The following is a 576,716-nucleotide window of genomic DNA, read 5'->3' on the forward strand; positions in this document are numbered from 1 at the left end:
CAAAACCCTCGACACTAACGGGACAAGTTCAGGTGAATATCTTTGACAGTAAACTAATGGATCTGGGTAGAAAAAACAAAGTAAAAGCAAAATCAAAAAGAGCAAAAATCAAAAATTGAAATTTTCTCAAAATTGACAGGGGTACGCAGGTCATCTGTTCACACAGGCGCGGGTACGCACTGTGCACAAAGACGCAGTGCGTACAAGTACGCACTGTGTTAAACCCAGAGACTGCGTACTGCTGGCAAGACTAAGAAAAAAAAAACTAAATTGACTCTAAGCTAACCCACCCAAATACACAGCTAGACAACCAAAAATCAGAAAACAAGCAATTTTTCTCAGATCAAAATATCAAATCAAAAAGAACTCAAACACATTAATGGAGTCCCCAGTGGAGTCGCCATTTTGTCACGTGGAAAGAGGCGTTAGTGCGGACACAACCGACCTTCCTAGAAAGCCTAAGACTCTCTAATGACAAACAAGACAAATAAGAGCAATCCTTCCCTAAATATGCTTTTACAATATGAGAAATCAAGTGTTTAGATCCTACCTGTAATCCAACGCTGTTGTAGTAGTCCAGCTTCGTTGATCCGGATGAGCTCCTCCTTCTCTTCAAAATCTGCATTCACCAACAATCAAACGATTAAATAGCACCTGAATATCACATAAAATAAAACATATTTAACATATAGACCAAGGAGTATATGAAACAACTCATTAATAACAAATTGTTGAGAAGAATGGACTAATTTGTATTAAAAGGTAACAAAAGGAACCATTACAACCGGAGCCTTGGTGTTGTGCAAGCTCCTCCCAGGGTCCACAAGAGTTCTCCCTTACTCTGATCAGCTCACCCACCTCCCAATGGAAACAAGTAAAGATGGTAATCTCTCCTCACAAGCTTCTACAAGGAAGTCCTAATTCCAGCAGCATGTACCCTTAGGAATGTTCAACTTTCAACCTCCTCTCCCTTTGGCCCAATGCCTGTATTTATAGTGCTCTAGAGGAAGTTATTCAGGTCCACCATCAATGGGATAAGTCCCTCTTTGGATGGGATAGCTCCCCTATTGATGGGATAAGTTCCTCTTTGGTAGGGGTACATGAACCATCTGGAGGCGCTTCATACACGTCAAACATACTTCTAGAAGACTCTAGAAATGACCACAAGTAACTTTTTTGGAGTGAAACTTGCGCCTTTTGACCTTTACAGGAGTACGCACCCATCCCTTTACATACAGAGCGTACAAGTACGCAAGTTTTGTGAACTTGGGTTGCGTACCCGCAGGTAAGGCTGAGAGAAACTGCGTACCAGAGATAATTGACTTTTAAATGACTTTTCTCTCTTTCTTGAAGTTTGACATGGAAAGCAGAGGCATGAGACTTGCCAAGGAGGATAGTATGACAGTGGATGGAGCCATACTAACTGCAAATAGTCATGGTGACATTTTTTAGTGTAACACCCTTGGATCTGTTTCATTGGATACTCACAAATTGGTCTCTGGATTGTGAGATACACCTCTGTTCAAAAGGTTTTTTCATAGTAAAATTTCAGTCGATAGAAATCAAAGAGTTTGTGCTTTAGCAAGGACTGTGGTTTTGGGGCTCTTCGGGTCTTTTTACTACTCCATGGTTCCCAGATTTTGACGCAAACACTTATGTTGTATCTCGGATGCCTGTATGGGTACGCCTTCATAATCTTCCCATCCATTTCTGGGACCAATAGATACTTGCATGTATAGGAAACTCCATAGGCAGATTTATCAAAATGGATACACAAAGAATTGAAGAAAGGATTTATACATTCGCACGCATATGTGTGGAAGTGGACCTTAGTAAAGGATTACCAGAAAAAATCAAACTGAAATACAAAGACCATAGCTGGTTGCAGTCATTAGATTATGAAAATACAGCTTTCAGGTGTAGAATATGTCGGCAAACTAGACATTTGCAAAATGCATGCCCAGAATACAAAAAGAAAAGCCGCAGAAAGAAGAAAACAGGTAACCAACAAAAAGGATGGAAATTTTCTTATACAGAATCAGACATGGAGGAAGATAATGAAGAGGAAGGACCAGCCCAGGATGGAAGCAACCAAACAGAAACTCAGAGGACAACAGCACAAGAACCTATGGAAACACAATCGGGAAAGAACACAAATCCATTGGAAACCAGTGGAACCAAAAGGCAGCACTCTCCAGAAGCCTCTGATTCAGACAAGGAAAATCCTCGACCTAGTGAAGATAACCCTCTTCAACTTGTACGCATAATTCCATCTCAAGGAGAATGGAAAAAAGTTGAGAAGAAAAAAGGGAGAAAGACTTGATTTCTCTCATTTCTCCTTCTTCTAATCGCTGCGGTTCTTCCTCTTTTTTCTTGTTTAATTTTTTTATTTTTTCTGTTAAGCATTCCAACTGGACAGGCACTGGTCCAAGCTGTCCTCAAGGGGGAGGCCGTGTATCTGTCTAGTGTTTCTCTCTTTATTTCTAGCTGGACAAGGCTTAGTTCCTCTTCCAGTGAGCTCTATGTCTCCAAATGATAGAGCAAATTGAATGTTGCGGCATATACTTGTAACTTTTTATCCTGGTAATAAAAAGTTCACTTTTTTTCTTTGGAAAAAAATGTTGATCTTTAGTTAGTGCATTAGAACTTCATTAACCATATAAATAGTAAGTAGGTGCAGTAAAACAGGACAGATCAATCACACATATGAACACAAGATATAAGGTGGAAACCCAATGTGGGTGAAAACCACCTGCTGTAATCGTCTCTATCTTTTTAATAATAAGAAATTTCTTTTTACAATTTTTGTATTAGTGCAAACTTATACCAGTATGCAGGGTTCTACTTGCAGAAGGCTACAACCTTCTCTCGTTCTCCAGCTTCTCCTGGAAGGGAGATACAACCTGCTAGCTCTTGTACTAGCTGATACGATTACAAGTACGTAGGTGCCGACCTACAGAAGGCTACAACCTTCTCTTTTCTTCCAGGGACCACGTTTCATAAATTTTCAGACTGGATCCACTAATAACATCATCAAATATATCTGCATCAACCAATCTCCTATGAACCAACCACAACCAAGTCAATAATCACTTTGACAACCCACCAATCAGATCTTTCTGAATGTTGTCACCAGAACACAGTAGCCAGAACCCAAGCCAGAACCAAGAACATTGCAACAACAAACAACAGCAACAACAAACAACAGCAACTAAAACATAGATTATAAGGTATACGCTACTTTCTTGTGTCGAACCTATGTGTATATGCACTTTCCTCAAAGCCAACCAGCGTATACATCTGCAAATATTAATTCTTACTTCTGCAGCTATGCCAGACTTCTATTATACCCAGATCATGTCATTTACAGAATAATATATGCATCAATATTCAGATCTAGTATATACATGAGCAAGAAAACACCTAAAGATAGTTCAATTTATGCCTTAAGATCCTGATTCATCATTAGGTTTGATTAGCTAAGGTTCATCCTTGGTTCTGATCCATCTGTGCACAATAACCCAATAACCTGCATACTAGATCTTGCTCTTTATCTGATATTCAATTCTTGATTACATTGGCCTAATGATCTTCCCTTCCTTTTATAGCCTTAGGCCTTACTCAATACCATGGACCAAAACCACTTAGGACCAATACCTTGGACCCAATTCCTGGGGTCAATGCCTCAAACCAAATACCTTGGACTAATACCATGGATCACAATACCATGGACCAAATACCACGGACCAAAACTTAGTTTTCCAACATGTGCGTGCCTTTCCTTTTCTAAAGGTGCATGTGTACGTTATATGCTCCTTTTGGTCTGCTAACCCATGTGTATACGCTCCTTTTTCATGGTGAACCTATGTATACCTCTTTCTGAACATTAATTCTTTGCTATTGACCTGCTGCACTATGATTTGTCATCTGAGTGAGTTGCCATCAAGGACAACACTTGTATCATACATGTATCATAATGGAAACAATCTCCCCCTTTGGACTTGATGGAAACAACAATACCAAGTCATTCTCCCCCTTTGACATCAATGGCAAAGGGCAGACCAAGATATTCTCTCCCTTGATATACATTCTGTTGTCCATACTCCCCCTGAGTACATGCTAAAATCTCTGATCGAACTCCCCCTTTGTACATGCCAAGATGTACCAATCCATCCATGCTCCCCCTGAGCACATGTAGAGTCAATTTTTTTTTTCAAGAGAAAATCATGACTCTACAACTCAACTAAGTGAGTATGATCTACCAATGACTCATACATACATCAATCTCCCAACCAAGTGGGGATACACCATTTTGGCTCATCCACCCAACCAAGTGGGGATATACCGAATGTTTATACATGACTGAAAATAGAAATTATTACATCATCCTTCCCATGCATACTAGGGGTACAAATTAGGTCTTTTCATGACTTTTATAAAAACCAGCAATCTAAACAAGACCATGATATTAATCAGCGACTATCATACACCATATATGGTCTCCGCCATAAGCATCTGTCAGCAATCGTCAACAACCTGTAACCTGCAATACCATTCTTGACCAACCAACAATAAGTAGCAAGATGTATCATTTAGCCACATAAGAATCATCACCAAAGACTTCAAACCATAATGCCAACAATGCATTATTCGAAGCATACGCTCCCCTTGAACCTGCTCCATCTCTTCATTATCAAATCTGATCATGCATATATCAGCAAGAAGTATCAAGGCATCATCATCAATCGAATACACATCAAGTAAGGATCAAAAGAAAAAACACTTCTAAACAACTTCTCAAGCCATTTCCACATGTCATCCACAAATTGTAACTATCATCAAGCAGAGCAGATAATCCACTGAACTATATCAGACCCCTTTCTTCCACTGCTTTTCCTCAAACCAACATATACGCGACTGTATCCATAGAAACCAATGTATGTACGTGACTATGCTTCATGAAACTCGCGTATAACCACCTATCTCTGAAACAGATACGTTTTAACAACAGGATGATGCATGAAATACTCCCAGCTTCTATCTGAGATATTCAAATGTCTCTCTGGGTAGTGGTTTGGTGAATATATCAGCAACCTGTTCTTTGGAGGGAACATACTCCAATTTGAACTTTTGTTCAAGCACTTGTTCACGTAGAAAATGATATTTGATGGTTATGTGCTTGGTTTTGGAATGCATGACTAGATTATTTGAAACATTGAAGGCACTTGTATTATCACATAGAATGGAGATGGGTGGATGTTATAGACATTTTTGTGCCTTACAACATTGAGCATGAAATGTCCATAATCTAAGGGATCCAAAGTCCCTAAACATGTTGTTCCTACCCCTAGAAGAACAAGGCTAACAAACCACAGCAATTCACAGAAGTTCTCCACCAGAAACTGCTCAAAAACAAGTCAATTCAGGATCAATTCAGTGGCTCCACTAGCTGTCTGCGCTGAATGTCAAAGCCAACACTGGCTACCTGTGCTGAATGTCAAAGCCAACACTGACTACCTGCGCTGAGCGAGAGTTGACATGTGGCAAGTTCATTCCACAAGGTGTCAAAACCCAGGAAGCTTCCAAAATCTTCCACAATGACACTTGACTCAAGGAATTCGACTATGATGAGTAAGAGGTTCCAAATCTCCAAGTGGAAGCAAGAACCTCCAAGTGGAATCAAGAACTGACAGAGGGAGAGGACACTAGTCAGATCTCAAGCTGACTCATCCTCTCTCCAAACATCTATATATGGATCTCTCCTCCATGAGATCTAGAGGCTGGAATTTTGTTATTGCAAAGAATTGTTGTTGGTTTGAGATTGGAACTATTGGGTGCTTAATTCTTTGAAGGGGGTGAAGATAGGAATTCCATTTGCTGGGAAGGAGATGCTAGATTGGATCCCTCTGGGTTGTATCTCTTCCTGAACCTTGTTATTCATCAATAAAGCTATCTTAGTTTCTCCTATATACTGATGTATCTTTGATGTATGATTGCATTAGTATGTTTAGTTTATTTCTAATCCTGAACTAGTTATGAATATGAATCCATGTCTTGCGTAGTGTTCTCTTCTTGTAATCTTGCAGAAACCTCTTGAAGACACCGGTTAGTCCATCCATCTCTCTTCATTCTTAATTCATAAAGGAAGAATACTAGAATAGCTGTCTCTTTTTGTTGCTAAGGCACTGTCACACCTTAGGTGGATAGGATCGTCCTGCATAGGCATTTTTCCCCACAACAGTGGAGTACATGTGATCTGAATGTCTTGCAACATTTGCATCATCCAAAGGAGTTGTGTGCATCAAGATGCAGCAGCCACATATTCTGCTTCAGCTATAGATAATAAAATTGAGCTTTGTTTCTTGCTGAACCAAGACACTAATCTGGAACCCATATAGAATGCACCACCACTAGTGCTTTTTCTTTCATCAACGCTTCCTGCCCAATCTGCATCTATATATGCATGAAGTGTAAGATTTGTATCTCTAGGATACCATAAACCAAAGTTGTGTGTTCCTTGAAGATATTTGAATATCCTTTTGACTGCCTGAAGGTGGGATTCCTTTGGATTTTCTTGGACACATGCATGATGTCTGGTTGGGTACATGTTAGATAAAGTAAGTTGCCAATCATTGATTTGTAAGTTGGTTGATGCACCACTGCTGATTCATCATTTGAGCTGAGACTACATCTTGTTACCATTGGAGTACATACTGGTTTAGAATCTTCCATGCCATACTTTTTCAGGATCTGTTTGAGATATTTGGTTTGTGATAGAAAGATACCATCTTTGTTTTGTTGAACTTGTAGACCAAGAAAGTATGTAAGCTCACCAAGTAGGGATATTTCAAATTCTTGATGCATTATCAAAGAAAAATTTTGACTCATAGCTTCTTCATTGCTACCAAAAATGATATCATCAACATACACAACAAGTATTAGCAATTTGTTATTGTCAATCTTTGTGTATAAATTACTATTAGCTCATCCCTTTGAAAAACCTTGTTGATGGAGATATTTGTCAAGATGGTAATACCAGGCCCTTAGAGTTTGTTTTAGACCATAGAGAGCTTTCCTGAGTCTGCATACAAGTTTTGCATCATTTCCAAGAATGAATCCGTTTGGTTTCTCAATATAGACTTCTTCTTCTGAGCCTCCATTAAGAAAGGAAGATTTTACATCCATTTGGTATACTTTGAATTTCTAAAAACTAGAAAGAGCAAGGAACATTTTGATGGCTTCAAGTCTAGCAACAAGTGCAAAATTTTCTTCAAAGTCTATTCCTTCTTGTTGAGCATATCCTTTACAAACAAGTCTGGCCTTGTTTCTAATAACTTCTCCATTTTCATTCAGCTTGTTTTTGAATATCCATTTAGTTCCTATGATATTCTTATCATGAGGTCTAGGAACTAATTCCAAAGTATTATTCTTCTCAATTTTCTCAAGTTCTTCATTCATTTTCTTGACCCAACATTCATCTTTGCATGCTTCATTTACATTTTGAGGTTCAATGGAAGATAGTAATGCTAGATAGCTTTAAGCTTCGACAATGGTTCTTCTAGTCTGCACACCTGCCCCTTTTTCTCCTAAGATTTGAGCTTTTGGATGATTTTTCTAAACATACCTAGATGGAGTCTTTTCTTCTACCGTTATCTCTTCTTCTGGTGCTTCATTGGTTTCTTCTTCAGAATTAGTCTGATTTGATGTGGGCAGATAATCCTCATCTTCTTCATAATCTTCGGTTTTTATTTGTTTTGGATTTTTGCATGCTTCATCAACCACAACGTCAATACTTTCAATGATTTTCCCAAGTATTTTATTATAACATTTATATCCTTTACTTCAGGAAGAGTAACCAAGGAGAATACCTTCATCTGCTCTGGGTTCAAACTTACCAAGTTTTTCATCAGTCATTTTTATGTAACATTTACTTCCAAAAACTTTGAATTATTTTACAGTAGGAGTCTTACCATACCAAAGTTCATGTGGAGTTTGAGTGTTGTTTACCTGAACATTTGCTTTGTTGAGAATAGTGACGACAGCGAATGCAGCTTCACCCCAGAAGGTTGCAGGAGTTCCAGACTCATCTAACATAGCACGAGCTATTTGTTGAACAGTTCCGTTCATCCTTTATACCACTCCATTTTGCCGAGGAGTCCTTGCGGTGGAGAATTCCCTTTTTATTCCATGTTCTTCACAAAAGTCGAAGAATTCATCCGAGGTAAAGTCCCCTCCTCGATCAGATCTGAGACATTTGATTTTTCGATATGATTCATTTTCAACCAAATCTTTGAAGGATTTGAATTTTTCAAATGCTTCATCTTTATGCTTGAGAAGTCCTATCCAACACATTCTGGAAAAATCGTCAATGAACAATATAAAGTATTCTTCTCCACGAGGTGAATTTTTCCTTGATGTACCACATAAATCAGTATGAACAAGTTCAAGAGGCTTACTAGTTGATCCTTCCTTTTCAGGAAAATGTGCTCCGGTTTTCTTACCAAATTGACATGATTTGCATATTGTATTTTTTGGAATGCTGATATCAGGAAGATCATGAATAGCCTAGAATCTGCACGCTTTTCTTATTTGAGAAAAGCTTAGATGCCCCAATCTTCTGTGCCATAGCTAGTGTTCATGATTTTTGCCTATATAGCATTACTGTTATCCTCCCTTGAGAATGTATAAGTTGTTTGGGTTCTTATACCTTTGATCACTATTTCTCCTGTATCAAGCTCACGAACCACACATCCATTTGATCAAAATACTACTTCATTTCCTTGATCACACATTTGACTGACACTCAACATGTTATGCTTTAGACCATCAACATACATAACATTCCCAGCTTTAACCTTTTCTTTTAAGAGAATAGAGCCTTTACCTTTTATGACAGCAGGAGTATCATTTCCAAATGAGACCTTCTTTTCCTTTTCTAAGACATTATATGAATGAAGTTTCTCTTTGCCACCTATCATGTGTTTTTAGCATCCACTATCGATGTACCACTGATTTTCTTATCCTTTTGCATACAAGGCTATACCACATATTTCTATTTGCGGTTCTTTCTTTCTCCATGTTTTGGGACTCAATGAAGTTTTCTCCTTCTAATATGTTTGCCAAAATTTACTCCTGCATTTAGATTCTTCATGAGTTGTTACAGATAGAGCATTCTATTTCATTTTCAAGAGGAGAAAAGTTGTTGTAGGTCCTTTTCATGATCCCTGTCACATTCCTTTGATTTTGTGCTTCTCTAGTCATGATGGTATTGTAAGCAACACATTAAGCAGTTTTGTGTCTAGAGTTATCACATGAAAAACATTGGCCATTAAAGAAGTTCCTGCAATTATCGAATCTACTAACCTCTTGATTGTAGTTTCTATTGACATTCAATGTTGAAGTAGATTGAATATGATTTACCTGAGGTTGGTTGTAGCTTCTGTTCATCCTTGAAGTAGATTGATCCCGATTTACCTAGTGATCTGCTTTATGCTTTTGTTGATGATTGTCAAACTATTCATGGCTCTTTACTGCATCAAGATAGCTTTTCGTGGAGATTGACGGCTTCTGTGCTTGAGATGATTCTTCAGTATATCCAAGACCTATCTTTATCAGAGGAGAATGCTACACGTTGATAATTTCATTTAAAGTTTCTAATCCTTTAGCAAATATAAGATTAAGAGATTTTGTTTTCTCAATATCCTTTCTTAGACCCACAATTTCACATTCCAGTTCTTCATTGTGTTTTTCTCTTTCAGCAAGTTGGAATGTCATAGTATCTATAATCATATTCATTTCTTCTAAATAGATTTTGAGTTTAGAGATTTCTTCATAAAGGTCATCTTCATCTAAAGCACCCAAGAAATCATCATCTTCAAAAGCCATCAAAAGTCTATAGTCATTACTATTTTCATCTTCATCACTATTTGATAAACCATCACTATCTTCATGTTTATAGTAGCCCTTCTTACTTACACTTTGTTTTCTATTCCATTTTACAGATTCCTTACCTTTATCAACCTTATCTTTATAAGGAAATTTGGCAGCATAATGACCAACTCTTCCACAAGCAAAACATTTGAAAGGTCGTTTACCTCTAAATCTTCCAGAACCCCATTGAAGGTTCTTGACAAAGTTTTCTTTTTCTTCTCCTTCTGATTCATTGAGTTCTTCTTTTCTTGAAGATTTGAATGTGACTTCTCTCATATCTGATGGACCTCCTTTTCTCATCTTAAAATTAGTTAAGGTTTCGTGCAGTTGTGTCATAGTAATAGTCTGAAGATCCTGCTTTTCTTCTATGGCAGATACTTTTGATTCAAACTTAGCAAACAAGGATATTAAAACATTTTCTACTAAAGTAACTTCTTTTATCTCTTCACCCAAATTTTCATGCAATTAACAATCTCATCTATACGTAAGAAGTAACTAGCTATACTTTCATCATTGTGCATTTTGAGAGTTTCATATTGAATTATGAGAGTTTACAGCTTTGCACGTTTTACCTGAGAGTCTCCTTCATAGCTTAGAATGATTTTGTCCCATATTTCTTTGGTGGATTTGAGCTGCATAACTTTGACAAATTCTGATTGTGGCAAACTTCCCAATAATGTAGTGATAGCCTTAGCATTGGTTTCATATTGCTTTTTACCTGTTGCATCTGTAGGAATTACTGATGGAAATGTATATCCTCCTTCAACGATTTCCCAGACATCCATTCCAAGAGATTGAAGATAGGTTGTGGTTCTTACCTTCCAATAAACGAAGTTGCTTCCATCAAAGATTGGTGGTCTGATGGATCCCTCTCTTTCTTGATTACTCATGATGATGGATCTTCCTTCAAGCGATCAAGCTTCTTCTGAAGTACTTTCTCTCATACCAATTGTTGGAAATAATACTGAGAGGGGGGGGGGGGGTGAATTAGTATTAGCAAGTCAATAAAAAATTTTCATTTCATATACTCTGAATCATATACGCTACTTCAGTTAAGGGAACCCACGTGTACACGCAACTGTGTTTAATGCAACTAACATATATCCAGTAAATTTATGATTCAGTTAATCCATCATATGTTGATCTTTAGTTAGTGCATCAGAACTTCATTAACCATATAAACAGTAAGTAGGTTTAGTAAAATAGGATAGATCAATCACACATATGAACACAAGATATAAGGTGGAAACCCAATGTGGGTGAAAATCACCTGCTGCAAACGTCTCTATCTTTTTAATAATAAGAAACTTCTTTTTACAATTTTTGTACTGGTGCAAACTTATACTAGTACACAGGCTTCTACTTGCATAAGGCTACAACCTTCTCTCATTCTCCAGCTTCTCTTGGAAGGGATCTACAACCCCCTAGCTCTTGTACTAGCTGATATGATTACTAGTATGTAGTTGTCAGCCTACAGAAGGCTACAACCTTCTCTTTTCTTCTAGGGACCGCGTTTCATAAATTTTCAGACTGGATCCATTAATAACATCATCAAATATATCTGCATCAACCAATATCCTATGAACCAACCACAACCAAGTCAATCAATCACTTTGACAACCCACCAATCAGATCTTTCTGGATGTTGTCACTAGAACATAGTAGCTAGAACCCAAGCCAGAACCTAGAGCACTACAACAATAAACAACAGCAACTAAAACATAGATTATAAGGTATACACTACTTTCTTGTGTCGAACCTGCATGTATACGCTCTTTCCTAGAATCCAACCAGTGTATACATCTGCAAATATTAATTCTTACTTTTGCAGCTATGCCAGACTTCAGTTATACCTAGATCATGTCATTTACAGAATAATATATGCGTCAATGTTTAGATCTAGTATATACATGAGCAAAAAAAACACATAATGATAGTTCACTTTACACCTTAAGATCCTGATTCATCATTAGATCTGATTAGATAAGGCTCATCCTTGGTTCCGATCTAGCTGTGCACAATAACCTAATAACCTGCATACTAGATATTGCTCTTTATCAGATATTTATTTCTTGATTACATTGGCCTAATGATCTTCCCTTCCTTTTATAGCCTTAGGCCTTACTCAATACCATGGACCAAAACCACTTAGGACCAATACCTTGGACCCAATTCCTGGGGTCAATGCCTTGGACCAAATACCACGGACCAAAACTTAGTTTCCAACATGTACGCGCCTTTCCTTCTGTGAAGGTGCGTGTGTATGTTATACACTCCTTTTGGTCTGCTAACCCATGTGTATACGCTCCTTTTCCATGGTGAACCTGCGTATACCTCTTTCTGAACATTAATTCTTTGCTATTGACCTGTTGCACTATGATCTATCATCTGAGTGAGTTTCCATCAAGGACAACACTTGTGTCATACATGTATCATAATGCCAACACATACCCCTATAGTGTTCAGTTTACACTCATTTCCAGGGTGCCTCATGGTGCATCTGAAAAATAGATAGCTAGTTCCCTTTCTGCTTCTTCTTTCTTCCACTTAATATGCATAGTATCCATCTATAAGGAAAGAGTGTGCAACATCTCATTCTTGAAGTCTTCTAGCATACTCCCTATCTCTTGTTTGATGGTTGAGGTGGAGGGAGAAAGGTGGACTAGGCCTTGACTGGACCTACCCATCTTCCTAGTATCCCTAAAATGATTCTTGAATATTGTCTTGATGTATTCATAATATAGTTGGTAAATATGTCCACCAAACAAAATATTGAGGGTATTCATTACATCCTTCCTAATCCCTCAGAGGAGCATAATATTGAGTGATTTAAGGTCAAAGGTATAGTTATCCCTTCTATAGTTGAGTCAGAAACTATCCTCATAATCATCTAAGGACTTATCAAGCCCTAGGGTCATCCTCAAGATCTCTTATTTTGTCTCCTTAGACTTGCAATAATCCCCATATCTCTCATTAAATAATTGTTTCATTTGTGCCAGGTAGTGATGTTGCCTCCAAGTAGGCTCTTGAACCAATGCAAGGTTGCATCCTTGAGGGTGGAGGGAAACAGTTTCAACTTTTGTTCGTCATATATATAATCATGGGTACTAAAAACTACAACAAATTAGAACATGAATGTGTTAGGTTCCTCAGAGGCTAGGCCATGGAAATGTGCGAGAGCAGTGGGGATTATATTCTTCATCTTGGCCTCCCCATTGGCCTCTAAGATAGGAAATAGTTCATTCTTCCTATACTCAACCATGTTTTGAATACATGATATAGGTTCTTCCTCCCCTATGCATTCTTCAAAAATTTCTGGTTGGTCACCTAAAGGATTCTGTAACTCCCCTGTGGTTAGAGTGGGAAGTTCATAGTCACCAAAGAAGAGGGATGGTTGACTGCTTGAAGGGGTGTAGGGTTTTTGTATAAATTTCCCTTAATTATCCCTACTCCTATGAGGCATGAAAGAGTCTATGATTCTTTTGTTTTCCTAAATTTTTTTCAAATCAAACAATGTTGATGCAAAACAATAAAAAGATGAAAAATAAAGGAAACTTCTAAGTAGAAATAACACCTACTTGGACACCTCCCATACAATGGAACCAAAAAGTGATGACCCCTAGTATTGTAACAAGAGTGTTGCAACTCCCAAGGCTACTAGCTTTAAGTATCAACCTAGGGTTCATACAAACTTAAGAGGTGTCAATGTTATATGCACGGTATGTTAAACTCTACTCATGCCACCTTCAAGCAATGGACCCGACCAAAGGGCATAAAGTCCACTCTATCAGCTAACTGTAAGTTGAAAAAGAAATAAATTGCATGGAAGGAAATTTTTATTCTAACTGAAAAATGGAAATATTACTTTTTACTGGTGTTACACAAAATATTGTCACCACGAATATTTGCAGTCAGTATGGGTCTATCATCATTCATACTGTCCTCCTAAGCAAGTCTCAAACCTCATCTCTTCATGTCAAGCTTTGAAAATGAGAGAAAGACCTTAAAAATCAATAAAGATCTAGTTCCACACTTTCTCTCATTGTTTCCTGCGGTCCCGCACCCCATGTTCATGTTACCTACGGACCTGCCCACTCTATCTCTAAAGGAGTGGTTGCGGACCCCTGTGAAAGTCAAAAAGGCGCAAGTTTATTCTTAAAAACTCACTTTGGGTTAACTCTAGATGATTCTAGAAGGAATATTGACGTGGATGGTTCGCTCCTAGGTGGTTCATGCATCCCAAAAGTGAAGGAGCTAATCCCTTGATGAGAGGAGCTTATCCCTTTGAAGGAGGGCTTTATCCCTTTGAAGGAGGACCTAGTAACTTCCCTCCATTGCGCTATAAATTAAGGCATTGGGCTGGTTGCTAGGGAGGTTAGAAGCTAAACATTTTTTAGGGTAAATGCTGGTGGAATTGAGACTTCCTAGTTAAGCTTGAGAGGAGAGATCACATACCTTTTGGCTTCATTGGGAAGAGAGTGAAACTTGTCAAAGTAGAGGAGACTTCTTGCTGGACCCTGGGAGGAGCTTGTACAGCATCAAGGCACAAGTTGTAAATTTCTTCTTTGATTTAAGTTAATACAATCAAATTCATTTTTCTCAACAAATTGTCTTATGTGATTTGTTTCATGAATTCCTTGATCATCATGATAAGTATACTTTATTATATTGGCTTTTCAGGTGCTATTTAATTTGTGTGCTTGTTTGTGTTTGTAGATTCTCTACAAGGGAGCTCATTTGGATCAACGGAGCGAGGCTTCCACAAACTTGCATTGGACCTAAGGTAGGCCTAAAACACTTGTTTGCCTTTATTTATAATTGCATATTTAGAGAAAGATAGAAGTTTATTGGTTTGTTTGTCGCTAGATATCATTAGATACTATGGAGGTCGGTCTTGTCCGCAAGAACGACTCATCCGGTTGACAACTGGTAAATGAATGGAAACATTGTTTAGTAAATAGTAAATTCTAACCCTAATTTGCACGAATGTAAAGGCTATACTACTTGCAGGAATATAAAAATTAATTTTACTTGAAGAATATAAAATCTATGCTACTTACAAGGATGGAAACAATAACCTAATTTCATAATGTAAAAGTTCCATTAAAAAGGAAACCTCACCTCTGCAATGGAAATAACAGCGCTTGCAATTGAAACCCTAAAAAAACCATGAATCCAAGAAAAAAAATCCTACTCTACATTGCATAAGTAAATGAGCATGAAATCAAAATTTAATCATTGTAGTCAAAGATATTATCTTTAGCGACAGAGTTCGTTTGGCATTCCAGGAGGTAATCAAGGAGATTGTCACTCTATCTTTAAATTCATAATTTTTTCCACTAACCCTAATTGCAGAAAAGTGTTGTGGTGAAGAAGAGGAAAGTCCTAAGTGGTCCTTTCTATACCTCAATCACGGTCTCATATCCTAGGGTACATTAAGCAAGGCTAAGAGGGAAAATAAACCTTTTGGAGAAAATCTGGCTTAGTTTACACAGTGCTACATGATGCTACAAGATTTCCTTGTTTTTCTACAAGATTGGATCCATGAGAATTTTGAGGGTGGAAAAGGTGATATAAAGGTAGGAAAGGGTAGATAAAGCTATATGAAGGTTTTATGAGGCTTATTCCAAGCTTAGTACCTCTTAGAGGCCCATCTTGCACAAAAACAAATGCACACAGTGTCCTTTAATGACCGATAAATGTACTTTCAGTGGCAGAGATTTGAGGGAGTTGTGAGATGAGGAGGAGATTGATGATGGTAGGAGGAGTGCGGGAACATGAAAACCCTACAAGGAAACAATAATATGTGTACACTAGAAAAGTAATCCTTTTGCAACTTTAAAAGTGTAGGTTTTAACCCCGTACAGAAATTACCGGAATACAAATTGTAAAACACAAAAAATAAATAATGCGAAAGCATAACACAAAAAACATATATACATAGAGATTTTCCCCTGGATCCCAAAATCGGGACTACCGCCTTGATTTTTCATTATGTTCCTTTGAATGTTACAATACATATATATACATGCTGAAGCATCCAATACCATGGACCGAAAACCATAGTGCCTAAAACCATGTGTGAAAATCATGCACAAAACCATAGGTAGGTTCGACCCACCTAATATAGGGTCCAAACAAAATTTCCCTAGGGCGCTGCCCTAGACCTCATAGAAGGGGCCTAACCACCCCCCTGTGACCCCCTCCCCCATTTCACAATCGATGCAACGAAGGGCGGGCTTTGCCCCCACTATAACCCCCCGGTTAACTAGGGTAGCTAGTTGTGGAAAGAATATAACACAACCCAACATTCTCCCACTTGTTGTTTTCTTTCCACAGGGGGGCACAGGAGAGCTTAGTCATTTATCTAGCCCTACAATGCCCTTTGTTTTTCTACACCAAGAGAAATTCTCAAAGCTCACATATTTTGTCAATGCATCTGTAATATTCTTCAAAGTGTCCACCTTTACCAACAACACCTTTTTGTCTTCTATCATATCCATCACAAAGTGAGACTGAACATCAATGTGCTTTGTCTTTGAATGATAAGCAGGGTTCTTTGCCAATAAAATTGCACTTTGGCTATCACAGTCTATCCTTATATATTCTTGTACTAACCCCATAATTGAACACAATCTCTACAACCAAACCACTTCCTTGCTTACATGAGTGGATGCCATGTATTATGCCTCTGTAGTTGATAGTGCCACTACAGATTGTTTCTCACTCATCCAACTAATTGCACCTCTAAATAGGTTAAACACATACCCACTTGTAGATCTTCTCTGATCCAGATCTTTAGCCCAGTTTGCATCAACAAAGCCATGAATATCCAAAACTATGTCCAATCCTGGTTTTCCTTGGTAGCACAAACCATAATCACTAGTGCCACGCAAATACCTAAAGACCTGATTCACCGTTGTCCAGTGCTCCTTCCCTAGTTTTGACATAAACATGCTCAATATTCCCACTGCATGTGAAATTTATGGTATAGTATAGACCATAGCATACATCAGGCTATTGACTACACTTGCATATGGAACATGGGACATGTCCTCTTCCTCTTCTTGTGTCTTGGGACACTGTTCAATAGATAGCTTTAAACCTATAGGAATAGGAACCTTACCTGTTTACTATCCTGCATATTAAACCTCTGTAGTAATGTATGAACATACTTCCTATGGTTTAACCAGAGCTTCCTCTTTGCCTGATATTTTTTAATTTCCATGCCCAAAATATAGTTTTCAGCACCAAGATCTTTCATGTCGAATTTGGAGGAAAATTGGGTCTTCAAATCCTGGATAATTTCTTTGTCATTTCCAAATAGCAACATATCATCCACATACAAGACCAGATAAATATCACGGTCACCAATTAATTTAAAATACACACAGTGATCTGCTTTGCTTCTGGTTAAGCGAAGTTCCCATACAAATGTATCAAATTTATGATACCACATCCTTGGTGACTATTTTAACCCATACAGAGACTTCTTTAACTTGCATACCAATTCTTTCTTACCCTTCACCACAAAGCCTTCTGGTTGCTTCATGTAGATCTCTTCTTCCAAATCCCCGTGAAGAATGTTGTCTTCACATCCATCTGTTCTACCTCAAAATCAAATGCAACAACAACAGATAAAAGTAATCTAATAGAAAATAGCTTGGCAACAGGAGAAAAAATATCACCAAAATCAATTCCCGCACCTGGGAATAACCTTTTTCTACCAACCGAGCTTTGTATTTCTCCACCTTTCCTTCTGCATTTGTCTTCTTATTGAACACCCATTTGCTGCCAATCAGTTTCCTTCTAGCTGAACTTCACCAGATCCCAAGCCTCAATTTTGTGCAGAGATGCCATTTCATCAACCATGGCTTCTTTCCAAAGTTTTCTGCTTCCTTCATAGTTTTGGGATCATCATCAGTAATAGATAAAGCAAAATTTGAACAGAAAGTAGATGGACTATACCTTTATGGTTGCCTTCTTTCTTGAATTTATCCTCTCACAACCGGAGTTTGTGGCTCTTCATCTTCTGATTCCTCTTCTGTTGTAGAGTCTGATTCTTCCTCCTTTAGCTCAAACTCTATCTTCTCAGGTTCTTTGGTTGGAATTCATGTTTAATAACATATTTCACCTCTCTGAACACCACATCTTGGTTGTACACAACCTTCCTTGATACTAGGTTCCAAATCTTATAACCCTTTAAACCATCCTTATATGCAATAAATATGCACTTTTCAGATTTACTATCCAACTTTGTTCTTTTCTCCTTTGGAACATGTACATATGCATCACATCCAAATACCGTCAGATGTGAAAGAGAGGGTTTCTTACTAGTCCATACCTCTTATGGAGTCTTATCCTCCAATTCTGATGAAGGTGCTATGTTGACTAGGTAACATGCAGTCTCCACTGCCTCTACCCAGAATTCCTGTCCTAACCTGGCACCATTGAGCATGCTTCTTGCCCTTTCCATCAATGTCTTGTTCATTCTTTCTGCAACTCCATTTTTCTCAAGTATGTATGGATTAGTCATTTTTCGTGCTATACCACACTTCTTACATAATTCTTCAAATTCATTCTTGCAAATCTCTCCACCGTTATCTGTCCTCAACGCCTTTATCTTCTTTTCTGTCTGGTTTTCCACTAGAGCCTTAAATTCCTTAAAACTATCAAAGACTTCAGATTTCTTCTTAAGGAAATATATCCATGTATTCTTGGAGAATTCATCTATAAATGATACATAGTACATAGACTTACCTAGTGATGGAACCATCACAGGTCTAAACACATCACTATGCACAAGCTCTAATATCTATTTCACCCTCTTAAACTCACTCGATTCTGCTTCCCATATACATAGTTTTCACAAAAATCAAAATCCAGAGAGCTATTAGTCATACCTTCTACCATACCTTTACCATGAAGTATTCGAAAGCCCTTCTTTCCAATATGTCCAAGCCTTTGATGCCATAACATGGTCTTTTCTCCAGAGACCACTATATTTTCTGCTCCACTTTCAGGAACCATAAAATTGTTGCATCCATCAACAACAATGCTACCTTGTAGCTTGTACAGAGTTACAATTCGAACTGCCTACATCAATACCAGTGCTCCTCGAACCATCTTGCAGGTATATTTCTCTAACACTATTTTTACACCTGCATCATCCAGTATGCTTACAAAAATCAGATTTTTGGCTAATGTAGGAACATGCAGAACACCCAGAAGTGTTATAATCCTTCCACCTTGCAACTTCAACTTCACTTTTCCATGACCAATAATTCTAGCCTTGTTGTCATCCCCCAAGAAGACATCACCACCATCATATTTCTCATACTCATAAAACCACTCTCTATGGGGAGTGAAGTGAAAGGATACACCTGAGTCAAGCAACCATGCCTCGTGATCTACAGGTGTACTTGAAGAAGCCAAGTACACATCCCCACCTTCACCTTAGGTGGTTTTCACCTTTGCAGAAGGAGCATCATAAGATCCCTTTCCTTTGTCAGGAGCTTTAGATTTACAGTCCCTTTTGTAGTGCCCTTCCTTTCTGCATTTCCAGTACACCTTTATAGGTTTTCCTAGAGATTTAGATCTCCCTCTAGATTTAGATCTCCCACTCGATGACTTTTTTTTTTTTTTTTTTTTTTTTCCTGTTCTAGGACCATCCTCGTACAGACAAGGCATAATCATTATAGCTCTCCATATTTTTTCGTCTCATCTCCTTCGTCAACAAGGATGAGACTATTTCGTCAAACTGCAAGGTTGTTGCATTCCTACTTATTTCAATAACCAGACTATCCCACAAATATGGTAGAGAACAAAACAAACTGATGCACTTATCTTCATCTAAAATTTTAATATCAATATATAATAACTGACTTACCACAGTATTAAATGCATTCATATGCTCTGTAACTGAGTCTCCATCTTTCATCCTCAGGTTATACAACTTTTTCTGTAGGAACAGTTTATTCACCAAAGACTTAGATTGGTACAAAGTCCCTAAATTGTCCCACAAATCCTTAGTTGTAGCTTCCCCTGATACATTCAAAAATAATAAATCTAAGACACACAATCGTATTGTGCTCTTTGCCTTCCGATCCAACTTCTTCCATTCTTCATCGGACACTCCTGTTGGTTTAATACCCAGATCTACCACGATCCACTAATCTTTATCTACCAATTGATCCTCCATCTTGAGTTTCCATAACTCAGAATGTTGACCATTAAATTTCTTGATCTCTATATTTCCACTGCTCACCATCTTCTTTCACCACTAGAATTGATCCCGCAGATCTCCCACTAAACAAGGTCTACCACAAGCCCAAGAGAAAACCCTCAACAAGAAAGGCATCCCCTTGAAGCCAAAACAACTCTGATACTAAATGTAGGATTTAACCCCGTACAAAAATTACCTGCATACAATTTATAAAACATAGAAAATAAACAATGCGAAAGCATAACACATATACACAAAGGTTTTCCCCTGGATCCCAAAATCGAGACTACCATCTTGATTTTTCATTATGTTCCTTTCAATGTTACATATATATATATATATATATATATATATATATATATATATATATATATATATATATATATATATATATATATATATATATATATATACATGTTGAAGCATCCAATATGATGGACCGAAAACCATCGCGCCCAAAACCATGTGCAAAAACCATGCACAAAACCATAGGTAGGTTTGCCCCACCTAATATAGGGTCCAAAAAAAAATTCCCAAGGTGTTGCCCCAGACCCCATAGAGGGGAGTTAACCGCCCCCCACTATGCAATCAACACAATGAAGGGGGGGCTCTGCCACCCCTCTAACCCCCTAGTTAACTAGGGTATCTAGTCGTGCAAAGAATATAACACAACCCAACAAAAATAATGACAACTAATAACCAAATTGCAGCAAAGTGGAACTGAAAGAAAAAGGATGAATTGAATTTTATGAAACTAAATAAGAAAGGATGAGTTGAATTTTATTTTCAATCTATCTACTGCATTAAAATACAATCTAAATTTCTACATGAATATGACCTATATCCATGAAATCTTAAGGGAGATTGTGATTTAACCCCTGGATATGTAGAAAAAAGAGTATGTAAAGGAGAACTAATCTATGATATAACAACTGCAAAGGAAAGTAACCATATATTTTTGGCTTGATAATACATAATCCTCAACCACACTTGGCACAAGAGATGTGGTAAATAGACCTGCACCAACAACGTTTATAAGAAAACTTCTACTAAGAAAGGAAAGAGATGTTGCTATGAAAGGAATTGCATTGTTAAAATACACAAAGAGAGACTAGAGCCTCTGGGTTGGGACCTAACCCAAGGGGACTCAGCCCTCTGAAAAAAACTTAGATGGAAGATAACAATAAGCTTTTCATTGACATAAAACAAAGTTCAAGTACACCATGTAAAGGAATGGAAATGAAAAACTTAAGCTCCTAGCTCTTAGTAGCTCTTATCTACTCCAAACATTCAAATTCTATTAAACCCTTAGGATTTCTTATTTATAAAAGAATGGATGATGGGCAATGTTAAGAAACTAGCTCACAAAAACATAAAAAGATAGATCAACATCTTAAAGTTCAACCTCTTCGAGGGGCCAACCTCCTTTACATTACACAAATGAACAATTCTTGGATGATACAAATGACAAAACCTTCTTTCTATATATAGGAGTCTAAGGGGTCACAATATAACCAAGATGACCTAACAATAATAATATAAAGGCACAAAAATAACAATAGTGGGATTCTATGGGGCACAATAATAACAATATGGGGACAATAGGGGCACAACGATAACAATAAGGGATAAAATGACAATAGTAATGGGGGAATCACTAGTATTATAGGGACCTAACATGCCCCTCTCCTTCAAAAAAGTGTTGTCCTCAACACTTGAGTAGTTCTTGGTGCTTCTGTATAAAATTCTCATCCTCCCATGTGGAATCTTCAACAAGTAAGTTCTTCCACTTGATGAGATACTCTGAAATTGATCGATTTCGTAGCTGTTGAGTTCTTATTTCTTTGACTGGTTCAAGTTCCAATATGATTTTTCCTTCCTCATCAAGTTCTGGAAATATTGTTTGAACTGGAATCTTGTCACCTATAACCTTCTTTAAGAATGAAACATGGAAAACTGGGTGCACTCGGGAAGCTACAGGAAGTTCCAATTTGTATGCCATAGTACCTATCTTTTGCAACACCTTGTACGGACCATAATAATTTGGTGATAATTTATTATACTTCTTAGATTGCTTGAGGGAAATTTGTTTATATGGTTGTAGCCATAGGAATACCTAATCACCTACATCAAAACTTCTTTCACTGCGATGTTGATCCGCCTGCTGTTTCATTCTATTCTGCACCAAGGTAAGGTTATCCTTTAAGAGTTGGAGAACTTGTTGCTAATGCTCGATGTGATCTTCCACTGCTTGAACCTTAGAATTTTCTCTTAAACATGATGTGATGGATGGTGGATGATATCCATAAAGTGCCATAAATAAGGTCATTTTTGTTGCAGTATGGAAGGAAGTGTTATACCACCATTCAGCCAGAGGCAACCATTTGACCCATTGTGTTTGTTTATCAGATACAAAGCAATGAAGATATCCTTCCAAACACTTGTTTACTATATTAGTTTTCCCATTAGATTGAGGATGATAATATGAGCTATGAGCTAACTGATTCCTAACACAAGGAAATAATTTTGTCCAAAAATTTTCAGTGAAAATGGGATCTCTGTCACTTACAATAATCTTTGGGTTTCCATGTAGCTTTTGAATTGTTTCCATAAATGCAGTAGAAATCGTACTCCCTTTAAATGGATGAGGTAATGCACAAAAGTGTGCATACTTGGTAAGTCTGTCAATTACCACCATGATAACACTTTTTCCTTCGGACTTGGGTAAACCTGTGATAAAATCCATTGAAACCTCCTCCCAACATTGGCTTGGAATGGATAAGGGTTGGAATAGTCTTGGGGTCTTAATTTTTCAACTTTATTTTGTTGGCAAACTAAACATTCTGCCACAAACTTTTGAAAATCTGCTTTAAGGCCATCCCAAAAAAATTCCTTCTTAACCCTGTGGTAGGTTTTTAGAAATCTTGAGTGTCGTCCTAAGGGAGAGGTGCACAATTCCCTAAGAATCTTTTGTTTGAGTTGGGAATTCTTACATAGATATAACCGATCTTTGTACCATAATGAATCATTTTTCCAACTAAATGTATCAGATGTACTAGGATCTTGTTGTATCTTTTGAATGAGTGCCCACACTTCCTCATCATTCTTCCATTCACCCCTTGCTTCGTTTATCCAATCTGGTTGGATAATAGAAATGGCGCAAAGAAATGCTTCCACATCCTTATCTTTTCTTGAGAGTGCATCTGCCACAACATTTTGCTTCCCTTTTTTTGTATATGATTTAAAAGTCATAGCCCAACATATTTGTGACCCATTTTTGCTACTCCTATGAAGATAATATTTGTTCCAAAAAGTATTTAAGACTATCATGATCTGTTTTTACCTTGAAGTGTCTTCCAATTAGGTAGGGTCACCATTTCTTAAGTGCATGTAGTATTTACAACATTTCCTTCTCATAAATAGCTTTATGTAAATACTTTCCTTTGATTGGACGACTTTCGAAAGCAATGGGTATTTGTTCTTGCATTAAAACAACACCAATTCCATTTCTTGAGGCATCACATTCCACAATAAAGGTTTTTGTGAAGTCCGATGTAGCTAAGACTGGTGCTTGGCACATTGCCTCTTTAAGATGTTCAAAGGCTTTTGTTGCTTCTGGGGTCCATGAGAATTCATCTTTCTTCAATAATGTTGTTAGAGGTGCTTCTATTCTCCCATAATTCTTAACAAACTTGTGCTAATACCCTATCAACCCGAGAAATCCTCGTAGATGCTTTATGGATGTGGGGATTTTCCATTCCTTAATGGTTTTAATTTTTCTAGGGTCTACCTTAACACCTTCATGACATACAATATGATCCAGATATTCCACCTCTTGTACTCTAAAGAAACATTTGGACATTTTTGCATATAATTGTTTCTCCTCCAATGGTTTGAGCACCATGTCGACATGTTGGACATGATCCTTCCAAGACTTGTCGTAGATTATTATATCATCAAAAATTACTAACACAAATTTTCTAAGGGTTTGAAAATGGAATTCATCAAACCTTGAAATGTAGAAGGTGAATTAGTAAGGCCAAAAGGCATGACCAAAAATTCATAATGACCCTCATGAGTTCTAAATGTGGTTTTTGGAATGTCTTCAGTCTTCACTCTGATTTGATGATATCCTGAACGAAGATCCAACTTGGTGAAGTAAATTGATCCATGCAATTCATCCAATAATTCATCAAGGATAGGAATGGGAAATTTATCTTTAATAGTGAGCTTGTTGAGCTCCCTATAATCTGGACACAAGCACCATGATCCATTCTTCTTGTGAACCAATACTACTAGAGTAGAGAAATAACTTTGACTAGGTTGAATTATACCAGCCTATAGCATTTCTATAACCATATGTTCAATTTCACTCTTTTGGACATAGGGATATCTGTAAGGCCTGATGTTTGGAGGAACGCTTCCTGGAATCAAATTGATAGCATGATCATGATCACGAATAGGTGGGAGGCCTTTGGGAGTCTCAAATACCTTGGAATGATTGTCCAAGACTTTTTGGATATCTGGAGAAATGGATGATTTTGATGTGAGAACCTCTAGTGAACATAATTATGCAATTATGCCTCATTATTCTTTCTTTAGAAGCTTTGTGATTCCATTAGAGCTTATTATCTTTCTCGTTTTCCTTGCGATACCCCTTAATTCAATTTCCTTTCATTTTGAAGAGAATTTCATGAAAATTTCTTGAAAATTAAAAGTTATTGTACCCAATGATTGTAGCCATTGGACTCCTAGTACAACATCAACACCACCCATTCGAATGGAAAGAATTGGGCTATTCAATACATATTCTCCCATAGATAGTTTGATATTATGGCACATTCCTGAGCAATTTATGGTTCCTCCACTTGCAACCATCACTTGACACTCTGGTGCTGGATATAGGAAGCCCATAATTTTAGGAGTGGTAATTCCAGCCAATGCATTACAAGAAATGGTCGAATTCATTTCTTCTTTCCCTAGGGTTTTTTCCTGGTGTATATCCTCTTCTTTTGACGTTTCTTGTTCCTTTTCTTCCTCCTCTTCACAATCTATGTAAAATAATTTCTTCTCGACACACTTATGACCTTTAGTGTATTTTCTATCACAACTGTAACAAAGCCCTTTTGCTCTTTTTTCTTCCAATTTTTGTGGTGTCAACCTTGTAGGTTGTGGATGGCTAGGGGTAGCAACACTTCCATCTTTATGATTGTGAGTGGTAGGCTTCCTTGTTGCCATAATTTTTCTTTCTATTTTTCTTGCCAACGTGAATGCCTTCTCCAATGAATCTGTTTCCCAAAGGCAAACCTCATGTTGGATGTTATCTTTTAAAGTCCCTATGAACATATCAATCCTATGCTCCTTTGGAATATCTTTTACCCTTATATTCAATTTTTGGAAGTCCTCAATGTGATCCATCATTGAACCCTTTTGTTTGAGATTCATCAATTGGCTAAAAAAGTGTTTCCTTTTGTATCCTCATAATGTGCTATCATTTCATCTGTAAAAATAGCCCAAGTGGCAATTTGTTTACGAGAGCAAAGCCATCGATACCATGCAAACTGATTTGGTTCCAAATATAAAGTTGCAATGCATACCTTTTGTGTGTTTTTCACATTATGGAGATCAAAAAATTGCTCCATCTATAGTATCCATGTTTCGGGATCCTTGCCATCAAACTTCCTCATATCAATCTTTGGAACATGGTGGTTCTTCGATCCAACATTACAGTCTATGAAATCATGATTAACATTTATTTTTTTCTCATCATGAGTTTCCTTTACTACCCTTTCGCCATTAGTAATCATTTCTTGTAGAAACTTTGTCAATTCTATCTTCAAATATTCCATGTCTGTCTTCAAATCTGTTTTCAAATATGTCTTCAAATCGTCCATCTTAGTTTCCATGCCATCCATCTTAGCTTCCACACCATCCATCTTAGCTTCCATTCCATTCATCTTAGCTTCCACGCCATTCATCTTAGCTTCTACGCCTTTCTTTAAACCATCCATCTTAGTTTCTACGTCTTTCTTTAAACCATCCATATTATTTTCTGTTACCTTTTGTGCGAGTGAAATTTGTTGCACTTGGTTTCGTAATATTGATATATCATGTTGCATTTCTTCCTCTTCTTCATGAGTCATGCTAGAGCTTTCAAGTTGCTTACTAGGTGTTTCCATTTTCTTTCTTCAGGGCATCAATTACCGATAATATTGTTTCACTATGCCCTTTGAATTCCTTCAAACTAATTTTTCAAACCAAGCTTATGAAAATTTTAAAAAATACACACCTTTTTTCACTTGTAGGAGCTCGATATTGAATCTGATGTACCTCTGTAATTTTGGATCTCCCAGTTTTGAAATCGTGACCTGCAGTAGCCCTCTGCGTCCTCTTTCCAATGCCACCAGTCTAATCCAAATTGGATTCTCCAAGGAAAAGTTATGCCAAATCTCCCATGGTGACCTGATTATAGACTAGTTCAGTAGAGCAAACTTGTACGACATGCCACATGTCACTGTTTTGACCTTTGGATTTGAAAAATATATACAAGAAACTACAGTATGTCCTCTTTCTATAACTTCTTACGAAATTTCAATTTGATTCTCAGAGAGATAGTTATGACGATTTTCCCACGGTGACCTGTTTGGAATGTAATTCGGGGGTCTGCAACCAACTCACAAAAAGATAGAAAGATAGATCAACGCCTTAGAATTTAGCCTCTTCGAGGGGTAACCTCCTTTACATTACAAAAATGAACAATTCTTGGATGATACAAATGACAAAACCTCCTTTCTATATATAGGAGTCTAAGGGGTCACAATATAACCAAGATGACCTAACAATAATAATATAAAGGCACAAAAATAACAATATTGGGATTCTATGGGGCATAATAATAACAATATGGGGACAATATGGGAAAAAAAATAACAATAAGGGATACAATGACAATAGTAATGGCGAAATCACTAGTATTATAGGGACCTAACAGGCAACCTCCTTGAAAATAGGGCTACTTCCCTCCAAAATTTCTAAAAAAGTGGATCTAGTTCCCTTAGACCCTTGCAATTCCTTGAGTGCATCGGTTGCTAGCATATTTTCAAGATGTAGGTGAGTGATTTAAGGGATCATGTCAAGTTGTAAGTGAGTAAATGCAGGGGACAAGCCTCCTACATCTTCTCCATTTTCTTCCAACATTCCCTTGCATAGTAAATTCACTATTTTCCTACACATTAATCACATTAGGCCACGAAATATGACAAACATACTTTAGTCTCCCTATTAAGCACATCATAATAAAATAGATGTTAATAAATGCAAGAAAAGAGGAAATTATAGGTTGGAGGATGGAAAAATGGGCCATATGATGTACCTATTAATAAGGCCCATCAATTGTAGCGGTACATGATGTGGAACCTAGGGAAGGAAAGGGTTTGACCTGTTTATGCTAGGAGAAGTTTGAAAATCTATAACTTCCATGAACACACAATTTTTGAAAAAATATACATATGGATAAAACTGGATTGGAATGTGAATTAAAGGAATGTTAGGTAATGGGGACCATCCTATCTAGAATATTTTGATTGTTTTTCCATCATCATTTTCCCATTTTCCTATAGATAATAGATTTGGACTCCCTTAAATATAGAATTTCCAATGGCTCTACCTTTACTAGAAACCCAGATACTGATGTGACATAACATCCAAATTGACTATCTTATAGAGGTGGTGTTCCATGATGCCAATATGTGTGTGGATGACCACCAAATGTTATCCATATCTCTAATAATGCAACATAGTATGGTGGTGACATGTGGCAGGATCACCACTACAGTCAACCACGTGTTAGTTGTATAGATGGTAAGTATACATGAATTGGTGAAAATATCTAGAGTTCCATAAATATGTGCTTAGGGCTTCGAATGAGGTAAAATTTATATCACTAGAAAACTTTCAATTAAAATAAGGTGATTATGACTTCAGAGAATAGTTCTTAGATAGATATGGAAAGAGAAAAAAAAACTTGTCCCACCTCCATAAAGCCAAATTGGGTTTAGATATGTTATAACAAAGAGCAGTTAATGTAACATAGGATTTTAAATACATATCTCTTGTATGATGAAGACCATTGATCTTATGGAAAATTTTCTTCAAAAACATAACCTTGTAGATTGCGTACTAGACAATGTCAAGAAGAAGTCTAAATACAATCCATGAGAGGATCGAGGTAAGGATCATGTTTTGAAAAAATATTTCTTCATAAAATGATTGATGGATATTAGACACAAGTGACTCTAATCATATGAATGCATCAAAAAATTATATTTTTCCTTGGTACCTTGCTCTAGACCTCCTACATTGATGGGAGACAATACTCCTATGAGAGTCTATGGAGAAGGGAGAGTGGAACTTGATTGTGGAATATTTTAGAATGTGTTACATGTTTTGAATATTTCCTTGAATAATTTTTTATCTACTAGATTACACACTTAGGTACAAGAAGCAAGTTCAATTCACTTTCGATCTAGTGATAATTTTAGAGAAGGAAGGTGATTCTATATGTGTATTTGGTGAGATGGATCACTATTCCACGTTATATCTTTGTCTCATTTCATTCCTAAATCAGAACATGTTTCTCTTATAACCCATGCACATGAATATAGTAGAGAAATATCAAATGATAAGTTTGAGGAATTTCCATTGCATCCAATTTAGGAAGAGATTATTGCATTTTTTAACCCTTTGCTGCATAAAATATTCGATATTTTATACACACCCTCTAGATGAAATTTCTAATTATATTTTAGAATATTGTTATTAGTCCATTAGAAACCTATTACAGGTCCATATAAGAAGTCATGGAGGGAACATCATACTTTACATATAGCTAGTGAGGTAGTGGGTGATATTTCCAAGAAACAACAAACTATATTTCATTTTTTTCGTGCTACATATGCACTCACAACTATTTTATGAAATACTTACAATTCTGTACAAAAAAATAAATTTATTCTCATGTGACGGAACAAGATAGATCCATAATGGGGTTATTTATTAATGACATCATTTTTATTCATAGAATTTACATATTAGACATAGTATGTAGTATATTTGAAGAGGGGATTTTTCTCCCTATTAGGTTTACCCTCTTTACTTACCTTTGTCATATTGTGTTTTGCATAAGTTCTTTATCACATGAGTACATAACATGGTTACAAATTGTCAGGGCTCATGTAGTTTTTTTACTTGCGTACCTAAGATGGATGAAAATTTTCGAGACTCATTTGTTGTGCATATATTATTTTTGGTTTGGGGGCAGTGTTGGACTAGTACACATTTAATACCATTACCTTTCCTATCATTTTAGGAGGAATTATATTTTTATCATTTTCTATTTTTAGTATGTCTATTTATAGTGGTGACCATGTAGGAAGGCATGTGATAATGACTAGGGAGTGACATGGAATTCAAAGTGTACTTCCTTATCCTTATCCACATCCTATGAAGTGTGCAGTTCCTTTCCTAATTTTGGAGATAAATTTATGTGTCTACTTATGCCTTTGTTTTAGGAAACCTTATCTCCTGACTTTTAGTCCTATAATATGGATTTAACTATACTTTTGAAGTTAGGAGTCATATGTGTGAGTTATTTATTTATTTATTAGTTATTTATAGTTCCTTTTATCCTTAATCAACTCTATTATTAACTATAACTCCATTTTTTACTACATAGCTCCATTTTTGGGCTAGTTAGCTGATACTTTGGGGGTTTTCCTTTCTACTATTTGCATGCACAAGGAAGGAAATATATTGTGCATTTTTCCTCTCTCAAGAGAGTGCTATTTAACTATACTCAAGTCAGAAAATGTAATACAAGTGAATTAGAATTCTTCCTTGAATATCTTAGTCCAAAGAGTGATATTTTATTCTCTCTTCTCTACCGTTGTCTTGTGATTGCTAGTGTAGTTTCTTTTTCATAAATATATCTTGTGCTTGTGCTTAAAATCCTACATGTAAATATAATTTTTTGGTTTTATTTTAACATGGATCTATCGTAATTTGATACCATAATTAATTATTTACAACATGGATTTCATGAAAATAATAACATTTTTAATGCTCTTATACATATTATGTAACAATGTAAACACCTAGTTTGAGATTTGATGCCACTAGATAACAATATGCCTTGCATATGAAATACATATCTAGTCCTAATAAAAACATATTCACACCAAATAATAAAATTCATAACATAGCATGATTAATCATCTAAATCATATAATGCACATCATATAATATAATTTAACATAGCCACTTATATTAAGTAGAAGCACCAAATAGCTATATACATTAAACATTCTACCTAACCATAGACAATATTGCTCTAACTCTCTCTAAAATATGCAACCCCTTAAATAGGGCTATGATTCCATAATGGAAAAAGATACCTAAGACAAATAGGTCTCACAGTTAGCACGGTTAGTGGCTATGACAAGGTACCAAAATCTAGTAACATTTTAAACCAACAACCTCTCATTCACCATTAACTTACATAATCAAAGGAAGTTACCTTCTTCTCTGCACCATATTCCCTTGTCTTGTCCCACTTCCTTTCTAGGGTTCCAGCATAGGCTAGCCAAGAATTCTTAAATATTTGTCTCTAAGAACTCCAAATACCATAATGGAGTATTTGGGCACCCTCCATGTCTTACACAAAGAAACCTATCCCAAAAATTATCTTTGTAGTGATCCATCCTTCGCTAAGGAAAGTCAAGAAGAAATTTTGACCCAAATGAAAGTAGGATTCTTAGAGTTTCACAAGGTCAGGGTCATAATGGATCCATAGCACACACCAAATTTTTCATTGTCTCCATTGGAAATAATGAATAAAATAGATGAGAGTGAATGATAATTCCACTAAACGCTCACTTTAAATATTCATATGCACTTTTTGACAAGTGGCACTCTAAGAACTCCTCTCCCCCACCACCTAGGAACTCATCCCCTTACTTGGAACTTGGGATAAAAACACGACTTTGGACTAAGGAATATACTATTTTATTCCTTGGATCAAGCCCCTTGACTTAGCTCCACGTTAAGTCCTTAGCACCATTTCCCTCTTGTGGAGTCCTATCCCCCCATAGTCTCTTGTATGACTTGGTATACAATAGTGATGTATTTTTTTAATATATGTGTGTGATTACAATTTACATTGTTAGGGTCAATATCATTTTAGCATACAAGATCATCTACCTGATATCAAGAAACACTCTAGACCCAAACAGACATACACATGCACTCCACCCCAAAAAGTCATGTTATATCACTAGCATATATAATCTATGTACATTTACAACCTAGGGGTATTCCATTCCTTTCCGCCTTATCTATGCACTATCCTTAGTTAATTATATACACATGGGCATTCAAAATCCTCACATTTTCAGTTGTGGTTACCTCTCTCAACGTGGTGTCCTCATGATACTCCCATGTAGGATATTCAATTTTGTAGTGGGTCAATTGGACCTTTACTAGGTCAATGGATTCATTCCTATGCACTTTGACCTTCCTTTCCAATACACACATAGAATCAACCTAGAACTCACACTTATGCTCCACATATATCACATTTTGACTTATTACATGGCTAAGATTAGGCACATACTTTTTAAGTAAGGACACATGAAATAAATTATGTGTGCACATGGAGGTATGCAGTGTAAGCATGTATGTACTAGGACCAAACCTCTCCAATATGTCTAATGGTATAACACTCCCTCCCACCCCCTTGCTCTTCTTTGGTTGTGGGAGGTGTTACTTTTAATTAACTTGACCTCTATGGTCTCATATGAAGATGGATTTACAAAAATACTTCTTTTCCAAAGCTTGCAAAATTAGCTTTGGATAACACCATCATGTTTAACTCATTAAGATATTGTTGACAATATAAATTTTATCCGAATCTGACTCTCATATTAAAAGATGTGCTTATTTGAATTTTGGCCAATTATAACTCACCACGTTAGCAATGATGACCACGTGGCATCCATGCAAAAATATCGTGTCTCCATGACGCATGCCACCCCAACCCAAACTAATGGGTCTCATAGAGCCTGGTCCCTTTTCATTGTCTCCTTTATATATGATTTGAAGGAAATTCAAGATGAAAAAAAAAATCCATGGTATGATATTTCTTGGACCTCGGATTCTCTAGATATTCCATCCTCTCCTTTCATGAGACTTATAGTGGAGTTGAAAACACAACTACATAACCAACCCAACTAGTGTATCATTCTCCACCTCATCTCCCTTTGTAGGTCCCACGGTGCCTATTCCCTTCATGCTTTATCTCATTTCACATTATATTCATTCCATAGAAGTAATTTAGTGTCACCTACTTTTCCACTTTGAACAAACTCCCAAATCACCTAGATCCTAGATTACTTGCTTAAACAACTTAACATATGGCTCCATTCAAATCCATCCTCACACAATTGTTCTAAAAAGTGAGGCATATCTTGGATACATCACCCAAGTGGGGCCCTAAGTGGATATCACCAATTACTTTCCTTCTCCATGAGATATCCATATTATTTCAAATCTAGTGTGTTTCCAAAAATGCGTGAAATCTTCCTAGTTAGATTCTTGGACTCTCAGATACAAACACTAGACTCAAGGCCTAAAAACATATCCATCATAGATACATTATCCCACCAATAACTCATCTAGCCCCAAATACAAAATATGACTTATATAATGCTTAGGATTATAAAGCCTAAGAAATTCAAGGGACTTCTCCAAAATTCTCCTTGAAGCCTGTGATTGATTAGAACACCAATTCTACAATAATGAAACCCTCATTCAAAATTTTCAAATAATGTACATAGCCATAATATAATCAATGGACCTATTAACATGCCTACTATTAGGAATTAATACAAGTTAAGACATAGATAATGCTATTCTGTAAATCATGTTAAACCATAGAATGGATCCTAAAAAAACACTTATAGATCCACTGATATATCATGCATTGCATCATTCCTACTCCTTTGCCAAAATATAGAAGTGACCATCTTAAACAAATACAGATCCATGACACTCATAGCATATTATAAAATGGAATTCACACATTGTAATACTTTATCTAAGAACGTCAAGTAGTCATACATGAATATGAATATAAATCTGCATTTCATGATCATATCAACAAACATAGAGGCCTCCAAGCTCTTCATAGCCCTGGAATCATTCACATAATCATCTCACCATGGAAAAACACATTCATCCATTAGTAGTTCTGATGCATATCAAGCAACCATGAATATTCATGTAAATAGATTTGTAAACCATTAGGATAATAACAACACATAGATCCATAACTTCATCATGACCATGAATGCATATAAACAAAAACACCCACCATGATCAAATAAATATCTTAGCAACCTTTCAGATGTATAACTAATCCATACACACAACACATAGTTTGAACTACTAAAGAGATCACCCATAAACATGGTCACAACAATGAGTTACCCAAACTTATAGCTATTTAAATATAATTGAAACTTATTAAATCAATGTTAGTCTTAAGTGATTTTTGATCACCAATCAAGAACATATTAGATAACCTACAAATGACTAAGAAGTTTGCAACCACATTAGTAAAACAACTCACATTCACCATAGATATACAAGTTAGTTGGTCAATCATTATTAGTTAGCGAATCAAGAATTCATACATAAATGACTTAGGATTAGTCATTAGTCATAAGAACAATAAGGCATATCATAGCCTATAATCTAACATGCATAACCAAGAATACTTATTTGATTAGTTTTAAATGGTTGAAAATTAAAGAAGGGACTTAAATTCTCCACCAAACCATAAGCCCTACACAATAATCTTTCTTGCAACTAACCACTTGTGAGTTGGATTTAGAGCCTAAGGAGTTAAGTCCTCAAGGTAATTCACACTAGTGATTAGTTAGACATCTAATCAAGAGGATAATTCCATTATCTAGGTAGTTTGTCACCTACTCCTAGGTAGTAAGCACCACAATGGCTCTCTCTATCTCTCAAAAATCAATCACGGGCCATGGTTCAATGAATACTTTCTCAATCCAAAAGTATGATACCACTCTTCGTATGGTTTCTTAAATAAAGCAACAAGTGAAATCAATATCTCCACTAAGCCTTGTTAGCCAAATTCAACATAGATAGACACACTAGGTTAGACTAGAATGCAAGGAATGATTTCCCAATCACACCAAGAAGGATTTATGCAATGCTATTTCTCCTAAGTGCTCCAAATCCTATGCATATTCTTAACTTGTGTTCTTTTGCACACACCTCCTTTTCCCTTGTCTCCCCTCTTTTATTCATGTACCTTCTCTTGTCCCTCTATTGTGTGTTATCTTCCTCAACACATCCCACAAGAATAGGGATAGCATGGGCTTGTGATTCACTGAGACGACCCATAAAAAACTTCAATGGTTGCACCAACATACCATTTAATATATAAGGGAGATATGTATGGGAATAAATGAAGTGGCTTGGGTTTGGGTTTAAGCACTACACAAGTAACTCCTCCCCAGACTTATGAATCCATGTTCACTCCTCCAACTCAGCCATATTTTAAATTTTCACATAATTTCACATAAATAAATATACATAGTGACATGTACATGGGGGGTAGAAAAAAGGGTTGTTACAGACCCCACCCACTTAGAGGAACATCGTCCTTGATGTTGTATAAATAGAACAAAAAACAGATTCATGAGATTTATATATACAAAATTCTCTACATCAATGATACCTTCCATGTCTTGAGTTTCCATTGAGTAATTTCGTTCATATTTTATGGTCTAGTTTCCTCTAGATCACTTAGAAGTTTAACACATTTATGCTTGCTAGTTTGTTTCTCTTTAAGCCTTCCACAGGGAACAAACTCAACTCATTGCTTACTGGGACACACATAATGCATTTCTGATCCCAATGAGTATGCTTACAACTCTTTGAAAACAAATTCACTCAAGTTTCCTATTTCATGCAATCAAACACCTTCCAAGTTCATACATCCCCTTCTTTGCTTCATCAATCCATTGAGTGATCCATCCCTTAGCAAGGATTCCTTACACTGAAATTTATTCATATCCATGGAATATCTCTACCTTAATTTAATAACACAAAACATCTTTCATGGCATACCTCATGGAAATAAGTGCATATCATAGGGTTCTAGTGTCACCACAATGGCCTAGTCCCAAAAGTGTTCAACTCCGTTATATTGATATTGTGCACTCCAATTTATTAAGTTGATACTAGTTGCTTTGTAGTCAACATAGTATATTTTTGCTTAGAAGTTTAGTAGCTCACCTACATCAAAAGCACGAGTCTTATGAGATTGATCATAAAATTTAAATAAAATTAAACCACACTTCCATCCACAGATTGTTTATGAGGTTAACCAAAAAAAATAAATCGATTCAAACCAAAACTTCAATAGAGAAATTATTCAAACTTGTAATCAATACTTCTCTATATAGCTATTCTTTGCTTCCTCTAGCTCACTAGCACTGAGTTATTTCATAGGAAAATCAAGTACTTAATGTTTCATATCTACGTGTAGTCTTAAACCAACTCCATCTTTAGATCCATTGTAACACCCCCTTCCACCACATAGACCATCATAAGGGGGAGAGAATGTGTTACTATCATTTTCCTTACCTCTAAAGTCTTGTTATGGAAATAGGGTCTTAAAATTTCGTCATTTTCAAACTCCTTGAAACTAAAAACTAGTGTGACCATTATGTCTATCTCAGAGAGACCTTTCCAACAATATAAAATTTATTGAAAACTGACTCCCAGATCAAAATATATGGCCATTTAAATTCAGGATATTAAACTCCTACCCTGTTAGCATTATACTACCATGTGGTACCCATGTGGACCCCATATAGTGCGCACATGGAATCCCTCCATCCCTCATTGGAGTTCCACATCACCATTTCTTGTCCATGTGTTCATATCATCACCTATGCATCATTTCCACATCATCAGCTCTTGGTCCCACTAGTCCACCCCCTAAACCTTGCAATCAACCTTTTCCCATTATACACAATCTCTATATCCTTTAAACTTTGCATATGGTTCAAATAAACAAAGTGTTAGGTGAGATGGTTAATTTCCCATCAATTGTTGAGTGGGAATTCCTGTCTCTCATCTCTTGGCCCCTCATTAACCTCAACCTACTCCAGAACATTACATCGTTGAGATATGAGTTCTCGAGGCCTCGACATGTTCACATCGGTTACCTGAAATTATTCATGTCTTAGCCTATAAACATTCACCTAGCCCTTGCATGTGCATGATCAAGGCCAAATGAGGCCCAAGATGATGTCAACTTGAGATGACATCATCCCTAGATGATGTTAGCTCAATATCAAGTCTTGATGATCTCATTATGTCCACATGGCCTCCTTTGAGAGTGCCACATGTCACCCACTTTTGGCCCCGTATCCCTCTGTTATGGTCAATTTCGGCTACCACGTGGCATGCCACTATGGGCCACTTCATCCCAATTCCACCTCATCATGCCACCTAGCCTAGGTCGTGTTGGTCTGGTTTCCCATGTAAATGTTTTGCCCCCCTTTCCAATGGTTTCCACTTTACACCTTTTTCCATAGTCGTCAAATTCTAATTACATGTGGGTGCCACCTCACAATGAACCAAGGGCCTGATACAAGGATTCTTTCAAGACTTGCTAGGAATTCACCCTTCTCGTCCTCTGTCGAGTCTCACTCCTTTTCAAAATGATCATAGCATGTATCACCTTGATATCCTAAGATCCTAAGGTCTGAAAAGGATGTTTTCATTTCTTGTTGGAGAGATCTACATCTATCAACCTATTTGTCATGGTGTCACTCCATATGTATGTGTGTTTTCATGTATAGTGGTAAAGTCACCCTCCAAGGCTTAGTCACTTACACACTTTCTACGGCTTCTCATATATGTTTACATACACACACACATAGCCTTCGACACTTAGTTGACATGGATTCCCTCCTAAGTTTATGCCTGAATACATTAGAGAGGTGGGACTTTGCCAAGGATTCTTATTGCTTGGCCTAGGCTTATGTCTCATGAGCTTGCGTTATGTGTGTGTGTGTGTGTGCTTTTGTGTTTATGTATGTATGTATGTATGTGAATGTATACTTAAGCCACAAAGGCCCCTCCTTTTGACATTTAAGCAATTTCGTTACCTCTCCTAATCTTATGTTGGATTCAACCCATTCCAGTTAACACTACCCTATATATATATATATATATATATATATATATATATATATATATATATATATATATATATATATATATATATATATATATATATATATATAATACATGCTCGTTGTTTGCAAGTGTGACAATACAGGGTGTGCTATTACAAATTGTTTTAATACAAATATTTAATCAAACAATAGAGATTTATCCATCTCTTATAAGAAATTAGACTGAATTTAAGCCTGGAATAGACACAAAAATTAGCCATTTTTCATTAATCACATAGGAATTAAACCATTCCTTAGAATCATACAGGAAATAACATTCCCTAAAAATAGTATATGCATTTTAGTAACATAGCAACAATTTACATAATAATCAGATACATATAGATCTAGACAAGAACTTCTCTTATGATGTAAAGTTTGGAAACTTAGATTGGGATTTCAACTATCCACCCAACTTAGATTTACTTGCACTACAACCTTTATTACATTCAATCAACCCAGAGCCAGATTCAAAGTTTGAAGAGGAATGTTCACATGAGATAACCAATGCTACCAGATAAAACAAGGAATCCAAAGATCATTCCACCTCCAACCACCAGCTAATCAAGGCAATCCAAGACTATGCCATATCAACACTTTAGCTAATCAAGGGAATGTAGAGACTATGTCATCTCCACCCTCCAACTATTATAGGGAATCCAAAGGTTGTTCCACCTCCACCCTTATAGTAATGCCCATAGTAGCTCCACCGTAAATCAGGATCCTAGAGCTCACTTAGAATAACCAAGAAACAATACGTTTAGTGGTTCCACCCTAAATTAGGAGTCTAACACTCACTAAATTAATTTTTAAGCCTACAACAAAGCAAATGAAGGCATCATGGGCACTCTACAACCAAGAATCCAAAGGAATAGGGCATCCACCCAAACTAGGAGTCCAAAGAACCTCTACCCTTCAATTGAGAGAGGCCCACCCAACTCTTTAAGTGCTCACAACCATAAACAAATTTCTCCTTTCCATACTATAATGATATTCTCTTCTCTTCCACTATCCATTCTATGGTGTAATGCACCACTCCCATTCCCGAGAAGGTTATCTCTTATGCTCAAAGAATCCCTTCTTGCACTGAGTTCTGTAAATTTTTCCAATGCACCTTCTTGTCTATACCTTTCCTCGCATTACTATCCTTAACCTGAATCCATTCATGTAGAACACTCTATGTCTCCTTTATGTGTTGACTTCCCCACATAGTACAGAGGCATGGAAATAGAGTAAAGGGGTTTTCCTCTACTCAGTAGTCCCATACTCCACTCATGGGTGTGGTGGATATTAAACATTCGACCTCCCATTCCTAAATTCCTAAGCAATCCCTTCCTCAAGCACCTAAATATGTGTCACTTTGTCTCAACTAGTTCATCGCATTCATTTACAAAATCATGATTTAAAATTATTTACATTAGGGAGTTAATTTAAAAGGGTTTTCACAGACCCCACTCCCCTGGAGGAACACTATCCACCTAAACACAATTACAACCTTGCTTAAACCAAGCATAAATTCCACTGTGAGATTTATATGCATAACTTTGTATAATAATTACAAAATGATTTACATTTGTTGTTTGTAAGTTTATTTGGTTTTCAAAATCTAAAGAATTTGCTTCTAGATTGTTATCCATAGTGATCATTTTTAATCAACATTTTAAGATGAAACCAAGTCCCATCATCAGGAAGAAAAAGGGATATGTTGCCCACATTTGATGAACCATCTCCTATGTGGCTTCCTTGGTCCCAAAGTGCATCCATTTCACTTGACTTGCTTGATTACTTTGTTTTTAAGTGTGAGTTTCCTCCCATATAGGACGAATATAGGTTTCAGTTGGAACTCTCCCTCTAGTTCTACCTATAACATTAACCAATCATTCACATGATTAACATCCTATTTCTTTTTTAATACAGAAACATAAAAAAAATTATGAAATTTTACCATTGGTGGCATGGCCAACCTATACATTGCAAGCCCTATCCTTTCAAGCATCGAAATGGCCCACAAAAATGTGGTGCTAGCTTGGTACATGACCCAATTTTTAGAGAGCTCATCTTGGGTCTAACTCATAGATAAGCCTACTTCCCTAATTTAGATTCCTTATGCACTCTATGTTGGTCCACATAACTCTTTTTCCTGTTTGTGGCCACCTTAAAATTCTATTTGATGGTCACCATCTCTTGCTCCATTTCTCTAAGCATATCAGGCTCAATGAGGACCCTATTCACTGAATCACTCTAGCTGATAGGAGTATTGCACCTTCACCCATAAAGAGCCTCAAATGGACTCCTTTTCAAGGATTCTTGGTAATCGTTGTTGAAGGAGAACTCTATTAGTGGAAGAAACTCCTCCCACTTCCTCAGCTAGTGTAAAACATACATTTTAATCATGTATTCTAGAATGTTGTTTACCCTCTTTGTGTACCCATCCTTTTTTGGATGATATTGCAGAAATAACTCAAAATTTGCAGTTGTTAATGAAATCAGACTAAGATCATAGACACAAATTTCTTCTAATCAATTTGCGGAAAGTAAAGGATACAATAGAAACACATGCAATCATTCAATCACAATGAACACATCATTTTTACTGGGGAATCCAACTAGGAAAAACCCCTCCCCTATTTGTATTGTATTAGATGAGAATATAGATATATTACAATAGCCACTTCAACCCTTGAAACTCAATTTGCACTGCAATACTAATCTCCTCCTAAGTCTGCTCTGGCCAATACTTAGCCAAAATAGGCCTCCTACTTCCTCCTATTTCCTTGCACAATTCCTTCTCCTAAAGAATAAGAAGAGATTCTATTTTCTTACACAATCCCAAGAGAATTCCTAGCCTACTACATGCAAAAGTATGTACACTCAACACTATACAATAATAAATACAATTATGACTTTTCCCTCCACTCAACTAGGAAATTCAAATTGCATGCATGAATAGGGATATTTTTAGTAAATTGACTAGTTAACTAAGAGATCAATGAGTTAACAATAGTTACAACTACTCAACTGAACTCCTACTAACTCTATTCATGACTAGAGCTCAGATAACCAAGTTTCACTAACTATAACTCCACTAGTTTGCTAGATCTTAGCAATCAAATCATGCACAAATCTACTTCTTTTCCACAAACTCGAATTGACTGACTTAACTAAGTGACTTGGACCTGTCACTCTTTCTAACTGCAACTCAAGTCATCCTACTAATTTGGAAATTCTAATTTCTCCATTTGACTAAGGCACAAGTCAAATGAATCCTTTTCTTATTGCAATCTAACAATCTATCTTAGTAAGAAAAGGATTATGCACAACCCCAATCCTGCTCCTCTATAGGAATGTACTGTGACACAACTAACACTCTCTCTCACCATTTCTTATGCTACTACAAAAACTGCAATTGAAAAGCATCCAAAATACTGAATCAATTGTGTCTTTGAGCTGCAATTGTCTCTTGAGTTTCTGACTACTACTATCTTCTGCAATTGTCACTCAAGATATGACTACATCAACTGACATTGATCCTTCCGCTATTGAATATTGTGGGCCCTTGTAGCAAGGGAAATGATCCATGATAAGGTTATACTGCAACTTCTACTGCTCTCCTATGGACCTTTCCCAATTCTTTGCAACTTTGGGACTAGCGCTCTAGATCACCCCATGTTGTCTAGGTAAATCCTCTTTGCGGAAGGAGATGGTCCCTCTAGCCTAATGAGTGGGTCTATCAACTGAAGTGACAATATACTAGACACTTTCATAAGTTACAATTAAAAAAGAGAGAAGAAGAAGATGGCCTACCTCGTTCTAATGCTATCTCAATCTCCTTTGTTGAAGACCTTGAATCACTTGCGTCATGGGCTCATTCTTACTACTTACAACGTTTATGCACCTAAACAAGATATCAAGACACAACAAGGCATTCAAATAGAAATAGAATATTCAAAAGTAACCTACTTAACTGATCAAGGAATGTTAAGCTAAATGATACATGAGCATACACATTTAGGGAAAATGAACTAGCAGTTGTATATTAATAGAAAATAAGGGGAAGCATACAACCAATCCTTGATTATGATAGGCTCTCCTTGAATGAATATCCAAGGCCAAGCTAATTCTCCAAGCACTCCTTCTCCAAGCCAAATGAATAACATATAGGCACAATCTTAGCATAAGGGTGCAAATAGGAAAAGACCAACCAACCTCTAACCATTTGGGAATGGGAGAGGATAAATATATAGGTTGGGAAAGGGAGTTAAGATCTCTCCAAAGATAGGAGTAGGCCCTCATCTCAAGGAGGTAGCTCATAGGGATAAGACCAAGAGGCCAAGTTAGGAGAATTCAACCTCATCTATGCCGAACAACCTCCGGCTCACTGCTCTCGAAGCTTCTAGATCATGAAGCTTCTCATCCTCTTTGGGAAAATTGCCTTTTTGGGATCATCATGGGTATACAAGTGAATGCAGTGATGCCATCGTAGGTCAAGTACAGTTTAGAAGGCATTCATTTCTATTTTTAGTCTCATAAGGGTGATGATTCTCAAATTAGGGTTTTAGAACTATTTCCTTCAGGGGAAGCTCAAAGAATTTTCTAATCAATATCTTAGGGAGGATTTGAGCTGCATATATGAATGAGTACATTTCATGATGGTCATGTTTCGGGCATTTTGGGGTATGTCACCGGGAAGTGCAGGATGTGTGACAAAATACTGTGTAACAGATGCCCCCTAAAGCATGAAGGCGGAACAGGGAGTGATGGGTGAGATTCTTTACAAGCTTTTGCAAGGACAAATAAAAACATTGTCAAGAGACCTACAAATCAAGGATTCATAGACATATACATATTTGATGTAAAAACATGAATCCATGGTATGGATGCAGCCATCTGGATAGTAAGGACTATATGAAAGGATCCATGGCACAGGCGTAACCATACAATACAGAAGGATTATCTGTAATCTAATATCCAAGACATGGACACAGCCATCTGATATAGAAGGATCATCATAAATGTAAAGTCCCACGGTATGGTCACAACCATCCATATAGAAGAAATGTGTGTACAATCATGTACAATACATAACTCCATGCAACTTGAGTTATATCAGACAAAACTCAAGGTCTTACATTCTATCCCTACCCGATCAAAGAATGAATTCTAACATGCGGTTGAATGTGTCACATTCAAACATGCTAGGAAACCATGTGATTACCGACCATTGATGTGGACTGTTAATAGGCACAAGACAAACCATCCATAATGAAAATGGCTCTCAAGGTACGATAGTACAATCCATGAATGTGATAACGAAGCTGAAGTCGAACACTCATGGAATCACTCGATCAAAGGCCAATAGTGAAAACTTGTCATTAGATGCGATGAACTTTCCATTAAGGCATGCAAGCTCTAAGGTACTGAAAGGGAGTTTCTAAGTCATCTTCCTAGATAATGAGCTGAATTCGACAGGAAGTGACCCGTCGAAGGAGAGTCATAATGAGTCTCCCATCATCAACACAAAACAAGGAATAAAGTGGAATTAAATGAGTATGATCCAGGATTGTGACAAAAGTTCAGACAATGTATAGATAGTAAAATGAAGATAGGGCTTCTCTTGAACATATCGGCAACACGACTCTGGAGTGTGGAAGCATTTGACTCAACATAGGACCAAGGGTCATAATGATGAAGTGGAATAATCAAATGAGAAGAAAATGGATTACCCAAACCCATAAGGACAAGTGACTAAGCGAGGATATCCCAAACCCGACACGAGAAACAAATGAGTGTCATGTTCAAGAGTGACATGTTGCCTATACAAGAGATGTTTCACTTTCACTTTTTGCCCCGCTATTTCTAGCGAGTACCTATTTATTTTTACAAAAACTTGAAGAGGATACCATATGCTTGTCGTATAAGTTCACCCTTCAGATGAATCCATCTTAGTAAGTTTTACAAGTCCTAGGAAGGAGAAAGTCGATCTCGTCATGGTGACAAGTATTTTTTCATAAAAAGTTTAATGAGTCCGACAAAAGAATAACTCAGTGTTTTTTTCATATTTAGAGAGTTTAAAAAAGAGACGAAAAAGAAAACTCCATCATGTCTCTTTTCGTAATTTGTCCCTCAAACCCAAAAAGGTAGAAAACAATATTCAAGAGAACCTCTTAACCATATCAACCAAGGTGTATCTTTTTCATAAATAATCAATCTTAGCCCGAAAAAGGGGTAAACATATACTGAGACAATGTCAATTCATTTAATTTAGTGAGTTCGAAATGACAAGTACTCAACAATCTGTTGATATTTTTGGAGTCTGAAAAGAGTTGAAAGGGGACTCCACCTAGAGGAATGAGTGGTATAAAAGGATAGCAACTAGTTCTAGTCATGATGGAACTACTCAAAACATGTAATGGTGAAGAGGTTGGCTAATAAGACCATTCATAGCAGATGTTCCTCGAGCAAGGGTAAAACAACCAAGTGAAAGCGTATTATTGGCCAAAGAGACGGTGATGATGGAATGAAAAAAAGAAGGCTCATTTGGAAAAAAACAGTTGATAAAAATGGAAATCACGAGATGTAAAGTGGGAATGGTTTCATTTTTACACAAGCTCGAAACATCTGAAACTATGCTTGTGTATACTTGAAAATGATTTCATTTTTTCACAAGCTTGAAAGAAAGATAAACTATGATTGCGATAAATTTGCATACCCCCAACATAATTACTCAATTCGAGGTACATGCCACCCAAGCTTCACTTCATTTACCTAAGTGGATGGAATGAAGGTTGACTTATGAGATCAAGTAAAAGACTCAACTGGGATTTTACGAGATCTAATCAAAGACTCGAATTGGAAGGGGATTTGTTTCATTTTTTAACAAGATTGACACAAGAAAAGAACCATGCTCATGATAGCTATTTCATTTTTTAAATAGGTTGGTATAGTAAAAGAACTATTCTCACAAGGACCTATTTCATTTTTTAAGGAGCTTGACACAAGACAAGGAACTCTACTCTAAATCCCTTGTTTCATTTTTTAAGGAGCTTGAAACAAGTAAAAGAACTCTACTCCACATCCCTTGTTTCATATTTTAAAGGATCTTGACACAAGAGAGGGAACTCTGCTCCACGGTCCTTGTTTCATTTTTTAACGAGCTTGACACAAGACAAGGAACTATGCTCCACATCCCTTTTATCAGAACCCAAAAGAGGGCATGTCTTCCAAGAGGTTATCATCAGATGGGAGAATAAGATTTTGGAAGGGATACATGTCCAGGGATCTAAATAAAAAATTGAGCTCCAATACCCCGAGTACATGGTGTACTACATCACCTACTAGACCATCAGTAGATGTGGGTATGGAACAGGTGGCCAAGTAATAAACCTGTGGCGGGGATGATACCGCTTGCACATAAGAAACATTTAGGGATGATGGTTGATGGGGAGTTAATTCAGGACCAATTAATGTAAGTTGATCAATGATCACAATTCTTCCATCATGCAGGAAACACATCACTCGAAAGAGAGAAGAAACAAGAGCTCCCATGACATAAACATAGTCACGACCAAGGAGTAGATTAAAATATAAAGGGACTTGGAAAACCATCATGTCTATATAGACAGTCTTTCCTCCCAAGGTAATAGGTAACTTATGAAGGATCCCTAATGGTTGATTGGTTCCTCTATTAAAAGCTAACAGACTCTGGGTGATGGGGACAAGATGAGGAGAACCTAAATCTTGCCAAGAAGTTGAGGACATAATGCTAATAGATGCACCCTCATCTATGACTGTGCTATGTATGTCCATACGGTAAACATGTACTGTAATATAGGAAGGCACATAAGACAAAAGGCGATATCTTGCCAGTAAACTCCAATCAAAATAACTAACTGAACTACTTGGAGTGGGTGTCATAGGAACATGAGAACTACCCTCTTTCTCTATGGGAACATGAGAACTACTCTCATGCAACTTGGGAATGAGAGGATTTCCATTTAGTTCATTCGAAACTAACGAAACCAGAAGAACCTGAGCAGTATGGGGTTCACTCTCTACCGAAAAGGTACAGTTAACTAAAGGCGGAACCAAGTCTACCATTTTCTCAACCAATGGTTGGTCAAGAATGGACTCACGAGATCCATTTTCAGAGAGAGCAGGGTTGACCAAAGATGGCTTTCGATCAATCACTTGATCAACTAGCAGAGGATCAAGGGAAAGCTTTCAATAACTAATCAAAGGATGAGGTTAAGAAGTTGTAAGGTTTTCCAACTCTTTTGAAGCTTCATCCATAAGAGGACAAAGGTGAATGGGATGATTACCTTCACACAAGTTACAGGGAAATTTGACTTTTCCCTTTTTTCAATGGACTTTACTAGCTGAGGGTTTGTCACCAACATGATCACCACAAGTTGATGACAAAGGTTAATGTGAACCTATAGACCACACTTCTAAGACCTTGGGAATACGAGGGAAATTTCGAAGAAGGTTGTCACCCTTACATAACATGCAAGGGAATTTTACTTTCCGAGCTGATTGGAAAATTTTTCTACATCAGTTGCATCTATAGCAATGGTTGGTTGGTTGCCCCCTTGCTTATTTTGATTCTTCTTTTTCGTCCTCTTCTTCTTCTTCTTAGCTTCCTAGTTACTATAATCCATACTTTCACCAGGCAAAGAGGAAGAACGGGGTTAAGAAATAGGCGAAGAAGGCAAGGGTTCAACTTTAGGATCAACCTGAGGTTGATATGGTTCAGGTGGAGGACAACTCAGTTGAAAAGCAATTTGGACACTTGAAAACACCAAAGTCAAAAATAACCAAACTGGAAGACCAATGGTCAATCTAGGAAGGGGACAACGTTGCCACATAAGGAGCACCAATATTTCCAAAATGAAGGAAAAGGACTAGGATTCTCGTTAGAAGGGTTTCCTTGACTAGTAAACTTAGGAAATGTTGCCACTAGTATCAACATAAGATCTACTAAGGAGTATTTCCACAGGAAGGATGTTGATCCACGGTCAATTAATTTTAGAATTTGAAACAAAACCTTTGCCTTTTCATGTTTTAAGAGTCGAGAAAAGGATGAAAAGGTGACTCTAGTCGCTTTCGTTGGTTTAGCGAGTTTGAAAGGACAAGTATTCGATGATATTTCCAAGTTGAAGCAGTTAGAAAAGATCGAAATGACTACTCAGGGAAATATAGGAAAAAAGGATTACCAAGTAACGGTGAACTGCAATATACACCTTAGCAAATAAATTTACTAAGGATTTGACGTACGTGCAGGAAACCACCCCGAAGGTTGTTTTCAGTGTATCATGTTTATAGGGTGATAGACTGGGATTCTTATGGATAAAGGTTTGCAACCTACGAGGGTCTCCCTTTATATACTCGACAGTATGGGGAGCACAAGTCCGTTCCAGCGTTGTTTAATGCAAGAGTATTTTGAACAAAAGTTGTTAAGTTTTATAGATGTCGGAACACGTCTGTAGCCTAGACCACTAAGTATGATCATTAATGTTTCAAATTCTCCTTAGATTAATTGATATATTTTAAAGTTTATATTCAATTATGTTTTGGTTTTAAGGCTCAAAACAATGTCACCTGAATACCTATGATGCAACTATATGAGAAAAGGAAAACTTTTCGTTTCTATGAAAGCTAGAATAAACAAAGGAAGAAATTTCAATCAATAATGCATCAAACAAAATGCATCATGCAAAAATTCCTTCCACTAACTTTCACAATGCAAAATGTGAAAACTAAATCTAATCTTTCATTTCACTAAATGCAATGCCAAGATGTGATCCTATAAGAAACGAAAATCATTTTCCTTTCACTAAGATGCAATAATTATTTTTTTTTCACTTTGATTCAATCAATGAAATCTAATGCAATAAGCAAAGGAAAATGAAATCAACTCAATGAAAAATGAAAATTTCTCTCATTTTTCTCTTCCAAACACAATTCCAAAAGGAAAATGCAACTTTTTTGAAAGAAAAATGATTTTGACTTTACTAAGATGCATTCATATGAATTGTACTTTTCTTTTCATTTTGAATGATTTGATGCACCTAATACAGTTTTTAGATTCCAAACACAGAAAAATGTGATCTATTTTCAATGATGAATCTCAAAAAATAACTTTTCAATGCAACTAATCTAATGCATTTTCACAAAAATTAAATTTCAAAATACAAGCTAAAACAAATGCAAAACGATGTTTTCAATGATTTTCATAGAAAACAACACTTAATCAATCAACAAAAGAAACATCTCAATGACACCAACAAGCAGCAAGTGATGACCAATTGACTAGAAACCCTAGAACTCAATCAGATTTCACTTCAAATCCAATGAGACAAATTTTACAAATTAATCAAGATAATCAATCAAAAACACCATAAACACTAGAAAAACAATGATAGAGGAAACAAACTCTGAAAACAAGAAGAAATTTTTTTCTTTCTCTTATACTCCAGGATCATTGTGCATGTTAAAGGAAAAACAATGATGATCATGAATGCAATTAAAACATCTGCGATGTCATCGCAACTATCAGAAATAAAACCATGATGGGCGAGAAAAATGAAGAAAAAAAAAATTTCTTCAAGACCAAACAAAAATAAATGTCCTCAAGCAATCACTAGCAAGTGAAAATAGTTACAGAAAAGGAAACAAGCTAGAAAACTGATGGTTGGTCAAACTCATCTCAAATTCAAGGTGAAGGATTGAATGAAAAGGGCTATAGCTTCCCTAGCGGAGTTGCCATTTTGTTGTCAAGGTAAATCCTCTTTGTGGACAGAGACGATCCCTCTATCCCAATGAGTGGGTCTAGCAACTGAAGTGTTATGAAACCAGCTCACAAGAAGATAGAAAAAAGAGATCAAGACCTTAGAATTCAGCCTCTTCAAGGGGGCAACCTCCTTTACATTACATAAATGAACAAATCTTTGATGATACAAATGAAAAGACCTCCTTTCTATATATAGGAGTCTAAGGGGTCATAACATAATCAGAGCCGACATAACAATAATATTGTAAGGGCACAATAATAACATTAGTGGGCTTCTATGGGGCACAATAGGAACAATATGGGCACTACATGGGTACATCAATATAATAAGTGGGTTGTACTAATAACAATAAGGGGTTACACTAGTAGTATAGGGGCCTAACATGCCCCTCTCCTTCAAAAAGCGTTGTCCTCAACGCTTGAGTATTTCTTGATGCTTCTGTATAAAATTCTTGTCCTCCCATGTGAAATCTTCAGTGGGTAAGTTCTTCCACTTGATGAGATACTCTGAAATTGATCGATTTTGTAGCTATCGGGTTATTGTTTCTGTGACTGCTCTAGGTTCCAGTATGATTTTTCCTTCCTCTTCAATTTATGGAAATATTGTTTGAATTGGGATCTTTTGCAACTTTTGAATAAGTGGCCATACTTCTTCGCCCTTCTTCCATTCATCCCTTGCTTCCTTTATCCAATATGGCTAGACAATAGAAATAGAACAAAACAATGCTTCCACATCCTCATCCTTGAAGAGTCTTCCCATTCGGTAAGGTTGCCATTTTTTAAGTGCATGTAGTATTGCCAACATTTCCTTCTCATAAATAGCTTGCTTGAGATGTAGTAGTGAAAATACCCAATCACCTACATCAAAACATTTTTCACTACGATGTTGATCTACCTGTTGTTTCGTTTGATTTTGCACCAAAGTGGCATTATCCTTTAAAAGTTGGAGAACTTGTTGTTGATGCTCGTTGTGATCTTTCACTGATTGAACCTTTTTCTTCTTGATATGTCCTTCTATCTCTAGAGTTTGAGGAGTGGTAATTTCTTCCATTCCTTTACAAGATATGGTCGGATTCATTTCTTGATGCTCGATGTGATCTTTCACTTCTTGAACATTTTTCTTCTTGATATGTCCTTCTATCTTGATAGTTTGAGGAGTGGTAATTTCAACCAATGAATTGCAAGATATGGTTGGGTTAATTTCTTCTTTCTTGATGTGATCTTTCACTTCTTGAACCTTTTTCTTCTTGATATGTCCATCTATCTTGAGAGTTTGAGGAGTGGTAATTCTTGCCAATGCTTTACAAGATATGGTCTGATTCATTTCTTCTTTCTCTGAGGTGGGGTCCTGGTGTATATCTTCTTATTTTGATGTTTCTTGATCCTTTTCTTCCTCCTCTTCATATTCTATGTAAAATAATTTCTTCTCAGCACACTTATGACCTTTAGTGCATTTGCTATCACAATTGTAACAAAGCCCTTTTTCTCTTTTTTCTTCCAATTGTTGTGGTGTAACCCTTGTAGGTTGTGGAAGGCTAGGAGAAAAAACACTTCCATATTTATAGTTGTGAGGGGTATGCTTCTTGGTTTCCATAATTTTTCTTTCCACTATGTCACAAAGCCATTTTACTCTTTCCAATTGTTGTGGTGTTGCTCTAAAGAAGGTGTTGCTCTTTGTATCCTCATAATGTGCTATCATTTCCTCTGTGAAAATTGACCACGTAACAAGTTGTTTACGAGAACAAAGCCCTTCATACCATAAAAATTGATCCGGTTCTAAATATGAAGATGCAATACATACCTTTTGTAACAGTGGTACACCATGTAGATCAAAATATTGCTCCATCTGAAGTATCCAATTTACCAGATCCTTGCCATCAAACTTCCTCATCTTGCTTTTTCTTGATTTTAGGAGCTCGATCTTGAAACGACTATAACTCTGTACTTTCGGATCTTTAAGTTCTGAAATTACAACCTGTAGTAGCCCTCTGTGTCCTCTTTCCAATGCCACTAGCCTAATCCAAATTGGATTCTCCAAGGAAGAGTTATGCGAAATCTCCCACAGTGACCTGATTATAGACCTTTCCAGAAGAGCGAACTTGTATGAAGTGCCACATGTCATTGTTTCGACCTTTGGATCTAAAAAAGATATACAAGAAACTAAAGTCCATCCTCTTTCTGTACCTTCTTACGAAATTTCAATCTGATGCTCAGAGAGAAAGTTATGATGATTTTCCCCAGGTCACCTGTTTGGAATTTAATTTAGGAGTCTTCAAAAAGACCAACTTCCTCAAATCATATCTCCGCAAATATAGCACGAAAAGATCTGAAATTTGGACCCGAGGTTCAGCGCGATTTCTTCTCAAATGAATTTTTTTTTAGCTTCTGAAACGTTGCAAAAAAAAAGTTATAGAAAAAATACCACGATGACCTGTTTGGAGCAGCAAAACCCTAGAATCCAAAGCTCTGATACCAAATGTTATGAAACCAGCTCACAAGAAGATAGCAAAAAGATATCAACGCCTTAGAATTCAGCCTCTTCAAGGGGGAAACCTCCTTTATATTACATAAATGAACAAATCTTTGATGATACAAATGAAAAAACCTCCTTTCTATATATAGGATTCTAAGGGGTCATAACATAATCAGAGCTGACATAACAATAATAATGTAAGGGCACAATAATAACATTAGTGGGCTTCTATGGGGCACAATAGTAACAATATGGGCACTACATGGGTACATCAATATAATAAGTGGGTTGTACTAATAACAATAAGGGGTTACACTAGTAGTATAGGGGCCTAATATGAAGTGAAAATCTACCAGACACTTTCCTAAGTTACAATTGAAAACAGAGACGAAGAAGATGGCCTACCTTGTTATGATGTTATCTCGATCTCCTTCATTGAATACCTCGAATCACTTGCATCATGGGCTCGTTCTTACTGCTTACAACATTTATTCACCTGCACAAAATATAAAGACACAACAAGGAATTCAAATACAAATAGAATATTCAAAAGTAGTCTACTTAACTGATCAAGGAATGTTACGCTAAATGATACATGAGCATACACATTTAGGGAAAATGAACCAGCAGTTGTATATTAATAGAAAATAAGGTGAAGCAGACAACCAAGCCTTAATGTTGATAGGATCTCCTTGAGGTATGGAGACCTGCCCCTACACCAACACCAATATATTGGAAGAACCAATATAGCAAATAAGCTAATAGCCCATTGTGCAGGCCTCCCGGGGATGGAGGCCTCAATATATCCAAAATAGCAGAAGAGAAACCCTAACTCTTTTTTTGCTACCCCATGTCCCTGCCTTGAATGAATATCCAAGCCCAAGATAATATCTCCAACCACTCCTTCTCCAAGCCAAATGAATAAGATATAGGCACAATCTTAGCATAAGGGTGCAAATAGGAAAATACCAACTAGACCAACCAACCTCTAACCATTTGGGAATGGGAGAGGATGGATATAGAGGCTAGGAAAGGGAGATAGGATCTCTCCAAATATAGGAGTAGACCCTCATCTCAAGGAGGTAGCTCATAAGGGTAAGACCAAGAGACCAAGTTAGGAGAATTTGACCTCATCTATGCCGAACAACCTCCAGCTCGCCGCTTTGGAATCTTTTTTAGATCATGAAGCTTCTCATCCTCTTTGGGAAAATTGACTTTTTGGGATCATCACGGTTATACAAGTGAACAGAGTGATGCCATCACAGGTCAAGTACAGTGAAACACGCGATCATCATTATTTTTAGTCTCATAAGGGCGATGATTCTCAAATTAGGGTTTTAGAGCCATTTGCTTCACGGGAAGCTCAAAGAATTTTCCAATCAATGTATTAGGGAGGACCGGATCTTCATATCTGAATGAGTACACTACATGATGGTCATGTTTAGGGCACTTCGGTGTATGTCACAGGGAAGTGCGGGAGGCATGACAAAATACTGTTTAACACCCCACCTCACTCTTGGAGGTATAGCTGCACGCATGGAAAAATATACCTCTAGCTTGTATATATTTTTAACTTGAACACCTATTTTTTTAATTGTTCAGTAGAAACATGCTTCAAATAATCTTTCCCCTTACTAAAAAAACATCATATCCACAGTCTTCAAGTACAACTATAAAAAAAACTAGATTTTTTTATAGATCAAGCACATACATTACATTATTTAGGTGAAGATGATATCCTAAATCCATCTTAAATTTGATATTTCCAATCCCTTTGGTACTATATCTCCGATCATCTCCAAGATATATGGGTAATTGTAGTTCCTTTTCCTCTAGTTTGTTGAAGAACTCCTTATTTCTTGTCATACGATATGAAGCACCAGAGTCTAGGTATCATTCGCTCCCTCTTATTATGCTTACAATGCAAGAAATGAGGGTGAAATTCAACTCAATTTCTCAATTTGTGATGTGAGAGCATCTTACTAGATTTCTTGTGTGGACACTTGGTTGCATAATGTCCATAATCATGGCAATGAAAGCATTTAATTTTATTGAGGTCTTTCTTCTTGCCATGGTTCTAGATAGATTCTATATCACCTTGGGCCTTATTGCCTTTGGCATTTTTCCTTTTCCAAATAAAGAATAGTCTTCTTCATCATCGAATTTGGATGAGATACCATCTCTAAATTTTCTTCTAATCTCCTCCTGCACCAAGTTAGACCAAAGTCTCTCCCAATTTAGGAGCTTGTCTCTTACATTAACGTAATCTTAATAGTTGTGTGAGGACTTTGGAAGACCAAGGAGTGCTAAGCTCACAAGCTTAAATGGCGGAAAAATATCTCCTACTCCTCTAAGTTCATCTATGACCTGAGTGAATCTAGATAGGTATTGAACAATAGTTTCATTTTTACACATTCGAATGTTCTTGAGCTTATCTTTTAATGCCAATTTCCCAGCATCACTGCTTCTTTTGAATAAATTTGTGATGGTTTTCCAAATTGCGTAAGTAGTCTACTTTCCATGAAAACTCAAAACCACATGATCTCTAATTTGCTCCAAGATAATCCTCCTAGATTTTGGTGTTTCTTTATTCCATTGAGCCAGTTTTTATGCATCTGATGTTGCTAGTTTTGGAATATCAATTTGTGTGTACTCCAATACTCCATTATCATTCAACACAGATTCCACTCTATCTTTCCAAGATATGAAATTCTAAGTTCCCTCCAATGCATATTCAAGCCTCAATCCATAAAATAAATTGTTCCTACAATAAAGAAATACGTGCACCACAAAACTACTATTCAAAATTTCTCCAAGAGATGATCAGGAACCTAGTTCTTATTTAGTTTTCAATAGGTATGATAGCATGTAGAAATAACTCAAAATTTGTAGTTGTTAATGAAATCGGACTAATGTCAATAGACACAAATTTCATCCACTCATTCCGTGGAAAGGAAAACATACAATAGAAACACATGCAATCATTCAATCATAATGAACACAACATTTTTACTGGGGAAACCAACTAGGAAAAACCCCTCCTTTGTTTGTATTATATCATATGAGAATATAGATCTATGACAATGACTTCTTCAATCCTTGAAGCTCAATCTGCACTGCAATACTAATCTCCTCCTAAGTCTTCTCTAGCCAATACTTAGCCAAAATAGGCCTTATGCTTCTTCTTATTTCCTTGTGCAATTCCTGCTCCTAAAAAATAGGAAGAGCTCCTATTTCCTTGAACAATCCCAAGAGAATTCGTCACCTGTTACATGAAAAACTATGTACACTAATAAATATAATTATGCCTTTTTCTGCCACTCAACTATGAAATTTGAATTGCATGCATGACTAGGGCTATTTTTAGTAAATTGACTAGGTAACTGAGATATCAGTGAGTTCACAACAGTTACAATTGTTCAACTGAACTCCTACTAACTCTATTCATGACTAGAGCTCAAATAAATGAGTTTCACTAATTATAACTCACTAAATTGTTGTATCCTAGTAATCAACTCATGCATAACTCTACTTCTTATCCACAAACTCAAATTGACTGACTTAACTAAGTGACTTGGCCATGTCACTCCTGCTAACTGCAACTCAAGTCATCCTACTAATATGGAAATTTGAATTTCTTGATTTGACTAAGACACAAGTCAAATGAAGCCTTTTCTTGCTACAATTTAACAAATATGTCATGTTAAATACCGATTTTGTCATTAGACCAACAAATAATTCCTTCCAAAATTTTGAAGTAAACTTTGCATCTCGTTTTGAGATAATTTTCTTGCGTACTTGGTGCAACCTCACGACCCCTTTTATAACAACTTGGGCCACATCATTTATTTTATAAGTGTATTTTAGCACTACAAAGTGAGTTTCCTTGTTTAATGTTTTGACTAAAACCATGATGTTATTGTTTTTCTTGGTTTTCCTTAGAAAACCTCTAATAAATTCCATAGAAATCACCTCCCTTTTCCATTCTAGTATGGGGATTGACTGTAGCAATCCCACTGGATGCATGCATTCATTCTTCACTTGTTGACATTCTATACATTTAGAGAGGCAATCAATCACCCCCCTTTTCATTCCAAGCTAATAATATGATCTTTTAATGGTTGTTCGAATACTTTGATAACTTGGGTGACTGAAATATGGTTTCTATGTAACTCATTTAATATGAGCTTCTTGAATTAGCTCTCACTTGGAACATACACCCTGATTTTAAACTTTATTAGTCTATTCTTAGAGAGAGATAAATTCTTACTTCTCACTCCTTCTGGTTCTTGAATCAAAACTTCTTTTATCTACTGGTACAAATTGTCTTACTACTAAGTCTCTTTAATCCTTTCCTAAAGATTGGTTCCATATGAACTCACGACCACTACTTGTGAGACTTGCAACCTCCTGCTAATTGCATCAACAAACTTTTTCTCTTTTCCCTTGATGTATTTTATCTCAAAATCAAATTCACTAATTGTGACCAACTATCTATCTTGACTGACTTTTAATTCAGGCTGATCAAATAAATTCTTCAACCCTCCATGGTATGTTATCAAGGTGAATTTTCCTCTAAGGAGATAATGTCTCCACATATTCAATGCATGATAATTGCTGCCAATTCAAAATCATGAGTCCCATAATTTTTCTCATGCTCATCCAACTTCTTAGACTCATAATAGACCACTTGGGCTTCCTGCATCAAGACTCCACCAGGTCCTTCTTTGCAAGAACCCATGCATACTAGAAATTCCTTGTCTAGGTCTATTCCTAAACACTAGGGCACATGTGAGTAAATGCTTCAGCTGCTCAAATCTTGCAGCACATTCAACTGTCCATAGGAATATAACTCTTTTCTTTGCAACACTGTGATTATGTGAGAAATTATGGATAAGTTCCTAATGAACCTCATGTAGTAACCTTCCATCCACATAAATGATCTAACTTCAACCACGTTCCTTTGTGTTGGCCATTCCATGATTGTTTTAACCTTCTTTGGTTCGATTGCCACACCCTGATTGATCATAAAAATTTAAATCAAATTAAACCACACTTTCATTAGTATATTATTGATGAGGTTAACCATAAAATTTTAAATCAATTCTAACCAGAAATTCAATAGAGAAATTATTTAAACTAGAAAACAATACTTAACTCTGTAGTTATTAATTACTCTTTTCTTTATCTAACTGATTGACATTGAATGATTTCATAGGAAAATAAAATACTTAATGGTTCATAGCTCCTTGTAGTCTTCAACTAGCTCTGTCTTTATATCCAGTTCATTACGTGGTTTCTCAACTGAGGTAAGCACTCATTGGTGGTTACAATGCTCCATGTAGTCTTCAAATAGCTTTTCCTTTTAGTCTAGCTCACTGAATAGTTTCACCACCAAGGGAAGCACCTAGTGGCACATATGATTCTCCATGTAGTCTTTTCATACATCTCCATATGTATGTCCAAAAAATCAATAGTATCACCACCAAGAGAAATACTAAATGGTGGATATTTTTCTCCATGCAATATTTCATACAACTCCAAATTAGCTCCCCCTCCCATATTGCTCACCCCCCAGTGAGAATTTCTATCATCTACCATCAAGTTAGTCATTTTTTCGATAGGAATATCATCACAAATCGATTATCATATTCTATCTAATAAGATGTCATCACACCTCCAATATCATCTGCCACCAAGGTAGATGCCCCCACTCTCTCATCTCCCGGTGAGTGTGGCCATATTGTCTACCACCAAGGTAGCCTCTTTTCAACAAGCTCCCATCAACTACTCACCTTTATGGGCCTACGAAACCACCATTCTGGGAAATATACCTAACCAAGGTTTTCCTACATGAATTAATCATTAGAGTCTTATGGCCAAGTACTAGCGTGGCATGCTCTAATTACATGTGCATGGAGCCTTATGACTAGGTAATGGTCTAGCATGCTCCACTACATTACTCATGGAGTCTTATAGTCAAGCCACCAGTTATGAATTTCTCCCATTAGATAAAAAAACACCACAGGGACACAATGTCATCATGACAATATTCTTCTTGAGCTCCATGCTCCATTATTTTGCCTATGTCACAACATTTACTTTTCCATGACATACACTCAAAAGTTTCAAACCAGAAATTTTAATTTCACAGCTTTGCTTCACTTAGAAGAGTGATCTCATAGGCATGAGATATTTTTTTGGTCATGTTATTGGGCTCCTTAGGAAGTGGTGTTAATATATCATGGTGCCTTTTAACCCACACCCCATTCTAACACTCTACCTACAATTTTCTCTTTCAATCAACCAACACTTGCGAGTGCTTATATACATGCAATCTTCTTATTGAGAAAATTCACAACATCTTGAAGTGACCTCAAACTTATTATACTAATAATAATTATAACTCCAACTAAATTCAAATCAATTGAGATGACATTTTCATTGTACGATGCATGTGCATCACATTTATTCCAATAGGCCAATGAGTCAGAATGAGAAATATGTATTTATAAATTCATGAGAAATTTAGATATCCATTCATTTAGTATGTTTTGAAAAAGTCATTGCAATCTTTTTAGGTTGAAGGCTTCCTTCCTTAACGATTTTGTTTCATAGTATCCATGCAAAACATACATTAATTTGAAACAATAAACTAAAGGAATTCTTACCTAATGATTTTGTTTTACTCCTTTTACCTAGGCTTGTTTTTTTGTTTATTTACTTGGCTATCATTACCAACACTTTTAGTTGAAGCATTTTAAAGGGGTCCAACTTTCTGGTAACATTCTTGTTGTTGTAATATTCCACAATTCCTAAAATGGTCTTAGCCTCACACATTAGTTATAAATTTATCAATTCATCTCTTTATATATTTCAATGAAAACTTCATAAAGAAATTTTCATTTGTATCCAATTCAAGCATGTCCTCATCCATGACCTTGAGCTTGTGCACATTCATTTGACAAATATGTGTATTTCATGAAGATGTTACATGTTATTCATACATTGTCAATTTCTAGCCTTTATCATTTTCATTTATGCACACAACAAAGGTCAGCAACATAAGCACATTAATAATGGTACTTTATAGCAATAGGTCATTCTTGAACACTTTCTAAATGGATATTCTATGTGGCATGGAATGCATTAAATAAATTCAATGTGTTACCTAACACATGGTAAGTGCAAATTTTATTTCCATACCATTTACACAATGATCATTTTTTAGAGATTAGTCACTTATCTTTCTACTATGATGGTTCTTAACAAATGACCTTTCAAACTAGATAGCATCATCATACCTTTATTTTATTTTCTCATCTTTCTCATATTCATAAAATATAGAACATATACAAGGCATGCATAACTTCCTTCTTATGCTCCACAATTATCATGTCATTGCCTGTTTTGTTCATGTGGAACCATCCAAGTCTAGTTAGTTGTTCTATCATCTTCATCTACCCTCTACTATTATTTATCTTATGCATAGAGTTTAGCCAGGGTCTTTCACTTCTAGTTGGGTTTTATTTAACTCTTCTCCATGAGCTCTTTCTCTTTCATTTCCTAATTTACAATTATTTCCAAGCCTGTAATAAGCTTTTCCCCGTTTCCACTCTCCATTTATTCTTTTCTCAACTCTATAGATCGAATTGCGCTTCTCATGAATATTACTTCCAAGATAATTGTGTGGAAAACCGCCTCCAAGTTGTTGTTTTCATAGAAAAAATTATCATAGATGATGTTTTTGGATATGATTATCATATTAACCTTCATTTTGTCAATTTTCACAATCATACCTATACTAGAACATAATTCCTTCGAGATTCTTAGTTGCTTAATGAGGTCATGGACATTCCCCACATAAGAACAATATCATTGGCATAAATAAAATAAGCATGATGACTATACTTGTGAGAGTCCACTGGAGACAAACTACATCTTCCAAACAATCTTCTAAAATATCAATGAATATGCCAAAAAGGGTAAGAGATAGGAGACAACTTTTCTGAACTCCTGTATTATAATTAATTTCTTCCAACCAATGCTCAATATCCTTAAATTTGGAAATAACATTTTCATACAGTCTTATTACAATAACCCTTAATTTAAAAGGAACTTTTATCTCTTCTTAATATTTTAAAAGTGAAATTTTATTAACAAATAAATTTTAACATTCGGTTAAAAATATGAAAAAAAAAATTAAATAAAAACGATTTAAATTATATTAATTATATCATCAAGTAAAATTACAAACCTAATGATCCCTAAAATAATAGTTTTAACAATATAATTTTAATACTTAAAATGTTCGCCCACAACGACATAGAGTAGATGGTGACAAGGTGTTATGTTAAGGCACTCTATGGTGAAAAGGTTATTGTTTTGAAACTCTTTGGGAGAGAATACAACCATGCTAAGGGGTAGTGTGACCTAGGCCATATACGATCTCTAATTAATTTTGATAAATTAAATGCCTCTGAGTCATAGTTACTCATGCCACAAATTATAAATATCATTCTTTTAAGACGGTCATCACTTAATAGACAAAAAAAAATATTATTATATTTTTAATAAAACATATAGTTATAATATTTATTGTAAACATGGATAAATATATCTGATCAAAAATCCAAACCAATATAATATATGTTTTCCTATATGGATGTTATGTTTTTCTCAATTATTATTATTTTATATATATCTTCTAAACATTAATAAAATATATTAAATGTTAATGAAGATCCAACCCAATGCAGGTTCTCTATATAAATATTACGTGTTTCATTATTATTATTATGACTTTAGGATTTGCATTTCAAAAATAATTAAGGTGATTAATAATATCATGTATATAAGGTTTATTAATTAAACATTGAGAGAGTTTTGGATTATAATTTCCTTAAATTTATGATTTTTTTTTATATAATTTATGTAAATTAAAACATTATAATTTTTACGTATATATCTAGTTTTCATGGGTTAAGATTTCTATTACCTTTTGCTTTCCCTAGGGATTATAGTTTTAGTTGCCTCCACTATGGACTATAGGTTTTGCCTTATCGTGTGAGGAATTCCCCTACTAATAATTTCATAAAAGCTTAAACCTGTATTCTAAAGTTTGGTTATATAGTTTTGTTACGTTAGGTTATGATATGATATATTTATTTTTACAATTTTTTATATAAATAAAATGAATTTTGTGATTTTATAATTTTATATATATAATTCTTTTTATTGTTAGTTTATTGTGATGCGATTTAATTATTTTGGTGTAAATGAATCTAGTTATATTATTTTTCAAAATTAATAAATAAAATTATTAGTGGTTAGTTTAGAGGCATTGACATGAATACAATTATGGTTATAACATTGATATTTAGGTTAGGGATATCTCGGAAATGTTTTGAGACATTTCATATCCTCTAAGATGTGATTTATGTATGTATCCATTGCTCCTAATTTGCATATTGTTGAGACTGACACAACTATGCTTTCTATTGTGGCAATATACATTGAATTAGCATGTTGCTAAGGTTAACATGATTGTGTTTTCTATTGCAATAGTCTTTTTTATGTATCATGTTCCCCTTGCACACCTTGCATATTATGACCTTTTCTCGGTTTCTCAATATTGATTTCACTTTCTACGCTAGATTCTTAATGGAATTTTCTAGATCCAAACACATATGCAACAATGCAAGTAGATCCAATAGCACAACCAACAACAAGAACAACACTAGGAGTGAACCCTAAAAGATAATACCTTATAAGAATTGAACCCCCTATGTGAATCCTCAAACGAGTTTATATAGGAATGAATCGTTGAATTAGTGGAAGCTCAAATTGGACTACACTTATAATCCTACATCCTTTCTTATCTCTCATGAAATAAAATAAGCCAAGTTCCTGGGTCTCCATATACGAGCTTAGCTAGCTTAGCACTAATACAAATTATTAGGTGTCTAGGAGGGAAGGTAAACTAGTGGCTCCACTTCTTCCTTCATGGTTTATCCTTCTTAATTATCTACTAGTGGACCTACAAGTGAGGCTCAGTAATCTACTTGTTGCACATGTTGACACCTAATCATTGGGATTGGGTAAACATTTATAAATAATGTAAATAGTAAATAATGGAAAATGAAGAGTCATCGGGAAGTGAAGCCTAAGAGTCACTCCCTCTTGTATATAACCATGAGTAATCTGAGTGAATAAACATAATTCATTTGAGGAGTTACCTCCTGGCCTGACATGGTATTAGAGCCAACTCCATTTTTTTAGCTTTCCTGCCCTTGTAAATCCCATCTGCCATTTCTACAGTCTATCATGCTCTTTGTTCGTTACCATGCTCTTCGTCCTCTACGTTAGTTTTATTGAATGATATGTGTTTGGTGAACCCAACATGCTTTTAATTTAACTGTGATGTGGTTTTGGTATGTGTTTGGTAATACTTCAGCACCTCACCGCCTCTCGGCCCCTCCATCACACTGGAGAAATCTCCCACTGCACTTCCCACTGCCTGTATTCTCGCTCACTCTGATAATACTCCACGTTGTGCCTCTAGTGTTAATATTGTTGAAAATGGCAACAAGAAATGCCAAAAATAGAAGTGCTAAAAATAGCACTACTATGAATAGCAGTTCGGGTACCAGTGTTGGACATAACAGCAAGGAATGAAAAATGGAAGTGTTATAAATAGCATTTCTAAAAATAGCAGTTCGGGATATATTCCTATTTTAATTAGTCCCTAAACTAAAATAATGAAGTAAAATTCGAATTTGATCTTAGCAGCTGTTTGTAAAATAATTAATTAATTCACCATGAGTTAATTAGTTAAGGAAAATCACCCAGATGCGGGTGATTAGAGGCGCATTTACAGTGATGGGACTGGAGTGGATGGCATCGAGAAGCCACCTGCCAGCCATGTTCAGAGGACCAAAGGCCATGTGGAGGGAGGATCGTCCGCAGGTGGGCTTAATAGAGTGTAAGGGAATGTTTGAGGCTAGCATTAATACGCCGTCCCTCCTCGCGTGCGATGAATGTTATCGGCCCACGGTTCCCATGAATGCCATAGTTATGACGGGAGGGTATCGAGGTAGAGGAAATGGTTTATTAGCCAGTTTCCGCCATGGTTATTCTATGTTGTTTCTTATGCTGTTTTGGATGGTTGCGGGTGCTGCTGGTGCAAAGGCTTCGTGGTGGTTGGGCTCTGGCTCTTATTCACAGTCCTTCGTTGTGGCTTTGGGCACCCATCCGCAGGCTTGTGTGCTCGGTCCGCGTTGTACCTCTCCTATTGTTTGTGTTGTTTACATTCGCGCCACTGTCATGCCTCGGCTCCGCCAAAGGATTCTCAGCCGCAGAGGCTCAGCGCGGGGCGCTCCTTCACGCCATTCCTCCGGTGACACCGCCTCGAGCCAGGAACCTCGATCACACAGTGGAAGAGGGGGAATTCTGAGGCCCAGCCAATTCCTTGAACCCAGCTCTTCAAGCTCTTCAACTTCGCCCTCCTTCAGCTCTGCTATCTTCACCTTCAATTGCTCCCTTAATCGCCCTCGGATCACTGCACACATTTCTGTCCTCTTTCTAGAGGAAGCCCAAGAAGAGGGTGATCCCAATACTCTAATGCCAATTACAGAGGATGCCCATGAAGAGGGCGAACCCAGTGCTCCGATGTCAATTGCAGGCTTGCAGCGAGAGATGGAATCGTCGGCCAGCATTGTCAATGTCAATCCAATGGCGCCTGTTCCTCCGGTCACGCGAGAAAATGAGGCGACCTAAGCTCAGGACCTGGCCGAAGGGGGTTGGTGCAGGATCGTGGAGGAGGTACCAGATGTTTAATCAAGCTATGCAACTTCTTAACAGGTTTTGTGGCCCAGTTGATAGGGATTTTTTTGTTAAATGTGTCAAACTCTGTTTCTGCTATCGTGTCGAGGTCATTCTCTAGTTTCTGTTGTGTTTTCTCGCTGTTTATGTTCTTTTGGATCCCCTGCGCAAGACTACAAAACAAAATCTCGTCCAATTTCTCAGTTTTGGATACTGTCTATCTCAAATGGCGTTCCTCTCAGGCTAGTTGGTTCACTATGCTCAGCATGTTGTAATTTTACTCTTTTACTGTGAATAATAGTATAGTCTTATTTAGAAAAAAAAAATAGTTAAGGAAAATCAAACATGAAGTATATGTGGGGACATGCAAAGTTTCTCCATTAATTGAGGAACTTATCCATCAGTTAAAGAGATAAGGATGAGTTGTAATTAGATGGATCAAGTAACTGAGTCAAGTCCAGTTAGATTAATTCAAACAGTTTGTTGAATTAATTGTGAGTTCAGTTAGTTAATGCTTGCATGCATGTAACTGTTGCACTTCAGATAACTGAATATTGTCTCATAAATAACTCATGCATGTCAGTTTAGTCAGAGACCTAGTTGAGATCATAGGACAATGTACTATCAGTTGGAAGATTTTTCCTATATAGGAAACTCATCTATGTAGAAGGAATTATCTCCTTCAGGTTTGTGCAATTATTTTAGAGGTTAGAGCAGTGTGTGAGGGATTATTAAACAGAGGTAGTAGCTTGAGGACCCCGGAGAGATTGCGCAAGGAAATAGGAGGCTTGGAGGACTGAAGGAAGGCATATGTTCTGTCTATTTAGTCAATAAGCAGCAGAGGGATTGTACTGAGAGCTAGATAGCTTGTGAGATAAAGCTTTGTGTAATCCTGAGATATTTCCACTTGTATGATAATACAAAGATTGGGGTTTTTAGCTAAGGCTTTCCCTAGAGTATTCTTTTGTGTTTCATGTGTATGCTTTCTTCTTCTCTGTTATATGTGTTCTGATTGATCTAGCTCAAATTGATTAAGCTTCCGCAAAGTTTGTTGTAGAAGTAGATCTTGTATTTTTCTTTAGTATATTGCATTATTAGGTGATCTACAGTGGGAATTTCTACATGGTATCAGAGCAAAGATGATCAAAGGAGAGAACAATATACGAAGAAGAAAAATCTAAGAAAAAAAATTGGGCTGCGAATTTTCAGAGCAGATATGAAATTTTTTGCGCAAAATTTTCAGAAAAAAATAAATAAATAAATAAATATAATATAATAATAATAATAATAATAATAAATAAAATAAAAATAAAAATAAAAATAAAATAAATAAATAAATAAAATAAAAGATAAAAAAATAAAAATAAAAAAATAAAAAATAAAAATAAAAATAGAAGATTTGGATTCCTTGTGGAAAAGTACCCAAATTCAAAAAAAAAAATCAACTGAATCGGAGTTCAGATGAGGGAGATATCGTTGATTTAAAATCAGCTCTTTTTCCAGAAAATTTCGTGACGGCGGGAAAGATGAAACAGATTGGTGTGCTAGCTAAGAACTTGTATGCACTTCAGGTATAAGATACATGCAAAGCCTTGAGGATCAAGGCAAAGGTTAGATATTTGGTGGTTGAGAGGGAGAGTAAATTACCTCTCAACATGCAACCATAGAAGAAGTCTCTGACAATTGTGGAGGAACCACAATTGGTGAAGTAGCTTCAGGAAGTTGTGGAGCAGCCACAACTAAAGAAGCTGAGAGGAGACCGAGTGGAGGCATCCACTCATGCAGAGACCTCTAGTAGGGGGAAATTTCAAGCCAAGTGGGCAGAGGGATCACATGCATCCATACCTTCAGGTAGGAGGTGGGGCGATGTGGTGTGACAGTCCCAAGAAGGCTAGAATAGGGGCAAGATCATTGAGGTACCCAACCTCTTTGATTAGACCTTGCTACGGGAGCCCCGATGAGGAGTAGCAGGACTGGCTGAGTGGGTAGAGGCAGATGCGGATGTAGCGATAGAGAGAGCTACAGTATAAGAATCCCATGACAGTGCAGAGCTAGTAGGTTGCAACAACACGAGAGGCACAGGAGTGTTGCACTAGTGCATGGTAGCACACAAAGGTGTGCAACGGGGCAGGATGAATAGAGTGTTGCAGTAGCTTAGAGGTCATAGAGGGATCACTTGTCAGGGACAGAGGAAGCTTCAGCATCAGAGGATGTTTCGAGCCCAACAGAGAGGTCAGTTGGGAGTTTTTTTGTTTCTAGAGTTGCTGGAGCAATAACACTTGGGGGAGGTGTTGCATGCAAAACATTCCAAAGGTTCAGGATTGGGTTTGAGTTGAATTTCTTTCTTGTTGAGAGGGAGTGTTGAAAATGGCAACAAGAAATGCTAAAAATAGAAGTGCTAAACATAGCACTACTATAAATAGTAGTTCAGGTACTAGTGTTGGACATAGCAACAAGGAATGAAAAATGGAAGTGCGAAAAATAGCAGTTTGAGATATATTCCTATTTTAGTTAGTCCCTGAACTAAAATAGTGAAGTAAAATTCGAATTTGATCTTAGCAGTTGTTTGTAAAATAATTAATTAATTCACCATGAGTTAATTAGTTAAGGAAAATCAAACATGAAGTCTATGTGGGGACATGCAATAGTTTCTCCATTAATTGAGGAATTTATCCATCAGTTAAAGAGAAAAGGATGAGTTGTAATTAGGTGGCTCAGTTAATTCAGTTAAGTCCAATTATATTAATTCAAACAGTTTGTTGAATTAATTGTGAGTTCAGTTAGTTAATGCTTGCATGCATGTAACTGTTGCACTTCAGATAACTGAATATTCTCTCATAAATAACTCATGCGTGTCAGTTCAGTCAGAGACCCAGTTGAGATCAGAGGAAGAGATAGTGTACTATTAGTTGGAGGATTTTTCCTATATAGGTAACTCATCCATGTAGAAGGAATTATCTCCTTCAGGTTTGTGCAGTTATTTCAGAGGTCAGAGTAGTGTGTGAGGGATTATTACACACAAGTGGCAACTTGAGGACCCAGGAGAAACTGCACAAGGAAATAGGAGGCTTGGCAGACTGAAGGAAGGCATATGTTGTGTCTATTTAGTCTATGAGCAATAGAGGGATTATACTGAGAGCTTGATAGCTTGTGAGCTAAAGATTTGTGTAATCCTGAGATATTTCCACTTGTATGATAATACAGAGATCGGGATTTTTAGCTGAGGCTTTCCCTAGAGTATTCTTTTGTGTTTCATGTGTATGATTTCTTCTTCTCTGTTATATGTGTTTTGATTGATCTAGCTCAAATTGATTAAGCTTCCGCAAAGTTTGTTGTAGAAGTAGATCTTGTATTTTGCTTTAGTATATTGCATTATCAGGTGATCTACAGTGGGAATTTCTACAAATATCCCAATTGCGCACTTCCTCCATAGTCATACCATTGTGTTAATATCCCAACTGTGCACTTCCTCCATAGTCATACCATTGTGTTAATATCCCAAATCCATTGTGTTCAAAGGTGCTCTTCATACATACGCTACTAACAACTCCCCACGGCTTGAGCCCCTGGCTAGTTCTCCTATCACACAGTTCACGACCTTGGCCCTTCGCACAATTTATATGGCTTCCACCCTTAACTGTGCTCCACACTCCTAGTCACTTCAATCCCTCTCACCCCTTCCCGCTACATTGTCGCTTCCATGAGTGACCCCTATCATACAATAGCCCCTGTCATACATGGAAGAAGAGTAAGTGGTGCTCGTAGCTCCAAATCTCCAAAGACGGTTTCCTATAGCCGTTTCTTAGAGCTATGGTTCTAGTTACACTTTTGTTGACCTTCTTTTTTCTTTCCCTGCAAATTTCCTGAGTTCCATTAGCAACAGCTCCGAAGAACATTATGTCTTCCAAAACTAGTTTATCACAACCCTTCCCATTTTTTCAATTGCGGAATTGAACGTTGGTTTCGAAGTGGACATGGTGCTTCCAGGTACCCAAGCCTTCATGGCTCTTTTGGTTTATAAACTGTTGTTAATTACCTCTTCTGAAATGGTTGTTTAGCTAAATCTTAGTTTCAACAGTTATATGATGTTGGGATTAGTACCTGATTAGGGTTTTACCACTCATCTCCCATACCATTATACTCAATACCATTGGTCTGGTCTGCCCATTACATTAATAATACCGTTGGTCCAACCTGCCCATTACATTAATTAATGTTGTTTGTTACATCAATTAATACCTTCCCAGTTAATACTATCCCTATATTCTCCCTCCTCCATATACACCTTTCCCAAATATCCCCTCCACCACATAACCCCTCCCTCATATATACCTCTGTTATACACATTAGAATTGCAATTTCTTAGAACATATTGGTAGCACAAGTACATTTTTTTTTATAGTACACAGATTTTAAAATGCATTCATTAATATATATCGTGGGAGTGGTTGTCACTAGTAAGGAGAACTATCCCAAGTGGTCTCGGAAGATCAAACACACTCTCATTTTCAATGAGTTGTGGAAAGGAGTCTGTGAAGGTGTAGGAGACAATGCACCTGAAAAGCCCAATTTAGATAAGGAGTTCACCATTTGGGAAAACAAGAACAACAAGGCCTATGCCCTAAATGCAACATCTGTAAATGAAGAGGTGATTCGCCATATTTCACCATTTTCAAATTATTTTGAAGCCTTACAGAAGTTGAAGGAACTCTATGACTCACACTCTGAGATTGAAGTTGTTCAATCTTGAATTAAAAGATGATGATCCTCTTGCTTTAGCATCATAAGAAAGATCTAATATGCATGATATCAAAGTCACTAATGTTCAACTAGACATTCCTCTGATAGATTTTTTCAAGGCACTTTATCCCACTTATTCAAATTATCTTGAGTCATTGCAAGAAAATGGAAACCTCAAAGAGATTACCTTTGACTCCCTTGTGAATAAATTTGTTGAGAGAGAGAAAGATTTTGGGAAGAAGACAACTCCTCAGTCTTCTGAAGAAGTTATGTGTCTTGCACATAGAGAGAAGAATCATGCTCAAGATTCTTCCAGAGGAAGAGGTGGTCGAAGAGGAAGAGGAAGAAGAAATTTCAGAGGCAGAGGGGGCAGACACTCTCAAGGAGAAAAATCTGATCTTCATTGCATATGTTGCAATAGAGATGGATCACATGATGCATCCACATGCAAGTTTCCTTGGGACAAAATTGAGCAGGAAAGAAATCAAGCCAAAGGTAAAACCAATGACAAAGAGAAAGGTAAAGCACATGAATCTGCTCACTATGTTGTGGCACATTGTAATATTGGAGTAACTGAAGACTTGTTTCATACTTCACTTGCTTCTTGGAAAAATGATGGGTTTCTTGCTTCAGGAGAAACTTGCCATGAATTTTAGAAGAGATTTTTTTGGATAATTTAATGACAATATTGATGGAGCAGTATACTTTGTAGAAAAATAAAAACTCAAGCCATCAAGGCTTGGCACAATCAAGCTCAAATTGCCAGGTCTTCCAGAATTTATTCCACATGATGTTTTATATCTCCCACAACTGAGAAGAATCTTGTTGTCCTTGGTCCACATCCGCCAGCACGGACACTTCATTCATATGTTTGGATGGCAAGGTTGAGGTGAGAACAACATTAGATCACTCACTTGTCATGACGAGGATAGAAGAATATAGACTTCTGAAGCTGCAAGGTACCTCCACTCATGAACACAATTTCTCATACAGTTCTCATTATGATGAAGGTACATTTCCATCAAGTATTTTATGTCATGCTAGATTTGGACACTTGAACTATGACAACCTTCGCTTGTTGAAGAAAAATGGTGTTACTGGTTTGCCTACAATTCCTAGGAAACTTGAGCAATGTGATTCTTGTATTCTAGGAAAGCATAGCAAACAGTATTTTCATGATTTGCATTCCAAAGCACATAGAAAAATTGAACTCATGCATTCAAATTTATGCATCCCAATGCCTATTCCTTCTACAAATGGAAATAAATATATGATGACATTTATTGATGACTACACCAGAATGTGTTGGGTTTATTTATTGAAGAACAAATCTGATGCTTTTCAAACATTCAAGAACTTCCATAAATGGATTGAAAATGATGCACAATCTCATATTGGCTCTACTCACACTGATAATGGAAAAGAATACACTTCAAATGAATTTGAAAGCTATCTTCGTCAGCATGTGATCAAGCATCAAAAAATTGTTCCTTATAATCCCCAACAAAATAGAGTAGCTGAAAGAATGAATAGGTCAATATTAAATATGCTACGTCCCATGATGTTTTTCAAGAATGTAAAATTGATGTTTTGGGTTGATGTAGTCCTATGTGTTGTGTATGTAAAGAATAGATATCCATCTAATGTTATTAGAAATAAGACTCCTTATGAAATGTGGTATGGACACATTCCTTCGGTAAAGCATCTCAGGGTATTTGGTTCCACCTATTATGCCTTGATACCAAAGGTGAAAATAAGAAAACTTGGTGCAAGGAGTCATAACTGTATCTTATTGGGGTATTCAACTACCTCCAAAGCATATCTTCTCTATGATGAAGTTAATAATAAGTTTTTTGTATCTCGAGATGTAATATTTCTTGAATATTCCAAAGCTAACAATGTTGTTGAGCGACAAATTGATCGCTTGGATATATTCAGACATGAAAAATCGTTCCAAGAATATGATAATTAGATTCCACACCTTGAAGAGGGGATTCCTATCCTAGATCAATCTACGGAATCTTCTTATGAGTCACTCTCTCCCCAACATGACGCTCCAACCACTAATGATACTTTGAGTGATGTGATTGATAGAATTGGGAAACTCAATCTTGATTCAATCAAAACTGAGTCAACTGAGTAGCCTGGACCATCTCAGAAAGGTACCCCAAATGGCTAACAAAGACACTTTAAAGTATTCATCTTGATGAGGTTGGAAAGATGGGAACAAGAAATTCAACCAGGAAAAATGGAGGTGATGTAGATTATTCTAATTCACCTATTGATATGGATGTTTCTTGTGATTGTGAATTGAATTTGTCTACATATTTTGAACCAACTTACTTCAAAGAAGATTCTTCTCATGATGAATGGAAAGAAGCGATGCAAAAGGAGTATGATGCCTTGATAAAGAATGGCACTTGGAAGCTGGTTGATCCTCCATTGGGAACCAAACCAATTGGTAGTAGGTGGGTCTACAAAAACAAGTATAAATTTGATGGATCACTTGACAAGCACAAAGCCAAGCTTGTGGCAAAAGGTTTTACATAGAAGAAAGGGGTCTATTATGAGGAGACTTTTGCCCCCACAACAAAATGGGCAACCGTCCTGACACTCTTTATTTTGGTAGCACAAAATAGTTAGAAAGTCCATCAAATGGATGTAAAAACTGCTTTCTTGAATGTAGATTTGAAAGAAAATGTTTTTATGTCCTAGCGATAAGGATTTGTTGTGAAGGCACACAAACATAGAGTATGCAAACTTGTGAAATCCTTGTATGGCCTCAAGCAAGCACCATGAGCCTGGTATGAAAAGTTAACTAAGCATCTTTTGAAACTCAACTTCAAACATTATAATCTTGATGATGCAATTTTGTTTTTCAAGAAAGTTGGAAACACAATTGTATATCTTGTGGTATATGTAGATGATTTTTTGATGACATGGAACAATGAGAGCTACATTGCATCCATAAAGAAGAAATTCAAGAAATGTTTTGAAATGATTGACTTGGGCTATGTTCACTACTATCTTGGTATTGAAGTAACTCAACATGTGAAGTCTATATTCCTCTCTCAAAAGAAGTACATTGGAGATCTGTTTAACAGGTTTGGCATGGCTGAGTGCAATCCTCTGACTACTCCAATGGAACAAAAATTTAAGTTCACATCCATTGAAGAAAAATAATTTGAGGATGCAACAAAGTATAGATAGCTTGTAGGAAGTCTCAACTACATGACTACTACCAGACCAAACATTTCATTTTTTGTTGGAATCCTCTCCAGGATTATGCAAAAGCCTTGTGAGGGACATTGGTCTGCTGCAAAAAGAGTTCTAAAGTATTTGAAATGAATCGAAGAATTTAGACTCAAGTATACATAGGTGGGTGACTTTAGCTTGATTAGATACTCTGATTCAAACTTCAATGGAGACAAAGAAACTAGGGTATCCATTGTCGATTATGCTATGAGTATTGGATCAAGAGTTGTCTCCTAGAGATCATGCAAACAATCAATTCCAACAAATTCCACAATAGAGAGAAAATATGTGGCAGCAACTGAGGCAACAAAAGAAATTGTGCGGCTCAGGAAAATTTTGGAAGATTTACAGGTAAAACAAGTACATTCAAGTCCACTCATGATTGACAACACCTCTTCAATAAATTTGGCCAAGAACCCAAAGTTCCATGATCGAACGAATCACATCAATACAAAATACTATCTGATTCGACATCATGTTGAGGCCAAGACAATCCATCTATTCCATTGTTCCACTAATGAGCAAATTGCAGATATCTTCACAAAAGTGCTTGGGAGAGAAAAGTTCTAAAGATTCAGAATAATGCTTGGACTCACCAACATCCCTTTAGATTAAGGGGTGAATGTTGACACCTAATCATTGGGATTGGGTGAACATTTGTAAATAATGTAAATAGTTAATAATGGAAAATTAAGAGTCATCGAGAGGTGAAGCCCAAGAGTCACTCCCTCCTGTATATAACCATGAGTAATCTTAATGAATAAACATAATCCATTTAAGGAGTTACCTCCTCGAATACAGAATTGAAACTTTGGAGAAATAAATGAAGACACTTTATGAACTATTAAATTATGATAAAAACATTTTTTATGAAAATTTATAAACAAAAAAAAACATTACGAAAACTAGTTATTTAGGCTATTTTGTATGGATGTAGGTGTGACCAATAGAATTGGAAGCCATTCTTGTGAATCATCCATCTATAGCTAATGTATAAATTATCACATGAGTCTTGTTGGAGGGCCCTCTTAGGCCTATATTTGTCATCATACATAATACATTATGTGAATGTAACACTTGGTAAATGTATAAGGTAAAGTGAATAATTGGTTGAGAGTAGGTACAACCACTCTAACCACATCTCTCATGTATAAATACACATTAATTCTAACAAAACTTGGTTGGAATTCCTTCCCAAATTTTGTTCTTCTTTTTGTATTCTCATGTGTGTTCTCTTCTATGGAGAGATGTTGACTGATTGCATCTTTTGAGTGAGGAAAATAATATACATACATGCCAACAGTTAAGTAGAGTGGTTTTCTATTTATTATTTCCATCCAAAATAACACAAACCGTTTCTACTATTGAGCACATAAGACTCATCGGGGAAACCACTTCATAATTTTTTTCCTGCTGTCTAGAATACCACTTGGAAAGATCGAGTCACACATTGGTAAAAATTTGTTACATGAGGTTGACTTAGAGTGACACTCACAAGATTAATGTGCTATCAGGGATGTGGACATGGATCTAATCTTCGATAATTTGATTGTTTATTATTATTGAATGAAGAAGTCTAATAAATATTTACATGTTCAAGTTCATAAGAGTCAGATGGGAAAAGTTTGATTGTGGTCAACTTATATTCATTTGAATAAGTCGATAGAATGACACTTGCCCATTAGGCTAATTGCGAGGACCAAATAGTACTGGAGGGCCTCAAGCAAAAGGGAACTTCTTTGTTGAGGATCTCCACGCAGGACCAATGAGGTTGAGAAGGATGAGAGTTTTATGGGCACATTATGTGCTTCTGTTAGCACTACACTAATGGTAGTTTAGCATCTGACTATTATGTGCACAACTAAACTATGAAAAGTTCCTTTCCTAGGGTCATATGATGAATATAGGAGTGCAATGAAGATGGATTTTAGGTGGTAAAATTTTGAAAAATTGTTGAGAGGAACTTGCATGTTGGCTTCCTCATTTCATTAACGATGGAGAAAGTTGTATTTTATCATATTAGAGTGAAGCATAAAAATATTGACAATGTAATGGAAGCAGACAACTGACTTGTACACACCAGAGTAAATTTGATTTATGGAAGTCGACAACCGACTTATATATGCTAGAGTGAAGTCAATTTGAGAGAGGTGAATGAGTTGACCCTTTTGACTTCGTTGACTAGGTCTACAATCTATTATCTAGCTTCTCGTCAAAGATGAACAAGAAGTCTATTATGTATATAGAAGAGAAAGAAAGAAAGAAATTATTTTAATGTCCATGAGGCTAAAGATAGCCTAGGGACATATTTCTTCTTCATCTGCTTGATGTACTTGGCCCTTTTTCTGTGAAGCTTCAAAATAAATTCTCCCAACTTCTCGACAACCCCTCGCTAAATAGATTATCCCAAGAGCTAGCTTCCAGCATATCTGCATAACTTTCCCTGTTGTCTTTGAATGCCTCACATTATAAAATGAAATGTTTTCTATTTCCACTTTTTCAGAAGATCAAAAAATGCATACTCTTTCCTCCCACACTTCCTTTGGCCTTTTCCAGTGCTCTGTTTCACAACAAAGTTGATGAGAATTATTCCTTAACTGAGCAATAAGAATTTTGGCTCTCCAAGAGATATTGGCCTCTATGTGTGCTTTGGTTGATGACTATGAGTGGGATTAAACACTTCAATATAGTAATTTTTTTTTCTTCCTAGCTCCTTATCCCAAGTATGCTTGTGGAAATTTTCCATAACAAAAGATTTTATCTCTTTTGTTTTTTATAGGACACACATTCAACAAAATACCCCATTTACTAAACCATTTGTTATTTTGTTGCATCCAAGTTTTTTTTGCTCTTGCACAATCTATCATTGAAGACAACCTTAGGTCATCTACCCTCTTCCATTTGCTCAATTTTTTTAAATACCTTATGACTCGTACCATAGCAATTGCTTCAATAGGATTATTCCCTGTTTCACTTAACAATATATCATAAGGAACTGCACTTTTAATCTTAAATTTGTTTGTAACCAAACTCTTCTTAATTTTCTCAATTTGTCTCCACTGCATGTCAGATGTACTGCTAGCCCATAGTTCACAACCATAGAGAATCACCGGAATCACTAGAAGCCCAAAAATAGTTTGAGTGGTTTTCCAATCCCATAACTCTATATCTCTACACCTATTTTGAAAAGCATAAAATGCTTTCCAAACCCCCAAAGTTTTTTTTTCTCTCTACAACCATTCCAACTTAGATTTTTGCTGAAGTCAATTCCAAGGTATTTGTAATCCGAAACTTCTTCCAGAATGTTGCCTTCAAAGTAGAACTTATGTTGGTTATGTTTTCTTTTCTTAGAGAAAACCACTACTTTCATTTTTCTGATATTGACTTGCATCCCCACACTTCGAAAAAAATTCTCAAGGGATAGTAAGTGCTCTTCCAAACCAAGAGCCGATTTAGAAATTAGAATAAGGTCATCTGCATACAAAAAAAGCCTTATAACAAAATTTCCCAAATAGATACCATCACCCCCTTGCGAATTTAACCACCCCTCAAGGTTGTCGATATATAAACCAAAAATGGTAGGAGACTATGGGAAACCTTGCTTGACCCCGATATCACTTCTAAAACATTCAGAAATGCCTACTGAAGTTCTAATTTTGACTTTCACCTCTTCATATAGCCTATGCATAGCTGCTCTGAAATGTTTAGGAACCCCAAGTTCCTCCATTCTATTCCAAAGCTTATCCCTAGGAATTGAGTCAAATGCTTTTCTGAAATCAACAAAGCAAGAAAAGACTTCTTCCTTTTTCTCCCAATTTTTTTCAATGATGAAGTCAAATTTGAGTCCACCTATTCGAGTTCGACTTGAAGTGGAATGGATGTCGACCTCCACTAAATAGCTGAATAGGTTATCAAAGATGACATGTAAGAAGTGAATGCATTATTCACTCACAATCGACGTGAATGGAACTAGGCAAAAATTGCTTTGCACAATTTTTAAAGCTATCACATTAACTACACTTTTTTAAAAGGGTCCTAGGAAAGTAAGGTAGAATTTTAAAATATGATGCTTCAATGTAATACTATATGGAGTGTATATAAATATATTATATGAAGGAAAATTTTCTAATTGAATCTATGATCTACTATAATCAAAAGTGGGTCATCGGAAAAATAAAGAGTGTCACTTACATTAAATAGCAGTTACTATTATTGCAAAATTTAAAGAATGTTGGTTTTTAGTTGACATTGGGTGATTTCTAGACAATAGTGTACCTGGTATAAAATAAATTCTTTTTATTTAGTTAGTGAATATAGAGAGTCCTCTTACATGTAATACTAAAATTCTAGATTCCAATATTTTACTGAAGAAACTGAAAAAAATCATAGCCATGATCATAGTAATAGAAAAGAAACAATAGAAGCAAAGTATATATAACAACCAGGAAGAAAATTGAATAAGATGTAGAAAAAAATATGAAGCAACAACATTGATTTTTTTTTTGTGGCAGAATTCAAGAACATGATACTATGTGAGAAGAAGTCACAAAGAGCTAAATGGAGAAGATGATGACTAGTTAATTGATTGCATTCCCCCAATATAAATTTATGGAATGGTTCTTCGATTGTGATAAAAGTAAAAAGTAGGATAGTTAATATGGTAGACGTTCACTTATTTTATGTTTGAATGAAAAACTCCAATGAGCGAAAATCACACGCTAGACTCATCTGCAAAGAGAGCCAAAAGGACACCCCCAGATTGGAGGAGCTACTAGATGATTCTTGGTTGGAGTAGTAGTCCATATGGTAAAGAGAATATAGAGAATGTGAATAGTTGATATCTACAATAAGTGGCCACCAGAAAAGTAGAAGTCACAGTAAGCATCATATATGTACATCATCCTATCCAGCTAGTGGTTGTTCTGATTGAGTTACCTATGTAGAACAACATGAATGATTGATTTACAATAAGGATACTTGTACAAGAATGAGTGGTTCAAGACATTTTTGCATCCTTTCTTGGGGCAAGCAAGGCAATGAGGATGGGGGAGATGTTGTAGGGGTCTCTTAGGCCTATGTTTGTCATCAGACATGGTACATTATGTGAATGTGAGTAACACTTGGTAAATATATAAGGTAAAGTGAATAGTTGGTTGAGAGAAGGTACAACCATTGATCCATAAAATTCCATGGATATTCCACTAGAAAATTCATCACAACAATTTTGATAAAATTATATCTGAAATCCAAAATCTACACTATTATAGTTTTATTTCTCTTTAGATTTATAGATATGTAGATTATTGTTAATAGCATATGTATGTGAATTAAAATTATGCAGAAAATAGAGAACAATGAAATAAAATTTCAAACAAACATTTGACACAAGGTATGACTAGGGGAAACCTGTAGAAATTTTGAATAATAAACACATATTCAATGGATATTATCCTGATCATGTACTATTGTGGAATACATACACAATACATAAGCTCCTCTACGTTGATCATCAATTTACAGAAGCAGAAACATTACAGGCGCACATAGAAGCATCAATCAAACTCATTAACACAGTATGTATCCCGGGGAAAGCATCTCGCTAAAAACCCCAACTATCTGTATATTATATTGATTGAATCATGTAGCATTACAAAGTACAATTCTTATCAAGCAATCCAGTACCAGCTCCACTTGTTACACACAATACATCTCAGATCTGATCTCCAAATCTATTCCACAGCTTGCCTGCCTCCACAGCTCAATACCTGCTGAGAATGGTTTACCAAACTTGTATTTAACCTCCAAATAATCACTCACACTGGGAAAGACGTGATCAGAGGCTATAATAATTGGTATTGGCCAATTCATTGGCATACTCAATCCCTTTGATTGTGCAAATCCTCATGCACAACTATAGTCACAACTGATAGCAATCTGATCCTTTAACTCCTGTCCCTGTTGAACTGAACATGCACTGACATGAAACTGAGTTAACTGATGTATTCTATAGTTGCATTATGAGTTAATAATTATTTAAACAACTCATCATTAGTCTATTTTCAGTTAGACTAATTACAACTAGTTTAACCAAGTCAAAATGAACACAACTCCATCAACTCTACAATCAACTCCACCAAACTCAACTGATTGAGTTCTAACTGAAGTCATGCATGCAACAACTCAACTGACCCACAAAGAAAGTGTACTTCCTTCTGACAGATGCATGTGCCACATATGTAGCTCAAACTGAAGTGCTCCAAGAGAATAAGATCAAGTTTATAGTCCAAATATTATTATGAGACAATAATATTTGACTTTTCTATTTTTGACAGCCAGTCTAAAAATAGACTTTGATCACTCCTGCTGTGATCACTCCTGCTGTGATCACTCCTGTTGTGGTCACTCCTGCTGTGATCATCCCTGCTGTGGTCACTCCTGCTGTGATCATCCCTGCTGGGATCCAAAAATAGAACTTGCGCCATAATTTGCCTGCGGGCCCACTTAGTGAAGGCGACTCCTTTCCACTAAGCTCCATCATCTTGTTGCATTCTCAACAAGCATTTCTTGTTGCACACTTTTCAACACTCCCTCTCAACAAGAAAGGCTTCTTCTCAAACTCGATCCTGTAACTCTGGAATGTTCTCCATGCAACACATCTGGCCGGTCCACTTGCTCTGTCATCAAAGTCTCTGACTGCTATTTCCTCTTTCGACTGAAAACTCTGCATCTCTGTGCTCTTGAGTATCTGACTGATCTAGCCTCTGTCACTTTGATCTCTGACTACATCTGTGCTGCTGCTAGTTCTATCTCCCAGCATTGCATCTGCACTGCACCTCCCAACTAACCTCCCTGTTGGGCTAGAAACACCCTCTGATGTCGAAGCTCTACCTACTGCTGTCAAGTTCTCCCTCTCTGAAATCTGCGCTACTGCAACATCTCCATGCATCTCGCACCATTGCACACCTCTCTGTGCCACCTAGAACTGTGCAAAAAACTTGTGCCTCTCGCATTGTTGCAGCCTGCTAGCTATGCACTATCACTCTCTCTGCTGCTCCATCCGCATCTGTCTTTACCCAATCAATCAATTCCTGCTACTCCACATCAGGGCTCTCGTAGCAAGGTCTCATCCAAGAGGTTGGGTACCTCAAGGATCTTGCCCCTCCTCCTTGGGACAATCACTCTATATCGCCCCACCTTCTACCTGGAGGTATGGCTGCATGTGATCCCTCAACCCACCTGGCTCGAAGTTTCCCCCTACTGGAAGTCTCTGCATGAGTAGATGTCTCTACTCGATCTCCTCTCAGCTTCCCTTGTTGTGGCTCCTCCACAACCTCCTGAAGCTGCTGCACCATTCGCGGCTCCTGCGCAATTGTCTGAGACTTCTTCTGTCTATGCATGTTGAAAGGTAACATACCTTCCCTCTCAACCACCAAGTCTCCATCAATTGCCTCGTTGCTCAAGGCTTTGCATGCATCTTGAACCTTAAGAGCATATAGGTTCTTGACCCATGAACTAATCTGCTTCACCTGTCTAGTGATGATGTGTCTAAGGAAAACCTTTCCCTTACTGAAGACTACATCATAGCCTCTGTCTTCCGGCATCGCGATCGACACCAAGTTTCTCTTTAGTGCTGGTACATACTTGACATCGGTCAAGGTAAGGCGAGCTCCATGCTCCCTCTAAAAAATAACCGTGCCTACACCTAAGACACTATACTTCTCATCATTACCCATCCCTATGAGTATCTGGAGATCTTTCTCCTCCAAAGTACTGAAATTTTTTTTGTCACCAGTCATGTGGAAAGAAGCTCCACTGTCAAGAAACCAACCACTTCCCACCATGGATGAAACCATGCATGCAAAGAGTGTGAAGAACAACTCAAACTGTGAAGCAAGTGAGGCTGCCTCACCTTCAGATCCTTCCCCGAATCCCTTCTTGGACTTCTTCTTTGGGAAATTAGTAGCATAATGACCCAAGTCATGACAACGAAAGCATCGCACCTTCGACTTGTCAACCTTCTTCCCATCATTGGAAGAACTGGATTCGGAAAGGGAAACCTTCCCCTTCCCCTTGTTCACCTTACTCGCTAAGGCACAGTTCTCCTCATCATGCATAGGTGAAGAATTGTCTCTGGTGCTTCATCTAATCTCCTCTTGCACAAGATCCAACCAAAGTCTCTCCCATCCTAGCAATTTCTCCCTTCCATTCACCGAGTCCTGGTAGCTATGCCAACTCTTAGGAAGGTCAAGGAGTGCTAGACTCACCATCCTCATCCGACAGTCACCACCACACTTCCCAGTTCATCCCGGTATTGGGTGAACTTCGTGAGATACTGGGGCATACTGTCTCCATTCTCACACTTAATGTTTCTGAGTTTCTCTCTTGATTTGGAATTAAATTCGAATTCCACCAGCTCAAAACTCAACCGCTTCCGATCTAGAATTCGTGAGAACAAAGTATTTCTTGTACAGAGATTGACTGTCTGGGCATCCACCGGATATCTCACCTTCCAAAAGAAGGATGAATCCAGAGGCTACCTAGCCCGATTACAAACTCTGCCTGAAGAAATAAAATGTAAACACTTCCTGAATAATAGATCTGATGATTAATACTCGCTTTGATATCCTGTAGAAATCTTTTCTACAAATCAAGCAGCTCTGATACCATGTAGAAATTGTGAATAAACACATATTCAATGGAGATTATCCTGATCATGTACTATTGTGGAATACATACACAATACATAAGCTCCTCTACGTTGATTATCAATTTACAGAAGCAGAAACATTCACAGGCGCACATAGAAACATCAATCAAACTCATTAACACAGTATGTATCCCAGGGAAAGCATCTCGCTAAAAACCCCAACTATCTGCATATTATATTGATTGAATCATGTAACATTCAAAGTAAAATTCTTATCACAAGCAATCCAGTACCAGCTCCACTTGTTACACACAATACAGCTCAGATCTGATCTCCAAATCTATTCCACTGCTTGCTTGCCTCCACAGCTCAATACCTGCTGAGAATGGTTTACCAAACTCGTATTTAACCTCCAAAGAATCACTCACACTAGGAAAGACGTGAGCAGAGGCTATAATACTTGGTATTGGCCAATTCATTGGCATACTCAATCCCTTTGATTGTGAGAATCCTCATGCACAACTATAGTCACAACTGATAGCAATCTGATCCTCTAACACCTGTCCCTGTTGAACTGAACATGCATTGACATGCAACTGAGTTAACTGATGTATTCTATAGTTTCATTATGAGTTAATAATTAGTTTAACAACTCATCATTATTCTATTTGCAGTTAGACTAATTACAACTAGTTTAACCAAGTCAAACTGAACACAACTCCATCAACTCTACAATCAACTCCACCAAACTCAACTGATTGAGTTCTAACTGAAGTCATGCATGCAACAACTCAACTGACCCACAAAGAAAGTGTACTTCCTTCTGACAGATGCATGTGCCACATATGTAGCTCAAACTGAAGTGCTCCAAGAGAATAAGATCAATCAGTTAGAACTCAATCAGTTGAGTTTGGTGGAGTTGATTGTAGAGTTGATGGAGTTGTGTTCAGTTTGACTTGGTTAAACTAGTTGTAATTAGTCTAACTGCAAATAGAATAATGATGAGTTGTTAAAATAATTATTAACTCATAATGAAACTATAGAATACATCAGTTAACTCAGTTGCATGTCAATGCATGTTCAGTTCAACAGGGACAGGTGTTAGAGGATCAGATGGCTATCAGTTGTGACTATAGTTGTGCATGAGGATTCTGACAATCAAAGGGATTGAGTATGCCAATGAATTGGCCAATACCAAGTATTATAGCCTCTGATCACGTCTTTCCCAGTGTGAGTGATTATTTGGAGGTTAAATACAAGTTTGGTAAACCATTCTCATTAATTCTCAGCAGGTATTGAGCTGTGGAGGCAGGCAAGCTGTGGAATAGATTTGGAGATCAGATCTGAGATGTATTGTGTGTAACAGGTGGAGCTGGTACTGGATTGCTTGATAAGAATTGTACTTTGTAATTCTACATGATTCAATCAATATAATATACAGATAGTTGGGGTTTTTAGCGAGATGCTTTCCCCCGGATACATACTGTGTTAATGAGTTTGATTGATGCTTCTATGTGCGCCTGTGAATGTTTCTGCTTCTGTAAATTGATGATCAACGTAGAGGAGCTTATGTATTGTGTATGTATTCCACAATAGTACATGATCAAGATAATATCCATTGAATATGTGTTTATTATTCAAAATTTCTTGTACACTTTTCAACAAAACCCTTTCAAGAGAAACATATAGCTGGAAGGTGAGGTCGCTTTTCTCTCTTTCTCTTAATAGAAAATGTTTGTGAGCATAAAGAAGTATGGCCTATGGCCTATGGCCTACTATATTGCATAAATCCTCTCCATGTGCTCTATATCCTATCCATCTTAGTTAGTTTTTCTCAGCTATGCAACAAATGCACTTGGAACCTCTTTTCCTCCAAGTGGTTTGTTTATAACATAACCTGATAGTGTATTAATGGTTAGGTTTGACTACCTCAATTCTTAACTAGAGTTACAATATAGACTCTTCTAGAGTATTCTTCATCATAATCATGTGGCTATCCCATTTTCCATGACTTATGGGTGCTTAAATGACATCCTCTCGAATTATGTTGGTGAAAACAAGAAGGTCACTTCTGAGTGGCATAACTTTCATGTATGGACTTCGATTGATGTAATTCTTATGTCGTTGGAAAGGTATATATGGGTAGAATTGGGTATAAAGGTGCATAGCTAAAGTGGAAAAGTTTTATCCCTAAAAATGAATCATTTGATGTGTCAAAACACTCTTGGAATGTTTTAGACCCCAATTTTCCAAACTAGGTCACACCAGTAAAAAGCGTCCTTTGAGTTGATTCCTCTCATTTTTCCACTCTGAAAGCATTGAGATGGATGAAAATAATATAATGATCCAACCTGGACCACACCTCCCCATTTTGGGAGGATTTTGGACCCAAAATTCTTCTACTAAATGAGGTGAGGAAATTTTTCCTCTAGCTTCTCTTTGGTGAACCAATTAAATTTGATTGGAAATTGTCCTTTTAATCCAATCTACCAAAGGTTATGTTGCCCATGTCTTGTAATTATGAACCTCTTCTATAAAAAATTATATTTTGTCAACTCTGCCTAAGTATCTAGTTCCAAATCCTCCACAAATGGTAGGACCTATTCCTCTTCTTGATCTAGCATGGAAGGTGTTATTTCATGGAGACAACCTATGACTGCAAGAGGTTAGTGCCTAAGATGTCTACTAAAATTGATGAAACATTTTAAATAAAGGTCAGAGAGAGATACCATGAGAGTTAAAATGAATCTTCTAGTTCAGAAACCTATCATTCAAAACAAAAATGGCTAGACCAATGAGTATTGTAGAGTTTTAATTATAAATATGGCTAGAAGAAAGATGAAGAGGGACACGGGTTTTAAAACTCGGGCATTTAAGAATTTGAGTTCAAAATCTGCAAAAAGAATGGTGAAAATACTAAGAAATTATGTATGAATTCCTAGAAGTGCAGCATCCATTAAGGGATTTAAACTGAAAATTGAGTATCGTCCATGAGGTGAATTAAACCGTCCAATTCAAAATGCCCTGCTACTACATACACTTGTGTAGGAGAAGAAAAACATAATTAAAATGACAAACATGGGAAAGAAAACAATGTTGCAACTTACCCCAAAAACTGGAAACAAAACTGGCTTTTATTCTTCAGTCTCCAAGGGATTTCTCCATTACGTATTTCTTCAAAATTATCCAACTCCAAACCCTTACCAATTCTTTGTTACAAAATTTTAGTATTTTCTCAACCTAACTATCAAAAAGTAGTTTTAAAACTAATTTACTTTTCAGTTACAAAAACATTGACAATGTTTTTTTAAGGTTTTATAATGATTTACAAAAATATATGATGATGAATTATATATATATAAGCCTTCTCTTACAAATCAATTCCTAATTCTTTTACAACCTAAAATTCTGCCCCCTTTATAAAGTTTTGTCATCTCCTTCAATGTTTCACTACAATGATAATATGCTTTGAACATTACGATGAATGGTTAAAAATGGAACAAAAATAAGTGGGCCTAGGTTGTCATCATACACACGTCGTCAAACCCATAATGGTTTTTGTGAAAACCAATAACCTCTTTGTGACACCCTTTCCGACAATTTTTGACAAAGTTGGGGGAGGGTGTCGCAATTAATCTTTGTCGTAGATCTTGTGATGGGTGGCTTGAGAAAACCTCTTTGCGACACCCCTCTTCCATTTAATATCCAATAGAAGATGAATCGTCATATGCCATGAGATGGAACATGGAATGATTAAGGTCATTGATGATTTCAAGTCTTGCAGGATGTATACACAATGTTTCTACACCTAGATGTATTAGATATATTCCATTGTCTTCAGCTTTCAAACTTCATGAGCCTAAAGAGATCATTTGAATTGAATTGTAATAATAGGAAGCATTGTATAGGTCATTCTCCATAAATGTTTTAAACACCCCAATAGTTTTTGCTATGGGAATTTTCATGTCAACACTGTGTTGATAATAAAGATTGATAAATTGTGTATGAAGGATTTTGAGACTTTCTTTACAACACTTCCACACATTATAATCCAAACATCACTACAAGTTGAATGTTTTCACCAGTCCCAATTTCGTGATATGCTCTAATTTTGCAGTGAAATCTAATGTGTCTATAATATAAATAAATACTATTCGTTATTTTATCAATCCCCATATCTATTCCAACTCCATATTTGCATCTCTAGGAATCATCTATCTCAAATCCAAATTATGTATTCGAAACCAATTCTATCACAAGGATGGTGAGTTGCATGTGGTGACTGAATCCGTATTCTTCCTCCGCTTTTTCAATAGATGGAACTATAAATTGATTTCCCTTGTAGCCATTGTAATTGAATCTAATTTAATTAGGAAATTTTAGGATGCCATGAGAATTTTTCTTGCAATGCACTGGATAAAATATGAAACAATTAGTTATGCATTTTTCCTTCCAACAAATGCAACTTTAGCTGTATTAACATTAATGTGTGCATTTAAAATAGCTCCACAAGGAATTTTACAAAACTTGGGCACTGGAAGGACCAACTAAATCTCCCAAATTTCACACAATTTCTTGAATCTTCCTATGTGAAAGTCGATTGGGGTCGATATACAAAAAACCCATCTAGTGAATTTCCAAAAGTCGGCTTGATTTGTTCTAAAAATGAATTTGAATTTCACTTCCTAGATAACTATGTGCTTTTAAATCACTATAACACAATGGCATGCAAGCTTATGTTCCTTTAGATCAAATTGGTTTTCATACGTAATATAAATTAAAATCTAAAAGAACCACATAAACAGAAGGCATATGTTCCTTGCTTGAAAACTACATGGATCAAAGTATTGCATAAATGAGCACTAGGAACCAAATCTATATTAAGCATTTCATTAAAGAACGTTGTGTTTTTGTATCTCTCCTTTTGGTAAAGTCCTCAGATCATTAAAATAAAGACAAGGGAATCAAGAACAATATTGTTTCTAGAATTTGTTCCATAACCTTAAGCATATGCATATCCTCTTAGATATTTCATCAAAGTCGCTATGAGCATAGGCACACTACTGCATAATATTTTCAGTGAACAGTGATATGTACAACGCCCTCTTCAAATGGCCCAATGTATAGAGAGTTGTGATATGATATAGTTTGAAATTTGATATGATAGTCTTCTCCCTCGATCCTAATGCTTTCCAAGTGTTCATTGCAATAGATAGTGCAGATCTAATTTGCCATCATTCAAAAATTCATCATGGGTAGGGAGCTTTGGAGATCCATTTCCAGCTACCATATTCCAATTTTCATTAAAGAAGGGAAACAATACATAAAACACTATTGTTGCTACCTTAAAGGCAACATGAAAGAAACATGTCTTTAGATGGACATGGAGAAACCTTCCATCAACTAGGTTTTGCTTTAAGAAGTAGCATTCTCTCAATATTCACGAATCCATTATTTATGCACTCTAATTGTTCTTTCTTTTTGGTGTCTAAAATGGGCCTCCTAAGGAAATTATAAAATAATAGTGGAAATAATAAAGTAAGATTATATTACATCATCAAATTTTAGAGCAACAAAAGAAAAAATTATTTTTTCAACTCGTATTTTCAACTTATCTCCATATGGGTTTACTCAAATTTTGAGTGGCAACACTCGTTGGATGTAGAATTTGATTCCTCATCCAAACATTACCCATGTTGCATACTTTTGATGGAGCCTGCTACACGAAAAATGAGAAATACATGAAAAACATGATTGCAATTACATTTTTTCATGTATTTCTAATTTTTCCTATAGTGGGATCCATCAAAAATATGCAACATGGGCACTCTTTAGATGAGCAATTAAACTTTTCATCCAATGAGTACTCCCACTTGAAAATTGGGTAAAAAATTAGGGAGATAAGTTCAAAATATGAGTTGAAAAATAGTTTTATTATTTTATTATTTTTTAATCTTTTTACTTTTTTACTCCAAAAATGGTGAATCATCCCCCATGGTTGACATCATCATCTTGAATCTTATTGGTTCTTATAAATTTTATTTTGGTTGTACATTTTTCTTAGGAGGACTATTTTATACCTAAAAATTCCCCTAATGAGTGGGTATAGGTAAGGATTAATATACACCCTGTTTCATGTTGCTAGGTTTGCTAGTATAATAAAGGATTTATCCTCTTATGAACCTAGCTACCTGTTATTGTATCTTACTCCAATACACATACCTATGCAAGTTGGCCATGATCTTCCCTACACTAAAGTGCCCTACAACCTTCAAGGTGTGATCTTATCTAATCAACTGCAATCACTCACCTTTAGGAACACATAGCTTATTTAACATGTAGAGTAACCCATCCTAGAAATGGTATTCAACGGTGTTGTCACCATCGTGCACATGAATCTAACTTTGTAACTGCTGAAAAACCTCCTTGAAGTCCTCATCCTAATATTCCTCCCTATATGTGTTATCAACCTATTTTTCTCCCTAGAGTTAGTACCTATGAGTGATACTATTGTTGACCATTTTTCTAGCCTTTGACTACCTCTTTGACCTAGTTTCCTCCCCAACCACGTAGAACTAGTGCTTGTCAAGGTGGTTAGAGGCCTTTAGCTGCACAAAAAATGCTCCTTTCATGTGGCCATGGCCAAAATTTATTGGTTTTCTCAATGCGACCATGGATAATGTTGTAGAGGCTTATGTTTCCTAGGAGATCAATTCAGATCCTCATCTTATCCTATATATTCAAGTTGGCTTGGGTGCATTATTGGAGAAGCTTCCTAACTTCTCTTCAGCCCAAGTGTCTACATTCATCTCCCTTGGAGACTCTTGGGATCTTTATATACTGGTCTATCCTAGAGGGATGAGAGAGAATTAGAGTTAGAATTAGTTTGTTATGTTTTCGTTTTGATTCAATTCCTTTTGAGGTCATATTTCTTGGAGAGGGGGAGACTCTATCGCAATTTGGAGAGGATATCCTATGCATTAAGGTATACATATACCATTTTGCTTATGATAGATAAGAATATTTGTCCCCTTTCCTATAGATTTGTATTTCTACTCAATTATTCATGTTAATGATTATTTCTTTAAGCTAATGGTCTTCTACGAAAGTATATTTGTGGTCCTTATTTGGTGGTGCTTATGTGCAAGTCTAGATCTATTGTAGAGGAAGAGATCTCTTGGTTGGAGAAAGGAAATTCTACTTCAAACTCAAGATCTGCCACTGATCTGTGAGGGCTTCATGTTCTAGCTCAAAACCTTAGTCTAGGGATTGTACGAATAATTGATTATTTGATCACATGGTTTGGAAATCATCTCTTTGATTGAATTTGGTCATATATTTTGTTGTTTGGTAGTCTTTCTAGGGCCATAAGGCTATGGAGCAATAACTCCTTGTGTGTAATTTTCCACAACTTAACTAGTGCTTTCAATGAGATATTTTCTTTTTTACCCTCTTTTCTTTGAGATCTCTTATTTTTTTCCTTAGATATGATCCTTGGTGTCTGCCTGATTTTTTTAAAGCAATTGTGAGTATTTCTAGGTTGTAGTTCTAGTAATTTGACCCTAGTTTCATATTTGTGCTCGTGCATTTAAAAAAATTGATTTTTCTACCTAGCCACACCCACACGTTGGATTACAGATTAACTGAAGCTTTTCATATACTCAATTGCCCTCTTCTCCGTGCAACTATAGCCACCCTAAACTACCACTCATATGTGTGGTCAAGCCTATAAGTCCAACAAACCCTAAGGGATCCTACATGACTCTTCCTTTTAGATCTAATATGTTTCTTAGCCATTGTTTGTAGTCTATATCTTTTACAAATTTAATCCATTCTTGTCTTTTGGGTTAGATCTGTTCATTTATGTCTTGTAACACTTTCGTATTTCATTGATTAGATCTCAATTCATCCTCTTCTATTTGAATTTCCTTCGGTCTCTTAGATTTGATGCCATTGGTGTTATCAGTTGTTGAACACATTAGATTTGAATCCACTTGGCTTTGTTTGTATTGGATGCTTCATCTCCTATCTCTCTAGGGTCTTCCTTAGGAGTGTAAGTGTCGCTATTTGAGGCTATTGTCCTTGAAATTAGATCTAATTTTTCATATCTCTTTACTTGTTTTAGTGGCAACCTAGACCTTCTCTTCATTCCATTGTTGAATCCATTTTTTTCTTCTTTTGCTTTCTTCACTTTTCCCTTGGGTGATTGTTTGGCCTCGTGTGGTTGTTTCATTCACAAGAGGTGGTATTTTTTTGTTTGGTTGTGCAAGTTGTCACCTAAGAATTTTATTTGGGTGTTTCTCATTTGTTTGATCTTTTAGATTCATTTTTTTCACTCCCACTTAATTGTTTCTAGGCCTTCTTATCTAGAGTTTGATTTTGTCCTCGTAGAAAATTGCCTCTTATTGAAGCATGATGCTACAGCCCTAGCTTGTTGGCATTTCCATCCTCTATTCACATTTTTTTATTTCTTGTTTGTTTGTTGAAAGTTTCTATTTGGCTTTGGATTCTTAGCTTTGATTTTGTTTGAGTGCTTTGTGTTCTAGCTTGGGGACTTTTTGGCCTCTTTTTTTATTCTTGGTTTGTCTTTTTGGTCTAAACTCTTATAAATTTGGGGATTGCATTTAGTGACCATTGAGAGGTGCATGTTGTAGGTAGTTGTTATTTTCTTTAAAAAATGGAAAAGACACTTTCCCTTCATAATTTATATTTCATCGGAGGAAAGCAAAAATGAAAAAAAATTGCATTTCCATATAATTGCATTTTGGGTTTTCACTCAAAATTGTCTTTAACACCATCTTGTTTCACGATGCTACCTGCTTGAGTAATACAACAACCCTTCAAGTTAAAAGTTTAATAAAATTTACTATACTCATCTTTTATTTTTTCTAGTAGTACACCAACACTAGCATTGGAGCTAAGTGTGTGAGTAAACTACTCCAAGACCATAACATAAACTTAGCAGCTTGCGTTAGGAGGTAAAAATAAATCCTCCATCATCCCATGGTCAAAACTGGAGTGTGAAAAAACATGTGTAAGTGGGGAGGCTACCCAACTCATGGCAAGGAATCTTGTGTCATTGAATGACTACCCAGAAGCCCAAGATTCGTGCGTCATCATGGAATGGAGGTACATAGTGACCATTCCTAAGGAAAACACCGTATAGGTGATGGTTGTGGGAAACAACCATCCCTCTACCTTACCTTCCCCTAGAAAACTTTGCATCAAATTTGAGATCTAGTAAGTAAGAAGTCTCTTGGAAGGCCATCTAAAACATATTTCTAGGATTGGTTAGTGTGTGACTACCTTTAAGTGATTTTCTAGTGTGTGTTGTTTTCTCAGAGTCAGTAGTTTGGCCTTAAGGGTGGTTGTACTAAATTGGGTTAAATATATTTATTCACCCTAGCTGCACCTAGTTGTCTTCAATCACATCAAATCTTAGGTCTACCTCTTGAGATGGGTGCATTGTTGACTCCTGCTTATGAAGTGCCTGTCAATGCTCAAGACCCAGACCAACCTCAAGTTGTGGAATATATTAATGGTACTCCTGGTAGTGACTTGATATCTATCGAAACACCTGTGGATGATTCTTCCTCTCTTATTAATCCACCTTTGACTGACTTATTAGGACCATATTTATTGTGGCTGAACTCTAATGATTCTACAGTACCTATACGCACGTTCCTTTTCTTTAACTACTGATGGAGGAGGTTAGTTATTCTTTACCATATGCATCTACAGTCTCTACTACTATGTCATCATTGCCACCACTAAACATGGCGGGACCTACACCTCTCATATCCTCTTGGGGCATACCACCTATCTCTTATATGAATCCCACAAATTTCCCTAGTGTCTTTGTTCCCATTCTTTCCTTTATTCTAGCCATGGGTATGAACCCTAGCTAGCCTATAGGATTAAGAATATTCACTCCTAGGTTTTCTTAGCCTTTTGTCCCTATTTGTAATATGGGTATGGTAACCTCGAGAAATATGGGGGGAGGATCATCAGTTTCTCCTAGATAGTGTCGAGGAAAACTTGCTTCTAATATTTCTTAAGCCTAGTATAGTTTATTGTTTGGATGGACGCCATATTCTAGTACTTTTCCTGGAGGGGCTAGTTTACTTAGGGGCAACCCTATCATTAACACTATCATCCCTAGGAGTTATACTCCTTATGTTGGTTCTGTTGTGTAAGGCGATACTTCTTTTCCTATCGGGTACAAACCCATTAGTAGCCATGCTCTTGGGGATCCATTTTTGTTTTGGGGAACTTTCCCTCAAAGATAAACTCCTTACACCAGTCATTCTAGCGCATATCCTCAATTTCTTGGGATGAATAATAACCATGGTACACAAATTCCAGCTTCAAACTAGGGGATGGGGGGACCAATTGGCTGGTTAGGGGGTTCTTCCTACTATGACCCATTTAGTCGTCTACACAATCCTTTCCTATTTTCTCTTGACCTTCCAGATTTAGCTAATCTAAAAAATCACCCCATCTATAATGATCCTTGGTGGCCACCCATTCCCACTAAATGTCCATTTGATATGCGCAAGTTTGAAGGGAAGCTTGGAGAAAACCCATTAACACATATCACCACCTACCATCTTTGGTTCTCGTCAAACTCTTTGGTCGATGATTATGTCAAAATGCATCTATTCCAACATACCCTTACTGGAGATGTTGTTAAAGGGTATACTGAACTAGATACAAAATCTTACAGTGATTTTTCTTCCTTGGCCCAATATTTTTGAGTCATTTCCAACTTCCTACGAGATACGACATCGATTCTGGCCTCCTATCCAATTTCAAGAAAGATATGTACACTCTCATTTCTAATCATATTCATGATTGGCTACAATGTAAGAAGTCATTTCAAACCAAAATTCCTGATGAGATTGTTAGTTCCAGTTTTCACAGCCTGTCACCAGCGATCAAAATGGGCTCTTACCATGTCTGGTTTTTAGAGATGTTTTGCACATGGGTTTCAGTGCAAATCATATCCTAAGCATGTTCATCAGAAGCATCTCAGAAAAATATTTCCAACGGTATATTTCACTCCCGTAACTAGTTTTCGGATCAGAAGGTATGATCGAAATGAATGATTGATTCTTGGTTATGCATGTTTTGAGGTCATTTGCTGCACACAAGGACAAGTTTACTACAAAATTAGTTTCTGAAGTAATGGACATGAATTTTATAAGCGTGAAAGAGGTTTTATCAATCACATACCAAATAACAAAAACCTTCTTCAATTTATGCATAGGTGTTACTATGTGGGAGATGTGCAGTGATATTTGAAGCCTACATTAAAACAAAACAAATTTTGCATTTGTTTTACTATTTTAGTTATTGTAGTGCGGCACCATTTTACAACAGATGGAAAGTAATATTGAGAAATCCAAGGAGGTTTTTGTCAAACACAAGCCCGTATAACAAAAAACTCTTTCAGTTTATTTACAGGTCTCGTGAATTCGAATATTTGACTAGATCTTTACAACGTATTTTTATATATTTAAATATTTAGTGATTTCCTGTTTAGATATTATTTTGTGGCACATATTCTGAGCAACTAGAAAAGAATTTCCAAAATTTGAGAGAATTTTTTCTCACACATGACCTTATCTACAAAAACCTCTTTCAGTTTTTTAATAGGTGTTATGGTTCAAGAGATACGAGTTCATATTTGAGACCTATTTTCAGAAATTCGGTCCAAATTTGATGTAACTGATTCTATCTTGAGAGAGATGGTTGGGCTCAACTCCCTTAGTACAGGGATGAGATAATTGTATATATTTGATGAATTTCAGAGTGTAATGGTTCGATTTTTGCAGTAGAGAGAGGCTGCTTGGGACTGTGTAAAGTTTTTCTTGAATATTAATTTAATAAAGCAGTTTTTGCCCTTTAGACTTGGGATCCATCAGGATGTTTAATGTCTAGTATGTTTTCCTTGTAATTCACTTACATATTTTTTTTTCTACCTTGTTACAACATTATCTAAGAGATGTGTTAGTAATTAATCTACACATGATGCTTCTTTCATGATGATTTTATTGTTAAATGTAGTGGTTGTCTTTGCAAGATCCATCCTATGTTAGATGCTTTGTTGAGAAAACCTGTGTTTCTCTTTCGTTTGATGCTGCTACCATATATCCATCCCCTATTTGATCCCTGTAGGGCAGTGGCATTTCTCCCCTATTCTTCTCACATTTGCAATATTTTACCTGGCTAAACATTACACTTACATTGCCCCAAGTTTGCTAGCAGAAACTGGCATCATCTCCATAGCCCAATGGTCCTTTCTCTTATTGTTTTCGACCCAAAAACCTTTCAAATAAATCCCCACACTCCATAACTAGCCTAGTATTCACTTATTGCAGCCACGTTGTGTTGGCAAAGAGAGAGCCCTCTCTGGTCTGGCAGGGCTAGTTGCCAGATCAAAAGCTTGGTCTGTGGTTACCTTGGAATTGCCTCTTCTCAGCCTTGAGGTTCATTCTGAGTGATAATAGAGATTATTTAGAAATGTTTCATTCGATTGGTGTTACCAGTTATAGCCAAGGATGTATCTATGTTCAGGGTTGTTATTAAGGAACATTTTATCTTAGCTATCCATCAACTGGATTTGATTTACTCTTATTCAGTCATGCTTTACGAAGTAATTCCTAAAGCTCATGTTAGGCCCCAAAATTGTTATATTTATTACATTTCATTTCCCATGATATGTTGTTTCACTACCTTATTTTACCAATTTTGGAGCCATTATTTAGCACTATCACCTCCTTTTTAGCATAATCATGTTAAATTTCTTTTTTTCCCCTGGGAAAAAGTCGTAATTTTCATTAAGGTTAAGAAAATTACATTTTGCAGATGTCGAAGCATATTCATATGCAGGCTTAGGCCTGTCGAGTTCATTTTATAACTGCTATATACAAAAAGTCTCCACGCAGGGAGCATTCAAAAATAAGTCAGAACTATGTTCAAAATTTAAACTGGCTCTTCGCAGAGAGCAATATATACTGCTGTAATAAAACAAAAAGATGTACTGTTCTGCTATATCTACATACTGTAATAAGCAAAAAACTGCATGTGAATATAGGCTTATAGCCCATCATTCCAATTGTTCATCAAAAGGGCGATGATAATACTGATAAAAAGTGCCATCGACTTCCTCTTGGATCCACCATTCTTCCCCTATTTTGTGCGCTGCCTCTTTGGAGAGCTGGTCTGAAGTGGTGTTTTGTTCCCTGTAGATATGATGACAGACAAAAGATTCAAAGGAAGTGATCAATCTCTTTGCTTCGTCAAGAATATGTCTCAAAGCAAAAGCATGACAATGTGATGCATTATTGAGCCAATTGCAAATAACTTTGGAGTCACCAAAAATCTGTAAATGTCTGCATTGTTTAAGGATAGCAAAATGAATGATGTGCATGGCTGAGCTGAGTTCTGCGAAGTTGTTTGTGCCTCTGCCTAAGTTAATTTGTATCTTGTAGCAGTGTCTGTCGTTTATGTGTAGTATGGCTCCCCCCCCACAACCATCATCTTGGGCAGAGCCATCGAAAAAGGCCCAAGGCTTTGTCTTATCAATGGGGACAGATCTGAGAGTTCTCGGTGGGGTGGAGTGGTCTTCATCAGGTAACAAATTATAATCAGCAACTGTGTGAAGAATGATCGATGGCCAGTGAGGCATTTTAAGTTGGAAGATAGATTGGTTACGGGCGATCCATATAGCCCAACAAATCAGCAGAGGCAGGTTCTTGGCCTTGCCTGTATGCTCTAAGCACCAGTTAGACCAAGCCTCCTGAAGGGTGTTCCCGTGCCATTCCTTCAAATGCGGGATATGAGATGATATTGACTGCCAGAAGGTAATGGTCGAGCTGCAAGATAGGAACAGGTGCTCTGTGCTTTCATCAGCATTAAGACATAGATGACAGCGAAAGGGTCCATAGAAGGATCGCTTCATGAGATTAGAACCTGTGGGTATTTTATCAAAAATAATATTCCACATCAGAAGTCTCGTCCTGGGCGCGGCCTTAAATTTCCATATCGACTTCCAGGTGGGATGAATGTCAGGTGGTTTATGAGGCTCCATAAGTCTGAGGTATCCCAGCTTAGGTGTGTATACTCCATGTTTTGCATGTGCCCAGATAATCTCATCTGGTCCCTCCGTAAGTCTGATTTGTGCTTGTGTGAGAGCAGAAGTATATTCCCTCCAATCATCTGTCCATTGGTTAGGCAGGTCTAGAGCTCTGGCGGATAACCAAGCCTGCTGGAGGAAAGAGGAGTTAGCTTGGTCACCAATGTGTTTGATGAGTGTGATGCCTCTTTCATGGAGATGGTGGATGAGATCAGCTGGCAATCTGTGGGTGTTCCTGCATCCAACCCAAGGGTCCACTCCAATACGTACTGCATTCCCTTCTTTTATCCGCCATGTGATGCCATCTCGAAGCAGGGGAATTGAGTCAATGACAGCTTTCCAGATGTTGGAGAATTGATGATTGTGTCCATGTCTAGTACAAATCCAATCTAATATGGATAGAGGCTTGATGTATTTAGAATAAGCCACCCGGGTCCAGAGACTATCTGCTGTGAGTAAACTCCATCCGAGTTTGGCCGCCAGTGCTTTAGAGAAAATAGCCAGCCTCTTTATGCCCCATCCTCCCCAAATCTTAGGCTTAGTTATGGTCTCCCATTTTACCCATGCAAATAATCGCCCCGGCTGGTGTCCTTTCCAAAGGAATCTGCAGCATATTCTCTGGAGCCTGTTCAGGATGCCCCTTGGAATCCAAGCAAGGGCCATCCAGTATACAGGTGTGGCTTCAATAACCGCTTTGATGAGTATTAGTCTGCCCGCTCGCGAGAGGTATTTGTGGTACCAGACTTGAAGCCTCTTCTCTACTTTGGAGATAAGCCATAACCAGTCTGCAATTTTATAGCCAGATGGTTTCAATCGAAAACCAAGATACTTTATTCCTTCAGTTAATTCCAAGGTGACAAAGGGGAAGCGCTGTGAGGCATAGTTTATTTCATGCACCGAGCAACCAACCGATGTAATAGTGGATTTATTATTGTTGATCTGCATCCCCGTGGCCTGCTGGAAAAGAAGGAAGGAGTTATGTAAAGAGGAGGAGTCACCGATACTGCCATTCAGGAAGATGAGAATATCATCAACGAATAAGAGGTGAGTGAGGAAGAAATTATCCACTATTTTGATGCCAGTTATTTGGTGCCGATCTCTGGTGGATAAGATTATCCTACTCAATCCTTCCATAATTAGGAGAAAGAGCAGCGGAGAGAGAGGGCATCCCTGCCTGAGTCCTCTCTCAGCAGTGAAAAAGGGAGTAGCTTCTCCATTGAGGAGGACACTGTATGATACATCAGTGATGCAGCTCATCATCCATTTGATGAAATCATATGGGAAACCAAGATGAGTAAGCAGCAACCTAAGGTACAGCCAGTTTGTTCTGTCAAATGCCTTAGAGAGGTCTACTTTGAGTATCATTCCTTTCTGCTTCTTGATCTGAAGAGTATGCATGAGCTCCTATGTTGTAGCTATGGCTTCGTGGATCTGTCTGTGATGCAAGAAGGCAAACTGTTCAGAAGATATGTGCTGTGAGAGGATGGGCTTGAGGCGGTTTGCAATAATCTTAGCAATGATCTTGTAAAGACAGTTACAGAGTGATATGGGGCGGAAATCATCAAAGGAGATCGGATCATCAGTCTTAGGTATGAGGGCGATGAAGGTGGATTTGATAGCCGATGATATCCGACCTCTTCTCCTGCTGTCCTCCACTATATTCAATAAGTCATGGCCCAAAATGTCAAAAAAAGAGATGTAAAATTCAATGGTCCATCCATCAGGGCCAGGGCTCTTATCCTTTTTAAACCATTTCAATGTGGCTTCCAGTTCATCCATGGTCACCTCCTTCAGAATCTCTTCCGAATTTTCCTGGTCCACATATCTAGGAAAGAGTTCAGCCACTCTCATGATCTCCAGTATGTTTACATTCCCTGGCGCCTTGTAGATACCTCTAAAGTGCTCAGTGGCAAGCCTAGCCAAATTCTGCTGGTTAGAGATGGTGAGGCCCTAATCATCCTTTAATTCCCATATAGTATTGATGGCTTTTCGACCATTGGCAAATTTGTGATAAATTTTGTGTTTTTGTCTCCCTCGGTGAGCCAAATAGCCCTGCTTCTCAGTCTCATGCTTTCTTCTCTTTCCTTCAATATTTGTGAGCGTTTGGCAAGCAGTAGGTTATACTGTTCCTTACTCTCCGGAGTATTGAATGTTCCTGATGTAGAATTTTCATACTCAGTGATAATCCTTTCTGCCTCATTGAGGGTGTGGTTATCCTGGATCCGCTTCTGATGTGCCCAATTTTTAGTTATCTGCTTGAGTTCTGTTAGCTTCCTGACAAATCCAGCAGAAAGTTCCTCTTCTTCCCGGATAGGGTTGTTCAGCCAGTATTCATGGACCAGCTGAATGTATGAAGGATCTTGTAGCCAGGAAGCATTGAATTTGAAGGGGCTCTTAATTTTGTGTGTGAGGCCATCTGCCTCCAGGAAGATTGGTCTGTGATCTGATAAACCACCGGATCCTACCCATTGACGAGCTCTGGGTAGTTCATTGTATAACTGTTCTTTAATGAGGAAGCGGTCGAGTCTCCTGGCCAAACTCTGATCTCCACTCCTATTATTTGTCCAGGTATACTGTAGTCTAGCAGAGGGGATGTCCACCCAGTGGTGGTCCTCTAATAGGGAGGAGATGGTATCAGAGAGAGTATCCACTTGTGCCATATGCCCCCAGGATTCACAATAGCCCAGGGAGAAGTTTAAGTCCCCCCCCAATATAATGTTATCCGCTTGAAAGAGCTCCCTTTCAAGAAGGGATCTCCAGAATGTAGCTCGATCAGAACAGGGTCCATAGACATTTATGATGCGGAGGTCCCTCTCAAGTGTATGATCATATATGTCAAGGCCTATGAACCCTTTGCCTCCCCAAAAATTGCAGATGTCCACTGTCTTGTTACAAACCCCTATTGCCAGGCCTCCGGATCTCCCTGATGCATCAAGTGCATGGAATGTCCAGTTCGGGAGCCAAGAGGTAAGAGAATGAATGAGATGGTCCGCTTGGCAGAGGGTTTCCTGAAGAAAGATTATATCCAGTCGATCCGAGGTTAGCAACCTCCTAAGCGCTAGTTTTTTGGCTGAACTAGCAAACCCTCTACAGTTGTATGAGAGGAACTTCATGAGGGGGGAGGGGGAGGGCCTTCCTTCGCTCTAAGGGCCCCAAAAATAGTTTGTTGTCGCCCGAGGGCGACCTCCTCATCCGCAGTATGCCTCGCTTTAGTAATACGAGATGGACGACCTCGTGAGGTCTTGAGGGAGGTGGGGGGACTAATAAGGTCAAGTCCTACAACATCTGGGCCTCGGTCTTTGACCCGAGGACGAAGGGAATATCGGGGAGATGGCCTGGAGTGAACCAAGGTCGATGTGATCAATGAGGGGGGAGCCAAAGGAGGAGGGGGTGGGATCGAGCAAGAGAGGGTTGATTGAGAGTGAGTGAGTGATGTATGTGAAGTTACAGGAGGAAAAGAGTATGTTGAGACCGATGAAATGCAGGATGCATGAGATGACAATGAGATAGGAGGAAAAGACATACCCGTAACCGCTGAGTCCACCGGAGGGGGCAGTGTATGCTCCTGAACCTCTGAGGACGTTGGCGGTGCCGAGGTAGGTGCTACAGTATCTATACTTGCAGGCCCTGACTCTTCCTGAGGTGCATCATCCCCTTGAATGCGCTGATGAGTCTCAGGAGGCTGAACCAGATGATGTTCCAGTGGGGTCGACCGGGTAATATCAGTGACCTCTTCCTTCTCATTCCTTTGCGCTTTCCGAAGAAGAGGGCAATCCCTGTAGAGATGCCCTACTTTGTGGCATCTGCGACAGCGATATGGGATACCCTCATAGTCGATTATCTGCCGTCGCGCCGAATCTTTCCACTGGATAGTGATGTACTCATATAGTCCTCCCCTAGTATCCATGTATATGAGAATCCTGGCATAAGCCATCATGCCCGTCTGAAGATAGGATTTGTCATAGCCCATATAAGTGCTGAGTGCATTACCAATGCGCTTGAAAATTTCTTCAGACCAGTATTGAAGAGGAAGTCCGGGAAGCCGAATCCAAATAGGTCCGACCCCAATCTGCTCTGTCTCAGGATCAAACAAGGGTGTCCATCGCTTAAGGAGCACAGGCGCGTGGTCAAAGTGCCAGTGTGAGGACAGAACCCAGTTTGTGTGATTGGCACGCGCGAATCTCAGTGCAAACCATCCCCTCACAAATGTCTGCACAAAAGGGATATCTACCAAGTGATGACCCCAAATCTCGGTAGCCCAAGCCTTCAATCGTGCCACCGTATAGCTGCGACCCCTGATGCGTCCGACCAAGACCCGATCTGCAAAATCCATCGCTTCGCCCCACTGTATGTCCTCTTCCAGTCTGACGAAATAATCAACTTCTCTTGATTTGAAACAATTAGATTTCCTTTTAGGGCTACCGGGGGGGGGAGGGTTCTGCGGATGTTCGGATGCTGGAGAAGAGAAATGAGATGGAGCCGAGGACTGATAGGTGGCAGGGATACCAGCAGGGAAATCGTGAGTAAACCCAGAAGGGGGGCCCGAGAGCGGGGGTACGGAAGTAAAACAACCTGATGAGGGACCGAGGTAACCCAAGGGGCCGGAAGAGGATAGTACCAGGTTAGGGTAGTGAGGAAGGCGGTGTGATGAACCGGCAGTCTGAGGGGCTAACCCTGGGTTAGGGTTTAGGCTTCCAGTAACAAAACCTAGGGTCGCCGTGGAGTGGGGAGGCATCGAGAGTGCCGACCAGGTGGGGGGCTCATCTAGAGGACCACCGGCAGAGATCTGGAAGATTCACCATGCGAGTACTGTGAGTAAATCCCAGAGAAGTCATCGTAATACATACCTTCTGAGCTGGCATTGGGGGTTCGCCAGATGGAGACCCCCTCCAAAGGGTCAGCAGAGTAATCGACGGTCTCCAGGTCCTCCATAGTCAGCTGCGTCTCGGAACGGTGAGCACTTTGCGGAGCAGAGAATCCCGGCGAAAACGACATGTAGCGGTTGAAGGTTCGATGAGAAACCGCCACTGTTGAGTGCGTTAACGCAGCTTCAGGTAAAGTAAAACCCCCGAGAGTCGTGTACCCGGACGGCGACAGAAACGGTAGTGTAGCTGATGGAGGATGTGAGCGCGATGAAGAGTAAACGGAGCGGCGAGTTACCAGCAACTGCAGGGTTACAGAAACCCTAGCCTAACCCTGTTCGCATGATAACCCTACGCGTCTCCCGCATCTTGTCCTCCCAGATCCTGTTAAATTTCTTAATACTTGACATGTCCTTATTATTTCTAGTCAAATTTCCTCATTTGTATATATTTTATAAGGATTATGATCATTGAATAAAAACCACTAATTAAAGGTGTGTTCAGTCACTGCACTTTATAGGGATCATGCACCAAGTATGTGGATTGCTTCATCATCCAAGTTTTTCATTAAGGGAAATGTTAGCTGGAAGTATGAGAATTTTTTCTAGACTATTTTGGAGTGAGTTGACAGTTAAAGGCGTGCTTATCATCCACTGATATGTTCTTGCACCAGTCCTAAGTTCCTACATCAATTTGGGGCTTTGATAGATTCATAGACTTTTGGGGAAAACTAAAGATTATTTTTGTCCAAAATGATGTTATAACACCTCCACATCAGTCAAAATGCACCTAGGTCATACAAATTAATTATTATAAATTAATTAATGCTACAACACCAAATTCATAGCAGTTTTCAAACTGCCAACTTTCTCCTCGATTTTCGTGTAGATGAAGAAGAATCTCAAAATTTTGAAACACGAATTTTGTTGAAAATATAGAAAATTGGGCTCCCTTCGAATTTTTTTCCAAAATTTTCCATGGTCTGAAAGATATGCAAACTTCTTTAGAGGACATTTTTAAAAAATAACAATTTTTCCAAATTTCAAAAGTAGTGCCAGATTTGCAAAAAAAATGCAAAATCATGCATCAGATTTGTATCTCCTCAATTAGTTAATGGTTGTAATATACTTCCATCAATGGAAAACTGTTGGGATTTTCATCCATCCTATTTTGTATTCATGTTGTATTTAAAAGACTATATAAACCAAATTATTGCTTGAAGCCAAGCTAGGTGATTATGATGTAAATTTGTGGTCATAATTGACCTTGGGATCACTCTTCATAGGTCACTGGTGTTATAGACATATTTGGGCACTGCAACCCCAATCACATATGTCCATAAAACAAGGGCTTCTAAGTCCCTAAAAGTGTTGTTTCATACCCTAAAGGAGTAAGGTCAGCTGATTACATCATCTCCCAGAAGTTCTCCTTGAAAAACTACTCAGAATTGGTCAAAACTGGACCATACAGACTGCTCAGTACTAAGGGTGCGATGCATCTCACATGCAAAAAGTGTGATGCCTGGAAAGCCCTCCTATAGTGTACGATGAGCGAGAGAAGATAAATGGTAGAAGCAGTTTTCTAGGTGGAAACCCAAAGAATCTTCTAGAAGTTGCTCATTCGACACTTGCCTCTCTGAATTCACCCAAGGATGAGTAAGGGATCATGAAATCTCCAAGTGGAACCAAGAACTATCAGAGAGATGACACTAATCAAAATCCTAGAAGCTGACTCACCCACCTACAAACATCTATATATGGATCCCTCATCCTAGAGATCCAAAGGCTGGAATTTTGTATTTTTTAAGGAAGTGTTGTTGGTTTCTTTGTGCAACATTGTATTTTTGGGTGATCTAAGATTTTCATGAGGTGAAGAGGGCTTTTATGTTGGGAGGATGGCACTGGGTCAGACCAATGGGTTGTAATCCTCTCTTCTACTACTTCTATCAATAAAGCTATGTGAGTTTTCCCTCATATTCTTGTGTATCTCTGAATCTTGTATTAATATATGCATTTGTATGGTTAATATACATCTGATCCTATATTGTTTATGGTTATAGATCTCTATGCTTTGATGGTATTATGTTGCTTTGACTCTACAGGTGCTCTTTGAAGCGGGACAAGTAAGGAAAGAGTGTTGAAGTTTTGTCAAAGGGGAAAGGAAACAAGCAAGGAGCCAAGCGAAAGATTGAGGTTGGTACTCTCTGCTTCTTTCTTATCTATCTCTCATAAAGGAAAACACGAGTGACTTTAGTTTGTTTGTTTCTAAGATAGCTACCCGTCTTAGTGGGACTAGCAGCTCTGAATGGACACTAGTTTTCCCGATAACAACTGGACCGTTGTTCTCTCCACAGAATGTAAATAATGGGAAGTGATTTAATATGAAAGTTATTTCTTGGTTTTTCTTTTCAATTCTTGTGCAATTGATAACTCTATAATTGAATCCTTTCAAGAGGCAAAAAGTTGGTTGGGAGCGCCCCCAAAGCTAGCTTGTTGTCCTCCTTCCTTGACCTCCTTTGTGATTATTCGATAAAATAGGTTTTCAATGTGCTTTATGTTTATGATGTCTTAATGTTTCACTTGCTAATATGTGTAATTACTTTCAGATCCAGAGGATTGTGATGTGTTATTAGTCATAGTAATTGTGTGCTTTGCTTTTCTAATTGAATCCTTTATTTACATTTATGTTGATTCTATATGGATCTAGAGAAGTAGACTGTAAGTTCACATAATTTAATTATCAAGGTCAAATCACTATGAATTCCATTTTTTTAAGTGCACTATGACACTTTGTTTCATGGATTTATTTTTCTGGAAGTTATGACCCATAGTTTTCATTTGGATTTTTTTTTTACGCAATTATACAAAGCACATCATCATATTTCAAAACTTTTGGATTCACTTTGATCTTGAAAATATAAACCTTGGAATGTGCATTGGAACAAAGACCATACCAAAAGTGAACTTACACAAAGAAATATTTCAGAGATTATTTATTGTATATTTTATCTTTTTTTTCCCAGATATGAAGGGTGTGTTTCAACAATATGCGTTATTTTCAGACCTGGTTGAAATTTGTGTGGATTTGGAAACTAAATCATGGTTCTATGGTTATATGAATCAAGATATATGTCAGTGGTATTGAAAAATAGCTTATTTATGGAAGTTCAAGTCTCAATGATATCTTGATATAAAAATTTATGTGTAGCTTCACTTCTCATAGGAGTAGATGTGTGGATCATTATATGGGAATGCACTAGAATGGAATACAATTTTCAAATCAATGACCTACAATTCTTATTAAAACCTTTAATACAATGTTTACCATCTCCTTATAATTGCAAGATATCGATCCTTTGTAGTTTTTTTATTTTCTCAAGATTGAAATTCGAAGTGAAAATTGGAAATGTAAGTTATTAAACCTCTATGATTGTTGGGTGCCACTGTAGCCTTATTTTAAGAGCCAATTTATGGAAATAGAGTGCATGCTTTTGCATTAGTGAAATTGTAACACGACTCCATTATGAGCTACTTTATGAATGTCATTGAGTAAACTCTCCTGAAGTCAATTTTTTTTTTAGATTTTTTTTGGATTTAAGTTTTATATCTAGATATACCATTTTGCATAAAATGATGATCTTGCCCTAGATCTTTGAGGAACAACAATTTTACAAAAATCCAAGTTTAGGATTGCTTCATGACAAGAATATTGACATTGAATCATTAACATGTAACTTCTTTAGATGAATGAAATAAAGTTATGATTTTACGGTTGTAGAATGTGTTTTTCCCTTTTCTCATGAAGTAGTCATTTTTAGAATTCAATTGTTGATGAAAATTGGAGTTTTTGTGTAGGTTTAAATAGGGTACAACCAGATCTAAATAGAAATAGTGTATGTGATGCTTGGATTTCAAAATTAGCACATTAAACTTAGATTAATTGAAGTAGATTTTATACAAAAGTAGTGGAAATAGTATTGAATGAAGATTTCTAATAGTATTGGTTTCTTATCTTGGATATTGATTATGGTTTAAATTTCTTTTTATGGTATGTCGAAGAGATTGAATCCAGATTCCTAATAATTAAGGTTTATCCCTTAATTAGGGTTTTATTTTCAAGTTAGGTTTTACTTACAAATTCTTGGTGATTTTGAAGATTAGTGTTTATGATTTCATTTCTAAAGGTTTCTTTTGAGTGCGAGGTCAGAAAAGGGATTAATTAGTGTAGGAATTTGAAGGTGTGAGTAGTTTTTAGAAAAGTTAGGGTTTTTTTTTTGCAGGTTACTAGAGTCTTTGTCTATAATTTATAATGATGCATATTGAATTCCATGGACCCCATATTGACATTAAATATTGGTCCATTTATATACCCTATACTATACCCAACATTTTTACATCATTGCTAGGGATGCGCTTACAAGATTGACCTTGGTAACCTGTTGTAGTTTGGTTTCCTCTTTACCTAGTTTTTCTTGCAAGCCTTTTGTTTCTTTCTTGCTTTCTTTCATTTCTAGGGTGTTGTGAGAACCCGCCCACATGTATGTATCCACATGCTAACAAAATATATCAGCTAGCTTGTTGAAAACATATTAATTACTAAGAGGGTGGTGGTGAATCAATAGTGACTTTGTTTATTAATTTTTAAATTCCTTTTCAATTACTACAACAAAACCTTCATTAACCCATTAATTTATTAAATCATATAGAAAAACATATGAGAACCATAATAGATAATCAAGGAAAACATGCACAAAATAACACCATATCTTTTTGGTGGAAAACCCTATGCAGGGAAAAAGACCACCTACTTCTCTACCACTCATATCTTCTATTATGGTGAACAAGTTTTACATAGAGGAGCTACCACCCAAAAGCAGGAAGACTCAACTACTAAGAAAATCTTCTAACAACATAAAAAAACTCTTCTCACATGACTCTATGAACCACCATTCACTAGAGGTCGCCACCGCCAACGAGCCTTTCCCAACTCCAATTAGACTCCAGAGAAATATTCTTTCCATTCTGATCTATCTGCTAGAAGGCTCCCACCTCGTCTACACATTTTTTATAATGAATCCTCACACCTTCAACACCTCCATGTGAACCATGTTTTATACATTTTCAAACAAGGCTCTCAAACCTGCTCACCATGAGAAACTCAACAACAACTCTAATCTGAATCTAAAAATAATAATCTGATATGCACCCTCTACTCAAACACATCTACATATATGTAATATCCTGGAAAAAACATTGTAGCACACTCTCACTCCACCTATACACTCAATCAATTGACACAAATCTCCAAAATAATCACAAGAATATATGTCAAAATATCATCAATAATCTCCAATCAATACCTTGGGAAAATACCATGGTTATCCCAATACCATGGACATCTATACCAAATTAAACTCCAAACCAATAGCACAAGTCAATACCATGGTTATGCCAATACCATGGATCCTCTTACCATGGTAATATCTAGGTCAATACTATAGGTCAATAACAAGGTTATGCCAATACCATGGACCCTTATACCATGGTAATCTCTAAGTCAATACCATTGGTCAATACCATGGTTATGCCAATACCATGGATCCATTTACCATGGTAACCTCCAGGTCAATACCACAGGTAAATACCATGGTTATTCCAATATCATGGATCCTTGTAGCATGGTAATATCCAAGCCACAACCATAGGCAGATACCATTGTAATACCAATAGCTACAATGCCAATACTAAGTGTCGGCCTGAACCACACACACACACAAACAATACCAAGGTAATGCTAATGCCAAAAATACATGTACCATAGTAATTTTTACTCCAACCATCTACATAACTATCATAAGCTATATGCATAAAATCATCAACCATACATAACATCTACATAAGCCAAGCCAACATAATCCAAATGTAACACAAGAATAACATCTTCATAGAGATACAAATACACCAACCACCATCTACTTCCTGCACTAGCATATGCAACTAGTGATACAAGCAAGAAAGTCCTTGTACCAAACCAACATATGCATCCACATACAGTGATCTGCAATACAATCATCAACAATACATGCCCAGGTTAACATAAATGCAACCTCCAATACCATGCTATTAGGTTGACATTAATGCCAACAAAACAACTCATCACAACATCAATTCCAACAATATCCCCCTTTGGCATTGATGTGAACCCCAACTGGGTCAACCAAAGAAACCTCATTCATTCCCCCTTTGACATCAATGGCAAAGGGTTGACCTCATCCAAGAAAGCATAGTTGAATAAGTACTACTCCCCCTAGACACTGGTTGTGTCTAAACAACAAACAACCACAACCATGCATATAGTGTGGGCCGCAACATACCATGACTAGAAAGCATAACAACATGACATCAAACAATAACAATAAATCTCTCTCTTCTGAAGCAGTAGCAACAAACTCTCCATGAACACCACCCTTAACTAGCAGTAACACCATACAACTCAACAACAGCATAAGAAACAACAAAAAATACAATGAGTAATAGCAACATAGCATAACCATCAGTGACATCTAATGTGAGCAGCAACACAACATAAGAAACAATAGCAACAACATCACTCATCTTAACAACACCAACTACATAAACCTCACTCTCATCCAAACCAACAACAACATAGCATACCAACAGAAACAACAAACCATGTTTGATCAACAACAAAACACTGGATATGCTCCCCTTGAGCATCATCATCCTGTAACCAATGCCTTCTAGTTGAAGGCTACACCCTAGGGACCAAGGGACTGACTATACAATATGACTAAAACAACACGCATTATCCCATATGGTTTCCCTCATCAATGAATACTAGAAATCAATACCCTCTGTCCAACATGGCCATGACCAATGATATACAATATAATGTAGTACATCAAGGAAAATTCTAGGGGCTAATATTCGGACGTGGGCTAATATTCCATGTTTTTTCCAAAAAAAAGATTCAATAATTTCCATTTTCTAAAAATAAATTCGCCCAAATTTTATAGTATAAAATCATTTTACCTTAAAAATCATCAATATTATATACTCTCTCTCTCTCGATATATATATATATATATATATATATATATATATATATATTAGAAATCTAAACATTTTTACAAAATTATCATCAAACATTGTAAAATCTAGATATTAGGGACTAGTAAGATTCACCAAGGTTACTAAACCTTAAGATAAACTTCCATCCTTAAAATTTTCCCTGTAGTACATGCTTGTATAATGAGATACAAGTCTATAAAATGACTATGACATGATGTACAACAACCCAAAGATGGTTGTAACAAACTATAATGACACAAAATTATCATGAATCATAACCTTCCTATCACCAACTCATGGCAATATAAACTCAATGACATGAACACTTGATTACATGGCTTCATAGACAAGATACATGACTAAAAATGATGAAGTACAAAATGAGGCATGTGGTTGTTACATGACCAAAACTTATGACCAAAAATGTGACCAAAACTTATGCCTCTCCACAAGACATACTCAAATATGCTCCTTGACTAGCACCACAAATATTTTGGCCAACCAATAAGATGATGAATGATCAACAATATAAATCTAATAAACATACAACCATCCAAATACATAAGATAAAACCATCATCTAGCAGAAAATGAACTAATATTAGTAGTAACCAATCATCATGAGATATGAAATGGTGAGAAATAATAGCATATAATCATGACATCAACTGAACAAAATAAAACTCCAATCTGTAGAAGCAACATAAATATAGCTCATGAACTTGCAACAACATATGACCATCATCTCACATGTACCATCCAACACATATATATCAACAATAGGCATGTCAAAAATATGTGCACCATTTTCAGTAAGAGAGAACCATCCACTCAAGGTAGAAGAAATCAAATCAACACATCTCACATCATAAGATAAGCCTCAAGCTATTATGGCAGCAAACCATGGATCCATGAAACATAAATTTGATTAGAAAATCCTCCAACTAGTACTAGCATATCATATCACTAGTAATTATCAAGCCATTTATGAATAATTGCAACAATTAATCAACAACAAATAATCTTCAACTTGGAGCAACACTAAATTGGTAGCAGAAAATTTATCAATAGTAAGACCAACAATAATGAATCATGAAGAGATCTACTAAATGCAACACAGGTCAAGTAACAATAGCCAATATCCTCAATGGCCAATGTGAGATAAATTTATAATCATAAGAAACATAGAAACCTCCAAAATATCTTCCAAATTGCAAATCTAAGCTCCAAATCATAGTCAAATATTCCAACTCAGAAAAACGTTGGGATAATAAGTGATGAGTTTGCATCAGATTTTCTTGGCAAATGAGGATGAATCTGAAAATTCCACAACATGGGTTTTGTTCAGAACGACCCAAATTAGTCTTTCATTTAGTAATTTTCCAAAACACATCCTAGATTGAGAGAAACGTAACGTTCTTTGAATAAAATATTCTTAGATTTTCTATTGTGGCCTGTTTGCAATTTTGCTCAAATGCACAATCATATTCGATTTTCTTCCAGCTAAATGTTGATGAAAAGTAATTTCTTTCTTTTTCACTCTCTCTTTAGTTTTTTGAATTCTCAAAAACTAATCATTCAATTTTTATTTTGTGTAGGTGATTTCTCATTATTTCATGCATAGGAATTAAAACGAGTATATTTAAACCATATCATGCTCCTATTTAAAAATGATCAGCAAACAAATAATTTTCAAATCTAATGATGGCATTTGACAAAAATTCCTTTAAGGGGCTCTCCCTAACTTTATGTATTTTTTGCTTTAAGCTACCCCTGAAGTCGAGTTGGCCTCAATTTTCTTCTTTCTCTTTCTTTCTCCAAACCTTGATGTATTGCTTTCTATTCAGATCTTCTTCTGGTTTATTTTTCCTCCTCCAAATTCTTCTTTGATGACTAGATCCCTCAAGAGTTGTATGAAACAAGTAATCTTTGGCTCTACGACCTAATTTATCACAAATATAACATCTAATATGCCCAATAAATGTGGGAAAATGTTCATGTATATTGTTGATGTGTTTTCTACTCCTTTCTCCATAGGTCTTACAATCAACACCTTTGTGACCAAAATCATTGCATAAGAAATAGTACCCATAAAAGAAATTTGTATACCTAAAAACTGGTGGCACTGGTCTTTGAGGATCCTCCTTCTTTGGCTGCTTATTTTTCTTGAAATAATTTATATTTTTTTCCCAACAATTGGTTGAAATGTTCCCAAACTTTTGACAGCTAAAACACCTTATATTTCTCATATCTTTCCTTGGCACATTTTAAGGCTCTTGTCTTGGCACTCGATTTTGCTAGCAGTTTACTTTATTGCTAGTTGAACATTCTGCTTTGGTCTCTTTAACTACTAGCTCATTTTTTCTCCTGATGCTCTTTTCTAACTCAGATTCAAGTTTCTCACAATGTTTGATTTGATTCTTGAGTTGGCTACCAATCTCCTCTTCAATTATTTTTTCTTTCTCCAACTGATTTTCCAAATCAGAAATATATTCTTTAAAAGCACACTCTCTCTCTTAAACAATCTAAAGAAGTTTCCTCATATCTTTGTTCTCCATCTTAATATTTTCAATCAACCTTTATTGAGATTTGTTTTTTATGTCAAGGATTATTATTTTAATCCATTCACCTTCATATTCATGCAATAGAAATACACCTTCCTTACTTCTTGAGGATTCAACTTCAAAAATCCGATCATCAACTTATTCAATAACTCCAAAATCATCATCACTGGATTCATAAGGAAAATGTGCATGACTAAAAATACCGTTTTCCATACCTTTTACCAGCATAATAGGTTCTTCAGGATTTGCAACATTCTTGGATTGTTTGCAACTTTTCTTTTTCTGATTTTACATCTTCTTATTCTTCACCATAATCCCATGGTCTTCTCTTAAGCGATCAAGATTCTATTGGTATGAGGAATTACTACGAGGGGTGGGTGAATCAGTAATATTGAGGTTTTTACAATTTTTTACTTAATATGTTTTTTATTCTTCATATATTGTCTGTTACTTATGAAAGTATTCATATATAAAGAAAATGAGCAAAACATGAGACATTCACATGTACATACAATTCATCACATGAGAAACATACACATAATGACACCGATATTTTTCACGTGGAAAGCCAAAGGGAAAAAACCACCAATTATTTTGTTGTTATGATATAAAATTAAGCACCTACTTAATTACATCAGATTGTTTATGAGCACCCACTCACAGGAGGCACCGACCCACTTAGGATATCAAGCAACTACTTGTTGAGAAGCACCAACCTCTTCATGCCATTATTCTACTTTCCATACTATTTTCAAACTAAAAAAGAGATATTTACATACATAGACATATACCACTATGGTTGGTTGTTGACTCAACTTTTTCTCCTAGTCTTCTAATGTTCCAGGGCTCCTTTGGTATTGAACAATTTCACTTTGTCCACTGCTCACAATAGCCAATTGTTAGCCCTCGGCATTCTCTTACACAATCTCTCATTAGCTCTTCGCTTCAACTCAACACTTGAAAAAGTCTTAGAGACTCCACACAACTCAGTACATTCAACAATACTCTCTTTCCCCATTTTCTTGATGGAAATTTGTGGTTTTGATCCTCTACGACACACAGTTCAACGTTGTCTTTATCACAAGCTTCCATCACTATCCTAGTGTACCTATGTAGGGATCCTCCATGTTATTGTTGTATTGAATGGGTGAATTATGTCATGGAATTTAAGCATAAGGATGGGCTTCCAAGTTCTTTACTTACTCCCTGAAAAATCCTCCATACCGATAATTTAATCTCAGTTAGCTTGCCCATTCTAATGTGACTTGCATGCTTACTCAAGGCTTAACAAATCTTTCCCATACTTTGAGAATGGCTTCTTTGTTAATCATTTAAGACTGTGTTGTGGTCACCAACAACCCCCCTCCTTATTTAGTATTAGCAATAACACTAGGTAAGAGGAGACCCTTAGAAAAAATTTCAAAAAATCAATTAAGGCTCATGTATTTTACCCCTTAAAAAAACATCGCATCGCGCAAAGAATGATAGGACATTTCCTTATGAGTAAAAATGATAAACTACGAGATTGCGATGCGAACTCCATCGCATCACATGCACTACAAAACGCTTACATTGGAAAACCTTTAAAAAAAATCGCCTATATGCGATATCGCCATATCGCATATCGCAAAGTTGCATGAAAAACACATAACGATTATAGAGATCTACGATTTCGCGATACTGCGATCCGCAATCTTGCGATAGCACGATCAAACGACCTTGCGATAACACAGCACAATGAAATTGCGATAATGCGATGCTGTGATGTTGCGATGCGAATCACAGGAACAATCCGTCGCAAATTTCCCTGGCTCAATATTCAAGAAAAGTTTTCCACAAACCAAGAACTGGATACACACTTTAATGATAATTAATGAATTATATGCTAGTTGTTAATGAAAGACGATTTTGTGTTTTTCTAAGAGTCAGGTTACGTCAGATGGCATGTTTTTGTACATCCGTAGAGTTTAAAGCTTTCCTGTCAATTTTTATTGTCATTACTCTTTCCTCACTTGTGTACTGCAGGAACGAAAAACGGAAGTTATGCAAAGCAATGTGCAAGAAGCTATGAAGAAAAAGGGTAATGCTCCAATGATTCAAAGACAGAGAAAAGATGCCCGCATGCAACAAAGCCGTGGATTCACAGAACGCTTCTGAGCTATCCATTACAGATCTTTCATTCACAGCCATGGTTGAATGAGTAATTGAACAATGCTGATATCAACAGGCGGTTTAATGCTCAAGGTCAGAAGCTCACAAAAGCAGTATTTTTACAAATTTTGAAGCTTATACTCGGTGAAGGAAAAGGCGCTAAAGGAAAAAAACACATCAGAGAGGCCCGAATCAAAGAACGGAGGCAGTTTCCGATGCACGATTAGCGCCTAGCGCTAATCACGCATCACTGAGAAAATTGCTCAAAAAGAAAAGCTTCTAACTGCTCAGTCACTTGTAAGCCCGGAAAACGCAAGACAGCAATGGTAAAGAACAAATTGGAAACATAAAGCTGAAAGAAAAGGCAGAAGCAATTCAAGGGTTAACCAAGTTGAACTTGGATTATTACTTGGCATACACAGTAAATCCACATAGCCATAGGATGACTCTCAAGTATATCATCGATTTTGCTGAAAATATGGTGCCAGCTCTTACCATTTATGTTTTCTTAGCTCAACCAAAAGCGGAAGACAGTTAGCCGACTCTACCCAGGCAAATACTGAATTCTTGCAACATTAAGGAGCAAATGCAGAAATAGTTAGATATTAGATTTAATTTCTAGAAATAGTTTTGCTTAGAAAAAGGGCAGTCATTTAAACCGTATCCTGAATCTGTGTAATTAAGTTATTTAGTTAGTAGTATTTAAACCCTTCTCATGCATTTAGAGAGGGGTCCAGAAATTTATCAACAACTTGTCCTCAGAACATGCACATTTTCACCCTCAGAGGAGGTTTTGGTGAATGAATGGATCAAGATTTGTTAATGTTTGCATTTGATATCTGCTACTGATGTTGCACTTCTGTACTCTTAGTGGATGTTAGAGCAAGGAGAGATAAATCATTGTCGCTTGAAGCTTATGAGTAGGACTAGTCATAAATGGTACTTTTATCTCTTGACCATTTCTGCTTATATGTTAAAGTGATATACAGTTTTTAGTTGTTTATGTATTATTGCATGAATTCTTGAGTTATCATTTGGCACTTTTGTATGGTGATAGCTATTTATTTATGCCTAATGTATGAATAGCTCATTATGCGATATGTTTTTCACAACTGTTTTGTCTAACTTTTAACGAAGTAGTTCATCTTTATTGATTTCCTGTCTTATAATCACTGAATGATCTTTATTACCAGTTTTTATTTGAAATCTCTTTAGATCGCATAATAGAAGAATTACATCCCGGGTTAGTATAGATTTAGATGTGTTGTTTATTAGATTACAATAGCATAGAATTATATTAAAGTTTGAATTAGAATATCTTAAATAGGAACTGTTAGATCAGCAACATCAAATTCTACACACACACACTCATAGATTGGGAAACTGGTCCCATTATCCCCAGTCGGACCCGCTATACCAAACGGATAAGGAGCTGCCAACCAAGGTCTGGACCGGGCGGGTATCCCCCTTGTTGTCGACCCGATTTTCGGGGCTTCAACGTATTTGGCGCTAGAAGGAGGTCCTGAACTATGAATGGAAAGTAAATCTAAATCTGAATACCATTTTGAGAGTAAATCGCCCTCATCATCTCCCCCGACTTCTCCATTACACTTAAATCCAGAGTCAGAAGTCGCTCGAGTATCAACCACTGCTACACACCCTGATATTTCAGAACAATCTACCGTTGAACTTCCTGAAGCCGAATCTATGATTCACAAACTTCAGCGATTTTCCATTTCTCCTCAAAGGTATGAGAAATCTCAAGGCAGCGTGACTTCGCAGTACAATCCTACTCATCCCTTGACCAGGCTAAAGAGTGAAAAGTTTGGCGTTCAGCCAACCAAATTACCTCTTCCCACCAGGAAAAGAGCGAGGAAATCACCTAAAGAGTCCGACAGCGAGACTCTTTTGTCAACATCGTCCATCTCAACTTCTTCACCGCGAAGTCAACCATCCACTCCACCACTCCATATCATCGTCCATCCGTCCACGGGAACCCCCACAACCCCTCTTCAATCATCTACAATTGTAGTATCCTCATCCTCCCAGCCGCAGGGATCATCTTCTGCACTTTCCTCTGTTAGCAGTTCAACAATGCCCCAGTCTCCATGGAATAACCCTGGGGCAGTCTTAATGCCTACACCCTTGATTCAAATATAGGCCCATCCTGAGAAATGGCTGCCTAAATTTAATCCCGAGGCAGGCATGCTAGCAGAAGAGCACATAAACAACTTCATGCTATCCATTAATCTCAGTGGGGTTACTAATGAAGATGTTGTTGTTTGGCTTTTTCCTTATACACTGCAGGGAACAGCCAGGTCATGGTATTTTTCATTACCCTCCGGATCTATCACAAGTTGGGACATCTTATAGGAGCAATTCCTGACCAAGTTTGGTGATGACAGGTCTACGGCAACGTTAATCAATGACCTATCCAATCTTAAAGCCGAAACTAGAGAGCCTATCAAGTATTTCAATTTACATTTCAACAAAATTCCTACTGCTTCCCAGCCCAGCGAAGAAGTATGATGTGAATGGTATATCACCGCTCTACCATCGAACATAACAATCTTCGTGGACAGGGCTAATAAAACAACCTTAGCCGAGAACATGAAAGAAGCAATAGCAGTAGAGAAATGAATAATAGCCCTGGAAAAGAAATCCGCGATAGAGGAACGTAAATCCAAAAAAGTCACCTTCAAGGAAGACTCCAAGAAGAAACAAGCAAAAGATCCATTTTATTTGGAAGGATTGCAGAAAGTTCTAAAGACCATGTCCAATGAAATGGTCGACATAAAAAAGAAAGTAGCAGAAACTTCTTCAAAAAAGCCCTACAAAGCTTTTAAAAGAGGTCCTTCAATGGATTCAAAGCCACCCAATGCCATTTCAAATGTTGAATCCGAGGAGGAGGAAGAGGAAATTGCCACTGAAGGGCAGACTGATGACAGAGAAGTTGTGGAATTGCAAGGAATGTGGGATTTCATCCTCCCACAAGAAGAAGATCAAGAAGTATTTCCAGTTAGCACATGAAGCAAAAAATCAGCTTGATCCTCCCCAAACTACCCCTAAGCTGAAGAGCGTAAGCTCTGCAATAAAGGATAAAGTCGCATCAAAGAAAACGATGTCTAAACCGACTCAAACCAGCCCAGTCCAAACAGATGAAACAACTCCATCTAAAACATTGATAGTGTCGGATGAAATGGAGTACAATATTATAGAAGACATGAAAAAGACTAGGGCTAACATCACCCTTTACGAACTGAGCAAGTTGAAGCATCAATAGAAGATAATGATGAAAGAATTACATGCCGTGCCAATTGCACCTTTGCATGCCGCTATACTTTCTCAAGCTTCCCATAACATGGGAAGACCTCCAACTAACGCAATCAATAAGATTGATCCAAATGATATCGCTCTAATTGGAGGAAGATCAAGATCTCACACCCCCCCGTTTCTCCTTACTTATGAAATCTTCAATAAAAATGTGCACAATTGTTTGGTAGATTTTGGTGCTTCATCAAACATTTTACCCAAATCCATATGTGCCAAGTTAAATGTTCAACCACAGAAATCCACTGTGCGCATAGTTCAGCTATATCGATCTCAATTCGAAGTGATTGGCAAACTAGATCAAGTAACCATAAGGTTGTCATCCAACCCAAAGGTATGTCAAGTTATTGACATTTTAGTTGCTGACATTCTTGAATTCTATGGCTTAATTCTTAGCAGGGATTGGTTAGAAAAACTTCATGGATACTTCTCAACCGACTGGTCGCACATGTGGCTACCCTACAACGGTAAACCAAATCAAATAAAAGTTGAACGAGAGTTACATCAGAAGTACATAGTAACGGAGTTAGAGGGAGAAAATGAACCAGTAGCGTATAACAGCAACATTATTGGCAATTACTCGGTAGATTCTTTCCTCAACAATTTCAATGCTCATGCGTCACCCTATTTAGAACACTCTGTTTTGTCCCAAGTCGAAATTTTTCTCAAATTGATAGTTTGAAATGTATCAGTTTTTTAGATAAACCTGTAAATAAATCTTTGTTTTGGAAATTATTTTTTGATGGTTCTAGATCTAACGAAGGAGTAGGAGCAGGATGCGTTCTGATTAGTCCAGAAGGAGATAAAATCATGCTCACATGCAGACTCGAATTCAATTGCACAAACAATACAGCAGAATATGAGGCTTTGGTCCAAGGCCTGTACAAACCAATCGGGTTAAGCGTCAAGTATCTTCAAGTTTTTGGAGACTGAGATTGTGGTTAAACAGGCACATAACACTATACATTGCTTATCAGGTCATTTAAAACATTATCAATCCTTAGTTCAAGATTTGACTGATCATTTCATAGCATTTAATATTTCTTCAATCCCCAGACTCCAAAACGTAAGTGCAGACCTTTTGGCTAACATAGCTTCTAAGCTTATTCCTTCCGAAGCCTTTAGTCCAAATAGATTCTCAATAGAATTAATCTTTAGACCATCCATTCCTGATAATATCACAAATTGGAGAGTATTCAATGACGATCCTGATATTATAAATTTTCTCACATCTAAAGGATCCTACTCCAATCAAATAATTGACGAAGACTAGCACGATCGACAATTGCAACAAGATAGCACTAACAATGATATACCTAAGTCGGTGGTCAAGTTAGAAGACTTGTACGATTTGAAAGATCGGTTTAAGAGGTCTACCAATTCAAAACTCCAAAGTTCAACCTTGAACTACGAATTAGTAAACCTAGGAACCGATGCTAAACCACAAAACATTAATCTAGGCCTCGGCCTAACCCCTGAAGAGAAACTTGCGTATATTCATCTTTTGAGACAATATAAAAATGTTTTTGCCTGGAATTATGATGAGCTGAAAACATACGACACTTCTATCATCCAACATACTATTCCCATGACCGATAATGAAAAACTTGTCCAACAAAAGCTGAGAAAGATCCACCCGAATTTAGAAAATCAGATAAAAACTGAGCTCAATAAGTTATTGAAATCCAGAATAATATTTCCCGTCAGACATTCCAAATGGGTCTCCAATACGGTACCTGTTAGAAATAAAAACGGAGATATTAAGATTTGCATTGACTTTCGAAACCTTAACAAAGCCTGTCAAAAAGATAATTTTCCTTTACCACCTATGGAACAGATACTGCAGGCAGTGGCGGGCTCAGAATTAATGTCTTTCTTGGATGGATTTTCAGGATATAATCAAGTGTTGGTACATCCTGATGATCAATTGAAAACCACATTCAGAACTAAATGGGGCACATACGCATATCGAAAGATGCCATTTGGTTTGATTAATGCTGGTGCCACATTTCAGAGAGCCATGGACATTGCATTTAAAGGTTTAGTCAATAAATCTGTAGTAATTTATTTGGATGATATAACAGTGTACTCGAAGAAATGAAGCGACCATCTCAAAGACTTGAAACTAATCTTTCAACGGTGTTTAAGGTACAAAATTTCACTTAACCCAAAGAAATCTTTTTTGCACTAAGTAAAGGGAAACTTCTAGGATTCATAGTGTCAAAATCCGGTATTCACATCGATCCTGACAGAATCAAAGAAATTTCTGAAATATCCCTACCTCACAACAAAAAAGCCATGCAATCTTTCCTCGGTCAGATCAACTTCGTAAAGAGATTCGTTCTAGATTTTTCACGAATTGTGTCTCCTTTGAAAACCATGATTAAAAAGAACTCGAATTTTAAATGGGGCCAAGATGAACATGAAGCATTCGACCTGATTAAATAATGCTCCATCTTTAGCAACTCCGAATTTTTCAGAGCCTTTTATTTTATACACATTTGCCTCAGATAAGTCATATGCTGCGATATTAACTCAAGAAAATCAAGAAAAAGTGGAAGCTCCAATTGCGTTTTTTAGTTCAAATTTATAGGGTGCTGAACTAAAATATTCAAACGTGGAGAAACAGGCTTATGCTGTTTTCACAGCGGTCAAATACTTCAGACCTTTCTTACTTAAAACTCATACTAAGATTATAGTACCATTTCCAGTGGTAAGGAACCTTCTAGTATAGAAGGATGTGGGTGAGAAAAGGGCCAATTGGGTTACTGCCTTACAGGAATATGACATTGAGATTAAACCAACAAACATTGTAAGAGGTCAAGGCTTCTGCAAAATGCTGGCTGGAGCAGTGCAAATTTCTAAAAATCTATCTGAAGAGGTACAAGTGTGTGAGGTAAGCCTAAACGATGCAGAATCATTATACGCTGATATCATTTATTATCTTAAGAACGGGTATGCTCCTTCACACCTCGATCATACTAAGAAAAGAGCTCTAAGGTTGAAAGCCAAACAATTATATCAGCTCATAAATGATATTATTTTTAGAAAAAATTATGATTCTATTCTTCTTAGGTGTCTTGAGAAAGCTGAAGCTGAAAATTTTTTGCAGGAACTCCACGATGGACCGGCAGGCGGACACTATGCTGGAGATGCTATTGCACATAAAATCTTACACACAGGATACTACTGGCCCACACTATTTAAAGACTCGCACAATTACGTGAGAAGATGTCAAGTCTGCCAAACTACTGTTGGAAGACAAAAGAAGTCGTCCTTGCCACTACAACCAGTAAACATCGAGCAACCTTTCAGTCAGTGGGGCTTGGACATAATAGGTGAGATCGTTCCTCACTCTTCTAAGCAGCATAGATACGTCCTCACAGCAACAGATTATTTTACTAAGTGGGTAGAATCAGTTCCGCTCAAGACGGCTAATTCTGAAAATATCATTGAGTTCATAGATCAATTTATAATCACCAGGTTTGGATTGCCATCCGCTTTAATGTTTGATAATGCATCATACTTTTCTGGAAATGCAATGACTGAATTCGCACTTAAAAGAGGATTCAAACTTAAATATTTGGCCAATTACTACCCACAAGATAATGGGCTAGCTGAGTCAACAAATAAAAACCTAATTAGGATTATTAAAAGAACAGTTGATCAAAATCATAAAAATTGGCATAAGGCTTTGATATATGCTTTATGGGCAGATCGGATAACGCAAAAAGCTTCTATCGACACTTCTCCCTTTAATTTAGTTTATGGGAAAGAAGTGGTTCTTCCAACTCACTTAGAAATTTCCTCTTTGTCTTTAGTACAATACATTGATGAAGTACCCACTTCCTCCTTACAGCTAAGACAAATGGAAATAATCAAATTAGAAGAACAACGAGAACAGGCTAGGAAAACGCATGCTCATCATCAAGGACTAGTAAAATCCTCTTTTGATTCAAACATAATGACCAAAAAAGATTTTCAGATGGGAGATTTAGTTTTAAAATGGAACAAGGCTCATGAAGAAAAGGGAAAACATACAAAATTTCAAAGACTGTGGCTTGGTCCTTTTCAGATTGTAGAAGTCATAGGTCCATCAACGTTTGTGTTACAGGATTTAGCAGGTAAGAGGGATCCTTTGCCTGTTAATGGACAAATTCTCAAGAAACATTTTCCATAGAAGATTATTCTTCTGTTTTTTGTAGAATAGTTGTTTTCCTTTTTCATAATAAAACCATTTGTGAGTGGTTACATTAGGCATTTACGAAAAAGACACCAATTCTCTTTTAGATTTTGAACTTTTCGCTTGTATAAATAGCAAATCTTTTGAAAAACTGGTCTTTATTATTGACAGATACAGTTAAAAAACTCTAGCCTAGATATGATACTAGTTTCAACTTCAAAAAGTTTGATGAAAACAACCTTTAGTGAAGAAATTGTTTTATCTTAGTACAATGAAAGGTATCAATAAAAAAATAAAGATTCTCTGTAGAACAGCTGTTTCCAAAAACTCTATTATTGTCATCCAGAGCTATCTTAAGGAAACAATGACTTCCTCCCTGCTAAGGAAATCGCAAATTTCAGAGGAACGATCTAAGGATACACTTTATCTTGAAGAATGAGAGGTCTCATCACGAGCCGGCTTATCATTATCACAGATATTATAACTTGCTGACTTTGTCAATACTGTACACCACAACAGGGCAATGACTCAAGATTGTTGCAATCAAAAGACAAGGGGTCTCATCATGAGCTAGCTTGTTCAGAAAAGTTATAAATCAAGTGAATGACTGTGTCATAATTTGGCTACCAAACCAAGACATTGTTCTTTATGAATAAAAAAGAAAATCAAAGCAATAAGTGTGGATATGGATTTTTCTTTGAAAGTTGTACGCTGCCTTAAGTAGGATACAGGATCATTGTTGGGTAACAGGTAACCCTATCGAGGCTATAAACGCCTGCTGGCAGCAGAGGCTCTACCTACGACAAATGAGCATATTTAAAACTGGTTTACAGAGGAGACTTTGTTTTATCTTTACAGGACCAAGTAATGACTGATGTAAATACAAGGTCTAGCCTGAGGAAGCAAATAATTGAAGTGGAAAATGGTTGAAACAAAATATCATTGACAGTTTAGAGCATAATGTACTTTATCTTTCCATAATAAAGTTTAATTTTCTAAAAAAAATTCTGTTTTGGAAGTTTAGAAAATTCAATAGAAAAGCAGAGATAACTGGTTCTTCCAAGTGAATCGCCAATTGTTGTGGTCACCAATGACCCCCCTCCTTATTTAGTATTAGCAATAACACTAGGTAAGAGGGGACCCTTAGAAAAAAATTCAAAAAATCAATTAAGGCTCATGTATTTTACCCCTTAAAAAACATCGCATCGCGCAAAGAATGATAGGACATTTCCTTATGAGTAAAAATGATAAACTGCGAGATTGCGACGTGAACTCCATTGCATCGCATGCATTACGAAACGCTCACATTGGAAAACCTTTAAAAAAAATCACCGATATGCGATATCGCCATATCGCATATCGCAAAGTTGCATGAAAAACACATAACGATTTAACGATTACAACGATCTACGATTTCACGATACTACGATATTGTGATCCACGATCTTGCGATAGCGTGATCAAACGACCTTGCGATAACACAACACAATGAAATTGCGATAATACGATGTTGTGATGCAAATCGCAGGAACATTCCATCGCAAATTTCCCTGGCTCAATATTCAAGAAAAGATTTCCATAAACCAAGATCTGGATACGCGCTTTAATGATAATTAATGAATTATACGCCAGTTGTTAATGAAAGACAGTTTTGTGTTTTTCGTAGAGTCAGGTTACGTCAGATGGCATGTTTTTGTACATCCGTAGAGTTTAAATCTTTCCTATCGATTTTTATTGTCATTACTCTTTCCTCACTTGTGTACTGCAGGAACGAAAAACAGAAGTTATGCAAAGCAATGTGCAGGAAGCTATGAAAAAAAGGGTAATGCTCCAATGATTCAAAGACAGAGAAAAGACGCCCGCATGCAACAAAGCTGCGGATTCACAGAACGTTGCTAAGCTATCCATTACAGATCTTTCATTCACAGCCATGGTTGAATGAGTAATTGAACAATGCTGATATCAACAGGTGGTTTAACACTTAAGGTCAGAAGCTCACGAAAGCAGTATTTTTAAAATTTTGAAGCTTATACTCGGTGAATGAAAAGGCGCTAAAGGCAAAAAATGCATCAGAGAGGCCCGAATCAAAGAATGGAGGCAGTTTCCGATGCGCGATTAGCGCCTAGCGCTAATCGCTCATCGCTGAGAAAAATGCTCAAAAAGCAAAGCCTCTAACTGCTCAGTCACTTGTAAGCCCGGAAAACGTAAAAAAGCAATGGTAAAGAAGAAATTGGAAACATAAAGCTGAAAGAAAAGGCAGAAGCAATTCAAGGGTTAACCAAGTTGAACTTGGATTATTACTGGGCATACACAGTAAATCCACATAGCCAGATGATGACTCTCGAGTATATCATCGATTTTGCTGAAAAGATGGTGCCATCTCTTACCATTTCTATTTTCTTAGCTCAACCAAAAGCGGAAGACAGTCAGCCGACTCTACCCAGGCAAATACTAAATGCTTGCAACATTAAGGAGCAAATGCAGAAATAGTTAGATATTAGATTTAATTTTTAGAAATAGTTTTGCTTAGAAAAAGGGCGGTCATTTAAACCGTATCCTAAATCTGTGTAATTAAGTTATTTAGTTATTAGTATTTAAACCCTTCACATGCATTTAGAGAAGGGTCCAGAAATTTATCAAAAACTTGTCCTCAGAACATGCACCTTTGCACCCTCAAAGGAGGTTTTGGTGAATGAATGGATCAAGATTTGTTGATGTTTGCATTTGATATCTGCTACTGATGTTGCACTTCTATACTCTTAGTGGATGTTAGAGCAAGGAGAGATAAATCATTGTCACTTGAAGCTTATGAGTAGGACTAGTCATAAATGGTACTTTTATCTCTTGACCATTTCTGCTTATATGTTAAAGTGATATACAGTTTTTAGTTGTTTATGTATTATTGCATGAATGCTTGAGTTATCATTTGGCACTTTTGTACGGTGATAGCTATTTATTTATGCCTAATGTATGAATAGCTCATTATGCGATATGTTTTTCGTAATTGTTTCGTCTAACTTTTTATGCGAGGTAGTTCATCTTTATTGATTTCCTTTCTTATAATCGCTGAATGATCTTTATTACTAGTTGTTATTTGAAATCTCTTTAGATCGCATAATAGAAGAATTACATCCCGAGTTAGTATAGATTTAGATGTGTTGTTTATTAGATTACAATAGCATAGAATTAGATTAAAGTTTGAATTAGAATATCTTAAATAGGAACTGTTAGATCAGCAACATCAAATTCTACACACACACACTCATAGATTGGGAAACTGGTCCCATTATCCCCAGTCGGACACGCTATACCAAACGGATAAGGAGCTGCCAACCAAGGTCCGGACCGGGCATGTATCCCCCTTGTTGTCGACCCAATTTTCCGGGGCTTCAACAGACTACAAGACATGGAAAGGAAACAAGAGATGGCCTCTGTCTCTGTCTCAACGAACTTATAAATTCATAATAACTCCAACTACTAACCTTCTTTAATTCCCTTAGCTGATGAGTCATCCAATGCTGCGATGCACTCAACTAATATATCGAAGCTCTTGCACATCAGAACCTTTTATTAATACAAGATTACAAAATTGCAAGGTCTCAATTAGCCTTTAGCTCATCCAAGCTTGTCTCCTTATCACACTTCTTACCATGGGACCACTAGCTATGACTGAGCACTTCAAATACAATTATGATGTATCAGAGCTCCACTCATCGTAACTTTTATTAAAATGACCTTCTAAAATTTTGAGCTTTTGATTGGACTTTAGCCCTATTGCATTTTCTCTATAGGACTACTGCTTATGACTAGTGGCTTCATACTCCATTGTGGTGTTATATCGGAGCCCCTGCATATCGTAACTTTTATTAAACAGACCTTATGAAATTACAAGCTTTTGATTTTCCTTTAGCCCCTTTTTCTTAGCCCCTTATCATTTCTCCTCCATGGGACTGAGAGTTGTGACCGACTGCATAGCCCTTGATTGCTACAATATCAGAGTCACCATATCTCATAACGTTTATTCAAATGATGTTACAAGGTTACAAGGTTTTTAACTCCTTTCGCTTGGCACTTTCTATTTTTCCTCCATGGGATTGGGCATTGTAACCAATGACTTAGATTTTAGGTGCTAAGCCATTATGTTCCTACCAGGGGCCTATCTTCTTTTGTTAAGTCATGTTCACCCTTAGTTCCTCAGAACTCCATGACCAAGTTCCAATCTTACATCGAAGCCCCTAGGCATCCTAGCTTTCTAAAATGTCCATTTATACACGAGTTAAGGGATCTCCATCCTTTGATATACTCCATAGCACTTAGGTGCTAGCCCCGCTCTATGCCCTTGGTTCTCTAGGCTTCATGACCATGTGCCCATCTCATCGGAGCCCCTTCCATCGTAACTTTTCTCATAGGTAATTTACATAGGAGTTACAAAATCCTTGACCTCCAAAATGTCAACCTCTGAGTGACATCACACTGACATAATCACTCCACGTGGCACCTCCTCAGTGGTGACACGTTTCACCTAGATTTGACCCACTAGGCCAACAAAAATGTCTAATCTTCCTGCCACGTGTCCTATCATATGTTCGTGTCATTAATACATCATCTTCCACCTCATCCCCTTAGGGCCAATAAATTGTTTCCATGTGTCCACTTGGAGAAGAGAGAAAGGGGTCCATTGGACTTTGGTATTTTGACAAAGTTCTTTGTAAATCACTTATCAACATCCCTTGGAACTTAACATTATTAGAGCTTTTGAATAATTCATTTGTTAAGAAGTTTTGAGGTTCCGATGGACTCATTTGTTCTGAGGTTCCGATAACGGGCCTATCTTATCGGATCAGAACATTATTTAGAGGGAATTTCATTGGAGTTCTAAAATCCCAATATTCGATCTGTTGTCCTCTAATATTTCAGATTCTAAAACTCGACCCTGCCAAAATTATTTCCTACTCATCCTCCGATATCAGGTCCCAATATTTCAGCAGCCTCTAGCAGGAGGTTCCAATAAGCCAGTCTGCGCCAATATTTGACCTGTTCTGGAAAAAATTCAACAATCAATAAATTTTGTGCTTAGTGGCTTTTCCTGGACTCTTTCATACCGTTAGAAATATCTTTCAGAACAATTTCCAATGGAGAGGGTCTGATGCAGTAATGAGCCCACTTGTAACCCGAAAGACGACGCCAAGACTCTCATCGCCCCATTCACCTTAGTCTTATATTTGACATCAATGCCAACAAAATCACAACCACTAGCCATCATGATAATGCCAACAGTCCAATAGCTTCACCTAAAATACCTCACTCTGATACCAATTGCTGGAAATGTATTCACTACTTAGAGGGAGGGAGTGAATCAGTAGTGATTGTGTTTATTAATTTTTAAATTCCTTTTCAATTACTACAACACAATATTCATTAACCCATTAGTACATCAAATCATATATAAAAACTTATGAGAACCATAAGACATAATCAAGGAAAACATGCACAAAAGAACACCATATATTTATGGTGGAAACCCTCTCCATGGAAAAGAACCACCTGCTGCTCTACCGCTCAAATATTCTATTATGCTGAACTAGTTTTACATAGAGGAGCTACCAATCAGTAGCTGGAAGAATCAGCTACTAAGATGGTTTGCTAGCAACATCGAATAGAAAGACTCTTCTCACATGACTCTATGAACCACCATTCTCTAGAGGCCACCACCACCAACGAGCCTTGCCCAACTCCAATTGGACTCTGGAGAAATCTTCTTTCTGTTTTGATCTATCTACTAGAAGGCTCTCACCTTATCTATGCATTGTATATAATGAAGTTGCATTCCTTCAACACCTCCATGTGAACCACGTTTCATACATTTTCAAACTGGGCTCTCAAACCTGCTCACCTTGATCAACCCAACATCAACTCTAATCTGAATCTAAAAATAATAAGTTGATATCCATCCTCTACTCAAACACAGCTACAAATATGTAATATCCTAGAAAAAACATTATAGAACACACTCACTCCACCCATACACCCACTCAATCAATCCACACAACTCTCAAAAGTAATCACAAGAATATATGTCAAATATCATCAATAATCTCCAATCAATACCTTGGAAAAATACCATGGTTATCCCAATACCATGGAAATTTGTACTAAACTAAACTCCAAACCAATACCACAGGTCAATACCATGGTTATTCCCATACAAGGGATCCCTTTATCATGGCAGTATCTAGGTTAATGCCATGGTTCAATACGATGAACCCTTGTACCATGGTAATCTCCAAGTTAATACCATGGGTAAATACCATGTTTATGCCAATACAACAGATCCCTGTGCCATGGTAATCTCCAAGCCACCACCATAGGCAGATACCATGGTAATACTAATACCTACAATTCCAATACTAAGTGTCGACCTGGACCACACATACACACAAACAATACCAAGGTAATTCCAATTCCAAGAATACATGTACCATGGTATTGTTTACTCCAAACATATGCATAAATGTCATAATCTATATGCATAAACTCATCAACCATACATAACATCTGCATTATCTAGGCCAACATAAGCTAGATGCAACACATGCATAACATCTGCATAGAGATCCAAATACACCAACCACCATCTACTACTTGCACTAAACTATGCAACCAATAATACAAGAAAGCAAGCACATGTACCAAGCCAACATATGCATCCACATACAATCATCAACAATACATGCCTAGGTTGACATCAATGCCACATCACAACATCAATGTATTCCCCAACACCATGCTACTAGGTTGACATCAATGCTAACCAAACAACTCATCACAACATCAATGCAAATAAGAAATGGTATTTTGAGGCATTTTTCAATGAAGAGTTCGAGGCTAATTTCAATCATCCAATGCACCTATTTTACTAATTGGTTGGAAGGAAGATTCAAAGCAGGAGTCTCAAAGTAGTACATGGAGAAACTCTTCTATTTTGTAAGAAATTGTACACATTGTTACCTTTTAATTCCCTACTAGAGATCCAGGAGGAGTGGCACAATTTCACATTATTCCCTCATCTTCTCTACCAAATTTTCATGGTTTGGAAAAAAAAGACCCAGATACATTCTTATTTGAGTTTGAAGTAATTTGTAGAGGATATGATTATTGTACTAATGCTCAAAGGTTGAAAGTGTTTCCTCATCCTTTGAAAGGATCATCTCTTTGATGGCTCATGAGCCGTGGTGGGACTGCATTCAAATATGGGAATACATGAAGAATGTATTCTTATAGAAATTCCAAAACTATTCCAGGGTCAGTAAATATATTTTTGGAATGAAACAAGGGGAAAATGAAAGTTTGGAGGACTATGTGGAGCGATTTCGATACAACCTTCAAAAATAAAAGGATAAACAGTTGGTGAAAGAGACTTTGAAAACACTCCTACTCAAAGGAATCAAGAATGAATTTTTAGAACTCTTAAATTTGATGGGAATAGGTGATGTGTTTCAGCTACCATATGATGATGTTTGTGAATTATGCATTAGGTATTCAAGAGGAATATCCAAGACTAATAATAATTCTCAAAGATTTTCTTCTCAATTATTCAAATCTACTAAAAGAATAGGATTTACAGGATCCTCTCCAAATTCACAATTGGATGATTTGTAGGAAGAACAAAAGCAATGCATGGAGGATAACTTGATAAATTATTTCCCATCGCTACTAGGGTTACAATAAGTATTTAAGGAATCAAGTAAGGAAAGAAATAGACAACCAATTATAACTCAAAACTCATCATCATTTAATACTTAGACTAATGTTTATGATCCTCAACATATCTATAGCCCTACAGATCCATGGAATACTTATAATACTCCTCCAATTCAAATCCCTACCTTATGGCTAAAGATGCCCTCTCCCTCAATCCAGATATTCTCGCAGCCTCAAGGATGGTTTGGAGCTCCCTCTCTAGGGAAATTTCTCATGCAAACCCAACTTCATGAAAAACAATAATTCCAACTCTCGTCCAATGTACTACCAAGTCGTCCTCCTATATGGCTCTAGTTACCTGTGCAACAAAAATATAACCCTAATCCAAGCAAGTAGGTTGTGCAACAAGTTAAAACATATACTCTTCCTACTCACTCCCCTATTGAATGCAATATCATATATTCTAGATTGGAAGAGGTAGTGAGTTTGGAAATTTCCCCTATCACCATTAAGCATTTACCTGGGGATGAAACTCTAATATATAAACCATTAGAGGAACAACTATAGTCAGAAATTGTTCTAAATTTTTTTAAGCTTGTGAACAAAACTCTAGAATTTCCCTTAACCATCCTTTCCAATCTGAGGAACAAACATTGGAGCCCACGATTGAGCAGTTTCATTCTTTCCTTTCACCAAATCCTTTAGGTTTTCAAGAGAGAAGCCATCAATTTAGGGAAGACCTACATAACATATAAAGGGAGTACATGCCAACAATTTTGAATGAATTATAGAACCATGAATATGTTGATCCAATCAAAGCATGGCTCCAAACAATCATTGGCATGCAACCTTACCTCATAATTCGACATTTCTTGGTACCATATCAATTAAATCAGTTAGTTTCTCATACTCTGGCATGCATTAAAGTCTACTTTTTAAACTTAAGTGTGAGTATATTTAGCCTTCATTTATACAGATGACTACACTGGAAGTACTCCTACACTTGAAGGATATATTTGTCTCTCTAAATTAGGGTAGGGTAATATAAGAGAAATGAATAAAAAATCCATCTGAAATAAATCTGTTACAACAACACTCCTAAAACTGCAATTCGTGAGGCACAACTAGTGAATTTTTTTTCATATGCACTCTTGTGGTAAGACTTGTTAGCAGAAATTCACTCTTAATACCTCATATTTTATAAAGTGAATTTGATTATTGGTCAAGATTATTCATTGGGTTAGTTAGGGGGATTTTTATTGTTATGTTTAATGCTTTCCATTCATAATCTTAAAACCATACTTTTGGCCTATGCATTCTAACAGTCTGTCATCCAATAAATATTTTCAAGATTCTCTTCAAAGGTATTGATGAAAAGCCTCATATGGTGGAACACTCCTATAAAACCCTAATGAGCTCTCATGAGAACCCTAACATGATTATATTGAGGAATATTTCATTAATTATCTAAGATTCTTTCTTTAGAATGAGCCTTTAGGGTAGCAAGGACAACCAGTGAATATTAGTCATAAAAAACTTTTCACGCCATCCTTTGCTCTTAAGGAGAAGATTATCCTTCCCACCTATTAAGTAACCTATCTAAGGTTAATCATAATCAGAGTTTATTTTAACATAAACTAATTCAAATAATGGATAGGAGATCTCATTACAATCTGACCTACCATGATCATGGGTCTTAACGAGAATGACATTGTTGGCATGTTTGTGTTTCCATTGATGTTTCTTGTTGAAGTTATGTACTCATGAGTCCCTATGTGTCAACTTGAGTTTGTTGTATACTTTTTAAGGGCTTTCATGCTGATGTAAAATGTTTTCATAAGTCTTAGAAGGTCTATAGAAGAGATTTCATGAGGTATTAAGGCCTCATATGAAACTGAGCTACATGTGTGCTAGAGGCTTGGTTAATGCAGTTGGTTTCCAAATTTGAAATTGGGCTTGGAAGAAATTTTTACAAGTCATATCAACCCCTTGAAGCTCTGTTACAAGTTTGATGGTAAGAACTCTTATTTTTCCCGATTCTTTACCCTAGTCACATGCATAAAGGCTTGTGGGAGCAATTGAAGCTTGCTAGTCGCTAGTTAGATGTGTTGTGCAATCAATCAACAAGATCTACTTAGTGTTGTGCATGGGACTAAGGAAAAACATGAAAAAACTCCATATTTCATGCGCTCATTTGGAATTAAATTTATTTTGGTGAACTCTAGTGTCAGAATTTTCTAGAAAAAGGTCAAGACAAGTTGTGGGGCCTCTAAAAGGTGATCAAAGTTGAAATTATCAAAATGCCAATGGAATGAGTGGCTTTATTTGGTCAAAACGTACAACCCAATAAAGTTTGAAGCATGTGAATAGGATTTGGGTGAGCTCCATCACTTGAAGAATTAATTGATCTCATATATTACAAATATGTGGAGAAAGGTTTCTCATTTGGTTGGTTCTCTAGTAGTGTGAGTGAGTGATTGTGCATGAAGTGCAAGTGCACAACTAGTGAGTTTTGTAGTGAGTTTATATTTTTTAGAACTGAAGTGTGCTTCATAGATTATTATTGAACAATGTTTCATATTTGTGATTAAATAGTGAAGATTAGTTTGGAGAGTTCGTGTGGAGAGAATTGTTCTCCCATTTGGAATGTGAAATTGTGACTGCATAAGTGTGCTCATTTATTACTTGTCTTGTTTAAGAAGCTATATTTTTCAATTCTGAATCATATTTTTCTTGTAGCAAAATTATTTATACTCAGAGTGGGGGCTTCAAGCTAAGTGCATGTTGATTGTCTATTGTAGGAGTAGGTGCTCCAAGTTGGGTGTGGTGAACATTTCTCATTTCAGTTAAGGGTTGGGTGCTTCATTACTACTGGTGGCTAGCTGATGTAATTTAAATGAAAATATTTTGAAGCAATAGATAATAAGAAGAAGCAGGAAAAAAATATTGGTGGTTTTTTTCCCTGGAGGATCTTTTCCACCTAAAATCCAAGTGTCTATATGTGTTGATTTCTTGTGTTTTTCATGTGCATGATATTGTTATGTTTGTTGAAGTGAATTTCTGAATAAGTTTTTAATTGTAGTATTTTTTAATATTCTTATAATACTAATTCACCCCCTCCCCCCTCAGTATTACTTTTGTCTAACAATTACTATTAGAGTTGGCTCCTTTGCTGCAACTTGCATGTTGAAAGGAGAACTTGAGAAAGGGATAATGCCTGGCTATGATGTGAAGGTTCCTTTTTTTTATTGTGAGAACTATAATCTATGGAAGATGAGAATGGAAGGGAATCTCATGAGTTTGGGCATTGATGTTTTCTCTACTGTGGTGTTTGGATATGTTTTTCTTGACATTCTTCCATCATATACTGATGAAAAGACTAAGTTTCAAAACAATGCTAGAACCATAAATGCTATTATTGCAACACTTAGTGAGAATGAGATGATAAAATTCAAGTATAGTAAATAGACCAAAGAAGTTTGGGACAATCTTGAGAATAGCTATGAAGGTGATAAGAAGGTGAAGAAAGCAAACCTCCAAACCTATAGGATGAGTTTTGAGAGCTTGAAAATTAAGGAAGACGAAACTATTGCAGAATATTTCTGAAGAGTTGAAACAATGACCAATCTGATCAAGAGCATAGATGAAAAATTTGAAGATGAAGTGATTATTCAAAATATCTCAAGGCCTTTACCAACAAGATTTAACCCCAAGGTTTTTGTTATTGAATAAATATCTGATTTGAGCACTCTCACTATGGAGCAATTGCTTGGAATTATTACAACTTATGAGATGCATATTGTAGAAGAGAAATATGAGTCTAGTGAAGTTGCATTCAAGGCCTCCAAGAAGGTCAAGGTTGTTACCAAAAATCTCAAGAAACTTCCAAAGAAAATCAAGGAAAAGGAAGAGTATTCTAGTAGTGAATCTCATGTAGAATTTACTCAGTTTTCTAATAAATTAAAGACAGGTTATGGAAAGTATAAAGGAAAGCTTCCTTTCAAGTTTTTTGAATGTGGGGAAGTTGGACATTTTATTGCAAAATTTCAACACAAAAGAAGTGAAAAGGAGGGAAAGAAAAAGGATAAAACTCAAAAATTTCAAAGAGCTAAAGCTCAAAGGAGAAGGAGTTACTACACCAAAGAAGAAAGTGATATTTCAGATGAAAGAAGTGAGAAATTTTCAAGAAAATAAGAAGAAGTGCATCATTAATTTGTTCTTGTGGTTTTTTGTCCAAATATGAATCGTATCTTGAGGATGGAGAGATTGATTATGAAGGTGACCTCATTACTGCACTTGATGAGTTAAGCAAAGCTAAAAACAAAAATAAGTTGTTGAAAGAGGAAATACGAAAACTAAAGGAGAATAAACATTCTTTGGTTGATAATTCTTTGAAGACCCAGTTGGATGAGCTTGAGAAATTCAAGGAAAATTTATTGCAACAAATTGTGGTTCAACAAAATAATCTGGTTGAGTTGGAGAAAGAAAATGAATATTTGAAGTAGAATATTGGAGGAGCTCCTATTGCATGCACTCATGAAGAAGACATCATTTGCTTAAAGAGAGAATTGGAAGAAGCAAAAATGAAATACATTGTGCTTACCAATAAGCTAGAAGAGTGGAAAATAAATTGTCACAAACTTGAGGAAGAAATTGTTGCATTAAGGGAAAATCTATCAAACGTAGAAAATAAAGTATGTCTAAATCGTAAATTTGTTAAGGGATCTGAAACCTTGAAAAATATTCTCAATATGAAAAGGTCGGTAGAGGAAAAAATTGGTTTGGGATTCAAGCCTCCTGTAAAAAATGTCAAGGATCAACCAAGTACTAGTTATGAAGATTCATTGAAATGAAAATCAATAAATCAAATATTGTTGCAACTAGCAAGAATGAAGCTGAAATTAAATCAGCAGAAAATCAGCAAGTGAAGCAAACAATATCCTCAAATTTCACTCCTCCATCATGGCAACAAAAAGTTAGGTATCCTACACTATTTTATGGTTATTTCTTTTCATGTAATAATTTTGGACACAAATCCATAAATTGTAGGTTGAAGATGTTTCCTAGAAGAAATGTTGATAGATCAAGAATTTATCAAGGGCCAAATATTTTGCATGCTAATGTAAATAATTCTTTTTCTCCACTAATGAATGAGATCAAGTGTTTCAGATGCAATAATTTTGGTCACAAATTTGGTGCATGCAGATCTATCTTTCGAAAATCCTTCATGCAACACACTCAAGAGAAATCTAATCAGCAGAAAGTTGAGAAAATATGGAAAAAAAGGCTGAAAATTGTGAGCTTTCTTTGATAGCTCATGATCAACATGAGAAATGGCTAATTGATAATGTTTTCTCCAAGCATATGACCAATGATAAGAGAGAATTCTTGTAGTACGAAAGAGCTAATGTCAATTTTGCAAATGATGTCACAGTTCCCATCAGAGGTAAAGGAATAATTAGATTGGATAAGAAGACCAAAGCTCAAAATGTGCTTTATGTTGATGGATCAAAGCACAATCTCCTCAGTGTGAGTCAAATGTATGATAATGGACATGAGGTTCTTTTCACATCTAAATATTATGATATCATAAATGCTAAATCATGAAAGTTAGTGGAAAAGGCCATTAGAAGTGACAACATGTATATTTTTTATGAAACTAGACACAATTGTTGCATGAGAAAAATAGATGAATCTTGACCATGGCATAGAAGATTGGGTCATGTTAATTTTGATAATCTAGTCAATATTATCAATATTGGAGCAGTTAGAGGATTACCAAGGTTGGTTAAACCAAATAGCACAATATGCAAGTCATGCCAATTTGGGAAACAAACAAGAGTACATTTCAAATCTAAGGAGTTCACTACAAGTAGACCATTGGAGCTAGTGCATGCAAATGTATGTGGCCCTACAAGGAATAAAAGTCAAAGAGGTGAGAGATATTTCATATTATTTTTTGCTGAATTCACTAGAGAAACATGGATTATGCTCATTAAAGAAAAATCAGAAGATTTCTGCAATTTTAAGTATTTTAAGGCACTTATTGAAAATCAGATTGATTTGAAGATAAAGTGTCATAGATATGATAAAGGAAGTCAGTTCATGTCCAAAGAATTTGTTGATTTTTGTGAGGATAATGGGATCAAGAGGAAATACTCCATAGCTAGAACACCACAACAAAATGGTGTAATGAAGAGGAAAAATAGGTTGGTCCAAGATATGGCACGAGCTATGTTGGATGAAGTTGGTGTGTCAAATACTTTTTAGGGAGAAGTGGCTCAAACAGTAGTATATTTGGCCAACAGAGTTCTTCTTAGGCCTATCAGTGACAAATATCCATATGAGTTGTGGAAAGGAAGGCCAATAAAAGTTGACCAATTCAAAATATTTGGGAGAAAATGCTACATCAAGAGGACAAAAGACAAACATGGCAAGTTCAAACCAAGAATTGATGATAGAATATTCCTTGGTTATTCCTTCAAGAGAAAGGGATACAAATGCTACAACAAGAGAACCAAAAAGGTAATTGAAGGTATTGATATTGTTGTTGATGAATATTTTCCTAAATATAATGATTCCAAATATGTTGCAACTAGTCATGATTTCATAGAATATGTGGACCAAGAAATTTCTAAAGAAGAGGAAGAAGAGAGAAATACCTCAACTACAAAGAAGAATCCACAAATCCATATCCAAAATAAGCACTCAGAAAGTAAAATTCTTGGAAGCAAAGAGCTTGGAGTTCAAACAAGGAGAAGTTTTTGGATAGCTTCAATGAAGCAGATTTTGCACTATTATCTCAAATAGAGCCCAAAAGCTTCAATAAGGCTAGAGAAGATCAACTTTTGGTCAAAGTAATGAACGAAGAATTAGATCAGATTGAGAACAATAATACATGTGATCTTGTATGAAGGCGAAAGGACAAAAACATCATTGCAATGGCAAGTGGGTGTTCAAGAACAAGCTAGATGAAGAAGACAACATGGTAAGAAACAATGTAAGACATGTGTGCAAAGGGTATACTCAGGTAGAACGTATTGATTTTGATGAAACTTTTGTACTTGTAGCTATATTAGATGTTATCAGAATGTTTTTGGCCTTTACATGCTACAAGAAAATAAAAGTTTATCAAATGGATGTAAAATCAACATTATTGAATGGTGATCTAGAAAAGGAAGTTTATATAGAGCAGCCTGAAGGTTTCATATTGGGTAATGATGAGAATCTAGTGTGCAGGTTGTAAAAGGCTCTTTATAGCTTGAAAAAAACATCAAGAGCATGGTATGATAAGTTAGACAAATATATACAACAACTAGGCTTCAAAAAGGGATCCAGGGACAACAATTTATATATTAAATTTGAAGGTGATCATTTTCTAATAGTTGTTGTGTATGTAGATGATATTATTTTTGGGAGCAATTTGGAGATGGCAATGTTGGGTGAGCTTACTTTCTTTCTTGGTTTGAAATTTATTCAAGATGATAAAGGCATTTTCATTTCTCAATCAAAGTATCTTAGAGAGAAATTAAAACAATTTGTCATGGAAGATTGTAAACCAATATGCACTCATGTCGTAACCGGCTGTAAATTGAGAAAAGATCATGAATCACCAAAAGTAAATTAGTCCGTGTATCATTCCATGATTGGAAACTTATTGTATATAACTTCTTCTAGACCTAATATTATGCAAGTTGTAGGATTGGTCTCAAGATTTCAAGCTAATACCAAGGAGACTCATCTTAATGTTGTAAAGAGGATCTTTAAGTACCTTCAAGGCACTCTTGACTATGGATTGTGGTATCCCAAAGGTAAACATTTCCATTTGATTAATTTTACTGATGCTGATTGACCTAGTATTATTGATGACATGAAAAGTACTTCAGGACCAACTCACTTTTTGGGAGATTGTTTGGTGTCTTGGAAAAGCAAGAAACAAAGTTCTATCTCTTTGTCCACTGTTGAAGCTGAATATATAGCAGTGTCCACTTATTCCATACACATTTTATGGATGAAGAAAAATCTTCAAGACATGCATGTTGAGTATGAAGATCCTCTTCCCATCATGGTAGACAAAACAAGTGCAATAAGCGTCTTTAAAAATCCAATTATTCATTCCAATACCAAGCACATACCGAAAAATATCATTTTCTAAGAGAACAAGTGGTCAAAAAAGTTGTAAATTCGGAATATATTGCTTCAAATGAACAAATTGAAGATATATTCACTACGACACTTCCAAGGGAGAAATTTGAATATCTTATAGAGAATATGGGTGTTGTGCCTTTTCGAAGGAATTGAGAAGTTTTTCATGAAGTTTGTTATTGTCATATGGCTTCCACTAGGAGGACTTTTAGCTGCAAAATTTGGAGAGTGGGTGGTGATTGGTTGTTTGCATGCTTTTCAAGGCATTATGAATTGTTTTCTTGCTTCTTCTTGCTTCATTTCAAGATGGATTTCTTCTTCATGTATATTTTTTCTTCAAAATGGTGTGGTCTCATATATATTCAATGGGGGAAGGAGGAGTAATTGTTGCACTTCTTTAGGGGGAGTACCTCATTTTTGGCTATGTATCACATTGTTGTTATGTATTTTATATTTCTATGTAAAATACCTTGTCATTGATGTCAAAGGGGGAGAGAGAGTGAGTTGTATATATTATTAGCTTCAGATTGTTATGTAAATGTCATATTTATTTTTTAGAAGCTACAGGTTGACATCATTGGAAAAGGGGGAGTTTGTTGGCATGTTTGTGTTTCCATTGATGTCACTTATTGAAGTTATGTACTCATGAGTCTCTATGTATCACCTTCATTCTGTTGTATACTTGTTGAGGGCTTTCATGTTGATGTAAAATGTTTTCATAAGTCTTAGAAGGTTTGTAGAAGAGATTTCATGAGGTAATAAGGCCTCATCTAAAGCTGAGCTACATGTGTGCTAGAGGTCTAGTTGATGATGTGTGTAGAGTCTTGTTGAGTCATGCAACTAGTTTCTTAATGTCAAGTTGGGCTTGGAAGGAAGGTTTACAGGTCATATCAACCCCTGAAGCTCTATTACAAGTTTGAGGGCAAGAACACTTATTTTTCTTGATGCTTTTCCCCAATCACATGCATAAACGAAGTTGACAAAAGTGATGGTGTAATGACCATATTGACCATAAATGGCACAAGCATGATTATTCCGTAGGCTTGTGTTATTTTTTTTTGGTGGGTTGTTATTAGTTGGTCCCCTTTGGTTTCGGTTGGGGTTGACCCCAGCCGTTGCTTGCGGAGGTTGTTGTTAATTGTTCCCCCTTGGCCAGGCTCTCCCTTTGGATTTCTCTTTTATTTTTCTTGAGCAACATTAGGTGGGTTAGTTGTGTTCATTTGTTTAACTTATTTCTATTATTGAACGAGAAAATGTTGCACTAGATTAACCCATGCATTAGCATGTGCTGGTGGGTTATTATGTTGAGGTGCAGGGAAAGAGAAATATTTATTGCATTGTCCCTAACTGGCATACGAGTTCTGGGAAGTGGAAATTGCTTCCACGTTCCTAGGTGGTCATGTGCCACCTTGTGTGGGATGGTATTGGCCACCTTGCATGGGACAATATTGGTTGACCAATATAGTAGGATTCTGCATAGACATAAATTGACCACGGTAATATCCTATGTGGTGAGGTGGTGCTATAAAATTTATTGGTTGACCACTGTACATGTATCCAGGGTATTGGAAGGTGTTTCATGGTTGGTTTTGGGATATGGATCCAATCAATCCATCGAAAGCATTGGATGTGCCTAGTATCTCTTGTTTAAAAGTTTGCAGGTGTGGGGCATCTAAAAGAACATGGTAGAGGTATCCATACTATGTGTATATAAGCTCTAATTGTTGATATTTGCTACTAGCCTCTTCCTCATTTTGTGGGGATGAATTCGCCACATATTTTTAGGTTTCTTATGTAAGAGATCTAAAAAACATGTCAAGGATGAGTTTTTCTTCCAAATATGCTTTGCAAAAGCTACAATGTTTCTGCCATTCATGGATGTGATCTCATATGTGTATATCATATTTTTGTTTGAAATGGGTAAGGAGTTCTAGGCCTGAGTCCAGACGGACTGGGAGCTGGAAGAAAGTTAGGAATGTTGTGGCATGTGACACAAAAGTTTGGTCAATATACCATTTTGCTTCAAGCCCTACAAGGGTGCATTGAAATAATCGTAATCGAATAGTATTGTCTATAATCTATTGGATGAACTCCAAAGGTGAAAGGTCATTATGTGATTTCTTGGGTTTTCTCCCTATTTACGTTTGAATTTTGGAATGCATGAAGGGAGCTTGGTGGGCATGGTTGGCCAATTCTATTCATGTGCAATAGGGTCATTGGTTATCTTTCTTAAATCAAGAAGGTTTAAGGAAGCTAAAAACTTGACTTACGAGTTGTTTTCCATCACAAAATGATTTTAAATAGCTATATGTATTTGGGTTCCCTGATGAGGATATTTACCTTGGTGAGAACCACGTGGACTCCCAGGAAGGGAGTTGTGGTAGCTCCCCTAAGGGGTAGCATGAGGGGTCCCCTAGGGGGTAGTGAACGAAGTACTTTGATGAGGAGGGGTTCCAAGAAAAGTTGAACTGATAAGGGAAGATCCTATAACCATAGTTGTGTGGTGTCTTCTACATGTAAATGGAAAGAGACCTAGCACTCCTCTTGGTAATAGAGGGAGGTTTTGAAAATGTCTAGATCAATGGGGAGTCGTGGGGTCCCCTATGGTGTGGAGTAGAGTGTGTGATACTTTGTGTGATTGAGGGAAGAAGATAATTCTCAAAGAAAATAAATCACATACATAAAACAAAGTGAAAATAAAATGATTAGTTTCCCTTTAACTTAGACTATGTGATCAATCTAACAAAAAATAGTTTTCATTTATTTTCATATGATAGAATATCCTATAAAGACCTATTTCTCCTTGCCACTCTCAAAGTAACTCAACCTTATGGATATATCTTTTCAACAGTAATGGGGAAACATCTCAAAAGAACTAGCGGCACTTTCTAGCAGTTGAAGAATCAATCAAGGTAACATATGATGCTTTAGTGTTTCTTGCACCTCCACCTATAGGGATTAATGACTTAGATTTTGGCCACTAAATTAATTTCATCCCACATGAGAATTCAAGTATTTAGGTTATTGGTAGTCAATTACCAATACCAAGCACTAGATGGGTCGGGTATCCCTAAATGGTACCGCACGCACTTGACCTAAGACAAACCCCTCTGAATCAGGTCTCTGTCATGCTCGAGTATTTTTTATGTGGGATGATTGAAGGGTTTTAAGCACTCTAAAAGTCAACTTCTATGTTTCAAATATGTAACATGACCATGGCGGCTTATGGGATGCCTACCCCCAATGGTCCTAACCTGAACCATAAATTCTTTTGTGGCACCTATGAGGAAATTGGTTGGTTCGAGTTATGGTTGCTTTTAAGAGTCTTACTTTTCTTAGTGTGTGAGATGTAAGCCAAAAAATCTAAGTACAAAAAGCTCCAGAAATTGGGTGCCTTCTTATACAAAGATTATAGAAGCTTAGAGTTTGATGTGTAATTGTGTGCAAGTGGGCAAGTGAGCATGCAAAGTGTGATAAGATGTGGATATTCGGTGTTCCATTACAATATCCTCCCAATTACACTAGATGTAAATTGTTCCTTCCATGAAAACGAAATGATGCACGGATAATGGGTCGCTTACTCTTTTTCCTATTACACTATGTGTTCCTAAAGGGAGATGGGAAACACAAGTGCTTTAAGAAAGCTTTCATATACAAGCTTAGGTTCACCTAAAAGACGTAAGTGAAGCAGGCATTACTTACTTTCTGTAATGACACTTGGCCTTAGTTTAAAACTAATGAAATGAAAAAATGCTTTGTTTAGTAACAATATTTATAGATGATAGGCCACTTACTCCTTTACTAATTAAGCTATGTGATTTGCAAAAACTAGCAAATTAGATTGAAAAATATATGTGTAATTTGGCCACTTACTTTTCCCTCTAATTAAGCTATGTAAGAATTGAAAATAAAAATAAAAGTAGAGATAATATAATTACCCTACTACTTGTGATTAGTAAATAAATTAAGTAATATAAACTGATTGGAAAGAAATTGCAGAGGAAAAGACAATTCACTAAAGGCTGCCAATCACTTGAGAAACATGAAATTACAATGATTTTTATGTTTTCTGGAAACTGCGCAGGTTTTACTGTGCATAGATGCAATTGCACATTTTTCTAAATAAAATTCCTACCTACACATCTGTTTGAATGAAATTCGTGCAGTCAAAAACAAAAATATGAATAGTCAGGTTTTTATGTTGACAATAGGTCCCATAGGTCATGAAAAAATTCCAGAAAGGTGTTGTATGCTTAGTGAGGTGATAGTGCAGAGAGGAGGATTTGCAAACACAACGGATAGAGTAAATAAAATAAGCTACTGGAGTCACCAATATTGTAGTAGAGTTTTTGTAGAAATGGGGTACCAAAAGACACCTTCTTAGAATTTGGTTGTTCCTTGCAAAGAAACATAAGAAATTTGGTTGTTATTAGTTAAAAAGGATGAAGAAACAAAGCATTGAAAATGGTGAAAACAATGCATATACAAACATAAACTAAAAAAAGAGATAAACACATAAATAATGCCTAATGAAGCAAGAAGTTCAACAAAATTATGGAAAATGGATCCCTTTATTTACTATTGGTAGTGTAGGATGAATACAATAGATGAATACTAAACACTTGAAGAGAATTCTTTGAGCTATGGTGCTAAAAAATCCTCAACAAGAAGGTTCATTTCCTCAATCTCTTTGCAAGATTCATCTCTCTATCAAAGAAGTATCAAGGCTTTTTAAATGGTGAAATTATTTCCACACTAGGGTGATGGATTTCTAAGAAGAAACTTTTCCAACACAATAGTGCTCTACTTCTTCTGCTTCAACATAGAAATGAAGGATTGCTCTGATAGCAATTTTGTCAGCATAACATTGTCTTCTCTTTGGTTCTCCCATGGGCTATTTATATAGAATTTTTTGAATCTCTCTTCCCTCTCTTGGTTCATGAATGAAAATGACTTATGAGTACAACAAGAGGATTTGAGGGTTCCATATCTTCCAAGCAACTCAAATTCGGTTGTCCTTGACTGAAACCTTTCAAGGAATCAACTTCCAAGTGTGGTAAGTGGTCCCGAATTTGTTGAATTGACCATTTCTTCGACCACGCCACTTTCAAAGGAAATGTCGCACAATTGTAAATTACTATTGAGGATGAGCCGCACAGTCCAATTTTATATATAAAACATTAAGAGAAATTAAATTTTTTGAACTTCAAAATGTCTTTAGCTATAAAATCTTCACTTGTACATTCTGCTGGATGACTTTGGATGTATTTTGTATTGTACAAATATGTGTACGGTTTTATAGTGTTAACACATGATATGGGTTACTAAAGTTCTTTGAGAACCCACTAATGAGGTTTGGCAAGCCATTATTATCCCTAATAGTGAGCTATTGGGATATAGACCAAGAGGCATTTGTGATACAGGGTCATGTGATCAAGATAACCATCCAAGACATTTACTTCTTAACAAGCTTGCCACCCTTGGGGGTGGTTGGTGAGACACATCCAGCTTTGCCTTGTGGGAAGGATGGTGAGGATTTTGTGGAGTACCATTGTGTGTTAGGTACCCGATTAAAGAATAAAAGTATCCAAATACATTATTTAGAGAAATTTGATACATGGGCTATAACTGTAGCAGTTGTGCACATATTTGGTAGTCATGCTTTCCACTGAGTCACTGGAGGGTAGATGATGCTAGTGGAGGGTGTGCTTGCATGGACCTACTATGGGTGGAACTAGATGTTACTAACGTCATTGAAACTTCAGATGAGTCTATGCAGGCATGCTACCAATGGGAACTATTCATTTGCGATAATGTTATGATCATTCTTCTTTGAGAAGATCCCCACCCTTCGACCACATGTGCAGATCCAAGATGGAGGCCCATAAGAACCTAGGATGCACCATTAGGGACAACTACTATGACAAGTCAGAGGAGTAGTCAGACATGTGTTTTGACCTATTTTTTTTTCTCATTGCGATCAGATGCCTATTTGCATAGATCATTATCCATATAGTGGTATGAACTTCCAGGACTATCCTAAGATACCACTTCCACCAAGATATACATGGGGACTAGATAGTAAGTGATAGATGTTATATTTTGGTTGCATTCATAGTTTAGAAAATATATGTATATGGTATCAATTTTCAAACTTGTGATATGCAGATATAGCACTAGTGAGGTTGGAAAGATATGTGAGGTGAGATGCAACACCTAGGGATACAGATCAAAGAGGGTCAACATCTCAATAGAGGCCAGAGAGTGCAAAGTTGTTGGAGGAGCTTCGGCGTAGGTTTGACATAGTACTGAGTGGTGTGACAGAGCATGGATGGCATGAGATAGAGTATCAGTACACAAATGTGTGTGTAATTCTTCCCTCTTAGTGGCAAGCTATTATGAGGCGGGAAGTTATGGCCGGTCAAGATGTTAGAGACCTATGAATTGGGGGATTAGCCCCACTAGCCTAGGATCCTCCAGAGGATAGTGATTAGGCATAGGGGTGTAGTTGTCCCCATTTTTGTATGTATGGTTATAGCATGCTATAGATAATTCCAGATGTATTTTGAGTAGTGGACTCTAAACACTTTATTATGGATATTTTCATACATAATATGATACACATGGTTTTATGATGTTGTCACTATTTGTTATTTACGGTTTCCCTCTTATGTATGCATGTGATAAATGCCAATATAGAATTTTATTGGCAATGGTATATACATATTTATTTTGGGATCTAGGAACAATATTGAATGAAATGGATACAAACTCACGTGCCAAAATATTGACTCGTAGATATTTTCTAAATATGATATGGTTACACATGATAAAAACCATTTAATTGCGTGAGAAGCAGCATGGAATCAAGACAAACATGAAGGTGAAGGATGTGATGATCAAGGGCATTGTCTAAAAAACCTATCACTACATCATATTCAACCTGATTTTTGGTGATAGATCTGATGCATATTCAATTGGAGTGGACTAACGAATGCAAAGGGGAGAAAATGGACCAAGTTGTCGAGGCTAGATTCCTAGAAAAGCAACTCATGTCGTCAACATAGTCGATATACTGTGTGGATGATGGATCCATCTAAATGGTGCAAGAGGACAACCAATGAGATGAAAAAAAATGAAACCTACCTAAATGAATGAAAAAAGAAAAAAAATAAACAAAATGAATTTTAGTGGGAAATTATATGGCTAGAATTTCTTCAGGTAGAGTGCATTGCGAGGATTGGGAAGAATTCCTCCCTCTGGCCCTTCTAAAACATATTCACCCTTTCCCAAAATTTTACAAATGATATAGGGACCATGCCACAATGGTTTGAATTTTCCATCCCACAGGACATCATGGGCTTGATCATAAACATGGATGAGGTCACCTTCATGAAAGGTAGGAGGGTTGAATTTACAGTTATACTGGGCTTTGGTGAACTTTTTAGCCGCTTCAATGGTTTTAAAAGCAACTCAGTAGTCTTCATTGGCATGTTCAACCATGACGATTCTTTGTTCTAAAGGTTGGGTATCTGGGAGGAGTTCGACAACAAGGTGAAGGGAGGGAATTTCACAATTGATTAGTAAGACTACCTCCTCTCCATAAACAAGCTAGAAAGGAGTCAACCTAGTGGCGGTTTCAATAGAAATTCTATAGGCCCACGACATACGGAAGATAATTAAATTCCAATTGGTCCTGTGTTCATTCATCGTCCACTAAAGCACATTTTTAAGGATTTTTTTGATGACTTTGACTTGTCTATTCCCTTGGGGGTAATAAGATGATGAATATTGTTGTTCTAAACCCAACAGTGAGGATAGTTCACACCAAAGCACATCTTCAAAGTGTGGGCCATGGTCAAAAACCAATTATTTCAAAGCCCCAAATCAAGCGATGACACGGTTAAAAAAGAAGAGGGTTGCAGTAGCTATAGTGTTATTGAACGTAGGCATGGCTTCACCCCATTTAGTGAAATAGTTGAAAAACACAGTTATATATTTATGGCCATTGGAAAAGGTGGGTCAACAATCCATAAAATCGATGACCCAATTACAGAAAGGACCAGCTGTGATAACAATATGGAGAGGAGCAGGTGGAGATCATGCCTTTGGGTGTATAATTGGAGAATGGGACAGTGTTTGACTACCTCAATGCAATCACTAAAGAGAGAAGGAGAAAATATTTGGCACGCATGATTTTCTGGGTAATGGCCATTCCAAAGAGATTACCACCACAATCACCACTGTGGAAATCATTGAGCACTTGCTCAACTTCAGAATGGGTGAGACAACGACAAAGGATAGTGCCAACACCACGATGATAAAGATCATCACCGATCAGAAGGTAGTGAGGGGCTTGATGTCCCATGTGCCATTGATCATCGTGAGTGAGATGGGGAGGAGGGGGTTGAGTTTGCAAATGACTACATATGTCGCCATATCATGGATCATTAGATGATATAGAAAAAAAGTGTCCGTATGGAAGGTCATCATTCACTAACAGATATTATGCACCAGTGGGAAAATTGGATGTGAATTCAGGAAGGACTAGTGCTTTCTTACTCTTTGGTGCTATAAATTCCAAATAAAATTCTTGGAGTATAACAATCCAGTGGGGATACTTCCCACTGATGATTCACTGACTCAATAATAAATCCATGGGGTTGGAATTACTAATGACCTTGGTGGTGTGCATGAGGGTATAATGGCAAAGTTTCTTGATAGAGAAACACAACATCCAAAGCCATTTTTTCTTCATGGGAATAGGACACAAGGGTTCCACTAAGGTTCTTACTAACATAATATATGACAAGCTCACTCCTAGTTTCATCTTCTTGTATTAGGACCTCGACAACCACATAGGTGGAGACTGATATGTACAGGATGAAATCCTTCTCAAAGTTAGGTGAAATAATCAAAGGAATGGAAGTGAGAGAAAATTTAAGGGCATAGAAATATTATTGATGTTGTTCATCCAAAACAAATGGAATGTTAGATTGTAAAAGTCTAAGAATCCCATGAGCAACGATGGCATAGTCAGGAATGAATCTACACAAAATGTTGGCTTTTCCTTGAAGGATTTGCAACCGGTGAAGGTTGAAAGGAGAAGGAAGTTCAAGGATGACTTGAACTTTAAGAGGGTTGATGGTGATCCCGACATTGGGCATCAAAAATCCCAAAAGCAGACCAATAGGAACACAATAGACATAATTAAGAGGATTAAGGTGAATGTTATACTTGTGACATCATAGGAAGATGGTATGCAAATCATCAATGTGTTGTGACCGATGCTTGGAACAAGCGGTGAGATCATCAAGATATGCAAGGATAATGTGAGCTAAGTCATGGAAACAATAAGACATGGCATGTTGAAAAGTGGCCCCAGTGTTATTTAAACTGAAAGGCATGACCCTATAAGCGAACTTTCCCCACATACTAGTAAAATAAGTTTTATGTTGATCTACAAAGCAGATATGATTATGGTTGTACCCCAATAATCCATTCATGAAGAAGAGGACCTCATGCCCTACACATTCATCAACGATTTGGTCAATGAAAGGTGTGGGGAAATTGCCTTTAGGACAAGATTTGTTTAGATCATGAAAATTATGTGAAAACATGAATGGTGCCTTGTTTTTTCAAAACAGGAATAGGGTTAGACACCCATGAGGTGTTTGCAATTGGTTAAATAAATCCAGTGTGCTTGAGATTACCAATTTAAGCTTTAATGGCATCATGCTTGGAAGGATGAATAGGATGTTGGTTCTGATAGATGGGAATGACATTTGGCCAAGTGTTGAGACGATGTTAAATAGTGGCAAGATCGAGTCTAGTCATCTTAGAATAAGACCAATTGAAAACAACAAAATTCTTGGAATAACTTAGTGTAAGCTTTAATTTCTTATGGGGTGCATTTTTCCCCCAAGGTGATATTTTCTTCAACTCTTAGTTTATTTCAGATTTTAATCTTAATGGTGGATGAAATATTGGCCATGTTACCTTCTTCGAAAGCATCTAGTGCAGGAATAGGATTTCTAAACCAATCAACTTCATCATAGATGGATTATTTTGACTCCACAACATATTGATCATGGGATTGTTGCGGAAGGAAATACACACAATGGTGCATATTATCCCAAGGATAATTAGGGGTGGTCATGGCTTCCATGATGTCTTCATCAGATGCAAAGATGGGCAAATGGGATGAAAAAGGACCAGTTGATGATGATGAACTACCTGAAGCACCATCGTGGCATACAAGGTTCACATGCGTATCATCAGAAAGGTTGGACAGATGACTAGTGGATGAAACATCCACTGACATTAAGAATGAAGTGTATTCAGAAGTTGGTTTGAAAGAAGCATAGTAAGAGACACCCAAAGAGTCCAAATAAATCCATCCCATGGATGATGACATGTAGAGAATGGGTGTTGAATTATCTATCATCTTGGCATGAGGAAGGGGAATCACAATAGTGGGTTGAGAAGCCTCCTGTCTTGGTGAAGAATTGGTGCCAAAACCTGCAGGTAGAAAATATACAGAGCCACTACGAGTGTTAGCTAGTTCACGAAGAAAATGGAACATATTGCAAAAGTGTTCGATATGAAGATAGTGATGGAAATAATTTCCATACATATCGCATAAAGCACAAGGGTGGATTGTGCATAGTTATTTATTCTTCTTGGAAGACTCGGGTAAGGTGACTTGCACCTCATGAATATTAGTATTGGATTGAGTATCTGATACCACGCTCTTAACATGGGGGAGGTCATGATATTGTTGGTGGAATGCCTAGGCACATCACACAAAGCACATGGAGGAATGGGCTTAAGTGGGTTTCGCTTGGATTGCCTTGTCCTTGCCCCCATTTTTCTGGGCTTTTCCCCCCTCACCATATGCTTTCACAACATGAGTATATTCTTGTTGATGTTTTTGTGGAACTGAAGTAGAGGATAGGGTGGTAGGAATGTGTTGAACCGGGGTCAAATCCATGTAAGGTTTGAGTCAGTCAAGAGGAGTGTTTGAAGGAGGATTGATGTACCAAACTAGGATCCCCAAAATTCATGCTAGGGAGAATCAACATAGCCAGTAAATGAGTAGAAAATAATCTTGGTAGTAGGAATAAGAAAGGTATCTAGCCAAAGGGATAATGACCTAGAGGAGCTCCCCTTAAGGGAGGAGGGCCAGAAAGAAAACCACCTAAAGTGAAATGACCTGGAGGAATTGTTCCTAAAGGACGAGTTGAGTCTTGAGCACCATATTTTTGGGAAGTTGACTGTTGGGAAGACATATTGAATTTATTTTTGGAAGCCCATGACACTTGAAGCATGCAAACACTTGAAGAGCTAGGCTTAGTGTTAACAGGCAGTGGGCCAAAATAAGCCCCAAGTAGTGTGGAGTATTTATAGACCCTAGGGGAACATCAATGAAGGTAGGGGTGGTCTTGTTTCCCGCCATTGATGAAATGATATTTTGAGGAGAAGTCTGACATTAAGGGTCGTAGTGAGTTAGCTAGTTGATAGGAACAATATCTATATTACGAGGAAAGCACATCTCATGAAAGACATAATATGTAACAACTGACATGGTATAAATATAACTACATCCAATCAAGAGGTTATAATCTAATTGAAATCAATAACTTTGATATCAATCATGACTATTTTACTAGCAACAATGATGGGGTGGTTTTGATATAAAGTGACAGGCTACCAGGGATGACCATCCCATTCATTAGAGTGATGGTGGATGGTGATAGGTCGGGGGAACCAATTTCTTCAAAACACTGGAGGCCATCACACAAGTGGAGGCGCCTTCGTTGACTATACACCATTGAAAAATGGTGTTTCTTATAGAGATTAGTATCTGAAAAGAAACAGATGAGGGAAAGGGGGGATGATCCACTTTATCAACGTCAGAGATGATCATTCGATCATTAGAATGATAAACACTACACAAAGAATATAATAGATCTTTCCATTGGGATGGGCACATCTAGAGGACTTCCAGCATTGACATGGCGATAGGAGACTGCGCCAAGTCATCTACTATACTATAAGTGTGGGAATATTTGGAACTAGTAGCATTTCGATGTAATTTCCCTTTGGTGATATTAGAGTGATGGATATATAAGGTACCATTTAGTGACGAAAGGGTCTCAATGGAACCTTTGGGTTGAGAATCATTTGTTGACTTATTAGGAGGATTTTCATATTGGTGTGACTAAGTTTAGAGGTTGATGTCTTTAGAATTCATTATGAGAATTTGATAATTTCCATTCCCATGCTACGAAGGTTGAGGAGCTAGAGGATTCTACTTAGCTTAGGTGGCTACATATCCTTGGTGAGGGATCAAGTTGGTAACCACCGTTGGTTGTGCAGAAGGAGGAGGTGGTTGAGCGATAGGTTGCTTCCCTTGATCCAAAAGAATCCCTAAAACGAATTTTTTTTAAGTCCTCGAATCTTGGTGAAACCTATTTTAAATTGAAGAGATCATCATTCTGAATCCAACGACGTGAATGACACCTCAATCTAACATGGTATGTGAAATTTATGTCGGACTAAATTTTTTTAGAAAAAACTAAATTTTTTGAAAGCATGACCCACAAGGATGACATGTGGCACTAACATCAGTTGTACAAATGCTGAAATCATTCATATGGTTGATGACATCATCATTACAAATGTTGATGTCATATGTATGGCTGATGACGTTAGAAGGGTGACATGAAAGTATGGTCGACGGGGAGCTAATTAGGAGATAACATGTGGAAGGTGATGTCAGCATGAAATTAGCAACCCAGTCAGTAGCCAAGTCAGTGGTACGAGCCAAACATATTATGCGACGTGGTGCCCAATAAGTGACCTGCAGGTTTCCTTAACAAGGTGAAATTTTGCACCATTTCGACAATCGTCGGTGACCAAATTGTCGCCTAATTAATTTGTACAGTGACCTCCAAAAAAATCGGCATGAAAAATTGCCCATTGGGCTATTATTATAAAATAAGAAAAAAACTTTAAACTAGAAAACTAGTCACCAATCAAACATAGCCAACCGAGCTTGACCATTCACATTAAATGACAACCGTGGCAATTAGAAAATGGGAGCACCCGCTTGGTGGTTTAATTCTTATATATAAAATAAACATTGATGGGCGTGTTTGATGGGTGGAACTCGTGACCTCTGGCCCACCAATACTTAACAATAAGTTATGTAACCAATGTGTCCAATGCGCGCTCTTTAAGTCTACCCATGGAGTGGTATAAAAACTAGGTTGTGGTGTATCTCCGATAGGAGGAGGTCGTGTGTCACCACGAGGGAGAGCAAGTTTATTTTTCCTGCAGAAACTAGAGTTCAAAACTATGCACTGGGGCTACCACCTGGGCATGAAATTTGATAAATATTATGGGAATATTTTGTGAAATATTCTCTAGAATATCTTGTAGAGAATTTTGCAAGGAATCTAAGAGATTCCCTAAAGCCCCAGAGATCACCAACATAGAACAGGGTCAACTTTATAGTCATTTTTCATGATTTTTCACCATGAACTCAATGATGCAAACTATTTCTTCAGCAGAGGTGTGCATTTTGAGGCCATCCCCGAAGTTGAGGTATAAGGTGTCTTTTGTAAATGTAATGCGATTTTATTTTGTCAAATATTAATGAAGGAGGCCTCACCACATTGAGGAGGGCCTGGAGATGTAAACCACACTCTGTGAACTCGGTTATGAACTTGTTTTGTGCCTTTGTTTCTCATGGTTACATTGTATTTCTACTTCTTTTATGTGTATGCATCTTATTGTTACATTCTCTTTTAAATGATTTTTTTGTATGCATCCTTGAAGTAAAAATATTTGGATCAAGTTTGTTATCAAAGCAGGTCCTCTATTGATGTGAATTGAAAGTTTATGATAACCAGGGCAAAGCTCCAAAGAGGTGAAGGAAAAATTAAGTCCTTTGATCCAAAAGCGAGCCATGCAACATGAAGAAGGAAAATGGAAGATGAATATGATCAGTTAGAGGAAAAGCAAAATTTTAGTAAGGTATTCTACACCATGGTAGAAAAAGTTGACAAAATATTTGTAGAGTATGAGAAGGCAATGGCGAAGTAGGAGAACAAACAACTAGTTGATCATGCCTTAGTAAATCAAGGTGGAGGAGGAGAAGAGCCTCCTTAAATTCCATCTCTATCTTCTAGTGAGTGCTCCACTTCTTTCCCATATTCTCATCATTCTAAAAGTAGAACATATCATAAAAAGCCATTTTTCAAGTTGGATGTCAAGTTTTTTTTTCCTGTGTTTAATGGAGAATGGTAGAAGTTAAGAGAAAGGAAGAAAAGCCCTCTTGTACTCGTTGTGAAAAACAAGGGCATGATGAAGAGAATTGTTGGAAATTTCATCCGGAATTGTGGCCAAGGAGGAATGGCAAAAAGGAGAATAAGGAGAAGAAAATCGCTACCATGCAACATGACCAAAAATTTGAATTAGAGGATGAGGATAAGATCACAGCTGCAGGATTTTCAAGTGTTGGACCAATTAACCAAAGATCTGACTTAGGTGATGAGATGAATATTGTAGCTCTCAGAATTGTTGGTGATGGACCTACCAATTTGGGTTTTGATTTAAGCGATGAGAGAAATATTTTAGCAGATGTTATGCAAAAAATGAGAAGAACACCCAAGATTGCATGGCTCTAAGAGCTTGAGGAGATCAACCAAGGAATTCAATATGGGAATTTTGAACTAAGGAAATTCCTACAAGAAGTAGAGGAGTAGAAACAAAGCTTACAACATCAGTTATAAACTGAGGAAGACTTGGAAAAGTTGTAGCACAACAAGCTTGAGGTAAAAAGTGATTCTTCAATTTCATGTTCTCTTTATGATGATGATTTTGCTACTTTTGAAAAAGATACTACATGAATTGGTTCGAAGGTAATGAAACAAGTGGTGTATCAAGGAAAGGGCCTTGACATTAATGGTCAGGGAATTGTGAATCCCATCAAAGAGGAGGAATTGGCTCGCTATGCAGGACTCGGTTATCTTAGAAAGGAGGTTGGAGAATGCTCCAAGACAACCATGACCACTCAAATATGTATGATGAAATAACATTCCAAAATTTCAGTGACAGTAGGGATGCCAGAGGAAGATCTCCTCATCATGGACACACCAGGAACAAGCATTCAAAGATTGTCTAGAAAATTTGGAGGAGGAAGGACTATTGCAGCCGCTATAACAAGGAAGAATATCAAAGAGCCACATGTTAGAAATAACCTATGAAGGAATAAGGACCAATCAATGAAGAAATATAACTACAAGAAGAGAACCCATTCACCTGGTTGGGTGAGAAATGGGTAGCATTTTTAAGTAGTTGAGCATGGCCACATTTTGTAAATCACATGTTGCGAAGAAATTGTAAAAGTGATGAAGTGTTTTCCATCACTTATGAATGCAACATAATGATGCCTTTGGCCTTTTTCATTAATAGCTTGGGTATGGTTTATGTTATGGTTCTGATGTAAACTTGACAAATTAGTGTGATATAAACTTTTGGAAAGTATGGGGTTGTTTAGGTCATGATTGGTCTTGTATGTAATTTGCAAAGAATGTACTACAAGTTTGCATGAAATGAAAGTGTTGGTTTATCACTTATGACTCTGAAGTACAAAGGTGAAGGAGAAGGAAGTGTGTCCTGGCATGGAACTTGTTGTGCAAATGAAGGAGTACAATAGATTGTAGATTGTGTCCATGCTTTTGGTGGAACAAAATCTCCTCAGTGGGGAGGAATAATGTAGAAGGATCCTAAAATTTCAAAATTTTGAAGTCCTTGAAACTCAGTGAAACCTATCTCAAATTGAAGAGCTCGTAGTTCTGAATCCAACAGTGAAAATGGCACCTCAATCAGACTTTATATGTGAAATTTATGGCCTGTAAAAGCTTTTGAGAAATAACTAAAAAATTTACAGGCATGACCCACAGGGATGACACGTGGTGCTAACGTCAGCAGTATGAATGCTGACATCAATAGTACAGATGTTGATGTTAGAAGGGTGACATGTCAATGCATCTGGCAGGGATCCAATTAGGATATGACACGTGGCAAGTGACATCAGCAAGTTAGTCAACAACCCAATTATAAGTATAAGCCAATTAGATTGTGCCACATGGCACCCAATAAACAACCTTCTAGTTTCCTTAATGAGGTGATGTTTTGCACCATTGCAATAGTCAGCGGCAACCTAACCTTTTTCCTAATTAATTTGTACAATGACCTCCAAAAAAAATCGGTAGGAAAAATTGCTCGTTGAGCTATTATTATACTATAAAAAAATGGTCAGTTGGTTAGTGGTAAAACCTAGAAAACTGAGCTCGACCATTCAAATTAAACCATAATCGTGGGGGTTAAAAAATGGGACTACCAACCCAGCGGTTTAATTTTTATATATAAAAATGAAAATTGATGGGAAGGTTTGGTGAGTAGAAACCATGACCTATGGCCTGCCAAAACTTAATAAAAAGTCTTTTAACCACCACATCCAACAACCCTTTGTTATGTCCACCCATGGAGTGGTATAAAAAGTGGGTTGTGGTGTATCGCCAATGCAAGGAGGTCACATATCAACCTGAGGGAGAGCGAGTTTATATTTCCTATAGAAATAAGTTTTCTGAATTGTGCGACAGGGGTCCTGCCTGAGCATGAAATGCAATAAATATTTTGGAAATATTCTATGGAATATTCTCTAGAATATTCTACAAAGAATCTTGCAGGAAATCTAAAAGATTCCCTAGAGCCCCAGAGGTCACCAACACAGAATGTTATGAAACTAACTCAAGAAAAGATAGAAAAGATAGATCAACGCCTTAGAATTCAGCCTCTTTGATGGGGTAACGTCCTTTACATTACATAAATGAACAATTCTTGGATGATACAAATGAAAAGACCTCCTTTCTATATATAGGAGTCTAAGGGGTCATAACATAATCAGAGCCGACATAACAATAATAATGTAAGGGCACAATAATAACAATAGTGGGCTTCTATGGGGCACAATAGTAACAATATGGGCACTACATGGGTACATCAATATAATGAGTAGGTTATACTAATAACAATAAGGGGTTACACTAGTAGTATAGGGGCCTAACATGCCCCTCTCCTTCAAAAAGTGTTGTCCTCAACGCTTGAGTAGTTCTTGATGCTTCTGTATAAAATTCTTGTCCTCCCATGTGGAATATTCAGTGAACAAGTTCTTCCACTTGATGAGATACTCTGAAATTGATCGATTTTGTAGCTTTCGGGTTCTTGTTTCTATGACTGCTCCTGGTTCCCATATGATTTTTCTTTCCTCTTCAATTTCTGGCAATATTGTTTGAATTGGGATCTTTTGCAACTTTTGAATAAGTGGCCATACTTCTTCATCCTTCTTCCATTCATCCCTTCCAAACTAGTTGGATAATATAAATAGCACAAAACAATGCTTCCACATCCTCATCCTTGAAGAGTCTTCCCATTCGGTAAGGTCGCCATTTTTTAAGTGCATGTAGTATTGCCAACATTTCCTTCTCATAAATAGCTTGCTTGAGATGTAGCCGTAAAAATACCCAATCACCTACATCAAAACATTTTTCACTACGATGTTGATCTACCTATTGTTTCATTTGGTTTTGCACCGAAGTGGCATTATCCTTTAAAAGTTGGAGAACTTGTTGTTGATGCTCGATGTGATACTTCATTGCTTGAACCTTTTTTTTCTTGATATGTCCTTCTATCTCTAGAGTTTGAGGAGTGGTAATTTCTTCCAATGCTTTACAAGATATGGTCTGATTCATTTCTTCTTTTTCTAGGGTGAGGTCCTGACATATTTCTTCTTCTTTTGTTGTTTCTTTATCCTTTTCTTCCTCCTCTTCATATTCTATGTAAAATAATTTCTTCTCAGCACACTTATGACCTCTAGTGCATTTGCTATCACAATTGTAACAAAGCCCTTTTTATCTTTTTTCTTCCAATTGTTGTGGTGTAACCCTTGTAGGTTGTGGAAGGCTAGGAGAAACAACACTTCCATCTTTATAGTTGTGAGAGGTACACTTCGTGGTTTCCATAATTTTGCTTTCCACTATGTCACAAAGCCCTTTTACTCTTTCCAATTGTTGTGGTGTTGCTCTAAAGAAGGTGTTGCTCTTTGTATCCTCATAATGTGCTATCATTTCCTCCGTGAAAATTGACCACGTAACAAGTTGTTTACAAGAACAAAGCCCTTTGTACCATAAAATTGATCTGGTTCTAAATATGAAGATGCAATACATACCTTTTGTAACAATTGTACACCATGTCGATCAAAATATTGCTCCATCTGAAGTATCCAATTTACCAGATCCTTGCCATCAAACTTCCTCATCTTGCTTTTTCTTGATTTTAGGAGCTCGACCTTAAAATGACTGTAACTATGTACTTTCAGATCTTTAAGTTCTAAAATTTTGATCTGTAGTAGCCCTCTGTGTCCTCTTTCCAATGCCACTACTCCGATCCAAATTGGATTCTCCAAGAAAGAGTTATGCACAATCTCCCAAGATGACCTGATTATAGACTAGTTCAGTAGAGCGAACTTGTACAACGTGCCACGAGTCACTGTTTCAACCTTTGGATCTGAAAAATTCATACACGAAACTATAGTCCGTCCTATTTCTGTACCTTCTTATGAAATTTCAATCCGATCCCCAGAGAGAAAGTTATAACGATTTTACCCAGGTCACCTGTTTTGAATGTAATTCAAGAGTCTGCAAAAAGACCAACTTCCTCAGCTCATATCGCCGCAAATATCGTGCGAAAAGCTCTGAAATTCGGAACCAAGGTTCAGCGCGATTTCTTCTCAAATGGGTTTTTTTTTCGACTTCTGAAACGTCACAGAAAATAAGTTATAGCGAAAATTCCACGATGACCTGTTTGGAGCAGCGAAACCCTAGAATCCAAAGCTCTGATACCAAATGTTATGAAACCAGCTCAAGAAAAGATAGAAAAGATAGATCAACGCCTTAGAATTCAGCCTCTTCGAGGGGGCAACCTCCTTTACATTACATAAATGAACAATTCTTGGATGATACAAATGAAAAGACCTCCTTTCTATATATAGGAGTCTAAGGGGTCATAACATAATCAGAGCTGACATAACAATAATAATGTAAGGGCACAATAATAACAATAGTGGGTTTCTATGGGGCACAATAGTAACAATATGGGCACTACATGGGTACATCAATATAATAAGTAGGTTATACTAATAACAATAAGGGGTTACACTAGTAGTATAGTGGCCTAACATAGAACATGGTCAATTTTATAGTCATTTTTCATGATTTTTCGTCACGAACTCAACAATGCAGTTTGTTTATTTAGCAAAGGTGTGTATTTTCACGCCATCCGCGGAAGTGGAGGTACAAGGTGTCTTTGGTAAATGTAATGCAATTTTATTTCGATGAAGATTAATGAAAGAGGCATCCCCTCATTGAACAGGGCCCAAAGACGTAACCCACACTAGGTGAACTCTATTATCAACTTGTTCTATGCCTTTGTTTCTCATGGTTGCATTGTATTTCAATTTCTTTTATGTATGTGCTTCTTATGGTTACATGCTCTTTTAAATGCAATTATCTATGCATCCTTGAAGTAAAAATATATTGATCATCCCTCGAGAGGAAAATTCTTGACCTTCCCATGTCTGGTGCATCCGAGGGAGAAGGAGAAATTCATGAGTGTAATGGCCATAAGTCCCACAACAATTACAAGGTTTATTTGTTCTAAGAGCCTTGTTTTACTTGGGTTTTCACCTTGTTGCTGGGTTACGAGATTGGACTGATCACCTGTATTAGCATTACGTAGTTTACCTTGTTTGCCTTGATTACCCTAAGATGGTTGATTCTAATTACCCTTCCCCTTTTTTCTTCTCTTAGTGTTCGAGGAAATTGTAGCACTCTGTTGAGCATATACTTGACTCTGTGGAGGTAGTTTTTGCTGCAGCAGAGATGGTTGAGGCATGGGAGGTGGACGTGTTGATGCCATTGGGGCTGGAACAATAAGGTGTGTGAATGGATTGTAAGGGTTCCCAGTAACATTTTGGTAACTAGGTTGAGTAACAACTAGCCATAACATTAGCTTATGTGAATGGGAAAATGCATATGATGTACTCATACCTTGGTAAGAGTTGACACACGAAGGATTAGGAGGAGAATAGGTGTAGGTGAAACAGGTATCCCCTTGATATTGACCATAAGTCATTGGAGGTTGAGAATATGCCTATGGTTGACGATAAGAAATGGATCTAATGATATTATCAATGGCATGAGATGCCCCTAATGCAGAAGTAGTACCAGGCCTAGGAAGATCGAGAACAACGATATAAACATAACTTGACTGGGTGTATATCAGGTCATTGTCAAGGCTATCTAGAGATCTTCTTCCTTAGCTTGAGGGAAGTGAGAGGTGAGATATTGACCTATGGGGACTAAGCGATTTCTCAAAAACCAATCCATATAGACACGATCTTCGAAATCAAGAAATTTACATAGGCTCCTTCTTTTGTGCCATTCTTGTACATGGTCAGATTGCGAAGTGGTAGAAGTTTGATGGAAGGAAGTGAATAGTTTAGTACCAGTTTCATATCGAAGAGATAACTGGAAATATGATAGGAAGACATTAGCAAGAGTCATAAAGGTGGAATGAGAGACATGCGGTTGGTCTACATACCACTTGGAAACAACTCCAGTTGCAATGCGTTGGAAGAGACAAAGACAAATGGAGTCCTTGGTGATGGATTTGGAAGCGCGCCACATATGGAAAGAGAAAACATGAGTGGTATGGTATTCTCCAGGATTCCCTTCAAACTTAGGAATGTCTAAGGCAAGTTTGGTTTGCATGTGAGGCCAATTCTGGTCATGTAGAAGGGGATCGTTAATGAGATGGCTTAAATCAGGGAGGCTCAAACCATCCATGTATGGAAGTAAAGGTTGATTAGTGGCCATACCTGAAAAGGTTCTGATATTTCCTCCTTGAGGGTTACCTTGGTTAGGACCATTGTTACCACAAGGGTGTTCACCACACACATTGGGTCTGGTACTACCACCCACATTAGTGCCTGACATGGCAATGGTGTGGGGTTAGGAGGATGTGGAATCTAATGAGGAGATAGAAGAATTAGAAGAATTAGATTTTGTATGTGGCCTAGGAGGATGGATCCTAAATTGAAAATCAGGGGTGAGAGGATGTCCAAAATGAAACTTAGGTTGAAGGCCATGAAGTCTCTAGGACAAATGCCAAGGGGGTGCTATGGTGTCAAGACAAGAAAAGATACAAAAGGATAAAGGATAAGGATAAAAAAAAAGTAACAAACAACAATAAAACACCTAGTGCAGTGGTGCAAGGTGTAAACTAACCAAAATTATATGCTACTCTAATCCAGGAAAACACGTCATATTAAAGAAAAATGATCTCTAGCCTAAAGGTGGTCTAAATCTTAAAACAAGTCCTAAATCAACTCTTTTAGATGGCCTTCCAAAATACTTCTTACTTGACGGTGTCTAATGTCTGCAAGAAGAGTTGTCTTGGGGAAGGTAAGGTAAAGGAATGCTTCCTACCCACAACCACTCTTATAGGGTGTTTTCCTAAGACTAGCCACTAAGGTTACCTATGTCTAATGGGGACAGTTGAAGCTTGGGCTTCTTGGTAGTCAGTCAACAATGCAGATCCCTTGACCAATGAATCGGGTAGCCTCCTGGAGAGCCATGCACACTGAGACCTATGCCAAACCCCCTTTGAATCACATTTCTGGTGCACAGTGTTTTTGTCCGTGGAAATGTGAAGGACTTTAAGCTCCCTACAAGGAATCCTTTTGGAAGAGATAGGATTTTCCCTATTCCCACTAAATCCTATCCCACTGATCCTAAACCTAGCTACAAGATTGTTTTTCCCTATTTCCCAAGTGGGCTTAATCTATCTTAATTAAGTTATAATTAGTGTGGAGTGTCTCAACTTTTACCTTGGCGGTTGTAACCAAACTCATGTTCGTGTAGGGTGTGAGTGTGTGTATAGAAATGTGTATGTGGATGAGTTGATTAAAGCATGTTTTATGACGCCAATGTTGCTGAAAAACAAAGTGTATAAATTGTAAATAATGCTGAAAATGAGCAGTAAAATAATAGCAAGTTGAAGCACAAAATTCCCCACTCAAAAAGGATATGAAGAAGCAATAAAAGTGATGGAAAAAAAAATTAAATAAAAGACAATAAATGACCAAAATATCTAATTTCTAAAGGGACTGGGATCTAAGGTCAAGCCTACTAAAATGATGTAGACAAAAAAAACAACAAAAAATAGAAAGCAAAGTGCTAGAAAATAGAAAGAAAAAAAAAGCTTCAAAAAGAAAGATACTCAAGGGACCCTAGAGAAGGAATGTAACACAAGTCTCAAAGGAAAACAAAGTGTTGTAAAAATGGCCTAAAAAGGACTAAAAAAATATGGAAACAGTGTTGGAAAATAGTGGTTGAAATTCCTGCAAAGTAGACTCCTCAACTCAACAAATTTTCTCTTAAATTGGAGAGGTGTACTCTAAACCCTAATGTGATTTTGTTGGCATTATGATGCATGTGTTGTACTTGATGGCAAACAACTCATAGAAGATCAACTCACTTATATATATCTAGATGAATCTACGGAAGAGATATCAAATGACAATTCTCATTATGACAAGTCCAAAGGGGGAGATTGTTGGCATTATGAGACAAGTGTTGTCCTTGATGGCAAATCACACAAATGATAAATTATAGTACAGCAAATTTATTTGATAAATTATAGTGCAACAAAGTTTCCTTCATGTAGAGAAAAGTTCACGCACTTTTATGCATAGAAAAGTTTATTCCATGTAGAGAAAAGTTCACGCACTTTTATGCAGAGAAAAGTTTACTTCATGTAGAGAAAAGTTCACGCACTTTTATGCAGAGAAAAGTTTATTCCATGTAGATAAAAGTTCACGCACTTTTATGCAGAGAAAAGTTTATTCCATGTAGAGAAAAGTTCACGCACTTTTATGCAGAGAAAAGTTTATTCCATGTAGAGAAAAGTTCATGCACTTTTATGCAGAGAAAAGTTTATTTCATGTAGAGAAAATTTCATGCACTTTTATGCAGAGAAGAGTTTATTTCATGTAGAGAAATGTTCACGCACTTTTATGCAGAGAAAATTTTATTTCATGTAGAGAAAAGTTTACGCACTTTCATGCAGAGAAAATTTCCCTTCATGCAAGAGAAAAGTTCACGCACTTTCATGGTTGGTTCATGGTATTAGTTCGACAGTTTTTGATCCCATGGTTTTGGCCCGTGGTATGGCATCCAAAAGTGTTGATCTCACACACTTTCATGGTTGGTTCATGGTATTAGTCCGACAGTTTTTTATCCTATGGTTTTGGTCCGTGGTATTGCATCCAAAAGTGTTGATCTCACGCACTTTCATGGTTGGTTCATGGTATTAGTCCAACAGTTTTTTGATCCTATGGTTTTGGACCGTGGTATTGAGAAAGGACTAAGGCTATAAAAGAGGAAGGAGATCATTTGGCAAAGCATCATCTGAATTATTGAATATCTGATAAAGTGCTAGATCTGGAATACTGTGATTGGGTTGTGGTGTAGATCTGGATCTGAGCTAAAGAGGGATCTCACCGGTTGATGGAGAACAAGATCTAAGGATAGATTGGGATCAAATGGTTTGAAATGAACTATCTCTATATATTTGAATATTTATAGATCTGTACGTGGGTTGGCTTTGGTGTAAGCGCGTATATATGCAGGTTTGGTTCATTGTAGTAGCGTATACAATTTGAGCTATGATATTTGAAGTCACAGGTGGTTCTGGTTGTTGATGGGTTCTGATGACAGTTTAAAGGTGTCAGTATTCTGCATATCCTGTTTGGTTGATTGTGTTTAGCTTCAGTATTGATGGATGAGAACTAATATTGGATCAGGATCATAATGACTCATATTTATGTGATCTGATGGACTAGATCTGGGTGCTAACACATATATTATCTTTGTTTATGTATTGATCTGGTGTTTGGGTGATTTCAGAAGATTGATTGATTATGTAATATTAATGGGTCCAGTATGAAAATTGGATGAAATGTGGCCTTTCAGATTATGTGTTGTGCTTCACGAGCATCCAGTATGAAAATGTATGAAACGTGGTACCCGGAGGAGAGAAGATTGTAGGTCGGCGCCTACGTACTAGTATCTTAGCTAGTACAAGAGCTACGAGGGTGGTAGCTCCCTTCCAGTAGCAGTTGAAAACTTTGGAGCATTGTAGCAGGTAGCAGCCTGCGTACTAGTAAATGGATCGGCTAGTACAAGAACTATGGGGGTTGTAGCTCTCTGCAGGTAGAAGCCTGCGTACTGGTATAAGACTGCACCAGTACAGAAATATTGTAAAAGGATTTTCTTATTAAGAAGAAGATTGAGATGACTTGCAGCAGGTGGCTTTCTCCCACATTGGGTTTCCACCTTATATCATGGTGTTCATGTGTGTGGCTTATGTGTGATGATTTGTTCTATTTTACTGCACCTGTTTACTGTTAATATGGTTGATAATGTTCTAAGGCACTCATTAAGGATCAACTAACTGAATCATAAGAAGTTATGGAAGTAGCATATATGAATCTGAATATGGAAATGAAAAAGTTTTATTGATGTGATAATACTGATTCACCCCCCCTCAGTATTATTTCCAACAGATTTGTTCTTCCTCAAAATGAGAAAAAATACCAAGAGACTCTAGGACTAGGGGTGACCAAGAAAAGAAATGAAACCCTTCCTACCACACAGGCAAAACTCTTGGCCAAAAACTGAAAATTTTGAAAAAATATAAAAAATAGTAGGGGGCATGTTCTGACATGTTTAGTGCACTTAGATGCAGAAACAGACCCAAAAGTGTGTTATGGGGTGCAATCACTGGTCTAAAAAGTGTGCTCTTCCTTCTAAGGTTCCACTCAATAGATCTGTTGAAGACAATGTTGTCTCTTGTGTGGCTGCTACCTATGACTTGTAAAAAAGACATGAAAACCGAAATGAACAAAGTTTCTTCTAGTGAAAATCAAAAATTGAAAAATAGAAATCAAAATGGAGAGAAAGAAGAAATCCTGAAAAATATTGAAAAATATTTAAAGAAGGGTCACTAAGGTTCAGTATTTTTAACCCAGTCAAGTAACCATTTGTTAGTATAAAGTTTTATGTGAAGTGTACCAAAAAATCCTTACTTAAGTTGTTGGTTACAAGCAACCCTAACAATATAAAATGGCTACTAATATACTCTTTAAACCTGCAAAACAAACAATGAAAACCCTATAACAAATAACAATCAAATATAAAAGAACATATAATAGAAAATGATATATTAAGAATCCAATGGGAATAGCAAAAAAATAATTTTATTATTAAAAATCAGAATGATTACACCTGATGAGGAGAATGTGGAGACTTGGGTCTACAGATCCCCCTCTGTGGGATGGGTCCTTTGTAACCCTGTGCTTCAGCTACAACTTCAATATTCTCTCTCTGAGAATGCATGTTATTGGCAAAAGGAAGCATTGATGGCTTGAACTCAATATGGGAACTCAAATCTCATAGGACAATAATGAGGATAATGAAAAATGGTCATGGTTAAGAATGAGGAGAAAACCCCTCTATTTATAACAAAATATTAGAAGAGATCTAGATTTAAAATAATAATAAAAAGTGTTGGAATAGACCAAGATCTAGTTGTTAGGAATATTTTATTATATTTTTATAGAGGGAAATATTATTTGAAATGATCAAATATCTTCATTTAGAAAGTGGTTAAAGTGATTAATAAATAAAAAATTATTTATTAATTACTTTATGGTGATTAAGTCAAATATGAATTAAAAATAATAATTAAATAATTATTTTATTAGAGAAATAAGGAATAATAAATAAATAATGATTTATTTAATTATTCGTAAATCATTAAAGTAAAAAATGGTTAGAAATCATCATTAAATAATTATTTAATAATTATTTTGAGAGAATAATAAATAAATAATAATTTATTCAGTTATTTCCATGGGGTTTTTTGGGTTTTAATGAGAAATAATTTTAAAAAATGGTTCATTAAATTATTTCCTAAGGTGAAAATGGGTTTTAATGTGTAAAACCCATCCTACATGGTGTATTTCGATCAACCTATTAGGAAATGGCTAGCTGATCATTTTTTAGGTGATAACACCACTCTAGGTGCTCAAGACCCCTCTTTGTACTCTTATTTTTCATGCATAAATTTAGTTATTCATTTATATAATCTCATTTATGTATATTGTTTCCTATGGGCTCAATGAACTAGTTTATTTACAAGTCTCGTACGCATCATGTTTTAGTAGAGTTAGAAATACTTATTTGATGCAGTTAACATTCCTTTCCATGCATTATCTTATTTAGATTGATATTCTTTACATGTTTTTCATGCATTTTTGTTCATTTTTGTTGCATAATTTATTGAGTGTAGAGCCTGATTATCTTCATTATTTAGAGGTCTTGTTTCATCTGCATTTGGATCGCAGTTCCTAAACGGGTGTGTGGGGGGGATTCCCCCCCACTATTTCCACTTGGGGGGTTAGCCCCCCCACCTGGTGGTGAGGGTTTGAGGGTAGTGCCCTTGAAGAAAAAATTAGAGTTAACTGTAAAATATTGTAATTTCATAGTTAATCTAGCCATTCATTAGGTGGAAGATATGACAGTAGAAGTTATGTTAATTTAGGGTTTTTTCCCTAGAAAGAAACCCTTGGTTTATATGAGGGAATTGTATTGCAATTGTGAATTATTTTGTGTGTGAAGAAAAGAGGAAAATGTAGAATTTTCTCTACAAATTAGCTAGCTCACTAATATCCTGTAGAAATTTCACCCGCAGATCAAACTAATATCTGCAATGTACTAAAGCATAATACTAGATCTACATCTACCATAAACTTTGCGGAAGCTTAATTGAACATGAGCAACATCAAGCATGAACACATATAACTGATAAGAAGGAATCAATCACACATAACACAGAAGAATTTATCAGGGAAAAGCACCATCCTAAAACCCCATCTCTATATTATCAATCAAGTGGAAATCCTCAACAACATACAAAAAGAATCAACTCAAAAGCTATCCTACTCTCTTTGTACTCTGATCATGTAGCTCATGGACTATCTAGGCCTATATATATAGGTCGCACAAGTCTTCCAAGCCCCTATTTCCTTGTGCAGTTTTGATTGGGGTGCAATTACATAACATGTGTGAATTGGCCAAATCATACCTGCTGTCACCTCAAGTCCGACTACGTAGTACCAGAAGGAATAATATTCCTTCCTCATGCAAGGAATGTTCACTGGGAATATCCTAGCAGCTGATAGTACATTGTCCCTCATTTGATCTCAACTGGGTCTCTGTTTGAACAGACATGCATCAGTTATCCATGAGTGAATACTCAGTTATCTGAAAATACCAGTTGTCACATGCATGCAAGCATCAACAAACTGAATCTCATTAATTTAACAACTTGTTAAATTAATCTAACTGAACTTGACTAAGTTAAACTAAGTCAACTGATCCTCTCAATATAGAACTCATCCTTAATTCCTCAATCAGTGGAGCAAATCAAGGACACATTACCCAATCAGTGGAGAAACTATTGCATGTTCTCACAACGACTTCAAGTTTGATTTTCCTTAACTAATTAACTCATGGAGAATTAATTAATTAATATTCAAACTGTTGGTGAGACCAAATTTGAAATTTACTTCCTATTTTAGACCAAGGACTGTCTAAAAATAGGAATCTAACTTGAACTGCTAAAAATTGAACTTCTATTTTTAGCACTTCCATTTTTCATTCCCTATTGCCAAATCCAGCGCTGATGCCCAAACTGCTATTTTTAGCAGTGCTATTTTTAGCACTTCTATTTTGAGCAATTTCTTGTTGCCAATTTTCAACACTCCCTCTCAACAAGAAATGATTCCTCTCGAACCTGAACCTGTACCTCTGGAATGTTTTGCATGCAACACATCTACCAAGTGTGGTTGCTCCAACAACTCTCAGAACAAGAAAACTCCCAATTGACCTCTCTGTTGGGCTAGAAACATACTCTGATGTTGAAGCTCTACCTGATACTAACAAGTTATCCCTCTCTGACCTATCTGCTACTACAACATCCACATGCATCTCGCACCGTTGCACCCTTCTCTATGCTACCCTGCACTGTAGCTGTCTTTGCTGCTCCATCCGCATTTGTCTCTACCCAATCAATCAGTTCCTGCTACTCCACATCGGGGCTCCCGTAGCAAGGTCTCATCCAAGAGGTTGGGTACCTCAAGGATCATGCCCCTCCTCCTTGGGACGATCACTCCACATCACTGCACCTCCTACCTAGAGGTATGGTTGCATGTGATCCCTTTTCCCACCTGGCTCAAAGTTTCCCCATACTGGAGGTCTCTGATGATTAGATGTTTCTACTCGATCTCCACTCAGCTTCCCCTGTCGTGGCTATTCCACAACCTCCTAAATCTGCTGCACCAATCGTAGCTCCTCCACAATTGTCTAAGACTTCTTATGGTGCTTCATGTTGAGAGGTAATATACTCTCCCTCTCAACCACCAAGTCTCCATCAGTTGCCTTGCTACTCAAGGCTTTGCATGCATCTTGAACCTCAAGAGCATATAGGTGCTTGACCCATGAACCGATCTGCTTCACCTGTCTAGTGATGATGTGTCTAAGGAAAACCTTTCCCTTATTGAAGACTACATCATAGCCTCTATCTTCCAACATTGCAATCGACACCAAGTTTCTCTTCAGTCCTGGTACATACTTAACATCGGTCAAGGTAGGGTGAGATCCATGCTCCCTCTAAAAAATAACCGTGCCTACACCTGAGACACTATACTTTTCATCATTACCCATCGCTATGAGTATCTGGAGATCTTTCTCCTCCAAAGTACTAAACAAACTCTTATCGTTGGTCATGTGGAAAGAAGCTCCATTGTTAAGAAACCAACCACTTCTCACCATGGATGAAACCATGCATGTGAAGAGTGTGAAATCCAACTCGAACTGTGAAGCAAGTGCCTCACCTTCAGATCCTTCCCCGGGTCCCTTCTTGGATTTCCTCTATGGACAATTTGTAACAAAATGGCCCACCTCATGACAATGAAAGCATCGTACTTTTGATTTGTCAAACTTCTTCCCACCATGGGAAGAACTGGATTTGGAAAGAGAAACCTTCTCCTTCCCCTTCTTCGCCTTACTCACTAAGGCACAATTCTCTTCATCCTCCATGGATGAAGAACCGTCTCTGGTGCTCTGTTTGATCTCCTCCTACATCAAATCCGACCATAGTCGTTCCCCATCTGGCAGTTTCTCCATTCCATTAACTGAGTCTTGGTACTTGTGCTAGCTCTTAGGAAGGCCAAGGAGTGCTAGAATCACCATGTCATCATCAGATGTCATGACCCCTACACTTGTAAGCTCATCCCTGCATTAGGTGAGCTTGTTCAGATACATAGAGATCTTGTCGCTCTTTTCACACTTGATATTTCGAATTTGTCCTTCAATGCCAACTTCCTCTGATCACTGTTGTTCTAATAAATACCTTTCAATGTTTTCCACATCAAAAATGAAGTCTCCTTCCCCTGGAGGCTTGGGACTATGTGATCTCGAACTCCCTCTAGGATGATTCTCCTAGATCTAGCCACACACTTCCTCCATTCTGCTAACTCTTGGGTATTAGATCCTAAGGGCGTGGGGACTTCTTGATTAATGAAGTCCTTCACCCTGTTATCTTCTAATACTACCTCCATGATCCTTCCAGGCTATATAATTTGAACTTCCATGAAGGGCATATTCGATTCTCAAACCATAGAACGCCATCGGTGAAATAGATGTGATAAGAACTCAATTCAATATTCAGAAACCACAAACTTCTTCCTTCTTGTATATTGTTCTTCCTTGATCACCTGTGCTCTGATACCATGTAGAATTTTCTCTACAAATCAACTAGCTCATTGATATCATGTAGAAATTTCACCAGCAGATCAAACTGATATATGCAATGTACTAAAGCATAATACTAGATCTACATCTACCATAAACTTTGCGAAAGCTTAATTGAACATGAGAAACATCAAGCATGAACACATATAATTGATAAGAAGGAATTAGTCACACATAACACAGAAGAATTTATCCAGGAAAAGCACCAGCCTGAAACCCCATCTCTATATTATCAATCAAGTGGAAATCCTCAACAACATACAAAAAGAATCAGCTCAAAAGCTATCATGCTGTCTCTGTACTCTGATGATGTAGCTCATGGACTATCTAGGCCTGTATATATAGGCTGCACAAATCCTCCAAGCCCCTATTTCCTTGTGCAATTTTGATTGGGGTCTAATTACATAACATGTGTGAATTGGCCAAGTCATACCTACTGTCACCTCAGGTCCAACTACGTAGTACCAAAAGGAATAATATTCCTTCCTCATGCAAGGAATGTTCACTAGGAATGTCCTAGCAACTGATAGTACATTGTCCCTCATTTGATCTCAACTGGGTCTCTGTCTGAACAGACATGCATCGGTTATCCATGAGTGAATACTCAGTTATCTGAAATACCAGTTGTTACATGCATGCAAGCATCAAAAAATTGAATCTCATTAATTTAACAACTTGTTAAATTAATCTAACTGAACTTGACTAAGTTAAACTAAGTCAACTGATCCTCTCAATATAGAACTCATCCTTAATTCCTCAATTAGTGGAGAAAATCAAGGAAACATTCCCCAATCAGTGGAGAAACTATTGCATGTTCTCACAAAGACTTCAAGTTTTATTTTCCTTAACTAATTAACTCATGGATAATTAATTAATTAATATTCAAACTACTGGTAAGACCAAATTCGAATTTTACTTCCTATTTTAGACCAAGGACTGTTTAAAAATAGAATCCAACTTGAACTACTAAAAATAGAACTTCTATTTTTAGCACTTCCATTTTTCATTCCCTATTGCCCAATCCAACACTGATGCCCAAACTATTATTTTTAGTAGTGCTATTTTTAGCACTTCTATTTTTAGCAATTTCTTGTTGCCAATTTTCAACAGAAAGACTGTGTGAGAGTGAATAGGAAGTTGCAACGGATTTATTGTGGGTTGTGTCTCTTCATTTTGTTGGATAATATAAAAAGAAGTACTAGTTGTTTCTCCGTGGACATATCCCAAATTGGGTGAACCACGTATATCTTTGTCTCTCTTGTTCTATGTTTTTTTGTGTTTGCTTTTACACAATATTTTGTGTTCCATTGCTCTATTAATTAATTTCTAACATAATTTCCTATTTTGCAAAGCTACAGGAAACCATAGGATTTCTATTTTGATGAATAAGCTTGTCTATCACAAGCATAAGGACTTGGACAGGAGCTCTTGACCATCCTTCAACCTTCCCTTAACTCACTTTTCCTCCACACTACATCTAAAATAACATTTTTTACTCACAATACTTTTCCCTGTAGCAAAATAGGGAGTCTTGTAGTAGCTTGCATTTTGCATCAAGAACTCATATAGACTTGCATCCAAACCATCGTTAACCTTCATTGTCATATTACAATGTTCCTAAGACCCTAAGGATGAGATTTGGGAACCAAGAGATATCAAAGAATCTTTGACCTAGTTTTTGTAGGAAAACTTCATTTTTCCGTGAAATTAGGGTTTGGTCATTTTATCCTCTATTTTAGCTACAATCTTGATTTCCATGCACATTAAAGTATAATTGACTTTATTTTAGCAAGATTGAATTTGTTTGGTTCATTTTTCCTACAAACATTGTAGGTTCATTCACTTTTCTTGCTTTCCTATAATTTTGAATCTTTTATGTCACATAGACAACATGGTCTATGTGTAACTCAATTTCTCTTAAGTTGTTTTCACCTACATAGGATCAACAAAAGAATAAGATAATACATGTTAAACGCATAGTGCCGCAACCCTTATTAAGTTTTTACGAACCTTGGGTTAATAGTTAAAGTCGAGGCCCTTGGGCATTGTAGCATTCTTGTTGTAATACTAAGGGCCATCACTTACCCTGGTACTAGAAGGACCCTAATAGACATTGTTGGACCCCCAAACTCAAGAAATCACTTTCAATTATTGAGAGAGATGCAAAAGAGAATAAATGTTGTTGATAGGTATTTCTTGACCTCAAACACCTAATTGATATTAGTTTTGTCTCATCTTTCCATAAATTCAATTAATAATAAAACAAATCATCGCTTTTTTTTCCCTCCCTGACTTTTAATTGACAAAGGAAATGATAATTTTTTTCTTGCATCAATGCAAACTTATTTTTGTTTTTGTTCCTTTTGTTCAAGATTGTTCTTAATTGTTTCTAACTTAATAAGACAAAGGTTTAATTTTGCTCAGTGACATTATCTATGCTTGATGCTACCATGATGGTGGTGGCACCACTTATCCTATCTAATCAATGACTAATAGACAATGCTCACTCTGTGTGTCACTACAAGGAAAGAACTAGGTACATTGTATTTATCCCACTTTTTTAGAGCTTAGTTGATACCAATGGTTGTATGTGGTTCATTACAAGATTTTAGAGAAAGTAACATTTAATTTTTTCCCTCATTTGAACTTTTTCAGATAATTTATGTTGTATTTTAAATAATAAACTGACTTTTATATTTATAATTTCATTGTGGTTATTTGTAGTTTAATATGAAAATTTCACAGGAATGTATAAACAAATATAAAATTGCATTTAAAAAAATGTATTTTAAAGTAAACAATTAAATTAAATAAAAAAATAAATAACTATATAAATATGTATGTGAAAATATTTAAAAAAAAAACAAATTGGGTTAGATACATTTTCAATATGGATTTATCAAGTACAAAGAGGGATCAAATTTGTTAATGCATAACTTTTTTAATATTATAAATGGATTAATATATGACATGAAATTAAATGATTAGAAAAAAATACTCATTAAGAAAATTGATCCCTCTCAAGATACTTGATAAATCCATGTTTGAAATTGATATAAATTGATTATGATAAAATTCATATATATCTATCATGGTCAAATGTGACTAAGAAAACATCCACAATTATAATTCTTATCAGCCAAAAATCACTCACATGGATTTACAGGTAATTATAAAAAAATGTCATCAATACACCAAGACAAAGGTTATCCATGACAATTAATCAACAACACATAAGTAGTTGAGAAAACATTAACAAGTGTGTTTATATTTATCCATACAAAGTCACAATATATGTTTTGCATGACTCATGTGATTGTCCCTTTGAAATCAATGCAGATCCATAGAAATTGACTATTCTTTAATGAACAACATAAGAAATAATGAATATCACATCATAAAACAAGTACCAAATGTGATTCAAGTGGTTTTGGAGCTTTAGGAAATTTAATGATAAGCACTTTTGGAGATTCAAAGCTCTTATCATGTTACTTTCACGCATAGGAAACGATAATGTATTTGAGCACCATTCACACCATGAAGCAATTTTAATGAAGCTTGAGAAAAACCTATACATAAGAGTCATATGAAACCATTTGGATATGTAGAAATTTTGAATAATAAACACTTATTCACAGAGATTATCCCAATTATACACTATTGTGGAATACATGGACAATACATAATCTCCTCTACGTTGATCATCAATTTAACAACATTAAAAACAATGAAACATCAATCGCATGCACACATTAACACAGTATGTAACCCGGGGAAAGCTTACAGCTGAAAACCCCACACTATCTATATATTAATGATTGAGAACATGTAACAATACATAGTACAATACTCCTCTCAAGTATCCAGCACTATCTCCACCTGTTACACACAAAACTAGCTCATATCCGAACAAGTCACAGGTTCAAATCTCCACAGCTGCTTTGCCTACCTCCACTGCACAATACTAGGTGAAAAATCATGTGAGAATAGGCTATAATTCCCTTGGTATTATCCCACACTACGTAGTTCTCATTGGCATTACTCAATCCCACTGATTGTGTAAGATCTCATGCACAACTATAGTCACAACTGATCCTTTCACTTACCTCTAACACCTGTCTCGGTTGAACTGTCCATGCACTGAGTTAACTGATGTATTCTTTAGTTTCTTTATGAGTTAATAATTAGTGAACTAATTAATAATAAATTCACACAACTCATCACTAGTGTATTCTTTAGTTAGACTAAATACAACTAGTTCAACCAAGTCAAACTAAACACAACTCCATCAACTCCACATCCAACTCCAGAGAACTCACATGCATGAGTTCTAACTGAAGTCCTCCATGCAATAGCTCAACTGACCCACAAGAAAAGCATATTTCCTTCTCACAGTTGCATGTGCCACATCTGTAGCTTAAACTGAAGTGCTCCAAAAGGATAAGATAATGTTTATAGTCTAAATATTATTATGAGACAATAATATTTGACTTTTCTATTTTTAGCTTGGCAGTCTAAAAATAGACTCTGATCACTCCGCTATGAACTAGAAATAGAAGTCCATCTATTTTTACCAACATGACCAATCATCCATAAACAACATCCTGCAACTCATAAACCATGATCCATATGTCTAATAATAGACATAGTCTAAAAATAGACTTTGCGCCAAAGATACCCTTCGGGCCCACTTAGTGAAGGCCACTTCTTTCCACTAAGCTCCATCATCTTGTTGCATTCTCAACACTCCCTCTCAACAAGATATGGATTATCAACAACCCCTATCCTACCTCGGTGGTATTCGAATTTGCTCCTGGTGAGCGCCTTCGTCAAGATATCAGCATCCTGATCCTCTGTTGGAATGTATGAAAGTAACATGATTCTCCGTTGCACACAATCTCTGATATGATGGTACCTGATGTCAATGTGCTTAGATTTATCATGAAATACAAGATTAGCCGAGAGTTTAATGCGACTCTGGTTATCACAGTAAATCACAGTAGGCTCCAAGTAAGAACCGAAAAAATCGACCAGGATCTTCCTCATCCATATAGCCTCGCATGCAGCCAAACTTGCTGCCATATACTCAGCCTCTGCTGAACTGAGTGCCACGGATCTCTGCTTCCTACTATACCAAGAAACTGTTGTCGACCCGATACTGAAGACCCCTCCTGATGTGCTCTTTCTGTCTGTTGGGCTCCCTGCCCAATCTGCATCCGTGAAGCCACATAGCTTCACCTCATCCTCCTGTCTGTACCACAATCCATATCCCGATGTGCCTCTCAAATAATGCAATACATGCTTTCCTACCTTCCATAAGAGCTTGGTTGGCTTAACCATAGCTTGTGAAAGCTGGTTAACAGCATAGCATATATCGGGTCGTGTATTGACCAGATACATAAGCGACCAAACCAATTGTCGATAGACAGTGGCATCCACTTCTTCTACCGAAGTGGCATCCTCCTTCCTCCAAACTCCAGGAAGAGGAGTATCAACAGGCTTGCAGCCATGCATGTTTAACTTCTCCAGTATCTCTCGAGCATACTTACCCTGAGAAACAAATAGTCCATCACTACACTGCCAAATTTCCAATCCCAGGAAATAATGAAGGAGGCCCAAGTCCTTCATCTCAAACTCCTTAGCAAGATCATCCTTGCATGAAAGTATCAACAGCTCATCACCCGTTAGAATCAAATCATCTACATAAAGTACAATCATAAGCAACTTACCCTCCACCACAATCTGGTATAGGTTAGGATCCGCCTCACTCTTGTAGAATCCAAGTCCGGTGAAATAGTTGTCTATCCATGTGTACCAAGCACGTGGTGCTTGTTTCAACCCATGCAACGCTCTCTTGAGCATGCACACATGCGACTCACTACTGAAGATCTCAGAACCTTCGGGATGTTCTATGTACACCTCCTCCTCAATGACTCCATTGAGGAACGCAGTCTTCACATCCATCTGATGAATGTGCCATCCCATCTGCATTGAGAGAGCAAGAATCGTCCGTATGGAAGAATATCTTGCGACAGGTGTAAAGGTCTCCTCATAATCGATCCCCTCTATCTGTGAAAAGCCTCGAGCAACAAATCTTGCCTTGTACTTCTCCACACTCCTGTCAGCTGCCTGCTTAACTTTGTAGATCCATCTCGAACCCACCACTGATTTCCCTTCCAGTCTAGGAACAATCTCCCATGCACTATTTCTGACAATCGAATAATAGTCTTCCACCATGGCGTCTACCCATGCGGGATCCTCCACAGCTTCCTCAAAAGAGGATGGCTCAGTCACAACACATTTTCTCATAAGATCCATGTATCCAGTGTACCGATCAGGTGACTATCTCTACATGCGTTGGGCTGTAGGTGGTCCTACAACTTTCTCTGCATCTTGAGCCAGTCGCTCAGCTTCTGTCAAGCGCTTTTGCCCTCTGATGGTTGGTGCTGCATGAGTGGTCTCTTCCACTCCATGAACCTCGTCCTGTGGCTGATCCATGTCCTGAAGCTCATCCTTAGGAACTAATAGCTCCTCATCTGCATGCAAGTGTGGCTCCCTCTCAAGTGAACACTTCATGGCTTTCTCCTCCTGAAATTTTATATCCCGTCGCACAACAGTCTTACCACTGTCTGGAAAATACACACGATAGTTGTGGGGCGTATTAGTGTACCCCACAAATATCCCAACCTTTGTGGTTGGCTCCAACTTCTTCCTGGCATCCTTCATCACATGCATGTAAATGTTAGCACCAAAAATCCTCAAATGAGAAAGATCAGGCTTCTTACCAGAATAAGCCTCCTCGGGTGTACTCATGCCAAGTATCCTATGAGGAAAACGGTTCTGCACATAAACTGTTGTATTGCATGCTTCCGCCCACAAGAGAAGGGGTAGGCCCTGATCATGCAACATCACCCGTGCAGCACCCACGATCGTTCTATTCTCCGCTCAACAACCCTGTTCTGTTGTGGGTTATGGGGAGCTATGAGCTCTCTTTGAATCCCTTCTGCACTGCAAAAATCCTTGAACTCGCCAGAGATGTATTCACCACCATTGTCGCTCCTAAGAGCCTTCACTTTCTTCCCCGACTCCTTCTCGACCAGTGCTTTGAACTCACGGAACTTTGAGTATGTCTCGCTCTTCTTCTGCATGAAGAAGATCCAGCACTTACGAGGAAAATCATCAACAAAGATCACATAATACTTGTGTTTTGTTGTCGAAGCTACTAAGAAAGGTCCACACACATCTGTGTGAATTCTCTCAAGGATCATCGTGGCGCAACTATCCTTCTCATGAAAGGTGGCTTTCACAAACTTTCCTAAAGTACACCCCTTGCACTGATTTGACTGCGCAAGGGTGCCTTTAGGAAGCCCTGTAGTTATCTGCTGCAGTATCTTCAAGGCTCCATGGTGAAGGTGAACCAATCTCCTATGCCATAGCTCGCCATCATCCCGGCTCACCAATCCTTCTACATTGCATGCCATTGTTGTGCAGCCATCTACATGCAACTGATAAAGGTTCCTCACTCGAACCCCTATCTTCCAGGTTTCTCCAGTTGTCTTGCTATGTAGGAAAGCCTTTCCCTCGCTGAAAGCAACATCATATCCCTTTTCTTCTAACATTGCCACAGAGATAAGATTCTTCTTCAATCCTGGAACATGCATCACTTCCTTCAATACGAAGGGTTTACCAGACTCCCTCTCAAAGGAAATGGTACCGATACCAGTCGCACTGTATCTACCATCATTGCCCATCTCGATGTGCACTCCAAGATCTTTGTCCTCCAGATCAGAAAACAAATCTCGATCTCCTGTCATGTGAAAAGACGCACCACTATCCAAGAACCACACCGATCCCATCACACTTGAAACCAAGCATGTGATCAATGAAAAATCAAGCTCAAACTGCGAGGCTAGAGCCTATCCTACTGCAGATCCAGCAACTTGCTTGTTCTTCTTCTTCTGCAGAAAAGTAGTGGCATAGTGTCCGTGCTGGTGACAGTGAAAGCAATTCACCTTGGACATGTCTTGCTTCTTTCCTTTCGCACCAGACTGAGAAGCTTTCTTGTTCTTCCCCTTCTTTGCTTTGGCAGCCAAAGCGCAATTTTCTTCATCAGGTCCCTTTGATGAAGATCCGTCCCTGGTATTCCGCCTGATCTCCTCCTGCACAAGATCTGACCAAAGTCTCTCCCATCCTGGAAATTTCTCCTGACCATTGACAGAGTCCTGATAGGAATGCCAACTCTTCGGAAGACCAAGGAGAGCCAAGCTCACCAAGTCCTCATCATCGACAGTCACCCCCACACTTCCCAGCTCATCCCTGCACTAAGTGAACTTCGTGAGATACTTGGGCATATTGTCTCCCTTCTCGCATTTGATGTTTCTGAGTTTATCTTTGAGCGCCAGCTTCCTCTGATCGCTCTTCCTTTGGAATAGATCTGTCAATGCTTTCCACATCAAGTATGGAGAAGCCTTTCCAAGCAGGCTGGACATAATGTGATCCTTCACGCCCTCCAACAGAATCCTTCGACACTTTGCTGTCTTCTTTTGCCAAACCTCAACTTCGTCAGCATCAGTAGGCTTTGGGACCTCAATCTCTATGAACTCCTTCAGCCCATTATCATCTAACGCTGCCTCCATCCCGTCCTTCCATGCAATACAGTTCGAGCTGCCCTCAAGAGCATACTCCAATCGCAATCCGTTGAAAGACATTGCAACATTGACACTAAGAAAACATTGTTGCAAATTCGAATTCCACTAGCTCCAAACTCAACCGCCTCTGATCTAGAATTCGTGAGAACAAATTATTTCTTGTAAAAAGATTGACTGTATGGGCTTTTAGCAGATATCTCACCTTCCAAAGGAAGGATGAATCCAGAGGTTACCTGGCCCGATTACAGACTCTGCCTGAAGAAATAAGAGGTAAACACTTTCTGAATAATAGATATGATGATCAACAACTCCGATACGATGTAGAAATTTTGAATAATAAACACTTATTCACAGAGATTATCCTAATTATACACTATTGTGGAATACATGCACAATACATAATCTCCTCTATGTTGATCATCAATATAGCAGCATTAAAAACAATGAAACATCAATCACATGCACACATTAACACAGTATGTAACCCAGGGGAAGCTTACAGCTGAAAACCCCACACTATCTATATATTAATGATTGAGAACATGTAACAATACATAGTACAATACTCCTCTCAAGTATCCAGCACTATCTCCACCTGTTACACACAAAACTAGCTCAGATCCGAACAAGTCACAAGTTCAAATCTCCACAGTTGCTTTGCCTGCCTCGACTGCACAATACTAGGTGAAAAATCACGTGAGCACAGGCTATAATTCCCTTGGTATTGGCCCACACTGCGCAGTTCTCATTGGCATTACTCAATCCCACTGATTGTGCAAGATCTCATGCACAACTATAGTCACAACTGATCCTTTCACTTACCTCTAACACCTGTCTTTGTTGAACTGTCCATGCACTGAGTTAACTGATGTATTCTTTAGTTTCTTTATGAGTTAATAATTAGTGAATTAATTAATATTCAATTCACACAACTCATCACTAGTGTATTCTTTAGTTAGACTAAATACAACTAGTTCAACCAAGTCAAGCTGAACACAACTCCATCAACTCCACATCCAACTCCACATCCAACTCCACAGAACTCACATGCATGATTTCTAACTGAAGTCCTCCATGCAATAGCTCAACTGACCCACAAGAAAAGCGTATTTCCTTCTGACAGTTGCATGTGCCACATCTGTAGCTTAAACTAAAGTGCTCCAAGAGGATAAGATAATGTTTATAGTCTAAATATTATTATGAGACAATAATATTTGACTTTTTTATTTTTAGCCTGGCAGTCTAAAAATAGACTCTGATCACTCCGCTATGAACCAGAAATAGAAGTCCATCTGTTTTTCCCAACATGACCAATCATCCATAAACAACATCCTGCAACTCATAGACCATGATCCATATGTCTAAAAATAGACATAGTCTAAAAATAGACTTTGCGCCAAAAATACCCTGCGGGCCCACTTAGTGGAGGTGACTTCTTTCCACTAAGCTCCATCATCTTGTTGCATTCTAAACAGGATAATAGAAGTTCAATGCAAAGTTATGTTTCCAAATTTTTAAGAGAATTCCTAATAATTTTGAAGCTTCATTGTAGTAACATTGTTTTCCTTCAAGAGTTGCTTCACCATTGCAAAATATTGCAACCTTCTTATAGTGAGAGAAAGCATTTTGTTGAAAATAGCAACAAGAAATGCTAAAAATAGCATTGCTATAAATAGCATTTCAGGATATACTCCAACTCTGTTGGAAATAAAAAAAATAGAAATGTTAAAAATAGCATTGCTATAAATAGAATTTCAGGATAGATTCCAATTTTAATTAGTCCCTAAATTAAAATTGAGAATTAAAATTCGAATTTGGTCTCAGCAATTATTTGAAAAATAATTAATTAATTCATCTTGAGTTAATTAGTTGGAAAGAATTCAAACATGAAGTCTTTGTGAAGACATGCAACAGTTATCCCTTTGATTGAGGAAGTTATCCCTTAATTAAGGAGATAAGGATGAGTTGTATTTGAGTTGTAATTAGTTAGCTTAGTTAACTGAGTTAAGTCCAGTTAAATTAGTTCCACACAGTTGGAGGAGCTAATTGTGAGTTCAGTCAATTAATGCATGCGTGCATGCAACTAGTGTTCTCCAGATAACTGAATATTCTCTCATAAATAACCAATGCATATTAGTTTAGAGAAAGACCCAGTGGAGATTAAAGATAGGGACATTACACTATCAGTTGGAGGAATTTTGCTATAAAGGAAACTCATCCATGCAGATGGAATTTTCTCCTACAGGATTGTGCAGTTATTTCAGAGGTCAGCGTTGTGTGTGAGGTGAGAATCAAACAGGTTGCAGCTGGAGGACCCAGGAGAAACTACGTAAGGAAATAGGAGGCTTGGAGGGGAGAGGATTGTCTATGAGCAACAGAGAGGGATTGTACTGAGAGTTGGATAGCTTCTGAGCTAAATCTTTGTGAAATCCTAAGATATTTCCACTTGTATGATAATACAAATAGTGGGGTTTTTAGCGGAGGCTTTCCCTAGAGTATTCTTCTGTGTTTCATGTGTATGATTTCTTCTTCATCTGTTATATGTGTTCTATTTGATCTTGCTCAAAATCAATTAAGCTTCCACAAGTTTGTTTGTAGAAGTAGATCAAGTATTTTTCTTTAGTATATTGCACTATCAGATGATCTACGGTGAAATTTCTACATGGTATCAGAGCAAAGGTGATCAAAGCAGGGAACATTATACAAAGAAGGGAGAAGTTCAAAGTTTGAATTTCTTGATTGTAGAAATCAAATTCTTATCACATCCCAAAGTTCACCAATGGCATTCAATGGTTTGAGACTCGAGTATGCCCTGGATGGCAGCTCGAATGATATAGCCTGGAAGGATCACATGGAAGCGGTATTAGTGTTGTGGGGGAAAATGCCTATGCAGGACGATCCTATCCACCTAAGGTGTGACAGTGCCTTAGCAACAAACAGAAACAACTATTCTAGTATTCTTCCTTTATGAATTATGAATGAAGAGAGATGGATGGACTAACTGGTGTCTTCCGTTTGTCCCTCGATCCGGTTTCTCTTCTCTTTGAGAGTTCCCAGCTACTTGCCTTCTCGCTCGCCCGGCTTCAACAGGTCCCTGCAAGATCACAAGAAGAGAACACTACACAAAGACATAGATTCATATTCATAACTAGTTCAGGATTAGAAATAAACTAAACATACTAATGCAATCATACATCAAAGATACATCAGTATATAGGAGAAACCAAGATAGCTTTGTTGATGAATAACAAGGTTCAGGAAGAGATACAACCAAGAGGGCTCCAATCCAGCATCTCCTTCCCAGCAAATGAAATTCCTATCTTCACCTTCCTTCAAAGCATTAAGCACCCAATGATTCCAATCTCAAACCAACAGCAATTCTTTGCAATAACAAAATTCCAGCCTCCTGGATCTCATGGAGGAGAGATCCATATATAGATGTTTGGAGAGAGGATGAGTCAGCTTGAGATATGACTAGTGTCCTCTCCCTCTGTCAGTTCTTGCTTCCACTTGGAGACTAAGAGCCTCTTACTCATCACTAGTCGAATTCATTGAGGCAAGTGTCATTGGAGAAGATTCTGGAAGCTTCCAGGGTCTTTCCACCTCGTTGAATGAACTTGCCATTTGTCACTTCCCGCTAAGCGCACCCTAGTAGTGCTTCTACCTGCGTTGTAGTGCACCTAGCCAGTGTAATCTCTGCATTTCAGCGCAGACAGCTAGTGGAGCCTCTAAATTGATCCTGAATTGACTTGTTTTTGAGCAGTTTCTGGTGGAGAACTTCTGTGAATTGCTGTGGTTTGTCAGCCTTGTTCCTCTAGGGGTAGGAACAACATGTTTAGAGACTTTGGATCCCTTAGATTATGGACATTTCATGCTTATAGCTATAAGGCACAAAAATGTCTATAACAGTTGCCCCCTAAAGTATGAGGCCGTTTATCGGGTGAAATGCTTTATTAGGAGGATCCGAAGTTCATCCAATGCTGGGAGGAGACCTGTAATAAGATATAATACAATATATTATTTTTCATACTGCTTTCATGATCTAGCTGAGGCGGGCATTCCCATGCTCAACTTTATAAATTCATTTTTCTGTACATAGAACAGACAATCGTCTGATGGTAGACTAATAATTTTGATGAAATTATCATCCTTTGGGTAGGATGATTATCTGCTGCAATGATGTACATGTCAATGCCTTTATCTTTCCTGAATATATATCGCAGCCCCGATGGATGAAACTAGATTCGGGGTCTTCAAACTCGTTCGATCTTCACTCTAAGTACAAGTCGATCCATGTGAGAAATGTTTTGAAGTCGAACATGGAAAGACATCGCTTGATTACCGGTCAATGAGGTAAACCGTTAACAAGCGCGAGAGGAATCACCGATAATGATAATGACCCTCAAGGTACTGCAGTACAATTCACGTGGTGTGAATAAAGGACTTGGCGTCGAACACCACGCAAAATCTTTCGGTCGAAGGTCATTGATGTACACCTGTCGCCGGAAGTGAGAAACTTGCCATTGAGGCATGCAAGCTTCAAAGTACTGAAGGGGTTGTTCCTAGATCAACTTCTTGGATAATGAGCTGATGTCGACAAGAAGCGATCCGTCAAAGGAGGGCCTTAATGAATCCCACATCAGTGACACGGAATGGAGCAAATGATTTTGATGGAGGTGAAAAACGATCTGATGATATATGATTCAGGGTGGCGGTCATGAAAAGAATGAAGGATAATGTATGGCAGTGGATGGGACACGGTTGACTTCTCTGAACGACTTCTCTTGAACATATGGCGACACTTATACGATGGATCGGTAGCATTACCCCAAATATGGATGGTATGGCGAGACCATGGTGATGTGACCGGTGAATGAAACAACCCAACCTGACTGTGGTACGCAGGAAAAGTGTCATGTTCAAGAGCGACTTGCTACCATCAAAGTTTTCTTGAGTTTCTCCCAATTTTTCCCCAGTCATTGCTGACCAGTACCTCTTTATTTTTGTCAAGCTTGAGGAGGATAACATATGCTTGTTCTATAACTTGCCCTTCGGGCAAGCCCATCGCTATGTTTTAACGAGCCTAGCGATAGTGAAACTCGTTCTCGTCTAAAGACAAGTTTGTCGCTATTTAATGCTCTTAACGAGTCTAACGACAAAGATAGCTCTGTCCTTTTCATTTTTAGAGAGTCTGAAAAGGTACGTAAAGTCAACTCCGAAAGTCCTTTTTCGTCATCTAATCCCTTAAGTCCGAAAAAGTATAAAACAATACAGAAGGGATGAGTTTTCGATAGTTTTAACGAGCCGAACAAAACAAGCGCTCGATCTTTTTGTGCAATAATCCCTCAGGTCCAAAAAGATTAAAATCTAGAGGAGGGATAGCTCTTCCGGTCACTTTATCGAGCTGGAAGGCCAAAACTCGGCAATCTTTTCATATTTTACGAGTCAGATGAAAAGAGCTTAAATAAGACTCGTCTTTTGAGCAACGAGTGATAAAACGGGTTAGCAGCTGATTCCAGGTACGGGTTGGAATTTTCCAATCACGGCAGTGTCACAAGGATGGCTAGTGAAATCACTCTTCGCAGCTATTCCTCAAAATGGGTAAACAATCATATGGAGGTGAACGATCGGCCAATGGAAAAGTGGAGGTGACGGTGCAAACACGACCAAGGCTTTAATGGCTGATAATGTTACATTCATGGTGGTTATTTACCGGAGGATAGTTCATTTTTTAACGAGCTTAAACGCGGAAAAACACTGCTCGATCTTATGTTTATTTTTTAACGAGCATGAACTATGTGCTAAAACTGCTCGATGCGAGTTTATTTTTTAACGAGCTTGAACCCTGCAGTAACACTGCTCGTGATAAGTTTTCATGCCCCCAGCATAACAACGCAAATCGAGGTGCATGCCCCCCAAGCTTCATTGCATTCAACTCGGTGGTTGGAATGAAGGTTTACCTTTGAGATTTGGAAAGGGGATTGTTTCATTTTTTAATGAGGTTGACACGGTAAAAGAACCATCCTCAAGACTCCTTGTTTCATTTTTTAATGAGGTTGACACGAGATAAGAACCATCCTCGGAGTCCGAATCCGTTAGATATAGAAGGTTTCATATTCCACTGTGGCCACTTCTGCCAGATTACTCGGAGGCGGTAGGGCAAAAGTACCCATTAAGGCAGGGTCTTTTAGGAGACCTACTCGGATATTTTGGAGCGAATGATTGCTTCTATGGATCATTGGAATGCTTCCCGTAACTTGTGAACTGTTGGGGAGAAATGTTTGTTGGTCGACGATTGTAATTCCTCCTTGGAAAGGAAATGCAATCTTCCTGAAGTAGGTCGACACAACTGCGGCCATGGAATATACCCAGGGTCTTCCCAATAGGATGTTGTAATCAAGGTTTCCGTCGATTACTTCAACATCAATTTCTACTGTTTTCCCTCCTAGTTCAACTTTCAAGTTATTTAGGATACCATATGGGGTATATGTCCTTCCGTCGAATGCTTTTAATGTCGTCGAAGATCGCGACAAGGTTGGAGATCCTAAAGTTTTCCAGCAACTCATCAACATAATGCATGTAGATGCCCCCTCATCAATAATTGTTCAATGAACAGTTTTGTTGAGGGCTTTCACTTGAACAAGGAAAGCTAGTTGAGCTGGTAACTGAGGGTCATATCCTTTATGATCAAAGGCCACAAGATCGGAATCCATTGGGTCAATCCCACCTATTGCTGATAATAAAGCTTGCTCTTGGGAGAGGCAATTTTGCAGTACCTCAAGTGTCGACATAGCGGACGGCGATTGGGCCAGGTCCTCTATTATATTATAATTTTGTGCTATTTTTGCACGAGGATTAAATGTCGATTTGTGCACTACTCCCTTTGGCGACTTTATCATTTGTTCAGGAATGATGGGTGGCACAACTTTGGTCAAAGTTGTTGTCGAACTACTAGGTTGTTCATTAGCCTTGTTATTCGACACCTGTGGATTCCCGTAATATTTATTCCTTGCCGAAGCATCATTTTTCTGCTTTGAGATAGACAACATAAGCACTTGGGATCGGGAAGCATTTTGATTAGCAACCAGTTTGGTTCCCGGGCTTGGAAACGGATCAGTCAATACTGCTGAGGTTTTTGAACTCTTAAAGAATTTCTTAACTTCAGCTATATGTGGACAATCTCTCATCCAATGATCCTCATCGCATATATGACACCCCATAGGGGGTTTCCTTTTTCTCCCTTTCTTTTTCTCCTTGCCCCCTGGTTGCTTCAGTTGTTTTCCCTTGTCGGTCGACACGGCATTTACTTCCGAGGCAAGAAGTTCTTCATTTTCATTTTGACTGGAAATCTTACGGGCCTTTTAGATGTAGCCTTTGTCGATTTCGTTTCTGTCGTGCCAATCACGCCATCGCCGGTGTGAGAGTCATTGTTTGATTTAGGAGGAGGAGGAATTGAGAATTCCGGTCTAGGGGCGTCAGGTATTTTGTCATAGAGCGTGCCAGACTGAGTATAGACCAAGTCCAGATATTGCGCACGAGCGATGACTTGCTCTTCCGTTACGACTCCCCCCTTTGCCACATCTTCCGTGATTGTAGGAAGTAAGGATTTGATAAACCATTCAGCTAATAGCTGATCGGGAACGTACGTTTTCACCATCCTACGACGACGTCGCCACTCATGTATATGATCAGATATGTGAGCGGTCGTTGTCTGTTTGAAGTTGGTTAGGAGTTTCGTTCCCGTTTCATACCTTATCGGTAATTGAAAATGGGTTAAGAAAGTCGTGGCTAAGGTACTGAAGTTTTCGAACGAAGCTCTAGGCAATTCAATATACCATTTTTCCACTGGACCCATTAACGTCCTCTGAAAAAGGCGAAGCCTTATCGAATCATCGTTTAGGGTGTTTGATGAACACCATAGATGAAATTTCATCACGTGATTCGATGGATCTTCACCTGGATTTCCATTAAATTTAGGAATATCTGACGGAAGTTTATGCGGAATCGCTGGCCACCAAGGGGCATAAGCAATTGGATCATTTGTCAGCCGGTTTAGATCTGGTAATTCTAGAGTTGCTACAAAGGGCAGCTGTTGATTCAGGTTAGGCGAAGCATACCCAGGATAAGATGGAATCGCCTGAGCAGTGGGTCTTTGCATACCAGCATAATGCTGGCAACTTTGACAAGATTGATGGGCATAACCACTATAATATGGCTGCCCATTACTTACAAAGACTTGTTGCTTAGGTCCTTGATATGATTGTTGGAACGGCGGTTGTTGAAATTGAACCAGCCCTGGTTGTTGGACCATTTGCTGTTGTCCAATACTGGATGATTGACCAAGATGAGGAGTCATAGTACTTGTTTGAGCCTGAGTCGCTCCAGATAAGGAGTCACTAACCTGAGGTTGTGATTGAGTCATTGAGATAAGAGGCTGTTGTATTGCAACCTGAGAAACTTGGGGTTGACATACAACAGGTAGCGCTTGTACTTGCGACACAGTCACCATAGCAGGTATAGTGGGAATATTTGACACAGGGTGGACTGGTTGCGTTGAATATACAACCCTTGGTTGCTGAGGCAGTATTGGTACCCAACCGCTGGATGTAATTCCAGTTTGACTTGAACTTTGTTGTAAACTCTCATATGGTTGTTCTCTGGGAGGGAACAATGAAAAGGCATACTGCCCTCCATATGGTGGCAATCCAGTACTTAAAGGGTAGATTGGCCTTTGAAGACACATTGGATCAATTTGTTGAGTTTCAACATAAGAAATACTAGATGATAATCCAGATGAAGAAATAGGAACTAACCATGCCATCGAAGCAGTCCCTGGTGGGACCCCAGCTTGTTGTTGATAACTTACCGGGACAGATGGTATACCATTGAACATCGTTGGAGTAGCAGTAGGAGGCTGTGCCACTGCTGTGTCGGATGACAGAGTCCTAGATGTCGACGGTTGTTCAGACATACCTAGTCTATCCAAAAGATTTCTTAGCGATTCTACAAGAACTTGTGATGAAGGGAGACTAACTTCGAAGATCAACGAGGAAAAGGTGATTATTATTCCGTTTAAAATAAATTTTAACGACGCTTAGACACAACTTTCTTTTTCAATTTTAAAGAGTCGAGAAAAAGCTAAAGATGACTCTAGTCTCCTTCGATGTTTTAACGAGCCCAAAGTGACAAATGCTCGGATGGACTTTTTCCGTTATAGAGTCTGAAAAAGGCCAAAAGGAACTGCTCTGGAGTTCTAGGTAGAGGGTGTGCCAAACTTTTCGCAAAACCGCAGAATACTTTTTAAGGTACGGGCGGTCAATCTTCCCGAATGTTGTGTTCAGTGCATTGCGATCAGTAGGGCGGCCAACACGGCTTCCTAAGGATAAAGGTTTTATGCCTATAGGGGTCTCCCAATATATACTCAACGGTACGTGGGAGCACAATCCGTACTGGCGCTACCGTCTCTTAGGAGGAATCACCCAACCATCAGCGAGATCGACAGTCACCAAGTTTTACGACGCCGGAACACGTCTCTAGCCTAGACCTCTATGTTGTGCGTTAAGTTACAAAGTGTTGTTAAGTTCATTCAATTTATTTTAGGTTGATCTTTCTTAGAAGTTTGCCTTTTTGGATCACCACGAGATGTATGATACAATTCCTAAATGTAGTCTAAAGATGATAAGCAAGCTTTTATATCTTTTCAACAATGAAAATCCTAGCTACAAGGGGAAAAGAAAGACACAATCTTTTCTCAAAGAGCATAGAGCACACTGTAATGCACTTTTCCTAAATCAAAGCATGCAAACTATCAAAATGCAAATGCACATATGCATGTATTTGTTTTCGCTTTCTTAATATTGATGCCTAAAAAGAAATCTTTTTGTACAACTTTGAATTTGCTTTTAAATGACAAATACAAACAAGTTTACTTTTTCAAAATCAGAAAGGGTAGAAGAGAATACAACACTTTACGACTTTCGAAACGAATACTTGTTTCGACACTTAAAAGAGACAAACTCAAACCAAAAGCAAAAGTAAATGTATAATCAACTGTAAACAACCAATGAACTCTCTCCTAAGATCACAATCAACAGATCTGAATCAAGGGCTACAGGATGACTATTTCACTCTTGCAAAGGAAAACTGTAAATGACGCCACAAACACATAAAAACACTCACAGTATTTTTATACAAAAGGAGGCGGAATTTAAGCAGAGAAAAGGAGTTATCAGACAGGTACCTATGCTGGTTACAGGCTGTAGAAATCAGAGATCAAAACAAGGCAAAACAGAGCAGAGAACCCCAGCTGCACAAGGCCTAAACTGGATCAGCGCACTCCCAACACAGAGGTTTTGACATTCAGCGCAGGTAGCCTTCACGGGACCTGCGTTGAAATGCAGAACCTCTTCACAGGGTCTGCGCTAAAGCAGAAACGAGAGTTGTTTCTGGGTTCTGGGTTACAGTTTGCTATTTAATCTACAGTTTCAGGCCAAATCAAAGCAACAAGCAAGGTACAAGCAAAGGGATGCTTTGAGGGAGGACTAAGATCTATCACAAAGGATCATCAAATCATTTGTGAGTCCATTGTTCAGATCATAGACAAATCCAGTGATTGGATCAAAGCAGCCACTGTCTACTTTGCATCTGAGAACAGCAGATGCAGTTCGATTGTTGCTGTTGAGTCTATGAAACAAACAATGATAGAGACACAAATAAAATGACTAAACAGATCTCCCCAGTGGAGTCGCCAATTTTTTGTGGGGAAAAATGCCTATGCAGGACGATCCTATCCACCTAAGGTGTGACAATGCCTTAGCAACAAACAGAAACAACTATTCTAGTATTCTTTCTTTATGAATTATGAATGAAGAGAGATGGATGGACTAACCGGTGTCTTCCGTTTGTACCTCGATCCGGTTTCTCTTCTCTTTGAGAGTTCCCAGCTACTTGCCTTCTCGCTCACCCGGCTTCAACAGGTCCCTGGAAGATCACAAGAAGAGAACACTACACAAAGACATAGATTCATATTCATAACTAGTTCAGGATTAGAAATAAACTAAACATACTAATGCAATCATACATCAAAGATACATCAGTATATAGGAGAAACCAAGATAGCTTTATTGATGAATAACAAGGTTCAGGAAGAGATACAACCAAGATGGCTCCAATCCAGCATCTCCTTCCCAGCAAATGAAATTCCTATCTTCACCTTCCTTCAAAGCATTAAGCACCCAATGATTCCAATCTCAAACCAACAGCAATTCTTTGCAATAACAAAATTCCAGCCTCCTGGATCTCATGGAGGAGAGATTCATATATAGATGTTTGGAGAGAGGATGAGTCAGCTTGAGATCTAACTAGTGTCCTCTCCCTCTGTCAGTTCTTGCTTCCACTTGGAGACTAAGAGCCTCTTACTCATCACTAGTCGAATTCATTGAGGCAAGTGTCATTGGAGAAGATTCTGGAAGCTTCTAGGGTCTTTCCACCTCGTTGAATGAACTTGACATTTGTCACTTCCTGCTCAGCGCACCCTGGTAGTGCTTCTACCTGCGTTGCAGTGCACCTAGCCAGTGTAATCTCTGCATTTCAGCGCAGACAGCTAGTGGAGCCTCTGAATTGATCCTGAATTGACTTGTTTTTGAGCAGTTTCTGGTGGAGAACTTCTGTGAATTGCTGTGGTTTGTCAGCCTTGTTCCTCTAGGGGTAGGAACAACATGTTTAGAGACTTTGGATCCCTTAGATTATGGACATTTCATGCTTATAGTTGTAAGGCACAAAAATGTCTATAACAAACGGTTTGAAGGACTTCATTGATCAAGAAGTCCCCAAGCTAGCAGCAGCTAATGCCCAAGAATTGGTGAAATGGAAGAAATGTGTGGCTAGAGCGAGGAGGATTCTTCTAGAGGGAGTACGAGACCATATTGTCTCGAGTCTCCATGGGAAGGAGACATTGTTTTCAAAGTGGAAGACATTGAAGGATCTATATCAGAACAACAACGATCAGACGAAGTTGACGCTAAAAGACAAGCTTCGGAAAATCAAGTGTGAAAAGGGTGACACTATCTCTAAATATTTGAACAAGCTCACCACCTGTAGGGATGAGCTTGGAAGTGTAGGAATCATGACAACCAATGATGACATGGTGAGTCTTGCTCTCCTCAGTCTTCCTAAGAGCTGGCATAGCTACCAGGACTCAGTGAATGGAACAGAGAAATTGCCAGATTGGGAACCACTGTGGTCATATCTGATGCAGTAGGAGATCAGGAGAAGCACCAAAGATGGTTCTTCATCTAAGGAGGATGAAGAAAATTGTGCCTTAGCGAGTAAGGCAAGGAAAGGGAAGGAGAAGGATTATCATCCCAAATGGAGTTCTTCTCATGGAGGGAAGAAGATTGACAAATCTAAAGTGAGATGCTTTAATTGTCATGAGGTGGGCCATTATGCAACTAATTGTCCATTGAAGCAATCCAAGAAGGGATCCTAGTAAGGATATGAAGGTGAGGCATTAGCCTGTCAGTTAGAATTGAATTTTACACTCATCGCATGCATGGTTTCATCGATGATGGGTTGTGTTGGTTTCTTGATAGTGGAGCCTCATTCCACATGATCGGCGATAAGAGTTTGTTCAATTCCTTGGAGGAGAAAGACCTAAAGATACTCATAGAGATGGGTAATGGTGAAAAGTATAGTATTTCAGGAGTGGGCACAGTTTCCTTTCAGAGGGAGCATGGACCTCGCATTACATTGACAGATGTGAAGTATGTGCCAGGACTGAAGAAGAACTTGGTATCGGTCGCGATGCTAGAGGACAAAGGATATGATGTAGTCTTCAGTAAGGGAAAATTTACCTTAGACACATCACCACGAGACAGGTGAAGCAGATCGGTTCACGAGTCAAGAACCTTTATGCTCTTGAGGTTCAAGATGCATGCAAAGCCTTGAGGAGCAAGACAACTGTTGGAGACTTGGTGATTGAGAGGGAGAGTACATTACCTCTCAACATGCAGCCTCAGAAGAACTCTCAGAAAATTGTGGAGGAGCCACAATTGGTGAAGCAGCTTCAGGAGGTTGTGGAGTAGCCACAACTGGAGAAGCCTAAAGGAGACCAAGTGGAGGCATCCACTCATGCAGAGACCTCCAGTAGGGGGAAATTTTGAGCCAAATGGGAAGAAGAATCACATGCATCCATACCTGTAGGTGTCAGGTGGGGTGATGTAAAGTGATAGTCCCAAGAAAGCTGAAATAGGGGCTGGATCCTTGAGGTACCCAACCTCTTTTATTAGACCTTGCTACGGGAGCCTCGAAGAGGAGTAGAAATAATAGTTGAGTGGGTAGAGACAAATGTAGATGGAGTGGCAGAGTGAGCTTCAGCATCATAGTGAGTTTCTAGACCAACAGGGAGGTCAGTTGGGAGATCAATTACTTACTTCTCAGTAACTGAGATGTAGTGCAATAGTGGGCAGCACGATGCAACATGATGAGAGGAGGTGTAGTCCGAATGCATGCTGGGAGATATGACCAGCAGTAGCACGGATGCAGTAGGAGGAATTAGTGTGATTGATGCAGTCAGAGATCAAAGTGACAGAGGCTAGAGCAGTTAGATACTGAAGAGCATAGAGGTGCAGAGTTTGCATTCGACAGAGGCAATAATAGTCAGAGACTTTGATGACAGAGGCATCATTTTGATTCAGGCTGGATACTTTTTGTTCCTAGAGTTGTTGGAGCAAAAACACTTGAGAGAAGTGTTGTATGCAGAACATTCCAAAGGTTTAGGATCGGGTTTGAGTTGAATGCCTTTCTTGTTGAGAGGGAGTATTGAAAATAGCAACAAGAAATGTTAAAAATAGAAATGCTAAAAATAGCATTGCTATAAATAACATTTTAGGATATACGCCAACTCTGTTGGAAATAGCAAAAGATAGAAATGCTAAAAATAGCATTGTTATAAATATCATTTTGGGATAGATTCCATTTTTAATTAGTCCCTAAATTAAAATTGATAATTAAAATCCGAATTTGGTTTCAGCAGCTGTTTGAAAAATAATTAATTAATTCATCTTGAGTTAGTTAGTTGGAGAAAATTAAAACATGAAGTCTTTGTGAAGACATGCAACAGTTATCCCTATGATTGAGGAAGTTATCCCTTAATTAAGGAGATAAGGATGAGTTGTATTTTAGTTGTAATTAGTTAGCTCAGTTAACTAAGTTAAGTCTAGTTAAATTAGTTCCAAATAGTTGAAGGAACTAATTGTGTGTTCAGTCAGTTAATGCATGCATGCATGCAACTAGTGCTCTTCAGATAACTAAATATTCTCTCATAAATAACCAATGCATGTCATTTCATAGAAAGACCCAGTTGAGATTAAAGACAGGGACATTATACTATCAATTGGAGGAGTTTTTCTATAAAGGAAACTCATCCATGCAGAAGGAATTATCTCCTTCAGGATTGCATGGTTATTTCAGAGGTCAGTGTTGTGTGTGAGGTGAGAATCACACAAGCTAAAGCTGGAGGACCTAGGAGAAACTGTGCAAGGAAATAGGAGGCTTGGAGGGCAAAGGAGAAGGTTTGTGAGAAGCCTTTGACTGTCTATGAGTAGCAGAGAGGGATTGTACTGAGAGCTGGATAGCTTGTGAGCTAAAGCTTTGTGTAATGCTAAGATATTTCTACTTGTATGATAATACAGATAGCGGGGTTTTTAGCTGAGGCTTTCCCTAGAGTATTCTTCTGTGTTTCATGTGTATGATTTCTTCTTCATCTATTATATGTGTTCTATTTGATCTTGATCAAAATCGATTAAGCTTCCGCAAGTTTGTTTATAGAAGTAGATCAAGTATTTTGCTTTAGTATCTTGCACTATCAGGTGATCTACGGTGAAATTTCTACATGGTATCAGAGAAAAGGTGATCAAAGTAGAGAACAATATACAAAGAAGGGAGAAGTTCGAAGTTTGAAGTTCTTGATTGTAGAAATCAAATTCTTATCACATCTCAAAGTTCACCAATGGCATTCAATGGTTTGAGACTTGAGTATGCCTTGGATGGCAGCTCGAATTATATAGCCTGGAAGGATTGCATGGAAGTGGTATTAGAGGACAACAGTTCAAAGAACTTCATCGATCAAGAAGTCCCCAAGCCAGCTGCAGCTAATGCCCAAGAATTGGTGGAATGGAAGGAATGTGTGGCTAGAGTGAGGAGGATTCTTCTCTAGGGAGAACGAGACCATATTGTCTCGAGTCTCCATGGTAAGGAGACATCGTTTTCAAGGTGGAAGACATTAAAGGATCTATATCAGAACAGCAGCGATCAGAGGAAGATGGCGCTGAAAGACAAGCTTCAGAAAATCAAGTGTGAAAAGGGCGACACTATCTCTACATATCTAAACAAGCTCACCACCTACAGGAATGAGCTTGGAAGTGTAGGAATCACGAAAACCGATGATGACATGGTGAGTCTTTCTCCCCTAGGTCTTCATAAGAGCTGGCATAGCTACCAGGACTAAGTGAATGGAAGATAGAAACTGCCAGATTGGGAACAAATGTGCTCGGATTTGATGCAGTAGGAGATTATGAGAAGCACTAGAGATGGTTCTTCATCCAAGGAGGATGAAGAAAATTGCGCCTTAGCGAGTAAGGCAAGGAAAGGGAAGGAGAAGGATTATCATCCCAAATTGAGTTCTTCTCATGGAGGGAAGAAGATTGACAAATCTAAAGTGAGATTTTTTAATTATCATGAGGTGAGCCATTATGCAACTAATTGTCCATTGAAGAAATCCAAGAAGGGATCCTAGGAAGGACATGAAGATGAGGCATTGGCCTCTTAGTTTGAATTGGAGTTTACACTCATCGCATGCATGGTTTCATCGATGATGGGTTTTGGTTGGTTTCTTGACAGTGGAACCTCATTCCACATGACCAACGATAAGAGTTTGTTTAGTGCCTTAGACGAGAAAGACCTCAAGATACTCATAGAGATGGGTAATGATGAAAAGTATAGTGGTTTAGGATTGGGCATGGTTTCTTTTCAGAGGGAGCATGGAGCTCGCATTACCTTGACAGATGTGAAGTATGTGCTAGGACTGAAGAAGAAATTGGTATCGGTCGTGATGTTAGAGGACAAAGGTTATGATGTAGTCTTCAGTAAGGGAAAGGTTTTCCTTAGACACATCACCACGAGACAGGTGAAGCAGGTCGGTTCACGAGTCAAGAACCGCATGTTCTTGAGGTTCAAGATGCATGCAAAGCCTTAAGGAGCAAGGAAATTGTTGGAGACTTGGTGGTTGAGAGGGAGAGTACATTACCTCTCAACATGCAGCCTTAGAAGAACTCTCAGATAATTGTGGAGGAGCCACAATTGGTGAAGCAGCTTCAGGAGGTTGTGGATCAGCCATAATTGGATAAGACGAAAGGAGACCGAGTGGATGCATCCACTCATGCTGAGACCTCCAATAGGGGGAAATTTCAAGCCAAGTGGGCAGAAGGATCACATACATCCATACCTCCAAATGTGATGTGGGGCGATGTAAAGTGATAGTCCCAAGAAGGCTGAAATAGTGGCAGGATCCTTGAGGTACCCAACCTCTTTTATTTTACCTTGCTACGGGAGCCCTGTCGAGGAGTAGAAGGACTGGATGAGTGGGTATAGATAGATGCAGATGGAGCAACAGAGGGAGCTTCAGCATCAGAGTGTGTTTCTAGCCCAACAGGGAGGTCAGTTGGGAGATCAGTTACTTACTTCTCAGTAACTGAGTTGCAGTGCAGCAATGGGCAGCACGGATGCAACAGGAGGAATTAGTGTGATTGATGCAGTCCAAGATCAGAGTGACAGAGGCTACAGTAGTCAGATATTGAAGAGCATAGAGGTGCAGAGTTTTTAGTGATAGAGGCAATAGAAGTCAGAGATATTGATGACAGAGGCATCATTCTGATTCAAGCTGGATATTTTTTGTTTCTAGAGTTGTTGGAGCAACAACACTTGAGAGAAGTGTTGCATGCAGAACATTCCAAAGGTTCAGGATCGGGTTCGAGTTAAATGCCTTTCTTGTTGAGAGGAAGTGTTGAAAATAGCAACAAGAAATGCTAAAACTAACATTGCTATAAATAGCATTTCAGGATATACTCCAACTCTGTTGGAAATAACAAAAAATAGAAATGCTAAAAATAGCATTGCTATAAATAGCATTTCTGGATAGGTTCCAGTTTTAATTAGTCCCTAAATTAAAATTGAGAATTAAATTTGAATTTGGTGTCAGCATTTGTTTGAAAAATAATTAATTAATTCATCTTGAGGTAATTAGTTGGAAAAAACTCAAACATGAAGTCCTTGTGAAGACATGCAATAGTTATCCCTTTGATTGAGGAAGTTATCCCTTAATTAAGGAGATAAGGATGAGTTGTATTTGAGTTGTAATTAGTTAGATCAGTTAACTGAGTTAAGTCCAGTTAAATTAGTTCCAAACAGTTGGAGGAACTAATTGTGAGTTCAATCAGTTAATGCATGAATGCATGCAACTAGTGTTCTCCAGATAGCTGAATATTCTCTCATAAATAACCAATGCATGTTAGTTTAGAGGAAAACCTAGTTGAGATTAAAGATAGGGACACTGTACTATCAAATGGAGTAATTTTCCTATAAAGGAAACTCATCCATGCAGAAGGAATTATCTCCTTCAGGATTGCACAGTTATTTCAGAGGTCAGTGTTGTGTGTGAGGTGAGAATCACACAGGTTGCAGTTTTAGGACCCAGGAGAAGGTTTGTGAGAAGCCTTTGACTGTCTATGAGCAGCAGAGAGAGATTGTATTGAGAGCTAGATAGCTTGTGAGCTAAAGCTTTGTGTAATCTTGAGATATTTCCACTTGTATGATAATATAGATAGCAGGGTTTTTAGCTAAGGCTTTCCCCAAAGTATTCTTCTGTGTTTCATGTGTATGATTTCTTCTTCATCTGTTATATGTGTTCTATTTGATCTTGCTCAAAATTGATTAAGCTTCTGCAAGCTTGTTTGTATAAGTAAATCAAGTATTTTGCTTTAGTGTATTGCATTATCAGGTGATCTACGATGAAATTTCTATACATTCCAATTTTCATCAAACGATAAAGGACTCATAAGTTCCATCCAAACATTCCTTGGTGTCTCAATCAAGACCCCTTAGCCTTCTCCATTCGCAATAAAAGAGTTCACTTCTTTTATTTTTATGTTCCTATTGTATATGTTTGTTTCTCATTTATAATATGATGCATGTTTCCTTCTTATTATTCATGTATACATTTTCTTTTACTTTAAGCTCACGATTATCAGGTTTATTATATTTTGTAGGTTAGAAACCAATTCTTACAATAAAGTGTTTTTTATCATCCCTTTTGACCAAGGTATGGCGATATTATTGTCTATGTTCACACTCAAAAGTTTAGCCCTCACCTCTCATATGATGATTTTTTATGCATTCACCATGAAACCCCATAGTACCTCCTCAACATAAATAGTTTATATTGGTGGGGAGTAAACACCATCTTGAACTAATGCCTAACTTTAGAAAAATATGAGCAAGTCCACAATGATTTTCATAGTATAACATCCATGGGACATCTCTCTGGTATGGATACCCCCCAAAAATTCATCCTTGCTAGATACTTTTGTTCCACTTTATTCCATGATTGAATTCAAGTCATGAAGTGATGCACCAAATTTGAACTCTTTCTCCATAAAACTCAAGTACCTCCTTCTCATTTACATATGTTTATCATAGTCAACCCATTTTACTAGTAGTCCGTTGATTTTATGACATGTAATATGCCATCTCACACTAGCCACAACTATATTATAGTTGTTCTTAGCTAATTTACCAAGTGGACCAAATCCATGCCCACATTCGGCAATATTTCCAACACAATAGCTTGAATTTTCTTCAGCGATGTCATTACAAGGATTTTCATACTAAAAGAGCTAATCTCTTATCATGGAAAATATTTATAAAATGATTTTTCCCACAAAATTTTCTCACTTCTCAACTTCACCCATGGAGTTTGTGTCATTATACTATCCTCAATACAATGGAAAATTAGATCTTGTTAACAAATTTCTCAAAACTATGTTGCAATGCATGGTGAAAAAACATAAAACCAACTAACATCACATGTTATTCTCCACCCTTTGAGCCTATTGAACATCAGTCAAAACCAACATTGGGTTTACACCTTTTGATCTCATCCATGGTATTGAAGCAATTATTCCCATTGTGTGAGATACATACCTTATGCACAATAGTCAAACTTTTGCTTGATACTAATCATCTTGAGTAATGCCTCATTACTCCTATAAATAGAAAAAAATTGGTGATCCTCATTCCATAACAATTAGGCCACCAAAGATAGGTCCATGACCACTTATGATCATAACATCAACCTCATTCCTCTAATAAGAACTACCTTATCTTAACTTATGATGTTTCCAAAGAAAATTTTGGTCTGGGGAAGTTTAAAACTTTTGGGAAATGACCCTTCATTTTCAAGAATTTCTTCACAAGAGGACCCTATAGACTACCCTACCTAGACATAAATTTCCTTAAATACCCTGTCAATATCTAGCTCAAAAAGTTCTACCCCTAATGTTTTTCCAGCTAACACCCCTCTTCTCTATTGCATATACTTTTTCTCCTCCTTTTTTATAGTGGAAACACAATATCATCTCTCTTAATCATTTCATTCATTTTTTTATCAAATGAATCATCCATCAATTGTAATAGCCCCGAAATAAAAACATGTAATTAATGAGATTAATCATTCGATTTATAATCAACACACAATTTATCAACTAATTAACATTAAATTTCAATAAATGAGTGTGAGGAGACACAACTTACCCATGGAACGCTAGTTGAATGCTACTTGAATTCTGCTAACTGCAACAAAGTCTTGGGGATGACTCTCCACCCAACCATAGGCTCAGTTGCACCAAAATCTTGCTACAACTAGCCACCCTCGAGCCCTCAATCTACGTACTACTGCCAGGGAATCCTTTGTCTCACAACACTATTCTCCCAAGAGAATGGATGGTGGAATCATGGAATGATGGAATGCCTCTCATCTTTCTCCCCATCTATTAAATAGAGCAAACATTGGAAGGGGAACCACATGCACACACTCCATGTGTCAACATGCAACTTTACTGCTTTCTTGTTTTATTATTTTGTTTTTACTTTTTGATAGCTTTATAGATTTTTATTGCTTTCTTGTTTTATTTCTTATTTATATTTATTTAGAACATGTAATTAAATTATTTTATTATTATTTATTTACTATCACTATTTATTATTTATTTATTATTATTTATTTAATATTATATTATATTATTTATTATTTATTATTTTTATTATTTATTATTTATTATTAAGGGACATTACATTTATTTTTTTATTTATTACTTCATGTAACAGTCTTGACACCCTCTACTAAACTAGTATAACCAACAGGCATCGAAAGTTTCACAACACTCGGGAAATCCCAAGGAATCTCTGTCCTTTTTCCCACTTTCGGAATCAGGCATAAGCCTCCTCGGTCTATATCCTAGTCCAAGGCTGGCCCAAAGGCTCGTGCCTGACTTAGACCTCATCTACCCCAAGGTAGGCATCTGGTACAGTGCTCAATGTCACCGGGCATCTCGCAAGGTTGGCCCACTCCCTCCACAACTCACTAAGGCGCACAACCCCAGGCATCGAAAGTTTCACAACACCCAGGAAATACCAAGGAATATATATCCTTTTTCCCACTTTTGGAATTAGGCATAAGCCTCCTCGGTCTATATCCTAGTCCAAGGCTAACCCCGAGGCTCGCGCCTAACTCAGAGCTCATCTGCCCCAAGGCAGGCATCCGGTACAGTGCTCAATGTCACCGGGCATCTCGCAAGGTTGGTCCACTCCCTCCACAACTCACTAAGGTGCACAACCCCAGGCATCGAAGTCCTTATACCCCCACCAGACTTCAGCATCCCAATACAATACTAGGCACCTAGCCTTCAATATCAGGCACTTGGCCTCCTCAAGATGATCCCATAACCCTCATGAGCTATCCATCAAGAGCTACACAAGACAAAGGAACCACTAGCATATGTAGTGTTGATTTAGTTTGTCCCCAACCCATATGGTGTTACATATTCTCCCTCGTAGATATGGACTCCTACGAGATCATCAAATAAACCAGCCCTCTCAGCCCATTTGTGATTTCCTGTCAATCACCACATCTCAATATGCAACCAATGCATTAGCTATACCATCATAGTACCATAGAAAATAATCCACATGCCAAGTCTTGCATGTCATCATGAGAACATTCATCATTGTTAATCACAACATTATGAATAATAACAAACTACATGCTCATGCATGTCATAAATTTGTATGCAACTATCACATGCTTCACCTCATGAAATACCATCATAAGTTATAACATAAACATATTTGCATCAAAGATATATCATGACTTCACCTAATAAATGAACCACATGTCAATAAACCTCATATTATAGCATCATAATTCCTATGCCATGTTATGCATATCATATCCATCATGAGTATTCAACATTAAATACCTATCATCATGTAGTAAATGAATATGTCAATATACCTCGACATAACATCATAATGCCTATGCATATCATCATCATCATAAGGATACATCATCACTATAAGAATCACATGTGCATCATTATCCTCATACCATCATATCATGAAACCTCATCATAAATATGAGAATCATCTCAATACACATAAAATATAGAACAATAATACTATAATCATTCTTATCATGAATCAATTCCATTTCCTTATATAAACAATGAATACCAACTATGAAATAAGATTATTCAACGTCTCCCTAGGATCTAGGTTATCTCACCAATCTTATTAGTGTCATGTTTTCATCAAGATACTGATTACTTTTTGATAATCATTCCCACTTTTTCCAACTACTAAGTTGACCATTTACACCATAGATATACTCATTTTAAGTATATCATTAAATTTTAAATGAGGCTCATCATCTTGAGCCATAATCTCTCATCATGTATTATTCCTTCCTCAAGGAAATTTTAGTGAAATTCATTGTAAAGATATTACTGGTTGTACAATCATTCTTTAAATCATCAATATAAAATTAAAATTCCATGGTCACTATACATATTCTGCTTATCCAATGGCACACATACACTCGATCGTCCTTGTTTAATTCTTTTGTCATGCTTAATCCACCTACATGAGGGCATGTTGAACCCTAGGGATTTATCCATCACTTGTGTAATTGTCATTGTTCATCCTAAAAATATTTTCTTATCTCATCAAGTTCCCACTTGATCTCTTCTCTTATAGATTTACCCTTATTCCAGTTGGGATTCTTCTTGTCAATTTGTGCATAATTCTTCTCATGGCCTTGTTATAGAGTTTCTATTGAATTTCCTTCTTACTCTTCATGTTAAGAATTTTCTCATTAACTTCATAATTTATTTCTTTGCCAAAAAGTAAACAATTTTTATGCTTGATCATTCAAACCTTTAAACATGTATATTCCTATAACTTATCAACTACACCAACTATGAGTGATAACTTGCAATATATCAACACCATGAGAAAAGTTGGTACATCTATAATCAATTGATGAAATCAAGTCCTAATTGGCTAATGATCAAGCTTACCTAATTCAATAAGGGATACCATATTATTAGTTATTCTTCTGTCAACAAGGTAGAGATAATTCTACTTGGGTCAAATGTAAATCTAATCTATTAGTGTCAGCGACATTATGGCTAGATCAAGGAAACCCACATGATAAATCAATTTTACATCCAAACTTAATAGACAAGTATACCTTATGTAAGAATCAATATTTTTAATCAAAACTAAAAGATTGAGTTTCCAAAAAGAAAAAGGTGAATTTTTAAATGAAAAACCATGGTTGAAAGAATAACATCCCATCATTATTTTGAAACATGATTACTGTAAACGACGATTTACTTATATTATTGAATGACATAACCCGGTTGTTTAATTATCTCTCATCACTATCTTTATCTTGTTCCATGCCATGAACAACTTGGAATTTTATCCATTTTCATTCCAACACAAGATGAGGGCATGGAATCTTAAACTTTATTTTATTTTTGCATGAGAGGTTGGACTTGTTTAGATTTTCCCCTACATTGTCCAAGTCATTCTAATCATACAAAAAAAATCTACATACATAAAGTTTATGACTTCAAACAAAAGCTCATGATATAAAGGAAACTAAAGACTTGCTATTGGCCACACAATAACCTAGAGAGAAGTTTATTCCATCTTAAATACCTTGAATAGAAAGGTGAGAAAAAGAGACCTTATTTTCACATACCATCACATGGTGCGGCTTAGCGGTCTTGGTTGTCACATGATATTTAAGGTGCTTGTCCATTGGTGGGTCGAGAATTCAAATTCATCCCATAAATTATTTAAAGGTCATATCCATGGAGTGGCTGTCAGCGGACAAGCTCGTTAACAATGGGATGGGTGATCCATGGATAAGAGGACAGATGGGTTAAACATGTGATTTATAATCAACATGCAATTTATCAACTAATTAACATTAAATTTCAATAAATGAGTGTGAGGAGAGACAAATTACCTGTGGAATTTTCTGTACCTAAAAGTTTATAGTTCCATAACTATGTGTTACAATAGTATTGAATTTCTTAGAGTATTTTAATAAACCTGAAGAATATGCTAGCTGTAGCATGAGTCTTGGTAGGGGCATTAACATTGACAAATCATAACAAATCCCTGGGCATATCTTCATTTGGATTATATTTGGACATTATTTCAGATTAGTGAAATCACCATGACTATCCCGTCAGGATGGATGCATACAGACTATTTGATAAAATATATGAATGAAAATTTTTAGCTGCATGATGATTTTAGAGTTGAGATAGCAAGTGGGAAGCTTTTCCTTGTTTATTCTGAATCACTTTCACCACTTTGAAATTGCCTCATAATTTGACTTCTGAAACATTATACTTGCCATTAGCGCTTGTCAAAGGATTATGCATCTGGTTGCATCGATGTTTACATAAATAAATAACCAAAATTTGAACTAGGACCATTTTTATTCCTGGGTGATTTCTTCAAATTCAAAGAAAATACATCTCAATTCTGTTTCAGATTTATGACTCTGTCTTCTTGCTGCCTATTTGAATGTTGTCCTTCTATTTAGCAAACACACTAATTTCATAGCTTCCTCTATTCTATTGTTGTCTGAAAATATGTGCTTCCTTTTGATAATAGCTCCATTTGCATGATGGCAACAATAGTTTCATGATTAGTAACAAACTCATTAGTTTATGGATTTATGATGATGTTTCTAGCAGTGCTAGTAGATGGAATTTGACTCTCACATTTATGACTTGGGCAATTTATTTCCCCTCCCATGACTTACTCCACTCCAATGGGGTTTACATTGGACTAGCAACAAATAGCTAAGAAAAATACATTGCATTTGTCAATTTGTTAGTTAATATTTTCCACCTTCAGATTCATTGCATCTACATGCTCTTTAATTCCTAGATTTTCATCTCATAGTTGGATAAGTTATTCTAAGTTTGTGACTGTCACCTCTTTTGAAATTATATGTAAGCCAATTTGTTATATAAGAATTTGGAATCCATTGCATTCATGCTTGTTCCTAGGAACTAAAACCAATTTATTTACATTGCGAATAACATTCTAAATTGAAATTTGTCATGCTAAACTCATTATTAATCATGATAATACATACATGAACACATAGTTATCATCATTAACCATAAAACCCTATATACAATGCATCATATAAAGAAAAACATCAATACCTTACATAAACACTCAGAGATAATCCTCAAAATTTTTGTATCTTTCTCTCTCTCTCTCACACACATAAATAGTGTCACATCATAGATGCTAATGGCCCTCACTTGGACCATGCCAAAAACTTAGTACAATATATAAATTGGGGCCATCCCCCATGTTGATTCCCATGATACAAAATATATACAATACAAACCACCTCTAAGGTGGAAAAATGGTAAGGGGCTCTCCATGAACATCACATTATCTAGTAGGATGGGCCTCAATATCATCTCTCCCTAGGGCTACACCCCATGGAACTAATATGGGCATTAATACTGGTACTACCACCACATCTCATCTCAATGTTAGCCACCATATTGCTTGAGGAAAATAGACGCCCCCAATATATTCTCCCCTAGAGAAACCTAACCCTTCTCGAGGACTCTTTGCAGAACCACCACCATCTACTACCAAATCTTTACACCTTGGCGTCTCAACTTGGCTATCTCCTCTTAGAGATCATTTATCTTCTCTCAATGTATTTGTCCAATTCTCCCTACCAGTGCATGAGATATCCTAATGTCATCATCATGAAAACCATTTTGCTATAGTCTCCTCTCCTCCTTTGCTATTTTTCTACTAACCTCAATCACCTTATCCCCACTAGTGAAGGGGAATTATATGCTCTCAAGCAAACTCCACCCCATAAACCCTCTTGGAAAATTAGTGCCTCTCTTCCCTAGAGGCCAAAATATGCAACCACAAATAAGGTACACGTGAGCATGGTGTTAGAAAATTGCATCATAAATAGTATTAATAATGAAATTTAAAATTCATAGAAAACATACCTATGACACCCAATGTCTAGATCATTTTTGAAGTCCACCCTTATGTATGAATAATAGAGGATGATCTGTTGTGTACACCACCACCATCGCTCTACCTATGAATTCCAATATTTTCCATTGGGGCCTCCCCCTCATGTAGCATCAATCATCCCCACCACCTCATCCATAGCTATGATGGTGAGATCACATCCACCTAAATCCAGGGAAAATTTTAGGGATGGAAACTTATCTTAAAGTTTAGAAACCTTGGTGAATCTTAATAGTCCCTAATATGAAAATTGTAAAATGTTTGGAAATATTTTTATAAAACTATTGAAATTTCTAATGATTTTTCATAGTCTTTATTAATATTGGTGATTTTTAAGGTAAAAAATGTATGCTATAAAATTTGGGTGGATATTTTTTAGAAAAAATGGAAATTGGAAAATCTTTATTTTTGAAAAAGCATAGAAAATTATCCCACATGCAAATATTAGCCCCTGAAATTTTCCTTGCCTAAATCTAAATGCATATAAATTCCACCCATGTAAATAAAAATATGCAAAGCAAGGCATTGCATTAAGCATCTGCGACTCCCCTCACAAACTATGGATAAGTTGTGACACTAAACTCACCCACACTAGGTAAGCCCATGCAAAAATATTACCCTATATAGTCAATTTTAGGATGGACATCTATGACCCCATTATCCAACGGGTGGAAATCCCTCCATGTATCCTCACTATGAGTGTTGTTACTTCCCAAACCTCCACGTCATGGATGTAGTTGATCTACAACACTCCCCCCTAGTACCCCTTCCCCCTTATAGTGTCAAAAGGCCCATTCCTCCACATTTAGTGTATTATGAGCCAACAATAATAGATCCTTCACTCCTCTTGGTTGCAGTTTGATCAAGAAGTAGATGTCTACCTATACTAATATCTCCACCCTCCCTCATCACACCTCAAATTTCCCCTAGTGTGACCACTAGAACCCTATTAAAAATGTTAGTAGCTCCTCCTAGGAGTCAATCAAGGGTTAATCAATGATTTTTTAAAATTCCCCACTATGTTCGATCTCACTGAGCCTAAGGGGATGCCCTCACTGCCTCTCTAACGTACCCATAGTGTCTCTCTCCCAAATGCACCAACATGTTGGCTACCTACAAAGCACCAATTCAGATCACGATTCTCTAAAAAAATTAAATAAATTCAACCCATCCACATGAAAATCAATCTCACAATTAGACAAACTCACATGACTAGTTTATTCATAGTTTCATGAACATTAGTGTGACTCATTCATGAGTAATTTCATCTATTAATGTGATTATTCCATCCACTATCATATAGATATATATGTGACTAACCCCTAGAAAGTCACATGAAACCACAAATGTGTATTTTCTTCATTCATGTGAATTCAAGCAACTTTCATTGAGTCATTGACATGGATGCACATGAATCTAACCAAGATTCCCATGCATATATGAGCTGACCTTTCAAGAAATCTTAGGACCTACACTTAGCCCATATAATCTACCCTAGTGCAAAACATTGACAACAATAGGTTACTAGCACTTACCTAACTCCCTCTCAATCAAATCTAGTCTTTGAATGACACTCTACAAGCTCCATATCCACGAAGGCTCTAATCACGTAGCCCTATACCACCTCATTGCAAGTGCAAATGACATGGCATTATGGGACCTACCTCCTTTTATATTTCATTTAACCAATTTTCCTTGTGACCATTTTGGATCCTACGATCTTCTTTTTTTAGCCATTTGCGCTATTGGGATCAATAGATTGCCACCTACACATTGGTATGCTTCATCAACTCTCCCAAAAAATTCACCCCAATATTGCCACCTTGGCCATACCTATATTCAAGTTCACAAAAATATTGTTTTAATCATTCAAGTGTTTATATTATTGTCCATTTTCATCGACCCACATAGAGACTATCCAATGGGGTCCCCTCCCCTCTCCTACACTCCCACCTCTTTTCCCATCAGGGAAAATATTTTTCACTAGGGCACCCATTTCTATGTTTGTCTATTCAACCCATAATTTTTCATTCATTCAATAGTGTACAAATCTTTTTTGGAAGAAAACTTCTCTACTAACACACCACTTTTTCATTTTCTTGTTTGGTGGCAATCCTTGTCACCTTGGTTGGAGAATACACTCTCAAAGTTGTCTTTGTCTATCTAGTACCCTGCAACTATTTCCATTCATGTTTCCTTGTATATTCATTATGATCTACTATGGCCTATGTCATTGCAGTACCCATGCTCATGGTCAAAAAATCAAACATGCCAAACCCCATTTCTGGTTGTCCTCCTCACTGTAGATTCCCATAAGTCTCGTTATGTTTGACTATTGCCACCTGCTCTTAGGTGTGCCCCACTAAGAGAATTCTAGAGTTTCCACCTTGTCTCTATTGACATCATACATGGCCAAAGTACATTCCATTATGTCATGATACCTATCCAATTTAAAATTTAATTTATAAGGGTCCTCCTCCCTTAGTTGTCATGTCCTCTCTCCTATCAATTTCAACTCTAATTCTAGGATCAAAATAGTATCTTAGTTCTCATTACCCTTTACAATGATGAACGAAAATGGAACAAGGAGATTCATCACATCTCTTTCCTTCCATCGGCCCCCCTTTCATTTCACTTTAGTGCATGCTCACATTAAGGAGTGTCTTACCTTATGACAGTTGCAGTTTCCATTATTTTTCAAAGACCCATGGACTTAACTAAGCATTACTCAACCATTACTTTGAACATTCTTGTTCATGCCAATTTCTAGGGGTGTTTTCTTTAGAACCATCTTCTACTCTCATTGGTGTTGTGGAAGGTGATGTACATTTCTACTTCATAATAATGCTAATTACAATGTGTCTTTACAATTGTAAGAAAAACTTCAACTTCTTGTCCCTTATTATGATTCATTTTTCTATTATATCACAGATATGGAACATGAATGCCTTTTTTGATAAAACAAAACCTTCATGCATGTATTTTCCATTGGTCTAGTTTCTACCCTTTCCATCAAATGTCCTCAAATCTCTCTCTCTCTCTCTCTCTCTCTCTCTCTCTCTCTCTCTCTCTCTCTCTCTGATGATTCATTTTAGCTATGTGCTTGATCCTAACCTCATACATTAGGGGGAAATTGTTCTCACCCAAAAAATCTTTGCACAATTTTATAGCTTGTTACCAATAAATGTCATTAATATAACAAGGCAAAGGTCATCTACTAAAATTAAGCAACGACCTATACAATAGGGGGAAATTGTTCTCACCCAAAAAATATTTGCACAATTTTATAGCTTATTACCAATAAATGTCATTAATATAACAAGGCAAAGGTCATCTACTAAAATTAATCAATGACCTAGAAGCAATTGAGAAAACATTAAAATATGGGTTTGTATACATTTGTGCAATGACACATTGTAGGATTTCCACAATTCGCATGACTATCCCTTCAATAATCATGTCGATCCACAGAAAGCAACAATTCATTAATGAATGGTGCAAGGACTAATACATCATAAGGAAAGTACCAAGTCTAAGTTAGACCAATTAAGAGCTCTAGGACATTTAATGATAAATAATTTGACAAGTCATGGCTCTTATTATGGGAAACCATAATGAACATGAACAACATTCACACCATGCACCAGTTTCAATGTAGGTTGAAAAAAGAAATATAAAGAAGATTCATGGGAAACCATCTATATAAGATAAGTTGAATGCAAATCTATGCTACCCAAGTTTCAAGAGAATTTCCAAGAATTTTGACGCTTCACTATTGTAGATTTTCTTTTCCTTCAAGAGTTGTTTCACCATTATGAAAGCTTGTAACCTTCGTGTAGTCTGAGAGAGCAGTCCAAACTCCATCAAAGAACCCTCCCTTCGAATATTTGGAGATGACTCACATATACCATCTAAACATTCTGTAATGTCTCATTCAAGGCCTCTTGGCCTTCTCCATTGGAAATAAAAGGAGTTTACTTCCATTTTTATTTGTATGCTCCTATTGTTTATGTTTGTGTCTTGCTTATAATGTCATGCACTTGTCCTTCTTATAATTCATGTGTGCAATCCTTTTTCTTTTAAATTCATTACTAATGATTTGTTGTTGATCATAAATTAGAAACCCACTCTTATAACGAAGTGGTTTTGGTTAATCCTTGAAGCAAAAAAAAATGCATTACAATAATCATAAATACGCCTCACAACTTCCAAACAACATCAATAAATCCATAAAATCATTAACTATAATATTTAGATAGGAGTCATTAAACCCTAGTTATGCTTTGATATTTTAATTAAGCCTTTAGTTGAATAATGTCGTAGTCTTCTTGTTATATGTTTTGAGTTTTTCTAAACATATTTTCCAGTCGAATTTGCCCATAATCAATAAAGGATTTGTTGGAATCACAACTTTCAGTTGTGAACTCTCCACAATTAGTGTATCCCAAGAGTTTTTCACTATGCTAAATCAATATATGTAGTCAAAAACTAATTTTAAACAACAAAAATCATAATTTAACCAAAAATTATTTCGTCAAAAACTATGTAACATATACTAGTTAGACAATGCTTTGAATAATTGTCAAACATATTTATAAACTACTAATATAGTCTTAATTTTGTTTAAACAAATAATATAAATAACTACGACATATTCATAAACTACTAATTTGATCTTAATTGTGTTTAAACAAATAATTTAAATTATTATAAATTATGTATCTCTAATATCTAAATTATATGACTAATAACTTTTTGAATTAGGAATGAAATTAAAAAAAAATAATTATTAGTGAAGTTTTGAATTTCTTAATGTTCTTAGATTGTTTAATGAAAACAAAACTAACTTTCAGCAATTCTATAAAGAATTTAATGAATATGTTTTTTAAACGTTAAAAAAAATTACAAGTTAATGATAAATCGTGGATTGAACCTTATAATGATATGTAATAATTATAAATCTGATTTGGTTGTAAAAAGTAACAATAATGGGTGGATTTGATAATAATTTAAAAAAATAATGATAATATAATTTTTATTTGATATTTCGATATATTTGTAGAAGGGGAAACATTATTAACAAAGATATGCAATTATTCCAAATAAGAATCGATTCATCACATAATTAGTTAGAGAAGGCAATTATATCGATTAATAACAAAGCACATGTGCGCTGATGATTAAGCAACATGTAATTATAATTTATGATGTGTATTTAATTGGAATTTTATCATTAAAATAAAATAACTTAACATAATAATTAAAATAAGTTATAAAAAAATATTTTTTAATATATATATAAAAGACGTGCATACGGCAAAAAGTTTAAATTAGTTATGGGAACTTTTTCCCTAGTTATGTTTTTTTAGAAGGATTGGCGATGGGTTTCCCCTCTTTGCTTACTTACCCGGGACCTCCGGGAGGGGTCACTTCAACACTTCACTCTCGACAGGGATTGGCATTACCCCTTTAATTTCATAAATTATAATTATCTGCTGGTTGGCTGGTTGGTTGTAGGTGTGCCTCCTATTTATTTGATATATTTTTCAGCATTGAAAAAAATAGAAGTTGGAAAGGAGCATTCACTGGTCAAAAACTAAATGGGATTTGCTAAAATGAAAATCTACGGATTCTTGTTCAACATCGTCAACTGGTTCAACAATGCCAAAAGATCCAATATGAAAGTGTACAGTGTCACTTTCATGTCTCACATAGTAATAAAATATATATATATATATATATATATATATATATAACCCACAGCATTGAACTATGGTAACATTGTTCTAAGTGCATATGTGTACATCTGAAATCATATATATATATATATAATTATTTTACCACATGTGAATACATTACTCCATTACGAATATATTAACTCGTGTATTTAATACTCTGTACATTGTTTTGGATTTTTATTGAAGTTCTATGGAAAGTCATTTAACTATTACAATTTCCCTGTCCTCTCGAGCGATGGCGGGAGCAGGTCTTGGGATTCCCTCTGTCTGCTCACCAGCTGTCCTTCCCACCTTGGCAACTCTGCTCCATCGACGGTCATGTGTGCTTGAACTCATCCAACGACAGAGTCTTACCCTAATAGTTTCGATTGCACAACAGTGAGGTTTCATTGTGTATTGCTAGCATTACAGTGCTTGGTTTGGCTTTTGGTGACCTGCTTACTCCATGGATCCATTCTAGGTTTCCCTATACTATGCTTCTGCGGCTAAGGAGTGGCTCAATGACTCTGTTCCTACTGCAGCCTCCTCCCATCACGCGGCCCTGACAGGTATTTCCATCTCTCTGTCGAGCTTGACTCTTATGAAATGTTATTTCGTGTTTCGGCTATCATGGTAATGTTTTTCCTTTGTTTGTTTTAGGTTCCTCTAGAGGCACCTTGGCGCTCATGTTAGCTTTGCAAGGTGCTGCTTCCGGAGCTCTGTCATGGCTTTGTGTTCTGGCCAAGGTTGTTCCTCGGGTATGTGAATGAATCTTCTCTTCCTCTAGTAGCCTATAGGTCACAGAGTGTGAAGGAATTGGGTTATGGATTTCAGTTTAGCTTTGGACTCTTTTTGAGCACCCTCTGCAGGGTTCATGCCTAGTCATTACAGTGTTTAGATTCTTAATGAAGTTTTGCTCTGCTAGATTATCGGGTTATGCGGAATAGCTTCACCCTTCTGGGCAAGCCTCCGTCGATGTTTTAAGTTACAATTATTGTAATAGTAGCGAGGGTTCTTTTTCATGTTCATAGTGAAGTTGTTAACTATTAAACCCCTTGAGGTTGCTTTAATGGGGGTTCCAAACCCTATATGAACTCATTATTTATTTGTTACAAGCTATGGCATACCAATTCTAAGTTTGCACTGTAAATTCGCATATACAGTTAATAATTTCAGTTCGGGACTTTTTGTTGCAATTTCGCTTGTGCAGATGATGAATTTTCCATTTCTAGTTTTTGCTATAGATTTTCCCGTAAAGTGATTAAGTTTTAGTTTAGGCCCTAACGAACTCGTTCAATGCATTTGAGACTTGATGGTCCACTAGCTTACTATGTTATGAATTTATATCTCAGTTAGCAATCTGTCTGTTAAATTCTTGCGTTTGTTCTAGTAGAATTTCTTTGGCTATTATCAATTTAGTTTTTTCGAAATTCCGGCCGGGGTTCTGTTATGGGCTCTAGCTCCATCGTGCAGTCAAATATTTGCTACAACAAGAGCGTTTTCGACTTATATATGGTATTTTCTATCCTTATGGAAATGGGTTTTAAGTCATGAGGGTTCTCAACCTCTTGGGCTCTAGCCAAATTGAGGTTGTCATGCCCTTTTGCTTACTCTATTTCCAACGACCCGTCATGTACCTATAAAATGATTATTATGGTTCTTTGTTTATTTAATTCAGTATGGCAATTACAAGGTTTGAGGCCACTGTGTCTGGCCCACTAGATGATTTTCTTATTTGATACAATGTTCTCTAGATTGGAGCAAGTTTATTTTAATTGAACAATTATATTTAATTGTCCATTCCCGTTTTGCAGAAAGCCACTATTTAGTAGTTTGTTTCTTTCTTTTTTAATAAATAAATGTATCTAAAGAAAAAGACTTTCTTTCTTAACTTTTCGCTCACTGTTTTCTAGCTTTAAAAGTTGTATTGTTTTTATCTTTCTACTATCCATAGAGTTTATCTTTGTTTCCTATAATATATAGGTGTATAAACCACAATCCATACTAGTGCCTATCGGCCACTTATTTATCTGGTTCAAGTGTTAATATTCCTCAACCTTTAATTTATGCCTATACTATTTCAGAGCCAAAATAAACACAGTAATTTAAATACCTACTTGGATTCAGTCTTCACGACAGTCGATTGTTGAAGTCACAACTATAATTTATCAGATTTATCCTCCCAACCATGAGACTTGCCTTCAGGTCCAAGCCTCCCCCCGAGATTTTTTCTCACAAGACAGATGCCTTCTTGCAAAACTTAGCTCGAATCGTCTAACCTTTTAGCACGACAGACATTCCCCTTTTTCTCCTTTGTTATCTCAGGCACTCAAAATATTACCCTCTTGATCCCCTTCTTGGAGAATTCATATTCAGGGAAGTAGTTAAGGTTAGGTAACTACCTATCCCAACTTCTTGATATGAGAGAGTTACAAGATTTGTTAACACTCCATATTTGTTTCATTCGTAACTTATAAAACCTTAAATGCATAAATTCAAGTAATAATAATAAAATCCAATTTTTATTTTTCTGTTGTAAAGAAAATAATTGCAATTTTCTCGAGACATTGCATCTCCCCCCTAAAATTAAACATCGTCCTGATGTTTTTCTGCTACAAATAGACCCAGACACATTTCCCTCATAACTTGCTCATCCTCCTAGGTGGCCTCATCCGGCCCAAAGTGCTCCCATTGCACTTTAACATGGGTGATAACTCGTTTCTGCAGCATTACTTCTCTTTGATCGAGTATAACCAGAGGTTCGACCGAGAACTCGCCTTCCAGTTTGACCTACAAAAAAAAAAAATTAGTCAGTCCCTTTTACTATTAGTACTTTGCTTTTGACAGATTTGTTAAAATTATTTTACTTGTATATCTTGCCAATTGATTATATGTTTAGGATCATAAACATATTTTTTTAACACGGAAACATGGAAAACAATGTGCAAACGAATGTGGCTGGGAAAGGTGAGTTGGTAAGCCATTGGTCCAACTCGTGCCAAGGTCTAGAAAGTGCCACAAAATCAGGGTGCCAACTTAGCACATCTAATCCATTGTAATGTACTTTTTTTAGCTCATACCCATACATAGATGTGATCTCAAATTTGAAATTCCCAGAAATTCCTTTTTTGGTCAATAAAGTTCTTTTGTCGATCTTAAGCGGACCATTTCCTCCATTTCTTTTAGCATCTCGGGCCCCAACATCAACTTATCCTTTGGCCCTCACCAACTTGAAGGTGTTCGGCACTTGCGCCTATACAAAACTTCAAATGGGCTCATTTGTAGTGATGTATGGTAGTCGTTATTATAAGAAAATTCTACCAAATGTAGGTAACCCTCCCATTTGGAGGGGTGTTGCATTACATAAGTTTGCAGCATGTCCTCTACTACCTGATTTACCCGCTCGGTCTTCCCATTCGTTTGAGGGTGGTAAGAATTCTTGAAATGCAGTTGTGTGCCCAATCCCTCAAATAAAGCTTTCCATAAAGCTGATGTAAATTTTACATCCCGATAAGAAATTATAATTTTTGGTAGTCCATGTAATTTGAAAATATTTTGCATAATATGTTAGCAACTTGTACAACCTTGTAGGTTGATTGCACCGATATGAAATGAGTAGATTTCCTCAACTTATCCACTACCACCATTATCAAATCATTTTTCTTTTTGGACATAAGTAGTCCTGTAATGAAGTCAATGGAAATGGTCTCCCATTTCCATTCTGAAATTGGCAATGGATATAGTGACCTGGCTGGATGTTGATGTCCAGTTTTCACTTGTTGACATTCCAGATAGCGAGTCAAATACTCGGCTACATTCTTCTTCATGCTAGGCCAGAAATTTTTTTTTCTAAGTGTGGTAATCAGCTTCTGGTATCCAAGGTGGTCTGCATATGGAATATTATGATATTCATCCAAAATTAAGTCTTTAATACTTTCTGGTTAGGCACATACATTCTTCCTTTATAAATCAGCGTACATTCATGGTTTATCTTGTATCCCAACTATTGTTCATTACCATTCGAAACTTTAGCTTGCTGCCATAAAAATTCATATTCCAGATCATGCCCGACTGCCTCTTTGATCAACTCATTGAAGTTAGTCTGCACCTCACTGTAAGAGACTTCATAAATACAATGTACCTTCTGACTCAAAGCATCCACGACCCGATTCTCCTTACTATCAAGTGCTTGATCTCAAAGTCAAAACCACTTAAAAAGTCGACCTATCTAGCTTGCCTGGCATTCAAAGTGGGCTTCTTAAAATAGTTAGTTAAGCTATGATGATTAATCATTAAGAGAAATTTCTTACCCATCACATAATGCCGACACATCTTAGTGCATGAATAATAGCTGCTAGCTCTTAGTTATAGGCTGAATATTTCTGCTCGTGCTCCTTAAGTTTCCTATATTCATAGGAAATCACTCTACCTTCTTGCATTAAAACGCCACCAACCCCTTCCTTGCTAGCATCTGTACAAACCACATAGTCCTTATTTGGGTCTGTGATGCTCAAGATAGGCACAGTGGTTAGTAAATTCTTAAGCTGGTCAAAGCTCTTTTGGCATTTTGTTGTCCACTTGAAGGTTTTTCCTTTCTTCTACAGGGAGGTAATGGGGTATGCCACTCTGGAAAATCCTTCAACAAATCGCCTGTAGTACCCGCTAGACCCATGAATGACCTTATATCTGCCACGTCCTTTGGAACTGGCCACTCCATTATAGTCTTTATCTTTTCTGGGTCCACAACAATTCCATCCTTGGTAATGATGTGTCCTAGATACTGAATCTGCTCTTTAAAGAAATCGCACTTGCTGTATTTAGCATACAGTTGATGTTCTCTAAGAGTCTGCAACACTATTATGAGATGTTCTTTATGTTCTTCTATATTCTGAGAATAAATCAATATATCATCAATAAAAATCAACACAAATTTATCCAAGTACTGATGTAATATATTGTTCATGAGACACATGAAGGTTGTGAGAGCATTGGTCAGCCTAAAGGGTAGCACCACGAATTTGTAATGTCCATAACGAGTTCTAAAGTCTGTTTTAGCTATTTCTTCTTCCTTGATTTTGATATGATGTTATCCCAAACATAGATCAATCTTTGAAAACATTGTCGCACCCTTCACCTGATCAAATAGGTCATCTATACGAGGTAAAGGGTATTTATTTTTAATAGTCAGCTTATTTAGCTGGTGGTAATCCATGCACATACACAGGGTTCCATCCTTCTTTTTAGCAAAAAGTATTGGGGCTCCCCAAGGTGATATGATTGGGTGGATGTATTTTTTATCCAGCAGTTCTTGTAACTGCATTTTTAATTTTGTCAACTCTGGTATACTCATGCGATAAGGGGCTCGGGATACGGAGCTACTCTCGGTATCAATTCAATGGTGAAGTCTATATCTCTTTTTGGAGGAAGTCCCAGAATCTCTTCAGGGAATACGTCTAGAAAATTATGTATTACAGGTATACTTTCTAAGGAAGTAGATTTTTCCTTTGTGTTGGAATATCCCACCTGAATTGCATAGATTTGACACCCTTTCCTGATATACTTTGCTAACTGTGAGGTAGCTATTGGTATTAATTTTAGAGGCCTTAATGTGCCTTGAATTTCCTGCTTCTTTCCCTCCCCATACATGTAGAAAATAGCTTTTGTTTTACAGTTTATGAGGGACCAATTCTTATCCAACCAGTCGATGCCTATTAGGACGTCATATGACCCTAGGGCCAATACATTCAAGTCTGCCACTAGGGACTGACCTACTATTTTCAATTGGAAGTTGCTGACCTTGGCCAACACACGTCTTTCTTCCCCTATGGCTAGTTGTACTAACCAAGGATTTTTAAATTTAACAGCTTGTAAACAACACTGATCTACTGTCTTAGGACTAATATATCTTAATGTAGCTCCTGGGTCAATTAAAACAGATATAGTTTGGTCAAAAGTTTTACCTTCGAATTCCACCATGGTTGGTTGATATTCTGCCTGATGGTCTTCAAGGCAACATTGATTTCTAGGATTCTTTTGGCCACTTCTCCTATGGTGGATGCCTCCTGAATTTGTGAAATCTAATCAGTGCCTTTGCGGTTGGTACAATTTTTTACGTAATCTGGTCCTCCACATCCCTAGCACTGTACTGAGGGTCTTGCTGCTATTTCAATTTCAGTTCTGCCTAACTACTCATTGGTTTTGGATTCATTGGGAAGCCTAAATATAGATTGATTTCTATTCATATTTCTATTTAGTTGTTCTTTGTGGGGCACTTTATTGATTATATACTTGTTTCCCTTGCTGCCAATAGGAAACTTAATTCCTTTTTTGTCAGTCCATCTTTTCCCTACATCTCCCTTTTGTCTGTTTTGCTAATAGCATATTCGAGATTTATGTATAACCTCATCCATAGTTTTTGGGTTATCGAATTCAAGACGCACCTTCATGAACAGCGAAAAATTGCTTATAAATTGTTGCACCTTTGCCTTTTCCTCCAGTATGTAGGAAACATACTGAAGTAAGGATGTAAATTTTGTAATGAACTCATCCATTGTTAGTTTTCTCAGTCTTAGATTGTGAAACTCTTTTTTCCTTTTCATCATAGAATCGTTCAGTTAAATATCTTTCCTTAAAATACCTTTGAAATTTTTCCCATGTTATGCTCTGTTCATTCACCCCACCCATAGTCTTCACTTCTTCCCACCACAGGGTGGCTTTTCCTTGCAGCTGGAAAATGGCCAAGCGAGCTTTTAAATTATGATCATATTCATACAACTGAAAATACTTATTCATATTAATAAGCCAGGCTTCAGCTGCCTCTTCTTGCTCATCATCAAAGAGGGGTGGTTTTATTTTCCGAAATTCTCCTTGCAATTCTATCCTTTGTCTTTTATGTGTTTTGTGTTCTAATGCATTATCAGATTTTTCTTCTTGGTTTTCTTCCCCTCCTTCCATCTCTAGATATTATGTTTGATATTCTTGCTCTCCGGTCATATACCGATGTTCTGGGCTAGGAATTGGTTGTCATTGATTTTGTCGATCAGACAGACTTTTCATAATCTTCTTTTGTTCCTGCATCATCCTTTCATTATCTGCCCACAACCGAGCCATCTCACTCTTTAACTCTTACAGAGTTTCGAGGATTGTAGTGTTGGTGTTATGTGGTGCTTCTCCCAATTGTACCCATACTTCAGGGTTGGTTTCTTAAAGAGATGCAGGTCCTAAACCTATCATGGATCTATGAGGTGTGTTGTCTATCCTCTTCAAGTTAGTTGTTCTCCCTTATTCTATTGGATAAATCACAAACATTGTTAATCATCAGTTTCCAGAGGCCTCAACTTTGTAACCTGAGTGCTCTGATACCACTTGTCATGTCTCCACATAGTAATAAAAAAAAAAATTAAATATAAAAACCATAGCATTGAACTATGGTAACATTATTCTAAGTGCATATGTGTATATCCGAAATTACATATATATAATTATTTTACCACATCTGAATACATTACTCCATTACGAATATACTAAATCATGTATTTAATACTCTATACACTATTTTGGATTTTTATTGAAGTTATACGAAAATTCATTTAACTATTACAATATCCCTGTCCTCTCGAGTGATGGCAGGAGTAGGTCTCAGGACCTCCGTCTTCTCACCAGTTGGCCTTCCCGCCTCAGAAACTCTTCTGCATCGACGGTCATGTGTGCTTGAACTCATCCAATGGCAGAGTCTTACCCTAATATTTTGATTGCATAATGGCGAGGCTTCATTGGGTACTACTATCATTACAGTGCTTGGTTTGGCCTTCTGGTGACCTGCTTACTCCATGGATTTGTTGCAGGTTGCCCTATACTATGCTTCTGTGGCTAAGGAGTGGCTTAATGACTTTTTTCCTACTACAAAATCCTCCCATCGCGCAGCCCTGAAAGGTATTTCCATCTTTCTATCAAGCTTGACCGTCATGAAATGTTATTTCGTGTTTCAGCTATCATGGTAATGTTTTTCCTTTGTTTGTTTTAGGTTCCTCCGGAGGCACCTTGTTTCTCAAGTTAGCTTTGCAAGGCATTGCTTCTAGAGCTCTGTCATGGTTTTGTGTTCTGGCCAAAGATTTGTTCTCTGGGTATGTGAAAGAATCTTCTCTTCCTCTGGTAGCCTATAGGCAGCAGAGTATGAACAGACTTGGTTATGGATTTCTGTTTAGCTTTGGACTCTTTTTGAGTACCCTCCGCAAGGTTCATTCCTAGTCATTACAATGTTCATATTCTTAATGAAGTTTTGCTCTGCTAGATTATCAGGTTATGCGAAATAGCTTCACCCTTTTGGGAAAGCCTCCGTCGATGTTTTAAGTTATAACTATTGTAACAATAGCGAGGGTTCTTTTTCAGGTTCATAGTGAAGTTGTTAACTATTAAACCCCTTAAGGTTGCTTTAATTGGGGTTTTAAATCCTATCTAAACTCATTATTTATTTGTTACAATCTATGGCATGCCAATTCTAAGTTTGCACTGTAAATTTGCATATACAGTTAATAATTTCAGTTTGGAACTTTTTGTTGCAATTTCACTTGTGCAAATGATGAATTTTCCATTTCTAAATTTTCCCATAGAGTGATTATGTTTCGATTCATGAACTAACGAACTCTTTCAATGCGTTTGAGTCTTGATGGTTCACTAGCTTACTATGTTTTGAATTTATATCTCAGTTAACAATTTGTCTTTTAAATTATTGTGTTTGTTCTTGTTGAATTTATTTTGGAATTATCAATTTAGTTTTCTCGAAATTCTGGCCGGGGTTCTGTTCTGGGCTCTAGCTCTGTCATGCAATCAAATATTTTTTGTGATGAGAGCATTTTCAACTTGTATCTAGTATTTTATATCCTTATGAAAATGGGTTTTAAGTCCTGAGGGTTGTCAACCTCTTGGGCTGCAGGCAAATTGAGGTTGTCATGCCCTTTTGCTTACTCTATTTCTGGTGACCCGTCGTGTACCTATAAAATGATTATTATGGTTCTTTGTTTATTTAATTCAGTTTCGTGATTACAAGGTTTGAGGCCACTGTGGCTGGCCTACTAGATGATTTTCTTGTTTGATACAATGTTCTCTAGATTGGAGAAATTTTATTTTAATTGAACAATTGTATTTAACTGTCCATTCCCATTTTGCAGAAAATCACTATTTAGCAAGTTGTTTCATTTTTTTTAAATAAATAAATGTATCTAAAGAAAAAGACTTTCTTTCTTAACTTCTCTCTTACTATTTTCCATCTTTAAAATTTGTACTATTTTTCTCTTTCTCCTGTCCGCGAAATTTATCTTTGATTCATATAATATATAGGTGTATAAACCACAGTCCATACTAGTGCCTACCAGCCACTTATTTATCTGGTTCAAGTGTTAATATTCCTCAACCTTTAATTTCTGCCTATACTATTTCACAACCAAAATAAACACGTTAATTTAAATACTTACCTAGATTCGGTCTTCACGACAGTCGGCTATTGAAGTCACAACTATAATTTATCAGATTTATCCTCCCAACCATGAGACTTGCCTTCGGGTCCATCCCTCCCCCTGAGCTTTTTGCTCACAAGACAAATACCTTCTTGCAAGACTTATAAGTCACAACATCCACAGCTATCCGGTCACCACCAGACTTAGCTCTCAAACTGTCTGACCTTCCAGCACAACGGACAATCCCCTTTTTCTCCTTTATTATCTCAAGTACTCAAAGATTACCCTCTTGATCCCCTTCTGGGAGCATTCATATTTAGGGTAGTTAGGGTTAGGTAACTACCTATCCCAACTTCTGGATATGAGAGAGTTACAAGATTTTTTAACACTCCATATTTGTTTCATTCATAACTTATAAGATCTTAAATGCATAAATTCAAATACAAATAAAAAATCCAGTTTTTGTTTTACTGCAGTAAATAAGATAATTACAATTTTCTAGGGACATCACAGCTACCATTCCATATTGGGCAACATCACATTTGGATATGAGTCAGAAGTTGGTCAAAGAGTTGTATGTTGAGGAGCCAGCCATTTTTGAAGAACAATCATTGACCATGCATAACACCCATTATGACATGGTTAGTATAAAATTACAATTTAAAAGTGTATGTTAAAAACAAGATAATTATTGAAAATTGGAAGTTAGAAGTTGATGTCATAAGAGTAGTACCTATTGGCATTTTGAAGTTACACATGACTATATGGGATGCACTTGCTCACTTTGTTAATAAAGAAGTTGAAAATTTGAAATTAAGAAAAAAGATAAGTGAGCTAGAGGAAGCTCTTAGTCCTATACCTTTACTTACGCTCCTTTTAACTATTTAAGCAACCAAAGCTATGGTAGAAATCAGCCTCAGGACACATAAAAAGTTAAGGACACAACAAAATTGTTAAATGGTATCAGATCCCTTGTCATAGTAAATATTAATAAGCGACAGGAAATAATTGAGGAAACATGGGAAATTTCTTTACACTTATGAAATTTGTCTTGGAGAGTTTCTTTATTTTTTGACTATTTGAAGAAAGATTTGTAACATAATCAACAATTCATTGAAAATAATTTTATTAATTTTATTAATAAAGTCAATAATATTACTAATTTCAAGAAAAACCAATAAGACATTCCATCAGGGAAGAGAATCAAGTAGATCAAGGGAGGTTAGCATGCAAGGATTAAAATGCTAGAAGATGATATTTCTTAATGTTCAAATATTTATGACCATAAAAGTAATAATTTCTTTAAGGCCGCAATTTTTTTCAATATATTATAAGGGTCTAGAATGATTAGAGATTATATGTTGATTCCAAAGGACATGTTGCAAGAAGGGTTAAATATTATTAAAGCATCATGGGAAACCATTTCAACAACTTGACTAATTTTCTAGAGGATGAGACCAAGAAGTTGTTGGTTAGATACGTCAATGAAAATAAAGAAAAGATAGAAACTACTAAGAAACTATGGTTGGATGAAAAGGACACAGACAAGAAAATATTTTCACTAAGAGTAAAGCATGACATAAACGTCCCACTGATGGATTACATCGAAGATTGGATTAGAAAATCCTTAAATGAAATTGCTAAGCACGAACAATTTCCTTATCAGTTATATTTACAGATATTCAAAATCTAATATATACTTCAACAATACTTACTACTCAAAGAAAGAATATTCATTCCATCAATCATCCTTCTACAATTTTGCGAGTGTCATTTACCTTGTTTTAAAGTAATTCCCTTTCCTTCTCCCCAGTCTTTGATCATCTATATTTATGAATTGTCTTATATATTTTTAAGGTCGATCCATAACTATATTTTATCTTTCTATTCTAGGTAATCTCATATTAATTGGTCCACAGGAGCCCAATGCTACTCCCTTAGTGGTGAACGCCTTTTCATTTACACTTAAGTATCAAGATTTTGTAAAGTGCTTTGGGAACTTGCTTTATTCAAAACTTAAATTCAATCAATTATTCTTTGACCTTCACAAAGAGTTATTTTTAGGAGTGCATGTCATTTGTGGTTTTAAAACTTTTGAATGAATAATCAAATCTCATGAATTTTCTCCTATGATGTTTTATGATATTTGAATGAATGGAATCATTTTAGAGTTATATGAATATATAGAATATTTCTCTATTGTTTTTTTGTTTATTTGGTTGAAATTTATTTTCCTTGTAATGCATGAATTGATTTATTCCATGGAAGGAATCATCAAGTTTATTTACTTCTAATATTATTATTTTATTTTCCTTTTAAAACACCTAATCCACTCATAGGTAAATGTGAAGAATGATCATATTTCTATGTTTTGAGTTATTTTGTATATCTGAGTGAATGAAACAAGGACTACCACATATATAAAAGTGCAGAGGGAACCTATAAAAGACCCTAGGAGGTTGACTCTTTTCCTTGACTAGAGAAAGACATCAACCCATTTGTTGACTCCACCAGGGAGATAATGATTTTGTGTCTCATTCTCAATAGATGACTTGTCCTGATATCATCCAGCCCACTCTCATATTCTCATTGGCTTTGAAGATCAAAGAAGTATCTTGAATAAATTATACAACTTGGTCTTAAAGAAAACAAAAAATATAGAAAAATTTGAAATATGCTGGAAAACTCTCACCCAACAAGAAGTCCCAATGCCACAAAATATGGAAGGGAAAGTCTTGTAAAGAAAGGACTTGAATCTAGAGAAGAACAATATTCCAAAGGGTCCTTCGACCAAAAGAAGAAGAAGTAATAATATTGTTGAGGAACCAGGAAACTCCGGGAACAAAGGAATATCGCTCTTCTTCCCAATTGAAAAGGATGAAATGCAAGATAATGAAGAGAGATGAGAAGAAAGACAAGAAGAAGGAAATACTGAAAGACAAATATACTAAAGATGAAGACATCTGGTAAGTCCTTTAATCTTAAAATGTGAGAAACATTAATAGACAAATTCACCTCAAGGATTCCTGCCTATGTTTAATGGGGATGAAATTATGTATTTAGATAAACACATGGACCGTTATTGGCTATCTATAATACCCATTAAAAAATACATGAAGATGTCATGGTAATAGCGTTTCTTCAGACCCTAATTGGATATGCCTTTGATTGATACCTTTTCTTTCCTACAAGATCAATTACTTCTTTTGATGATATAGAAATTTCCTTCACGAGAAGGTATTCCCAACCCATTGCATATCATACTTTACTCACCGAATTTACATAAATTCATTTGGAAAAGAATGAAAATTAGATATTTCGTTCTCTAATTTTTCAAAACCATACAAAAAATACCTTACTAAGCCTCACCCTAATGATCCATCTAAATTTGGATGTTTCAAGAATGCAATGCTTTCCATTGCCAAATATGCATTAAATTTTACACATATCAACACTTTGTAGGAAGCTATGAGTAAAGCAAAAGAGATGGAAGAAGACATGCTAGAGAGAAATGTTGTTTTTGTAATTATTTTGGGAGATGTTCAAAGAGGAATGTATTCTATGAAAATTTTAGAGGTGGTACGGCCAATACCAATTTAGAATATACAAGATATAGCAGTCGGGGTATAATTTTTTGTGGTGTTCCCCATAATAAAAAGCGTTTCTACATTAGAGGAACATTCCTCTTCAAAAATAGGTTTAGAAATCACACAACTAAAATGGACTATGAGACATATGTAAAATGAGATAGTCAGATTAACAAGAGGAGAAGATAAATGACCTCAATTGCAACCAAATACTGGAGGACCAACATATAGATTTAGGGAAAGGCCATAAATAGGTTAAAAGTTTGATAATGTGCCTTGAAGGGGACCAAGTTCCCCACAATTTCATAATCTAAGTATTGCAATGATGAATGATAAAGAATTGGAAAAATGATACTAGTTTTTCAAAGTACCTCAGATCATTAATGAAGAAAATACAATTATCCTAGAATCTATGGATATCGAATTCGATACCATGGCATTATCCGGAAAATAATTGATTCAAGAATATTAGGAATTTATTAACATGGATCAAGAAAATACAACATAGACAAGGGCAAATTTTAATAAAATGAAAGTAAAATGCCCAACTCCTCAAACTATGACAAGAGCTCAAAGATGGGCTTTTATCCAAAAAAAATGTAACAAGGAAAAATTGGACAAGCTTTCAATAATGACAACAAAGGAGCTAACACAACCAAAATGATATACAATTTCATGGATGATTTAAATAAGTTGCAAATCACATTTCCATTTTTCAAAAGTTGTTATGCCCTATATAAATCGCATGTTAACCTAAAACCCCTTATTAAGCCCTAGATGTTGAGTGATTACATTTCTATTGTTATCTTTTTATGTAGGTTATAACCTCTCATGGTCTCATTTTATTATAATTATTCCCTATACACATACATGCACACACAAAGGAGACCTAGTATTAGAGTCATTAGTCTTATCTTATACATTGTATTCAATATAAAAGGAGGTTTCCCCCTCGAAGAGGACTGTAATTATTGGTTTCTTGTCATTTTTAAGGTGCAAGGTTCATAGCATTATGTTATTACTTTAAAGGGAGCCTATATTGGGTTAAATGTATATGGTATGACCCAAGAGGCAGCACATATGGGGTCAAATGTACATGAAAAGTATATGTAGCAGGGCCATGTTAATAATGAATTGACCACATTGCAACATTTACAAAGGTATATATAGGGATCATGTATTCATTATAGAGGACATGTGATTTTATTGTATGAATGTATTTGGGTATTTGGAGTATGCCTAATGGTCATCCACTTGCACGAGATCATGATTATGTCATTAATTTGCAACTTACAAGTGTATTAGAGATAAATGAAGAAGGGAAAATCACATTAGAAGCAAAAATAATCCTTAAAGTAGGGATTAAGTAATTGAGTAATCTAGAAATTGTGGAATATCTCATATATATAAAAAAAAAAAAAAAAAAAAAACTACTAATGAAAGAAGTGACACGGGAAGATGATTTCTTCATGCAGAATTACTATTCATTAGTCAAATGTTCAAGAAAACACTTGTTTGAAGTGGGAGGGGACATGTTAATCCCTATATAATCCCCATGTTAACTCAATATCCCCTTATTATGCCCTATATATTGAGTGATTGCATTTCTATTGTTATATTGTCATGCAAACTAGAACCTTTCATGGTCCCATTTTATTATTATTGTACCCTTTGTATCATATATATAAACTATGAAGGCCTAGTCTAAAGATCATCAAATATTATCTTGTACATTGTATTCAATATAAAAGGAGCTTTCTTCCTTAAGAAGTATTATAATTATTGGTTTCTTTTCATTTCTAAGGCGCGAGGTTTATAACATTTGGAATCGAAGCTCATGATCTTAGGGTTTTGCTACTTTTAAATGGGAATATTGGGATTTTTGCTATAATTATTTTTGGGATGTTTCAAATAGTGAACCATTAAAAATATCGAGGGAAAACTTGAGATACAATATACTTCAAGTTTCAGAACTTTTTTCACTATATTTTTGGAGATATCTTATAAGGAATTTAGGGTTTTTTAATGCTCATGAAATCAATTTCAAACATATCAATTTGGAAATTTTTCTACAAATTTTCTTGGCGAAGGTTTCAAATGGTGAAACTTGTATCATATTAAGGAGAAATATTAGCAAACATACAGTTCAAATTTTAGATCTTGGTTCATTATACTATTAGAGATATTTTGTAAGGAATTAAGGGCGACTAAATGCTCTTGAAATCAGTTTCAAATAGGTCAGCTAGGAATTTTTGTTGTAAATTTTTTCTAGGAGGTTTTAGATGGAGAAACATGGTACAAAATGAGGAAAAATATCAAGTACAACTTGCTTCAAATTTCATATTTTGGTTCGCTATACTTTTGGAGGTATACTCTATGGAAGTTAGGGTTCGTGAAGGATCCTAAAATCAGTTTCCAACAAGTCAACTTGGTATTTTTTCTATAGCTTATTTTACTATGAAATCTTTATAATTATATTTGAATAATTAGACACAACACACTATACAAGTCTTCTCATGGGAAGATTCCAAAAATAGCAATTTTTAGGAAAGGTATGATAACTTTCACTTGGCACATTAAATTCTAGTTAAACCTATGGAATTTCATAGAAGATGTATTAGAGTATTGTAGATCAACTTTTTAGATTCATAAGGGCTCAAATATTAGAGATATATCAAGAAAAAATTCATACATTTAGATATTCTCCAAATTAAGGTTTTAAAGGTACATAACTTACAAGTGACCCTGGTTTTGGTTAGAAGATCCATTTTTTGGGGGGATGACTAGATATATGAAAAGGAAAAGGAGATGAATGAAAATAAGGAATATATACAAAATTCCATTTGGGAAGAAATACAAAAATTACAAATAGTTTTATCAAAATATCCTGCTAAAAAGGATGTGTAGATCCAAGGAAATCATGAACATAAGGAGAATCATGGTGTTAAACATATTGGGATTATGCTATCAAAATTGGAGAGAACAAATATTGAACCACAAAACCATAATAAGGAATTATCAATCCAATATCCCCATCATCATGGCTTCAATTCAACACCAAGGAACTACTACATTTCTAAGATTGACATGCGGAAGTTTGATAGTAATGATCCTATAACATGGATATTCCAAATGGAACAATACTTTGATCTACACCAAGTGGCAACTTTACAATAGGTAAATATTTCATCCATATATTTAGAGCAAGATCGTGTTTTTATCAACTGATTTGTGAAAGGAAAAGGATTATGTTATATCTCGGTCCATTTTTATAGAGGAATTCATAGCACATTATGGGAATATTAAGAGAAATACAGTATTTATTCAATTGGTAAATATCCAACAAAAGGCCCATTATAGAGTACATTCAATAATTCAAAAAGTTGAATCTCGAAGCAAAGAATATTTTAGAGGATGATTTTTTAGACCTATTTTTGGAAATTTTAAAGGAAACAATCCAACATGAGGTCCATCTCTTTGAAACTGTATGTATAAAGCATGATTTCAGTCTAGAAAGGAAATTTTAAAGTAAAATTATGGACACTATAAAATTTGTGACTAATAATTATAAGAAAAAGCATGCTCCCTCTCCCTAACTGACAAGGTTAACTCCTCACCAAATGGATGAAAGAAAAACAAGAGGACTATTTTCAACTATCAAAACAAGTATATTAAGTGGCATAAATTCAATGAGAAGAAATTATTTTACATGGACTATGAAGATTAATAAGATCAAGAAGTGGAACCCTCACAAGGTCTAATGCTAGAAGAGACTACTCCAACAATCTCTTGTCATGCATTGGTTATCACCATTACTCCAAAAACCCTCAAGATAAAAGGATATATTAAAAGAAAAAGGTCAATATTGATATTCAGGTAGGACCTCTAACTTCATCAATTAAAATTAGAAAAAAATCTTAATTTATTAATATTTCCTAAAACAAACTTTTAATTAATGATTGGAGATGGAGTTGCCATAAATTATTCTTGGAAGTGTTATAGTATTAAGGTAAATTTGGGGGAGTATTTTTTGGATGGTCCCATGGTTGTAATTCAAATGGGTGATATTCATTTTGTATTAGGATTTTAATGGTTACAATCACTAGGTACAATGGCCCTTAATTTTCAAGATATTTTCATAAGATTTTTCATAGAAGGAAGGGAAATTAAGCATAGAGGTATCCAAGGGAAACCCAGTAAATTGATAAGCTCTAATAGCATGAGAAAGTTGCTGAAAAGGGGACACTAAGGTGTAGTTTCATAATTGTGTTTGTTAGATGTTAAAACTTCTATATCCTCTACTCTAGTGGATCTCCAAAAAGTTATCAACAACCATTCTAAGGTATTTGGAGAGATTATAAAGTGTCTTCCACCTAGCCAAGATAATGACCATTCTATTCATTTGCAACATGGAAGTGTACCATCTAAAATTAGACCTTATACATATCCACATGTACATAAGAGTTAGATTGAGTGTATGGTTCAATAATTTTAGAATACAACATCATTCAACCTAGCAAGAGCACTTTCTCTTCACTAGTGGTGATGGTTATCGAAAAGGATTATTCATGGAATATGTGTCTAGTTACAGATGTATCAACAAAATGACAATCAAATATAAGTTTCATATTCATGTCATTGAATTATTAAATGAATTTCATGGAGAAATTTTCTTTATTAAATTAGATCTTCATTTTACATATCATCAAATCCGAATCAGGAAAAAATAAATTCCCAAAATATACTTTAGAACATATGAAGGTGATTATGAGTTTTTGGTTATTCCATTTGGAATTACAAATGCATATTCAACATTTTAAATCTTGATGAATTCTATCTTCAAACCAACCCTTAGAATTTTTTTTTTTATTATTTTTTGATTACATTCTAATTGACAAAAAATATTGGGAATAACATGTAGAACATTTTGCCAGGTTCTTAACACTATTTCAAGAGAAATAACTGATGCAAAGCTTCCAAGTGTTCCTTTGGGGTGAAATAAGTTAAATATTTGGGTCATAGTGTATCACATGAGGGTGTTAAGGTGGATCATAATAAAATAAAACCTATTAGGGAATGACCAATCACCAATAACTTGAACAAACTCATATGATTCTTGGGATTGATAGGATATTACTAGAAATTTGTCAATAATTATGATCAAATAATAATAGTTCTAACAAAATTATTAAAGAAGGAATAATTTTGTTGGTCTAAAGAAGCAACCAAAGATTTTGATCAACTTAAATCATTTATGTGTGTAACTCCCCTCTTGTGAACACCTAACTTCATGAAAACCTTCACTGGAGAGTGTAATGCCTTAGGCCATGACATTGGTCCAATTTTAATGCAAGAAGGAAGGCCCATTTCCTTTGAAAGTAGCAAAAATAAAATATACTTAAACCCATCTATGAAAAATAAATGTTGGTCATAATTCATGCAATTAAGAAATAACATCCATGCCTAATAGGAAGACACTTAAAAGTAAAAACCTATCATGATAATATGACGTATTTTTTGTAGAAAACACTATCTCCAAAAGAGAAATCTAATGGGTTACAAATATTTTAGGTTAGGACTTTGAAATTATCTACAAGAAGGGAAAAAAATATTGTGGTGGATTCACTCACAAGGAAAGAGGAAGATACAAAGGGTTTATTATGTGTTATTTTCATTCCTCAATCTGACTGAATGGAACAATGATATATTGGAAGCAAGATGAGAAGGTTTGTAAGAGCATTCAATGACTACATGAGGAACTTGATGTGGTCGAAAATTTTGTGTGGAAAAATTATTTGTTTTTGGGTCAGGATCACTTATACTTATGTAATAATTATCAACTAAAATAGAAGGTCCTTTCATAATTACATACTTCTCTTGTAGGAGATTTATGAACTGTTGTATTGTTCAACAACCCCCATTTTAATTTATTATGAATTTCCTATTAAATTTATTGTATTAGGATAGGGACCCTTTGGTTTTAGAAAATCAACATGAAAATTGTTAATGAAATCCTATAATCAAAGTTTAATACTTAGGTTTTTTAAATTAAAACGCCAATATTAATCCCTTATTATCCCAAAAAACCAAATTAAATAGCTCCTGGAACCAAGACTTATATTTAGGCTTTAAAAAACCTTAAGTAATAAATAATATGGGTTATTTAATTTAAAAAAAAAAACAGAGATTTTAATCCCCAAAGGTTAAAATATTTATAAACAAAAGTTAACTCTTTACAAACTCTGACTCTCCACCATACCCTGCATCGCATATCCCATAATAAAAAATCCAAAGGCAAAGACTCCTCACTGATAATGAATTGTGAAATGTGATTAGACTCGACCCAAATGGGTTATTAACTGCATTTCTAAAAATAACATCACGTCCATTGCAATTGCATGATCCGCTATTATATAAGTTTGCATCCAACCTTAGCCAATTTCGAAATGCGATAAAGCCCGGACCCGATGGGAAAATACATGCAAATCCATAAAATCTCATGTCCACAGGCTATCGCAAAAGTTCCAAAGTCCATACTCCGCTCCCTTTCCCGAATTGCGATATGCGATAAGGCCTGGGCCCGAAGGGATTATACATTGTAATTCATTAAAATATCACATCTGCGGCTATTGCAGTTTCTAAAATTCTTGCCTCCTACCTCCTACCTTAACCAAATTGCAATTGTGATTAATATTGGACCCACGAATATTATGCACTACAATTCATTAAAATATCACGCCCGCACAATCGCAAAGTTACAAAGAGTCAAGACTTATGCCAAGTACGATTATGATATGAGATTTCATGCTGATTGTAATATGACATCATCAATGATGTCATAGCCATGTCATCTTCCATGTCACCCACCATGTCACATCATGATGTCATTCGCGACATCACTACCACGTCACCCCGGGACTTCACAATCACAATTTTTTCGGGACTAAAAACATATGTCATGTGTACCTTCGCTCCGAACGTCGATTGCATTATAACCAAAGTGAGACTTATCTAGTAAAATGAATGGCCCAAATCTATCCCCTCATATCAACAACAAATAATGATTTCGAACCCCCATGCGCTCAATTTTAAGTTTCTCACGGGGGGGATCCGAAAAGTGGTTTTCCCGTCTAAGACCTATATCTACGTGTCACTCCTTCATTCTTTCGGACTTCCCCCTTCAAAAACCAATTACCACTTCAAAGCCCCTCCTAAAAAACCATTAAGCCTCCCGCCTGTTTTGTGATCTGCGATAACACATCATTCTGCCACGTCATCTGCCACATGGATTGTAGAAAATTTGTGATAGGTTAACCCGATAATGCAACATAAATCAAAGCATAATACTATAACCTAATTCTACTATCAATTTGTGGAAGCTTAAAGATCGAGCTGAACAATATAACCAGGAGAAGAAGAATCAATGGCACAATACACATGAAAATACTTTGGGGAAAGCCTCAGCTAAAAACCCCACACTATTGTATTATCATACATGGTGGAAATGTATAGGAATTATACAAAGCCTTAGCTATCATAGCTAGCTCTCAGTACAATCCTCACAGATGCTCACAGTCAATCTTGGCTTCTCTTCATCCTTCCTCTCTGCCCTCCAAGCTCCTATTTCCTTGCGCTGTTCCTTGTGGATGATTAGCCTATTACCAAGTGGAAAAACAAAGCCTTCAAAACTGCGAATTCTCAAGGATGAATCCTTGACTACATGCATGAGTTTTCTCCATGAGAAAACACAATGTCCTTGAACATTAATCTCAATTGTGTCTTTCTCATAATAGACATGTATGAGTTTTTGATGAGGGAATCTTTAGTTAACTGGAGTAGCACTAGTTGAGTGCATTAATGCATCAACTGACTGTTAACTCACTATTAGTTCCTTGAATAGTTTGGAACTAATTTAAATGGAATTAACTAAGTAAACTGAGTTAACTAATTACAACTCAAATATAACTCAATCTTGTCTCCTTAATTTAAGGGATAACTCTTGCATGAATTCAGAAAGACTTCTAACTTGAATTTATCCAACTAATTAATTTAAAATAAATTAATTAATTATTTCCAAGTAGCTATTAAGACTAAATTCGATTTTAATTCACAATTTACTTCAAGGACAAATTAAATTGGAATATTCTTGTTGCCATATTTCAACACTCCCTCTCAACAAGAAAGGGATTATCTGCCACCCCAATCCTGTCTCTATGGAACTCAAATTTACACTTTGACAATTCCTTTATCAAAATGTCAACATCTTGCTCCTCTGTCGAAATATACTGCAACAACATGATCCTCCTCGATACATAGTCTCTGAGATGATGATATTGGATGTCGATGTGCTTGTACCTTTCATGAAATACTGGATTCTCAAAGAGTTTGATACAACTCTGATTATCACAATAGATCACAGTTGGATCCATCCTCTAATCAAACAAACCAACTAGGTTTTTCCGCATCCACATGGCCTCACATGCTGCATGACTTGCAGCCATGTATTCTGCCTCTAGTGAGCTGAGTGCAACCGACTTCTAAGTCCTACTGTACCAAGAAAATGTGGCTGACCCAAGGTTGAAAATTCCTCTAGATGTGCTCTTCCGATCTGATGTACTCCCTGCCCAATCTGCATCAGTGAAGCCCTGTAGCTTCACTTCCTCTGTCCGTCTATACCATAATCGATACTAAGATTTGCCTCTGAGGTATCTCAATACATGCTTTTCTGCCTTCCAAAACATCTTGGTAGGCTGAACCATCGCTTGACTCATTTAGTTCACCACATAAAACAAATTTAGTCATGTGTTCATTAAGTACATCAGTGAACCCACAAGCTACATGTACACAGTAGCCTATACCATTTCTCTTGAAGTAGCAACCTCCTTCCTCTGGTTACCTACTAGAGGATTTTGCATGGGCTTGCTCTTCTCCATGTGGAATCTCCTCAGTATCTCGTTGGCATACTTGCCCTTAGACACAAATAACTCCCCATCCTTCTTCGAAGCTTATCCTTGAGCTCCAATTTCCTTTGTTCACTATTGTTCTGGTAGAGGCCCTTCAATGTCTTCCACATTGAAAATGGAGTATCCTTCCCATGGATACTCGAGAAAATATGGTCTTGAACTCCCTCAAGGATGATCTGTCTCACCTTCGCCACACACTTCTTCTACTCAGCCAACTCTTGTGCATTAATTGAAATTGGCTTTGGGATTTCTTGATCAATGAATTCCTTCAAGCCATTGTCTTCTAATACAACCTCCATTCTATCTTTCCATGCTATGTAATTCGAGCTACCTTCCAAGGCATACTTGAGTCTCAAGCCATAGAACGCCATTGGCCAACCTTGAAGTATGATATGAATTCGATTTTCACTTGCAACGCCAAACTTCAAACTTCGAATTCTCTTCTCATTATACTGATCACAGCTCTGATACCATGTAGAAAATCTGTGATAGGTTAACCTGATAATGCAATATAAATCAAAGCAAAATACTATAACCTACTTCTACTATCAATTTGTGGAAGCTTAAATATCGAGCTGAACAATATAACCAAAAGAAGAAGAATCAATGGCACAATACACATGAAAATACTTTGGGGAAAGCCTCGGCTAAAATCCCCACACTATTCTATTATCATACATGGTGGAAATACATAGGAATTATACAAAGCCTTAGCTCTCACATCTAGCTAGCTCTCAGTACAATCCTCACAGATGCTCATAGGCAATCTTGGATTCTCTTCAACCTTCCTCTCTACCCTCCAACCTCCTATTTCTTCACGTTGTTCCTTGTGGATGATTAGCCTATTACCAAGTAGAAAAACCAAGCCTTCAAAACTGCGCAATCCTCAAGGATGAATCCTTGACTACATGCATGAGTTTTCTCCATCAGAAAACACATGCAACTAATAGTACATTGTCTTTGAACATTAATCTCAATTGGATCTTTCTCAAAATAGACGTGCATGAGTTTCCGATGAGGGAATCTTCAGTTAACTGGAGTAGCACTAGTTGAGTTCATTAATGCATCAAATGACTGTTAACTCACTATTAGTTCCTCAAACAGTTTGGAACTAATTTAACTGGACTTAACTCAATAAACGGAGTTAACTAATTATAACTCAAATAAAACTCAATCTTATCTCCTTAGTTTAAGGGATAACTCTTGCATGACTTCAGAAAGACTTCTAACTTGAATTTATCCAACTAATTAATTTAAAATAAGTAAATTAATTATTTCCAAGTAGCTGTTAAGACTAAATTTGATTTTAATTCACAATTTAATTCAAGGACAAATTAAATTGGAATATTCTTGTTGCCATATTTCAACACTCCCTCTCAACAAGAAATGGATTATCTGCCACCCCGATCCTGTCTCTATGGAACTCGAATTTACACTTTGACAATGCCTTTGTCAAAATGTCATCATCTTGCTCCTCTATCGAAATATATTGCAGCAACATGATCCTCCTCGCTACACAGTCTCTGAGATAATGATACCGAATGTCGATGTGCTTGAACCTATCATTAAATACTGGATCCTTAGAGAGTTTGATACAACTCTAATTATCACAATAGATCACAGTTGGATCCATCCTCTGATCAAACAAACCAACTAGGATTTTTCACATCCATATGGCCTCACATGTTGCCTGACTTGCAGCCATGTATTCTGCCTCTACTGAGCTGAGTGCAACCGACCTCTGTTTCCTGTTGCACCAAGAAACTGTTGCTGACCCAAGGTTGAAAATCCCTCCAGATGTGCTCTTCCGATCTGATGGACCCCCTGCCAATCTGCATAGGTGAAGCCTTGTAGCTTCACTCCCTCTGTCTGTGTGTACCATAATCCATACTGAGATGTGCCTTTGAGGTATCTCAATACATGCTTTGCCGCCTTCCAAAACATATTGGTAGGTTGAACCATCGCTTGACTCAATTGGTTCACTGCATAGCACAAATTTGGTCATGTGTTCATTAAGTACATCAGTGAACCCACAAGCTGCATGTACACAGTAGCCTTTACCATTTCTCTTGAAGTAGAAACATCCTTCCTCTAGTTACCTGCTAGAGGAGTATGCATGGGCTTACACTTCTCCATGTGGAATCTCCTGAGTATCGCATTGGCATACTTGCCCTGAGACACAAACGACTCCCCATCCTTCTTCAAATATTATCCTTGAGCGCCAATTTCCTATGGCTGCTACTGTTCTGGTAGAGGTCCTTCAATGTCTTCCACATTGAAAATGGAGTATCCTTTCGATGGAGACTTGAGACAATATGGTCTCGAACTCCCTCAAGGATGATCAGTCTCATCTTCGCCACACACTTCTTGCACTCAGCCAACTCTTGTTCATTAGTTGAAGCTGGCTTTGGGCATTTCTTGATCATTGAATTCCTTCAAGCCATTGTCTTCTAATGCAACCTCCATTCTATCTTTCCATGCTATGTAATTCAAGCTACCTTCCAAGGCATACTTGAGTCTCAATCCATCAAATGTCATTGGCCAACTTTGAAGTATGATATGAAGTCGATTTTCACCTGCAACCCCAAACTTCAAACTTCGAATTCTCTTCTCAGTATACTATTCATAGCTCTGATACCATGTAGAAAATTTATGATAGGTTAACCCGATAATGCAATATAAATCAAAGTAGAATACTATAACCTACTTCTACTATCAATTTGTGGAAGCTTAAAGATCGAGCTTAACAATATAAGCAAAAGAAGAAGAATCAATGGCACAATACACATGAAAATAATTTGGGGAAAGCCTCAGCTAAAAACCCCACACTATTGTATTATCATACATGGTGGAAATACATAGATATTATGCAAAGCCTTAGCTCTCACAGCTAGCTAGCTCTCAGTACAATCCTCATACATGCTCACAGGAAATCTTGGCTTCTCTTCATCCTTCCTCTCTACCCTCCAAGGTCCTATTTCCTTTTGTTGTTCCTTGTGGATGATTAGCCTATTACCAAGTAGAAAAACCAAGCATTCAAAACTGCGCAATCCTCAAGGATGAATCCTTGATTGCATGCATGTGTTTTCTCATGGACTGCATGCATTAGTTTTCTCCATGAGAAAACACATGCAACTGATATTACATTGTCCTTGAACATTAATCTCAACTGGGTCTTTCTCGTAATAGACATGCATGAGTTTCTAATGAGGGAATCTTCAATTAACTAGAGTAGCACTAGTTGAGTGCATTAATGCATCAATTGGCTGTTAACTCACTATTAGTTCCTCAAACAGTTGGGAACTAATTTAACTGGACTTAACTTGGTAAACTGAGTTAACTAATTACAACTCAAATATAACTCAATCTTATCTTCTTAATTTAAGGGATAACTCTTGCATGACTTCACAAAGACTTCTAACTTGAATTTCTCCAACTAATTAATTTAAAATAAATTAATTAATTATTTCCAAGTAGTTGTTAAGACTAAATTCGATTTTAATTCACAATTTAATTCAAGGAAAAATTAAATTGGAATATTCTTGTTGCCATATTTCAACATGGATCCTCCACGTCATCCGCCACATCACCATGATGTCATCCCACACTTTGTAATCACAAGTTTTAAAAAGATACAATTTATAACATCACATCCACCTTTCCAAACGCCAATTGTGATATGTTTTAAGAAAGCCCCTTTTTTATTTTGTTTAAGAATACTCCAGTCCTTAAAACAATTGCAATTATTCTGAGTTCTAACCCCAGTCTAAAAGCGATTGCAATTTACATTAAAACAGTAAAGTCTGACTTGTCTTATCACAAACATCACTCCACATTCCTCTCCATGATGGTTGTATTCGGAATTGATTGCAACTCTAAGTTTTTCTTGATTTCCTGCAAAAGTGAATTGTTTCAAATAAAACTCGCTTATCAGTTTCATTTATTTCTAGCTTATCGATTCTTGTTTTTCATGTCCAGGTTCATGACAGAAGAGGAAAGTTTTGCTAACAAGTAGCAGTTCAGTTCAAACAGATAGACAAGCATCCAAATAATCCGATGGAACAAACAAAGCTGATGAAGACAACAAATCACATTCAGAAATTTCCACAAAAAAAATAGTTTTTCTTTAAGCATTATTAAAGGGATCTGTTTAAATTCCCTCAACGCTTTGGACAGTAGGTTGAGCTATTTGTTGCTATTTAAGATTACTCATTGTATGAAATAATGGTCTGGAATTTTATGAAGAAAGGCTTACAAAAGCTCGCACTATTATACTTTCACACTTTTCTCAATAGAACGACTACAACATTATTTTAGGAATTTCCATAAAGAATTTTGAGAAGTTGAACTACTGTACTCCTGGAATCATCTTTTTGAGAAAGACTAAATTGTTGCTATTTCTTTTATGAGCTAAGAAACGTGCATCTAGTATTTCTATCTTTGTGCCTCTATTTTTTTCATAAATAAATAGTAAATTTATCTTTTCAGATTGCTCATTACATGGTATTTCTACTCTTCTCTACAATTTAGGAATTCTTAAAGGCACTATTGTATAAAGGATTTAGATTTGTAGGTTAGAGGAGAAAACTTAGATCTGAGGGATTATTGAGGATTTTTCTTTTTCACTTTGAATTATGTTTTGATGGGAAGAGCTTGTATTATTACAGCTCTAGTTCTTTAAAAGAATAAGTTCAAGCATTGTAAAATATTGTTGGAGACAAGAGCAAGAGAAATGCATTCAATAAATTGGTATTTTTAATACTATTTTTTAAAATACTAGTTTAATTTTATAATCACAGGAATGTGTCTTTTTATTCATATTTGTGCACTATTATCTGTATGAGTAATTTGTCTCAACTATATGTTATTATTTTCCTCTACTCTTGTGTTGAATTCTGATTTTTGAGTAACTATTTACTCAGAAATCTGTCTTTTAATATTGATTTAATGATATGTTGTGAACTATTTCTTCATATTCTTATTTAATTATTTGAATTATTGATTTAGCAATCAATATCATTTTGTGAACTACTTCCTAAATGTTATCGGTTGATTATTTCAATTAAAAGGCCTCTCAATAGAATGTGTTTTGGTATTCATAATGTCAGTTAATTAAACTACTTTATTAGCTTGATATTCATTATAAGCCAGACATATTTAAATCGCAATCATTTAAATATATTTCTCTTAGTTATGTTAGATGTTTATTTGCCTAATTGACATAGGATTAGGATTTAGTTCCTTTTTCTTACATTTTAGAATTAGTTTGCATTTATATTAATTCTGCATTCCTAGAAATCCTCTTTTGACGCAAAAATTTATATTGGTTTAGTTGTTCCACAAAATCAACCTAAGGATCATCCTTCTCACCTGATCAGCTCGAAGAATAGATCTGATGGCCCTAACTATTAACAATTAAAGTCATATTTAAAGCTAATAATGGTTGGGAGAAGGTAAATCAACCTAATTGAACCAGTTGGAGCCACTATCCCAAATACAAAAGGAGTTGTTTTAAGATGCGGACCGGGTGGTTATACCCAATGTTGTTGCAATGATTTTCAAGGCCTCAACATTTTTGGCACTAGAAGGAGGGCCCTGAATTAGTTATTCGTTTAAATTGTGTTATATCATTTTAACTAATCATGGCTCCCATATGCATTCCTACACTTGGTCATGCGTTTAGTTACCTAAGCCTACACGAGGCATGCCCAAGAAGCAGATCCAGTCCTTGTCACAATTAAAGTTCGATGGCGAGACTAATATTTCTGCATTAAACCATATTTCTGATTTTGTTAAGAGATGTAAATATTTTAATATAATCATTGATAATGAGATCTGCAAGCTTTTCACTCTCACATTCAGAGGATGAATCCACAAATGGTTCTTTGTGCTTCCCGAGAAGTCGATTCATTCATGGAAACATTTTTTCGAGGTATTTCTCAAAGCACATCAAAATTATAGTTACAATAGTTTGTGTTTAGAATTAAATAATATTTACATGTATGATAATGAATCTTTATATGATATTTATAATATATTTTGGTCATTTTGTTATAGATTTCAATTAGATGATTTTTCTTCAACTGAAGATTTAAGTGAACATTTCACTTCTCTTGTTTTTTCCCATACTGAAAATAATGAATCGATTAATGAAAAACAAGACACATTTAACTCATTAACTAGTCTTGAATCACCAAATGATTTTATGGAACTCGACCCTGAAATTCTAATTAAATCACAGCATTCTTCTTTATAAAATTTCAATTCTCGTTTTTTGATTTCTGAAACAAATATTTCCAATATAAATACAAAATCTGAAAATGTTATTGCAACAAATTTTTATGATGCATGTGATCAATCAGTAGTTCCAATAAAATCCAATCTACAACTAGACTTGGATAATGAACATATTAATTTATCTTCTTTCAAGGAAAGTTTAGAAAATTCAGAACATGTTTCTCTAATTGAAAGAACTTCCCTAAACCTAGATTATAATACAGCAAGTTCTATAAACGATTCATTTCAGCCGTCATTATATTCTGGAATGCATTATTTTCTTTATCCTGATGTGTTTTTAAATCATAATATAGTCATTGATGATGACCTTAATATGTCAAGTGATAATCTTCCTAATCTGTGTTCTAAAAATTTTGCATCTATTACTCATTTGGATGATTATTCTTTAATTGCAAAACCCTCTTCTTGTGTATTTTATGACTCTGTTAGTTCAGATCAACCATTCAATTTTCATAAGAAGAAGGTAGTTTATGAAGATTATCATGACCATGAGGATAAAGAATCACATCTTGTACAAAGTATACCAATTTTGAAAATTGATCTATCTTATAAAGATTCACACACTTTAATTTTGTCTCCTCTTACTAAACACAAACTTAATTTTGATAATTTTGATGAGTTAATGTTGCGAGTTTCTAACGTATTTCATTGTGATTTTCTTTTAGAAACTTGCAATTATAAGTTTTTCAGGGAATGTCCTTTTAGTGTCAATTCATTGACTGAAATCCAAGATGAGTTCCAGAATTTCCTTGTAAAATTATTTTGTAATTTTAGTTTTCATAATGATTTGTTTGTTTTTACATTCTTTCCTTTTGCTTTCTTTTCATTTTGCAAGCATGTTCAATCTTGCCATATTGAATATCCTCAAGATTTATTAAATGAAAATGATGAAATGGTTACTCATAATCCTGAATATAAAAAATATTTTCATTTTCAATTTAATTCGATATTCAGAAATTCATTCCAATCATTTCAACATCAGTCTAATCTAAATCTTGAGAGTGTTCCTTCACAGCATGTGTTGCAAGCATCTCCTTTGGAAACTTTTCATTCTCAAAAAAGTATACATCCATTCTTTTATGATCCCATTAATATCTGTTTAGATCATGCTTTCCAAAAAATGGTTTACTAATAGGTTAATTGTAAATAAACTTATTTTTGTAAATAATTTTACATTAGATGTAAAAACTAGATTTTGTTTCATTTTGATTGTTTTCATTATCTTGTCACTAATTTTTGACTTGTACATATAGGTAGGTAATAAAACAAGAGAATGGTTACATTGGAAGTATGATTATACATAGTCATGTTTCCTTCATTAAGTTAGAATTAGGAGTAGATTAGTTTAGATTAGATTCAATAAATAATGATTTTGAGTTAATTGCCTTGCATTGGAGAAAGTCATATCTTTCTAGTAATATTAAATGAAATTATTCAATGGTAAGTCTCTTATACTCACTTTCATTCACTTCTTTACTTTTTAGATTTAGTTTTGTTTTCTTATTTTCTGTTGATATGTAACTCTCTTTTGCAGCTCTTCACAAGCATTTTCACACCTTCATCAGATCAAATTACGAGCTCAAAGAAGTAGTAATTATTTTCATCGAATCAGCCGAAATGGGGAAGTTCTAAACCTTAATATTTGATCGAATTACAAGCTCAAGGAAGCAAAAATGATTTTCATCGAATCAACCAAAATGGAGAAGTTCTAAACCATAATATTTTTCTTCATATGCATTACTCTGATTAGAAAATGGTTAAAATGTTTTTTTCAAAGTTTTGCTTTTAAAAAAAATGATAAATAAATAGAAAATTTTCTCATTCAAACTAAATTATTACTAAATACTTTTAACTTTACAAATTCGATTTATCTAGATTTTGACATAAGAAGAAATGTTTTCTTCATTATCATTTTCCTCTTTTGTTAAGAAATTTGCATAAACAATTTTGTAAAGTTTTCCTTTTAGATTTGGTTTTGAGTGATTTTATCATCATACTTCTGAATGGTTATACCTTTAGAATTCTGTTATCATATCACATTTACTTTTTCTTTTATATAATATTAAATGACATACTCTTATAATTTCATCAACATCTCTTGAAAACCATTTTATGACTTTTCAATTTGAAAGTAGGAATTTTTTAGGAAGTGGTTATGAAAATTGAAAATTAGATAAAAAATATTAACTCTGAAATTTTTTCCCATTAAGTTGTAAAATCTTTAAAAAACTCAAAAATTATATCCTTTTATTCTAGTTTCAATGAAAAAAGGTTATCCTTAAAAAGTAAAGACTATCTTACGACTAAAACACTTTCAAATCGGATTTGTCATCTAAAACTCTTAAGGAGTCAATGATCCTCCCCATCCATTAAAAAGGAAATTTTTAGAGTGTAATTCTAAAATATAAAAAATCTAAAAAGATAAGAGGTCTCATCACGAGCTTGCTTACCATGTTCATAGGGCACTAATTAAACTGACATTAAAACACTAAACACCAAATCAGGGTAATGGCTTATGATTTTTAATTGTAAGATAAAGGGTCTCATCACGAACCAACTTGTTCAGTTTGATTGTTACCGGTGAATGGCATTGTCATTATCTGGCCACCAAACCAGGACAATGGTTTTTTAGCATCAAAAAAGAAAAGAAAAGAAAAATAAAATTTACCTCTAATTATTTCACTATTAAATGGATGGGACATTGGATTGTTGTTGGTTAAAAGGTAACCTTGTCGGGGCTATGAACACTTGCTAGTAGCAGTGGATCTCCCTGTGACGAATGAGTACATTATAAGTTAATTCGTAAAAGGCCCACTACTTTATTTTCACAACTCAGTAATGACTGATACAAGTAAATAGGAGTTTTTCATTCACAAAAGGTTTTTAAAAGAAATTGCAATTTAATGAGTTTTATAGCCAAAGTAATTTTATTTATCTAAATATTTCACAAAGTAGTTTCGACTTCTTAGCTTATTTTTACTGAATTTTTGGAAAATTTCATTTATTAGATATAATTGGTTCTTCCGGTGAATCACCAATTGTTGTACTATTCAACAACCCCCATTTTAATGTATTATAAATTTCCTGTGAAATTTATTATATTAAGATAGTGACCCTTTAGTTTTAGAAAATAAACATAAAAATTGTTAAAACTAAAGTATTAAACCTTGATTATCCCAAAAAACCAAATTAAATAGCCCACGGAACCAAGACTTATACTTAGGCTTTAAAAAAATATTAAGTAATAAATAATATGGGTTATTTAATTAAAAAACAAAATAAAGCGGACTTTTTAATCCCCAATGGTTAAAATCTTTATAAGCAAAAGTTAACTCTTTACAAAATCTAACTCTCTGCCATACCCCGCATCGCACATCCCATAATAAAAAATCCAAAGGAAAAGACTCCCCGCAAACATCGAATTGTGAAATGTGATTAGGCTGGACCAAAATGAGTTATTAACTGCATTTCTAAAAATAACCCCGTGTCCATCGTAATCACATGATCTGCTATTATATAAGTCCATGCCTCCTACCATAGTCAATTGTGAAATGCAATAAAGCCTGGACCCGACAGGAAAATACATGCAAATCCATAAAATCTTGTGTCTACAGGCTATTGCAAAAGTTCCAAGGTCCATACTCTGCTCCCTTTCCCAAATTGCGATATACGATAAGGCCCGGACCTGACGAGATTATACACTGTAATTCATTAAAATATCACGTCCACAGCTATCGCATTTTTAAAAAGTCCTACCTCCTACTTCCTGCCTTAACTGAATTGCGATTGTGATTAAGCCTGGACCGACGAAGATTATTGACTGCAATTCATTAAAATATCGTGTCCACGCAATCGTAAAGTTCCAAAGAGTCAAGCCTTATGCCAAGTGCAATTACGATATGAGATTTCATGCCAATTACGATATGACATCATCAATGATGTCAGTTCCATGTCATCTTCCATGTCACCCACCATGTCACATCATGACGTCACTACCATGTCACACCAAGACTTCAAAATTGCAGGTTTTTTGGGACTTAAAACATATTTCATGTGTACCTCCGCTCCGAACGCCAATTGTGACATAACCAAAGCTAGACTTATCTACTAAAATGAACGACCCAGATCAATCCGCTCAGATAAATGGCAGATAATGGTTTTGGACCCCCTGCGCTCAATTTTAAGTTTTTCACCCGGGGGGGTCTGAAAAGTGGTTTTCCCATCTAAGCCCTATCTCTACATGTCACTCCTCCATTGTTTTGGACTTCCCCCTTCATAAACCACTTACCACTTCGAACCCCCTTTGAAAAAAACACTAAGCCTCCCACCTGTTTTGCAATCTTTGATAACACATCATTCCACCACGTCATCTGCCACATGGATCCTCCACGTCATCTGCCACGTCAACATGATTTCATCCCGCACTTCGCAATCAAAAGTTTTAAAAAGACACGGTTTATAACATCACATCCACCTTTCCAAACGCTAATTGTGATATGTTTTAAGAAAGCCCATTTTTTATTTTGCTTAAGAATTCTCCAGGATTTAAAATGATTGCGATTATTCTGAGTTCTACCCCTTCTCTAAAAGCGATTGCAATTTACATTAAAACAATAAAGTTTGACTTTTCTTATCATAGGCATCACTCCACATTCCTCTCCATGATGGTTGTATTCAGAATTTATTGCAACTCTATGTTTTTCCTGATTTCCTACAAAAGTGATTTGTTTCAAATAAAACTCGCTTATCAGTTTCATTTATTTCCAGCTTATCGAGTCCTATTTTTCTTGTTCAAGTTCATGACAGAACAATACAACTGTGCTGACAAGCAACAATTCAGTTGAAACAGACAGACAAGGATCTAGATAATTTGATGGGACAAACAAAGTTGATGAAGACAACAAATCACATTCAGAAATTTCCACCAAAAAAAATTGTTTTCCTTTAAGTGTTGTTGAAGGGATCTATTTAAATGCCCTCAACACTCTACACAATAGATTGAGTTGTTTTCTTCTATTGAATATTACTCATTGTATGAAATAATGGTCCGGAATTTCATGAAGAAAGACTTACGAAAGCTAACACTATTGTACTTTCACAATTTTCTCAATAGAACATCTAGAATATTATTTTAGGAATTTCCATAAAGAATTTTGAGAAGTTGCACTATTGTACTCTTGGAATCAGATTTTTGAGAAAGACTAAACTGTTGTTATTTCTTTTATGAGTTGAGAAATGTGCATCTGGTATTTCTATCTTTGTGCCTCTATTTTGTTCATAAGTAAATAGTAAATTTATCTTTTCAGATTTCTTATTACATGGTATTTCTACTCTTCTCTGAAATTCACGAATTCTTGAAGGCACTATTGTATAAAGGATTTAGAGTTGCAGGTTAGAGGAGAAAACTCAGATCCGAGGGATTATTGAGGACTTTTCTTTTGCACTCTGAATTATGTTTTGATGGGAAGAGTTTGTACTATTACATCTCTAGTTTTAAAAGCAGAAGTTCAAGCATTGTAAAAGACTGTTGGAGACAAGAGCAAGAGAAATGCATTCAATAAATTGGTATTTTTAATACTATGGTTTTAAATACTAGTTTAATTTTATAATGGTAGGAATGTGTCATTTTACTCATATTTGTGCACTATTGTCGGTATGAGTAATTTGTCTCAAACATATGTTATTATTTATCTCTATTCTTGTGTTGAATTCTGATTTCTGAGTAACTATTTACTCAGAAATCTGTCTTTTAATATCAATTTAACAAATAATGATATGTTGTGAACTATTTCCTCATATTCTTGTTTAATTATTCAAATTATTGATTTAACAATCAATATCATTTTGTGAACTACTTCCTAAATGTTTTCAATTGGTTATTTCAATTAAGAGGCCTATGAATATAATGTGTTTTGGTATTCATAATGTCAGTTAATTGAACTACTTTATTAACTTGATATTCATTATAAGCCAAACATATTTAAATCCCAATCATTTAAATATCTTGCTCTCAATTGGGTTAGATATTTATCTACCTAATTGAGATAGGATTAGGATTTAGTTCCTTTTTCTTACATTTTAGAATTAGTTTGCATTTATATTAATTCTACATTCCTAGAAGTCCTCTTTTGACACAAAACTTTATATTGGTTTAGTTGTTCCACAAAAATAGCTTAAGGATCATCCTTCTTACGTGATCAGCTCAAAGAATTGATTTGATGGCCCTAGCTATTAGCAACTAAAGAAATATTTAAAGCTGATAGCAGTTGGGAGAAGGTAACTCGACCTAATTGAACCAATTGGAGCTATTATCCCAAATAGAAAAGGAGGTCTTTTAAGATCCAAACCGAGTGTTTATCCCCAATGTTGTTGTAGCGATTTTCGAGGCCTCAACGGGTTCTTGAGGACATACCGTAGGATAAAATAAAAATTGGGAAATTTATTAAATCATATGTGTGTTGGGCTAACCATTACACCTTTGGGAATCGATGATGTGGGCTAGCCACCACTGTGAGAACATGGGACTAGCCATGGATCCAAGGTAATAGTAAGGGCTTTGAATTTTACTATTCCTTGTGGTTTCTGACGTAGTGGAAAACCTCAACATGGTATAAAAGCCTTAACACAAGTTCAATTCCCTCAAGTTACATCAAAGGGGGGGTGTTGGACTAATCTCCGTGCTTCTATAAATTGATCACATGGACTAAATTTCATCCGAGGAACATGGGACTAACTGACCACTAAAGGAAATGGTATGAGTTTGGAAATTTAATAATTTTTGCAGGTTTTGGTGTAATGGAAAACCTCAACATGGTATCAAAGCCTTAGCCTAGGTATGACTCCCTTGAGTTATATCAGGAGGGGATGTTGGAATAAACATCACCCCTTTGAGAAGTAATCTCATGGACTAAATTCTACCCTGGGAATAGGGGAATAATAACCCACTCAAGGTAATGGTAAGCCTTTGGAAGTTTACTAATGGCTGCAAGTTTTGGTGTAATTGAAAACCTCCACAATGTGTATAAGTTTGTGGAAAAATGTGTGGTATGTAAAAAAAATAAGGGAGAGAAAAACAAGACCCTGGGACTCCTTTAACCATTAGCCATGCCAATGCAATGTTGACAAGAGGTTTCAACAAATTTTATTACATGTTTACCCAAATATATATGGAATACCAAAGATTTAATGACAAAGTATGCATGGAATTTCTCTCCTTTTCATACTTTTAAAGAAAGTGCATTTGTAGATCAATTCAAGGAAACAATCCAAAAGATATATGGAATACCAAAGATAATTGTAACTAGCAAAGATCTAATTTTTAATGGAAAATTTTTTACTAAATTATTTTCTTGTTTGGGTACTCAGTTGGCTCACAACTCATATTATTGACCTCAATCTAATGGGAAAAATGATATTGTGAATAAATGTTTAGAAGGATATCTACATTTCTTTGCATATGAGAAATAGTCACAATGGGTCAAATGGTTTCCCTTAATTTAATGGTCGTACAATGCATCCTTCTATACTTCATCAAAAAAGTCAACACTTACGGAAATTTATGGATATAATCCTCCATCGATAACATATCCCTTGAAAGGGACTATAAAGGCTCAAGAATTAGAGGACCACAAATGGCACGAACAAGAGGTTCTAAAACAACTGAAGGAAAACTATGGTTATGGCACAAAATAGGATGAACCAACAAGCATATCACCATCACAATGAAAGTGAATTTGAAATGGGAGATTGGTTATTTTTAGACTACAACCATATAAATAGATGTCCCTCAAACAACAAAAGAAGCACAATTACATAGGATTATATGTATGGTTTAAAAATTGGAGTAACAAAGAATACTCTTTGTCTCCAATAGATATGTATATGTATATGTATATGTATATGTATATGTGTGTATATATATATATACACACACACACACACATTAAGGAGACCTAGTTTTAAGAACATCAAATATATTCTTGTACATTGCAGTAATTGTAAAAAGTCATTTATGTTGGGTTGTGTTATATTCTTTCCACGACTACCCCATGCATGGGGGAGTGATAGCCACTTGCACAGGGTCTGAGGCAGCGCCCCGGGAATTATTTTTTTTGGACACCATATTAGGTGGGCAAACCTACCTATGGTTTTGTGCATGGATTTCACACATGGTTTTGGGCATGATGGTTTTCTGTCCATGGTATTTTGTAGATCCATTCAAGGGAACTATGGTTATGTTCTAATCCAAGGTTAATGGATTGGGGTTTATGGATGTTTCGTCATGTATATATATGTATTGTAACATTGAAAGGAATATTATGAAAAATAAATCTGGTAGTCTCGATTTTGGGATCCAGGGGAAATCTCTACGTATATATGTTTCATTTTTATGCTCTCGCCATTGTTTATTTTCTGTTTTTAGAATTCGTATGCAGGTAATTTTTGCACATGGTTAAAACCTACAATTTCCCCCTCCAATAGGAATGTAATTATTAGTTTCTTATCATTTTTAAGGATCAATATTCATAACAAAATTTGTAAAGATACCTCAACAAAGATAAAATATCCTCAAATCCATGGAGAATAAAGACACAACTGGTGCAACAGTAGAGTTTATAGTCAGCATTAACCAAAAAAGTTCCTTCCTCCTCCTTTTAAGTCCCAAAGGAAATTTCTTCCCTTGTACATATCTTTGGAAAAATCAGAGTTTGTGTTACATAATTGTTTAATGGATAGTGATGCTACAAATAAAATTATGACACTTTACATTATGTGAGATATTGGACTCAATTGCACTAAATAACATTAGATAGGAAAAGTATCTATACAATCAACTTAAAAAAAATCCATCATATTGTGATATCAAATATTTTTGTGCATTCATAAGTTCATCCCATATCACTATAGTGTTTACAATAATTGTGGTGGACTTGTTTGTTTCATATGGACTTATTTTGGTAAGAGAATGAAGTTTTCCCTTAAGGGGGTATATGACAAAAGATGTTAGTCGTATGATCCTTCCAAATAAGGATGGTAGACTAATAAGTTTTCCCCATGAACTAAATAATCCAATCTTATTGGCGTGGGATTTAGACAGACCTGGGTTGGTGCATTATCAACCAACAAAACTCACTCTAGCATTGTCCCTTTCAACATCACCCATAGAGTGGATGACGTCTCACCCAAGGTACCATGGGGGACTACAAAAACTAGGTTTCTACAGTCAAGATAGAATTGTGTGCATGGGGTATTTTTATGTCCATGAAATTCATATGACAAAAATGCAATAGATGGGCTTCACTCCTACGTTATGCAAAACATTGCAGAAATCCATTATCACACTACTTAGCTACTATGCTAATAATAAATACATAACATACAGGAAAAATAACTATAGAGGGCAACACAAACATTCTTTCCATTAATTTATCAAAAAGTGTGTGCATTGTGCTATAGAAAGGTATTTCATAAATCGGGTCACCAGCCTAGCATTCATAAACCATAAAACATTACATTATTCAACATCATTGAATGTTAACTGAATTTATGTGGATTACATACTCAAGAACAAACTCAGCAAAAGTACTCAATACAACTAGGAATTGAGTAAAGAACCTTTCACATGAAAAACTAACAAAGAATAATAGAATATTGAGCTAATTGCAAAAAACACTCTAAATTAAAAAACTGATGATCCCCAAACTAGCTAACCAACCAACCTTGAGCTAGAGAATTTGGTTGTTCTTATTTCCCCTTCATGCATCATATCTTTTTCTAGCTCATCCAATCTTCCATGTTATCCTAATCTCTCTAAATTTTATGACATCTTTCCCTAGTTGTCCCACGTGATCTAGCTAATAGCTTGTCCTTATTGATTTGTACTAGTACTTTAAAATCAGGACTATGTCTAATCATGATCATAAACATATTAAAATACAAACAAATTCCAAGCACTTTGCACAGTGGGAATGTAACAACAATGAATTAATTAAGCACACACAAGAATTTAGATGACCCAAACTTTGTTTATATTATAACTTTAATACAACAAACATAGGGCTTATGTACCAGGGATCGTGGCCCTTACAAAGGCATGATACAAGGAAGAAATAGGAATTGAAGTCAACAACATTTGACTGTCAATATACCCAAGAAGAAGAACAAACTTTACTTACTTGTTGAAGATGCTCTTGACCACATTCATTTCTTCCTTGAACACTTGAAAAGTCCTTTTCCACCTAGCTCACAGACTTATTTCACCTTCGACACTTCTACACATCATCTACTCATAAGGGCTTTTCTACTCAAAATCACTTGCAAAAACAACTCCAACCATTCTTCCTTCACATAATGAATATGTTTCTTCAAAGTCATTGGATATAGGCCTACAACATACTCAGCAACTCACATCAATTTGACCCTCAAATAACTATATAATTAGCCTTGTGACACTATTTCCCTACCCAACACTGAGGAAAAGGCCTTGTTACATCATCTTTGTAACCACCTTCAACAAAAGAAAAGTCCATAAACCCTCAACTGACCTCAACTTAGGCCCGAGGTCACTTGGCCCCATATAAGCAAAATCCTGAGGCCTCTCAGCCTTGAACCAAGTCTCTTACGACCCCTTTAAATCATCTCAAACCCTTGTATATCAACTTGCGACCCTTAATCCTCCTGCACTTTATCTTAATGATATCCCACCCCTCTTCCAGCTACCATACAAACCTTGTAGCCTTCCTATCAGCATAGAATTAAGCCTTCATCCCTTTCAAATAACACATAATTAATACAGCCCTTAAACAAATATACTCCATAACCTTTTCTCCTAGATAGAACCACTTTTCTCAGCAAACCAGCTTAGAAGAATATTTCATGCTCCTGTTCTAGGATAGATGTACTTCTAAACATAGAAATATACTTGAAGTCCTTCACTTTAGATCTACATATCTCCATCTTGACTTGTGATAATCATAATATGAATTGCAATATTACAGATATTTTGAGGTCTAAAATGGGCCTCCTAAGGAATATTATTAAATAATAGTGGAAATAATAAAATAATATTAGAATACATCATCAAATTTTAGAGGGAAAAAAGAAAAATATTACTTTTTCAACATGTATTTTCGACTTATCTCCCTATAGTTTTACTCAAGTTTCGAGTGCGAGCACTCATTAGATGAGGAAATTAATTCCCCATCCAAGGATTACACATGTTTAATACTTTCCATGGACCCTGTTACATGAAAAATTAGAAATACATTAAATACATTATTAAAATCACATTTTCATGTAGTGGGGTCCATTGAAATTATGCAATATGGGTACTCCTTAGATGAGGAATTAAATTCTACATCCAATGAGTGTTTGCTTGAAATTTGAGTAAAAATGTAGGGAGATAAGTTGAAAATATGAGTTGAAAAAGAAGTTTTTTATTTTTTAATCTTTTTACTTATTTACTCCAAAAATTGTGAATTATACCCCATGGTCGACATCATTAGCTTGAATCCTATTGGTTCTTATAAAGTTAATTTTGGTCGTACATTTTTGTTTTGAGGCCCATTTTTTTACCTCAAAATTTCTCTAATGGTGTGCTTGACCTCTTCTTAGGTCACTTTATATTTATATATTTTTATCATTGCCTTAGGTGCCCCCATTTTTTCATCAATGGTGCCCTCACACAATAATTAGACTAAAAAATCATTTCTTTTGGGTCTTTAGCCACCAACTTGTTCCCAAATCCCACCACTTGTATACATTGCCCACAAAACCATATTTTTTTTGATCAACTCCTCATAACCTACTACCTCAAGGGTTGTGGGAGTACCTCCCAAGCTACACTTCCCAATAGTCCCTGTTCAAAATATCCTTTAACAATCGCGCACTACAATAAATTTACTCAATTTCGATGACCTTTGGTCGCTCTTTCTACCTTCTATCATCACTCTCATGAAAAATTAGGGTTCCAGTAAATTTCACATAGCACGCATTCAAAATTTTTACATTCCAAGTTTTCATTAGAATTTCGACACTAACCATTGTTGGAAACTCGATCATCCAAGGCCCCAATGTTCTTCGAAATCCCTACACATACCCATCATAATTTCGATGAAAAATGCATCTCCTTAGTGACCCGTTTCCTAATGAAGCCATCACAAAAAATGTTATCTGTTTTTGGAACCTTCGTCACAATATCAATGCCTATTCTGATATTTTTTTTTGAAAAATTTTCCATTTTGGTAACATCCTATGTTGTTGGAACCGTTGTCACAAGACCGACAACTATGGCTAGATTTTTCTAATAATTTTTTCATACTAGCGATACTGTAGGAACCTTCGTCGCAACACTGACATCTATGCCAAGATTTTTCCAATGCACTTACTGTAGTGGCAATATCTAGTTCCAATGGAACTGTCATCACAAGACCAACTCCTACGACTAGATTTTTTTGGCAATTTTCCATACTGGAAACATCATGTGTTATCAGAACATACATCAAAAGGCCATCACCTATGGCTTGATTTTTTCAATGAAATTTCCATACTGGTAATGTCATGTGTCATCAGAATGTATTTCAGAATACTGATGTAGACACCAATTTAAAAAATAAAAAATAAAAAGATTTGAATTCTGTATGACAAGCCATATAACTAGCCATGGAATTCTTTTAATTAACATGTGATATGTATGCATAAAATACATCAATGTGGGTGTTTATATATATATATATATCGAGCAATGCACCTCGCAATGACATGTTCAAAACTATAGGAACCTCCTACCATTATGCCTTAAGGTTCCAACCTAATCATCTCACAACCCCAAATAATCAGGGCATTAAATAGTATGTGGGACCCCAATCCTTCTTTGTTGATACCACAAGGGGCTTCCGGCCAAAACATGAGTCGACAATATTCCACCACTCATCTAATGATATTGTGCTAGATGGGACCTCCTCCACTCCCTTGTTAATGTCACAAGAAGAGGCCCCCATGGTGTATCTAGCTTTCAATTCAATAGACCAATCCCCACCATCTGTTACACTAATTCCTCCACCCTCGGTCTCATGTATGTGCAATGGCATCAACATTTTGACCTGTCCCATAGGGCTTTAACCCATGACATCAATGCATTTACCACTATCCATTGCTCTTGGACTTCACCCTCGGCCATGCCACTTAGGTGTATGGGTTATGCGACTCGGCCCTTAGGACTAGGGTCCTCTTGAAAACAACCAATGTAACTCACCCTCATATTCATTCAATTTTCTATATAATTTATATTATATAACCATCAATGAACAACATTCCAAGTGACTATTTTCAAGCACATTGTATTTACCACAAAGATTGTGGTGAAAAATGATGAAGTGGTTCCATTGTGGCACTAGATGGAATATATCCTACCAATAATCCATTGGTTCTTGGTGTATAGAGAGACCAAATAATGATTTTATTTTGAATCCAACTATACCAAGCCCCTTAATTGCATTTGAACTACAGTCCTCAAAGATATCTTTGAGACACAGAGGACATTAATATAATAAGGCATGTTGTTAGGTCATTTATTAAATCGATTTCATTGAGGGAATTCTTCTAAGATTGTAAATGAAAACCAATTTCGTGGTTCAGAATTCTTCAACATCTAGAGTTTTTTTCTACACGGTTATCAAATCCATCACCTCAAAATCTTATTGAATAGATATTGACTTGCTTCCAAAATTTGTGGCCAACAAGGAAGAATAACAGTAGTGGTTATTAATAATACGATATCTAGTATTAATTTATGTCAAGGATATGATTGTTATGATATGAAACACCTAAAAAATCATTTATACAAACTTTGTCATTAACATAATACGCACAATTACAATCTCCCACTAAGATTTATCTAGTATAATGATACTGAGCGGGTTCACAAGGCATGACATTGATACTACCAGTGATGTCAGTCTCAAAATGAGAAAAGATGCTTTCACATTAAACCCAGGAACTTATGCCTTAATGCTAACTTCTGGATTGGCATGTTTTTGGTGCATAAGGCTCATAAACTAGTTTTTGTCTCACAAATTTTATCCATGTGGGGGTTTGTACATAACACACAGACCCCACATCCATGCATATGGAAGGGGTAGATTAATAGTAATGTGGAACAAAATCTCACCACAAGGAATGTCACTTTGGTGATAGTTTGTAATAAACGACTGATGGGCCTCCCAAATATGTACCATTTAAGGCCCATTTGACCATCCTTCAACACATTTTAACCTCTCTATTTACATTTGATGACATGTTTTTGACTTATAATGCGTTAACTAGGAATGTTAAGGAATATTTGTCACCTATAGTATAATGCATTAAATGTGAAAGACAAGAAGAATTTATTATGCAGGAGCACAATGGAGACCAGCAGGAGGAGATTTAGGAGGCCCATTTCTTGCATCAACCCATCAATAAATTTCTGGCCTATGGGAAGTTACTACCCCTCAGTGGTTATGAGATCCTTAGGATACCAAATCCACTTTCATAGGATTTTTCAATGGACACAATCCTCCCTTCAAGGATTTTCCCCCTCACTCATTTTTCTATAAATAAAGGAGCTTAGCATCTCAGTAGGATTTGACTTTTTAGAGGAAGATAGTGACTAGTAGAGAAAGAGATTTCTACTTCTTATTTTCATTGTCATGTTATGTATTTGAACAATTTCTGAGACTAATGAAAAGCATCATTCTGCCCCAAATTTGATTTTTTTTTTTAATGGGGGCGAGTTCCCTTGGGTTGGGGCCCAACTCATGCACTTAAGCCGCTCTTTTGTATATTTCTGTTAATCATTTCTTTTTCTCCACTTAGCCAAGTTGTGTATCTTTTTGTAAATCTGTTTATATCAAAAGTTTTGTCTCCGTAGGTTAATAAATCAAATCTCTTGTTAATATTTTTTGTATGCCTTGTGAGGACAAGCAAAAAATTATAGTCTTCCTTTTATGCAATAGTTGCATTCTAGTTTCAATTCAACTTATCCTTTCCTATGCATTTTGGTTTTCTGTAATTAGTATTTTAGAATTCCTTTAACCATGTAGTATTTGCTAGTTGAATTATCATGTGTGCATGTGAGATCAACTAGTTCATAGGGAAAATTAGAATCACTTTCCATGCATAAACACCATATTCTTCGACACTCTCCTTCCTATTTTCATTTGTTTCTCCAAACTATCTGCACACAGAAAATTACATTACATATTTACAAGAGATTGTTAGTTTATTTTTTCCCTTGTGTAAGATGAGCTACTGAGTATATATAAACTTTGCAAGGTCCCCTACACTCTTCCAAAACCTCCTACCTCCTTATCCCACCTTCAGACCACTTCTAGAACTCTTAAATCTCTCTCGGATGCAATTATGTAGCAATACAATGCGTCTTGTAGAAACCCTATAGAATTTCACAAAATTCATCAAAGATTGGCCAAAATTGCGGCTTAAGCTCATTCTTTTCTTTTCATCACTCTAAAACATCCCCTAACCCTTGGAATCCAACTTGAGAAGACCAAAGGCCCTTTTTATCTTCCTTACATCATTATAGCTTTAAATTTTCAATTAGGGTTTATTATTTTGGTTAAGAGTTAAGTAACATAGAAAGAATTTACATTGATTATTTTTGATCATTTAAATGTTTTTGCAGCTAGAGTAAATTTACTTTGATTGCAATAGTGTAGATTTGATTTCTTGCAAGATTGATTAAAATAATTGCTTTCATGCAATTAGCTAGGGTTTACTTTCCTATTATTTATCTTCTACAATCAAATTAGGATTTATTTTCCAACCTTTATTTCCAGGCAAATATATTGGTGTTCCCTTGATGAAGTAGGGAAAGTAATGCTTCAATGGTCTCTTTTCTTGCAAAGTTAGGTTCAGTAGTTTTCCTTCTTTGGAATTTTTCCAAATGGTCTTTGAACATTTCAGTTCAATCCATTGCTTCAAAGAAACTTAGGTAGAATCCTTCTTACTATGCATATAGACTATAAACGCTTAAGTTTGTATGAACTCCATATTAATAAATTAAAGTTGGCAGCCCTAGGAGTTGTGGTATTCTTGTTGTAGTACTAGGACTCATCACTTTTTAGCATCATTGCTAGGAAGGAGTTGAAGTAGGTACTTATTCCTGCTTTCAAGTTGCTTTCTTTTCCATTCCATTTCGTGAAAATCAAAAATAAAAATTTGCATCAATATTTCTGTTGATAAAAAATAAAAAAACATTTATTTCATGCCTCATAGAGCTAGGGATGACTCAGGGAAATTTCTACCTAAAACCCTCACATCTACAAGAAATCAACCTTCACTTTTTGGTGATTGTGGACCTCCTCCTTTGGCCAAAGAGGATTTGGAGAAACTTCTAGGTGAGCCACGAGATATTTTTGAGGATCCTATAGAGGAAGAAGAACCTCCATCACCCACTAAAGGAGTGGCTGGAAATAGGCAGCCTGGATTCTTTCTTATCAGGAAAACAAATGGGGAAGTAAGAATGAAGAATATTAGCCCTACTTTCCTTCCAAATTTTCATGGCTTTGCTTCTTAAGACTTGATACCTTCACACTTGAATTTTATGTTGTATGCAAGACATATGCTTACACCTCTAATGAGCATAAACTTAAACTGTTTCCTTCCACCCTCAAGGATGCAAACCTATGTTGGTTCATGAGTTTGGAAGGAAGTAGTATCACTACTTGGTCTCAAATGCAACAAGAATTCAACAGGAAATACAAATACTATTACATAGCAAGGGACACAAAAGAATAAATATTCAGAATGACTCAAGGGCTAGATGAATCCCTTAAGGACTTTGACAAAAGATTACAACTGAGCTATAGAAGGGCCAATTTCACCCTTGATCTAGAGTTAATGATGTTGGTGTTACTCTGAGGTGTTAGAGAAGAGATGACATATACCCTTAACATGTTGTCCAACAGAGATATTTTCTAGCTCAATTATGAGGACATCAAGATAATGTTCAAGAACCACTCTAGGGCTACAAGGAAAAGAGGTAGATCCAACCAATTTTTCTTAAGATCTTGACCTTCTACCTCAGCCATCAAAAATGAAATAGGAAGCATGTTAGAGGATTTTAAAAGTGAAATGTTACATACTTTTTCCTTACAGATGGACACAATGTAGATCAAGAAGAAACAAGAAGAGGTAGAAAGGGAATTAGCCATATTTTTCCCTAGATGTACCAAGAGACACCATAGAAATGAGCTTCAGTTGAATGTAATAAAAATATGCCCTATGTTTGAGGAAAATAATGCAACTGATAAATGTCCATCACTTCCAGGTCTAAAAGTAGTGTATCAAGGAGTAGAGGGAGGCATGGAGAAACTTTGCTTTGTCAATCAAAGGAGGCCACAAGGCCCTAGACCATATCAACAAGGTATGCAAGGTATACACTATCCTCCTTCTTTTAATTCAAGTCATAATGCACCTTTTCAATATTGGTATCCTATTAACAACTCACCATGGTCCATGCCTTCATCTTGGTCCTATCATCCTCCTCAACCTGTCATTCCACCTTTCCAATCATATCATCCTATTATGAGGAATTTTGCATCTACGGATAAATACTAATTCCCTAGGTAGGTATATATACCTAGAACAATAGATTTAAGGCACTTATCCTTTTTCTATAAACGATAAATAAGACAAAGGGTATCAAAGGACCTACTTGTTCTTTCAATTTCCTTTTGTCTCCTTTGTATGACTCCCGTCGCTCCTTCTTGAACTTAACTCGCTCAAAAAGTACCTGCAAGCATAAACAGAAGACAGAGAACCAATCAAAGCAAGAGACCTATCGACTATAAGTAAATGGAATCAGATACATTCACACATATAAACATCATATATCAAGATAAGCATATGGAAAAAGGTGTAAACAACTTTATTAAGTAGAAGGAAGAATTACAACCATGAAGTCTGATCCATTGTCACTCTTCCAGCTTGGTTTCCAACCAACATCACATCAATAGCACAACAGTCCGACAACATAACAAAACTTTCTTATAATCTCAATCCTCACACCAATAGTATCTCCTTACAAATTTTCAAAGTCCAGCCCCTGATCACTTAGATGCATGCTCAATTTATAGGAAAATGGATGAGGTTTAGTCATAAATGAGGGTATTGAATGGCCTTCCAAACTTAGAGTTAGTTTCCATGGAGGAAGGGATGAGAGGATAGGAGGTTACTTAACTCATTCCCTATCCAATTTCGAGCTCATAGGAGATGATAAGTGTGGGAATCTTCTAGATGGCTCCAAAAGATAAGAATATTCCCATAACCCTATATGAATTTCATTTAATCTCACCCAGCATAGGTCAAAGTGGGCTTAGGTGCTCTGTAGAGCACCCTGACATGGGCCTACCTGCACTAAAGTGCACTTACCCCTATCCAAGGCTGTGATGGTCTCTCAAGGAGGCAATTCTGGAGGGCTTCAGGCAAGAAACTCTCAGGGAAGGAGGCATTCAAAGTGGTGACTTGTCTAGGGCATGTAGCAACTGATTTAGGGTTTGATGAGCCCTAATGGAACTGATCTGGATGATGGGAGTGATGTTCCAAAATGGATCTGTAACACATCCCCAACCTCCTAATGGGGTAATCGCTCACAAGGGTGGATGCCTCAGGCAACCCAACACTTGCCTTAATACCTCCTCCTCACCACAACTACCCCAATAAAATCCACCTAAGAAACCCCAAATGTTAGCTCAACCTAATTTGAACCCAAACAAGAAGTATGCCTGACATGTCTACAATGGAGAAACTTCCTATCCTACCTATGTTGTAGAAATCTAGGAGATCAACCTCAGGTATGGGAAGGTACTTCCTAATGCTCACCCACATTCTCCAATAGAATATCCTAAATAAAAGAATGAATAAGGTACTTCTCAATCTAATCCACCATCCTACCTTGAAAGATTGGTCCATGCTAAATCAGACACCCCAAAAGTGGTTGAACTTCTGGGAGAACTGAATAACTCGTGTGTTAAAATTCCTTTCCTACAGGCCATCAAAGATGTTCCCATATAAAATAAACTCATCAGGGAAGAATGTTTCAAGATGTTGGAAGGAAAAGGAGATATTCCCCCACTATCAATGTTGTTGGGCAATTGGATGATCTAATGCTTAGGAAGGTGATCTCCCCAAAGTATTTGGATCCTAGTAGCTCACTAGTGGATGTACATATTAAAACCATTATAGTCCCCAATGCACTCATTGACCTATGGGTCGTAATATATGTCATGACCAGGGAAAACATGCTTAATCTCAACCTTCAGGGATCCCTAAGGAAAACCACAATCTTGTCGTAACCTGCAAATAAATCCATATTACCACCTGAGGGTTTCATTGAGGATGTTATGGTTTCCATCGATTCTTGGGAGTACCCCACTGATTTCCTTGTACTCCAACCTAATACCAAGTTCAATGGGTATCCTCTCATCCTAGGGAGACCTTGGTTAGCTACTATTGATGCTTATATTAGTTGTAGAGTTGGGAACATGACAATCAAGAATGGGCAGCTCACAAAATAAATTGTATTATACCCCCCTGCTCAACCCCTTGTTGAGCATGATTTTCCTATGTGGGTAGAGGAGGAAGAAGAGGAAGAATTATATCAATCATCCCCCTACCCAATCTATACACTAGAAGCCACTATTGGAAGAAGGAAGTTGGATGAAGATAATCTTATTTATAATTTTATGCAAAGAAAATGCCATGTTTACATACAAATTGATAAACTAGAAGAGGATCCTTTTGGGAATCTTGAAAATAGTCCTTGTGAAGAATTACTCATTGTTGGTTCTGAATAGGACTATGTTAAAATTGTTGAAATCAACCCATCTAGAACTCTGAAAAGTAGTCCTTCCCTTTCAGTAGAACAAGAAGAATAATTGTTCATTGTCTTAAGGCGACACCTTGATGCCTTCACTTGAGATTACAAAAAAATGAAAGGGGTCTACCCCTCAGTTTGTACACATCACATATACATCAGAGAAATACACAACCCTATTTTCCAGCCCTAGAGAAGGATGAACCTTGCACTTAAGGACATAGTAAAAGAGGAATTGTAGAAATTATTAGATGCAGGATTAATTTACCCTATTTCAGAGAGTGAATGGGTATCACCTATTGTTATTGTGCCCAAAAATAATGGGAAATGGAGATTTTGTGTTGATTACATGGAACTTAATAAGGATACTAATAAATATCATTTTCCCTTACCTTTTATTTATCAATTTTTAGATGGTCTTGTAGGGAAAAAGTTCTTTTCATTTCTAGATGGTTTCAGCGGGTACAATCAAATCAAAATCATTCTTGAAGACCGGGATAATACCACCTTCACATGTCCATGTGGGGGTTTTTCCTACAAGGCCCTTCCTTTCATCTTGTGTAATGCCATAGCTACCTTTTGGAGGGTTGTATTGAGTATTTTTGTTGATCTTGTTCATGACTCATTTTAAATTTATATTGATGACTTCACTCCTTATGGAATCCCTCTCTAACTTGTGTAAAGTTTTGAAAAGATGCATTGAAATGAATATTGCTTTAAGTCCAGAAAAATGTGATTTTTTTATGACTGCGGGGATTGCTATAGGCCACTTCCTGTCCAAGGAAGGGATTCAGTTTGACCCTAATGTAATTTCAATTATCAGAAGAGTCCTTGTTCCTCATAATCAATGGGATGTTAGGAACTTCCTAGGACAAGTTGGATATTATAGGAGATTTATCAAGGATTTTAGTAAAATGGCTTCACCTTTGTTTGGTTTCCTAACAAAATATTCATATTTTTGTTGGGAAGACCAATTTCAAGAAGAATTTGAAGATCTCAAGGAAAAGATGACAACTGCACCAATTCTCAAGGGTTCAAATTGGGGCTTACCTTTTCATATTCACATAAATGCATCTGACAGTGCTATAGGGGCAACCTTGGGACAGTTGGAAGGTAATTTTACTTATACTATTTATTTCATCAATAAGAATTTGTCTAAGGTTGAACTCAACTATACAGTAACTAAAAAAGAGCTCTTATCTATTGTACATTCCTTCAATAATTTTAGGCATTGCATTACATGGTACCAAGTTTTTGTGAACACTTATCATGTAGCCATCAAGTATTTAATGAAAAAAACTTATCTTGATGCTAGTATTATTAGATGGTTATTACTATTACAATAGTTTGATCTAACCATTGTTGACAAGCTAGGGAAGGAGAAAGTGGTTGCATATTTCTTGTCTAAATTAACCCTTCCTACAAAGAATGAAGAGATGATAGATGATCATCTCCCAGATGAGCACCTCTTTGCCATATCATTGTTGTCATGTTTTTTTATGACATTTCAAACTTCTTGGTTGCTGGACAATTTCCTCCCAATTTGTCCTCTAAGGAAAAGAGCAAAATTGTCAAGATTAGGACCCCTTACAATTGGATTGGGGGAAACCTTTTCAGATTAGGACTAGATCAAATCCTGAGGAGATGTGTAAGGTAGGATGAAGTCTTTGATATCCTCTCAGCATGCCATGATGGACCCTATGGGGGCCTTTTTTCTACCAAGATGGAAACCTTCAAGATTCTTCAAGAAAGATACTATTGGCCTACAGTACACCAACATTTCAGGAGGTACACTACCCAATGTTATGAGTGTCAGAGGATGGTTAAGTCCACACAAAAGGATGAAATGCCAATACAACCTCAAGTGGATCTTAAGCCATTTGATAAGTCGGGCATGAATTCCATTGGACCTATTGATCCTCCATCTGGATAGTAGAGGTATATTATTATATGAAAAATTATCTAACAAAGTGGGTTGAAGTGAAGGCAGCCAAAATAGCAACAGAACAAAAGGTAGCAGAATTCCTAAGGGATAACATATTCTACAAACTTGGTTTCCCAAGGGAGCTAGTCACTAACCATGGAACTCAATTGACTTCTAAATTAATAGATGGGATCATGAAGCAACATCACATCAAGCATAGGATTTCCACCCATATCACCCTCAGGAAAATGGGAAAGTGGAAGTGACCAACAAAGAATTGGAATCATGTTGACCAAGGTTGTTGGCAGCAACAAGAAGGATTGAGAAACCATATTTGTGGGGGCCACTTGGGCCTATGATACTACATGGAAGAACACCACTAGATTCACCCCCTTCAAGCTAGTTTATGGTATGAAAGCATTGTAGTCCATTGAATTTTAATATAATACCTTTAGGATGGATGCACAAATTTATCTATACATCACAAGAGCTCAGGAAGAGAGGTTGCAGTAGCTAAATTCCCTTGATGAACTTAGGTTGTAGGCTCTTATGCATACTGAAGTGGTGAAATTGTAGAGAAAGGTTTGGCAAGACAAGCACATCAGGGAGAAGACCTTCTAGGAAGGTGATTGAGCCCTCTTATATGACTCAATATTCAAAGACATCAAAGGAAAACATATGGCAAGATGGTTGGGTCCCTACCTAGTGGAAAAATTCCATGACAATAGATTTGTTTAGATCCAATTAATGAGGAACAGGTACCACTTCTTCTCAATGGTTGTAGGCTGAAACTCTATAATAAACCTATGTCAAAGGAGGAATTTACTAGTTCAATAAGCAGAGAACTTAATGCAATTGGGAGCATCAAATCTCCCTATCCATTCATCCCTTGATCAACAAAGAAGGAAGAAGAAAAAAAGAAAAAGAAAAAAGAGAAAAGAAGAAAAATCCCCACGTCCATGAGGCACTTGAGGCAAGCTCTTGGGCTGAAAACCTCCATGAGGTAGCCAAAGAGTCTGCAAAAAAAAAAAAAACAAAACAAAAAAAAACAAAACAAAAAAAAAAAACAAAACAAAAAAAAACAAAACAAAAAAAAACAAAACAAACAAACAAACAAACACAAACAAACAACACAAACAAACAAACAAACAAACAAACAAACAAACAAACAAAAAAACAAAAAAACAAACAAACAAAAAACAAACAAACAAAAAACAAACAAACAAACAAAAAACAAAAAAAAAAACAAAAACAAAAACAAAAACAAAAACAAAACAAAACAAAACAGGAAAAACAAAAAACAAAAAACAAACACAAAAACAAAAACAAAAACAAAAAACAAAACAAACAAAAACAAAAAACAAAAAAACAAAACAAAAAAAAACAAAAACAAAAAAACAAAGGCAAAAAAACAAAAACAAAAAACAAAAACAAAAACAAAAACAAGAAAAAAAACAAAACAAAACCAAAAAAAAACAAACAAACAAAAAAAAGAGAAAAGGGAATAAAAAATCCCTCGGTGAAAACCACCTTTGAGGTACCTGGGGCAGTCCTAGTAGGTTAAAAACCTCCTTTGAGTCAGCCTATAGGTCAAAAAAAATGAAAAATAGAGAGGAAGAAAAAAATAGAAAGGAGAAAAGAAAGGAGGAACCCTTACATTTTTCATTCTAACATTTATGCATGTACAACATGGTTCCATTGACAATCAAATAAAGTTAGCACAATCGAGGGAGCACAATCAAAATTTTACACACCTCCACTTAGCTCTCTGTGTCCACTCCATCCATTCCTCAACCTTTCCCAAGCTTTATGCATCATTACTTAGCTCCTCTCAATCAATTTTGTTAATTTCCTAAAATGCTACAAGATAGCCCCCGAACTGCCACAAGAAGTTGATCAACATGAAAAGAAGAAGAAGATAGGAAAATTTTCACTTAAGAACAAGGGAGCAAACCCATGAGAGTACTATCATCCATCCTCTGTAGAAGATGTGACCTTTTCCACCATTACTCCACTCACCATCCATCAAAAACCTAATCCTTCAGCCCTTCTCTACCCATTTCCATCACAGAAAAGCTCCCTATCCATCATCAACAACCTTCCCATGAATTATCAAGATTTTTGAAAAGAAACAATCATTGAAAATTTTGGTCTTAAGGGGTCAATGTGACGGCTGCACAAAGACACACAGTCATGTAGCAACCTACATAAAACCTACAAGATCACATTGGGAGCACCAGATTGAGATTTTTGAGTATCATGAATTTTCACAGGGGCTCTATCACTAGTCTTTGGTAGCTACAGGATCCCCTATAGATTGCTATAAGATACTTGATCACCAACAACATTAGAATTTGAATAGTGGAGGAACCTATTTTCTGATCACCTGAATCATGAAATTTCAATCAGCGATGATCATTAAAAAATTTCAAGCCAATGAAAACATTAATGAAGGCAACAACTTGCACCTAAGAGGGAACTTCAACAAGTTTTATCAATGCTCCAATAGCCTCATGCAAGAATGAAGTGATCAAACCCTCGGCTACAACATCTTCAACATGAACATCATAGGGTAGGCTCACGTATGCACATTCCTAACCCTTCCTTGCGATCTCCTCTAGATTTAAAATTTTTTATTAATGTATAAGAGAAGAGGTTTTATAAGCTAAGGTTGTTATGCAACCAACTCACAAATAGATAGATCAATGAATTAAAAACTATCCTCTTCAAGGGGGAAACCTCCTTTACATTACATAAATGAACAATTCTTGGATGAGTCAATTAGAAAAACCTCCTTTCTATATATAGGTGTCTAAGGGGTCACAATGTAATTAGAGCCGACATAATAATAATAATGTAATGGCATAACAATAACAATGGTGGGCTTCTCTAGGGCACACTAATAACAATATGGGGACAACATGGGCAAAACAATAACAATAAGGGGACTACGTTGACAATAAAAATGAGGGAATACTCTAGTATTATAGGGACCTAACATGCCCCTCTTCTTCAAAAAAGTGTTGTCCTCAACGCTTGAGTAGTTTTGGATTCTTCTATATAAAATTCTCATCATCCCATATTGAATATTCAACACGTAAGTTCTTCCACTTGATGAGATACTATGAAATTGATCGATTTCGTAGCTATCTAGTTCTTGTTTCCATGACTACTTCAGGTTCCAACATGATTTTTCCTTCCTCATCAAGTTCTAGCAATAATGTTTGAACTAGGAGCTTGTCATCTATAACCTTCTTTAAGCATGAAACATGGAAAAATGGGTGCACTCGGGAAGATGCAGGAAGCTCCAATTTGTATGCCATAGCACCAATCTTTTGCAACACCTTGTACTAACCATAACACTTTGGTGATAATTTATTATCCTTCCTAGCTTGCTTGAGGGACATTTTATTTGTATGGTTGTGGCCATAGAAATACCCATTTGCCTACATCAAAACTTATTTCATTGCAATGTTGCATGTTGTTTCATTCTATTATGCACCAAAGTGAGGTTATCCTATCAGAGTTGGAGAACTTTTTGTTGATGCTTGATGTGATCTTCCACTTATTGAACCTTAGAATTTTCTCTTAAAGATGATGTAATGGACGGTGGATGATATCCATAAAGTGCCATAAATGGGTTCATTTTTGCTGCAATATGGAAGGAATTATTATAAAACCATTCAGCAAGAGGTAACCACTTGACCCATTGTATTTGTTTATCAGATACAAATCAATGAAGATATCCTTCCAAAAATTTGTTCACTATCTCAATTTTCCCAGCAAATTGAGGATGATAAGATGAGCTATGAACTAATTGAGTACCCAGACAAGAAAATAATTCCGTCAAAAATTTTCTAGTGAAAATGGGATCTTTTTCACTTCCAATAATCTTTGGGTTTCCATGTAGCTTTTAACTTGTTTCCATAAATGCAATAGAAACTGTACTAGATTTATATCGATGAGATGATGCACAAAAGTTTGCATACTTGGTAATTCTATCAACTACCACCATGATGACACTCTTTCCTTAAGACTTGGGTAAACATGTGATGAAATCCATTGAAACCTCCTCCCAACATTTACCTGGAATGGATAAAGGTTGTAATAGACCCAGGGTCTTAATTGTCTCAACTTTATTTTGTTGGCAAACCAAACATTCTGCCACAAAAATTTGAATATCAGATTTAAGGCCATCCCAAAAAAATTCCTTATAAACTCTGTGGCAAGTTTTTAAAAATCCTGAGTGCCCTCCTAAGGGAGAGGTGTACAATTCTAGAAGAATGTTTTGTTTGATTTTTATCAATTGGCTAAATAAGGTGTTTCTCTTTGTATCATCATAATGTGTTATAATTTCCTCCGGAAAAATTGACCAGGTGACAAGTGGTTTATGAGAATAAAGCCATCGATTTGATTGGCCTCTAAATATAAAGTTGCAATGTGTACCTTTTGTTTGTGTTACACATTATGAAGATCAAAATATTGCTTCATTTGTAGTATCCATGTTACCGGATCCTTTCCATCAAACTTTCTCATATCGATCTTTGGAATATGGTGGGTCTTCAATCCAATGTTAGAGTCTATGAAATAATCATTAACATTTATTTTTCTCTCATCGTGAGTTTCATTTAATACCTTTTCACCATTAGGAAGCATTTCCTGTATCAACTTTGTCAAACCTTCCTTCAAACATTCCATGTATGCTTTTAAACCATTCTTCAAATCTTCCATTTTGCCTTTCATTTTTGCTTCTAGACCTTTCATATTAGATTTCATGCCATCCATATTATCTTTCATGCCATCCTTCAAACCTTCCATGTCTTTTAAGTTATTTTTCAAACCATCCATCTTAGCTTCCATTTCATTTTTTTTACTCTTTGTGAGAGATAAATTTGTGGCACTTGGTCTCGTAATTTTGATATATCATGTTGCATTTCTTCTTCTTCTTTATGTGTCATAGTAGAGATTTCTGGTTGCTTACTAGGTGTTTCCATTTTCTTTCTTCTAGTCATTTTTAAATCAAACAATGATATTTATGCTTCATTATTCCCTTTGAATCACTTCAAACTAATTTTTCAAACAACTGTTATTCAATTTTTAAAAAAATACACACCTTTTTTTGTTGTTGTGTAGGCGCTCGATATTGGATCTGTTGTACCACTGTAATTTCACATATCCAAGGACTAAAATTTCATCCTATGGTATCCCTTTGATTTCTATTTCCAACCCCACAAGTCTAATCAAGATTGAATTATTCAATAAATAGTTATGCCCAATCTCCTACAATGACATGATTATAGACTGGTTCAGTAGAGCGAACTTGTATGGAGTGCCACATGTCAGTGTTTTGACCTTCAATCCTAAAACTGATACCAAAAAATCTACAGCCCATCCTATTTCTTTCACTTTTTAAGAAATTTTAATCCAATGCTCAGAGAGAAATTTATGACGATTTTCCGAAGGTCACCTGTTTGAGATGGAATTTTGTAGCCTGCAAAACCCTAACTTCCTCGGATCATATCTCTAAAAATATAGTGATATAAGATCCTAAATATGTGCATGAGGTTCATCAATATTTTGGCTCCAAGGCATTTCAATTTTAGATTCTAAAGCTTTGTAGAAATTTTTTTATAGTGGAAATTCCATGATGACCTGCTTGAATCAGCGAAACCCTAGAATCCAAACCTCTGATACCAAATGTTATGCAACCAACTCACAAATAGATAGATCAACGACCTAAAAATTATCCTCTTTGAGGTGGAAACCTCCTTTATATTACATAAATGAAAAATCTGTGTATGATTCAAATGAAAAAACTTGCTTTCTATATATAGGAGTCTAAGGGGTCGTAATATAATCAAAGTTGACATAACAATAATAATGTAAGGGCACAACAATAACAATAGTGGGCTTCTAGGGGTCACACTAATAAAAATATGGGGTCAACATGGGCACAAAAATAACAATAAGGGGGCTACACTAACAATAAAAATGAGGGAATACACTAGTATTATAGGGACCTAACAAAGGTTGGTTCAATGGTCTCGACCACCTTCGACATTGAACTCCTGTCATCTTCTTCACCCACTACACATGTAGAGAAAAAGATAAAAAGAGGGCGATGACTCCAAAGAGTGGGCCAATGTTCCTATGATTGGTATTTAAAGGTGGTAGGTTGGGACCATCTCATATAGTGTATTGAGCCCAACCACCAATATCATAAGTTGGACCCCAAGCCTCATTTGGAAAAAAAGGTGTATTTTAAAGACAAGGGAGGCCCGCCATTACCATTGAAATTTGAGCTACCTATGCCATCATTTTCGTAGACTGCTACTAAAGGAGCTACAAGACCTATAATTTGTTGCTACATTATAGACACTGAGTGCTACAGGATTGACACAGGGTGCTAAAGGATAGTTTTTGGGTGCTACAGGAAAGTCTAGAGAGCTACAGGGAGCTCAATTCTAAGCAATTTTTCCACTCGCCCTAGAATCTGAGGAACATCAAAGGGGGGTTATGTACGAATTTTTCCTTTCCACCTTTTGATAGAAATTATGCAAAAAAATTCAATATTTCAGCAATACATCATGTAGCAGTTTCTGATGTAAATTTGGGCATGAAAGGAAAATGAAGTATGGATAATTTCTTCAATTCAACATGATAAGAAAGAAGATTAAGTTAATTATTTCTAGTTTTATAATGAAAATTTCCCTCTTCCAAGTAGTATAAACAAATTGTTCCTTTTACCTCTATCTTAAAATCCCTAATTGCACGGAAATCTCCGCAACCTATAGTATAGAAGGAGAATTTCTTGTCTAACTTTGGAAAACTTATATTGAATCCTATGGAAAGTGGATTCAACCATAGGGAGATGAAAAATCCATCTATAATTCACCAACATCCTGTTGTCAGCAATCTCTTTTCCAACCATTGGTGGCTAGGGTTCTTTGAGAAGTTCAAGGGTTTTGATGATGAGGTCACTGAAGAATTTTCTCTAAGTCTGTAACCACAAGGAGAAAATGATGCCATCATCGTAGTATGGGGAATAATTATCCACTTGAATGAAGAAGACATCAACAATATAACCACACATCCCCTAGGAATAATATGGAGAAGAGATGAAAGGATAAAGGTTATCATTGCAAAGAAGAACTTTTTTCTTCCAGAAGAATTTCTTACTCAAGAAAAAAATGGAGTTAGAAGAGAAATTTACCATATCCATGGGATGAGGTCACATACCATGTCCTAAAGTACATATATTATGAGGGAATACTTAGTATATTCTATTCCTACCAGTTTAGAATGATCTATCATTTGTCGTTCAATTGAATTTTCATACCCAAGAAAGATTGAGAATTCCTCACTTTGTTTTCTAGTCCATCAAAGAGATGAGCCAAAAAGTTAAGGGAGGAAACATAAATACATAGCACACCATGGGCTCATAATATTAATAGTTATGGATGCTCTAGAGGGCCTTCAAAACCTTGTAACTTGGGCTGACTTTGTGTACATGGATGGAGATGCCTTCCTAGAAACCCAAGCACAAGCCCAATCAGAACTTGGAGGAGTTGTAATAAAGGAAGGATCTAATAAAGAAGAAAAAGAAGAATAGGTTGAAGGAGAAGAAGAAGAGCCAAAAGAAAAATTATAAAAGGAAGTGGAGGAAGAAGAGGAAGTAGAGGTAGAAACTGAAATAGAAATAAAAACCATAGTTCCTAAGGAAGACCCAATCAAGATTGTTTTGACACAAATAACAGAATAGAGGGCTCCATAGGCCATTGGGAAATCATCTAGACGACAAAAGATAAGAAGAGGGGAGAAGAAGGAAATTACTTTAGAAGGTAATATAGAAGAAGAAGTTTTTTCCACCATGGAAGCCTTAGGTACCGCTGCTAAACCTAAGGGAAGGAGGCCAAAACAACCCGTTATGTACTTCAAGAGAAGAATAAGCAACAAGATAATGCAATGGAAGACTCAACCACCTTCAATAACCTTTGTCACCAATGAAGGAACCAACCATCAGGAGGGAGAATTAGAGAGAAACAAGAAGTAATCTGAAGAGATAACCTCCACCAAAACCAAGGGAAAGCAGCCACAACCCTCACAAAATAAGCATCAAGAGGACCAAAACTCCTAGACAAACTCTCAAGCTACAAGAGATATTTGTGGTGCTTCAAGAAGATAAAACCGTGTGATAGGAAGAAACAATAGTGTTATAGGAAGGTGTTGCATATCTAGAGGAAGGATTTGAGGGGTCACAAGAGAAAATTTTGGACCTATAAGAGCCAGACCTGGGTCCTACTATAAATCTGTTGAAGCAAGGCAAATAATACCTGCCCAATTTTCAGTTTCACTTCTCTTTGAGCTTGAAAAAGAGATGGATAGGACCCATAGGTGGATGCAAATTGTAAAATCCAAGGGAATTAAAGATGTACGAAAAATGGAGGAGAATATGAAAAAGATGGGGGAAGAAATGGTTGATCTTAGAATCAAAGAAGCTAATATGAGGAAACAATTGCAAACAAAGAATAGAAGGCTTAGGTTCCAGCTACAAGAGAAAGAGAAACAACTTGTCACCATGGAAAGCTTGGCCATTGAAGCCATTTAGTGCAGGCATCCATCAAAAACTATTTCAATGTTCCTAAAGTAACAATGGTACCAATTCTAGATAAAGACATTGGAACAACATGTCTCTCTCTCTTTCCAAGAGTACAGAAAATTTATTGATTTTTGTCATAAATCCAGTGTTGAGGATAGAGCTAAAATGTCTAAATTTTACATGCATAATTTGATACTGATCGACATGAACATTTGGGGCCCTAACTCAAGAATGGGGGACGTGCAATTAATGGCCTTAGCTTCCTGGATTACCCATGAAAAGTCCAAGCCTAAAGAAATCAAAAGGGACATTACTAGGGAAGCAAAGGAACCTTTATGGATTGGAACAGAGTTGAGGGGCCTTCGTCTTGTCACTAGTAATGATAGGTTCATTACTGGAGATCCCAGGTTGCCACCATCCTACATAGATAAATAAGAACATGTCATCTTGCACTTTAAATATACTTTCAGGCTACCAGGGACATAAATCCTACAAACTTGTTAGAGGAGGGGGAACACTTTACCTCATAGCTTGAGAATGAAAGAATACCACTCTCCAAAAAGACTAAGGAAATATTTGGACATGCACCTTCGTACAAGAGAATATTCCAAATATTGAGAATCGATTGGATTAGTCTTAAGATCAGTCCTCCTTTTTTGGGGGGCCTATAGGAACAAAGGGAGAAGGTAGAAGAACAAAGAGAATGGGAAGAGATAGAAAAGAATGTAGGTTTCCATACTGAAGAAGGCATTATTTTTGAAGTAGCTTGGGATGTTAGGGAGGACACCAAGTCCATGAATGAGGTACAATTAGGTGAATGACTTTCTCAGGGTATGAGAAACACTTTCAATAGGGGGGTATGATGGGCCTCTAAAATAGGTACATTCAAGGCCCATATGACCATCCTTTAGCACATTTTAACCTCTCTCTTTGCATTTGATGACATATTTTTGAGCTATCATGTGCTCACTATGAAGGTTAAATAATATTTGTCATATCTTATAGCCTAATGTATTGAATGTGCAGGAAAAGGAGAATTATTGTGCAGGAGCACATAGGAGACCAGCAAGAGGAGATTTAGCAGGCTCATTCCTTTCATCATCCCATCAATAACTCATTAGGCTTATGGACAATTACTACCCCTTACTGATTATGAGATCTTGAGGAGACCATATCCACTTTTGTAGGAGTTTTGGAGGGAAGCATCCCTTCCTTCAAGGAGGATGCCCCTCAATCTTTTCTGTATAAATAGAGCTTAACAACACGGTAGGATTTAAATTTTTAGAGGAAGATATTGACAAATAGGGCAAGAGATTTCTACTTGTTATTTACATTGTCATGTTATGTATTTGAATAGTTTCTGAGATTTATGAAAATCATCATTCTTCCTCTAGTTTGAATTTCTCTTAAGGGAGTTGAGTTTCCTTTGGTTAGGGCCCAACTCAAGCACTCAAGGCCCTCTTTTGTATATTTTTGTCAAGAATTTATTTTTCTGCACTTAGCCTAGTTGTGTTTCTTTTTGCAAATCTATTTATATAAAAAGTTTTGACTCTGCAGGTTGATTAGTCAACTCTCTTGAGAAGCTTGGTTTTAGTCCTTGTGAGGACAAGCACAAAAATTATAGTCTTCCTTTTATGTAATAATTATATTCTAGTTTAAATTGAACTCATAATTTCCTATTGTTGACGACGTTGGATGTTACCAACAGTCAGCGAGTCTCCCTGGTATGAAGTCCCAATTAGACCTCACACTATTTGGAATAGGAGCCCCATCCGGGAAATAGGCCCAGCTACCATATTCTTAATGATTTTCCTTGGCTGCAATAAATGACACAAGATAAATTCATAAAATTTCGAGAAAAGCAAGTAAGTTAGCCTCGTGATGTATTCAATTGCAAAGTGTATAGTGGTTCTTTCACGGAAAGGAAGAAAATGTGAGTCTTTACGATGAAAGTAATAGTACGATCCTAATAAAGACACATGCATATATCTGAAAGAATCGTTAGTTATCTTGAGAAATAGTTCACAAAGAAATAACGTTCATGAAATAAAGATACACACAGTTCAAAGATGCATACTAAAGCCAATGAAATAGTTCATTTTCATTAGTATGTAGAAACATAAACATGCACTGAAAACTATGAGAGAATAGTCTTACAGTCATTCATGACATATACATGAAAGTGTGTCAACTCCAAGAGCTTTGAATTATAGAGTAAAACTCCCAAGATACATCATTACCATGATACAACACTCATTCTAATAGTAGAAGGTTAAGCAACTACTTTCTTCTAAAAAGACTAATATTCTCTCCTATGCCTAGCTTGAGAAGCCAAGGTGAAAAGTATTTTGCTTGAGCTATGAGGGTGTATATATAATAAATTAGGTGACTTTCTACCTCCCTTGTGACTCTTGAGCTCCCCTCATTATTCTTGAGATTCCAAGTGACTTTTCAAATTCCTATGAGGCCTTTGGGATTCTACATGAATTTTTACATTCGATGTGTGACCCTTGGGCTTCCACACATTTTAAATTTTCTCATTTTTTGGAAATAAAATAATTACGTTCCAAAAATAATGTGGAAAAATACAATGACACATAAGACTCTCATGGTGACACTTGGAGAATCCATTACTTTGCAATGGTGACATGGAACTTCATGTGATGTGTTAAGGCCAATTTTCTCTTCTTGTTTTTATCTTCACATCTTCATGATAGGTCTTGCATGTTCTTAATATTTATCCTCCAAAAGGTTGGAATGATATGGAGTCTTCAATGTGATCTTTATCACCATTCTTCTATCGCAATCTAGTGTCCCTTTGTTCCTTTGCTTGATGATCACTTTATGTCTTCAACTTCACAAGTGTATACTTGTAACATCTACTTGGTATCCTCCTTTAGCATCGTCCTTCCATATCTAGATAATGACACCTGCAAATGAAATTCACTCATGACAATATGACATCAGTCCCAAAAAATCCTAATCTATTTTGCTTCTCATGCAACATTCTGATTGATTCAGGATAGAGTACCAAGTTGAGGAGGAGGCCAAGTGATTATGCAGTGTATAGGAGAAAGAGGTAGGGATTGGGATTTAGGATTTATGACTATATAGTGCATAGTTGTTGAGGGCAAGGGAAGGATTACTGTGAAGTTGAGGGAGTCAAGGAGGCAAGAAAGACAAGTTTTCCCACTATGATTATGCAGTGCATAGTTCTAGAAGGAAGAGTCATTTTACTATGTAGTTAAGGACCATCGAGGCTGAGACAGGGCCTGACTACTAACTGATAGTTTTCATTTCATAGTGCAGGCATGACTAGGTAATGATTACATAGTGGGAAAGTACAGTTGACAATGAATGAGAACTTTGATTGCATAATTTGCAGCTGGTGGAGGCAGTGGCTACGTAGTGCGTAGTTCAGGGAGGAGAGGATGACTAACTATGGCTTGTGATTATGCACTGTGGAGTTCAAGGAGGCAAAGGGATGAGTGGTTGGTTGAGAAATTTATGAAGGAAGGAAAACTCCAAGATTGACTAAGTGTGGGATTAGCAAGGCTGAAAGTTGATACCAGAGAATGTAACAAGACTTGAACATGATCACACACTTCTATAAAACCATCCACATGACAATGAAACACTTAGTACCCATAATCAACATGCGTCCATTGAAATGACAACAAAACAACACTTACATCCAAGTGCAACACTTAAGATACACTTTGTGACACAAGCGTCGATAACGACAAGAAAGTGTGCAATACCTTGAGAATGAGTCTAGTGGATGTCTCTGTTATATATAGAATCCATTAACACAAAGGAAAGCACTAGAGGTTCCTATTAAATGTGTTATATGACTTCCTTTCACAGCGGACGACACTTCCCTTAACAAAAGACAACACTTAGAATTCAATCAAAAGGGGACTTAAAAACCTAGAAAGAAAGTGTAGGATGACTCTAACAACTAGAAAATATAGATCACATGATGAAAAGGAGGCTCCAAAGTTTGAATATAGGCCAAAATTTGATTGGTTTTGTAGCAGTAACAACACCTACACATTTTGGTTTTCTACAACTAGTATTTTAGCAACCCTTTAACCATGTTGCCTTTTCTAGTTGGATAATAATTTTGTGTGCAGGTGAGATCTAATAGTTCGCAGGGAAAAGTAGCATCACTTTCCATACATAAACACCATCTTATTCAAAACTCTTCTTCCCATTTTCATTTGTTTCTCCAAGCTATCTACGCAAGTAAAATTACATTATAGAGCTATAATAGATTGTTAGTTTTTTTTTCCCTTGTGCAATATGGGCTACTAAGTAGATATAAGCTTGGAAATATCCCTCACACTTTTTCACAACCCCATACCACCCTCTCCCACCTTCAGGCCACTTCTAGAACCCTTAAATCTCTCTATGATGCAATCATGTAGCAATACAGGGCATCTTGAAGGAATCATATAGAACTTCACTTGATTCATCAAAACTCGGCTAGAATTGCTTCTTAATCGCATTTTTTTCTTTTCATCACTCTACAACATCTCCTAAGCCATGGAATCCAACCTGAGATGACTAAAGACCCTTTTTATATCTTCCTTACATTACTATAGCTTTAAATATGCAATTAGGGTTTACTATTTTGGTTAAGAGTTAAATAGCATAGAAAGAATTTACAGTGATTACTTTTGAGAATTTAAGGGTTTCTACAACTAGAATAGATTTTACTTTGATTGCAATAGTGTAGATTTTCTTTCTTGAAAGACGGATTAGAATAATTGCTTTTGTGTAATTAGATAGGGTTTAATTGCATATTATTTATCATCTACAAGACATATTAGGATTTATTTTTCATCCTATCTTTCCATGCAAATGGATTTGTGTTTCCTTGATGCATTAGGACAAGTAATGTTTCAATTGTCTCTTTTCTTGCAAATTTAGGTTCAGTGGTTTTCCTTCTTTGGAATTTTTCAAAATGATCTTTACACATTTCCGTTTAATCCATTGCGTTAGAGAAACTTAGGTAGAATCTTTCCTACTGTGCATATAACACTCTCACCTCTTAATTTTGTATGATCTCTAGATTGATAAATTAAATTTGGTAGCCTTTGGAGTTGTAGCATTCTTGTTGTAATACTAGGACTCATCAATCACATATATAAGAACCACAAGCCAAAGAAGGCCTATAAGGAAAAACATGGATACCAATGGTGATGTTTGTATAAGAGGTTGTGGATGTTATCACATGGCCTTGAGATTCCTTCTTATTGATGCAACATAGTGAAACTTCTCTCAACTATTTTATACCTTGAAGGTAAAGGAAGAAAGGGAGTGGAAGGTCTTTGCACTCCCGAACAAGCTTTTGGTTTGCATAGTTTTTGGTGTGGTTAATTCCTTGTAAGAGAGAAGCATCATGTTATTAGCTTTAAGTTTTAATGAAACTTTTAACATCTATTTGGGAATTTTTGGGAAAGAGGTTTGGATCCTGGCCAAATGTGCAAGAAATTGTATAGTAGATTTGCAATATTGAAGAAATGGATAATAAAAACACTAAAATGCAATGGAAAATTAATCATATGAAATATAAAGATACAAAATAAAGAGATAAAACATGGGCACCTTTAAATTTCATGATCTTCAACAACAACAAAAAATATAGAAAGCGAATAAATTGAAGTGAAGAACAATATAATTGCAAAATGGTTTGATATTCAAATGCACATTTAATCTAAAATTTGTGATATAGAGAAAGAATAGGAGAGATATATATTATGCAAAGATATTATAAATATGATATTTACATTTAAATATTGTTACCCTTCTCTTCATCTTAATCTAGATCCATTTTAAATGATAAAAAAAAATACACCTCAAGATTTGATCTATCTTGATACGTGATAGATCTAAACATAAGATGTAATTATGTTGGTAATAAGAGTAGAGGTCCTAACGTTCCTAGATATTTAATTCACAAAATTAATAAGTATTTCTAACTTACCTTCAAAGACTGTGGAAGGAAAGTTGTGAGTAGATGACCTTGTCAGGGTTTGTCTACAATTTGTGGGACTTGTTAACATTTTATGTTATGTATTTTTTCCATAAAGTTGAAACTTGAGTTTGATATGGTGGAAGTTTGGACTTTTTTTCATAGGTTAAAAATTAGAAATTCAAATAACCTTTCATTATGATAGGAAAATACAAAAATGAAAAATTTGCATAAATTCATTTTTTAAAGGTCAAAAATTATACATAAATAGTTGCATCTATCCAAGACTGAAAAATAAGAAAATTATGTTTCTCCTCTATGTTTTGTAACAACATAGTTGCTTGATCTTATTCGAACTTCCATCGTATTATGTTTCCTAGTCCATCAGTATGATGTTACTATCTTTAATACATTTTCTTTTGCTCAAGAAGTTCCCTTGTTTGATTTTTTTATTAAACAAATTAACACTAGTTTTCTTCCATTCTTTCTCAATTCTCTCTATTTTTTTGGTTTTCTGAACTTTGTCCTCAAGGAAATGATACCTAATCTCAATGTGCTTAAGTAGTGATGGAGTATTGGATTGTCAAAAATTTTGATACAACTATGATTTCCAATATAGACCATAATAGGCCCTAACGTCTCATCTCTATCTTAGTAGTTAGCTTGTGAAGCCAAACTTCTTCACAACTAATAGTATTAGCTACCATGTATCTATCTCTATTGAACTCAATGTCACTGAAACTTTCTTCCTGCTCCAGATTATGAACACATGAAATGTCAGCCATAGAAAGTCCCTATATATTTTCAATGCCTATGGAGGAGCACCCCATAGAAGGATATCCTAGTCAAATTATCAGTAATGAGTAGCCCTAGAATAGTGTTATTTTTTAAATGTGAAATAGGTTAGGTATTTTTGACTATGGCAGTGAATGCATGGAATGAGAAAAATTCAAAATAATGAATTATAAGCAACCATGTTGATATTGGATTTCTCTCACTATTTTATTAGTTATAATTGTATGCAAAGATTATATGCTACATGAGTTTCCTTGACGAAGATAGAGAGCAACAAAATTTAAATTTATTTTGGAGCCTCCTTTGACCATGATTTGCAATTTGAGTTGACTTCATGGATATTTTTCCAAGACAAGGAATATATGTTTCCAATTCTCATGTATGAACAAAATATCAATTAGATTGGGTCATTTATTTTCTCATTATTTGGTTGTGTTTATAAATCCTTCCTTATCCATGCCTTGGGTGCAGGAACATATGAATATCCCATTGAAGCTTGGATGGAATTTGTTTGTAGCAGTCTATATTTTCACAAGCATTAGGGAGTCTCTTTCTTACTTGGAAGTGTAAGGTTTTCGGTTCCACCTTCACTTGTCAGCAACAAAATGATTCAAATACCAACATAATTTTGGAGGTAACTCACAATATCCTTGGTTTGGTTTATAATAAAATATAAGGGAATATTTTTGTAACTCTAGTATAGCCATCTGCAGTTTGATGCCATGCAAAAAATATATGACCTTTGTCAAAATTGTGATTGGAACATTCATTAAAGCTCATCAATGGGATCACAATATAAGAGGCATATTATCAATGGGTACACAGGGTGCCCTTTTTCTATAGATATTTTGTGAATGTGGGGTTTGGATGATTTTACTGACATTAAATATTTTTGTTCTTATGAAAAATATTCTAAGAATGTTTCAGGTTTGCTTGCAATTAATGAGAATATTGCTAATAGAAATCATCATTGGGCTACTTTAAGAAATGATAGTTATTTAGATTGTGAGGTGGATGGAAATATAGATAACATAGGGATTGCACAAAAACTTGGTATTATGATGGAGACCAGCCCATCAACACCTAGTGTGCAAATTCAATGCTATATGTTGTAGATGAATTGGATGGATCTACATTAATAGTTGAGGTGGTAGTCTTTGCTAGTTTATTTTATGTAATAGTTGACTTTCTAGATCATTATCAACCTATGTTGTGGTATTCAAATATATGTTAGTGAATGTATGAGAAAGCCCCAAATATTTAGCTTTATCTTTAAGAAATTTGCAAACTTTATGTAGATAGCCTCATAACATATGTTTTTCAAAGTTCATAAGGTTTTCCCAATAAATTGAACATGAGTTAGTCTTGAACAACATCGAAGGAATTTTTTTATAATTAGATCTCACCTTAAACAAGAAGGGAAAAGGAGAGGCTAACAATGGCTATGATTTCATGTAAAAATGATGAGAAACATGCAGCCCTATCAACAACCTTCAAATAGAATTACCTCTGATAGTACAAAATATATTGTATGGTCTGAACACATCGTGAGGGGAGAGAGAAAAATTTTATGGTAAAAAAAGAAGCACATATTCTCAGCATGAAATATAGTGATGTTAGTGATGTTGAGGAGGAATTCACACCTAGGAGAAGAGAAACAATGATCTCATATACAATCACTCAACCATCAACTAGATTTTATGATTTTGTAGACTGAACTCCAATGTTGAGGAGATCAAATTAAAACATGTTGAAGATAACAGAGATTTAGTTAATGACACTACTCAATTTGATGACTCACCCCATAGGAAACCTTTAGATAGTAAAGGGATTCCACGATACAATGAGCATGCTTATATCATGAAGTCAAGTTATTTTGAAGAACATAACTAGTTTTATTCAAAAATTCCACTATCTCAACCTCCCAAGTGCCTACCTCTAGTTGTTTCTATGGTATCTGAAGCCCACTTTCAATCTATCCTTTTGAATGAAAATATCCTTCTAGGAAAGGTTTCAACATTAGGCAACACATTATTTGAATCAAGCTCCAACGAGGATGAGCATAATAGTATAAGGATGACAAGGAAACCAAGTTCAACTCTAAATGATTATAAAAGGAATTTTATTGAAGTCCTTATGAAATCAAAAATCTTAAAGGAAGTTGTATCTTCCTAAGGAAATAAGCAGTAGGCAATAAAGGTCAAGGGTTTATGAGATTTCCATCTTTGTTTTGGGGGTTTGTAATTGATTGGAAAGGTAGATTTCATGACAAGGTGTTCTATGGATTAAATGATTATTATGACCAGGTCCCAAGTTTTATAAATATGGCCATTGAGTGTCTGCTACTAGTATTTAGGGTGCTTTATTTTCTTACTTTGTATGCACCATCCATAGTAATTGGGCCAGTTGTAGAAGACGCAAACATATAGCTTCACTCTATTTGGTTGGGTTTCATTTTTTAAATAGTTGAGAATGAAAACTTTATTAATTAGGGATAATGAATAGGAACTCACCCACATATATTTCTACTAGGCATATGCGGTGAACCTGCCAAGCTACATTTCAAGGCCATGGTGCATAATTTTTTGGAGATAACAAACGTTGTGAGTAAAGCTTTCAATTTTCCAATTGAAGAAATATTTGAAGGATTTTTAGATAAACCAAATACATTTTGTAGCATTGCACATGTTCATTAGGAAGTATTAAAGAATAAATCTCAATAAGAGAAGCCTATCACTATAGCGGTTGTGTACCATCCTCATGTAAGAGAAATAATCCAAAGAGATTTCACAATAATAAATATTTTGCAAAGGCTTTAACATTGATGCATGGTATGAAACATTTGTAACTTGACAAGAGTGTGCACCACTTTGCAATTTTCATAACTAAGCAGCGTAATTTTGTTGGATTTTGAAAACATGATAGGAGACACAAGTATTCTAACGCTTTGTGAAGAGTTGAGATGGGGTGTTGGAAGCCAAATTAAACCTATTTCTTTTGTTGACAAAAATATTGTATATCCAGTCCTATAATTGATTTAAATCCTCTTGGGATGGTAGCTAGGGCACAATGTAACATAATTAACAATAAAGAAAGTGTGTAGTCCCTCCTCATGGGGAATATTTTCAAAGTTTGTCAAAAATTTGTCTTGGGAAGTGAAGAATTATTTCTATATGAAGGAATTATTTCATTTCTTACCATTACAAGGCAAGACAAATATTTCAAGGAGTTCAAGAAAGACAACCAAAGGGATAATTAAATGCACTTGTAAATGCAACTCATCATAGTAATATGGGTAGATAAACTATGAAACTACGTGGGCACTAATGGCCTAGTTGGTAGGGATGTTTGGGAAGGATTTTGAGCATACCTAGAACTACATGGAATTATTTGGAATGAGACATGAGATAAGAAGACAAGAGTTGAGTCATATTAGTCTTATGTGACCTTTTGCCAAGATTAGGTATTAGGTAGAGTGATAGATTTATGTCAACTAACTAACAATAAGATGGAAGTAATCCTACTAATGCTTCATGGATTGGCTTGTACAAGGTTGTTGGATAGTCTTAGGAGGCTCTTGGGTGCAACCCATTTACATGTGTTGTGCATTGTGGATGTTTATGTGTTTTGAATGTTATTGTTCCTTGAATCTGTATTTCATAAGTTGTGAAATTGGTCAAGTCTTGTATTGCAAAATGTTTTAAGGCTATAATTTGATTAATATATGATATTATTTTATTGGATGAACTAAGTGGGTTAAACATGGCAAGGAATCTAACTTCTTCTAGTCTAAGTGATATAACCCTTAGTTGAAGAAGGATAGTCTAATTAATCTACCATTTAATCACATATCTTATTATTCAAAGATGATAACAAATACCTAACAGTTCATCCACCTTTTTTCCATCTATGTTAAATTTGTGTTGTGGATGAAAACTTTCTGGAATAAGAAGTCTTGCAATGTACATAAATTGTGTTAAAGGTAAATAAAGGATTGATAAAACAATAAAATAGATTAAGAAACTTTTTTATGACTAAATAAAAATTAGAAAGACTCAAGCGCATAAATACCTGAATGAGCTCCTCTTGGTTTCAAGAATAGTTTATTGGAGTAGTATAATCTTGGGAAAGTGTTCATTGATTTAACAAAGTAGTGTCGAAGTCAACATTGACTTTGTTGTTCATGGGAATGAGGGAGGTTTGCTCCAAGGCTATCCAATCCTAAATTATTCTCTACTAAACAGGGCCAACCACGTGAAGGTGGAAGCTCTTATGGCCCCTACCCCCCCACATCACTCTCCATTCCCCAATACCCAATCTATCTACTATAAAATAGTTGATAACAACACATTAAGATTCATGCATACACACTAGTAAAACAAAAAATTGATAAAGAAACATATTTGTTCACATTCATCCTCTGACAACTTCTAAGCAAGTATATTTCATATTTTTCTAACATAAGTACAAAAAATTATGCAATATCTCATTCAAAGTGATCATATGTCCAAAAAAAAGTATGCAAGAATTCATTCAAGTATTATATTAATACATCAATATATCTTTTTATATGTCAAAAATATTATATAATGTTATGTCTTATACAATACATTATAAAATTGTACATCATCAATTTTTCTTTTTCCTTTTCTTATTATGACCAAAATAATTCTTAAGTTTTTCATCCATTTCTTGTTTTTCATCTTTTGGTCAGGGTCATTATGATGATGATTGTAATTGGATCCTCTAATTAATTGCACCCCTGGTCGTGATGCTCTCATGAAGTTGAGGATGTTGCGGGGGAGTATCACCTACAAAAAATATTAAATTTATATGACCAATTATTGAATATCATTGAAGTAGTTTTTTAATAGTAAAAAATACCTTTGCAATGTAATTATTTACCTAGCTGACTAGTCAAAACCATTGCAATGACTACCTTATGGTCCTCTTCTAGTTGGGGATCCTCCTGTATGGCATGCTCTGCCATTAAAACCACAAAATTTATAAGTAGATAATCATCAATGAATAAGTAAAAAAATTAGAAGTACAAACTTAATAAGTACGAAATTATTAAGTATATGATTAATATACGATCCTATTATTGTTGTGGGCCTCATCTATTGATGTAATGTCTTTGGGCATCCCACTATTATGGGGTTTCTCCCCACTGTCATGGGGTTCCTCGTGAACACCAAAATGTTTTGGTTGGTGCACACTATCAGAGGATTGCTTCTTAGTAGTCATGGGATAATTTATATTTATACAACTCCCCTTCTATTAAATAAAAGTAACACATTAGATTTATAGATGATATTAAACATGATTGTATTTTATAAGTAATGAAAGGTTAATATGGATTCATTTGTATTTACCTTGTCCTTCAAACTAGGTCTTGGTGTTTTCCCCATGTTTTTTTGATGATACACTATGGCCTTAAATCTGAACTTGAAACCAATCCAAAGGTCTTCCTCTGTGGCTTCAATTCTGAATTCATCACCATGCAATACATAAGAGTATTGATTTTTGTTATTGGCTAGCGTAATTACGAGAAAGATGGAAAATGATATAATATAAAACATTGTGAAGATGTTTAGGTATTTACAATTTGTGCTTGTAGCTTCGAATAGCTGCCCTAGCCCAATTTGTGCTACCCATGCTTCTCAAGCATTGCCTTTGTTTCACTCAAATGTTGGGGAGCCTATGAAAATTTTCAAGTATGATATATACCATAATTTTATTCAAAGCTAAATAAAATTAAAGGTATTTAATTTAAGATGTAATTTATACCTTGCTTCACTAAGTGGTGTTTTCCCTTCTTTTTTCAATTTCTTCCATTCTGCATCCTTGATGAGGCCATTCCATTCCATCTCAGGAATCATGGGAGGGAGCTCATACTTAGGTTTATCTCCCAAGTTAACCATATACTGGTCTTGTACATATTTTAAATGTTTTCTGACTATGACAATGACCTCAGTTTTATTGAAGATATCTACCCCGAATAGATCTTCAAGGTAGTCCATAAGATCTTTTTTAAGGTTGGAATTTTGGAAATTCCAACTTTCTCATATGGTGGTGATCTAGGTGGATATTGATGGCCACCTACCTATTCCACTTGGACACCCACCACTGTTTCTTTCAGTTTTTCAGTTTCCTTATTTGTAGCATAATTTACTATTTTTGGCAGTTTTTCGGGTCCTGAACTTTCGGAGCCGTTTTGAGGCCCTAAATGATGCTTTTTGGAAAATTTAGGACAAACATGGGTCTTTGACTAATGTTGGTCATTCCAAAGTTGTAATCCTTAGATATATTCTTCTAACAAGGTATTGTGCATGTCAAACAAAGATCGTATGCCAAAGTTACGACCCCGGGAAGTTGATGTAACAATTTACCCAAACGGGGCCCATAGTTTGGCGCTTCATCTCCTAGGGTTAGGTTTTTGGATATTTAGGGTTTTCCATTGCTTCTCAATAATAAATAGGCCTTTGAGACTCATTGTAACACAGTTTAGAGGCATGTATCCACCACATATCTTCTCAGAGATAAGCTACCATCGCCCGAGATAGTCTTATTTCCATTATGTCTGTAAGCATATTTCAGTATTTGATATTAATAAAATGAAGTGTTGTTTCTACTGCATATTTGTTTCTATGGTTATATCTGTAATTTGTTGTGTTCTTGTTTAAATCTGGATCAGTGGTATTAGAGCGGTCTGCTCTTTCTCTATTCTTCTTTGCATGTCCCCAACGAGGTTGAGATATAAGGAGTTAGCGCTCGATCTGGTTGAACCCTTGCAAGATCAGCCTCACAAACCCCGACGGTCAACCATGGGGGAAGAAAATAAATACGAGGGGGCAGGAGATCCTATCAAAATATTTCTCGAGGAGGACCTTGAGAAACAAAGGAACATGATGATGGAACTTTTCCCAGATCCTTTAACGGTTGCCCACCTATGGTGCATACACATCCAACTGCCACTCTGGAGGCTTCACTCCCTTTAAGGTACAAGTAAACTTTGACATTCCCATATTTGAGGGCCAAATAGATGCAGATGTTGTAGATAAATGGTTAAATCTGCTAGAAGGATATTTTTCTATTCATGGTTTTTCCAGCAGAGAAAATATTACTTTTGATCTTCTCAAAGTCGCCCCCCACGTCAAGGACTGGTGGGAAACCTATTATGAGCATAAGAATGAATGTACGACCTCACTTTTTTCAACCACACCCACTTGGAACTCGTTCTGAGATTTCATCAAGGAGCAGTACTACCCTGTCAGGAGCTATGAGGATAAATACATAAAATGGACAATGCTGCAGCAGGGAAGCGACCAAGATGTGTTGGAGTTTACCAATGTTTTTCATACCCTTCGCATGAAGTTGGGTATCAAGGATTCTGAGAAACATTTGGTACTCAAGTACCACGGTTGCCTACAAAGGTACATCCAGGACGAGATGGAGTTCCTGGACATCTCCTCGCTCAGCACGGCATACTGATATGCCATCAAGATCGTGCAAAAGTTTAAACAGAAGAAGTGAAACTTTGGATCTGAAAATCTGAAGCAAGGGAAAGGTGCCCCAAACCGTAGAGCAAAGAAAAACACTGCTAAGATGAAGAAGGACACAGGAAAGTGGTGTGATTTCCACAAGAGCTCCACTCACAACACAAGTGAGTGTCAGACCAAGTAGTTACTAGTAGCCGAGTTGAAGGCTTTTGAATCAGATGCATGTTCTAACTCTAAGTCAGAACTCGACAAGGGGAATGACAAAGGGAAGCAGATTATCAATGTGGAGCCCAAAGCCATTGTTTCCACCATGAAGATCCAGAAAGAGGAACCCAAAGACCCAGAGGAGGAGGAGCACCTCTTCCACTCCCAGATGTGGGTAAAGGGTTCCCCGCTACAGTTCATTGTCGACAATGGGAGCCAAAAGAACCTCATTTCGGCAGAGGTTATGAAGAGTTTGGGCTTACCTTCCACAACACACCCACAACTGTACACCATCGGGTGGCTTCACGAAGGTCGGGATCTTCGCGTGAGCCAGCAGTGTCGCCTTCCATACAGCATGAAGCCCTTCATGGATGAGGTATTATGTGACATTGCTCCCCTTTATTATGTATTATTAGGCCAAGTTACCATACTTGTGGAAGCGACATGTTGTGTATGAGTCAAGGCCTCGTGCTATTATTGTTACTTTGGGAAACAAGTTGCACAGGATACTGGAGGTAGCACCTCCTACCGCCATCTCTTTAGTTATCACAAAACAATGCAGTAAGCTCATTTCCAAAACTGGAAAATTCGTTTTCCTGATGATACACCCTCAGGGAAAGAAGAATATGGTGGCCACGACCTCTAGACAGGGCATCTTCGCACGACAACAACATATGGACAAGGATGTGGAGGAGTACGAGGACATATTCACCTCCCCTGCAGAGGTGCCTCTGCACTGTCAGGTCAAGAACTACATCAATCTAACCCCAAGTGCAACGTTTCCCAATGGACCAATCTGTTGATGCTTCATTCTGGATAATGATGAAATCAAGATGCAGATTCAAGAGCCGGTGCAGAAAGGTCACATCCGACCGAGTTCATCGCCTTGTGGGAGCCCAATCGTGTTGGTACAGAAACAGGATAGGACTTAGAGACTTTGTATTGACTATCGGGTAGTGAACAAGATCACTCTCCAGAATAGGTACCTGATCCCACAGATTGATGACTTTCTAGACCAACTCAAGGGGGCAAAATATTTCAGCAAGATCGACTTGAATTTTGGATATCACCAGGTACCAATCAAACCCTCTGTTGTGTGGAAGACTGCCTTCAAAGCCAAGGAGGTCCTTTTCGAATGGTTGGTTATGCCTTTCAGGTTGATGAATGCTCTTGCAACCTCCATGAGGCTAATGGATGACATCTTGCAGCCATTCACCAACTCATTTATAGTGGTATACTTGGATGACATCTTGCTCTTCAGCCAGAGTTGGGAAGAGTGCATCCACCACATTCGACAAGTTCTCCAAACACTGCGGCAACACAAGCTGTGTGCCAATTTGGAGAAATACACTTTTGGCATGACCCAAGTTTAGTACCTGGGATACATTATTGATGAACGAGGGGTGCATGTGGATCCATCCAAGATCCAAGTCATTCAGGATTGGCCAGCTCCAACTGCTCTGGAAGATCTCAGTAACTTTCTAGGTCTTACCAATTTCTACCGCAGGTTCGTGTTGGGATTCCCTCATATCACTTGGCCTTTGATTCAAGTCACCAAGGGAGGAGCGAAAGAAAATTTCTTTTGGTCTGAATCTCAACAGAAGGCATTCGCAGAGTTGAAATATCGTCTCTTCTTTGCACCAGTGCTCACATTACCATACTTGCAACATCCATTTGAGATCGAGACAGATGCCTCTAACTATGCTATTGGGGCAGTCCTTACTCAACAAGGGCATCCAGTGGCATATCATAGTGAGACACTTTCAGACACAGTCTGGAAGTATCCCACTTATGACAAAGAGATGTATTCCATTGTGCCAGTCTGTCGACAATGGAAGCATTACATTTTGGGGAAGGAAACAGTCGTCCACCCAAACCACTGACCCCTGGAGTTCATACAGACACAAGGGAAGTTTCATAATGATCACCATTAGAAGTGGTCCACATACTTGCAACAATTCCACTTGAATATCAAATATAAGAAGGGTAGCACCAATAATTTTGCAGACTGCCTCAGCTAACCACCGATCATGGTGTTAACCACCGTGCTCAACTTTTGGGGGCACAAGACTTCTAAATGGCCACTTCTCTACAAAAACAACCCAGAATTTAGACACACATACCAGACGCTCTTGGAGGTTTAGCAAGTTCCATATTTTCACCTCTGGGATGCCATGTTATGCCACCTGGGACACCTTTGTGTTCCTTCAAGCGAGTGTGCCAAGATGATTTGGGAAGCGCACTACAGGCAGGCCACAGGGCATATTTTGGGGTCAAGCAAATGGTGGCAGTATTGCAGAAGTATTTCTATTGGCCAAATATTCTATAGGATGTCGAGAAGTACATTAGATCCTACACTACCTGTGCCATTTCCAAACCGACCATCAAGAAGTAAGGCCTCCATACTCCGCTGCCTACCCCTGGTCAACCTTGGGAATCCATCTCCATGGATTACATTTCGAACCTTCCTTCTACTAAGCATGGCAACGACTGTGTTTTTGTGGTCATCGACAGATTCTCGAAGATGACCATTATGGTGGCCTGCAAGAAGAATATCACAGCAGAAGCCACTGTTAAACTCTTCTTTGAACGAGTGTGGGTACACTTTTGGATCCCACAGTCTATTATCTCAGATCGGGACAACAGGTTGTTGGAATTATGAGACAAGTGTTGTCCTTGATGGCAAAATGACAGATTATAGTGCAGTAGGTCGGTAGCAAAGAATTGATGATCAGACTACAAAGAATAAAGAAAGAAGAGTATATACGCAGGTTCACTATATACCAAGTAGGGTATACACACAGGTTCACTATATACCAAGTCACATATATGCAGGTTAGATATATACCAAGTAGGGTATACAAGTAGGTTCACTATATACCAAGTCGCGTATACGCAGGTTCGCTATATACCAAGTAGGGTATACACGCAGTTTTATGCACGGAAAAGCGCGTACATGTCGGAAAGCTTACTTTTGGTCCGTGGTAGTTAGTCCTCGGTATTTGAACCTATGGTTTTGGACCATGGTATCTCGACAAGTGTGTTGATCCCAAGTATTGGGCTCTTGGTATTGATTTATTATGGTTTTGGACCGTGGTATTGAGCAAGGCCTAAGACTATAAAAGGAGAAGAAGATCATTATGCAAGTGCATCCGAAAAGTCTTGAATATCTGAAGAAGTATGAGATCCAGGATGCAGGTTATGGGTTGATGATGCATTGCTTGATCTGAGCTAAGGAGGGATCTCACCGGTTGATGGAGAACAAGATCTAAGGAGAGATCGGGATCAAATGGTTTGAAATGAACTATCTTTATGATGCTTATTCTAGATCTACATATTGACGCATGTATTGTTCTATAAGTGTTATGAGTATGACTGATGTCTGGTACAGTTGCAAGTTATGAGAAATTATTTTTATATCTGTACGTGGGTTGTCTTTGGAAAAAGCGCGTATGTACGCGGGTTTGATTCATTATAGTAGCGTATACATTATGAAGGATAATATTTGAAGTTGCAGATGGATTTGATGGTTATGGTAGAGTTCTGTTATCTGCTCTGTGTTCTGGTGACTATGTTATTGACAGGGTTTCAGTGTTTCAGTGATTCAGAAATTGATGATGCTAGTATTGACTGTTTTGTGCTTCAGTGATATTTATGGGTCCAGTATGAAAATTTGATGAAACGTGGCCTTCAGATTATGTGTTGTGCTTCAGGAGTATCCAGTCTGAAAATGTATGAAACGTGGTACCTGGAGGAGAGAAGATTGGAGGTCGGCACCTACGTACTAGTATCTTAGCTAGTACAAGAGCAAAGGGGGTTGGAGCTCCCTTCCAGGAGAGTCTGGAGAACGAGAGAAGGTCGTAGCCTTCTGCAGGTTGTAGCCTGCGTGCTGGTAAAGGACTGCACCAGTACATTGTAAAAGAAGTTTCTTAATAAAGGAAGATAGAAACGAATTGCAGCAGGTGGTTTTCACCCACATTGGGTTTCCACCTTATATCATGGTGTTCATGTGTGCTTCTTGTGTGTGATGATCTGTTCTGTTTTTACTGCACCTGCTTACTGTTCATATGGTTAATGAAGTTCTGATGTACTAACTAAAGATCAGCATTTAAAGGATTAACTGAATCATAAGTATTTTGGATATACGCTAGTTGCTTTAGACACAGCTGCGTATACACGCGGGTTCCCTTGAATGAAGTAGCGTATATGTATCTAAGTATAGAAATGAAAAAGTTTTATTGATCTGATAATACTGATTCACCCCCCCCCCCCCCCCTCTCAGTATTATTTCCAACAATTGGTATCAGAGCAGGTCCTTTGGTAGAAGCTTGATCGCTTGAAGGAGATCCGTGGAACTATGGGAAAGAAGCTTAAGAAGAAAGCACCTAAGAAGAAGAAGACATCTCAGAAGAACTATGACAGTGGGAGAATTGATTGGGGATTAGGTATAAGAAGCTCTTCAGATTCATAATCAGATTCAGAATCATTTCAGAATGAAGATGAACTATCAGGTATGAATTTGCTATCCTCTGATGTCCCAGCTATCTATCCATTTGGAAAAGATGAAAGTGATAGTGAAGCAACTGAATTTGCTTTTATGGGTGAGCAAGAAAAGTATCAAATAGAGGTAGTATTTAGAAGGCTTACAGACAAAATTAAAGATCAACAAGATCTATTGAACAAAAGGGAATGTTCTTTCAAAGAAGAAGTTACCAAACTAAAAGCTCAATCAGAGGAAGGAAACAAGGTAAGAAAGTTACTCAAGGACAAGGAAAATCAATGTCAAAAGTTGCAGGGTGAAGTGACATCATTAAGAGATGAAGTCAATGAAAGAAGCACAACCATCAAGAAACTCAAAGATAGATCCAGTTATTATGAAAGTATTGAAGCCATGATTCGCTCGCTAAAGGAAGATCTTGAAGAATCAAAGAAGCAGAATAAAGATCTACTCCAAGCTATTGAAAAACAGGCAAACGAAGATATCAGCTTAAAATCTGAACTGGAATGTGCCTTCAGAATTCGTCAAATGCAGCAGGATCTGAATGAAGAACAAGAAAAGAAGATTCTCAAACTAAGGCATCAGTTGGAAGAAGAAAGGAAAGCTAAAGAAGACATGAAGAAGCAATGTCTAGAAAAGGAGGAACAAGTTCAAGTTGAGGTAAATATCTTGAAAGGTAAATTAGAAGAAAAGGATAAACTATTGAGATTTCAAGATAGTACTAAAGCCTTGGATGATATTCTTAGTAGTCAAAGGTCTCCTGCTATCAAGACTGGTCTTGGTTTTCATGAATCTGTTGAAGGTGAATCTAGTTCACAAGTTGAGGCAAGGAACTCTAAAGAGAAATCTAAAATGATCAACAAGGAGATGAAAGGTCAACCCCATCAACAATCAAGGAAAGAGACTCCTCAAAGAAAATCTTTTACTCCTCCTATGAATAATGTTGAATGTTATGTATGTCATAATCTTGGACATGTTGCAGCTAGATGTAGAAGAAGAAGGGTTCAAGACCATCATGCAGAAAGATCATCACACTCAAGGTACTTTAATGGATATTGCTTTGCTTGCAATATGTTTGGTCACAAAGCTGCTGATTGCTACAGGAGAAAAATGAAACATGTAAGATGTTATGCATGTAACAAGCTTGGACATATAGCAAAGGAATGCAGGAACAAAGTACGAACATCACACCAAAAGGAGAAAACAACATCACACTTGAAGATATGGAAGAAGAAGGAAGTACAGTCAGACAGATGTAGCACAGCACAATGTACTCAGATACAGCACAGCACAGACATAACAGACTCAGAGGGAGCTGAAAGTATAAAACTTCAGTATCCTGAATCTCATACGCAAGTTCCATAAAGGGAAGTCGCGTATATACGCGAGTTAGACACTGCAAAGTCGCGTATATGTCAGTCTGAGGAAAAGCAGTGGGGACATGCTCAGAAAAGGGATCTGATATGATTCAGTCCATTATTTGCTCTATTGGTTAATAGTTCAGTCTGCTGAGGATGTGTGGAAATGTTTTGATACTTGTAAGATGTCTAAGAAGTGTTTTGATCCTAACTAGATGATGATGATGTCTTGATGCTTATTGCTGATATATGATATGCTGTCAAATGCTCTACCACTGGATACTAACAGATGGCACAGGTTGAGGGGGAGCATATGCCTTTAATAATGCATTGTTGGCATTATGGTTAATAGTCCTCGGTGATGATGCTTATATGGCTAAATGATATATCTTGCTATGAGTTGTTCAGATGATTCTTGGATTTTTAGATCAGATCTGTGGTTGATTCTCTAATGGTGCTTACATGGTGATATTCATAAAGATAAGGAGAAGTACAAAGCTTGAATACACATCTTCCTCACTTGATGATGAGTCACTCATATACTGTTGTTGTCATATGCATAAAGATCATACAGTTATGATGCAGGCACTCATGTGGATAAGGATTGTTTCTGTTGATGATATCAAGAAGTTTTGTCAAAAGAGCTTGAGCTCAAGATACATAGTGCTGATACATGGATGACTACTCAAAGTTTCCTTGTTGGAGACATGATGATGAGTTCTTATCTATATGATGATAGGTTGATACTTACATATGTTGATTGATGCAGATGTTCCCAAGTAATGATACTTGGATCATGTAGATCTTGTGGCTATGGTGGATTCACATATAATGTGAATCATTTCATGATGATGTTTAAAAGGAGGAGTTGACATCTATGTTCAGACATACCTTGTTACAGGACATTTACAGGTTGCTGATATGGAAATGGTTGTACGCGAGTTTCATAAGGACTATCCGCGTATATACGCTTGTTTATGTGGATACAGTTGCGTATATGATAATTTGAAGGAAATCAGTGGGTCAAACTCAGAATGAGAAGATTCTGATATGGTTCTGACAAAGACCATCTGGCATAGGTTCAGGGGGAGCAGATAAACTTCCAATGATGCATTGTTGGCATTATCTTAGAAGCTTTTGGTTCTAGTTCACAGTTGTTGTTGGTTTCAGGTGGAACAAAGCCAAAAGGAGAACAGAAGGATCTCTTGGTTGCTGATCTAAATGGTGATTGACAGATGTTGCCGATATCAGTTATTGGTGACTTTCATAAGTCTTGCTCTAGATATTTCGTCTCTATGTTATGTATCTCTTTTGTGGTATCTCTTTTATGATGTCAAGGTCATGTAACAACCTATTTTGGTTTCCCCACTATGCCTGGGATGAACATGTAATGAACTTGGTTGTCATATGTAAACTTCTGATGTATCCCCACTTGGTTGGGAGGTTGATCCCCACTTGGTTGGGTGAAGGATGTATGAGTCTTTGGTGCTAGGAAGGTCACTTATGATGTATAGAGTCATGTTCTTTCTTGTAGAACATCTTTTTGCAGACCTTGCTTATAGTCAGGGGGAGCATGAACAGCTCACTTCAGCAGAACAGAGACTTCAGCATGTGCTCAAGGGGAGCATGGACAGATTGGTACACTTTGGCATATATAAAGGGGGAGCACATTTGGAGATTTCAGCAGGTACTCAAGGGGAGTATGGACAGCAGAATGTTTATCAAGGAAAGAGAACATCTTGGTCCACCCTTTGCCCTTGATGTCAAAGGGGGAGAGTGATTTGGTGTTGTTGCCATCAAGTCCAAAGGGGGAGATTGTTGGCATTATGATGCATGTGTTGTACTTGATGGAAACCCTCTCATAGAAGAACATCTCACTTATGTATAACTGGATGAATCTTCAGAAGAGATATCAGATGTGACTGATGGAGGACAGCTCAAAGGAATCAGATGATAGTTCTAAGTGTGACAAGTTAGCTTTACCATCAAGTCCAAAGGGGGAGATTGTTGGCATTATGAGACAAGTGTTGTCCTTGATGGAAAAATGACAGATTATAGTGCAGCAGGTCAGTAGCAAAGAATTGATGATCAGACTACAAAGAATAAAGAAAGAAGAGTATATACGCAGGTTCACTATATACCAAGTCGCGTATACACAGGTTCAATATATACCAAGTAGGGTATACAAGCAGGTTCACTATATACCAAGTCACGTATACGCAGGTTCGCTATATACCAAGTAGGGTATACACGCAGTTTTATGCACGGAAAAACGCGTACATGTCAGTACATTTTGGTCCAGTCTTTGGGCAATGCTGGACACCAAGCTCACTAAGTCCACAACTTTCCATCCCAAAACTGATGGCCAGACAAAGGTCCTGAACAGGATGATCGTACACATTCTGCACATCTACAACTCAAAGCATCCACGCACATGGGATGAGAGCCTCCCCCATGTCCAGCATAGCTATAACCGAGCTCTCCACAACTCGACTGGCCACAACCCTTTTCAGGTTGGCTTGGGATTCCAGCGACTATGTTCCATTGATGTGGCCATACCATTTGCAGATACTCAGGTAGATTCAGCTAATGTCTAGTCTGAAGCCGATAAGGTAAAAAACTTCATTGAGCACATCTATCATATCCGCCAGCAGGTCCACAACATTCTGGAGAAATCAAATGCCAAGTACAAGCAACGACCTGATCAACATCAGGTTCCACACAAGTTTCAAGTGCGTGACAAAGTCTGGTTGCATTTTCAAAAGGAACGCCTTACCGGAGCCTATCAGAAACTTAGACCACTCCGATATGGTCCTTACACCATTACCAAGGATGTGGGAGATAATGCATTTAAGCTCAGCATTCCCCCATTTCTTGGCCTGCACCCAATGTTCAATATGGATCGCCTTTGACCATACTTGCCACCATTGTTAGACACATCAGACATTCCAGAACAGCTCACACCTACAGAGTTAAATCCAGATTGCATGGAACAAGCCACAACTGATCGATCATGGACACATAGATCAAGAAAACCCGACAACAAAGGATCAAATTATATCGAGTTGCCAAAGCAGGCCAACTCCTTCACTAGGTCAAGTGGCTCACTAGGGAACAAGTTCAGCAGAAGTTTCCTCATCTCATGGAGGAACTCAACACAATGGGGACCATTTCTTCATAAGGGGGGAGGAATCATCTAGGTGGATATTGGTGGCCACCCTCCTATTCCACTTGGACCCCCACCATTGTTTCTTCAGTTTTTCAGTTTCCTTATTTGTAGCACAAATTACTATTTTTGGCATTTTTTCGAGTCCTGAACTTCCGAAGCCATTTTGAGGCCCTAAACGACGTTTTTCAGGAAAACTGGGAAAAACATGGGTCATAAATCAATGTTGGTCACTCAAAAGTTGTATTCCTTGGATATATCTTTTTAACGAGGTATTGTGCACATCAAACGAAGATTGTATGCCAAAGTTACAACCCCGGGAAGTTGATGTACCAATTTACCCAAACAGGACCCATAGTTTGGCACTTCATCTCCTAGGGTTAGGTTTTTGGATGTTTAGGGTTGTCCATTGTTTCTCAATAAGAAATAGGCCTTTAAGCCTCATTGTAACATAGTTCAAAGGCATGTAGCCACCACATCTCTTCTCAGAGATAAGCTATCATCACCCAAGCTAGTCTTATTTCCATTCTATTTGTAAGCATAATTCAATATTTGATATTAATGAAATGAAGTGTTGTTTCTACTACATCTTTGTATTTGTTGTTATATCTGTAATATGTTGTGTTCCTGTTTAAATCCGAATTAGGTGGGCACAAAATATTTAACACTTTATCGTTACATTTTTTATAAAACATGTTGTTACTTATATGAAAAAAGATGTGATCATTAGTTTGAAAATAATAATATAGATTACTTATATTTGAGATAGACAACATGAAATAGTTAAAACATCAAAAATAAGAGGAATTTTTGGTGTTTTAATTGGAATTCCTTTGTCATTCACCAAAATTGTGCACACAATTTCCCTCATGCTCGTAACACATGATGCTCTAGGAAATTGACCCTTAGTGTCATAAGTACTACGATTACCTCCGTCACCACCTGATCCAGAGCCAGGGTTCATGTTTTGCTCGTTCAACATGTTCTCATGGACAATAACCAATGGTGTGAACCTAGTCTACCTATTTCTCTTTTCTTGCTCAACCTTCGAGACTAGTTCTTGTCCCCTCCCTACAAAAGTTCTCATTTTATGTGGATGCTAACCAACTAGAGCATGTTGTTCCTCACTAAATTGAATCATTTTATCATCATTATCACCATTCCTCTTGAGACTCCTTCCATGCCTCATCGTGGCCCCTCTCACTCCAGTCGGGGAAGTGACAAAAGAAGGGATCCCCCTCATACATGTTCCCAAGCTAGCACAAGAGCCTTAACAAGTTGTTATTGGGAGAACACCTATGGAAAGCTGAGAGGAAATGAATATAGTAGATAAAAGGCCCATATCAAGTAATGATTCCTTTTGGACATTGAAGTAGAGGACAATGTCAAGTAGTTGATTCTCGACATTGATAATACTTGATTTAGGTGAGCATAATACATGCAAATTGTAGTCTTATACCAATAAATTGAATACTATAATGGGAAAGGTTCTAGTTGAGTATAGTAAAGCCCAACAAGAAAATTTTCTTTGCATAGATATCCTTTAGATGTAGTTTACCAAACTGGACAACAAATTATCATTGTTTCCAAAGAAAATTGCTAATATGGACTTCCATGACAGTAATGAGGAGGAACAAGTAACAACACCCACCAAGGTAGACTCTCCCACTAGTTAAATGGTGGTTCATTTTCTAGTGTTTTTGAGTTCTAAGAGATTATGCAGGGTTGACAATCTTACTACTAATACTTGTTACATTTTATTGTCTATTTTTTTTTTATGTAAATTCAAACTCAGTTACTTTTAAAAGTATTATATACAGCTTGAGTGGGCCTATATATCTTGAGTGGGCCTAATGGTTAAGAGCATGTGTTTCCTCCTAAGAAGTCACAGGTTCAAAACCAAAGGGGGGTAGAGTATGTATGCCTTTGTAGACTTAGTAGTCAAATCGTTGTGCGGAGGTAGGTCCCTTATCCCACAAACAAGGGGATCTCATACACCAATTTGGTGTCTCACTTGGATGTGACCTTAAAAATAAATAAATAATAATAATAATAATATAACATTTGGTACTATAACTTTGAAACAAAACTTATGTCTATATTACTAATCTCATTTTCCAAAAAAACTAACACCAACAAACTTATAATAACTTTTTTTTTAAACAATATAATACCTACTTAAATTACTAAATAAAATAAAAACATAAATATATTTTTTATATTTTCATTAAATATATTTTTTAATATTTTCACTATTTATAGAGATACCATAAATTCTTAATATTATATGCATATTTGTATTAAAATTTTATTTTAATCCTAAATTCTTAATATTATACATATTTGTATTAAAAATTTATTTTAAATATTTTAAAATAATATTTTGTGTATGGAAAAATTGGAAAAAATAATTCCTCTAATTTAATTTTAATTTACATTTATATTTTGTTGGATTTTATCACGAAAATATGTTTTTATATATACATATGTGTATTTAAAAAATAATTTTAAATATTTTCATGCTTTTAAAATGGTATAAACATTTAAATTTTGTTGGATTTTACCATGAAAATATATTTTTATATATATACATATGTGTATTTTAGAAAGACTTTCGATACGGTTCCTAGAAACAACCTATGGAATAGATTAGAAGAGCTAAAGGTTCCTTTTGAGTTCAGAGTTGTCATTATAAGGTTATACGAGAATGTAATTGCCAAGTTAAAGAGCAATGAGGGGTGGTCGAAAGATATTAAGTGTAATATCGGATTTAAACAAGGTTGCCCCCTCTCCCCTACCCTATTTTGCATTTACATCGACAAGCTAGAAGGTTGTTGAGAGGAAGCATGATGCACTGGCACGATCTTAGTTGGGATAGTCATCATCCTTCTTCACTACGCTGACGATATTGTTCTTCTCACAAGGTGCCCATCTGATCTTGATAAGAAACTTAGACTTCTTAAGGTTTTCTGCTCTACCATGGGTATGATTGTTAACACTGATGAAACAAAAGTTATGATTATCAAATCCAAGAAGGACACTTACGCTAATTTTATGTATGACAATAATAACTTGGAGGAAGTGTCTTCCTACAAGTACCTAGGAATTGATATTCATCACAAGCTCGACTTGAACTATAACATGGAGAAAAGGATTAATGGGGGCTGGAATGCTTATTTTGGTCTTGAAAATAATTGTAAAATGACAAACCTTGTAATGTGGGATAGAAAGAAGTTCCTATTTGAAACTTTAGTCACTCATGTTATCTTATATGGATGTGAGGTGGGGTTGTAGAATCTCTAGAGAATTCTGGAGAAAGATTGAGCAAATCCAAAAGCGTTTTATAACTTATCACCTCAAAATTAAAAGCAAAACACCCTATCATATTCTCCTTATAGAAGTGGGTCTTTCCCCTATCGAGAGCCTAGCCATGACTGGGCTTTTGTTGTACAAGCACAAACTCAATAACATAGGAGACCATAGACTTCCTAAGCTAGCTTTAAATTCCAGCCAAAACCACCTAAGGCTCAAACGAGGTTGGTATAAAGACACCAGGGCCTGGTTAAACCATTGGGAGATCAACGAGAATGTTGCATTGCAAAACATTAATAATATTAAAAATATTGTTACTTATAAGTTCAAAGAAAAAATGTGGTGTGAGAAAGATTTAGCAGCTAAAAGAAAATTAAGATATTATAAGGAGGTCATCAACTCCACCCTAGAAGATCAAAAGTATCTCTCTATTTTAACTAACTCAAATAAGAAAATTAATATAGCCAAGATTAGAACGAACTCTCATGAGCACCATAGTGAAACGGGTCGTTGGGCAGTTCCTAAAACACCATGGATGGAAAGGATTTGCCATCTCTGTGACAATATGAACATCGAGGATGAAAATCACTTCCTCTTAGAGTGCCTCATGTACAACCACATTAGATCTCAGTTTCAAATTCTTTGTTGCAATATTGACCTTCCTAGCCTTTTATTATAGTGAGCTCGAGAGGCTTCTCTCCAAGCTTTTTGAATATAGGAATAAAAGTTTAAATCAAACTAAATAATTTGTGGTCGGATAAATCAAAATTTGGTCTCAAGGGATGTTAATCATCATCATCAAAAAAGTAATTTTAATATTTTCATCCTCTTAAAATAATATATTATGTATATAAAAAACTATTTACCATATATTATGTTTTAATTTAATTTTAATTTTAATTTATCCTTTCCTTTTTTATATATATTGAATTTTTTTATTATATACTTTTTGTATTTTTGCTGGGTTGGTTTTTTTAAATAGTGTCTTCTGTTTTTTTATATTTTAATTTTTCTCTCGGTCAAATTCTATATTGGATTAACCTTTACACTTTTTGAATTGATAAGATTAATTATTATTTAAATTGATATTATAAGTTTGGAAATTTATTAATACTTAGAATATTAATCTATAATTCTTTCTGATATTATAATTTTTTATTATTAAATTAAATACATTTTACAAATTAAAAAACTTTAATTAAACAACTCAAATTTATAATTTTAACAAATCTTAAACTTTAATTAGGTCAGACTTACAATTTTAACGAATCTTAAAAACTTTAATTATGCAACTCAAACTTACAATTTTAACGAATCTTAATCAAATTTTAAACAAAAACATAAAGCATCCTCTCATTTAGTTGTGTACTCTGTTTGAAAAGATAATGAAAAAATACGACACATGAAACAGAGAGCGAAAATCACGGCGATAATCCCGTAACTCCGCCGCCAATGCTACAAGAATCATTGGCTGGCTTTGTTAATTATACATCGACACACTATTCTTATCTGTCACAGCCAACTAATTTACACCTACTTCGCACGCCAATTGCCGAGAGATTTTAGAAACAGCTTGTTCACACCTAACAGAATCACACCCACTTTCTTCCGCGCCAATTGCCAACCCTCAAAATCTCAATATCGTAGACCCCTACGTACTCTCTTAAACCCCTTCGCTTTCAATGCGTACATAGCCGGCATTTAGTGTTGGGCTTTCAGTCAGCGATCAATGAGCGTTGTTGGTTGTTTTCTTTTGATGTGTCACGCGCTTTCTTTTGTTGTTTCCTTTAGTGGTTGAACCATCGAGAATATTTGTACGAATGTAAGGTAGTTTATTATTCGTAAGAAAGTAAGGTACTTCGATGAATCAACCACGGACATGGTTAATTTAATTAAAATAGGGGAAATTTTATTTTCAAATAATTATAACATTTTTACTCTTGAAAGTTGAGTTTATTTTTAAAATTATTATTTAATTATATATCAAATTAATATATAATTATATTAATTTTATAAGGTATATAATAATTATAATTATAATTATTTGGGTTTGATTTATGTCGTTGGTATTTTCTTTACTTAGTTTCAAATTTTCCTTAGTAATATAATGAGCTATAATACATTGATGAATATTGTTGTACTCACTTAGTGTTTATGAATATTATTGTATTGATATTGAGCCTTGTGAACTCTTAAGTGAATGGGTTGCTACGAGCAACCTCACGTTAGCCCGACTTAAAATAAAGCAATTCCTTTCGTAGGCAAATAATAGAATAGTAATAATATTATTTTTAATAAAATTATCATTTCATATGTCTGTGAGAGAGAGAGATAAATGGAGGTTGGAATGTTTATTGTAGGTTTGAAACCAATTGTAAGTTGATAGAGTTTTGGATTTGGGATTAAAGAAAAAAACTCTTATTTGAGACTCTAGTCACTCCTCTTATTAGTCCATGCAGGACTCTAGCAATCAATTTGTCTATTGACCATTATTAGTTTAGCATTGACCAATTCGAATTATAATGTTTAACTTTGAAAAATAAACATTTATTTTTCAATATTATTGAAAAAAAATCAAATTTTTTATTGGACCATAACTTTGAAGGTCTTATTGCAACTTTTGTGCCATGTGGATAACATCCTCATATCTTTTTTTCCATGATTTCTAGATGTAGTTGAAAATTTTATGCCATGACTTTTAAATATTTGTGCCATGATTTTTCATTGTTAAGCTTCATAGGAAAACCACCTAAAATTAACATCCATGAAAATAGCTCATACAACCATAAATAATCCATTTACAATTGAAGTTACTGCCCACCATAATTTAAACAAATATTTGCATAAAAAATGAATTAAAAAAAATGGAAATAAATATGCTTTCTTCAACACTTTAACATGTAAGAGTAAAGTGTAAATGTGAAAACTTAGTAATAGTTACCATAATTAAAAAAAATTAACTATTTTGTAATGTTTAAATGGTGTGGAATTTTAATTATGTGATAATTTTTCTAAACATCCAATATATTGAGTGAATAATCTACTTTGTATCTAGGACTATTTTATAATGTTTAAATTGTGTGTAATTTTAATTATGTGATAATTTTTCGAAACATCCAATATATTGATTGAATAATCTACTTTGTATCTAGGATAAATAAAATGATTAAATAATGTTTGTGAAAAACCATCATATTATTGAGAAATAAGGAATAGAAAAATATTTTTTTTGATAAAGATAAGAGGAGAAAGTGAATTATGAAATTTAGGAAAAAGTGGCTTAATATAATTGTTTTTTTGGTTTGGTTACCTTCCACAACTGCATGGGTCTTCCTTATGATACACAAGATCAAAAAGGCATAACTATTTACAAAAGAAATATTTGGTTGTTTCCTAATTTTTTTTCTTGTTTCAATTGCATCGCATTGACTTTGGTTTTAAACATTGCATAAATGCATGAGAAAAATGAGGATAAAGAAGAATGTTAAATCGGAGTACTTTAGCTGCACATGATTACATCTACACAAAAACACAAAGGCTCATAGAAATTTTATTCCATATTTACTTTGTGCCCAAAATACACTTTCGATATCCATTCATTCTATATTGACAAATAAGATTATAGAGAGGGACAAATGGAGAGGGACAAACATTATATGCTCTATGGATATATAGAATAAAGTTACGTGGGATTGAGAACAAAAAAATGTTTATATTTGCATCTAGTATTTTCATTTTATTTTTTATAGTATCCAGTCTCTATTACATTTACTTTGTTCTCATTTTTTTGGTTTGTAAAGTTTATATTTTTATGCATATAAGTTTTCCTTCACAAGTATTATTAGTTAAGATTTTTATAGGTCTTCTAATTCTATGTGAGACATATAACATTTGTTTAACTTTTATTTGAGTAAATAATTTTTATTTGTATTTATTTATATTTTTATGATTAAATTTGATAATATGTATAATAAATTAATGTTTGTTTTTCTAAACTTAGAGTAATTAGTTTGTATAATCCATAATTGTTTTAATAAGCACAATTTGTTAATGATTTCAACCATTTTCTATGATTCTTTAACTAACTCTATAACACATACAACAACTATATAAAATTGTCATTGTTACTATTTTTTTTCATTTACTATTTATAGAATATATAACCTTCTTTCAGGATTCTTTAACTAACTCTATAGCTCAAACAACAACTATATAAAATTGTTGTTGTTACTATATTTTTTTTTCATTTATTATGTATAGAATAGAGGGTATTCATACTCATGGTTGTTTATTTCTCTACACAATAGTTTTAATAATAACAATGATATTACCTAAGAAGAAAATGTCACTATTATATTAAAAGAATAATTTTTTATCACAAGTATTTCTATTATTTGTTAATAACAAAACATCATCCACATAAATTAACAATAACAACTCATAACTTCGTATATACATACTTCCTTTATTCTTTATGATTCATCTTTCTAACTAATTACACCGAAGGTGTTCCTATGATGGGTTTCACTTAGCAGATTCAACCAATCAAAAAGTCTTATTTTCGTTTTCCTTAGTCCAATAATTTTTGACCAGGTGCAATTGTTGACTACTTTTGCAGAAGTACAAAACACACCAAATTCTCGCCCTACTCGACATTCTTTATTGAGCATAATACGTATGCCACAGTTTCCACTGAGAAATCGAAAGTGAGCCTGAAACTGTGGGGTCTGCGCTTTGAGATATAGATCGACCAATGGCAAGTTTCTTGCGAGACCTGGAATGTCTTGAATTCACAATTAGGTTTGGAGAGGATAGGATTACATGTTATCTAATTTGATGATAATGATGATACGACTGCAGTCAGATTCGGGTATTCCAAGCATTAGAACACAACACCTCGAGCTCAATAAAGTACATTTGAATCATACACATTGTTTATGTTCTCTTCAATCGTGATCGTCTCCTTTAATATTAATTTTCATTTTGGTTGAGAATCGGAAAAATCTAAGGAATTTTCAAATATGTTTCGGTGTGGATAGGGAGGAAAGGGTTTGGGAAAGCGTGGGGCCAAGAGACACAGGAAGGTGTTCCAAGATAACATTCAGGACATCATTAAGCCTGCCATCATGCATCTCGACAGGTGATATGAAATGGAGCATATTAGTAATGTTGTGCTAATTCCTGATTCAGAATAAAACCCAAGATGCTTATCACTTTCTTATCAAGTTCTTAAGGATTCACCAATTTTTGCTTAATTAACTGAGTCCCATGAGAGTTTCTTATGTAAATGTTATAAAAAATTTAACATAAAACATATGTTGAATAATAGCAAACTAATAGCAAAGAACATCAAAATACAACACACAACACAGAGATTTGATGAGGAGTTCACCCCTCCTGGGCTACGTCTCCTTGGTCCATCTTCCAATACTTGGGCCTCTCTATTATGCTCAAAATTATAACAAAAGTGTTTTTACAATGCTCAAATGCCTCTGAATCTTGTCTCAATACGTTCATAATTGCCAAAACTGCTAGAATTGACTCATTTTCCACCTAATTTGAATAAGAACTAAAGAAGTTATGACCTCTCCCACTTCTCCCATAATTTGCTCAACAAATTCCCCTTATTCGGCCACTAACCATCAAGTTCAGCCTGAAATCTGCTAACTAGGAAAAAAGTTTGCCACGCAAAGGGCCATAACATGTCGGCTGAGTCTTATCGCAAATCACAATGGGCTTTATCGGGGGTGATTCTTATATTTGAGACTTAATGCATTGCGATATACAATTTGGTGAACCCAACGAGTTATAAACTACAACTCTGAAATGATATTGTGTCAGTAAATCACATCGGCGGAGTCCCTTGGTAACATATATATTGGCGAGGTACTGGTGCAATATGAGATTGTGGTTATCACAACTTGACTCTGTAATTGCAATATATTGCATCGCAACCCTAACTTCTCCAGGGACCGATTTCCTTAACTCCTCTGATATGCGATATGTGATATCGCAAATCACAAATCAACACTATTGGGGGCCGATTCTTAAGCTATGACCATTTTTTTTCCCCGATATGAGATATGCGAGACCGAATGGCAACCTTCCACTTGGCGCTTCCCCATCCGCTGGGACCTTTGCCATGTCATCCAATCCTGCCACGTGTCCAAGTCAAACCTTAACTTTGACTTATTCTAACTTCTGAATACAAGCTCATATTTGAGTTTCGTTTGCACCATTTGATTCAGAATGACGAACTCTTCTATCTGAAGCTAAGTTTAGTAAAATTCTAACACTTTGATTTTTTATCATAATTTTGAGCACCTGATCACTCCTCCCCACTGGAAGTCTTTTGGACCCCAGAAGTTTATATTCAGCTATTGAAAATATGAGGGTATTGTTCCCTCACCTTCCCCTATTCAATACATTTGGCCTTTGATGGATTTGTACCTTTGAGATCCACTCGAAGATAATCAACATTTCCCCTCTTTGATGACCTCGTTCTTCTGTTAAGTATGGTGTCTTGATGAAACTCATCAAGAAATTATGGAGAAAAATCTTCAATTGATGGAATCTGTACACTTTCTCCTTGATATTCAATCAAAGGAGGCTCATACAATCTCAAATTTTTAACATTAACAACGGAATAAATTTGCATATATGAAGGCAAATCAAGCTTGAAAGCATTATTACCAATCTTTTCCATAATTTTAAATGGACCACAACGGATTTGTTTTAGCTTTTTACCTTCACCTTGAAGCCTTTCCTTGCTAATGTGAAACCAAACTTCATCACCTACTTGAAACTGATGATCCACACAATGCTTATCATCCCTTGTCTTATACTTGCCTTGACTCTTTTCTAGTTGTTCTTGAACTGTTTGGTGAATCAACTGAATTTTCTCAATCAATTTCTTTGCTCTGTTTATGTCGCTATGTCCATCTACATTTACATCTTTCTCAAAAGATGAAATCTAAAGGCGATTTAGTAAAATAACCAAGACATGCCTCAAAAGGCGAAGTTAGAGTAGACGAGTGTTTTGCTCGGTTGTAAGCGTGTTGAATATAATGCAATTGTTCATCCCACAACTTAGGATGTTTGTTGCAATATCCTCTTAGAAAATGAATAACTATTATGTTAACCATTTCAGTTTGACCATCTATTTGTGGATGGAAGGTTGTACTTTTCTTCAACTTGGTGTCCATCGAGTTCCATAAATTTGACCAAAAATTCCCAACAAATCGGGAATCACAATCACTTACAATAGAAGTAGGTAATCCAGAATGAACCCATACATTTTGAAAGAAAATTTGAGTTGTTTGTTCAACTGTAATTTGTTTTCTACAAGGCATTAATATGCACATCTTGCTTAACCTATCCAAAACTACACACAAATAATCATGACCTTTTCTTGATAAAGGAAGACCTCCTACAAAATCCATAGAAACACTCTCCCATGGACATGAAGTCACTGGAAGTGGTGTGTACAATCCTAGTTTCCTATTACTATGCTTACTGACTGCACACAATGAACAACCTCTGATAAAACGTGACACACTTTCAAGCATATGAGGCTAGTAAAATACCTCTAAAAATTTGCCATTGTTTTACTTACACCGAAATGTCCAGCAATAAGAGAAGTGTGCGCTTCCCTTGTGACATTTACTCTCTCTCCCTGTGGAACACAAAGTTTTCCCAAATGATACAACAGATTATCATGCACATGGTAGTCTAATTCCTCAACTTGGTGGCCTTGACTCAAGTTTGAATCATGGAAAATTTTATGGGCTAATATTCGCAAGTGGGCTAATTTTCCATGGTCTTTCCAAAAAAAAGATTTGCCAATTTCCATTTTCTTCTAAAAATGATTCGCCCAAATTTATAGTACAAAATTATTTTACCTTAAAAATTGCCAAAATTGTATAAAGACTATATACAAAACTATTAGAAATTTGCATTTTTTATAGAGATATCAACGAACATTTTATAATTTGCAATTTGCGAATTAGTAATATTCACCAAGGTTTCTAAACTTTAAGACAAATTTTCATCCTTAAAATTTTCCCGGGTTTGAATATACCTCTTGAAAGTTAGCATCATGTGTGTATTGTTCCACGTAACTTTTAGGCAAAATAGAATGATTCTTGAGTAAAATGGCTACATTAACAACTGATCTAGAAAGAATATCAACAACTCTGTTATAAATCGTACCTGATTACCAAGTTGATATTATGTAAGAATCCCATCCAACGAAAGTGCCTTGATTACTGCAATTTTGTTCGAGATTGTAGATATTACAAAGGTTGATGATCGGTGTGAATAATGGTTTATTTTCCCATTAAGTAATGCTTTCATTTCTTCACACTTTGCACCAATGTGTAAATCTCTTTATCATATGTAGGATAGTTAATAACATCACCATTAAAAATATCATAATGAAATGAAATGGGCTTACCATGTTGTAAAAGAAATGCACCCATGGCGTAGTCACTTACATCTGTTTGTATTTCAAACGGTTGTTTCAAATCCGGCAATGCTAAAATTTGGGCTGAACTGATCTTTTGTTTTAAAGCATTGAATGATTTTTTCTGTTTACCTCCCCACTGGAAGATAACCTTCACGCTGGTCAAAGCATGTAATGGAGCTGCTATGGAAGAAAAATTAGCAATGAACTTCCTCAAGTACTATGTTTCTCCTAGAAAACTCCTTACTTATGTGACTGATTTTGGTATTGGCCAATTCACAATGACTGAAACTTTAGAGGGGTCAATCTTCAGCTCACCTCCTCCAACTATGTGGCCCAAATACACTAAGGAAGTTTTCCCGAATTCACATTTAGACATCTTCAGAAATAACTGTTCTTTTTTCAAGACATCCAACACTTTCCTCACATGCTTGACATGCTCTTCTCGTGATTTGTTGAATATCAAAATATCATCTAAATAGACAATTACAAACTCATCAAGAAAGGATCTTAAAACATCATTCATAACTCTCATGAATGTAGTTGGAGCATTGCAAAGACCGAAAGGCATAACCGACCACTCAAACAATCCTTGTTTGGTTTTAAAAGTAGTCTTCAAAATATCCTCAGCTATTCTAACTTAATGATATCAACTTCCCAAGTCTAATTTAGTGAAATAGTTTGCATTCTTCAACTAATCTAGCAAATCATCTATTTTGAGCAGTGGATATCGATTCTTTATGGTAATTTTATTCAAAACTAATCTACACACATGCGCCAGGTTCCATCTTTCTTGGGTACCAAAACAATTGGTGAACCACATGGCGAAGTAGACGGACGAATTACACCTTTATCTAATGATTCCTGGACTTGTTTCTTAATTTCTAAACTTTCTAGAATTGACATTCGATACATACCCATATTTGGGAGTGGATAGTTTTGTTGTAGCTAGATTTCGTGTTGAATTCCCCTTTTTGGTGGCAATCCCTTTGGTTCTTGAAACATATATCCATATTGATTGAGCACATCAACCAATTCAACTTTCAGCTTCACGTCATAGCCTGCAAAGGATTCACACTCCGTATCATTCTTCTGCTTGATCATAAGGAGCACAAGATTCTTGCTGGAATTGACCAGTCACTTCATTTGCCTTGCGCTTGCTAAATATGGATTAAGCTTTCTACGATGGGCTCTCACAATATAATCCACTCCATCTTTGAACAAATGATATTTGTTCTCAAATCTATGGAAAATGACTTTCCGATCATATAGATATGGGCTTCCCAACACAATTCCAGAAATATCCAGTGACACTACATCTAATTCGACTTCATCAATGAAATTGGCAGTAATAGCAAACCTAAAAATGCATTTCCTTGTGACTTGAAGATTTGCATCCTTGGTTATCCAAACCAACAGATATGGTTTATGATGAGGCACGGTTTCCAGATTCAACTTCTTGACCAATTCTGTAGAAATTAAATTTGCTTGAGATCCACTATCAAACAGTGTATCAATCTTGGTGTGTTTGGAAATAACTCTGATATGGAACAAATCAATTCTGTTTTCTTCATTTGAAGTGTTTTTGGAGTTATTTTTTGCACTAGTGCTTGCCACGACTTCCTCTTTGCTTGTTTTTGCCACGGCTTTTCCTTTAGTGACTGTGACCGCAATCTTTGTTTCATCACCTAAGTCAGAACCCAAGTCTTGTTATACAACAATTTTTGTCTTATGTTTCCCTTTATTGTTAAATTTCTTCAGTCTTAATTTAGGATGAAGCTTCCAGTAATGCGCTTCATCATGGTGCTCTTTGGAACAATTTTTGCACACAGGTTTCTCCCCTTATTTCTTAACAAAATATTTTTTCTTCTGCTTTCCTTTAGATTTCTTTCCTTTTTCACCACTCTGGAATGAATTCTTCTTACCTTCTTCTTGTACATTTTTCCCTCTTGCTTCGAGATGTGTACCTTGAACACAAACCTCATCAAGATTCATGGGATTAAACATAAGAATGGTGTGTCAAAGATAGCTGTGCAAACCTCCTATGTCTTTTAGCAAAGTATCTTGTGAATGCAAGTCTACTCCTAGCATAAGACCTCTTCTACTAAACTCCTGAGTATACTCTTGCACATTTTGACCTTTTAACCGTCTGAAATTTTTCCAATTCATGATAACATTTTGCATATGAGCTAAAGGGTAGAATTGTCTTTTTATAGTAGCAATGAAATTAGATCAAGTAATAGAGATCTTACCATGTTTTTTGATCTCGTCTTGAGTCCTTGATTTCCACCAAATGAGTGTTGCACTCTCCATTCTCAATGAAGCCAACTGAATTTTGATATCATCCTCTTGAAGGTTCTGAATTCTACAATACACCTCCAACTAACGAATCCAATTATCAAGTTTCTTTGCATTCACTTCACCATTATACATGGGAAACTCGAATTTAACATCAAGTTTTAAAAAAGGTGTTTTACCAGTCCCTTTTGAAGAATGATGATGAGTATGAGTAAGGGTTATATTAGTGGAAGAGTTCAGAGATGGTTGTGAAGAAGAAGATGAAGAAGATGGTGGAGAGGCTAGAGGTTTTTATCCATTCCCATTACCTCCTTTTCCATTACCTCCTCCTAAAGAATCTTCTCCTTTGGTAGGTTTGGAACTTTCTCCTTGCAACTTTCTATTCCTCTCTTCATAGAGGACCTTCACCATCTCTGTCATATCAAAGAAAGCCTTTCTGAAGGTCTTCTCATCTTCTATCGTGTTTGTAGGTTCTCCTTCATGAGACATGATCTTTGGAGTCTCAACTACAACGTGAGGTTGAACTGGTGTTGGATATTGTGGAAACCTTGATCTTATTCCCCTTGACCCAACTTTAGGGCTTCCAACCAGCTTTCCTTCACCTCGTTTGATTTTTAACCTTGTTACCATGACACAAAACTAGCAAACAATACTCCTTCTTTGCACAAGAAAATCTAGTAAACAAAAATCAGTGCTCTAATAACAACTTAATCTGAAATGGAGCAAATTAGAAATGTTGTGTTAATTCCCCATTCAAAATCAAACCCAAGATGATTATCATTTTCTTATCAAGTTCCTAAGGATTCACCATTTTTTGCTTAATTAACTGATTCCCATGAGAGTTTCTTATGTAAATGTTATAAAAAATTTAACATAAAACATATGTTGAACAACAACAAAATAACAACAAATAACATCAAAATATAACACACAACATAGATATTTGATGAGCAGTTCAACCCTCCTGGGCTACGTCTCCTTGGTCCAGCGTCCAATGCTTGGGCCTCTCTATTATGCTCAAAATTGCAATAGAAGTGTGTTTACAATGCTCAAATGCCTTTGAAACCTGTCTCAATGAGTTTAGAATTTCCAAAAATACTAGAATTGACTTTTTTTCCACCTAATTTGGATAAGAACTGAAGAAGTTATGACCTCTCCTAGTTCTCCCACAATTTTCTCAACAAATTCACCTTTTCCAGCCATTAACCATCAAATTCGGCTTGAAATTCGGTAACTGGGCGAAAATTTCGCCACGCAGCAGGCCATAACCCGTCGGTTGAGTCTTATCACAAATTGAAATAAGCTTTATCAGGGGTGATTCTTATATTCTATACTTAATGCATTGTGATATGTGATCTGGCAATCCGGCAGACCCGACCAGTTATAAACTACAACTCTGAAATGATATCGCATCCACAAATCGGATCGGCGGAGTACCTCGATAAAATATATATCGGCGAGGTACTGGTGTGATATGCAATTGTGATTATCACAAATCACAACCCAACTCTGCGATTGCAATATATCGCATCGCAACCCTGACTGCTCCGAGGGCCGATTTCCTTAACTCCTCCAATATGTGATATCGCAAATCGGCACTGCTGGGGGCCGATTCTTAAGCCGTGACTATTGTTTTCCCCCGATATGCGATATGCAGGACCCAATGGCAACCTACCACTTGGTGCTTCCCCATTCGCTGGGACCTTTTCCATGTCATCCAATCCTGCCATGTGCCCAAGTCAAAACCAAACTTTGACTTTCTCTATCTTATGCATACGAGCTTGGATTTGAGTGTTGTTCCCAATGTTTGTTCAAAATGGTGAGCTCTTCGATCTAAAGCTAATTTTAACAAAATTATGACACTTTTATTTTTTAGCATAATTTTGAGCACCTGATCACCAGGAGAGGAGGTGTCAAGCACATAAGAGGCCTCATCTATGAAGAGACCAGAGGTGTTTTGAAGATATTATTGGAGAATGTCATCAAAGATCTTGTGGGTTTAATCGTGGAATGTAGGTTTGTCGTAACTTTCCTGAAGGGATTTTTGAGATGCATTTCATTTTTTACTCTTCAATCTGTTTTTTTCTTTAGGGTTTTGAATTGGTTTCATTAGGGTATATCTCTTGTATTTTCCAACAATAATGTTTGTTGATCTATCATGTGTAATACACAAAAATCTGAGTTTTTGGTTGTACTCTTTTGAAAAGTTTCAGAAGGGATAAGGTTGAGTATTGTTAGGAGGTGAAGTAGGATAGGGTTGAGTCCTATTCAGAGGGATCCAGAAAAAGGGCTTCTCCTATTGCCATTTTCTTCACCACATTTTCTAGCTCTTGTTTAAATTTATATTTTATGTCTTTTACCAATTGAGTAATAGTTTTATGTAAAGTGTAGGTTACGTTGATCGCATTCATATTTGGTTTCCATTTTTTTTCAATTTCAAGACATAAATGACCTTTATAAAAATATGTTTATGTTTTCTTCCTTGATAGACTAGTAATACTCATAAATCTAGTAAGTGTATTTTGACAGTTTCTTGAGTGTGAAATGATAATAAACAATATTGACAGATAAATTCGTTAGGGTTTGACCTTATACACTAAGTGAATTATGAGGTAATATTAATATATGTGCAATACAAGGACTCAAGTGCAGAATCAAAAACTTGCAGTTAAGAATGATTGTTTGGCTTGCCTGGATGTTTTCTCTACTTTATTGAATGTTCTCTCTTTCCAAGCAAGAGCATGATCAAGTTTTTAGCTATAAATATTCCCATCCTGCCTCATTGTGATTGGAAGGGATGAATAAGGCTTGTACAAACCACCTTTCTCCCAAAGACTGACCGTAGTGTGCTATCTTCCCTCAAAGTTTTGGAGATTGCAGGAAATGAAATTATTGAGAAAGCAACTCGTGCTCTAGAAGAGTGTCTTGCTTCTAAAAAACAATTCAACAAAGTTTGTTGCATCAAAGAATGAACTCAAAGATGAGGGGTCTATTGTAGTTTGGACTCTACAAAGCCCTTATGGAAGGTTATAAATCCTAAAAGAACTTTATCTGAGTTAAAATGGCTAGTTGTCAACTACCATAGCATCAAGTTCTATCTCTTTTATTGTGCATGTGTTTTTGTTCGAGTTAGAGTATATATGAATTTATCATCATATATCATGATAATTTATTCGGAACTCAAAGTATTCCTTTAAACTTTTTGGCTTCATGGATATTTAATTTAATTAAGCTTCTTTGGTTGAAGTAAAGGATGATTTACTAACATCTGATATTTTATGCTAAGAATATATATATGCATGCAATATATATTTTGTTATTTGGGTTTATGTGTTGGTCTACATCAGCTAGATATTCCTGATTTGAGAATGATAAAGCTCTGGTGAAATATTTAATTTATTTTAATTAATATTTACTTATTTATTGTGGTGGAGAATATTTATTTTATTTTAATTAATATTCACTAATTTATTATAGTTGGTAAAATATTTGTTTTATTTTAATTCATATTTAGTAATTCACTATAGGTTGTGAAATATCACCACATATTTGTTTATTTTAATTAAATTTCCCTAATTTTTATTTATTTATTTAGTGAGTTAGTCTTTCAAGATGCCCTTCCCAAATCTTTTATTCCTTTGGTGTAACTTTTCACCATTAGGGGCAATTGCTAGTTTATATATAAGTCTATAAGTTAAATAGATGCAATATTCCCTATTTCGTTTCTATTCTACTTTTGATTTTGATTGGTCCTTCTAATTTTATAATTTATTGGAATCTTCAATTTTATAATGAACTTTTCATATAATTAGAAAGCATCTCTACTCCATTCTACTTGAATTCCTACTTTCTCCATTATTATTCGAAGTTATTATAATTTTTAGAAGAAAAAAAAGAAGCATTAATAAATATTGTTTATTCATCTCTTTTTCAAAACATGGACAAGTTATGAGATGGTCAATGGTTGAATGCTTATGCCAAAAGAAATGCGAGAAAAATCCCTAATAATTTTCACATTATTAATCTCTGCCTAGGCAAGAGTCTAGCATCATGTTAAGTGCCATGTCAAATTCATCAACACTATGTAATTGTGCATTGCACTAAACAATTATAATCTAGAAGTGACATCCATTTAGTTGTATATGCACATAATATAAATAGGATTTTAACAAGTCCTACTAAAGTTGCTACTTCGTAACTGAATTACAAGATTTTTTTTTTTAGGAAAATATAAAAATGAATACAATTTTGTTTTGTAAAACAACTTCATAGAATAGTAATTTTTTGTCAACTTACAAATATGAAAAATATATATTAATATTATCCATATTATACTAATATCAGTTTAAATATTTCGTAGTATGCTTTATATGTATCATGTTAGCCGCTTCTATATGCAAATTTTGTAGCAACATAATCCTTAATTTCAATGGTAGGGACTATGCTTCCCTGTAACACTTGTTTTATATGGATGTGAAATTTGGTGTTGTAATATATCCATAGAATTATAAAGGAAGATTGAATAAATCCAAAAGTAGTTTATAATCTGCAACCACAAGATTAAAGGAAATGCTCTATACCCTATCCTCCTAATTGAAGCAAGTCTTCCCCCATTGAAAGCATGGCTATAACTACATATCTTATGTATAATAAGAAGTTATAAAAAATGGACGTCAAGATATTTCCTAAATTTTTCTTTTAACTCTAGTAAAAGCCCCACCTTTGGCTAAAGAGAGGGTGGTATAAGGATGTCTAGTCTTTGTTGGAACATTGAGGAATAAATGAGGAGATCATCTTGTAGAATCTTGATAATGTCAGCAAGTTGGAGTTCTAATCATTGAAGGCCTTAAATGATAACCCAAACATTGTTGTTCTCAAAGCTGATAAGGTTGGGGTTTTTGTTAGATAGAGTTGACTACCTAAGCAAAATGGAAGATCACCTGTCTAATAGCAAAAGCTACAAAAATCTCAATAAGAATCCTTTTAAAAAAGTCTCAAAAGATGTCACTTGCACTATTAGATCCAGTAGTACCCTTAACCCCATAGGCAAAAGGATTATTGAGAGCAACCTGATCACACTCAGGATCTATGGGCTCCCCAAGATCCACAAGGATGCCCCCCCCCAAAGACCTATTGTCAATACAATAGGTGGGCCCACTTATCTCCTTGCTAAGTACTTAGCACATAAACTCAATCCCCGCATTGGCCTTAAGTATTCCTTCATTAATTCCCCTGTTTCCTTCATTAACGAGTTAAAGGATATTAAGCTAGATCTTGGGGATATTTTAGTGAGATTTGACATTATCTCTCTACATACAAAAATCCCTATTAATGAAGCTATAGATGTTATCAATCGCATTATCAATCCTAAGACTGCCCAGTTGGTTGGTACCTTCCTAACCTCTACCTTTTTCAGCTTAGATTAGGGTTAATTCTACGAACAAATTTGTGGAGTTTCGATTGGTTTCCCGCTATCCCCTATCATTGCTAACCTATTCATGGAAGATTTTGAAACCAAGGCCTTGACTTTTTCTTAGTTCCACCCTAATCTTTGGAAGAGGTTTGTCGGCGATGCCTTAATCATCTGGCCTCATGGTCATGATAAGTTAGATTCATTCCTTTAGCATATTAATTATCAATATGACTCCATCAAGTTCATAAAGGATGCATAAGTCAATGGTAGCCTTACCTTCCTTAATGTTCTTATCTATAATATGGGGGATGATTTCATTTCTCACTAGGTATTTCGTAAAAGGACTCACACATAATGATATACTCTTGTCAATTCTCATCATTATCTGGCACAAAATTTTGGATTTCTTAACACATTGGCTACCGATGCTCAAAGGATTACTAATGAGAGTCACTTAGATGATGAAAAAACTCATCTCCTAATTTTTTTTAAAATAATGACTATAAAAAACACCGTGATCTCAAAGCTTTTCAAAAGGTTAATAAATGACCAAATATTAGGAATGAACCCAAGGATTCGATTCCCAGTGTTCAACTTCCCTTCATCCATGGAACCAATGACATGATTTCACACATTCTTAAGAAGAAAAAGGTCACTGCCACCTTCAAAACCACTTAACACTATTCAGAACTCCCTTAGATCTGTAAAAGACCCAGTGGACCCTAAAAGCATGAAAGTTGTTTACTTAATCCCATGCTCATGTGGGACGCCCTACATTGGAGAGATTTGTCATTGCACCAATCATAGAATCCAGGAGCATGTAGTGAACATCAAACCTAATTGGTCCCTCTCTTCAACTTTAGCAGAGCATATTGAGAAAACTAAACACATATGTATTCAGAATTCCCAAGTCATTGCTAAGATTGATCACTTTCATCATAGGAATTTGAGAGAAGCCATCAAAATTGAAAAGCAAGTGAACAAACTTAACAAGGACCAAGGTTGGAAAATAAGTAGCAGTTTAATTCCTACCCTTTCTTCTTGAACGAGTTTGTTTTTTTGTCCCCCTTTTTCTTTTCATTTCTTGTTATTTATCTTTAAAATATCACTTTTTATTTTTCATTTGGTTATATTTCATCTTTTATTTATTTATTTTATATATTTCATTTATTATGCATTATATTTATTTATGATATTATATCATTTATTGAATTTTATATCCTTTATCTAAGCATTTCAATCTTATAACACAATATATAATTTTATATTTATAAATATATAGAATTTAAGATATATTTGTAATATATAATATACATATAATATAAAATATATTTTCAATGAATATCATACATATACACATGCTTAATAGAATATATATACACATGCTTAATTGAATATATAGATATAAAAAAGAGTATAGAATACAATGGACATATATATAATTTTAAAATATATAAGATAATATACATTTAGTATGTAATTTTAATTTTCTTGGGTCCATTTTCATGGGCCCTAGTGTAATTTTTAATTTAAGGATTTTAAGATAATTATTTACTTTGTCAATAGTTTAATGAATGTTAAATTTTATATTATATTTTTATTTTATATATTAATGATTAAATTTTATAATTATTAATATATTTTCTTTATTTATATTAATAAATATTAAATCTTAAGAAATATTTGTACGTTATAAATTATTTAAATATTTTAGGGTTTATTCATTGGAAGATGATTAGTTTTGACTTTTTTAATATTTTGATTTTGTTTTTTTGAACGTTATGTATCTCTACATTATTTAATTTCTTAGATAAATCAAATTCTTCATCTTTGTTTTGATGATGATCCACATTGGTTGGTTTGAATCGTCAACCAAAATTGCTAGTATGATTAATCTGAAAGAACTATTTCAAAACATTATGAATCACAAAAGCTTGAACTCGGAAATATTAAAAATACGATTACTTCTAAATTTAAGGGGAAATAAAGAACTAGATAGAAAAAGGAAACTACAATATTATAAGGAGGTGATTAACCACAATCTTGAAAACCAAAGTTATATTTTTGTCTGTACTAGTGTTAAGAAGAAAATGAGCGTTTTCAAAATAAGAATTAATTCACTTCATAATGAAACTAGGCATTAGTAATTTCTCAAAACACCATGGTATGAAAGAGTTTGTCACTTATGTGATCCTAAGAGGGTTGAAGATGAAAAAGACTCTCTCTTAGATTGTTCATCTTATACTCGCATTTGATATAATTTTCAAAATATTTGTCACACTACCAACTTTCTTAACCTTACAACTCAACAAAACTATGGTGATCCGAGAATGCTTCTCTCACTTATTTTTTAGCATATAAATAAAATGTTAAAGAATTATAATTAATCTCTTGCTTTCTTAAAGTTTAGTAGACCATATAGATCTTAGTGAACATTAATCATTGTCATCATCATCAATATTTAATTTACCTAAATATTATATTTATTAAAAATTAAAATTGGTTTATAATATTGCCAGAAATGTTATAGGTAAAGACATCATGGAAAAATAAAAAACACATCCCAAAAGTATTCAAAAATACCAATCTTTTAAAGATGTGGAGATGCTAAAATCATATGAATAATAGAAAAGAGACACACTAATTGATTTGAGAGAGAATCAAGAATAAAATGGAAGCGTTTATTCATAACTTATTGCAAACTCAACTTACAAGTTGAAAGGCAAAAAAATGAGAAACAAAAAATTGTTTGAAAAATTGTTAAAAGTACCCTTACTATGAAAGAATAGGAAAAAGAGAAATTATAACTTCAAACATGATAATGGAAAAAAAAACCAGTTGAATGGAAAAAAGAAACGAGAAATGGAGGACTATGTTGCGCACATTGCTAAAGGAAAACAATTATGTTATTACTTGGAAATGATCTTAGAATTTTAATAATCATTGTCAAAAGTTATGGGTTCAATGGTTCAATAGGATACGTCTTAAGAGGTCAATCACCAGCAAACTTCCATAGAAGCCACAAGTAGCATGAAGCCTACTTCAAAGGAGACTACACATTAGCAAATGGAAAGGATGCTAAGGATGATACATACCTCCATGAAGAGGTGGAATGTTTTATCTATAACACAATATAATAAAAGAGGAGGAGATTATCTTGAGTAGATTTGAGATTTACAAAGTAAGATGAGAGAAAATATGTAGTGTTAAAGTGGATTGATTTTGTGCCAAGAAGGTGTAGAAGACATAATTTAAGGAAGAATAGATTGTCAACATAAAGAAATAGAATCTTTTGTTGTTATTTTATAGATTACTAAAGTTGTAGAGAATGTCATTAATGTTAACGCTAAAATTTATTTATTCTCATCAATTTCATTGTAATATGAATGTACGATAATATTGATTTAATTTTAAGCAAAATCCATTTCATTATTGGTTTTCCCAAAAAGGGTTTTTGGGGTATTTTTAAATATTAATTACATTTTTGTGCTTGTTTTCATTTTCAATTTTGAAAGGAATTTTGTAGTCATAAAAGAGATCCAATTTTGGTCAATGAAGAACTAGAATTGCTTTAAATTCTTATAGTTCAATTAGTTTTGAATCTTTATATTATTATTCTTAGTGTGGCCAAATATTTCAAGATTCTAATCTCATAAGCTTGTTATTTATAGATTGTTTATCTAATCCATATTCTTTAAATGTGAAAAGGTTACCTTTGGTTAGGTTATGGGATTAAAAGAATGTATAAATGCTAGAGAAATGAATGAATAAAGAATCTTGATTAGGTCTAGCCTATTAGTTGAGATAATGAGTGTATTATCCATCTATTTTTGTATTCCAATTTTGATTTGCTAAAATACTCATTTTTAATCAAAATATGAATTAATTAACCTCTAATATAATTTTTCCTTCTTATTTCGCTGTTGTATTTAATTTTGGATTGTTTCTTCTATTTTCTAGTTTGTATGTGACTTACTAGACTAGCATTTGGATAAGAAATCATGATGCAAGGGAATCTAAGCAATCAAAATCACCTAGGGATCACACTCAAGCTCAGGACATACTAACCGATAACATGACTAGATTTTTGTATGCACGAGGTTTCAAACTAGTGATCTCCACACAAAGAGTGCCTTAAGAAAACACCCTATTCTCAACTATTCTACATCTCATGGGTTTTATATAAAAAAGGACATGGGGTGGGCTATGATCCACTAATGTTTGCATGGGTTATGAGTCCATTTAATATAATATCTCTAGGTGCAACCACACATTTGACCACTACCTCAAGGTTCCCCATGACTCCAAGCTAGGCCCTCATGGGAATTGAACCTTTCCCAATAGTGAAAACTTTACTTTCCACCATTAAATCTCATCCCTTTAAACTATAATTTTGAATTGTTAAAATACTTATTTTTAAAATATATATGAAACACCCTCCTATATAAGTTCTCATTCCCATTATTTTGATAGTATAAAAAATCTAATTTCAAAACTATCACATGTTTAAATATACATGATTTTCAAATATAAATGTTTTTAATTTTAACATTGGTGTAAGTTGTTATTTCCATTATTTTGAATGGTATAAAAAAACTAATTCATAAAACCTTTATTCTATCAATAAGTGTGTCTATTTCATAACAGGGTTGGAATATGACTTCCAAAATATTATTTTAATTATCAATAATTATTAAATGGATGATATGGATGTTACCTCTATCAAATATGCTTCATTGTAGCTAGGGATATATGATTGATATTTATATCAAACCATAATATTGGTGGTTATGCCATTTTTTCTTTTCAATTTAATAAATTTAATAAAAATAAATTTGACTACTTTTGATTACCCATATCAATTTCATCATTATGTATTGGATACAATTCATGTTGATAGATGTGGGCTTCATAGGAATTTTATGGATCGATATTAATGTGTGTGTTGGAACATCGTACCTTTCATTCTCTCTTACGTTGTGGTCATGGTATCTTCTACATGTGGCAAGCTCATTGTCAGTTTGCCTCTTGTAGTAGCTCTTATTTTCATCTTCTCTTTGAATTTGGCATGATGGGTACGAATGTTTTGCAGAATTTCCATTGCAGTGAAAAGGTACTTTAAACCCATAGGATTTCCTAGCACTTGTCACATATAGCAACTTTCCAACTCACTTAACCTTATGTCACACATATGTATTGCAATAAATAAACAAGAGAAGAAGATTAAATTGCACAACTTGTTCCAGAAGGTGCATATTTGGTGAATCCAATAAGGGTTACTCAAGAGATCTATACTTGCGCATAAACATCATAACCCAGAAAATATATCCTCCTACAACCCATTAGCATTAGTGCAATAAACTCAAATACAAACACATTAAACATTAAAGGAAAATATGTTGTTGGGGGGTGGGGGGAGCAGAGCAAATGTTTTTATTATACCATAATCAAGTACATAAGTTGCTCCTTAATATTCATTTTTCCATGTACCTCCTCTCATCATAGCTCATTGTCAAGGCACATAGTATCTACAACTTACCATAAGGAGTCATGCAATTCCTCAATCCAACAGTACTTCGTTATAACAAACCATTATATCCTTTGTTCCATGGAGGGAATTTATTTTATAGATGGCTTGGAAGAGTGATCAAGATGTATATATAGACTTCATTGACTTAATATGGTCTTTCATCCTTATCCTCAAAAAGTGATTAACTTTGACCCTTTTTAATCTTATCCATTTGCATTGTTGCTTCAACTCTCTTTTGTTGAGTAACTGAAGAGTTTTTGAGCCCTTCAACTCCCCTTTTTAAGTGATCAAGAACATTATTAGGAATAAACATTCTCTTTGTTAGAGTTCTAAGTGCAGTGAGGGATAAAAACCTCAAATTTTATAGATTTTCCATAGACCATTTTCTACATTCTAGTCTTCATATTGATGTCTTTCCCTAATGAACCCAAAGGGGTGTCACTTTGAGCTATGGAGGATTCATATGGTAACATTTTTAGCTATAACAGATTCCCTGTAATATATGAGGTCAAAAGGAAATATGATGGCCAAAAAAAATTAAATTAATCTCAATGAGCTAGGTGTAGGGAGGGAACCAAGGAAGCGGAACCTGCAAAGGGATGAAAAATTCATAAAGAAATACATAGAGAATGCATCCTTGAGGGAATCATACCCATACTTGGTATTGAAAGAATAGAGCATGGTTTCCCACACAACATACTAAAGACTCATGTCATCAAGGAGTATTCATGATCTACAATATAGAGCTTTGTCACACCAAATATTAGTAGGGTTGTGGACCCCAAGAGGAGTGCCAAAATTATGACCCTCAAAGTAAATAATACATTATGCATTGAATCTTGGGGGGGATGCAATGTGCTTGAGTGAGTTAGCCTCATGTCGTAAGGTATTCAAATTTTCTCGATGGTATGACTTGACTATATGTGAATGAATGAAATAATGTTGAGCATGAAGGGAGACTGTTTAATTACTAGGAATTGATGGATCCCATTAACAGGTTTGAGGGAGGTCACCAATGATGAAAATGTCTCCCAAGATATCTAGAAAAATATATCAAGTTTGAATGATTAGATTATGTTGAGCACCTGTAGAATTAGTCAACATGGGCCAATGAGGAAAACCCACTATCAACTACAAGAAAGCCTACCAATGAATATTGCAAGCTCCAAGGTAATAAACTATTTCTAGATCTATATCCTAGATCGGGTGTTGACGTTGATGGGAAGATATCCATCAAAGTGGTTCTTAATGTATCCCCCATCATTCAACACAAAACTAACATCAATATTAGGTATCTAATGATAGTAGATAAATAACCTATGCACAACTGATACATGGATGGTTGAAATAACAAGTAGAATGATATTGCATATCATCGACTCTAATGAAGACTTCCCTTGAAAATATAATGGCACAACACAAATGTGAACTTAGAATCTTGGACTAAATAATACAATACAAACATAATGGACACACGAGAGGCATTATCACAACACAGGGACTAGAAAGGTAACCAAATAGGTAAGATATTGACTCAATAATAGAGTGACTCGACTCATGCTAACGATGTGGCTCTAAATATAAGAAAAGACCAATTATAAGACGATGACTCAAACAAGTTCCATGTTCAAGGAAAACTGATAACTACCATGATAAAATAAAATAAAAATAAATGTTTCCCCCTTTTCCCTTTTTGTATAGATGATATCCTTCATTCTTTAATGAGATTAAAGAGAAGACAAGTAAGCTTGATAGTGTCTTTTTCATTTAGCTTTAACAAGCCTAAAAAAGAGATAAAATAATACTCATATCAGTTTCCTTTTCATGAGTTTTATAGCAACGCCAAAAAAGAGAAAAAATTACATTCATGTCATTCTCATGGTTTAATAAGCATGAGAATATATAAGAGGTTTCTCATCAAATTTCATCTTGACTAATGAGTAGGAAAGAATAGAAATAACTTTACATTTTAAAGTAGATTAGTGAGCGTGAAAACATAGCTAAAGAAGCTTGGGGTTTTTCATTGTTTAACAATCATGAAAAAATGACCAAAAGAAAGCTCATTCCAGAGAGACAAGTGGTATAATGGTATGCATCTTGTTACGAGGCTATTGGAATTAACCTAAGCAAAGCAAGAGGCAGTAGAAAATTGTCTGACAATGGAAATCCACTCATCGTAATAGTTTACCTAAAAGGGTGAGATGGATTGCAAGGTGGAGGCAAGACTAGTGCAAAGGCAAGAGGTCAAGTGTGGCTACAAAGTTGTAAAGCATGATGAAGGCAAGTAGTATTATGATAACATATAGCGAGACATTGAACACCATAAGCATAAGAGACCAAAATCAATGATAAAAAGAGTGGGGACCCTTTATAAGGGCGATAGATGGTTAGAAATATAATACAAAAATAGGAATGAGCCTTGATTTTGATCATTGTAGGCTCTAAAGAGGATCCCTAGACCTACAATGAACACAACATGGGAACAAAAATGACAATCATGTGTTATTCTAGGGTTCCCATGAAGGGTAGGCTTTACCGCATAGTTACGACATGTAAACAGGCATGGTTAATGCCACAACCTAGTGGGGTGGGCCCTAAGGCATGGTGAAATGGTGTGGGAAAGGTAAAAAATGTAGTGTAAATATTGATATTTATCCTAACCCTATATGTCAATATTAATAATATACCTCAAGGTGGCAATAAATGTGGTGCAAGCTCCATGTTCCTGTGCAAGAAATAGCAAAAAAACTCTTACAAAATCACTATTAGAATAATAAAATAATAAAAATACATGAAAAACACCCCTAATAATGAAATATCTAACATAAGGAGGTATGGCCAATTTTTAACCCATTTCCTCGATAGAAAAGAGGAAAATTTGACCATTGTGTGCATTTATTCATGGATGAACCTCTAACATAGCACGTGTCTTTGTGGCATACTAAACAATACCCTAAATTTGACTACATATTGGAAAATACCTCTAAAAATCACTTTATTTAACCCCCTACCAATACGAAACCAATACACCTTCCCATTTAAAAAGCCCCTACTTTCACTAGATATTGTAGGTATCCATTTTTTCATTACAAATATATACTGTGGAAAATTTGAATGGAAAATGCATAGATTTGAACTCTCAATTGCATCTATATTCTTTTTAATACTGAAAAAGATACACTACAATAGTTCAAAACAAAACCTCAATAACCAACACAATGGTGCACCTTTCATCTTGCTTATAGAATAGGAAGAGGAGAGAAAGTACAATGAATATAGACACATGCAAAATCCTATCTGGTTGGACTTTGTCAAATCATAGCCCTAACATGATCACTTAGTGCACCATAGTTGCATGGTAAGAGTGCCAAGTAAGTGTGTCTCCATCAAAAGATGAACTAGAGCATGCAAGCATGCATCCCTTCCTTGATATTTGTGTCCTCTACCTAAGATGGGAATTTCTCATGCATAAGTATTCTAATTGACTAAGGATTTGCACCCTCTTAGTAATAATAGATCATGCATGCTAAAAATAACAAAATAAAAGCTCTAATAATAGAAAAACTCTATCCAAAATTGAAATTGCTAAATTTGAAACAACATCTAAACTGGAATTAATTGAAGGTGTGACATGTGTGCCCTTAGCATGCATGCACCCTCTTCCAAACAATAGTCTATTTCACTATCTCTTGTGGCATGCATGTGCCCTCTACCAAGCAATAGTCAGTATCACTGTCTCCTTCACTTTCATTCAACCTATTCATCAATAATGTAAGGAAAGGGTGAAGGTGCCATATCTATTGTCTTCTCTATTGCCCCATCATTGCGAGGATCACTAGCCGAGTAATAGGTAAAAACTCTTAACATACACATTAGAAATATATCATAGAGGTATTAATAATGTGATGCATGTTTGTTCTGGAGCAACGCTGCTTGCGAGTAGGAATGGAAGCAGGAAGTGAGAAGTGGGAGTGGAAGTAGGAGCGAGGAGTGACATTTTCAAAGCTCCTAGGTTGGGAGTGATTTTGAGAGTGAATTTTATATAATATATATTTTGATGCATATATGTCAACAAAAGCATGTAGACTGATGAATTTGTGATAAAAAACATAAAAACATAGATTAAACCATATAAGATCATTCATCTAGTAGTTATAATCTTCATCAACCACAAGTCCACAAATTACAAGTTCTCATTTATATAGCATGTAAGGGTGCACATAACCAAAATAACATTGAGTGCAATACATTTTTGAACCTAAAATACATCAAAAAATAAGCTTTGGATGGCATCTAGCATCCAAAAAAATCATGCTACAACAAATACCTACTTATCATTAAAATCATTGCCTATCTTGGGATATTTGTCATTAATATCACCCTCTAAGCATTAACATAATATAGAAAAAATGTAGCATGTCAAGTCAAGATTTTTTTTAGTGATAGGTACATTTTTAGTAGGGTCATGATAGAGGATTTTGACAACCAATTTCAGTAACATCAAGATATATATATGGATTGGTTCTCTTGATTAAATACAAGTTCCATACCTTAGTACATGAAAAAGTCCAATTGAAACATTGCAATCGCCCTAATCCTGAAATCCTAAAAAACTAATAAGTCTGTTGGATTTTGAGTGAGATCTAAAATTCTACTTTCTCCATATGAAACCTAATGAGGTTGGAACCACTCTCAAACATCTTGAGTCATTTCCTGGTAATGTTAAAAATTTAAGTAAAAGGATGAAAATGAAAGATAATGAGAATGTCACTTTTACTTCAAGAATTAACATTACCATGAATTGCATGTCAATACTAGGGTCATAAATTTTAATAATAGGCTAAAAAGGACCTAATATTACCATATTCTTTTCTTTCTCCCTCCCACTCTCTATACTCCCACAATACTCCTAAACCTTTATTTCTATAACCTAGTTGTTTCTTTCCTCCTCCTGGCCAATGTATTACAAAAACAATACTTATAATACACATATTGTTATACAACATATAAAAACCCTTTAAACCCACCCCCCATTATATGTTCAATATATTATTTAATTTTTTCCTCATCTTTTATGCCCCAATATGAATGCACATGATGTGGTATTTCTTTGTCAGTGAAGCCCCCATGCATTTATTACCCACAAGGAGACAAATTTTAGATAAACCCTCTATGGTCATATTTTGATTTTCAAATCCCATGAGAATCTAGCCATGAAATGAGATTTTCTTACCATCGATGTAGAGCTCTTACCTCCTCTCTCATTCAATATAGTTTTTGTGTTTCTTTTTCTTGAAGACTATGTGATGGGGATACCCTATCCAAGTTGAGTGAACTCCAAAAAACCATCATGAAGGAAAGGGGGAGTTGTTAGGCCCTATGAATATCCCTTGTGAGACAAAAATATAATTTTTAGGCCCTTAAACTCTCCCTTTTCCTAGTGGCAGGGTGTTGAAGGAAGTTTTTCTTAGATTTAGAAGAGGGAAAGCGGGTGTTGGAACCATTTTTTTGCATATGGATGTATTTTGATGTTTTCTATGATGGGTTTTTAGGAATTACAAGATATTGGAGTGGATGGAATGAGAACATGAGGCTAATTATGAAGTTTCCATGGTGAACCCTTGGAAATTAACAACCTTGCACAATTGTGGTCCCCTACAATTCTTCAAGTCCCAAAACATGAGATGACAACCTAAACTATTAGAAAGGATCATCCAATGGTGGGATCCTACAGAGAAGCACTTTAAAGTACAGGGACTAGATTTAAAGATAGAGATAGAATACATCTACTTTCTCACAATCCTGTTGAGGTGAGGGGCCCCTTTTAGGGTGTCTAGAGGTAGATCAATGGGAGAGAGGATCATGGAGGATGTGATGGTAGAGTACTATACTCCCAATGCATGAAAGGAATATGGGAAGATGCTCATAAAGGATATAGTGGTCCTCCCTTTACATAATATCTTGGTTATGATAACCTAGGTGGTAGTATCATCCAATCCCCACTTGGAATCCAAAAGGTGAGTGGACATTGTAGTTTGGTTCATGGCCTCGATAGTATTTAACTAATGTGAGAGGCTACTAGTAAAATTAAAAGAGTACCTTACTAGATGTATGATAGGAAAGTAGCACATGTTTGGTTATGTCAACATCATAGTATTTTCCTTCTTCAAGTGAGTACCAATATTGTGGCCATATATCTCTACACCATGGCCAGGGAGGACGGAACCCCAGATGGACTAATGGACCGAGCTAATGTCTAGGATGGGAGGTGGAGCACAGACATGGGCACATGATCCTAACTACTTCAACTATTTCAAGGAGTAGCTAGTTGTGATTAATGACTATGTGTATGTAGGGACTAGTTTCTTCCGCAAACTTGACTTAGTTTTACCCCTTGGCAGGTAGTGAGGAGACCTAAGTACGTAAATAATTTTTTGAGTTTTATATCTTTTGGTTTTTTTGGTGGTATGGTGCACTAATAATTAACATGTTTGGTGACATAGATTTTATGGCATAAAGACTAAAGGGAGAGCCTCCATGCGTTCATCAGGGAGTAGTCAGAGAGGTCAAACCACTGGCAGCCTGAGAAGATTCAGATTCAGATGAGGATAATGACTACAACAAGCTAAAGGAGGTGTAGTGGAACCCAAGTAGGGATATAAATAAATATAAATCCCCTATTTTCATTCTTAATACTCCCTTGAATGTGTAGAGACATGTTGTAAGAATCATGGGAATCCAGAGCAGTAAAATCCCTTCAAAATACATTTGGGACCTATTATTCGATAGTTCACTTCGTTGGAGTCTATTAGAAGAGTTGTTAACAAAAAGTATAGAAGAAGCTAACAAGCTAAACCTATAGAGCCTTAAATATGGAAGGAGGTTAGTACTTCTCAAAGTTGTGTTACAAGCTTTACCAGTACATTTATGCTTGGAAATGATGGCACCTGTATCCATCCTTCAAGAATTGAAACAAATTTAGAGATATTTATTATGAGGAGAATAAATACTAGAGAATAAATGGCCCCTTGTAGCATGGGTTAAAGTTTGCAAGCCAAAAATATAGGGAGAATTGGACTTGTGGGACCCTATGACGATGACCATGATGCTTAGTGCCAAGATCTAGTGGATGTGGCTTCAAGGAGATGTGGACCTATGGAATAGTATTTTTAAATGAAATTATGCTCGTACAAAACCTCTACGAAAACTAATTTGAGTGATATATTTTGTCCCAAGATCATCGATCTAGACCCTAACAAAGAAGGGCATAGTATTGATCCAAAAACACTGCGTCTAGGAAGTTAGGAATTAGAGATCAATGTTATTCTTGGAGGATTCATGGAAACAACTGTTGAAGCTAGAAAACTAGAGGGATATTGACCAAATGAGAAGGAAAATTATTTCTTTTGGGAAATTTAATTGCTTAAACTATTGTTCATTAAATTATCAACTGACAGCTCATAAGATGATGTGTCAACAACATATATGCAGAATTAAGTTCAATTGGTTTGTGTGCTATGTTAGAAGTAAATAAAATGTTTTTTGAAAGAAACCTCCAAGGGTTAGATTGGACATGGATTCACCTCTTGCATACCATACAATTGAAATTATTTCCTTTAATCAATTTTAGTACAATCAATTGTTAGCATTATACAGGTGCCCATTAGGCCCAATAATCCTTGTAGCCGTGAACACACTTAGCACACAACCGAATAGAAACGTAGGAGTCATATATCTGAGCATTATGTTCTTTTGGCCACTTTTTTGGTTCTCTAGTTTAACAACTCCTCACACTAGGGCCCTAAAAACCTCACCACACATGCACACAAGAATCTAAAAATTGCAGGAATTAAAATATTGGATCTAGTCTAAAACAGAAATATGAAAGTTACAGAAATAGAAACTAAAGATACTTCTACCCGAACTAGATAAAAATAAATAAAATAATATCTACTCACACTAATTAACTCTGCAAGTGCATCCTAGGATAGGGGGGCCTTTCTAGCTAGGAGCATTGCAGGAAGATGAAAAAAACTCAAAAAATAAGCAACAAAATGATTTCATTTCTTAGTGAAAAATTACAAAATATAAGTTCATCTGACAGAACTTCCTATTGGGTTGTGTAATATTCTTTCCATGACTAGCCCACGTAGTTAACCGGGGGGTTAGAGGGGGTGTTAGTGTTGGTATCTTCGTCCCTCCATCAGTGATCAAAATTCTCTTGTTGCATGCATTTTTAGGTGTCTCATCCGATCAACTGCATTTCATTAGGTCATGGATCATCTGATGGTAGTGGATCTTTATCAATTTTCCCTCATGGTCTTTACCTGTTGGCCTATTTTCACAAATTGCGGTCATTTGCAGTCATCTTTTGTCTTTACATTTGCAAAAGCCATTTTTAGGGTTTTAGGTCTCATTAGGTCTAGGTTTTGTCAGCATAGTCTTGTAAAAGCTCAATAATGGTCAGCAGGCACATGAGGAGGTCTAATAAGGTCTCAGCATAAAAAATTTCAAGAATGACATGCTCAGTGATTGATTTTTCCTCAAAACCTTGTTTTGAGGAAAAATAGAGTTTTTATGTTTTGTGTATAAAATTTCATGTAATTTTAATTTTCCTATATGTAATAAGTTCGAAAATGCAGCCCTGGGTCACCTTGCCAAACTCCTGCACTCCAGCTCCTGCAAAAGAGATAAAAAATTCAAAGCATTAGTCCATCAAAAGTAAAAAAGAGAGCCAAACTGCAAAACAGAGTTTTAAAGAACAAAGTGAAAAGCAAACTTTAGAAAGTGGGTTCTTTTTTAAATGAAAAAATTAAAGTCACTTGTATATAGTGTTTCTTGGGTTAAATACTTCATTTGTGACAAAAGAGAGAGTGGAAAAATGAAAATTGCGTTTTTGAGCCAAAGGGAGAAAAACTGCAACAAAGTTTTCAAAGTCTACTTGGTGCGGCACACCTACTCGGCGTGGTGCACAGAACACAAAAATTTCACTAAAAGTTGTATTGGTGCAGCACACCTGGGTGTTGGCATAGCCCACCAGTCCTCCAAGCCTAAATTTCACCCAATCAACCTCCTCAAGCTCCAAAACTCTGCAATCATCATTCCTCAAGTAAGTGGAACCTCCCATCGTGCCATTACAAGAGATTTGATCATCTTTGATAGTGTTTTAATAGGTGAAAGATAAAACCCTAACTACTGCACAGTGCATTACAAAAAACTGTCTATGGTTTTGAAAATTGTCATTCTTGCTGTTTTATTCCCCTGCATCATTTTCACTTCCCTCTCCACTGAAATTTCACTCATTTCATTTCCCTTTCCCTCTCTCATTCACACTCATCCTACCCCCTATCCCCAGAACCCTAAAACCCTAATACCTAATTCCCAATATTCCCAAACCCTAATTTGCATCCCCAAACCCTATCACTCCCTAAAAACCCTACATCCAACATCAAATCCCACTCATCAAATCCCAAAGAAGAAAACAACAGTCACCTATTCTTGATATAAAATCCCTTCATACTCATCATTTTACACCATACAGTGGCAAATATGGAAACAGATTCAGCTTATGGAAGGGATGAGGAAACTATGAGTGATTTCTCCCAAGAGATTCATGCACCAAGAAAACCACATAAGTGAGGAAAACAAATCCGGGAGGAGCCCACTACACTCACAGAGCTAATGGCTTGTACTCTTGCAGTAGCATGTTTCAAACATTAGTCTTGCTATCAGTTTTGTGAGACGGTGGAAAGGGTGAAATACCACCATGAGCTTGCTAGACTATTTTTCCTTCATCTTCGCAATGGCCAGTCAATTTAGCAGGTGTTACCTTCACTTTGACACCTAAAACTATAGCTGAAGCAACATGTATTCCTAATGTGGGTGAACAGTGGAACAAAGGACGGCTTGTGGACAAAGAGCATTATGAGCCTTGTATCAAGGCTAGTTATCAGAAGCAAATCAGTAGGGTCTTTCCTTTCAGATACCTACAGGACACATAAGCTCCACTCATGAAGCTCATTATCAAATACTTCAGCTGTGAAGGGAGATTTTCTCGCTTGTACACTTATCATGTTAGACTATTGATGCATTTCACTAGAGTGAGGATGATGAACCTCCCCTATTTCATATGCAGAAATATTGAGAAAATGACCACATTGGTGCAAAGAAAACCTCCTCATCAACAATACAACAACATTTATCACTTTGCATTGATCAAGATTGTGGTTTTGCATCAGCTAAGTTTGCTGAATGTTTCATGGGATGATTTCATTTCACATGAGGTTTTCAAAAGCCCTCAAGTGACCCCATCAGTATTTCAAGAGGCAGGAGGGCCTTCAAATCAGCAAGAAGTTCATGAGACTCAAACTACCAGTGTGCCAGTATTTATCACTTATCAAAAAGGCACAAGGAGATTATTTGCAGCTGCCAAACGAGTACTATCTCCACCTGGGGTGGAAGGGGTCTCGTTTCCTTCATCAGACCATAGGCAAATGCTATCTTCACCCGGGGTGAAAGGGGCTTTGCCTTCTTCTTTAGCAAAGTAGGTACAGGACAAAGGGAAACAACCATTTCATGATGAAGGGCCTTTTGAAGGTCAGGAGAAAGATTTCATTTTGATTCAGGATGAGGATACTGATTTGGGCTCCCAAAGCTCAAAACTCAAGGAGATCATCAAAGAACAAGAAGCTGACATTCATGACTTATCTCTTAACCTTGAAAGAGCTAAGTGGATCATAAATTACCTTGAGCAATGGAACAAGCAGCTAGAAGACAAGCAAACAATCATGGAGCTGCAAAACATAAGGGAAAACAGGCAAGCAACCAAGAGGAGGAAAGTCAAGTTGACACCGCTTGAGCAAGAGGTTGATGCTGACCAGGAATCTTAGCTAGAGAGGGAAAATATGCACTTGGAGAAGCTGCTTGAGAAAGCCAATAAGGAGAAAAATATGTTGAGGCACATGGCTTTTCATTATTTGGCACGAAACAAGATTTGCAAAGCAAGGATAAGGAGCCTAAAAGCCAAGTTGAGGAAAACTTTGAGGAGCAAGAAAGAGCAAGATAAGCTCAAGATATTGGCTGAAGCTTCATTGGCCCAAAATAGTACCTGATGCAGATCACTCATGCCAAATTTCAAGAAATTTGGCACACTTTTTGGCAATTTTGAAGGGAAAAATAGGTTTTTCTATCTGGTGCGTAGCGCCACCCGGCGCTTGCTTTTGATAGGGACCTCATCTAGAGGAAAACTCTACATTTTTGGATTCCTTGTGAAAATTCATGCATACCCAGAAATTATTAGGAAGTTTTGACAAGTTTTGAGCCTCCAAAAGGGTAAAAAACACCTCAAAAATGCCCTCTCTACCACTTTTTGGCCACACAGGAAGCAGTGTTGGGAGAAATGATTTTTGGAGGGGAAAATGGACACCAAATTCAAAAATTCCACTTGTTATAGAAAGTAGACAGACAGACCTTTCCAACAAGCCCACTTGGAGAAAATTTGGTGAAAGGGAAGGCCTCCAAAATCAGTTGGAAAAAGTGCCATGCACAAGAAAAGTGGCGCTATGCACAGGATGAAAAGTGCCATTTTTCTAAAAAACTCTGTTTTTCACCTATTTTTCTTCTAGTTTGAATTTTTCTCTCTCATGGTCAAACTCATGATGTAAATTGATGTAAATTTATGGAATTTGATGTAAAAATTATGAAAACTCACTTATGGAGGTAGATACATCATGTATAGGTGGTTTTGAACTGAATGAATCAGTTTCCTAGGTTTTAGAGGCAAGTTGTTCCACTGCCTATTTTTCAGTTCTTAGTTTAGATCTTGTTGAAACAGCTTCTAAACTCATGAATTCGACCCCTAAAGGCTAGCATGGGTGGTTTGTTGCCTATATCTAGTACTTTTTTAGTCATTTGTAAAGGTTGGACTCTTGTGGATGTTTTGAGCATTATTGTACATTCATCTCTGCAGTTTAGCAAGGAAATAGACCGGGGTTTGCAGCATTTTGTGGGATTCTTGTGGCAAGGTGATTTAGTATTGTTTTTCCTTCTGTGATTCAAGTTTACATGTGTTTATGTATGCCATCATCTCTTTCTTTTCAGGTTAACTAAATGAATCAAGTATAAAGGTGGAATTCATTGATGTTGCAGTGCTCTACCTTAGGGTTTATTTGGTTTTAAATGTTTTTTATTGTTTGAAGAGGAATCATGAAACTTCCATGCCCTCTTCAAATCCTCACCAATCTTAAGACTCTCCATTTCACTTAGATCAAGTACTAAAGCATTTTCCTACCTCGCCCCACAAAAACCTCTGCAAGACTAAGTCCATTCCCTGGACCCAAAACTGGCTTTCACATTTGATCTAGAAAACCAACATAAAACTCAATCAAACTCCTCTGAGCATATACCTAGCCTAAAATTAGTCTTTACATCAGTCATCTGAAGCCTCATTTGCCATATTTTCCTGAGATTAGCAAGAAGAGAGCCCTCTCCTAACCTGGTAGGGCTAGCTACAAGGTTAAGTGTGGTTTGATGTTACCCTAGACTTGTTTTTCTTAGCCTGAGGTAGATTTAGGCCCTAAGAGGGGGGACGGAGCCCCCCCTTCATTGCGAAAATTGCATAGAAGGGGGGTCACAGGGGGGTTTGAGGGGGCGGGTAGCCCCCCTCTATAGGGCCCGAGGCAGCGGCCCTAGAAATTTTTTTTTGGACCCTATATTAGGTTGGGCGGACCTACCTACGGTTTTGTGCATGATTTTCGCACATGTTTTGGACATGATGGTTTTCAGTCCATGGTTTTGGACATGATGGTTTTCGGTCCATTATATTGGATGCTTTGACATGTATTATTATGTATTGTAACATTAAAAGGAACATAATGAAAAATCAAACTGGTAGTCCCGGTTTTGGGATCCAGGGGAAAATCTCTGTGTATATGTGTTTTATGTGTTATTCTATCGCATTGTTTATTTTCTGTTTTTTAGAATTTGTATGCAGGTAATTTCTATATGGGGTTAAAGCCTACATTTGGTATCGGACTTGTTTTGGCTTCAAGGGGACACCTTTGTTGCTAAGGGTTTTCGTTTGGGCCTGTGGTAGACCCTGTTCAGTGGCAGATCTGTGGGATCGATTATGGTGGTGAAAGAAGATGGAGAGTAATGGAAAGATAGAGATCGAGAAATTTAATGGTCAAAGTTTTGAGTTATGGAAACTCAAGATGGAGGATTTGTTGGTGGATAAAGATCAATGGATCGTGGGAGATCCGGGTACTAAACCAATGGGAGTGTCCATTGAAGAATGGGAGAAGTTGGATCGAAAGGCTAAGAGCACAATACGATTATGTGTCTCAGATTCAGTATTCTAAATGTATTAGGGGAAACTACGGTGAAGGCTTTGTAGGACAAGTTAGGGACTTTGTACCAATCTAAGTCTCTAGTGAATAAACTGTTCCTATGGAAAATGTTGTATAACATGAGGTTGAAAGATGGAGACTTGGTGACAGAACATCTGAACGCATTTAATACTATGGTAAGTCAGTTATTATCTGTTGATATTAAAATTTCAGATGAAGATAAGTGCATCAGTTTGTTGTGTTCTCTACCAGATTTGTGGGATAGTATGGTTATTTCAATAGGTAGCAATGCAATTGCCTTACAGTTTGATGAAATAGTCTCATCCTTGCTGACGGAGGAGATGAGACGGAAAATTATGGAGAGCCAGAATGGTGATGCCTTGTCTGTACGAGGATAGTCTCAGAATAGAAAAAAAAAAAAAAATCATTGAGTGGGAGATCTAAATCTATAGGAAAACCTGTAAAGGTTGTGTGCTGGAAATGCGAAAAGGAAGGGCACTACAAAATGGACTGTAAATCTAAAGCTCCTGACAAAGTAAAGGGATCTGATGATGCTCCTTCTATAGAGGCGAAAACCACCTCGGATGAAGGTGGGGATGTGTACTTGGCTTCTTCAAGTACACATGTAGATCATGAGGCATGGTTGATTGACTCAGGTGCATCCTTTCACTTCACTCCCCATAGAGAGTGGTTCTGCGAGTATGAGAAGTATGATGGTGGTGATGTCTTCTTAGGGGATGACAGGAAGGCTAGAATTGTTGGTTGTGGAAAAGTAAAGTTGAAGTTGCAAGGTGGAAGGGTTAAAACACTTCCAGGTGTTCTGCATATTCTTGCATTGGCCAAAAATCTGATTTCCGTAAGCATGCTGGATGATGCAGGTGTAAAAACAGTGTTCGAGAAGGATACCTGCAAGATAGTTCGGGGAGCACTGGTATTAATGCGGGGAGTTGGGATTGGAACTTTGTACAAGCTGCAAGGTAGCACTATTGGTGATGGGTGCAACAGTTTTGTGGTTCCTGAAGGTGGAGCAAAAAATCTAGTGGTCTCTGGAGAGAATACCATCCTATGGCATCAAAGGTTTGGACATATTGGAGATAAGGGCCTTCGAATACTTCATGGTAAAGGTATGGTAGAAGGTACGAGTAATAGCTCTCTAGATTTTGATTTCTGTGAAAATTGTGTATATGGGAAGCAGAATCGGGTGAGTTTCCCCTATAGTGGTAAGAGGGTGAAACCGATATTAGAGCTTGTGCACAGTGATGTGTTTGGACCTGTGAAGGTTCCATCACTGGGTAAGTCTATGCACTATTTATCATTTATATATGATTTCTTAAGGAATACATGGATATATTTCCTTAAGAAGAAATCTGAAGTCTTTGACAGGTTTAAAGAATTTAAGGCTCTTGTGGAAAACCAAACAGAGAAAAAGATAAAGGTGCTGAGGACAAATAACGGTGGAGAGTTCTGTAGTAAGGAATTTGAAGAATTCTGTAAGAAGTGTGGTATAGCACGACAGAAGACTAATCCATATACACCTGAGAAAAATGGAGTTGCAGAAAGAATGAATAAGATGTTGACGGAAAGGGCAAGAACCATGCTCAGTGGTGCTAGGTTAGGACAAGAATTCTGGGTAGAGGCGGTGGAGACAACATGTTACCTGGTCAACAGATCACCTTCATCAACATTGGAGGATAAGACTCCACAAGACGTATGGACTAGTAAGAAACCCTCTCTTTCACATCTGAGGGTATTTGGATGTGATGCATATGTACATGTTCCAAAGGAGAAAAAAACCAAGTTGGATAGTAAATATGAAAAGTGCATCTTTATTGGGTATAAGGATGGTTTAAAGGGTTATAAGCTTTGGAACCCAGTAACAAGGATGGTTATGTACATCCGAGATGTGGTTTTCAGAGAGGTGAAAGATGTTATTAAACATGAAGTCCAACCAAAGGAACCTGAGAAGATAGAGTTTGAGCTTAAGGAGGAAGAATCAAACTCTACAACGGAGGAGGAATCAGAAGATGAACAACAACAAACTCCGGGTGTGAGAAGATCAATTCGAGAAAGAAGGAAGCTAGAAGGTATAGTCCATCTACTTTATATTCAAAATTTTCTTTATCTATTACTTATGATGGTCCCAAAATTGTGAAGGAAGCAGTAGATTCAGAGGATGACAAACTTTGGAAAGAGGCCATGGTTGATGAAATGGCATCTTTGCACAAAAATGAGGCTTGGGATCTGGTGGAGTTGCCGGTTGGAAGGAAATCCATTGGCAACAAATGGGTGTTCAAGAAGAAGACAAATGAAGAAGGAAAGGTGGAGAAATACAAAGATCGATTGGTAGCAAAAGGTTATTCGCAGGTGTCGGGAATTGATTTTGGTGATATTTTTTCTCCTGTTGCCAAGGTAGCTTCTATTAGATTAGTTTTATTTGTTGTTGTTGCTTTTGATTTTGAGGTAGAACAGATGGATGTGAAGATAGCATTTCTTCACGGGGATCTGAAAGAGGAGATCTACATGAAGCAACCTAAAGGCTTTGTGATGAAGGGTAAGAAAGAACTGGTATGCAAGTTAAAGAAGTCTCTGTATGGGTTAAAATAGTCACCAAGGATGTGGTATCAGAAATTTGATACATTTATACAGGGACTTGAATTCATCAGAAGCAAAGCAGATCACTGTGTGTATTTTAAATTAATTGGTGACCATGTCATTTATCTGGTCTTGTATGTGGATGATATGTTGTTGGTTGGAAATGACAAAGAAATTATCCAACATTTGAAGACCCAATTGTCCTCCAAATTCGACATGAAAGATCTTGGTGCTGCAAACTATATTATGGGCATGGAAATTAAAAGAGATCGGGCAAAGAGGAAGCTCTGGTTAAACCAGAGGAAGTATGTCGAGACAATATTACAGAGGTTTAATATGTAGGATAGTAAACCGGTGAAGGTTCCTATTCTTGTAGGTGTAAAGTTATCTGCTGAATAGTGTCCCAAGACACAAGAAGAGGAAGAGGACATGTCTCGTGTTCCATATGCAAGTGCAGTTGGTAGCTTGATGTATGCAATGGTCTGTACTAGACCAGACATTGCACATGCAGTGGGAGTGTTGAGCAGGTTTATGTCAAAACTAGGGAAGGAGCACTAGACAACAATGAAGTGGGTTTTCAGGTATTTGCATGGCACTAGTAATTATGGTTTGTGCTACCAAGGAAGACTAAGATTGGACGGAGTATTGGATATTCATGGCTTTGTTGATGCAGATTGGGCTGGAGATCTGGATCAGAGAAGATCTACAAGTGGGTATGTGTTTAACCTATTTGGAGGTGCAGTTAGTTGGATTATTAAGAAACAATCTGTAATGGTACTATCAACTATAGAGGCAGAATACATTGCAGCCACTCATGCAAGCAAGAAAGCAGTTTGGTTGCAGAGATTGTGTTCAAGTATGGGGTTAGTACAGGGAGCTGTAAGGATAGATTGTGACAACCAAAGTGCAATTTTCTTGGAAAATGACCTTGTTTATCATTCAAAGGCAAAGCATATTGATGCTCAGTATCACTTTGTGAGGGATATGATACAAGACAAAAAGGTGTTGCTGGTAAAGGTGGACACTTTGAAGAATACTGCAAATGCATTGACAAAATCTTTGAGCTCTAAGAAGTTCTCTTGGTGTAGAGAAACAATGGGCATTGGAGGGCTGGATAAATGACTAAGCTCTCTTGTGGCCCCCTGTGGAAAGAAAACAACAAGTGGGAGAATGTTGGGTTGTGTTATATTCTTTCCATGACTAGCCCATGTAGTGAATTGGGGGGTTAGAGGGGGGGGGGGGGGAGCCCCCCCTTTGTTGCACTGGTTGCACAGCGGGGGGGTCACAGGGGGGGCGGTAGCCCCCCCTGTCCGAGGGGTTTGAGGGGGATAGGTAGCCCCCCTCTACGAGGTCCGGGGCAATGCCCTGTGAAAATCTTTTTAGACCCTATATTAGGTTGGGTGGACCTACCTATGATTTTGTGCATGATTTTCGCACATGGTTTTGGACGCGATGGTTTTCGGTCCATGGTTTTGGACGTAATGGTTTTCGGTTCATGGTATTGGATGCTTCGGCATGTATAAATATGTATTGTAACATTGAAAGGAACATAATGAAAAATCAATCTAGTAGTCCCGGTTTTGGGATCCAGGGGAAAATATCTATGTATATGTGTTTTATGTGTTATTCTCTTGCATTGTTTATTTTCTATGTTTTAAAATTCATATGCAGGTAATTTTTTTATGGGGTTAAAATGTACACTTCGCCCTATAAACTCTTTTTTCACCCATGTCTACCTCAATCTTTTCTTTCACCCAAATATCTATACAAGAAAATATCAGGGCGAATTGAAGCCACTTCTCCTAGAGATGGCCTATTGGATCATGAATATTTTATAAACTATTGTCTTTGATACACTCTTAGCTAATGATATAATCACATAAAGTTCATTTGGCATCAAACCATCTAGACATAGATTGATCTGGCATATTATGTTAATTGGTTGCTCAGTTTGGGCGTATCTGGTCAATGGCTGCAACCAAAAATTACCCTTTGAAAGAAACACATATATCTCCAAATTTTCCCATTGTTTGGAGGAAATTCTTATGAATAATATAATTTGTGGTGTCTCGAAAAAACACATGTTTTGTATTTTCCAAATTCTACTTTGTTTGCAAAAAAATCACACCTGCATATGATGACCCCATTCTTCTTAGGAAAAGTTGTTTGAACTATTAATCTATGCTTGGAGGCTTCTAGAATAGACCTAGATACAATGTGAATAGAATAAAATCATGTCCTATGATAGGAAAAAAAACCATGTTATGATTTGTACTGACTTGATGGGGAAATATATTGACCAACAATCACGCCATTGACGGGCATCTATAGGACATCCAGTAACTAAAAACATGTACATACCCTTGTGTGGCTTCTAGAATAGTGACTTTCAGTAACTTAGCCATTTTGCACTTCTGGTGGTCAAATTATTTTTTACTTGTGGTAGTTGGACTATGGTGTGCTTTTGATAGCTAGAGTGACACCTGATAACCTTGGAGCCTGCATAGAAGCTACAAGAACCAAGCTAGGAAAACCATAAAAGTAAAACCAACAATAATCCTTTCTAATTCTTTGAAAAATTATAAAGGAAAATAATGAAAATTAACTACTTTGAATATCATTGTGGTATATTCACAAAGATGGCAAGATGGGAAATAGATGGTTAAAAGAGTATGATAAAATGACTGAAAATGGGTGCTTGGAATGGTAAAAAAGGGTGATGGTTTAGTGACTCAACATCTCCCCCATGCATGCACTTTTGCATGTCCTCATACAAATAAGATAGAGTCGATAGCAAAGATTTTTCTATTTTTTTAAATACAACCATCCTACATGGTTTTATTAGGCATCTTATTGACACTTTCATAACCATTATTGATTGCACTCTATCTAATATGGCATGATTTATTTGTACAATCATCATTTCCAATATTTTCATATTATTTCATGGAATCATATTCCTTTACCCTCAAATCCATTTTATTGACGCCCCTGAGTATCATAATGAAACAATGGTCTTCTCTATTTTCTAGAATGTGAAACTAGTTTGTACTCCACCCATCTTCTTTTAAAGAGAATTCATACCAGCCACTCTCTTTAAACAATGTTTCATTCTTATAATTATGAACCACATCTATTATATCACTCGGTCTTTGAGAATGATGCTCCACATGTGCACAAGGTCTATGATTAGTTGGTAAGATAGATGCACTTCCCAAATTTTCAGTCATTTCCGTTTACTTCACCTGCTCCTACCCCTAGTAAATATCTTGCTATCATTTCAAAATATTTTCCATATTACATTTACATTACTAGTTCCTTCTTGTAGGATCCTATGCAACTTAGCCTCATATACAAGTCGAAGATGCTTTGTCCTCATATTTTTTAGCTTAATAACCACTTCCTCATTAGATTGGTTCCCTTGCAATGTAGTACTAAACTTTTTTATTGTCATCAAGTTCAGCTATAGGTTTTATGCTATTAACAAGAATATTGTTCAGTTGAGTCCATATATAAAGAACACACCAAATACAATAACAATACCTAATGACTTGAACAATGTAATTCCATTTTTTCTTGTACCTAGCCACTAAACCTTTTATAAACAATATAAACTTTTTTACTTTGAATCTGATCCAACCACCTGAGAGAGTTCAAAAGTTATAAAAATACTAGTGACATGTGTGTTACCTACATGTGTTATTTTTCCCATGAAATATTCAATAGCCCACATACTCTACAATATTAACAATGTAAAAATCATTAATTTTATCTCCTACTACTTCCAAACAAACACCACTAGAACAACTGACTGAGAAAGGGATAAATCTTCTTACATTGGTCATAGCATGCTTAATTTCCTTAACAAGATGGGCTTTCTGTTGACATATAATTGTTCTGCCAATAGTTTCTAGCTACGATGAGATTCCCATGTCATTCTTTTGTACTACATCCTCCAAAAATGGAACTCAAAGATGCAGTAAAACTGAAAAATAACTTAATGAAATCAGCTATCAATGAGAACAGAAAAATGGGTTGCATGTACCAAGCCTATTCTAGGATTTTCCTGGGAATTTTGTTTGTTTTTACTGGATCATTTAATTACAGGTTTTCTTGTAGCTACCAATAAAGACCAAGGGTAAGGGAACTCCAAATCATAAAATACCACAATAAATAGGTACAATACTAGATGATCTCTCACCCTGGATCAATGTATTTAATACAAGGAGAATGGATAAAATAATTCCCATATTATATAGATAAACCCTTCAAAAATCTATTTGCAACCGCGGGATCTGATATGAGTATAGCAACAAACTTTGTTAACTGATTTATCACAATGTATAAATTGGATTTCAATGAAATTTTTTGAGCAAGTTTTTACTATTTTATTGCTCTTCCACACCAAAAATCAGATCCATCTAATACACATATCTCTAGATATAAGAAAAATGGATATAAGTGATGATGCTTAATTTTTCAAAAACTACAAACTGGGTTTGCTTGAAATTTTGTGGATTTTTTCATCTTACCTTATTAATTCTCTCCTCCAAATTTCGTGGCCATCTGACACATGGTTTGGACGATATCCTTGGACCATTTTTTGCATTTTTATTCTATAGGAATAGAGGTAGGAATTTATGATACAAGAAAAAAACTAGCCATTTTTTTATCTTGTCCTCCACCTCTTATAAATCTTGTTGTATATACCCCTGCTTTACTTATCATCAATCCTTTTTCTTTGTATACAAGTGCATTATCTTTGAAGAAAAATATGTTGTTATGGTAGGGACAACTACAGGAAGAGGTGGGGATAAACTGATTTCTTTTCTACAAAAACAAGAAGTGATTGTTCTAGTAAATTAGTTGGGGAAAGTGTTTCTCTATGAATAAGATGTCTAATTGAAACGTGTTGATGGAAACGCTCCTATGTGTTTCGTGGCATGTACTTAACACTAGTGATGTGTCTAACACCTGTGGGTAAATGGATTAATGGCATAGTTTATGATGGTAGAAAAAAACAATGTCACAAAGTAAGGGCTAGAATAAAATAGTATGGTAATCTTTCAATAGTTTTTTATCATGTTTTCTGAAATCTTCAACAAACCAAAAGTTTCATGCTTATTTTTACCTTATGTTTTACCTATATGTTGACGATGATACTGATTTTAAATTTGAGACTGATGTACCATGTATATGATCCAAAACAAAGCGCTAAAGATGATGCTAACTACTGAAGTTGACTCTTGAGACCAGGAAAGATAGTTACTGACCATGTGAGGCTAATAAAATTGAGTTTGAAGCTGATCTGAAATAGGATTCCATGTTGATGTATGATGACTATGTAATGTTTATGATTAATAAAGGTTGTTGACTCTTGAACTGACTCTGTGGTGCTAATAACTATGAAATGCTAAAAACCTATCCCCCGTATTTGCAAACCAAAGGGTTGCAACTATTGTTGAAAACTTTACAAAATCTTCATGGAATATTCATCAAATCTCAAACCCATGGTGTATATCTCTACCATGTGAATGAATGTGCCAAAGTTGAGCATAGAAAGAGATCATTGGATTACTAGCCATTAATTCATGTTGTAAACCAATGTAAGATGGCTCACGAGTGATGTCAATGAGCATCAAGGCACCTCATGACATCTTGTTGGGGATGAATGAATGTGTCTCTGTCAAGTTACCTACAAGATTTGACAATTAAAGGACATTGATGCATTCCCACTAGCATCAGTGAGACAACCTGCCATTAATGAATGCATGCCTCAAGGTATTGAAAATGGTCTCTAGCCTTGAACCCAGATGATGTGAAGAAGTTGAAGGGACAAGACTTCTTAGTAGGAGGGCCTTGATACATCCCACATCAGCTAACATGAGAATATACAAAAGATTAAAGAATTTGTAGAATATCAAAAACATAATGTAGAGTTCATTAAGTACATTTCCCACCAATAACATATTTTTCAAGCAAAGTGATGTTCTTACTATGTCGGTTTCTTGGTTTTCACAGTTACACCTACTTTTATTTTTACTATTTTATTCATTCTCCTACTCTACCCTATGTTGGAAAGAGAGCATGTCTTCAAGTGTATTATATTTCCAATGAAACCATGTGCACAACAAGATAACAAAGATGCTTGTAATTGGATTCAAAAATTAATATTTAAAGTATACCAGAGTATGAGATACCATTTATTTTGACTAATATGATGGCAAGAGTTGTTGAAGAAGAGAGTGTTTCTCTAGTATGAGATACCATTTGTTTTGATTGATATGATGGAAAGAGTTGTTGAAGAAGAGAGTGTTTCTTTAGCCTAATGACCTTTTAGAATCAATGGTTGTTATAGTTTTCATGCTCTTGAGTTGGTCGTTCATCCATGCCAATTTGTATGTCCTCCTTTGTTATTCCATATGGATCTTCTACTAATTGATGGTTTCCCTCCTGGGTGCATAAAATATCTAAATATAAGCATGATATAAATTCCTCATTCTCATATTTTGATGAGCCCCAATATTACAACAAGAATGTTGCAACTCCCAAGGCTACCAACTTTAATTACCAATCCAGAGTTCACAAAATTAAAAGGTGTCACTACTATATGTACAGTAGGAAAATTTATACTTATGTTGATCATATGTAGTGAAGTGGATTATGATGCACAACGAACACTATGCTACAGGAAATACTTGAAAAGATCAGTAAATGGTAGATAAACCTACCTTAACTTGCAGGAAAAGGAATGACTAAAATTTAACCTATAATTATATTGCAGAGAATTAAATGACATAAAGGAAACCCTAATCTAATTTCATCAAAGTAAATGATAGAAAGAAACTCTAAGCTATTTGCATAATGTATAAAATTGAATGAAACCCTAACCTATTTGTAGGAAAATAAATAAAAAAATGGAACTCTAAGCTATTTTGCAGAAAATAAACCTATATTATTATAGGAAAGGAAATGAATAAATTACTCTATTCTACAAAGCAAATGCTCAAAAATGTTGAAGGTAAATCATTCTCATTCTATACAAATGATAGAAGAAGTATAACCTAGTTGCAGAAATGAAACTACAACTATAAAGGCAAAGTGTCTAGAGGGTCTCTAGTCTTCTCAAAACCATATTTAAGACTTGCATGATATTATGGGGTGATGAGAAATGAAACAAAAACTTTGGCTACAATCCTAGAGGCAATTTGAAGAAATATGTGTATTTCTATAGGATGTTTTGTTTTCCTAAATGAAAGCATCCAAGAGAAATATTATGGGATATAGGAGTGGTTCAAAAAGGGAGAAAGGTGGCAGAAGGCTATAGAAGGGTGAAAGAGATATTACCAAACCCAATCTTACTCAGTGGGATAACTTATGCAAGTGCGGAGCAAGACTAGAAACCTCATATAGCTTGGTGAGGTGGTTTCCAACACATAGATAGTTTGCGGAAACGAGTAGTGGAAGGAAATGTGTTGAAGGAGGTGATTCTTATGCATGAAAAATGATGCTTATATACTCTATGAACCAATTTATCCATATGCACACAAAGCTCATGTTAAACTGATAAAAACAAAATGATTAATTAGCTATCAAACCACTAATTGCAGAAAACAAAATGACAGTGAAAAATATGAGTTCAAATTATAATGAAATCTACTTATTTCATAAAGAAAAACTATTTTTGGTGCTTATCATCACAAGGAACACAACTAAGCTTCCATAAGGAGCTCATTCATAACCCTATAAGGACAATTCTCTTCATCATAAACAAGATTTACAAAAAATCACAGCTAGACTAAATACATTCAAAAGAAATGGACAAAGGGGCTTGAGCACTTGGGTTGGGCCCTAACCTAAGGAGACTTAGGCCCCTTAAAGCAAACTTGGGATGAGAAAAAAATGATGCTTTTCATTAACCTCAAGAGTGTTAAAACATGTAACATAACAATGGAAATAATAAGTAAAAGTCGTCTTCTCTGATAATCCTCTAGAATTTGAATCCCCCACTAAATTGATAGGCTCTCTTATTTATACAAGAAGTGGGTGAGAGGAAGCCTCCTTGAAGGGAGGACGACTTCCCTCCCAAAATCCTATAAAAGTGGATATGGTCCCTTGGTTTACTCACGACCATGGAGAGGTAATAATTTCTCATGAGTCAGCCAAGTTGTGATGAACTTGTAGCAAGGAACAAGCCTCCTTGGTTGTTTATTGTTGGTAACCAAACTGTTTTGCACAGAAAATCCCCATATCCTAGATATTTAATGGATTAGGCCATAGGATATAGCATATATCTCCTAACCTTCCTAATAACACATTATAACTTTAAAAATATATTATCAAATGCATAAGGAGAGGTTAAAACATGCCAAAGGATGGTTAGATGGGCCTTAAATTATACCTATTTGGGAGGCCCATCATACCCCCTACTGAAAATGTTGCTCATCCTCTGAGAAACCTAGTCAACTAGTTGCATTTAATTCATGACCTTGGTGGCTTCCTTGAAATCCCAAGCTATCTCTGAAGGGTTGTCCCCTTTCGGATGAAATCATGCATTCTTTTCAATCTCATCCCATTATCTATGTTCCTCTACCTGGTCCTTATTCTCTTGTAATCCCAATCATAAAGGTGTACTTAACTCTAGTCCAATTTAGTTAACTCCCAATCTCTAGACTATCCTTTTATACAGATGTGTTATATCCAAAGCATTCCTCAACATCTCTAGTAAGTGATATTCCTTCATTCTCAAGTTGTGTGGCAAGGTATGCCACCTTATTTGACATGCTTACAAGCTCTCATTTCTTAAGAGTTTGAAGGTGTCTTCAAGATTAAGGATTTCCTACTCTTTTTTTTCTATATAGGAATATGCCATCTTTGGATCTTCAACTATGAGCCTATGGTTAACATGGATGAGGCGAGTGGATTTTAATTCTACTCTAACCCACAAAGGCTCGTCTAACTCTTTAGCCATGATTCTTTTGATTTCTTATGCACTAGTGTCTTCATGTGTCAGCTAGGAGGATAAGGCCATTAATTTCACATATCCTAGCTGATAGTTGGGGTCACACACATTCATATAAGGAAATATTAAACTGTGCATGTAAAAATTTTCCATCTTAGCCCTATCTTCAATGCTACACCTACAACAAAAATGAATGAATTTTCTATATTCTATGGAAAGGAAGGGAGCCTTTTTGGGCGAATGCTCTAAAATGAAATTGGAACCATTGGTATTTAAGGATCATTGAGTAGGTTTTTGATGGATGTCTATAGTGCATGACTTCCATGGACAAACTAGCTTATATGGTTGCAAGTTTTTCCTCCTTTTCCTGTAGCTAGGATTTCAACCTTTTATTATCCTTATGTAGGTGGTCCCTTATATTGGCTTCTTTGAATCTGAGGTCAGCCATCCCCCTCCCCCCCCCCCACATGTTCTTTTTTTTGTTCTCCATAATACCCACATCTTCAACTCCTTTTTATTTGGCAATCTGCATCCATCTGTGCTCCTACCCCTCTCCTTTTCTAGTTCAAAGAAAAGCTATACTACAAAGTGAGTAGGGAGTATCTTTCCTACCTTGATCTAGGCACAGTAAGATCTTAGGTCTAGTTAGGGATCTGGCTCCTGTAAGTTAGGATTTTGTTTCTGTAGCCCCATAGTCCCTTCCTGTATTTGTTTTTTCCTTTCCTGTAGCTACAAAATTTCTTCTTGTAGCTATATAGTACCTTATTGTATCTCGTTTGTCTCTTCCTATAGCTTCCTTGCTTCCTCCTGTAGCTCTATAGATCCTTCTTATAGGTATGAAGATCCTATAGCTTTACAAGCCCTTCCTATAGCTTGATGGATTACTTCAGAATATTGGTTCCCTTGTTACTTGACCTTTTCTATGGGATCTATGGTTATTTTCCTTTGATTTTCATGGAGGTTATTTCCTCTAATTGCTACTTATCTTTCTTGAATTCCTCCTCCTGATGGCTAGTTGATTCCTCAATAGTGATGGGAGTTGGAGAAGGTGGTTAATGCTTCACCTGCCTTATCTTTTTAATTTTTCTCCTTTTGAATTACTTGGGGGATTGCCTTGGTCTCCTCCCCTTTGGTTTCGTTTGGGTGCTCAATGTTTCCAAGGTGGTGACAATTTCATCCTCTATGTTGCCTTTCAGAGTGTTTTCGTTATCCTATATTATTATTTTCTTTTGTGGTCTAGATTATTTTCTAGTGTCCTTCTAAGTCCTTTTTCCTTCTCCTTATTTTACACTAGGCTTGGTCGGCTCCTCTTTAGGCATTTTTGTTTCTGTTTCCACCTCAGTTTGTGTCTAAGTATTTTTTTTCTTCCTCTTGTGCTTATTCTTATAGTTTTCCTTTTAATCCTTGTTCTTCAATCTAGACCTCATATTCCTTTGATTATCGCTCTATTGGTTGTCCTTCTAGTTCTATTTGAGCTTGGGCTTGGATCTCTAGGAAGGCCTCTCTATCCATATCTACAAAATCTACCCAAGGCACATGGTTTTGGAGACCTCTAGAGCATCCATGACTATCAACTTAATTATCATACCATGGTGTGCTAGTTATTGATGCTTCCATCCTTTCACCCTCTAGCTCATATCCTTGATTGACTGAAGAAGGAAATGAGGGACGCATATTCTTTCTTGGATAAGAAAGTTCACTTGAAAGCTAAGTTGATAGAGCATCCTGAATTAGTATGCATAAACAATATTGATTCTCCCTTCACGTGAGATATATTTTAAGACATGGTAGGCTACTTCATCCCAAGGATAGGGAAAAATCTCTCTTCTTACTCTATTCTTGTCCTCTATGGGCTATTCATCTTGAAGAAAGAAGTTTTTCTTTATTATGATGGCCTCAATTTTTTCCTCTTTGCTCCACCTCATCCCCATGGGGAGTGTGGTGAACATACTAACAACTTCCTGATTTAAGTGAACAATGAGGCATCTTACTATGGTGATGGCATCATGTCCCTCTTACTTCTTGAGTTTCAGGGCAAATTCTTGAGTGTTTCATCATCAAATCCCCTAATATTTTCAAAAAACCCTAACCACTAGTGATTGGAAAAAATGTTCCTGACATTAGGGTATTGATGAATTCTGGAGGGGTCTTTGGGTTCCCTATGATTGAATCTTTCCCACATGGCTTCAATACAAATTTCACCAGAGTGCGATAAGGAATTTCCCTTCTCTACTACAATATCTGAAGTGTTTTATGTAATTGAGGTTATTGAGATAGAAGCATAATGCACAATCATTTTATAGTGTTGAGGAGAGAGAGAAATTCAAAATGAAGCTCAAGACACTTTCATTCCTTTACCTTATTATGCTTATCACAAACATTTCCAGCACTTCACTTTTCTTCCAGACAGAAATTAAAGTTGTGGTAACTACAAGATATGCTTCTAAGAATTGGAAGGGTCTTTTCATGTCCTTACACCAAATGATGGAAAAAAAATTCATGCTTACCCCTTTCCTGATGATTCTCCTCGAATCGATGGGTTTGGATGGAAAAAATGTCCAAAATCAGACTTCCTATAGCACCCTGTAAATTTCCTATAGCAGTAATGTATAGATCTTGTAGCTCTCCTGTAGTTGTTTGCGAAAGGGAAATCTTGGCTATGTCATCATCTAGTGGTAGTGGTAGGTCTCCCTTGGCTCTAAAATATTTTTTTTAATGCAAAATGAAGCTTGGGGTTCTCACTTACGTGGTTGGTGGTTGAGTGGATGGGCTCAGTGTGTTGTGTGAACCAACCCCCACCTAGGCACCTTTACACACCATATTTTGTGATGAGTAGACACATTGGCCCATCTATTTTAGTTATCATCTCCCTTGTTATGTTTTTCCTCCACATATGTGGTTGATGTAGGAGATGGCTGTTGTTTACTATTAAAGGTGGTCGAGACCAATATACTAAACTTGGCCCATAAAACCTCTTCCTCTGTGCATTGATAATACTTTTTAAGCTAGTAAGATTTCGTAAGAGAGGTTTATAGCTTTGCATTCATGAGCCTTACCTATTTTTTCTATTGTAGGTGATGTTAAAGATAACGATTTGACTATTGGAGTTTTGATGCAACTTGTGGAATTCCTCCTTATTGTCCTGAAGTGGTTGGTGATGTAACCTATAATCTTGAGTAGTCCTTTCATTTCCATTTTGTAGTTTTTATTGTTGATGGGATTTTCTTGGTCCAGGTTGTTAGAGTGTTGTTATTATAGCCTACCTAATGTTTCTTATGTTGGATGATTAAGCGTCTGGTAGTAGCCTATAGGAAACCTTGTAGTTGCTCAGGCATGCTTTTTGAGCCTTCTAAAGTGTTGTAGTCTTCAAATTCCTCAGATTTGTGCTACAAGTTTGATCCTCTAGGGCTTATGTAAGCTGCCACAAGATGGTGTGCCTTCCTATATTATCCACATATGCCCCTCAAGTTTACAATTTTCTCTAAGTGTGGCCTTCAAAAATTTTGATAACTCATGGTGAAATTTCCTGTGGTAATCAGAGAGTCTTTCTTTAATTATAATGGGTGTAAAAGAGCTGGAGGATTGAGTTTTTAATGGATTGTGAGTGAGATAGTGGTGAAAAAGTGAAAGATAATGGATTGGATAGGTCGTATGGCTCCCATAGGCTTCCTCTCTTTCCCTTAGGTGAAAAACTTCAATTTTTCCCCTCCTTTCTATGCTTGACAACTTCTTGTAGCAATACAAGGACTTTCCTATAGCATTTCAATACAGTAGTAGAAACGAGTGAGAGATACTTGGTAATGGTAAAAGAAGCTAGAAAAGGTAGGGAAATGAGTGGAATGAATACAAAGAGGCTAACTGAAGGTTTTGAAGGTGAATGTTGAGACCTTGATGTAGATGTTTTTTACTATTGTTGGAATCATGTTGCACCTACAATATTGTTAGAATAAATAAAACTAAGGTGCCTCTCATTTTTCTCTTTCTTGTTAATTTTTTTTTTCTCTTTTTTATTATTATGAGACCTATAGACTGCATCAAGGGTGGTTTTCAACCTAGCTAGATCTGCGTCAGTTGCCTTAAGGGAGTTTTTCACCTAGGGATATTTTTATTTTCTTTTTTCCTTCTGTCAAGCTCATTGACTTCCTCAGGGGGATTTTTAGCATAAGAGCCTGCCTTAGGTGCCTCATGGAGGTTTTCAAATAGGGTTTTTCTTATTTTTTTTCTCTTTTTTCCTTTTTCCCTTTTTTCTTTTCTTTTTCCTTACTTCATTAGGGGTTGAATGGATTAGGAGCTTTGAGATTGTCAATCAAAATCAAGTCTCTGCTTATTGAACTGGTAAGTTCAACCTTTGAAAGGGTATTCCTATAAAACTTCAACCTATAACTATTGACCAAAAGTGGTATTTTCACTTCATCAATTGTTTAGATCTAAACAAATCCATTATCATGGCATTTCTCCACTAGGTAAGGACCCAACCATTTGGTCATGAGTTTCCATTTGAAGTCCTTGAACCTGGCATCATATAAGAGGGCCCAATCACCCTCCTCGAAGGTTCTAACCCTGATGTGTTTATCATGCCAAACCTTTATTTGTTATTGAACCACTTTAGTATGCATTAGATTTCGCATCCCACCTTCACTAAGGGAATTTAGTTGTTGCATTCTTTCGTCCCGATCCTTTGTGATGTCTAGATCAAGTTGGGTTTCAATCCTTTATGTGTTATATTCAAATTCAATCAATAATAGGGATTTCCTACTATTGACCAACTCAAAGGAGGTGAATCAAGTGGTGTTATTCCATGTAGTAATGTAGGCCCAAGTGGCCTCAAAAGTCCTATCTTCCCAATCTTTGTTGCTGCTACTAACAACCTTAGTCAAGTTACCTTATAGTGATCTATTGGTCACTTCTATTTTCCCATTTTCTTGAGGGTGATATGGGGTGGTCTTCCTATATATCATGTGATGCTACCTCATTATCCCATGTATCAAGTTGGAAGTGAATTGAGTTCCTTAGTGGGTGAATAGTTCCCTTGGGAAACCAAATTTGTAAATAATGTTCTCCCTTAATAATTATACCACTTTTTTCTTGGTTACTAACTTGAATACCTCCACTTTAGCCCACTTGGTTAGATAATTTGTGCATATAATGATATACTTCTTCTCTCCATATGGGGGTCAATAGGCCCACTGAAATCCATGCCCCACTTTTCAAATGGCTCAAGAGTCACTTAAGGTTGTAGGGGAATCTCATCCCTTTGTGTATACTTCCCCATCCTCTGGCACTCATCACAGCAAGAAGTGTACCTTCTAGCATCTTGGTGTAAGTTAGGCCAATAGTAACCTGCTTGAAGAATCTTGAAAGTTTTCCTCTTAATAGAAAAATGGTCCCCACTGGGTCCATCATGACAGGTTGAGAGGATATCAAAGACTTAATATTCTCTTACACAACTTCTCAGTATCTAATTAGACCCTAATCTAAAAAGGGTACCCCCAATCTAGGCATAAGGGGCACTTTTTCTGACAAATTTTCTCTTTTCTTTGGAAGACAAATTAGGAGGAAACTGACCAACAACCAAGAAGTTTGCTATGTCATAAAACCAAGGTGACAACAATTATATGGAAAAGAGGATCTCATCTAGTATTTTATCATCTACTATCTCTTCATTTTTTGCAGACAAGGTTAATCTAGAGAATAAATCTGCAACAAAATTTTATTTCCTTGGCTTGTCAACAATGGTTAGATTAAACTATTGTAATAGAAATAACCATCTAATAATTCGAGCATTGACATCAAGTTTATTCATCAAATACTTAATGGCTACATGATATGTGTGCACAAAAACTTGAGACCCTATAATGTGATGTATGAATTTATTCAAGGATTTTACAATAGACAAAAGCTCTTTTTTAGTCACTGTATAATTGAGTTTAGATTTGGATTTTTTTTACTAATGAAGTAGATAACATAAGGAAATTTACCTTCCAACTACCCCAAAGCTGCCCCTACCGCTTTGTTTGATGCATCTATGTGAATGTGGAAGGGAAAGGCCCAATTTTCACCCCTGAGAACTAGTGCAGTTGTCAACTTTTCCTTGAGCTCTTCAATTGTTTTTTGACAATGATTTGTCCAAAATAATTTAAGCCTTTTGTCAATAAACCAAACATAGGTGAAGCAATTTTACTGAAATCTTTGATAAATCTATTATAGTATCAAATTAGTCCTAGGAAACTCCTAACATTCTTTTGTCTTTGTTGAACAATAACCCTTCTAATAATTACAATCTTATTAGGGTCAACCTAAATACCTTCCTTAGAGAGGAAGTGGCCTAGAAAAATTCTTGCATTCATAAAAAATTAGCACTTTTCTAGAATTGAGAGATTCATTTCAATGGATCTTTTCAAGAATTTTCACAATTTAGAGAGGGCTTCCCAGAAAGAATCTCCATAAGGTGTGAAGTCATCCATATAAATCTCAACCGATTCATGTACAATATCAACAAAAATACTCAATAATTCCCTATCGAACGTGGCAAGGGAACTACACATGTTGAATGGAAGGACCCTATAGGAAAAGGTTTCCAATGGGTATATGAAAGTAGTCTTATCCTAGTCCTCGGGACTTGTTTGGATTTGATTGTACCTGTTGAAACCATCCAGAAATGAAAATAACTTATTTCCTGTAACAGCATCAAAAACTTGGTCAATAAAAGGTAAAGGAAAGTGATATTTCTTGGTAGCCTTATTAAGATATTTGTAGTTAATGCAAACCCTCCATTTCCCATTCTTTTTTGGTGCAATGACTAAAGGTGACACCCACTCACTATCTGAGATATGATTAATAAATCTTGTATCTAACCATTTCTGCGATTCCTCCTTCACAATATCCTTAACTGCAGGGTTCATTCTCCTTTGAGGTTGGTGAATAGGCTTATGGTCCTCTTTGATGTATATATGATGTGTACAGACTGAGGGGTGGACTCCTTTCATTTCTTTGTAATCCCAAGCAAAGGCATCAAGGTGCTGCCTTAAAACATTTAGTAATTATTCCTCTTGATCTACGGAAAGGAAAGGGTTGATTTTCAGGGTTCTAGAGGGGATGATTTCTACAATTTTCAAATTATATTTATCAAAACTAGCAGTTATTAATTCTTCCCATGGACTATCTTCAGGTTGTCCTAAATATTCTTCTTTTAGTCCATCAATTTGCATGGCAGTAGGATACTTGTTTTGCAAAAAATTGTCAATTAGATTATCCTCATCCAACTTCCTACTTCCAATAGTGGCTTCTAATGTACAAATGGGGTAGGGTGATGATTGATAAATTTCTTCCTCTTCTTCCTCATGTACCAACATAACAAATTCATGCTCAACAAGGGGTTGAGTAGGGGGGTATAGAACAATTTTTTTTGTGATTTGCCCATTTATAATTTTCATGTTTCCAACTCTATAGCTAATATAGGCATCAAAAGTAGCTGACCAAGGTCTTCCTAGGATAAGAGGATATCCATTGAACTTGTTTTTAGGTTGCAGTACTAGGAAATTAGTGGGGTACTCCCAGGAACCAATAGAAACCATGACATCCTCAATGACACCCTTAGGTGCTGTTAGTGTCGGTCTTGAGCCCTCCATCAGTGATCAATAACTCTTTGCATATGCATTTATAGGTGTCTCATCAGTGTCAGTTTTGCATCCCGCTAGGCATGCCATAACACTGAATGGAGGAGCTGGTCTTTGTTCTCTTCTTGGCTTTGCTGGATCAGGTCATACAACAATGTAATTGAGTCAGGCTTGTTCTTGTTTTTGTCTTGAGGTCCCATGGTCTTAGGTCTAGGGTTTTGAGTCAAAATCATTTCAAGGTCATGAGTCATGGTCAGTAGGTGCCCAGCAAGCCGGAAGGAGTCTTGTACATACGTTTCATTATCATTTTCTTCAGCTATAGCTCATTTTATGCCTTGGGTTTAAAAACCCTATTTTTAAGTCCAAGGCCATGTGGAAATTTGAAAAAATAAAGAAATTATCAAAAATTTGTAAAAGTGCCGGCAATAACCCTGGTTCCTTCACTACAGTCCCTCAGGCGGTCAACCTGCAAAAAGAAAGGAGTCAAACGCATCAGAAGGCTCATTTCAGGACAAAATGACGCCAAAACAGTGTTAAAAAAGAATGTCCAAGTGGAAACATTATAAAGTGGGTTTTTGAGTTAAATTTTTTCAAATGTAAGCATATAAAGGTAAATTCCCTCTTTGAAGACCCTCATTGTGCATTTGAAGGCAAGAAAATGCAAGAGAAAGAGGTGAGAAGGCAAATTGGCAATTTGCAGCAAATTCTGGGCTTTCTGAGGGTGCACGACCAAACCACAGGTCCGCGCGACCACCTGGGTGGGCGTGACCAAACGGAGGCCAACGCACAGTGTTAAATAACACGGGCACGACCAAACGGAGGAGCGCGACCATTCTCAGAGCGTGCACGACCAAAAACTCTGTCTGCCGTAAAACTCACCCAAACTTCAATTTTCTTTCAAATTTGCTCGGATTTCTTCAAGGTATGCTTCCCTTATGATGTTTATAATCATGTCATGGATGAATAAGGAGGTTTATGGTAATTTTATCATGCAAGAAATTAATGAAAAATAGGTTAAGTGACTTGATGTCTTTGCAAGCTTATGTTAGGTTGTATTGTTTGTTTTTCAAGGTAATTTTTCCTTTATTCCCTTCCATTAGTTTCCCATTATAAATTCACATGTGTTAGAGTGTCGTTTTCATTGATCTCATTTGCAAATTAATGCTAGACCCCATCCCAATTTCCTAAAAACCCTAACCCCTCCTAAACCCTATTTCAAATCCTAATTTCTCCCATGCATCCTACTCAAACCCTAACACTTTGTCACACAGCAAATTTATGTATAAAAAACACAGCAAAATGAAAAAGAAACATTGTGAAAAGAAAAAGGAATATGATGGCAAATGCATGCATATGAATATCACAAAAAACAGAGTAATATCATTATGCATAGCCTAGACAAGACAAGAGCAAAAGAGACATATTGCTGTGTAAAAATCAGAGGCAAGGTAACTAGGTGGTTGTCATGACAAAGTTAACAATATACAGCTGTACATGTTGTCAAAATGAACATTTTGTTGTGGTAAGGTTTGCATAAGAACATGGTATATTTCCCTAACCTCAAACTCTGTTTTCCTACCCTTCCCTTCATTAAAACCCTAATTAAATTGCTTATCCTTTCCCTAAAAATCCCAGTGCAATTGAAATCCCTCTTCCCTTTTGTCAACATGTAAATGAAGCTTTATTTCCCCTATGACAAAAAGCATTCATGAAGCTGCAAGTATTGTTTAAAGACCTGCTGTTATAGAGTATGGTTGGCAAAGGATTGTTAATGTATTTCCTAGTCCCAAAATCTAATTTCCTTTCTCCATCTATCTCCCTAAATCCCTTTCATGCCATTCATCTCTTTTCCCTTTCAAATTAAACCATGCAAACCCTACCCCTAAATCCTATCAAACCCTAGTCCCTTCTAACCATACAAACCCTACCTTTTCCCCATGTTATATGATTAAAACCCTACCCTCTCTACACAGCAAATTTGCATACGTTAATACACAGCAAAGTAAAAAAAGAAAACATTGTAAAAAAACAAAAAGAAAAGTGATGACAAGGTATGCACACAAGAAATTGTAAAAACAGTGAAAATGCCATTTGCATAGCCTTATTAAAAAATAAAGAAAAGTGTCATCTTGCTGTGTATATGTCAAAGATTCAAAGCTGTGTTAAAGTCATCACAAAATTCATCAAAAATACAGCTGCATAATTGTCAAAGGAAACAGTTTTGCTGTGTTAGGGTGTCTCATTAGCATGGTATCATCTCTCTATCCATAAAACTCTGTTTTTCCCTATATATTCCCCATATGAAAACCTAATTCAAATTGCATTTCCCTTCATGCAAAACTCCCTATGCAATTGAATTTCCATCCCCAATGTCAAAACATACAGTGAAATCTTAATTCCCAATGACAAATGCAAAAATGGAACTGCCAGCACCATGGAAAGACTGCTGTTATGAAAATTGTTTGGCAGATTTTGGTGATGGGTTTTATTGTCTCCTTAAACCTATTTCTCTATATCCCCTCATCTCCCTAACTCACAAGACATTATACTCTATTTCCATTGCAAACCTATCACAGTAACCCTTCCCTCCCTTGGTGATCAAACATACAAAATCACTGTTTCCCAAAAGCATTAAATGGCCATTGCAAAAGTTATGAAAAAACAGAGTATGCTCTTAGATGACATGCAAAGGCAAAATTTAAGGAGAGCAGCCTGTTAAAGGTTTATAACTGATGCTTCCCTATTCCCCTATGCTCATGACATCCTTCCCTCCATCATGGAGATTTTCATTGTCCTTTCCCTTGGTGTTCAAAACACAAGTTTTCCCTAATAAAATTTTAATTTGCAAATGGTGAGAGATGGAATGACATGTTTAGCATTATGTGATGTTTTCCTTCAAAATTCCCTGCTTATATATATTTTTCCCTTTCCTATATGTAAATTCCCTCCCCTAACATATCCCTCATGATGCTTCCCCTTGAAAACAACATACTTCACAGCATTTTGCAGGCAGGGCAGCGGTCAATTTGACTTGTTTTTTCCACCTTGCTCAATAACACCATGTCAACCACTGAGACTAATGAGAAAGGTGATGACCGATCATCATCTTCTGAGATTCATACACAGCAGAGGCCTCGTAGGGGAGGCAAGGGTGGTCACCACAAGAGGGAGGAGCCTATATCATTGACAGAGTTGCAGGCTTGCCCGTTGGCACTATCTTGCTTTCAGCATATGGCTTGTTTTCAGTTTTGTGAGAGGCTGTCACACATCCAGCATCACAGGGACTTGGCCCGGTTGTTTGTCCTCCATCTCCATGACAGGCAGGTCACCCTTGCAGGGGTGAATTTTGTATTTTCTCCAGAGGCTATCACAGATGCTACCGGGATACCCAATGTGGGTGAGGTATGGCCAAAGCGCAAGTGGGTGGACCTGGTATACTATGAGCCATATGTTAGGCCTGCCTATGTGCATCACTTGTCAAGGAACTTTCCTATCAAGTTCCTCCGAGCAGAGTATATAGACACCATGAGACTCATTATGCACTACTTCACATGCGAGGGGAGATTCTCACGAGTATTTTCTTGTCATATCCGCATGATGATGCACTTCACCAGAGTGAGGATGATGAACATCTCGGTATACTTATTTCACGACATTCAGAGGATGGCAACTACCTTTCAGAGACAAACCCCAGTACAGCAGCTCCGGAGCCTATGCCATCATGGTCTTATTCAGCTAGTAGTTTCCCATCAGCTGAGCCAGCAGGGCATCCCTTGGGCGGATTTCATCTCCCGAGATGTTTTCACACAGCCACATTCAGGGCCGGAGGCAGTTCATGAAGAGGGAGGGCCATCACATCAGCCCGAGACCAGCATCCCGAGACACATGGCTTCTTCTCCTCGGGTCACATATCAGAGAGGTCACAGGACCTTATTTGCAGCAGCCCGACGAGTACTTTCTCTACAGCCAGTGGAATGGGTCTCGTCTTCATCATCAGAGCAGCGAGTGTTATCTCCACACCAGGTGGAAGGGGCCTCGCTTTCTTCATCGGCACAGGCAGTACGAGAGGGCAAGCAGCCCATGGTTGAGGATGAGGCAGTTGGCGAGGCACATGATGATTTCACTGGTCGTGATGCTCATTCTCCTTCCTCTTCAGATTTCTATGAGCTCAAGGAAGAGAACCTTGTGTTGCAGCGGAAGCTTGAGATGGCTCAGTGGACTATCACTTATTTAGAGCAGCGGACCAAACAGTTGGAGACAGAGAAAGAGTTGGAAGAGCTATGGAAGATTCGAACCGACCGAGACATCAACCGCAGGAGGCCTGGAGACCCACTGCCCAAGGATAGAGAGTTATTGCTCATCCGAGCAAATTGGCGCTTGGAGGGACTGTTAGACAAGGCAAACCGTGACAAAGAGCTGCTCCGGAACATGAAGACACACTATTGGGCAAGATTACATGTTTGCAAGGCGAGAATGAAAATTCTCCAAAGAAAGCTATCAGAGGCCCGGAAGAGGAGGAAAAGGACAAATCCGCTCCGTATCTTGGTTGAAGCCTCCCTCACTCATCATGGTACTGATCAGCCTTGATCCAACACCAAAATGTGAAAATTTTGAAGATTTTTGAGCATTTTGAAAATTTTTGGTAAAATTACAGGTTTTTCCCAAGAACTGGTCTCACCCCAGGTGAGACCAGTTTGAAGGGCTGCTCGGAATTTTGCAAACTTGGCATTTTTGGAAAGGGCATTCAAAAATAAAAATTACCAATACTTGGGAGAAGCCTGATTTTGAGTTTTGAGCCTCCAAAAGCTCAAAATACACCTAAAAAATGACTTTCTGCCCACTTTTTGAGTTGCAGAAAGTGACCTTGGGAGAAATGGTTTTTGAGGGGTCAAATCAACACCAAATTCAGAAATTCCACTTGGGATGGAAAGTAGACAGGCCAAGCTTTCCAATGAGCCATCTTGCACCTGATTTGGACCAGTGGAACCCACTCAAAAACAGCTGTAAAGGGGCGCGACCAGAACTTCCAGATTTGCCAGAATTGCCATTTTCGGTCAAAAAACACTGTTTTGACTATGGTTGACCATTTTTACTTGTAGATGATGGATGAATGTAATATTTTCATGGTACTTTGATAGGCTTTATCTTTCTTTACTCTTCTAGAAGCTTCTTTGATGTAAATAGTTAATATTTAATGCATGGATAGGCTTCCTAACTTTTAGAGGCAAGTTGTTGTGCTGGCCTATTATCTAGTGACTGATTTAGAATTAGTTGTAACAGCTCCTAGGAAGCTGAGCTCGACCCCTAGAGGTGGGGGAAGAGGTTTGACCTTCTATATTATGCCTTCTCTTTCTCATTTTGATGGTTGGATTCTTGTGGGAGAAAGCATTATTGTGTATTGTACATCTACTTCTGCAATTTAAGGAAAGGAAGGCCAGGGTTTTGCAGACTTCATTGTGGATTCTTGTGGATCATTGTGTTGATGGTGTGTCTTCTAATTGTTACTGTAAGTTTGTTTATGTGTTACATCTCTCTTTCTTTGCTGCTAATTGAACAAGATGAAGTGATAAAGTTTGAATTCATGCATGCCATGCTCAGCTTTTAATTCTGTTCAATATCTATGTTTTCCACTGTTTAAAGAGGATTCAAAGTCCTTGTTTGCCCTCTTTAACCTCCTCTCTTTCTTCCCTGATCACTCATCCAAGCCAAAGGAATCAGCACAAGTTCCTACCTTGCCCCAAAGATCCCCCTGCAAAAACTGTGCTCAATCCCCGCACCCTGAATTGCACTCCCTCCAATTGCCACCAAAAACCCCAAAAAATCATTAAATCAACCCCCTTATCAATTTAATAGCCTAAAATCTTTATTATTAATTGGTCAGCCTAATCATATTGAAAGATCTATCGAATCTGACCCGAGAGAGCCTTCTCATACCTCGTAGGGCTAGCTACGAGGTGAAATGGTTTGATGTAGCCTTGAGAGTTTGTCTATCTAAGCCTAGGTGAATTCCAAGTGCTAACAGGTGCTACTGTGGATCTGTCTGCAAGTTGAAGCATTGTTGTGGTTTTCCTTAAGGCTCCTTGGATTTTAAGCTTAAGCATGGTCTCCTTGGTCATGATACTAATTACAACCCATAAATCAATGAGGGTGTTGGGGGATTATAATATTGTTGATGTGTACATCCACTATTGGGATGCTAGGATCTAGATACTTTGGAATGATGACCTTCCCAAGCACTAGATTATCTAATTTCCCAGTGACATTGATATCTGGGGCATCCTTTCTCTTCCTTCCTAGCCTCCTAAGACATTATTATTTAATGAATTTGTTATATATGGGAACATATTTGATGGCATGTAGGAGAGGGATTCTGACACAGATTTTTTAGTTCTCCTATAATTTTAGCTTCCTTTGGGGTGTGTGGTTTGAGATGGATCAACCTTTCAGAACAGAGAGGTTTATTAACTTGATGTGTGCTTTATTCCTTCTCTTCTTCAATATATTATGCCAGAGAAGGTGGGTGAGAATTAGAAAGAACCTTCCCAAACCTGAGGTTGATTTCTTGTATTTCTACAACATAGGTAGGATAAGAGGTCTCTCCATTGTAGACTTTTTGGTCCTGCTTATTATTTGGGTTTGGATTGGTTTGAGCAGGAATATGGGGTTACTTAGGTGGATATTTTGAGGGTATTTGAGGTTGAGGAGGAGCAGGAGTTATTAAGGTAAGTGGTTGGGATGCTTGAGTCCTCCATCCTTGTGATGGATTACCCCATTAGGGAGGTTGGTGTTGGTATGGTTGGAAAAGAGGAATGACATGTTGAGGAGGATAGGGCCAAGGAGAAGGCATGGACCAGGATGAGTTGTTTGGAGGATACCAAGATTGAAAGGTGCATTATGAATTTTATTGAAAGAATGAGGGTTGTGTATACCTTGCATACCTTGTTGATATGCCCTAGGACCTTGTGGCATCCTTTGGCTAATGAAGAAAAGTTGTTGCGTGCCTCCTTCTGCTCCTTGATACACTGCTTTCAAACCTAGAAGAGATGGATACTTGTTAGTTGAATGGTTTTCCTCACACAAAGAGCAAATTTATCTAACATTTAATGGCCACTCATTTCTAGGGTGCCTCTTGGAACATCTAGTGTAGGTTATGGCTAATGCCCTTTCTTCCTCCTCTTATTTGTTCTTACTCTACATTGTGTCCATCTATAGAGAAAAAGTATGTAAAATTTCACTTTTAAAATCCTCTAACATACCCTGTGTTTCATTATTAATGGTTGAATTATAAGGTAAAGGACTTACCAAACCCTGGCTAGAACTACTTCTTTTCCTTGTAGCTCTAGAGTTAATTTTAAACATTATTTTGATTTCCTCATAATTGAGATGGCAAATATCTCCATTAGATAACATGTTGAGGGTCTCCATCAACTTTTATTTGACCCCTCAGAGCAAAACTAGCTTCATTGATTCTGGATCAAGGGTGAAATTAGCTCTTTTATAGCTCAGTTGAAATATTTCTTCAAAGTCCTCTAGGGATTCATCTGGCCCTTGATTCATTTTAAATATTTCTGTTAAGCGATAAAAGGTGTCTTTTAACTCCTAATTATCTTCACATTAATTGTCAACCCAGGGACGATCTTTTATTTCAAGAGTGTACTCAATCTGAGGCGGCTATTTACTTAAGAGTAATGTTTTGCAGTATAGTGCTTTAAATGCAAAAGTAAATGAATGATGGAAATAAAACCTAATTGGAACAACAAGAAACTGAAATGTTCTGAACTAAATCATTCACTCAAACAACCATCAGTCGAGGATGCAATAGCAATAATTCTTTCCTCTGTCAACTAATGTAAATGAAAATCAATCATAGGTAAGATCCACAATCTGAGAACATAGACAGCAGTAGTCAGTGTCCTTTACAGTTGTTGATCTCACACACAACATTAAATAACCAATTGGAAATTGAAAATAACTAAATCAATCGTGCTACTGCAACTTAATCGAAATGAGACAATTGTGCTAACTAGAAGAATGCTGAAAGGCAAGCTTAAATAATTGCAGAAAGTAAATGAACAACAGTGCTAAGTATTAGAAATGAACAACCAAACTTATATAGCTATAATGAATAGAAAACTATTAAATTACTGGAATGAATAGCGAAGCTCTGTAGATGAAATGAACAACACAACAATATGCTTGTGAAAAGAAGTGATCTCTGTTAAGAAGGAAATGAATAGAAATGCAATTTAAGTACAGTATATAAAATAGATCAATTCATTCAGTTTGGAAATACCAAGCAGTAAAGTAATATGATTACGATAAATAGAAATAAAATCAAACCATCGCACGATAGAAACTGCAAAGATATAATACAGAGCAGTAGCTTAATCCACCAGAGGCTAGGCCCCTAGCCACTAGCAGATGTTGTTGGGCTACTTCAGGAGATGCAAGGGACTGCAACTGTTTTTATATATTAATCATTGCATGGACATTACAGTAGTTTCGTTCTCTGCTTCAGCAATGAGAATCAACAATAACAGTTACAATTTCTCAATAGTAATTCTCCCATTCCTCCTATCCTACCCTATATATCTCTAATCTAACAATCCATATAATTCTCTTTTTAATTATCCATCATGAATCATGAATCATGAATCTCTTTCTCTGATCTTTGTTCTGATTTAAATACACAAAGAGAAAAGAGAAGCTACAACCGTGATGATTACAAAATGATTCTCATTACAAAATTGGATTGTTCTTAACGAATTGATAAGAAAAATCATATCTAGAATATCTCTTCATCAATCATACAAGAACAGGTCGAATTTAGCATTGCAACTGGGATAATTTGGAAAACAGCCACACAACGAATCTGAGAAAAAAGTCTTTAGAGAGTCTTCCGTTTCTCTTAGTACGCACTGAATTTGGGAAAACTGCTCTTTTCAAAATGAATTTGGTCCGTTCTGAACAAAACCCATGTTTCGGATTTTCCAAATTCTTCTCTATTTGCCCAAAACGTTCAGTACAAAATCGTCACTTCTTGTTCCAACGAATTTCTAAGTTAGCATATTTAATGATCAAATCTTCAATTTAGAAAATATCTTGGAGGTTAAAAATGGTGAGTAATGTTACAACCAATTTATTAATAAACCATTATTGATAAAATCATGCATAATGATCAATTTATTAAAAATAAAGGAGAAGAAAGAATATTCATCCATAAGAGCATAAATAATTATAAAATATGATAAATCATGATAAATTGCATGATAAGGAAAAATAGAAATGGATGATATAGGTGGTAAAGAATGATAATAATAATGACATATTAATGGCCCAACATACCCCCACACTAAATATATTACATGTCCTCATGCAACCCAAAGACAAAACCCAAGTGTTAACCAAGCAAAAAAAATTGTTCATCCCAGCTCATGAAATGGATAGAACAACTGAATTCTTCCTTAATTAATGAATATTCAATTTTAGAAATTTTGATGAAGGTGTAACAATTTTTACATTGACGTTCAAGTTATGTGCATATGAAGTTGCATCAAAGTATGATATAAGTAACAACAAACTTCATTAACCACTTTCTCAAAAACTGCAAACCAGATTTTGCTAAAATTTTGCAAGTAGATTTCTACTATGTTAATGTTTCTATGATTCAAAAATCAGATCGTTTTGTTGCACAGATCATGAGATATAAACAAAATGGCTGTAGGTGATAGTGCATGATTTTCGAAATTTTATGAACCAATTTAACTTGAAGTTATCTAGGTTTGTTTATTTTAATAATATGTCCGTGTTTTCTAGAAATCACAAGAATTGAGTTCATAATTTTAAAGATATACGCAAATCAATTTCTGTACTGAAATTGTATGCCTTAAATGAGAAAGAAAGTAGAAAACATTCATCATGCGTAGCAATTCCTCCCCCTCTCTGAAGAATTAGCATGCCCTCATCCAATGTTAGAAAAAAAATTGAGGCGGTTGCTACCATCTGTTGAATTCTATGCTTAGTGTAAAACAACATGGAATAAGGGAGGTGCTGAGAATAAATAAGAATATCAATGGATGATAAAGAATATGAATGGCATGGTCATAAGAAAGAAATGAATGAAATCAACACTCCCCCAAACTGAAAGATGATATGTCTATGAAAAATCGGAAGTGGTAAATTGTAGAATGAATGATGATAAATAATGCTCAATAGATTTCATGAAATTCTCCTAAATTCACAATAAATCAGAAAATTATGTTATTTTACCTCATGTTTTACCTCTGAAAAAAATGTAGAATGACATATATGGACTGACATTTGTTGAAGCTTATGTAGGCAGAGTTGATGCTGAAAGTGATACAAAAGGTGGAATCTAGTTAAGCACATCATGTCAGAACAATTGTTTGTGTTCGCGAGTTGCTCGAGCCTCTTCTGTTAGTTGCAATAGTGTGGTCATGCTGCGAATAGAGTTTCCCTGCCATACGTGTTGTTCTCCTGTAAACAAATCATTGTTTTGCATACAATATTCTTGAATCCACAGTGTTAGTTTTGAATAGCAACAGATAAGATGCATGCAAAAATTTCAATCAGAAAAACTTTTGTATACATGCAGTACTAATATTTTGTTAAATCAACAAGTTATGGCAGAGTGAAATAATCATATTGCATGTTATCCCATAATGCATACATTCCCCCCTCCAATTGGAAAAGAGATTCCATGACCATAAAGCATATGAAAGGTGTTGTGTTGAGGACAAGGCAAGGGAATGAAGAATACAACAATAAATGAAGCAAAGTACACATATCACTGATAGGACGGCGAGAGTTATGGTTATAATGAGAGCAGAGTGTGTAAATATAGTTATGAATAAGAGATAGGACGCTTTGGATTGATGATAAGTTAAGCGAAAAATAAAAAGGACAACAATATGCCAAAAAGATGCTTTGCTAATGATATTCTAGCTGAAGTTGATGTGATTGATCAGAAAATAATTTCTCATGTGTAAAGGTTCAAAATAGGGAAAAAATTAAGGAAATAACTTCTCCGATAAAAAGAAAAAATAATAAAAAGGTATTATAATAATAATTGACGATAAGATATAACTTCAATACCATAAGTAGAGCCTTTTCTGCCAGCAGGCGTCTGTAGCCTCGGCAGGGTTGCTTTTTACCCATATGAGTCGGGATCCTCAATTTATAAATGGAGAGTTCCAGTGTTGTTCTACAGAAGAGATCAGTGTGCTCACATGATAACCAAATAACCACATTGCCATTCACTGGGATGTAGCAAAAGTGATCAGGGTAGCTCATGATGAGACCTCCTGTTCTAAGGATAATTTGGCTATCTAATAGATCATAACCCTGGTGTGGTGGCCATAATGGGAATGTCACTTTGTTACAACCTTATGAACATGGTAGGCTGGCTTGTAATGAGACCCCCTATCTTTCATCTGCAAACAAAATTTTCTTGTTATTACACATTTTTATGATAAAAAGAGGGAGGCTCAGTACTCCTTAAGAGTAGGGATGGTGGAAGAAAATGAACATGTCAATAGAAAAAAATATACCCATAATCTCATTTATTAACGACAGAGAAGATTATAACCAGGAAGGGTGGAACCAGCATGGTATTAAGATGATTAATCAATATCCTGTTCAACAGAAAATAATGCAGTAAAGTAGTATATAAATAATTGTGTTCCTTTTGAAAATAATCTATCATCAAGGAGCTATCCTGTTAAAGATCATAACATGAATGATATTAACTTGCTTCAAAAGAATCCATAATTCTTGTCCTCATAAAAGTAGTGTACTCCAGGCCATAAAAGGGAATCAGTAAAATGTGGTTGAGATGAACTAGGAATAATCCCACTAGAGGAAGGAAGAGTTGCTCTCGAAAATACTCCCAAAGCGTTGCTCCTTTGAAGGAATAGCAAATACACTAAAAAAAGTGTTGTTCTTTGTAGGGAATAAAAAAGAAAATGCATACCAGAAAAGCAAAAATACACATGAAAAGGTGTTATTCCTTGTAGGGAACAACAAAAAAATGCATGTGAAAAAGTGTTGTTCCTTGTAGAGAACAACAAAAAAATACACCCAAAAAAAAGTGGTGTTCCTTAAAAGGAACAATAAAAAAAATGCATGTGAAAAAGTGTTGTTCCTTAAGAGGAACAACAAAAGATGCGAAAATGTTGTTCCTTCGAAAAGGAACAACAAAAATGTGAAAATGATATTCCTTCGGAAAGGAACAACAAAAATGTAGAAGTGTTGTTCCTTCAGAAAGGAACAACAAAAATGCACAAGTGCAAAAATGTTGTTACTTCGGAAAAGAACAGTAAAAATGTGAAAGTGCAGAAGTGTTGTTCCTTTGGAAAGGAACAACAAAAATGTGTAAGTGCAGAAACATTGTTCCTTCGTAGAGGAATAGAAAAAATGTGAAAGTGTAGAAGTGTTGTTCCTTCGTAAAGGAACAACAAAAATGTGAAAGTGCAGAAGTGTTGTTCTTTCGGAAAGGAACAACAAAAATGAAGAAGTGCAGAAGTGTTGTTCCTTCGGAAAGGGATAGCAAAAATGTGAAAGTGCAGAAGTGTTGTTCCTTTGGAAAGGAACAACAAAAATGTGAAAGTGCAGAAGTGTTGTTCCTTCTTAAAGGAACAACAAAAATGTGAAATTGCAGAAGTGTTGTTCCTTCGGAAAGGAACAGCAAAAATGCAGAAGTGTTATTCCTTCAGAAAAGAACAACAAAAATGTAGAAGTGCAAAAGTGTTGTTCCTTCGGAAAGGAACAACAAAATGGTGAAAGTGCAGAAGTGTTGTTCCTTTGGAAAGGAACAACAAAAATGTGAAAGTGCAGAAATGTTGTCCCTTCGGAAAGGAACAACAAAAATGTGTAAGTGCAGAAGTGTTGTTCCTTCGGAAAGGAACAGTAAAAATGTGAAAATTTTGTTCCTTCAGAAAGGAACAACAAACTGCGGAAGTGCTATTCTTTTGAAAAGGAATAGTAAAATGTGGATGCGTTGTTCCTTTCCAAAGGAACAGCAAAATGCACAATCATAAAATGCAAGCACGCAAAGAATGAATTAGTTGTTCACGACATTGATGATGAGGATGGATTACAATTTGAAGGAAGCAACACCTGAAACACAAAATATAAGAGAAATCAGAAAAGAAACAACATTTTATGTAAAAATAATATTTAAATAAATAGATTAAGTTACAACAGCTATGATATTATGTAAAAAAAATGATCTCTTTGAAAAATGTTTTGGCAGCAGTGACAAGACATGAATCTTAAAATGGAATCAATTCTTCATTTCTTCTATTATGAATCCGTTGGGTAATGAGTTGGATGAAATTCCTTTGTTTCAATAAAATTGCTTTCAAGAATCACTTGTCCATAAATTGACCTTCTTTTTCTCCTAGGACCTGCAAAAAAAACGAGTGTCTACCTGCAATAAAACATTAAATCATGGAGAAAGAGAGATGATCGGGCTCCCCTAATCCAAGGATTATGCAAAAAAACAACAATTAGTTACTATGTATAACAAATCCACTGAAAAATAACAAAGTAAAATTTATTTGTCACCTGCAGGAGAGCAGTGGTCAACTATACTAACCAGTAGTGTTTTAATCACAACTTCTTTGTTTTTCATCCAAATTGAGTGATTCAAAAGCCAGATGAGAGCTAATTCAAAGGTATCTCTCCAATATAAATAGGTTTTAAAATTTCAACGATATGATGTGTCAATTTTACTTAGAACAACTTGCATAATAGAGTCATTTTCGATTACCCCACTTAGAACAACAGTGAATGTTTTAAGCATAGATTCTTCGTTGATATCAGATTCTAATGATTCCAATTGGAATTGAAAGTATATTAATTTATTTATTTTCAGTAAAAACATGTTTTGAAAATAAGAAGAATTGATAGGTCAAATACTATAAGGAATAGCTGGAAAGACAGAGTTTTAAGAGTGTTGATTTACGATAGACAGTCAGTATTTTGATCATAACTTCCTCATATGATATCGAAAATGAGTAATTCAAATTGCCTTGTAAACTAGATTCATAGGGGAATCTACCATAGAAATAGGTTTTAAAAATATGGCCATTTAGGCCTTCAAAAACCAACTGTCCCAACTTTGTTCCTGAGCTTCCCGCTAGACACCCTGTCAATGTTTTGGTTCTAACTTTTTTCGTTTCAAATCCAAATTGAGTGATTCAAATTGGGTAGAAAGTAAACACCAAAGGATAATTAGGATAGAAACATGTTTTAAAAATATTCCATTTTGGTCCCTCAAAACATGACTGTCTCGGCTGTGTTTTCAGAAATTTCATCAAGCCCACAAGCCAAAAAATATGATATTCAAGCATTTTTTCCAAGTTGGTGATAAAAATGAAAATGAGTGTTTATAGAACTATTATTTCCATTATAATTCATCTACATACACAAATTAATTAAAAAAATTATCACCGATGTTGATTTCCACAGCGTGTTGCAACAAAAAACAACTAGTTTTACATAAAAACAAAATGTATTTATTTATGTCCTTATTTATTTTATTTTCTACACTAACCTATTCTGATTTGAAAAATGAATATGATTACGTATAGGAGTACTTACAATGGAACCATTTTCAAAATAGGGCTTCATGTATGCACATACCCAAATTTGAAAAATGCTTATTAATAAATATTAGGGTATGAGAAGCCAATTTCCCTTGAAAAGATGGTGTCAAAAATTGTTGAAGTATGGAGTGATGTTGCAAACAAAGGATGGAGTGAAACCAATCTTCAATATATCCTTTACTTTCTTGATTTACCATAGCCATCATATCATGAAGTTCTTGAGCTTTTAAAATGGCTTGTTGATGCAAACTAAAAGAAAACTCATTTTTTTCCATAACTTCTACAATTTTTGAATTTGAAACATTTTGAATCTCATTGTAAGTTTTCTCTAATGGCACATGTGAGATAGAATGGGTGGGAAGGGTGGGTAAATTTTACAATTCAACATTGTAAGCATGTTGTACTGGTTTATTATGGTGAGGGTGTGGAATGAGTTGAGCAGGAAATTATGTATGGAATGGAGCATTTTGATGATGTAGTTGATTGGGTTGAGTGGATGATTTTGATGGGCAAACAAGATGTTGTGGAAGATCTGTGGAGAATATGGAGGATGTGTTTGTGATACAAGATGAGGGAGAGTAGTCATGCAATCATAAGGTGAACCATGCCAAACTTGTAGACAATATTGGTGGTGGTTATATTGAGATTGACATGGCTGCCCTAACACATTAGTATTCCATAATGGATTATGCAAGTAAGAGAATGGAAAAGAAGTGTTTTGAACCATACTTGTAGGCCATGATTTCCATGGTTTTGACCTTGTTGCAGCTTCCTCATCTCTTTGATATGCTACTTCCATCCTAGATAAGGAAGAGTGAGTATCTATGAGATGCTCCTTTTGGTCATGAGGGCAAAACACTTCATCAAATTCTTGATTTTTCTGAACTTGCAAAGCATCCAATTTTGAAATTAGAGAGCTAGTAAAATCAACTTTAAAATTTTCAAATAAAACATTGATTTCGACTCTTATGTCTCCTATTCTTGTAGCAGATTTGGAAAAGAAGGAACAAACATCTCTAGACTTCTTACCAGCCTTGGAGATTCCTCTTGAATACCTTATGCACAATTCACAAACATCATCATATGATAACTGAAAAACATCACATTTTCCTATCGAATTTAAGAGTTCTAAAAATTCATCTTTGATTCCTTTGAGTAGGAGTGTTTTTAAAATCTCTTTTTCCAAATACTTATGCTTTGATTTTTGAAGGTTATAATGAAATCGATCTACATAGTCCTCCAAGCTTTCATCTTCCCCTTGTATCATATTGAAAATATGTTCATTAGCCTTGCAATAGTCTTGGTACTTCTTCAAGAATATGTTCTTCATGTCCTCCCATGTTTGGATGCAGTTCCCACCTAGGCTCATGAACCATCGGAGAGCTGTTCCTTTTAGAGTAAGAGGAAACACTTTCAACCTTTGAACATTAGTACAATAATTATATCCTCTACAAAGTATTTCAAACTCAAAGAAAAATCTATCTGGATCTTCATTTGTCAAACCATGAAAATTTGGTAGAGAAGATGGGGGAGTTATGTGCATTTGTATCACTCCTTCTAGATCTTTGATAGGGAATTCAAAAGTAGAAATGTGAACCATTTCTTACCATAATAGAAGATGTTCTTCATGTGTTTATTTGAGGCTCTTTCTTCAAATGTTCCTGTCAATTGGTTAGCGAAATGGGTGGTGCTTACATCACCACTTGAGTGAAATCATGAGATTTTTTTTCAAAATTTCTATTTTTTTAGTTATTCACATAGAAATTCAAACATTTATTTCTACCCTAAGTTCTTTAACAATTCTGTTGGAAAGCGGGCGGGGGAGCAGGGCTTCTACATACTCCGTACGCAGGTTCTTACCTTTCATTTTTAATACCCAATTCTTTCCTAACATGCACTCATCAGATGCACACTACTCTTTAGAAATGGTGACACTTTCCCCGCAATGGGGCCAAAATGTTGAGCGATAAAAGGTGTCTTTTTTACTCCTAATTATCTTCACATTAATTGTCAACCCAGGGACAATTTTTTATTTCAAGAGTGTACTCAGTTTGAGGCGGCTATTTACTCAAGAGTAATGTTTTGCAGTATAGTGCTTTAAATGCAAAAGTAAATGAATGCTGGAAAAAAACCTAATTGGAACAGCAAGAAATTGAAATGTTCTGAACTAAATCATTAACTCAAACAACCATCAGTCGAGGATGCAGTAGAAATAACTCTTTCCTCTGTCAACTGATGTAAATGAAAATCAATCATAGGCAAGATCTACAATCTGAGAACTTAGACAGCAGTATTCAGTGTCCTTTATAGTTGTTGATCTCACACACAACGCTAAATAACCAATTTGAAATTGCGAAGAACTAAATCAATCGTGCTACTGCAACTTAATCGAAATGAGACAATTGGGCTAACTAGAAGAATGTTGAAAGGAAAGCGTAAATAATTGCAGAAAGTAAATTAACAGCAGTGCTAAGTATTAGAAATGAACAGTCAAACTTATATAGCTATAATGAATAGAAAAATGTTAAATTACTGGAATGAACAGCGAAGCTCTATAGATGAAATGAACAACACAACAATATGCTTGCGAAAAACAATGATTTCTGTTAAGAAGGAAATGAATAGCAACACAATTTAAGTACAGTATGTAAAACAGATCAATTCATTCAGTTTGGAAATACCAAGCAATAAAGTAATATGATTATGATAAATAGAAATAAAATCAAACCATCATATGGCAGAAACTACAAAGATATAATACAGAGCCGCAGCTTAATCCACCAGAGGTTGGGCCCTTAGTCGCCAGCGGATGCTGTTGGGCTACTTCAGGAGATGCAAGGGACTACAACTTTTTTTATATATTAATCATTGCATGGACATTACAGTGGTTTCGTTCTCTGCTTCAACAATGAGAATCAATAATAACAGTTACAATTTCTCAATAGTAATTCTCCCATTCCTCCTATCCTACCCTATCTATCTCTAATCTAACAATCCATCTCTCTTTATAATTATCCATCATGAATCATGAATCATGAATCTCTTTCTCTAATCTCTATTTTGATTTAAATACATAGAGAGAAAAGAGAAGTTACAACCGTGATGATTACAAAATGATTCTCATTACAAAATTGGATTGTTCTCATCAAATTGATAAGCAAGATCATATCTGGAATATCTCTTCATCAATCATTCAACAGGAATAGGTCGAATTTAGCATTTCAACTGGGATAATTTGGAAAACAACCACACAACGAATCTGAGAAAATCGTCTTCAGAGAACCTTCCATTTCTCTTAGTACAGGCCGAATTTGGGAAAATTGCTCATTGCAAAACTAATTTGGTCTGTTCTGAACAAAAACCATGTTTTGGATTTCCCAGATTTTTCTCCATTTTCCAAAAACGTTCAATACAAAATCGTCACTTCGTATTCCAGCAAATTTCTGAGTTAGCACATTTAATGATCAAATCTTCAATCTGGAAAATATCTTGGAGGCTAAAAATAGTGAGTAATGTTACAACCAATTTATTAATAAACCATTATTGATAAAAATCATGCATAATGATCAATTTATTAAAAATAAAGGAGAAGAAATAATAGTCATCCATAAGAGCATAAATAATTATAAAATATGATAAATCATGATAAATTGCGTGATAAGGAAAAGTAGAAATGGATGAAATAGGCGGTAAAGAATGATAATAATAATGACATATTAACAGCCCAACAATTTCCTCTTTTATGTGCCTTGCTCTGCAATAGTCCTTGAACTTTGTGTTGAATTCTTATTGCATTGAGCCCATGTAGTAATGCTACCTCCTTCCAAACTCATGAACTAGCACAAGACCACATCCTTGAGGGTAGAAGGAAGCAACCTAAGTTTCAGCTCATTAGAGGTGTAAATGTATGTCCTGCATACTACAAACAATTCAAACATTAAGGTGTTAGGATCCTTAGAAGCCATTCCATGGAAGTGTGATAGAGAAGTGGAGCTAATATTCTTCATCTTGGCTTCCCCATTTGTCTCTTTAATGGGAAAAAATTCAAGCTACCTATTTCTAGCCATATTTTTAGTGAGTGATAGAGGTTCTTCTTCTCCTATGGGTTCCTCAAAATATTTGGTTCCTCACCCAAAAATGTATTCAAGCCCTCATTAGACAGAGTAGAAATTCCACAATCACTAAAATGAGAAGGTTGATTTCTTGTAAAAGTGGGGGTTTTACAAAATAATTTCACTGGGTTATCCCTAGCTCTACGAGACATGAAATAAATGACATTCTTTTTGTATTTTATGTATTTTATGAACATAAATATTGATGCAAAAAAATTTGTTTGTTTCAATGAAATAAAATGAAAAATAACCAACTTACAGCAGAAAAATAACATCCACTTCAACACCTCCCTGACAATGATGCCAAAAAGTGATGAGCCCCATTCTTACAACAAGAGTGATGCAAATCCCAAGGATACCAACTTTAACTATCAATTCAGAGTTCATACAAACTTAATAGGTGTCACTATTATATGCACAACAGGAAATGTTCTACTTAGGTTGATCAGATGCAGTGAAGTGGATTAAGATGCATAGACACCATTAAGTTACATGAAATACTTGAAAAGCTTAGTAAATGGTAAACAAACATATCTTAACTTTTTCAAAAAAGGAATGAATGAAATGTAGCCTATTCTATTGCAGATAGTTAAATTACTTAAAGGAAACCCCATTTTGATTGCATGAAATTAAATGACAGAAAGAAACTATAAGCTATTTGCAAAAGTAGATAATGTAATGAAACCCTAATCTATTTGTAGAAAAAGAAATGATAGAAATGGAACTCTAAGCTATTCTACATAAAATAAAACAATCTTATTGCAAGAAAGGAAATGACTGAAGTACTCTATTCTAAAAAAAAATGTTGAAGGTAAATCAGTCTCATTTTATTTAACAAATAGCAAAAGAAGTATAACCTAGTTGCATAAATGAAACTATAGTTATAAAGGAAAAGTGTCTTGGGGGTCTTCGATCTTCTAAAACCCAATTTTAAGGCTTGAATTACATTTTTGGGTGATGAGAAATGAAAGACAAACTTTAGATGCAATTTTGGAGGTGATTTGAAGAAATATGTGTGTTGCTACAAGATGCCCAATTTTGCTATAGGAAAGCATCCAAGGGAAATCTTATGGGGTCTAGGAGTGATTTGAAAATGGAGAAAGGTGGTGTAATGTTATAGAAGGGTGTAGGAGACCTTACCAGGGCAAGGATTACTCAATGTGATAAGTTATGCAAGGGAGGACCAATACTTTAAATATCATATAGCTTGGTGAGGCGGTTTCCAACACATAGTCAGTTTGTAGAAATGAGGACTAGTGGAAGGAAAGGTGTTGAAGGAGTTGATTCTCATGCATGAAAATTGATGCTAATACACTATATGAACCAATTTATTTCATCTGCACACAAAGTACATGTTTAGTTGATAAAAACAAGATGATTAAGTAAATATCAAACCATTAATAGCAGAAAACAAAATGACAGTGAAAAGGATGAGTTAAACTTATAATGAAAACTACTTATTGCATAAAGAAAAATTATTTTTAGTGCTTATCATCACAAGGTACACAACTAATCTTCCATAAGGAGCTCATTCATGAACCTAGAAGTATAATGCTCTTCATCATAAACAAGATTTATAGAAAATCACAACTAGAGTAAATGCGTTCAAAAGATATGTACAAAGGAAGGGGCTTGAGCACTTAGGTTGCACCCTAACCCAAGGAGACTCAAGTCCCTTGAAGCAAACTCAAGATGAGAAAAAAATAATTATTTTCATTAACTTCAAGATTGTTCAAACATGCAACATAATAATGAAAATAATAAGTAGAAGTACCCTTCTATGATAATCACTATCTTCCTCTAGAATTTGAATCCCCCACTGAGCTTCTACGCTCTCCTATTTATATAAAAAGTAGGTGAGAGGTAGCTTCCTTGAAGGGAGGAATGCTTCCACTCAAAACTCCTATAAAATTGGATATGGTCCCTTGGTGTACTCACAGCCACAGAGAGGTAGTAATTTCTCATGGGCTAGCTAAGTTGTGATGAACTTGTAGCAAGGAACAAGCGTCCTTGATTCTCTTCGACTCGTCTCCAACATGTTATACAAAATAAATCCTCAATACCTTTCATATTTAATGAATTAGGCCATAATATATAGAAAATATCTCCTAACCTTCCTAAGAACACATTATAACTTGAAAAATATATTATCAAATTCATGATAGCTTAAAACTATAGAAATATGGTGATAGAATTGCAACTTCTCAAGAAATTTAATCTAAATCAAGAGACATAATTCTACTTTACTGCTTAGCAGAAATTAATTCATAATTTAGAACAAGATTGAAAAACATGCATCAGTCACATACACAAGTACACATATTTATCTAGTGGAAACCAACTGGTTAAAACCCCTTAAGCCTGCTTGCATTAATCAAATGAATTGAGAATGTATTACAATTGCTTGCTCGCTTTGAGCTCAACCTGCAAGTGAATAACCTTTCTCTCTACTCTATGAGAATCTTTGACCCAGACTTAGTCAAAATTTTCCTCTTCATGAGCCTATATTTCCTTGCACAAATCCTGAGGAATTAGGCCCCTATTTTTTAGGAATTTTCCTCCAATTGATTGCACAATTCCCAAGGTTAGATCTCTAACTGCATGCAACACTCGTACACTTAAGACTAGTCTAAAACTGATGTTACATTGCCTTGGAATCTCTACCACAGCTAGGGAGCTCGAATTCTCTACATGCCCTAGATATTTTTGGACGATTAATCAGTTAACAAGATTATCATTGAGTTAGACTATTGTCCCATTGCACAAATGGCCTCCAATTAGTTCTATCAACAACTAGAACTAGTTTAACTGAATACAACTGGAAATAACTGAACTAAATTTGTACAAATTAGCAATCACACATGCATAAATTAACTCCAAGCCCTCTCACTCAAATTTACTGAGCTAACTAAGTGACAAGAGCCATGTCACCTCAGTTAAATACCTCCAAGTTTTCTTTTGATGTGGAAATTCAATTTTTCTCAATCTGACCAAGGCCTAGTCAAATTGAGACTTTCTTGCTACACTTCTCAACGCTTTCTCTTAGCAAGAATGGATTTTCAACCACCCCTATCCTACACTTGTGGAATTCGAACTTCCCTCTTGACAAAGCCTTTGTCAAGATGTCAACATCTTGTTCCTTTGTTGCAATTTATTGTAGCAAAATTATCCTCCTCTGCACATAGTCTTGTAAATGATGATACTAGATATCTATATGCTTGGATCTATCGTGGAATATTGGATTCTCAAAGAGCTTAATGAAACTATAATTATCACAATATATCATAGTTGGATCCAACTCCTAACCTAATAGTCCACAAGTATCTTTCTCATCCATATCACCTCACATGTTGCTTGACTTGAAGCCATGTATTCAACTTTTGTTGAGTTGAGTGCCACAGACCTCTGCCTCCTATTGTATGAGGAAATTGTTGCGGACCCAACACTTTAAATTCCACTTGATGTACTCTTTTGGTTGGATGGACTCCCTACCAAATATGCATATGTGAAGCCACACAACTTCATTCCCTTTGTCCATCTGTACCATAATCCATACTGGATAGGGCCTCTAAGGTACTGTAAGACATGCTTTATTTCCTTCCAATACAATTTGGTCAACCTAACCATAACTTGGCTCGGTTGGTTGACTTCATCGCACATATCTAGTTGTGTGCTCATAAGATACATCAGTGAACCCACTAGATTCTGGTAAATGGTAGCATCATCCACTTCACATGAAGTTGCATTTTCCTTCCTCCATTTGGTCGCTAGAGGTGTCTACATGAGCTTACAACTTTCCATGTGAAATCTTTGTAGTATCTCAGTGGCATACTTTCCTTGAGACACAAACAATTCCCCATCACCTTTTCATACTTCCAGCCCGAGGAAATAGTGCATGGCACCCATGTCTTTCATCTCAAATTCCCTTGCAAGGTCCTCCTTGCAAGAGCTGATTGGATTCTCATCGCTTGTTAATGTTAAATCATCAACATATAAAACAATGATAAGAAATTTAGCTTCTACCAAAATATGATAGAGGTTCGCATCCGCATCACTTTTGGTGAAGCCTAATCTAGTGACATAACTATCAATCTGAGTGTAGCAAGCTCAGGGTGTGTGTTTGAGACCGTACAACCCTCACCTAAGTCTGCACACATGAGACTCCTGGTCAAATGTCTCAAAACCTTCAGGTTTTTATATGTACACTTCCTCCTCAATGACACCATTGATAAATTTTATTTTTACATCCATCTAGTGGATCTTCCACCCCATCTACACAACTAGTGCAAGAATTGATCTAATAGATGAATACCTTACTATGGGAGAAAAGGTTTCCTCACAGTCAATTCCCTCAACTTGAGAGAATACTTTGGCCACAAATCTAGCCTTATAATTCCCTATGCTTTCGTCTGTTGCATGCTTAGCCTTGAATATCCATATCGAATCAACAATTGATTTATCTTCCAGTCTTGGGACCACTTCCCAAACATTGTTCTTCATGATGGATTCGTATTCTTCCACCATTGCATCAACCCAATTGCTCAATTGCTTCCTCAAAAGATGATGGCTCAATCTCTACAAGCTTAGTCATTAGATCCATGTAGTCAGTGTACCTCTCAGGTGACCTCCTTTACCAACACAAATTTGAAGGTGCTCCCACATTTTGCCTTGTATCCTGCACCAATCTATCAAATTCCCTGGTTATTTTTATACCTTCTCTGGATAGTTCTGCTTGAGTGGATATCTCCACTCTGCCTCCTCTATGATCCTACATTTGTGGTTGCTCCACAACTTCCTGAGACTCCTTCTTTGGAGCTAAAATCTCTTGTTTTGGTTGTGCCTAAATCTCCCTCTCAAGAGAGAATCTCATTTCTTTCTCCTCATCAAACTTTACATCCCTTCGTACAACTATCATTCTAAGGGAAGGTAAGTACATCTGGTAATTGTGTGGATTTTTGGTGTAACCCACAAAAAATCCCAACTCTGTTGTCATCTCAAGTTTCTTCCTTGAGTATTTGGAGACACGACAGTAAACATAGGCTCCAAAAATTTTGAAATGAAACACATCCAACTTTCTCCCCCAGAAAGCCTCCTCCAGTGTAATCATACCAAGAATACGATGAGGACTCCGGTTCTGCAAGTATATTTTTGTGTTACATGCCTCTTTCCACAAATGCAGTGGCAAGCCTTGGTCATGTAGCATAGCTCTCACAGCTCCCACAATGATTTGGTTCTTCTTCTCAGCTATCCCATTCTGTTGTGGGTTGTGGGGCGTTGTGAGCTCTCTTGAAATGTCTTCTTTCACACAAAAATCCTTGAATTCATTCAAAACATAGTCACCTCCATTGTCACTCCTGAGAGCCTTCACCTTCTTGTCGATCTCTTTCTCAACTAGTGCCTTGAATTCTACAAACTTTGAGAACGTCTCATCCTTCTTTTGCATGAAAAAGATCCAACACTTCCTTGAGAAATCATCAATAAAAATAATAGAATACTTATTTCTGGTAGTAGAGGCTATTGAGAAGGGTCCACAAATGTTAGAGTGGACTCTCTGTGATTGTTATCTCGATCATGGAATGTGGATTTGACATACTTCCCTAAGGTACAACCCTTGCATACATGTTGTTGCTCAAGTGATCCTTTAGGGAGGCCAATGGTTACTTGCTACATAATTTTCAAGATTCCATGATGCCAATGGCCCAATCTACTGTGCTAGAGCTCATCGACATTGTGACTCTGCACTTTCTCTACATTAGTAATTATTGCAACACAATATTCCACATCAATTTTATATAGGTTCTTCACACGAACCCCGATCTTCTTCACCTATGCAGAAACTATGTGCCTCAAAAAAGGATTTACCTTTACTGAAGATTACATCATAGTTGTGGTCTTCCAAAATTGCTACAAAGATGAGGTTATTCTTTATTCCTAGAACAAACATGACATCTTTGAGGTGAAGAGGGGGTCTTGACTTCCTCTTAAAGGTTACTGTATCAATACTGGTAGCACTCTACCTTCCGTCATCCCCAATCTCAATATGCATCTCGAGATCTTTCTCCTCTAAGTCACAGACAAACTCTCTACACCCTGTCATGTGGAATGAGGCACCTGAGTCCAAGTACCACACAATCCCCATCACAGTGTTGGTCATGCATGTGATAAGGGTGAAGTCTAGCTCAAACTATGAAGCCAATGCTTCACCTGTTTCTCCTCTTGAGTTCTTCTTGCTATAATTTTTGTGTGGACACTTTGTAGCATAGTTCCATAATTCATGACAACTGAATCATTTTATTTTCAATAAGTCTTTCTTCTTTCCCCCTTGATTGGATTCTGGTTTGTTTTGATATTTCTTCCCTTTTCCCTTCTTTCCCCTTCCAACCAATGCAAAATTTTCTTCATCCTCTCCCTTGGATGAACTTCCATCTATGGTATTTCTCCTAATCTCTTCTTGTACCAAATCAGACCATAAACGTTCCCAATTCGATAATTTATCCCTCACATTCACTAATTCTTAGTAGCTATTCCATCTTTTAGGAAGGCCTAGAAGAGCTAGGCTCACCAAGTCATCTTCTGCAACATTCACACCAACCCCTCCAAGATCATCCTGAACTTGTGTAAACCTGGTGAGATACTGTAGAATAGTATCATTATTTTGCATCTTGATGTTTCAAAGTTTGTCTTTGAGGGCCAATTTTCTATTGAAATTTCTATTCTAGAATATCTTTGTTAGTTCCTTCCACATTGCGAAAGGATTTTCTTTCCCATGGAGATTTGAGACAATGTGGTCTCTCACTCCCTCCAGGATTATTCTCCTCACGTTAGCTACCTATTTCTTCCATTGGGATAGGTTTTTGGCATAAATTGATCCTAGTTTTGGAATGTCTATCTTAACATATTCCAACAATCCATTGTCATCAAGCACTACCTCCATGCAATCCTTCCAGGCAATGAATTGAGTTGCCTTACAATGCATACTCTAATCTTATTTCGTTGAAGGTCATTCTACTACACTGAAGTTGAAAATTAGAACCTCTTAAGAAAAAGCTTGTTATAACATGAATCCTACTATGATACCATGTAGAAATATGGTGATAGAATAGCAACTACTCAAGAAATTTAATCTAAATCAAGAGACACAATTCTACTCTACTGCTTTGCGGAAATTAATTCAGAATTTACAAAAACATTTGCAAACATGCATCAATAACATGCACAAGTACACAAATTTATCTAAGGGAAACCAACTGGTAAAAACCCTTAATCCCACTTGCATTAATCAGATGAATAGATAATTTATTACAATTGCTTGCTCACTCTAAGCTCAACCTGCAAGTGAATAACCTTTCTCTCTGCTCTATGAGAAGATTTCCATGAACAAATCCCAAGGAATTAGGGCCCTATTTTTTGGGAATTTCTCTCCAATTGATTGTACAATTCCCAAGGTTGGATCTCTAACTGCATGCAACACATGTAAACTCAAGACTAGTCTATAATGTTGAAAATAGCAACAAGAAATGATAAAAATAGAATCCAGAATATTCCAATTTTAATTTTTCCTTGAATTAAAATTCGAATTTAGTCTCACCAGATGCTTGAAAAATAATTAATTAATTCATCTTGAGTTAATTAGTTTGAGAAATTCAAGTTAGAAGTCTTTGTGAAGTCATGCAATAATTAAATTAAGGAGATTATCCCTTAATTAAGGAGATAAGATTGATTTATATTTGAGTTGTAATTAGTTAACTTAGTTTACTGATTTAAGTCCAATTAAATTAGTTCCAAACTGTTTGAGGAACTAGTTGTGAGTTATTAGTCAGTCGATGCATGCATGCACTCAACAAGTGTACCCCAGATAACTGAATAATCTCTCATCATTAACTCATACATGTCTTTTCTGAGAAAGACCCAGTTGAGCTAAATGTCAAGGATAGTGTACTATCAGTTGCATGTTTTCTCCTATAAAGGAAACTCATGCATGCAGAAGGAACAAGGTTCCTTGAGGATTGCGTAGTTTTACAAGGTGTGAGATCAGTGTGTGATCAGTGTTACACTTGGTAATAGGAGGATCACCCAAAAGAAACTATGCAAGGAAATAGGAGGCTTGGAGGGCATAGGAGAAGGCTTGTGAGAAGCCTTGTTTGCCTGTGAGCATCCAAGAAGATTGCACTGAGAGCTGGCTAGCTATGAGAGCTAAGGCTTTGTATAATCTTGATGTAATTCCACCTTGTATGATAATACAGATAGTGGGGTTTTTAGCTAAGGCTTTCCCCTGAGTATTTTCTGTGTTTCATGTGCATTGATTCTTCTTCTTATGGTTATGTGTGTTTAGCTCTGATTCAGCTCGATCTTCAAGCTTCCGCAAGTTTGATAGTAGAAGTATATTATAGTATTTTGTTTTGGTATATTGCATTATCGAGTTAATCTACAGTCAGATTTTCTACATAGATCTCAGAGGTATATTTGTAGAGAATTTGGAGGAAATTCTACATGGTATCAGAGCTAGTTGATCTATAGAGAAATTTCTACATGGTATTAGAACCAAGTTTATCAGAGCTGTGAACAGTATCGTGAGAAGAGAATTTGAAGATTGAAGTTCGGGGTTGCAGGTGCAAATCGAATTCATATCATACTTCAGGTTGGTCAATGGTGTTCTATGGCTTGAGACTCAAGTATGCCTTGGAAGGTAGCTCGAATTACATAGCATGGAAGGATTGCATGGAGGCTATGTTAGAAGACAACAACTTGAAGGATTTTATTGATCAAGAAATCCCAAAGCCAGGTTCAACTAATGCACAAGAATTGGCTGAGTGAAAGAAGTGTGTGGCAAGGGTGAGACAGATCATCCTTGAGGGAGTTTGAGACTATATTGTCTCGAGTCTCCATGGGAAGGATACTCCATATTCAATGTGGAAGACATTGAAGGACCTCTACCAAAACATTAGCGACCAAAGGAAATTGGCACTCAAGGATAAGCTTCGAAGAATCAAGATGGAGAACAACGATACTATTTCCACATATCTGAACAAGCTCACCACCTATAGAGATGAGCTTGGAAGTGTGGGAATAACTACTGCTGATGATGATATGGTGAGCCTCACTCTCCTTGGCCTTCCAAAGAGCTGGAATAGCTACCAAGACTATGTGAATGGAAGGGAGAAACTACCGGATTGGGAATGACTGTGGTCGGATCTCATGCAAGAGGAGATCAAGAGGAGCACTCGAGATGGTTCTTCATCCAAGGATGATGATGAAGAAAATCTGGCCTTATCGAGTAAGGCAAGGAAAGGGAAGGGGAAGGATTCCCATTCCAAATCGAATTCTTCTCATGGAGGGAAGAAGGTTGACAAGTCTAAAGTGAGATGCTTTAATTGTCACGAAATGGGTCATTATGCGACTAATTTCCCATCGAAGAAGTCCAAGAAGGGATCCTCGGAAGGATCTGAATGCGAGGCATTAGCCTCTCAGTTCGAGATGGACTTCACCCTCATTGCATGCATGGTGTCATCAATCATGGGTTGTGGTTGGTATCTTGACAGTGGAACCTCATTCCACATGACCGGCGATAAAAGTTTATTCAGTACCTTGGAGGAGAAATACCTCAAGATGCGTATAGAGATGGGTGACAATGAAAGGTATAGTGTTTTAGGAGTGGGCACGATTGCTTTCCAGAGGGAGCATGGAGCTCTTATCACCTTGACAGATGTGAAGTATGTGCCTGGACTGAAGAAGAATTTGGTATCAATCACAAAGTTGGAGGACAAGGCTATGATGTTGTCTTTAGTAAGGGAAAGGTTTTATTTAGACACGTTACCACAAGACAGGTGAAACAGATCAGTTCTTGAGTCAAGAACCTGTATGGTCTTGAGATTCAATATGCATGCAAAGCCTTGATGAGCAAGGAAATGTTAGAGACTTGGTGGTTTAGAGGGAGAGTAAATTACCTCTCAACTTGCAGTCCCAGAAGAAGTCTCAAACAATTGTGGAGGAGCCACAATTGGAGATGCTGAGAGGAGATCGAGTGGAGGTATCCACTCATGAAAAGACCTTTGGGAGGGGGAAATTTCGATCCAAGTGGGCAGAGGGATCACATGTAGCCATACCTCTAGGTGTGAGGTGGGGCGATGTGAAGTGATAGTCCCAAGAAGGATGAAATTGGGTAGGGTCCATTGAGAGGTTTTATCTCATGGATCGTACCTTGCTACGAGAGCCCAAAGTACATAGTAGTGGGAGGAATCAGTGGGATTGATGCAGTGAGAGACCAAAGTGATAGAGGCTAGAGCAGTCAGATACTGAAGAGTATAAAGAAGGATTGACAACAGTGCAGAAAGGCAAAGTCAGCAGAAGCGCAAAGTTTTCAGTTGACAGAGGAAATAACAGTTAGAGATTTTGATGACAGATGCTTCATATTGATTTAGGTTGGACTTTTTTTTCTGAGTTGTTGGAGCAACAACACTAGAGAGAAGTGTTGCATGCATAACATTCCAAAGGTTCAGGATCGAGATCGAGTTGAATTCCTTTCTTGTTGAGAGGGAGTGTTGAAAATAGCAACAATAAATGATAAAAATAGAATCCAGAATATTGCAATTTTAATTTGTCCTTGAATTAAAATTCGAATTTAGTCTCACCAGCTACTTGAAAAATAATTAATTAATTCATCTTGAGTTAATTAGTTGGAGAAATTAAAGTTAGAAGTCTTTGTGAAATCATGCAACAATTATCCCTTAAATTAAGGAGATTATCCCTTAATTGAGGAGATAAGATTGAGTTACATTTGAGTTGTAATTAGTTAGCTTAGTTTACTGAGTTAAGTCCAGTTAAGTTAGTTCCAAATTGTTTGAGGAACTAATTGTGAGTTATCAGTCAGTTGATGCATGCATGCACTCAAATAGTGTACTCCAAATAATTGAAGATTCTCTCATCATTAACTCATGCATGTATATTATGAGAAAGACCAGTTGAGCTAAATGTTAAGGACATTTTACTATTAGTTGCATGTTTTCTCCTATAAAGGAAACTCATGCATGTAGAAGGAACAAGGTTCCTTGAGGATTGTGCAGTTTTACAGGGTGTGAGATCAGTGTGAGTGATCAGTGCTACACTTGGTAACAGGAGGATCACCCAGGTTAAACCGTGCAAGGAAATAGGAGGTTTGGAGGGCAGAGGAGAAGGTTTGTGAGAAGCCTTGTTTGCCTCTGAGCATCCAGGAGGATTGTACTGAGAACTGGCTAGCTATGAGAGCTAAGGCTTTGTATAATCTTGATGCATTTCCACCTTGTATGATAATATAGATAGTGGGGTTTTTAGTTGAGGCTTTCCCCTGAGTATTTTCTGTGTTTCATGTGCATTGATTCTTCTTCTTATGGTTATATGTGTTCAGCTCTGATTCAGCTCGATCTTTAAGCTTCCGCATATTTGATAGTAGAAGTAGATTGTAGTATTTTTCTTTGGTATACTGCATTATCGAGTTAATATATAGTCAGATTTTCTACATAGATCTCAAAGGTAGATTTGTAGAGAATTTGCAGGAAATTCTACATATAATTGATGTTAAACTACCTTAGAATCTCCACCACAACTGGGGCTCTCGAATTCTCTGCATGCGCTAGCTATTTTTGGTTGGTTGTTTAGTTAAATGCATGATCACTGAGTTAGACTATTGTCCCACTGCACAACTGACCTCCAACTAGCTCTATCAACAGATAGAACTAGTTTAACTGAATAAAACTAGAAATAATTGAACTGGATCACTATAAATTAGCAATCACACATGCATAACTGAACTCCAAGCGCTTTGACTTGAATTTACTGAGATAACTAAGTGACATGATCCATGTCACCTTAGTTAACTACCTCCAAGTTTTCTGTTGATGTGGAAATTCAAATTTTCTCAATTTGACCAAGGCAAAGTCAAATTGGGTCTTTCTTGCTACACTTATCAACAAAAACATGCCAAGGATGGTTAAATGGGCCTTAAATTATACCTATTGGGAGGCCCATCGGGTTCCATTATCTACTCTTCATCACATTTTAGAATAATAAAAAATTCTAGTGATAAAAATCCCAAAATTTCATCAAACTTTGGCTCTACGGATTTCTCTTCATCAACTGTGGTCCATGGTTGTTTGATTTATTTTGATTCTCCTTCTAGAGGTTGCTCATGGACATTTTTCTCCTCTGTCACTTCCCATATTGTTGCTAGGATTTTCTCCGCCTAATATGCATAGATGTTTGTAACCATCACTTGAAAAAGGTCTAGAAGCATAATTATTTATAACTCTTAATCATTCTTGAATCCTTCATGTTGGTTGCTAATCCCCATCTTACACATGGTTTAATACATGGGGGGTTCTTACAGCACCCTAAAAACCCTGTAATTAAATAAATGAAATGTTTGAAAAGAAAGATCTATCATGTGCTTGGATGCTCTCATGCTACTAAGGCTTATTGTCACTAGTTACTTGTTCATCGTGAGTTAGCTTCTTTCTTTCCATGATGTAGAGTTAAAGGAAAATATATTGCAAACCAATCAATACCTAGTTCCTTGACAATTCCCCAAAAACGGGGCCAAAAATGTTAGGCAAATTAATTGCTTAAAGTTTTTTCATTAAATTATCGACTGGGAGCTCATAAGTCGACGAGGTGTCAGCAACATATATGCAGAATTAAGTTCAACTGGTTTGTGTGTTATGTTGGAAGTAAATAAAGGGTTTGCTGAAAGAATCTTCCAGGTTTATATTAGACATGGATTCACTGCTTGCATACCATACAATTGAAACTATTGATTTTAATCAATTTTAGTACAATCAATTATTAGCATCATAGAGGCATCCAATAGGCCTAACAATCCTTGCAACAACAAACAAACTCAACAAACACTTGAAATAAAAAAAAACAGGACTCATAGTTTTGAGCCCCATTTCCTTTCATCCACTTGTTCGGTTCCTTGGGTTAACAACTCCTCACACTAGGGCCCTGAATACCACACCACAAAGGCACACAAGAATCTGAAAATTGCAAGAAGTAAACTAATAGATCCAGTCTAAAACATAAATATGAAATTTACAGGAATAGAAACTAACAATACTCGGATCAAATTTAGCTAAAGATAAATAAAATAATATCTATAGACATTAATTAACTCTGCAAGTGCATCCTAGGATAGGTGGCCATCCCTGGTTGGGAGCACTGCAGGAAGATGAAAGAAACTCAGAAATTACTTAGCCAAAAATTACAAAATATAAGTTCATCTAACATAACTTCCCCCTCTAAACTCTTTTTTTCCTAGACTCTTTTTTTTTCCTCTATCTACCTCGATCTTGTCTTTTCCCCAAATTTGTATACAAGAAAATATCAAGGTGCATTGAAACCACTTCTCCCACAAAAGGTTTGTCAAATCATGATTAATTTATAAAAGATTGTCATTGATACATTTTTAGATGGTGATATGAACACATAAAGTTTATTTCACATGGAACCATATGGAAATAGGTTGATTTGGTGTGTTCTTTTAATTCGTTTCTTAGTTTTGGCATAACTGGTCAATGGACGTAGCCATAAATAACCCTTTGAAAGAGCCATGGATATATCCCGATCTGCGCATTGTTTGAAGGAAATTCTCACCAGTAACCTAATTGGTGATGTCCTAAACAAAGCACAAGTTTTGGATTTCCAAATTCTGCTCTATTTTCCCTAAAATCACACCCAAAATTGATGACTCCATTTTCCTAACACAAGCTATTAGAACTATTAATCTCTGCCTAGAGGATTCTAGAAGCAACCCGGGTGCAATATGAATAACATAAATTCATGTTCGATGCTAGAAATAAAGCCAATGTCGTGATTTTCACTGAATTAGGGGGGGAATATCTCAACTGGTGATCACACCTTTAACAATTACCTACAAGATGTCTAGTAACTAAAAAAATGTACAAACTCATACATAACTACCAGAATAGTGACTTTAAGTAAGTTAGCCATTCTACACTTCCGGTAGTTAGACTGTTATGTTATTTTGGTAGTTGGACTTTCATGTGCTCCTGACAACTAGAGTGACACTTGATAACCTTGGAGGTTAAATAACAGCTATAGGAAACAAGCTAGGAAAACCATCATTAGTAAAACCAATAATAATCCTTTTTAATTCATCGAAAATAAAGGAAAATAATGATAATTAACAACTCCAACTATTATTGTTGGATATTCACAAAGAATGGAGAGATGGGTAATAAATGGTTAAAATAGTATGATAAAATCACTGAAGATGGGTGCTTGGAATGGTGAAAATTTGACGATTTGACAGTTTCCTGAGGGAAAACAAAAGTAAAGTACTACTAGGAGGAGGGTATGTAGGACCAATAGTGACTCATATGGCTAACCCCTGATAATTGGCACCATAAACCTCTAGAATAAATCTGGGGAAAATTTTGGAAGGATTTACAATGCCAATGAATTATTATCTCATTTCAAGGTAACAAGCTCATATGGGGTTATCATTCCAAGGGCACCTTTTCTGTTAAGGAAGCCTATCACCTAGAAACAAATCATCATGAACAACATGTAGAGAAAATATTGACAAAAGTATGAAAACAACATTTATGGCCTAAAGTCTCAGTATTCGTATAGTTGGTAATTTAGAACAAACCTCTCATATGGGAAAATATCTAGAAGTGGAATCTTCAGGGCCCATCTCATCGCGCCCATCTATCTTTTGAATAGAAAAACCTTGGAGCATCTATTTAGTTGTTGCTATCTCTTTGATTAGATTTGGAAGAAGGTGGGAGAGTGATTTTCTAAAACAAATTGGATTCAACATACCTCCTAGGATACTATAAGAAGATGACGAAAGCATGATTTTAATAACCCTATCCTCAATTGAATTTGGAATGTCTCTCCTAGAATCCTCCTTTTGGGTATCTATAAGGAGTGAGATAGGATGTTATTAAAGGGGGAGGCATTTCCATTGGAATCCATAAAATATATATTTGTGAAAAATGTCATGGAAATTGTTCTTGCACTAAATTTGTCAACCCAAGACTAGCAGGTATTAGGAGGGGAATTTGGACTTATGCAAGAATGGTTCCCCTTTATCCTTGAGGGTTCGCTTGTCATAGCCTAATGGTTCCCCTTTATCCTTGAGGGTTCGCTTGTCATAGCCCCCTCACCTAGTGTTGTTCCTAGCCCTTCTACTTGGCGGTCCACCCCCACAAATCCATTTGTGAAACTAAATTTTGATGTGGTATCTAAGAGAAACGTTGGCCCTGCTGGTTAAGGAGTTATAATTAGAGACCATACAAGTAATCCCATGTTCACTTTCTTAGGGAAAATTCAAATAAGAAAAACATTGTAGTAGAGTTATTAGGTTTAAGAATGGGGTTGTAATATTCATAGAATCAATGATTCCAAAGAATTTATGTCGAGGGGGATTCCCATATTATTGTCAACATGATTCATACATTACAATAAAGACCGCATATCCACAATATATCAAAAACTTGGAGAGTAGAATCCTAGTTAGAATGGGTGAGGAAACTCTTAGCCACCACACCAACACTTATCCTAGCCCACATAGGGCGAACAAGGAAAATGGTTGCAGTTTTGTTAGCAAATTATGATTTCCTAGAAACATCTTTACCTCTGGTAGTAATCTAGAATTATTATCTTGAATCTTCTATTAAAAAGCTTGTTGGAAAGTAATACATGAAGAATTGTGTTCCCTAGATGGGGTGACTAATGGTGAGAAGGGGGGGAGGGGGGAGGGGGACATGCCATTTCCCTGCCAAACTAATAAATAGGGGGACATGGAAACATATCCCTTGCAAATGTCATGATTTGGAGCAATCTCGAATAAGCGAAAACAGTGTTATGAAGGGAAATTGTCTGATCAAGGAGGTTGGCTTCAAGTGTGAGATACAAATGTTTTCAAAGACACACATGATAGGTTTAATGAAGATATGGGAGTTTGTAACCCACTATGCAAAGGCATCAATGGGCAATAAAGACCTAGTTGAGTGCGACACAAGGAATGTCTACGGAAAAGAGATAGGAAGTAATGAAAATTGTTATAGAGAGTAGAGGCATGCATTGTTTACAACCCTAGTGTGATGGAGGAATTTTATATGTTGTGGGTGGGGGGTGTCAGGAAGATAGTTGGACCTCTTAGTGACCATGTGAATGAGGGAGGCCACCTTGGGGCTCAAGGTGAAATGGGGAGCACACGAGCAAGAGAAACATAGAGATGTGTGACACGGGGTTCAAAGGAAAATTCACATCTCTTTAAGCAATTTCTATTTTAATACATGGAATCCTTCCACTTAATTTTCTTGTGTTTCATTATTGCTCCATTTATCTCGAGGAATATCCTTCTCCTCTATTAGTTCTTTAGGTAATATTGTTCTTTATACCCCTATTCAATCCCCTCCTTCAAGTTTGAAGAGGAGTAAGATGAATTGCCTAATGAGAATTTGGTATGATTTTCATGGGGTATTAGGAAGAATATGATCTAGAATTACAGGCTAGTATTCAAGCTCTATGGAAAACTGGGTTTATATCTGCACATTGGTGTAATTCTCTTGGTGTGGTCTCAATTATTAGATGTTAGGGAAACTGGGCATGCTTTGAATACTCTCTAGGAGTAAGGAGAAATTCATGGCAGTGGGAAACCCTAGTTGTTGACCGTGATAGAGACCTTCTCTAGGGAGTGTCAGTTGAATAGTATTCGTGGTTATGTTGCTCTAAGGCCATGGGGGGAAATTGATGCTCTTGTTTTACCATTTTGGGCCATTGTTTAAAGGAAGGTTGGAGTTATAAGGGGATGAATATAGCTGGGGGAATTTAGGTCTAGGAGCTTTGCAGAGTTTGGAGTGCCCGATAGATACCAGTTGGGGATTTTCCCTCTCTATGGTGTACCTTGTCAGCTAGCGAAGGTGTCATGTGTATAGCAGTTTTAGGATTTTCGAGAGTATGTTGGATTAGGGGAGAGAGGATCCTAGGGTCCATAATAGATTACACTACCCAACTTAATTTTCAAGACTATCATCAACATGCCGAGGGAGAAAGGCATACCAAGGGGAGGTTTAGCATGTTATGAGGAGAGAGCTCGAAGAGGAAGCTCGATGTTATAGAACAAAGTGGAAGGCTTCACAACAAGGTTTAAGGATTAGATCCCTTAACATGTGCATGAAGAGTTGGCCAAATATAAAGGGGAAGTTTCCTCACAAAGAACTTCCCTCTCAGATGCAGAGGTGGTAGCAGATTGGACAGGTTGGATTTTGAATACTAAGAACATGCATAGTTGAGCCAACCAATATTTACAAGCTGTAGATCTCTATTGGAAGATTAATTTCCTGTTGGGATGTATGTTGATGGATAATCAAGAGGTTAAAAAAGACATTCTATAGACCGTGGACCATATGCACGGCCACATGAAGCACCATGACTATAGGTTGGAAAAGATAGATTGATGTCTGACAAGGATTAAGCAACACCTCGGTATCGCTCCAATGACAACTAGAACTCTAGGTGATCCTATGGGTCCTATTCTGATTGCGAACTCAAACTCGCAACCTCTCCCATGTCTGTCTGATGAAACAAGCTTATGATTTTCTTTTTGTATCAATTTATATATGTGGCTAGATAGGCCAATGTTATAGCATAGGTTTGTTGTGTGCCAATCCTTTTAATTTTCAGCTATCTCTTGTGTCCCTACAAAGGGTACAATATTGTTTGTGGTTCGACCTCCCTTGCAAGCGACTAGAATGACTATGTTTCATTGCTTATGTAATTCTTGGTTTTAGTTAATATAATTCACCTTAAATATATTTTTATTAAGAATATATATATATTTTAAATATTCTATTACATTTTTTATAATTTAAATTTTATATTGAGTTCAAGGAATATTTAAAAAGGATATTGTTTTCATTACCATTGAACTACTTCTCAAGTGGCCTTTGCGGCATAGTTGTGACACAATGGAGGTTGGTCTTTATGACATATGCAGCATGGAACTGTTAGAATTGAGAAAAGTTTGGAACGAAAGACACAAAGGTGACAGGGGAAGGGGTAGGCCCATGAAGGGAAAATCAAGAATAACCATGAATTTAACTAAAAAAATCCATATTTTTTTTAGAAAACCAAGTACACAATGCATCTTGCATGCTTTTGTGATGACTATTGCTAATTCTAAGCATCAAGTGCTACTAGTATGAGGACAAGGCATTGTCAAAGCCAAAGTATCATCGCGGACACATGCTCATTCATTAAGAACTAGGGTGAGAGCTACATGGGGAAATGCAGGGGGGGGGGGTGTTCTTATTGTGAGATGAGATAACACATGGTTGAAAGGTGCAATGTATTTTCTCCTTCCCCCACTAACCAATAAGCACCATCATTAGCTCAAATTCAAAGGTAGTGAAATTGACTTTTAATTGTGGTGGAGTATGGCATAAACTTGCTTTTAATTGATTAGAACTCATTTTCCTTCAATATAAGGAAACATGTTATGATCTTGAGGTTACAAGTTTTTTAAAGAAGAATGATACATTTATCCACATTTATAAATAGTAGTGAATGTTCACTTTCTTCATTTATGGGGTTAAGAGGCCCTCTCCAACCTAGTATGGTAGAGATCTTGTCATGTTTAAAATTGTGACTCTATCAAATTACATAAAATATTATAATTAATTAATAATTAAACCAACTTAGATGTATCTTAACTTTGGGTCTACCAAGTGCCAAAGAGGGATCAAATTTCTTGAGATGCAAACCTCTTTTAGAATGAAAAGCGATTTGATCCCTCAAGTAGATCCAAAGTTACAATGAATCTAGACTAATTATTTACAATAATGTATAATAAATCTCCCTATCATTTTTTCATAAATAAATAAATAATATTATTTTTCATAAATAAATACCCTCATCAATTGTTTTTGTCTTTTCCAACTTGTTTAGGTATACCTAAAAATATTCTTTCATATAATTGAGCATTATACAATAAATTTTATTACTTTTTTAAGCATAAATATATAAAAATAAAAATATTCAATTCTTTTGGTACTTTCCACTTGGTTTTTGTATGACCGAAACATTCTTTGATATAGTTGTGTTGTATCTGAAACATGTACTAAAAAGCAGTGGTCTAACCAGAATAAAAGACATAAAACAGTTTGCCACAATCAAGGGAATGATTCCAGGACTCCTCCAATAAAGCATACAAGAATCACAGGGTGTCTTTTTTAAACGTACGCACTAGTCTCTTTATTGTTACTGCAACACGGCAACTCGACCAACATGGAAACTCTTCGTTCGCAGCCAACTAATTACACCTACCTCGCACGCCAATTGCTGACAGATTTTAGAAACAGCTTGTTCACATCTAACGGAATTACACCCTCTTTCTTCCGCGCCAATTGCCAATCCTCAAAATTTCAATATCGTAAAGCCCTACGCACTCTCCCGACCCTCTTCGCTTTCAATGCGTACATATCAAGCATTTCTGACTGGGCTTTCAGTCAACGTTCACTGAGCGTTTGTTGTTTTTTTTAATGTGTCATGCCCTTCCGTAGTTGTGATTCCTTCAAACGAATATGTGTACGAAAGTCAGGTACCTAGATGAAGCAATCACCCACATTCTGAGCATTTTATTAAAAAATCTTCATTGTGAAAAAATGAAGTGATTTTTTATTCTATTAGTTAAAATTATTACAACCATTATAATTCATTTTTAAAATATTGTTTAATCAAACATTAAATCAATTATATAGTGGTGATTTCATGATGTGAAATATGGTGTAAACTAAGAGATTCCAGGTTCAAATTTTGAGTAAATATTACTATTTATTAAAAATTAGAACTGATTCATGATACATTATTTTTGTTGTTGGTAAATATGAACAAAAATTATATTGATAGTTAGAAGAAATACATATGTTGTTACCATGAGCTCATCCAAAGCTTCAACATTCGGCTTTTAAGGATTACATCATACTGAGACCATATAAGACAAAAACCAATTGTCAAACACTGAACATAGTTGACTTAAGGTGACCATTTTGAAAATACTATTCCAGGAAAGAACACCTTTGACTAACTGTCTAGAGACTCGACATACAACTTATCCATAGGAAACTTGTTTACAAAACTAGTGCCTACAACCAAAGACATAATAACGAGCATGAAACTAGAACCATAGAGCAAAGAAAGACTATATAGTAGTGTAAAGTTAAATTTAAACATTGTAGACTGCAAATTTCTTTCACTAGATCACTGCCAACTTCTGAGAAGACAAATCTAGTCGAGAATGATAACTGGCGAACTAGGAGAGGCTAGCGCTTGAGAGTTGTTTCGAGGCGTTTTGGGGTTGGCCAAAATAACATTGAGATGCACAACATTGATGGCTGCTTCCTCATTTTTTTAGCATTTGAGTTAGTGTTTGAATCAGAAACTATAAAACGTTCCACGCGGGTTAACCTGACAACAATATCATCAAGGTTACATTTGATATCCCTCAGTATGCATTTTATCTCCTCCTGGCCTGCAAAGAGCTTGTAGTTGTCCACCTGTTTGTCCCATATCACCATGTTGTGCAGTGTCTCCATCTGACGATGGTGAGTGATGGAGTGTAAAAAATGAATTCTTTTTCTTCTGAATTTACGGTTTGGTACCCATTTCACAGTACTTCCAGATATCTCTGAATCAGAGAAATATTTATGGTACCTAAATTCTTTTGCTTCCAGATTGATAATTTCTTTCCTGACTTCAAGGGAGGTAATGTCAAAAAAATTAGCCACATATTCCCACGCAAAGAGTCATTTATGCCTTGAGGAGGATGCAACCGACACACCACCCCGTCACACTAGTAGTTTTCATTGGGGAGCCATGGCATACCTTTAATCCAAGCCCTTGCCAAGAAAAACTACAAGACAAAACACTTCTCAATTGTGGTACCAACAAGAGTATATTGACTCAAATGTGAAGGAAGAAACTAGGTGTTCGGCTGGAAGGTAGAACATTGTAGTAAGGAAGGTGTAATTTGAATTTCCCAGAACCTCAATGAGGAAGATATATAACACTTGTCAACCTATTCAACTACCTACAAGGGAGAAGACTCAATCCGGGTTTAGAACCAAATAGAAAAAGAGTCAGAATACAACGTCCCACATACAAGAACTGGACAGTTAAACGAAACTCTAGATGTTTTAGACACTTGCAAAGAGGTCGGTGATAAGACCACCACAACTTCGAAGGACGACCCAGTCCCCATATTGTGCAGGAACAACACAAAAAACATTGACAAAAAGACCCAATTTCAGGAACTATACTAAGAGAAACTTGATGACAAGAGAAGCTACAACTAAGGGAAAATGAAGGACGAAAATTGGGGATAACTGAATCCTGACCATGAAACACTATAACAATCATGATGCCTCCCTTCTTAAGCTGGGAGGATGACTCCTATGGCCAATAGGGTAGCTCTCTGATATCGACTAGACAAACAGAATTTTGCCACCCTGCTAACGTTCGAGGCCTTATATAAGCCATTGCGCATATTGAGAACCTAGTAGAGTAGAAAGAGAGTAATCAATGAAACCCACACAACTCTATCCAAATGTCTCGGTAGATCTTGAGCTTAAAAAACCCAAGACAATATCACGTGATGAGCTCATAAATGAGCATAAAACCTCTGTCAGGATGAACGAACTAGATAAGCAATCCACCATTGCAGGGATTCTCCATATCTAGGTTGACAAAAGGAATGATCTTGCTTGAGATCCAGGGACATAAGAATTCCTTGATTTGAGGTTGTGGACATTTAATCACTCATGCCCGTGACATATGATCCTGTGTATGAGCCCTCATTTGTGCCATGCACAGGATATGTGAGGGGTGATATGGGATTGATTTTCAACCTCGAGGACCAAAAAAACTTTGCCCATTCCCATGGAACACATGTATCATTGTTTATTGGTGTTCATAATGTCGGGATGTGTGATGCGTCATTGAAACCATTTAAGATTCTCGCCAGAAATAGGATACTGGGAAAACAACCCCCATCGGGGATATATGACTTGGCATTAAACTTGTCACGCTCCATGATTTGTCTGACCCCTTAGAAGTCACTTCTCTCTTCCAATTATGTCCAAGGATCATCAATGTACACGTGGTTCTGTTGGCTTTCCCAGCTCGCCATTTGACTTGCCACCTGATCCCCTTCTTACTTCATATGAATGGGAATTATATAGTCAAAATTTGTTAGTAGGCCACTTATATTTGTGACCATCTCCTTTAGGTGCCAACTGTGTATAGTTATATCCAGTGGATGACCGAGAAGTAGTTTCCTAATACATGTTATGGCCAACAAGGAGTCCCCATGGATCTGTAACAATCTATAACCTTTCTCAGTAGCAATTTGAAGACCTCACTCAAGAGCCATGAGTTCTGCCATATTGTTTGTGGATAAGCCATACGAATAAGTGAAAACATGCAACAAGTTTGAGTTAACATTTCTAAATATTCCTCATACCCTGCTTTACCTGGATTACCTTTTACTGCACCATCAAGGATTAATGTAACGAAAGCTTGAAAGGGTGGGATAAATGAGGTCAAACTGATTAACTTGATGCTAGTAGACGCAATGTGATTTATGACTCCTCTGATATTTTGAATGCCTAAGGTTTTTAAAATGATTTCCTCTTCCATATTAGGTTCGAAATCCTCCATTGATGGAGGGGACACCATGACTATTTCCATAATATTTTTGAAAATAGTATCCTAAAGGATCTGTAGTGTCCTCTACTTATCTTCAAACATTCTAAGATTTATTTCTTTCCCCATATTCCAAAGTGTGAAGCCAAGTTCAAGCCACCATGCTTTGGAGATCATGTCATTTGATCTTTCTCCAAAACCATTCCTCAAGCCATGATGTAATTGATGAGGAAAATGGCATAGAGCACCTAATTTTTTTTAAATAAAGAGCCATAGATCCTAGGAAAAATGACACAAAATTAGAAGGTGATGGATTGTCTCTTCCTCTTGCGAACAAAATAAACATATGGATGGTCCTACGAACCCTGTGGAACGAAATATCTCCCACATGAGCAATTGCCCCCAAGCAATTAACCATAAGAAGGTCGATACTTTTGGCCAACCACGGTCCTTCCATATATAATTCCACAGTTTAAGTTGTGCTCGATACTAAGTGTTTGTTAGCATGAAAGAGGATTATTTTAACATGAACGAGCCTGAAGATTGTCTTCCCCATTGGAGTATTCATGCTTCTCTGATCTACAAATTAGTCTATTTTGTAAGATCAAGTGAAACTGAGTCCATTGGTTCTCCCCTATACATATATTAGTTGTTAAGTGCCAGTCACTTTTTGACTTCCAATTGATGCCAAATTCGATCAGTCACTACTCCTTTCCAAAAATGCACCACCTTAAACCTCCTTGAGCTTGAGAAAGCTTCATTATTGGTTGAAGGTCCTCAATTTATTACAGTCTAGGAAGTTGATTCCATGAGTCCTCCCAAAACTTAGTCATCATTCCTTTTCTGATCTCCCAGAATTCCTGCTGCTTAACTAATTCTTTTGTCTGGGAGGCCCAATTCCAAATCCCCAAGCCTCAGATGTTGCCTTCAAAATGCAATCGTTCAACTTGGGTGCAAAGAGATAGGTATTTTTGAAACCGGATTTGTTTCCATAGTTGTGAGCCACCTTGAACCCACAACCACCATAATTTCATGCCATACACTTTATTAATAAAGATAAGATCCCGCAAACCTAATCCACCATGTAGCTTCGAAATTGATAGCTTAGGCCAACCTACTAGCACCCATTTTCGCTTGTTAGCAGAACTCTTCCATAAGAAATTTATCCATATTGATTTTAATTGGTTTGACACCAAAACTGGAATTGGCATTATCGAAAGTTTATAGTTGGGTATAGCTTGAAGTATTGCTTTAGTAAGGACTAGGTGACTTGCAAAGTTGAACAACTGGAAGGCCCCATTATTGGTTCATGATAATTTAATAAATATAACATATAAGGACATTAAATGGAGGATGAAAGAACTTCCCAAAGGAAAAGGAAAAGGTAGATAAATATGAACCCAAGGAAATGCTAATAGCATATGAATATATAATAAAAAGGAAAACCATTAATTGATTTGAAAGAGGATTACTAATAAAATGAAAACATTTCTTTATAGCTTGGAATTAAAAGTTTTGATTTGAATGGAAAAAATGAAAGAGGAGAATTATATTGCAAAGGTTGAATGGAAAAGAGAAATGATAGTTAATTTTAAATATGAATATGAATTAAATAAAAATGTTTGATTATGATTTGGTATTAATTTAAATTATAAGTTGAATGGAAAAATGATATGTTGTAATTTTTTAAGGGAAATTATTATTTAAAAATAGGTTTTTTAAAATGATAATAACTAGTGTAATTATATAAATTAAATGGTTAATAAATATCGATAGAAATCAAAACAATTATTTCGCAATACATCTTACATTATCATGTAAAAAAAATAAATTAAAAAAAATTGACAACTCCATTTAAAAAAAATATTATTATTATGATTATTAAGAGGCGACAGAAGGGGAGGGTCTATAATTAATCTTGAAGGAAAACTAGCCATTAAGTACTCTCGAGGGATGCACAAGAAGACCAACAAACAAGCAAAAATGTATGGTCTATTGATAGGCATAACACTCACTCAAGATATCAGAATCCTTGACATAGTAATCTTGGGAGACTCTTTGATTACTATACAACATCTGAGCGATGAATCATCTCCTAAAGATAACCAAATCAAGCTCCTTCTTCAAAGAATTGAATATGCTTTGGAACACTTTCTCTTGAATTATTTATTTCATATTTTCAGATGTCAAAATATAGAAGCACATTGTCAATCTAATCTAGCCTGCCTCCTCAATGTGGGTCATACATAAATAAATGACTCCAAGGGCTGGAAAACTTTATCTTAGGTATAAGAATGATATATAAAAGTCTCATGTTAACCTCACCACATCTCAATCATGGTGGAAATATAATAGGAAATATAAGGTTGAATAATCATATGCAAAGGTTTTTTATTATTTGTGTCATGGCTATAGCTAAGAAAGTGAACCATGCATGGAAGGCTACCCCATTAAATCCACATGCTCAAACCTCAGTGTTCAGACGGAATCGCCTACCTCGAATTGACCTTATACTTCTCTTTATAAAATGAATTCTAAGAACCTAGGCATCATGAATATTAATGGTGATACGATGGCCTCTTCGGGTGAGGTAAATGGATCCCGCTTTAAATCCATAACTTGTGTCTCGCTCCCTCATAAATATGTCAGGGTACAATTATAGTGGCTACATCCTCCTAATCGCTCCCAAGTAGATTTTGTGTCAAACCATTTTGAAAATATTGCATGGTTTTCTATTCCTGGTGACAATGGGTTCTATGATTGGCTCTTTGTGAATGCATGTTCTATCCATGTCAGTGGGTCCCAATCTCGTAACAAGGTCAATTGGAGCAATCTCTTCACAAAAGCTCACAAGATTTTTCAATCTATGTAGAGAAGTGGTAGTTGTTTGGTTTGTCGCCACCTAAGAAGTCTAGACGTTAAAGATTATAGGTATAATCCTCAGGTCTATTTGATTTACTTGAGTTCTATTATTATTTGGTTTCCTCTATTCCCAAGGGTGAAATCCTCACTTTCCTTGGCATTTTGTCACCCTTGGTTGTCATTTATCCTTCTCTGCAATTTCCCTCTACTCTTGGCATGCTCAATTTTCTCAATCCCCACGCTTGTGAATCCTCATGGAAGTATTGAAGTCAGACTGGCCTCCCTTGATGTTGCCCTCCCTGTCTCTATATTGCTAGCCTAGTGCCCGTTGGTATCTCTTGTACTCCCTTTGATAGCTCTATCTCCTCCCATTTGAATCCCCCAAGCCTAGACTTCTTTGTCACATGGGCCCCCCTTCCACATGACCAATCATGCTAACTAAGAAAGGAAAGTCAACTAATATTGGAGGAATCGGTGCATGTAATGGTTTCAGTCAACAACTTGAGGCCCTTTAGATGGAGAACATGGGTATCAAATGAAAACTTAATTAACAAATGAATTCTATTATATTTCTCATGGAGGGAATTCATTCCCTAAAGGGAAGGCTCTCCCTTCAAGATGAAGAACTTGATGCATTTTAGTGGTAGATAGAGGTCCTGAAGAAAACACCTCAAGCTCCAAATAACCAAAACATTAGCAGTATTGTTTCAAGCCCTCCAAAAGGAAATTTGTAATTAGACCTCAACAAGCCTCTAGAGGAGGCTTTCTTTTTCCTTTATTAATGGATTCCTATTGTAAATGTGTCCTTATACTAGAACAATTTTGTTAGATATATGCATGTCAATTTGTTATTGTAGTCTGTTTCCATCATAGTCTTTTAGGTACATAAGGCAGCACCACCTTGGAGGACCCTATGAAAGATGATGCAATCTACTAAATCTCCTATGTATCTGTTGTGACTGGGTGCAAATTTTAAGACAATCTCTACTCATTTGTGTTAGACACACACAAACACATATTCTGAAGAAAAAAACGTAATTTTATTCAACTTGAAAAGAAAGGAATAAAATTACATTCTACAGATGTTCGAAAGCATTTGATCATGCCAACCTTTTGGATGATGCACAAAAAGAACAAGAAACTATAAAAAAATACCTAAATTTGACAGGGTTAAGTGTGATACAAATCACTAAGCTTCCCCTTATTTCATTTCTTTTTCTCCATCTTTCTCTGAATTCCTTGATTAGGAGCGTTGTTACTATTGCTAGTTGATTTCCTTCTACTTTCATGGGGACTTTTTTGTTTGAGTCCAAGCTCTCAGATACAAGGGTTATCTTTATGCGCCTTTATTTCTTTTAAGTGGGTGATTTCGTCTTTTGTTGCTCCGATACTATGCTCTCTATCGATTCAATACTGCTTTGACTAAAAGTCACTATTTCTGACTGATCCTCCACTTTACCATTTGATTGGCTGCCAGTTTGTGTTTGTGCTTCTGTATTTAGAATATTTTCCTCAAGATCATACATCTAAAGGTAAAACTTTAGAGCACAAGTAGATATGAAAATTTGTTGTACAAGAAAAGTACACCCACTGATATAGTATTTAGGTCTTGGCCATAAACCATTAACTCGACATATTAGTTCCTTAGATTGTAAATTAGTGATGTTTGATTTTACCTCTGAGGTTTTTACGTCCATAGCTAGAACCTTGCCCATTTTCTCAAACAATGTAAGGTCTTGGAAAAATTTTAGACAGATCAACTGGAGTGACATTCTTCCATTTCAGTGCATCATTGAATGAGATATATCCATTAGGGTTGAAATATGTTAGGCCATTTGACTTATTAATTCTTGTAGCTCCTTCCCTCAACTTCATATTTAATATGATGGTGGAGTTCCTTTGAATGTTGTAATATTTCAATTGAATGGCATCCTGCAAAAAATTTACTTTAGAAATCAAACTTTGTAAGGATTTTGGTATACCTAGGAAGTTTTAAATGATCTGCTTCAAATCTTTCAATAGATCTGGATCTCAAAACCGTAGTAGGATCTATTTCCCATTAAGTTTTTCAATGAAGACATGGAAATTATCCTTTGGATCCATATCTAGGAACTATAGTATCCTCTCTGCATGTCTCTCCACTAGATCTGGGATCTGGAATGCCTCAAATCCATTTACCTTACCTTTCCTATTACCTTTCTCATGACTATCATACCATTATCCATTTACCCCAATGGACCCAACAAGCCCAACTACCTGTCATATTCTTGCCTTCAACTACGCTTTATTCATTCACCAGGATTCATCCAGGTCTTAAATTACATGTTGGGTTTCACTCAAATCTCCCCAAGCTCCATTAACTTTCCTCTTTCCAACCAATTCCCAAGACCCTCAAAACATAAAAGGAAAGAATAAGAAGGAAATATAAAGAAAACAAGGAAAACCAAACAACAATACAAAACCACAAATAAAGTGGCATGGCCATGCACCAGACACAATCAAAACCACAAATTAAGCAGAAAAAGATCATAAAACACCAAAAGAAAAAAAAAATTCAATAGGAACCATGACTCAATCCCCATGGTTCCCAATACTTCCAAGGGAAAGCTCAACCCAAGCCTTATTCAAGATTTCATGGAAATCTCTTTTTCCATGCAATTCCCTGCATCATACTGCCATAAACACACATCCGTTAGTGCATAAATAAATACAACAATATAATAGTTTCCTTACCTTGATGTACTGATAACACTACCGTGCAACTAAACACATGCACATATCATCTCTCAAGGGGTTTCAATTCCCTTGATGGATTCAACTATAACTAGAAACCATCTATTATTCTTATATATGGCCAATCATCTTCCATCTAGCTTCCTCAGCCCAAAATTTCTTCCATGCACTTTAAATTTCTATATTGCTCGGTCCCAAAGCATGAGCTTATTTTGATGCCAAATGCATTAAGGCTTTGCCTATAACTCTCCACATGGTTCCACTTCTACATCAATGATGGATGTTTCATGATCTTCTTTCCTGTTATCCACTGCTACATAGATACGAGGAATTCTCTGACCTACATCCCCATCTAACTGCACCTCCTGCTCACTGTAAATTTGTGGCCTAACATGCTTCCCCCATGCCACTCTGATACAAGGGTAAATCCTTCATGTGATGATCTCCACCATAGGTTCAACACCACAATGGTTCTATGACATTTCCTTTATTCTACCGCTCCACAAGCTAAGACCCATGTCCCGTCTCAACTACATTGAACTTCTTGTAAGGGGCCATATTTTCCTTTTCACCTGCATCCTTATATCTTCCTTGCTTCTAAGGCCATTCTCCTTTAGTTTTCTCATTAGCCTTCCAGTCACGCTTGAACTTAGGCTTTCACTTTGACTACTCATAACAATGCTTCATCTTTCTAACCAGCTTCCTCTAGCGACTGAGGCTCATCAAACTCAATCTGGTGTTTGAATACTAATATAAACCCACTAATGAACCTTTGAATCTTCACTTTCTTTTCCTTAAGATAAGGCACATACCTCAATAGCTCAAGGAATGTACTAGTATACTTATCATTTGTCATGGAACCCATCTTCAACTCATAAAATTCCTTGGTTGTTTTCATCATTGTATCTTTCAGACAAGTAATTATTCTTGAAGAGTCTATCAAACACATCCCAAAAAAAATCCTCTTCTCTAATGCCTCTAACATGCTTCACATCTTCCCACTAGATATCGGATTTCCCTTTGAGACTGAATGTAGTTATCTTGGCTTTCATGTTCTCTGAATACTCATGCAATCTAAAGAAATTCTTCATTCCAAACAACCATTCTTCTGTATCTTTTGATCTCTGCATCAAATGTAGGAGGCTTGGATTTCTTGAACTCTTCAGGAAAATATCCCTTCCCACTCCTCCTATAAGGATGATGGTGGTAATGGTGATGATGTCTCTTGGAGCCAAAACTAGAATACAACCCATAAGCACTACCTCTCTTATCAAGTGTTATAAAATATCTACCATCTTTGACTGTATCATCTCTATATAACCTTTTTCCTCTATGAGACCTGCTTCCATATGCCCCATTAGTATTTCCTCCTGTCCATGACTAATCCTTAGCAATCCTTGTTTCAACAAATATGAAAATCTTTGAAGAATTGCTACATTAACTTCCACCTGCTTTTCTTGAGCCCTTGTAAGTCTTTCCTTTTCTTCAATCAACCTATTATTATATTCCTTGCAACTTATAATTTCTTACCTCAGACTCCTTAGTGTACCTTCTAGATCAAGAGAATACTCTTCTCCTTGTTGCCCAACTGACTTTTCCCATTCCATAAAACTAGCATCAGGGCTATAAGGAGAGTCATATGGATTGTACTAAACTATTATGCTCTTCATCTCTTGGCCTTCTATTGTCTTGCAACATACCATGTTAGATAAAGCAAAGAGAAGACATAATCAAGATCATACCTCAGAATATCTCAAGGGAGGCTCTCACATCTATACAACTTAGTCAAGATTAGCAAGATATATAATAATATCAAGAACTTAACCACAATGATTATAATCCTCATGCATTTGTGATCCATATTTATGCAGGAATGAATAAAATACGTATTTAAACAAAAAAACAGGGTTACAATGAAAATTGAACTTCAATTCATTAATAACAAAATACTAAAAATTGTTTACATGCAGAATGGAAATAAACTAGCTCGGGTGATGACATCTTATCTATAAGAAGAGATGTGGTAGCTACATGCCTATGAATTTTGTTACAATGATGCTCGTACGAATTTTTATTATTGAGAAACAAGGGAAAACCCCAAATATCCAAAAGCATAACCCCAGGAGATGAGGTGCCAAAAGTTTGTGGTCCCCATTGGGGTTAGTTGGTACATCGACTTCCTGTGGTCGTAACTTTGACATAAAATCTCCGTTTGACGCGTATGATACCTTGTTAGAAATATCTATCTAAGGACTACAACTTTGACTACAAATCTTATTTCAAGCATTGGGATTTCCTATTCTCCAAAATAAAAAAATGTCTTTTAGGGCCTCAAAATGGCCCTGAAAGTTCAAGACCCGAAAAACTACCAAAAATGGTAAATTGTGCTACAATCACAGAAACTGAAAGCAATAGTGCTGGGGTCCAAGTGGAATAGATGAGTGGCCACCAATATACACCTATATTAATTTGACCATAATTGATATAACAACAAGTTAACTATCATGCATGACTAACCAATGAACATGCATATGACCGCACTAATCACTCATGCATGTAACCACAACAATAATAAAATGATAGGCATGCATATAAATTTGATGCATATAAAAACCATTAACCATCATGCCTACATGCCAAACATATAAACCTGTATGATGATCTGCTTTTACCTCAAGGTCTAGTGCTACAACCTTGCTCTGATACCAACTTGTAACAGCCTCACCCCACAATTACCCACTTTTACAAGCTCTCCAGATAAACATGAGTTGAGTTTCACTATGATATGACCCAACCTCTAAGTTCCAGTTATGGAAGTGGGGTCTATTAACTAGAAGCAAACTGACATCCCTCAAAGACTATAGGTCACTCAGGAGCCTAACAACCACCCCAGGTGGTCAATCCCTCAGATGGAACTCATTTTCACTAGCTTAACTCCACAATCGTACCCATAACAAAACATCCATGTAGTTGGGAGGCTATAACCGCACCCATAAGCTTGTCTCCATGTGGTTATAACCCAAAATGCCCAATTCTGTGCCAACAATTGTGAGGTTTATATCACTTTTTCAGACTAGCCTCTAGACCACTTCCTATAACTACCTATAAATTTCTAGAAACATAATTAATATGATAACAATGTTGAAAAATCAATACTCAAGCAAGATCTGGACCAAGACATGCCTAATACATAATGGACATTTCGTCAAATAGATAGTAAATATAGAAGCTACAGGTCATGAATGCATATCTAAACATAAAATTCCGAACTTCATCCGAGAATAATCAAGAAGGCTTAATTCCCTCTCTAGCTAGCTGCAAAAAAACTTGTTAGCCCATGCATTCATCAACTAATTGATAACTTATCAAATCATGAATGAGATCCATAGCTAGAGCACATCATAGAACCATGCATATAATCAACATATAACAAAAATAAAGACCATGACAAATCAACCATAAGATCAACATAATAACCAATACAAGCACTCATAGGTCACAATGAAAAAATAACTCATATTAACATATGAAAAATCCAAAGAAGTTAAGGACTTCCATGTACCACCAAACCATAGATTGGCTAAACCAAAATCTCTCTTTTAGTCAATCACTCCTGTGTTATATTCCAAGAAAGCGTGTGGGATCATATTGGTTAAAATAAAGTAGAACCAACCAGGGCTTCCAGTGACCAGACTAGCTCAATCCTCAACCATAGTGATTTCACCTAACTGGTCCAGAAATCACTAATACCAACCAGATTTCTCTCTTCCCAAGTTTTCCAAGGCTTCATGGATTTTATCTCAACCATAACCTCTAGGTAAATGAAGATATTATAGGGCCCTAGAGATATCCCATCTGTTATGTAACCAGCTCAAGAAAAGATAGAAAAGACAGATCAACGCCTTAGAATTTAGCCTCTTCGAGGGGGCAACCTCCTTTACATTACATAAATGAACAATTCTTGGATGATTCAAATGAAAAAACCTCCTTTCTATATATAGGAGTCTAAGGAGTCACAATATAATCCAGCCGACCTAACAATAATAATATAAAGCCACAAAAATATCAATAGAGGGATTATATGGGGCACAGTAATAACAATATGGGGGCAATAGGGGCACAACAATATTAATAAGGGGTATAACTACAATAGTAATGGGGTAATCACTAGTATTATGGGGACCCAACATGCCCCTCTCCTTCAAAAAAGTGTTGTCCTCAACGCTTGAGTAGTTCTGGATACTTCTACATAAAATTCTCATCCTCCCATGTGGAATCTTCAGCGGATAAGTTCTTCCACTTGATAAGATACTCTAAAATTGATCGATTTCGTAGCTGTCGAGTTCTTGTTTCTGTGACCGCTTTCGGTTCCAATATAATTTTTCCTTCCTCATCAAGTTCTGGCAATATTGTTTGAACTGGGAGCTTGCCGCCTATAACCTTCTTTAAACATGAAACATGGAAAATTGGGTGCAATCGAGAAGCTGCAGGAAGCTCCAATTTGTATGCCATAGTACCAATATTTTGCAACACCTTGTACGGACCATAATACTTTGGTGATAATTTATTATCCTTCTTATCTTGCTTGAGGGACATTTGCTTATATGGTTGTAGCCATAGGAATACCCAATCACCTACATCAAAACTTCTTTCACTGCGATGTTGATCTGCCTGTTGTTTCATTCTATTCTGTGCCAACACGAGGTTATCCTTTAAGAGTTGGAGGACTTGTTGTTGATGTTCAATGTGATGTTCCACTGCCTGAACCTTAGAATTTTCTCTTAAATATGATGTGATGGATGGTGGTTGATACCCATAAAGTGCCATAAATGGGGTCATTTTTGTTGCTGTATGGAAGGAATTGTTATACCACCATTCAGCCAGAGGCAACCATTTGACCCATTGCGTCTGTTTATCAAACAAAAAGCAACAAAGATATCCTTCCAAACATTTGTTTACTATCTCAGTTTTCCCATCAGATTGAGGATGATAAGATGAGCTAAGAGCTAACTGAGTACCAAGACAAGAAAATAATTTTGTCCGAAAATTCCCAGTGAAAATGGGATCTCTGTCACTTACAATAATCTTGGGTTTCCATGTAGCTTTTGAATTGTTTCCATAAATGCAGTAGAAACTGTACTGGCTTTAAATGGATGTGATAATGCACAAAAGTGTGCATACTTGGTAAGTCTATCAACTACCACCATGATGACACTCTTTCCCTTAGACTTGGGTAAACCTGTGATAAAATCCATTGAAACCTCCTCCCAACATTGGCTTGGAATGGATAAAGGTCGTAATAGACCCGATGTCTTAATTGTTTCAACTTTATTTTGTTGGAAAACCAAACATTCCGCCACAAACTTTTGAATATCTGATTTAAGGCCATCCCAAAAAAATTCCTTCTTAACCCTGTGGTAAGTTTTTAAAAATCCTGAGTGCCCTCCTAAGGGAGAAGTGTGCAATTCCATAAGAATCTTTTGTTGTAGCTGGGAATTCTTACAGAGGTATAAGCGATCTTTGTACCATAACGAATCATTTTTCCAGCTAAATGTATCAGACGTAATGGAATCTTGTTGTAACTTTCGAATAAGTGCCCACACTTCTTTGTCATTCTTCCACTCCTCCCTTGCTTCATTTATCCAATCTGGTTGGATAATAGAAATGGCGCACAACAATGCTTCCACATCCTCATCCTTTCTTGAGAGTGCATTTGCCACCACATTTTGCTTCCATTTTTTGTAGATGATTTCAAAGTCATAACCCAACATCTTTGTGACCCACTTTTGTTGCTCTTCAAAGGATAATCTGTGTTCTAAAAAGTATTTCAGGCTATCATGATCCGTTTTTACCTTGAAGTGTCTTCCCATTAGGTAGGGTCGCCATTTCTTAAGTGCATGGAGTATTGACAACATTTCCTTCTCATAAATAGCTTTGCTTAAAAACTTTCCCTTGATTGGACGACTTTCAAAAGAAATGGGTCTTTCATCTTGCATTAGAACAGTACCAATTCCATTTCCTGAAGCATCACATTCCACAATAAAGGTTTTTGTGAAGTCCGGTGTAGCTAAGACCGGTGCTTGGCACATTGCCTCTTAAAGATGTTCAAAGGCCTTTGTTGCTTCCAGAGTCCATGAAAATGCATCTTTCTTCAATAATGTTGTTAGAGGTGCTGCTATTTTCCCATAATTCTTAACAAACTTGCGATAATACCCTGTCAACCCGAGAAATCCTCGCAGATGCTTTATGGATGTGGGGATTTTCCATTCCTTAATGGCTTTAATTTTGCTAGGGTCTACCTTAACTCCTTCATGAGATACAATATGACCCAAATATTCCACCTCCTGGACTCCGAAGAAACATTTGGATCTTTTTGCATATAATTGTTTCTCCTCCAATAGTTGTAGCACCCTGTCAACATGTTCAACATGATCCTTCCAAGACTTGCTGTAGATTAGTATATCGTTAAAAAATACTAACACAAATTTTCTAAGGAATGGTTTGAAAATTGAATTCATCAAACCTTGAAATGTTGAAGGTGCATTGGTAAGGCCAAAAGGCATGACCAAAAATTCATAATGACCCTCATGAGTTCTAAATGATGTTTTCGGAATGTCTTCAATCTTCATTCTGATTTGATGATATCCTGAACGAAGATCCAACTTGGTGAAGTAAATTTATCCATGCAATTCATCCAATAATTCATCAATGACAGGAATGGGGAACTTATCTTTAATAGTGATCTTGTTGAGCTCCCTATAATCCGGACACATGCGCCATGATCCATCCTTCTTGTGCACCAATACTACTGGAGCAGAGAAAGAACTTTGACTCGGTTGAATTATACCAGCCTCTAGCATTTCTGCAACCATACATTCAATTTCACTCTTTTGGACATAAGGATATCTGTACGGCCTGATGTTTGGAGGAACACTTCCTGGAATCAGATGAATAGCATGATCATGATCACTCATAGGTGGGAGACCTTTGGGAGTCTCAAATACCTTGGAATGATTGTCCAGGACTTTTTGGAGATCTGGAGAAATAGATGATTCCGATGTGGAAACATCTAGCGAACATAATTGTGCAATTACACCTCTTTGCTCCTTTTTTAGAAGCTTTGTCATGCCATTAGAGCTGATTATCTCTCCTGGTTTCCCTGCAATACCCCTTAATTCAACTTCCTTTCCTTCCATAGAAAATTTGATGAAAAGTTCTTGAAAATTAGAAGCTATTGTACCCAAGGATTGTAGCCATTGGACTCCTAGTACAACATCAGCACCTCCTATTGGAATGGAAAGCATTGGGCTAGTCAATACATATTCTCCCATGGATAGCTTGATATTATGGCACTTTCTAGAGCAATTTATTGTTCCTCCATTTGCAATCATCACTTGACACTATGGTGCTGGATATAGGAAGCAATTCAATTCTTTTGCTACCTTATAATGAATAAAATTGTGGGTGCTTCCTGAATCAATCAACACTATTACCTTTTTATTCTTGATTTGTCCTTCTATCTTGATGGTTTGAGGTGGTAATTCCTGCCAATGCATTACAAGATATGGTCGGATTTATTTGTTCTTCATCTAGGCTTTGTTCCTGGAGTATATCCTCTTCTTTTGACCTTTCTTGCTCCTTTTCTTCTTCCTCTTCACAATCTATGTAGAATAATTTCTTCTCAGCACACTTATGACCTTTAGTGTATTTTCTATCACAACTGTAACAAAGCCCTTTTGCTCTTTTTTCTTCCAATAGTTGTGGTGTCAACCTTATAGGTTGTGGAAGACTAGGGGCAACAACACTTCCGTCTTTATAGTTGTGAGTGGTATGCTTCCTGGTTGCCATAATTTTTCTTTCCATTTTTCTTGCTAACCTGAATGCCTTCTCTAATGAATCAGGTTCCCAAAGGCGAACATCATGTTGGATATTATCCTTTAAAGACCCTATGAACACATCAATCCTATGCTCCTCTGGAATATCTTTTACCCTTATGTTCAATTTTTGGAACTCCTCAATGTGCTCCATTATTGAACCCTTTTGTTTGAGACTTATCAATTGGCTAAAAAAAGTGTTGCTTTTTGTATCCTCATAATGTGCTATCAATTCTTCCGTAAAAATTTCCCAAGTGATAAATTGTTTACGAGAGCAAAGCCATTGATACCATACAAACTGATTTGGTTCCAAATATAAAGTTGCCATACGTACCTTTTGTGTGTTTTGCACATTATTGGGATCGAAGAATTGCTCCATCTGTAATATCCATGTTGCGGGATCCTTGCCATCAAACTTCCTCATATCGATTTTTGGAATATGGTGGGTCTTTGTTCCAACATTAGAGTCTATGGAATCATGATTAACATTTCTTTTGTTCTCATCATGAGTTTCCTTTACTACCCTTTCACCATTAGTGACCCTTTCTTGTAGCAACTTCTTCAATTATTCCATGTCTGTCTTCAAATCTATCTTCAAATCGTCCATCTTAGCTTCTACACCTTTCTTTAAACCATCCATCTTAGCTTCTACATCTTTCTTTAAACCATCCATCTTAGATTTTGTTCCTTTTTGTGCAAGTGACACTTGTTGCACTTGGTCTCGTAATTTTGCTATATCATGTTCCATTTATTCCTCTTCTTCATAAGTCATACTAGAGCTTTCAGGTTGCTTACTAGGTGTTTGAATTTTCTTTCCTCGGGGTATCAATTATCGATAATAATGATTTACTATGCCCTTTGAATTCCTTCAAACCAAGCTTACGCAAAAAAAAAAAAAAAAAAAACTACACACCTTTTTTCACTTTGTAGAAGCCTGATATTGAATCTGATGTATCTCTGTAATTTCGAATCATCTAGTTCTGAAATTGTGATCTGTAGTAGCCTTCCGTGTCCTCTTTCCAATGCCACTAGTCTGATCCAAATTGGATTCTCCAAGAAAGAGTTATGCACAATCTCCCGCAGTGACTTGATTGTAGACTAGTTCAGTAGAGCAAACTTGTATGAAGTGCCATGTGTCACTGTTTCGACCTTTGACTCTAAAAAATATATACAAGAAAGCTACAGCCTGTCCTCTTTCTGTACCTACTTGCGAAATTTCAATCCGATGCTCAGAAAGAAAGTTATGAAGATTTTCCCCAGGTCACCTGTTTAGAATGTAATTCAGGAGTCTGCAAAAAGACCAACTTCCTCAAATCATATCTCCGCAAATATAGTGCAAAATGCTCTGAAATTCGGACCCGAGGTTCAACGCCATTTCTTCTCAAATGGGTTTTTTTTTTGCAACTTCTGAAACGTCACAGAAAAAAAGTTATAGCGAAAATGCCATGATGACCTGTTTGTAGCAGCGAAACCCTAGAATCCAAAGCTCTGATACCAAATGTTATGTAACTAGCTCAAGAAAAGATAGAAAAGACAGATCAACACCTTAGAATTTAGCCTCTTCGAGGGGGCAAACTCCTTTACATTACATAAATGAACAATTCTTGGATGATTCAAATGACAAAACCTCCTTTCTATATATAGGAGTCTAAGGAGTCACAATATAATCCAGCCGACCTAACAATAATAATATAAAGCCACAAAAATATCAATAGAGGGATTCTATGGGGCACAGTAATAACAATATGGGGGCAATAGGGGCACAACAATATTAATAAGGGGTATAACTACAATAGTAATGGGTTAATCACTAGTATTATGGGGACCCACCACCATCTCAACCCATAGCCTCTAAGGAACCCAAGATGTTATAGGGCTCCAAAGATTCTATCCTAGCCCACCACCTCCAGGGAACCTGAGAATCAATAAAAATACAAATAGAGAACCCAATACATCATGGCTATCCAGGAAATGACAAGGAAAGGATCAAACCATTATCGATCCAAGAAAATTGCCATGCCAATGACAACAAAATAACCAAATAACCACATGCATATACCATGAATATGAACCCAAGTATGCTAAATCACATATGCACACTATTACCTGCAAATCTACAACTAATTTGTGTCCTTAGTTTCTGTTGTCGAAATTTCCTTTTTCACTCCCTTTTTTCCTTTGCTTGTCATTTGCTTGCTTGTCTAAGTGCTTTCTCCTTCTCATCTGGGAGTTTGATTTCTGATAACTGATCAAAATATTAGCAAAAGTTGTCAACTATTTCTCAGGTGCCTTTTTATCATTAATGTCTAGTCTCTTCCTTTCCTTTTCCTTTTTCTTTAATTTTCCTTCATTTTCTCTCTAATTTCCCTTTCATGCATATTTGCATCTCTTTACCTTCCCTTTCTTCTATTTTCCTTTATTTTCATAATTAAGTTCCATTTATTGCCTATTTTCCACTGCCAATGCCTTTGCTAATTTCCATAGCCATTAATAAACCACAATTGATTCCCATTATGATGTTTTCCCACCATTCAACTTGGAATATGTGTCCCATGACGTTGGTTTTGTTTTATTTACATGGAAAATCAACTAGAGGTTGCTACACCCTAGTTGTGTGATGATACGAGGGTTTCCTCGGCATAGCAATACCATACCATGCGAGTTCATATTGGGGGATATATATTGAGGAAAAATGACATAATATATTGAGCATATAATATGGGGTAAATGGTCTTTCTATTGGTAGGTATAGAAAACAAAGCTCAAATTTAATGAAAAAATATAAAGGAGTATAAAAAATGTTAATGAAAAAATGGATACCTACAATATGTAGTGAAATTAGTGGTTTTTTGAATTGGGAAGGTGTATTTGGTTTGTATTGATAGGGGTTAAATAATGTTATTTTTAGAGGTATTTTCCAATATGTAGTCAAATTAAGTGTATTTTTTATTATTCCACAAACACAGGTGATATGTCAAAGGTTCAACAAGTGAAGCCCCTATGCAGAGCAATGAATACAGATTGTAAAGACCCTAGCATTGTATGCGAAATCCATATCTCCTCTCAACTTCTCAACCCTTCATTTCAATTTCTTCAGTTATTATTATTATTAATTATAAAAAAAATTAATATATGAGTTAAATGTATATACATTTAAAAAAAACATGTAACAAGATTCTTAACATGGAGATTCATCCCCACATGAAGTTTCTTAACTTGTAAATAAGCTTTGTTACAATTCCATGGGCTAATACCATGGCTTATTAATACCACATGCCAAAAAAACCATAACTCATATTCATATGACATTTTTTTAATTAATCAATTTAATTGTAATGACAAAAAGGGCATGACTATTTTTGAGATTAATCTCAACCTTGATTTGTGACTACTACTAAAAATATTTTAGAATGTTTTTTGGAGGGTAAATCCCTACCATCCACCTAATAATTATTGATAATCACATCAAAATTAAGCCCTATTCCAAAATAGACATGCCTATGAAAAAATATAGTGACTAAGAGTGATTGAAGAAGATTAAAGCTTATAAGTGCAAAATAATAATATCTACTTGATAAAAACTTTAAGTCAACTAATTCTTAATTTGAAAATGCTTTTACAATTATAAAGAATTAGTTAATTTAAAGTTTTATGTAAATTAAGTATCATATAAAACTTTAAATCATCTAATTCTTCATTTAGAAACATTTTTTACAATAGCAATCTCTTCTCTTGCATTATTGATCTATTGCTTTTAATCAATATGAAAATCTATATGTTCAATGTATTCAGATAATTTGGGTAATGAGATATGTCTTGAGAGGTCATTTCTCTATCCAGCTACCATTATAACTACAAATGGCATGATGCCCATTTCAAATGAGACTTCTCCACATTGACAAATGGAAAGGATGCTAATTAAAGGAAAATTTAGTCACTCTTCCACTACATAATCTTGGTTTCACTCGTTAGGAGGAATGGAGGAACCTAATCCCTTGAGGGCATGGAATGATCCGTCTATAACACAACTAAGAAAATTAATGAAGAAGATATCACTAGAGAAGAAGGATGCAATCACATACTTAGATTGGCATCTTGCAATAGGGATGAAGGTAGACTTAGGATCTAAAAAGAAACTTGGTAGAAAAAATTGAATACTAAGTGCATGGATTTTGTGCCAACAAGGTGAGGAAGACATAATTTAAGGAGGACTAGATTGTCTATGACATCTCTTAATGTTATTCCTCTTGTACTTATCATTGTCAATTTGTAATTCATCTAAATATTGTGGGAATGCAAACACAATGACTGATTGTGAGGAGTGAACACAAATTTAGAGTTTGAGGACAAGAGTTACTTGGGAATTGGTTAACTTAGGCTATTCATATAATGGCCACAAGTTTTTTGACTGGGTTTAGTGGCTTGCATGGTGGGCAGGTAGGTAGAGCATGGGCTTATTTAATGAAGGACAAGCTCATACCACCTCTGTTCCTTGTGGGTTATGTTGTGTGTCAACACATAAGGGGCTACAAGGGGGTAGGGAAAATTTTAAGAACGGAAAATTACCTTGAAGTTTAAAAACATTGGCGAATCTCACTAGTCCCTAATATGCAATCTATAAAATGTTTATTATATATTTGTAAAATTATTCAAATTTATAATGATTTTATATATAGTCTCTATATAATGGTGGTGATTTTTAAGGCATATATTGTAAAATTTGAGCAAATCATTTTTAGAAAAAAAATGGAAATTGGTGAATCTTTTTTTTTGGAAAATCATGGAAAATTAGCCCACCTCTGAATATTAGCTCCTAAAATTTTCCATGCAAGGGGGTTGGTGGGGGGAAAGAGGAACTGACGGAAAAGAATGACGACAATAAGCATTTGAGAGATGAGGAGGAAAACACATTTAGAGAAAATACTGGTAGAATCAAGTGTGGTCACAGTTGGAAATGGATCACAAACACACCTTCTATGTTGTGGGTGCTTGTATGCTAGGTTGGGTATACGAGGATTGCGAGTGAACTCATAGGGTAAAGGAATAACATTGGGAACAAGCATTGGCACTGGGGTCAAATTACATTGAGGAGAATGGATGAAGAGGAAGAAGCAGGAGGAGACATTGTGTATTTTGGAGCTATGTTGGGTTGAGTAAGTGGAAACTCAGTGTACTCTGGATCCCTGGTTAGCAAAGGGAAAGCTTTGTGTGTTTATGGTATCTATGTGATTATCAGATATACATCAGTGTTCTCTATATTCCTAGTTAAATAGGTGGAGAAATTGGGGGATATAATCTTGAACTAAGTCGGTGGAGACATGGTAGTCTTTGGATTCCTATGTGATTAGATGGATTGGAATCAATTTAAATTCCCTTGAGCACTTATCTCTTCATACTTTGAATCCGGCTCGGGGGTGATCAGCTATAAGAAATATTTTAGTACAGTTGGCCTATGGTTGGGTGGAGAGTGGGAGTCTCTCCCTTAGTTGTTAGTCAATAAAAATACATATAAGCATGTTAAATTGTATTTATATTGCAATATGAATTTTGATTTGATATTTTTATGGGCTATAACAATGGTTGTATCAACACTGTCTATGTAGGAATGATATTATTCTTGGATGTTTTTAATGAGATGTATATGTAAGTTTTCTCATGGGTTTGAGGGCTTGGAGACCCATGGGTTTGTTGATACTTCTATCGGTTATAGAGCTAATTTTATAATGTGTGAGTTTCATTATTGGCATGGACAAGGTTATTTAGTGGCATAGACCCATTGAATAATTTATGTTGTACTACATGTTTTATCATCGAGTTTGATGTTGTTGTGTTGCACCCAGTTTGGCGTTGTGGTATTTTGCTACTATGCTTGATCTGTAGATCTATTTTAGCTAATGTTGGGCTTGTTAAGTGACTGATAAAGGGAATTTTTATAAGTTTTATTAGAAAATATTATGTCCATAGCAAAGTTTGAGCACTAGTATGGAAATGAGTGATTCATTTCTACAAGGAGCAATGTTCCGAGCAACACTGGTCTTCAAGGACGTTTGGGTGAAATCCCTAAAATCCTTGCATTCTTAAGCTTGTGAGTTGCATGGTGATATGCCTATGATTAGGTGGATTGATTTTGACAATATGATAAATGAAATCAATATTGATAAAGGGAACACAATTAATAGTGTTGAGTTTTTAAGTGCAATAGATACAAGCACAATATTTCTGAAATACTGATAATTAATTCTAATGATATAGATCTTCCTTTAACAATTTAAGATTATCATTAAGAAATTACACTTCAGTAATTCAACCATAAAACAATAAGGATAGTAGAGATCAAAATGCATAAAGAGAACACAAGATTTACCCTCGGAAAACCCACTTAGGGGAAAAACCCAACTAACCTTTTTCTTAGAAAAATTATTTAGTTCAAAAAGAGGTACATCTAATGTTGCTAGACAAATATGAGCTCAAACTAAACAACAAAGCTTATGCTCAAACTTGGTCCACAACTCTCAAGTAAATCTACACTTTCGACCCCGCAACTTGGCCTTGTAACTTCAACTCTACAACTACCTAGGATTCACATGTGAAAGATATGATAGATGTTTGTGTGTGTGTGTGTGTGTGTGTGTGAGAGAGAGAGAGAGAGAGAGAGAGAGAGAGAGAGAGAGAGAGAGATGATCTTTTTCCTTCTATTCATCCTTCTTTTCCTTCACTTGGATGCCTAGAAACTTGGCCTTACAACTTCAACTCTACGACTATCTAGGACACAAGTGTGAGAAAAGAGAGATGTGTGTGTGTGTGTGTGTTTCTGTGAGAGAGAGAGAGAGAGAGATGATCTTTTTCCTTCTATTCATCCTTCTTGTCCTTCACTTGGATGCCTCGAAACTTGGCCTTGCAACTTCAACTCTACAACTATCTAGGACACAAGTGTGAGAGAAGAGAGATGTGTGTGTGTGTGTGAGAGAGAGAGAGAGAAAAAGAGAGAGAGAGAGAGAGTTTATTGTGTGAGGTCAAATGGTGCCTTTGTGGAGGAGTTCGAATGCATTTATATAGTATCATGCCTTCTCGAATGGGTGTGTCTCTTCACTAGAGCCAACTTGACTTGAGGAGGGGGGGCGTGAATTGAAAATTTTGGAAACAAAAATAAAAAATTAATTTCGAAATTTTCTCTTTTAAATCCAACATAAATAACATATCATATAATAAGTCTTTCAGGGGCTAAATAATCAAAATGACATGAAGAAAATTTCTTTCAAATTCTTTATATATTACAAGGTCTCAAATATAGATTATGAAGACCAACCATAGCTGCAAAAATCAACACTCCCTCTTAGTTAGGGATGTATTCATAATGACTAGATAGGTGCTCTTCTTGTGAACAAATTTCTCTAAGAAAAGTTTATAATAAATCATCAATAGTATCAACATCATTCAAATACAATAATTCTAGTCAATATATTTGACACATAGTAGAGTTATCAACATCAACAGGATACCATCATTTTGGTTGGTGCCTCTAACGCATTGTGCATTCTCACCATATTTATGGTCGGTACTCCTAACACATGGTAGATCAACCATAATTCTGGTCGGTACCTCTAACACATGGCTCATCATTAACATCAACTAGTCACCATAAATCTGGTCTATTTGTCACATAATATATACAATAGCCTTGGTTCATCATTATTCTAGTAAGTGCTTGACTCATGGTGAACCGCTAAAGGCCAAACTCCATTTGAGTAATTATGGGCTTGATGCTAATGAACTTGATGTTGAAAGGACAAACTCTATCTGAGTAATTCTAGGCCCTTAAAACACTCTTCCTATTTCTGGTCAACAACTTGACACATGAAGAATGTTTGTCCTCTACGGGACCATTCACCATAATTATGGTAATATACGACATAGGGATAATGTTAGTTCATGATGTTATTTCATCATCACTCCCTCTCAATGAGAGAGGTTTTCTCAACAAGTCTAATATTGTCTTTGAAGTATACAATCTTCCCACTAGATAGGAGATCTGTAAGAATATCAACAATTTGCTCATCAATATAGACATACTAAAGTTTCATGGCTCCCTTCTGCACCATGTCACAAATAAAGTGGTACTTGATCTCGATGTGCTTCGACCTGTCATGGATAGATAATCAAATTTTAAAATTGATATTCATGCTAGTGACTAGTCCAATCAAGTCGACTAGTGCCACTTAGGATGAATTTTTTTGTTGAAATAGAAGATCTTCCTATCAGAGAATATGTTTTCTAAAATGTACAATGTTAGTTGGATGGTTGCATCCTTTATATTAATTTTGTATTAGTTGGCTGCATAATTGTAACAACTAGGATAAGATTGAAATCTCTATGGAAAGTCTCTTGATCTAAGTTGGGATATATATATATATATATATATATATATATATATATATATATATAGCTTAGTAGGTTAGCAAACATTAGGAATTGAATTGTTGCTGTGTTCAGTACTGTAAAAATCATTTTGTACTCTGTAAATTTTGACGATTTAATTTAATATACAACATTGTTGTTGGTTTCAACATGACGTACAGATTCCTCTCAATTGTAGTGCTCCCACTAAGGCACAACCCCTTGATCTGGGACACTTGTAGTTTTGTAGATGTAATGGTAAATGCATTACTTTATTTTATTCATATTTCTATAAGTTTATGGTAGATGTATTTCTTTATTTCAGTTATAGTCATGTAGATTACTTTATCTCTTGAGGTTCTGCATTTAAAATTTCTATGAGTTTAGTGACTTTGTTTTCATGGAGTGAGGTCCCTGTGTGGAGAGTTAACAACCCATGGATCCACCAAGAGTTTCAAGAAACCCCAAGACTTGGACTAGTAAATATCAAGAGTTTATTTTTCTTTTTGTTTCCAGCACAGTGTGGTTTGATGCATTTATTTGTTGAGCTGCATAAACTACTAAACTTGCTAGACATCCTTATGATCTTGATGAATGGAACAATAATTTAAAATCAATATTTAATTTTTGTTTCTATGGCATTCAAGTGATGAATCCATTTTTAGTATGTTTGAAATAGAATATTGTAGTATTTATTGATTGAAAACTAGTCAGGTCTAATTCTGCATATACATTGTGGGCACCTCATCACCTTATGATCCCTAGGATAATTTAATGTGTAGCAATTTAAGTAATTAAATTTCCCAACATTTTTGGCATTGTTGTTGGGAGGTTCCAAGGAACTAGGTCTTGATTGGTTTGATGTTTGGTTATATTTCCTTGCCTACAATATCTAAGCATCTTAAAACATAGAGTGGCAGGAGAAATAATACAAGATGTAAGAAATTGCATGTCCACTTTAGTGGGTTTCTTGTGTCACTAGATATAGATGATGTTGGTGTTGTATGAGGTGAGGAAGATGATCCAAATGTATGTAGGAACAAAATGAAATAAATATTTAAATAGAAACACAAAGATACAATGAAAATGAACTTCAATTCATAAATAAAATAATAAAAACTATTTACATACATAATGGAAATGAACTAGCTTAGGCGATGGTAGCTTATCTATAAGAAGAGATGTGGTGGCTACATGCCTTTGAAATGTGCTACCATGGGGATGAGAGACCTTTTTATCATTAAGAAACAATAAAAAACCCTAAACATCCAAAAATCTAACCCTAGGAGATGAAGCACCAAAAGCTTATGGGCCCCTTTCCGGTTAGATGGAACGTTAACCTCACGAGGTTGTAACTTTGGCATATGAACTTCGTTTGGTTATCATAATACCTCATTTTGAAAATCACGAAGAGGAGGCTGAAAATAGACTAGAAAATCAATCTTGCACTTTTCTAGCCTCTTTGTTTTCCCAAAACATTTCTTCTAGGGCCTCAATATGGATCCAGAAGTTTAATACCTGAAAAGCTGCCAAATATAGTAAGTTTTGCTACATTTAAGGAAACTGAAAGAAACAATGGTGGGGGTCCAAGTGGAATAGGTGGTTGGCCACCAATATCCACCTAGGTCAGAAGAGGTAGAAAGGGTAGGAGTAAAGAAAATTTTAATACTCCAAACAGTGAAGGAAAAACAAAGAAAACCCCCAATATTAACGTGTTGACAAGTAAACAAATAGGTGGAAAGGAGGTAGAATGTTGGAGAGCCTAGTGATGTTGGGTGAGGCATCTGTATATGGGATTGTGATTAATATTACAACCAATTCCATTGGTCCTAGGGTTGAAATATCATTTGAAAGGGAGGTAGAGTTGGTGTTCCACAAAAATCTCATTACCAAGCTTCTACCACTGGCTACTAAATTTAGTTTTCTCAGAGGAAGGAATATGGTTTAAGGAGAAGGAGAAACAAACATGGGAGGATATTAGGTAAAGGGCAAGGACGAGGTAGCCTTAAACTTTCTAATTGCTATTATTACTATTAATGTCCACATGAAAAATATTGCTCCTTTGTTACTTCCAATATTTCAAGGACTGGTAAGAGAGGACCCTAGCACTTTCTTATTTAAATTTGATGCTTTATGTCATGGCATGGATTATTCAACTAACATGTAGAAATTAAAATTAATTCCTACTACCTTGAAAGACTGAGCCCTATGATGGTTTATGGGATTACCTAAGAATATTATTACAACCTGGGAGGGTATGAGAAAGTAATTTCTTAAGAAATATAAGAATTATTATAAGGACAGGGAATTGAAATAAGAAATATTTAGGATTGTACAAAGAGAGGATGAAATTTTAGAAGAGTACTTACGAATATTTTTATACAGTCTTCAACATGCAAGGCAACATAAATTAGATCCTGAGACTAAAAAAAGTGTTAGGTCCCTATAATACTAGTGTAGCCCCCATATTTTTATTGTTGTGCCCCATGTATCCCCCATATTTCTAGTAATTTTGTGCCCCATAGAAGCCCACTATTGTTATCGTTGAGCCCTTACATTTCTAATCCTAAATCTTCTAGGACTTTGACATATTGAACTCTTTTAATCTAAAATTATTTGATTATTTTTATCTATTCTTTTAATTTCCTACCCCTTTAAGTTCCTTAGCATGCTCCTCTTCATCGTGACGTCCTTATAAATTTCATCATAGTCCACAACTAGACTACCAATCATATGCCTTTATCCTTAGCACTATCTCCCACAACACTTCTTCCAATAATCACATGCTAAAATGACCCTCTTATAGGGTCCATTGTAATCATGATTTGCAACAAAACAAATTTCATAGAACTAGTTCCTAGGAGCTAAATAATGCTCATACCTTTTGGTGCAAAATCAAGTCTCATAGTCACCAACCTATGCTATAGATCAAAGCCTACAAGAGTAGGATGTAGTGCTATAAAAACATACACTTTTACATTCATAAAATTTAGTGGCCATATAAGAAAATTTTGAAGTGAAAATGGACAATACAAGAAAATTTCAATACAGAGGCAACAAGTAGACTAAAATTCTTATTTGAATGATGTGGCCAAATCCAGTTAATGGTTTTATAGTTTGGAGGTTTAAGTATAACACTAACTTTTTATAATAGTAGTCAGTGAACATTTTCTATAAATCAACCTCTAACTCTAAGAATGATGAATTAGGCAGTGATATTGTTATTTTCTTCTACAAATAGATGGATTTGAAGTCCTCTTTAGACCAATCAATCCTATTTATAATTTCTACTCTATTATTTGGTTCCATTAGAAGGAAATTGGTCTGTGTAGTGATTCAAATTCAATAGTGATGCCCATTCAAATCACCATCTACAACACACTATCAAAATCCTTTTAATTATTATGATTTCCTCCATTTTTCTTTCATAGCTTCTAGTGGGTCTTCCATAGCCGAGAATCAAGTGAAGTCTATCAATTTGTCATAGCTACTGTTGCACAATAGTTATTATACTAAACCATGACTTTGACCTAACTCAACAAATATAGTGAATGGGAATTTAGATCCCCCTTTAGGCGTTGATGTTTGTTGCCAAAGGCCAAGGATGTTGATACATCAATACATCCAATGATCTCTAAATGGCTATGTCTATCTTGCATTTCTTGTGACATTTGAGTTGTGAAGGCTTTAATGATGATAAAATAGTTGGACCCTTTCCTTCATGTTTGCAATGCTCCTTTCTTTAAACATACATAATCCTTGGTAAAGTATCATAACCTTTATCTCAATATTGGATGTAATTCCTAAACCCGAAAAAACTCTACCTAACTTTTTCCCTTGAAATCTGTGTAATCCCATAAAAACTTACACCACTTAGTAAAGAAATGATTATATGCTTTGATCCACTTACCCATATATAATTAAAAGATCATTTAATATAATAACCTTAAGTATAACTACTTATTCAATCACTACCTCAAAATGTATAAAATTAAATTCTAATCAACAATAAAAAAAAGAATATCCTTATTCTTTATTATTATTATTATTAAATAATCCTTATTCTTTATTATTATTATTATTATTATTATTTAATAATAGGAAATATATATATATAATATCATTACTATTCTGTCCAAAACATTAAAATATATTTCACATATTTGAATACCATTATACAAATTATTATATAATTATCTATTATTTCTCTTAAAAAGGCCTATACTTTTCAATGAATGTGGGTGGAGTATAGCATTATTTAGCTTTAACTGTCGGTAGAGTATGATTCAAGCATTATTTACCTTTGACTATTGTCCAAACTAAATAAGGCTGCACTATGAAACACTTGAAGGTGGAGGATGCCCAGTGTGATGTAAGCATGATTTCACTTTGACTATTAATACGCACCTCAACAAAGATGAAGGTGGTGTCCTTGCATTGGTATGATGCAAGCATTATTAAAAAGTTGAGAGGGTTGCACCCATGTTAAGAAACATTAATTAGAATAAGTTAACCAATACTTAGAGAGAGAATTTAATGTTCGTATGTTGATGTGATATAGTTGGATCTAAAGATATTTTAACTTTAAATCTAAGCAATTAAATATACTTCAATCTACAAAGCAATTATTAATATAGAATATCTATCATCATATAAAAATATAACGCAGATATTAAAGTAAAAGCAATGTTAATTACCCTTTTCACTTTTTGGACATATTCGCTAAAATTTGAAAAACACTTTGTGTTATAGCGATGTGCTTGTTTTTTTCGGCAATGATAATAATTTTATTTTATTTTACATTTAAACGTATTAAAAATGACTAATAAGCTTAGTATTATTTAAAATAAATAAAAATAAAAAAATATAATTTTAATTTAATAATTCATCAATTTTTTAAATTTGGTTTTAATAATGATCTTTATTAATTAAAAATATGATGAATAATTAAAATTAGATTATTCAATTTGTATTAAATGAAAATAGATTTTAAAAAATCAATCAATCTCGAAAGTATAAAATTAAATATATGATTGAATTTTTTTATGGTTTTATATAAAATATTTATTAATAATAATATTTTTTTTAATCAAAAAATAATTTTAATTTTAATAATTTTAATGTTATTTTATTTAAAGATTATTTCCATAATCTTGTTTTATATTTTGTATATATTGATACAGTCACTTTGTGTACAAAATCGAATCCCTAAATTTGAAAAACACTTTATGTTCGGACGATGTGCTTGATTTTTTCGGTAATAATGTTTTTATTTTATATTTAAACGTATTCAAATGCCTAATAATGTTCGTATTATTTAAAACAAATAAAAAATCGAACAAATCACTGTAATTTAATAATCCATCAACTTTTTTAAATACAATTTTAATAATATCTTCTTAATATAAATATATGATGGTTTTTTTCCTCTGAAAATTTTTTAATAATATTTTCGTTAATTAAAAAAATGATTTTAAAAGAATATTTTTTAATTATTTATGATTAATTAAATTAGATTATTCAATTTGTATTAAGTGAAAATTAACTTTAAAAAACAATCAAAATCAAAAGTATAAAATTAAATATATGATTGATTTTTTTTTTATGATTTTATATAAAATATTTTAAAAATCATAGTAATTTTTATCAAAATATCATCTTCAAATTTTCCATTCTCAAATAATTACATCATCTTTAAATTTTCCATTCTCAAATAATTAGAAAAAATTATGAACTATTTTAATTGAAAATCATTAAAAATTATGAACAATTTTAGTTGAAAATCATATATTTTTAGGAATTGTCAATTATGCTGGCAAGCCCTTGTATATCCAAGTGATCAAAAGTTCAATCCTTCGGATATGTCTCACCAGCGAAATTTTAAAAATGTAGAAAAAGGAAATGGAAAACCAATTATGTATCCTCCTCAAGGAACAAATTAGATCTAATTAATTATTTAAATAACAATCAGACTAATTCATACAAAATAAATCAAAATGTGATGTATCTATCTATCTTGCTAGAAATATAACAATTAGACTAATTCATACAAAATAAATTAAAATATAATGTATCTATCTATCTATCTATCTTGCTGGAAATATTGTTATCATTGATGTAGTAAACTATAGTTGTCCAAGATAAAGATTGTTGGAAATATTGTTTGGATACCAAGTTTTTCTTGATACTTAGTTTGGATACGTTATCATTGAATGCATTTTTCTCTATATACCTATATCAAATGAGAGTAAAAGATATAGTCGCAGTCTAACGATTATGCTTTTTTCCCTGAAAGTTATGGAAATTCCGACCATATTTTGAAAAAATCTGGTATAGATTTTTGTAAATCCAAGTAAAAGCTGTCAAAATTCATAATTTTAGCTGCCCTTGAAGTTTTTGATGGTGCTGAATGAATTTCCACCATAAAAAACATAACTCTAACACTACCTCTACAAAAAAGTTGATTTTTTTTTGCCTGGATTCTGACCACTTTTGGTCGTCCGAGCAATTCCTCTGCCTCCGTAGACGACTCCTAAGATATATGGTTGAATAACTTATTTCAATGTGTTTACAACAATATGTGAAACTCCCTATAAATCCATATGAGTAAGAAGATATGAAAGATTATATCAAGACAACCTAGCTAGAAACTACAAAGACAGAGTAAACTATAGTTGTCCAAGATAAAACATTGCAAGATGAAGATTGTTGGAAATATTGTTTGGATGCCAAGTTTTTCTTGATATTTAGTTTTGATACCTTATCATTGAATGCATTTTTTCTCTATATACCTATTTCAAATGAGCGTATAAGATATATGGTTGAATAACTTATTTCAATGTGTTTCCAACAATATATGACACTCACTATAAATCCATAGGAGTAAGAAGATATGAAAAATTCTATCAAGACAACCTAGCTAGAAAATACATGTCAACCTAGCCATTTTTACAAGTCATCCCCATAAGTGAACATAGAAACACTATAAATAAAGGATAGACAAGTGCACTCAAAGACCATCCAAGAAAGAAGATATGTGAGGTGTACAACAAAAGATGGGGAATACTCTTGGGATATTAAAGGTGGAGTAAAAATGTGATTTGTGGAATGAACAAGCCATCTTGAAATTTTCTCTATAACATTTTTTCTAGGATGTTTTAGACTATTAAACTTGGAGTTATGGGGAAGGGATATTTTCATGCACCTATTGTATAAATCTCATACTTTGGTTAACTGTACTTTAAATTGGAGATGTGATCTTAGGAAGTTAGGGTTCCTAAATAGTCCTAAAATATGCTTTAAATGGATTAACTTGGAATTTTCTCCATAATTTTTCCTCTCGGATTTTTCATAATGTGAAACTTAGATGAGATAGAGAATATATATTCACATACCCATGTTAGAAATATAAAACTCTTGTCTCCTATCATTTTTTATATATGTTATGTGAAAGTTAGGCTTCCTGAATGCTCTTGAAAAATGCTTAAAACAAGTCAGCTTGGAATTTTTGGTATAATTTTTTTCCTGAGATGTTTTAGATTAGGAAATTAGGAGGAGATAGAGGACAACGCTCAAGGTACGTATGGTAGAAATTTCATACCTTAATTTATTATAATTTATGAGATATGCTATAAGGAAATTAGGATTTCTAAATGCTCCTGAAATATGCTTCAAATGGGTCAATACAAGATTTTCACTATAAATTTATGAGATATTTTAAAATATGAAATTTGGAGGAGATAGAGGATATATCTCTAGATACCTGTAATATAAATTTCATACCTTGGTTCACTATAATTTAGGAGATATTCTCTAAGGAATTTAGGATTCCTAAATGCTCTTGAAAATTATTCAAATAGGCCAGCTTGACATTTTTACTATAAATCTATTTGTATGATGCTTCAAAATGAAAATATAGAGGAGACAAAGTAGAGATCTCTAGGTATCTACAATAGAAATTTCAGACATTGGTTCGTTATAATTTTAGAGATATGCTCTAATGAAATGAGTTTCCCCGAATCCTCTTGAAATATGCTTCAACCAAGCCAACTCGGAATTTTCACTATAATTTTTTTGGTTTTTTGCTTAGATGTTTTAGACTACTAAATATAGAGGAGATAGAGGTGAAATATCTAGATACCTATGGTGGAAATTTCAAACCTTGGTTAACTATAATTTCAGAGATACGCTCTTAGGATGTTATAGTTCCTTAATGCTCTTGAAATATGCTTCAAACAAGTTAACTTGGAATTTTACTATGTTGGACCAAATATCATAGTAAGAGGTGGGGGGGGGGGTGGTGTGGATCAATGTGGTAGCAATTACACAATTTGACAACTTTTTATGAATGATAATTTATGTAGAAATGTATCATAACTATTTGCAGCATATTGATAAATAAAACAATACATCAATGATCCATTATCACATCATAATTACATTAAGAAGCCATCACATCAACACAAGAGGACATAAGATTTTATGTGGAAACTCATTTGGGAGAAAACCACAAATTATTCTTCTTCTTATTTAATTCATTAAATAGATTTGTAGGCACCAACCTACTAGAGCCACCCACCCCCAAGATATGCAAGATGCTACTTGTGATAGGCTTCAACCTTATTGAAGCACCAACCTTTGTGTAGGCACACATCTCCTTCTTCAACTTCTTGTGGACCACTTTTCAAAATATTTCAAATGGGATCCACCTTCTCTTCAATTAATATAAATATTAATATAAACATTTGTTACTATCATACTACTCTCAACAACCTGTCATAGCCTATCCAAACTCTGTTACAACCTTTTCACCAATATGTTCACATAAAGCCCTTCTCAGAACTCGTTCTTTCCATATACGCAAAACCAACCACAACTTGCTCATAAGTTCCCAAAACACATAAGAGTTATTCTGATAATCAAAACTATATCAACAAACATTTTCATGCCTTCAAAATTGTTAACCTTTGAAACCTAATCGTCATTCTTCTTATGTGAACCAATTTGTCTAAGAAAAATAATCTCATAAACCCCCAAAAATCATATAAAACCATATATTCTAGTAAATGTTCTATAAAATTCCATTTTCATGGCATGTTCTATAGAGTGGGCACATTCCAACAACAATTCTACAAATGACACAATTCTATCCATTTATTTGCTCCAAAAATGTGTTTTTCAGGTGACAATAATTTTTTTCTAGCCTGACATATGTTAGGGCTTGAATGAGGGTCTCGATGAACACAATATAGGCCCAAAACCGAATATTTTATGTTATGTGACTCGTAACGACATCCTCAAGATTTATTATTATTTTGAATGTTCTGATCAAAGCAGGAATGGTTCCAAATTCATTTCATCATTGAGTTGACCAAACACACAGTGACCAATCAATGAACAAAGTTACAGGAGTGTGTGTCAATGTATGGTATATCTATAATTCAATGTGTCAATCCATGTGTAAACAATATAGATTCTGATGCCCCCAGTCTATCTAAATAATGCAACATATGTAATCAAACTTTAATGTTCCACAACATACAAACTTTGTCAATGCCAAAACTCAACCACAGACCTTGCATTATATTATGCCCTTACCTTTGCTAAGATAAGATAATTTGATATATATAAATTCTTCCCAATCCACATTAAAATAGACTTTAACCTTCACCATGATAACAAACTTTGATAGCTAGTCCATTCAACAGTATTTAAGATTTGCCTTTGTTATCGACCTGTACTATGTATAGAGTAATTCTTCTATCTCTATCATGATTATATAGTATAAATATGCCACTATATTTGGTACTCATACTTTTTTTATTACTAAACAGTGACCTCCATTATTAAACCTTGATCCTTTATCCCACATATAACCATACTTTTGCCCAAAGTTCCAGTATTTTCAACATTAACTATTCAACTTAAAATTTCCTCTGCTCCTCTATTGTAACCATGGCCATGACCAATGAAACTAGAATACAATAGAACCAATGAATGAAAAGAGTTTAGAATATGATCATGTTCATTATATACAAAAATCATCCTTTTCCTATGAAGATTTGAAATAAAAATCAAACCATAGTAATGAACTAGAACTTGTCAACCAACCATAAAGCTCATATTTCTCACAAAACTATAGAAAATGAATTACATTCACAAGCGTTGTTTTATCTCTAAGAGCATGGTCATATAAATACTAATCCTTGTGGTCTCGGGTCTCATGCAAGAAAACCATGGGTTGACGTTTATAATTGTACATTCAAAACATATGACCTCAATCATATGACCTTTCGAAGTCCAATCGCTTAAACCATGCCATCAAAATTTGTGTTGAGGTTCATATGGCCGTGTCTCTTTTGGGCCAGTAGGGGTCTTGGTCATCCACATGATGATGACATCATTTCGCGTGGAAGAGTGGTTCCATGTATCGCCCATATTTGAAATTTTTACTAGTAAAAAACTGCCAAATGTACATGCCATGTGGCAATCCTTGGTGGCACCAGGTCATTGTGTTGACATCATTTGATATCGTGTCATGCCATGTTGTTACCACCTCATAAAAGCTTCCATGTCATGTCTAAATTGGAAAGAGATCCACATGTCACCTACATCATCATATTTGTCCAATAAAAATGTGTCTTATCAATGTGGAATTAGGCCACTATAGTGGGGTGGTACTTGGTAATTGTCATGCAAGTTAACATATCTCATATCAGTGAAATATTCATCCCAAACTACATTCATCTGATTGATGCAGAGTTGAACAACTTTCAACAACGTTAAAGGTCATGTAGATTTAACCACTATCCATCGTTGACTTAACCATTAAACCATAGATCCACTCAAGGGTTGTACATTATTTAATGTATTGATATTTGAGGGTTTTCCCTATAGTTTTGGGCCCTCACTAAAGTTGATCTTTAAATGGCCATGACTTCTCATCTAGGAGGAGTTTTTTAGAGTGTGACATACCATTGGAAAGGCCTTGACAAGTAAAACCCAACCATGTTATTTATAGGATCATTAGGGCATCCTAACATTGAGAAAATCTCAATAAAATTTCTATCTCATTTGACTTCACCTAATGAGAGCATGCATGATGCCTAGCTATCATACTGGTTTCCTTCACTCATGAACAATATTTTCTATTGTCGTAGTCCTCCCCTTTAAAACCAATGACACTTGTTCTCATCAATGACCACACTATGCGCAACAATCTCTCCCTTTGTCATTGATGGAAACATCACCAGACATTGATGGTAATTGATTTTGATAGACAAATATTTGCTTGACAAGCAACGAAATCCCCCCCGACGTAGGGTCAGGAAATCCCCCTGTATGATTGAAAATATGCCTCCTTATTTATTTAATTCATTCTACCAATGCCTGCTTTATTTCTTCCATTATTCTCGTTCCTTTTGCTCAATTTTTGACAATGTTGGTATCAATGTATGCATTCTCTCCCCCTTTGACATCAATGGAAAAGGGACATGGTTGTCAACCAATGCTTCCATAATTATGTGTGAACTTAATCATGTAGAGTCCCACTGAAATTTTCTTCTTCTATCTTCCATATCTATCAACATATATATTCATGAACATCATTCAATACTCACAAATTTTTACTAAATGTGACAAATTTTCCCCTTGAGACCATGCTACTTTCATTTGGACATAATTGAATAGCCTCTTAATATTATGTTTCTTTCGTATGGACTTGATCTAAGATCATGCTTGTCGAGGCATCTTTCCTATGGACTTGATAAAGTCTCCCTTTAAGACTATGTTTTTCTTGGACTCCTTTGGATTTTTTTTTGTATATGGTGAACTTACATAAATTCTCTACCTATACATGCTTTCTATATATGTCATCACTTTTCAACTACCCTTGTCACTATCCATATGTTTCCCTCATCTCAAAGTGATAATCCTACATAGAATTACTTCTTCAAGTTTTGATTCAAAACATAATGAACTTGAAGAAGCCTTCACCAAGGGATTAGATCTGAGGAGTCAAATCTAACTGTGATTCTTCATGTCTTCTTCTCCATATTTTAAATTTAATCCTTGGATTAATAAGAAGTACCTCTCTCCCATGCTAGCTCAAGTTGAGTCTGTAATATTGTGTTGTATGTCCTATTAGCACCCTGTAATTGACCTTTAGGCTGAAAAAAAGGGATCACAGGGTTAACCAAAAACCTCTTGTAGATTAAGGTCCAACCCCCCTAGCCTTGGAGAGGGATATCTCACTGTCTTGTGCTACCAATCACCTAAGGGATTAATAGGATTTGGGTTTTTGGCTGGCTATGATGATCAAAAAATGATTTTTGGTTTGATTTTTGAAGGTGAGTGCAGAGGGAAATAACTACTTTGGATCTGAATTACAGGTCTAAATGAATAAGGGATATAATGCAATTTGAAAAAATGGCAAGATAGGAAGACTTACTGGCGATTAATCAAATTTCATTGTAGTGGAAGGATGAGTGGGGTAGGAGAAAAAGTGACAAATTGAGCATCAAGCCATAGATGAATTCATATTTTCCATAGAAGAAAAGTAACACATATGACCAGCTGAAATTAAATAGAGAAAATACATGAATTTTGAAATAAAATTTCTTTCAAGCTGAGCATGAAGAACTTATACGGTATAAAACTATATTTTAGAAAAATATCTGAAAAGAAAATACACATGATTCACAAAGGGAAAACAAACCAATAAGTAGGACACAAGTATCCTTATCCAAATAGAATTCACCTTCTTCTATTCATTTTGAAAAACAATATATACATACAAAATAGCCTTAGCCTCTCACACTTTAGACCCAACTGAACCATTTTTTCATATCTTGTACTCCTTAAATACATTAAGGAATTCGAAATTACCACTAGGTGGTCGAATTCCTGCATGGAAACTAAAAATACTAGATACAATGTATCTACAAAGAAGATCGAGACTATCCCAACTTAGAAACATCATGATTTAAAAATTAAAGAAAAATTTAGTAGAATCATGTCTAGACAATCATAATCTATCTTATCCGCACCTATCCAGTCACTAACATACCTCTAGAAGGTCCCAAAATACCAATATGCAAAAATAGGCGTGACTGATATAGTTGCGCAACAAGGTGCGGTAGGTTTCCAATTTGGCATGGTTACAGGTTGTACTTGGATAAAACCAAGAAGATGGGTATGTTGGAGATGATGTTTTGTTGGTGTAGGACCCATTGGATGCTTACTTTCATGTGTGCAGGCCTTCGAAATGACTAATTACCACTTGTGCAACATTTGCACAGAAGAATTCAAATTCTGAATTTGTTTGACATTTCCCACTCCAAAAATTATTGTAATTCCCATCTGTCCATCACATTCAACTTATAACACCCAACATGCATAAAAACTTCCAAAACTTTCACAGTTTCATAAAAAAGTGATCTTATATAATTGCAAAATAAGCTCTTGGCTACATAGTTTTTTTAACTTTTAGCACGATGGAACAGAGCATGTAATTCAAAAATTAGGAAACCAACCTCAATCAAGATGCCAAGGCTACCTCCTACTCTTCTTTCTAGATGATTTTTTGGCTTCCTTTGATGAATGCTTTATAACTATATCCTACTTGCTAGATGACTACTCGTCTTGCTTGGTTGACTGCTTGATTTCTAGAGTTGTTTTCGAGGTCTCACTAGCTTTTGTCTTATCAGTCTTAACCTTCTTCTCATGATCGAATTTCTTGTATAGTAGCTCTTCACCTATCTAGGTATAGACAGAGTCCACTTCAAAACTACCTTGGATTTATCAACTATGTCAAGAGCTTCTAATACTTTAACATAGAGTTCCTCTTTGTACCTTTCATTGCTTTCTAATGCTTCATCAACTTGATGTTGGCATTCCTCAATTTTCTCAAACAGTTTCTGATACTCTTTCCATTTATCAAACTCTAGCTTTTCTGTTGCAGGAAGGGTCTCTTTCATTTGTTCTTCCCTCTTAGTTGTTGATCTTGTCCTGGTTCTCCTTGATTGTTCTGGAACATTTAACTCTTCTACCTCAATCACTTTCTTGCCTTTGTCCTGGGTTGTAGTTTTAAAAGGCTTCCTGAATGATTCACCTTCACTATATGTAGCTGCCTCTATTGCTTTGTGTCTAAGTTCCCTATTTTCCTTTCGTAAATAAGCCACCATGAGATGATCTTTGTCAAGGTTTTCCTGCAGCTCTACGATTTTTAGATCCTTGTCCTCCATGGGAGCCTCCTGGCTATCTTCTCCAAATTCTTGACCACCTTCCTCTAATTTCTCTGGTGCATCATCATGTGTCTTGATTTTATTCTTATAGGTTGGTTCCTCAATCATTTTATTTGTAGCTGACCTGGTTCTTGGTTTGTGGAGAAAATGTGTTTCTTCTTGGTTAGCTTGTGGCACCCTACCTTTCCCTTTGACTACTACTCTGTTATCCTTCAATGGCTTCTCTGTCTTCTAAACTTCGGGACTACTGACATATTCTTCATATGCAGGTGTTTCTTCATTTGTGCCTACTGAGGGAAGGCCTTATTGACTTTTAGAGCTATCTAAATTTTCCAACAAAATTGAGGTTGACAAGAAAGATTCTCAAGGCCTCTTCCTCTTCTATAACTCATTCAAGGCCAACAATTTGAGTAGTGAAAATTGGAATAAACTACGAAAATGTTTCTCTCGCTTAGACTGAACCTTTTTTGCCATTTTTCCCAATATTTTGAAGAGGTAATGAGGTAAGTTAAGGCTCCTTTTGCCACTGAAGTGCATAAGCAACCTGATATGGTATTGGTATATTCTGCTAAATCAACCTTCACAAGGTTAATACCTTTGTATTACTTTTAGTAGTTTGTTGTGGTGGTTCAATAGATAACTTCTTGGAAATGTAGGCCCATATTTTCCTTTCTAATGAGGTTTCACAAAGTCTTTGTAGTGTGATGCATCAAGTTCCATGCCTTTAAACCAACTTTCACTTAGTAATGGTACCCCTATGTTGGAAATAATAATGAGAGGGGGGGTGAATCAATATTAGCAAGTCAATAATATTTCGTTTCCATAATCAAATTTATATACGCTATTTCTGTTAATTAAACTTGCATGTATACGTAGCTGTATGTAAGGCAACTAGCGTATACTCTTCAAACTTATAACTTAGCTAATTCATCATATGTTGATCTTTAATTTGTGCATCAAAACCATATAAACAGTAACCAGGTGCAGTAAAACAGAACAGACAATCACACACATGAACACAAGATATAAAGTGGAAACCAGTGTGGGTGAAAACCACCTACTGCAATTGTCTCTATCTTCCTTTAATAAGAAAATTCTTTTTACAATTTTTGTACTGGTGCAGAATTATACCAGTACGCAGGCTTCTACCTATAGAAGGCTAAAACCTTCTCTTGTTCTTCAGCTTCTCCTGGAAGGGAGCTACAACCCCCTAGCTCTTGTACTAGCTATTGTGTTTACTAGTACGTAGGTGCAGGCCTACAGAAGGCTACAACCTTCTCTTTTCTTCTAGGGACCACGTTTCATAAATTTTTAGACTGGATCCATCAATAACATTAATCAACCATCAATTATATCTGCATCAACCAATCTCCTTTGCACCAACCAAAGCTGAATCAATCAATCACTTATCAGAATGCTGTAACCAGAATATAGTAACAATAACCAGAACCCAAGCCAGAACCCAGAACACTACAAAAACAAACAGAAGTAGCTAAAGCATATTTAATTAGGTATACGCTACTTCAATGTGTCAAACCTGTGTAGATATGCCATTATCTCAAGGCGAACCTGCACATACACTGTTTTGATATATAGAACCAGCGTGTATACGTGCCTTTGTTAAAGTGAACATGCATACAGATCTATAAATGATGATTTAAATTTTAGAAGAATTATAGACATCAGTTATACCCAGATCATCATATTTACAGATGCGCTAGTTATTTAGATAAAAGATCAAAACCACACAACGATACTTCTCTTCAAGCCTTAAGATCTTGACCCATCAATAGAACTTATCTTTCATCAATCACTCAGGTTCATCCTTGATTCAGATCCAGTTGTGCACCATAACCCAATCACCTGTATTCTTGATCTTGCTCTTCATTAGATATTCAATTCATGAGTGCCTTTGCCTAATGATCTCCTCCTCCTCTTATAGTCTTAGGCCTTACTCAATACCATGGTCCAAAACCACTTAGAATCAATACCTTGAACCAAATACCTGGGGTCAACACTTCGAACAAGATACCTTGGACCAATACCATGGATCAAATTACCATGGACCAAATACCATGGATGAAAACTAAGTTTTCCAACATGTACGCGCCTTTATTTTCGTGAAAGTGTGTGTGTACTCTATACACACCTTTTGGTCTGCGAACTCGTGTATACATGTGGCTTGGTCAATGGGGAACCTGCATATACCTCTCTTTCTTCATTCTATGAGCCTGAACTGTGACCTGTCATCTGTGTGAGTTGCCATCAAGGACAACACCTATGTCATAGTGCCAAATCTGTGTCATAATGCCAACAATCTCCCCCTTTGGACTTGATGGAAACCCCAAGTCACTCTCCCCCTTTTTCATCAAGGGCAAAGGGTTATGCTCCCCCTGAGTACATGCTGAATTCTCTGATATGCTGAAGTGTGTTGATTGAGCTCCATGCTTGAGTCCATGCCCCCCCTGAATATAATCAAGGTCTATGAAAAGATGACTCTATACATACATCATAAATGACCTTCCTATCACCAATGACTCATACATACATCCATCTCCCAACCAAGTGGGGATATACCAAGTTTGACTCATCCACCCAACCAAGTGGATATATACCAAATCATTATACATGTCAAAACAAGAGCATTACATCATCCATCCCATGGATAGTGGGGAAACAAAATTGGTCGTTTCATGATCTTGGCATTAAGAGATATACATGACATAGAGACCAAATATCTGAAACAAGACTATGATAGTTATCAACAACATTTGTCAATCACCATCCAGACCAGCAACCATGATCTCCCCCTGAACTTGTTCCACTTGAATAAAAAACAACTAGGAATTTGTACCAAGATCTTCTAAGATAATGTCAACAATGCATTATTAGAAGTATTGCTCCTCCTAAACCTGTGCCAGATGATCACTGTCAGACCCATATCAGACTCCTTTCATCCTATGTTTGGCCCACTATTTTTCTTCAAACCAACATATACATGATTGTATCCACAACAACATGCGTATATACGCGGATACGCTTCATGAAACTCGAATATAACCACTTGTCTTTGAAACAGATAAGTTTCAACAGCAAGATGAGGCATCAACTACTCGTAGCTTCTATTTGAGATATTCAAATGTCTCTCTGGGCAGTGGTTTGGTGAATATATCAACAACCTGTTCTTTGGAGGGAACATACTCCAATTTGACCTTTTGTTCAAGCACTTATTCATGTTGAAAATGATATTTTATGGGTATGTGCTTGGTCTTGGAATGCATGAATGGATTCTTTGAAATACTGATTGCACTTGTATTATCACTTAGAATGGAGATGGGTGGAGTGCATGTGATCTGAATGTCTTGCAATGTTTGCATCATCCAAAGGAGTTGTGTGCAGCAAGATGTAGCAGCCACATATTCTGCTTCAACTATAGATAATGCAATTGAACTTTGTTTCTTGCTGAACCAAGACACTAATCTGGAACCCATATAGAATGAACCACCACTAGTGCTTTTCCTGTCATCCACGCTTCCTGCCCAATCTGCATCTGTATATGTATGAAGTGTAAGATCTGTACCCCTGGGATACCATAAACCAAAATTCTGAGTTCCTTGAAGATATTTTAAAATCCTTTTGACTGCCTGAAGGTGTGATTCCTTTGGATTTGCTTGGAATCTTTCAACTATTCCTATTGCATGTATGATGTCTGGTCGGGTACCTGTTAGATAAAGAAAAATGCAAATCATGGATCTGTAAGTTGGTTGATGTACTACTGCTAATTCATCATTTGAGCTGAGACTGCATCTTGTTACCATGGGGGTACATATTGGTTTAGAATCTTCCATGCAGTATTTTTTCAAGATCTGCTTGAGATACTTGGTTTGTGATAGAAAAATGCCATCGTTATTTTGTCGAACTTGTCAGCTGAGAAAATATGTGAGCTCGCCAAGCAGGGACATTTCAAATTCTTGTTGCATTACCAAGGAAAAGTTTTAACTCATGGCTTCTTCATTGCTACCAAAAATGATATCATCAACATACACTACAAGTATTAGCAATTTATCATTATCAATCTTTGTATATAGATTGCAATTAGCTGATCTTTTTGAAAAACCTTGTTGATGGAGGTATTTTTCAAGACGGTAATACCAGGCCCTTAGAGCTTGTTTTAGACCATAGAGAGCTTTTCTGAGTCGGAATACCAGTTTTGGATCATTTCCAAGGATGAATCCGTCTGGTTGCTCAATATATACTTCTTCTTCTAAGTCTCCATTAAGAAAAGCAGATTTTACATCCATTTGGTATACTTTGAATTTCTGAAAGCTAGAAAGAGCAAGGAACATTCTTATCGCTTCAAGTATAGCAACAGGTGCAAAAGTTTCTTCAAAATCTATACCTTCTTGTTGAGCATATCCTTTACAAACAAGTCTGGCCTTGTTTCTGATAACTTCACCATTTTCATTCAGCTTGTTTTTAAATATCCATTTGGTTCCTACGATATTCTTATCATGAGGTCTAGGAACTAATTCCCAAGTATTATTATTTTCAATTTTCTCAAGTTCTTCATTCATGGCCTTGAACCAACATTCATCTTTGCATGCTTCTTTTACATTTTGAGGTTCGATAGAGGAAAGCAATGCTAGATAGCTTGAAGCTTCTGTAATAATTCTTCTTGTCTGCACACCTGCCTCTTTCTGTCCCAAAATTTGAGTCTCTGGATGATTTTTCTGAACATACCTGGATGGAGTCTTTTCTTCTACCATTATCTGTTCTTCTGGTGCTTCATTGGTTTCTTCTTCTTCAGAATTAGTCTGATTTGATGTGGAAGGATAATCCTCATCTTCTTCACACTCTTCGGTTTTTACCTGCTTTGGATTTTTGCCTGCTTCATCAACTACAACATCAATACTTTCAATAATTTTCCCAAGTCTTTTAGTATAACACTTATATCGTTTACTTCGGGAAGAGTAACCAAGGAGAATGCCTTCATTTGCTCTAGGTTCAAACTTGCCAAGTTTTTCATCAGTCCTTTTGATGTAACATTTGCTTCCAAAAACTTTGAAGTATTTTACAGTAGGAGTCTTACCATATGAAAGTTCATGTGGAGTTTGAGTGTTGCTTACCCGAACATTTGCTTTGTTGAGGATAGTGACAACAACAAATGCAGCTTCACCCTAGAAGGTTGCAGGATTTCCAGACTCATCTAGCATGGCACGAGCCATTTGTTGTATAGTTCTATTCATCCTTTCTACCACTCCATTTTGCCGAGGAGTCCTTATGGTGGAGAATTCTCTTTTTATTACATGTTCTTCACAAAAGTCGAAGAATTCATCCAAGGTAAATTCCCCTCCTTGATTAGATCTGAGGCATTTTATTTTGTGATCTGATTCATTTTCAACCAAAGCTTTGAAGGCTTTGAACTTTTCAAATGCTTCATCTTTATGCTTTAGAAGTCATATCCAACGCATTCTGGAAAAATCGTCAATGAACACTATAAAGTATTCTTCTCCACGAGGTGACTTTTTCCTTGATGGACCACATCAATGAATATGAACAAGTTCAAGAGGCTTACTAGCTGATCCTTCCTTCTCAGGGAAATGTGCTCTGGTTTGCTTACCAAATTGACATGATTTGCATATTGTATTTTCTAGAATGCTGATATCAGGAAGATCATGAACAACCTGGAATTTGCATGCTTTCCTTATTTGAGGGAAGCTTAGATGCCCCAATCTTCTGTGCCATAGCCAGTGTTCATCATTTTTTCTTAGATAGCACTGTTGTTGTCCTCCCTTGAGTATGTATAAATTATTTGGATTTCTTATGCTTTTGATCACGGTTTCTCCTATATAAAGCTCACGAACAACACATCCATTTGATCGAAATACTACTTCATTTCCTTGATCACACATTTGACTGACACTCAATAGGTTATGCTTTAGACCATCAACATACATAACATTCCCAACTTTAACCTTTTCTTTTAAGAGAACAAAACCTTTACCTTTTATGACAGCAGGAGTGTCATTTCCAAATGAGACCTTCTTTTCCTTTTCTAAGGCATTGTATGACTGAAGTTTTTCTTTATCACCTGTCATGTGTTTCGAGCATCCACTGTCGATGTACCACTGATTTTCTTGTCCTTCTGCATACAAGGCTATACCACATCTTTTTGTTTGCGGTTCTTTCTTTCTCCATATTTTGGGACTCAATGAAGTTTTCTTCTTCTGAGATGTTTGCCGAAATGTACTCCTTCATTCATAATCTTCATGACCGAAGTTGTTACAGATAGAGCATTCTATTTCATTTTCAAGAAGTGAAAAGTTATTGTAGGTCCTTTTCATGATCCCTGTCACATTCCTTTAATTTCGTGCTTCTCTAGTCATGATGGTCTTGTAGGCAACACATTGAGAAGCTTTGTGTCCAAAGTTATGACATGAAAAACATTGGCTATTAAAGTTCCTACAAATCTACTGACCTGGTGATTATAGTTTCCATTGACATTCATTCTTGGAGAAAATTGAGTATGATTTACCTGGGGTTGGTTGTAACTTCTATTCATCCTTGAAGTAAATTGAACCTGATTTACTTGGTGAACTGCTTTATGCCTTTATTGACGATTGTCAAACTGTTCACTGCTCTTTGCTACATCAAGATAGATTTTAGTGGAGGTTGACGGCTTCTGTGCTTGAGATTCTTCTTCAGTGTATCCAAGACTTGTCTTTATCAGAGGAGAACGTTGCACTTTGATAATTTCATCTAAAATTTCTAATCCTTTAGAAAATATGAGATTGAGAGCTTTTGTTTTCTCAATATCTTTCCTTAAACCCACAATTTCACATTCTAGTTTTCCATTGTGTTTTTCTCTTTCAGCAAGTTGGAATGTCAGAGTATCTATAATCATATTCTTTTCTTCTAAACAGATTTTGAGTTTATAGATTTCTTCATAAAGATTATCTTCATCTAAAGCATCCAAGAAATCATCATCTTCAAAAGCCATCAGAAGTCTATAGTCATTATTATCTTCATCACTATTTGATAAACCATCACTATCTTCATGCATATAGTATCTCTTCTTACTTACACTTTGTTTTTATTCCATTTTGTTGATTCCTTACCTTTATCAAGCTTATCTTTATGAGGACATTTGGCAGCATAGTGACCGACTCTTCCACAAGCAAAACATTTGAAAGGTAGTTTACCTCTGAATCTTCCAGAACCTCGTTGAAGGTTCTTGACAAAGTTTTCTCCTTCATTTTCCTCTGAAATATGTCTTGATTCATTGAGTTCTTCTCTTCTTGAAGCTTTGAATGCAGCTTCTCTCATGTCTGATGGACCTCCTTTTCTCATTTCAAAAGAAGTTAAGATTCCATGTAGCTGTGTCATAGAGATACTCTCAAGATCATGCTTTTCTTCTATGGCAGAAACTTTTGATTCAAACTTAGTAGACAAGGATCTTAAAACCTTTTCAACTAAAGTAACTTCTTTATTTCTTCACCCAAGTTCTTCATGTAATTAACAATCTCATCTTACATAAGAAGTAATTAGCTATACTTTCATCATTGTGCATTTTGAGAGTTTCATATTGAATTCTGAGAGATTGCAGTTTTGCATGTTTTACCTGATTGTCTCCTTCATAGCTTAGAACGATCTTGTCCCATATTTCTTTGGCAATTTTGAGCTGCATAACCTTGACAAATTCTGATTGTGACAGACCCAATAATGTATTGACAGCCTTGGCATTGGTTTCATATTGCTTTTTACCTAACGTATTTGTAGGAATCGCTGATGGAAATGTATATCCTCCTTCCACGATTTCCCAGACATCTGTTCCAAGAGATTGAAGATAGGTTGTGGTTCTTACCTTCCAATAAACGAAGTTCCTCCCATCAAAGATTGGTGGTCTAATGGATCCCTCTCTTTCGTAGTTACTCATGATGATAGATCTTCCTTCAAGCGATCAAGCTTCTTCTAAAGGATCTGCTTTGATTCCAATTGTTGGAAATAATACTGAGAGGGGGGATGAATCAGTATTAGCAAGTCAATAATATTTTATTTCCATAATCAAATTTATATACGCTACTTCCGTTAATTAAACTTGCGTGTATATGCAACTGTATGTAAGGCAACTAGCGTATACTCTTCAAACTTATAACTTAGTTAATTCATCATATGTTGATCTTTAATTTGTGGATCATAACCATATAAACAGTAACTAGGTGCAGTAAAACACAACAGACAATCACACACATGAACACAAGATATAAGGTGGAAACCCAATGTGGGTGAAAACCACCTGCTACAATCATTTCTATCTTCCTTTAATAAGAAACTTCTTTTTACAATTTTTGTACTGGTGCAGACTTATACCAGTATGCAAGCTTCTACCTGCAGAAGGCTACAACCTTCTCTTGTTCTCCAGCTTCTCGTGGAAGGGAGCTACAACCCCCTAGCTCTTGTACTAGCTTTTGTGTTTACTAGTATGTAGGTGCAGGCCCACAGAAGGCTAAAACCTTCTCTTTTCTTCCAGGGACCACGCTCCATAAATTTTCATACTAGATCCATCAATAACATCAATCAACCATCAATTATATCTGCATCAACCAATCTCCTTTGCACCAACCAAAATTGAATCAATCAATCACTTCGTAGAATGCTGTAATAAGAATACAGTAACAATAACCAGAACCCAAGCTAGAACCCAGAACACTGCAACAACAAACAGAATTAGCTAAAGCATATTTAATTAGGTATACGCTACAATGTGTCGAACCTGAGTAGATATGCTATTATCTCAAGGTGAACCTGCGTATACATTGTTTTGATATGCAGAACCAATGTGTATATGCGCCTTTGCTAAAGTGAACCTACATATAGATCTGTAAATGATGATTTAAATTTTACAACAATTCCAGACATCAGTTATACCCAGATCATCATATTTATAGATGCGCCAGTTATTCAGATAAAATATCAAAACCACACAATGATACTTCTCTTCAAGCCTTAAGATCTTGACCCATCAATAGAACTTATCCTTCAACAAGTGCTCAAGTTCATCCTTGATTCAGATCTAGCTGTGCACCATAACCTAATCACCTGTATTCTAGATCTTGCTCTTCATTAGATATTCAATTCATGAGTGCCTTTTCCTAATGATCTTCTCCTCCTGTTATAGTCTTAGGCCTTACTCAATACCATGGTCCAAAACCACTTAGAATTAATACCTTGGACCAAATACCTGGGGTCAACACTTCGGACAAGATACCTTGGACCAATACCATGGATCAAAATACCATGGACCAAATACCACAAACCAAAACTAAGTTTTCCAACACGTACGTGCCTTTATTTCCGTGAAAGTGCATGTGTACTCTATACACGCCTTTTGGTCTACGAACCCACGTGTACACGTGGCTTGGTCAATGGGGAACCTATGCATACCTCTCTTTCTTCATTTTGTGAGCTTGAACTATGATCTGTCATCTATGTGAGTTGCCATCAAGGACAACACCTATGTCATAGTGCTAAATCTATGTCATAATGCCAACACCCTATAGCTTGGGAGATGGTTTCCTCTAAAACTATAAACTCCAAATCCCCAATATTTACCTAGTTTCCCATGAGGCCGAGGGAAAATATACTAGCTAGCTGAAAGTGGTGGCTATGTGTTTGAATTTTCTCACAGAAGGTTATGCATCCATCCTGTTCAAATTCTACTCAGGTTACAGGGTCAACATTTACCATCTCTAAACTTTTGGGCTCAAAATGAACTACCTCTCCTCTCTTTGCTTTCCTTTTTCTCCCTGGGCTTTCCATCTGATTATATAGACTACAACACACCCTTTCAAATCCGATCTCATGCATACACCACGTCTATGGAAAAGGGGTTAAATGAAAATGCAATGAAATGGATGACAACGTGATAGGGGTGACATCACGATGAATAGAGTTCGTTGACAATGTTTTCACTAAGTTTTAATGACTTTGGGTTTTGGGAAATATCTCATGCTTTGACAACCCTTTTACATGCCAAATCATAAATGTGGGCATATATAAAGGAAATTAGGCCAAATTAACAGGAAATTTGACTGATAGGTTATGCTAGACACATATCAATGCATACAAACCTACATACAAAACCTCAAAATTTTACAATATCTCAACACAGACTAACAACAAACATGATTTTGCGCACCAATTATGAAACAAACACACATATTCATTTAATAATCAATTTCTGATCAATTTTCTAAGAAAAGATATGGTTGGAGAGCATATTTCCTACCTTAGAAAACATGAAATCTTGATCGAAACAAGTGGAAGACTGACATCGACCTCTGTAGAGAGTTTGAACTAGTTACACAACAGTTGCATAGCGACTGTGTGGCTTGGAGTTTGTGCAGAAGATGTGCATCGACTTTCTTCCACTTGAACAACACTTCCCTTAGACCTTCCTGTAACCTTCCTTCAACCGTCTGCTATGATTTCAGCCTTCTACTTTGAAACCTATCAAAACCTCTGAGAGTGGGGCTGCAAATGGAGAGAGAATGAGGGCACTTCAAAAAATTTGAAATTTTGCACTTCCCTATGTCTTGTTTTGTCATGAAGGTGAACTTTGAGTAAAGGGGGTTATGGTAACATGAATTATGAATTATGAATTATGATGATGAATTATAAATTTAGGGGGTGTAATGGCATGACGATGAGATGTGAATTGAGGGGTGACATGATCATAAAATGTGAATGAATGGAGTGTATGATGGTAAATGGTTCATGGAAGGAGTACATAAAGGTGAATTATGAATTGGCAAATTGTGAATGGTGACATGGGGATATGATGGACACCACTAACAAACCCATAGAACTTTAACTAATGGAACTTGACTGTCATGGTTTTGACTTGTGATAAATGAGACCCCATGAAATGACCCATTGAACCCTTAATGACTCCTTTTCTATACATGAGTACAAATTTGGAAATATGACCATATGACCCTCTCATGGAATTTAGAATCTCTCAAATTTAATTTTGTATTTAAAGAACCCTTTATGGCGTGAAAAACTTGTAGTGACCTTAGAAAATGACCCTTTAAACTATGACATTAGTGATTCATAGGCTAAACTAACATACAAACCCCCAAAATGAATAGAAAGAGGCAAATAAACTTTGATACCTAGACCGTAGACCCTAACATTGGCTCCAATGGGGATGGAAACCTCCTAGTGAGGTGCCAAGAACACCATAGACTAGTAGCCTAACCATTGGGATATGGAGTCAAATACTAAAGATTGAAACTTAATTGGCTGAATGTTTTTATATTTACCTTATGTCGGAAAATCACCAGAACCTTAGGGCCTTCTCATTGAGCTTCAAGTTCCAATGAAAACCACCCACACTTGCAGTACTAAAAATAGAATGGTATGTACAATGGAGCGTTAGATCAGCTAAATCTCAAGTGATATAATGTTTCAACAGCCTGCCATTAACATGCCCTCCTCCAAGTAGTTCATTTTTCATATCGTTGAGCATGTAAGCATTGTTTACATGGAAAGCATCAATTTTGAAGGGCCCCTTCTACAAATTCTCAAATTTCCCATGCTTTCCTTTCTTCTCGTTCCTAGCATCCCATTTTAAACTAAGTCTCCAATCTGACAATCTTCTACTTTAGTTCTCTTGTCATAAATATTCTCCCTTTTCCTTGATTCTTTGGAAACATGACAGTAAATTGATGATCCAAATATCTCGAAGTGTGACACATCTAGTTTATTTCCTGAAAAAATCTTTCTCTAGTGTACGCGTGCCAATAATCTTGTGAGGACTCCTATTCTGCAAATAGACCATTGTGTTGCATGCTTCATCCCAAAAGTGTAGAGGTAGGCTTTGGTCATGCAACATCACCCGTGATGCTCCCACAATACTTATGTTCTTCCTCTCAGTCACCCCAATCTATTGTGGATTATGAGGTGTTTTCAACTCCTGTCAAATGGATTCCTTTGCACAAATTTTTTAAAAATCAATCGACATGTACTCACCATTGTTATCACTCCTAAGAGCCTTCACTTTCTTGCTAATCTCTTTCTCAACAAGTTCTTTAAACTCAACAAATTTGGAGAATTTCTATCTTTCTTTTGCATGAAGTAGATCCAACACTTCTATGAGAAATCATCGACAAATATAACATAATTCCTGTGCTTGGTATTGGATGCTGATCAGAGTTGATCCTTTCAAGGATTGCATGCACCTTGTTGTCTCTACCATTGAAGGTGGCTTGTGTGTACTTCCCCAATGTACACCTTTTGCATGTATCTTGCTGCTCTAGTGCTCCATTAGGGAGTCCTATAGAAATTTTTTGCATAATCTTCAAAGCACCATGATGAAAATGGCCAAGTATTCTATGCCATAATTCACTGACATCTCCACTCTACTCCTTCTCTGCTTTTGTGCTCAATGTTGCACAATATTCCACATCTAATTTATAGAGGTTCTTCACTTAAACCCTAATCTGCTTCACTTGTCACATGATGATGTGTCTCAAGAATGCCTTCCTTTTGCTAAATATCACATCATATCCACGGTCTTCCAACACAACAACGGAAACTAGATTCTTCTTTAGACCCAATAGATACATCACATCCTTGAGCTTGAGAGGGGAGCCATACTACCTATGAAAAGTAATTGTACAAATGTCAGTCGTGCTATACCTTCCATCATCTCCCATATCAATGTGCATCTGGAGATCCTTCTCCTCCAAGTCACTGAAAAATTCTTTGTTTCCCATCATGTGGAATGAGGCACTTCTGTCGAGATACCACACACTACCCATAATTATGCTTTCCATGCATGAAATGAGGGTAAAATTAAGTTTGGACTGTGAAGCTAAGGCTTCACCCACTTCTCCTCCTGTAGTCTTCTTTCTTTCCTTCCTGTATGGACATTTCGTGGCATAGTGTCCCAGTTCATGAAAGTGAAAGCACTTGATTTTGGTCAAGTATTTCTTTTTTCCCCCTTGACCAGATTCTTATTTGGATTGGGATTTCTTCCCTTTCCCTTTATTTTCCTTTCTAGCCAAGGTAAAATTCTCCTCATCCTCAACCTTGGATGAAGTCTCATCTCATGCACTAGATCGGACCATAACCACTCCCACCTTGGTAGTTTCTCTCTACCATTTACCGAATCTTGATAACTATGTTGGAAAATCAAAGTAATTATATTAGGATTTGATTCTCCTTTCTTCACATTTACTTGTGAGTTTTTTTACTTCTTTTACTTATTTATTATCTTATCTTTCATCAAGAAATTATCATATTATGTGTGTATGAAGTTCACAAAACAAGAGACGCAAGATATAAGCATTATGCTAGGGAAAAACCCCCTTCAAGGGGAAAACCTAATGAATATAATTCTTCCTTTCACTAGTATTATTTGAGACTCTTCACCCTATACCAAGATCAAAATATCCCTCCATAGTAAGTCAACTTCCCAGATCTTCGACCCCTTGTAGTAATTTCGACAAGGTAGTAGCTTCCAGCAACAGGGGGCTTCCAACAACAAAAAAATCTTAGTAGACTTCTATCTACCAATCCGGACCACGAAATAGAGAGAGAGAGGCACCAAAAGTTTGATTTTCTTCCGCTCTATAGACTTCCCCAAACTTGCACTTCTTTTGATCTCCTGGCAACAGACTTCACACTTCTCCAGCTATTCTTGAGATATATCGAACTAGCTTGAGAGTTGATACTTCAAATGACTTTGACCTCCTTGTATATATAGGCTTCTTGCGGGTTGAATTAGGGTCCTTAGGCCAACTTGATGTCTCTTAGGTTGACTTGATGTAGTGGGCACATAAATCATATTTGTCTCAATATTAAACCTTTTTACATGATTCAAAAGCCCAAGAAGGGTCTGTTTGAATGTATAATGACTCTATAAACTCAATAGTAATCCTGGGAGTCCACAATGGAGAATTTGACTAATATAATGATGACCCAAGCATGAAACACATCCTTTAATAAGTCATTGTAATAATAATAAAAATTCTTTCCTTTATTCTTTTGACAAGTACATTACATAATGACTCAAGTACATTAATGAATACCAAACATAGTTACATTTTCTAGCACTCCCTCTTAACTAGAGGGTATTCATAATGTAAAAATACAATGGAAGATCTCAAACTATATGAATTATGAAGATATTTTAGGCACCATATTGCCATGGACTAGATCCCTGACCATGGAAATCTATCCAACCAATCACTCAACAATTTAGGCACTGCAATGCCACAGACTAAATTCCTGACCAGTGTAATCTATCCAATTAGTCACTCAACAATTTAGGCACCACAATGCCACAAACTAGATTCCTGACCAGGGAAATATATCCAAGTGGGAATGAGGTGGACTCAAGATTTGAACTCCTCTAGGTACTATCAGGATTACTTGCTAACCACCAAGCAAAACATATAGGTGTGTATCCAAAAACATAGCTCAATAACCAACACCACCTTTCAAACTGCGGGACCCAGATATCAACACAAAGTGCTAGCCAAATGTCTTTCTAGGCAATTCTTCACTCATAAAGCCTCAATAAATCTCTTCCATGTTCTCATCATCAATACAATCAACAATATATACCAAACAAAGCATGTTCCTTAGATATTCAAACTTCTTATTAGGAAGAGCCTTTGTTAGTATGTCTACTACCTGTTCATCTATCGAGACATACTCCAACTTCACGATCGCATCCTGCACCAGGTTCCTAATAGAGTGGAACTTATTATTGATATGTTTCATCCTTGAATGAAACACAAGATCTCTAGGCATATTGATACAACTTTGATTGTCATAATTAATCACAGTAGGACCCAAAGACTTCTGGAAAAAATATGTTAGAAGATTCCTTAACCAAACAACCTCTTTTCCTACTTCACATGCAACCACATATTCTTCCCTGACACTACTCAATGCAATGGGATCTTGATTACTACTCATCCATGAGATCATAGCAGCTCCAAGACTAAAGCATCCTCCAGTAGTGATCCTTCCATCGGTCTCACTACCACCCCAATCTTGTTTGTGAATCCAATTAGCTTGACTTCCTTACTATCATACTTTAGGAATTAATGTATAGTGCCACAAAAATACCTTAATATATTTTTGGTAGCTATCTAGTGATCATGATGAGGCTCTAATTGAAACTGACAAAGAATGTTCACTGCAAAATATATATCTAGCCTAGTATTTACGAGATACATCAGGAACCTACTGTTAGAGTCGGTCTGGTCAGCCCTCCGTCAGAGATCAAAGCTCTTTGTGCATTTCAATTTTAGGTGTCCCACTCCATCCACTCAGCTGCATTTCACTAGGGACATGTCATGATCTGACGGAGATAGTCATGCTACTTATTTTCCCTCATGTCTGGCCCCTGCTGGCTCAGGTCTTTGTCCATAATCACTAAAAGTTCATGATAGCCAAGGTCTGGTCATATTACAGGTCAAAGTCCTTTTTATTGCTGGGTCTAGGAAATCATCAATGTGGTCTTTGAAAAACATGTCCAGAACAAGCCATGCAGGCCAGATGGAGACCTCATATAGCTATGGTTCAGAAAGCTTCATCATCACCTGAAGAGACACCGACTCTTCTTCAAAACTCTGTTTTGAAGAAAAGTCAAACAAGGTCAACTATGACAAAATTTTCCAAAAAATCGCCGCTTGACTTTTTCAGATGCAGTCATGGTTTTCATGGCCAAGTGCCCAGTTACACAGCCCCGCAAAGAAATGCCGAAAATTTCATCACGAGAGCCAAAATTTCAAAGAAAAATGAAAAGCAGGGTGTTTTAAAGTCAATGAAAAAAGTGCAAAATACAAACATTAGAAAGTGGGTTTTCAAAGAAGAAGAAACCCAACTCTCCCAAGCCTATATATACTTGTTTTTGCCCAAAACAAAAACCATTTGTGCCTTGGCAAGCTTGGAGAGAAATTACAAAGGTAAGAGAGGAAATTCATGAGGGTTTGAGTGAAGGAGAGCCGGTTTCCAAAGGGCGCGACACACACACACACACCAGGGAGTGTGGCGCACATAGAGGGCACGACGCACTGGCAGCCAGCCCACAGTGCAAAATCAACAAGGGCGTGATGCACTCAGGGCGTGCGACACACTGGGCTTGGCACGCGACGCACACAGCCAGGGAGCTCAAAACACTTGCAAATTGGTTTTATATCCCGGTTGAAGGCTAGCAAGCAAGAGGTAGGCTCGAATGAAACCTCTTCTCTGTCAATTTGGTCAATGACTGGTGTTTCTAAGATGTTGAATGATATCCAAAGCACATTGGCCATCCATGAAAATAATCGTCAAAGCAAAAATGATAAACGGGGTTTGCAAATTTGTGAATACGCCACCAAGGTTGCTCCCATCCCCTTGTCCCCTCACTCCTCATCATTTGTCACCTCCATTCCACCTTGTCTCCTAAGGAAACCCTCTAGAAATCTCCACTAAGACCCACCCCAGGAGTTCGAAGCAAATTAATTTCGTTTGACAGTGCGCGGCGCACACACAAGGTGGCGCGGCGCACTCAGGGCGTGCGGCGCATTGGGAGCCCGGCCACAGTGTTAATATTGCACTGGCGCGGCGCATACTCGGCGGGCGGCGCACTGGGCAAAGTGCGTGGTGCACAGGCCTGTGAGCCTAAAAAAGCACCGAATCGTACAAATTTTTATAAACGGCTCTCAAAATTGCAAAGGTGGCCCTAGATACCTTCACCATTGACCCTTAACTCAAAGAAAAATATGATGTTGGTGACCATGAAATCAAAGGAAAATTTTTATTAAGCAAACACAAAAGTGACACAAATAAGGGCAAAAAAAAGCTAGGGTTTTGCTACAGTAACATGATTGCTAAATATGTTCCTATCCTACTTCTATTAGCTAATTCCCCTGGAGCAGTTTCCCCTAATAGTTACCCTAGCTACATTGTAATCATATCCATTTGTCTCCTTTATTCCTATAGCTCAGAATATCCCAAAACCTACCCCATCAAAACCATACCCCAAACACTCCCAAATCCCTAATAAATTTCTCCTTTAAACCCCTATTCTCCTTTTCATCATTCCCCTCCTAACACTCCCCTATTTTATTGTCCCCTTGGTGACAGATTTTCAGAGCATATATCAGTTTCATTGGATTCAGAGGGCAGCATAAAACTCAGGGTACAAGTAGTAGTAATGGCATCAGAAAATTCATCAGAGTATGAGGAGGGGACCCGCAGCGACACATATTCAGGAGAGAGGGCCCATAGGAGACATCATCGGAGTGGCAGACATCTCAGAGACCAGCCAAACACCCTCACAGAGCTACAGGCATGCCTAGTTGCCATGTCTTGTTTCCAGCACTTGGCATGTTATGAATTTTGTCAAAGGGTGTCGAATGTCAAAGTCCATCATGAGTTGGCCTGCCGTTTTGCACTTCATATACAGGGAGGCCAATTTGTCCTGGTTGGGTCACTTTCACCTTGACACCAGAGGCTATATTAGTGGCAACAGGGATACCAAACATTGGGGAGCAGTGGCATAAGAAAAAGAAGGTGGAGAGGCATCACTATGAGCCCTACATCAAGAACAGTTGTTTGAGCCATCTCACCAGGGTTTTTCCATTCAGATTTTTGAGGGATGAGTATGCCCCACTCATGAGATTGATCATGAAGTATTTTAGTTGCGAGGGGAGGTTTTCTTGCCTTTATGCCTATCACATCTGCTTGCTCATGCACTTCACCAGGGTGAGGATGATGAGCCTCCCATTTTTCATCTGCAACAACATTGAGAAGATGAAAAACTTCATGCAGCACAAGACCCCACGACAGCAGCTAAACAATGTCTATCATTTTGCTCTCATCCGGATTTTAGTGGACCATCAGTTGGGATTGCAGGGTATTGCTTGGGAGGACTTCATCTCCCGTAATTTCTTCAGCGCTCCACCAGTGATATCAGCGGCAGAGCATGAGACGGGAGGTCCTTCACATCAGTTTGAGCATGAGACGGGAAGTCCTTCACATCAGTTTGAGCATGAGACGGGAAGTCCTTCACATCAGTTTGAGCACCATGAGACTGCCACCATGCCAGTATACATCACATACCAGAAGGGCAGTAGACCGTTGTTTGCAGCAGCAAAGCGAGTGTTATCTCCACCCGGGGTGGAAGGGGCCTCGCTTCCACCATCAGCATCACAAGAGCAGGGTAAGGGCATGGAACCAGTGTAGGAGGAAGGGCCATCAAGCGAGCAGGAGACCGAGTTTTTTCTCCTCCAGGAGGATGAGACAGATGCAGAACCAACCAATGAGGAGCTTATAGAGATCATCAGGGAGAAGCAATCAGAGATTGAAGACTTGACCATTGATTTAGAAAGGGCCAAGTGGAACATGAAATACTTGGAGTAGAGAAACAAATAGCTTGAGGACCAATAGATGATCATGGAGCTGCAAAACATCTGTGAGCAGCGCCAAGTTGCTCAACGAAGAAGGGTTCCGCTCACATCTTTGGAGTAAGAAATCAATGAAGACCGGGAGTCCAACCTTGAGAGGGTCAACATGCATTTGGAGAGGCTGTTGGACAAAGAAAATAGGGAGAAAGACATGCTGAGGCACATGAATAATCACTAGCAGGCCCGAAACATGAGTTCCAAAGCAAGAATCAGGAGCCTAAAGGCAAAATTGAGCAAAGCGACAAAAGAGGCAAAGGAGGCAAAGGAGGAAGAGGAGCAAGATTGGCTCTGAATCTTGGCTGAGGCTTCCTTGGCATATCATAACACTTCATAGGGAACCTCTAGCCAAAATTTCAAAAAATTTGGGCAAATTTTGGTCACATGCAAATTTTTTGGGCATAAAACAGGAAATTCCTCCCTATGCGCCGCACCACTGGTGCGACGCTAAAATTCTAGGGCTCTAATCAAGGAACGGCTTGCATATTTGGAATCATCATAGAAAAATACTACTACTGGTGTCCGGGTAAGAAATTTTGACAAGTTTTGGGTCTCCTAAAGGTCAAAAAGCATCCAAAAATGGCCTCTCTGCCACTTTTTTGACACACAAAAAGCAGTCTTGGGAGAATGAAGATTTGAAGGGGCAAATGATCACCAAATTGATAAATTCTAGTGGGGTTAGAAGGTAGACAGGAAATACTTTCCAACAAGCCCACTTGGGCACATTTTAGACACCTGTAGGTGCCCCAAATAGGCTCTAAAGTGGCGCGATGCACAGAGAATTTGGCGCGACGCACAGAGGAAAAAACTGCCAAATTGCTCCTGTTTCGCAAAATTTCGGGTCGCGACTTCTCCAAGTGGGCCCGGTCATCTACTCTTTGGTTTTTTGGCACCAAAGGTGGCTTTTAAAGAGTTTTCTCTCCAGGTGGGCATCTATCCAAGTGGCAAAAGAATGCAAAGGGTCACCCCAGCAAATCTCATGCTTGAGAGCGCTGCACCTGTAGCTGATGGTTGGCTGTCCATCTCCTTTTCGAAATGATTTGAGTAACTTCCCAACCCCTAGGCATTCCATCTATTCTTTAAAATTTCTATATATTGTATGCAAGTTATTTGGAAAGGGTTGGCTGGCTTGTAACTTCTGGGAGACTGTGGGAAAGAAACTCTGTTTCTGCACTGTGTATTTTTGACAGAGAATTAATGAAATGCAGTGGCTCTGTTTCATGAGATTCTTGTGGTCGTGAGTGTAGCAAATGTGTTCTTATGTTCCATATGTATCTTGTTATGTTTCATATTTCGTTTCATGCTTCATTTCAGTGAAATTTTCTAAGTGAGATTAGGTAGAATTCAATTTATATTGCTCTGCCTGTGGGAAAATTTCATGTGCAGTGTTACCCTTCTGTTGAAAAGGATTCATGCGACCATGCCCTTTTCACTCTCTTCAGCAATCTTTCCATTCCGTATTACCTTAAGACGAAATTGCTGCGCTTGCCGCCTACCTTGCCTCACGGAATAATCTGTGCCTTCATTTTCAATTCTCTTTTCTTTGCTGAGCGCCAGTCCCATATACATCCCAGAAGCTCGGTCACTTCAAAAAATATTTTCCAAAATACCTTTTCACTTACTAGCCTAAGTTAAACATCACATTGTAAGTCATCTCAGACCATTTTCGATTATCTATTCCCTGAGCGTGACTCGGAGAGAGCCCTCTCCTGTTCTGGTAGGGCTAGCTACCAGACTGAGCGTGGTTTGTGGTTACCCTAATTTTTGTCTTCGTTCAGCCTAAGGCAGATTTAGGTGCTAACATAGTGGCGACCATACTGGGGACCAGTTGAAAATCAAATCCCCTTGTTTCATAAGAATTCTAGGCTTCTGGATGATGAGCTTAGGATTGGAAAGGCTGAGTAAGTTGGTTGTGTCTCGTAATTTATCCCAATAGCACGTTGGCTTCGAGATGATATACCAGAGCGAATCTAGACTCGGACCCTCCTCATATTTACAAAAATCCCAATTTGATCCCAAGACTCCTTCGTCAAGAAAGCACCATAACTCCCGTGTTCAAATCCCATTCATGTCCCGACATTTTTTAGTATCTTGAAGAGCTTGAGTCTGACGAACGATTTGAGATATCTTTGTTTGAGTCTAAATCCAAAAGGGTTGTTGATTACAGCATCCCCAATCCGCAATTTCTTGTAGACCTTGAGACAGAAAGAGCTAATAGATTAATCGATAACTACATTGCCACACAACCCCAAACTCCAAGTGCAAGCCCCTTGCAAACTGTGCAAACTCCTCCAATGCCTCCAAGGCCAAATCCACCAAGAATGATGGCTGCCCGTTTCGCACCCCTTGTTCTGCCCCAAGTCCTAGATGACATGCCAAATGACTATCAAAGTAAAATCCCGTTTTTTGATGGCACTCCTAGCAGTATTACAGCTTAACAACATGTGGATAAAATGGCATATTTCTATGAACTTCATGAGATCGATGCGGAGAACGTGGCAATGAGGCTCTTTGTACAAACATTTGTAGGTGATGTGAGGAAATGGTTCAGAGGTTTGACGGCTGCAAGCATCACCACCTTGGCTGAGCTACAAAGACAATTTTTGAACAGGTGGGAAGTAGAAAAGAATCCCCTTCAAATTCTGGCTGAATACGAGCAAATCAAATGGAATGTCGGTGAGTCGGTCCAAGATTATTGTGTTAGATTTAATGCAGCCTACAACGACATCCCAGACCATCTAAAGCCACCTGTGGGACTAGCAATGATGAAGTTTCCGGATGGTTTTGATGCTGACATGGCATACCAATTGAGAGAGAGAGAGAACCAGCTACAATGGAAGACATGCAGAAAATTGCGGTTAGCGTTGAGGCAAATCTGCTGTCCAAAAGAGCTAGAGCGAAAGCAGAGAAGAAAACCACGGTGAAAGAAGAATATTCTTCAATGGATCAGCGGCTCAAAAAGGTGGAACAAATGCTTGAAAGGGTAAAACTTGACAAGCCAAAGCCACAAGTTAGGAATCCTAACTTTCGTGGCCAACAACAACCACAATATAGGATAAGACAAAGAGACCAGCGGACTCAAGAACAGACAGCACAACAGCTGGTACAAACACCTTTGCAGCAGAATTTTGTGCATGGACCGGAGTTAGATGTGGATGGGAACGTAATAGGCGAGGAAAACCATATATTTACTCCAGATGAGTTGCCTACTTACATCGCCGAAGAAGAAGAATGTGCAGTAAATTCAGCTACACACCAAGACACTGATTTTATTCTAGCTAACGAAACCGTGTTGGAAGAGGAATCGGAAGAATATCAAAGGGGGTATATGAATGCTTTGTCCGCACAACAGCAGCGATATTCCCTTAGAAACAGAGATGTACTGGCCAAACCAATTCAGAAAAAGGAGGGTGAAACAACAAAGAATGATCCATCAGCTACACAAAGAAAGGGAAAGGAGGCAGTTGTTCCGGAGAGCAGCAAATCGAAATTAGCAGAACAATCATAGCAACCAGACACCTCAAAAGAGAAGGAAAGGAAAGAGATCCCAGTGAAAGAGGTAGAAAGAACTCCCGCTTTCAGCCTAGAGAATGAGATTTCTAAGCTAAAGGTATCCATCCCTTTGATTGAAATCATGAAGAACAGCGTTATAGAGGACAGATTTCTAAAATGTTGAATTTGGACCCAATGTCCAACATGGTAAACGTGGAAGATGATTAGCCTAAAATGATTTTTGGGCTAGCGACGAATGGTGAGTCTCCTGAGAGCGAGGTGCCACCCTTCTATATCAGTTTATGATTGCATGACTTTGTGCTACACAATGCCATGTTCGATTCCGGAGCTTCTCACAATCTCATGCCCAAGGCTATCATGGATAAGCTTGGTCTGGACATCACCCGCCAATATCATGATCTCTATTCATTTGATTCCAGCAGAGTAAGGTGCATAGGGCTCATCAAAGACTTAGTTGTGAGTTTAGATCAACTTCCTATGAAAAACGTTCTGATGGATGTAGTGGTAGCAGACATTCCTCCAAGGTTTGACATGCTTCTTTCCAGGTCTTGGGTAGCAAAATTGAAGGGGACACTACAGATGGATTTCTCCTATGCAACAATCCCTGTGTTTGGAAAAATGAGGAAGTTATACCAGGAACAAAAGATGAAATATATGATCACAAGCAAGGAGAAACCGATAAATCATCCTATAAACTATGTACATACAGATTTAGAGTCTTTTGTTTTGTTTTCAGATAGTTTAAATGAGATATATAGTCAGATAGTAGAAGCAGACGACATTCCAGAGATAACAGAAAATTTTAGAGAGATTTTGAAGAAAGAAGGACAAGAAAAGTAGCAAAATATTGGGCAATCAGCTGAAAACGATGGACAACAAGCAAACAATGGATAGAAAAAAGATTTTCAGCACTTACAAGAAGAAGAAGAAGGCTGTGGACCATGGATTTTGATGGAGCAGTGGGAATGATGGCGCTGGTATTGGTATTTGGGTACGAAGTCCTTTCTCCGCCCCAAACAAAGTGCCTAGCAGCGTGAGAGTTTGCTCCTACAAGCTAGCCTTTGAATGTTCCAATAATGAAGCTGAATATAAAGCTCTGATTGCTGGCCTGAAGATTCTTAGAAAGCTGAATGCAAAGAGGATTTCAATATATGGCGACTCCGAGTTGGTGATAAAACAGGTCAGAGGTGAGTATCAAGCAAAACATCTTAGGATGCGGGCCTATCGTAATGCAGTTTTGGACATCTTGAAGCTATTTTCCAAATACACCTTGACATGTATGCCACGAATACAAAATAGTATTGTTGATGCTCTTGCCAAGGCAGCGAGAAGCTTGAAGATCCCCATGAACTCCATCAATAAATTTGAAATCCATGTCAAGCACTGTCCAACCATTCTATACAATCAGCAACATTGGCAAGTGTTCCAAGATGATGAGGAGATTAAGGATTTTCTGCTCAAAAAAGGCAAGTTCAAAGAAACCTTAATTGATGTGGAAAACGATGAGAACAAAGGGAATGGTACAGAAGAAGTGCAGATCAATCAAATGGACATATTACAGCTGAAGAATAACATCATTCCTAAAGGCTTGATACCCCTAGAGGAACATTTTGATCAGGATGATGTAGCCTGCAAGCCAACTTTGTAGCCAACGGAGAAAGGTGTAGAAGAAGTCAACATCGGTATAGCTGCCAATCCGAAGTTAGTGAAATTGTCCAAAGCATTACCGCCAAAAATCAAGGACAAATATATCAGTTTGATGGCTTCATTTGCAGATGTATTTGCTTGGGATTATTCTGATTTAAAGACCTATGATATGAATATCATTTAGCACACAATACCTATCAAGCCTAATCAAAAACCATTTAGAAAAAATCTGAGAAGGATCAATCCAAAGTTGCTGCCATCCATAGAAAAAGAGGTAAATAGGTTGTACAAGTCAGGTATCATTGTGCCTATCAGATTTTCAGATTGGATATCTAACTTAGTGCCTATATGAAAGAAGACCGGTGAGATCCGCCCATGCATCGATTTCAGAAATCTAAACAAGGTCTCATTGAAGGACAACTATCCATTTCCCAAGATGGACCATATACTTCAGCGAGTAGTGGGGGCATCTCGTATGTCGCTGCTTGATGGTTATTTTGGATATAACCAAATTTCAGTCCATGAAGATTATAGGATAAGACAACATTCACAACTCCATGGGGAACATTTCACTATGCCAAAATGCCATTCGGTTTAAAGGATGCAGGTGCCACATTTCAGTGTGCAATGGACTTGGAGTTTGCAAATGAGAAGGATGTGTTTTTGGTGGTGTACTTGGATGACTTGACGATGTTTTCAAAATCTGATGAAGAGCATATGCATCACCTAAAAATTGTCTTTCAAAAATGCAGGAAATATGGCCTATCGCTAAATCCTAAGAAGAGCTTGTTCGCCATGGAGGAAGGAAAATTACTTGGGCATATCATTTCAAAAGATGGCATCCGCATAGACCCAGCAAGTGTGCAAGCAATTCAGCAAATCGATCTGCCTAGGAACAAAAAGGAGATACAGTCATTTAACTGTAAGATGAATTTTCTGCATCGCTTTGTGCCTAATCTTGTGGAACACTTGAAAGAAATGACCAATATGCTTAAGAAGGACAGCCAGGTGAAATGGATAGATGAGGCGGTAGAATCTTTCAACTTGGTAAAATTGGCCCTTTCTTCAGCTCCAGTTCTAGTCAACCCGGATTACACTCAAGATTTCATATTGTTTTCATTTGCTTCTTAGCACACTATGGCAGCGGTACTATTGTAGCAGAGGGATGATCATGAAAGACCCATTGCATTCTTCAGTAGGGCTATAAGGGATGCAGCTTTGAAGTAAAACATCATTGAGAAGCAAGCCCTAGCATTGGTGAAGGCACTGAAGGATTTCAGGGTGTATATCCTACATTCTCACATTCTGGCCTATGTTCCTAATACTGCTGTGAAAGATGTTTTAGTGCAGACCGATCTAGAAGGGAGAAGAGGCAAATGGATCGCAGCCTTGCTAGAATACGATGTGGAGATAAAGCCTACAAAGCTGGTCAAAGGACAGGGGTTGGCGAAGCTAATGGCTGAATCAAATTTGCATGCATTGGACATAAATCTGATCGTTGCCATGTCCGAGGAGAATGATGAAGGAACTTCAGTTCAGGTATCCGAAATGTTTGCTTTGTCCCCATGGTATTCTGATATAATATATGTGCTGAAAAATCTATCACCACCACCCAACATGGCTAGAAACAAAGTGAGAACACTCATCCTGGTGGCATTTTGTTAAACTGTCTAGTGGAAGAGGAGGCAAAGAAAGTCATGGAGGATTTCCATGGAGGAGAGTGTGGTGGACATCTTTTTTGGAAATCAACAGCAAACAAAATTTTGAGAGTGGGGTACTACTGGCCTACTTTGTTTGCTGATGTGCATAAGATGGTAAAGCGCTGTCATAAGTGTCAAATTTTTGAAGGGAAACATAAATTACAGCCTTTGCCACTTAAGCCTATCGAAGTGAGCGCTCCATTCCAGCAGTGGGGGTTGGATTTCATTGGGGAAATTCATCCTGCCTCTTCCGGACAGCATAGGTGGATCCTTACAGCGACAAACTATTTCACAAAATGGATTGAGGCAGCACCTACCAGACAAGAAACGGACACGGTAATTATTTCATTCCTCGAAAATAACATCTTGTCTCGCTTTGGTTGTCCAAACAAAATAATCACTGATAATGCAGCAGCTTTCAAATCGAAAAGGATGGTAGAATTTTGTCATAAATATCATATAATTTTGGGTCATTCAACTGCCTATCATCCACAAGGCAATGGATTGGCAGAATCTTCGAATAAATCTTTGGTCAACATCATCAAGAAGCTGCTGGAAATAAATAAGAAGAGCTAGAACAAGAGGCTGGTCCATGCACTTTGGGCAGATCGAATCAGTTAGAAAAAGTCTATTGGTATGTCACCGTTTGAGCTGGTTTATGGAGTGGACACAGTATTTCCCGCTTCTCTTGCTACCTCGGTGGTCAAACTTCTTCAGGAGGCCGGCAGTGAGGAAGATCCCATGCAGAGAAGGCTGAATCAAATGATCCACTTGCAGCAAACAAGAGAAGAAGTTTTCAAAAACACATCCAAGTTGCAGGAGAGGATAAAGAAAATTTATGACAGAAAAGCTAAAGCGGACAAATTTCAGTTGGATGATGTGGTGCTGAAGTGGGATGCAAGGAATGAAGAAAAAGGCAAGCATGGAAAGTTCGAAAATCTGTGGAAAGGTCCTTTCAAAATCACAGCATATAGAGGTCAGAATGCCTTTCTTCTGAAAGAAATGAACGGGGAAGACTGTCCTGGAGGGCCGATCAATGGTCGGTTGTTCAAGTGGTATCATTGTTGATCTACTAACGCTTCTTCCACTATCATTGTAAATGCCATTTTTATTTCAGTTTGGTTTCAGTATGTAAATTCAGTTTTTGAGTTATTCCAATTGTCAAGTTTGAGTCAATTTCTTGGTTATTCCAGTTTTATAAATAAGTCAGAGTCTTGTGCTGTTTATTAAAATGATGACTCCATAGCCCAATGGACAAAAGGCACTATCTAGCTCCTCCAGAGATCTGTTGTTCTTGGCACCTCCAAGGAGCTACCATCCCCCATTGGAGCCAATGCTAGAGTCGGTCTCGTCAGCCCTCCGTCAGAGATGAAAGCTCTTTGTGCATTTCAATTTTAGGTGTCCTGCTCCATCCACTCAGCTGCATTTCGCTAGGGACATGTCATGATCTAATGGAGATAGTCATGCTACTCATTTTCCCTCATGTCTGGCCCCTGCTGGCTCAGGTCTTTGTCCATAATCACTAAAAGTTCATGATAGCCAAGGTTTGGTCATATTACAGGTCAAAGTCCTTTTTATTGCTGGGTCTAGGAAATCATCAATGTGGTCTTTGAAAAACATGTCCAGAACAAGCCATGTAGGCCAGATGGAGACCTCATACAGCTATGGTTCAGAAAGCTTCATCATCACTTGAAGAGACATCGACTCTTCTTCAAAACTCTGTTTTGAAGAAAAGTCAAACAAGGTCAACTATGACAAAATTTTCCAAAAGATCGCCCGTTGAATTTTTCAGATGCAGTCATGGTTTTCACGGCCAAGTTCCCAGTCACACAGTCCCTGCAAAGAAATGCCGAAAATTTCATCACGAGAGCCAAAATTTCAAAGAAAAATGAAAAGCAGGGTGTTTTAAAGTCAATGAAAAAAGTGCAAAATACAAACATTAGAAAGTGGGTTTTCAAAGAAGAAATAATTAAACCCAACTCTCCCAAGCCTATATATACTTGTTTTTTCCCAAAACAAAAACCATTTGTGCCTTGGCAAGCTTGGAGGGAAATTACAAAGGTAAGAGAGCAAATTCATGAGGGTTTGAGTGAAGGAGAGCCCGTTTCCAAAGGGCGCGACGCACACACTAGGGAGCACGACGCACACAGAGGGCGCGACGCACTAGTAGCCAGCCCATAGTGAAAAATCAACAAGGGCACGACGCACTCAGGGCATGTGGCGCACTGGGCTTGGCGCGCGACGCACACAGCCAAGGAGCTCAAAACACTTGCAAATTGGTTTTATATCCAGGTTGAAGGCTAGCAAGCAAGAGGTAGGCTCGAATGAAACCTCTTCTCTATCAATTTGGTCAATGACTAGTGTTTCTAAGATGTTGAATGATATCCAAAGCACATTGGCCATCCATGAAAATAATCATCAAAGAAAAAATGATAAACAGGGTTTGCAAATTTGTGAAGACGCCACCAAGGTTGCTCCCATCCCCTTGTCCCCTCACTCCTCGTCATTTGTCACCTCCATTACACCTTGTCTCCTAAGGAAACCCCCTAGAAATCTCCGCTAAGACACACCCCCAGAGTTCCAAGCAAATTAATGTCATTTGACAGTGCGCGGCACACACACAAGGTGGCGTGGTGCACTCAGGGCGCGCGATGCACTGGGAGCTTGGCCACAGTGTTAATATTGCACTGGCACGGCGCATACCCGGCGCATTGGGCAAAGCGCACAACGCACAGGCCTGTGAGCCTAAAAAAGCACCGAATCACCCAAACTTTTATAAATGGCTCTCAAAATTGCAAAGGTGGCCCTAGATACCTTCACCATTGACCCTTAACTCAAAGAAAAATATGATGTTGGTGACCATGAAATCGAAGGCAAATTTTTATTAAGCAAACACAAAAGTGACACAAAGAAGGGCAAAAAAAAGCTAGGGTTTTGCTACACTAACATGATTGCTAAATATGCTGCTATCCTACCTCTATTAGCTAATTCCCCTGGAGCAGTTTCCCCTAATAGTTACCCTAGCTACATTGTAATCATATCCATTTGTCCCCTTTATTCCTATAGCTCAGAATATCCCAAAACCTATCCCTTCAAAACCATACCCCAAACACTCCCAAATCCCTAATAAATTTCTCCTTTAAACCCATATTCTCCTTTTCATCATTCCCCTCTTAACACTCCCCTATTTTATTGTCCTCTTGGTGACAGATTTTCAGAGCATATATCAGTTTCATTGGATTCAGAGGGCAGCATAAAAATCAGGGTACAAGCATCAGTAATGGCATCAGAAAATTCATCAGAGTATGAGGAGGGGACCCATAGCGACACATCTTCAGGAGAGAGGGCCCATAGGAGACATCACCAGAGTGGCAAACATCTTAGAGACGAGCCAAACACCCTCACAGAGCTACAGGCATGCCCACTTTCCATGTCTTGTTTCCAGCACTTGGCATGTTATGAATTTTGTCGGTGTCGAATGTCAAAGTCCATCATGAGTTGGCTCGCCTTTTTGCACTTCATCTATAGGGAGGCCAATCTGTCCTGGCTGGGGTCACTTTCACCTTGACACTAGAGGCTATATCAGTGGCAACAGGGATACCAAACATTGGGGAGCACTGGCATAAGAAAAAGAAGGTGGAGAGGCATCACTATGAGCCCTACATCAAGAACAGCTGTTTGAGCCAACTCACCAGGGTTTTTCCATTCAGATTTTTGAGGGATGAGTATGCCCCACTCATGAGATTGATCAAGAAGTATTTCAGTTGCGAGGGGAGGTTCTCTCGCCTTTATGCCTATCACATCCAGTTGCTCATGCACTTCACCAGGGTGAGGATTATGAGCCTCCCATTTTTCATCTGCAACAACAGTGAGAAGATGAAAAACTTCATGCAGTGCAAGACCCCACGACAGCAGCTAAACAGTGTCCATCATTTTTCTCTCATCCGGATTTTAGTGGACCATCAGTTGGGATTGCAGGGTATTTCTTGGGAGGACTTCATCTCCCGTAATTTCTTCAGCACTCCACCAGTGATATCAGCGGCAGAGCATGAGACGGGAGGTCCTTCACATCAGTTTGAGCATGAGACGGGAAGTCCTTCACATCAGTTTTAGCATGAGATGGGAAGTCCTTCACATCAGTTTGAGCACCATGAGACTGCCACCATGCCAACATACATCACATACCAGAAGGGAAGTTGACCATTGTTTGTAGTAGCAAAGAGAGTGTTATCTCCACCCGAGGTGGAAGGGGCCTCGCTTCCGCCATTAGCATGACAAGAGCAGCATAAGGGCAAGGAACCAGTGTAGGAGGAAGGGCCATTAGGCAAGCAGGAGACCGAGTTTGTTCTCCTCCAAGAGGATGAGACAGATGCAGAACCAACCAATGAGGAGCTTATAGAGATCATCAGGGAGCAACAATCAGAGATTGAAGACTTGACCATTGATTTAGAAAGAGCCAAGTGGAACATGAACTACCTGGAGCAGAGAAACAAATATCTTGAGGACCAACAGATGATCATGGAGCCGCAGAACATCCGTGAGCAGCGCCAAGCTGCTCAACGAAGAAGGGTTCCACTCACATCTTTGGAGTAAGAAATCAATGAAGACCGGGAGTCCAACCTTGAGAGGGTCAACATGCATTTTGAGATGTTATTGGCCAAATAAAATAGGGAGAAAGACATGCTGAGGTGCATGAATCATCACTACCAGGCTCGAAACATGAGTTCCAAAGCAAGAATCAGGAGTCTAAAGGCAAAATTGAGCAAAGCAACAAAAGAGGCAAAGGAGGCGAAGGAGGCAAAGGAGAAATATCAGCTTCGTATCTTGGCTGAGACTTCCTTGGCATAGCATAGCACTTAATAGGGAACCTCCAGCCACAATTTCAAAAAATTTGGGCAAATTTTGGTCACAGGCAAACTTTTTGGGCACAAAACAGGAAATTCCTCCCTGTGCGCCACGCCACTGGCGCGACACTAAAATTCTAGGGCTCTAATCAAGGAACGGCTTGCATATTTGGATTTAGCATCGAAAAATAATACTACTGGTGTCCGGGCAAGAAATTTTGACAAGTTTTGGGTCCCTAAAGGTCAAAAAACACCCAAAAATGGCCTCTCTGCCACTTTTTTGACACACAGAAAGCAGTCTTGGGAGAATGAATATTTGGAGGGGAAAATGAGCACCAAATTGAGAAATTCCAGTGGGTTTAGAAATTATACAGGACAAGCTTTCCAACAAGCCCACTTGGGCACATTTTGGACACCTACAAGTGCCCCAAAATAGGCTCTAAAGTGGCGTGATGCACAGAGAATTTGGCGCAATGCACAAAGGAAAAAACTGCCAAATTGCTCCCGTTTCGCGAAATTTCGGGTCGCGACTTCTCCAAGTGGTACCTGTCATATACTCTTCGGTTTTTTGGCACCAAAGGCGGCTTTTAAAGAGTTTTCTCTCCAGGTGGGCATCTATCCATGTGGCAAAAGAATGCAAAGAGTCAGCCCAGCCAAATGTCATGCTTGAGAGCGCTACACCTGTAGCTGATGGTTGGCTCTCCATCTCCTTTTCGAAATGATTTGAGTAAATTCCCAACCCCTGGGCATTCCATCTCTTCTCTACACTTTCTATATATTGTATCCAAGTTATTTGCAAAGGGTTGGTTGCCTTGTAACTTCTGCGAGACTGTGGGAAAGAAACTATGTTTCTGCACTGTGTATTTTTGACAGAGAATTAATGAAAGGCAGCGGCTCTGTTTCATGAGATTCTTGTGGTCGTGAGTGTAGTAAATGTGTTCTTATGTTTTATATGTATCTTTTTATGTTTCATATTTCGTTTCATGCTTCATTTCAGTGAAATTTTCTAAGTGAGATTAGGTAGAATTCAATTTATATTGCTCTGCCTGTGGGAAAATTTCATGTGCAGTGTTACTCTTCTGTTGAAAAGGATTCATGTGACCATGCCCTTTTCACTCTCTTCAGCAATCTTTCCATTCCGCATTACCTTAAGCCGAAATTGCTGTGATTGCCGCCTACCTTACCTCACGGAATAATCTGTGCCTTCATTTTCAATTCTCTTTTCTTTGCTGAGCGCCAGTCCCATATACATCCCAGAAGCTCGGTCACTTCAAAAATATTTTCCAAAATCCCTTTTCACTTACTAGCCTAAGTTAAACATCACATTGTAAGTCATCTCAGACCATTTTCGATTATCTATTCCCTGAGCGTGACTCGAAGAGAGCCCTCTCCTGTTCTGGTAGGGCTAGCTACCAGACTGAGCATGGTTTGTGGTTACCCTAATTTTTGTCTTCCTTCAGCCTAAGGCAGATTTAGGTGCTAACACCTAACAACTGAGATAGGATCCACAAGACTAGAGTTAGAGCTCCTCAATATCTTGAGATTTGTGATCATAGGAGTAGTCATCAACTTGGAATCCATCATCCCAAATTTCTACAATAACTTTTTGATGTACTTTCCTTGCCCCAAATATATCTCCCAAGGTCTCTACAATATTTCTATATCTAGGTAATAGTGCATTAGTCCTAAATCCTTCACTTCAAATTCAGTTGCCAAAATATTCTTGAATTCTTGAATTATTCACTCTACACCTAAGATGAATAGATCATCCACACATAATATAATAATGATGGGTTCATTATTCATGACCTTGATGTAGAGATTCATATTAGAAAAACTCCTCACAAACCAAATTCTAAGTAGATATGCATCCATCCTTGCATACTATGCCCTAGGTGATTGCTTCAATCCATATATAGCCTTCTTAAGTCTGCAAACATGAGAGTTCTTGCTATTCACTTCAAAGTCCTCAGGTTGTTTGATATACACTTCCTCATCAATGGTCTCATTCAGAAATATGGTCTTAACATCCATTTGATGGAAATTCCACCCCATTGTAGTAGCCAATGAAACCAATGATCTAATGGTAGTGTACCTTGTTGTAGGTGCAAAGGTTTCTTCATATTCAATTCCTTCCTTTTGAGAGAAATCCCATGCAACGAATCATTCTTTGTACTTGTCTATACTTCCATCAACGACATGTTTGATCTTATAGATCCACTTCGATGTGACAACCGATTTGTCACTAGGTCCAGGAATGATCTCCCAAATCCCATTCTTCATGATGGATTGATATTCTTCCTGCATAGATTTCTTCCAAACCTCTTCATGCTCAACTTCCTTGAATTTAGATGGTTCGCATTCAATTAAATTTGTCATATATTCAGCATAGCCAAAATATATCTTTTGTTTCCTACTTTCCCTGAAGGAACCTTTCGTAGCTTCATGTCCTTCATTTCAACCAATTTTCCCTCTTCCTTGTGTTTGGGACAACCACCGATTGAATAGCCTCACTTGGTCCTTCTTCTTCGATATTTGTAGTAGATTTTTCATGATGAACTTCTTCTTCTTCAAATATGGGAACTTCTTCATCATAAGAATCAATATGAATATCCTTTGATTTCTTGTTAGCTTGATTTTCATCAAATATGACATCCCTGCTTACTTCAATGTGTCTTCCTTGCTTTATGTAGATTCTATATGCTTTTGAGGAAATATTATAACCAATGAATATTCCCTTGATACTTGTAGAGTCCAACTTCTTTTGCTTATCTTTTAGAAAATGGATATATGTTGGACTTCAAAATATTCAGAGGTGATCCACACTCAACTTCTTCCTTGTGAATACTTCTTTGGGTGTAATATTATCAAGACTCTTATGAGGACTTCTATTTTGAATATATACGGCAATCATTGCTACTTATACCCATAATAACTTTGGTATATCTTCATCAAGGAGCATAGTTCGAATGCCCTCTTCAATTGACATATTCTTCCTTTCGTCCAATCCAATTTGTTCGGGATAGTAGGGAATAATGATCTCCCTCTTAATACCTACTTCCTTACAATATGTAATCAACTATTTAGAAGTGCATTCCCCACCATTGTTAGAGCTCAGATTTTTTATCTTTCTTTCGGTTAGGGTTTCCACTTTAGCCCTAAACTCCCTAAACTTATCAAATACTTCATCTTTAGTTTTAAGGAGGTAGAGCCATGGCTTCCTAGAATGGTCATCAATGAATGTCACATAGAAAACATGACCTTGAAGTGATTTATCAGACGTGGGCCCACACACATCGAAATGGATGAGGTATAATATCTATTTAGGCCTATTTTAACATCGGAGCATCCCTTGCAAACACCTTCATGTTCTAAATTCATATTAGGAATACCATGAACTAGTTGACTAAGAGTAGGAATGACCTTGTTATGTAGATGACCATACCTCCTATGCCATAGCTCAATGGGAATTATTTCCATATGAACCAAAGCTTGAGAAGGTGGTTTAATGACCTGATAAAGACTTCCTTCATGAACTCCAATAACCTTAGCTTTATCAATGCTAGAGTCTTTTCCCCAAGCTAATACTTTTCCATCAACAAAAGAAAGTCTTTCCCATTTACCTTCTAAACAAGAAATAGAAATAAAATGCTTTTTCAAACCTGGAACATAGAGAATGTTGTTGATATGTAGCTTCGATCCATTATCCAGCTTCAACGATGTTGATCCCAGCCTGCTAACAACATAGCTTTTGTTGTCACCCAATTCTACTACATGAGAGGATGGCTCCTTTGATAGTGTATGAAGTTTCTTACTTTCACCTGTCATGTGTCTTGATGCTCCACTATCAATGATCAATGCATTGTCATAAGTAAGAGAACCTGTAAAGGTCGTTAATAATCCTTGGATGATGATCTTCTTGACCTAGCTTCCAGCATTGTTGCAACCCATTCTTATACAGTTCACCATAGAGGGAGAATCCATGCCCAAAAAATGATCTTCAACTCTTCATGAACTTAGCTCTGATACAATGTTGGAAAATCAAAGTAATTATATTAGGGTTTGATTCTCCTTTCTTGATAATTACTTATGAGTGTGTTGGTTCCTTTTACTTATTTATTATCTTATCTTTCATCAAGAAATTACCATATTATGTGTGTATCAAGATCCCAAAACAAGAGACACAAGATATAGGCACTATGCTAGGGAAAAACCCCCCTCGAGGGGAAAACCCAGTGAAGATAATTCTTCTTTTCAATAATATTCTTTGAGATTCTTCACCCTAGAACAAGACCAGACTTTCCCTCCACACCAAGTCAGCCTCCCAGATCTTCAACCCCTTCCAGCAATTTCGACTACGCAAAAGCTTCCAACAACATTGAAATATTAGGAGACTTCCTTCTCCCAGTCCAGACCACGAAACACAGAGAGAGAGAGGCACCAAAAGTTCGATTTTATTCCTCTCTATAGACTTCCCCAAACTCGCACTTCTTTCAACCTCCGGAAAACATACTTTGCACTTCTCTAGCTCTTCTTGAGATAACGAACTAGCTGAACAGTTGATGCTGCAAGTGACTTCGAACTCCTTGTATATATAGGATTCTTGTGGGCCGAATTAGGGTCCTTATGCTGACTTGAGCTCTCTTACTCTGAATTGATGTGGAGGGTACATAAATCATATTTGACTCAATACTAAACCTTTTTACATGATTAAAATGCCAAATAAGAGTCACTTTGAATGTACAATGACTCTATAAACTCAACATCAATCCTAGGAGTCTACAATGGGGACTTTGACTAACATAATGATGACCCAAGTATGAAAACCATGCTTTAATAAGTCATTGTTACAATAATAATAATAATAATAAAATATTTATATTTTTGACAAGTACATTACATAATGACTCAACTACATTAATGAAGACCGAACATAGTTTCATTTTCTAAAAAAATATGCTAGCTCTTGGGAAGGCCCAAGAGGGATAGAGCTACTAGATATTCTTTAGGGAAAATAACACTGAGCCCTCCAAGTTTATCAGGAAACTATGTAAAATTTCTGAGATACTGTGGAATTGTTTCATTCTTTTCCATCTTAATACTTCAAACCTTGTCCTTGAGTTCCAGTTTCTTATTGCCACTATTGTTCTTAAATGACTTTGTTAATCTTTTCCACATCATGAAAAAAGTATCTTTCCCATGGATATTCAAGACAATATAATACCAAACTCCTTCCAGTATGATCCTCCTCGCTTTAGCCACATCCTTCTTCCACTGAGCAAGATCTTGGGCATTAGATGTTGGGGGTTTTTCTACATCTGCCTTGATGTATTCTAGAAGCCCATTATCATCCAATACTACCTCCATGTAGATCTTCCATTCCATAAATTTTTTGGTTCCTTCCAAAGCATACTCGAGACTAAGTCCATTGAAAGCCATCTTCTCAGTCCTGGAGAAACCTGTAACACTGATCTTCAAAAGCAAACCTCCTGCAATGACAAATTTGAAATCCCTTCTCTACTATAAATCTAGCTTTGATACCATGTATAAATTAATGTGTATATTCTAAATTGCTCATGAAATTTTCTAAATCGCAAGACTAGAAGCTACTTTACTGATTTGTGGAAGTAAATTCACAATCGAGAACACAAATCATTACCATGCATTAATATTTAACACACATACACATATATTTATCTAGGGGAAATCAACTACTCAAAACCCCTTACTATTTGTATTACATTAATCAAAGAATCCATATGAATACAATATGCTATGCTCAAGCTTGAGCTCAACCTGAACCTCTATCTTCAATCCTCTTCCTGACTGACCAACCTTGGGCAATACTTAGCCAAAATTTAGAGCATCCAAACCCCCATTTCCTTGCGTTGTTGCTCAAGGAATTATCCCCCTATTATTTATGAAATTCCTCAATATGGATTTCACAATTCCTATAGGTCCTTATCTGACTGCATGCATGACCTGTAAAACTTGGAATAATTTACAACTAATAGTACATTTCCCTTGAACTACAATCTCAACTAGGTAACTCAAATTCTCTACATGCAACAATTATTTTGGGTTGATTGATCATTTAACTGGATGATCACTCAATGCGAAAAAAGCTACACACCCTTGACTTGACCTCCACTAGTTGTACTGACAATGAGAACTAGTTACACTAACAATAACTCAAATTAACTCAAATAGATTGCTACAAATTAGTAATCAATCATGTAGAAATGAACTCAAGTGTCTCCAACTCGAATTTACTGAGTTAACTGAGTGATGAGAGCCATGTCACCTCAGTTAACTACCTCCAAGTGTTCTCCTGAAAGTGAAATTCAAATTTCTCTTAATTTAATCAAGGGAAAATTAAATTAGCAATTTATTACTGTATTTTCAATAGTTTAATGTTGTCTACGTGGAAAAAATTATTTTTGGTAGTGATGATGATTCCATGAGAAGGAGAATTGAAACTAGTATGTAGAAATAATTTTAGATGTCCATTATAGGAGAATTATCTTTCTTCCAAGCATTACAAGTCAATCAATCTAAAAATGGCATTTTCATATCTCAATCTAAATATCTTAAAGAAATTTTGAAAAATTTTGGAATGTAAAATTGTGCCTCTGTAAGCACTCCCATGGTTACAAGCTATAAACTCAACAAATTTGATGAGTCTCCTAAGGTAGAGAAAACTATGTATAGGTAAATGATCAAAATGCTCTATTTTGCAACATCAAGGCCAGACATCATGCAAGTTGTGGGATTGGCAGGTAGGTTTCAATCATGTCCAAAAAAATATCATGTGAATGAAATTAAAAGAATATTTAGGTATTTACATGGAACCATGGATTATGGGTTGTGGTATCTTAGGGGAATATACCTTACTCTAAAGGCCTATACAAATGTAGTTTGGGCTGGAAGCATGGATGGAAAAAATAGCACTAATGGAGGAACTTTTTCTCTTGGAAAGTGCTTGGTCTCTTGGTTCAAAAAAAAATAATCGTCAATATATTTATCTATAGCTGAAGCATAATATTTTACGAAAGATCTATGTTGTACTCAGTTTTTATGGATGAAACAAAATTTGAAATACCTTCAAGAATGTGGTGATAAGCCCATTTCTATCATTTGGGACAATACTAGTGCAATTAATATCTCAAAAAATCTTGTCATGCACTTAAAAATGAAACATATTTCCATCAAGTATCACTTTCTACGAGAAAAAGTTGCAGACTAGTAAGCCAAATTGCAACACATTCCAACCAAAGAATAGATTGTTGATATCTTCACTAACCCATTTCCAAGGGAAAGTTTCAAATATCTCAAACAAAGGATGGGAGTGGTGTCTTCATCCCATGAAGGAATTTTTCACTAACTTCAATCAAGATCAAAACAGTTTATTCTCCAAAATTTTATAGGGAAAATATTTATATTAAAATCTATTGACATGGGGAGATTCACATGGTAGGAAGCATGGCCTTAGAAGGATATTCCATTACAATGGGATTATCTCCAGCGGAAAGTTTAGGAATACTTATGGTGTATTGGTAGGCAACCATTCACCTTCATCGTTGAAGTAAAGGGGGGGACATAATGTAGAAATTGAAAAACAAACATAGGAGAAAGGAGAGAAAGTAGGATCAAGTAGGAAGAATCTTTGCAACCAGTCAAGGAGTGTCCCCAACATGTCAATGGGAGTTTGGCATTTCCATCAATGCCCATTAATGTCTGGCAGTGTTTCCATCATTGAAAAACGAGGAGATTATTTCACATAGTGTTTTCATTGATGGCATCAAGCTTTAATGTCAAATGGATGCCTAAGAAATCAATAGCGTCATTCATGAATAAAAGGAAGCAATATGATTGTTGAATCTCTTGCATGCCTCATCGAGTAAATAATTTTTATTTTATTTTATTGAGTTTTTCTTTCCAAAGTTATGATGTCATAATGAATTTATGGATGGTATGGTTGTATATTCCTCTTTGAGACCTTTCTAATGGTGTATCAAACTTGGGAAAACTCCTCCCGAATGAGAATTTATGGATGTTTAAAGTTGGCAGTTGTAATGACGACCAAAAACACCAAATTTATGTAAAGTCACCAAATTTGTTAAAGATTGCACATGTTGATGGAAGATCCATTTGTTATAAATTCAATCAACAACTTCAGGTACACAAACATGTGCATTTTTTAACACATCTAAATATCATGCACCTTTCATATGCTCTAATAGAAGTCAAGAACATGAATGGAAAATGATGAAAAGAATTGCAGAACATTTAAAATCCCCAATATCATTTGTGAGATTTTGACACGTGGCATGAATATAGTGGTTACATAGGTGGCATGATCTAGGTGGATATCGGTGGCTGAGCTGAAGGCTTTCAAATTAGATGCAAGTTCTAACTCTGAATCAGAACCCGATAAGGGAACTGACAAAGGGAAGCAGATCATTGACGTGGAGCTCGGTGCCACCGTGGCCACCACCAAGATCCAGAATATTGAGCCTGGAGATCTAGAGGAGGGGGAACACCTCTTCCACTCACAGATGTGGGTAAAGGGTTCTCTGTTTTAGTTCATTATTGAAAATGGGAGCTAAAAGAACCTCATTTCAGCATAGGTCATGAAACGACTGGGCCTGAAGAGTACAACACATCCACAGTTGTACACATTCGGGTGGATTCACCAAGGACGAGATATTCACATCATCCAATAGTGTCGCCTTCCCTTTAGCATCAAGCCCTTCATGGATGAGGTACTTTGTGACGTTGCTCCTCTTGAAGTTTGTGATATATTGTTAGGACAACCATACTTGTGGAAGTGACATGCTGTATATGAGTCTAGACCTCGCTTTGTGATTATTACTTTAGCTAATAAGTTGTACAAGATACCGGAAGTAGCCCCGCCTACTTCCGTTTCTTTGATCATTGCAAAGCAATGTAGTAAGATCATTTCCCATACTAGGAAATTTTTTTTCCTTATGATTCACCCCCAGGGCAAGAAGAATGTTGTAGCCACAACTTCCAGGTAGGGCTCCCCTACATAGCAACAACAGATGGACAAGGTCATGGAGGAGTACAGGAATATTTTCGCCTCACCCATAGGGTTACTTATGAAATGTTAGGTCAAGCACTCCATTGATCTGATCCCAGGCGCGTTGCTTCCCAATAGACTAATCTATCAACGCTCTATTCTAGAGAATGATGAGATCAAGAGGCAAATTTAGGAACTATTATAGAAAGGGCACATCAGACCAAAATTATCACCTTGTGGCACCCCGATTTTATTATTACAGAAGAAGGATGGGACCTAGAGGACCTATATTGACTATCGGGCGCTTCATTTTTTGGAATAGGTACCTAATCCCATGGATTGATGACCTTCTAGACCAGCTCAAAGGGGCCACATATTTCAGAAATATTGACTTGAAGTCAGGTTATCACCAAGTGCCTATCAAACCCTCTGATGTGTGGAAGACTACCTTCAAATCCAAGGATGGCCTTTTCGAATGGTTGGTGATGTCGTTCAGATTGACGAACACCCCTGAAACCTTTATGATACTGATGGACTACATATTGTGGCCCTTGACTAATGCATTCATGGTGGTGCATTTAGATGACATCTTGATCTTTAGCTAGAGTTGGTAAGATCACCTCCACCATATTCGACAGGACCTTCAAACCTTGCGACAACACAAGTTGTGTGCTAACTTAGAGAAATGCACCTTTGGTCTGAACCAAGTTCAATATCTGGGATACATCATTGATGAACAGGGTTTACATGTGGACCCATCCAAGATACAAGTCATTTAGGATTGGCCAACCCCAACCACTCTAATAGATCTCCACAACTTTTTGAGTCTTGCCAATTTCTACCGCAGGTTCGTGTTGGGGTTCTCTCATATCTCTTGGCTTTAAGTCAAGTCATGAAGGGTGGAGTGAAAGAAAAGTTTTTTTGGTCAGAAACCCAACAAAAATCATTCTCCGAGTTGAAGAATCGCCTTTGTTCTGCACCAGTGCTCACATTACCAGACCTGCAACAACCATTTGAGATTGAGACAGATGCCTTCGACTATGCTATTGGTGTTCTTACTCAGCATGGGCATCCGGTGGCTTACCACAGTGAGATAATTTCAGAGACAGTCCGAAAGTACCCCAGTTACGACAAAAAAATGTATTCCATTGTGCAGGCCTATCATTAATGTAAGCATTACATTCCGGGGAAGGAAATGGTCATCCACATAGACCAAAAACCTCTATAGTTCATACAGACACAAGGGAAGTTGATCCACCTATCTACAGCAATTCCATTTGAACATTAAGTATAAGAAGGGAAACACTAATAACGTCATTGATTGCCTCAGCCAACCACTAGTCATGGCACTGATCACTGTGCTCACCTCCTATGGGCACGAGACATCAAGGTGGCTACATGTTTATAAGAGCGATCTAGAATTCGACAACATATACCATACACTTCTGGAAGGGAAGCAAGTTCCAAATTTTCATCTTCAGGATGCATTGTTATGCCACTTTGGACGCATCTATGTTCGTTCAAGTGAGCGCGTGAAGATGATTTGGGAGGCGCACTACAATCAGATCAATGGAAGTTTTAGGGTAGGGAAAATAATGGTGGTATTGCAGAAGTGTTTTTATTGGCCGAAGCTTCATCATGTTGTTGGGAAGTATATTAGCTTCTGCACCGCTTGCACCATTTCCAAACCAACCATCAAGAAGCAAGGCATGTATACTCCTCTACCTACTCCTAGCTAGCCTTTGGAATATGTCTCCATGGATTACATGTCGTGCCTTTCTTCTACTAAGCACGACAATGATTATGTTTTCGTGGTCGTCAATAGAATCTCTAAGATGACCATCATGGCATCCTATAAGAAGAGTATCACAGCAAAGGCCACTGCTAAGAGCTTCTTTGAGTGAGTGTGGGTACACTTCGGGATCCTACAGTCCATTGTCTTAGATCAGGAAAATAAATTCATGAGTGCATTTTGTTCAAGTCTTTGGTTGATGCTGAATACAAAACTTACTAAGTCCATGACTTTCCATCCCCAAACTGATGGCCAAACAAAGGTTGTCAACAAGATGATCATATGCATTATGCGCATGTACAACTTGAAGCATCCACACACGGGATGAAATTATCCCCTATGTCCAAAACAACTACAATAGAGCACTCCACATCTCAATAGGCCATGACCCCTTTCAAGTAGGACTGAGATTTCAACCATTATGCCCCATTGATGTGGCCATACTATTTGTAGCCACTCATGTAGATTCGGCTCACGTTTAGTCCCAAGCACATTGGCCATCCATGAAAATAATCATCAAAGCAAAAATGATAAACAGGGTTTGCAAATTTGTGAAGACGCCACCAAGGTTGCTCCCATCCCCTTGTCCCCTCACTCCTCGTCATTTGTCACCTCCATTCCACCTTGTCTCCTAAGGAAACCCCCTAGAAATCTCCGCTAAGACCCACCCCCGGAGTTCCAAGCAAATTAATGTCATTTGACAGTGCGCGGCACACACACAAGGTGGTGCGGTGCACTCAGGGCGCGCGATGCACTGGGAGCTTGGCCACAGTGTTAATATTGCACTAGCGCGGCGCATACCCGGCGCATTGGGCAAAGCGCACAGCGCACAGGCCTGTGAGCCTAAAAAAGCACCGAATCGCCCAAACTTTTATAAATGGCTCTCAAAATTGCAAAGGTGGCCCTAGATACCTTCACCATTGACCCTTAACTCAAAGAAAAATATGATGTTGGTGACCATGAAATCGAAGGCAAATTTTTATTAAGCAAACACAAAAGTGACACAAAGAAGGGCAAAAAAAAGCTAGGGTTTTGCTACAGTAACATGATTGTTAAATATGCTCCTATCCTACCTCTATTAGCTAATTCCCCTGGAGCAGTTTCCCCTAATAGTTACCCTAGCTACATTGTAATCATATCCATTTGTCCCCTTTATTCCTATAGCTCAGAATATCCCAAAACCTACCCCATCAAAACCATACCCCAAACACTCTCAAATCCCTAATAAATTTCTCCTTTAAACCCATATTCTCCTTTTCATCATTCCCATCTTAACACTCCCCTGTTTTATTGTCCTCTTGGTGACAGATTTTCAGAGCATATATCAGTTTCATTGGATTCAGAGGGTAGCATAAAAATCAAGGTACAAGCAGCAGTAATGGCATCAGAAAATTCATCAGATTATGAGGAGGGGACCCATAGCGACACATCTTCAGGAGAGAGGGCCTATAGGAGACATCACCAGAGTGGCAAACATCTTAGAGATGAGCCAAACACCCTCACAGAGCTACAGGCATGCCCACTTGCCATGTCTTGTTTCCAACATTTGGCATGTTATGAATTTTGTCGGTGTCGAATGTCAAAGTCCATCATGAGTTGGCTCGCCTTTTTGCACTTCATCTATAGGGAGGCCAATCTGTCGTGGCTGGTGTTATCACTAAAAATTTTGTTGCCAAAATTGCTCAGACTAGCTTAAGGACAAAGTGATTTCGCAGCGCATAAATCCTTTAGCAGTTTCGCAGCGCAACCTGTTTTAGTGATTTCGTAGCGAAATCACTGACTTTGCACTGGCTGCGCTACGAAATTGGGGAATTGTTCAAATCCATAGCCAATATCTCACCTATATCACTTTTGTCTCCTATGGGTTCTGTGGGAATATGATATATGCATAGAAAAGCCTGTTTCTGCAAATTGATGGTGAAGTTTGTAATTCATCTGAGTTATGGCTACAGGTTTGCTTGCCTTCTAGTGAGAGTTTAAAGCTTGCTAACCAGGATAAAAGTCCTCAATCAGCTCCACTGTCAATGACAGCTGATGTTAATAGAAAGGTGGCTTTTGAATAAGGTGCCAATCATAAGAAGGAAAGCACACAGGTGTATAATAGAAGAAAGGTTTCCAGTTTGAGAGTGAACGGTCTCATGCCAAGGATGACTGTCAGTTAAAAGCCTATAGTCATTGCATTCAGATGGATAGGAAAATGCCCCTTATAGAATATATTGGCTTTGGTTTGAATTTGTCTAACTCTTCAAGAAACTGGACTGGCATGAATGATTATGAAAGAGTTTACAGCTTCAGAGTCCTTTTTGTGCAGTTCATAAAATGGTCTTTAATGGTTCTGAAAAGTCGTATTCTTCTATCATTATGGATCATCATGATACCTGTTTCATCAGACTCTTGTCTCATCTTCTGGTGGTAGTCCCTTTACAGGTTCCTGTGGATGAAAGTCCCTTGTTTCTTCTCTATCAAGATTGTGCTTTTGGGCTATTATTTCTTAAGATATAGGAAAAATTGATATTGCCGAGTCAAATGGATTCAAATTTGCGCCAGGGGTGTGAAATTGTAATAGCAACACCTGGCCGTCTGCTTGACTGTCTTGAAAGAAGATATGCTGTTCTGGATGAAGCAGATTGCATGATTGACATCGGTTTTGAGCCACAAGTTGTTGGAGTTTTAGATGCTAGGCCTTCAAGCAACTTGAAGCTTGAGAATGAGAATGAGGAGCTGGACGAAAAGTGGATATATAGAACAACATATATGTTCAGTGCAACAATGCCACCTGCTGTGGAACGGTTAGCTCACAAGTATCACTGAGGTTGAATTGGCGGGATGCAAAGGAATGGCAAAAATGCAGCTCCCTCCTCATTTGTGTCACTTACTGTTGGCCCTTGGGTCTTCTTCTTCAATTGGCCGTCCTTGAGGACGAGAGATCGCCCTGCCTTTTCCTCTAACGCAATCAGACTTTGGCAACATTTATTGTCACCGACAAAATTTGTTTCTCCGTTCAGCTTTATGCATGCCAAACAGCTAAAATTGGGTGAAGTTTCCTGATTCTTCTTTTTTGTGGTGATGCCGAGTTGCGCCATATATATCAATCGTATCAACATCGGGGTCGAATTGGGACGTCTGCTCGGGGGTGATAACAGTGTAAATGATGCACCTGCTCTCAAAAAGGAAGATCTAGAAATGCCAGAGACTTTGTACCTGTTCAACTACTCTGGATGAATTTAGTGATAGATGGACTACCTGCAACTATTATCGGATCTAATAGCAAGATTATAAAGTAATGATGATAATGAAAAGAGATTTATGGGTGTCCAGAAATACCAGTGATTTTAGAGGATTATTTTCAGATTTGAAGACATGCATTGAGTATTGAGGATCAAATTCAAAATTCGAAGGGCGCCTAGCAATTTGAAGAGGCTTATAAGGGACAGAATTATATAAGTGTTAACCATTGCTGTAAGGCCATTCAAAAGGATAAGTGAAATGGATGAGGTTTTATATGAAATGCTAAAAGTTCTACCATGTAAAAGGTGACAGAGCATTTGGAGGCGGGAGGATGGACTCTGTTTTGATGATATTTCCATCAGCTTCCCTATTAAACACAATACCAAAAATCAAGAAAATAATATATGGAATGAAGATCCACATCATAACGATGTGCTTGGTGTTCCAAAACAACAGTGGCACGGGTGTCATGATAAAGAGAAATATCAAGCTGCTCAAAGTAATGCCTCTAGTCATGGTGCATAATTTACCACTTTGAGTGAAAAGCTATACCCAGAACTTGGATTTTGAACTATATTTAATCCAACCGGGAATGTGAAAATATCAAATGACAATGACATCCATGTGCATGAAGCAGAATTTTCGATGATAAGCATATTTCTGCCTTCGAATTTGTTGATAGTAATGTCTTCATTGTATTTAAAGACTAGCCAAAGGAAAATCTTGTGAATAATAACCCTCACTTTTGTAAGAAAGATGGAGATTACAAAGAACAGATCTATGAAGACAAAAAATGAAGACAGTACAGAGTGTGGCTGTGAGACTGCACTAAAGGGTAGGGTAGTATGTGAAATGCTTTAAGCATTACCATCATCATGACAGAGCAAATCAAGCAAAGAATTCCTAAAGGCAAATAAACACTGTTTTAGCAAAAACAGCAGTTTCGTAGCGCGCTACGAAACTGCTGTAGGTGTTGTTTTATGATGAAAACAAACAGTTTAATGGTGAGATCAGCAAAATTTTGAAGGAAACGCCTAAGGAACATAAGGGAGACCACATGAGGCTATCCTAGCTATTCAGAGAATGACAAGTGTGCCTTTTTGAAAAGGTGAAATATTTTGTCTTTAGTGAAAGCTTTGTTAAAGGTACTTTATTACCGGTTGTTAGGGTTCTGATAGGAAATGCATACGGAGATTTTGGTTTATACACCTGTTCAGTCAACAAGGCCTCCAACACATCTGAAATATGGTGATGCTCATCAATTTTGGGGTATTAAAGAGCTGGGAACATGTTGCTTAACTTTCGAAGGATGGTGGGAGACAAGGACCGGGAAAACAGGGGACTTATCTTGAGGATTAATGAACCATCTACGCAGCCAGTATCCAAAGCCAGCTTGTTCATTGCATTCTCCTCCAAGATATCTCGGCCAAAACAGAAAGAAGACAGATGTCAAGAATCAAGAAGGAATCATGCTACGAGGAGGACAGATTTTGAGTTTTGATTAAATTAGGACTCTTTGTAATTACAGTTCAGTACTTATGTATTTAATGAGTTAGTTAAACAGAAGATAGGAGTAGTTAATAGCAACCTTCGAGCTCCCCTCATGCTGGAGGAGGAAGCTCAAGGTGGTTAAGAATGTATTCCTATATATAGATCAGACTTGGATGTAATTGGGGTTGGATGTTTTGATAAAAGACAAGACTATTTTGGTTTATGTATAGCAGATTTCAGTAATGCAAATGACTGTTGTTTCTTCTGAGGATTCACAATAGATCTAATGGTTCAAATGTATGATGGTTTATTCTCTTTAGTGTTCTTTTACAGTTTTGTTACTGCATAATCACTCAGAACTCATGTGTCATGCTATGACTTCCTGTATGCCTTGGCAAACTGTGTTTTATGTAAGTTATGTTTGAACATTAGATGTAAAGTGCCCTGATTTCTATGAAAGGATAGTGTTTTTTGTTTGCTGAGATGTGTGAGACTCCATAAGCCCAATGGCAATCACTTTGATATTTGTCCAGCCAGCTTATTTTTCGTGTGTTTTTTAAGAGTTAGCCATCTTTCCTTGTCATTAGTCAACATTCATAGTCTGTGAGAGAGCCCTCTCAGACTAAGGAGGCTAAGCCTTAGTCCAAAGCCTGGTTTGAAATAGTTACACAGAATCTTGCTGATTGGCAGCCTTCAATACTTGATTTTGTGATAACAGCTGGGGTCACTTTCACCTTGACACTAGAGGCTATATCAGTGGCAACAGGGATACCAAACATTGGGGAGCACTGGCATAAGAAAAAGAAGGTGGAGAGGCATCACTATGAGCCCTACATAAAGAAGAGTTGTTTGAGCTAGCTCACCAGGGTTTTTCCATTCAGATTTTTGAGGGATGAGTATGCCCCACTCATGAGATTGATCATGAAGTATTTCAGTTGCGAGGGGAGGTTCTCTCGCCTTTATGCCTATCACATCCGCTTGCTCATGCACTTCACCAAGGTGAGGATTATGAGCCTCCCATTTTTCATCTGCAACAACAGTGAGAAGATGAAAAACTTCATGCAGTGCAAGACCCCACGACAGCAGCTAAACAGTGTCCATCATTTTGCTCTCATCCGGATTTTAGTGGACCATCAATTGGGATTGCAGGGTATTTCTTGGGAGGACTTCATCTCCCGTAATTTCTTCAGCGCTCCACCAGTGATATCAGCGACAGAGCATGAGATGGGAGGTCCTTCACATCAGTTTAAGCATGAGACGGGAAGTCCTTCACATCAGTTTGAGCATGATATGGTAAGTCCTTCACATCAGTTTGAGCACCATGAGACTGCCACCATGCCAATATACATCACATACCAGAAGGGAAGTAGACCATTGTTTGTAGTAGCAAAGAGAGTGTTATCTCCACCCGAGGTGGAAGGGGCCTCGCTTCCGCCATTAGCATCACAAGAGAAGCGTAAGGGCAAGGAACCAGTGTAGGAGGAAGGGCCATCAGGCGAGCAGGAGACTGATTTTGTTCTCCTCCAAGAGGATGAGATAGATGCAGAACCAACCAATGAGGAGCTTATAGAGATCATTAGGGAGCAACAATTAGAGATTGAAGACTTGACCATTGATTTAGAAAGGGCCAAGTGGAACATGAAATACCTGGAGCGGAGAAACAAATATCTTGAGGACCAACAGATGATCATGGAGCTGCAGAACATCCATGAGCAGCGCCAAGCTGCTCAACGAAGAAGGGTTCCACTCACATCTTTGGAGTAAGAAATCAATGAAGACCGGGAGTCCAACCTTGAGAGGGTCAACATGCATTTTGAGAGGTTGTTGGACAAATATAACAGGGAGAAAGACATGCTGAGGTGCATGAATCATCACTACCAGGCTCGAAACATGAGTTCCAAAGCAAGAATCAGGAGCCTAAAGGCAAAATTGAGCAAAGTAACAAAAGAGGCAAAGGAGGAAAAGGAGAAAGATCAGCTTCGAATCTTGGCTAAGGCTTCCTTGGCATAGCATAGCACTTCATAGGGAACCTGCAGCCCAAATTTCAAAAAATTTGGGCAAATTTTGGTCACAGGGAAACTTTTTGGGCATAAAACAGGAAATTCCTCCCTGTGCGCCGCACCACTGGCGCAACACTAAAGTTCTAGGGCTCTAATCAAGGAACAGCTAGCATATTTGTATTTAGCATCAAAAAATACTACTACTGGTGTCCGGGAAAGAAATTTTGACAAGTTTTGGGTCTCCTAAAGGTCAAAAAACACCCAAAAATGGCCTCTCTGCCACTTTTTTGACACACAGAAAGAAGTCTTGGGAGAATGAAGATTTGGAGGGAAAAATGAGCACCAAATTGAGAAATTCTAGTGGGTTTAGAAATTATACAGGACAAGCTTTCCAACAAGCCCACTTGGGCACATTTTGGACACCTACAAGTGCCCCAAAATAGGCTCTAAAGTGGCGTGACGCACAGAGAATTTGGTGCAATGCACAAAGGAAAAAACTGCCAAATTGCTCCCGTTTCGCGAAATTTTGGGTCGCGACTTCTCCAAGTGGTCCCTGTCATATACTCTTCGGTTTTTTGGCACCAAAGGAGGCTTTTAAAGAGTTTTCTCTCCGGGTGGGCATCTATCCAAGTGGCAAAAGAATGCAAAGGGTCACCCCAGCCAAATGTCATGCTTGAGAGCGCTGCACCTGTAGCTGATGGTTGGCTCTCCATCTCCTTTTCGAAATGATTTGAGTAAATTCCCAACCCCTGGGCATTCCATCTCTTCTCTACACTTTCTATATATTGTATGCAAGTTATTTGCAAAGTGTTGGCTGGCTTGTAACTTCTGGGAGACTGTGGGAAAGAAACTATGTTTCTGCACTGTGTATTTTTGACAGAGAATTAATGAAAGGAAGCGGCTCTGTTTCATGAGATTTTTGTGGTCGTGAGTGTAGAAAATGTGTTCTTATGTTCCATATGTATCTTGTTATGTTTCATATTTCGTTTCATGCTTCATTTCAGTGAAATTTTCTAAGTGAGATTAGGTAGAATTCAATTTATATTGCTCTGCCTGTGGGAAAATTTCATGTGCAGTGTTACTCTTCTGTTGAAAAGGATTCATGCGACCATGCCCTTTTCTAAGTAGATATGCATCCATCCTTGCATACTATGCCCTAGGTGATTACTTCAATCCATATAGAGCCTTCTTAAGTCTGCAAACATGAGAGTTCTTGCTATTCACTTCAAAGTCCTCAGGTTGTTTGATATACACTTCCTCATCAATGGTCTCATTTAGAAATATGGTCTTAACATCCATTTGATGGAAATTCCACCCCATTGTAGCAACCAATGAAACCAATGATCTAATGGTAGTGTACCTTGTTGTAGGTGCAAAGGTTTCTTCATATTCAATGCCTTCCTTTTGAGAGAAATCCCATGCAACGAATCATTCTTTGTACTTGTCTATACTTCCATCAACAACATGTTTGATCTTATAGATCCAATTCGATGTGACAACCGATTTGTCACTAGGTCCAGGAATGATCTCCCAAATCCCATTCTTCATGATGGATTGATATTCTTCCTGCATAGATTTCTTCCAAACCTCTTCATGCTCAACTTCCTTGAATTTAGATGGTTCGCATTCAATTAAATTTGTCATATATGCAGCATAGCCAAAATATATCTTTTGTTTCCTACTTTCCCTGAAGGAACCTTTCGTAGCTTCATGTCCTTCATTTCAACCAATTTTCCCTCTTCCTTGTGTTTGGGACAACCACTGATTGAATAGCCTCACTTGGTCCTTCTTCTTCGATATTTGTAGTAGATTTTTCATGATGAACTTCTTCTTCTTCAAATATGGGAACTTCTTCATCATAAGAATCAATATGAATATCCTTTGATTTCTTGTATGCTTGATTTTCATCAAATATGACATCCCTGCTTACTTCAATGTGTCTTCCTTGCTTTATGTATATTCTATATGCTTTTGAGGAAATATTATAACCAATGAATATTCCCTTGATACTTGTAGAGTCCAACTTCTTTTGCTTATCTTTTAGAAAATGGATATATGTTGGACTTCCAAATATTCAGAGGTGATCCACACTCAACTTCTTCCTTGTGAATACTTCTTTGGGTGTAATATTATCAAGACTCTTATGAGGACTTCTATTTTGAATATATACGGCAATCATTGCTACTTATACCCATAATAACTTTGGTATATCTTCATCAAGGAGCATAGTTCGAATGCCCTCTTCAATTGACATATTCTTCCTTTCGTCCAATCCAGTTTGTTCGGGATAGTAGGGAATAATGATCTCCCTCTTAATACCTACTTCCTTACAATATGCAATCAACTATTTAGAAGTGCATTCCCCACCATTGTTAGAGCTCAGATTTTTTATCTTTCTTTTGGTTAGGGTTTCCACTTTAGCCCTAATCTCCCTAAACTTATCAAATACTTCATCTTTAGTTTTAAGGAGGTAGAGCCATGTCTTCCTAGAATGGTCATCAATGAATGTCACATAGAAAACATGACCTTGAAGTTATTTATTAGACGTGGGCCCACACACATCGAAATGGATGAGGTATAATATCTATTTAGGCCTATTTTAACTTCAGAGCATCCCTTGCAAACACCTTCATGTTCTAAATTCATATTAGGAATACCATGAACTAGTTGACTAAGAGTAGGAATGACCTTGTTATGTAGATGACCATACCTCCTATGCCATAGCTCAATGGGAATTATTTCCATATGAACCAAAGCTTGAGAAGGTGGTTTAATGACCTGATAAAGACTTCCTTCATGAACTCCAATAACCTTAGCTTTATCAATGCTAGAGTCTTTTACCCAAACCAATACTTTTCCATCAACAAAAGAAAGTCTTTCCCCTTTACCTTCTAAACAAGAAATAGAAATAAAATGCTTTTCAAACCTGGAACATAGAGAATGTTGTTGATATGTAGCTTCGATCCATTATCCAGCTTCAACGATGTTGATCCCAGCCTGCTAACAACATAACTTTTGTTGTCACCCAATTCTACTACATGAGAGGATGGTTCCTTTGATAGTGTATGAAGTTTCTTACTTTCACCTGTCATGTGTCTTGATGCTCCACTATCAATGATCAATGCATTGTCATAAGTAAGAGAACCTGTAAAGGTCGTCAATAATCCTTGGATGATGATCTTCTTGACCTAGCTTGCAGCATTGTTGCAACCCATTCTTATACAGTTCACCATAGAGGGAGAATCCATGCCCAAAAAATGATCTTCAACTCTTCATGAACTTAGCTCTGATACAATGTTGGAAAATCAAAGTAATTATATTAGGGTTTGATTCTCCTTTCTTGATAATTACTTATGAGTGTGTTGGTTCCTTTTACTTATTTATTATCTTATCTTTCATCAAGAAATTACCATATTATGTGTGTATCAAGATCCCAAAACAAAAGACACAAGATATAGGCACTATGCTAGGGAAAAACCCCCCTCGAGGGGAAAACCCAGTGAAGATAATTCTTCTTTTCAATAATATTCTTTGAGACTCTTCACCCTAGAACAAGACCAGACTTTCCCTCCACATCAAGTCAGCCTCCCAGATCTTCAACCCCTTCAAGCAATTTCGACTACACAAAAGCTTCCAACAACATTGAAATATTAGGAGACTTCCTTCTCCCAGTCCAGACCATGAAACAGAGAGAGAGAGGCACCAAAAGTTCAATTTTATTCCTCTCTATAGACTTCCCCAAACTCGCACTTCTTTCAACCTCCGGAAAACATATTTTGCACTTCTCTAGCTCTTCTTGAGATATCGAACTAGCTGAACAGTTGATGCTGCAAGTGACTTCGAACTCCTTGTATATATAGGATTCTTGTGGGCCGAATTAGGGTCCTTATGCTGACTTGAGCTCTCTTAGTCTGAATTGATGTGGAGGGTACATAAATCATATTTGACTCAATACTAAACCTTTTTACATGATTAAAATGCCAAATAAGAGTCACTTTGAATGTACAATGACTCTATAAGCTCAACATCAATCCTAGGAGTCCATAATGGGGACTTTGACTAACATAATGATGACCCAAGTATGAAAACCATGCTTTAATAAGTCATTGTTACAATAATAATAATAATAATAAAATATTTATTCTTTTGACAAGTACATTACATAATGACTCAACTACATTAATGAAGATCAGACATAGTTTCATTTTCTAAAAAAATATGCTAGCTCTTGGGAAGGCCCAAGAGGGATAGAGCTACAAAATAACATTGAGCCCTCCAAGTTTATCAGGAAACTATGTAAAATTTCTGAGATACTGTTGAATTGTTTCATTCTTTTGCATCTTAATACTTCAAACCTTGTCCTTGAGTTCCAGTTTCTTATTGTCACTATTGTTCTTAAATGACTTTGTTAATGTTTTCCACATCATGAAAAAAGTATCTTTCCCATGGATATTCAAGACAATATAATACCAAACTCCTTCCAATATGATCCTCCTCGCTTTAGCCACATCCTTCTTCCACTGAGCAAGATCTTAGGCATTAGATGTTGGGGGTTTTTCTACATCTGCCTTGATGTATTCTAGAAGCCCATTATCATCCAATACTACCTCCATGTAGATCTTCCATTCCATAAATTTTTTGGTTCCTTCCAAAGCATACTCGAGACTAAGTCCATTGAAAGCCATCTTCTCAGTCCTGGAGAAACCTGTAACACTGATCTTCAAAAGCAAACCTCCTGCAATGACAAATTTGAAATCCATTCTCTACTATAAATCTAGCTTTGATACCATGTATAAATTAATGTGTATATTCTAAATTGCTCATGAAATTTTCTAAATCGCAAGACTAGAAGCTACTTTACTGATTTGTGGAAGTAAATTCACAATCGAGAACACAAATCATTACCATGCATTAATATTTAACACACATACACATATATTTATCTAGGGGAAATCAACTACTCAAAACCCCTTACTATTTGTATTACATTAATCAAAGAATCCATATGAATACAATATGCTATGCTCAAGCTTGAGCTCAACCTGAACCTCTATCTTCAATCCTCTTCCTGACTGACCAACCTTGGGCAATACTTAGCCAAAATTTAGAGCATCCAAGCCCCCATTTCCTTGCGGTGTTGCTCAAGGAATTATCCCCCTATTATTTATGAAATTCCTCAATATGGATTTCACAATTCCTATAGGTCCTTATCTGACTGCATGCATGACCTGTAAAACTTGGAATAATTTACAACTGATAGTACATTTCCCTTGAACTACAATCTCAACTAGGTAACTCAAATTCTCTGCATGCAACAATTATTTTGGGTTGATTGATCATTTAACTGGATTATCACTCAATGAAAAAAAAGATACACACCCTTGACTTGACCTCCACTAGTTGTACTGACAATGAGAACTAGTTACACTAACAATAACTCAAATTAACTCAAATAGATTGCTACAAATTAGTAATCAATCATGTAGAAATGAACTCAAGTGTCTCCAACTCGAATTTACTGAGTTAACTGAGTGATGAGAGCCATGTCACCTCAGTTAACTACCTCCAAGTGTTCTCCTGAAAGTGAAATTCAAATTTCTCTTAATTTAATCAAGGGAAAATTAAATTAGCAATTTATTACTGTATTTTCAATAGTTCAATGTTGTCTACGTGGAAAAAATTATTTTTGGTAGTGATGATGATTCCATGAGTAGGAGAATTGCAACTAGTATGTAGAAATAATTTTAGATGTCCATTATAGGAGAATTATCTTTCTTCCAAGCATTACAAGTCAATCAATCTAAAAATGGCATTTTCATATCTCAATCTAAATATCTTAAAGAAATTTTGAAAAATTTTGGAATGTAAAATTGTGCCTCTGTAAGCACTCCCATGGTTACAAACTATAAACTCAACAAATTTGATGAGTCTCCTAAGGTAGAGAAAACTATGTATAGGTAAATGATCAAAATGCTCTATTTTGCAACATCAAGGCCAGACATCATGCAAGTTGTGGGATTGGCAGGTAGGTTTCAATCATGTCCAAAAAAATATCATGTGAATGAAATTAAAAGAATATTTAGGTATTTACATGGAACCATGGATTATGGGTTGTGGTATCTTAGGGGAATATACCTTACTCTAAAGGCCTATACAAATGTAGTTTGGGATGGAAGCATGGATGGAAAAAATAGCACTAATGGAGGAACTTTTTCTCTTGGAAAGTGCTTGGTCTCTTGGTTCAACAAAAAATAATCGTCAATATATTTATCTATAGCTGAAGCATAATATTTTACGAAAGATCTATGTTGTACTCAGTTTTTATGGATGAAACAAAATTTGAAATACCTTCAAGAATGTGGTGATAAGCCTATTTCTATCATTTGGGACAATACTAGTGCAATTAATATCTCAAAAAATCCTGTCATGCACTTAAAAATGAAACATATTTCCATCAAGTATCACTTTCTATGAGAAAAAGTTGCAGACTAGTAAGCCAAATTGGAACAAATTCCAACCAAAGAATAGATTGTTGATATCTTCACTAACCCATTTCCAAGGGAAAGTTTCAAATATCTCAAACAAAGGATGGGAGTGGTGTCTTCATCCCATGAAGGAATTTTTCACTAACTTCAATCAAGATCAAAATAGTTTATTCTCCAAAATTTTATAGGGAGAATATTTATATTAAAATCTATTGACCTGGGGAGATTCACATGGTAGGAAGCATGGCCTTAGAAGGATATTCCATTACAATGGGATTATCTCCAGCGAAAAGTTTAGGAATACTTATGGTGTATTTGTAGGCAACCATTCACCTTCATCGTTGAAGTAAAGGGGGGGACATAATGTAGAAATTGAAAAACAAACATAGGAGAAAGGAGAGAAAGTAGGATCAAGTAGGAAGAATCTTTGCAACCAGTCAAGGGGTGTCCCCAACATGTCAATGGGAGTTCAGTGCATTTCCATCAATGCCCATTAATGTCTGGCGGTGTTTCCATCAATGAAAAACGAGGAGATTATTTCACATAGTGTTTTCATTGATGGCATCAAGCTTTAATGTCAAATGGGTGCCTAAGAAATCAATAGCGTCATTCATGAATAAAAGGAAGCAATATGATTGTTGAATCTCTTGCATGCCTCATCGAGTAAATAATTTTTATTTTATTTTATTGAGTTTTTCTTTCCAAAGTTATGATGTCATAATGAATTTATGGATGGTATGGTTGTATATTCCTCTTTGAGACCTTTCTAATGGTGTATCAAACTTTGGAAAACTCCTCCCGAATGAGAATTTATGGATGTTTAAAGTTGGCAGTTGTAATGATGACCAAAAACACCAAATTTATGTAAAGTCACCAAATTTGTTAAAGATTGCACATGTTGAGGGAAGATCCATTTGTTATAAATTCAATCAACAACTTCAGGTACACAAACATGTGCATTTTTTAGCACATCTAAATAGCATGCACCTTTCATATGCTCTAATAGAAGTCAAGAACATGAATGGAAAATGATGAAAAAAATTGCAGAACATTTAAAATCCCCAATATCATTGGTGAGATTTTGACACGTGGCATGAATATAGTGGTTACATAGGTGGCATGATCTAGGTGGATATCGGTGGCTGAGCTGAAGGCTTTCAAATTAGATGCAAGTTCTAACTCTGAATTAGAACCCGATAAGGGAACTGACAAAGGTAAGCAGATCATTGACGTGGAGCCCGGTGCCACCGTGGCCACCACCAAGATCCAGAATATTGAGCCTGAAGATCTAGAGGAGGGGGAACACCTCTTCCACTCACAGATGTGGGTAAAGGGTTCTCTGTTTTAGTTCATTATCGACAATGGGAGCTAAAAGAACCTCATTTCAGCATAGGTCATGAAACGACTGGGCCTGAAGAGTACAACACATCCACAGTTGTACACCTTTGGGTGGATTCACCAAGGAGGAGATATTCACGTCATCCAATAGTGTCACCTTCCCTTTAGCATCAAGCCCTTCATGGATGAGGTACTTTGTGACGTTGCTCCTCTTGAAGTTTGTGATATATTGTTAGGACAACCATACTTGTGGAAGTGACATGCTGTATATGAGTCTAGACCTCGCTTTGTGATTATTACTTTAGCTAATAAGTTGTACAGGATACCGGAAGTAGCCCCGCCTACTTCCGTTTCTTTGATCATTGCAAAGAAATGTAGTAAGATCATTTCCCAGACTAGGAAATTTGTTTTCCTTATGATTCGCCCCCAGGGCAAGAAGAATGTTGTAGCCACAACTTCCAGGTAGGGCTCCCCTACATAGCAACAACAGATGGACAAGGTCATGGAGGAGTACAGGAATATTTTCGCCTCACCCACAAGGTTACTTATGAAATGTCAGGTCAAGCACTCCATCGATCTGATCCCAGGCGCGTCGCTTCCCAATAGACTAATCTATCAACGCTCTATTCTAGAGAATGATGAGATCAAGAGGCAAATTTAGGAACTATTATAGAAAGGGCACATCAGACCAAAATTATCACCTTGTGGCACCCCGATTGTATTATTACAGAAGAAGGATGGGACCTAGAGGACCTATATTGACTATCGGGCGCTAAACAAGATCATTGTTTGGAATAGGTACCTAATCCCATGGATTGATGACCTTCTGGACCAGCTCAAAGGGGCCACATATTTCAGAAATATTGACTTGAAGTCAGGTTATCACCAAGTGCCTATCAAACCCTCTGATGTGTGGAAGACTACCTTCAAATCCAAGGATGGCCTTTTCGAATGGTTGGTGATGTCGTTCAGATTGACAAACACCCCTGAAACCTTTATGATACTGATGAACTACATATTGTGGCCCTTGACTAATGCATTCATGGTGGTGCATTTAGATGACATCTTGATCTTTAGCTAGAGTTGGTAAGATCACCTCCACCATATTCGACAGGGCCTTCAAACCTTGCGACAACACAAGTTGTGTGCTAACTTAGAGAAATGCACCTTTGGTCTGAACCAAGTTCAATATCTGGGATACATCATTGATGAACAGGGTTTACATGTGGACCCATCCTAGATACAAGTCATTTAGGATTGGCCAACCCCAACCACTCTAATAGATCTCCACAACTTTTTGGGTCTTGCCAATTTCTACCGCAGGTTCGTGTTGGGGTTCTCTCATATCACTTGGCTTTAAGTCAAGTCATGAAGGGTGGAGTGAAAGAAAAGTTTTTTTGGTCAGAAACCCAACAAAAATCATTCTCCGAGTTGAAGAATCACCTTTGTTCTGCACCAGTGCTCACATTACCAGACCTGCAACAACCATTTGAGATTGAGACAGATGCCTTCGACTATGCTATTGGTGTTCTTACTCAGCATGGGCATCCGATGGCTTACCACAGTGAGATAATTTCAGAGACAGTCCGAAAGTACCCCAGTTACGACAAAAAAATGTATTCCATTGTGCAGGTCTGTCATTAATGTAAGCATTACATTCCGGGGAAGGAAATGGTCATCCACATAGACCAAAAACCTCTATAGTTCATACAGACACAAGGGAAGTTGATCCACCTATCTGCAACAATTCCATTTGAACATTAAGTATAAGAAGGGAAACACTAATAACGTCATTGATTGCCTCAGCCAACCACTAGTCATGGCATTGATCACTGTGCTCACCTCCTATGGGCACGAGACATCAAGGTGGCTACATGTTTATAAGAGCGATCTAGAATTCGACAACATATACCATACACTTCTGGAAGGGAAGCAAGTTCCAAATTTTCATCTTCAGGATGCATTGTTATGCCACTTTGGACGCATCTGTGTTCGTTCAAGTGAGCGCGTGAAGATGATTTGGGAGGCACACTACAATCGGATCAATGGAAGTTTTAGGGTAGGGAAAATAATGGTGTTATTGCAGAAGTGTTTTTATTGGCCGAAGCTTCATCATGTTGTTGGGAAGTATATTAGCTTCTGCACCGCTTGCACCATTTCCAAACCAACCATCAAGAAGCAAGGCATGTATACTCCTCTACCTACTCCTAGCTAGCCTTTGGAATATGTCTCCATGGATTACATGTCGTGCCTTCCTTCTACTAAGCACGACAATGATTGTGTTTTCATGGTCGTCGATAGAATCTCTAAGATGACCATCATGGCATCCTGTAAGAAGAGTATCACAGCAAAGGCCACTGCTAAGAGCTTCTTTGAGTGAGTGTGGGTACACTTTGGGATCCTACAGTCCATTGTCTTAGATCAGGAAAATAAATTCATGAGTGCATTTTGTTCAAGTCTTTGGTTGATGCTGAATATAAAACTTACTAAGTCCATGACTTTCCATCCCCAAACTGATGGCCAAACAAAGGTTGTCAACAAGATGATCATATGCATTATGCGCATGTACAACTTGAAGCATCTACACACGGGATGAAATTATCCCCTATGTCCAAAACAACTACAATAGAGCACTCCACATCTCAATAGGCCATGACCCCTTTCAAGTAGGACTGAGATTTCAACCATTATGCCCCATTGATGTGGCCATACTATTTGTAGCCACTCACGTAGATTCGGCTCACGTTTAGTCCGAAGCATATTGGCCATCCATGAAAATAATCATCAGAGCAAAAATGATAAACAGGGTTTGCAAATTTGTGAAGACGCCACCAAGGTTGCTCCCATCCCCTTGTCCCCTCACTCCTCATCATTTGTCACCTCCATTCCACCTTGTCTCCTAAGGAAACCCCCTAGAAATCTCTGCTAAGACCCACCCCCGGAGTTCCAAGCAAATTAATGTCATTTGACAGTGCGTGATACACACACAAGGTGGCGCGGTGCACTCAGGGCACGCGATGCACTGGGAGCTTGGCCACAGTGTTAATATTGCATTGGCGCGGCGCATACCCGGCGCATTGGGCAAAGCGCACAACGCACAGGCCTGTGAGCCTAAAAAAGCACCAAATCGCCCAAACTTTTATAAATGGCTCTCAAAATTGCAAAGGTGACCCTAGATACCTTCACCATTGACCCTTAACTCAAAGAAAAATATGATGTTGGTGACCATGAAATCGAAGGCAAATTTTTGTTAAGCAAACGCAAAAGTGACACAAAGAAGGGCAAAAAAAAGCTAGGGTTTTGCTACAGTAACATGATTGCTAAATATGCTCCTATCCTACCTCTATTAGCTAATTCCCCTGGAGCAGTTTCCCCTAATAGTTACCCTAGCTACATTGTAATCATATCCATTTGTCCCCTTTATTCCTATAGCTCAGAATATCCCAAAACCTACCCCATCAAAACCATACCCCAAAGGCTCCCAAATCCCTAATAAATTTCTCCTTTAAACCCATATTCTCCTTTTCATCATTCCCCTCATAACACTCCCCTGTTTTATTGTCCTCTTGGTGACAAATTTTCAGAGCATATATCAGTTTCATTGGATTCAGAGGGCAGCATAAAAATCAAGGTACAAGCAGCAGTAATGGCATCAGAAAATTCATCAGATTATGAGGAGGGGACCCATAGCGACACATCTTCAGGAGAGAGGGCCCATAGGAGACATCACCAGAGTGGCAAACATCTTAGAGATGAGCCAAACACCCTCACAGAGCTACAGGCATGCCCACTTGCCATGTATTGTTTCCAGCACTTGGCATGTTATGAATTTTGACGGTGTCGAATGTCAAAGTCCATCATGAGTTGGCTCGCCTTTTTGCACTTCATCTATAGGGTGGCCAATCTGTCCTGGCTGGGGTCACTTTCACCTTGACACTAGAGGCTATATCAGTGGCAACAGGGATACCAAACATTGGGGAGCACTGGCATAAGAAAAAGAAGGTGGAGAGGCATCACTATGAGCCCTACATCAAGAACAGCTGTTTGAGCCAGCTCACCAGGGTTTTTCCATTCAGATTTTTGAGGGATGAGTATGCCCCACTCATGAGATTGATCATGAAGTATTTCAGTTGCGAGGGGAGGTTCTCTCGCCTTTATGCCTATCACATCCGCTTGCTCATGCACTTCACCAGGGTGAGGATTATGAGCCTCCCATTTTTCATCTGCAACAACAGTGAGAAGATGAAAAACTTCATGCAGTGCAAGACCCCACGACAGCAGCTAAACAGTGTCCATCATTTTGCTCTCATCCGGATTTTAGTGGATCATCAGTTGGGATTGCAGGGTATTTCTTGGGAGGACTTCATCTCCCGTAATTTCTTCAGCGCTCCACCAGTGATATCAGCGACAGAGCATGAGATGGGAGGTCCTTCACATCAGTTTGAGCATGAGACGGGAAGTCCTTCACATCAGTTTGAGCATGAGATGGGAAGTCCTTCACATCAGTTTGAGCACCATGAGACTGCCACCATGCCAATATACATCACATACCAGAAGGGAAGTAGACCATTGTTTGTAGTAGCAAAGAGAGTGTTATCTCCACCCGAGGTGGAAGGGGCCTCGCTTTCGCCATTAGCATCACAAGAGAAGCGTAAGGGCAAGGAACCAGTGTAGGAGGAAGGGCCATCAGGCGAGCAGGAGACCGAGTTTGTTCTCCTCCAAGAGGATGAGACAGATGCAGAACCAACCAATGAGGAGCTTATAGAGATCATCAAGGAGCAACAATAAGAGATTGAAGACTTGACCATTGATTTAGAAAGGGCCAAGTGGAACATGAACTACCTGGAGTGGATAAAAAAATATCTTGAGGACCAACAGATGATCATGGAGCTGCAGAACATCCGTGAGCAGCGCCAAGCTGCTCAACGAAGAAGGGTTCCGCTCACATCTTTGGAGTAAGAAATCAATGAAGATCGGGAGTCCAACCTTGAGAGGGTCAACATGCATTTTGAGAGGCTGTTGGACAAATATAACAGGGATAAATACATGCTGAGGTGCATGAATCATCACTACCAGGCTCGAAACATGAGTTCCAAAGCAAGAATCAGGAGCCTAAAGGAAAAATTGAGCAAAGCAACAAAAGAGGCAAAGGAGGCAAAGGAGAAAGATCAGCTTCGAATCTTGGCTAAGGCTTCCTTGGCATAGCATAGCACTTCATAGGGAACCTGCAGCCCAAATTTCAAAAAATTTGGGCAAATTTTGGTCACAGGCAAACTTTTTGGGCATAAAACAGGAAATTCCTCCCTGTGCGCCGCGCCACTGGCGTGACACTAAAGTTCTAGGGCTCTAATCAAGGAACGGCTTGCATATTTGTATTTAGCATCGAAAAATGCTACTACTGGTGTCTGGGAAAGAAATTTTGACAAGTTTTGGGTCTCCTAAAGGTCAAAAAACACCCAAAAATGGCCTCTCTGCCACTTTTTTGACACACAGAAAGCAGTCTTGGGAGAATGAAGATTTGGAGGGGAAAATGAACACCAAATTGAGAAATTCTAGTGGGTTTAGAAATTATACAGGACAAGATTTCCAAAAAGCCCACTTGGGCACATTTTGGACACCTACAAGTGCCCCAAAATAGGCTCTAAAGTGGCGTGACGCACAGAGAATTTGGTGCAATGCACAAAGGAAAAAACTGCCAAATTGCTCCCGTTTCGCGAAATTTCGGGTCGCGACTTCTCCAAGTGGTCCCTGTCATATACTCTTCGGTTTTTTGGCACCAAAGGAGGCTTTTAAAGAGTTTTCTCTCCAGGTGGGCATCTATCCAAGTGGCAAAAGAATGCAAAGGGTCACCCCAGCCAAATGTCATGCTTGAGAGCGCTGCACCTGTAGCTGATGGTTGGCTGTCCATCTCCTTTTCGAAATGATTTGAGTAAATTCCCAACCCCTGGGCATTCCATCTCTTCTCTACACTTTCTATATATTGTATGCAAGTTATTTGCAAAGTGTTGGCTGGCTTGTAACTTTTGGGAGACTGTGGGAAAGAAACTCTGTTTCTGCACTGTGTATTTTTGACAGAGAATTAATGAAAGGCAGCGGCTCTGTTTCATGAGATTCTTGTGGTCGTGAGTGTAGCAAATGTGTTCTTATGTTCCATATGTATCTTGTTATGTTTCATATTTCATTTCATGCTTCATTTCAGTGAAATTTTCTAAGTGAGATTAGGTAGAATTCAATTTATATTGCTCTGCCTGTGGGAAAATTTCATGTGCAGTGTTACTCTTCTGTTGAAAAGGATTCATGCGACCATGCCCTTTTCACTCTCTTCAGCAATCTTTCCATTCCGCGTTACCTTAAGCCGAAATTGCTGCGCTTGCCGCCTACCTTGCCTCACGGAATAATCTGTGCCTTCATTTTCAATTCTCTGTTCTTTGCTGAGCGCCAGTCCCATATACATCCCAGAAGCTCGGTCACTTCAAAAATATTTTCCAAAATCCCTTTTCACTTACTAGCCTAAGTTAAAAATCACATTGTAAGTCATCTCAGACCATTTTCGATTATCTATTCCCTGAGCGTGACTCGGAGAGAGCCCTCTCCTGTTCTGGTAGGGCTAGCTACCAGACTGAGCGTGGTTTGTGGTTACCCTAATTTTTGTCTTCCTTCAGCCTAAGGTAGATTTAGGTGCTAACACCTACCAACTGCGATAGGATCCACAAGACTAGAGTTAGAGCTCCTCAATCTCTTGAGATTTGTGATCATAGGAGTAGTTATCAACTTGGAATCCATCATCCCAAATTTCTACAATAACTTTTTGATGTACTTTCCTTGCCCCAAATATATCTCCCAAGGTTTCTACAATATTTCTATATCTAGATAATAGTGCATTAGTCCTAGATCCTTCACTTCAAAGTCAGTTTCCAAAATATTCTTGAATTCTTGAATTATTCACTCTACACCTAAGATGAATAGATCATCCACACATAATATAATAATGATGGGTTCATTATTCACGACCTTGATGTAGAGATTCATATTAGAAAAACTCCTCACAAACCCAATTCTAAGTAGATATGCATCCATCCTTGCATACTATGCCCTAGGTGATTGCTTCAATCCATATAGAGCCTTCTTAAGTCTGCAAACATGAGAGTTCTTGCTATTCACTTCAAAGTCCTCAGGTTGTTTGATATACACTTCCTCATCATTGGTCTCATTCAGAAATATGGTCTTAACATCCAATTGATGGAAATTCCACCCCATTGTAGCAACCAATGAAACCAATGATCTAATGGTAGTGTACCTTGTTGTAGGTGCAAAGGTTTCTTCATATTCAATGCCTTGATTTTGAGAGAAATCCCATGCAACGAATCATTCTTTGTACTTGTCTATACTTCCATCAACAACATGTTTGATATTATAGATCCACTTCAATGTGACAACCGATTTGTCACTAGGTCCAGGAATGATCTCCCAAATCCCATTCTTCATGATGGATTGATATTCTTCCTGCATAGATTTCTTCCAAACCTCTTCATGCTCAACTTCTTTGAATTTAGATGGTTCGCATTCAATTAAATTTGTCATATATGCAGCATAGCCAAAATATATCTTTTGTTTCCTACTTTCCCTGAAGGAACCTTTCGTAGCTTCATGTCCTTCATTTCAACCAATTTTCCCTCTTCCTTGTGTTTGGGACAACCACCGATTGAATAGCCTCACTTGGTCCTTCTTCTTCGATATTTGTAGTAGATTTTTCATGATGAACTTCTTCTTCTTCAAATATGGGAACTTCTTCATCATAAGAATCAATATGAATATCCTTTGATTTCTTGTATGCTTGATTTTCATCAAATATGACATCCCTGCTTACTTCAATGTGTCTTCCTTGCTTTATGTATATTCTATATGCTTTTGAGGAAATATTATAACCAATGAATATTCCCTTGATACTTGTAGAGTCCAACTTCTTTTGCTTATCTTTTAGAAAATGGATATATGTTGGACTTCCAAATATTCAGAGGTGATCCACACTCAACTTCTTCCTTGTTAATACTTCTTTGGGTGTAATATTATCAAGAATCTTATGAGGACTTCTATTTTGAATATATACGACAATCATTGCTACTTATACCCATAATAACTTTGGTATATCTTCATCAAGGAGCATAGTTCGAATGCCCTCTTCAATTGACATATTCTTCCTTTCGTCCAATCCAGTTTGTTCGGATAGTAGGTAATAATGATCTCCCTCTTAATACCTACTTCCTTACAATATGTAATCAACTATTTAGAAGTGCATTCCCCACCATTGTTAGAGCTCAGATTTTTTATCTTTCTTTCGGTTAGGGTTTCCACTTTAGCCCTAAACTCCCTAAACTTATCAAATACTTCATCTTTAGTTTTAAGGAGGTAGAGCCATGTCTTCCTAGAATGGTCATCAATGAATGTCACATAGAAAACATGACCTTGAAGTTATTTATCAGATGTGGGCCCACACACATCGAAATGGATGAGGTATAATATCTATTTAGGCCTATTTTAACTTCAGAGCATCCCTTGCAAACACCTTCATGTTCTAAATTCATATTAGGAATACCATGAACTAGTTGACTAAGAGTAGGAATGACCTTGTTATGTAGATGACCATACCTCCTATGCCATAGCTCAATGGGAATTATTTCCATATGAACCAAAGCTTGAGAAGGTGGTTTAATGACCTGATAAAGACTTCCTTCATGAACTCCAATAACCTTAGCTTTATCAATGCTAGAGTCTTTTCCCCAAACCAATACTTTTCCATCAACAAAAGAAAGTCTTTCCCCTTTACCTTCTAAACAAGAAATAGAAATAAAATGCTTTTCAAACCTGGAACATAAAGAATGTTGTTGATATGTAGCTTCGACCCATTATCCAGCTTCAACGATGTTGATCCCAGCCTGCTAACAACATAGCTTTTGTTGTCACCCAATTCTTACTTTCACCTGTCATGTGTCTTGATGCTCCACTATCAATGATCAATGCATTGTCATAAGTAAGAGAACCTGTAAAGGTCATCAATAATCCTTGGATGATGATCTTATTGACCTAGCTTCCAGCATTGTTGCAACCCATTCTTATACATTTCACCATAGAGGGAGAATCCATGCCAAAAAAATGATCTTCAACTCTTCATGAACTTAGCTCTGATACAATGTTGGAAAATCAAAGTAATTATATTAGGGTTTGATTCTCCTTTCTTGATAATTACTTATGAGTGTGTTGGTTCCTTTTACTTATTTATTATCTTATCTTTCATCAAGAAATTACCATATTATGTGTGTATCAAGATCCCAAAACAAGAGACACAAGAAATAGGCACTATGCTAGGGAAAAACCCCCCTCGAGGGGAAAACCCAGTGAAGATAATTCTTCTTTTCAATAATATTCTTTGAGACTCTTCACCCTAGAACAAGACCAGACTTTCCCTCCACACCAAGTAAGCCTCCCAGATCTTCAACCCCTTCCAGCAATTTCGACTACGCAAAAGCTTCCCACAACATTGAAATATTAGGAGACTTCCTTCTCCCAGTCCAGACCACGAAACAGAGAGAGAGAGAGGCACCAAAAGTTCGATTTTATTCCTCTCTATAGATTTCCCCAAACTCGCACTTCTTTCAACCTCCGGAAAACATACTTTGCACTTCTCTAGCTCTTCTTGAGATATCGAACTAGCTGAACAGTTGATGCTGCAAGTGACTTCGAACTCCTTGTATATATAGGATTCTTGTGGGCCGAATTAGGGTCCTTATGCTGACTTGAGCTCTCTTAGTCTGAATTGATGTGGAGGGTACATAAATCATATTTGACTCAATACTAAACCTTTTTACATGATTAAAATGCCAAATAAGAGTCACTTTGAATGTACAATGACTCTATAAACTCAACATCAATCCTAGGAGTCCATAATGGGGACTTTGACTAACATAATGATGACCCAAGTATGAAAACCATGCTTTAATAAGTCATTGTTACAATAATAATAATAATAATAATAATAATAAAATATTTATTCTTTTGACAAGTACATTACATAATGACTCAACTACATTAATGAAGACCGGGCATAGTTTCATTTTCTAAAAAAATATGCTAGCTCTTGGGAAGGCCCAAGAGGGATAGAGCTACTAGATATTCTTTAGGGAAAATAACACTGAGCCCTCCAAGTTTATCAGGAAACTATGTAAAATTTCTGAGATACTGTGGAATTGTTTCATTCTTTTGCATCTTAATACTTCAAACCTTGTCCTTGAGTTCCAGTTTCTTATTGTCACTATTGTTCTTAAATGACTTTGTTAATGTTTTCCACATCATGAAAAAAGTATCTTTCCCATGGATATTCAAGACAATATAATACCAAACTCCTTCCAATATGATCCTCCTTGCTTTAGCCACATCCTTCTTCCACTGAGCAAGATCTTGGGCATTAGATGTTGGGGGTTTTTCTACATCTGCCTTGATGTATTCTAGAAGCCCATTATCATCCAATACTACCTCCATGTAGATCTTCCATTCCATAAATTTTTTGGTTCCTTCCAAAGCATACTCGAGACTAAGTCCATTGAAAGCCATCTTCTCAGTCCTGGAGAAACCTGTAACACTGATCTTCAAAAGCAAACCTCCTGCAATGACAAATTTGAAATCCCTTCTCTACTATAAATCTAGCTTTGATACCATGTATAAATTAATGTGTATATTCTAAATTGCTCATGAAATTTTCTAAATCGCAAGACTAGAAGCTACTTTACTGATTTGTGGAAGTAAATTCACAATCGAGAACACAAATCATTACCATGCATTAATATTTAACACACATACACATATATTTATCTAGGGGAAATCAACTACTCAAAACCCCTTACTATTTGTATTACATTAATCAAAGAATCCATATGAATACAATATGCTATGCTCAAGTTTGAGCTCAACCTGAACCTCTATCTTCAATCCTCTTCCTGACTGACCAACCTTGGGTAATACTTAGCCAAAATTTAGAGCATCCAAGCCCCCATTTCCTTGCGTTGTTGCTCAATGAATTATCCCCCTATTATTTATGAAATTCCTCAATATGGATTTCACAATTCCTATAGGTCTTTATTTGACTGCATGCATGACCTGTAAAACTTGGAATAATTTACAACTGATAGTACATTTCCCTTGAACTACAATCTCAACTAGGTAACTCAAATTCTCTGCATGCAACAATTATTTTGGGTTGATTGATCATTTAACTGGATGATCACTCAATGCGAAAAAAGCTACACACCCTTGACTTGACCTCCACTAGTTGTACTGACAATGAGAACTAGTTACACTAACAATAACTCAAATTAACTCAAATAGATTGCTACAAATTAGTAATCAATCATGTAGAAATGAACTCAAGTGTCTCCAACTCGAATTTACTGAGTTAACTGAGTGATGAGAGCCATGTCACCTCAGTTAACTACCTCCAAGTGTTCTCCTGAAAGTGAAATTCAAATTTCTCTTAATTTAATCAAGGGAAAATTAAATTAGCAATTTATTACTGTATTTTCAATAGTTCAATGTTGTTTACGTGGAAAAAATTATTTTTGGTAGTGATGATGATTCCATGAGTAGGAGAATTGCAACTAGTATGTAGAAATAATTTTAGATGTCCATTATAGGAGAATTATCTTTCTTCCAAGCATTACAAGTCAATCAATCTAAAAATGGCATTTTCATATCTCAATCTAAATATCTTAAAGAAATTTTGAAAAATTTTGGAATGTAAAATTGTGCCTCTGTAAGCACTCCCATCGTTACAAGCTATAAACTCAACAAATTTGATGAGTCTCCTAAGGTAGAGAAAACTATGTATAGGTAAATGATCAAAATGCTCTATTTTGCAACATCAAGGCCAGACATCATGCAAGTTGTGGGATTGGCAGGTAGGTTTCAATCATGTCCAAAAAAATATCATGTGAATGAAATTAAAAGAATATTTAGGTATTTACATGGCACCATGGATTATGGGTTGTGGTATCTTAGGGGAATATTCCTTACTCTAAAGGCCTATACAAATGTAGTTTGGGCTGGAAGTATGGATGGAAAAAATAGCACTAATGGAGGAACTTTTTCTCTTGGAAAGTGCTTGGTCTCTTGGTTCAACAAAAAATAATCGTCAATATATTTATCTATAGCTGAAGCATAATATTTTACGAAAGATCTATGTTGTACTCAGTTTTTATGGATGAAACAAAATTTGAAATACCTTCAAGAATGTGGTGATAAGCCTATTTCTATCATTTGGGACAATACTAGTGCAATTAATATCTCAAAAAATCCTGTCATGCACTTCAAAATGAAACATATTTCCATCAAGTATCACTTTCTACGAGAAAAATTTGCAGACTAGTAAGCCAAATTGGAACACATTCCAACCAAAGAATAGATTGTTGATATCTTCACTAACCCATTTCCAAGGGAAAGTTTCAAATATCTCAAACAAAGGATGGGAGTGGTGTCTTCATCCCATGAAGGAATTTTTCACTAACTTCAATCAAGATCAAAACAGTTTATTCTCCAAAATTTTATAGGGAGAATATTTATATTAAAATCTATTGACATGGGGAGATTCACATGGTAGGAAGCATGGCCTTAGAAGGATATTCCATTACAATGGGATTATCTCCAGCGGAAAGTTTAGGAATACTTATGGTGTATTGGTAGGCAACCATTCACCTTCATCGTTGAAGTAAAGGGGGGGACATAATGTAGAAATTGAAAAACAAACATAGGAGAAAGGAGAGAAAGTAGGATCAAGTAGGAAGAATCTTTGCAACCAGTCAAGGGGTGTCCCCAACATGTCAATGGGAGTTCGGTGCATTTCCATCAATGCCCATAAATGTCTGGCGGTGTTTCCATCAATGAAAAATGAGGAGATTATTTCACATAGTGTTTTCATTGATGGCATCAAGCTTTAATGTCAAATGGATGCCTAAGAAATCAATAGTGTCATTCATGAATAAAAGGAAGCAATATGATTGTTGAATCTCTTGCATGCCTCATCGAGTAAATAATTTTTATTTTATTTTATTGAGTTTTTCTTTCCAAAGTTATGATGTCATAATGAATTTATGGATGGTATGGTTGTATATTCCTCTTTGAGACCTTTCTAATGGTGTATCAAACTTTGGAAAACTCCTCCCGAATGAGAATTTATGGATGTTTAAAGTTGGCAGTTGTAATGACGACCAAAAACACCAAATTTATGTAAAGTCACCAAATTTGTTAAAGATTGCACATGTTGAGGGAAGATCCATTTGTTATAAATTCAATCAACAACTTCAGGTACACAAACATGTGCATTTTTTAACACATCTAAATAGCATGCACCTTTCATATGCTCTAATAGAAGTCGAGAACATGAATGGAAAATGATGAAAAAAATTGCAGAACATTTAAAATCCCCAATATCATTGGTGAGATTTTGACACGTGGCATGAATATAGTGGTTACATAGGTGGCATGATCTAGGTGGATATCGGTGGCTGAGCTGAAGGCTTTCAAATTAGATGCAAGTTCTAACTCTGAATCAGAACCCGATAAGGGAACTGACAAAGGGAAGCAGATCATTGACACGGAGCCCGGTGCCACCGTGGCCACCACCAAGATCCAGAATATTGAGCCTGAAGATCTAGAGGATGGGGAACACCTTTTCCACTGACAGATGTGGGTAAAGGGTTCTCTGTTTTAGTTCATTATCGACAATGAGAGCTAAAAGAACCTCATTTCAGCATAGGTCATGAAACGATTGGGCCTGAAGTGTACAACACATCCACAGTTGTACACCTTCGGGTGGATTCACCAAGGACGAGATATTCACGTCATCCAATAGTGTCGCCTTCCCTTTAGCATCAAGCCCTTCATGGATGAGGTACTTTGTGATGTTGCTCCTCTTGAAGTTTGGGATATATTGTTAGGACAACCATACTTGTGGAAGTGACATGCTGTATATGAGTCTAGACCTCGCTTTGTGATTATCAATTTAGCTAATAAGTTGTACAGGATACCGGAAGTAGCCCCGCCTACTTCCGTTTCTTTGATCATTGCAAAGCAATGTAGTAAGATCATTTCCCAGACCAGGAAATTTGTTTTCCTTATGATTCGCCCCCAGGGCAAGAAGAATGTTGTAGCCACAACTTCCAGGTAGGGCTCCCCTACATAGCAACAACAGATGGACAAGGTCATGGAGGAGTACAGGAATATTTTCGCCTCACCCACAGGGTTACTTATGAAATGTCAGGTCAAGCACTCCATCAATCTGATCCCAGGCACATCGCTTCCCAATAGACTAATCTATCAACGCTCTATTCTAGAGAATGATGAGATCAAGAGGAAAATTTAGGAACTATTATAGAAAGGGCACATTAGACCAAAATTATCACCTTGTGGCACCCCGATTGTATTATTACAGAAGAAGGATGGGACCTAGAGGACCTATATTGACTATCGGGCGCTAAAAAAGATCATTGTTTGGAATAGGTACCTAATCCCATGGATTGATGACCTTCTGGACCAGCTCAAAGGGGCCACATATTTCAGCAATATTGACTTGAAGTCAGGTTATCACCAAGTGCCTATCAAACCCTCTGATGTGTGGAAGACTACCTTCAAATCCAAGGATGGCCTTTTCGAATGGTTGGTGATGTCGTTCAGATTGACGAACACCCCTGAAACCTTTATGATACTGATGGACTACATATTGTGGCCCTTGAATAATGCATTCATGGTGGTGCATTTAGATGACATCATGATCTTTAGCTAGAGTTGGTAAGATCACCTCCACCATATTCGACAGGGCCTTCAAACCTTGCGACAACACAAGTTCTGTGCTAACTTAGAGAAATGCACCTTTGGTCTGAACCAAGTTCAATATCTGGGATACATCATTGATGAACAGGGTTTACATGTGGACCCATCCAAGATACAAGTCATTTAGGATTGGCCAACCCCAACCACTCTAATAGATCTCCACAACTTTTTGGGTCTTGCCAATTTCTACCGCAGGTTCGTTTTGGGGTTATCTCATATCACTTGGTTTTAAGTCAAGTCACGAAGGGTGGAGTGAAAGAAAAGTTTTTTTGGTCAGAAACCCAACAAAAATCATTCTCCGAGTTGAAGAATCACCTTTGTTCTGCACCAGTGCTCACATTACCAGACCTGCAAAAACCATTTGAGATTGAGGCAGATGCCTCCGACTATGCTATTGGTGTTCTTACTCAGCATGGGCATCCGGTGGCTTACCACAGTGAGATAATTTCAGAGACAGTCCGAAAGTACGCCAGTTACGACAAAAAAATGTATTCCATTGTGTAGGCCTGTCATTAATGTAAGCATTACATTCTGGGGAAGGAAATGGTCATCCACATAGACCAAAAACCTCTATAGTTCATACAGACACAAGGGAAGTTGATCCACCTATCTGCAACAATTCCATTTGAACATTAAGTATAAGAAGTGAAACACTAATAACGTCATTGATTGCCTCAGCCAACCACTAGTCATGACACTGATCACTGTGCTCACCTCCTATGGGCACGAGACATCAAGGTGGCTGCATGTTTATAAGAGCGATCTAGAATTCGACAACATATACCATACACTTCTGGAAGGGAAGCAAGTTCCAAATTTTCATCTTCAGGATGCATTGTTATGCCACTTTGGACGCATCTGTGTTCGTTCAAGTGAGCATGTGAAGATGATTTGGGAGGCACACTACAATCGGATCAATGGAAGTTTTAGGGTAGGATAAATAATGGTGGTATTGCAGAAGTGTTTTTATTGGCCGAAGCTTCATCATGTTGTTGGGAAGTATATTAGCTTCTGCACCGCTTGCACCATTTCCAAACCAACCATCAAGAAGCAAGGCATGTATACTCCTCTACCTACTCCTAGCTAGCCTTTGGAATATGTCTCCATGGATTACATGTCGTGCCTTCCTTCTACTAAGCACGACAATGATTGTGCTTTCGTGGTCGTCGATAGAATCTCTAAGATGACCATCATGGCATCCTGTAAGAAGAGTATCACAGCAGAGGCCACTGCTAAGAGCTTCTTTGAGTGAGTGTGGGTACACTTTGGGATCCTACAGTCCATTGTCTTAGATCAGGAAAATAAATTCATGAGTGCATTTTGTTCAAGTCTTTGGTTGATGCTGAATACAAAACTTACTAAGTCCATGACTTTCCATCCCCAAACTGATGGCCAAACAAAGGTTGTCAACAAGATGATCATATGCATTATGCGCATGTACAAATTGAAGCATCCACACACGGGATGAAATTATCCCCTATGTCCAAAACAACTACAATAGAGCACTCCACATCTCAATAGGCCATGACCCCTTTCAAGTAGGACTGAGATTTCAACCATTATGCCCCATTGATGTGGCCATACTATTTGTAGCCATTCAGGTAGATTCGGCTCACGTTTAGTCCGAAGCTAAAAGGTTAAAAAATTCATTGAGCGCATTCAACACATCGGCGAATAGGTCCATGATATATTGGATCGAGCAAATGCTAATATCAAGCAATGCCATGATCAACATCGAGTGCCATACAAGCTCCAGGTGGGCGACAAATTTTGGATACATTTACAGAAGGAGTGCCTTGTTGGATCCCATCGCAAGCTTCACCCCCTCTGATATGGGTCATACACCATCACCAAGGCCACTAGTGACAGTTCCTCCGACCTCAGCATCCACCGTTCCTTGGTATGAACCCAGTGTTCAATGTAGATCGCCTTTGGCCATACTTTCCACCATTGTTGGACACATATGACATTGCAGAACAACTCACACCAATAGAGCTCAACCCAGACTGCATGGAACAGGCCACAACTGCTTAGATCATGGACACACTGATCAAGGACACTCACCAACAAAGGAGAAAGTTATATTGAGCTGTCAAAATAGGCCAAATCCTTCACCAGGGAAAGTGGTTCACCGTGGACTAGGTTCAATAGAAATTTACTCACCACATGGCGGCTCTGCACGCAATGGGGGCCATTACTTCCTAATGGGGGAGGAATGATCTAGGTGGATATTGGTGGCCACTCACCTATTCCACCTAGACCCCCCAGTCAGTTTCATCTGTTTCCTTGTTCATTTCAACATTTACTATTTTAAAAAGTTTTTCAGTCCTGAACTTCCATAACAATTTTGAACCCCTAAACGAAGGCTTTTTGGGGTCTACGACATGCCTATAGCAAGGGCATGCGGTGAAACCTATAGTACTCAGTGATACCTTTCCAACAAGGTATCATATGCACCAAACAGAGATAATATGACCAAGTTACGACCTTGGGAAGTTGGTTTCCCAACTAACCCCAATGGGGTCCACAAACTATTGGTGTTACATCTCTTGCGGATTAGGGTTTTGGTTGTTTAGGATTTTCTCATGTTTTCCAATAATAAATAGGCCCTTGAGCCTCATTATAACACATTTTAGAGACATGTATCTGCCACATATATTCTTAGAGATAAGCTACCATCGCCTATGCTATCTTATTTCCATTATGTTTGTAAGCATAGTTTAGTATTTTTCTATTAATGAAATGAAGTGTTTTTCTACTGCATCTCTATGTTTATGATTATATCTATAAGTTTTTGAATTCCTGTTTAAATTCAAATCAGTGGTATCATAGCGGTCTTCTCTTTCTCTATTTTTCTTTGCATGTCCCCAACGAGGTTAGGATATAAGGAGTCAGGGCTTGATCTAGTTGAACCATTGCAAGATCAGCCTTGCAAAACCTGATGACCTCCCATGGTCGAAGAAAAGAAAGATGAGGGGGAATGAGATCCTTTCAAAATGTTGCTCGAGGAAACCCTTAAGTGACAGAGGGATGCAATGACGGATAACTCTACCCAATTCCTTCGAAAACTACCCATAGGCAATGAATCTTCATCCATCAGCCACTCTGGAAGTGCCACTCCTTTTAAGGTACAAGTTAACTTAGATATTCCAATATTCGAAGGCTTGATATATGCAAACACCATAGATAAATGGTTAAATTTATTGGAAGGATATTTTCAGTTCATGAATTTTCCAATCGAGAAAAGATTACTTTTTCACTTCTCAAAGACGCCCCACATGTCAAGGACTAGTGGGAAACCTACTATGAACAAAAGGACGAGAGTGAACCCTCACTATTTTTAGCGCACCCACCAGGAATTCTTTCTGAGATGCCATCAAGGAACAATATTACCCTGTCGGGAGCTATGAAGACAAATACATAAAGTGGACCATGCTACAACAGGGAAGGGACTAAGATATGCTAGAGTTCACAAATATTTTCCATACCCTTCGCACGAAGCTAGGTATCAACGATACTGATCAGAATTTGGTACTCAACTACCGTGACTGTCTACATAATTACATCCAAGACGAGATGGAGTTCCTGGACATCTCCTCTCTCAGCACGACATATTGATACACTGTCAAGATTGAGTCGAAGTTTAAATAGAAGAAGTGGGACTTTGAATCTACAAATCCAAAGCAAGGAAAAGGTGCCCCCAAACCACAGAACAAAGGACCAAGCCAAGGCGGGGCTTCCTAGGATAGCCTGCCAAAGGCGCTAGCAGATAACAACATCACGAAGATGAAGAAGGACACAAGAAAATGATGTGAGTTCCATAAGAGCTCCACTCACAATACAAGTGAGTGTCAGGCCAAGTAGTCACTGGTGGCTGAGCTGAAGGCTTCTGAATAAGACGCAAGTTTCAACTCTAAATTAGAACTGGATAAGGGAACTGACAAAGGGAAGCAGATCATTGATACAGAACCTAGTGCCACTGTTGTCACCACCAATATCCACTGGATCATGGGAGTTCCTAGTGGCAGTACAAGGGCATGTGACAACTTGTAATAGGTACACATGGAAGTGAAGGATGATGTGGCACATTGATGATGACGTTGCATGCCAAAATGGCTCTTTTGGTAAGCCAATAAGCATGAATTAAAGTAAAACGTGGCTCAATGACATCATACCACATGGTGTGATGACATTGGCATGCAAGCACCCATTGAACCTTATGACCAAGATCTTGTGACAAGGTTTTTTGGTTGGCTAAGGCACTTAAGGTTATCTCACAACCAAACAATGGAAAGGTTCAGTACCCCAGGTAGAGAATATAAATAGGTCACAATAGAATGGAAAAGTAGCATGGATTAATGTGGCTCTATGGTCATTTGATTGAGCATGCATTGTTTGGTAGTGGAGGTTATTGGTTCAAGTCCAGAGGGAGCTCATTGCAGTGTTTTATTTTGTAAAGATCAATGGGAAATTCCTTTTTCTTTTTTTATGTCTCACATAGGTTATAAGGGAATTAATCATAGTTTTACATTTCTGTAACCTAGAGGGAGCTTGGTGTAGTGTTATTATTTAAATTCTGCAAGGGAGCTTGTTACAATGTTATCTTTTCCTAGCTGGGAGGGAGCTTGGCATATTGTTAGTGTTTAAAGTTTGTGAGGGAGCTTTCCACAAAGTTATATTTTTTGTAGCCTTGATTGAGATTGGCATAATTTTATTGTTTAAATTGTATAAGGGAGCTCATCACAATGTTATATTTTTGTATCTTAGAGGGAACTCTATGTAATTCCATATTATCTAAAGCCTGTAGTCGGAGGGAGGTCGTCACATTGTTATATTTTTGTAGCCCATTGGGAGCTATGTGCAATGTTAGTGTTTAAAGTCCATGGCCTAGTGGAGGGAGCTCGTTATAGTGTTCTATGCTCATAGCCTAGAAGGGGGCTCACTACAGTAATATATTGGCCAATCTTGGAGGAGGCTCATTGCTATATTTATAATCCCATAGGCTCATCTCAGTGTCATAATCTCATAGCCTAGAAGGAAGCTCATTATAATATCATATTGTTTGAGCCTATGGCTTAGAGGGAGATCACTGTAGTGTTATATTGGTAAGATCATAGGCTCTTCTTAGTATTACATCATGTATACTTCTCATGCGCACTAGTGATTTCCAAAGGAGGGATTCTCACACTTTGCATAAGGCCACCACCTTACACCTGAGGATAATTGATTGACACCTGCAAGAGGAATCACGTGATCCAGAATTAAACAGGAATGCAACAAATTATAGAGATAACCATAAATATATATATTCAGTGGAAATAATACTTCCTTTCATTACTGTAAAATACTGAAATATGCTTACAAACAGAAATGGAAATAAACTAGCTAGGGCGATGGTAGCTTATCTTTGATAAGAGATGCGGTGGCCACATGCCTCTTAACTATGTTACAATGAGGCTTGAAGGCCTATTTATTGTTGATAAACAATGGAAAAACCTAAACATCCAGAAACCTAACCCTAGAAGATAAAATGGCAAACTGTGGGCCCATTTGTATAAATTGGTACATCAACTTCCCGGGGTCGTAACTTTGGCATACGATCTCCATTTGATGTGCACAATATCTTGTTAGAAAGATCTATCTGAGAACTAAAACTTTGGGAAGAGAAAAATTGGTCCATGGACCCATGTTGCTCACAATTTTCCACAAAAATTTCGTTTAGGGCCTTAAAACAGCTCTGGAAGTTCAGGACTTGAAAAACTGCTAAAAATAGTAAACTGTGCTACAATTAAGGAAATTGAAAAGCTGAAAGAAACAATGGTGGTGGTCCAAGTGGACTTGGCAGGTGGCCACCAATATCCACCTAGATTATTCTTCCCCCCTTAGGAAGCAATGGCCCCCATTGCATTGAGTTCCTCCATGAGATGAGGAAACTTCTACTGAACATGGTCCCTGGTAAGCCACTTGCCTTGCTGAAAGAGTTGGCCTACTTTGACAATTCGATATAGTTGGATATTCTACTGGCGAGTGTGCTTGATCCGTGTGTCCATGATCTGATCAGTTGCAGCTTATTCCATGCAATTTGGATTTAACTCTATGGGTGTGAGTTTTTATGCAATGTCGGAAGTGTCTAGTAATGGTGGGAAGTATGGCTGAAGGCAATCCACATTGAACACTGGGTGTGGGCCAAGGAATGGGGAATGCCGAGCTCAAATACATTGTCTCCCATAGCCTTGGTAATGGTGTGAGGACCATATTGGAGTGGTCTAAGTTTCCGATAGGCTCCGGTAAGGTGTTCCTTTTGCAAATGCAACTAGACTTTGTTGCCCACTTGAAACTTGTGTGGCACCCGATGTTGATCATGTCGCTGCTTGAACTTGACATTTGATTTCTCCAGAATGTCATGGGCCTGTTGGTGAATATGTTGGATGTGCTCAATGAAGTTGTTTGCCTTATCTATTTCGGACTAGACATGAGCCTAATCTGCGTGAGTAGCTGCAAATGACATGGCCACATCAATGGGACATAGTGGCTGGAATCCCAAGCTATCCCACCTGAAAAGGGCTGTCGCCAGTCGAGCTGTGGAGAGCTTGGTTGTAGCTGTGTTGAACATAGGGGAAGCTCTCATCCCATGTACGTGGATGCTTTGAGTTGTATATGCACAAAAGTCTGCGATCATCCTGTTCACAACCTTTGTTTGGCCATCAGTTTGAGGATGGAAGGCTGTGGACTTAGTCAGTTTGGTGTCCAACATTGACTAGAGACTAGACCAAAATGTACTGAGGAGGCTGCTGTCCCGATCTGAGATGATAGACTGTGGGATTCCAAAGTGTACCCACACTCGTTCAAAGAAGAGTTTAGCAGTGGCTTTTGCTGTGATATTATTCTTGCAGGCCGCTAAAATGGCCATCTTCGAGAACCTGTCGACAACCAAAAAAACACAGTCACTTCCATGCTTAGTAGAAGGAAGGCCCGACATGTAATCCATAGAGATGGATTCCCAAGGTCGACTAGGGGTAGGCAACAGGGTATAGTGGCCTTTCTTCTTGATGGTTAGTTTGGCAATGGCACAGGCACTGCATGATATAATGTACTTCCCAAAATCCTGTCGAAGATTCGACCAACAGAAATACTTCTGCAGTATTTCCATCATTTTCTCGACCCTAAAATGCCTAATAGCTCGATTGTAGCGTTCTTCCCAAATCATCTTGGCAGGCTCGCTTGAAGGAACACAAAGGTGACCCAGGTAGCATAACAAGGCATCCTGGAGGTGAAAATCTGGAACATACTGACCCTCAAAGAGTGCCTGGTATGTGTGGCTGAATTCTAGGTCGCTTTTGTAGAGAAGTGGCCAATCAGAAGTCTCGTGCCCACAAGAGTTGAGCATGGTGGTTAACGCCATGATTGGTGATCGACTGAGGCAATTTGCAACATTATTGGTGCCACCCTTCTTATACTTGATATTCAAATGGAACTGTTGCAGGTATGTGGACCACTTCTGATGGCGATCATTCTACAATTTCCCTTGGGTCTATATGAATTGCAGGGGTTGGTGGTATGTGTGGATGACTGTTTCCTTCCCCAAAATGTAATTCTTCCATTGTTTGTAGGCTTGCACAATGGAATACATCTCTTTGTCATAAGTGGGATACTTTCGGACTATGTCTAAAAGTGTCTCACTGTGATATGCCACTAAATGCCTGTGTTGAGTAAGGACTGCCCCAATAACATAGTTAGAAGCATTTGTCTCGACCTCAAATGGTTGTTGCAAGTGTGGTAATGTGAGCACTGGTGCCGAGTAGAGGTGATATTTCAACTCTATGGATGCCTTCTATTGAGATTCATACCAAAATAATTTTTCTTTCTCTCCTCCCTGGTGACATGACTTAAGGGCCAAGTGATATGAAAAAATCCCAACACGAACCTACGGTAGAAGTTGGCAAGACCTAGAAAGATACGGAGCTCTGTCAGAGTGGTTGGAGATGGCCAATTCCAAATGACTTTGATCTTGGATGGATCAACATGCACCCCCCATTCATCAATAATGTATCCCAAATACTAAACCCAAGTCATGCCAAAAGTGCATTTCTCCAAATTGGCACATAACTTGTGTTGTTGCAGGGTTTGGAGAACCTGTCAGATGTGGTGGAGGTTCTCTTCCCAACTCTAGCTGAAGATTAGGATGTCATCCAAGTATACCACTACAAATGAGTTGGTGAATGGCCACAAGATGTCACCCATTAGCCTCATGAAGGTTGCAAGAGCATTCACCAATCTGAAAGGCATAACCAACCATTTGAACAGGCCCTCCTTGGCTTTGAAGGTAGTCTTCCACACATCAGAGGGTTCGATTGGTACTTGGTGATATCTTGACTTCAAATTGATCTTGCTGAAATATTTTCCCCCTTCAGTTGGTCCAGGAGGTCATTAATTCGTGGGATCGGGTACCTATTACGGACAGTGATATTGTTTAGCGCCTGATAGTCAATAGAGAGTCTCCAAGTCCCATCCTTCTTTTGTACCAACATGACTGGGATCCTACAAGGCAATGAACTCGGACGGATGTGACCTTTTTGCAAAAACTCCTAAATCTACCTCTTCATTTCATCGTTCTCTAGAACGGAGCGCTGATAAATTGGTCCATTGGGCAGCGACACACCTGGGGTCAGATCGATGGAGTGCTTGACCTGATAGTGCAGAGGAACTCTGACGGGGGAGGTGAAGATGTCCTCGTACTCCTCCATGACCTTGTCCATCTATAGTTATCGTGCGGAGGGGCCCTGTTTGGAGGCCATGGCCACTGTCTTCTTCTTTCCTTGAAGGTGTATCATTAGGAAAAAAAAATTTGCGGTTTTGGAAATGAGCTTCTGCATTGTTTTTCAGTAACCAAAGAGATGGCGGTAGGCGGTGCTACCTTCGGTATCCTGTACATCTTATTTGCCAAAGTAAAAATAACATCACGGGGCCTTGATTCAGACATAACATGTCACTTCCACAAGTATGGTTGTCCTAATAATACATCACAAACATCAAGGGGAGAAACATCACACAATACCTCATCCGTGAAGGGCTTGATGTTATATGTAAGGTGACACTGCTGGCATACGCGAAGATTCCGTCCTTGGTGAAGCCACCCGATGGTTTATGTTTATAGATGTGTTGTGGTCGATAAGCCCAGCGACTTCATGACCTCTGCCAAAATGAGGTTCTTTTGGCTCCGCTGTCAACAATGAACTATAGCGGGGAGCCCTTTACCCACATCTGGGAGTGGAAGAGATGATCCTCCTCTAGATTTTCAGGTGCTCCTTCTGGATCTTCGTGGTGGCAACAATGGCATTGGGCTCCACATTGATAATCTGCTTCCCTTTTTCATTCCCCTTGTCGGGTTATGACTTAGAATCGGAACATGCATATGATTCTGAAACCCTTAGCTCGGCCACTAGTGAATTCTTGGCCTGACACTCACTTGTGTTGTGAGTGGAGCTCTTATGGAGCTCACACCACTTTCCCGTGTACTTTCTCGGCTTCGTGATGTTGTTCTTTGCTTGCAGCTTTGGCGAGTTTTCCTAGGTTGCCCCGCCTTGGCTTTGTCCTTTGTTCTACAGTTTGGGGGAACATTTCCCTTGCTTTGGATTCGTAGATCCAAAGTCTTGCTTCTTCTGTTTAAACTTTTTCTCAACCTTGATGGCATATCAGTATGCCATGCCGAGCGAGGATATGTTCAGGAATTCTATTTCTTCCTCGATGTACTTGTGCAAGTAGTCGTGGTATTTGAGTGCCAAATGCTGCTCTGAATCCTTGATGCCCAACTTTGTGGGAAGGGTATGGAAAATATTGGTAAACTCTGGCACGTCTTGGTCCCTTCCTTGTCGCAGCGTGGTCCACTTTATGTATTCATCCTCATAGCTTCCGATAGGGTAGTACTACTCCTTGATGGCAGAACGGAATGAATTCCAAGTGGTCACGGCTAAAAATAGTGAGGCCGTACTTTCATCCTTCTGCACAAAGTAGGTTTCTCACCAGTCCTTGACGTGGGGGGCGGCTTTGAGAAGAGCGAAAGTAATCTTTTCCCAGCCAGAAAAGTCATGAATAGAAAAATACCCTTCTAACATATTTAACCATTTATCTATGGCGTTTGCATCTATCTGATCCTCAAATATGGGAATGTCAAAGTTAAATTGTACTTTAAAGGGTGTGGTACTTCCAGAGTAGCTGTTGGAAGAAGATGTGTCACCCCTGGGTAGCCGCTAAAGGATCCAAGCAAAGTTATCCATCATCGTGTTCCTCTGTCGCTCGAGGGCCTCTTCGAGCAATATTTTGATAGGATCTCCTACCCCCTCATCTTTCTTTTCATCCGCCATGGGAGGCCGTCGGGATTTGCAAGGATGGTCTTGCAAAGGTTCGACCAGTTCAAGGCCTAACTCCTTATATCCCAACCTTGTTGGGGACATGCAAAGAAAGACAGAGAAGGAGAAGACTGCTCTGATACCACTGATCCAGATTTAAACAGGAATGCAACAAATTACAAAGATAACCATAAATATAGATATGTAGTGGAAATAATACTTCATTCGTTACTGTAAAATACTAAAATAAGCTTACAAACAGAAAAATGGAAATAAACTAGCTAAGGCGATGGTAGCTTATCTCTAAGAAGAGATGTGGTGGCTACATGCATTTGAATTGTGTTACAATGAGGCTCGAAAGCCTATTTATTGTTGAGAAACAATGTAAAACCCTAAACATCCAAAAACATAACCCTAGAAGATGAAACACCAAACTGTGGACCCTGTTTGGGTAAATTGGTACATCAACTTCCCAGGGTCGTAACTTTGGCATACGATCTCCGTTTGATGTGCACAATATCTCGTTAGAATGATCTATACGAGAAATACAACTTTGGGAAGAGAAACATCGGTCCATGGACCTATTTTGCTCCCATTTTTCCCAAAAAATGTAGTTTAGGGCCTTAAAATGGCTCCAGAAGTTTAGGACCCGAGAACTGCTGAAAATAGTAAATTGTGCTACAAACAAGGAAACTGAAAAGCTGAAAGAAACAATGGTGGGGGTCTAAGTGGACTTGGTGGGTGGCCACCAATATCCACCTGGATCATTCCTCCCCCCTTAGGAAGCAATGGTCCCCATTACATTGAGTTCCTCCATGAGATGAGGAAACTTTTGCTGAACTTGGTCCCTGGTGAGCCACTTGCCTTAGTGAAGGAGTTGGCCTGCTTTGACAATTCGATATAGTTGGATATTCTGCTGGCGAGTGTGCTTGATCTTTGTGTCCATGATCCAATTAGTTGCAGCTTGTTCCATGCAATTTGGATTTAACTCTGTGAGTGTGAGCTGTTCTGCAATGTCGGACGTGTTTAGTAATGGTGGGAAGTATGGTCGAAGGCGGTCCACATTGAACACTGGGTGCAGGCCAAGGAATGGGGGAATGTTGAGCTCAATTGAATTGTCACCCATAGCCTTGGTAATGGTGTAAGGACCATATCAGAGTGGTTTGAATTTCCGATAGGCTTCGGTAAGGCATACCTTTTGCAAATGCAACTAGACTTTTTCGCCCACCTGAAACTTGTGTGGCACCCAATGTTGATCATGTCGCTACTTGTACTTGGCATTTGATTTCTCCAGAATGTCATAGACTTGCTGGCAAATATGTTGGATGTGCTCAATGAAGTTGTTTTCCTTATATGTTTCAGACTGGAAATGAGCCAAATCTACGTGAGTATTTGCAAATGGCATGGCCACATCAATGAGACATAGTGGTTAAAAACCCAAACCCACCTGAAAAGGGCTGTGGCCAGTCAAGCTGTGGAGATCCCTGTTGTAGATGTGCTGAACATAGGGGAGGCTCTCAGCCCATGTGCATGGATGCTTTGAGTTGTACATGTGCAAATGTGTACGATCATCCTGTTCACAACCTTTGTCTAGCCATTAGTTTGAGGATAGAAGGCTATGGACTTAGTGAGTTTTGTGTCTAGCATCAACCAGAGACTGGACCAAAATGCACTGAGGAACCTACTATCCCGATATGAGATGATAGACTATGGGATCCTAAAGTGTACCCACACTCGTTCAAAGAAGAGTTTAGCAGTGGCTTCTACTGTGATATTCTTCTTGCAGGCTACCATAATGGCCATCTTCGAGAACTTGTCGATGACCACAAAAACATAGTCGTTTCCATGCTTAATAGAAGGAAGGCCCGACATGAAATCCATGGAGATGGATTTCCAAGGTCGACTAGGGGTAGGCAGTGGGGTATAGAGGCCTTGCTTCTTGATGGTCGGTTTGGCAATGACATAGGAAGTGCATGATTTGATGTACTTCCCGACATCCTGTCGAAGATTCGACAAATAGAAATACTTCTGCAGCACTGCCACTGTTTTCTCGACCCCGAAATGCCCAGCAGCCCGAATGTGGTGTGCTTCCCAAATCATCTTGGCACGCTCGCTTGAAGGAACAAAAAGGTGACCCGAGTGGCATAACAAGGCATCCTGGAGGTGAAAATATGGAACATGCTGACCCTCGAAGAGTGCCTGGTATGTGTGGCCGAATTCTGGGTCGCTTTTGTAAAGAAGTGATCAAACAGAAGTCTCATGCCCACAAGAGTTGAGCACGGTGGTTAACGCCTTGATCGGTGGTCGACTGAGGCAATTTGCAACATTATTGGTGCTACCCTTCTTATACTTGACATTCAAATGGAACTGTTGCGGGTATGTGGACCACTTCTGATGGCGATCATTCTACAATTTCCCTTGGGTCTATATGAACTACAGGGGTCGGTGGTCTGCGTGGATGACCGTTTCCTTCCCTAAAATGTAATGATTCCATTGTCGACAGATATGCATAATGGAATGCATCTCTTTGTCATAACTGGGTTACTTCCGGACTATGTCTGAAAGTGTCTCATTGTGATATGCCACTAGATGCCCATGTTGAGTAAGGAATGCCCCAATAGCATAGTCAGAGGCATCTGTCTCGACCTCAAATTGTTGTTGCAAGTCTGGTAATGTGAGCACTGGTGCTGAGTAGAGGCGATCTTTCAAATCTATGAATGCCTTCTATTGAGATTCATACCAAAATAATTTTACTTTTTCTCCTCCCTTGGTGACTTGACTCAAGGGCCAAGTGATATGAAAGAATTCCAACACGAACTTGCGGTAGAAGTTGGCAAGACCTAGAAAGTTGCGGAGCTCTATCAGAGTGGTTGGATGGCCAATCACGAATGACTTGGATCTTGGCTAGATCCACATGCACCCCCCTTTCATCAATAATGTATCCCAGATACTGAACCTAGGTCATGTCAAAAGTTCATTTCTCCAAATTGGCACATAATTTGTGTTGCCGTAGTGTTTGGAGAACCTGTTGGATGTGTTGGAGGTGTTCTTCCCAACTCTGGCTAAAGAAAGGGATGTCATCCAAGTATACCACTACAAATGAGTTGGTGAATGGCCGTAAGATGTCATCCATTAGCCTCATGAAGGTTGCAGGAGCATTCGTCAGTCCAAAAGGCATAACCAACGATTCGAATAGGCCCTCCTTGGCTTTGAAGGTAGTCTTCCACACATCAGAGGGTTCGATTGGTACCTAGTGATATCCTGACTTCAAATTGATCTTGCTGAAATATTTTCCCCCCTTCAATTGGTCCAGGAGGTCATCAATCCATGGGATCAAGTACCTATTATGGATAGTGATCTTGTTCAGCGCCCGATAGTCAATACAGAGTCTCCAAGTCTCATCCTTCTTCTATACCAACACGATCGGGCTCCCACAAGGTGATGAACTCAGAAGGATATGAACTTTCTGCAACAGCTCCTGCAAGTGCCTCTTGATTTCATCATTCTCCAGAACGGAGTGCCGATAAATTGGTCCATTGGGTAGCGATGCACCTGGGGTCAGATGGATGTAGTGCTTGACCCAACAGTGCAGAGGAACTCTTGTGGGGGAGGTGAAGATGTCCTCGTACTGCTCCATGACCTTGTCCATCTGTAGTTGTCATGCAAAGGGGCCCTGTCTAGAAATCGTGGCCACCGTCTTCTTTCCTTGAGGGTGTATCATTAAGAAAACAAATTTTACAGTTTTGGAAATGATCTTACTGCATTGTTTTTCAGTAACCAAAGAGATGGAGGTAAGTGGTGCTACCTCCGGTATACTATACAACTTATTTCCCAAAGTAACAATAACAACATGGGGCCTTGATTCATACACAACATGTCACTTCCACAAGTATGGTTGTCCTAATAATACATCACAAACATCAAGGGGAGCAACGTTACACAATACCTCATCCGTGAAGGGCTTTATGTTGTATGGAATATGACACTATTGGCTTACACGAAGATCCCGTCCTTGGTGAAGCCACCCGATGGTGTACAGTTGTGGATGTGCTGTGGTCGGCAAACCCTGCTATTTCACGACCTCTGCCAAAATGAGGTTCTTTTGGCTCTTGCTGTCGACAATGAACTGTAGCGGGGAGCCCTTTACCCACATCTAGGAGTGGAAGAGATGCTCCTCCTCCTCTGGATCTTCGGGTTGCTCCTTCTGGATCTTCGTGGTGGAAACAGTGGCGTTGGGCTCTGCATTGATAATCTGCTTCCCTTTGTCATTCCCCTTGTTGGCTTCTGACTTAGATTCGGAACGTGCATCTGATTCTGAAACCCTTAGCTCAGCCACCAGTGACTGCTTTGCTCGACACTCACTTGTGTTGTGAGTGGAGCTCTTATGGAACTCACACCACTTTCCCGTGTCCTCTTTTGGCTTGGCGACGTTGTTCTTTGCTTGTAGCTTTGGCGGGTTGTCCTTGGCCGCCCTACCTTGGCTTTGTCCTTTATTCTGTTGTTTGGGGGCACCTTTCCCTTACTTCGGATTCGCAGATCCAAAGTATCACTTCTTCCGTTTAAACTTTTGCTTGACATTGATGGCATATTAGTATGCCATGCCGAGCGAGGAGATGTTCAGGAATTATATTTCTTCCTGGATGTACTTGTGCAGGCAGCCATGGTATTTGAGTACCAAATGCTGCTCCGAATCCTTGATACCCAACTTTGTGTGAAGGGTATGGAAAATATTAGTAAACTCCGGCACATCTTGGTCCCTTCCCTGCCGCAGTTTGGTCCACTTTACGTATTGATTCTCATATCTTTCGACAGGGTAGTACTTCTCCTTGATGGCAGTCCGAAATGAATTCCAAGTGGATGCAGCTGAAAAAAGTGAGGCTATACTTTCATCCTTCTGCATGTCGTAGGTTTCCCACCTGTCCTTGACGTGGGGGGTGACTTTGAGAAGAGAAAAAGTAATATTTTCCCGACCGAAAAAGCCATGAACAGAAAAATACCCTTCTAGCAGATTTAACCATTTATCTACGGCGTCTGCATCTATCTGTCCCTCAAATATGGGAATGTCAAAGTTAACTTGTACCTTAAAGGGTGTGGCACTTCTAGAGTAGCTACTAGAAGTAGATGTGTTGCCCCTAGGTAGTCGCTGAAGGATATGGGAAAATTTGTCCATCATCGCGTTCCTTTGTCGCTCGAGGGCCTCTTCGAGCTAGATTTTGATAGGATCTCTTGTCCCCTCGTCTTTCTTTTCATTCGACATGGGAGGTCGTCAGGATTTGCGAGGATGGTCGTGCAAAGGTTCGACTAGTTCAAGCCCTAACTCCTTATATCCCGACCTCATTGGGGACATGTAAAGAAAGACAGAGAAGGAGTAGACTGCCCTGATACCACTGATCTGGATTTAAACAGGAATGCAAAAAATTACAGATATAACCATAAATATAGATATGTAGTGGAAATAATACTTCATTTCATTACTATAAAATACTGAAATATGCTTACAAACAAAAATGGAAATAAACTAGCTAGGGCGATGGTAGCTTATCTCTGAGAAGAGATGTGGTGGCTACATGCCTCTGAACTGTGTTACAATGAGGCTCGAAGGCCTATTTATTGTTGAGAAACAATGGAAAACCATAAACATCCAAAAACCTAACCCTAGAAGATGAAATGCCAAACTTTGGGCCCCGTTTGGGTAAATTGGTACATCAACTTCTCGGGGTTGTAACTTTGGCATACAATCTTCGTTTGATGTGCACAATATTTTATTAGAAAGATCTATATGAGAACTACAACTTTGGGAAGAGCAACATTGGTACATGGGCCCATGTTACTCCTAGTTTTCCCAAAAAATGTTGTTTAGGGCCTCAAAACGGCTCCGGAATTTCAGGACCCGAAAAACTGCTAAAAGTAGTAAACTGTGCTACAATTAAGGAAACTGAAAAGCTGAAAGAAACAATGGTAGGGATCCAAGTGGACTTGGCTGGTGGCCACCAATATCCACTTGGATCATCATGTTAGGATTTATGGTGGCATATGGTAGGGATATTTTTGCACAATTGGATATACTTAAGGTAATAAGATGGGTTTACTTCATGTCTCTTATTATTTCAAGTATTTCACTCCATAATATTTTAAGCTCTCTAGTGTGGATGTCGATCCTTTGTGTTGCTTTATAGTTTTCACTAGCCAGGATTGGTTTATTTCTTGCTCTTGCCTCCTTTTTAAACCATGGTTTGTTGTGCTTGCCTCCTTCTGGTTCCCATGCAACTTTGACTCATATGGAGTTCAAGTGCATCACCCTCTCCTTCGACCTACATCCCTTGACTTCTTTCTTTCATGACCAACCTTGTTTTATCCACTCCTTCATCATCTCTAGCTTGCAATGCTCTTTCACTCTAGTTTGATGAGGCCTTAAAAAGAAATAATTCTTTATGAGCCAACAATTAATCCACTTAGCTTCATTATCAAATTAAACAATAGGTATTACGTTAGGAGTTAGAATTTTATTTTTATGTTGATAATTTTGTTCACCGATTTTGATCAATTTTAATACAATCTAAATTATTGGATTAAAAAAATGATTAGAAAATGTAAAAAATTAATTTAACATAAAAATCACCTTGTTTATAAATGAGGCAATTTGAGTGTGTCATATTAACATAGAATGCTTAGGGCTATTGGTACAACATTTGTTAATACATTTCAAGATTTTAACATGTAACAACAATATTCTGTGCAAATAAAACTTGGTTACCTAAAATAATTTATTAGCTTTTTATATGGAAATATACTTCCACTTGTATCTAATGCCTCTAGGTTTTGAATCATTACCCAATTTCTTATGTCCAAGAAAAAGAAGATTTGAACCATTCAAAATCAATTTTACATCAAACTCCAAGACTAAAAGAATGTTTACAACTCACTAACCATATTCATTAAATACTAGTATTCATATTTAATCATTGCTAAAGTTATCAAAGCAAGGGAGCTATGGTGCTCCATAATTGTAATGTAACTTTTGGTTCCAAATATAACTTTTTTAATTAAAAATCAATTCATTATAAAATATTTTTTTAATACAATAAAATAATAACTTACATAATTAATTCAACAAAATAATATATCATGTAATTAATTTAATTTTATAATTTAAAAGTGTAGTTTAACTTTTTCGCATTTTTTTATCTTTTCAAAAATAGGTCAATTCTACCAAAAATCTGGTTTGGATATATTGGAATTACAACAATCCAATTGCTTTATAAAATTTTCAGGGTATTGAATGCATTTATATATTTAAAAATACAATTTAATCTAGCAATATGAATTTAGTGGTTGATAATTGCCTATAAGCATAGTATCTAACAATAGTCAACATTTACTTACAAAACAATAACTTTACATTTACTTTTAAAATGTTTTCCACCTTGAATCTAAAATAAATTATATCAAAACTACATAAAACTCTATGTTAAAAAGTAAAAAATCATTAAAAAGAAAAGAAAACCTACATAATAATATGATAAACCCCGTAAAAAGATCTATATCTTAGGATATTTATTTAACTATCGTTTTTCTTTCTATAAATATTTCTTTACATTGTATTTAAAATATTTTGAAGGATAATATGATACATAAAGATTTAAAAATTAGTTATTAAGTTGAATTTATTTTGTTACGCTTTGTTACAATATCATTACACAATATTATGAATTACTAATTTCATATACTCAAAAAAACCATAACTCATTTTCATAACACATGTTTATATGATATTTTTTTATTAATTAATCAGTTTAATTAAAAATGTAAAATTAACATATTTTTTTTTTGTATCTCGAGAATCTAACAGCTTGACTTGTAGTTATCTCTAAACGTTTAGAGGTCTAGATCTTGTTCTCCTCTCTACAAACTGGGTCATAACAAGAGATTTGAACCGGACTCACATTACTTTTATCACCAATTAACCCGCCTCCTAAACAACTAAGTAATTACTTTTAAAATAAATCAAAATTTTAAAAAATAAAAAAATATATGTACTCTTTTCTTTTTTTAATTTGATGTAAAGGTCCAATTAAAAAACAAAAGCATATTACAGTTAATTTGCGCTTTTTATAATTACCTCTGTACATGAATTTTAGAAATAATGGTGGGCAACTCTATTACTCTGCCCCGCCAATGCATGCATTAAGCACAAGTTGTCTCTTGTTAAATAATGTCGCTCCTTACGGCGCGCTATTCGTAATTTTGCTGCGACATGACGCCCTAAACGACAGACGTTCTTCAGTCCCACGCACCTGACTGCACAGCCAATGCGTGTGTGATGCATTAGTTGTCCTCTTAAAACAAAGAATGTTGGTCCTTACGGCACGCATTGGCTGCCTTTTGTTAAAGAATGTCGCTCCTTACGACGCGCTATTCCGAATTTTACTGCGACATGACACCAGAAACAACAGATATTCTTCAGTCCCACCTACATGACTGCACCTTCGTTCCACCCATTGACCAGTTGAGTACTGCGAATATTTATTAATGGGCTTTCAGCAGCGTTCACTATTTGAGTATTTGTTGTTACCTCCTAAAACTGAATATTCTTCACCAGTTTCTTTTTTAAACGTAAGAGCTCCATTAATAAGTTAAATATTCTTCAGCAGTTGTGTGACTTATGTATCACATAAGTATCGTGAATCATGCCGCAATCATTGGTGTAGTCTTGTTTTTGTTTCTGTTTTCATTTTCTGCCAGTTTTATTAGAATCAGGTTAAATATTATAAAAACCCGTAGTTGACAATTTTGCCCGAGAACGTTAGGGTTCTAGGTTTTTTTTGGCCTGATTTTGATGAAGGTTTTTTTTGGCCTGATTTTGGTGAGGAGAAGTGTATTTAAAAAAAATTAAAAATAAAAATTAATAATGATAATAAAGGTCAGTAAAAAATAAAAATTATATATATATATATATATATATATATATATATATATATATAATAAAATTACTCCAAAATATTTATTTTTTAATTAAATATTTATAAAATAAATTAAAAAAAATATTATAATATATAGATATATTAAATTTTTTAAAGACAAATATTTCCACAACAAAATTATAATATTTAAAAATATTGATCTGATGTAATTTTATTATAAAAAACATCATGAAATCTAATATTAATATTATTATTATTAAATCTAATATTAATATTAATATTAATATTATTATTACTATTAAATCTAATATTAATATTAATATTATTAGATTTAATAACTTTGGATTAATATTTGAGAAAAGGTTTGTGTTTCGAGAGATTTGATTCCTCTGATGCATGTTAGATCAGGAGTTAGATGGATCATTTATTTTTTCAAAATCATGACTCTTTCTATAAACTTACGATTTTCTAGCCCTAAAACAATCCAATTCCGTGAAAAATAATTTTTAGCAACCTCTCCTTATAAAAATGATGGATTTATATAGAAGAGTTTTTAGAATTTTTTAAGATTTCAAATTTGGGTGTATTAAAAATATATTTTAAACAAATACAAAATAAAACCTTGTCAAACAAAAAAAAACATTTTTATATAAATAATATATGGGAAACAAATCAAATAAAATTTATTTATATTTATTCAATTTCCAAATAATTCTTGAATTTGAAAATTTGGCAACTTATATTTAAGTTAGAGTTATAATAGTAGGCCAAAAATAGGAGGCCTCAAAAGGTTTGATTTCTGTATATGCTTGGTAGATCTCGAGTTAAGATGGATCTAAGTTGGTGTAATAGCCATTGCAAATCTACAAGTTTTTACAATGTTCTCAAAATTAAATATATATAAGTAGTGACATGTATAAATTGTTTCGCTTGAAAAATTGGACTATATGAAATTATTTTTTTTCCCTTAAAATGACTTGAAATCAAAATACTAATATTAATGATAATTATAAGAATAAATTTATCTTTTTACAACTAGTTTAAATACAAAAATAAATATAAAGACGAAATTCAATAAAAAGAATAGCTATAAGCCTTTATAAGCAACTTTCTAAATAGGGTGTTTGGAGTGGGATAGGTGGGGGCACATCCCCATCTTCTTATCAAGTATTGAGGAGGATGCACATGTTAATGCGCCTCCTTCCCTGCAGACCACCCCAAGACAATTATGACTCTTAATTTTTCACGCATGACATTGTATGGTTTTGATGGCAGAGTTAGTTCAATCTAGTGTCGGCTTAAGTATGATCTTGAGTAAAGATCCAATAGATCTTGGTGGGAAATTTTATTTCATCCTCAACGGTTGGATGATTCAGTCTCGCTAGACCTTCCCGACCTTCCCATGTGCACGTGATTTCCAAAGGTGGGAGGCTCACACTTCGCATAAGGCCACCACCTTGCACCCCAAGATAATTCATTGACACTTTTTACAGGCATCACGTTAGGATTTATGGTTGCATATGGTAGGGATTAGTTCTATCTAATTGGATATATTTAAGGTAATAAGATGGGTTTACTTCATGTGTCTTGTTGTTTCAAGTATTTTACTTCATAATATAAGCTCTTTAGTTTGGATGCCAATTTTTTTTGTTTCCTTAAAAGTTTTATTAGTTAGGTTGGGGTTATTTCTTGCTTTTCTCTCTTTCCTAAACCATGGTTTGTTGTGCTTGCATCTTTGTGCTTCTCATGTAACTTGACTCCTACGAAGTTCAAGTGCATCACCCTCTCTTTCGACCTACATCACTTGACTTCTTTCTTTCATGACTAACCTTCTTGTATTTGCTCCATCATCATCTCTTTCTTCGCATTACTCTTCCACTCTAGTTTGGTGTGGCCTAACAATGTCTAGGTCATCATGCCCCATCAACAAGCCCAAGTTCAATGAGGCATGGCTTATTACTAAAAGAAGGGTGGTTCTTGTGCCTAATAATGAGCAGAGAGCTCTACTTCACGATATAGGTAACACACTCCTTAGTAGGCCTAAGAGGATATTATGCATGTGGAGAAAGAATTAGCTAATGAGAATCAATATCTAATCAATTCAGAAGTGTTAGCTAAGGTGGTGGATTGGGTCCCAAACATGGGTCACACTAGGGGCTACTGCAAATAATACATGTAGATAGAAGAAATATATTGTCATTTCAAATTGCTAGTTAAATGAGTTTTTCTTACAGGAATAAAGATAAAGAGGAAGTTTTATTAATGTTGAACAAGATGCAGTTGAAGATGAGCTTCATCGATCATAAGCTCGGAACAATAGAGACTCATTTGGGAAACCACTAACCCAAATTATTCCCCAAACAATGATAAGGAGCCCATTCATGTGTAAAACTTCAAATTCGATAAATACTAATGATAGATTTTATGATGTTCTCTTTTCTGATATTCATTTCCTGATTTTTCTATTTTTAATTCAAAAATAACCCTAAAACCCTAAAATATCATACTAGTTTTTCTATCTTCTAAATTAACATGGGAAAAAATTATTTAGATACTGTTAAAATTAAAATTTTATCTCTAATATAATTTCTCAAGTGATAAAACAAAATAGGCTTTAATCTATTTTAATTTATACTAAAAATTAATCTACTATAAACTTTATTATCAAATTAAACCTTGCAAAAAAACCTTAACTTTAAAATATTTATAAAATATATGAAATAATAAAATAATTAATTAATATGTGAAAATGATATATATTTAAATTTCATTTTCATAATATTTATAAGAAAGTGAAACTTTGCAAGTATCTTGTAATCTCTTTATTTAAAGTAAAGAAATGGCCATGGGGTGGGGTATTTATTTTATCATCTTTTTTAACTAAAATTTACTTCAAATATAATAGGTATTATGCTAGAAGTTGGAATTTTATTTTTATGTTGATAATTTTGTGGATTTTGATCCATTTTAATACCATTTAAATTATTGGATTAAAAAAAATATAATTAAAAAATGTAAAAAAAATAATTTTACATAAAAATCACTTTATTATAAATTGGGAAATTTGAGTGTTTTGTATATAATGTTGAGAAAAACATAGAATGTTTAGGGTTATTCGCATAACATTTGTTAATATATTTCAAAATTTTAACATATAACAACAATATTTTGTGTAAATAAAACATAGTTACTTAAAATAATTTATTGGTGCTTTGTATAGAGATATACTTCCACTTGTATTTAATATCTCTAAATTTTAAATCATTACCAATTTCTTTATTTCAAAAAACAAAATTTGAAACATTCAAAATCAATTTTACATCATACTCCAAAACTAAAAAATGTTTACAACACACTAACCATATCTATTAAATATTAGCATTCCTACTTCATCATTACTAAAATTAAGAAGCAAAGGAGCATCTAACCATCAATTCCATAATTTTAACGTAACGTTTGGTTCCAAATATGATGTTTGCATTTAAAAATCAATTCATATAAAATATATTTTTATGGCATAAAATAATAATTTATATAATTAAAATATATTTTTATGGTATAAAATAATAATTTATATAATTAATTCAACAAAATAATAAATTGTATAACTAATTTAATTTTATAACTTAAAAGTGTAGTTTATTGTTTCACAATTTTTTTATTTTCTTAAGCATATGTCAATTTCACCCAAATTTTAGTGTTTCATAAAATTGTCAAGATATTGAATGTATTTATATACTAAAAAATTTAATTTATGAATTGAATAATTAATGCTTAATATTAAAGAATAGTAAACATTTATTTACAAAACAATGACTTTAGATTTACTTTTAAAATGCTTCCGACCTTCAATCTATATTAAACTATATCCAAACTACATAAAAATCTATATTAAAAATAAAAATTTACTTAAAAAAAACCATAAAAAATAATATGACAAATGAATAAAAGTAAAAAGATTTATAACTTGTTATTTTTATTTAACCACTTTTTTCTTTAAATTATTTCTTTACATTTTATTTAAATATTTTGAAGGACAATTTGATACATAAAGATTTAAAAATTAGTTACTAAGTTGAATTTATTTTGATGGATTTTGTTACAATACCATTATACAATATTATGAATTACTAATTCCACATATTCAAAAAACCATAACTCATTTTCATGATACATGTTTATATGATATTTTTTATTAATTAATCAATTTAATTAAGAACATAAAATTAACATAATTACTTTTTTTTTGGTATCCCATAGGAACTTAGTAGCACGCTTCACTTGTAGCTATCAGTAAACCTCTAGAGGCCTACGACCTGTCCTCCTCTCCACAAACTGGGTCATAACCGAAAATTCGAACCTTGTATCTCTCAGTTTTGTGATGACTCACATTACTTTGATCACCGATTGGTCTGCCTCGCAAAATTCCAATTAAACAAAAACATATTACAGTTAATTTGTGCCTTTTCTAATTACCTTTGTTTATTTGTTTTATTTCAATATATGAATTTTAGAATGAAGCATATGAGATAACACACTGAAATAATGGTGGACAACTCTATTAATCTACCCACCAATGCATGAATTAAGCACAAGTTGTCTCTTATTAAATAATATCACTCCTTATGGCATGCTATTCATAATTTTGTTGAGACATGATAAGTTTTGAAATGGTAAGTTTTGCTGCAAAATGTTTTGAAATGATAAGTTGGTCATTGCATTGATTCATCCCCCACCTCTCAGTGTGATGTTTGGTCTAACAAGTGCTATCAAAGTGGGTTTCTTTGGGAGCAATTATCTATTGGAACGGTGATCTAAGGAGTCTTGGAAATATGGATTTAGAGGCAAATTCAATCATTCTTTTGAAAATCTGATTGGAAGAGTTCAAAAGGAAATATGAAATATTCTCAAAGTAGCTAGGAGAAAGGGAAAAGTGGCTAAGAGAAATGGATGATAAAATTTCTCTCCTAAAAAAGGAGATAGATGCAACAAGACATTCAACAAAGAAAAATCGGGAAGGAAACTATGCCAAAATAACCAGCAGGGAACAATCATCCAAGTACCACACATTCTTTCATGGTTATTTTTATATATGTTATACATTTGGTCATAAGGAAGGTGATTGTAGTTATTCAAGTATCCTCTCTAGAAGCACATTTGGTAAAAGTGGAAGAAACCCTTTTCAAAGTTATATGAAATGCTTTATATGCTAAAATTTTGGACACTAGGCCAGTGATTGTAAAATTAATCAAAGAAAGGAAGGGTGCCCCCTAAGACATGGAAGGAGAAAGAGGAAAGGTGTGGTCTCATCCTATATACTCAAAAGTAGGAAAATAAATGGTATGTTGGCAGTGGTTGCTCAAGGCACATGATAGGGGATCAAAACGAGTTTATCAACCTCGAGGAGATAGGAGGTAAGGTAATCCTTGGAAATAATACATGTGCAAGAATCATAGGAAAAGGCACTATCAACATTGAAAATGGAAGGACCAAAGCCCAATATGTCATATATGTGGAAGCATTGAAACGTAAAATTTTAAAGTTAAGTCAAATGTGTGATCAATGGTTCGATGTCACGTTCAACTCCAAAATATGTGAAATTAGGAATTCAAATATTGGTAAATTAATGAAAAAATCTATCAAGACCAATGGCAATGTATACATCCTTGAGAGATCTAAAGTTGAAAAATGTTATGTTGGAAGAATATATGAAAGTTGGTTATGGCATAAAAGGCTGGGGCACATCAGATTTGACAACTTGGTAAAAGTCACAAGAACACAAGCCATAAGAGACATACCCAAAATTTCAAAACCTTACGATGATGTTTGCGAACCATGTCAATTTGGGACGCAAAAAATAATATTCTTCAAGATAAAAGAGTATTCAACATCCCATCCATTGGAAATTATTCACGTATATCTTTGTGGACAAGCTAAGATGCGTGCTCGAAAAGGAGAGAGGTATTTCATGTTGTTTGTAGATGATTTTTCAAAAATTCCTTAGGTTAGTTTTCTTAAATCAAAATCAAAATCTTTTGAGAAATTTAAGAATTTCAAGGCTCTTGTTGAAAGTGAAATGGATTTGAGGATTAAATGTCTAAGGACAGATAGAGGAGGAGAATTCACCTCCCATCAAGTCAATGAATTCTATGAACATTGTTTGCTTAAGGGGGCCTGACCTAGGTTCAGTGTTATTCACAGCAACCAACAAAACCCTAACTGTTGGCCCTTTTGGCAACAACCTGTGTAGCGCAGGCTACAGTCTCACCCGAAGAAGTATTGGGGGATGCTAGAACCAGGTTTCTGCATCCAGAGGCATGCGTGATCATTTCCTAAGGTTGTTATAGCTTAGATCTACCTTCGCACAGACCTATTCCTTCCAAATGTCAGCTACTACAATTCTATTGAATTGACCTTCAAACCTTTGTGAAGGTACTTGATTGTACTTAACATGCATAAAAGACATAGATTCGCCACTTTCGCGCAATAAACTGTATATTCTAAAGCCTTTATGACTTGGATCTTCCTTTGCGTAGATCTATCCTTTCCGAGAAGTTAAATACAACAGATTTATTTAACAACTCCCCCTAGCTCCGCAAAGGTGGTTAATTATACTTATTATGCATAAATATTACAAATCTATCCGTTTCGCCAGAAATAAAGCATTACTTCACATAAATCGATCACAGGGTGAAAATACATAACTTAAACAAAAGTAAATAAACAAGGCACAAATGCAGAAATTTGGCTCAAAACAACCTTTATTAAGATGTAAACGTTCAGATATAGACTTCTTATCCCTGCGCACCTAGCTGCAGGGGCCCGCTCACTCAACTGCGGAATTACCAAGGTCTCCACGCACTCAGCTACAGGAGCCTTCCCCTTTCACCTAAGTACAGGAAACAAACCTTTCCTTCCTTAGCACCTTGCCCTAACAATGATTCTCTATCAAAGTTGTCTCTTAGGCTCACTATGAATCAACTATAAATAGCATTTTCATTACAATACCATGGCCCGCAGACCAGGGGTGAGTCTGGAAACCGACCTATCACCTACCCATACAAGGGAATAATGCCCATTTGACTCTTACTTAGCTTTGCGCTCTGCTTCCATATTTCACAAAGAATTTACATTATTTCACAAAAATATTACAAAAATTGACTTTACTGACAAAATTTGACCCTAGGGATCCCATCCCAACAGGCCCCCAATATAAATATGGTGAATCACCCTCGAGTCACTTAGTTGGCTTCTCCACTTTGTGGCGGAGTGCCATGAACTCCATCTTTAAGACTTCAAGGTCCGCTATGCTCTGTATAGCGGCTTGCTGAACTTCTTCGACCAACTTCTCTGTAGTTGTCCCCTCCATCGCGAGGTGCATGGTCCTCTGTGTCTACTGGAAATTCTTCAGCTTCTCTTGGATAGCTACAGTAATCTAGCTCACTTTCTCTGTCCATGGTTGAATCCTAGCCTTCAAAACTTGTTCTTTACGCTGCATCTCCTCAACTCGTGTCTGCAACACCTTCATTTCTTGTAAGTGCGTGAAGCGCTGGACTGGCACCAAAGTGTGCATAGTCACCCTGATCTCATCAACTTTTAGTTGTGCCTCTCTGATCTTTGTACCCAATCTTTGCAGGTTTGAGTCCTCCTGCAAAGTGGTCCATAGCTCCATTGCATGTTCAAAGAGACAATTGCATCCCGTTACTGCATTATCCAAGGTAGACATGTGTTCTCTGATGGCTATGCCGTGTTGCTCCGTGACCTCTGGCAGAGTAGTCAAATGTAGTTTCAATTGCAGTTCCGAGATCTTCATCTGGAAATCAAAAGTGACTCGGCCTACCTCCTCCTTAGACTGTCGCACTATAGCGGCCAATTTCTGAACCTTTTTTGAAGCGGCCACATCCTCTCTAGCTTTAGTACTGAATTACACGCTTGTGTAATTGCTGCTTCTAGGCTTTGGCTTCGCGCTACTAGCTCTTCTTTTTCCTTAGGAGCCTAAACATTTTCGGTGAAGATCTGCTCATTGTTCATTTTGACCTCACTGATTACCGAAAGCATGTGCTATTCTCTAATATGAAGCTCATCTAAGACCCCCTCATGAAGCACGTGGAGGGTCTGAGGTGGCAGCATGGCTAGATTCATACCCACACCCTTGATCTTTTCGAGTTGACTCTATCTTCCTCTAACTCTGCGTGCAATTTCCCTTCTGGAAAGGGAATGAATTTGAGGTCTAGAGTTCGTTATGTTTCCATTATTCTCTTGCTTGCATGTTTTAGGCTTGCTTAAACCTCGCTCGTTGTCCCACGCTCGCCTGAATTCTACCTGCCTGGATCTATAACTCACGTAGATCCTTCCGGATGATCCCCAGTGTCTACATGTACTACTGCTCAAACTGTTTCCAGAGTTCCTTTATTGTATCTCAGACCTTGTCCCCGACCTCATCCAAGTCCCCTTCAGTGAGGACCATTGGATCTGCGTGTGCTTGTTTGTCTAATTTTTTCTTTTTCCTTGGTCAGATAATTGTCTCCTTTTGTTTCTTTGACAACCTGAAGGGAGTGCTCTTCTCATCACCCCTGCCTCCTTCCAGCTCTATAGTGGAATAATTCTTTTTTGTCTTTTGATAGTTTCCTACTAAAAAATGCTATTGGATGATCAATATTAACTTTGCCAGACTGGGTTAATACCACACCCATCGCAATACATGAGGCATATACATGTAAATTTAACTCTTTCTTCCAATCTATAAATAATAATATGGGTGCAATCACCATCTTGTCTTTTAACACATCGAGACTATGTTGGCACTCCTTATCCCAACAAAAAGTCACATCCTTCTTCAATAGTTTCTCCATCGACACAATTATCTAGGCACAGGACTTGATAAACTTCCGATAGTATCCTGTGTGGCCCAGTGTCGCGCGCAACTGCTTAACATTCTTGGGAGCTTCTAAATTCACAATCACTTCTATCTTCGCAGGGTCCACCATCAACCCCTGCTTGCATATTACATGGCCTAGAAAAATTCCAAAAGGCACACAGAATATACATTTCTTCAAGTTCAGCGCGATCTGGTTTCTGCGACAAGTATCCAACATAAGGCATAGACTTGTAACATAGTGCTTTACCAATATGAACATAGACTAGACATCAAAATATACCTCCAAGAATTTATGAATAAACTCCTTGATCACTGCGATTACTACCTTGGAAAAGATCATGGGTGCATTCTTTAGCCTGAATTGCATTACTGTGTACTGAAAGAAACCCTATTATGTCACGAAGGTTGTCTTGCTACGATATTCTGGCGTGATCTTTATTTGATGGTATCCTGAGAACCCATCAGTGAATGAATATGCCTCTTGTCCTCCAACATTTTCTAAAACTTTGCCTATGAATGGTGTCGGAAATGGATGATGCACACTTGCATCATTTAGCTTCCTTAGATCTATGCATATCCTAATTTTACCCTCCTGCTTCTTTTCCTAAACCACCATGGGGCTCACCCAATCAGATTCTTCAACAGGTTCAATAATTCCATCCTCCAACATCTTATCCATCTCTTTGAGTACCCTTTCTTTAACTTCGGATTGAGTCGATAAGGTCTCTGCTTGATGGGCTTCGCATAAGGTTTCAAAGTAATTTTCATAACGCCCAAGTCTCCTACAATACCCTTTAGGTTCGAGAACTTTGTTGGGAATAGATCCTGGTATTTGTGCAACAGTTCGACCAACTTATCGACTATATATTTGTCCCAATAGTCTCCTATCTTCGTGAACTTAGGTTCTACATCAGATCCAATATTTACTTGTTGGGTTTTCAGTGGCTCTATTACATCAGGGTTCTCTGTCTAAGGTCCTTCAACCTCATGCTAACCTTCAGTTTCTAGAATGTTTATTTTTCTTGGATGATCCTTCTCTTCTTCAATGGTCATATTGTAGCATTCCAGTGTGTGGCACAGCTATGTACTTGAGTCTGGTTGTACCCATTCCACCGGATCTCTAGGCATTCTAAAAATAGTGGCCTTAATTTCCTGTAGCGCTTCATCAATGCATTGAAATCCATCCTCAAAGTTAAATGTTAATAAGAAGCTCTCCCTCAAGATATCCCATTCAACTATTCCGTGGCGTAGCTCTGTTTCTAGGTACCAATTCATGGGAATAGTGTCTAAGGTATGGCATAAAACATGAACCCACTATGGTTGAGGTTCTTCACCCAAAGCTTTAGTCAACTGTGCCAGATGTTTGCGTGGGTCTTCCTTGCCACTTTACTCCTTAGTCGTTGGTGTGTTATCATATCCAAACCTTAGCTTCATCATTTGTTTGTATTCATTTCAGTCAGCGAAACTCTCCTTGCGCGTACCCCACCATCAGGCAGGCGTAGCATGCAACGCCAATTCAAGGGCCTAGAATCAATGTTGCTTGGGTACCTCCCTTTCAAAATCATGCAAAAATAGATTAACATCATTAAAACTACGATAGTGTGGAAGCTTCCTTACCTCTCTAGATATGCATCGTAGTGATTTGGTCATGATATTGAAGAACAGTGTAGATACTTCATGCAACCGATTCTGCCAGTGCTTGAGTTCTTCATCTGAGTCTGATGTGTAGGAACTATCCCTATCCCATGTAATTAGTCCATCAGTTGTAGGATTTATCCAGTCTTTGTCTCATGCTTTGATCTTGTAAATCTGGTCGAGATCATCATCATCCTCCACAAAGTCATGAACACGTTTACTATAACACGCTTCTTCAGCAAGGTCCAGTGGCACAATAACCCTGAGCACCTTCCTCTCAAATGTCATCTTCCTCTTCTTCAGGTTAATCACCACATCCATGTCAAAGGCCTAATCTATTCCTAGTAGCGCAAGATACATATTGTTTTCATATACTATTTCTATTACTTCAAAAACTTCCAGAGCACTTGCTCCTTCAATATCGATTGTTATGCCATATAGGCGCCCCATAGGAATAATCTTTTGCTGATTGGCCATGCATAGCTGTATAGGATACCATGGAAGCACAGGTCTCCCGAGCCTTTCCCAAGTTTTTTTAGGCAACACATTTTCATCAGACACTAGATCTAAGATTACTTGGTCAATTTCATACTCTCCTATCTGCGTGATCAACGTCATCTCGGGCCCTGTCTACTTCTTATGCTTACCTAGTTTCCTTACAACACATTGTTCCGAAGGAACCTTAGTCTTACCTGCATAGTTGTATATTAACTCTTGGAGCCCTTCTATCACCTTTTTATTGCGCAACAACTTGATACAAGTCTTTTGCAAAGTGGCTAACAATGAAGGATCCACAAATTGCACTTCATTGTTCTCAGTTGATTTGTCTTGACTTCAATATGTAGAAGCTTCAACGAAGTTATTTTTAGCCTCCATAAAAGTTTCTTTACCTTGGTTGAGGTCAAACCTGAATTCCTTTTCAGTGGCCTTTCTCACCCATCCTTTGGTCTCTAGATGTTTTCCCTTATCTTCACACGTGGCCATACCACTGTGCATTACTATATTAACACTGTGATCTTCTTCGAGTGGTTCCGTCCTCATCATCTAGATATTATATGTAGGCTACTGGGTCTACGTCTTCTTTTATTTCATGTTTGTTATAAGGATCGGGTAATCGTCTATCACATGATCAAATTGTCTTCAATATTGAAAAGATGGATGTGTTGGGTTCTAATAATAACGCACAAAATTTCCAGCTTCACCATAGTTATAGAAAATAACTTGTCCATGGCCTCTGTAGCCCCTCTTTCTCTTCCTCTTCCACAGCTTTGGAATCCTCCGCGCGTTGCACCTGCGCCTTGATCTAGAGGTCAAGTTTCTACCTACATTCAGTAGGTAGGGGTCCTATCCATCATTAATTTATAACATCAGCAATGGCGCTCATCATGATCTACATATTTGTAGAAATTGCAAAACAATTGTTGAGGGGTCTGTACAAACTTCTACATTAGATGAAAATTGTCTTTCGCATGTTTTCCTATAGCCTCACAAATAGTGCACCATGGTGCTGCTCCTGTTCTCAGCCCAACAATATTTTACGGCTTCAAGGGGACAGGCCCTCCCCCAATAAGATAGTTCTGATAAACCAGGAAATGGTCTATCATGCCAATGGCTCTTGCATTTCAAGCACCAAATTTTAGTGCGCACCTTAGGCTGGGCTTCCTTCCCCTTCTTCAAGCTCGGCAACTCTAGGTACAGACTTGCCAACTGCGAGTGAATATGTTGTACTCAAATGTTCATATCTTGTATTGGCTAGGCTTCTAATCTCATCGTGATCTCCACATATTCTTCTTGCGTTGCTATATTCTATTGTGATAATGGTAATCTTAAGTGGGGCAATAATGAAGCAATGTACTAATATTTTTAATTCTTGTTTGTGATGTTCATATTAGCCTACCAAATCATACAGTTTAACCACTAATCGAAATCCCACGAGGATTCATTCACCACTTAATTTATCTCCTTAAACTCTGTAACAGACCGTGCCTGAGATTTAGGCTTCTTAAACTCATAATTCAATACTTGATGAGTATCTACCAATGTCACGATAGGGTGATCTTGATAGTACTTGATATACCAGGTTAGCTCTCTATCCTGCAGCATTGTGACTAGCTGTGCTTTCTTTAGATTATCGTTAGTGATCTGCTGTGTTATCCACACAACATTTACAACGAACCAAAACTATTTGGGGTCTTCGCTTCCTACCCCATTGAATATCGGCATCTTCATTGGGTTCGCCATGTTGAATGGTGGAGGTGAAGGTGTAGGTGTATGCAGTGAAGGTGGAGTGGATGGATGAGGTATCCGCGGGATACCCTAACTTACCAAATACAACACACTTCGTGTGTATTCAGAATCATTTCTTCACCGTCGCTTGAAGAGGATCCAAATAGCGCACTATATCCAGAGCCCAATTCTCTGTTCCTTCTGAAAGATTTTCCACTTCGCGTAGTCCCAAACATCAAGGTAATGGCATAACCCATTTTTCACAGAACAACATCTTAATCGAAGTTTTCAGAGATTGTAAGTACTTACCTTGTGGTCCCTTGAAGAGCCTGCACTCTATTTCACTTTAACTAATAGTTGTATCGATCGCAAACTCAATCACAAATGCTCCGAGTGTTTGATCAATCCAATGATCAACGACTTGCACGATGTTGTTTTAGAAAGCTTCTAAGTGCCTCACTAGTTTTGGAGTCCACATAATAAGGCCATCAAGTCCCCACGTACCCTGATTGTCCACCAATCTAGACAGCCACTCTTGCAATTCGCTAAGGAAAAAGCAGAAAAAGTTCTTAGTTTCATCTAAGTATAGGTATCTACTCAACTAGTTTTCCTTGGACATCTACGAGTTTCTATTATCCTGAGCTACGAACGCATGTTCCTTTCGATTGAGTCACTTCTCAATTTTTTCCTTGGTAGGGACCACTTATTCGACATCACACATTCTTCAGATTGATCCTAGTCCCGACAATAGAACCATTTGTTGGATTAAGGGGGTTTGACCCAGGTTCATAGTTATTCGCACCAACCAACAAAACCCTAACCGTTTGCCCTTTCGGCAACAACCTGCATAGCATAGGCTACAATCACACCCAAAGCAGTATTGGGGAATTCTAGAACTAGGTTTCTGCATCCAGAGGCTTGTGTGATCATTTCCTAAGGTTCTTATAGCTTAGATGTACCTTCACACAAACCTATTCCTTCCGACTGTCAGCTATTGCAATTCTACCAAATTGAGCTCCAGACCTTTGCAAAGGTACTTGATTGTACTTAACATGCATAAAAGACATAGATTCACCACTTTCACGCAATAAACTATATATTCTAAAGCCTTTATGACCTAGATCTTCCTTCACACAGATCAATCCTTTTTGAGCAATTAACAACAACAGATTTATTTAAAAACTTCCCGAGATCTGCGAAGGTGGTTAATTATACTTATTATGCATAAATATTATAGATCTATCCATTTCGCACAGAAATAAAGCATTACTTCACATAAAATAGATTCGGAGCGAAAATACATAACTTAAACATAAGTAAATAAACAAGGCACAGATGCACAAATTCAGATCAAAACAATCTTTCTTAAGATGTAAACGTTTAGATACAAACTTCTTATCCCTACGCACTCAGATGCAAAGGCCGACCCACTTAGTTGTGGACTTACCAAGGTCTCTGCACACTCAGTTGCAAGAGCCTTCCCCTTTTGCCTAGGTATAAGATACAAACCTTTCCTGCCTTAGCACCTTGCCCTTACAATGATTCTCTATCAAAAGTTATCTCTTAGACTCGCTATGACTCAACGATATATAGCCTTTTCATTACAATACCATGGCCGGTGGACCATGGGTGAGTCTCAAAATCGACCTATCATCTACCCATACAAGGGACTAATGCCCCTTTAACTCTTACTTAGCTTCGCGCTCTGCTTCCATATTTCATGGAGACTTTACATTATTTCATAAAAACTATTACAAAACTTGACTTTACTGACAAAATTTGACCCTATGGATCCCATCCCAACAAACATCATGGAATTAGGAGGAACTTCACTATTACAAGAACATATTAGAATAATGGTGTGCCTGAAAGGAGAAACATAACAGTTCAGGATATGGCAAGATCTCTTCTTTTTGAAGCTCAACTGTCAAATTATTTTTTAGGAGAAGGAATAAATACAATTGTGTATATCTTGAACAAGGCTTAAATCAAGACAAAAAGCACTAAAATTCCTTACGAGCTATGGAAAGGAAGGCTGACCACAATTAAGAATTTCAAAGTTTTTGGAAGAAAATGTTAATGTGAATGAAGAAAAACTACGGAAATTTGAATCCATCACCAACGAAGGAATCTTCCTAGGATATGCCTATTGAATCAAGTGGTATAGGTAATATAAAAAAATAATATGAGAATTCATTCAAAGCATTGATGTGAAAGTAGATGAAGAATTTCCTCACAATTAAGTTCTTCCCCAAGGTCATACCAGTCCTAGTATCTTCCAATAATCAACATCAAGTGAACAAGAAGATGAAGAATTTGAAGAAGATCAAAGAAAGGAATATAAGCCTTTGCACACAAAGAATCCATCTAGATATGTATAGAATCATCCAAACAAACAAACTATAGGAGACAAAATTTGAGTTCAAACTAGAAGGAATCTTGTCAATTCATCATCTTAAGAAAACATGGTTTTTTTATCTCTTATGGAACCCTAAAATTTTACATATTCCAACAAGGATGAACATCAAGTTAAAGATATGAATGAGGATTTGGATCAGATTGAAAAGAACCAGACTTGGGAACGTGTTCCAATACCTAAAGGTAAAAATGCAATTTGAACCAAATGGGTTTATAGAAACAAACTTAGTGAGGATGGATAGGTTGTGAGGAATAAAAAAGACTTGTATGAAAAGGTTATACACGGGTTGAATGCATTTATTTTGATGAAATATTTTCTCTAGTGGCTCAACTAGAAGCAATTAGAATGTTCCTAGATTTTTCTTATCTCAAAGTATTCAAGGTCTATCAAATGGATGTAAAGTCAATATTCTTGAATGGGGAACTCAAAGAAGAAGTTTATGTTGAGCATCTAGAGGGATTTCAATTAATAGAAGACAAGGATTACACATGGTTCTAAAGGAATCATTATATAGTTTAAAACAAGCTCCCAAGGAATCATACTCTATATTAGATGGCTATCTTCAACAACAAGTCTTCAAAAGAGGCATAACTGACAAAATCATTGATATCAATATTAAGAAAGGTAACATGATGTTCATTGTTGTCTATATGGATGATATTATTTTTGGTAGTGATGATGATTCCATGAGTAGGAGCTTTGCAACTAGTATGTAGAAAGAATTTGAGATGTCCATGCTAGGAGAATTATCTTTCTTCCAATGATTACAAGTCAATCAAATTGAAAAAAAGGAATTTTTATATCTCAATCTAAATATCTTAAATAAATTCTAAAAATGTTTGGAATGGACAATTGTTCCTCTATAATCACTCCCATGGTTCTAGGTTATAAACTCAGCAAAGATGATGAGCCTCCTGAGGTAGACCAAAATATGTATAGGTCAATGATCAGAAGCCTTCTCTATTTAGCAACGTCAAGGTCATACATCGTGTAATTTCTGGGATTTGTAGGCTGGTTTCAATCACGTCCAAAAGAATCTCATGTGAGTATTTAAGTATTTTTAGGGGACCAAGGATTATGGTCTGTGGTATCTTAGAGGAATGTACCTTTCTCTTGATCCAGGTGGATATTGGTGGCCACCTGCCTATTCCACCTAGACCCCCAGTTATTTTCATTTGTTTCCTTATTCATTTTAGCATTTACTATTTTAGCAGTGTTTTGGGTCCTGAACTTGTGGAGCAGTTTTGACCCCTTAAATGACATTTTTTTTGGGGTCTGCGGCAAACCTATAGCGTTAAATGGGGGCCTATGATGAAACCTATAGTACTTGGTGAGACATTTCCAACAAGGTATTGTACACACCAAACGAAGATAATATGACCAAGATACGACCCCGGGAAGTTGGTTGCCTAATTAACCCCAACAGGGCCCACAAACTCTTGGTGTTATGGTTTTGGTTGTTTAGAGTTTTCTCATGTTTCCTAATAATAAATAGGCCCTTGAGCCTCATTGTAACACAATTCAGAGGGATGTAGCTGCCACATCTCTTTTGAGAGCTAAGCTACTATCGCCCTAGCTATCTTATTTCCATTTTGTTTCTAAGCATAGTTCAATATTTTTATATTAATGAAATGAAGTGTTTTTCTGCTACATCTCTGTGTTTATGATTATATCTATATTTTGTTGCATTCCTATTTAAGTTCATATCAGTGGTATCAGAGCTTTCTAGTCTTTCTCTATTTTTCTTTGCATGTCCCAATCGAGGTCATGGTATAAGGAGTTAGGGCTTGTTCTAGTTGAACCATTGCAATATCATGCTAACAAAACCCGACGACCTCCCATGGAGAAAGAAAAGAAAGATGAGGGGGGAGGAGATCCTTTCAAAATGTTGCTCAAGGAAGCCCTCAAGCGACAGAGGGACGTGATGATGGATAAATTTTCTTATATCCTTCGACGACTAACCATAGGTGATGCATATTCATCCAGCAACCACTCTAGAGGTGCCATTCCTTTTAAGGTACAAGTTAACTTCGATATTCCCATATTCGAAGGCCTGATAGATGCAAACATTGTAGATAAATGGTTAAATCTATTGGAAGGATATTTTTCAGTTCATGACTTTTCCAATAGGGAAAATATTATTTTTGTGCTTCTCAAAGATGCCCCACACGTCAAGGACTAGTGGCGTCAAGGACTAGTGGGAAACCTACTGTGAACTACAGGATGAGAGTGGACCCTCACTGTTTTCAGATGCATTCACTTGTAATTCTTTCTGAGATGCCAGCAAGGAATAATATTACCCTGTCGAGAGCTATCAGGACAAATACATAAAGTGGACCATGCTACGGAAGGGAAGGGACCAAGATGTTCTAGAGCTCACAAATATTTTCCATACTCTTCGCACGAAGCTGGGAATCAAGGATACTAAGCAGAATTTGGTGCTCAAGTACTGCAGTTGTATACACAAGTACATCCAAGACGAGATGTAGTTCCTGGACATTTCCTCGCTTAGCATGAGGTACTGGTATGCTGTCAAGATTGAGCAGAAGTTTAAACAGAAGAAGTGGGACTTTGGATCTACAAATCCAAAGCAAGGAAAAGGCTCCCCCAAACCACAGAACAAAGGACCAAGCCAAGGCGGGGCTACCCAAGATAGCTCGTCGAAGCTGCAAGAAAAGAAAAACACCATGAAGATGAAGAAGGACATGGGAAAATTGTGTGAGTTCCATAAGAGCTCCACTCATCATACAAGTGAGTTTCGGGACAAGACATCATTGATTGTCGAGCTGAAGGCTTCCAAATTAGATGTAGGTTCTGTCTTTGAATTAGAACCCAATAAGGGAACTAACAAAGGGAAGCATATCATTTATGTGGACACTAGTGCCACCGTGGCCACCACTAATATCCAGAAGATTGAGGCTGAAGATCCAGAGGAGGGAGAACGCCTCTTCCACTCATAGATGTGGGTGAAGGGTTCTCCAATACAGTTCATTTCCGACATCGGGAGCTAAAAGAACTTCATTTCAGCAGAGGTCATGAAGTGGTTGAGCCTAAAGACTACAACACATCCATAGTCGTACACCATCGAGTGGCTTCACCAAGGATGAGATCTTCGTGTTAGCCAGTAGTGTCGTCTTCCCTATAGTGTCAATCCATTCATGGATAAGGTATTTGTGGCATTGATTCTCTTAATCTTTTTTATGTATTGTTAGGAAACCCATGCTTGTGGAAGCAACATGTTGTATATGAGTCTAGACCTCTCTCTATGATTATTAATTTGGTTAATAAGGTGTATAGGATACCGTAGGTAGCCCTACATACCACCACCTTTTTTATCACTGCAAAGAAATGAGGTAAGATCATTTCCCAAACCAAGAAATTTGTTTTCCTTATGATTCGCCCTCGGGGAAAGAAGAAGGTTGTGGCCACGACTTCTAGGAAGGGTTCCTCTTCAAAACAAAAATAGATGGACAATGTCATGGAGGAGTATAGGGATATTTTTGCCTCATCCACAGGGGTACCTCTACGCTGTCAGGTCAAGCTCTCCATCGATCTGACCCTTGGTGTGCCACTACCCAATGGACCGATCTATCGATGCTCCATTCTAGAGAATGATGAGATCAAGAGGCAGATTCAAGAACTATTGTAGAAAGGGCACATCAAGCCAAGCTCATCACCTTATGAGAGCCCAATTGTATTGGTACAGAAGAAGGATGGGACATGGAGGCTCTGTATTGACTATCGGGCACTGAACAAGATCACTGTTCAAAATAGGTACCCAATCCCATTGATTGATGACCTTTTGGACCAGCTCAAAGGGGCCAAATATTTCAAAAAGATTGACTTGAAGTCAGGTTGTCACCAGGTGCCTATCGAACCCTCTGATGTGTGGAAGACTACCTTCAAATGCAAGGAGAGCCTTTTCGAATGGTTGGTCATGCCATTCGGATTGACGAACGCCCCTACAACCTTCATGAGACTGATGGACAACAACTTGCTACCCTTCACTTATGCATTCATGGTGGTGTATTTAGATGACTTTTTGATCTTCATACAAGGTTGGGAAGAGCACTTCCACCATATTCAACAGGTCCTTCAAACCCTGCGACAACACAAGCTGTGTGCTAACTTGGAGAAATGCACCTTTGGCCTGAACCAGGTTTAATAACTAAGATACATCATTGATGAGGAGGGTGTACATGTGGACCCATCCGAGATACAAGTCATTTGGGATTCGCTGGCCCCAACCACTCTAATAGAGCTCCACAGCATTTTGGGTCTTGCCAATTTCTTCCATAGGTGCATGTTGGGGTTCTCTCATATCACTTGGCCTTTAAGTCAAGTCACAAAGGGTAGAGTGAAAGAAAAGTATTTTTGGTCGGAAACCCAACAAAAAACATTCTCCGAGTTGAAGAATCACCTATGTTCTGCACCAGTGCTCACATTACCAGACCCGCAACAACCATTTCAGATTGAGACAAATGCCTCCGACTATGCTATTGGTGTGGTTCTTACTTGACATGGGCATCCAATGGCTTACCACAGTGAGAAACTTTCAGACACAATCTGAAAGTAACCCACTTATGACAAAGAAATGAATTCCATTATGCAGGCCTATCGTCAATGAAAGCATTACATTCTAGGGAAGGAAACGGTAATTGACATAAACCACCGACCTCTACAGTTCATACAGACATAAGGGAAGTTGCAGAACGATTGCCATCAGAAATGGTCCACCTATCTGTAACAGTTGCATTTGAACATTAAGTATAAGAAGGGAAGCACCAATAACATCACTAATTACCTCATCCGACCACCGGTCATGGCACTGATCAATGTGCTTGACCCCTGTGGGCACGAGACATCGACGTGGTCGCATCTTTACAAGAACGATCCAGAATTCGGTAGCATGTACTAGACACTCCTAGAAGGGAAGAAAGTTCCAAATTTTCACCTTTAGGATGCACCGCTATTCCACCTAGGACACATCTATGTTCCTTCAAGTGAGCATGCCAAGATGATTTGGGAGGCACACTACAATCGAGTCACTAGACATTTTGGAGTAGAGAAAATAGTGTCGGTATTGCAGAATTATATTTATTGGCTTAAACTTCGTCAAGATGTTGGGAAGTACATTAGATCCTGCACCGCCTATGCAATTTCCAAACAAACCATCAAGAAGTAAGGCTGGTATACTCCTCTAGCTACTCCTAGTCGGCATTGGGAATCTGTCTCTATGGATTACATGTCAGGCCTTCCTTCTACTAAGTACAACAACGATCGAGTTTTCATGGTCGTCAAGAGATTCTCTAAGATGACCATCATGGTGGCCTGCAATAAGAGTATCAAAACAGAGGCCACTGCTAAGCTCTTCATTGAGCGAGTGTGGGTACACTTTGGGATCCCATAGTCCATTATCTAAGATCGTGATAACAGATTTCTAAGTGCATTTTGGTCAAGTCTCTGGTCGTTGTTGGATGCAAAACTTACTAAGTTCATGACTTTTCATCCCCAAAATGATGGCCAAACATAGGTTGCTAATAGGATGATCATACACATTTTGCAGATGTACAACTCAAAGCATCCGTGCACATGGGATGAAAGTCTCCCATATGTCTGACATAGCTACAATAGAGCTCTCCACATCTCAAAATGCCACAACCCCTTTCAAGTAGGGCTAGTATTTTAACCATTATGTCCCATTGATGTCACCATACCATTTACAACCACTCAAGTAGATTTGTCTCATGTTCAGTCTGAAGTTGAAAGGGCTATCAGGTTTGTTGAGTGCATTCAATACATTCGCCAACAGTGCCATGATATATTGTACAGAGCCAATGCTAAGTACAAGAAGTGCCATGATTGGCATCGAATGTCACACAAGTTCCAGGTGTGTGACAAATTTTGTCTACATTTGCAGAAAGAGTGCCTTGTTGGACCCCACCGCAAGATTTTCCCTCTCTGATTTTCCCTTCGAGCTCATCATCCCACTGTTCCTTGATTTGCACCCAATGTTCAATGTAGATTGCCTTCAACCATACTTTCCACCATTGTTGGACACATTTGACATTGTAGAACAACTCACACTAGTAGAGCTCAACCTGGACTGGATGGAATAGACCACAACTAATCAAATCATGGACACACAGATCAAGAACACTCGAAAACAAATGATACAGTTATATTGAGTTGTCAAAGTAGAAAAAATCCTTCACCAGGGCAAGTGGTTCACCAGGGACCATGTTCAATAGAAATTTCCTTCTGGACACCATTACTTCTTAAGGGGGGAGGAATGATCCATGTGGATATTGGTGGCAACCCACCTAGTTTACCAAGAACCCCCTATCATTTTCATCTATTTCATTGGTCATTTCAACATTTACTATTTTTAGCAGGTTTTTGGGTCCTAAACTTTCGAAGTAGTTTTGACCCCCCTAAACAGCATTTTTTTGGGGTCCACGACAAGCCCATAGCCATAGGTAGGGGCTTGCAGCGAAACTTGTAGTACTTAGCGAGACCTTTCCAACAAGGTATCGTACACACCAAACATAGATAATATGACCAAGTTACGACCCCGGGAAGTTGGTTGCCCAACTAACCCCAATGGGGCCCACGAAATCTTAGTGTTACATCTCCTAGTGTTAGGGTTTTGGTTGTTTAGGGTTCTCTCATGTTTTACAATCATAAATAGGCCCTTGCGCCTCATTTGAACACAGTTCAGAGGCATGTAGCTGCCAGATCTCTTCAGAGAGACAAGATACCATCACCTGAGCTATCTTATTTCCATTTTGTTTGTAAGCATAGTTCAATATTTTTCTATTAATGAAATGAAGTGTTTTTCTACTACATCTTTGTGTTTATGATTATATCTATAAGTTGTTGCATTCCTATTTAATTTCAGATAAGCACTTAAGGCCTATATGGATGTAGATTGGGTTAGAAGCATGGATGGAAAAAATAACACTAATGGGGGAGAATTTTCTCTTCCAAAGTGCTTGGTCTCTTTTTTCAACAAAAAATAGTCTTCAATATATTTATCTATAACTGAAGGTACTCAGGTTTTGTTGATAAAGAAAATTTTGAAAGATACTCAAGAATGTGGCGATTAGCCTATTTCTATCATGTGTGACAATCATCGTGCAATGAATATCTCAAAAACTCTCATCATCCACTTAAAAATAAAACATAGTCCTTTCAAGAATCACTTTCTACAAGAACAATTTGCAGACCAGTCAGACAAATTGAACACATTCCAACCAAATAATAGATTATTGATATATTCACTAAGCCATTTCCAAGGGAAATTTTCAAGTATCTTAGACAAAGGATGGGAGTGGTGTCTTCCTCCGAGGAAGGAATCTCTCACTAACTTCAGCCAAGATCAAAAGGGGTTATCCTCCAACCATTTATGGGAAGAAGATGTATATTTTTTTTTTTTGAAAGGGGGTGATTCACATAGTAGGAAGCATGGTCTCAGGAGGATATTCCATTAAAATAGGATTATGTCCATAGGATATTTAGGAATAGTTATGGTGTATTGGTAGGCAACCATTCACATTTTTCATTGATGTAAAAGGGGGACACAATGTAGAAATTAAAAAAAAACAAAGGAGAAAGGAGAGAAAGTAGGTGTAGGTTTTAACCCTTTACATAAATTACCTATAAACGAATTATTAAAAATAGAAAATAAAAAATGAGGAGAATATAAAACAAATACACACATATTTTCCCTGGATCCAAAATCTGGAACTACCAGATTGATTTTTCATTATATTCCTTTCAATGTTACAATACATATATCTATATCTATATATATATATATATACATGTCGAAGCATTCATAAACACCAATCCATTAACCCTGTATTAGAATAGAATTGTACTTCCCTTTACTGGATCTACAAGATACCATGGATAGAAAACCATCATGCCCAAAACCATGTGCAAAACCCATGCACAAAACCAAAGGTGGGTCCAACCCCCTCAAACCCCCTCACGGAGGGGTCTGTTGCCCCCTCTGTGACCCCCCTACTATGTCTGACTAGTCATGGAAAGAGTATAACACACACCCAAAATTCTCCCACTTGTTGTTTTCTTTCTACACACGGGGTCACAGAAGAGCTTAGTCATTGGTCCAACCCTACAATGCCCATTGCTTCTCTACACTAAGAAAACTTCTTAGTTCTCACAGACTTCGTTAATGCATCTACAACATTCTTCAAAGTGTCCACCATTACCAACAACACATTTTTGTCCTCAACCATATCCCTCACAAAGTGATACTGAACATCAATGTTCTTTGTATTTGAATGATAAGCATGGTTCTTTGCTAAGAAAATTTCACTTTGATTGTCACAGTATATCCTTATAGCTCTCTCTACTAACCCCATACTTGAACAAAATATTTACAGCCAAACTACTTCCTTGCTTGCATGAGTGGCTACCATGTATTCTGCCTCTATAGTTGAAAGTGCCACTACAGATTGTCTCTTGCTCATCCATGTGACTGTACCTCCAAATAGATTAAACACATACCAACTTGTAGATATTCTCTGGTCCAAATCTGTAGCCTAGTTTGCATCAACAAAGCCATTAATTTCTAAAACTATGTCCAATCCTGGCCTTCCTTGGTAAGACAAACCATAATCACTAGTGACACACAAATACCTGAAAACCTACTTCATTGTTGTCCAATGTTCCTTCCCTGGTTTTGACATAAACCTTCTCAATACTCCCACTACATGTGCAATGTATGGTCTAGGAGAGACCATTGCATATATTAGGCTATCGACTGCACTTGTGTATGGAACATGGGACATGTCCTCTTCCTCTTCTTATGTCTTGGGACATTGTTCAGTAGATAACTTTACACCTACAGGAATAGGAACCTTCACCAATTTACTGTCCTGCATATTAAACCTATGCAGTAATGTCTTGACATACTTCCTCTAGTTTAACCAGAGGTTCATCTTCCAAATATCGTTTAATTTCCATGCCAAAATATAGTTTGCAGCACCGAGATCCTTCATGTCGAATTTGGAGGAAAATTGGGTCTTCAAATACTGGATAATTTCTTTGTCATTTCCAATTAGCAACATATCATCCACATACAAGACCAGGTAAGTAACATGGTCACCGAGTAATTTAAAATACACACAATGATCCTCTTTGCTTCTAGTGAAGCCAAGTTCCCATATAAATGTATCAAATTTATGATACCACATCCTTGGCGACTATTTTAACCCATACAAATACTTTTTTAACCTTCATACCAGTTCTTTCTTACCCTTCACTGCAAAGCCTTCAAGTTGCTTCATGTAGATCTCTTCCTCCAGATCCCCGTGAAGAAATGTTGTCTTCACATCCATCTATTCTACCTCAAAATAAAAAGAAGCAACAACAGATAAAAGTATTCTAATAGAAGCTACCTCGGCAACATGAGAAAAATATCACCAAAATCAATTCTCAACACCTGGGAATAACCTTTTTCTACCAACTGAGATTTGTATTTCTCCACCTTGCCTTTTGCATTCATCTTTCTCTTAAACACCCATTTTCTTCCAGCCGACAACTCCACCAGATCCCAAACCTCATTTTTGTCCAAAGATGCAATTTCATCAACCATGGCCTCTTTCTAGAGTTTTCCATCCTCTGAATCTACTAGCTCCTTAAAAGTTCTAGGATCATCGTCAGTAATAGAGAAAGAAAAATTTGAACAGAAAGCAGATGCTCTATACCTTTCTAGTTTCCTTCTTTCTCAAACTGATCTTCTCATAGCTGGAGTTTGTGGCTCTTTATCTTCTAATTCCTCTTCTGTTGTAGAGTCTGATTCTTCCTCCTTGATCCAGGTGGATGTTGGTGGCCACTCACCTATCCCCCTTGGACCCCCACAACTGTCTCTTTCAGTTTTTCAGTTTCCGTAATTGTAGCACAATTTACTATTTTTAGCAGTTTTTCAGGTCGTGAACTTCCGGAGCTGTTTTAAGGCCCTAAATGATGTTTTTCGGGAAATCTGGGAGCAACATGGGTCCACGGACCCCTTTTTCTCTTCCCAAAGTTGTAGTGCTAGGATAGATATTTCTAATGAGCTATTGTACGTGTCAAACGAAGATCGAGTGCCAATGTTACGACCCTAGGAAGTTGATGTACCAACTTACCCTAAATGGGGCCCACAATTTGGCGTTTCATCTTCTAGGGTTAGGTTTTGGGATGTTAAGGGTTTTCCATTGTTTCTCAACAATAAATAGGCCTTCAAGCCTCATTGTAACATAGTTCAGAAGCATGTAGCCGCCACATCTCTTCTTAGAGATAAGCTACTATCGCCCTAGCTGGTTTATTTCCATTGTTGTTTGTAAGCATATCTCAGTATTTTACATTAATGAAATGAAGTATTATTTCCACTACATCTCTGTGTTTATGTTATCTCTGTAATTTTTTGTGTTATTATTTAAATCCGGATCACTCCTTTAGCTCAAACTTTATCTTCTCACGTTCCTTTGGTAGGAATTCATTTTTAATAACATCTTTCACCTCTCTAAACACCACATCTTGGTTGTACACAACCTTCCTTGTTTATGGGTTCCAAAGCTTATAACCTTTTAAACCATCCTTATACCAAATAAACATGCACCTTTCAAATTTACTAGCCAACTTGGTTCTTTTCTCCTTTGGAACATGTACATATGCATCACAACCAAATACCCTCATATGTGAAAGAGAGGGTTTCTTACCAGTCCATACCTCGTGTGTAGTCTTGTCCTCCAACGCTGATGAAGGTGATATATTAACTAGGTAACATGTAGTCTCCACTACCTCTGCCCAAAATTCTTGTCCTAACGTAGCACCACTGAGCCTTATTCTTTCCTTTTTCATTAACATCATGTTCATTCTTTCTGCAACTCCTTTTTTCTGAAGTGTGTATGGAGTAGTATTCTGCCGTGTTATACCACACTTCTTATAGAAATCTTCAAATTCCTTCTTGCAGAACTCTCCACCATTACATGTCCTTAACACCTTTATCTTCTCCTCTATTTGGTTTTCCACTAGAGCATTAAATTCTTTAAACTTGTCAAAGACTTCAAATTTATTCACGAGGAAATATATCCATGTATTCCTTGAGAAGTCATCTATAATGATACATAGTACACATAATTACGTAGTGATGGAATCAACATAGGTCCAAACACATCATTGTGCATAAGCTCTAATATCCCTTCTGCCCTCTTAGCACCACAGGGGAAACTCACCTAATTCTTCTTCCCATATACACAATGTTCACAAAAATTGAAATCTAGAGAGAAATTAGACATATCTTCTACCATACGGTTACCATGAATTATTTGAAGGCCCTTCTCTCTAGTATGTCCAAGCCTTTGATGCCATAACATGGTATTTTCTCCAGAGACCACTAGATTTTCTGCTCCACTTTCAAGAACCACAAAAATGTTGTAGCCATCAATAACAGTACTACCCCGGAGATTCTATAGAGTTCCAATATGAACTCCCCACATTAATGCCAGTGCTAATCGAACCATCTTGCAGGTATATTTCTTGAACATTGTTTTTACACCTACATCATCCATCTTGCTTATAGAAATCATATTTCTGTCTAGTGTAGGAATATGCAGAACACCAGGAAGTGTTCTAATCCTTCCACCTTGAAACTTCAGCTTGAATATTCTACGTTTGACAATTCTAGCCTTCCTATTATTCCCTAAGAAAACATCACCACCATCATATTTCTCATACTCGCAGAACCACTCCCTATGGGGAGTGAAGTGAAAGGATGCGCCTGAGTCAATCAACCATGCCTCATGATCTACATGTGTACTTGAAGAAGAGGAAAAGTACATATCCCCAACTTCATTTGAGGTGGTTGTTGGCTTTGCATAAGTAGCATATTTATATCCCTTGCCTTTCTTAGTAACTTTATATCTATAGTGATATTTGAAGTTCCCTTCCTTTCTACATCTCCCTTTACAGGTTTTCCTGGAGATTTAGATCTCCCACTCGAGGAATTATTTTTATTTCTATTCTGGGATCATCCTCATACAGACAATGCATCTCCTTTCTGGCCCTCCATATTTTCCCATCTCATCCCCTCTGACAACAAGGATGAGACTATTTCATCAAACTTCAAGGTAGTTGTATTGCTACCTATTGCAACAACCAAGCTATCCCATGAATCTGGTAGAGAACACAACAAACTAATGCACTTATCTTCATATAAAATTTTAATATCAACAAATAACAACTATATTACCACAGTATTAAAGGTGTTCAGATGCACTGCCACCAAGTCTCCATCCTTAATCCTCAGGTTATACAAAATTTTCAGTAGGAATAGTTTGTTCACTAGAGACTCAGATTGGTACAAAGTCCCTAATTTTTCCCACAAAGCCTTCATCGTATCTTCCCTTGATACATTCAACAATACTGAATATGAGATACACAACAATATTGTGCTCTTTGCTTTCCAATCCAAATTCACCCAGTCTTCATCTGACATTGCAATTGGTTTAGTACTAGGATCTACTGTGATCCACTGATCTTTATCCACTAGAAGATCCTCCATCTTGGGTTTCCACAACTAAAGACTTTGACCAATAAATTTCTTTATCTTTATCTTTCCATTGCTCACCATATTCTTTCACCATAAGGATCGATCCCGTATATCTCCCACTAAACAAGGTCTACCACAGGCCTGAGAAAAACCCCTCAACAACAAAGGCGTCCTCTTGAAGTCGAAACAACTCTGATACCAAATGTAGATTTTAACCTTGTACAAAAATTACTTGCAATCAAATTCTTAGAAACGGAAAATAAACAATGATGAGAATATAAAACAAATACACAGATATTTCCCCTGGATCCCAAAATCGAGACCACCAGATTGATTTTTTCATTATATTCCTTTCAATGTTACATATATATATATATATATATATATATATATATATATATATATATATATATATATATATATATATATATATATATATATATATATATATATATATGTCGAAGCATTCATAAACCCCAATCCATTCACCCTGGATTAGAACATAACTGTAGTTCCCTTCACCAGATATACAAGATACCATAGGTAGAAAACCATCATGCCCAAAACCATGTCCAAAATCCATGCATAAAACCATAGGTAGGTTTGCCCACCTAATATAGGGTCCAAAAATAATTCTCGGGGTGCTTCCTTGGACCCCATGGAGGGGGGCTTCCTATTGGCTTAGGTTAGGCTGACCCAGGTTCAATTCTTTGTTGTGCACCAACAAAACCCTCAATCACTGACCCTTTCGACAATGACCTGCAAACAAGTCGTAGTCTCACCCGAAGTGACTACGGGAGGATGCCGAACCAAGTTTTTGTAGCATTGAGGGATACTGCGATGTGGAAATTTTTTATTTTCTTATGCTTTACTACTTATAAAATACTTCACATTCATGAACTACTTCGCACTTATATATTGCTTCAAAAAATTACATTCATCACTTAAACATATCATAAACATCCATAAACTTCATAGTAATGAAATAAAGTGAAAATAATAAGAAAATCAACACATGAAGACACAAATTTTAATGTGGTTCATCCCAATGTGGGATTATGTCCACAAGAACTATTGCTTATAATAGAGAATTTGGTACAACAAACAGTTCTTCACCTGTAGACACAACTACAGGTGGCCTGCGCACTAAGCTGTAGATGGTCTGCACACTAAGCTATAGACCCAGGTCACTGTGCACTCAGCTACAGAGCCTTGCCCCTTTCTTCGAAGTACAAATCACAAAGATAAAACCATAACATAGATATGGATCCAGTTCCTGATTGATGCCTTCCTTCTTTATTATTCATCACTATATATTTTATTACATTGAGGGATTGCATCACTACATTACCATGGACCCAATACCATGGTTTCCAAAATACAAGGGACTATGGTCCAAAACCATTCAACTTTTACAATATTATATTTTTTTTCAAAAAGGAAGGGGCTTCACTGCGAAGCCCCGACACTGCACGATGAGTTTGTTGTGCAGTCCTTGTTCTTCTCCGCTGCTCTACCATGTGGTCCACTTCGCACTTTACGACATACTTTATACTACACACTCTACCCATAAAATTCAGATTCCTTGCCCAAAATATGGCCAATTTGGGTTGCGCCCAATAGACCCCCAACACTCACATGTGACTCATCAAGAGTCACTCAGTTGCTTTGCCTCTAATCTTGTCTACAATGTTGTTGTATGTGTTGTTAATTGCATAATATCTGCTAGCTGCTTTTCCTCATTGTTCACTTCTTCTAATAATGCTTTTATGACATGTGCTGCAACCTTCTTTGCCAATTCTGTCTCCCTTTGTTGAAGCTGCTGAAGCTTATAATCCACTGCCTATGATAGCTAAAGGGCCTCATCCTGCCAAGGTTGATTCCTTTCTATGAAACTTTGCTCCTCCTTCTTCAACTCTTCAATTTTATTTTGTAGCTCCTTTAACTCATTAATTTTGGTGAGCCTCTGCGAGATTGGAAAAGCCTTTGTAACAGCTTGACTCTCCTCCAATTGATGCTGCTTTTGCCGCATTTCTTCTTGTAGTTTTTGAACATTTGGATCTTCCTACAGTGAAGTCCAAATTTGCATGCTCTCACCCAGTAATTTTCCACAATCTACCAATGTTGCAGAGATGCTGGTCATCCTAGTCTTTAAGAAATCTCCCTCTGTTCATGCACTTCTGGTGGCGTGGATGGTTGCAACTTTAACTGTAGATAACTAATATTTACCTCATATTCAAACATACATCTCCAATTTTCTATTTTGAATCTATGACTGCAAGGCTGAGCTTCGCGACCTTATCTACTGTTGATTCCTCCATGTAGACATCCATGACCAAAACTTCCCTGTAAGTGGCTTCGACCACTTCTTTCAGTCTTTGCTCTTATATCTCTTCTTGTTCCTTTCACTTGATGGCCTAGTTGAGTTGTTTCTTTAGCGTAGCGTGCTCTTGTTCTATCTGAATGTTAAAGTGTGAGGTGCATTGTTCATGCTCCTTGAGCTCATTTTTTATACCTTGGTGCAATTCATATAGGATTGGAGTGGGCAGTGCTACCATGTTCAAATTGACATGGTCCCAAATTTTTTCCTACTGCTTGACTTTGATAGAGTAGAAATGTAGAGCTCTGGTAGGCATCTTCATTATCCTCATCCAAAATTTTGTTTCTATCAGAATTTCTCGATGCATTCCTTGTCCTATTTGCGTTGGTGGTTTAGATGTTTGCACCAAAGTCTTTAGCTCTACAATGCTCTATTGCACACCTGTGATAAGCTCGCCATATCAATCTTCCACCCTATTCTAGGATTCCGTTGTTATCTCTTGAACTTTGTCTCTAATTTGATCCAAGTCACCTTTAGTGAGAACCATTGGTGTGATTTCATTTGTTTATCCGCATTATCCTTCTTTCTACTTTTAATGGTAGCTTCGCCTTGGTTATTTCTTTTCTCTACATCAATTTTCTCTATTTTTTCCTTTTCTATCTCCTTAGTTGTATCCTCGCCTCCTTGAGGGTCCTCCTTATGGTGTTATTCATCATGGTGTTCTTCTTCATGGTGTTCTTCTTCCTCTTTCTCTGATTCCTGCTTCTTATCTTTTCCACTAGCTTCGACATGCTACAAAGTGTCCAACTCTTCTTCTTCTATCGTGTTGTCTCCTATTTCCTCTAGAAGATTCATCCATTATATGGGCCATGTTTGTACTAATTCTACCATATCATCCTCTTTGACGATATATGTAAATGCATGACATTCCTTCCTCATGTCTCTGTGCACCTGTATGTATAATTTATGAAAATCTTCCTTGAACCTCACCTTAGGGCTATATTGTTTGCACAAACTCGGTGAAAGGAGTGGATGCTAGTTTACTAATATGTTTATATCCATTTGATATAATATGAAAAATATCATATTCTCCCGTGCTCATGATTCTTGAGCTGTATGCCACAGCCAAGCATACCTAGTAGCCTCACATACATTTGAAGGCACTAAATGGAATTATGTTTCCTCTAGCTCTTTCCACGCTAACATAACAATGATCAAGATTAACCAGGTGTATTGGAAAGATTTACCTTTCTTTTGGACCTCACGGGAGTCATCTAGGAATTCCTTGCATAAGTATCCAACCCAGTTATACTTGACTCCATTTGTGCACTGCATGACTAAAGAGACCACTGACGTAGGAATTTCATTTGCGCGACACTTCCTTATAATATTTCTGGCCAAAATGTGTGTGGAGAAGCAGATTTCTTGGTCATCGATCAAGTTTATGTCGTAGCCCCTTTTTCCTTTGATCAACCCGTACTTCTTCTTCATATTCTCCACCAAAGTGTGATCCTCATCCTTTCCCACGAATTCCTCCATGGGGTTTCACCCTTGATATGGTAATCTTGTGATCCTCTAGATCAACATTTGGTCTAAAGGGATATTATTCCCCATCCATAGGTGTCCATCATGTATTAATACCAACTTTGTTGCGCACACACTGTGTTTGAGTAGTCCTAACTGCACCAACCCGTTTGCCCACCGTTGTGGTTCTAATCTCGTCACTCCACTCTTTGGGTATTAAAATTGTTTCAAGTACTGGTCTAGTTCTAACTGAGGGTACTTCTTTTGGTCATTAAAATCATAATCTGTAAATTTGAGGTGTGGAATATTCCCAAAAAAAATCTCTTGAAAATGGCACAACTTCCGACAATAGTAGTGTAAATGTCCCATATTTCACATCTTTGGAATCCTTTACTAGTTTGGCACTTGGATTCCTTGGCAGGATGTAAGAGAGCAGAGGCAAGATGAACATTGAACCATCTAACTCCACCTGTATTTCCTAAACTTCTTCTTCACCAATATTGACCTGCTCAGGTTCCTTCTGAGGTTTCATAGGTTTAGCAGGCTTCTTATCTTGCTTTTTCTTAGTTCTTTTTTGCTTTGTTTACTTCTTCCTTGGTGATTGACATTGTTTCTATGGCGACGGTGCTTCCACCATGTGTGATGCCACTGTGGGCATTCCAAATACTGGCATAGACATATCATTGGCTTCCATAACTCCATACAATCCCTTCTCACAAAATTTTTGCACAATCTCATCCCAAGATTGCTCAGATGACATACACAACGAACTCTCCTATAACTTCTTTGCACCATTAAAGATTGGATGTCTTGATTCAGCAAAGTTCTTAATCTGAGTGGGAGTTGACTATTTATAACAATTTTGATCTTCGAACCCCATCATTAGATTTGATTTTGTCCCGATTTTGTTCAAATTTAGTCATTAAATGCATATCTATCCTTAAATTATGCTAATCTGTTGTCTTAAATGCAATTTTGTATTTGTCTTTTCCATTTTAACGGTCATATTTATACCTTCCGGATGAACTATGAAACATCCCCTATTATAGCACACCTCTATCTTACATCACGACTTCCTGTGAACTTCGACATATTCCCAACCACAGCGAAGTACTTTCTTCATCAAATCTCTCTTTGTAGCATAGTTTATAGTCGAGTGCCTACTTTCAACAGTATGTGACATTAATAATTTCCTTCTTTCTTCTTTAGGGTGAAGTTGTAGAGGTAGGGTTGTACCTATACAACTTCAACCTACTTCCATTTACTTTTCCCTGGATTAATTCTCCATTTAACTTTGCTAACTGCATTGTGCATCCATCAATAATATACTTAATAGCATATGGGCCTAACTAGTGTATTTTGAATTTCCCTGGAAATTTCACAAATTACTATCATAGAGGAGAACATAGTCTCCTATCTAAAACTTCTTTTCCTTAATGTACCTGTCATGCCAAGCCTTTTCTCTCACTTTTGGTACTTGTTGATGAAATCATGCTATAAACCGGTCTTATTCCAGAGCAAGTAACTATGACATCCTTTCTTCCATTATGTTGGGGTTTACCATATTTGTAAAAGCTAAAATTATTAGTCTAGGGACAGTGTATTCCATGTGCATCATAGCTTCTTACCCATAAACCAATCTAAAGGGTGTCTAGCATGTCAATTTTTTGCATGCAGTCCTATAAGCCTATAATACTGCTGGAATCCTAAGATCTCAGTCATCCCTATTTACATTACATACCTTGGTCAATTCATTCTCCAAAATTTTATTGAATGCTTCCATGATTCCATTTGCCTGACGATGACAAGGAGTGCTCTTTTGGTGGTAAACTTGAAATTCCTCAGTTGATGCTTCATTGGTATTATTTAAGAAATGTGACCCTTGGTCACTTATCAATATCTTTGGACACCCAAATCTATATAGTATGTATTCAAAGATGAAATTCGTAGCAATTTCTACATTGCAATCCTTCACTGACTATGCTTCAACCCATCTTGTCAAACAATCAGTCGCAGTGATTATATACCTCACACCAGTCCTTTTTCCTAGTAGATTGATAGGTCCAACAAAATCAATTGCCCATTTATCAAAAGCATGCAATGTTACTTGTGGCACTCGTGGCATTTCATATCTTCTTGAATATTTCCTGTTCTTTGGTAGACATCACAAGCTCGACAATACTCTTTTGCATCTTTGTGTATTGTAGGCCACCATAATCATGCTCTTAAAATTTTCTACATAGTAGCCTTCACTGCATAATGTACACCAGCTACGCCACTATAAGCCTATGTTAAAATTATATGTCTTCCATGCTTAAGAACATACCTGTGCAGTATTCATCTGGTCCCATCTTATACAAATACCCTACTATTAGTGAAAAATCTATTGCCTTAACCACCAATTCTTTCTTCTGTTATGTAGTGTATTCTGAAGGAGCCATCCCTATGTTTAAGAACTAAACAATATCAACAAACTGATCATTCGCTATTCTGATCACAAATAGTTGCGCATCAGGAAGATTATTGTCTATATTCGTTGGTTCTTCTCCCATTTCCAACCTTTAGAAATGATTAGGTCCAACATTTAGTCTTCTTGTCTTAACAAAAAATTCAAAGTCATACTCCTGAAATAATAATAGCGAGCTGCAAATTTTTCCTCCTAAAACATGATTATTGACCAAGTATTTTAGTTTAGAGTGATCTGTGAACATCTTAAAATGTGATCCAACAAATAATGCCTAAAATTATTTAAAGAATATAGCATAGCCAGTCTTTCCCTTTATGTAGTTGTATAGTTCTTCTATGCTTTAGACAATTTCTTACTTGCAAAAGCTATAGGGTGATCGATTTCTCCTGCTCCAGGCTGTGCAAATACCACTCCTAAAGTTATACATGAATCATCTACATGAACATGAAATTCCTTATTCCAGTCCAGGAAAACCAATATAGGTCCATCTTTTCTTTTAGTGTGTCGAGGCTCTTTTGAAATTCTTCATTCCATAGGAATGTTACATATTTCTTCAATAGTTTTTCCATAGGCGCAGTGATATGTGCATATCCCTTGATAAATTTTCTGTAATATCCTGTATGTCCCAATGTGGTGCGAAGCTATCTCATTGTCTTTAGTGGAGATCAATTCACAATAATGAAAATCTTCATAGGATCCACCATCAGTCCTTGCTTACAAACAATATTTCCCAAAAATATACCAAAAGGTACACAAATATGCACTTTTTGATATTCAGAGAAATCTGATATTGTCTACATGTGTTGAACATCAGTCTTAAGCTCACAACATGTTTCTTCAATAACCCAAACATTGACCAATCATTGAAGTATACTTCCAAAAACTTGTGAATATATTCTTTGAAAGATGTAACCACCACTCTTGAAAATATGATAAGGGCATTCTTTAGTCCAAAAGGCATCACTGTATACTGATATGAACTCCATTCTATAATGAAGGTGGTCTTATGTCAATACTCTAGTGAAATTTTTAATTTGATGGTATCTTGAAAATCCATTTGTAAATGAATAGGCTTCATGACCTCCTACATTATCCAATACTTCATCAGTGAATGGAGTAGGGAATGGGTCATGTAGACATGCATCATTTAACTTCCTTAAGTCAACACAAATCCTAATTTCTCCTTGTGTTTTCTTTTATTGTACCACCATAAGACTTACCCATTCTGATTCTTCCATGGGTTTAATGATCCCAGATGCTATCATTTTGTCAAGTTATTTCGTTACTTTTTCTTTGTACTTTGGATTCAGTCTATAAGGCCTTTGCTTAACTGGCTTCACATCAGAATTTAGAGGAATATTCATAACTCCTAAATATCCTACTATGCCCTTCATATCTGAAACCTTAGTGGGAAATAACACATAGAATTCATGCATAAGATCTCTCACTTTGCTAACTATTTCTTCATCCCAATAATCCCCTATCGTTGCAAACTTCGTCTCCTCTTCTAATCCTATATTCACCTTCTTTGTCTTCAATGGATTTGTTATATCATACATTTCTAACTCAAGTCCATTCACTTCACGGTAGCCTTCAGATTTTGCTATGACAATATTACGAGGGCCTTTATCTTCTTATGCATTGATGTTGTATCATTCCAGTACATTTTTTAGCTACGCAGCCCAATCAGGCTGCCAAGGGAGTGGAATTTCATTCTCAAAAATATTATTTTTAACTATATGAAGGGATGAATCTATATATGGACAATCATATTCACATATAAATGTCAATATAAACCCATCGACCATCTCTACCCAGTTTGTAGTATCATGTCGAAGTTTTGTTTCCAAGTACTAGTTTTGAGGAATTGCCTCTGATGTATGGATGAAACCATGCACCCATTCTTCTCATGGAATCTCCTTCCATGCTGTTATGCAAAGCTGGATGTTCTCTCTAGGATCATTTTGACCATCATAATTATTTTTGAACTTTGTTTCTACCTGACCAAACCTTATCCATATCAACCTTCGACATTCTTGCCTAGTTCCTATATTCTTCTTATGTGTACCCCACCATCTAACAGGAGTAGCTCTTGGGGCTATATCTAGAGCCAACAATCTTTGACACTCTTGTACATGTTCTTCATTATCTTTAAGAAAAGTATTTATATCACCAAAAACATCATAAAAAGGTAATTCACATACCTCAACTATCATACAACGAACTACGTTAGTGAGGCTTTCACATCACCTTGTAGACACTTCATGTAACTTGTTTTGCCAATTTTCCAATTCTTCTTCTGAATCTGAAGCACACAAACTATCATACTCCAAACTCAACTTTCCTTCGGTAGAGTTAACATAGTCTTGTTATTTCATTGTCATCTAATAGATGTTATCTATATCAACTGCATTGTACTCCTCTTTAACTCGTTCTGTATACCTTGCTCCTTCTGATGGATCCAAGGGAACAATCACTCTCATATTGTTGCTTTCAATATCATTTTCCCCTTCTCTAAGTTGATTATATCCTTGTTGGAATATTCCTAGTCCAGTCCAAGTAATGCAAGATAGGGGTTACTGTCATCCATAATTTCTATTACTTCAAAATCAATAGTAGTGCACACCCCTTCAATGTCCACTGTAATGTTTGATAATCTTCCTAGAGGAACAATCTTTTTTTGATTCACCATTCTTAGTTGAATAGGTGACCATTGCAACTTCGGTTTACCCATTAACTCCCATGTTTTCTTTGTCAAGACATTAGCTTCAAATCCCAAATCTAAAATAACTTGGTCCATGTCGTATTCTCCTATTTGTGTAGTAAGCCTCATTTCCTTTCCAGTTCTCTTCTGTCTATGTAAATGGTTAACTTCACACATCTCACTCCATGGTACTTCTTTAGATGCGTGGGAATTTATCAATTCCTGTAGTCCTTCTATATCTCTTTGATCTCGCAACAATTTCGTACAAGTTTGAAGAAAATATTTTAAAGTATCTACCTTATGTGTTGCATCATGTTCCTGTATTGTTAGAGCTTGGCTTTATGTCGAAGATGATAGATCACAAGTATTCTTTTGATTATGTTGCATGCTAGATGTCGAAGCTCTGCATCCATAAATATTTGCTTCACTTCCATAAAGGCTTTTTTTCCTTTTGAATATCAAACACAACGAATTTTTCAGTAGTCTTTCTAACCCATGTGGCTTCAAATTCCTTATCTCCATCTGCTTTATCATTCCTAGTCACAACTCCACTCCTTGTTACAATATTAATGCAAGGTTCATCGGTCCTTGATTATGAATTCATCATCTGAATATTCTGTGTTAGCTATTGGTTTTTCTATTCTTGAATTTTTTCCATAAGTACCGAACACTTCGCAATTACACGATCAAATGATTTGCAATACTAACATATCATAGTAGGACAATGAAAATCTCTTGCAAAGTGACCTTCCTCGCCGTAGTTGTAATAAATAATATGTCTATGACCTTGGCTAGCTCCACCACCTTGACCTCTTCCTTGATAGCCACGTTGACCACTGCGCTTTCCATGTTCTTCAACTTGCATTCTATAAGCATCAGTGTTGTGCTCCATCATCAGTTCATAAGCTCGACAGTTGTTCTAATCATGTACCACTGGTTTGTATAACTTGCAGTACAGGTTCCTGTGGGTCCACACATATTTTTGTAACAAATAACAGTCTCCTGCTCAATGTTCGCCTCTAGTTTTACATATCTCACACAATAAGTTGGATCCAGGATTCAAAAGATTCAGTGCTCCACTAGCCATGTAGTTTCTGAAGAGAGGGAATTGTTCTTTAGAATGGCCTTCTACTTTACACTTTGTTCACAGCACTTCCTCTCTTACTTCTTTACTTTTCTTCATATCTTGTATTTGCAGAGTCAAATTTGCCAGCTAAATTTGGATCTACTGCATAACTACATTAGTATCCCCTATAACCGAAGCAACTAATTTCATCGCAAATTCTAAAGCTTCGTCTTGAATTTCTGTCTTCTGTTGTGGAAAAGGAAATCTTCTATGTGGAAGCAACACAACTATAAACCATTCCTTATGTTGCTGCAGAGCTATTTGGAATCTCACATGATCCAATAATATCTTGAATCTTTGATCAAATTCCCAAATAGACTCAGTAGGATTTTGTTTGATTTCTTTTAATTATGTGATACACTGCGAATGAGACTTTGGCTTCGTAAGTTCTTTTACCAACACTTTTTTAATGTCCGCAAATGATATAATTTGATTGCTCAAATACTTCATGTACCACATCAACTCTCTATCTAAGAATGTCATGACAAGCTGTGCTTTCTTCATATTTTCATCATGGACCTGCTTCCCTATCCATACTGCTTCACGTAAGAACTAGAACTGCTATGGATCCTCTAATCCAATCCCTTTAAACACAAGTATCTTAATATCATCAGCCATATTTCTTCTCGGGGGGGGGGAGGTGGAGGGGGTGGAGGAGGGGGATTCGTAAGGGGAGGTAGGTTTGTAAGGGGAGGGAGATCAGAGGTAAGGGGATGGGGAAACCCAAAATCACCCTAACTATTACTTGATTCTAGCTTCAGTGAAATTTCAGGATGGAAGGGTGAATACTGCGAAGTTACTTCAGGGTTCTCAGGGCAATTTTCTTCACTTTTAGACTCACTTAAGAGAGGGCTATAGTTAGTTTATATAAAATTCTTTAGATCTTGGCCACAAGATCTCTTCCTAGTGTCTATTCTATATATGTTTCCACTTCGCATTGTTCTAGTTTCTTCTTCAGATCTTCTCTCAAACATAAGTAACTAATAATCTGACTGCATTCGTAAAATTCCCTTTTCACATAAAAGCATCTTAATCCAAAGTTTTAGAGATCTCAATAACTTACCTCATGGTCCTTTGAAAAATTTATGTTATGCTTCACTATAAGACACAATCAAGTCTACTGTGAACTCATTAATGAATCCTCCCAAGATGTTACCAATCCAGAAATCAACAAATCTTGAGATCCTATTGTTGGTGTTCTTGAGTAGCTGTATTAGTTCAGGAGTCCACTCCTTAGGTTTGTCTCCTTTAAAACAATTCTTTCTCTCATTCAACCTTGATATCTACTCATATAGCTCAACCCGAAACGAACGACAGAAGATTTTGTACTGATCTTCAAAAATATACTTCTCCAACCACCTTTCAGCTAACAAATGAGGGTTTTTACTTTCTTGTTCTTCAAATTCCCATTCCTTTTGTTCTACCCAATCTTGAATTTCTTTCTTCGATGATTGCCACATAAACATATCCCTCAAAAAAATCTTGGTCCCAATAGCAGAAGCATTTGTTGGCTTAGGTTGGGCTTATCCGTGTTCAATTCCTTATTACGCACCAAAAAAACCCTCAATCATGGGCCCTTTCGGTAATGACCTGCAAGCAAGTCGCAATCTCACTCAAAGTGACTATGGGAGGATGCAAAACTAGGTTTCTGCAGCCTTGAGGGATACTGCGATGTGGCAATTTTGTATTTTCTTATGCTTTAATACTTATAAATTACTTCACATTCATGAACTACTTCACACTTATTTATAACTTCACAAAATTACATTCATCACTTAAACATATCATAAACATCCATAAACTTCATAGTAATAAAATAAAGTGCAAATAATAAGAAAATCAAGACATGAAGGCACATATTTTACCGTGGTTCATCCCAATGTGGGACTATGTCCACGAGAATTCTTGCTTATAATAAAGAATTTGGCACAACAAACAGTTCTTCACCTGCGCACACAACTGCAGGTGGTCTACGCACTAAGCTGCAAATGGTCTGTGCACTAAGCTGCAAACCTAGGCCTCCATGCACTCAACTGTGAAGCCTTGCCCCTTTCTCTGAAGTACATATCACAAAGATACAACCATAAACATAGATCTGGATCCAATTCCTGATTGATGCCTTCCTTCTTCATTATTCATCCATATATATACTATTACATTGAGGGATTACATTGCTACATTACCACGGACCCAATACCATGGTTTCTAAATACAAGGGACTATGGTCCAAAACCATTCAAATTTACAATATTATATTCTTTTACAAAAAGGGAGGGGCTTCACCGTGAAGCCCCTATACTGCGTGGTGAGTTTGTTGTGTGGTCCTCGTTGTGCTTCGTTGCATTCTTTCTACTGTGTGCTCTAACCACAAAATTCGAATTCCTTGCCCAAAATCTGGCCAAGTTGGGTTGCGCCCAACACTGCACCGCACCCCCCCTCCCCCCCTCCTCCCCACCTTTTAACCCCCACTTTTCCTGTGCAACTATTCGTGGAAAAGATATAACATACAACCAACAGTAGGAATCAGACTTAGGATCAAGCAGGAAGAATCTTCACAACCAGCCAAGGGGTGTCCTTAGTAGCATGTCAAGGGGACTTTGGTACATTGCCATCAATGACCATCAATGTATGGTGGTGTTCCATCAATGAAAATGGGGGATATTGTTGCACATAGTGTTTTCATTGATGACATCAAGTGTGATATCAAAGGGATTCCTAAGAAAGAATTAGTTTCATTAATGAGACAAAAGAAAGTGATATGATTGTCAGATCTCTTGTATGCCCTCATCAAGTAAAGCCAAGATATTTGAATTTAAAAATAAAATAAGATTATTATGTCATAATGAATTTACAGATGGTATGGTTGGATATTCCTCTTTGAGACTTTTTCAATGGTATATCACACTAGAGAAAAAACCTCCCGGATGAGAAGTGATGATTGTTTAAATTTGGTAGTTGTAATGATGAGCAAAAACACTAAATTTATGTAAAGTCATCAAATTTGTTAAATATGGCACACGTTGAGGGTATATCCATTCATTGGAAAGTCAATCAATAACTTTGAGTACATAAACATTTGCATTATTTAACACTTCTAAATAGCATGCACATTTTGTCTGTTCTAATAGTGGTCAAGATCATGAATTGTGGATGATGAGAAATATGTACGACATTTAAACTCCCTCATCTTACTGTTGAGATGTTGACATGTGACATGAATCTAGTGGTTACATAGGTGGTAGGTCCAAGTGCTAGTACATGGACATGTGACAACTTGTGATAGGTACACATGGAAGTGGAGGATGATGTGGTATATTGATGATGACATGGCATGCCAACATGTAAGCTCTCTTGGTCAGCCAATAAACCTGAATTTAAGTACCATGTGGCCCAATCACATGATTCCATGTGGTGTGATGACATTGGCATGCAAGAACCCATTGAACCTTAAGACCAAGGTCATGAGGCAAGGTTCTTTGGTTGGCTAAGGCACTTAAGGCTAGCTCACAACCAAAAAACATAATGGTTCACCCCAGGAAGAGAATATATATAGGTCACAAAATAATGGAAAAGTAGAATGGATTAGTGTGGCTCTATGGTCATGTGATTGTGCATGGATTGTTTGGTAGTGGAGATTATTGGTTCAAGTCAAAAGGGAGCTTGTTGCAGTGTTATATTAGGTAAAGCTCATTGGTAAATTCATTTTTTATTTTGTTTATGTCTCACACAGGTTATAAGGGAATTCATCACAGTGTTACATTTATGTAACCTAGAGGGATCTTGGTGCAGTAGAATATATATAGGTCACAACATAATGGAAAAGTAGAATGGATTAATGTGGCTCTATGGTCATATGATTGTGCATGGACTATTTGGTAGTGGAGGTTATTGGTTCAAGTCCATAGGGAGCTTGTTGCAATGTTATATTGGGTAAAGCTCATTGGTAAATTCATTTTTTCTTTTGTTTATGTCTCACATAGGTTATAAGGAAATTCATCATAGTGTTACATTTCTGTAGCCTAGAGGGATCTTGGTGCAGTGTTATTATTTAAATTTTGTGAGGGAGCTCGTCACTGTGTTATATTTTCACAGCTCGGAGGGAAATTAGCAGAGTGTTATTATTTAAAGTTCATGAGGGAGCTTGGAATAGTGTTATTGTTTAAATTTTGTGAGGGAGCTTGTCATAAAGTTATATTTTCATAGCCTCGAGGGATATTAGTGCAGTTTTATTGTTTAAATTTTGTAAGGGATCCTGTCACAATGTTATATTTCTGTGGCTCATAGGGAGCTCAATGTAGTGTCATATTATCTAAATCTTGTGGCTGGAAGGGAGGTCGTCATAGTGTTATATTTTTATAGCCCATATGGAGCTAGGTGCAGTGTTATTGTTTAAATTCCATGGCCTGGAGGGAGCTCATCACAATGTTCTATGCTCATAGCCCAGAAGGAAGATCAGTGTAGTATTATATTGGTTAATCTTGGAGGTGGCTCATTGTTATATTTATAAGCCCATTGGCTCATCTCAGTGTCATAAGCTCATAGCAAGGAAGAAAGCTCATTGAAATATCATACTGTTTGAGCCTATAGCTTAGAGGGAGATCACTGAAGTGTTATATTGTTAATCTTGTAGGCCCTTCTTAGTATTACATCATAGGCTCTTCTCAGAAATCGAAGTACTCAAAATGTGATGGAAACAATGCCATGTTGAAGAGATAAACATGGTGATTCAAATGCAACTTGAATTGTGTCAAAAAAAGACTGTATGTCAAAGTTATTGCATTTTGAATATTTTGAACAAACAATGAAAAAGGTAAAGTCAAGGTCAAAATACATGTGGCAGTGTTTGAGGCTGACACGTCACTTGATGGGTGGCCAATGAGAAGTTGCCATGTGACTCATTCAAGGACCACCATGTGGCCCTATCGGGATGAGGCTGAATGGGACAATAATAAGGCACCACATGGCCCTATGAAAAGTCACCACATGACCTTATGAATGGTTGCCACGTGGCCTTTGAAGGATTGACCACAATTCATGAAGGCTAAAATTCATGGACAATGGGCCATGCGATTATTTTGGCACAAACTTATATTTAAGCTATTGTTATAACCGTAGGCGAAAAGGGGGAGGCCTCAAGAGGCTTGATTTCTCTCTGTACATGGTAGATCCAAAGTTAAGATGGATCTAGGTTGGTGTAATAGTCATTGCAAATGTACAAGTTTCTACAATGTTCTCAAAATTAAATATGCAGAAGTAGTGACATGTATAAAATGTTTCACCTAAAAAAATTGGACTATGTAAAAAAACATAGAGGCATATTTTTTCTTCTTCTTGTGGATGACTTAAAATCAAAATATGAATATATTAATTGATAATTATAAGAATAAAGTTATCTTTTTGCAACTAGTTTAAAAACAAAAATAGTTGTTATAAACATAAAGACCAAATTTAATAAAAAGAATAGTTATAAGTCTTTATAAGCCACTTTCTGAATGGGGTGTTTGGAGTGGGATAGATGGGAGCATATTGCTATCGTCTTATGAAGTATTGAGGAGAGTGCACGTGTTAATCTGCCCCCTTCCCTGCACACCACCCCAAGGCAATTATGACTATTAATTTTTCATGCATGGCGTTGTATGACTTTAATGGCAGAGGTAATTCAATCAAGTGTTGGCTTAAAATCCAATATTAGCTTAAAACATGATCTTGAGTAGAGATCCAATGGATCTTGGTGGGAAATGTTATTTCATCCTCAATGGTTGGACGATTTAGTCTGGCTAGGCCTTCCCATGCACACCAGTGATTTTCAAAGGAGGAAGGCTCACACTTCACATAAGGCCACCACCTTACACCCGAGGATAATTTATTGGCACCTGCAAGGGGCATCAAGTTAGGATTTATGGTCGCATATGGTAGGGATAAGTTCTTTCCAACTTGATATACTTAAGGTAATAAGATGGGTTTACTTCATGCCTCTTGTTGTTTCAAGTATTTTACTCCATAATCTTTTAAGCTCTCTAGTGTGGATGCCGATCCCTTTTATTGCCTTATAGGTTTCACTGGCTAGATTCGGTTTATTTCTTGCTCTTCCCTCCTTCTTAAACCATGGTTTGTTGTGCTTGCCTCCTTGTGCTTCCCATGCAACTTGGACTCATACAGAGTTCAAGTGCATCACCCTCTCCTTTGGCCTACATTAGTTGACTTCTTTCTTTCATGACCAACCTTTTTTTATTCACTCCCTCATGATCTCTTGCTTCGCAATGGTTGATAAATGCCTATAAACATATTATTAAACAATAGTGAACATTTACTTACAAAACAATGAATTTACATTTACTTTTACAATGTTTCCCACCTTGAATCTATATTAAACTATATCAAAATTACATAAAAATCTATATTAAAAAGTAAAGATCATTTAAAAGAAGCACAAGAAAAAACCCCTAAAGAATAATATGATAAATGAATAATAGTAAAAAGGTCTATATCTCATTCCTTTTATTTAACCATTATTTTTATTTCTAAAATTCTTTCTTTACATTTTATTTAAATATTTTGAAGGACAATACAATACAGGAAGATTTTAAAATCAATTACTAAGTCAAATTAATTTGCATGAATTTTTTTACAATACCATTACACAATATTATGAATTACTAATCCCACATACTCAAAAAACCATAACTTATTTTCATGACATATATTTATATGATATTTTTTATTAATTAATTATTTTAATTAAAAATGTAAAATTAACATAATTTTTTTTTGTATCCACTAATAAACCTCTAGTGGTCTAGACCTTATTCTTCTTATGTTTTTCTCTCTACAAATAATGCCATAACTGGGAATTTGAACTTTGGATCTCACAGTTTTCTAAAAACTCACATTACTTTAATCAACAATTAATTAACCTCTTAAACTAACATAATTACTTTTAAAATAAATTAAAATTTATGAATTTAAAAAAAATAAACAAACATGCGTACTTTAACACACAGACAACCAAACGAACATACAAACAAACTATAATGTGTTATAAAATTCCAATTAAAAAAAAAACATTTACAGTTAATTTGCGCTTTTTATAACTGCCTACATGAATTTTAGAAATAATGGTGGACAACTCTGTTACTCTGCCCCGCCAATGCATTCATTAAGCACAAGTTGTCTCTTGTTAAATTACGTCGCTCCTGACGGCGCGCTATTTGTAATTTTGCTGCGACATGATGCCCAAAACGACAGACATTCTTCAGTCCCACGCACCCTACTGCACAGCCAATGCGTGTGTGATGCATTAGTTGTGCCCTTAAACGAACAATGTTGCTCCTTACGGCACGCATTGGCTGCCTTTTGTTAAAGAATGTCGCTCCTTACGACGCGCTATTCCGAATTTTACTGTGACATGACACCAGAAACAACAGATATTCTTCAGTCCTACCAACATGACTGCACCTTCACTCTACCCATTGCCCAGTTGAGTACTGAGAATATTTATTAATGGTCTTTCAGCAGCATTCATCATTTGAGTATTTGTTGTTACCTCCTAATACTGAATATTCTTCAGCAGTTGCGTGATTTATGTATCACATAAGTATTGTTAGTCATGCCGCAATCATTGGTGTAGTCTAGGTTTTGTTTTCGTTTTCTATCAGTTTTATTAGAATTAGGTTAAATATTATAAAAACGAGTAGTCAACAATTTTGTCCCAAAAAGTTTTGGTATGATTGGTATAATTATTAGTTTAGAGGGGTATTTTATAATTTGGTATAAGGAGATGTGTAAGTATGTTGTTTTTCTGGTACAAAATAAAATGAAAATAATTATATAAATAAAAATCTATGATGTAATTTAATCCAAAACGTCTAATATCTAACTATATAAATAAAAATTCTACAATACAATTTGATATAAAGAATCTAATATTAACCCAAAAAGTCTAATATCTGATTATATAAATAAAAATTCTACAATACAATTCAATAGAAAGAATCAATATTATGTTTTAAAATCTTTTACTATTTTTTTTCAATTATTTTTTTTAAAATAAATGTTTAAAATGAAAAACCATATCTTACACATAAATATTTGCACCACAAAATTATAATATTTAAAAATATTAATTTGATGTAATTTTTTAATAAATTCAATTATCATACCATGTAAAAAAACTATTAAACTTAATATTAATATCCAAATATTAATATTAATATTAATATTAAATCTAATATTAATATTAATATATTATAATATTAATATTATTACAGTTAATAATTTTGAATTAATAATTTGAAGAAATGTTTATATGTCAACAGATTTGACCCTTCTCGAAGCATGATAGTTTTGGAGTTAGATGGATCTAGGTTAGTAACTAAATTTGGCAAAAAAATTGGGAAATCCTAAGTGAGTTTTTTATGGTGGTAAATCCGTTTCTAGTTTCAAAACATCAGATTTTGCATCCCAAAAACAATAATCTGTGTGAAAAAACATTCTTATATTAATAATATATTAGATAGGGGTTGGATTATGCCCTAAAATTGTTTCTTCTTGACTAAGAGCTCGTCTAAGGAAATAGGTTAACAGCTCAATATCCATAAGTATTTGGCAAGAATGAAACTCTGCCCCCTTATGATTGATTATTCAAGTGTCCTGGTTTTCCTAAAATAATAGTGACGAGTCAATCTGCATTCGCGATTAATAACTAGAAATAATTATCTTCACTTTTAATTTAACAACTAAATTATGATAATAAATTTTTCATCCATAAAAAATAATATATTCAAAACAAATCAAATAAATTTTATTTATATCTATTCAACTTCCCAATAATTCTGAATCTGAACCTAAATAACCTTCTAAGTTATCTTCCAAAGTTATATATAACTAAGTATCACGAAAACGTTATTTTGTAATTCTTAACTTGGTGTTTGTTGTCTCTTAAAACTCAATACTCTTCACCAACAGTGTAACTTTGCCTATTACGGAAACGTTACTCTCTAAGATGGATCGTTAATCGCAGAAATATCAGGTGTGTGGATTGACATGTTGACCCTAACAGAATAAAAAAAATGTTTATAAGACATGATAAAAGACTAAAGTATGGCCTTAGGCCTAATCACTTACTAGAGACCTGCTTTACCAATTTTTCTCCTCTCGAGAATCCCCATAATATATTCTGGGGTTTTGGGTGGGGAAATGGGTTTTAACGGGTGTCTCAAGTTTTGTAAGTTTTAAATATTTCATCTATAAAATCTAAATATTATTTTTAGATTTTAATTCATAAGTTGTTTAAGTTCATTACATGTTTCTCGAATTTTTAGTGTTCAACAGTGTTTTAACAATTACGATATATATGTTGTTCACGCTTGTTTCTATAGGTCTTACTGAATTAGAGACAGGAAAGAATCTTTAAATTAAGGAAATGAAAAGGAAGAATGAAATGATTAACAAATTTATTATAGTGAATGTAATTTGTTTAATTGTATAATTAATATAATTTATATTAAATATCTATCTAATATGAATCGAGAAGGAAATCAATTTTTTCAAGTACAAGTAATTTTATGAACATACATTATTTAAATATTTTGTATAGTTATTTATTTATTTATTTATTTTTATTTTTATTTGGGCTGACATAAGCAAAATTTCAACTTTGATGACGGATGGACAAAGTTACACATCATACTGGGTTGTAGAATGAGCCCCTTGGCTCAAAAGCCATTGATCCATCATAGAATTTTGTGTTTCAAATTTAGAAACGCTAAACCAAGGAATCCAAAGAGATTGAATTGAATGTGGAATGCACAGGGCTTTACTCAATGAACTTTTGACATATCACGTGTGGTAGTGGCATACTAAACAATACCCTTAATTTGGCTACATGTTGGAAAATACTTCAAAAAATCACATTATTTAACCTCCTACTAATACGAACTCAATACGCCTTCCCAATTTAAAAAACCCCTAATTTCACTAGATATTGTAGGTATCCATTTTTTCATAAACATTTTTTATACCCCTTTATATCTTTTCATTAACTTTGAACTCCATTTTTTTATACATGCCAATATAAAAACCCTTTACCCCATAACATATGCTCAATATATTATGTCATTTTTTTCTTGATATATATATATATATATATATATCCTTTAATATGAATGCAACTGGAATGGTATTGCTCCCCCAGTGAAGACCCTGTGGTGGAGTGATGACATAGAGTCAAGGTGGAGTAAATACGCCCATCTGTAGAGAGCGAGGGGACATGGATGTACCATAGATGGGGAGCAAGATCTCCCTAATTTATTTCAATTAATTCTACAAAATAATTAAATAGTTTTCCCAACTATTGCATATATACATCAACCAAGGCACATCCACGTTAACTTTACAATCATAGGATAAATATTTGGTCCGAGTGTTCCCCCCCTTGTGTTGTAGATGCAAGTTTCCCTTAAGGAAAGGGGTTCCAACATTTATCAGAGCATCCATGATTAAGCTCAATTAAATTTTCACATGAAGGTATGAGCTTCCTTGCAACATTGTATCCATGAAGCTATCCCTTAGATCGTTTTGTATATTTTAGTTTAGGGACAATTTCCCTCATCACAATTGTTTGATTATAAACCAAAGTCGCCAATGATGGTATTTGTCTCTATTTTCCCACCTCTTAACAACTTAAAGTCTTAATACATAACTATGAATTTCACTTCACTCTTAATATCTTATTGAAACACTATGTGTGGGATGCCACCTCCTATTGTTTATCAAATTTTAAGGCAAAATCCTCCCCCCTGTTATCACTCGATGTTTTGCTTACAAATATATCTAGCCTCTCAATCCATCCACGACCCTTATCATAGTCTAAGTCTTAATGTTCTGAGAAATTTTAAATATGCGAAACAGAAATAAAATTAATTTAATTTCAATATGTCTTCATATTAGTCATGTAGTTATCGAGCCTCTTGCTTGAGATGATTAGGCAATCATACATTTTTAATCGATAGTTATTATGTTTTAACAGATATCGAGATGCATCATGTATATTCACCGATTTTTCACCTGATAGTTTATTAAACACATTCAATTGTATGATTTGACACTTGTTGAGACTAAATCGATGAATGTCACATCCTATCAGGTTCAAACATGCCCCCCACTTAATCGTCCTTTTTCCTCTCAATGAATTCTATCCACCTGGTCTTCTTTATCCAACAACTATCATCCACCAGCGGTTCAAAAGATACACATGTTTTAATGCATCTTCACGCTCTAGATGAGATTTGGTCATTCACCCCTCTCTTAATTAATGGTAATTATATGGCATTGGGTCTAAACTTGTAGGTGTGTTACACCAAAACTCATACCTGATGGATGGGACTACACACAATCTCCAACAAATATTTAATATGATTAAACGAGTTTTAATTAATGCTTTCTACAATGTATTAATGTTGCATTCATAACACACCACTCCCTCCTTCTGCCAACTTTAGTTCATATTTCCTCTGATACAAACCCATTTTCCTATGCATGCAGTTTAAGCCTGGATTGGAAGTTGTTGTCCTCCATAGCATAATGAAATCAAAATTTCTGACTTGACCTAGTTAATTCTACAGAGATAGGTGTTGGTTCTCAGATTGCACTAGTAACTGACAACAATCTAAGAAGAAATTGACTGAGGATCAAAGATCCTCCAACTTTAGGTGACAAGGGTTAGTCTCCCTCTCACCACAAGGGGTATTCCCTGGCAATAATGTAAATTAAATAGATTTTCTAATTCCACAAATGAATATGGTCAAGTTATTGATATGACAGAAATGAGTCTAAAGTGTAAACATCTAAGTGGGATAGACCTATTCAGTAGATCACCACAACACGTACGCTTTTGGTGACGTTCATTTTTTTGGTGAAGGAGGCTAAGATCTGTCAGCATTGCTCATATGAAATGGTGAAAATCACTATCCATCATTATAAATCATTATTAGCGGTGGACCTTGAATGTCACCACAACACCTATACTTTTGGCGACGTTTAGTTTTTGATGATGAAGGCTCTTTTGACTGTCACTAATGAGCTTATGGTAACATTTTTCAACCTTCACTAATGAACTTTTTTCTTGTAGTGCCTCCCAGAGGTCAAGAGACCTATCGGGTCCAAAAGTGTTAGAATAGATCACGCGCATGGAAGAAATGGTATAAAAAGGAGGATTTTAGGGTGGGAGTTGTTGTATCTCACTGCTCACTCACTGCTTTGCCAATGATTAGTTGTCTAGGATGCATAATAACACTAAAGTTGAAGCCATTTCTTGAGACACAAAAGCTATCAAAGCTTGACTAAACCCTCTCCATTGAATAGTGCCCTAAATGAGCTTTCCAATGGTATATAGAAGTCCAAAAAAGGACTCCTGGATCAGAAATTAGAGCCCGTTGAAGGTTCCCTTTGGAAAGCTCAGAAAACCAAAAAAAAAAGGCTATGTATGAGGGAATCCTGCAATCCTGCATCTCGCAAATCGCCTATCACAACAATCCCATAGCCACAACGAACTCCAAAAATTGCGGGGGTCGACGTTGCGATATAGTGTGAAATCGACGGGGAGGGCCGAAAACTAAATACAAAGGAAATGCATGAAAAACAAGGGCGGGTGACCCCCCTTCTCTCTCCTCCATGTGGCGGTATCCCGCATCCTAGTGACCCCACAGTTCCCACAGTCTCACAGGTTCTCACAGTCCTACAGGTTCCGAGTGACCCTGCAGTTCTAGTAGTCCCGCAGGTTCCCATAGTCTTGCAGGGCCCCGCATTCGACATCTCAGCGGCCCCACAGTCCTTTAGATTAGCGAGTTCTAAACTTAAAAGACCATGTAGGGGCCGATCTTGTGATACAGTGTGACATCGTCTGGGAGGGACAAAAACTAATTATAAAGGAAATGCATGATGAAACAAAGGCCAGGCCACCCCCTTCTCTCTCCTCCATGTGGCGGAATCCCACACTCCTGCAATCCTGCATCCCGCAGTCCTGTACCCCGTAGTCCCGCAACATCACATGATATTGCTGATTTGCAATGCAATGCAAAATCACCAGGGAGGGCTGAAATTCTTTAAGAAAGTAAATGCTTGCAAAAATAGGGTTGAGAAAGCCTTTTTCTCTCTCCTCCAGGGGCCCATGTGGTAGCATATGATTAGGTGGACTCAAAAATGGCTCTTCGAGACTCGCTTCCAAGGTCATCGCCGGAGGCACTAATGATAGAAATGGCAAGAGTTAGCCTAGTCGCACTGGAGACAATACCGTGAACTAGATGCAGCTTGAAACTGAAGAAATTACAAGAATGTGCACAGAGATATTGCATTAATTTTTCATCTGTTTTGTGATCTTGTGATGTGGCTTCTTTTATGAGTAAATTATTGTTTTTGTGATGTTTTTCAGACACAGAGCCGTCCCAGGCCAAGAAAGCAAGCTAATCTAATAGTTGAGACTCGGCCCAGGGATATTTTGTACTGTATCATGATTGATAATACACCCCCTCTTCTTGTAAAGAAGCGGTAGAAACACTAAATAAAGGTTCTGAAATCTGCAAAGAAAGTCTGATATTTTTGTGAAAACTATATCGTTTAGTCACATAGATCTTGCAAAATATCACAAGAGTAGTGGTGATTCCTCCTTTGAAGTATTACAATGTGTTATTTCCTGTTTTCATCCATTTTGTCTATTTTATTCTCTGAATTCATGTAACAATAGATGCTAGAATATTTCATACTTGCCTACAGATTCATTTGCATTGAGTTGTTAATGCACATGCCTATTATATGGGTTGAAATTATATCTTTAAACTGCACTACGTATATCACACTTGAGAAAAAACCTCCCGGATGAGAAGTGATGATTGTTTAAATTTGGTAGTTGTAATGATGAGCGAAAACACTAAATTTATGTAAAGTCATCAAAATTGTTAAATATGACACACGTTGAGGGTATATCCATTCATTGGAAAGTCAATCAATAACTTTGAGTACATAAACATTTGCATTATTTAACACTTCTAAATAGCATGCACATTTTGTCTGATCTAACAATGGCCAAGATCATGAATTGTGGATGATGAGAAATATGTATGACATTTAAACTCCCTCATCTGACTGGTAAGATGTTGACATGTGACATGAATCTAGTGGTTACATAGGTGGTTGGTCCAAGTTCCAATACACGGACATGTGACAACTTGTGATAGGTACACATGGAAGTGAAGGATGATGTGGCATATTGATGATGACATGGCATGCCAACATGCAAGCTCTTTTGGTCAGCCAATAAGCCTGAACTCAGGTACCATGTGGCCCAATCACATGATTCCGTGTGGTGTGATGACATTGGCATGCAAGAACCCATTAAACCTTAAGACCAAGGTCATGAGGCAAGGCTCTTTGGTTCGCTAAGGCACTTAAGGCTAGCTCACAACCAAACAACATAATGGTTCACCTCAGGAAGAGAATATATATAGGTCACAAAATAATGGAAAAGTAGAATGGATTAGTATGGCTCTATCGTCATGTGATTGTGCATGGATTATTTGGTAGTGGAGATTATTGGTTCATGTCAAAAGGGAGCTTGTTGTAGTGTTATAGTAGGCAAATCTCTTTGGTAAATTCATTTTTTCTTTTGTTTATGTCTCACACAACTTATAAGGGAATTCATCACAGTGTTACATTTATGTAACCTAGAGGGATCTTGGTGCAGTAGAATATATATAGGTCACAACATAATGGAAAGGTAGAATGGATTAATGTGGCTCTATGGTCATGTGATTGTGCATGGACTGTTTGGTAGTGGAGGTTATTGGTTCAAGTCCAAAGGGAGCTTGTTGCAGTGTTATATTGAGTAAAGCTCATTGGTAAATTCATTTTTTCTTTTGTTTATGTCTCACATAGGTTATAAGGGAATTCATCACAATGTTACATTTCTGTAACCCAGAGGGATCTTGGTGCAGTGTTATTATTTAAATTTTGTGAGGGAGCTCGCCACTGTGTTATATTTTCACAGCTCGGAGGGAAATTAGCAGAGTGTTATTATTTAAAGTTCACGAGGGAGCTTGGAATAGTGTTATTGTTTAAATTTTGTGAGGGAGCTTATCACAAAGTTATATTTCATAGCCTCGAGGGATATTAGTGCAGTGTTATTGTTTAAATTTTGTAAGGGATCTTGTCACAATGTTATATTTCTGTGGCTCATAGGGAGCTCAATGTAGTGTCATATTATCTAAATCCTATGGCTAGAAGGGAGGTCATCATAGTGTTATATTTTTATAGCCCATACGGAGCTAGGTGTAGTGTTATTGTTTAAATTCCATGGCCTGGAGGGAGCTCATCACAATGTTCTATGCTCATAGCCCAGAAGGAAGCTCAGTGTAGTATTATATTTTTTATTCTTGGAGGTGGCTCATTGCTATATTTATAAGCCCATTGGCTCATCTCAGTGTCATAAGCTCATAGCCAAGAAGAAAGCTCATTGAAATATCATACTGTTTGAGGCTGACACGTCACTTGATGGGTGGCCAATGAGAAGTTGCCATGTGACTCATTCAAGGACCACCATGTGGCCCTATCGGGATGAGGCTGAATGGGACAATAATAAGGCACCACATGGCCCTATGAAAAGTCACCACATGACCTTATGAATGGTTGCCACATGGCCTTTGAAGGATTGACCATAATTCATGAAGGCTAAAATTCATGGACAATGGGCCATGCGATTATTTTGGCACAAACTTATATTTAAGCTATTGTTATAACCGTAGGCGAAAAGGGGGAGGCCTCAAGAGGCTTGATTTCTCTCTGTACATGGTAGATCCAAAGTTAAGATGGATCTAGGTTGGTGTAATAGTCATTGCAAATGTACAAGTTTCTACAATGTTCTCAAAATTAAATATGCAGAAGTAGTGACATGTATAAAATGTTTCACCTAAAAAAATTGGACTATGTAAAAAAACATAGAGGCATATTTTTTTTTTCTTCTTGTGGATGACTTAAAATCAAAATATGAATATATTAATTGATAATTATAAGAATAAAGTTATCTTTTTGCAACTAGTTTAAAAACAAAAATAGTTGTTATAAACATAAAGACCAAATTTAATAAAAAGAATAGTTATAAGTCTTTATAAGCCACTTTCTGAATGGGGTGTTTGGAGTGGGATAGATGGGAGCATATTGCCATCGTCTTATGAAGTATTGAGGAGAGTGCACGTGTTAATCTGCCCCCTTCCCTGCACACCACCCCAAGGCAATTATGACTATTAATTTTTCATGCATGGCGTTGTATGACTTTAATGGCAGAGGTAATTCAATCAAGTGTTGGCTTAAAATCCAATATTAGCTTAAAACATGATCTTGAGTAGAGATCCAATGGATCTTGGTGGGAAATGTTATTTCATCCTCAATGGTTGGAAGATTTAGTCTGGCTAGGCCTTCCCATGCACACCAGTGATTTTCAAAGGAGGAAGGCTCACACTTCACATAAAGCCACCACCTTACACCCGAGGATAATTTATTGGCACCTGCAAGGGGCATCAAGTTAGGATTTATGGTCGCATATGGTAGGGATAAGTTCTTTCCAACATGATATACTTAAGGTAATAAGATGGGTTTACTTCATGCCTCTTGTTGTTTCAAGTATTTTACTCCATAATCTTTTAAGCTCTCTAGTGTGGATGCTGATCCCTTTTATTGCCTTATAGGTTTCACTGGCTAGATTCAGTTTATTTCTTGCTCTTCCCTCCTTCTTAAACCATGGTTTGTTGTGCTTGCCTCCTTGTGCTTCCCATGCAACTTGGACTCATACAGAGTTCAAGTGCATCACCCTCTCCTTTGGCCTACATTAGTTGACTTCTTTCTTTCATGACCAACCTTTTTTTATTCACTCCCTCATGATCTCTTGCTTCGCAATGGTTGATAAATGCTTATAAACATATTATTAAACAATAGTGAACATTTACTTACAAAACAATGAATTTACATTTACTTTTACAATGTTTCCCACCTTGAATCTATATTAAACTATATCAAAATTACATAAAAATCTATATTAAAAAGTAAAGATCATTTAAAAGAAGCACAAGAAAAAACCCCTAAAGAATAATATGATAAATGAATAATAGTAAAAAGGTCTATATCTCATTCCTTTTATTTAACCATTATTTTTATTTCTAAAATTCTTTCTTTACATTTTATTTAAATATTTTGAAGGACAATACAATACATGAAGATTTTAAAATCAATTACTAAGTCAAATTAATTTGCATGAGTTTTTTTACAATACCATTACACAATATTATGAATTACTAATCCCAAATATTCAAAAAACCATAACTCATTTTCATGACATATATTTATATGATATTTTTTATTAATTAATTAATTTAATTAAAAATGTAAAATTAACATAATTTTTTTTGTATCCACTAATAAACCTCTAGAAGTCTAGACCTTATTCTCCTTATGTTCTCCTCTCTACAAATAATGCCATAACTAGAGATTTGAACTTTAGATCTCATCGTTTTCTAAAAACTCACATTACTTTAATCAACAATTAATTAACCTCCTAAACTCACCAAATTACTTTTAAAATAAATTAAAATTTATGGATTGTAAAAATTAAACAAACATACGTACTTTAACACACAGACAACCAAACGAACATACAAACAAACTATAATGTGTTATAAAATTCCAATTAAAAAAAAACATTTACAGTTAATTTGCGCTTTTTATAACTGCCTACATGAATTTTAGAAATAATGGTGGACAACTCTGTTACTCTGCCCCGCCAATGCATTCATTAAGCACAAGTTGTCTCTTGTTAAATTACGTCGCTCCTGACGGCGCGCTATTTGTAATTTTGCTGCGACATGATGCCCAAAACGACAGACATTCTTCAGTCCCACGCACCCTACTGCACAGCCAATGCGTGTGTGATGCATTAGTTGTGCCCTTAAACGAACAATGTTGCTCCTTACGGCACGCATTGGCTGCCTTTTGTTAAAGAATGTCGCTCCTTACGACGCGCTATTCCGAATTTTACTGTGACATGACACCAGAAACAACAGATATTCTTCAGTCCTACCAACATGACTGCACCTTCACTCTACCCATTGCCCAGTTGAGTACTGAGAATATTTATTAATGGTCTTTCAGCAGCATTCATCATTTGAGTATTTGTTGTTACCTCCTAATACTGAATATTCTTCAGCAGTTGCGTGATTTATGTATCACATAAGTATTGTTAGTCATGCCGCAATCATTGGTGTAGTCTAGGTTTTGTTTTCGTTTTCTATCAGTTGTATTAGAATTAGGTTAAATATTATAAAAACGAGTAGTCAACAATTTTGTCCCAAAAAGTTTTGGTATGATTGGTATAATTTTTAGTTTAGAGGGGTATTTTATATTTTGGTATAAGGAGATGGGTAAGTATGTTGTTTTTTTAATACAAAATAAAATGAAAATAATTATATAAATAAAAATATACAATATAATTTAACCTCAAAAGTCTAATATCTAATTATATAAAAAAAATTTTACAATACAATTCAACACAAAGAATCTAATATTAATCCAAAAAGTCTAATATCTGATTATATAAATAAAAATTCTACAATACAACTCAACACAAAGAATCTAATATTATGCTTTAAAATCTTTTAATATTTCTTTCAATTAATTTTTTTTAAATAAATGTTTAAAATGAAAAACCATATCTTATACACCAAAAAATTGTAATATTTGAAAATTTTAATTTGATGTAATTTTTTATAAATTTAATTATCATACCATGTAAAAAAACCATTAAACTTAATATTAATATCGAAATATTAATATTATTATTAAATCTAATATTAATATTAATATATTATAATATTAATATTATTAGAGTTAATAATTTTGAATTAATAATTTGAGGAAATGTTTATATCTCGACAGATTTGATCCTTATCGAAGCATGATAGATTTGGAGTTAGATGGATCTAGGTTAGTAAATAAATTTGGCAAAAAACTGGGGAATCCTAAGTGAGTTTTTTATGGTGGTAAATTTGTTTCTAGTTTCAAAACTTCAGATTTTGCATCCCAAAAACAATAATCTGAGTGAAAAAACATTCTTATATTAATAATATATTAGATAGGGTTGGAGTATGCCCTAAAATTGTTTCTTCTTGACTAAGAGCTTGTCTAAGGAAATAGGTTAACAGCCCAATATCCATAAGCATCTGGCAACAGTGAAACTCTGCCCCCTTATGATCGATTATTCAAGTGTCCTGGTTTTCCTTGAATAATGGTGACGAGTCAAACTGCATTCACAGTTAGTAACTAGAAATAATTATCTTCACTGTTAATTTAACAACTAAATTATGATAATAAGTTTTTCATCCATAAAAAATAATATATTCAAAAACAATCAAATAAATTTTATTTATATCTATTCAATTTCCAAATAATTCTGAATCTGAACCTAAATAACCTTCTAAGTTATCTTCCAAAGTTATATATAACTTAAGTATCACGAAAACGTTATTTTGAAATTTTTAACTTGGTGTTTGTGGTCTCTTAAAACTCAATACTCTTCACCAACAGTGTAACTTTGCCTATTACGGAAACGTTACTCTCTAAGATGGATCGTTAATCGCAGAAATATCAGGTGTGTGGATTGACATGTTGACCCTAACAGAATATAAAAAAGTCTATAAGACATGATAAAAGACTAAAGTATGGCCTTAGGCCTAATCACTTACTAGAAACCTGCTCTACCAATTTTGCTCCTCTCGAGAATCCCCATAGTATATTCTGGGGTTTTGGGGTAGGGAAATGGGTCTTAACTCACGCTTCGCAACATATTTTAGGAGGGTGTCCCAAGGTTTGTAAGTTCTACATATTTCATTTATAAAATCTAAATATTATTTTTAGATTTTAATTCATAAGTTGTTTAAGTTCATTACATGTTTCTCGAATTTTGAGTAGTGTTCAACAGTGTTTTAACAATTACGATATATATGTTGTTCACACTTGTTTCTATAGGTCTTACTGAATTAGAGACAGGAAAGAATCTTTAAATTAAGGAAATGAAAAGGAAGAATGAAATGATTAACAAACTTATTATAGTGAATGTAACTTGTTTGATTGTATAATTAACATAATTCATATTAAATACATATTTAATATGAGTTGAGAAGGATCCAATTCTTTCATGTGCAAATTAATTTTTTCATGTGCAAGTATTTTTATGAACATACATTATTTAAATATTTTGTATAGTTATTTATTTTTTTCATTTTTTATTTTACTTTTTATTTGGGCTGATATGAGAAAATTTTTAACTTTGATGACAGATGGACAAAGTTACACATCATATTGGGTTGTAGAATGAGCCTCTCGGCTCAAAAGCCATTGATCCATCATAGAATTTTGTGTTTGAAATTTAGAAACGCTAAACCAAGGAATCCAAAGAGATTGAATTGAATGTGGAATGTGCAGGGCTTTACTCAATGAACTTTTGACATATCACGTGTGGTCGTGGCATACTAAACAATACCCTTAATTTGGCTACATGTTGGAAAATACTTCAAAAAATCACATTATTTAACCTCCTACTAATACGAACTCAATACACCTTCCCAATTTAAAAAACCCCTAATTTCACTAGATATTGTAGGTATCCATTTTTTCATAAACATTTTTTATACCCCTTTATATCTTTTCATTAACTTTGAACTCCATTTTTTATACATGCCAATATAAAAACCCTTTACCCCCTAATATATGCTCAATATATTATGTCATTTTTTTCTTGATATATATATATATATATATATATATATATATATATATATATATATATATATATATATATCCTTTAATATGAATGCAACTAGCATGGTACTGCTCCCCCAGTGAAGACCCCGTGGTGGAGTGATGACATAGAGTCACGGTGGAGTAAATACGCCCATCTGTAGAGAGCGAGGGGACATGGATGTACCATAAATGGGGAGAAAGATCTCCCTAATCTATTTCAATTAATTCTACAAAATAATTAAATAGTTTTCCCAACTATTGCATATATACATCAACCAAGGCACATCCACATTAACTTTACAATCATAGGATAAATATTTGGTCCGAGTGTTCCCCCCCTTGTGTTGTAGATGCAAGTTTCCCTTAAGGAAAGGGGTTCCAACATTTATTACAGCATCCATGATTAAGCTCAATTAAATTTTCACATGAAGGTATGAGCTTCCTTGCAACATTGTATCCATGAAGATATCCCTTAGATTGTTTTGTATATTTTAGTTTTAGGGACACTTTCCCTCATCACAATTGTTTGATTATAAACCAAAGTCGCCAATGATGTTATTTGTTTCTATATTCCCACCTCATAACAACTTAAAGTCTTAATACATAGCTATGAATTTCACTTCACTCTCAATATCTTATTGAAACACTATGTGTGAGATGCCACCTCCTATTGTTTATCAAATTTTAAGGCAAAATCCTCCCCCCTGTTATCACTCGATGTTTTCCTTACAAATATATCTAGCCTCTCAATCCATCCACAACCCTTATCATAGTCTAAGTCTTAAAGTTCTGAGAAATTTTAAATATGCAAAACAGAAATAAAATTAATTTAATTTCAGTATGTCTTCATATTAGTCATGTAGTTATCGAGCCTCCTGCTTGAGATGGTTAGGCAATCATACATTTTTAATTGGAAGTTATTATGTTTTATCAGGTATCGAGATGCATCATGTATATTCGCTGATTTTTCACCTGATAGTTTATTAAACACCTTCAATTGTATGATTTGACACTCGTTGAGACTAGATCGATGAATGTCACATCCTATCAGGTTCAAACATGCACCCCACTTAATCATCCTTTTTCCTATCGATGAATTCTATCCACCTGATCTTCTTTATCCAACAACTATCATCCACCATCGGGTCAAAAGATAGACATGTTTTAATGCATCTTCACACTCTAGATGAGATTCGGTCGTTCGTCCCTCTCCTAATTAATGGTAATTATATGGCATTGGGTCTAAACTTGTAGGTGTGTTACACCAAAACTCAGACCTGATGGATGGGACTACACACAATCTCCAAGAAATATTTAATATGATTAAACGAGTTTTAATTAATTCTTTCTACAATGTATTAATGTTGCATTCATAACACACCACTCCCTCCTTCTGCCAACTTTAGTTCATATTTCCTCTGATACAAACCCATTTTCCTATGCATGCAGTTTAAGCCTGGATTGGAAGTTGTTGTCCTCCATAGCATAATGAAATCAAAATTTTTGACTCGACCTAGTTAATTCTGCAGAGATAGGTGTTGGTTCTCAGATTGCACTAGTAACCGACAACAATCTAAGAAGAAATTGACTGAGGATCAAAGATCCTCCCACTTTAGGTGACAAGGGTTAGTCTCCCTCTCACCACAAGGGGTATTCCCTAGTAATAATGTAAATTAAATAGATTTTCTAATTCCACAAATGAATATGGTCAAGTTATTGATATGGAAAAAATGAGTCTAAAGTGTAAACATCTAAGTGGGATAGACCTATTCAGCAGATCACCACAAAACCTACGCTTTTGGTGACGTTCATTTTTTTGGTGAAGGAGGCTAAGATCTGTCACCATTGCTCATATGAAATGGTGAAAATCACTATCCATCATTATAAATCATTATTAGTGGTGGACCTTGAATGTCACCACAACACCTGTACTTTTGGCGACGTTTAGTTTTTGATGATGAAGGCTCTTTTGACTGTCACTAATGAGCTTATGGTGACATTTTTTGACCTTCACTAATGAACTTTTTTGTTGCAATGCCTCCCAGAGGTCAAGAGACCTATGGGGTCCAAAAGTGTTAGAATAGATCATGTGCATATAAAAAGGAGGATTTTAGGGTGGGAGTTGTTGTATCTCACTGCTCACTCACTGCTTTGCCAATGATTAGTTGTCCAGGATGCATAATAACACTAAAGTTGAAGCCATTTCTTGAGACACAAAAGCTATCAAAGCTTGACTAGACCCTCTTCATTGAATAGTGCCCTAAATGAGCTTTCCAATGGTATATAGAAGTCCAAAAAAGGACTCCTGGATCAGGAGTTAGAGCCCATTGAAGATTCCCTTTGGAAAGCTCAGAAAACCAAAAAAAAAGGCTAAGTATGAGGGCATCCTACAATCACGCATCTCGCAAATCGCCTATCACAACAATCCCATAGCCACAATGAACTCCAAAAATTGCGGGGGTCGACCTTGCGATATAGTGTGAAATCGACGGGGAGGGCCGAAAACTAAATACAAAGGAAATGCATGAAAAACAGGGGCAGGCGACCCCCCTTCTCTCTCCTCCATGTGGCGGTATCCCGCATCCTGGTGACCCCACAGTTCCCACAGTCTCACAAGTTCTCACAATCCCGCAGGTTCCCAGCGACCCTGCAGTTCCCGCATTCCTGCAGGTTCCCATAGTCTTGCAGGGCCCCGCATCCCACATCTCAGCGACCCCACAATCCCGTAGATTAGTGAGTTCTAAACTTAAAAGACCGTGTAGGGGCCGATCTTGCAATACAGTGTGACATCGTCGGGGAGGGCCAAAAAATAATTATAAAGGAAATGCATAACGAAACAAAGGCCGGGCCACCCCCTTCTCTCTCCTCCATGTGGCAGAATCCCACACTCCCGCAATCCCGCATCCAGCAGTCCCGTACCCCGCGGTCCCACAACATCACATGATATTGCTGATTTGAAATGCAATGCAAAATCACCAGGGAGGGCTGAAATTCTTTAAGAAAGTAAATTCCTGCAAAAATAGGGTCGGGAAAGCCTTTTTCTCTCTCCTCCAGGGGCCCATGTGGCAGCATATGATTAGGTGGACTCAGAAATGGCTCTTAGGGACTCGCTTCCAAGGTTAGCGCCGAAGGCACTAATGATAGAAATGGCAAGAGTTAGTCTAGTCGCACTGGAGACCATACCATGAACTAGATGTAGCTTGAAACTGAAGTAATTACAAGAATGGGCACAGAGATAATGCATTAATGTTTCATCTATTTTGTGATCTTGTGATGTGGCTTCTTTTATGAGTAAGTTATTGTTTTTGTGATGTTTTTTGGACACAAAGCCTTCTCGGGCCAAGAAAGCAAGCTAATCTAATAGCTGAGACTCAGCCCAGGGATATTTTGTACTGTATCATGATTGATAATACACCCCCTCTTCTTATAAAGAAGGGGTAGAAACACTAAATAAAGGTTCTGAAATCTGCAAAGAAAGTCTGATATTTTTGTGAAAACTATATCACTTAGTCACATAGATCTTGCAGAATATCACAAGAGTAGTGGTGATTCCTCCTTTGAAGTATTACAATGTGTTATTTCCTATTTTCATCCATTTTGTCTATTTTCTTCTCTGAATTCATGTAACAATAGATGCTAGAATATTTCATACTTTCCTATAGATTCATTTGCATTGAGTTGTTAATGCACATGCCTATTAGATGGGTTGAAATTATATCTTTAAACTGCAATGCGTGAATCATAACATCCAATTTATTTTATGTTCATTATATATACCTGTAACTCAGGTAATTGTAGAAAATCTCATGATTTCAAGATTTGTGTTTTTAATATATAATTATTGGTACTTTGAGCTCTACATTTTGGGTTACTCCTTCTCATTGTCTTCCCTCATTTATTCCACAAATTTGATTACACCTCCACTATTTTCTGTTATATTTCCAGGAACTGTGTATGTGTAGAAATACTGAAATAGTTGACCTGCATCTTCGGATGAAAGAACCAACTCATGCCTCTTATATATGTGTATAGAACATGGGTGATGTCTCCTCCTCCTTGAGAATCATTTGAGACACACCGATTTAGATGTACTGAGGCACTGGTCTTGTAAGCAATCCAAGGTTGTCTCTAGGAGTGACAACATCTTCTGGCGCCATTGTCAGGGAACGTATTGATGGATTTTCCCCCTAGGATACAACAAATTGAGCACCCTTTGTGTAGGTGAGTGAAGTCTTTTCTAACTACATTCACATCACCTTTGCGACTCTAGACCCCCCTCATTATCATTCATCACCCTGGCTTTTAAAAGGCCTCATAATCGATCAGACACCTACCAGTAGAAAGCCCCATTTGTATCTGACCCTGAAAAATTAATTTTCTGGAAGTCCGAGAAGAGAAAACTCCCTCTACCAATGCTACCATCTCACCAACCTTTGCAACTGCCTCTTCCATTTCTCAGCCCACTGTTGCTGACTTTTGAGCATTGGCTACTAAGATCCTGAAATACCCTGCTTCCAGTCCAACCACTCAAAACCCTGTGGTTTCAACCGAAGTTTCTCAGCTAAATCTTAATCCCCCTCTGCTAATTCATATGGCTCTTCCAAGATTTTATCTAAATAAGTGTGCACCCCTCGATTTACCTCAGCCCCTAAGTGCTATGCCCCGGGATTACTTAAAGCTTCTGCCTAGGTTTAATGGGGAAGATGCAAATTCTGCTTAGAAACACATTCAAGCCTTTTGTGCTTTTGTTGAGAACCTAAATTTAGAACTATTATATGTGGTCCCGAGACTTTTTGTAAAGTCCCTTGATGGAGAAGCCAGAAAATGGTCTAAAACCCTACCAAATGGCTCCATCACCACTTGGGAGGAACTTGAGACCTCTTTCACACAAAAGTGGGGTGAGAAGAGAAATCATGAATACCTCCTCATAAAGTTCAATGTCATCAGGAAGAAGCCAAAGGAGGATATCTCATAATTTAATAATAGGTTCAATAAGCAATATAATAACTTGCCAGTTGAGATAAAGCCTCCCCCAGCTGCTGCTCGTGTAGCTTACTTGGGAGCCTTTGAATCTGACTTTGGCTTTACATTAAGAGAAAGGAAGTTTCCTACTTTATATTAACTTGAAGTCAATGCTCTTGAAGTAAAAGAAAAATTTGCCTCAACAGGGAAGTCAAGTGGAAAGCAGGAAAGCACTGGGAATAGAAGAGGTAAAGAAGAAGCTTCCTCCTCTCGTCAAACAAGAGAATCACTAGACCTGAAGTTGGAGGAGATGGATAAACTCATCATGAGTTTGTCACATAATATTGGAAAGCTTGAAATTGAGAACAAGAGTATCTCCAAACAAAACGCTCAAGGCAACAACCAGGGATATAACCCACAATATAGAAGGCCTCCATTACAATTACTGCCAAGGGAAAGAAAGGAATGGTCAGACCAGATCCCTTATCCTCTATGTTTAGAAGATGATCTTGATAAAAAATGGTCATATACACATGAGATGCAGGGAAACTTATATTCTTCTTTCTCTAAAGAAGAATAGGAGAATACGGTTCACCAAGAGTTCAGTCATAATAGAGAAGTAGCAGATGAGGAAGATATTGCAGAGTTCATGATGGCACAACCACAATGTAAATATAATATAATATCTTCAAATAAGAGTTCAAGAGAACCAAAGCAATAGGAGGAAAATTCCCCCCAGACTATTCCCCCAATACCAGATAAAGGGAAAGGTAAATTGAATCCTAACCTTGCCAAGGTAAAAGTCCCCTTGAATAAGGAAAGAAATATCTCAGAGGGGCATGCAACAAAGGAGGCACCTATTTTGTAGAAAAATATCAGTGATAATGAAGGAGAAGGAGAGCCATGAGGTATAGAAAAGACCCTATCTATATTCAACCTTCAAAAGGAGCTTGAGAAGGTAAAGATTTATGTTCCACTAATTGAAATTCTGAAGCAGCCCACCTATAAAGCTTAGGTATCTCAATTCATGCATCCATCTGTCTCATCATCCACCCAAGATTCTCTAAATCTTCAGGAAGAGAGGCCAATGGTGGTCTTTGGACAGCATGTAGAAGAACTTGATCCTTCTACTATACCTTTCTATGTGACTCTGGGAATCCATGACCTTCTCTTGCATAATTGCATGTTGCATTCCAGAGCCTCTCACAATCTCATGCCATTGGAAGTAATGGAATAGCTTGGCTTGCATATCACCAGGCCCTACAAATACCTATACTCCTTTGAATATGTTGACGTGGCTAATGTTCGCTATGCCAACACGGGGAACTAACCTGATCACAAGCCCCAATTAGACTTGCTTTCATTTGGAATGGCTAGCTCCGATGGGTTTTAAGGGACCTCGTAAACTGTTTGAACATGTTGAAAGATTGCTTCCGGGAGGAAGACCTCAGTTAAATCAACAAAATAAAACAGCTAACCACTATGTATTAAATCCTATCTATACTACTTCTACTACTCTAATCTAGTCCTAGCTATCCTAATCTATCCTGAAAGAGATTAATACAAAGGTTTAAACATCACATATATGTTCAGTAGGAGCATGATAAAGAAGGTTAAACATCATGCATAGATTCAAGTCCAAATGAATCAATTACTGAATTCACAGTTGGACAAGACTGTATTAAAGCTAAATTTCAATCCAATCACTCATATAGGAATCCACATTCTTTTTATGGAATTAAAACTGCAATTGATGTTTAATTTAGGTTCAAATTAGAGACCATTCACAAGTTAAGCATGAAACTGAATCATATTCAATTTGACAAGACTAATAGTGAACTATAAGTCATCAATATGCATAAATATAAATCACATTTACATTCATGCCAATAACAACACTCTCATCCAAAACAATACAATGAGTCTGAAACTAAAGGCTCCCTCTTCCCTCAAAACAATCCTCCTCATTCACAATAAAGAAACACTATTCTTCTCGAAAATTAAAAGCCATTTCTCCTCTTCAGAGGTAATACTTATGCAAAAGCCCTATGACTCTAGGTCTACCCTGCCTCTTCATCTTCCCATTGTTTCAGATATGCAAATCGAGTACACAGAGGTAGGATTGTTAGCGTGACCATTGGCATGTAGAAAGTATAATGGAAGGATCGATTCCTTTCTTGAGGAGGAGAGCAAATGTTGGTGAAAAGTGTGACTGTCTATTGCCTTCCCATAATGAAGACTAGGACAGCTCTGCTTATAGAATGTATAGGCAACACGTGGGGTTCCAACCCGGAACACTTGCAACTAGATCCTTAAACGCAACGCTTCTGCATACAAGGCCATTTGAATCCCCTCCCATGTCCTTTGCTTCTCACCTGCAAGGATAGATATCATTAGCTTGATGATTGTGCACAATAGAACAAAAATGTTCAATCAAACGTGAATGCTACCTTCATTCATTTTATAAAACTACTAAACTAGTGTGAAAAGGATTTATGCCTGATATACAGTCAACATACAGTTTCCCGCTCAACCCATAGGCTT

General features: G+C 36.8%; 1 protein-coding gene across 1 annotated transcript; it reads left to right on the plus strand.

Annotated features, from left to right (window-relative positions):
- The first annotated feature begins 464,363 nt into the window (after window positions 1-464,363).
- On the plus strand, window positions 464,364-464,648 carry LOC149194520 (DEAD-box ATP-dependent RNA helicase 21-like). Its single transcript, XM_089407690.1, has one exon. The coding sequence runs from the start codon at window positions 464,364-464,366 to the stop codon at window positions 464,646-464,648; it is 285 nt and encodes a 94-aa protein (XP_089263816.1).
- The last annotated feature ends 112,068 nt before the right edge of the window (window positions 464,649-576,716 follow it).

This window comes from Pinus tabuliformis, chromosome 2_2 (assembly GCF_031772625.1).
Source record: "Pinus tabuliformis cultivar Carrire ecotype Pingquan chromosome 2_2, CPIR1, whole genome shotgun sequence".
NCBI lineage: Eukaryota > Viridiplantae > Streptophyta > Pinopsida > Pinales > Pinaceae > Pinus > Pinus tabuliformis.

What these genes read in the sequence shown, in the direction of transcription:
- LOC149194520 (XM_089407690.1), top strand. Translation starts at nt 464,364, where the DNA reads ATGGATTCAAATTTGCGCCAGGGGTGTGAAATTGTAATAGCAACACCT.